Below are 576,716 nucleotides of genomic sequence, written 5' to 3'. Positions count from 1 at the left end.
CAATGTTATTGTAAATCATTTAACTTAATTATCCTTGTGAACCTTAAACTAACAAAACTCAGCCTTTATTTTTACCATTTAGCAATTTTCCCATCATTTGACACCTTAGTCCGTCATACATGTCATCCTAAATGATTTTATTAATATAACCTTTATTTTTTTTAATCAAATAGGAAAGGTATGGGGAACACTTTCTTCTTCTGTTGGCATATTCTTATCTTTTCCAAACATGGGCTTTTAGGGGAATTTTGCTCGCAGGTTAGCAATTATGCTACTAAATCATTTTTTATTTACCTCGAGAGAGCCTTGTCAGCAATTTTGCCTCTTGCACTTTGAGATGCTTAGTCAGTTATGGCCTAGGGGCTTCACTTTTCCTTAACACGCCTTCTGTGGGAGCGTTTCTCCATTCAGGAATGGCTTGCTGCATGTTTTCTTTGCTTTTTGCAGTTTTCTTTAATAGAGTTAGCAATTTTTAACTGCCTATTTGGTGGTCTGTGGTATGGTGATTGATGTGATATGTTTAATACTCATTCCCAAGTAAATTACACCAACTCACTGCAACTAAACTGGATTCTGTTGTCTGAAATGACATAGTTTAGGATATCATGCCTGCTGAAACGCTTCATTGCTTTGTCTGTGATGGTCACTGTGGTCATGTTTTACAGTTCATCTAGTTCCTAGAAGTCTGAATAGCAGTCTACAGTAACTGGGTACTTTGTGTGGTTTGTGGTGAAAAGGTCCGTTCCTATTTTGCTCCAATGTTTGTTAGGGATGCTGTGTATTTTCACGGTCTCTCTTTACTGCTTGGCCTGTGTTTCTCCCTGATTATACCAAATGCTCAGCAGGTCTTAAATATCTTTACTCATGTTCAGGCAGAGGCAACATCTCTGGCTTTTCGGATACAGGCTTCGATTCCAGAATAGCTCTGTTATATTCTTGAGAATATTTTTCTGTTATCAATGATCTGAGTATTATGATTCAACTGCCTTTATATATGATGCTATCTCATATGCTCACCTCGTCTCAAGAGGCTACTCGCCTGGTGTCTGGCCATTCTGACAGAAATGATGGAAACAAGCACTTGAATATAAGAATGGCCATACTGAATCAGACGAATGGTCCATCTAGCCCAATATCCTGTCTTCCACACTGGCCAGTGACAGGTACTTCAAAGGGAATGAACAGAAGAAGACAATCATTAAGTGATCTGTTGCCAAGTCCAAGCATCCCGGTAGTCAGAGGCCTAGGGACACCCAGAGCATGGGGTTACATCCCTGACCATCTTGGCTAATAGCCATTGATGGACCTATCCTTCCTGAACTTACCTAATTGTAAATATTAGTCTTTTATATTTTCATACAATCATTCTGTAACGCTCCCCCATTCAGAAGTAAATTTGAATAAAGCAAATAAATCAGTCTGAATGGCTGTAAACTGCTGTAGTCTCTTTGTGCAAGGCTTGCTAAAAAAATTTTGTTTCTTTAAGTGCCATAATAAGGGCAGTTATTAGAGGGAAAACACTTAAGTCTTACATTTTCTTTACTGTCTGTACATTCTTATACCTCGTGGAAGGATCTAGCTGCTGAGAGACTCCAGTTCCCTACACCATGTGAGTTTCACCATAGTTGTTGTCAGTTTCCCACTGAGGGTAGCTATCATATTAGGGCAGGGTCAAGGACAGTTGCAGTTTCTTAGATAGCAAGGGGCCAGGTAATGGGGAGTGTGATCCTCAGAAGAAGAACCTTAACTTCCATCTAGAGAGAGCCAGTGCTCTGCTTGGAGCACTAGAGTGGCACGTTCATGTAGCTCTACGTTGAAGATAAACTGTCACATGTTGTAATAGCTGGAATGTTTTCATTTTCATTCATGGCATTTGACTTTGAGAACAGCAGTATCATTTTCAAGTAACAGGACAATACCTAAAACTGGTCAAGAAATGGAAAAGAAAATCGCAAGAAAAACCTAACATTTTGAAGTAATTTTTGACCAACAGGTTTCGAACAGGAATAATTTTCTTGTTTGTTTATTTAATTTTTTTGTGAATATTTTTGTCAAATATTTGGTTTTGTAACAAATTGGTTTCCATTTTTTCTTATTTTCAGTGTTAATTTCCCTGCCTTCTCACCATCCCCTTTTTTTCCTTTTGTATTTGTCACCGAATAAGGGAGAGGGAGGGGGAAGGAAAAACAATACAGTCAAACTGCAAAACCAAAAAAATCAATTTTTATTGTAGTTTTCCAGTTTCATCCCCCACAAAAAAAAACAAAACAAAAAAACCCTATTTTTCCAAGAATTCCAAATTTCAAATAAGGCCATTTTTCTATGAAAAATGTTTTTGCTCCAAAAATTCTGACCAGCTCTAATAACTTCTTTGTTTTTAACTTACAGAAATAATTTATTGGGTCAAATTCACTAATGTCTGGTATAACTCCAGTCCTTGTGAAATCACTACATTGAATACAGTCCAAAAAAAGGGAATGGCATGGGTCCAGTTATGTTTTAGTCTGTCTTGTTACCATTGTACATGTTCTCCCAACAGCCAGGCATCCAATTTAAAGTTGCCTTTGACTGGTTTAGTTTTTGCTTCCCTTGGTCTTTTTGTGTTAAACTCATCCATTGTTGGGGGAACCTGCTGCACTGCCCAGACCCACTGTTCTGTGCGCTTTCATTATACACCAGCAATGCTCTCCACGATAGTGTTGCTTGAGTATAGTGATGGGGAGGAGGATCAGGGCCTGCCATAATTTTGTGCAGCCTGTTTGGAAGATTGGTGTGGTTTGTACCTTTCCCTTCTGCTGTATGCTGCATTATGTGTTTAGTAAAATTCCATCCACATATTTTACCTGTGGTATGATGTCATGGAGTCTGTACACCACGTGTTGGTTCGGCATGCAAAGAGTTATAACAGCTGCCTGCCTGCTCAGCCAGAGCTGATTGGCAGCCCCACAGCAGCTGTGAGGATAAAAGGGCTGTATGGTAGAAGGGCAGTGTGGCTGCCAGAGAGGCAGGGGGACTGTGGAGTGAAGCTCCAGGTAGCAAACTGGTGACAAGCCACCAGAGTAGCCCCTTCCTAGGGAGAGAAACATGGCAAGAGGTTGGAAAGCCTTCAGGGTAGGAGGCAGCTCAGGGAACAGCAAGGGACTTGAAAAGGGTTAACTTTGGCTGCTGTGGACAAGGAGCTGAAACCCAGTGGAGTGGGTGGGCCTGGGTTCAGCTACCTCTTTCCCAAACTAAGAAGGGAGAGGAAAAACAGACAAGGACTACAGGTGTTAGAGAGAGGTTGGAGAAGAGACTCCAAGACTGTTGGGCTTTGAGTTCCTTATTTTTTTGGACTTTTCTGTTAATCAGAAAATGGGATAGACTGAGCAGTGACTTAGTGGGAGAGGTAGGCCACATAAGATGACAGACTGTCTTGGTGCCAGAAGGGCTAGAAGGGGTGCTAGATGGAAAGGACCCCTGCAGCACCATGCCTGGACTCAAGGAGGTGCTCTTGAGGCAAGGACATGCTCCTGCATACCATTTAAGCAATTATATTAATAAATCTCAAGAATAAATAGAAAGCCTGGCCCTACTTAGGCTTGGAAAGATGCAGTTATTATCGATAAATGTCAATTTCACCGTACACATACAAACTGACAAAAAGAATCAATAATAGAAATGTATTGCTAGGCAAAGTAAGAAAAATGCTGCTTGAGAACTTTAGAGTTTGATTTAAGGATACATTCATGAGTATATTTTGACATGTGATATTGACAATTTGTTTCTGTGGTTTTAAAGCTTTAACTTTTTTGAATCTCTGTGTCTGTTGTTAAATAATTGTCTGACCCCACCATAATTTCCCACAACTGTGCAAATTTAAACTGATCAACCTTTTAAAAAGTGCTTTAAACCCATAATTTTGCACAACTGTGAAAATTTTAAATCAATAAAAAAATGATTAAAAATAAACCTCAGTTGAAATTATAAAAAATATTGAAACCAAATTCTGACACTCTTATACTTAGGGAAGAATGGGCACATCAGGCACCCTGGCTCGACTACATCTCCTGTGATTCATACAGTCATATGACTCCCCTGATGCACCATGCAGCTCAGTCAGTTGGGTCCACATTGCATTATGGGAGATGTAGTCTTCCCCTCCCTCCCCCCAGAACGTGGACCATAGGACACAATGAGAGCCTGAACTTCAGCTCTCATAAACTGCATTTCTGATTTAAGACCATTGCCTTAGCCTTTTTTTAACTGATTCAAAACTAAATGTTTTGGGTTAGTTCAATAAAACAAAATATTTTTATTTGGGTCAAACCATCCCAAAGCAAAATATTTCATTTTGATTTTTCCTGCAAATGAAGTTTTTTGGCAAAATTGAAATTTTCCCAGAGAAAATCTTGATTTTTTTGCCTTCATTTTGTTAGAAAATCATTGAGATCGAAAATTCCCCACAAGCTCTACAGCCAATAATCATCTCAATACCCAGTTTTTACCTATGGTAACTGAGAAACAGAGGTCAAGTATCTTGCCCCGAGATCGCACAGATAGTCTGTGTCAGAATCAGGAATGCAATCCAGATGTCCCACTGACCACATTTGAAACTGTTACAATTTTACCTGCGTCAGATTCTTGTGACCAATCGAAAACTCAGATCACGTTTGTAGAGGAAAACATTTGAGACAATCTTGGTTTACAATCTGGTAAAGCAGACAAAACTTGGTAATTTTAGCCGAATTTCACTTTGAATGTTTCAGTTCTTTGAAATGAGAAAAATCCTGGATTGTGACAATGTGAACCCATTTGGTCTGATGCAGCTCTAGCCCTATTTTAACCATTAGAGCAACACTGCTTGGCCAAAGCAAAAACCAAACAAATTGACTAAAAAAACCTCTCTGCCATAAGGTGAAGTTTTGCTTTGTTTTGGGTGGGATTGTTTTGTTTCTGTTTTTTAATTAACATACCTTTTTTTAGGCCAACATTAAGCCTGATCCTGCACCTACTGACTGCTGTTAGGAGCTGATTGTGCCTCATGTATTGGTAATTTCAGCAGAATATATGGCTAAAGGTCTGTTGTAAGAAACATCTTCAAAGTATTCTACAAGATCTGTATTGTGTTTGTAGAAATATAAATACATAAAAGATAAAGCATGCATACAATTAAGTAACCAGTGCCACCTAAAAGCCAAACAACCATTGCCAAGGAAATCTCCCGTAAGCCCAGCAATTTCAAAGCACAATAAATGATGACTAAGTATACACAATAGATTTAGAATTTGTCTACTCTTATCCCTTTACGTGGCACTGACAACCAGACATCCAGGAAAGCTAAGTACTGCGCACTTGCATGGAAGTAGCAGATGACTTTACAAGATGAGGAAACGTGTTTGAGGGGTTGATTGATTCTGTGACTATTTGGGAATGGGGTGAGCTATGTGAATTAACTGGATCCCAGGATGGAAAGGAAAAGGGTAAAATGCATGAGTGGTTTTTATTCGGTTTGGTGTTTTGGGATGAAGTGATAAGAGCCATCTTTGTGTACTTGCTCGCATCCCGCACTGAGTGCAGCTCAGCTACACCTGAGTACGGGAACCCATGACACAGTCTAGGTTCTGGAACTAGGTGCTTCCTGGCTGATGAAGACAGAAAAGGTAATACTCAGCCTATGTTTAATGGAGACTGGCAATGCCTCCCTTTTAAGGAGTGCAATGTCCCAGCTTCCCTTTTACTATTATTATTTTATTATTATTTATATTACCAAAGTAGCTGGGATCTCTAATTATGGACCAGGGTCCCATTGTACTAGGTACTGTACAAACAGCAAAAAAGGCAGTTCCTGCCTCAGGAAAGCAATGATATAGTCATTGCGCAAGAAACTATCACTTTATGTTGGCACTCTGGTCAACTATCATCCTGTTCATAATCTTTTGTGGTTAAAGTTATTGGAAAAAGTGTGGGTGGAGCTCTCATGGTATCTAGTTGTTTCATGTTTTTTTGAGCCTTGTCAATCTGCATGCCACACTGAGCTGATTGTGTTTGATTTATGATCCCTTGGTAGTGCAGGAACTCTCATGACCATGACAGTATTAGTACAACTGTCATCTGCCTTTGATACTATTGACTTCAAGCTGGTGGTGACTTACTTCTCAGCCTTAGAGGGAGTGGGCAGGGTTGTCCTCAAGTGCCTTCATTCTTCTCAGAGTGATCTCCGAGGGTCATGTTTGACAGGTTTTTGCTTCTACCTTAAGGATGCTCTTGGTTCTGCAGGGCTTCAGCTTGTCCTAGGTATATAAGACGGAGAGGCATGTTAGTGAGGAGGAATGGCTTGTGGTGTCTTCCTGAGGCTGGTCACTCTCTCAGCTTTCTGTTTCTCTCTTTTCTGACTCAGATGATACTCAGCAGCTTAGCTCAGCACCTTATCCAGCATCCAGCTGGGGAAAGCAAATGGAAGCACAGGGGAAGTTTTATATCTGCCCATCTAACTGATGGTGTGTGTCTGCCCTTTACTTCTATTCACAACTTGGGAAGCCAAGCCAGGCTCCTAACTATTTTCAGGTGATATGGTTCCAGCACTGGCCAGGATGGCTTTCTGTTGTTTGCATTTGGCCATAAAGCTGTGGCCTTTTCTTTTGGCAGCAGATCCCCATGTGTGATTAATGTCTTCTGTCATCTCAGGATTAGACTATGTCAATACCTTTCTACTTGGAGCTACATCTTTAAATACATTTGGAAGCTGATTTTCACTATTTAACTGAGGATGTTGCCACAGGGTCCACTTGAAAACCCATATTTAGCCAAAGATATTGGTTTTGACCCATAAGACCATATATAGCCTGGGAACTGCCTGATTCAGAGATCGAAACTTCCTGTGTCATGCTGCTGCAGTTTGAGATCAGCGAAGGCACTCAGTTTGGAACAACTTAAATTTAAAAGGGCCTGTGAGGATCTGTTGACTTTGGAAATCAATCCCCCACTTAAGTTGTCTGGATTTGTTGGCTTCTGGTGGCTTCTAGCAGTGCAGTGGAGTTTACTGCTGGGTTGGTCTTGATGTTATGATTTGTGGTTTTAATGGAATGCTATGGGTGCCTACAGCTTGGGATAGCCCCTTTTTTATGGTCTTATAAATCCACAGAAATGAAATTTAAAAGTAATAAACGAAGATGCACAACTGAAACTGAGCTTTTTAAAATGCTTCTTGGAGCACAGACAATGCTCAAAGGAGCATTTTAAAACTGAAACCAAGCTAAAAACTGAGCCACAAGATAACACTCACTCTGTGCAGAGTGTCCAATATGGATTAGGGTGGCTAAGTGTCTGGTTTTCGACCGGACTTTCTGATCAAAAAGGGGACCTGACAGTGTCTGGTCAGCTCTACTGACCAAGCACCCGAAGTCCATCACTGTGGGTGGGGGAGGCACCAGGGCCACTTCCTGTCTGCATCGGGTGGCTGCAGCTTCCAGCTTTGCCAAAGCAGGTGAGTCTCTCCCTACCCTGGCAACTAACATCTCTAGACTTTTGATTAAGTTCAGATCTCTGTCTGATCCAAAGTTTGCAGCTGATCTCCGCCTATATAATAGGCTGAAACAAAATATGAACCTTAATATGAACCACCCAAGACTTTGGCTGTTTGGATCTGGATCTTAACTTTGCAGCTTTGGCACATCTCAAAATACAAATAAAGGACCCAATCCTGCAACAGGATCCACTCAGTCAGACCCAGGCAAAAGTCAGTGCCGCTCTTGATTGTCAGGGCAGCTCTGATTGCAGAACTAGGGCCAAAGTGTTGGGTTTAGTTGGGTTTTTTGTGTGTGGGGTTTTTGTTTTTTTTTATAAAGTCTTACTGGTGTGCGTTTCCCACTACCTCTGTGTGTTTTAGAACTTAGTTGGGTTCCTTCTTTCTTTGCAGCTGGGATGCAGGTATTTCATGAGGACCTCTATTCTGGTTTTTCACTTAATTTCACAATGTTCTGAGGCTACCCTGCATACTTTGTGCAGCTTCCAACTAGTGGCATGACATCAGCAATCTTAAAAATCTGCCCAGTCCAACTCTTTGTTAAACTTTCCTAAAACAAAATATTAAATACTATTGTTATCAGGAACGTAATTTGTTTCCTTTAAAGTTTTGGAGCTTTGTTAAATAAGTTTTTAAAACAAGGAGGAAAAGGAGAATTCCATACCTTGGTTACACATTTTTATGAATCATCTTTAACAATTCAAGGAAACATTTGGAGGAGGGGGGAAGGAGAAGAAAGGAAGAGATAAAATGAACTAATATTAAACTCACTGAGTCTGAGTCTTCTCTCACAATGGGCCATAATCTAGCCGAGATTGTGATCTGAGTTCTATTTAGAAGAGATGGGGAGTTGGGTGCCTCCTCAGAACTGCCCCTTGTAGGTTGGGGTCTATGTACTGGAAGGGTTTAGGTCGAGGGATGGACCTGGGACTGGTCTGATGGGAGGAAATGCACCTCATGTCCCCCTTTGGATCTGTGAAGGCTATCTCAACAGTCAATATAGCTTCAGGTTGCTGGAGCCACTCAAGCCAGAAATGAGGCTCTGGTAGCTCATGACTCTATACCAGGAAGGTGGACAGGGAGGGGCTGCTGAGGGCTAGAGCTGCCTGAGAACTGTAGCTAAAATGAACTATTTTGAGAACAGGATAACTAGCTTTTCACCAGTGTGTTCTGAGATTTCTGAGCTTGTGACATCCTCCACCACTAACCCATTAGAATTACTCATAATTTAAAAGAAATATTCTCTTAACGTTTAGCAAAAGATATGAATAATGTCCCGAATTCTGCTCTCAATTACTTCAGTGGACTTACTCCAGATTTTCACTGGTGTAACTGAAAACAAAATTTTACAGTGACTAGTTTAAAAAACAACAACAACCACCAACAAATACTTACTGGGGCCAGACTTTAGCTGAGGGAACGGATGCAAGTGTGCATGGTCCTGTGTTTTGGAAGGGTCTGTGCTTTCATCCCCCAGAACCAGAGAATGTTTCCCACATCCCACAGATCTTGGGAGACAGGCCAGTCCTTGCTTACAGACAGCCCCCAGACCTGAAGCAAATACTCACCAGCAACCACACAACAGAACCACTAACCCAGGAACCTATCCTTGCAACAAAGCCCGTTGCCAACTGTGTCCACATATCTATTCAGGGGACACCATCATAGGGCCTAATCGCATCAGCCACACTATCAGAGGCTCGTTCACCTGCACATCTACCAATGTGATATATGTCATCATGTGCCAGCAGTGCCCCTCTGCCATGTACATTGGCCAAACTGGACAGTCTCTACGTAGAAGAATAAATGGACACAAATCAGACGTCAAGAATTATAACATTCAAAAGCCAGTTGGAGAACACTTCAATCTCTTTGGTCACTCAGTTACAGACCTAAAAGTTGCAATTCTTCAACAAAAAAACTTCTGTCATAAATATAAAGGGAAGGGTAAACCCCTTTGAAATCCCTCCTGGCCAGGGGAAAGCTCCTCTCACCTGTAAAGGGTTAAGAAGCTAAAGGTAACCTCGCTGGCACCTGACCAAAATGACCAATGAGGAGACAAGATACTTTCAAAAGCTGGGAGGAGGGAGAGAAACAAAGGGTCTGTGTCTGTCTGTATGCTGGTCTTTACCGGGGATAGACCAGGAATGGAGTCTTAGAACTTTTAGTAAGTAATCTAGCTAGGTATGTGTTAGATTATGATTTCTTTAAATGGCTGAGAAAAGAATTGTGCTGAATAGAATAACTATTTCTGTCTGTGTATCTTTTTTGTAACTTAAGGTTTTGCCTAGAGGGGTTCTCTATGTTTTTGAAGCTAATTACCCTGTAAGATATCTACCATCCTGATTTTACAGGGGGGATTTCTTTATTTCTGTTTACTTCTATTTTTTATTAAAAGTCTTCTTGTAAAAAACTGAATGCTTTTTCATTGTTCTCAGATCCAAGGGTTTGGGTCTGTGGTCACCTATGCAAATTGGTGAGGCTTTTTATCCAACATTTCCCAGGAAAGGGGGGGTGCAAGTGTTGGGAGGATTGTTCATTGTTCTTAAGATCCAAGGGTCTGGGTCTGTAGTCACCTAGGCAAATTGGTGAGGCTTTTTACCAAACCTTGTCCAGGAAGTGGGGTGCAAGGTTTTGGGAAGTATTTTGGGGGGAAGGATGCATCCAAACAGCTCTTCCCCAGTAACCAGTATTAGTTTGGTGGTGGTAGCGGCCAGTCCAAGGACAACGGGTGGAATATTTTGTACCTTGGGGAAGTTTTGACCTAAGCTGGTAAAGATAAGCTTAGGAGGTTTTTCATGCAGGTCCCCACATCTGTACCCTAGAGTTCAGAGTGGGGGAGGAACCTTGACAACTTCAAAAACAGACTCCAAGGAGAGACTGCTGAATTGGAATTAATTTGCAAACTGGATACAATTAACTTAGGCTTGAATAGAGGCTGGGAGCGGATGGGTCATTACCCAAAGTAAAACTATTTCCCCATGTTTATTCCCCACTGTTCCTTAGATGTTCTTGTCAACTGCTGGAAATTGCCCATCTTGATTATCACTACAAAAGATTCCCGCCCCCCCCCCCACTTTCCTGCTGGTAATAGCTCACCTTAAGTGATCAGTCTCCTTACAGTGTGTATGGTAACACCCATTGTTTCATGTTTTCTACGTATGTAAATCTCCCCACTGTATTTTCCACTGAATGCATCCGATGAAGTGAGCTTATGCTCAAATAAATTTGTTAGTCTCTAAGGTGCCACAAGTCCTCCTTTTCTTTTTGCGAATATAGACTAACAAGGTTGCCAATCTGAAACTTTACACTATGTAAATCGATGGAGTTAATCCACTGAATTCACTGGAGATAAACCAGTATAAGTGAGAGGAGAATTGGACTCTCGCACTGCATCATAAATTCCCAGAAGTGCCACTTCTGACACAGCCAACAAAGGCTGATTTGCCTAACGATGAACAGTTTTTCTGGGCCACCAGACCTTTTGGGCAGAAACACAGGGGACAGAGTACATGTAGGCAGGAAGCAGGTGATGTTTAACACTTCCTGTGCAAAGCAGTTGTCTCTCTTTGATACTCTAATGCAGCGTTTCCCAAACTTTTTTGGCCAGGAACACCTGGTATATATTGTTTTGTAGTCATTTGGTTTTCAAATAAAAAATTGCGTTATTTATGCTAAAATATATTTTACTTTATAAAACAAAGCAAAAATACAAATTTAAAATATCTTGAATTAACAATTTCTAACTGGAAAGCGCTTATAAAGTAGTACAAAAATCAAGTGCAAGACCCCTTTTTTTAAATTACGATTCTTTCACGGAACATCTATTCACATCGTGCTGAACACCAGTGTTCCACAGAACACAGTTTGGGAAACGCTGCTCTAATGGGTTTCTGTTGTGTGCAGTCACTGCTGTTCAGAATCTATCAGCGAGAGCACAGATGGGTGGGCTTCTTATTTCTGATTGTACTACGGAGGGTTGTTGACAAACTGGAAAACAGTGGTGAGAGCAGCATTTTAATTTAAGAATTCTGGGATTGTTTTAAAGATCGGAGATAAAAGAGATGGGTGGGATAGAGACTGATGGAAAGTGTCAGAGGAGAAGTGGGTCTAGAGTCTGTTTCACCCCCTGTGAGGAGCTGCCTAAGGGGAGAAGCACAAAGGTCACTTTACACCACCTTGGCACCTCTCCTGGATTCTGGCCTGCTCCGAGGGTCAGGGTGGCCCATAGCATAAGTTATCACAGTCCCTATGCCAGCTCTACACTGCCTCTGCATGGGAAGTATTCCCAAAGGACCTGTTAAACTGGCTTTATTGCCTGTTAAAGTGGCCTTTATGGCAGCTGAGTTGGACTCAAGACCACAGTGCTGGGGGGAGGGTGATTGGCATGCTCTCTTTTCTTATCTATTTTAACCATCAGCAATGGGAAGTGAAGGTATGGTATAATCACCAGTAACATCCCTACCCTTACAGGCACACGCACACACAAATAGTGAGGATGTACAGTCCAAAGCAGCTCTCTTCAGAAAGAACCAAAAAAAGCTGATCTCCATTTATACTTAATATCCTCTCTGTAATCAATACTAGCCTCTTTCATGCTTGTTTTCCATGACTTTCTGCCAATTTCAATGTCTTTCAGGCTTCTTATGTACATCCTGCAGGGTCCTCACACGCAGTGTAGAACCAACAAAGGACTGTTAAATAAAATATACATACAGTAGATGACTCAGGTTGCTCTGGATATATGCTTTTAAATTATTTTTTTTCAGTTTCAAAGTTTAAATATTACTCTCCTGCTCTAAGCTATGAATAACAATAATGTAAAATACAGAAGCAAATCTGTCTGTACACAGTTGTCTACAGACCTGAGAATAAGCACACTTCTTCTGAGTAGGCCTTTCTCTAAGGCCTGTGGGCTAAAGTTTTGCTGGTGGAAGTAGGTGTAGCTTTGTGGATTTCAATGGAGGGGTTTTGCCTTTTCGGTCCAACAGAGAATATGGCCCTGAGAGTATTTTAGATTTTCCAGATTTAAATCTGGGAATACAGAGGTCAAGTTTTTCTAAACAACTCCTGCTTCTGAGCTAAAGAAGGAAGCAATTCTTTCTTGTGTTTTGTTATTATTGTCACATGACAGCTACTAAAATAGGCATAATCACTCTTGGGAGGGCATCACATGTTCTCCCCACAAATTTTGTCCCTCAAGTACTGTACTGTTGCCCATCAGTGTCCAGCATTTGCTCATAATAATCTATAGCAGCAGCAATTGCTCACAATAACCCATGAACTGCGTAGGAATTGTGTTGTATCCCTTTAAATAGTGGTTGAGCCCTTTAGTAACGCTTTCTGTGTTTGGAATTGTACCAGAGTAGCAGTGTGGGTATGTAGCTAGACCTTGCCTGTTGTGTATAGTTCTTTGGACTCAACTGCGAGCATGGTTCATATTAGGTTTGTTGTAAATGGGTTAAAAAAAATCCACATAATTATTTCCAAAGCAACAGATTGTGATGTAATGAACACAGGCTTATGACATCAAGTTGCAGGGAATTCTGGTTTGTGAGGGAGAAGGCTTGCAATGAAAGGAAAATATAACCCACTGTAAAAAATGAAAGCAGAAAATTTCTGGCAATGTAAATTGTTGTCATGTGTTCTTCCAAGTCTACGTAAGCGTGAAAGTCCTTATTTAAGAACAAGGTTAGTGCATTTAATGGTATTCCAACTCTCAAGTGGCATGACCATGGTAAAATATTTGTTTTAAGTTAGTTGCTTAATATACTGTACAACCTACATAATTGTACAAAATATACTATGTGAGATAGTATTCCCATGAAATGGATGCTAATGAAAACACTTCTGAGTATTTCCAAAATCTCTGGTCCTGAGGAATACAAATATGAGGAGTATGTGTAACTTAGTTCTTATCAGCTTATAAAGATACATAAAACATAAAAGTGCAGATCTTTTATTGACTAATTCATTAACATTGGTCCTCATTACTAATTAACCCAACAAGTAATATTGAAGACAATTGCAAAAGTCATTTAGAGGTTCCACTTATCCTACTTGGCATTTAAAATATATGATGTGCAAATGTTTGGTTGTTTATTCTCAGGTCTTTTATTATTATTATGTTACTTTCCATTCATACTACCGCTGATTAAGGTAATGTGTAAATAAACCTGAGAAGACATGGAGTCTGTGTTAGGCTTTATAATCCACTATTAATTTATATTAATCAGTCAGCAACTGGTCTTTCATCCTTACTTTCATTTTCTACATTTCTCCAAAGATCACAGACATCGCTTTTTCTTGGTTGCTTGTGTGAAAAGAGTAATGATCTCAGTCCAGTTCCAGGGGACAGGTGGCCACAGCACAAAACTCAGTGTCACAAGTGGGCACGCTTCTTGACAGTCTCAGCAGATGCCAAGCACTTGAATGAGCATGGAGAATAAAGGCAGTCCCTCCAGGGTCAAGTATGAAGGCACAGTGGTAGGGCAATTTTGAGAAGCTTGCATGTTCACTTCCTGTGCAATACTTATTCTAGAGCTATCAATCCAACGCCTTTTAGTAAGCATTAAATGTACTCCTCCTCCAGCATCCTACCCAATACGTACATATCACCACAAACATTCCCATCTCTTCTAGCATTTGCTTAGTGAATGAACTGGAAGGTGCACATAGTATTTAGATGCTGCTGGGTGTTACGACTATCTTTGTTGCGGCTGCTCTGAGACCACAGCAGAAAAGGTAGCTGTTAATGCTTACAGGCTTTTTCCTGCAAAAATGTCCAGATCAATATGTGGTATTGTGACATTCCCCAGGGTACAATTTGCACTGTTGAACAGCTCTGTCCCCTTAACTGTCTAGCCTGGGGTGCCTTTTATACTGCTTTATGGTCAGAACATCCAAACCTGGCCTGCTCACACAGCCTTCCACTTGAACTGCTTCTTGTACTGTCCCACACATTACTGAACAATGCAAGCTCATAGAAAGTCCATCCTTTCATCAAAGAAAATGATGTACACCAGCCTTGCTGTCCCAGATGGTGTGGCCCACACACTTTAATCCAAACACACTAGTTAAAATAATAAAATAAGATACGTTTAACTACAGAAAGATAGATTTTTAAGTGATTACAAGTGACAATGAATAAAAGTCAGGATTGGTTATAAAAGAAAAGGTATTAGCTTGTGTATTACTCTAACTTGACAAGCTGAATGAACTTAAAAGCAAAGGTTTTGTCTCACCATACGCTGTTGTAAATTTCACAGTCTGCATCTCCTTTCACCCTGGGAATTACTCCCCCACTTAGTTCGGTCTTCGAGAGTTGTTGATGTCCTGAGCAGACAGACGAGAGGTGAAGTAGAGACCACTGTGTCTCTCTTTTATACCACCCTCCCCTCTTTGAGGGTTACCCCCCCCCCCGCCCCCCGAGGGTGCAGACAAATAGTCTCCTGTGTACGTGAGATTTGAACTACATTTCTGAGAGAAAATGTAAATTTCTTATTTACACATTCTCTCTCTCCTGTTGGTGAATAGCAGCTTAAGCAGGTAATAGCTTTTTAACACCTCCTGGCATGCCAGTGTGTCTTTTTCTCTGAGAAAATGTTTTGTGGGTATTACTCAGAATTACAACGTATTTCAGTAACAGTCAGAATAGGATCTTACAGCTTCACACAGTGTGTTGTTAAGATCTGTGTAACAGAACAAAGATATTCAGGAGATTGAGTTTTCAAATAATACCTCACAAGGCATACTTTGTACAAAATTTATCATAGTCTTGTAAAAGTGGTGACCATAATAGTGTAGACTGTCACACACATGTGTATATAAGACAAGATCATGCTATTAAAGCAACATGGTACGATTCATCATCGGAAAGCCAAGTGGGACGCAAACATTTCCTGTCATCAGATTTGGGGACTGTTTCAGAGACCTACTAGAACACCAGTAGAATGATTCTCGGTGATTCTGTCCACTTCATTCTAATGTGCTCTCCTTAAGCATTTGAAGAATATTGTGTCAGCTTCTCAGCTGGTGTTCCATCAACATTATTTCATCGACTTCAGCATAGTTCCATTGCTACTGGTTTAGAGCAACTGAGGATCTGGCCTACTGTTTATATTTGCCCAACACGGGATTTAGCAAAGGATTTTTCTCTTCATCTGCAGCAAAAAGTGTGGCACTGGTAATGACTTTGGAGCTAAGGTCTCTGAAAGATCATCTTTAGCCCATGCCCCAATTAATCCACTCCTACAATACTTTTCATATATTTTAATACAAGGTGTTTTATGGTACTTCCACAAAATCCTTGGGAATGGGATAATAGCCTTCCCCACTCCCCAACAGCCAAACCCTGCCTCAGGATTTAAGAGGTCTATTTAAAAAAAAAAATCCAACTTGGGATTTCTGCAGTCCCTACCCACATTTAATGGACATATAATGTATGTTTTCTTAGCTACGTGCACTGCTGCTTATTGGCATGTTGTCCATTTATAAGTCGAGAGAACATTTACTGAGGAACAAAGGTGACTAGTGAATTGTAGGTTGTATTCACACTGCAAGTGTCATTCTTTTGGAATAAGATCCCTCTGCTGTGACAGCGTGAACCAATTCATTTTCACATAGCTGTTGGCACTTGATTGCACCCACTGATACTTTAAATGCATTACAAATTAAATAAGAGGCATGCAGCAAAAGACACAGAATATTAAAATTACATGCAGGCAAACATCTGAGGGCATATATTTGGGAATAATTTCCTCAATAAAATTGGCAGTCAGGCAGTTTACTGGGCTAATTGGATAAACAAAAGAATATTGAAGCTTTCAGGCATTTTATATACAAGGTCAACTCATGATATTCTTTGGATTGCAAAATAAAGTCCCTGATCCTGGATGCACTTACACACTGGAGTTACTTTAGAGATGAGTTAAATGGGACTACTCGTGCAAAATTCTGAGTAGTCCCAGACGAGTAAGAACATAAGAACGGCCATACTGGATCAGACCAAAGGTCCATCTAACCCAGTATCCTGTCTTCTGACAGTGTACAATGCCAGGTGCCCCACAGGAAATTAACAGAACAGGTAATTATCAAGTGATCCATTCCCAGCTTCTGGCAAACAGAGGCTAGGGACATCATCTCTGCCCATCCTGGCTAACAGCCATTGATGGACCTATCCTCCATGAACTTATCTAGTTCTTTTTTTGAACCCTGTTATAGATTTGGCCTTCACAGCATCCTCTGGCAAGGAGTTCCACAGGTTGACTGTGCATTGTGTAAAAAAAGCTTCCTTTTTTTTTGTTTTAAACCTGCTCCCTATTTCATTTGGTGACCCCTAGTTCTTGTGTTATGGGAAGGAGTAAACAACACTTCATTATCTATTTTCTCCACACCAGTCATGACTTTATAGATCTCTCTCATATTCCCCCCTTAGTCATCTCTTTTCCAAGCTGAAAAATCCCAGTCTTATTAATCTCTCCTCTTATGGCAGCTGTTCCATACATCTAATAATTTTTGTTGCCCTTTTCTGAATCCTTTCCAATTCTAATGTATCTTTTTTGAGATGGGGCAACCACATCTGCACGCAGTATTCAAGATGTGGGCGTACCATGGATTTATATAGAGGCAATATGATATTTTCTGTCTTATCTATCCCTTTCTTAATGATTCCCAACATTGTTTGCTTTTTTGACTGCCTCTGCACATTGAGTGGGTGATTTCAGAGAACTATCCACAATGACTCCAAGATCTTTTTCTTGAGTGGTAACAGCTAACTGAGACCCCATCATTTTATATGTATAGTTGGGATTATGTTTTCCAGTGTGCATTACTTTGCATTTGTTTGGTAAAAGTATTCACGTGCTGAAAGTTAGTCATAGTTGTAAGCATTTTCAGGATTGGGACCTAAAGGCTCAACCTTGCAAACTTCATTCATGTGCATAGCCATATTAACTTCAAAGAAACCATACAGGTGAATATGAGTAAGATTTATAGGCTCAGGATCTTAGGCAAAATCTGATCATAGTTACAGCCATAAAATTCTAAAGTGAGACGTCAGCTGATATATATTCTGCAGTTTTCTATGAATTATACATGTTAGTCTGCATTGAGCATCTATAAATGTATTATCTCTTATTAAAATCAAACACCAAAGCTCTATTATATTTGAAAGAAATTTGTGGTGGTGGGATGAAATTGAGACACCAGATTAATGTAAGATCATGGAATGAAAATGAAAAAGATGTCAGGGATGCTAACTTGAAATTCTCTCTGTTCAAATATTTTCACTAACTATTTTAGGCAGCTAGGAAAGGGCTCAATGCAAAGCCCTCAATGGGAGTCTTTCCACTGACTTCAGTGGGCTTTGAATCTGGGCCAAATAGCATAAGTGAGACCAAAGAGCTAAAACTCTTGTCACTGAGGTTCATAATGCACAGGTGAATATCCTTCCCTACTATGTCTGGGTCTATCCTCTATATGCTTATCTGTAGGAATAAGTTGTTATACAAAATAAATTCCATAATGTGGAAATTCCATTAATTCCAGAGACACCTCAGGCCAACAAGATACATTGAAAGGCAGAGACTGATGAATTAAAATAGAACTGAGGATGGGGAAATGAATTACATTCTTGCCGTAGATAGAAAAAATTGCTACATATAATTGAGGAATGATTTCTCACACTGAAAGGAGATTGGTGTTACATTTACAAGATTATATTTGAAAATCATTTGCGGATTGTATTCATTCTCACTCTGGCTTATAACATTAATAAAAATGGACTGAATACATTAGGGGCTTGATTCTGACCTTGATTACACCCATTTAAATCCAGAGTGATGCTAATGAAGTCCCTGAAATCAGATTGAGTCTTCTATGGTCTGATGTAGATTGGTTTAAGTTCTTGCCATAGAAGGTTTTATTTTGGGCTTTGTTTATTTTTTGTTTTGGTTTGGGTTTTTGCCTTAATTATGATTTAAAAAAATATTTTGAATTATATTAACTTGAGAAATGTTGTATGACAAAGTTCCTCCTCTGCCTTGGTGGGTCCTGCGCTTATTGGTGGATTTTCTTGCCTCAGAGATTCATGGCAGCCCTCAGTTTGGCCACTTTTGCTAGTGGCTCAAACCTGCCATTCGCTCAGCTAACCTCATCACTGGCCAGCATGGGAAAAGGGAAAAAAGAAAGAGAACAGTCCCCGCAGTCTCTGCTGATCCACCATGTGGGTCGGGGAACAGCCCAGAGACCTTCCCCTCTGGTGTAACCCACAGTCCAGGTCAACTCCTCCTGTGTCTGATCAGGAGTTGGGAGGTTTCGGGGGAACCCGGGCCCGCCCTCTACTCTGGGTTCCAGCCCAGGGCTCTGTGGATTGCAGCTGTCTAGAGTGCCTCCTGGAACAGCTGTGCGACAGCTACAATTCCCTGGGCTACTTCCCCATGGCCTCCTCCCAACACCTTCTTTATCCTCACCACAGGACCTTCCTCCTGGTGTCGGATAATGCTTGTACACCTCAGTCCTCCAGTAGTATGCCTTCTCACTCTCAGCTCCTAGTGCCTCTTGCTCGCAGCTCCTCACGCACACGGCACAAACTGAAGTGAGCTCCTTTTTAAACTCAGGTGCCCTGATTAGCCAGCCTGCCCTAATTGATTCCAGCAGCTTCTTAATTGGCTCCAGGTGTCTTAATTAGCCTGTCTGCCTGAATTTGTTCCAGCAAGTTCCTTCTTGCTCTGGAACTGCCCGTTACCTTACCCAGGGAAAATGGACCTGCTTAATCTGGGACTAATATATCCGCCTTCTAACACTCTCCTGTAGCTATCTGGCCGGACCCTGTCACAGTTGTTACTATTTGAATGTAAATGGTAAACAAATCCTGGGTCACCTCCTTAGCTGATGTAAATTAGCATAACTTCAACTTCAGTAGAGCTACACTGCTTTCCAACCGCTGAAGAGCTGGCTCATTAACTTCATAGTAATCCTTTGCATTTATATAGTTCCCTAAATTTTAGGATTTCAAAACATTCACTATTTTATTATTGTTGTTAGCTTTCACTTGAACAACTTTTATCCAACATGCAGAATGCATGTTACAGATATCATTTAGTTAACCCTCACAACACGGCTATGAAGTAGTCAAGTTTTATTATCCCTATCTTGCTGATTGGGAAAATGGGGCCCTTGTCTTGCCTGAGGTCATATAGTGATACAGTGTAATTAGGGTGACCAGATGTCCAGATTTTATAGGGATAGTCCTGATATTTGGGGCTTTTTCTTATATAGGTGCCTATTATCCCCCACCCCTTGTCCTGATTTTTCACACTTGCTATCTGGTCACTCTAAGGCTACGTCTTCACTACCCGCTGAATCGGCAGGTAGTGATCGATCTATTGGGGATCAATTTATCAAGTCTTCTCTAGATGCGATAAATCGATCCCCGAATAGATGCCTGTACTCCACCTTGAGAGGAGGAGTAAGTGGAGTTGACGGGGGAGTTGCCACGGTCAACTCGCCGCCATGAGGATGGCCAGGTAAGTCAACCCCCCTTCCCCCCCCACCCCGTGTAGCCCAGGCCCAAGTGTAATAGTGGATGTTGGGAATCTAGAGAGCCAGTTCTGCCCTAACATCTATAGGTGTCACTCCCGTTGACTTCCCTTAGCGTTGGAAATCTATGAACAAGAACAGCATTGGGTCCCATGGATTTTAACTACCATACTTCATGCCCTGCTTTAATCACAAGATTAAAACTGGATTGAAAATTTACAAAGACAGAATAAGAGGCAGCATGGATCTTGTCCCCGGTTTTAAATCATGATCTAGTTCCTGCTTCCCCAAGTGGGAAGTAATTGGCATGAACCAGTCTTTGGTTGATGCAGTTTACTTTATCTTGTGACACTGGCAGACCAGCTTTTGCCAAGGCTGTAGGCATCAGCTATTCACTGATAAATTCATTGCTGGAAGCCAGACCAACTCACCTATATATTATTATTGCTCGAGATAGGTGTTAGACATCTAAGAACGTGTTCTATGTTTAGACTCTGTCAAATGCTTGTAAGTTTCTTCATGCATTAATCTTAGTTGTCATGTCTATATCCCATGCTACAAAGGTGTAAATTATGTTTGATTTGTAACTGTAAAAGTACCTGCTCTGAACTTGTGAACCTCGGCAGGAAGAGTGGTTTTCCTACCCATCAAGAAGGACCATCAAAACTAAATGGGCCATTGTAGGAGAAAAACGTTGTTGATTGCCCCGTTCACCCATGAAGAAGTTATGTTCAGGAGCGCTTGTCCCATTGGTTTGAACTTGGGGGAAGGGCATATAAAGATGCTCACAAGGAGAAATAGTGATCTCTTTGCTGTTTGGACTCTCACAAGGGCTAGAGTTAAGAAACAAAAGTAGAGATACCCCAGAGTCAACCTGGGATAGCTCTAAAAGATATTCAGTAGACCATCTACTACATCTGTCATATTTTGAAATGATGGACTGTAACCCATTTGTGTATATATGTTGCAGGCATTAACCTGTAAATAATTCTCTCATTTCTTTGTTAGATACTTTACTATACGATTGGCCACCAGCATTGTCTTTGGTGTGAGATCTAAAGTACAAACTGATCTGGGGTAAATGATTGGTCTCTTGGGACAGGGAGCAACCTGAACATTTTGTGATCTTTGGTGTGACCATTTATCACCAAGGCCAGCTTGTCTGGGTGGCAAGATAGCCTGGAGAGTCTAAGGGGACTGTCTCTGACTCCATGGTAAGACTCTTATAGTGCTTCAGGAGTTCACATTTGTTACTGGGTTAGTAAAATCTCATTATAGAATATTCTGCCAGTTTGGGGTGTCTGCCATGCTTTTGACCGTCTGCTGTGAGGTTGGCATTCATGGTAGTGAACCACTCCAGACAGCGTGACAACCCTATCTGTGCTGTCCCAGCTGTGACAGCTATCGTGCTCCACCTAAGCCTTGTCATCCACTCCCTGCCTCCTAAAGGGAGAGGAATAGTTGACCTTCGGTGGCTTCTTTCTCTCCTTCCCCAGACTCTGGCATTGCATATGGTCCATACTGGGGAGTAATAGGGCTCCTTATGACTCCATAATCCCTTCACAAGCCTACAGCTGGATTCACAACTGAGCCCTAAACTATTAATTTCCTTTTCCTGGCTTAATCCAGAAACATAAGGGAGCTTTTGAGAGTTAAGTTGCAAACTCAGACAAACACATCCCTCAAAGTTTATGAGCTGTCTTTGGCCAAGTGTAACGGGGCAGGCTCCCCTCCTGTCTTGTGATCCCACACAAGCTGTCTTGTATGCCTCTTGGTTGTTAACACCTCTGAGTAATTTATTAATATTACCACCACTGTCAAAATCCCGAGCAGTAGCTCTAGTTACAGCATTCCTCAGGCATCAGTCCTTTCTTGAAGGAAAGATCTCATCCCCCTGAGATCCCTTTTCCCTCAGCTCTGCTAGCCTTTCTGCCCCTCCTGCTGCACTTTCTTCCTGTGCTTTTTAACTACACTCCCAACTGATGGGACAATTAGCTCCTTAGCTCCCCAGATTAGATAACTAAGCACTCCATTCCTCAATCAAGTCTTCTCTGGGGAAGTGACCAGAGTGCTGGGACAGCTGTTAGCGCTCAACCACATGAAGAGTCTGCTCTTCAGCTCAAATCTGAATGACCCCATTAAACTTCTGCTAGACAGCAAAGAATGATCCTAAATGTAGCTTTGTGTGTTTGAAAAGCAAAGTCCTTCTAGCTTGAATCTAACTCATTTCTCGATGATATTTGTGTAATGCCATCTAGGAATTAACTAGAGACATGGAAAAACTTCCACAAGAAGAGAGATTAAAAGATTAGGGGCAGATTTACAAAGATAATAAGGCACCTCAGGATGCAGATAGGTGCCTAGTCAGATTTACAAAGATGTCTAAGCAGGTAGGCACCAAACTGACCCTACATCTATGTAGTTTAGAACAGAGACAATCAACTGGGGACATTGCAGATTTTTGATAAAATAATGAACAGTATAGAGTAAGTAGTTCAGTCAAAAATCTTGGTTACCCTTTCATTAATTGCTAGAACCAGGCTAATGCAAAACTAGAACTGACAGAAGTTTAAAGGAGACCATTTTAAAATGGGTAAAGAGGAGTATTTTATTTATTTATTTATTTATTTATTTATTGCAGAACACACGAGACTAGTGAAAGTCACTGCCAGTAGACACAACTGAGGACAAGAGATTAGCAGGATTAAAACAAAAAGAAGTAAACGTTTGTAAGGACAATGAGCATCCACAGTTACATTAGATAGGAGAAACTTTTAGAAGGGATATATATAAATCCTCATGCTTCAGGGAACAAGGTGTGAGGATTAACCTTCACATACGGAGAGGTTATTCCAACATTCTCCATTATATTTCTTACACCTTCCACAAAAGCATCCGGTAATGGCTGATGTCAGAGACAGCATGCTGGGATAGATGAACCACTGATCTAGTCTGGCTTGGTAATTGCTAAAGTCATTACTGACAACTTGGTAATATAGATGATATTTCTTCTGAGTTGGGATTGTTGTATTATTTTTGGTGGAATATATGGGCCCAAAGAGCCAAAGGTGTTAACATGAGCCTGTCACTGTTCAACATTTAAGCAGTTTTAAATAAGGTTCAGGATTTGGGAAACAGAGACTTCAGCCTGCTTAGTATCATGGCAAAACCGCACTATTAAAATATTTTGAACCTTTTATGAAAGAGGAAAAGAAAAAAGAAGAACAGTTAAAGCATTTGAAATGTTTTGTGTTAAGTAAGGTGTTCATTTTAACAGCATTCCTTGTTCCCGTTCTCTTTTGCCGGAGAGAGTTTTGAAAAGGAAAGCCCCCCTTTGATAGTAAGTGATAGTAAGTGTCTCTTTTGGAGAAAAGTGGAAAAGTTAGTTGAGATGGGCTGCAGTTATTGAAGTCCAATCCCATTTCCTAAGAAGACAAAACAAGACACACACAAAGGGGAGAAAAAAGAATAGCAAAGGTAGAAATTTCAGTTTCTGTCTCTTATGTTGACGCTCACTTGCAACTTCACTGTTCGAAAACCTAGGCATGGTCTTGTTAGCCATTCCTAGTCTTGGCAACTTTTACCAGCATCAGGCTATTGAGGGCATTGCTTGTAGCAGCTTCTTTGGTCACAGGTTTACAGCTGTGTGGCAAAGTCTTCTGTGACTAAGTCAAAAAGAGAGAAATAGGGAAGAGATGAAATAAGGTAGGGAAGGAAAGGACACATGGGGCGGCAGGGGGAGAGATAAAGTCTCATATCCCAGTTTACATTCAGGATCGTGCTGGTGGAGGTGGCAATTGTCATCTGGGTTCCTTTCTTTGGCTGAGTCTGATCAGGACATCTTTAGGAATAAGGATGATGAAGACCCAGTGGTGTCATGGTACATCTTGAGGTCCCAGGAGATGGTGGAGAGTGGCAGCCATGGTGATGAAACTTTTGTCTTCTTTTCTGTCTCCAAGCCAGCAGTTGTCAGACAGCTTCTTGATTTCTCCCCAAAATGGAGTGATGGGTGGAATAGTGATGGGTGAAAAATCATTATTTTTTTCACAAATTAGGCCTAATTTTGACACACCAATTTTGGTCCTTTGATTTCTGGACCTGCACTTTTCTTGTTCACCAGGCATGATCTTAACACAGTCCTTGAATTACATTAGTAAGCTTTTTTGTTTGGACTAATTCAGTCTTTCTGTCTTTCCTTTGCATCTTTTTCACCAGCATTTATTGATATAGTTCATTTTTACATTTTATGAACTTCTACTCCTCACAATTGAGCTTACAATTAGGGTAAATTTATATGCACTGTTACTATAACGGGATGTGTCAAAAGGCTGTTGACTGTTTGCCATTTAGCAGTTTTCAGTGGTGTTGTAGTCATATTGATCCCAGGATATGAGAGAGACAAGACAGGTGATATCTTTTATTGGGCTAACATCTGTTGGTGGAAGGGGCAAGCTTTTGAGCTACACAGAGCTCCTCCTCAGATTTGGAGAAGGTAATCAGAGTGTCTGAGTTAAATACAAGGTGGAACAGATTGTTAAGAATAAGGAGTTCACATGTACTATAGGAGACCACTTAAAATGAAGTGGGTAATTAAGCATTAGCAGGCAGTAGAGTGCATTACAAATTGCTGTAATGAGTTATAAAACTAGTGTGTCTGCTAAGTCCAGGGTCTTTAGTGTCCTGCAGAGTTATGAATTTAAGTTTCCAGGCTTGTCTTTTGCAGGAACTGGGCAGGTTTCCTCTGAGTACAAGAACTGAGAAGTCAGATGTGGAGTGATTGCTTTGTGAAAAGTGTTTGCCCACAGATGAGAGCATGTTTTTGTTGTTTATCATTTTGCTCTGAGTTCGCTTGAGAGCATAGCGATTGGTTTCAACCACACAATTGTTGGGACATTTGATTCATGGTGAAGTACATACGCCACATGTTGTGATAGTCATATGTAGGATCGGCCATTTAGCAGAAATTTTGGGGTTTTCCATTGCACGGCTAATTAACCACAATGGAAGCAAATACACGATTTTTCCACTAACAGTGGTACAGTCTCTCTCTCTCTTTTTTTTTTTTTTTTAATCACAGGCATAAACTGAAGAATTTTAGTGAGTGTTTTAACTAAACCCCCAGAATCTTGAAAAAGTTTGAAAGCCATAGATTTGAATATCTGAACCTCTTGCAGCTGCTCTAATTTAAGGGTCTGGAAAAAAAAAGATATGATCTGTCAAGATCTGTGCTTCTAACCCTGGGGGATACAAATCAATCTGTATTTCATCATCATACTCACCTAAGAGAACATCACCATAGAGTTATAGTTCTGTTTCTGCATTATTATGTCATAATAGCTGAAAATCCTGTATTCTGTCCTATGGTGTGGTAAACTAAAACAAATATTTTAACTATGGCCCCAGTTTAACAAAGCACTTAAGCACAAGCTTAAAGTTAAGCATGTGTTTAAGTGTTTTGCTAAATCTGTGCCTTTATGAGGAGAATCGTGGAATAGATTATAAGGCCAGAAGGGACTGTTAACTCACTAGTCTGATCTCTTTTATAACACAGGCCATAAAATTTCATCCAGTTACCCCAATATTGAGCATGTACCACAGGACTGCATGAAAATTTCACAGTTTTATATAGTAATGAGTATATTGTTGTTTGTCACCTGAATATGAGCAAACATTTAGTGACAAAATAACAGTATTTGGTTCTTCTCTAGCATGTTACATCTAAGGATTTCAAAATGATGGACAAACAAATTATTTCTCATGGTACACCTGTGACATTCAAGCTGTATTAGCACAAATACAAAAAGTTGTATTTTTCAGCACTACTGCTCAATCATTGGTGGCAAGTGAATTTTGAATTGAATATACAAATGTAAATTCACAATTCACCATTTGTTCCATGATTGTTATTTACATAAATAATCCAGGCAAAGAAAGAAAAATGCTGTTGTATGACTTAGTTAACTAACTGCCAGGCATGATCTGCCTATCATTAATTAATATTTGGTAAAGCATAATTTGGAATAAAGAATAAATTTGAGGCACTTGTGATCTGTGTGAGAAAAACATCATGAACAAAAATTTGTCAAATAAATTGTTTGTTACAAATGATTTACTTGGCTCTACTGAGCAGAGATCAACAAAGCCAGAGAGCAGCTATTTTGTGTCTCTTCTATGTTGGTGAAGGAAAAATGCTGGAAAGTTAACTTGTACGTACCATTTCCAAATTCCTTGTAAACATTGATGCAGAAAATGTACCATAAGCGATTCAACAAATGTGCCCTAATTTATTGTAATGAAGTTACAGAGAATTCCCATTCCTCTGACAATAACACGATCACATCAATGTTTGCACAGCTACAGAATATTTATGGGAAAACAAGAAAGTTGAAACTGCACATTGTAAACTCAGTGGCTGTAAATTTGGATCTTGCTACAGTAATATGCTGAGCTCATGCCATTTCAACACTAAACTATTTATTAGCTCTGTCGTTGTTTGAGTTACACATGTGTTTTGAAGCCTGAGATATTTATTTAGCTTTATTTAGTCTAATAATGTGCTTGCTACAATAATGTGAAACCAGGCAACATAAAAGGATGTGGTATTCACAATGAAAAGAAAGTGTCTGTCATCATTTTTGCTTTTCAAATTTGGAAAGTCAGAAATCCTACCCATTCCTAGTTTTGCAAAATGAAAAGTTGATTAATTGAAATCTGTTCAAGAATGTAGTTAAAAATACAAATTTCTCTAACAGTGGAACATAGCTTTATTAGTCACTCTCTTGGACCAACTCTAATTAACATGTCAAAGTAAATATGGAAGTAATTTCTTTCTTGTATTTTTAATACAAGCTGTCCTGGAGTCCATACTGTACCAGTGTCCCATCAACCTGCTTGCTAGAGTTGACCTATTTTGGATGAGAGAAAGAACTGAGGTCCTGACTACTTCCGGTCATTAAACATGCCAACACACTTTTTGCATAGTAAGGGATGCTGATCCTGGTGTACTGACAAAATTCCAGCTTGGGTAATTACATTTTGCCTCCCTAATTTCCAGCTGTATTTTCAATTAGGTACACTAATCTTCTTCTCTTCCAGCCTGATGCTTGTGTGTCGTATTTATAGGAATTGTTGAACAGTTGCTGTGCTGAATCCCAGAAGTGGCTGTATTTTATTCAAAGGTGAAGTAATTTGTGTATATATATAACCATCGTATTTTTTACTGGAAGATATCAAAGTACTTTACACATATTAAAAAAGCCTCAACATCCCTTTTGAGATAAGTAAAGATCCTTTACATAGGGTCCTTTTTCTTCATCTCTGGGAACCTACCTCCAAAGGAATACTGAGGCTTATTTAATGCATAGAGAAGATTGCACATCTATCAGAAAATCTCAGAGTATTATTATTGTTTGTTTGTGCGGTACGGAAATTGTAGGGCATATTTCTATAAAATTAGGCATTTTGGCTGACCTACAGAAAGTGTAACTAGGTTATGTAGAATTGAAGCTATGTGCTCTGTACAAGTCTGTGCTCATTATTACAGCCTGACCTAGCTTTGACTGTGCATAGCCAATTAAAGGAAGAGTTAAATCAAGTGAAAGAGGTTATATCTGTACATGCAGAAACTACCCAATTCACTACCATGTGTAATGTTACATACATACAAAAAAGCTATATTTAAGGAACAGTATTAAGGTTGCAAAGGTAAGCATTCAAAAGTTAGGAAATGCCAGAATTAAGGTTGCCTGTGCAATGTTAACTTGGCCCCTTTGTGCAAATGCACCGTGATACGGTCTTTAATTACATGATCACATACTATTTTTTCCCAGAGGACCCATGCCTCAGTCAGTACAAAGGATGGACAGCACTCACTTAATGAGCACCTATTCAGTAATTTCGTTTTATCCACATTGTTGAATGTGTGGCCCTAGGCCATGTTTACTGCAGATTATTCAAGTCCTGCTTTGAAGACAGAATTATCTGTTTCCTCATGTGCTTTTCTAAGGCCTGGTGCTCACCACTAGCGTATCCAAGAGCTTCACAAACATTCATGAATCTAGCCTCACAACTCTTCTGTGAGGCAGGGAAGCTTCCACTTATTTAGGGTGCCATATTTGAGATGCCTAGGACCTGATATTTCAGAGCACTTAGCATTCTATAGCACTTCATATATTCAAAGCACAGCTCCCATTGACTGCACTTGCAGCTGTGAGCGCTCAGCACTTTTTCAGAGCAGACCCTACAGTCTCAAGTTGGCCACCCAGAAAATGAGGAACACACAATTAGTGGCCACCTGTGAAAAGTTTTGATTAAGTATCTTGCCCAGCCTCACATAGGAAACGTGTGTCAGATGCAGGGAGAGAAACCAGTTCCCTAGAGCAGTATACAACTGTCGTAACCATAGGAGACCATCTTTTCTCTTTCTGCAGTCCCCTGCCTTATCCACTACTAGAGGTGGTGGGGAAGTGGAATTTCAGTTCTATATTTTCACCCAAAAAATGTGTGTGTTCAGGAAATGTTTTTGTCCTGAATCACAGAGCTGAAATTCCACAATATTTTGTTTTTGAAACACCAATATATTCTTGCTGTGGAAACATTTCAGTATTTCTGAACTAAAATAGGCTTCCCGGGATCCCTGGGTGCTTGCCTGGTGGACTACAGCAGAGCCAGGAACCTGGACACCCTGGGATCAGTGAATCCACAGCAGCCTGTCTGGCAGGCTACTGCATAGCTGGAAAGCCTGAAAGTCTTGAAATCCTGGACTCCCCAGCAGCCCACCTGGTGAGCTGCTAAGAACCAGGGGAGCTGGAGAGTTGGGAACTTTCCTACAGAAAATCAACATTTTCTTGTCAAATTTAAATTTTCCCACGGAAAATTTCGGTTTTGTGGAAAGTGAATTTTTCATTGGTATATTTGTGAAAATATATTTTTGAAAATCCTGACCCAGGTGACCTGGATTCCAGACTGCCAGTAACTCGTTCTGTGACCTTGAGCCAGTCATTTAACCTTCTTGTGCCTCAGTTCCCTCATTTGTAAAATGGTGATGATAATGCTACTGGTTGCCCACTTTTGTAAAAGCACTTACAAATCTAGATGAAAAGCAATGGTAATAATGGTAGATATTATTAATTATTATGTAGCAAACCTGGATTCTATAAAGATATACTGTTATAAATAACTTTGAGATCTTTGGATGAAAGGCACTATGTACAGTTAGTGCAAAATGTCACTATTAACACAGTAAACATGTCTTACTCTTTCTCTTGTGATACAATGGACATTTTCATAGCTATAGTTTTGCTGATATTCAACAGGTGTTGGAACATCATTTGGGCCTTGATATTTTTCACCGTTCCTTCCTGATATCTTTTGTTTATGAACCAAAAAGAAAAAATGAACCTAATGTCACTGAGAAGAATTGCATTTATCGTATAAATTGGTGGAACTTTAGATGACCATAGTACAACATTTTGAAATTACTTCCTTGTAGATGGTGACAGATTTCATGGCTTAACAATGAATACAACTTGTACAGCTCACTTTCTAATGTTGCAATCACCTCCACAATAATAGACTGATTATTCTTTTCTTTTCCATTTAAAGGTCCTTAGCCTAAATCTGAGGGATGCTGAACACCCACCTCTTCCAAGGAAGTCACTGGAAGCTGCAAGTGCTCAATACCTCTCAAAATATGTATGTAGAGCACAAGGCACTATGCTATAGTTGTGGTTCTGTTGTAAGTTACAATAGTGAGTGTGCTGCATTGCCATAAGTGTGTTTTTTAAATTAAGACAGTCTGAGCTATCTTTTCCACTGAATGCATCCGATGAAGTGAGCTGTAGCTCACGAAAGCTTATGCTCAAATAAATTTGTTAGTCTGTAAGGTGCCACAAGTACTCCTTTTCTTTTTGTGAATACAGACTAACATGGCTGCTACTCTGAAACCTGAGCTATCTTTATGACTCTTGATCCCATGCATTCTGCCTATTTGTTTCTGTATCTGCCAGCTGCTGGCCAAACACTAGAGCAAAATAGCAGTGGGTGAAGACCTCAGGAGGAGGCTTAACTCACTGGTTCAAATTCAGAGCTGATGCAAGCAAGTGTAATCCCACTGCATTGGGCCCACCATATGTGGGTTGGACTAGATGATCTCCTGAGGTCTCTTCCAACCCTAATCTTCTGTGATTCTGTGATCTTCTATGATTCTATATCTTTGCATTATAGCTGGGTGACCATCTGTAAAATGGGTGAATAGTGCTTCCTTATCTTAGCACGGTGTTGCAGGGATAAATACATGATCGATATTGAGGTGCTCAGACATGATGGTATTGGGGCTGTATAAGTACCAAAGATAGAATTTCCCAAAATTCATGGACATTCAGATCCAAGGTTTTGATCTGATCCATTATGGGAAAACCAGCCTGAAGCAAAGTTTAGCTTTGGATCTGAACTTCTCTGATAGTCAGGAGCTCTGGGATCCAGAAATTTGGTTCAAGCTCATCCCTACTTTTGACAAACTTGGTCTGAGTTTTGGGGTTAGAAGAAAAGATGAAATCAGGTGAGTTGTGTGTGGTTTCAGGTTTCACTACAAATGTTTCTCACAGCTCTTGCTATGGCCTGCATACATTACTACAGTTGAGATGTGTTTCCACAGTACCTGTGGAAACCACAAGATGAACAAATTGTTCTCACAACTCTTAAGTTTCTTTCTGGATAACACCGACATAAATGAAGATACAAGGAAAATATAGTATAAAAATTGTCCCTTTTTATTTTGTGTATAACTGGAGATAATATTGTTTTGGAGTTTATCATAAATTTTCCATTAGCATTGTCTGTCCAGCCTATCCACACATTCTAAAGATCCTTGTACCACACACTGAGGCTATATAGGGCTGAAAGGGCAAACTGTGCTCCGTTTTTTCTCAACCACCTCGGCCTGAAACAGAGCCCTAGTACATCCACCTTGAGCATACTTCAGCTAACTCCTTGTTTATAGTTTAATATTAGTTAGTTAGATAGATAGTAGATAAGTAGTGAGAGGATTAACTTTGTTCATTTTCCTCCCACCAGGGAGTCTGGCTTTCTTACTGATGGGATATCCCAGTCAGCGACTGCTGCTTTAAGTGTGTCCTCTAACTTGGAGAGTAACACATTTCGTAGAAGTGCAACTTCTGCCTGGGACTTAAATTCAGGGCAAAGAAGAACCAGGAGATAAAATTGAGACTCCTGCTAATGGAGCGATCCCTTTGACCTGCTTCAGAGTCAGGTCAGGAGGCCTCCACCCCGGACATCAGTTTCTAGGCAGATCTAGTGCCCCTTTGAACATGATGCAGATCTCCCTTAAGAAGGGGAAGATTCTTGAGTCGTCTGTGAAGGCTCCTAACAAAAGGAGCGCTGACTCCCATCATAAGGAGGTTGCTCCCAAAAGACGTTGGTCCGTGGTATCAGAAGCCTCGACCTCTCGTCTAGGTACTGTAGAGGTGAAAGACTCCTCTTCTGGCACTGGTGGGGCTGGGAAGTCCCAGAGCTCCAAAGAGAAACATGGCTCCAACAGAGCCCCACTACCATCTACAAGGAACAAGGAGGGCAAAGATAAGCACTCCTCCAGACGGGTACCATCGAACATGGCTCCGCCATCGGTACTTCCCCAGTCAGGACTTGCATTACCATGCAAACTGAAATGTCAGAAACCATTGGTGCCGACTTCAGTATGCTTTAAATCTATGGTGCCATTTGCATCAATTGCCCAGCATACTCTGCCATTGGTACTGATCCTCCACTCAGTCCCACAGAAATTCAGGTACTCAAAGGACATGTCAGTGGGAGATGAATCAGAATCTTCACTGCTCATACTTACTGAATGCCTCTTGGTACTGTGATCCTGGTTTCTGGATGACCATCGCTCTCTGGTATGACCAGACTCTCCTCCCTTTTCTGCTGGTGCCCCATGCCCATTGGAGGATTCCAAAGAGAAGGAGGAAGATTTCCCTTATGTCTCATGCGTCTCCGTGCAGGGTTCTCTTACCCATTCATACAGGAACCCATTCTTTGACATAGTTAGTGAAGACCCTTGTCCTCAACACCAAGACTGGTGGGACCAACTCTGGATGCTACCCCCCTTCCATATTGGCCCCCTTCAGTGGCCATACTGCAATACCTGGGTTCTGTACTGACAGCAATTTGCCAGACCACCGACTCCAACACATTGGGAGGCTAGAGATGGTCAATCTTCTCCCCAGCTTGGGTCCTCAGGACAAGGAGAAGTTTGAGGTACAGGAAGCTAGGGCAGATAAAGAAGTCACCCCTCAAACTCCTATCTCTTCATTGCCTCCAAATGAGGCGCTCCGCCAGGGACCAGAGCAGCAAGGACCAGCTGCTGGCCTGCACTGTGACTAACTTTGCTGATAGGCAACCAATTGAGCCCAGCTGCATTGCCTTGGAACTGACAGAATGGCCACAGCCCCCGATTGGCTGCTGGTTTAGCAGCCCTTCTTATAGGACTGGCCCCCTACAGCAGATCAATGGCTGCTCAGTGTATGCTGTGCCCACAGCTGCGTTTGCCCTTGTTCCAGTCCCTGCTCCTGCTGTCCTCTGGCTTCAATCCCCGACTCTGCCTGTGGCTTATGACGCCACTTGACCCTCCAGTTCTGGAATTCAGCTTCTGTCTCTCTGGTATAGACCCTGGGGCTAGTTTCTTGGACTCTGCCCAGCCTGGACCCAGTTCTAAGCAGTAGGCTGAACTCTCACATCCACCATGAGGCCTGACCACCCATGTCCCAGTCAGCTACTTGGTCATGCCTCCACCACCAGCCATGGCCAATTATTTCTGGCAATTTCAAGACTGTTTAAAGTAGCTAGCAGACACTTCAAACAACACTGAAAGATTACAGGGTCACACTAAGATCTCTGGATTTATATACTCCTATGAATTAAAGAAGATTTAGTAGATCATGAACTATCCAGAGACCTCATCTGACTCAATTCTCTGGGTTTCCAGATCCACTGAACCACCTAGGAAGAAACATAAGTTCCAGAAAAAGAGGGCTCCCCATCCTCCTTCCACAAGTAGCCAGGCATCATCACAACAACAGTTTTGACAGTTGATTGAGGGTTTGAATCCTGCCCCGCCTCTAGTTCAGAAACTGCAAATCTTTGCCTACCCTCTCCCCTTTTGGAGGTCACCTTCCTATTTCCAACATGGTTGGAGCTGAATCACTACAGACAAGTGGTGTTAGTCATAACATCGGGCTACACTAGGGGACGGCAACCTTTCAAAAGGGGTGTGCTGAGTCTTCATTTATTCACTTTCATTTAAGGTTTCGCGTGCCAGTAATACATTAACGTTTTTTAGAAGGTCTCTCTCTATAAGTCTATATATTATATAACTAAACTATTGTGGTATGTAAAGGAGACAAGGTTTTCAAAATGTTTAAGAAGCTTCATTTAAATTTAAATTAAAATGCTGATCTCACGCCGCTGCTGGCCCACTGCCAGCCTGAGGTTCCGTTCACCTAGGTCAGCAGCAGGTTGAGCGGGGCCTGCGGCCGGGACCCCGGCTGGCAAGAGGCTGGCAGCCAGAACCCCAGACCGGCAGCGGGCTGAGTGGGGCCGGTGACCGGGACCAGCAGTGGGCTGAGTGGCTCAGCCCACTGCTACTCAGCCCACTGCCGGTCTGGGGTTCTGTCCGTTGGCTCCTGCCAGCTAGGGTCCCGGCTGCCAGCCCCACTCAGCCCGCTGCCAGTCTGGGATCCCAGCCCTGCCCACACAGAGTGAGTACTTACCTTCTCCCTGGTTCAAGCCCATTCTCTTCCCACCCAAAAGGAGATAGAACATTCTATCAGATCACAAGCAATGTCTACGTCATTACTCAAAAACATTTCAGGAACTGCGAGATATAGGACCACTACATGGGCTTCAAGGTGTACATTTTCTAAACACTATGCCTTGATATATGCCTCGGTTTCAGATGCGCCATTTGGAAATGTGGTCCTGTCTTCAGTTCTGGACTCAGTTCTGCAGTTCCCTCCTTCCTGTGGGGATGCTACTGGGTAGTCACCTGAAGCGGAGCACCCATATGGACATACATCTTGAAGAACCACAGTTACTGCACAGGATGAGTAACCTCCTCTTGTGTTGGACATAAATGGGCATGAACCTAGAGCTGGTACCTCAGGATTTACTCTAATTTTTAAGCAGCAAAATGTATGGTCTAACACAGAACCAGGATTTGGCATAAGATGTCAGAAGTCTTGTCAGACTGCTGATCTCCAGGGACTCTTGCCATTTGCTTTTGCTAGTTTTTTAGATTTTGATACCTTTGAAACTGAATTATAGCCCTACTTTTGCCTCAAACCCAAGTCCTATTTTAAATGTAATCTGGATCCTGATCCAAACACCACCACTTTGGCTCATCTGTAATTTTCAACAGAGACCACTCTGGCTCCCCTATCTAACAAATACTTTTTTCTTGCACTGAACCATTTCTTCCTTTAACTGTGGAGAGAAAAATGGCAACACTTTGAAAAATTGAGATAAGGCAGGAAAAGCGATGGCTCCACTTTTCCATCTCAAGTTGCTTCTGCCTTCATACTCCATATGAAAACTCCTCTGACAAAGACAGAATTCCACCCCTTTTGGGCAGAAAGTAGCTACGGTAAAGGCTAGCCGATATGGTCTAGCCATACCCACAATTTCTTTTATGGAATAAGTTCAAACAGTACTACCAGTTAGTGTCCTGTTACCCTACATAATTAAGTAGTGAGCCTTCCTCTAACTGAGCCTATAAGAGCTGCACTTAACTCAATCTTAGCTGGAGACAGATATTTTCACATTACGTGTTACTAAAATGCAAATGGACATAGTTCATATTTTATGCATTTTGAAACCTTTTAGTGCTGTAATGACTTCACATACAGAGAATGAACATGGGTGTAGTTCTAAGTGTATCTGGAGTTGAACAGGTTCAGCTTAACTAGTACATTCTTCAGTTTTCATTTTGCTCACTTTAGAAAACTCATTTCACTGCTTTCAGTCCTCAACAATAGACCATGCCTCTTGCAAAATCACTTGCTCAGAGTGCTGGATGAACTGCACTTGCTGTAACTTGCTGCTCAATTGATCTGAACTCGTTCAGTTGAATCACAAGGCTGCAGATTGCATGATACTGTTGCATCAGCCTGTCTATGTGGTTGTGGGGAGGAGCAAGGGAGTTCATTCCTGTTGCAGCATCATGATAATACAACAAGACTATTATTTCTTGCTTGATAAATACAAAAAGATGGCAGCTCCAATTCTGATTTCCCCACTGCATCTGCCATATGATTGGTTTCCCAGGTTAAAATTTGTTACAGCAGCCCCAGCACCACAGCCAGTAGCTATTTAGCTCATTAGTGTATATATGTACAAAATAACAGCAAAATCCGTTAATGTGTGTCAAGGTTCCTCCCCCATTCTGAACTCTAGGGTACAGATGTGGGGACCTGCATGAAAAACCTCCTAAGCTTATCTTTACCAGCTTAGGTCAAAACTTCCCCAAGGTACAAAATATTCCACCCGTTGTCCTTGGACTGGCCGCTACCACCACCAAACTAATACTGGTTACTGGGGAAGAGCTGTTTGGATGCATCCTTCCCCCCAAAATACTTCCCAAAACCTTGCACCCCACTTCCTGGGCAAGGTTTGGTAAAAAGCCTCACCAATTTGCCTAGGTGACTACAGACCCAGACCCTTGGATCGTAAGAACAATGAACAATCCTCCCAACACTTGCACCCCTCCTTTCCTGGGAAATGTTGGATAAAAAGCCTCACCAATTTGCATAGGTGACCACAGACCCAAACCCTTGGATCTAAGAACAATGAAAAAGCATTCAGTTTCTTACAAGAAGACTTTTAATAAAATAGAAGTAAATAGAAATGAAGAAATCCCCCCTGTAAAATCAGGATGGTAGATATCTTACAGGGTAATTAGCTTCAAAAACACAGAGAACCCCTCTAGGCAAAACCTTAAGTTACAAAAAAGATACACAGACAGAAATAGTTATTCTATTCAGCACAATTCTTTTCTCAGCCATTTAAAGAAATCATAATCTAACACATACCTAGCTAGATTACTTACTAAAAGTTCTAAGACTCCATTCCTGGTCTATCCCCGGTAAAGACCAGCATATAGACAGACACACAGACCCTTTGTTTCTCTCCCTCCTCCCAGCTTTTGAAAGTATCTTGTCTCCTCATTGGTCATTTTGGTCAGGTGCCAGTGAGGTTACCTTTAGCTTCTTAACCCTTTACAGGTGAGAGGAGCTTTCCCCTGGCCAGGAAGGATTTCAAAGGGGTTTACCCTTCCCTTTATATTTATGACAATGTGCAATAACATTTTGAGCATTAGAATGGTGACTGTTGACTCTTTCATTGACGATTAACGTTTACTGTCACTTTGCAGACATACTAACCAAAAGATGTGAGTGCCAGCACAAGCCGTTGATTGTAATATAGAGCCTGCTGGATTGCTAGCTCTTCACACACTGAGAGCCAGGTTAGTTCTCTGTCACACTTTTCCCAGATACCAGGAAATGGCACCATCATGGCTTTCAGGAGCTGTGAATTGTCCTTTGCCAAATGACTGTTAGTTTGGTTTACCTTTCAAGATAAATCCACTCTTAATCTGTATGTGGTAAATACTAGCAATTTAATATTAAATCTGTAATATATTGTGATATTGAAATATTATTTCAAACTAAGGTGATGGTTCAGCTAAGAGCCAAAATTTCCCTTCAGTTAAACCTGAGCAATGCCTTGAAATCAGTGGAAGTGACTGAAGGAAGAATTAATGTTATATTCTTACACAAGAGGATTGTTATGAATTTCAAGTCCTTCAAAATATTCATGCCATCATCTGCCAGGTAAATAACGATGGTGGGGATGGGGAGGGTCATGATTGAGTCTTAATGAAAAAATGATGGACCAGATCCTGGAGTTCTCACAAAATGCACAGAGTGGAAGACTGGGGAGGGGTTATAAATTTACTTATTTGCAATGCCCCATCCCAGTTCACTCATTCATGCTGTCCACCATGCAGCTTGAAAGCTTATCTAAGATACCTGTTGTGTCCTTTGTTCTTTATCCAACGAATGTGCTATGCATCACATACTGGGCAGGCCTAGCCCTAGCTACAGCTACACACTGCTGCTCTCTCAGGGTTTTGGCAGCTTCTGAAACACAGAAGACCGTGAAGGCCACAACTATTTAAAGGGATACTACCCAATTCCTATACCCTACAATACCTTGGACTGTAACCACCAGATGGCTAGCTCAGGATTCAAAAGAGCAATTCCATCCAGATCATAGATCCTTTTTTGGTAACTGAATTCTCCTTCCTCACTGTGCTTACAGTAAAGGGGGTTTGTAGCATATGTGATCATATGCCATGTCAGGATCACGCTTGTACTGAGATGAATCTGCCTGGCAGTTTAGTAGATATTTGTGCCCACAGTCTGCTAGCATTGTAGTGCAAAATGGGCACAATACATCCAGGAATCAGGCTTTGTGCATTAGAAACTGAGACCACCATTTAGGGCCTGATCCAACATTCACAATCCGATAGCTTTTCCACTGACATCATTGGGCTTTGGATCAGCCCTGTAGTGATGATTCAACCAATTTCAGAATATCCGTAATCCAGTTAGTTAATTAAAATAAACTTGGTGCTATGACTGAGTAGGTTTCTTCATGGTTGTATTAGAGAAAACAGCAAGTTATAATATTTAATTATAATCTTATCATGTCAATTATTTATGTGCTAGATCCTACAACCTTTACTCATGACTGTGCTGTTGACTACAGTGACTGCATATCTTTTACATTCTGCCGACTGTGTTTTATATTTTAACACCAGTGAGCATTGCTGGTCATTGCCACATCACATCTCTTGCTGAAGACTAATTGTCTACTACGACACATTATAGGTGTGATTAATTCATAACTGAGACTTCCTCTTTGTTATATACTATAAATAGATTTCATGTGGTTCCTGATTAGTTGCCTTGTCAAAGAAGCCATGGCTTTGAAACATGTAGATCTCCCTGGGTTTTTTTCAGACTCAGACTTAAAAGAAATCCTTGTAACAATAAATAGGGCACATGAGTTACTTGTTTTTGTATATGCTGCTTTACAGTGATTGTGCTTTGAGGCTCCTCCTTTGCCAGTTGGTTCCCTGGAAAACCTGCTGTAACACACTCCATTTCAACAAATATGTTTGATAAGATTTCATAACTTAAAATTTAGGCAAGAGTAGACTAGTCACTCATACTGTTCATCATTCTATTTCAGTAGCAAGATCTACAAACTACTGAAATATTGGATTGCACAGGAGTGTACTGCTGACTGCAAAATTACCTTCCTGACCCCCTCCAAAGTATGGTAGCACCAGGTACAGCACAGTACAATAGAGTACGTACAATAGAGAATTGTGAGTATGACCAATTCAGTTTCCAAGGAATGGTTACAAGATCTGCTCTTATTTGCTTTGAAATAAGGAATGCTTCAAGGTGATCTTATATAAGTTTTTTCTAAATTCTCATTCCTGTGCCCCTTTATGCACATTATTTCCATTGAAGTCAGTGGGAGTTCTGCCTTTGGTGGGAACTGCAGGATCAGGATCAGGGAATGGATAAAAGAGAGATTCCTAAAGGACTAAATTCATCTTTGGTGTTACTTCATTGGCTCTAGTGCATACTGATAATGAGGGATCATAATCTAAAAATTAGGAGGTATGAGACAAATAGAACAGAGCTACTTCCCAAAAGGTCATGCATCCGATGAAGTGAGCTGTAGCTCACGAAAGCTTATGCTCAAATAAATTTGTTGGCCTCTAAGGTGCCGCAAGTCCTCCTTTTCTTTTTACTTCCCAAAAGGTACATACATTACTAGGAATGTTGATAGAAGCCTACAATATAAATGAGTTCTCAAGAATTACCTAGATTTGTTTCCAGAGAAGGGGAGAGGATTGAAGAGTTATGTGACAAAACAGGCAGGTGGGCATAAAATTGGGGGAAATAAATAACTTAAATAAAGCAAGTAAGTTCCACTGGCCATTTCCTGTTCATAACATTTCTTAGGTTGTATCTTACTACCACTGTTGCAACTACTTTTAGTTCCAGTATCGAATAAATCAAAGCTGAAATGGCTGGACTCTCCCATGACCGTTTCTGTTTCTCTAATGCAGAGATTTTCATTTCCTGACTTATCTTAATTAGCAGCGCTTGGAGCGGAAGCACTGTGAGCCCTTCCTACTCTCTGCCAGAAACTTCCTTAAAAGGAAAGGAAAGTATTTTCAGGCTCACCTGAGGAAGTGGCTGATGGTGGTGGATTCCAAAGGGAGCGAATGCTTACCCTGTGCATAACATGCAAGCTAAGTTTGAAAGACTAATTAAAAATTAGTTTTGTACTCAAATTATTGTAGGAGGGGCTGGTAGCACTGCTTTTATTTAAGTTGCCTGATGCTTCCCAATTATAAGAACCTGCTTTCAGTTGTTTATAACTTTGCCAAATTTAACCATTTTCCATGCCGGGTATCTTCCTCAGACTGAATTTTACTGGAAATTTTCAGCTATTTCCAAGATCAAGGCTAGAAGACAAGATGTTGTTTTGCCCATGTTAAAAAATTATGGCAACCTTTTCTTTGAATAGCTCTAATGCCCCCATACTTGGGAGCAGGGACTTGAAATTTGATACAGAGTGACCTTTATGTCAGGGATGTGCCTTTTGCCATTCCCTTTAAAATTGGCCAAGTTATAAGCTTTTGAAAAAGAGCAGTTTGCATATGCAAAGCAGAGACTTCAGCAGCTAAATTCCCTTGAGATTCCATCCACACTGGGCACGTGCCAACTGAAGGCTGAGGAGGTCTTTCTCTACAATTGCCACTCTAGGTTGCTCCAGGATGAGCAAGGTCTGGACACATGAACTGAGAGCAGGGGGCCTCTTTTTCTTTCAGTGACCCCTCTCTTGGGCTCAGGCACAATAGAGGAGGACGCTGCCTGATTTGAAAGCAGAGGCAATAAGAGCCCAGGAGAGAAGTATATTGGGATGAGGAGACTGATGAGTGGTGGCGGGAAAGAGAAATAAGAAATTGGGAAACTGGGACTGGCTAGGCAAGGAAACCAGTACTTGGAGCTGGGAAAGGAAATGGGGTCTGGGGATGAGTAGGTGGTGGGGAGACTGGGACAAGCAGCTAGGCCATAAAGGGGGACAGATTGAAAGAAAAGCTCAGGGAGGGAGATTGGGAATGAACCCAGTGGGGATGGGGAATGAAGTCTGGGTTTCTGACCAGGGTGGATGAGGTAGTCACATTAGATGAAGAGACTTGAGGGAGTGAGAGTAGAACTTGCTTGGCAAAGAAACTGGCATGGAGGAGAAGCCTGAAGAGTAGACACTGGGACTAGTTGGGTGAGGAGAATGGTATGGGATAAGGAGTGCTGGGAAGTGAAGAGACTGGACTAAGACAAGGACAGGTTGTAGGGGCATGGCAGAAGGGGTTATGGTCGGGGTCAATATTCAGAAGAGTCTGGCCCCACTACAGCACAGTCACCTCCAGAGTCTGGAATGGAACCCAGAATTCCTGAGGCTCACCATTCTTCTGCTGTCAGTAAAATTCTGCACTGCAACCTGTCCTGTTCCTCTCTAGAGCTGATCCACAGAAGAGGATGATAGCTTACTTTTAAGTGGCAGAGGTCTGTATGGCTGATCTAAGGGTTCCAACCTTGCTGATGCCATATAATGGAATTTATTTTTTTCAGTTTGCTTTTTTAAAAACCTAAGACTGTGTATACGCAAATCTATGTTGAACATCATTAAGGTTGTAAAGTCAAGTCAAAGTCAGGGTATGCCAGCATTAAGGTTGCCTCTTCAACCTTAATTCAGTCACCTTCTGCGTATGCATTATATAATCTCTAAATACCTGATCATATACTATTTTTCCATGATCCCTGCTTCATTCAATGCACAGGATGGACAGTGCTCACTGAATGAACAGCTATTCAGTATTTTATTGTCACCTTATTGTTAAGTGTGTGGCCTTTTACTGCACTATTCAAATCCTGATCTGCAGACAGAACTATGAATTTCCTCATAGAATTTTTTATGGTGCTCATCTCTAGAGTATCCAAGTGTTTCAAAAATATTCATGAACTTATTTCCCTCTCTTTCTCTTTGCACCTAAATCTTCCTAATGAAGGTTTCATGGAAACTGAAACATCTCCACAAAACTTTTCGGCTTCAACAAATCCCATACTTGCTGAAATTTCATTTTGACAAAAATGTTCTGACCAGCTCCTCGGATGACCAGCAACACACTACACCACCATAGGATGAGGGTAAATTTGTCCAAGGAAACCAGGAAAAATCTTCAATGAAATCTGAGAGTGAGATTTACTTTCTTGGGTTGCACTGGTCCTGGTTTTAGGCTCTTGGTGCTTCACTGAGAAGAGAACAGATAAGCACTGAATGGAAGTGTAGTAATGAAGGACACCTGTGAACAAAGATTCTCAGAGAGGTCCGTAACCATCCCAAAAGTTGGTCTTTCTGGCCCAGACTTGGCTAGCTGTGCTTTGCCCAGGTGGTTTCAGTTGAAAGGATTCTTGTGGATCCTCAAGCAAATTTTCAAGGAGCCCTTCCCCTGGAGTTAATACTCAGGCGCTAATTGGCTTCCCTTGTGCCCGCAGGTGTAAATGTGGCCTCATTTATTTACTTCTTGAAGAATAAATTATTGAATTGACTGTTGGGAGTTGAACTCATGTTTCCAGGGTGGGAGGCTTCACACCTGTAGGTTGGGCCAATAATCCATCCCCTCTAGCTAAATAAAGACAATAATAGAACTTTCCTACTCCTTAGAGAGTATAATTTCAGTTACAACACTTTAACATGAATATAGGTTCTGTTAAAGGTTTACACATACATCTCTTCACTATTGGCATACCCTGCTGCTGTTGGTCCAGGGTTGGGAGTAGCAACATTCAGAGGAAATATCTTATTTATCATGAAAACAAGGAGTTATAACCCTTTCAGTTTGGGGAGACATCATTTTCTTCCTCTTAGTCTTCAGTAGTATTTTTATGTGAACATGGTGCCAAAGGGTGCTTCTGAAAGCTCTATCACCTCACAAAGGCAAACGCTACATGGGAAGGTGGGCATTAAAATGACAAAAAGTGGCCAGTGGGACATATGGAAAACAAAATAGCATTATGATATAAATCTAAAGGATTTACACAACAGGTGCTCTTCTCGTGACATGGTATTCACACATCATCTCTCCATGCTCATTACAGGCTCAGGTTTTATATGAGAGCTCTTCCTGCTCATCTTTCCTCTCAGGCTTTCCCATCCCTCTCTGAAATATTTGTTTTTTTACCACAATCTCACGTGGCTTGGCTACGTGCCATTTAGGACTACATTATCATAATGGGCCCAGTCACATTCTCACATAGCTAGATTACTTGGCAGCTTGGGCAGTGAGGACAGAAACCTGATGTGCATCTGTTGTCAACCCCCTTTTAGAATCCATTAAGTACATACTCGTAACGGTGTACTTGGCAAAGAGAAATTTCTGATTGCCATGTGAGTGGGCTTTAAATGATTCTTTAAATATCAGACATCATAAAAGAGCAGGGACCTCAAAGAACTTGAAATAGCATCACAACTGGATTTTATTTAATTTAAATTTTATTTATTTATTTATTTATTTATTTTATGTACAAAGCTATAAAATGGCATAGAATAACACAACCTAGAAAAACACAAAGTCAAGCTAAAAAATATCCCAGAAACATCCGCAAGACCAACTCCTAAGTTTCTTATTCAATTTTGGCTCAGTTGTTATTCAGGCAAACTATTGAAGCCAATGAGGCCCTCAGGTTGTGGTCTTTACAGTGTAATTCGTCTCCTCTTCAAGACCCTCAGCGTATGTCTTCGCTACCGGCTGGATCGGCAGGCAGCGATCGATCCAGCGGGGATCGATTTATTGCATCAAGTCTAGACATGATAAATCGACCCCCGAGCGCTCTCCCATCCACTCCTGTACTCCAGCGCCGCGAGAGGCACAGGCAGAGTCGACGGGGGAGCGGCAGCAGTTGACTCACCTCGGTAAGTCGATCTAAGTACGTCGACTTCAGCTACGTTATTCACATAGCTGAAGTTGCGTAACTTATATCGATCCCCCCCGCAGTGTAGACCAGGGCTTATTGAGTTGATTTGGACTTATAGGGCTATTATTCCACCCTTACATTGAGTAGTATCTTACTCTGTAAGTAGCCCTATTAATGTATTCAGTTTTGCCCGCCAAAAGACTGAAGGGTCCAGCCTTTTATATGCAACCCAGAATCCTGGTGTAAAATTACTTCTTAGAATACTCCACCACCATTTTTTTAAAGGTTTGTTTTAATAGCACAGAGGTTTACACAAAATAATGGAAAGTATGAGCATCAGTCTCAGTACACAAAAGATATTTGTAGATGGTGTTGGTTCCCAAGCAAAAGGCGACAAGTTAGGTATCACATGATCTGTCCTGTCTTTTTATTGTACCAAAAATAATTCATATAATCTTTACACACTAATATATCCAGAAGAAGGGACCATGTGGCCCCAAAGTTTGTGTATTCTAAATTATTCTTGTTCCAATAAAAAGTATTACATTATCTACCTTGTCTACTTAAACATGTTCAAAGTGATGAATTAATCTTTATTTTTAGTTCATTTTTAAAGTGTTATTAACTCATGTCTCATTTAACTTGTGCAAATATTTTCTGAGTTATAAACATGTGTGCTTTATATGCCAAATTGAAGTATGAGCCCTTTTCTCTGCTAGCTGGCCTGGACCACTCTGCGCTAAACCTGGTGCTTGGGCTTAATGCAGGGCACAGGATTTAGCCAATATGGGCACGCTTAATTGTCCTGGTGCTTACCCCAGTGACAGACAGACAGTTATATGAGAGAACATATAGAATTCCCTTCTTTTTTTTAACTGGTTGTTCTTCAATTAAGGGCAAGTTTTTTTCAAAAGAGTTGCCGTAAAGATTCCAGTGGTAAATTTTGCATCCATGTTTGAATTGTGGTAAAAATATGATGATGATTATTGATAATAGCACCCAAAATGGCTAAGTGCAGTGTAAGCATATTGGAAGCTCCTGCTCTGAAATATTTGCAAACTAAAAAGAGTGCAAATGGCTGAAGGATGTGGGGAAATGGATACTGTAAGTAAAGTGACCAGGGTGATGATTGGCTCCGCTATCTTGTTATTTCTGTGTTGTGTGTATATAAAAATTACAGAATATTTCTGTTATATGACAGAAAAACTTAGTTTGGGTTTTTTGGAGGATGGGAATGGGGCGGGGGGGAAAGGGTATTGGTGTAAGGGTGGGGCATTTGTAAAGCAAGGGGAAACTGTGGGAAAGGTAGAAATGGGAGACAAGGAGAAAGAGAAACATAATGTGCAGAGAGAGTTGGCAACTAAAGGGTTGTTGTGGTAGGAGAGAGGTGGAATGCATGAGAAGAACAACCAATGGCAATACAGAAAATGTGGGAGTGATTCAAAGTTCTTGTTTCTGAGCTGAGTGGATATTTCTGTCAGGAGTTGTGAAGGTTCCTCATAATTGCTGCTGGTGTTCCATGTGATTTAGAGAGTGGAAGAGAGGGCTGTTGTGAACATGTTTCAGGTAGATCCCTCAGAGTCCAGTGGAGGGTGGAAAGGGCTAGAAGGTCCTAATTTACGCCTGTCTGGCCTAACCTGCTGTTGCAACTGGCTGTTGTTTGGAAAAGCCTGGCAAATCAGATCATTAGAAGTACACTTACTCAGTTTTGCTCCCACAGTTCATTTGGTGGATGCAAATTTTACTGCAGCAAATTGAACCTATAGAAAGGGAACCCGAGCTAAAAAATATAGGCAGCTATGTGTTGAAATTAGAACTGAAGATCAATGTTCACCACTGGGGTTAAGACTGATGAATAGACATAAACAAAATGGCTGATCTGATCTTGTTTGTATTATCCCCGCAAGCAAGCTCACCTTGGTCTATGATGCTGACTATAGGAACCATTTCGTTGAGATATCTGCAATAAAGGACATGCATGTTATACATTTTTTTCAGATGAAGAAACTGAAGCGTAGAAAGGTTAAAGAGATTTGCCTGTTGTCACATGACAGGTCAATGGCCAAGCCCAGAACAGAATCCAGAATTCCCGTGTCCACTCCCCTGCTCTAAGCACTAGATACGCTGCCTCCTGAAGCTCCATCTGAAAATTGCAGCATTATGGTACAATCTTTATTACTGTTTGTTGTGTATGGGTTTGGTTTGGTTTTATATATTTTATTAGAGTCAGAGCATTTTGTAATTAGCATATCAAAGAAATAATAATAATAAGAAGAAAAAAGACGTTAATAAGAAAAAATACTAGCTAGCCATAGCGAACCACAGTGCAATTACTGCCTTACCATCAGGAAAGCTGTTCTACTCTAGTCATGTACTTATTGTGGACTGAAAAGGAGTACTTGTGGCACATTAGAGACTAACCAATTTATTTGAGCATAAGCTTTTGTGAGCTACAGCTCACTTCATCGGATGCATACTGTGGAAAATACAGAAGATGTTTTTATACACACAGACCATGAAAAAATGGGTGCTTATCACTACAAAAGGTTTTCTCTTCCCCCACCCCACTCTAGCTTATCTAAAGTGATCACTCTCCTTACAATGTGTATGATAATCAAGGTGGGCCATTTCCAGCACAAATCCAGGTTATCATACACATTGTAAGGAGAGTGATCACTTTAAATAAGCTATTACCAGCAGGAGAGTGGGGTGGGGGGAGAGAAAAACACCCATTTTTTCATGGTCTGTGTATATAAAAATACCCTCACTGCATTTTCCACTTTTATGCATCCGATGAAGAGAGCAGTAGCTCACGAAAGCTTATGCTCAAATAAATTGGTTAGTCTCTAAGGTGCCACAAGTACTCCTTTTCTTTTTGCGAATACAGACTAACACGGTTGCTACTCTGAAACTTATTGTGGACTGTAACTATGCTGGTTCTGGTAGGACCCAACTGAGAGAGCCAATTCAGGACAAATTGCTTAAAGCAGGGCAGTTAGAGGTTTCTATGCACACCAAGGCAAACCAAACCAACCAACCAGAGAAGACTTTGGTTTTACCCCACTGGTTAACCACAAGTCACACAAGCAATTCCCTTAGACACTCCAGTTTCCCAATATCACCACCAGTGCCACTCGTTATGGGGACAGATGGTTATGAAAAGCAGTACTCCAGTAAAAGAAAAAAGGTTCTCTCGATCCCAAAGGACCAAGCCCCAGACCCAGGTCAATATACAAGTTAGATCTTACCCACAAATCACGCTGTTGCCAATCCTTTCGAATCTAAAATCTAAAGGTTTATTCATAAAAGGAAAAAGATATAGATGAGAGCTAGAATTGGTTCAATGGAATCAATTACATACAGTAATGGCAAAGTTCTTGGTTCAGGCTTGCAGCAGTGATAGAATAAACTGCAGGTTCAAATCAAGTCTCTGGAGTACATCTGCAGCTGGGATGGGTCATTCAGTGTAGCAAAGTCCCTCCAGAGGTCAGAAGCAGGATTGAAGACAAGATGGAGGAGCTGCAGCAGCTTTTTATATTCTCATGCCATGTGGTCTGTCTTTCTTTATTCCAAAGACAAGCTGTCCATCACATGGTCTGGAAAAACCTCAGAGTTCTGTCCATAGGCATGTCCCTGCATACCTTGCTGAGTCACAAGGTGTCTCTGCCTTCTCTCAATGGGTCAGTTGTATAGCTGATGGTCCTTAAAGGGCCATCAAGCAGGCTAGGCAGAGCTGACACGAACTTGTCTGGGGTGTCACTGAGAAGCATAGCATAAGTTTGAAATACAGACCGTATAGAGCCAATATTCATAACTTTATCTACAAAAATGGTACACACATATAGACAGCATAATCATAACCAGCAAACCATAACCTTGTCTTAGACACCTTATTTGACCCCTTTATACAAGATTTGGTGCCACTACAGGACTTTGGTTGCAACATGATCTATACGGTCCCAGCTTATGTCAATAACGTCACAAAGACTAAATAAATAAATGTCTCTAAATTACTAGTAGTCATGAGGGCAGCAAGATACAGGCAGAGTTGAAGTTTGTGGTGTGACTTGGATTGAATATTTCCAAAACTTCCTTTTCATTCCTTTTCAAAGGAACTTTAACTTTGGATTCCTCGTGTTTCCAAACTGTAGCTTCATTTTAAACTGTAATCGTTTAAAGAGACAAGGCGGTCTTTTATTGGGCCAACTTCTGTTAGTGAAAGAAACAAGCTTTTGAGCTACACAAAGCTCTTCTTCAGCTCTGGGAAAGTGAGTCACAGCTAAATACCAGGTAGAACAGATTGTTTCCTGTTGGTAGTTAACACATATTGTAAGAGACCATTCAAGGTGAAGTTGCCTGTGAACAACTCTGCAGTCATAGAACAAGAAAAGGGGGTTAGTGGGTTGAGTCAAGAAAAAGATATTACCTCACCCACCTTCTCTCTAATATCGTGGGACAAACACAAACATTGCAAACATTTTATTTTAAAACATTTCCTACAAAATTTATTTTTGTTTTTTTCACCTGGTAATTTCCTTACATTTTGAAAAATGTTTAAGAAATGCCCGGTGATAGTAGCCCAGATGACCCTGCAAGCTGAGTAGGGATGGACTCCATTCTTTACAGTAGTTCTGCTGTCCACCCCCACATAGCTTTCTCCCTCCCCTTCCTGATACCAGGGAAATGTCCTCTTTATGGCTTGCCCTCTTCCATTCCTCCCAGATTGGACACACTGGAACCCTAAATCCTGTTCCCTTAATCAGGGCCATTGAGAATTTAGTGGGCATCTGGCCAGGAACACATTACAAAATGCTATTGGGGGGTCCTCACACTTTGTGAAATCTGTAGTGGATGGATGCCACTATTATGTGTTTAAAAAAAAAGAGTACTTGTGGCACCTTAGAGACTAACAAATATATTTGAGCATAAGCTTTCGTGAGCTACAGCTCACTTCATCGGATGCATGCAGTGGAAAATACAGTGGGGAGATTTATATACACAGATTGTTCTCTCTGTGTATAAATCTCCTCACTGTATTTTTACTGAATGCATCCGATGAAGTGAGCTGTAGCTCACGAAAGCTTATGCTCAAATATATTTGTTAGCCTCTAAGGTGCCACAAGTACTCCTTTTCTTTTTGCTGATACAGACTAACATGGCTGCTATTCTGAAAACTATTATGTGTGCATCTACCTTGATGTGTATTTGTAATGTATGCATCAGCCACAAAGACATTATGTAAATGAAAAGCACACTTAATACCTAGGTAGCGCTACACCCAGCTTCCCCCTCAAAATCAGTATAAAAACACCACTCTTCAGGAAAACTAACAGAATAAACAAATTTGGCCAAGCCATTCTGGAGCTGGGATGAGACAAGAATAGATGGAAAATCTTCAGAAAGTGAAAGAGCACTAATTTTTTTTTAATTCCCTATCTCCCAAATGTCCTATCAGATTTGCCTCCAAACTTTTCAGAAAATTTCTAACCTTGGCTAAGCTCTGACATGAAATGTCAAATGGAATTCATTGTTGTGGGCAAAGTTAGGGCACGAATGATGCTGGGAAGCTACTTTCACTGTTAACTAGTCTGTCCATAATGCTCTCCTTTTTTTTTTTTTTTTTTAATGGTTATACCATACATGTCGATGGAGAAGGACCTCTTCATGTGAAATGCAGCGTTAGTGTTAAAATTCAGGCCCAGTTTTGCCTACACGTATGCCTAGGCCATCTTACTGAAGTCATCAGAGTTATATCAGGTATGAATTTGACCCACTGAATTCAAATTCATAAGATTAAGCGAGGGCCACTTTTGTCTCTAGGCCTGTTTCTTTTGGTGGCTGCCAAAAGGAAAATCTATTTTCATATTTCTGATCTGCAGCTGGGTAAGTATTTCTAATCATTCTTGTGTTCCACTGTATGCTCTGAGAAGGGTCTCCATTCTGAATACAGTGCAGCTAAGGCACTTGTGCCGCAAAAAGGGGATGTGTTGGAAAGAAAGAATATGTAAACAAGAAGACACATGCTTGCATACAAAATTCAAATACTTCCATTTAGAATCTACAATTGTAGCCACCAAATCTAAAGACTTAATCATATACTACCACATAGCGTTTCATGCCAGAGTTTAAAACGATTCCTCTTCAGATTACAAAAAGCTGCAATAAATGGGGGGGAAACAGCCCTCTAAGATATCGTAACATAATACAGAGAGACAAACTAATGAATTCTGCCAAAACCACTTTTTGTTATGTAGAAATGAATTTAATTGCTTTAAATTTACATAACAGATTTATGAAGGAAACTAAACTTACTAAAACATTTTTTTAAAACTAGAACAATGAGATCTTGGGAAAACCCAGCTGGAAGGATGTTTTCATTTATTTTTTATGTAAAACTTTCCAATCTCTCTTGCTGCTGCTGTTCTTTATGACTTTTAATGCTTGTAGAAGGTGCCGGATTGACAGCTGTGGAAGTTACCGTCTTCTTTTTATAACAGCACAACTATAGTTGGGAGATTAGAAGCTTTCCCATGCTGTCCTGCTAGTGTGTATCAACTTTGCCGGAGAAGGACGCTGTCTGGAAATAAATGATCACTCTAGCTCCATGACTGCCTGTGCTGCAAAAATGTATGGTGTGTATTTACCTCACAGGAGTGTTGTTAGGTTTAATGAAGTAATCTTTATAAAATACTTTGAATTGGGTGAGCGGGGTCCAGAGTTAAGGCCATTATTTGAATTCATGAACACAGCCAAAGTAAAAACTACTCTAGTTTTGAATGTTGTCTAGTGCAAAAATGAGTGCTCATAGATCCAAAAGGTCTATAGAGCATGAATTTTGAGAAGTACATTGGGAAAATATTCTGCATATTCTCTGTGTGTTGTAACTTTCTGTGTTGTTTTTCCCGAGGAAAGAAAAGTAATGTCAAAAAGTAGGACATTTTGGCTATCCAACCTTAGGGGAGACAGAAAGCAGAATGCTTTGCTAAAAAGTAGGGCAATCCTTCCAAAAGTAGGACAACTGCCTACCTACGAGTACCTTTGCAGGATCATCTTTGGATCATGCATAGTATATTCTGCTGACTTTATGCATACATTTAGCACCCATGACTTCAAAATGGGACTTCTTGAAGGAACAGTTGAGCAGGATTTGCTCCATAAGGTAATGCTGTTGTGAATCATATCCTATGAAACCCATGCAGACTCTGAACACATTTTCATTATGAAAAGAACACAGAAATCAGATAGAAACCATTTAGTTCAGTTATAGAAAAATACTGTGACCAGTCCTTTATAAAAACCTGTGTCACCGATTAGAAGCCTGAATTAAATTGATATTAGATGTGATTACACAGACCTATTCTAGCAGCTACACTTAATCTCTTAATAAGTACATAGGTACCTATGGGTTTTATCTCTTTTAGTATAACTATTAAGGACCAGATGGTGTCTGTCATTATGTGGGGGGTACAAAGGGGGACTAGAACAAGGAAATTTGATAATCCTGAACCTTTGTATGGGGAGCAGGACAAAATCCCAATTTCTGGCCTGTACTGAATGTCTAAGAGGGACTCGTTTGATGCATAGACATTATGCTGGGCCTCTACAAAGGGTTGAATTTTACCTAATGAGCACAAAGGCTTTTCCAGGCTATTGCTGCCTTAGCTAGGCAATGCCCACCCCTTCCACTGATCTGCAGTATTTATCCTACACAAGGTGGGTAATCCGATTCTGTAAGGTCAAGTGGTTAAATTGTTAGGCTGGTCCATGGGAGACTCACGTTCAATTGCCTGTTCCACCACAGGCTTCCTGTGTGACTCTGTGTCTCCATTCCCCGTCTATAAAATGGGCATAATAGCACTTCCCTACCATGCAGAAGTGTTGTGAGGCAAGCTATGAAGATTGTGAGGTAATCAGATGCTGCAGTGATGGGGGCCACAGATAAATGTAATACACTACACTCTGACCTGTGCTGTCCATGCCTCGGACACATGGCCTCCAGGAGCTCTAGCTAGGGTGGTGCCTCTTTACACACCCTTCTGGACTGCACAATCCAGCTCAAACTATATTGTACATTGCTTTTAACAAAAAAGAAAAAGACACTGCTATTACCCACATTGTTTTGAAACAAAACATAACAAGCTTCTTCTAAAAACAAAATAAGCAGGGCTATCAATTAATTGCAGTTAACTCACGCGATTAACTCAAAAAAAGTAATCGTGATTAAAAAAATTATTCATGATTAATCACACTGTTAAACAGAATACCAATTGCAATTTATTAAATATTTTGGATTTTTTTACATTTTCAAAAATATTGATTTCAATTACAACACGAAATACAAAGTGTACAGTGCTCACTTTGTATTACTTTTATTACAAATATTTTGTGCTGTAAAAATGATAAAAGAAATAGTATTTTATATTTTTAGTTCACCTCATGCAAGTACTGTAGTGCAATCTCTTTATCATGAAAGCGCAACTTACAAATATAGATTATTTTTTTGATATGTAACTGCAGTCAAAAACAAGACAATGTAAAATGTTAAACCCTACAAATCCACTCAGTCCTACTTCTTTGCAGCCAATCGCTAAAAGAAACAAGTTTCAGAGTAGCAGCCATGTTAGTCTGTATTCGCAAAAAGAAAAGGAGTACCTGTGGCACCTTAGAGACTAACAAATTTATTTGAGCATAAGCTTTCGTGAGCTACAACTCACTTCATCGGATGCATTCAGTGGAAAATACAGTGGGGAGATTTATATACATAGAGAACATGGAACAAAGGGTGTTACCATACACACTGTAATGAGCGTGATCACTTAAGGTGAGCTATTACCAGCAGGGGAAGGAAACCTTTTGTAGTGATAATCAAGGTGGGCCATTTCCAGCAGTTGACAAGAACGCCTGAGGAACAGTGGAGCGTGGGAAATAAACATGGGAAATAGTTTTACTTTGTGTAATGACCCATCCACTCCCAGTCTCTATTCAAGCCTAAGTTAATTGTATCCAGTTTGCATATTAATTCCAATTCAGCAGTCCTGGCCCGGCCCGCCCCGCTCTCCTTCTCCTACAGTGTGTATGGTAACACCTATTGTTTCATGTTCTCTGTGTATATAAATCTCCCCACTGTATTTTCCACTGAATGCATCCGATGAAGTGAGCTGTAGCTCACGAAAGCTTATGCTCAAATAAATTTGTTACTCTCTAAGGGGGTGTCACAAGTACTCCTTTTCTTCTTTTTTTTTTTTTTTTTTTTTTAAGAAACAAGTTTGTTTACATTTACAGGAGATAATGCTGCCCACTTCTTATTTACAAAGTCACCTGAAAGTGAGAACAGACATTCGGTGGGACTTTTGTAGCCAGCATTGCAAGGTATTGACATGCCAGATATGCTAAACGTTCGTATTCCCCTTCATGATTTCGCCACCATTCCAGAGGACATGCTTCTGTGCTGATGATGCTAGTTAAAAAATAATGCGTTAATTATATTTGTGACTGAACTCCTTGGGGGGAAAATAGTATGTCTCCTGTTCTGTGTTTTACCCGCATTCAGCCATATATTTCATTTTATAGTAGTTTTGGATGATGACCCAGCATGTTATTCGTTTTAAGAACGCTTTCATTGCAGATTTGACAAAACAAAAAGAAGGTACCAATGTGAGATTTCTAAAGATAGTTACAGCACTCAACCCAAGATTTAAGAATCTAAGTGCCTTCCAAAATACGAGAGGGATGGGTTGCAGGGCCGTCCTTAGGCATACGCAGCTGTGTAGGGCACCTGAAAATTTGGGGCACCCCTGAGTCTTAGTGTCCACCATCCCGCTTCTTCCTATCCCTGTTCTCACCCCTCCTGCAGGCACCCACCACAACTGGCAGCTGAAGCCTGGTGAGTCTTCCTCCAGAGGGGATCTAATACTTAAAAGTGAACAAGCCTTCCAGTCTGCCAGACCTATTAGCACAACACTGAAGGTGTTAAAAAGCCATAAAAGTGGTAATGAAGCCATTTAACAGGTATTTGCCAACCCCAAGGTATAAACTGTCAGTTTTTGAATTTACTGAAAAAAAAAAACAGTTGTGCATTACTGTAATATGTACTCAGAACATGTTAGGCTACAGGACCTTAGTTTAAAATTTGCTTTAAAAAATATTTCATTAGTGTGTTGCTGAAGATGATAAAATCACATCTCTAAAAAATCCTTGCATAGATTTTTAGATTCACAATCTGATTATTCATCGTTAACCTTAAATGCTTGGATCTTCAAGCATATCATTTTTTAAATAAATCCTTCAAAAGCGCACTCTTATCTAAAATACATATGCAAGCCTGGGCTGCCCTCGGGCATAGGGGCACCAGTTTAATAATACCGAATATGGCCCTGTCAAGGTTCCTTCCCCACTCTCAACTCTAGGCTACAGATGTGAGGACCTGCATGAAAGACCCCCTAAGCTTATTCTTACCAGCTTAGGTTAAAAACTTCCCCAAGGTACAAACTTTCCCTTGTCCTTGAACCCTATACTGCCACCACCAAGCGTGTTAAACAAAGAACAGGGAAAGAGCCCACTTGGAGAAGTCTTCCCCCAAAATATCCCCCCAAGCCCTACACCCCCTTTCCTGGGGAAGGCTTGACAAAAATCCTCACCAATTTGTACAGGTGAACACAGACCCAAACCCTTGGATCTTAAGAACAATGAAAAATCAATCAGGTTCTTAAAAGAAGAATTTTAATTAAAGAAAAGGTAAGAGAATCACCTCTGTAAAATCAGGATGGTAAATACCTTACAGGGTAATCAGATTCAAAACATAGAGAATCCCTCTAGGCAAATCCTTAACCTACAAAAAGACACAAAAACAGGAATATACATTCCATCCAGCACAGCTTATTTTACCAGCCATTAAACAAAAGGAAATCTAATGCATTTCTAGCTAATTTACTTTACAGAAGTTCTGAGTCTGCATTCCTGATCTGTTCCTGGCAAAAGCATCACACAGACAGACAGACCCTTTGTGTCCCCCAGCTCCCGATTTGAAAGTATCTTGTCTCCTCATTGGTCATTTTGGTCAGGTGCCAGCGAGATTATCTTAGCTTCTTAACCCTTTACAGGTGAAAGGATTTTGCCTCTGGCCAGGAGCGATTTTATAGTTCTGTATACAGAAAGGTGGCTACCCTTCCCTTTATTTTTATGACAGGCCCCATAAATCCTAAGGATGGCCCTGATGGGCTGTGGAGTATGCTTTCAGAAGTCTTAAAAGAGCAACACTCCAATGAAGAGACTACAGAACCTGAACCACCAAAAAAGAAAATCAACCTTCTCCTGGTAGCATCTGACTCATGATGATGAAAATGAACATGCGTTGGTCTGCACTCCTTTGGATTGTTATTGAGCAGAACCCATCATCAGCATGGACGCATGTCCTTGGGAATGGTGGTTGAAGCATGAAAGGAGATATTAATCTTTAGTGCATCTAGCACATAAATATCTTGCGATGCCGGCCACAACACTGCCAAACGAATCTGTGTTCTCACTTTCAGGTGACATTGTAAAGAAGAGGGCAGCATTATCTCCTGCAAAGGTAAACAAACTTGTTTGTCTGCACGATTGGCTGAACAAGAAGTAGGACAGAGTGGACTTATAGGCTCAAAAGTTTTACATTGTTTTATTTTTGAATACAGTTATTTTTGTACATAACTCTATATTTGTAAGTTCAACTTTCATGATAAAGAGATTGCACTACAGCACTGGTGTTAAGTGAATTGAAAAATACCATTTCTGTTAGTTTACAGTGCAAATATCTATAATAAAAATAAATATAAAGTGAGCACTGTACAATTTTTGTATTCTGTGTTGTATTCAAATCAATATCTTTGAAAATGTGGAAAATATCCAAAAATATTTATATAAATGGTGTTCTATTATTGTTTAACGGTGTGATTAATCGCGATTAATTTTTTTAGTCGCTTGACAGCCCTAAAAATAACCTTTCTATATTCTGTACAACTTTAACTCAATTCTTTACCTTGTCAGCTGAGCTACACTCATGCCAAGCTATCATATCAGCCCTTAATATTTATTTTTCTCTTCTCAGCCCACTAAGACTAGAAGCCAAGCTAGAAATTTAGCACGATATGGAGACTGTTTCCTGGCACATCTTCTTGACCATCTCAGCCGAATCAATTAAAAAATAATTTACGCAGACATTCTGTGACTTTGGGAGCTGTGCTGAAATATGAATCGAATGTGCAGAAGTATGTCGGAGAATGTAGGTGAGAGTACATTAGCATGCAAAAATTTAATGCAACCCCAGTGAACCATTCCCTTCTTTCCAAAGCAAATGCCCATATTGTCAAGCAGGTGTTTGCTTTGCCTACCTATCTAATCCAACGATTTTATTTTGTATGTCTGTTGTACTAAAATGATGTCCTGTTGGGAGAGTGGAGGAACCAGAGCTCCTTTACAAGTCTATACTTATATATGAAGCAAGGGAAATTTCCCTTGCACTCTTTCCCATACTAACAATATTATTTCAGGAAGGGAAACTGTGTTTTCACTCTATTTGAATCTAAGTCAAAATTATTTAAACTACCAAATCAGTGCAGACAGCTAGTGATTGGAGGAAGAGTTCCTTATTTCTAGGATGAGGAAGTTGATAGGTCTGAACGATGACTTGTATTTGGGAAGATGTATCATTGAAAATAAATATCCAGGCGCAAAAAGAAGCCCAACATGGTGAGGAAGAGGCTTAGCTTCTTTTTGGAAGAGCCTTGACTGATCCAGAAAAATCCCAGAATCAGACCTAGCATGACCATAGGTTAAGGGTTTGATGGGGGAAAACAAGCCATGATCAGCTGAGTGAGGCAAATGTTGGCTACAGTGGATACAAGACCTTTATTTTTAATACGGGGGAGAAAAGGCTGAGTGGAAGTTCTCCATTTACAATGGAAACTTGAACAAGATGGCTCAAAAACTACAATGTGTTGTTATGCAGACATCTTCAAAGGTCATTAAATGACAAACCTCACAACACTCCTGAGAGAGATAAGTAGAACCATCTATATTTCACAGGTAGGAAGGTGGAACAGAAAGGTTGTGACTTGCCAAGACCACAGAAAGAAAAGGAGTACTTGTGGCACCTTAGAGACTAACCAATTTATTTGAGCATAAGCTTTCGTGAGCTACAGCTCACTTCATCGGATGCATACTGTGGGAAGTGTAGAAGATCTTTTTATATACACACAAAGCATGAAAAAATACCTCCTCCCACCCCACTCTCCTGCTGGTAACAGCTTATCTAAAGTGATCACTCTCCTTACAATGTGTATGATAATCAAGTTGGGCCATTTCCAGCACAAATCCAGGTTTTCTCACCCCACCCCCCGACACACACACACAAACCCACTCTCCTGCACCACAGCGTGAATCAGAACCTGGATTAGAACTCAGGACTTCCTGGTAACTGGTCCTGTGCTCAAGCCATTACCTCATTTCCTTGTCTATAATAAATATGGTGGTGGTTATGTTTAAATTTTCTTTTAATGTTTCAGCTCTAATCGCTGCTAATAATTGAAAACACTTCATCTCACAACAACTGTCTCAAGAGTTTCCATGATAACCATGTGACTGTGTAATGAGAATATGAGTTAATTTTGTCAAGGTGAAGTTGGTACTTTTGAGGGATAAGGAAATAAGAATTCAATTACTTTCCATTAAGTGGGTTGGTTGCTATAATTGCTTGTTAGTCTAACAGGTTTCCCCATTTTGATGTCTACTATTTTGTTAACCTGAACAGAAAATAAGCCTAAACCTAATATATGCCCAGGTGGGACTCAATAAAATATTTTGAGCCATAAAATCATCATGTCATATACTAATCAATAATATAGATTTTTTTTTTAAAAAAAGAGTTGTTAATTTAACAGAAGTTTAACTATTCTTCATAAACAATTTTTAAAAATAGAATTTCTCTGTACCTTTTGACAGGTTTCAGAGTAACAGCCATGTTAGTCTGTATTCGCAAAAAAGACAAGGAGTACTTGTGGCACCTTAGAGACTAACCAATTTATTTGAGCATGAGCTTTCGTGAGCTACAGCTCACTTCATCGGATGCATACCGTGGAAACTGCAGCAGACTTTATATACACACAGAGAATATGAAACAATACCTCTTCCCACCCCACTGTCCTGCTGGTAATAGCTTATCTAAAGTGATCATCAGGTTGGGCCATTTCCAGCACAAATCCAGGTTTTCTCACCCTCCACCCCCCCACACAAATTCACTCTCCTGCTGGTGATAGCCCATCCAAAGTGACAAGTCTTTACACAATGTGCATGATAATCAAGTTGGGCCATTTCCTGCACAAATCCAGGTTCTCTCACCCCCTCACCCCCCTCCCAAAAACCATTGAGAATGGTCACTTTGGATGAGCTATTACCAGCAGGATAGTGAGTTTGTGTGTGTGGTTTTTGGAAGGGAGGTGAGGGGGTGAGAGAACCTGGATTTGTGCAGGAAATGGCCCAACTTGATTATCATGCATGCACATTGTGTAAAGACTTGTCACTTTGGATGGGCTATCACCAGCAGGAGAGTGAATTTGTGTGGGGGGGTGGAGGGTGAGAAAACCTGGATTTGTGCTGGAAATGGCCCAACCTGATGATCACTTTAGATAAGCTATTACCAGCAGGACAGTGGGGTGGGAGGAGGTATTGTTTCATATTCTCTGTGTGTATATAAAGTCTGCTGCAGTTTCCACGGTATGCATCCGATGAAGTGAGCTGTAGCTCACGAAAGCTCATGCTCAAATAAATTGGTTAGTCTCTAAGGTGCCACAAGTACTCCTTTTCTTCTGTACCTTTTGAAAACTTTTACGTTTCTCTTCATTCCAACAGTGAGCTCATTTGCTGTGTCCTAATCTACGTAGTTAGACTGGCAAGATGGTCAGTCCATGTATATATTATTCATTTATATTTAAGACACCATCTTTGTTTAGCACCAGGGCTTGCCTAGGTGTAACTGAAGATAGAATTTAGCCTGAAGTGTTTAATCTACTTTGTAGTTAGCTGCAATGATAAGAAAAACATGTATAAAACACCACACATTTTTCTTTAATGAATTCCTCTCGTGCTGACGCTATATCTGTCTAGTTATATTGGATTACTTAGGCACCAATTCTGCAAATGGATCCACACAGACAGATCCCTGTACCCACAGAGAAACCCATTGACTTTGTTGTGTGTGCAAGTTCATTGCTGAAGTGTTGGAGGCTGGTGTGTAAGGATCTGACAGCTTGCAGTTGCTGTAACATCAGGGTTGATATCTGGTGGCTTCCATTATAGCCCTATTAATTTGTTTATTTGTTTTACATACTTTGAACTTTTCAGAACGTTGATCTTTTGGGCTGAAATTTTCTGTCTTCTCTGCCCAAAGGGTGAGTGTTTTTGAAAAGTGCAAATAAAATCCTCCCAGCTATGTTTGAGTTCGGCAAGAATGAAGGGGGTGGGGGAAGGAAAGAAAAAAAAATCTGTTTTAAAAAAAAAATTAGGGCTGCCAATTAATCGCAGCTAACTCACGTGATTAACTCAAAAAAATTAATTGCAATTTAAAAAATTAATTTTGATTAATCGCACTGTTAAACAATAGAATACCAATTGAAATGTATTAAATATTTTTGGATGTTTTTGTACATTTTCAATTGTATTTATTTCTATTACAGCACAGAATACAAAGTGTACAGTGCTCACTTTGTTGTTTTTATTACAAATATTTGCACTGTAAAAATGATAAAAGAAATAGTATATTTCAATTCGCCTCATACTTTATTTTTACAGTGCAAATATTTGCAATCAAAAATAAATATAAAGTGAGCACTGTACACTTTGTATTCTGTGTTGTAATTGAAATCGATACATTTGAAAATGTAGAAAACATCCAAAAATATTTAAATAAATGGTATTCTATTATTGTTAAAAAGTGCGATCAATCGTGATTCATTTTTTTAATTGCTTGACAGCCCTAAAAAAATTATTTGAAGACCACTAGTTTGTTTAGAAAGGACTGTAACAACATGTGCTGAGCTTTTAAACTCCGCACCGCCATAATTGCATTTGTTTGGTTTGAGCAAAAACAAACCAAACCAACCTCAACCACACCCAAGAACCCTGTTTCATTTAGTAAAGATAAAAGGTTTGAAATTTGTGTACAGAACATGTGTAAGAGAGAATTTCTATAAGTCTGCAGCTGCCTACTTAACTAAGCCCCTATATGTATAGTTAAGTACACAGGAAATTGGTTTAAAGGAAATTGGCTTCAATTTAAGCCAGAAGGTTTTGTAAAGCATGCAGTCTGATGGCTTCCAAATTTCCTGGTGTGTTTAATCTAAACAAGAGTAAGATATTAACTTTAAAAAAAAAAACCACTATAAACCGTTTGCTGATACAATGTTAACGTCGCAAGATCAAGCACTCAAAAGTCAAGAAATACCAAACATTAAATTTGATCTAGCAACATTAATTCAGGCAGATTGAACATATGTAGTGTTGTTATGCTGAAAGGTGCTAATGGCTGCCAGCAGGGGAGTCTTATTGGATTCAGAGACAATAACAGACCTCATTAAAGCCAATGGGTGTGCCCAGCACTTCCAGGGTATGTCTACATTGCAAGAAAAGACCCACAGCAGTGAATCTCAAAGCCTGGCTCAGCTGACTCGGGCTCATGCTGTGGGGCTCAAAATAGCAGTGTAGATGTTCAGGCTCAGGCTGGAGGCCCCCCCCCCCCACACACACACACAAACACACTGGGTTTCAGAGCCCAGGCTCCACCCTGAGCCTCAATGTCTGTGCTGCTATTTTTAGCCCAGTATCTCAAGCCCATGTCAGTTGATCTGGGCTGTAATACTCACTGCTGTGGGTCTTTTTTTGCAGCGTAAACATACCCTTGCAGGCTTAACAGAAGGAGCAGCCAAGCCCCCTTGTTTGTATTGAAAGCAACTGCGTACTGTGGGGCTACCACTACCAAGGCATTGACTAGGTCACCTGGCAGGTCAGAGCTAAACCTGAGGCACAAAGGGCTTAGGCTATCAGTTGCAGGCTATGTGGGTTAGAGACAGAAAGCCAGGAGGAGGAGTAAGTAGGGCTCTGAAAGGAAGCAAAGAGACAGGGCTTCTGGGCCACAATTGGGGATTGCTGGGCAGGGTAACTGCCTGCTGCTCTTTGTTTCTACTGTGTTCATGGAAACAGGACTTTGTGTACATATTTTGTCAATAAACAAGATTACACCGAGAATAAGCTTGATTCAGATGACTGATTTCTCATCCCAGCAGAAACAATCCTGCAAGGCCCTGAATTTTGGCTAACCTCTCAGACCAAAAGTATTTTCTATTTCTCTAATTACCATTTTTTCCACAGTATTTAAAATTAGTTAAAATACAGGATCTCTGGCATGGCCCAGTTAACAACGCCAGGGCACCTTTTATTTCTGGAATTTTTTGACTAGTGAGTTCTTGATCTTGCAACTTTGATATTGTATTTATGCTGCAATTTTTTTATTGCATTTAATAATACACATTTCTGAAGATAATTAAAAAGCATACTGTAAATATGGACACAAGACTTTGTAAAAATAGAAATGAACCTTAAGTGCTCCTGTTTCAAGAAACCTTCACAAAATATTGGGAGGTGGTGGGTAGAGGGACAGGGTGGAAGTGACAGTTTTATGTCAACTGTCTTCCAGAAGGACAAAGACAAAGTGGGCAGCCGGAGCCTCTCCAATTTAAAGGGAGACATTTCTCAGCTATCGCAAGGAGAAATCTTGAAATATTTTAGGGAGTGTGATTAAGATCAACTCTGTATTAGCATTCCCACCACTCCCATAGGGATAGAAGATGAGAACTGCTCAAGGAAAATGATATGATCAAATCCCTCCACAATGGAGAGGGATGAGGGGTCCAAAAGTGACAGAATCCTGGACAAAGTTTGTATAAAAATAATAAAACATTTTTCCTGCTCTAATGCTCTGGCTGCTGAGATATTAGAGCAATTTGATTTGCTTAGGAGAACTCCAACCTGTCCACATAGCATATCATAGTCTATAGCATTTCTGATTACACGGTTGTGCTGTCATCAGAAATACCCTCCCACAAAATCTATTTAAAAATAGGGGATTTTCTTGTGCTTCTTTTATATTTTTATTTATCATTTCTTAAAAATAAAATGTTTCTGCAATCTTCCATTTTCTGGTATAGACTTAATGTAGGAAAACACCTCATAGGTCACATAGGCCATCCCCACAGCACGGACAAGATTATTTACTGCATTATTTTCAACTTCTACGACCAGGCTGCATTTCAATTGCCCAATTTATGGACCTCCAACCGTTCTCATACAGATGCTCTTTCACAGCTTAGGTGTAACTGTTAAGTAATTTATCCCGATATTCAGCCTAGATGTTCTGTTACTTAAATTCATCCCATTTCTCCTCGTTATATCTCTGTGTACAAAGGTAAGCAGTGGTCTTCACTCCTTGGTCCTTTCAACCATCTAATATGAGTGCATTTATCATATTTTGCTTAGCTGTCATTTGCTTCAGCTGTAGATATTTAGGAGGGTATAAGTTGGAGATGTCAATTCTGCATCCCCATGCCATTATACCTCTTTTACACCAGTGTAAAAGCTTTGAAATTTCCTGTGATTCAGATGAAAAATGCAAAAGTAAAACTTTTTTTTTATAATATCATAAATTAAAATAAATAGGGAGCATTCTTCCTTCCCCCCCCCACCCCAAAAATCTCTCTATATATTGTGATAGACCCAGGCCAGCTGGGTACAGCAGAGTAGCCTTATTGGGATCCAGGAAGTGGGTGGGCTTTTCCCACTGCTAAAGGATCCCCCCCAGCCTAAGGGGGGGGGGGTCCACAGGACGTGGAAAACCAATTTATTATGGGGGACAACTAATGAACAACAGGGACAGGAGTGCAGTCAAAGGGTTAAATGAAGGGAACCTGATGGGGACATTGAGCAGAGAACCCTGGACAGCGCCCACACTCCTCAAAGGTGTCAAGGGAGTCAGTGGACGCTGCCCAGAGGAACTCTGCCCGGAGGTGTGAATGGACAGAGGATCGGAAATAGGCCCCACAGTCGCAGGAGACTCCATCGGCCAACCTCCTCACCCTGGTTTTATAGATGGCCTCTTTAGCCAGGGCCAGGAGGAGGTTGAGCAGGAGATCCCGCGACTTACTGGGGCCATGGACAGAGAATGCATAGATAAGGAGGTGAGGGGAAAAGTGCAACCAAAACCTTAACAAAATATTCGTGAGGAGCCGGAATAGGGGCTGCACCCTGGCGCACTCCAGATAGACATGCGCCAGGGTTTCCCTCACGCCACAAAAGGGGCAGGTGTCCGGGATTGGGGTGAACCGTGCCAAGAACATGCCCGTGCTCACGGCCCCATGAAGGAGCCGCCAACTGATATCCCTGGTGGGCCTCGGGCCTAAGGTGGAATATAGGCTGGCCCACCGGGGCTCCTCACCCTCTAGAGGTGGCAGGAGGTCCCGCCACTTTGTGTCAGGGCGGCGGGTGAGGACATGAAAGGTGTGGAGCACGAGCATGTAGAGATGTTGTTTTGGCGTGGTCTGGAACTGGACCGGCTGCAGCCGGCTCACGGTGAAGGGGTGGGGGGGTCGGTCGGGTCCACGGCGCAGGGGCCCGATGAAAAGGCCCGGAGGACCTGGGGTGGAGGGTGGGCGGGGCGCGCCCTCTCGCAGGACCCGGTTGAGGTAAAACCCAAGCAGCGGGCGGCAAAGCGGCCCTTACCTCCTGAAGTACGCGCAAGGCAGTACAAGGTGTGGAGAGCCCCATGCGCTGAGCGAGCATCAGGGGATCCAGCCAGTCTCCCCGGTCGTAGTCTAGGAGGTCTCCGACTCTGGTGACTTCTGCCAGGACTAACCTCTGGCGCACCGAGGGGGACTCCGCCACCTCCACACGGAGCTGGGGGTTGTGTAGCAGGGGCTCCGCGAGGAGATCTTCCGCCACACTGGCCGCCACGGACCTGGTCCCTGCGAACAGTTTCCAGGTCCGGAGGAGGTCCTGGTAGAAGACCGGGAGCCCAGAGAGTCTTGCAGAAGACCCCTCAGATGGAGATAAAGGAGCTGCCGGTCATATCTGAGCCCTCGGAGACGGCACAGGAAGGTGTGCGCCAATATGCTCCATGCCGGACTACCTGCACCATAAAGGAGCCTCTGCAGGGCCTGGAGGCGGAAGACATGGACCTGAGTGCGGAGACACTTCAGGCCCTGCCCTCCCTCCTCCAGGGGTAGATGGAGAACCCCTGCAGAGACCCAGTGCAGTCCTGACCAGAAGAACTCCAGAATCAACTTCCGGAGGTTGGCCAGGAAATCCAGGGCCGGAACCAGGGTGTTGAGCCGGTACCAGAGCATGGACAGGACTAGTTGATTGACACCAGTGCCCGCCCTCGAAGGGACAGACACCAGAGTAGTCCTGTCCATTTCCGGAGCCGCTCTATCACCCTGCCCTCTAAACCATGCCAGTTCTCCAGCGGAGACAGATGCGTGGCAGAAAGATAAACGCCGAGATAGAGCAGCGGACCCGTGCTCCACCGGATCGCTTAAAGCGTAGGTGAGAGGGAGCTCGCCTGCCGCCAGTCCCCTACCACCAAGCCAGAGCTCTTGACCCAGTTGACCTGGGCGGAGGAGGCTGCTGAATACACAGCCTGGCAAGCCTCCACCCGCGCCAAGTCACTCGGGTCCTGGACCACGAGGAGTACATCGTCGGTGTATGCCGACAGGACCAGCCGCAGCTCCGGCTCCCATAGCGCCAAACCTGTCAACCTCCTGCGGAGGAAACAGAGGAAGGGCTCGATCGCCAGAGCGTACAGCTGGCCCGAGAGGGGCACCCCTGCCGTACTCCTTGCCCGAAGCTGACCGGTTCGGTCAGGGTCCAGTTGAGCCTGATCAGACATTCTGCGGAGGTGTACAGCACCTGGAGAAAACCCACAAACTGGGGTCCGAAGCCAAACGGTCGCAGAGTGCTAAGGAGATACCCGTGATCCACCCTGTCGAATGCCTTCTCCTGATCCAGGGACAGGAGGGCGAACGACAGACCGTCCCTACACCCGAGTTTCAAGAGGTCCCGGACCAGATACAGATTGTCTAAGATGGTGCGGCCCGGGACAGAGTAGGTCTGGTCTGGGTGGATCACGTCCGCCAGCACGGACCCTAGCCACAGCGAGATGGCTTTCGCTACGACCTTGTAGTCCGTGCTGAGGAACGAGACGCGATGCCAGTTTCGTAAATCGCAGAGGTCCCCCTCCTTTGGCAATAAGGCGAGCACGGCTCGCCTGCACGAAAGAGGGAGGACCCCGCTCTGCAAAGACTCGGCCCAGACGGTGACTAGGTCTGAGCCGAGGACGTCCCAGAACACGCGGTAGAACTCCACGGTCAGCCCGTCCATGCCCGGAGATTTATTGATGGGCATGCGGCAGAGGGCTTCCGAGAACTCGGCCAGAGTGAGAGGCAGTTCTAGCTGGTCTCGGTCACCCGCGCTGACGGTCAGGAGTTCGTCCCAGAGCACTCTGCAAACATTAGGATCGGTCGGATCCGGGGAGAAAAGGCCTGCGTAGAAGGCCCTGGCCCTCCCGCACATCTCCGCCGGATCCATGAGGGGGGTGCCGTCCTCTGCGAGGATGCAGGTGACATGCTTCTTGGCCCCCCTCTTTTTCTCCAGGGCGTAGAAGAAGCGGGAGCCGCAATCCATCTCCCGAAGGAAGCGGATGCGGGATCGAACAAAAGCACCCCGGGCCTGATGGTCCTTGAGGGCCCGGAGCTCCTCCCACTTCTCCCGGCACGCCCCGCAGAGGGATGGATCCTCGGGGTTGGTGGCCAGACGCCTCTCCAGCTCTAAGACCTCCCGTTCCAACTGCCCTATCGCCGCAACCCTCCGTCGGCTGGCGCCCCGGGTGTAGTCACGGCAGAAGAGCTGGGCGTGCACCTTCCCGAGGTCCCACCACCACCGCGCCGAGGGAAAGGCACGCCACTGCCCTCGCCAGGCCAACCAGAACTCCCGGAAGGATGCCACGAAGCCCATGTCCTCCAACAAGCTGTTATTAAAATGCCAATAGGCCGGCCCTGGCCTCTCTGCACAGAGAGAGACCGTCACGGTGGCCAAGTGATGATCGGAGAATGGGGCCGGCCGGATGCTGGAGGAGTGGGCCTGTGAAAGATGGAAACGTGATAAATAGATGCGGTCCAACCGGGAGTGGCGCGACCGACGGGCCTCCACCTGGACAAAAGTGAACGTCGAGACGTCGTCCGGGTGGTGGTCGCGCCAGACGTCCACCAGGGAGTGATGGTCGACTATCTCCCGGAGGACATCCGCAGCAGCCGGGCACTGCTCGGTTCCCAAGCTGTCCCACTCCACAAGGGTCGTATTAAAGTCCCCGCCCAGGACCAGGCACTCGTGAGGATCCAAAGTGCTGAGGAAGGCGGACGCCTGCTGAAAGAACCGCAGCCACTCTGGGCCTGATGTCGGGGCATAAACGTTGACAAGATTGACCACGAGCCCCTCCAAATGGACCCGGAGGTGCAGCAGGCGGCCCGGCACAGCCTCGGCGACCCCCAGCACCTCGGGCCGTAGGTCGAGGGAGAACAGGGTCGCCACTCCAGCCGTACGAACTGTGAGATGGCTAAAGTAGACCCTGTCCCCCCATTCTAGCCTCCAGCTAGCTTCGGCGGCCGGATCCGTATGGGTCTTCTGCAGGAAAATCAGAGTACCCCCCTCCCGAAGGAAGGAGAGCACCTGGCACCTGCGGAGACCCATCCAACAGCCCCGGGTGTTTAACGTGATGATGGTAAGAGGTGCCATGAGGAGGGCTGGGCGGGATCCTCGCCGGCAGGGATGCTCGCGGTTCCCAGTGGGCTGCGCAACAATCCGTGACCTACCCCGTAGGTAATTAGGGAGTCACGGAAGAGGCGGACCCGCTGGTAAGTCGTGGCAGCCTGCTTCCCGGTCCTTTTACCCTCCCCCATAAGGGCCCTCGCGGCCCAGAGGATGAGATGGAAATCCCCCCATCGCTGCAGGGCGAGCTGCACCTTATTACGGGAGCCCCGGACGTCCTCAAGGAACTCCCGCAGCTCCTCCTGCAGCATATGGGGGGCCAGGGCCACTAGCCCCCGGCTGCCCTCTGGAGGGACTACTGACACAGCCCCGTGGCCCTCCGAAACGGGCAGGCAAGGGGCAGACCCCCGATGTGGCACCGGATAGGGGCTATCCTCTAGGAGTGAGGAGATGACGGCCCCAGGGGCGGCAATGATAGCATGGGAAGTGGGGGGGACAGGGGCGGGGTTGACATCAGGGGCAGGGCAGGGATCTAGGGTAAGGACAAGGCAGGGGTTGGGTGCAGAGCCAGGGAGAGGGGCAAAGATGGGATCCTGGGCCCCAGGAGCCAAGCCGTTGGAAAATGGCCCCTCTCGATCAGGCTCTGGGAGATGGGGGTGGGGCAGGGGGCCCTCTATGATGCTGGGCTCTGGCACCATGGCCGGCATAGTAGTCACAGCACCGTCAGTGGGGTCCCCGCCCGGGAAGGAGGTCAGTCACCCCATGCCCTCGAGGGGCAACCCGTGGGGCTCGGGTCCCAGTCACAGCGCACCAGCAGTCGCCTCGGTGGACTTGGCGGCTAACAGCGGGGTGCCACCCATGGCCGGGCAGATGGAGGAGCCCTGGGAACCCTCGGAGGTGGCAGCAAAGGTAGCGGTTAGGGGAAGGGGACATGGGACAGGCGGGGCCGGGGTGAGGTCGCTCAGATCGAGGCCCGCTAGCAGAGGGTCGTACTCCCCCTGGGTAACTGGGGTCAGACCCAGGGCCTCGATCTCCTCATAAATGGAGGGGAGCTCTCCTTCCGCCACCCCGGAGGTCTCCCCGCTAGTGCCCGAAGCGACACTTGCCCCGAGGCTCACGGGGGCTCTGGATGGTAACGGGGCAGGTGGGGCTACATCGGGGTCCTTGGAGGGAAGGGACTCCAAGGGAGGGACGGTACTGCCCTCCCGTGCTGCCACGTTTTCCCCAGCCGGCACCAGGGGACGGTATGCGCCCGCGGGCAAGGCAGAGGGCTCGGCATTGGCGCCCCCCTTCTGGTCTTCCGGGGGGGCTTCTGCATCGGTGGAAAGGAGTGGAGCTCGAGCCTTCCGTTTGCCCCGCTTCCCCTGGACTAGGGCCCAGCCTCCGTGGCATCATTGCGGGGGCCGGGTAACAGGGGTCGGGTCAGGGAGCAAGACCGATGGCTCAGGAACCGTGGGAGGCAGCGGTGGGGCGGAATAAGGGAGGGAAGAGTCCCCCTGGGGCAGGCCCTCTCCCACGCTTGGCGATATCCCTGCCGCACCCTCCTCTAGGGGCCCCGCCAAATTGTAGGCAGCAGAGGCACGGCTCTCCCGCTCGTCTGGGTGTGCTGGGGGGAGCGACCCTTGGGCCTGAGCGGGAACAGTGATGGACTGAGTGGGAGGAGGGGCGGCTTCGGGCACCGGGCAGCCAGGGGCGCCGGCGATGACAGGGCCAGCGCCCTGCCGCGGCTCGGGGGTCCCGGATGCCTCTCCTTGCCGGGCCAAGGGGCAGTCCCTCCAGACGTGCCCCATTGCCCGGCAGAGGTAGCACCGGGCCTCCCCCGTGGAATAATGCACCCGGTAGTGGGCCCCCTGGTAGGGGATCAAAAAGGACCCCTCAAGCACCTCTCCGTCACGCGCTGCTGGCAGCAGTTGCAGCTGCATTTGCCGGCGGAATGAGAGGACGTGACGGAGGGCAGGGTCCTTGCAGCCCAAGGAGAGAGTGCTCAAAACAGAGATGGGCTTCCCCAGGGTAGAGAGGGCAGGTAACAGGGCGGCATTGGGAAGGAAGGGAGGGACGGAAGTCAGGACCAGGCGGACGCCCAGGTCATCCAGCGGCTCAAGGGGGACAAACACGCCCCCCACCGCCAGGCCCTTCTCCACCGCCTCCTGGGTGGCGGCCTCCGATGCCAGGAAGAAGACCACTTTCCCATACATTTTTGGAGGCTGCCACAATGGCTGTGGGCCCCACCGCCCTCGCCAATGCCCGCACGTAGGTCTCCTCGTGGGGCGAGGCGGGCACCAGGAGGCAACGGACGCTGTGCTTCCTGGTCATGGTGGGAAAGGGGTCCCGGCCAGTATAGCTGGTAGCAGAGGTGGCGGGTGGGAAAGATGACGTAACGGTAGGCGGGGGAGCTGCCGCCACCTGGGCGTACACCTTGGGGGCAGGGGGAGGGACACCCGCAGAGCTGGTGGAAGGAGCAGCGGGGTGGGAGGCCGCGGCCGGTGGCGGGGCCACGGCAGTGAGGGCAGTCCCTGCCATGGAGGGTCTGGACTTTTTGGCGGGGCCCTTCCCCTTCTTCCTACCCTGGCCCTTCCCGCCGGCTGGGGGTGCTCCCCCAGAATCTAAGGGGAGGGAGACGTGGCAGCAATGGAGGTCACCCCGGTGCCCGCCGCTGCCGGCGCCCCAGTGGGGGTGGTGACAGGTGGTTTGGCAGCGGCGGCTGAGGTGGAGGCCGGGGGGGTGATGGAGGGGCAGGCGGGGGAGGGGTATCTAGGGCTGCTGGAGGGGCCCCACCCATCGTATCCCCCGCCATAATGATCAGGGAGGGAGGGAAGGACACCAGAAAGAGGAGGGGAAAGGGGAGGCAGGTCAACCACTCCTCCCCGCTAGGCTGCACGCAGGGGAGGAGGGCGCCAAAGGGGATGGGCTGGACAGGGGGGCTTTCGAGTGCTTGTGGGGGACAGTAACCGACTCAAAGTAGAAAACTGGCTCCTCTATCTGTACTAGGGGAGGGGGGGTCATAACAACATTCGGGGAGTGCAGTGAGATTGGGGCAAACTCAAACAGGGGAAGGGCAGAAGCGCATGGGAGGGGGCATGGGCGCACTGAATAAGGGGCCAATCAGGGCAGGGCTATCACATGGGGAGGGGGGAGAACCAGGCTGGAGGCAGGACACGGAACCTAGGGGCTGACTTCAGAGGCAAGGGCGGGGCAAACAAGCAAGGGCTGCAGACGGAGAAGGGCGGGGCAGGCAAACAAACTGAAGCCAGCGAGGTGCTGGGGTAAAGGGGAGGGCAAAAAGGCTGCAAGGGGCAAAATGGGGCAGGGAGCCAGGGACAAAGCTGGGGGTTGTTGAAGGGGGTCAGTCCAGAATGGGGCAAGGGGGGGCACGTGCGCCCACGGGTGCTTGCAAAAGAGTCAGTGCGGCCTGGCTGCTGCTGCAGGCCCCAAAGGTGGTGAAAGGGGGCAGCAGGCCAAGCGAGCAGTGGAGTCCCAGAAGCAGGAGCTTGAGGCAGATGGTAAGTGTCCACTAGGGGTGGTGGAGGGGGCAGCTCCGGTGGTGGTGGTTGGGGGGGGGGACTGATGGATTAGGGGGCAGGCTCCATGCCACACCCCCTGTGTCCCCACAAACACAGTCAGGACCCCCACCACAAGAGCACAGTCCAAAAGTTACTCAGCTTTCAAGCCCCCTCCACAGTGGTCTACAGAGTCCGTGTGCGCTCCCCCAGCAGCAGATGGCCTCGTCCCCTCCCCCTTCGGGGTCCGGCAGCTCTCAGGCAGCAGCAAAGGCAGCAGCAGCAGCTCCAGGCAGCAGCCCGGTGGCCAGGCAGGCAGAGAGGACCCCTCACAGGTGGTGTTGATGGTGGTGGTGGTGTCCACAGCAGCGGTAGCGGCAACGGCTGGGGTAGGGGTACCTCATTCCCCCCCTCTGGGGAGCGGCCCAGCAGCCCCCCCCAAGGGGCTGCAGTTGGAAGAGTAGCAGCAGCACCCAAAGGTGGGTGGGTGGGGGAGTGCAGCAGCTAGCCAGCAACCAGGTACTGGAGAAGGGGGGTGGGTGGATAGCGTCTGGCCCGGCCAGGGGAGCAGCTGGAGCAGGGGCAGTGGCGGCAGCAGCAAGGGCCCACAGTCCAGCAACAGGAGCAGCAGTCTCCCTCCTCCCTCCAGGCCAGTCGGGTTCAGCAAAGGAGCCAAAGGCGAGTCTACTGGCCACTGGATGAACAGTTTTCTGTTCCCTGACTGACCAGAGCAGGGGCTGCTCCAGGCTAATGAGAACACCTGACTCCAGTTAACCTGCAAAGAGTCAGGTGAGGCCATTAAGCTAATGTGACCACCTGACTCTAATTAAGGCCCCTCTGATACTATAAAAGGGCTCACTCCAGTCAGGCAGAGGGGAGTTAGAGGAGAAGTGCAGCGGAAGGGCTGGTTAATGAAGGCACCCTCAAGTCATTGGTAAGGGATCCCTAAGGTAAGGGTGAAGAAGGGAGAAGCAGGAGACCTGTGGGGAAGTAGCCCAGGGAATGTAACAACTCTGGCAGTGAAAGATTGGCTGCCAACAGCTACTACCATTAGGGTCACTGGGCCGCCTGGAGTAGAGGGCGGGCCTGGGTTTCAGCCCCCCTAACCTGCTACTACAGAAACACCTCCTGGGAGGGGAAAACAGGCCCCTGTCAGGACAGGAGGCTAAACTGTTTTGGTATAAGGCCGTAGGAGCAACAGAGACTGTGGGAATTCTCTTACCAACCTCCTTGCTGGCTTATGATGAAAAGGGCTCGGTAGACTGTATCCCTGGCCCTAGAGAGAGAAGCGCTACGTGAAGGGTTGCAGTGAGCCTCTGAAGCTAGCATAAACCTCCTGGAAGCATGGGACCCATGGGGACAAGGTTGGAGCTCTGCCACAACTGGTGTCAGGAGTGGGATTTGTGATTGTTCACAGCGTGGTGTAACAAAGAGGTTAAAACAAAAGTGCACTATGTTTTTGGCTCTTGGTTTTTGTTTGTACCACAATGGAAGAGGTGGTCAGAGCACTGGTGCAAGCCACGGCGGCCTAGCAGGAGGCAACCTGGGCTCAGGCGATGGCGCATGAGGCTACAGCAGGAATCCAACCAATTATTAATGAGCCAGGTGACCCAAGATCGAGCCCTCCTGCGCAAGATAATGGACCAGCTGAAGATCCTCACCACTCAGTCCTGGGGGTCAGATGGGACCCGAACCCTGAGGGCCACCGGTTGTCTGCCAAAGATGACAGCAGAGGATGATGTAGAGGCATATCTCCTCTCATCTGAAAGGTCTGCTCAGTGTGAGGCCTGGTCCCAGGAGCAGTGGGCCAGCATTCTTGCCCCTTTTTTGTGCGGAGAGGCCCAGAAGGCTGACTTTCATCTGCCCACCGAGGGCGCCGCTGACTATTCCTGCCTGAGAGCAGAGATCCTAGCATGATCTGGGGTGACAGCAGCGGTACGGGCCCAGAGGTTCCAGGAGTGGAAATACAGGGAGAATAAACCTCCAAGGTCCCAACTATTCGACCTCATACACTTCAGTCGGAAGTGGCTACGGCCTGAGGCATGCAGCCCGGATGAGATTTTGGAAACTGTGGTAATGGACCATTACATGCGGGGACTGCCACCAGATCTCTGCAAATGGGTATGCCAGAATGATCCGTCCACCTACGACGAAATGATCACATTTGTGGAAAGACAGGTGACAGCCAGGGAATTGACTCAAGTCCCCAAGGAAGGCCCCTCATGAAGCAAACACTCGACCCTGACCCTGGAGGGTCGGGCGGCCAAATCCCCAGGGAGTCCTAGGTGGAAGAAGAGGGGGATTGAAAACCAGCCGGGAACCCAGATGGAAGGAAAAGGCCTGAGTGGGGGGGACCCTGGGACTAAACCTCCTAACCCACATGATAGGGGAGTAACTAGAAGTAATTATAAGTGTTACGGGTGCGGGGAATGAGGCACATAGCAACCCAGTGCCCCAATGTCATAGAGCCCATGCAGTGTAACCCTGGGGGATGGGGCAGACCTGTGCAGCCTACTCAATATTGTAGGGGTTGCAGTCACCCCACATAAATATACAAGGCAGGTAAAGTTGAATGGGGTAGAAACCATGGCACTCATAGACTCGGGGAGTGCTAGCACCCTAATTTCGGGTAAATTAGTGAAGCACAGCCAGTTAATGCAGGCTAAGCATACGGGGGGTAACCTGTGTCCATGGGACTGTTAGTTACTACCCCATCATACCAGTGAAAATTGAAATTCAGGGAAATGTCTCCGGGGTGAAAGCAGGGGTCCCAAACCTCCCATACCCCGTGCTCATAGGTAGAGATTTCTGTGGGTTTGGAAACTTGCTCCCACTGGAGGAATTGGAGGGAGAGGAGCTCCCTGAACTTCAGGAGGCTTCCGCGGCAGAATGTCACCTCCCATTTTTCACGGAAATGTCCCAGGAGCTTTCCCCTGTCCCGGGGAAAGGCAGGAAGACCAAGAGAGAAAGAAGTGTTATACCAATAAAATAAAAGCCAGCAGGATCTTATTAAAGGGGAAAAGGCAAAATGCCACATTTATTGTGAATACAGAAAGAATCGTAGTAAGCAGTTAGTTATAGCTATAACATTCCTTCATATTTATTCACACATTCATTTATACACACACAGGTTCTGCATTTGTTATCATAGTTACCAGCCTTAGAGTTGCTCATGCCAAGCCACTGGCCAGGTGGCCTGGACATGAGGAGGGAGCAGGCCTTGTCAGATGCTCAACTGATGCTCCTGGAAGTTGGTTTGCAGAATCAGACCCCAAAGTTCTCACTTTCTAGAGTCCATTTTTATAGGAATTTCTTCCTATGCCAGTCTATGGGAATTGCTTCATCATGCTGTTGCTGAATCAATCAGCAGATGGCACATTCCTGATGGCTCCATGCTGCCAAATGTTATCTTGTTCTTTGGTTCTCCCATTCTTGAGGCTGTTGGGTGGATTTCAGTCTGCCCTCCAGGGGTCCTCTGGTTATTTCCACTTCACGCCTTCTTCAGCTGATGGACACTGGATTCTTAGGCTGGCACCTCCCTGATCATTCAGTTATTATCCACACCAAGCATCCATCTACATACGTCCTCTATCTCTATGTTAATCACAATTGTTAACAAAGCGAGATGAATACAACAAAAGGGCGGGGAGTCTCTGGGTGCTGTTTCTGTTGTTACAGAGTATTGCTTTGAGTCTCTCTCTGTGTGAGTAGTTGTTACAAAGAATTGCTTTGAGAACAGACTCTCTTAGAATGTACTAACACAATTAGCAGCTTGCAAGTTTCACACACAGAGGGAGAGAAACAGTACCTAAAACCAAGAGACCTCTTAATTAGTAATACCCTGGAATTTAAACTATGGGGAATCAAACTCATTTGTGATTTTCATACAGAACTTCTTTAATATGATCCAACAGAAGGGCGGCCACGGCCTTGGGTACCTGAATCCTGATACAAGGACAAAGGGCTGCCCGTGTAGGCAAACGTACATGGGCAACCAAAGGGGAGGGCCCTGAAACAGAGGAGGGGTCAGAGACCCCTTCCAACCCCAACCTCACAGAGCCAGCCGAGAGGCAGAGACAGATCCCTCAGAGTTCAGGCTGATAAGCCCCGGGAGAGAGACTTTTGGACGGGACCAGGTGGGAGACACAAGGCACGAGAACGCCAGGAAGGAGGTGGCTGAGATAGATGGGGTACCTATAGAGGGAAAGGCTCCGGGGGCCAGGGCCTTATTTTGTGATCAAGAGGAATCTTCTATACCGGGTCGTGCAAACACAGGAGCAAGAGGTACACCAGTTCCTAATACCCCGGAAACACCAGAAGGCAATATTAAGCCTTGCTCACAGTCTCCTTTTTGGAGGGCACCTGGGAGTGGAGAAAACCCAGGCTCGAATCTTACACAGTTTCTTCTGGCCGGGGGTACATGAAGACATCCGGCGGTACTGTGCCTCTTGCCCAGAATGGCAACTGCACAGCCCTCGTCCACATCTAAAAGCTCCTCTGGTACCCCTGCCGATCGTCAAAGTTCTGTTCAAGTGGATCGCCATGGATCTTGTGCGGCGGCTAGAGAAAATGATCCGAGGCCACCAGTATGTGCTTGTCATCCTAGACTGTGCAACCAGGTACCCAGAAGCTGTCCCCTTACAAAACACAGCTTCCAAGAGCATTGGCAAAGAATTAGTGGCAATCTTTGCCCAGGTAGTGCTACCAAAAGAAATCCTCACAGACCAGGGAACACCATTCATGTCCAAGTTGATGAAGGACCTGTGTTCCCTGCTCTATGTCCAGACCCTGCGGACCTCGGTTTACCATCCACAAACTGATGGTCTGGCGGAAAGATTTAACCGGACCCTCAAGGCCATGAAAAGAAAGGTGGAAAGATTGGGACAATCTACTACCGTACTTCATGTTTGCCATCCGTGAGGTCCCCCAAGCTTCCACTGGATTCTCCCACTTTGAGCTGTTGTATGGACACAACCCCCGAGGCATCCTGGACATAGCCAAGGAAATTTGGGAGGAGGAACCCAGGGAGGGGAAGAACGTAATAGATCATGTGCTGTGGATGAGGGAGCGGATAGCCTGCGTCACTCCCATAGTGAGGGAGCACCTAGAGAAGGCCCAGAGAACCTACTACAACCGTCAAGTCAAGGTTTGTCACTTTCAGCCATGGGTACCAGTACTATTACTTGGTCACCAGGTTGAAACTAAGCTGTTGGCCCATTGGCAAGGGCCCTACGAAATAGTCGAACCCATAGGGGAATTAAATTACAAGGTGTGACAACCGGGATGTCGAAAACTAGAGCAGATATACCACATCAACCTTCTGAAACCCTGGCATGTGCGAGAGGCATGCACAGTGGCTCAAGAAGAGCTGCACCCAGGGAACAAAAATCCAGAACAGGTGAGGGTGTCTCCTGATCTAATGACAGCCCAGAAGGAAGAGGTAACTCAGATGATTGCCCAATATCAGGATGTATTCTCGACAAAGCCGGGTTGCACAACCGGGACATATCACCACATCATCACGAACCCTGGAGCCAGAGTAACTATGAGGCCCTACCGGGTGCCAGCAGCCAAAAGGGAGGAAAAAAAAGTGGAAGTCAGGAAAATGCTGGAGATGGGGATCATCGAAGAATCCCACAGTCAGTGGTCCAGCCCAATAGCGTTGGTGCCCAAACCTGCTGGCATCAAGAGGTTCTGCAATGACTTCCGCATAGATGAACTAGTGGACCGTCTGGGGAACGCCTGGTACTTGACAACCCTACACTTGACAAAGGGGTACTGGCAGATTCCCCTAGCCAAAGATAGTGTTTTCTACACCATAGGGTCTCTTCCAATATACGGTCCTCCCTTTTGGACTATATGGAGCCCCAGCTACCTTTCAGCGTCTCATGGACAAGTTATTACGCCCCCATGCCAGTTATGCTGCGGCCTACTTGGATGACATGGTGATTCATACCCCAGACTGGAAAAAGTGGGGGCAGTCCTTGATACCTTCATGCAAGCTGGTCTTACGTCAAACCCTGTTAAGTGTGCCGTACGGTTCACAGAGGCCAAATATCTTGGCTACGTAGTAGGAAAAGGTCTGGTGAATAAGTTACAGGCCATCCAAAATTGGCCACAGCCAAGTCGTAAGAAGCAGGTCTGAGCATTCCTAGGGGTGGTGGGGTATTACCGGCATTTCATCCCCCATTTTGCCACAAGGGCAAGTCCCCAACGGACTTAGTGAAGGTCCATGGTCCTGATCCAGTCAAATGGTCCGATGCAGCAGAGAGGGCATTCGCGGACCTATGGACTGCCGTCTGCAGTGACCCTGTATTTGATAGCCGCGGATTTCACCATTCTACAGACAGATGCATCTGAGGTGGGGTTAGGGACTGTCCTGTGGCAGATGATTGGGGAAGAGGAACACCCAATTCTCTACCTCAGTAGGAAACTCCTTCCGCGGGAACAAAAATATGCAGTGGTAGAGAGAGAGTGCCTCGCTGTAAAATGGGCCATGAAACGTTGCGTTATTACCTGCTGGGACGCATATTTATCCTTGTGACCGACCATGCCCCTGTTCAATGATGCAACAGAACACGGAAAAGAACACAAGGGTAACCAGGTGGTTCTTATCCCTCCAACCTTTCCAGTTCTGCATACAGCACAGAGCAGGGAGTCGCAATGGCAACACTGATGGCTTATCACGTGTACACTGTCTGGTGTCCCAAGCTGCCCAACCCCTTGGTGTTGAGCAGGGGGGAGGGATATGTGTTAGACCCAGGCCTATTGGGTACAGCAGAGTAGCAGAAGGCAGATATACTGGCCACTGGATTAACAGTTTTCTGTTCCCTGACTGACCAGAGCAGGGGCTGCTCCAGGCTAATAAGAACACCTGACTCCAATTAACCTGCAAAGAGTCAGGTGAGGCCATTAGGTGGTCACATTAGCTTGACTGTAATAAAGGCCCCTCTGATACTATAAAAGGGTTCGCTCCAGTCAGGCAGAGGGGAGCCAGAGGAGAGGAAGTTGCTGGTTAATGAGAAGGGCTGGTTAATGAAGGCACCCTCAAGTCATTGGTAAGGGATCCCTAAGCTAAGGGTGAAGAAGGGAGAAGCAGGAGACCTGTGGGGAAGTGGCCCAGGGAAATGTAGCAACTCTGGCAGTGAAAGATTGGCTGCCAACAGCTACTACCATTAGGGTCCCTAGGCCAGAGTAGAGGGTGGGCCTGGGACTCTGGGAATTCTCTCACCAACCTCCTTGCTGGCTTATGATGAAAAGGGCTCAGTAGACTGTATCCCTGGCCCTAGATAGAGAAGCGCTATGTGGAGGAGTGCAGTGAGCTTCTGAAGCTAGCATAAACTGTCTGGAAATGTGGAACCCACGGGGGACAAGGTCGGAGCTCTGCCACAATATTTATGCACATATTATGTAAATAATATACCCTTTATATATTAATTCCCTTTTAGCATTGCTAATAGGATTACTAATTATTTCTCACTAGTGTGGTTGTAGCTTAAATATGTTGTAAAATGAGTTTACGCTAGTGTGTACCTTGTGTAATGCAGTGGAGTATCAGAATCTTGAGGTTTAGTAGAGTTTTTTGCGGGGGGAAAGAGATGGGGTCTATTAATTGCAGAACTCTGTGACTGGCTATCTGATGAATTTTTGAATTAGAAATTATTAAAGTGTTTGGAGGGGAGGGGATAAACAATGTGAGTTGCTAAGAGCTGAAAATAGGTGCCAGGTTGGTACAAATACATTAATATTTAGGCCCAAAGTGTTCAGTCCTTAATCAGACAAAACCTCTCATTGAAGCCATTGTGAGTTTTGCTTGATTAAAAACCACAGAATTTGTGGGGTTTTTTTAATCTTTCTACATTAGTGGATCCCTCCAGATGCTTATTAATTGTTGTTCTTCTCTGAATTTCCTCATTTATGTGGTCATTTCTGGTACTGAAAACTCAGAAGTGACTGCAGTATTTTAGTTGCAGTCTTACCAGTACCAGCTGACCTGGCATATTTTCTGTTTTAACTAACTGAGCGACCTGTCCTTTCAGGAAGAAGACAAATATGTTGATGACTGTGAATGATAGCCAGTCTTCTACGCCTGTTGGGGAAGTTACTGAAGCCCTGAGAATCTATGCAATAATTTCCCCCGTGACCTTTGAGCCATCCTTCAGAAGGTCCTTTCGTCAATTAGGGCTGCACACGAGAGGCTTCCCCTGCTAGCCCACCCACACTACTCTTTACATCTGTTGAGAGAATACAGAAGATCATATAGTACGAGTCAATATGCATCTTTCACTTGCTTCCTCCTCACTTTGCCTTTGCAGTGCTTTGGTGGCCCCTTGCAAGTGGCAAACAGCAATGGTTTCCAAACTTTTTCGTTGCGTGGCCCACTTTGCAAGAGGGAGATAGTCTCACAGATCTGCTTCCTTTCCCAATCCCCTGGCCCCCAGTGTTTGTTTCCTGAAATGTTTCATTCTTGGAGTTCCTGTCCCTATGTGTATTACATGCACCTGAAACTGAAGATTTGTAGCAAGTAGTTTCCGGTGATCAACACCTACACATTTAATCTCTTCGTGCTCTGATCTGAAGGTATGACGGACGGTGCAGAACTACACCTTTCCAGTTCCTTCTCCCCTGAGTCAGAATCCTCTGAGTCTAAAGATAGCTCTGTGTTTATTCTTCAGGACCTGTAAACATATCATAAATAGTTTATTATTCTTAGTGTTCATCTAGTTTGTGTCGTTTAGGTCTCTCTGCCTCGAGGAGTCTCTCCCTGTGCACCAGGACGATGCCTAGAATCTCAGAATTTAAGAACTGCATTTTCTGCCCCCACTCCTTTTCTGTGAGTGATGAGCACCTGTGTGGCCTTGACAGCCTTGAGGAAGCTCTCATTTCTGTTAAGTGCAACACTTGTCACTCTTCTCTCCCTGAATCTGCGCGGGACAAGAGCGCTGACTAAAGGCACTGGTGTTGCTTGTAAACCAAGTGCCAGCTCTGGCCGAAGGCGTTAGCTAAGAACTGACAAACTCATAGCTAGAAACCAAGCCAGTTCCCCATGTGTTAGTTTTGTTCAAAGGTATTACTCTTATAAGAATATGTTTAGTCTCTATGGAATGTAAGTTGCTGCATGCATTAATCTCACTGGCAATATCTGTATTCCATGCTACATGGCAAATTATGTTTGTTTTATAATTGTAAAAATGCCTGCTCTGAACTTGTGAACTCAGACAGGAAGAGTGGTCCCCCCCACCCACCAAGAAGGATGATCAAGACTTAATGAATCATCTAGGATAATAAGCTTTGTTGATTGCCCCATCCACCCATGAAGAAGTTACATGCAGGAACCCTCGTTCCATCTGTCTGAGCTCTGGGGGAAGGTCATATTAAAATGCTCACAAGAAGAAATAGTTATCTCTTTTCTGTTTGAACTCTCACAGGACGGGAGAAACTAAACCTAGGCAGAGATCCACATGGTTACCCCTGTGTCTGCCTAGAAACACATTTTGAATTGACAGATTACAATATCTCTGTCATATTTATGAACTACAGATGGCAACTCATTTGTATGTATACGCTTGCTTGTTTTAACCTGTAAATAACTCTCTCATTTCTTTTTCCTAGTTAATAAACCTTTAGATAGTTTATTACAGGATTGGGTACAGGCATTGTCTTTGGTGTAAGAGCTAGGGCACCGATTGGTTTCTTGGGACTGGAAGCAACCTGAATATTTTGTGATTTTTGATGTAAGTGACCATTTATGACAAAATCCAGCTTTTCTGGATGGCAAGATGGACTGGAGAGCCCAAGGGGACTGTCTATGGTTAGACTAATACAGTGATCCAGAAGTTCATGTTTGTTACTGAGTTGGTAAAATCTAATTATAGAACACACCAACAGTTTGAGGTATCTGCCCGGTTTTTGACAGTCTGCCCTGAGGCACTCACAGTTGAGAGACAGCGTGACAAATGCATATCATGAAGAAGGCTGTGAGATCTCAGTCGGGCCCAGCCTGAGGAGATCCCATTGTACAGAGACCTCAGACAGTGGGTAGTGCCCCTCCAAGCACTAGCTCAGGAGCCAAAGGGTGGAGCTGTTATGCCCAAAGGATTATTACCAAGGGCTTGTCCCTAGGGGAAGGGGCACTCTCACAAACACGAGGCCAGATCTTCTTCCAAATCTGCTCCAAGGCTATGTCTACGCTACAGACCTTACAGCAGCACAGCTGTACCACTGCAGCTGTAAGGTCTCCTGTGTAGCCATTCGGTGCTGGTGGGAGACAGCTCTCCCACTGGCATAATTAAACCACCCCCAACAAGTGGCAGTAGCAGCCTCTCCCGCCATCATAGCGCTTTCCACACTGGCACTTTTGTCAGTGAAACGTATGTCAGTCCAGGGGGGGGGGGTTCACACCCCTGACTGACAAAAGTGCTAGTGTAGACATAGTCCTAGATGAAAAGATTCCTCTACAACTCCATCCAAGTTGGGTGTGTCCTCACATCCATATCATAAGGATTTAGGTCTGCTCACACCTCCTGAACATGAAGGTACGGTTCAAAGGACTAAGGATCTGTTGGCACAAACTTCAGTTCCAACACATAAGAACTAGGATTGGCATGCACCGACACCATCTTGAAGTTCCAGGCTATACTCTGCTCTGGTACCAGCTCACTCCTGCAAAGAACCACCATTTCCCATAACCAGTGCCAGATCCATCAGTCCCAACCACCAGAACACCCCCAGACTCTGAGGTGGAACAAAACCTCCCCAGAGGACATCTTTACCTTAACCAAAATCGCCTTTTCTTTTTGGTCTGACCCTACTCAGAGAAATACTGACATTGGAGGAAGAAACTACTTTGAGAAGACAGGAAAGCTTGCCTATCCCATCCAACCAGAGCATTCATCCAGTGGTACCAATGGCTCTGCCAGTTGAACTGGACCCCACCTTCTCTTTGGCTGAGTCAGAGACTCACCACAAAACATTATCTCCACATAGGGAGGCTACCCAGACAGAGACTCTCAAAAATCTGGGATTCCTCCTGCACCCAGATATGACTGTCCAGGGAACTGGTGGTACCCAGTGCCATAGAGTCCTCCATGACTGGTCAACCCTTCATAATGGCATTATTTGGGGTCCATGGCATACCTATGCTAGAAACCTGGATCCGTGCATGAATCCCACCTACCCTCTCCTAGCCAACACCAGCCCGCTCCATCGGGGTTTGAGAAATCTTAGAAATGTAAGGCTGGAAGGGACCTGGAGAAGTCATCAAGTCTAGCACCCTGTGCTGTGCCAGAACCAGGAAGAAGACATTAAAGTCAGATCTGCTGGGACTGACTGTTCCAATGGGTGTATCCTGCTCCTTGTCAGATGAGGCAGTTGCCTGATCTTTGCCCACCTACCTGATGACCACAGGCAGTATCAAGAGCTCCTGTACGCCATATCCAACTTGAGGTGGTCCAGGGTACTCAGTGTAGGCTCCTGGACATACTTTGGCCTTCTCGTCCTAGCCATGTAGCCGTTCCAGTGTACAAGGCCATTATGTAACCAATCTGGGTAGTTTGATATATTCATGTTTCCTGGCCCCCCACTCTAAAAAAGGGTTGAGAGATTTTATTGAGTACTAGCAAGGAGAGCAGAGTTCCTGTTTACACACACAGCACCCAACTCCCTCTTAGTGAAGCAGCTACTGAGATTTAGACTACAGCATCCCCAGGCAACACCCATGGACAATGGTGCTAAACACCTTAACCTCGTAGGGAAGAAGGTATTTTCTTTCACCAACGTTCAGTTTCAAATTGCTAGCTACCAGACCATGTTAGCAAAGTATGATTTCACCAACTACTCCAAATTTTTGAAGTTTAAGAACAAATTCCCTCTGAGGACAGGGCCCAATTCCAAGCCCTCATTGTTGTGAGCAGGCTACAATCTCTCTTCAGGCTGCAGTGGATGCTGCTGATACTGTTTCCAGAGGGATAGCTACAGCAATGGTCATGAGATGCAAGCCTTGGCTCCACCCCTTGGGGTTTCCTATGGAGGTACAAAGGCTAACTTGTGTAATGAAAAAACTGACAGACTCCAGAACATCTCTTGATTCCCTGGGTATGTATACTCGAGCTCCAAAGAAGAAATACCACAAACAGGTCCAAAACTGCCCACTCAATTGTTCTACCACCAGCACCCTTAGAACCTACTGAACAAATGCCAGAGGTACAAAGATCTAAGTACGTACCTTCCTCCAACTCTACTGCTGCTGCTCAAACCCACCCACCACCTATGGGTTCTTTGTTGAGATGTTAGAGAATTATGTTCCTCTATTGATGCCATCCTACCCCACCCTCCAAACTTTTGGTAGTCCCCTTAACCCTTTCACTAACAACTAGAGGGCAATAACAGTGGACAAGTGGGTGCCACATGATCAAGTTTGTCTGACGGCCCCCGTAACAGACTCTCTTCCTGGCCCCTTTTCAGGGACCACTCCCACAAGAAAATCATATGTCAGGAAGTCAACTCTCTTCTTCAGTGAAGGGCTATAGAGCAAGTGCTACCTCAATATCATGGGAAAGGATTTTACTCATATTTCTTAGTTCCCAAGAAAAACAGGACGGAGTCCAATTCTCAATCTATACCAACTGAATGTCTTTATTCACAAATCAAAATTCCACATGGTCGCATTAGAATCAAATTTTCCCTCTTGCGAACTGTGTGCCCTCCTCAGCTCTTGGAATGCAAAACACTTACTTTCATGTAGACATTCATCCACCCCACAAAAGTTTCCTCAGATTCATGGTAGGACAGAAGAATGACCAGTTCAGAGTACTCCCATTTGGACTGGCTCCATCGGTGAGGGTCTTCCAAAAGGTCTTCTCAGTAGTGGTGGCCCAGATAAGAGAAAATGTCTATATTGTCTTTCTGTATCTGGACAACTGGCTCCTAACTGGCATATCCTAATTGCATAGAAAGAATAGTAAATATGGCAGGCGACCAGCTTGGCTTAACGGTGAAATCCTTGCTGATCTTAAACACAAAAAAGAAGCTTACAAGAAGTGGAAGATTGGACAAATGACCAGGGAAGAGCATAAAAATATTGCTCAGGCATGCAGGAGTGAAATCAGGAAGGCCAAATCACACCTGGAGTTGCAGCCAACAAGAGATGTTAAGAGTAACAAGAAGGGTTTCTTCAGGTATGTTAGCAACAAGAAGAAAGTCAAGGAAAGTGTGGGCCCCTTACTGAATGAGGGAGGCAACCTAGTGACAGAGGATGTGGAAAAAGCTAATGTACTATGTGCTTTTTTTGCCTCTGTCTTCACGAACAAGGTCAGCTCCCAGACTACTGCACTGGGCAGCACAGCATGGGGAGGAGGTGATCTGCCCTCTGTGGAGAAAGAAGCGGTTCGGGACTATTTAGAACGCTGGACGAGCACAAGTCCATGGGGCCAGATGCGCTGCATCCGAGAGTGCTAAAGGAGTTGGCGGATGTGATTGCAGAGCCATTGGCCAATATCTTTGAAAACTCATGGCGATCGGGGGAAGTCCCGGAGAACTGGAAAAAGGCTAATGTAGTGCCCATCTTTAAAAAAGGGAAGGAAGAGGATCCTGGGAACTACAGGCCAGTCAGCCTCACTTCAGTCCCTGGAAAAATCATGGAGCAGGTCCTCAAGGAATCAATTCTGAAGCACTTAAAGGAGAGGAAAGTGATCAGGAACAGTCAGCATTGATTCACCAAGGGCAAGTCCATGCCTGACTAATCTAATTGCCTTCTATGATGAGATAACTGGCTCTGTGGATGAGGGGAAAGATGTGGATGTGTTTGTTCCTTGACTTTAGCAAAGCTTTTGACACGATCTCCCACAGTATTCTTGCCAGCAAGTTAAAGAAATATGGGCTGGATGAATGGACTATAAGGTAGATAGAAAGTTGGCTAGATTGTCGGTCTCAACAGGTAGTGATCAATGGCTCCATGTCTAGTTGGCAGGAGGTATCAAGTGGAGTGCCCCCAGGGTCAGTCCTCGGGCCGGTTTTGTTCAATATCTTCATAAATGATCTGGAGGATGGTGTGGATTGCACTCTCAGCAAGTTTGCAGATGACACTAAACTGGGAGGAGAGGTAGATATGCTGGCGGGTAGGGATAGGATACAGAGGGCCCTAGACAAATTAGAGAATTGGGCCACAAGAAATCTGATGAGGTTTAACGAGGACAAGTGCAGAGTCCTGCACTTAGGATGGAAGAATCCCATGCACTGCTACAGACTAGGGACCAAATGGCTTGGCAGCAGTTCTGCAGAAAAGGACCTAGAGGTTACAGTGGATGAGAAGCTGGATATGAGTCAACAGTGTGCCCTTGTTGCCAAGAAGGCCAATGGCTTTTTGGGATGTATAAGTAGAGGCATTGCCAGCAGATCGAGGGACGTGATCATTCCCCTCTGTTCGACATTGGTGAGGCCTCATCTGGAGTACTGTGCCCAGTGTTGGGCCCCACACTATAAGAAGGATGTGGAAAAATTGGAAAGAGTCCAGCGGAGGGCAACAAAAATGATTAGGGGACTGGACTGGACATGACTTATGAGGAGAGGCTGAGGGAACTGGGATTGTTTAGTCTGTGGAAGAGAAGAATGAGGGGGGATTTGATAGCTGCTTTCAACTACCTGAAAGGGGGTTCCAAAGAGGATGGATCTAGCCTGTTCTCAGTGGTAGCAGATGACAGAACAAGGAGTAATGGTCTCAAGTTGCAGTGGGGGAGGTTTAGGTTGGATATTAGGAAAAACTTTCACTAGGAGGGTGGTGAAACACTGGAATGTGTTATCTAGGGAGGTGGTGGAATCTCCTTCCTTAGAAGTTTTAAGGTCAGGCTTGACAAAGCCCTAGCTGGGATGATTTAGTTGGGGATTGGCCCTGCTTTGAGCAGGGGTTTGGACTAGATGACCTCCTGAGATCCCTTCCAGCCCTGATATTCTATGATCCTATGATATCCAGAGAGGAGGTCTACTTGGCGACCCTATTCCTGCTCCATCCACAAGCTTCCTTGGGGAATCTGTGGCCTTATGTACTTATGAAACACCATTTGCCAGGCTCCACCTCCATTACCTACCAGCCTGGCTCCAGTCCATTTACTTATCAGACGGGGACAACATGAAGCCTAGGGTAACGATTCCCACCAAGGTGACAGCATCTCTTGCCTAGTGGATGAACCCAGAACAAGGTCATCTGGGGGGTCCCTTTCATTACACCCACACCCAACACAACCATTAGCATGGACACACCCCTCACAGCATGGGGAGCCCACATGGGCAGTCATACTGCACAATGCTCCTGAACCTTTCAAGAAGCCAGGCTGCCTATCAGTCTACTAGAATTGAAAGCAGACTGTCTATCTTGCAATGACTTTCTTCTACTTATTCAGTCTTGCCATATCCAGATAATATCAGACAATAGGTTGGCTGTAGTTTACCTACACAGGGTAGAGCAAAATCTCTTTCTCTGTGTGTAGAGGCAGACAACTTATGGAACTGGTGCTCAGGAATGACATAGCACTTTCAGGGACATATGTACCAGGTGCATAGAGTTTTCTGGTGGACATCTCAGCAGGTATTTCTCCAGACTGTGAATGGGAGATACACAATTCTGTGCTGAGGGAGATTTTCGCTCATTGGGGATGCCATCTTGGGACCTGTTTGCCTACTAGACAAACAAGAAACTCTCACTATATTGCTCCAAAACAGCTCTGGGCTGGGACTCCCAGGGTGATGCCCTTCTACTGTCCGGGACAGACCATCTCAGATGTGCCTTTCCTCCCATTCCACTACTACCACAGGCCCTGAAAAAGCTTTGCCACCACAAAGCTCAAGTCATTCTCATTGCATCCAACTGGCCCAGGTAATTCTGGTTCCCAGACCTTCAGCAAATGTCAATCCATCCTACTGTCAGCATCTGACCCTTCCTGGATCTATTAACTCAGGTGAACAGGAAGGCCAGACACCCAATATAGACTCCTTCCACCTCACAGCCTGGTATTTGGATGGACATCAGACCTAGAGCATTCATGTTCAGACACCATTCAATCCCTTCTCAGTCAAAGCAAAAAGGATCCCACCAGAGAACACTATCTGGTTAAATGGAGATGTTTCTCCACAGAACCATTTGCCTTCAGTGTCTGTAGGTATTCAGTCTATTCTAAACTATATCTTTAACCTTAAGAAGTTGGGCCTTTCTATTAGCTAGCAGCAATCAGCACCTTCTGTCATCCAGTTGAAGTCTATACTATCTTTTTCTCAGCCAATAACAGTCAGATTCCTGAAAGACCTCATTAGAGCCTTCCTGCCGATAATGAAATCAATACCACAATGGACCTTAATCTTGTACTTTCCATGCTTACTAGACCTCCCTTTGAAATACTGGCCACCTGTTCCATGTCTTGTCTCTCCAAGAAGGTTGTCTTCCTAGTTGCCATAACTATAAAGGTGAGCGAACTGGAAGCTCTTATGGCAGATCCATGCGCCATATTTCCTCGGGAGGTTACCCTTCACTTCCATTTGAAATCCCTGAGGTTATTTCTGAATTTCATATGAACCAATTTATTCACTTACCGTTATTTCCTAACTCTCATGCATTAGAGGAAGAGAGGAGACATCTTTACCATCTTGCATCTGATGAAGTGAGCTGTAGCTCATGAAAGCTTATGCTCAAATAAATTGGTTAGTCTCTAAGGTGCCACAAGTACTCCTTTTCTTTTTGCGAATACAGACTAACACGGCTGCTACTCTGAAACCTTTACCATCTGAATCTTTACACTCCTATCTGAATACTTCTTACCAATCACCCACATGTGGAATACAAACAGGGATCAGCACTCGAAGAAGAAATGGATGTTACTTACTTGTAATTGGCAGGTTTTTTGAAATGTGTGGTCCCTATCTATATTCCACTATTCGCCCTCCTTCCTCTGTGTTGTGGATCATGACTGGATTCGTGGTATGAACAGGAACTGGAGAGGTGTCGGTTTGTACCGCATCTTACACCCTCGGATCAGAACACAAGAAGATCAACTGCACAGACGCAGACCAACAGATTCCACTTGCTATAAATCTAGTCTCTGGTGCATAGAGCACATGCATACCCAGGTGTGGAATACAGATAGGAATCACACATCTTGAAGAACCTCCAGTTATAGATAAGCAACCTCCATTTCTGTAGATCACAAGGAAAAGCGTTGTAGGTAGCTGAATGAGAACTACTACCATAAAGGTTGGTACCAGGGGGTCACATTCTTCCCCACGGGCTGGCGGGGGTCCAGTCTAGATGGAATGAAGGTGGGCCCAGTATTTAAAAGGGTGGTCTTGGTACAGGAAAAGTTGAAACCCACTGTCAGTCTACAATTCATACTCCATCGATCTCCCCTTGAATTTGCCTTGTTCCTTTTCCTTTTCTCTCCCAATCCCCTCACCTCCACATGACCCCTTTTAAAGATTTTACTTGCAAATAAATGCTTGGCACTTATATCCAGGGACGCAAGCAAATATCCAAAGGGGATTTTGCCTAAGTACATGAATACTCCTATTCAAAATTCTGTAGCTAGATAAATGGATATATGACAACACTGCTGAATAAATAGTGGCTGGGACTGCCAAAAACCCAACATTAGAAAGCATAAACAAAGCAATACTGAAAGCAGATGGATTCATTTTAAGTCTTATCCTTTTTCAGTTAAGAGATGCTAATGAGGCAGCTTCACTCTGTACCATGACCCTGTCACATTGTGTGCTAACACCAGTGAGCAGCAGTAAGTGACAAGGGGTCTGAGTGCCAGCACACAGCTGCTTTTCCGCAGGAGTAAGTAATTATTACGGTAACTACAAACAGCATGAATTCTCCTGCTGCACATTAATAGAATTAAGTAGCAACAGGATATTTTGTAGCTGGCACCAGTGTCGTACAAAACTAGCAATTTTTGGTTTGTAAGTAATTTAGGTTGAGGTGTGAAACTTCCCCATTTCTGACAGTAAATGCAGTTTGTTTTTTATAGTGAATTTACTCTGGGTGGGATTTTAGAAACAGGAATGCACCTCCTCTCAAACTATGGCAACAGCCACTGTCAGATGCCAGACATGCAGTACATCCAATCCAGCGTCCTGTCTCTGACAGTAGCCATTGCCAGAAGTTTCAGAGAAAGGTGCAAGAAACACTGCTATAGGCAGTTATGGGATAACCTGCTCCCAGGGAAAGGTGTTTTTGTTTGTTTGTTTCTTAACCCCCATGAATTTGACTTATGCAGCTTTCAAAGTAAAAACAGCTTTTCATCTTGAAATGCTGTGTATCCAGCAAAAGGTTCAAGGCAAGAACAAGAAAACTTTGGTTTTAAAAATATGTGGCATAGGGATTGTAGCGTTGTACATTACCAAACTGGTAAACATGACAGCTTAATAATAACTAGAGATAGACTCGAACTAAAATCCCAGACTGGAATATCCGCTGACTTTGGAAAGTTCTGATTCAAATACATATCCGAACTTTGTGACTGGTCTGTATCTCTGCATGGCCTGAACTAAAACCTGAGATGGAACATCCCTGAACATTGGAACACCTGGATCCAGGTACTAATTGAACACATTTCTAGTAATAAAATGTAAGAAAAACAAGGCTTACATCACGACAACCATTTATTCTTAAGCTTTTGTACCCATGGTTCCATGGGGAGCTTTGTCTGTAGAAAGAAAAGGAGTACTTGTGGCACCTTAGAGACTAACAAATTTATTTGAGCATAAGCTTCCAATGAAGTGAGCTGTAGCTCACAAAAGCTTATGCTCAAATAAATTTGTTAGTCTCTGAGGTGCCACAAGTACTCCTTTTTTCTTTTTGCGAATACAGACTAACACGGCTGCTACTCTGAAATTTGTCTGTAGAGTTCATCCAATCTGCAAAATTACCCATGTAACAGGTCATTGTTTTGCATTTTGTCTCTTCACAAACTCAGTGATTCCTTCTTTCCCTTTTCTCCCAGGTATGAGAATAATTGCCCCCATCCCCATCTCTAGCTGGTACACGACAAACTCAGGAGCTTTTTTGTGTATGCAGCACCTGTAGGGCCAGATTTTATCCTCCGTTCATGTATGTAACCCCATTTACTTCAATAAGGATGTATGTTTAGAATGGAGGTAGAATTTGGCTCCCAGTATGTTGGAATGAATGACACATGTGTCATTCATTGTTAGTTGTAATGTGGTCATTATTGTAGCTTAGCTCTTGGCACGGTCTCCTATAAACAAGCGTCTGTCTCCACGCAAAAATGTGTTGCATTGTACCCTGTAAGTACAATATATACAGAAGTGATGTACTTAAGCTGTGCTTTTACCTGTCAAAATTCCTTCAGATAAAGCTGTGTAAAAATAAATAAAAAAATCAGTTTTCATCCAATCCCTCTTCACAACCATTGTAAAAATGACTTGTGACCGTAGTCCTATGCTGAAATGATCTCATGTAGCCTGGGTACAATTAAAGTATGTGGAACCAAGGCAGGCAATACGATTGTCTGAATGCATTATTATTTTTTATTTTATTTTATTTTATTTTTTTACCATTAATTGATGGAGCTGGACAAATAATGGATTTTTCGGTTTGATGGCTGAACCAAAAAAATCTGATTCTCTTCCCTTTCTCCCCCCCCCCCCCCCCAACCCCCATTTTGGGTCAACCTGAAATGACAATTTATTGGCTGTTCTCACAGAAAGGAAAAAAAAAGTTTCTGGGCATACAAAACATTTCAACTTCTACAGATTTTTCTGCCCATTTTTTTTTTTCATCCAAAGCTACTTGCCAAATTCAACCTGAATTCCGAAAATGTTTCAGCTGACCCAAAACTGCTTCCGCAAATCAACTATTCACTGCGTGGGGGCGAAATTGCACAGCTCTACTAGTTGGTACATTTTTCTCACCTGCTGAAAATAAATGTTATAACTGTACGAGAGAACCTGGCAATGGACAGAACAATGGAAGGCCAGATTCTCTCTTTAAGAGGACACCGAGCTTGTGAGTTCTCCGACCACGGGGAAATCAAACCTATAAAACAAACGTGTTTGAACACAAAGCATACAGAGCTGACTTCCTTCTTCCCCCAAAGGGTGTGGTGTACTCTTGGAAGTGCCCTTGTAATTTTCACGCGGTGCATCTCCCCTTTAATATACCCACCTCGCTTACAAGGGCATCACAGACTATACACATACACATTTTAAAAAAATGTTTCCTTATAATTAATCTTTTAAGTATCCATTGTTTACTGTTCAATGGGATGAATAATGAGTGGGATGCATCTAATGGTTTTCCAGACCCTTTTCCTGTTCTTGGCTCATATAATTCCATAATAAGAGCATACTAACCTATGTTGCTGCTCTTTGTTCTCATTTCATGGAATGTCTTTTCCATAGCCTCAGTGGTCTGAAGGCCTGGATCTGTGTCTAATGAATATGTTCCTCTAGAACCAAGGATGCTCCTCTTGTGTCATATCAATTTCCTTGTCCTACTGAGGCAACGTGTGGGTATGTTGGCATTTCAAATTCCCTTTGCTCATCATTTTCTATTCCCCCATCAATACTAGCATATTTCCTACCTAAATAGAATATGATGTTGACTGTGTAATTTGTTAATCTAACTCATTCATATAAAAAGATTGAGAAAGATCCTTATACCACTCTCATTACCATGACAGCTGAGAAGCCCTCTTGGCTCCCACTGTGATTAGTAGAATTAATGTAGTTCACAAAAGCTCATGCTCTAATAAATTTGTTAGTCTCTAAGGTGCCACAAGTCCTCCTTTTTTTTTTTTTTTTTTTTGCGAATACGGACTAACACAGCTGCTACTCTGAAACCAGTAGAATTAAGGTGGCTTAATAGGTTTCTATCAGTAAAAGGACTGTAATAATAGCATAAACCAAATAACTATTGAATTTTGTGGTGACAGTCCTACCATCCAAATTTAAAGGAGTGTCAGTGTTTCTTTCTAACCTTTCAAACCTTGACTAACAAATGCAATTACACATTCAATTCCTTGTTGTTCTTGTGCAAGGACTGTGCATAATCCTTGAATTACTGGCATCCGTACATCATTTGAATGGTAAATTACAGCTGGGTTATGCTAACACCGGAGTGTGTGAGAGAATTATTAACTGATTAGAAGCTTGTTGGCACTTGTTGTTGGTTCCAGTGGTTAGCTTAGCTTTCATCCCTTTTTGATAGTTTATGTAATAGTTGTGCTATTTTAACAAAATTGGTAGAGCTGGTAGAAATATTTCTGTCCTCTCCTTCCCCCCAAATTTTTTTTGACAGAAAATTGGATTTTCAACTGAATGGAAGTATTTATGGGAAAATGTCAATTTTTGTCAAACCCCCAAAAATTCTATGAAAAAATGTAAACACATAAATAATTTCATTTTTAAAAGCTGTTTATTAAGGCAAAGTTACAATAAAATGTCAATGTACCACATTATAATTTACTTATTTGTTATTCAGGGTCAGGTTAATAGTCAAAGACCCTGGCTAGATTCTGGCTTGCTGGCTGGGAAGCACTCCTCCCCCGAGTACATAAAAAAAGGGTGACCAATTTATAAATATTTATCCTCTTTATGGCACTTATCTTGTAGATACACTTGGTGTGAAAGCTTTTCCATTACAAGGACCATCCATATTTTACTGTACCACAATCCCATTGGAGAGGAAGTTATATTTTTCCAATAATGGGCAATACAAAGTCTTTCTGCTAACAATAAAACAGAGTGTGTTCATTTTTGTTAAAATTTTTCATGAGGGAAAAATAATTTCCTACCAGCTGTAAACATCAGTTGTGTTTTACCAAAATGATTTGTAACTACTGTTGTGATCAGCTTGGAGATATTTAGATCTTTAACCAACAATAACAACAATAATTATAAGCATTAGCATATAATCTAATTTTAGACATCTTGTGCCCAATTTCTATAATAGTTTTTTTCCCCTCGAAGTGCTATTGGTAATGACTCCATTACTACTGACTTTAGCAAAAGACAGGTTTCAGAGTAACAGCCGTGTTAGTCTGTACTCACAAAAAGAAAAGGAGTACTTGTGGCACCTTAGAGACTAACCAATTTATTTGAGCATAAGCTTTCGTGAGCTACAGCATCCGATGAAGTGAGCTGTAGCTCACGAAAACTTATGCTCAAATAAATTGGTTAGTCTCTAAGGTGCCACAAGTACTCCTTTTCTATTAGCAAAAGAGTCAAGCATAACCATTTTGTTTAGATTCTTTCATATAAAGAAAAGGTAATGGTGTAACTCAGAGCAGAATTTGGCATCACCTCTCTGAATCACTGTTATATGAGGATAAAATATCTGTCTACGTCTGAGACCAGAACTATATTTCTCTAAAATAATATTAATAAAATGCACTTCATCCTTTTCAAAGATTTTTGGCATCATGGGAGGTGGACATGGATTCTACTTCATATCTTGATTATCCCATGCCGTATCATAAATATCGTCATATGCCTGTTGCTTCTACATGTTGTCTGACTGATAAATGCCTGTTAAAATTAGAGTCCTATATTTAAGCAATTGGCTAAAGTTTTCAGTAGTATTTTATCAACTGCACTGAGAAAGAAAACTGGCCAGTGATTGCCATGTTTCGTGATGCTCTTTATTTTGAATACCAATGAAATGACTGTTTTGCTCACTATTGGAGAGAGTATTCCAGTCTTAAAAGTGTGTCACCATTGTTGGAGTTAGGGGACCATATTCAGGCCTAGTATAAATGGATGACATTTCCATTTACTTCAGTAGGAATTTCACATGCCTAATTTGAGCTACCATCTCCCTAAAATTCAATAGAACTTTCCTGGATTGCCATAGTTCCTTAAAGACTTCTCAGTTCTAAGCTTCCCAAACTTTCTCAACAAATGCCATTTTCTAGGTGTGTTTTAGGACTAATATTTAGGGGATTGTGATAGGGTGTATAAACCCTATACCATGACAAAGAGTTTAAAGAACTGCTGCGGGCAAAGCTGGCCCTGCCCCTCCAGCCCCGTCAGTCATGTTGGGGTGGAAAAAGTTTTGGGCAGCTCTGACAGAAGACAGTAGCTCTACAGCTTCCAAGAGGAACTCCTGCCGAACTTCAGAGAAACTACGCTCAAGAAGTTCATGCACCAATTTCCCATGCCTACTAGCAAACCCTGGAATACTGTCTGGGCCGGAAAGATTCACCCGGGGGCTCTGCTGAGCTGTTAAAAGTTCTGTGCTGCAACACTTCACCCTTCCCAGGGGTAACGAATCAGGGACTATACTGAAAAGACTTGGAGAGTGGTAAGCCAGTAATCACCATCTCCTTCACATACAGACAGACTGTTGGGCTTAATTTAGTATTGACAAGACTGCTGTTTATGTGGGCAGGGTTGCCCTGTGGATTTAGCAGCACTCAGGCTGCAGTAGGCACCCCTCAGTGACCCAAGGAGTGTGATAAGGTTAAGATGTTATAAGGCTGTCCTTACTGGAAGCTGCTGATTACATCTCTTCATGTATAAATGATATATCAAGCCCATGTATCATAAAAAATGTATCCATTTCTGAAGGCTACAGTGACATATATTGATAAACTGCCAAGCTGGATATCAGTTGTTAGGCAGGCAATAGCCAGCTTTTATTCTTCCAGGGTCTCAATATAGTTTTTTAACCAGTAGTTGTTTTTTCTTTCTTACGGCACTTACTTGGTTTAATTATCCATTCTTCATTGACTTAATGTCTTAGTTTAGCCCCTTTAGTTTTTCTCATATTTTGTTCATTGATTTTTAATAAAAATCAGTATTGCAAGAGACTGTTACAGGAAACACAGATACAAATAATCTTTGTAGACTAATGGAAAAACCTGGGTGACACAGCAATGACCACTACAAAAAACAAAGTAAATTATAAAGTGTAATCTATATATATATATATGTATGTTTTGTGAACAGTGTATTTTTCATGTAATTCAATTCTATTTTTCATATTTTCTTCCTACTTCCTAATATTAATTTCAAAAGTCCTAATTCAGCAAAGCACTTAAACATGCATAACTTAAAGCACATGAGCAATCCCATCCTTATTCAGCAAAAGCATTTAGCACATGCTTCAGACACATATTAATGAAGGGCTTGGTTATTCAACATATACCTGTTTACCAGACATAAGCCTGAATCAAACCCTAGGTCCGAAGAGCTGTGAAGTTTTGGTATGGTGTATCTGAATCTGAACATTGCTGCTTGAGCCTCTCTCTGCTGGCTATATTATACATGTACTTCTGCTATTCTTTAACATTGTCATAACTCTGCTCTTTACTTTGCATCTTCTTGTTTTCACATCAGTTCTTGGCCACTCTCTGAGAAGGAATAGCCAAAAACATCCTGTGAAGTTACCAAGGGAACAGCTCTTTCCCAGGGTTGTTATGGTTAAACTAGCCCCTCCCTATAAACAAATATAAAATCAACAGTTGGACTCTTGATTACGGTTGGGAACCCTCCTCACCCCCATATCCAACTGAAGTATTGAGGGGAAGCATAATTAATTAGCATTTCCTCCTTTGGATACCAAAAAGATGAAATTACTCTTGAGAAACTCCTGCAAATTGAGTTCTGTCTGTAAAAGCTCAGACTATCAAAGAAACAACTGAAGAAATTAAAGCTTAATAGAAAGGAGCAGAACTTGATAATGTCCCCACAGAATTTTATTTAATTTAGAAGGAAACTCTAGTGCCCAATTTGTTAGGCATTTTGAAGACATGATTGAAGTATAAATCTAATCATATCTTCAAAACGGACTTTGGGAACCTTTAATTAAACACTTCATGCTGATCAAAAAGTAAAACATATAACAGCTGACTGTGGAATGACAGGCCAACACTACTGATAACGTATGATTGTAAGATATTATATAGGCAAAAGTATTTGGCCAGATTGGAGTCAGTAATTCATTTAGGGTGACAGGATAAGATGTGTAAAAAATCAGGACGGGGTGGGGAGTAATAGGTGCCTATATAAGAAAAAGCCCCCAAAACCAGGACTGTCCCTTTAAAATCGGGACATCTGGTAACCCTAAATTCATTCATTCTAGCCAAGTTTGATTTCTAAAGCAGAGCTAGTGTACTAATAATGTAAGTCTTCAATGCAATTCAGTCCATTTGGTTAAAAATATAGTCTGGCCACTACTTTTTCACACAGTGCCTAATCCAGCACTCTCTGACCTCAGTGGAAAGACTTTTATTAATTGTAATGGGAAATGGATTGGGCCGTTCGATCCCAATTCTTCAAACACCTCCACACATGCTTAATTTTACTCACATGTGTAGTCCTGTTCAGTTCAATGTGCCTATCCACGTTGTGTAAAGTTACTGACTTATGTGAGTGTTGCCAGGATCAGGGGCTTAATGTTGAAAATATTTGACAGGCTGAAATGGGTATAGATTATTTTTGTTTTGAACTGGTTTGTTTTTTGGTCAATAGCTGAACTGGTTTATTTGTGTACAAATACCCAACAGCTATATCATGTTTCCCCATATCTCATTTTATTTTGGAAACCAATATTCAAAATAATCAGACTGGTTAATGTCAAAGATATTATAAATGGGCAGACACAATTTTACGTTATGTGTTGTGTGACATACATACATTTTTCCTTTGATATGGACTCCCGTGTGTAAATTATTTTGGGACTTGGATTACTGGTTAAATTGGAAAAAAAAATCTGTAACACTCCTTTAAAACTTATTTGCATTCTTCATCATGTAGCAGAGTGATGATAACAAAATTTAAGGATATTACCTTATATTACCAAGCAACTGGTGCTACAGTTGGTATCAATTTGATAAAGTTAAGGATATTTGGTTACAGCATTTTATAAAATTATATAATATACCGTTCAGGTATAAATTTATACCAAATATATTTGCCCTTAATCCACCAACTCTTTCTCTGCATCAAGAGATTTTTAGAACCTTGACCTTTTTATTAACTTATTTTTGGGGGGGAATTTTTATATGTCGATTCAGTATTGTATAAAAATTCCATCCCATTATGAACACTCTCAATAAGGTAAGTGTAGTGAGCAGTCTGATTGATTAAAAAGTGTATGGAATCATCTGGTAGGCTACATTCCAGACAGTGCTTAATTTTTGCTAGGGCTTACCAGGGCCGAGCCCCGGCACCTCTAGGCTTGGCAAAACATAGCCCCAGCACTTTGGGCTTGCTGCATCAGTTATGAATGTTAAAAAAAAATTGCTTGTGTCCTGGCACGTCTTTCATTATAAATTAAGCACTGGTACCAGAGACTATACAAAAGATGTTCTGGAGAGCAGGAGATAATGACCTCTAGCTTCAGCCACAGTTGTATCACCTGAGAGTGGGAGATTCTTGCAAAGCCATCCCTCTCTAATTGGATGAGCAGGGTACAGCAGTACCCAGTCTTTCTTTTGTGATATCATTATGTTCTCTTAAGGAAACTTGAAAATCTTTTGTGCTGTTTTATGTGGAGGCGAATTCTTTTTCTCTCGTAAGCTGATTTTTGTGCTTTGGGTAAGAGAATTAGTAAGAGATTTGGGTAAGAGGCCAGGCAGCTCCAAATAATTAATGGAGATATATTGTTAATCGCTCAGGAGGTCTTGTCTGGTGATATACCCTCAACAGGGGCAAGTCTCAGTCACATTTAGCCACCATGGCCTACACTGAGTACTACCTTATTTTACGAATGGGCTCATTGCCTTTCTCTGTATCTTCAGCTCACATCTCTAGAGAGGCCATCTGGTTTTGAAGTAGTTTCAGCGTTGCCTCTGCCAATGTCTGAGTTGGCTCTCTGTTTGTAACTCCTTTTGCATCCCTTGCCTCTGATCTTGAAAGCCATCCACCCTGATACTCCATTGATGTGGAAAATTTAGCTTACATAATTCTTGTTAAATTCAGAGTAAATTCTTGTATTATTCTGGTAACCATGTCAGAGATTTTTTTTCCCCCTGCTTTCTTGACTGTCTTCCAGGACCTACCGTGCTTTTCTGGAGCTCTGTGTTTTCACCTTCAATTTTGTAGAGATCTTTTATTTTTGTTTTTGTTTTTTTTTTAACTGGAAAGGGATTTCTGGGATATTTTCACAGCTTAGTATGTAACTGATCTGCAGGAAAATCCACTGTTTCAGTGCCAAAATTAAGTGGTTTTGACGTGTCAGCTGGAAGCCCACAGCGGTGCGCTCTCGCCCACATGCTCTGTCATTAGACCACCTATAAGAATGTTTGAGAGAGATTTGCTGTGACCTCACCTCTAGATGATGATGTCCTGGTACGTCAGCATTGTGTTTTGAGGCACCAGGCCAGAGAAAAGAACAAAACCATTTAAATTGCGGCACTGTGCCTTTATTAAAAAAAAAAAAAAAAGGCAGGAGAGGAGGAGGGAACAGAATATAGAGAACCTTGACAAGTTCCTGGCACAGTCTGCTGCTGCAGCTGGGGTCAATTCTGAGCTTCTGTTTGCAGGAAGGTGGAATAAGAGTGAAGAGGAAGATGGCAGAATCCTCTCCCGGCTGCTACTGAGGCTAGCCATTGAGAGATTTTTTGATTGCTAGAAAGGACTCTCTAGGATGAACCTTTTAGATGAACCTTTTGTGGTCAGCCAGAAACGTCTCTGTGTTTTCATTTTTTCATCTCAAACAAAATAAATTCTGTTTTAATACCTCTATTCTCCCAACCTGCAGTCTATTAAGAATGTAATGAACTGTTAACTAATTTCCTGTGGAAGAAAAAACTCACTTAACTGGATAGAAAAAGACTCTTTGAAAGGATTTGCAGGAATGGGTGAAATTTTCTGGTTTTCAAAAATACTATTGAGTGCTTGTTCTGAGACTGGGGATAAAATGTTCAAAATTTTGTCATTTAAAGTCAATGTGGCTCCTAAGTGTCTGAAGTACTTTTAAATTTTTACCCAAAGTCCTTTTGGTTTAAGGCTTTCCTAAAGTATGTAATGGCAGATTGGCTATCCCCAGGTGCAAACCTGGCAGCCTCTTTTAATTTAAGCGTATTCATTGTGTGGAAAAAATGGCCTATTATAACTTTTACATGCTCTGCTCTATTGGCACGCCATCAGATGTCTATGAACAAAATAACACAGACCAAATCTGTTTCTGTTTGGCATAACACTCATTTCAGGACAGATAAAATATTCATCTAACTGAAGGACCTGGGGATTCATTGAAACTGAACAACTCCAATGGGTCACTGATAAGATTCAATCTCACTGTTTTCTAGTTTTTGTGATATGTGCAGCTTCAGAACTGCATAAGGCACATCAAGCCACTCTTGGTTCGTGACCTGCTGTCTGATCCTATCTGTTTCCCAATAGATATGTATAAAAGAACAAGCTGTGTCAGTGTTTTATGCAGGCTCCAAATCTGGCGTTAACAATATTTGCTCAGGCACTGAGAAGGTCTGGGAATTTGATCTTGGCAAATATTTTGAACCAGAAAAATAGAACAGTATATGGGCACATAAAAGATCTGGCACAAATTCGTCTGTTATCCCAACTGTCGTTCCTGAGCATTCTCAGGGCTGTTTAGACTCCTGTTAGACTTAATCAGGCCAGTATATCTGAATCTACATGCCATGTATATCTGAATCTAATGTGCTGGACCATGGCTCAACAAAACATATTAAATAATTAGGAAAATGTTTTTCTGATATCTTTTGCAGACTGATTTAGCTGAATGTCTTTTATTTATTAAAAAAAAAAGAGAGAGAGAGAGAGAAAGTTGTTGCTTTAAGAGGTGAAATAATGATGCTCTTTAAAAATAATGTGGAGGTCACTTACTGATTTATTCTTCAGTCCTGCAAAAATATTCCACACAAGCTGGTCCTTCTAGCAGATGGATCCCTTTGCAGTTTTCCCCATATGTAAAGTAGGAAATAAATGTGATGATAATGTGGTATCATTTGGTGCAAGCTGACCTTTAATGGGCAACTATTGTAACATTTTATCAAGTGGCTTTAAAGTTAATATCCACAGCTGTAGAAGCCCTGTCTGAACTGGCTAACTGTAGTCTTCATTTTAAGTGCTCTTTCACTCTTGAAACTTAACAGGTAAAAATTGAAATACCAATCTGTTCCTGAAAGGCTGTTTAGATCTGTGCCAGTTGCTATTCTGAAATTTGCCTGGTTTCAGATTTCAACAAAAGTTGAAACAACCTAAATTAAATTGAGAGCTTAGTTTAAAAACCCCTGAGTCAATTTATGGTTGTCCATTAAACCTATGCATGCCTCATGCTTGCAACGTGAAAGCACAAGGTCTGAAAGGCATTTAACTTTGGCTTTAGGCCTGCTTGAGACCCACAGCTCAATGGAGAGGGGAGATTATGAGCCCCATGCAAAGGTTTGTTCAACCTCCTGAAAACCAAAACCGTTGATTTTTTTTCACTCATCTCTTCTGCTTCTATGGCACCTTTGAATGTGTATATTTGCTAGTGGTAGCAACATACCATTGAAAATGTTGCTTTTCCTGCTACTCGGTACCCTGTTTTAATAGAAAGCTCATCTATAATTATTCTTATTTGTACTGTGGTATCACCTAAAGCCCCCTTTCAAATATGGATCTCATTGCCATAGGCATTGTAAAAAGGCACAATGTAAGAAGACACTGTCACAACGCTGCCGTGAAGTGATTACAATCTAAAGAGAAAAAAACGTGGAAATGATGAGAAGAAAGGAACAAAACGTAATGGCCAAGTTCTTTGAATGCTGGTTCTTATATGTACGCATGGGCTCCATGTACCTGAGACTGGAGATTTCTAGCAAGTATTGTCTGTGGTGCTGGCAGAACAGGTGCCAGCTCATGCCAAAGCCCTGAGGCCTCACTGAAGACTGACAAATGCATAGCTGGAAACCTCTGTTGTTAAAATAGCTACTAGATTTATAAAAATGTGTTTAGTGTTTAGACTTTTTGAAATGGTTGTAAATTGCTTCACTCACTAATCTCATTTATAATATCTGTATCCCATGCTATAAGGTAATATTTAAGTGTTTGCTTTATAACAGGGCTCGGAAACCTTCGGCACGAGGCCCATCAGGATAATCCGCTTGTGGGCCACGAGACATTTTGTTTACCTTGACTGTCCGCAGGCACGACTCCCTCCGCAGCTCCCTCAGTGGCTGCAGTTCACTGTTCCCGGCCAATGGGAGCCACAGGAAGCGGTGGCCCACTCACTGTTGTAGTGCCTGAGGAGTTCACACTTGATACTTGACATATAAATATAGAACACACAACAGGTTCAGGGTTTGTGCCCTGCTTCTTAACAGTCTGCTCTGAGGTTGGCACTCATGGTCGTGAGCCAATCCAGATAGCTTGACAGCATCCATTGGTCTGCAAATGCCCAGTTGTTCTCCTTGTACTGAGGGTATAAAGGACAGTGTGGACCGAGGCCACTCCAGTTCCTTCTTACTGCCACGTGACCTGTGTCAGAATTCACTGAGTCTAAACAGTCTTCATCTATCTTCTAATCTGTAAAACTATGTACATTATATATAGATTTAGTATTTTAGTGTTCTTAATGTTTTTAGACTTTTAGTGTTGATAGTTAGTTTAACTGCCTTAGGGAGTTTCTTGCCATGGAAAAAGACTATGTCCAGAGTCCCAGGGTTCAAGAATTGTATTTCTTACCCCTGCTCTTTCTCCATTAGTGCCAGATACCAGCACTGCCTTGGGGAGGCTCAGATTGCCACCCAGTGCAGTATTTGTCACTTCTTCCCTCCTTGAACCTGCAATGGATGAGAGCTCCACCTGTGGAAACATTTCATAGGGAGGACTACAGGACCCCAGTTAGGCCCAGCCCAGGGACACCCCCACCTCCTGCACTGTACAGGGGCCTTAGATGGTGAGCAGCACCCCTCTGATCACAAACTCTGGACCAGAGACCAAAACTATTAAGTCTAAGAAACCCTCTCAAGAATAGGGACATGAACATATGCATGACAGATCCCTGGTCAAATCTGCCTCTCAGAAAAAAGTTGGTCAAAGTCAGGTGAGTCCTTGTGTGGACCCTAAAGAATTAGGTCCACATAAATCTTCCAGTCACAAAGCAAAGATGTGGAGGATGACAGATCTGTTAGTACTGGCCCCCGCTCCAACTCTTAGGCAGAAATACTGGCATCCATCAGTTCCAACTTCAGTACCCAGAAAGATAATGGAGCAAATAATCAAACATCAATTTGTAAGCACCTACAAGATAATAAAGTGATAAGTAACAGACAACATGAATTTGGCAAGAACAAATCATGTCAAACTAACCTAATAATGTTCTTTGACTGGGTAACAAGCCTTGTAGATAAGATAGATGTGGGATAGTAGATGTGATGATATCTCAACTTTAGTTAGGCTTTTGTTACTGTCTCAGATGACTGTCTCATAAGCAAACCATGGAAATATAGCCTAGACAAACCTACTATAAAGCAGGTGAGCAACTGGTTGGCAAACTGTACTCAGAGGGTAGTTATCAAGGGTTCATAGTCAAGTCTCACAAGGATCTGTTCTGGGTCTGGTTCTGTTCAATATCTTCATGAATAGTTTGGATAATGGTATAAAGACTATGCTTATAAAGTTTGCAGATGGTACCAACCTGGAAAGAGTTGAAAGTGCTTTGGAGGACAGGATGAGAGTTCAAAATAAACTTGACAAACTGGAGAAATGGTCTGAAATAACTGGGATAAAATTAATTAAGGAGAAATGCTGACTACAATACTTAGTAAGGAATAATTGACTGCACAAATGCAAAATGGGAAATGACTGATAAGGAAGGAGTACTGCAGAAAAGGATCTGGGGGTCATAGTGGAACACAAATGAAATATGAATCAATAATGTAATACTGTTGCAAAAAAAGGGAACATCCTTCTGGGATGTATTAGCAGGAGTGATGTAAGCAAGACATGAGAACTAATTTTTCCACTTAACTCAGCACTGATAAGGCCTCAACTGGAGCACTGTATCCAGTTCTGGGCACCACACTTCGGGAAACATATGGACAAATTGGAGAAAGTCCAGAGGAGAGCAACAAAAATGATTAAAGGTCTAGAAACCATGACCTATGAGGAAAGATTGAAAAAATTGTGTTTGTTTTGTCTGTAGAAGAGAAGACTGAGGGTGAAACGATAACAGTCCAAGTATGTAAAATGTTGTTCTAAAGAGGAGGGTGATAAATTGTTCTCCTTAATCACTGAGAACAGGACAAGAAGCAATGGGCTTAAATTGAAGCAAGGGAGATTTAGGTTAGACATTAGGAAAATCTTCCTAACTGTAAGGGTAGTTAAGCAATGGAACAAATTACTTAGGGAGGTTGTGGAATCTCTGTCACTAGAGGTTCTTAAGAGCAGGTTAGACAAACCCCTCTCAGGGATGGTCTAGATAATACTCAGCCCTGCCTCAGTGCAAGCAGCTAGATTAGATGATTAATTGCGGTCCCTTCCAGTCCTACATTTCTAGGATTTTTAATGACTGCAAGTGATCTGGACCTTGGTTTTAGGTTTCATCCAGCCTCTAACACAGAGGTGGGTGAACTACGGCCCACGGGCCACATCCGGCCTGTGGGACCGTCCTGCCCAGCCCCTGAGCTCCTGGCTCGGGAGGCTAGCCCCCAGCCCCTCTCCTACTGTTCCCCCTCCCCCGCAGCCGCAGCTCACTGTGCTGCCAGGTAAGCGGGCAGGGAGCAGGGGGGGTTGGATAGAGGGCAAGGGTTTGGATAGGGGTCGGGGTGCTCATAGGGTGGGGAACAGGGGGGTTGAATGGAGGCAGGGGTCCCAGGGTGGCAGTCAGGAAGGAGACAGGGGGTTGGATGGGGCAGGCAGAGGTTCTGGGGGCGGTCAGGGAGAAGGGGTAGTTGGATGGGGCAGGGGTTCTGGGGCGGGCAGTCAGGAATGAGAGGAGGGGTTGGATGGGGCAGCAGGGGGCAGTCAGGGGTGGGGGATCTGGGGGACAGGGAAGGGTGGATGGGGTAGGGGTCCTGGGGGGGCCCCTCAGGGAATAGGGGGGTCGGATGGGGGATGTGGGCCAGGCCTGGCTTTTTTGGGAGGCACAGCCTCCCCTAACCAGCCCTCCATACAATTTCGGAAACCCGATGTGGCACTCAGGCCAAAAAGTTTGCTCACCCCTGCTCTAACACCGTGCTGAGGCATTGGTTCAGTACCAACGCAGAGGGAAGAGGGTCATCTACTGCATCACCAGTACCAATCTATTTCCAGCTAATCCATATGCTTATTGAAAAGTAAAATCAACAGATATATTGAAACACTTTACCAAGAACCAACTGTCTCCTTTATTAGTTAAGATGGCAATCAAATCTTTGATAGTAGAAGGATCCCTTACTTGCATTCCATTTTGCACTGTATTTATGAAGTAGGAATTCTTCTTCACTTAGCCCTGGTCTACACTAGGACTTTAGGTCGAATTTAGCAGCGTTAAATCGATGTAAACCTGCACCCGTCCACACAATGAAGCCCTTTATTTCGACTTAAAGGGCTCTTAAAATCGATTTCCTTACTCCACCCCTGACAAGTGGATTAGCGCTTAAATCGACGTTGCCGGCTCGAATTTGGGGTACTGTGGACACAATTCGATGGTATTGGCCTCCGGGAGCTATTATGACCGCTCTGGACAGCACTCTCAACTCAGATGCACTGGCCAGGTAGACAGGAAAAGAACCGCGAACTTTTGAATCTCATTTCCTGTTTGGCCAGCGTGGCAAGCTGCAGGTGACCATGCAGAGCTCATCAGCACAGGTGACCATGATGGAGTCCCAGAATCGCAAAAGAGCTCCAGCATGGACCGAACGGGAGGTACGGGATCTGATCGCTGTTTGGGGAGAGGAATCCGTGCTATCAGAACTCCGTTCCAGTTTTCGAAATGCCAAAACCTTTGTGGAAAATCTCCCAGGGCATGAAGGACAGAGGCCATAACAGGGACCCGAAGCAGTGCTGCGTGAAACTGAAGGAGCTGAGGCAAGCCTACCAGAAAACCAGAGAGGCGAACAGCCGCTCTGGGTCAGAGCCCCAAACATGCCGCTTCTATGATGAGCTGCATGCCATTTTAGGGGGTTCAGCCACCACTACCCCAGCCGTGTTGTTTGACTCCTTCAATGGAGATGGAGGCAATACAGAAGCAGGTTTTGGGGACGAAGAAGATGATGATGATGAGGAGGTTGTAGATAGCTCACATCAAGCAAGCGGAGAAACCGGTTTTCCTGACAGCCAGGAACTGTTTCTCACCCTAGACCTGGAGCCAGTACCCCCCGAACCCACCCAAGGCTGCCTCCTGTACCCAGCAGGCGGAGAAGGGACCTCTGGTGAGTGTACCTTTTAAAATACTATACATGGTTTAAAAGCAAGCATGTGAAAGGATTACTTTCCCCTGGCATTTGCGGTTCTCCTAGATGTAGTCCTAAAGCCTTTGCAAAAGGTTTCTGGGGAGGGCAGCCTTATTGCGTCCTTCATGATAGGACACTTCACCACTCCAGGCCAGTAACACATACTCGTGAATCATTGTAGAACAAAATATTGCAGTGTATGTTTGCTGGCATTCAAACAACATCCGTTCTTTATCTCTCTGTGTTATCCTCAGGAGAGTGAGATATAATTCATGGTCACCTGGTTGAAATAGAGTGCTTTTCTTCAGGGGACACTCAGAGGAGCCCATTCCTGCTGGGCTGTTTGCCTGTGGCTAAACAGAAATGTTCCCCACTGTTAGCCACAGGGAGGGGGGAAGATTGAGGGGGTAGTCACACGGTGGGAGGAGGCAAAATGCGACCTTGTAACGAAAGCACATATGCTATGTATGTAATGTTAACAGCAAGGTTTACCCTGAAAGAGTGTAGCCACTGTTTTATAAAATGTGTCTTTTTAAATACCGCTGTCCCTTTTTTTTTCTCCACCAGCTGCATGTGTTTCAATGATCACAGGATCTTCTCCTTCCCAGAGGCTAGTGAAGCTTAGAAAGAAAAAAAAACGCACTCGCGATGAAATGTTCTCCGAGCTCATGCTGTCCTCCCACACTGACAGAGCACAGACGAATGCGTGGAGGCAAATAATGTCAGAGTGCAGGAAAGCACAAAATGACCGGGAGGAGAGGTGGTGGGCTGAAGAGAGTAAGTGGCGGGCTGAAGACAGGGCTGAAGCTCAAATGTGGCGGCAGCGTGATGAGAGGAGGCAGGATTCAATGCTGAGGCTGCTGCAGGACCAAACCAGTATGCTCCAGTGTATGGTTGAGCTGCAGCAAAGGCAGCTGGAGCACAGACTGCCACTGCAGCCCCTCTGTAACCAACCGCCCTCCTCCCCAAGTTCCATAGCCTCCACACCCAGATGCCCAAGAACATGGTGGGGGGCCTCCGCCAACCAGCCACTCCACCACAGAGGATTGCCCCCCCCCAAAAAAAGAAGGCTGTCATTCAATAAATTTTAAAGTTGTAAACTTTTAAAGTGCTGTGCTTAAAGTGCTGTGTGGCATTTTCCTTCCCTCCTCCACCACCCCTCCTGGGCTACCTTGGTAGTCATCCCCCTATTTGTGTGATGAATGAATAAAGAATGCATGAATGTGAAGCAACAATGACTTTATTGCCTCTGCAAGCGGTGATTGAAGGGAGGAGGGGCGGGTGGTTAGCTTACAGGGAAGTAGAGTGAACCAAGGGGCGGGGGGTTTCATCAAGCAGAAACAAACAGAACTTTCACACCGTAGCCTGGCCAGTCATGAAACTGGTTTTCAAAGCTTCTCTGATGCGTACCGCGCCCTCCTGTGCTCTTCTAACTGCCCTGGTGTCTGGCTGCGCGTAACCAGCAGCCAGGCGATTTGCCTCAACCTCCCACCCTGCCATAAACGTCTCCCCCTTACTCTCACAGATATTGTGGAGCACACAGCAAGCAGTAATAACAGTGGGAATATTGGTTCCGCTGAGGTCTAAGCGAGTCAGTAAACTGCGCCAGCGCGCCTTTAAACGTCCAAATGCACATTCTACCACCATTCTGCACTTGCTCAGCCTGTAGTTCAACAGCTCCTGACTACTGTCCAGGCTGCCTATGTACGGCTTCATGAGCCATGGCATTAAGGGGTAGGCTGGGTCCCCAAGGATACATATAGGCATTTCAACATCCCCAACAGTTATTTTCTGGTCTGGAAATAAAGTCCCTTCCTGTAGCTTTTGAAACAGACCAGAGTTCCTGAAGATGCGAGCATCATGCACCTTTCCCAGCCATCCCACATTGATGTTGGTGAAACGTCCCTTGTGATCCACCAGAGCTTGCAGCACTATCGAAAAGTACCCCTTGCGGTTTATGTACTCGGCGGCTTGGTGCTACGGGGCCAAGATAGGGATATGGGTTCCGTCTATAGCCCCACCACAGTTAGGGAATCCCATTGCAGCAAAGCCATCCACTATGACCTGCACATTTCCCAGGGTCACTACCCTTGATATCAGCAGATCTTTGATTGCGTGGGCTACTTGCATCACAGCAGCCCCCACAGTAGATTTGCCCACTCCAAATTGATTCCCAACTGACCGGTAGCTGTCTGGCGTTGCAAGCTGCCACAGGGCTATCGCCACTCGCTTCTCAACTGTGAGGGCTGCTCTCATCTTGGTATTCATGCGCCTCAGGGCAGGGGAAAGCAAGTCACAAAGTTCCATGAAAGTGCCCTTACGCATGCGAAAGTTTCGCAGCCACTGGGAATCGTCCCAGACCTGCAACACTATGCGGTCCCACCAGTCTGTGCTTGTTTGCCGAGCCCAGAATCGGCGTTCCACAGCATGAACCTGCCCCATTAGCACCATGATGCATGCATTGGCAGGGCCCATGCTTTCAGAGAAATCTGTGTCCATGTCCTGATCACTCACGTGACCACGCTGACGTCGCCACCTCGCCCGGTATCGCTTTGCCAGGTTCTGGTGCTGCATATGCTGCTGGATAATGCGTGTGGTGTTTAATGTGCTCCTAATTGCCAAAGTGAGCTGAGCGGCCTCCATGCTTGCCTTGGTATGGCGTCCGCACAGAAAAAAGGCCCGGAACGATTGTCTGCCATTGCTCTGACGGAGGGAGGGGCGACTGACGACACGGCTTACAGGGTTGGCTTCAGGGAGCTAAAATCAACAAAGGGGGTGGCTTTACATCAAGGAGTATTTCAGGCAGGACTTCACAGAGTGTTCCAATAAGAAATGGTGCACCTAAGTTATCATTCTTATTGGAACAAGGAGGTTAGCCTGGCCTCTGATTGATACATGGCTAGATTTACCTCGCTGCACCTTCTCTGTGAGTGACTGCAGTGTGACCTAGAGGAATGAGTCCCCTAGACAGGGGAGGAGGCAAATGAGTACAAAACAAATCTGGTCTATTTCTTGTTTTGACCCACTCCATCTATCTTTTACATCTTTGCCTGGCAGCAGACGGTGCAGAAGGACTGCATGCCATCCACATCTCATGGCTGCTCGGCAGAAGATGGTACAGTACGACTGCTAGCCATCCTCATCTCTTGCCTGCCTGGCAGAAGATGGTACAGTACGACTGCTAGCAGTCCGTATCGCCTGCCCGCTCACCATAAGACGGTTCAATAGGACTGACTGCAGGACTAAAGAGAATGACCTGGTCAAGTCACTCCAAATTTAGTCCCTGCGCCCATGTCTGCCCAGGCGCTCCCAGCCGACGTGGCCAGGAGCACCTCGGACACGACGAGGACGACTACAAGTCGTATTGCACCGTCTGCTGCCAGAAGGCAATGGGTTGCTGCTACTGTTTAGCAATGCCGTACCGCATCTGCCAGCACCCAGGAGACATAGGTTGACGGTTACCTGAGCGGGCTCCATGCTTTCCGTGGTATGGCGTCTGCACAGGTAACTCAGGAAAAAAGGCGCGAAATGATTGTCTGCCCTTGCTTTCATGGAGGGAGGGAGGGAACGGGGGCCTGACGATACGTACCCAGAACCACCCGCGACAATGTTTTAGCCCCATCAGAGTGCTCCATTGTGACTGCTCTGGACAGCATTCTCAGATGCCCGATTGTTTGCCGTTGCTCTGATGCCGGGAGGGGCGACTGAGGACACGGCTTACAGGGTTGGCTTCAGGGAGCTAAAATCAACAAAGGGGGTGGCTTTACATCAAGGAGTATTTCAGGCAGGACTTCACGGAGGGTTCCAATAAGAAATGGTGCACCTAAGTTATCGTTCTTATTGGAACAAGAAGGTTAGCCTGGCCTCTGATTGATACATGGCTAGATTTACCTCGCTGCACCTTCTCTGTGAGTGACTGCATTGTGACCTAGAAGAATGAGTCCCCTAGACAGGGGAGGGGGGGAAGCAAATGAGTACAAAACAAATCTGGTCTATTTCTTGTTTTGATCCACTCCATCTATCTTTTACATCTTTGGCTGGCAGCAGACGGTGCAGAAGGACTGCATGCCATCCACATCTCATGGCTGCTCAGCAGAAGATGGTGCAATAGGACTGCTAGCAGTCCGTATCGCCTGCCCGCTCACCATAAGACGGTTCAATAGGACTGACTGCAGGACTAAAGAGAATGACCTGGTCAAGTCACTCCAAATTTAGTCCCTGCGCCCATGTCTGCCCAGGCGCTCCTGATCGACCTCACAGAGGCGACCAGGAGCACCTCGGACATGACGATGATTGCTACCAGTCGTACTGTACCGTCTGCTACCACAAGGCAAGGGGTTGCTGCTACTGTGTAGCAATGCCGTACCGCGTCTGCCAGCACCCAGGAGACATAGGGTGACGGTTACCTGAGCGGGCTCCATGCTTGCCGTGGTATGGCGTCTGCACAGGTAACTCAGGAAAAAAGGCGCGAAACGATTGTCTGCCCTTGCTTTCAGGGAGGGAGGCAGGGAACGGGGGCCTGACGATATGTACCCAGAACCACCCGCGACAATGTTTTAGCCCCATCAGGCATTGGGATCTCAACCCAGAATTCCAATGGGCAGCGGAGACTGCGGGAACTGTGGGATAGCCACCCACAGTGCAACGCTCCGGAAGTCGACTCTAGCCTCGGTACTGTGGAAGCGCTCCGCCGAGTTAATGCACTTAATGCACTTAGAGCATTTTCTGTGGGGACACACACACTCGAATATATAAAACCGATTTCTAAAAAACCGACTTCTATAAAGTCGACCTTATTCCGTAGTGTAGACATACCCTTATTTTAAATTCTGCTTCTCCTGTTGCATTGTTCACTCACTATTCCCTCCTTTTTTGTGCCACGCTTTCCTAAGTTCTCCTCTCTTCATTTCTCTCTTGTTGCCTCCTGTGGTTTGAATTCCCTAACACATCTGCTTCTTTCCATCTTCTCTTGCTCTCCACTCCACTTCTGGCTACTTTCAGAAGCTATTCCAGTCCTCCAAAAGATGGGTATGGTTTTCCCAAAATGCCAGTTCAGTCGTAAGGAGACTGGATGGCCTGGCATCAGTCTCAATACCTACTTTAACACTGAGCCTCATAAAGCCAAAAATGGACTGAAATTCAGAGGTGCACTGTGCAGGAGTGGCTAGAACTGCTGCTCACACTGTACCAAATCCAAAGAAATTTAAAACAGTTAACAAGGGAAAAAAACATTATTCAGAGTCTTATTTTAAAGGTACATGTAAGTAGGGGAAAGATCTGGCTATTGTGAGGACTGGGAACTTTTCTGGCTTATATATCACCCCGGTGAAATGGGCTAACGAAAGGATCTGAGTCCTTGCTCCCACTTCCTTTAGCCAGAGGGCTGCCTGACCTCGAGGGCTCACCTTCCACTCCACTGTGTGGCAGAGTCCTCGTAACCCCAACAAGACTGGGCCCAGGGATTCCTGGGGGGCTTGACCCCCAACCTTGTCGTGGTCACTTAGAACAGGGGCTGGGGTGTCCCTGCTCCCGGGTGGTTTCTCTGCACCACATAGGTGCTGACTCCATGGGTGCTTCGGGACTGAAACACCCATGGGGAAAAAATAGGCTCCTATGAGCACATCCCCCTCCCCTCAGCATCTCCTGCCCACCGGTGGGCCCTGCCAATCAGAGGTTCCCCCTTCCTCCCCATGCCTTCCGCCCGCCGCAATCAGCTGTTTTGCGGTGTGCAGGAGGCTGGGGGGAGGAAGGAGGAGTGAGCGGAATGGGGTGGGAAGAGGTGGGGCGCAGATGGAGGGAGGGGCAGGAATAGGCGGGGCAGGGTGGTGGCCTTGGAGGAAGGGGGGGTCTAGGGCAGAGCTAGGGGTCAAGCACACCCCGGCACAATGGAAAGTCAGTGCCTGTGATACACTGGATGCTTCTCTTACCCCTCTGGCTCTGGTTGCTGCAGTTCTCTTCCTAGCACAGGTCTGCTCCCTGGGCTGCTTCTGTGGTTTTTGTTGCTGCATTCCCTGCTTTTGGCATGTATCTCCTCCCTGGACTGCTTCTCTGGTTCTCTCTGGTGGGTGCAGCCCCGCTCCCCAGCTCAGCTCGGGCCCCTGATCTCTCCTTTGCTCGGCCCCACTCTGTTCCAGGCAATTCCAGTTCACAGGGAAGCTGAGATCCTCCTGACTCCCTCATTAGCCTGCTCGTCCTGTAAATCAGGCTGACCTGGAGCATTGGCCTCTCCCCATTGCTCCTGGGAATGATCATTCTCAGGTCCTGATTTCCCATCGACCCTTCTCTTGTCTTTTGGTACTGGGAGTTAGCCAACCAAAAAAAAAAAACAAACCCTACTGAGTTTTAGTAAGGGGCCAACAGTCCCCTTACATATAGATGGGCTAATTAGTGGAATTTTACACAAGCTAGAACTAAATAACATGTTATGTGAAGTTAAAGTTGGCAAAACATTTGTGAATCTCAGGAAACCTAGCTCAAGTGCTGAGTTTCTGAGAAACTGGGTTTCAACCCACCTAGTTCTGGGTTTTATTATACAGGGTTGGCACAACTCTAGTCAGCATCATAGGCCCAATTCTGAATGTGCCAATATTGCCACTGAAGTCATTGGGAGTTTTATGCATGGATAATTTGAAAGACAGAACCCCAATTTGTGTCTGTTTAACTCTCAGTTTAGTTACAGCTATTAATATGCAAATATCTGGGGTATCTGCAAAAAAGGAGGTATAGCAGAGCTCCTTCTGGCTCAGTCATCAGAGAAGCTTCCTTTCTGATACTGTTCCTGTTTGTGAACCACCAGAGTGTGCGTTAGTCTCACAACCTGTGCGCTGCCACAGTATGAGGACTTAAGCTGATTGACTCATCTTTTCAGAGTTCCTGGCTGTCAGCTAGTAGATGAAACGTGTAGCCATCTTTTAATTAGCTGATGTGTGTTCAAATCTCTTTAAAATCTTTTTGAGTCTGAAGTTCTATAGCTCTGTGTTCTTCAGAGGGAGAGCTGCCGGTGAAGGTAAAATTAACCACCTGAAAGAGAGAGAGAGAGAGAGAGAGAGTGTGTGTGTGTAAAACAAGGTAAATGGATCTACACAGTGAGAACACTTTAATGCCTTTTTAAAATCTTCCATAGCGGCTATGAGAATAATAACAAATTAGAGAAACGTGAGAGAGGATCTGAAAATAATTTACACACCTTAACCAAGGTCAGATTGTCCCCTCCAGTTATTTCAGAAGGAAGGGATTAAAACAGTCCTAAAAAGTTTTGACCCAAACTACCTCAGAGGGAGAGGGATTGAACTTATGTGGCATCCTCCTCCAGAACCTCACGCCCTTAACATGATGGAAGAAGCCCTTTCCATGCACTTGGGGTTTTGTAGGGGGTGAAGAGTTAGGTGAGGATGGCCTCTTTCTTTAGTGTCATCAGATCCTTCCAAACCCATAGCATTTCTTCCCACTACTGCTCCTCTGAACATAACCAGCCTTCCCAGAATGGGGGAGTTTGGACTTAGCTTTTGGTGGGGAGGCATTAGTGACTGATCGGGTCAGAGGACTGGAGCTGCAAAAAAGAGGTCTTAGAATCCCCATATTGGGCTGTGTCATAAATATAAAGGGAAGGGTAAACCCCTTTGAAATCCCTCCTGGCCAGGGGAAAGCTCCTCTCACCTGTAAAGGGTTAAGAGGCTAAAGGTAACCTCGCTGGCACCTGACCAAAATGACCAATGAGGAGACAAGATACTTTCAAAAGCTGGGAGGAGGGAGAGAAACAAAGGGTCTGGGTCTGTCTGTATGCTGGTCTTGCCAGGGACAGAACAGGAATGGAGTCTTAGAACTTTTAGTAAGTAATCTAGCTAGGTATGTGTTAGATTATGATTTCTTTAAATGGCTGAGAAAAGAATTGTGCTGAATAGAATAACTATTTCTGTCTGTGTATCTTTTTTGTAACTTAAGGTTTTGCCTAGAGGGGTTCTCTATGTTTTTGAATCTAATTACCCTGTAAGATATCTACCATCCTGATTTTACAGGGGGGATTTCTTTATTTCTATTTACTTCTATTTTTTATTAAAAGTCTTCTTGTAAAAAACTGAATGCTTTTTCATTGTTCTCAGATCCAAGGGTTTGGGTCTGTGGTCACCTATGCAAATTGGTGAGGCTTTTTATCCAACATTTCCCAGGAAAGGGGGGGTGCAAGTGTTGGGAGGATTGTTCATTGTTCTTAAGATCCAAGGGTCTGGGTCTGTAGTCACCTAGGCAAATTGGTGAGGCTTTTTACCAAACCTTGTCCAGGAAGTGGGGTGCAAGGTTTTGGGAAGTATTTTGGGGGGAAGGACGCGTCCAAACAGCTCTTCCCCAGTAACCAGTATTAGTTTGGTGGCGGTAGCGGCCAGTCCAAGGATAACGGGTGTAATATTTTGTACCTTGGGGAAGTTTTGACCTAAGCTGGTAAAGATAAGCTTAGGAGGTTTTTCATGCAGGTCCCCACATCTGTACCCTAGAGTTCAGAGTCGGGGAGGAACCTTGACAGGCTGTGAGAGGATTCCTCTGCTGCAGGCTCTGTGGAAGTCAGCTGTAAGGCTGTCCTCTAAGGGCTCCCTCACAAGCCTAGTGTAGGTGGCGTGCTAGGAGTGAAGAGGTGTGTTGTGGAGCGGGGCTGCAGCCGGGGGACATTCAAGGCACCACTTCAGCCTGTAAAGCAGCCCCAGGAGACAGCTGTAATTTAGGCCCCATAACTAAGTTATGGTAGGGGCCTCTCTCCATCCCCCAGAGTAGATAAAGATCAGGAGGACACACAGATGGCTTAAAGCTGCCTTAGTGCCCCCCTCATCCCACACTTCCCACTGCTATTTGAGTTTGGTGTGACACTGAACCTCACGCCTAATATTTGTCAAATGATTTCACATCCTGACATGGAAAGCACTATAGGAGTATAAAGTATAATGTAGTTTTAGTGGCGCAAATCCTGAAGGTGTTACACAGTGTAAATACTTAAATACTACAGGATTAAGCCCAATTGTTACAATAAAGATAAGTAAATATTATTGAACTTGTACTGTAATCACTAGACAAAGGAAAAGGAAACAGAGTTTTCTTCTATGTAGGAGCCTGAGCTTTTCAAATCTGGAATGAAACAATTTGAAGAAAAGAAAAAAATCTACAAAATCACACATTCAGTTAAAATAATCTAATTCCTCCCCCTCTTTATGAGTGGTTTTACTCCTACCCCCAGGCAGGTATGCTAACTTGCGTTCTACATGTTGCTGGACACACATCTAACGGCTTTCAGTGTGAATGGAGGAGGGGCCAAAAACCTGCAGCACACCCCAAGTAAATCCGGAAGTGAAGACATACCTTTTGTCACCACTGCATGAGGTATGCACGCGCACGTGTGCACACACACACACACGCACAAGCTCATTCTGAACACTTACTATTTTAATCTTAAAATGCCTTTCTGTGCAATAAAGGTAAAAGGAAGCGCTGTTTTCAGTCACACATCTTTCTCCCTCAGTCCTTTCTGAACTCATACGCTACAGTCTGCTGACATGTTGACAGTTCTGCATGAATTAATGAAAGAGGGATCAGAAGTGGCTGACATGGTTTGTTTGTTTATTTTTACTATTATTAAACTGACTTGTGTATCCAAGTTACTGCTGTGAGGAAAAAAGTAAGTAAAGGGAGAGCTGGCAAAAATCTTTAAAATATATCAATAAAATATAGAAAATCCCTTGATTTTTAAGAGCAAGGCTGTTGTCTTGTGGCAGCAAATTCTTGCTCTAAATCATAAATGCAGCTGTCTTACTGGCATTGCATTATATATAGAGAGGAAATGAAAAGTGATGTTTCCAACACTGAAGAAAATAAGCCCAAGCTTTGATCACTTCATAAACAGAACACTATCTTTATTTAGTTCTGTTTGCTTAAAAGGAAACATGTTAATCCTATTTTTTAAAAAATCTTCTGGATGGTGTTCTTACAATATTTTTGTACATGTAAATCAGTTTTAAATGTTATTTTTGTAAAAATGTATAATGCATAAGAAAAGTCTGACCAACCAAACTTAGAAGCTCCACCCATTTCTTCCCCCAAAGCAATGATTTGCAGAATCTAGGCATCAAGGCAATACGTTATATAAAATCCAGTGTAGTTGTAGCTGTGTCAGTCCCAGGATATTAGAGAGACAAGGTGGGTGAGGTAATATCTTTTATTAGACCTGCTTCTGTTGGGGCTGAGAGAGAGAGACAAGCTTTTGAGCCACACAGAGCTCTTCTGTGATTCTCTCTCTCACTAACAGAAGCTGGTCCAATAAAAGATATTACCTCACCCACCTTGTCTCTCTAATATAAAATTCAGTCTTTATTGATTTGTACACATGCCTTTTTGATCTCACATTTCCCTTAATATGCTTTAGCTTTCCCCATGCATTCTTTATTTGACCATGTACTTGGTTGGCCTGTGGTAGTAACCACAGACAAACTGCACAACTGCTGCAGGCTTCCAACAACAGGGGCCTGGCACGTACTGGACAAGGATTGCATTGCATATGCCAGCTCAAACAGGGACATTTCCTCTTTCTGTTTTCCTGCTCCCAGAAGCCAACCAATCAAAGATGAAATTTCTCCATTCTTGGCACATCTATTTTAGAAAATCAGTCATAATAATTATGCTTCCATTCCAACCTCACTGCAGGTGCTGGAAAATGAGCTGTAGTCTCTCCAAGAACACAGGACTGTAGTGGATATATTCACCTGGGTATCTTAAAAAATGTTTAACACATGTTTTATAATATATATCAATTTATACTGACAAAGTACCTTATCTGTAAAATGGTAATACTACTTGTGCACCTCAGAGGGGTGAGGCTAAGGACAAAGATTGCAAATGTGGGAAACTAAAATTATACACCTAAATCCTTACTGAGGCAGACCTCAATGAGAGCTTTGGCTATTCAGTATGTCTGAAAATCAAGCCACTAATTTAGTTGCATTCATACAAAATCAGTGTAGTCCATGTTAAATGGGTTAAAAACTGGCTAACCGATGGATCTCAACAAGTAATTATAAATGGAGAATGGTCATCCAATGAGGTTCTGTTTATTAGGGTTAGTCAAAACTCAGAATTTCCATTATGCAGAAAACGCCAAAACGTTTAAAAATAAAAACCTAAAAAGATTACCATTCAGAAAGAAAATATAAATTTCAAAATTTCCCAAAAAAGGGAAATTCAGGAAAAAAAATAATTGCAAAAAACCTAAATGTTTCATTTTGAAAATGATCCCAGACCTTCCAGGCTGCCTGATTTGTGGTACAGCTGAGTCTCCAGTCTGCCCAATTCCCAAGGCCTCATTGACTCCTGGGGCAGCTGACTCCCAGAGCTACCCTGGTTAACTGGCTCCCTGGACTCTGCAGTTCCCACTGCAACCAGTTTCCCCACTTCCTAGAGCAACTGACTCCCTGGGCTGCCAGCTCCTAGGGCAACTTGCTTTCTGGGCCCCCAACTCCCTGAGGCAGCCAGATCACTGGGCTGCCCAACTCTGGGTTTTGCACAGGAGCATTTTAAATACTTTCCCAGAGAATTTTTGTAACCATACCATTAAAAACAGGAAATCAATCAACAAGTTGTATATTAATGGTAGTTGAACATTAATGGTAATAAATTATATGTTACACTCACATAAGTCTGCTATGTAAACAGAATTAAATTTTGTACGGCACCATCACTAAGATTACAGCCTCTGCTCCATTCTTAGCTCTCTAGGTCATGCCTGACTAATGCAGCTCATAAATTACAAAATATCACAATACATTGGCACACCAAAATGTGTTAAGAATGGAGTGGATGCATCTGTGTCATCTGTTCTGTTTGTATAATCTATCTAAAGTGCCCATAACCATAACTGAATTGTATTTTATTTCTGTGATCTTAAATCAAATTTTATTCATTTCCTATATGGAATAATCTTTAATTTTTAACTGATGGATCTGTTTATAAAATTATTTTGAATAATCAAAATGCTTCTGTCCATAATTCTGGTGAACAAAGGCTGATTCTACCACCAAATCTGTGAACAGACCATGAATGCCCATTCTTTTGATGGCCCAGCTGTCTACAATCCGAATCCAAACTGGAGCAATGCTTAACAGACTCCACGGAGAGTGCTGATAATATCTCATGGCTCATCCTGAGTAACAGGATGGTTCCTAGCAATACAGGTAATGAAGGGGTAGATGGGTTTCTAAACACAAAGTCAAAGTCCTCTTTCCCCAACTTTGAACTGCTTCCTTTCTGCACCCTGACTGTTTTACACCCACCCCAAAATGTCAATCCTAATCCACACTTTACCATTCCTCAACTATCCCTAGTTTCTCAGCCACTCACTTTACCTTTCCCCCCTGATCCTCCGTCACCAGCCAACCACCTTTGTCCCCCTACCGCTAACATGACAACCCCAGAGAAATCATCCTATGAACATTCTACACCTTCCTTGGATAATTAGTGACCTCAATCAGCATAAATGCCCCTTCTCTGCACAGGGCTTCTGAGATTACAGTCACCCAGGCTTGTGAAGGCTGCTCCCATTTCCTGTACTTTTCAAGGATGCCTAAATGTGCAGATGTGACCCACCAGTGAATATATATTGCAGGTTCCCCTTTTGCTGATTCACAGAGATATGAGCTGCTACAGTCCTCAACAACAGAGCCTTGGCTCAAGCAGTAGCAGGTCTTGCTGTCATACTGGAAATGTCACACTAGCATGTACAAAGCTTCCTGTGCCACCTCCCACATGGATGCTGTATGAAACTAGGAAGCGAATAGGGAGTGAATTACAGTAGACAGCATGAACAGGTAGGGAATTAAAGTTAAAAATTCCTGTGTCCATGGAGCCACATGAATGGCTGTATGAGCCAAATTCAAATGGGATGTATTGCAGCTGACTTTAATGGAATCTCACCCGCTTGCACCAGGTCTGAATTTGGCTGCATATGGGCTTGATTCTGCAAGAAGCTGAGCATTCCTGTGAGTTGCTGGATACCCAAAACTCCCATTACAGTCATTAATAATTGCAGGAGGTCAGCACCTCATAGATAGGAGTGAGCCCGACAATTTTGATATGACCTCTGTGAATATTATAATAAAATGTGTTACTACTACAGGAATATTAATATATTATATAACATCTACTTTGGATCAAATTTACATTTGAAAACATATCTAGAGTGGAAGCTGTCAATGTAACATGCTTGTTTTTTGAAAAGTTATAATGCTATTCAAATCTGTGAAATATTTGATATTAAAATAAATGTGTCTAGAATCGGTGTCAAGGAAAATTAGACTATCAATAAGACCAACTTAGATACATGTATATATTCTCTGTGTATAAGAGCCTGATTAAAAACATCAGGAAGTGTAAGACTTACAAAACTTAGAGTAAAATTTTCAAAATCACCACAGTCTCATTTACAAAAGTGACTTTCAGTGAGATTTAGGCTAAGGGCTGGATTTTCAAAGGTATTAGCTGCCCAAAAATGCAGTCATTGGTGAGTTTGTAATGTTGATTTTGTGCATCATGGACCAAGTGAAGAGTTATTGCAGTAGGATGAATCAGTCATTTGCAGATTCAGTGAGCAGTTTGTTCATTTGTAGCACAGCTTTATTTGGAGACATTTGGTAATGTATGTTGGCCTTCTCAGTGCTGGAACCATGCTACTTCAAGCTGTTTCCTTCAGCCTGCATTCACACTCCTCGTTAACCACCATGTATTTTATTTGAATTACTAGAAACAGGTACCTTGAAATGTACATTTCATTCCCAAGGGGGTCCTGGCGGTAGACTGCAAATGTTTATAAATAACTGTACCCAGCAAGCTAATTATAAAACCCAATGTACATATGCAAATATTTAAAAATAATCACCGTTGTCTGATAACATTTCTTTCAAGAGTGATCTTCATAACACATAAGATGAAACTGGCATAGAATACCATACCACATGTTAGTAAACATCACATGGTTTTTCAGGGTCATCTCTCAGTGCTGTCACGCAACAGGTTTATGTTAAAGAAGCAGTTTGAGCCTTAGCTTTGAATTTCCTGCATTGATGGGTTTGTGACCTTCCAATTGTTTACATGAACTATTTTATTTTAAGTGTTATAAAACTGTTTGCAGAGGGACTGGATCAGTAACATAAGTATCTGACAAAGGTAGGGTAGTTAAAATTGATTCTTTGAGTGGAGTTGAATTCCACATGAACTCTGGCCCCATTCGGTAGATGTGTGTATAACTTTACTCACATGAGTAGAGCATTGACTTAAAGTTATGCATGTGCATGTTTACAGGATTGGGCCTTTAGTGATCTGTTAATTTCAGGTTTCAGAGTAGCAGCCGTGTTGGTCTGTATTCGCAAAAAGAAAAGGAGTACTTGTGGCACCTCAGAGACAACAAATTTATTTGAGCATAAGCTTTCGTGAGCTACAGCTCACTTTTCTTTTTGTTAATTTCAGTGGTTTTGAACACTGGGTATATTAAATATTCATAAAAATACAACCTAGGTGCATAAGTGGTCATCCCTAGCCCAGATATATGATAAAACAATTGTCAAATTTATTTTGAAATACCTCAGTTTTTTTATTTGAACAAAAAATATCAAAGTATGTATTTATTACCAAAAAATTACACCTCTGGAGTGATTTGAACATTTTTCTCCAAAAATAATTGAATAATACACACTAACCACAACTTTAAGGATTCATACTTTTCAAAGATCTATAGTACAAGTGTCCATGCTTTGTTATTCTTTCTGAACTAGTGTGTGTAATGTGTATTTCTGGCGTAATTAGCCAATGCTAATTTTGCATTAGTAAATCAGATTTTCTGGGTCAGTCTTTCAAATATTAATAATTTAGGTTGGCAGGTAAAAACAGAATGCCATGATTTTTAAGTATTGTATTTACCTGAGTATCCAGTGTTGTTTCTACACTGAAAACACAAAAAATCAAATATTAACAACAATAAATTTCTAAGGATTTAAAAATTCACCCTACTTGTAATAATGTTTGCTACAGAGACAGTCCCTATCTGCCAAATTCAGCTAATTGATTTCAATGGAGTTGCATTTTATACCAGGGCTGAATTTGGCCCTATGTGGGTAGCTTCTTCTTGAAGTGTTTATAACATCTCCTGTTTTATGCTTCTTAATTCTTCACAGCTCTCCTTGCACCATGACTAGGAATTCCTTTGCAAGTCAAGAGGAAAAGTAGAACAAGTCCCGTCTCTGGAGGAATATATTTCTTAGATGCCATAAACAGGAGCTGATAATCATTTTCCATACAACTGGTAACCCAGAATATGGTAGCCTGACATAAAGGCTGACCTCCCAGTGAAAAGCCATCCAATTGTGACCTCTCTATTGCATTAGAACTAGCTGCCCTTTAATAGATAGTGTTAAATAATCACATTCTATAAAAGATTGCATTTTAATCGTTTTACAATTATACATTAATTACAAAGGTTTTATAGCTGCCCCATAGTTAAAATTACATAAAGATTTGCATTTAAACTAGGGAATAATCCGATGTGTTTTATGTGAATATAGTAACTCTGATCCTGCAAGCTGCTCCTTCTGGGTGGGCCTCCATTAACTTTGTTGGGGATCTGCCTGAGCACAGGGATCCCTAAACATTTTGATCATTACAGGACCACACCCATATCATGGCTTCCCCAAATTTACCAAACTTAGTCTTGGGTTACAGAATGACTTTTCTAAGAATTTACAAATCAATCTGTTACTTAATTTATTAAATATAAGCATTTTGAAATGGTGAGTGTATACTTTCTTGAAATTCCTCTAGAAAATATATTTTGGATTTTTGGAGATTGGAAAACTAACTCACTTGGAGATTTTAGCAAAAACTGATGCACAGTCTATTTTAAGGTTTATTAACATGTAGCTTTTTTAAATTAATATACGAATTATAATGTTTTCTATCTACTTCACAATGAAAGTCAATGGATATTTTCATTACTGAATTAATTTGATGGACGTATTTGTCATCAAATGGCTGCATCACAAGCCAGGATTTAATTTTTTTTTTAAATTATGTACCTAGCCCTCATGTTTGTGAAGAAAACCTTGAAAATGTGAACCAAATGAAACTTATGCAGTGGGGATACCCTGAGTCTGCAGACAGCCTGAAATAATGTTATTTACTGGTAATGAATGAAATGGTGCAATAATAATGTCAATACTGGTAATTATTTCACTGCTGAAAATGTTAGAAACACTGAATTAATGTGACAGCTGCATTTGATGCGGTGCTCATTGTGAAATATCAATAAAGTCAATGAGACTACTCCCGTGCTTAAGTGCTTTGCTGGATCATGACCTTAATGTCCAATGACTTATATGACAAATGTTTCATCTAAACTTTGACAAATTATATTTCATGTGTTATTCATAGTGAAATGTCACGAAAGTCAATGGGACACTTGTGCTTAAAGTTACACATGTGCTTAACCAAACCCCTGAATGACATAGGTATGCTGACCTAAGTCCCCATGTAGATAGTATTAGGTGAATGGAAAAATTCTCCTGTTGACCTAGCTATTGCCTCTCATGGAGATGGATTACTGATACCATTGGGAGAATCCCCTCCCGCTGGTGTAGCTAGCGTCTACCCTGAAGTGCTACAGCCATAAACAGGGGCATTGTAAGAGTTATTCATATATGTTTGTAAAACACTTTGAGGTTCTCACATGGACAGTGCTATAGAAATCCTGAGCAGTATCATCCTTAATACTCTATAAATAGACTGCTGTCAGAAGGTAAGCAAATGTTATCTTAATTAACAAATTCCTGCAGATCCAGTTGTTATAAAATCACAGTCACATTTTGTTTCCCAGCTCACAACAAATATTTGACCAAAGTCATAAGAAGGTGAAAAAATTTTAATTAAAAAGAAAGCAAAGTACAAAAATGCACAAGTAATCATCTCAGACATAGTTCCTAAGTGTCATGGGTGTTCTTGCTATAATTGGAGTAAAGAGTGGTAAAACAGAAGAATTCTCTGTTGTCCCTCTGTCCCATTCTAATCTCCAAAACCATTTGGCTTGGAATTTTTTCAGCTTGCCTGATGTCTCTGCTGTAGAGTCTTCTCCCATCTCAGACTGATCGTAGCAATCAGCAACAAGCAATTTCTCCACAATCTGAATCCTTACTTTTACTGTATTACTATGATGATGGAAACTTCTGTCACTTATTATGTTAAAAGAGACAGGAGGAATTCCTTTGGGACATGTGGACATTTTATTTACTCACCTGGTTCCCCAGAGGTGGGAAATATAAACCACCACCAGTAGAGGAATGAGCCTGGGCTATGTAGCTGTGGGTTTTAACTTGGTGGCATGTTTAAGCTTTGAGTTGTGGAATCTTGACAACTATTCTGTTGAGAATTAGCTAAAGGACTCCACTACTTTGGTGGTTGGTCAAAAACTCCATTGTGTTGGTGGGTCTAGTTCTCACTGGGGTGTTGTGGCCAAGAATGCACACAATACTGCTCTTACTACAAAATTCACTATTTAATTACGTAAATCTTAGGCTGTCTACACCTAAACCACTTGCGGCATAACTCAGCGCTGCAGCTGTGCTGCTGTAGTGCTTCAGTGCAGACATTTACTTCAGCAAAGAGAGGGGTTTTCCCATTGCTGTAGCTAATCTACCTCCCTGAGAAGTGGTAGCTAAATTGATGGAAAAATTTGACAGAAGATTTTTTCCATCAACCTAGCACTGTCTACACTGGCAGTTAGGTCGGCTTAAATACATTACTCAAGAGGTATGGATTTTTGACACCCCCCACCCCAAGCGATGTAGCTGGGCTAACTTTTTAGTGTAGACCTGGCCTTAGTCATTGTCTTTACTGGGGGAAAATGTGTATTATCTAGTGGACAAATTTTCTCCTTATTTAACTAGTAAGGGGAAAGGAACTCTGATGTGGAGAATCATTGCAGACATGTCTCTAGTAGTGGAAGATAGCATCATTCCACAGCTTCTTTATATGTAAGCTTTTGATCTGTCAGCTCTAGAACGAATATTTTTTTCAGCTGAAAATCCTTTACACTTAGCTTTGCTTGACCACTATCTGTGCTTTGTTTCATATCCTCCTCTTATGTTACCCATGAGACTTCCTGTACCAGTTTTTTCATAAACTGAGAACTCTGAATTTCCTACATGGAAGATTACTCTCTAGTTCTTATTTGAAATAGGTTGATATGTTACTTTAACCATCACCTTCTCCCATGTGTTAACTTGTTAAATCAATGGCTGATGTTGCTCCTGCACATTTGTAACTTGAAATACCAGTTCTCCATTTGGTTGACCAATTAATATCAGTTTATTTGCTAACTGGATCATTTATTGTCTTTTTCAGGTTCCTAAAGTGTTTTACCTTTGTTTATATCTAGATATTATACTGCTAATAAAACCTTTTCAAGATTGCTTTATTTATCTTGGCAGATTCCTCTAGCAATGGTTCCCTAGTTAATAATATCCAAGGGAGCAGCTTTTCCTGAGACTGTTGCAGAGCATCTTCTCCCATCTCAGGGGTTTTTAAACTGTAACCCAGGACCACAGTCCTCCCTTACGTTTTCTGTTTAATACATTATAATAGCATTTCCCTGTTCATCCTATTTTAAAAGGAACAAATAATAGTTTTGATCTATCATTTGAATCACAAGAGGAAAAAGGAGAGTTCTTCAGAATTCAACTACTCACTCGAGATTATTTTTTTTTTGCTATGATAACCTCAGCTACAGTCGATGATTTCCTCTTCCTTTGGTCACTATTGATGCGTGTTGATGCTGAGGAGCTAATTCTGGAAGGTGCTGAGCTTCTTCAATTCTCACTTACTTTAATGGGATCTGAGGATGCTCAGCACCACGCAGGATTGGGTTCTAGCTTCCTGGAATTTCTCCATCCATTATCAGGAATTCTGGTCTTTCAGCAGCTTCTTCCAGCACATGTCATAACAGTCACAACTCTATCTACCAATGGAACCAGGAGAACATTAATTCCTGGCTAAAGACTGCTCTGGTTGGCCTCTTGTGTAAGCCAGTGAGATGAAGTGCACTAATAGAAATGCCGACATGATAAGTAGTCCAAAGGAATCGTATGCATCTTATTCCTCTAAGATTTTAATCTGATTTACATACAGCCTGATTCTTGATGTGCTGAGTATCCCTGCATCTCATTGATTTCACTGGGAGCTGCAGGTGCTCAGAGTCTCTGGAAATCACACTAATATTGACTTTCACTCAAAAGCCCTTTACAAACCGAATAGAAAAACACACCTTAAATGTATCCTTCTGTGGAGAAATGAGTAGTAAACATCCAGTTTACTATGGAACAATGGAGAGGAAATACTTTTGACCAAAGACAGCCTACTATTAAAACAAGTGTCACAATGTGCAGACAAGCCCACAATTCTCAATGTCTCATCTAAAAGACACCCCGCACCAAGAGTAAAATGCATGCAATTCAATTTATCTATGGTATCTTGGATGGCTGATGGTTTGAGCTTACTACTCTGATTCTGAGCTGTGGTTCTAGGAAGTCTAGGTATTTTCACACCCAAAGCTTAGAGTATTATTAATAGCTCTCTCTGTCATCAAGAAGGCCCTGAAGTGGAAATTAACCTACCAAGACAAAGTAATCAGAGGCTACATTAGGTTTCTGCACACTCTTCACAACAGAAGCTGACAGGGTTAGTTTTGCAGTGGTCTTGTTTTGCTTCACATAATACTGCAAAAAAGTCATCTTTGATTATATAGTTTCCTTCTTCAGTGATGCCCATTTAACTGTTAGGGCTTCATGCAGGTTCAGGGTCCCACCGTTGCAGAGCTCAGTGTGGTCAAGGATTTAGTGTGTTTAAAACTGCCCTAAAACAAAATGAACCAGAAACCATGCTACTGGAAACAAAACCATTGCAATAGGACGTGTTATTAAAAAGCACCAGGAGTATTATCCATAGAGGTATTTAGGTGCCTAAGTCACTTTGTTAGACACCACTGCAATCTATAAAACTCCTGCTCAGCTGCTGTCTAACTCTATAGGCATCTAAATCCATTCTGCACCTAAATTTTTTCCTCTGGGCACACGCTCACTGCAGCTTCATTCTAGGTGTATGGGTGCCTATCCTGCCTGAACATGTGTACTACCGCCTTGTAATAGACATCTGGATGCCTATTTCTGGCTTAAAACCCAGAGCAATTCACAAAATGGGAAAGATAGGTGTTTGGCTGTCTAAATTGCATGCTGGATGCGGGGGGGGGGCAATCTGGGGATTATGCTCAGAGGCCACCCACTGGACTCCTCAGGGAGGTTCACAAAAAACAGTGGGGAGTGGGTGGGAAAGGGACCTCCCTTATAATCTTTAGGCAAAGGGATAGACTATTCATCCAGGATGTGGGAGACACACACACACACAGTTCAAGTCCTGCCTTCACCAGAGAAGGAGAAGGGAATTGAAGTGGGATCTCAGGAGTGTAATCTAACCACTAAGCTACGTAATACTCTGAGATGATCTCCTCAAGCTCTGTTGAAGTTGTTCCAGTTTAATTAAACAACAGAATATTTAAATATTATTTGGGCCACCCCAAGAATTAGAATGATTCTGTAGCCTAGGGGTTAGGGCACTGACTTTAGAGATAGCAGAGCCTGATTCAAATCCCTTTCTTCCCCCTCAAGAGAATGGGGGTCTCCCACAGCCTGGGTGAGCATACTAGGCCAAAGGGAGGGCTCCCTCATTCCACCTGGGACTGTTTTGCTTTGGCCCGCACATGCAACTTAGGCAGCTGAGCACCCATCTTCCCCCAGTTCGTAGGTAGCCTGGATTGAGATACATAACTTTCAGAGAGGGGCAGGGTTTACCAGCTCCCTGCCTAGCCTACTGGCGTTGGTGGATTGCAATCTTAGGTGTCTATCTCTCCCCGTTCATTGTATAGGTGTTCTTAAGGTACTTAACTCAGCTTGGTAGATCACAGTGTTATTCCTGTGATTTTCTAGGCACCTAAATGTTAGGCACCACAATGCTCAGCGTTGCAACACCTAAGGCCCTTCGTGGATTCCAATGCAATTCCCTTAAATATTAAACCTACGTTTGTCCAACTAGAGAGTACCATTACTTTTCAAATAACCTGAATTATCTGTGTATCGGGGAAAGTAGTATTAAGGATATATGCTTTCGCCAATGTATGCAACAGATGTTTAAATAGGGTATACAACAAAAATTAGCTGTAGAGAAGTTTGAAAATAAATTTACTACAGGTTTTTTTTAATAATTCTATTTACTGTCAACCTTTCTGATATTAAGAGGCCTATCGCTTTTAAATGAGTAGAGATGAAAGGCATATAGGCCCCTATGGGTGGATGTTCATGCCTGGTGTGGAGCCCAATGGTATTTTCAGCAGGGCTTTACATAGATGTAAGACTCCCTGCTCCCCTGACAGCCCTTGTCAACAATACATTGCAAACCTTGTCAGCTATTCAGAGTTTGGACTCCTAACCATAAAATAAACAAACAAAAGCAACAAAACCCCCATGAGATTCCTTATAACCAACCTAACCCTCAAAACCAAACTTTACTGAAAATATTCAGGTTTCTTTCTGACCAAACTTCAAACACACAAAACACAAAAATGACAAATCCAGATTACATATTATATAGCCTGGAAAACTATTATTTAAAACCAACCTCAATTCATATGTCATGTTTCTGGTCATAGAAAACACATTACACTGGAGCTACCATTTCAACCCATTAAACTCAGGCATTATGGTGATAGACATGGTATTAAAAACCCAGATATATCCTCAAATAAATACATCACTGTGAATCTGTTTTACATCTTAAATCATTATTTGCTGGGGGAGGAGTAGGGAAATTCTTTTCTCTTATCTGTTCATTTCCTGGCTCTAAATGTTTCCCTGCTGAACGTTTCTCTGCGGTTTGTTTTATTGTGTGCAGTGTACTAAATATATTATTACTATATGCAATGTACCTGGTCCTGTGGCTTTGAGAGCTAGGGCCCTGATCTTGCAAAGATTTAAACCTGTGTGTAACTTTACTCATCAGGCCAATTAAGTATGCTCCCAATTAAGTCTTTGTAGGATCTGGGCCTGACTGTTTCAGCCCCCTCAGAACTGCAGCAAATGCTCTCTCAGAGGGGCACATTCTATTGGCATGGTTCCACTAGTTTAATTGAAGGTGCAGTCAGTTTGGAAAGAGGATTTAGGCTATTGGACCCACAGTGAAGGAAACTGCATTGCGGTAAGACAAAGATGGGACCAGCCTCTCAAAGCCTGACTGGATCTCATGTTCTGGGTCGGCTCAGATAAAAGGGGATGCGAGTGGCACAACCCGGCTCTTGGGGCTGAACTTCCCCAAGGCAGTTAGCTCTGGTGGGCCAGGCTGGGCTTGTCTCTACAAACTGAAGTAAAAATTAATCTCGCTAAACGATTGTGACTTTTTTACTGCCGTGTAATTGCCTCCTCTCTGTCACTCAGATTTATGCCTTTATTGCTCACAGCCGGTGGCAGCCAATTCTCTACTGGTTGGCACGTCCAGCGCCTCAGCTTCTGCAAAGCCGCCAGGCGGGTTGGTGCGACGCGCTCCCGCCCCGGCGCGGCAGCGAGGAGGCAGCAGCCCGCGCGGCTCGTCTGACCCCGCGTTCCCGGGGCTGAGGAGCAAGGGGCTCGCTCCGCGCGGCGGCGGCTGCCGCGTCCGCGCTCTGCTCGCTGCGTGGCCCTGGGCTGGGGTGCTGCCCGCAGCAGCGCCTCCTCCGGGAGGAGGGGGAGCAGAGGGAGCGGAGCAGCGTTTGCCGGGCAGTTGTACAAGCTGAACTGCAAACCCGGCAGCCGCCTCCTGCTTGTTTATTCTCTCTCCCCCCCCTTCTTCTCCTCCTCGCTTCTTTAAGGAGGGGGACTCGCCTCACTTGAAGTTGGGGGGCAAAAATCGGAGAGCGCCCCAAGAGCCTTTAAACAGGGGCAAAGCTGTTCCGAGCACCTTCCCTCCTGCGGAGCTGCGTCTCTTCCCGGCAGAACTTCACAACTTCTTCATCTCCCCACCGCTTGCCTTTTATTTTTGTGTCTCTCTTCCCCCCGCCCCTTCCCCTCCCAAGATCTGCAATGAACAGGACTCTTCCTCCCCCCAGCCATGGGGAATGGCGAGCCACGGCTTCTGGCAGAGCCGGGGAGGATCGCCCGAGGAGAAGGGAAGAGTGTATGTGAGCGCGCGAGAGAGCAGCAGGAAGAAGAAGCAAGCGGGCAGAAAGTCCCTGCTGCCGCTGCCCGCACGCAGCTCCATCCCGCTCCCCCCCCCCCCCCGCACCTCCTTCCAGAGCAGCAGGAGTGCGGGGGAGCAATGATGGCCTAGGAATGAACCAGCGCTGCTGACTTTGTCCAGCGGCTTCTTTCTGTTCTTCCACCCCTTCCGACAACCCCGTGGATTTTTTTTTTTAAACCTGCAGCGATCTCGGAGGGAGAGCCTATAAAGAGGGCGACAGGCTCTTTGAACAGGGAACAGGAGAGGGAGGCTGATCTCCCTGCAAAATGCGAGGCTTTAACTTTGCCGACTCTTCCTAGCCTTGCCCCTCTTGCGCTTCTCCGTTTGCACCCAGTGATAGATACTAAATTTTCGCAACCTCTGGAGGAACTTGCGAGGAATTTTTCTCGCTCTCTCCCTGCTGGGGAAGGGAGGGGGTTGCCTCGTTTTGTATGTGGGGGGAAGAGGGGAGGCTGAAACTATGGCTCTGACCAGCGACTCTGCCCGTGTCCGGGGCAAATCCAGCCGGAGCATTGGCGAGGAGAAAAGCCCAGCAGCAGGAGTAGGATCCGATTGCAATGGGTATTGTTGTTCTGATGGGAAACAGCAGCAGCCGGGGCAAAAGGAAGACTCAACCTGCCAGCTCTGCTGGGGAGACCTGGTGCTGCAGAAAATCTGGAGCTCCCGGAAACTTTCCTCGGCTCTCTGCGCCGGGTCCCTGTCCTTCTTGCTGGCTCTGGTGGTCAGGTTGGTCCGGGGGGAGATCGGCTGCAATCTGGAGGAGAAGGAAGTAGTGGCGGCGGCGGAGGAAGCAGCAGCCGCAACAGCTGGAGGAGGAGAAGCGAGTGGTTTGCCGTTGCCCCCAGCAGGGCTCCCCAGCAGCAGCTTCCAGCTGACTCCTTGGCTGCATCCCATCGCTTTGCTCTTCAGCCTCATGTGTGTCTTCTTCTGGATGGGCTTGTACTTACTGCGCTCCGGGGTCCGCCTGCACACAGCCGCCTTGCTCCTGGCCGCCTGCTGCGGGGGGGAAGCGATTGTCCAGATTGGGTTTGCGGTAGGGGAGGATCACTTGCTTTCCTTCACCGCCACGGGGGTGGTGCTGAGCTGCCTGGCCACTGTGACATGGCTGGTGCTGAAGCTGAGGCAGGGCGTCCTCATGATCGCCTTGACTAGCGCGGTCAGGACCACGTCCCTCGTCTCCTTAGAGAGGATCAAGGTAGCCTGGAGACCCTACCTGGCTTACTTGTTCGGGCTACTGGGTATCCTGCTGGCCAGGTTCGCGGATCAGCTCTTGCCCCATTGCGGGGCGGCGCAGCCTAGAGAGGTCTCTGGTGCCCAGCTGGCCAAGGAAGAGGTCCCGGTGTTTAAGAGGAGGAGGAGGTCCAGCTCCATGATCTCTCCCGAGATGTCCAGCTGCAGCAACAAGTCTCATCGGAGGACCTCCCTGCCCTGCATACCTAGGGAGCAGGTAAGGAGCGCGACAGATCTTCACAATCCCAGGGGGAATCCAGGAGTCCGGGGACTGAGGAGGAAGGAAAACCAAGCAGTCAGGGTACAGCAAACTTGCGGGGGATTTTTATTTATTGGTTGGTTGAGCAGACACTAGAAAAGGAGTCGTAAGACATAGAGTGAAGCATTGCGAGTTGCTACAAACTTTTTGCTCGGTCCTCTGGATGTATATCAGGGCGGCTGAATGTTTCCCACAAATTAGGGAAGTGGAAACTGTACGTGAAATTCGAAGAGTTCCGTAGCCCCTACCCAAATTCCAATTTTCTTCCTCCTTATTTTTATGCTTGAAATATCACTTTAATCTGCCTTAGTAACACTTTAGTTTTCAGCACTCTGGTCGGCTTTATTTATTTCTGCTCAGTAGAAGGGAGATAGAATTAGAGGAGTCTTTAGAGCAAGGGAAGGCTTGTTTCAAAGTTTCACTATATTAATGTAAAATCTTGAGGTTTTTACGCTGAAGTTTTATTTTTTATTTTTAACTTGGCCAACAGTATAGCTAGCTGTTGCTGGGCTGGCTCTAAATACTGCGGTGGGGTGTGTGTGTGTCTTGTTGTTTGTTTAAAGTATAGGTTAGCCCAAACTGGAGAGGCATCTAGCATCAATTATAAACAGTGATTTCTGAACTTTTTTTGGTTTGTTGAAAGAGGGCATTAATCGTATTAAACTTTCACTGGTCCGTAAAAGGAGTTCATCTTTTTGAAATTAGCATATTTTTAGTTTTGTTTGGTATAGCGAAAAGCCTCTTGCCTAATGTATTGAGTGTGTTTTTTAAGAAGGGGCCTGCAGTAGTTAAGTTGTCATCTTAGCTTTTCGCTTCTTGGCTACTACGCTGAGCGATCAAGAAGTTTTATATCCCAGTTCTTCTGTCCTTTGACACTAGATGTGTAGTTTTTTATTTAGTTTAACTTTATTTTGTAAAAACTGGTATTTGAATAAGAATGGATGTGTGTTTTTGTCTAGAAAAGTTTTTCTCCATAAGCTTCGAAAAGGGAAAAAAATACATCTAAGGATGTGAACAGAATTAATATGAACATCTTTATAGCATAAACAATAAGGGATTCCAGATAGACCCATTAAAACTTAATTTTGCACTTGAAATTGTTTTGAGTTTTTGAGACTTAACCTTACACAGCAGAAGACTATTTTTTGGTGGACTGAGTGTAATTGAGCATATTTGGAGTAAGTATGACACTTGCCCAGTGGTAAAAAGGGAAACCTAGGTGGAAATAAGTGGCAAATGATGTTATATTTCCTTTTCTGTTAGTATTAAAAATGACTTGGTGAACTGTGGCCAGCTAAAGCTTATTCCGTTATACCAAAGGCTTTCTTTCAGGTCCCTTGCTGGATAAGCAGTTAGGTATTTTCTAAGTAATGGCATCTAACCATATGGTGTGGGTGGCTAGTTTGTTTCTAGAAATGGTTTGATTACATCTTTGTGGCAGTTCATAGCATTTGCTGGAAGAATCCCTGACAGCCTATATCCTTGAGGCATATTTTACAACAAATGTACTTATTTATTTGATCTAAACAAAAATGTTAAATAAATAGTTACCACAGTCTCCAACAGTGTGGAAAAAATAGAAAACTGACTCAGTTTTGACTCTGTTTTATTATGAATTACGCGAGAGCAATTAGGGTGTAAGGACCATTTGTAAATACAATAACTTTATTTTTCTCTCTTAGATGTTTACTTCATTTGATAACTTTTCCAGAGGCTTCTTGCACTAATCATGTGTAACATCTAAAATATTTTTTCACTTGCTGTGGCACTTTAAATAAATGCAGCTTTCTAGCAGACAAGTTTAAATGTAATCACTTTGATATGGTCTATTAAGCCCTACTATAGTTATCTTCTTTTGCTTATGAATAGAACACAAATCATCTTTATTATATACAGTATTATTAAATCCACTATAGCAAACAGATTACTTTCTCTGTTTGTCTTAATGTTTTCACTTCGGAGCACAGGTTTAATTATGTCTTGTTTTCACCCCAATAGACTGTACAGTGGAGACAACTGACAACTATATAGTTTACTATTTTCAGGGATTTAGCCACATTTCTACTTTAATATTACTCAATAGAAGGATCATGGATTGCTTATGCCATTGCTTATACAAAAATGGATGATTATCTCCAAGTTTGTTTTTAGAAGCAAATTGTCACTTTGAGCGTGTGTTTAATTTCTCTTCACACTCTCTTTTCCTACAGCAACCCTTTTAAAATAACAAAGATAGTAACAAGAAATACTGTGAGGCTCTCAGAAAGCGTCCCTTTTGGCTGACGGCAAAACAGAGTTTGTTTTTTATAAGGAAAATTGGCTCCTGGTAACTTTGAAGAAGCCGTAGGTAAATGTTTCTCCTTAGGACAGCTTTTAAATATAACATGTTTAAAATAAAATACTTTAAAAACAACTGCTCAATAACCCCAAAACAAAGTTATAAAAAAAACCCCAACTTTGAATAGAATGTTGCAAGTCAGAGAGAGTTTTTTGTATGCTGTTTTAGAGATGTGAAAGCTCACATCAGGAAATAGACTCACAATATTGCTTTAATGGGCTGAAAAACCTGCTTGAATTGTGTAGCAGATAATGTAAGAAGCAAAGATCTTGTGAACTTCTTACAGAGCTATTGCCCATTATCTCTTGTATGATATGTTTACATTGCTGAGTAATCTTATTAAGCTTTCATTTGGCCAGAGTAATACTGTTTCAATTCTAATTGTGTGTAGTAATGCGGGTTCTTTCTAAAGCTTATGGACAGTGCGGGGACGGGTGTGTGTGTGTGTGGGGGGGGGGGAATGGAGATTTGCTGCTTGTTGTGGGTTTTTTTTTTAAACCCCCCGCCCCAAGAGCTACAGTGGTGGTCATGATGATGTGGTAAGTAATGATGTCTTAAACGGTCATAAACTGACTTTTTGCCACTGAAATATAAATCCAGGACATTTTAATCTATTTGGCCTTGCACTATCAAAGTCAAGTGTTTGGAATTGTTAGGTAAATTTCAGTTATACAATATTGGTGTTAGCCTAGTTATCATTAAGTGCTTTTACTTTAAACCCCTGGTGTCAGTAGCTGAATACTTCCTCTGTGTCCCTAAATTATCTCTGGTGGAAACATCTTATCTTTTTCTCAGCCCCAAAATGAACTTTAAAAATAATAAACAATGAAAATCCATTTAGCCCCTCTTTTTGGGAAATTGTTCACATTTTTATTTACTGTTGGGTTTTTTTTTGTATGAGCAAAACAGATAGCTGGATTGTAGGGCTCCCACTTGGCATGTGTGTAGTTGTCAGTGAGAAGGGAGTGATTTGATGGTGGTCTGTTTCCGTGAGGTACCTGTGACAATCAACAGCATAGCATCAAGGCACCCTAAAGTAACAGAACTCCTTACTGGTCTGCGTGATTACCCCCCCCCCACCCCCCCAAACATCAGAGTACCAAATACCTTCAGCTTTCATCAGAAGCAGTTGAGGATGCTTGGTTCCTTGAGGGGTCAGGCGTCCAGTTTCTTTCGGGGGAAGAAAACCTGGTGAGAGAGATAATGAATGAATTTATATTTTCCTCACTGATGTAAATGTGCATGGTGTTTTGGGTAGCTGCACATAGGTGACACTACTCTTGATGGCCAAATCTTTACATCTTGTCAAGCCATCTTTACTCCTCTTGCTAAAGCTGGTGACAGAAGAGGCCCAGCAGATCTGGTAGCCTTTTTGTTGTGCTCTGGTGTTTCCAGTGTGAAAAACTACATGCTGGAGTATAATACGTTCCGGAGATAACTGTCTAGGAGCCTGTGCAGGCCAGGATGGTAGTCTGTTTTGATTTGAACGTGCAATTGCATGTAAGCATCCAGATGTAAGTATGGTGACCAGACAGCAAGTGTGAAAAATTGGGACAGGGGGTGGGGGGTAATAGGAGCCTTTATAAACAAATAAACAACAAAAACAAACAAACAAAAAACATTAAAAAAAACCCACCCCCAAATATCGGGACTATCCCTTTAAAATCGGGACATCTGGTCATCCAAGAGGCAAGATTTGGCCCTAAGATGTTAAAGACAATGTTACTATACTGCATATGCATAGGTGGGCCAAGTTGTATTCTATGCATAGATTTTTGTTGTTGTTGTATGCATTTAATATGAATTTGTTAAAGCAAGTTTTGCCAGTTGAAGTAGCTTAAAGCAGTTCAGTTTGTTGTATTTATTATATTACTTTCAGGGATGCACTTTAGCTATCAGTCGCTGAACTGAAGACCGTATCACAGGGCTTGAAATATCTTCTAGTTTGAAAAACAGGCTTACTAACCACTGGCTAATGCACATACAGATAGGGGACTCACAAGGCTAAACGCTGCCTGGTAAGAAACCTACGTCCAGTTGCTGGGAAATGAGCTAACACTGGAGTTCCTACCAGGGTGCTGACCCTGCTCCAAGGTTCCATCTTTTGGTCAGCTTCTGCCTAGTAGTTGCCTGATGAGTTTGAAGTGTCTTTTCCACCACACTCTCTCCTATGGTTGCTGTAAAGGAGAAGAAGGATCTTTCATTTCTCTTTGCTCCTCTTCTGCTCAGTAGTCTCCTGATTGCTTTAGGGAGGAGAGAGGACTTTCATTTGGGTGCTGGAATGGTGGGAGATAGTGTCTTCACTGTTGCAACTCTCCGCTATTGAGAGGGGGAATTGAGGATTTGTCTCCACTATCATACCCTTCCCCATGACTATTTTTTTTCCCCAAATCCTCTTTATCCCATGAGTGGTTTCAGTGTCTGCCTCTCCTAGCTTTCCCAGACAGCAGCAGAGTGAAATTGGGATGTATCTTGTGAATTTCACCAGTGCTCTTGGGGTTTTTGAATAGTTCTGTGGAAATGACCTTGAGGGCTTGTCTACACTACCTGCTGGATTGGTGGGCAGTGATGGATCCAGCAGGGGTCGATTTATCACGTCTAGTATAGATGCGATAAATCGACCGCTGAGTGCTCTCCTGTCGACTCCGGTACTCCACCAGAATGAGGAGCGCAAGTGGAGTCGACAGGAGAGCATCAGCTGTTGACTTACTGCAGTGAAGACACCGCAGTAAGTAGATCTAAGTACATCGACTTCAGCTACGCTATTTATGGAGCTGAAGTAGCATATCTTAGATCGACCCCCGTGCAGTAGTGTAGACAAACCAATTTGTTTTGCCAATTTCACTCTGCTGCTTGGGAAAGCTATGAGCAGTGTCAGGCATTAGGGCTGGCTGCAGACTCAAAAAGACAGCACTGCCTCAGTTCACATTTGGAAAATTATCTTTTCAGCCGTAAGTTCTAGTGGTTGTTTTTTTTTCTCTCTCTACAGAAATTGGCTTGAGCTTTTCATGTGTTGGAGACAAGTGGATTTTTTTAAGTCCTCTAGTATACTGCCTTTAAAACAGGAATAATATTAATTTTAATCCGCAACTGTCAGCGTGGTATGGAAGCTGTAAAATTCATACCATCTCCCTAAGAATGGAAGAGATCTGAATTAAAGGTACTAGATAGGATATAGATTTTAAATTTAAAAAAAATCCATATATATTTAGGTAAATAAGTTAATATTTAGATAATGTCCTCTGGTGACTTGCTGAAATGTGGTTACTTAATATATGTCAGACTCCTGAAAAATCATACATAGAGTCCAGATGTAATTCTGTTAAGCATGACTTAATGTAAGTAAACTGCCTTTACTTAGATTTCATTTTTAACTCTCAGAAATTGAAAAGGTGTTGGGAAAACTGTCACAATTGACAAAAATGGACCATAAACCAATCTGTTAAATAAAGAATTTTTTTTTGTCTGCTGTTGATGGGTGAGTAAAATACAGTAGTGACTTTCTGCTTTTTCTGAACTGAGTGTAAAGTGTGAAAATGCAAAGCTGTGGAACTGAAAGAAATCCTATGTATGCTGGGTTGTCATGTTAATTAAACAAACAACCAAAACAGTGACCCTGTGTATAAAATATGTTTTGAGAAGCCTGAAAAACAAACAGTGACACATGTTTTGGACATTAATTGTGACATCTGTGAGACTCTATCCTGTTCTGACATTACTGTGCTCATTCTCTGAATCTTTTTTGCAGGAAGCTGACACACAATCTGTATTTTGTAAAAATAAGGAATATATTGATCTTTGAAGCTGTAGGAGAGGCATAGCTGTAATGGCCGTTAACCACAGGGATTGAAATGGACATCCTAAGTGGTTTAAAAAATAAAAGACCCACTGAAATTAAAATATTCATCTGATTCCTAAAAACTTGTTACTTCTCGTATTTTCCCCAAATGTATGTTAGAGCCTTTTTTATTCAATTAGACATGCTAAGTAATGTTGGTTGTTGAGTGGGATTCAAATAGTAAATAAAGTAAAAACTTTTTTCCTCTCATCAGAGTGGATTTCAGAAAGTTACTGCTGAGAGCATTGTTCTTAACCTTACTGCAGCCTGCACCCCTTTAAGTCTCAAAATATCTTCTCACACCCCTTATCAAAAATCGTTGAAGTAAGTCAGTTCTTTAAACCTAGAAATATTTTTTGTTTGTATATTACAATAATCGTTAAATGTATAATGTTAATAAATATGTAGGTTTGATGAAATAAAGTAGTCGTACTTATGTACCTGTGCTTAATTTGTGTTTTTGAGGATTTGCCTTCTAAAATAATCTGGCATGTCTCGCACCCCCAGAAAGGGTATCTTGCACCCCAGGTTAAGAACCACTGACCTAGAGAATCAGAGAATAGATTATTAAACCATCACCTAAACTGGTAATATTTTACACAATATATCATTCAGAAATAAGTGTATATGAAGTATGCTGGTATAGTACTCATTTTTGTTCTGGACAGTTCTGCTACTGATACAGTATATTAGATAACCTGTTGCCCGTGGAGTTGCAATGCTATATGGACTTCTCTGCGTCAGAGTAGTGATTTGTTTGAGTAATAGCAAAAAAAAAAGTCTGTTTTTTCAATTTTTAACCTTTGCTTCTGGAGAACATTAGCTGTTTTATATGCTGAGTTTTACTTGAGGAGTAAGTTTGGAGTATAGGAGTCTGGGGAAGAACTGTGATTTATTGTTCAAAAACTTGATGGTGAGCCTTACAGTTTAACAGTTGCTTTCCTGCATGTGTATTTGTAACTCCCACTCGGTGTTATTCCAGAAATGGTCTCTGTCTAGCACTCTGTCTTGCAAACACCTGTTCATGTGAGTAGTCCCATCTGAAATCAGTGACACTATTCATGTGAGGTAAAAAACGGATTGGGCCCTTAAAGGGCATCAGAGATCCTACTCCGATTTGCACTATGACTTGCAAACAAGTATATCAGATGATAAATTCAAAAATATAATGGGCAAAATCCATCCTTGGTACTTCATTGATGTCAGTGGAATTATATCAGGAATAAATGCCTCTCCATCTTTATTATCTATATATAGGAAAATATATATCTATATATCAGCCAGTTAATGTGTTTTATAATGGAGAAATTTTTTGCTCTCTGATTTTTTGTAAAATTATTTTCAGTTGTCTGTGTCAGCTCAAATTTGGTTGATTATTTCACCTGATGATTAAATATAAGAGTGGTTAAACATCTGGGTGAATGTGATTAGGATAGGGCCAAATCTAAAGGACTAGAAAACATGCCTTATGATGATTCACTCAAGGAGCTCAATCTGTTTAGCTGAACACCGGGGTTAAAAAGTGACCTTAATCACAGTTTATAAGTACCTACACAGGGAACAAATATTTGATAATGGCTCTTCAGTCTAGTAAAGAAAGGTGTAAGGTATGACAATCCAACAGCTGGAAGTTGAATCTAGAGAAATTCAGAGTGGAAATAAGGTGTAAATTTTAAACAATGAGGGTAATTAATTAACTATTGGAATAATTATAGTGGATTCTCCATCACTGACAGTTTTTTCAATCAAGATTGGATGTTTTTCTAAAACATCTGCTCTAGAAATTATTTTGGGGAGGTTCTATGGCCTGTGTTATACAGGAGATTAGCTTAGATAATCACAATTGTTCTTTCTGGCTGTGGGATCTATGAAAACCAGCACAGTTGCTGTATAGGAAAATCATGCCTCTGTAATCTGTTAGAATTCTTTGAGCAATTAACAAAATAGTGGATAAAGGAAAATGTCTACTAACAGTAGAATTTGTTTGGACCTTCTTAACAGAGCTTTGACACAGGCCCTCCCAAGAAACTACCAAGATAACTAAATAATCATGAGGTAAAAGGTAATGTTTTGTCAAGGATTAGAAACTGGACAAGAGTTGGAAAACAAAGAGTAGGCCAATTTTTCAGTGTAGTGAAAGATTAATAATATTCCCTGTTCTGTATTTGCATTGGTGATGTTTCATATGTTAATTATTTGAAAAACTAGGTGGACAGTAAAGTGGCAAAATGTGCATTGAGACACAATTATGTAGGTAAGTCAATATTAGAGAAGACTTCAGAATGACCTAACAAAGTTAACTGAATGGGCATCATGATGGCAAATTCAACAATGACAAAAAATGAAAGGAAACCTGGCAAAAAGACTGATTGAAACTACTCCTATGCATTGATATGTTTTAAAGTAACTGTGTAATGTGACCACTCAGGAAAAAGGGTTAGGTGTCAGTTAAAAACATGTTTGTTGTGCAATTTCCATCAAAGAGCCAATCAGAAGGATACCTATAGAGATGATGGGACAGACAGTAATGCTGAAAATGTTGTTATAAAGCCATTATTTACATGAATAGTAGGCTCTTGCCTGGGCTGTTTGATTTTTGGTCACCCTTTCTCTAAAATGGTATATTGGTAATAAAGAGAGTTCAGAGATGGATGACAATTTATTAGGGGCTTGTAGAACTTTCATGTGAAGAGAGACTGAAAAGCTTGTAAGTACCTGTAGTTTAAATAAATTAATAAGTAGAAAGATGATAGATGAATACAAAATATGAATTGTGTTTAAGAGTAAGGGGGAATTCAATTAAGCTAATTTTAAACTGAGATTTTTTTTCAGACAACTCATCATGAACCCGTGGAACTCTGTCATCGAGTTATATCATCGAGGGCAAGCACTTAGTAGGATTCTTTTTAAAAGCGTTAGACATTTATTATGGATAGGTTAAATGAATACTTTTCTGTATTTCAAACTCTCATGTTTAAGGGGATAAGGAATATGCTAACTGATAATAGGAAGAAACTTCCCCTGTTGACATGTTAGTCTATTATTGCCTGCTACCAGTGATGAGCTGCCAAAATCTTAATAACCGGTTCCCCCCTCACCCCACAAGGGGGTTGTGGCCCACCCCCGCCCCTGGGACTCCTGCCCCATCCAACCCCCGCGTTCCTCGACTGTATCCCTCTCCCCTGACTGCCCCCAGAACTGGGCAGGAGGGTCTCGTGGGCCACTGTAGTGGGTGCCCACCCTGCCCCAAAGAGCCAGAGGGACCTGCCAGTGGGCGAGGTGGGGAGTCCTGGCGGTGCTTACCTGGGGCAGCCCCGGGAAGCATCCGGCAGGTCCCTCTGGCTCCTAGGGGCGGGGGAGCATAGCTAGGGAGGAGCAGGGGGAGCGGCCGCTCTCCCCACTGATCACATCAAAAGTGGCACCTTAGGTACCGACTCCGTGGGTGCGCCGGGGCTGGAGCCTCCATGGGGAAAATTTGGTGGGTGCAGAGCACCCACCGGCAGCTCCCCGCCCCGCGCCTGGCCCCAGCTCAGCTCACCTCACCTCCACTCTGCCTCCTCCCCTGAACGCACCGCACCACTCTGCTTCTCCCCCCCACAGGCTTCCTGCGAATCAGCTGTTCGCATAGGAAGCCTGGGAGGGCTGAGAAGCAGGTGGCAGCTTCGCACTTAGGCCCAGGGAGGCAGAGGTGAGTTGGGGCAGGGAGCGGTTCCCCTGCGCGGTCTCTCCGGGTTACCTGCTGCGGCGCGGGCGGCCATCCTCGGCCCCCCCCCCCCCCCGGCCTGCGCTCCACCTCTGCCTCCCTGGGCCTGAGCGCGAAGCTGCTGCCTGCTTCTCAGCCCTTCCAGGCTTCCTGTGCAAACAGCTGATTTGCGGGAAGCCGGGGGGGCGGGGGCGGAGAAGCAGAGTGGGGTGGTGCATTCGGGGAGGAGGCAGAGCGGAGGTGAGGTGAGCTGGAGTGGACAGTGGTACCCCTGCGCCCCTCCCCCCCGGGTTACCTGCTGTGGTGCAGGCGGTCCTCCTCGCGCCCCCCCAGCTCACCTCCACTCCACCTCTGCCTCCCTGGGCCTGAGCGCGAAGCTGCTGCCTGCTTCTCAGCCCTCCCAGGCTTCCCATGCGAACAGCTGATTCGCGGGAAGCCGGGGGGTAGGGGGTGGCGCGGAGAAGCAGAGCGGGGCAGTGCGTTCAGGGGCGGAGGCGAGCTGGGGCCAGGCGCGGGGCGGGGAGCTGCTGGTGGGTGCTATGCACCCACCAAATTTTCCCCGTGGGGGCTCCAGCCCCGGAGCACCCATGGAGTCGGTGCCTAAGGCACCACTTTTGTCCGGTGGATAAATTTAGAAGCCCTTTTAGAACCGGTTCTCCCTCGCAGGACAACTGGTTCTAAAAGGGCTTCTAAATTTAACAGCCGGTTCTAGCGAACCGGTGCAAACCAGCTCCAGCTCACCACTGCCTGCTACAGGATTCTTACTCTTGCCTCTGAAGCATCTGCTACTGGTCACTCACACAGACAGAACACTGAGTTAAATGGACCACTGGTCTAATCTACTGTGGCATTTCCGATATTCCTAACACAGTCAAGTACTCAAAATTGTTAGGGATAATGCTGCCAACAAGGATCGGTTAGACAAATGCAGCAAAGCCTAATGTTTTCTCTCATGGCCAGTGTAACGGCTGGGAAAATGTAAACCTCTGTGTGTCAAAAATAACCTTTGCTATTGATGTGCTGCTCTCTCCCTATCTAATGTCCCCACCTTCTACAACAGTGTGTTCCAGATTAACATAATTTATTTGCATGCACTCAATATTCTGTTGCTGCCATGTTTTGTCTTGTTTTATAGATAGAATTGAAGTTTAGGGTTGAATTTTAAAATAAAGGAAAAATGTTTCATGCATCAGTAAAATCCTCACAGTATGTTGCCTCTTTAACTCTCCATAGGAAGTCTGTGTGCAAGAGACACACAGGATATTTGCTGACAATTGCTGAGTGAAGCATTAATTGCAATTGAAAAAGTAACAGTTCAACAGAGTCCTGTTAGAATTAGAACTCACTTTATCCCTACTAACGGATCTACAAAATACATCAATCCTAGCTATACTGATTCTAGGAAAATTATGTTGAGCCACTGTAAGGTTCTGCTGTTGAGACTCTGATGGTAACTCTAATCAGACCAAATTGATAATCTGTTTCATCCTTGCTTAAAGACTGATGCCCATAGTTTTAATTTGATTATCAGAATTGTCACAGTATCTGGTTTACAGGATCGTGTTGTACTATGACCAGGAGTTAACCTCCTTTGGATTGCCTGATTTATTTATTTATTTTAAACCATTGGAACTACTGTGTTTGGAAGATCATCCTTTGAGTTTAATGGGTAATTGGGGTAGTGGTGGGGAAATGATTAGACTAATATATTCTCTGAAAAGTTCAAAATATTTGATGAATAAGTGCGAAATATTCCCCCAGCTTTATAAACTGAAAATTGCTGAAATAATTTTTGAGCAGTATCATTACATTCTTTTAATATGCTATTCTAGCATTTGAGTAGCTTGATCCATAACCACAGTTGTCTGACCAGCAATGAAAGAAGGCATTTTGAAAGAGCTATAAAATCTGAACTGCTTAGGAATCTGCACCTGAGCAATATTTCCCTTTTAATTATGCTAATAAACAGCAGATTTTCTAGGTTTGTTCTCCCATGCTTTCAGCTGTAGGTGCCTTAGGAATAAGCGCTTGTGTGACCTAAAGGTGTATGCATTTCCTTAACATCTTAATTAAAGTGACACGTTTAAGAATGTGTAGCCTTTATTGTGCAGCTGTGTGGATTGGGAGGGGAGGGTTGCACAACCTTTTATTATGCACTATGCTGAAATTAAATATTTCAACCATAGCAAAGCGCTGAATGAAATAATAGCCTTTTTGTGTGGAGGGTGGGAGAGAAGGAGGGTATCCTGTTAGAAGTCATATACTAACCAAATCTAATTTGATTTTCATTGCACACCCAGCTTTGCCAGTTTGTTTTGGCTTTGATGTACAGACAATGCTTTTGGATGGATGACACTCAAACCTATTCCATGATACAATATAGTAGCTAATAATCATTCAAATAGGTATGTGACAAAATGCCAGATGATCCTAAAGCTCTCTAATTGGTGGGGATAATGACTGGTTATTGCTGAAAAGATCCAGTCACACTGATTTTTTTTTTAATACATAACCTGTCAGTTAAAATGGAATGATATGCAAGTTAAATATATAAAACATTTTTAAATATGGCTTGGATTTTACTTAAGCTTGCAAGTCTGGTTGGTGCAGGAGTATCTTTTGCTCGGATGCAGACATGGGGCCTGAACTTGTGAGGCACTGAGCACGTTCAGTTCTCACTAAAGTCACTGGACAACATCTTAAAACCTAGGTTATGCAAGGTAAAGTACTAAATAAAAGTGGTCTGATTTTTTTTCAAGGGCTACTGACCATCCCGTTTCCATTGTCATCAGTGGGAATTAGAGAGGTTCAGTATCCAGATGTAAAAAGGGGCACTCACCTTCTGAATGCCTCCTATCAGATGCATGTGGTGCTGCAGTTTCTCCTCCCCCACCCCACCCCCCGCTTGTGGTGCCCCCCTGTAGGTTGCTGACCTTGCTAGACAGGTCTTCAGTGGCTCAGGCCCCTGGCTCCAATAAAAGGAACTGCAAGGCCTGACAGGCTGCTTCTGTACAGCCTTTCTAGGCAGGCCTGGAGGACCCACCTTCACCGCTCCTTTCTGGGGCAAGGTATAGTAGTACCTTAAGGCCTTCAGCAGAAGTCCACAAAGGGCCAGATACACCCTGCACCCCGTCACTAAGTAGTAGGGTAATCTTTCTTTTCTGCAACAGCAGCCCTAGTGCAGAAGAGAGGGCACCTTTCCACTATGGATCTGCAACTAGCAATAGCATCCAATTATGGGAAACTGACCACTATTAAGAAACAGATTTCAGAAGGGTTTGTTTGGTTGCAAGATAACTCCCACCTTCTATGTGTTTCAGTGCTGAAAATAGTAGCACCCAGTGGCTTTGTTTGATAATCACAAACAGACAGGTGAAGATGTTCATGCTTATGAACATAGTGGAATATGAATAGGTGATTTTATTCTCATTGAAGATGGTAATTCAAAGCTAGTATTGGCTGAATTGCTCACATAGTTACCGGAGTTCTTGTGCAATACCTTTTTTAATCTCAAAAACTCAAATTAGTAATTTGGAGACCATGCTTCATTATCTCTCCACTCCACCCCCAAAAAGCAGCTATTGAAATTGTAGCTTGAAGGGATAGAATTCTTAGTTGAGTTCTTAGAACACAGTTTCTGAGTGAAGAAACATAGTGTGGCATTGTACGTTCTGGACAGCTATGGTTGTTTTCTAACATGTCTGCAGGCACTGGTATGTATCTTGTGCAGGCTTGTAGTTTTGTGTCAGCCTCTGTAACCATTTCTTGACTTTTTGTCTTAATGTATTTTTCATCACTCCTTAATTTTTAAATTTTATTTGGGATCTAATTAATTTCTCTATAAATTACACTTTTTAAAAATTTAATCTGGACTTTAAATTACTCTTAAATTTTGCTAGAATTCTCCCAATTTTTTATTTTATAATTTTACTAATTTACCAGGAATTTGGGATGTGTGTGTGTGAGCGCATTTGTGCATGGGTGTATTATGATATCTAATATATAAATCAAATGTAGAGGCTATTCCTGCGCTGGAAATAAAAGTTCTTGCTGGTCAGGTTCTCAGTCACTTGGGTACCCAGAGTGATTGTCTTGCCACTAGCCTCAGCTGTGACCTGGAGTGCAAAAGTGTTTAGACGTGAGAATCTGATAAGTTCCGAGTACAGCTTGGGCCAGCACTGTTCTCATAGATACAGAATGAAAACAATGCCAAAGTGAGCCAGGAGATGTGTGGAGGCTTTTGTAGCATGGAATTCTGCTTTGGTAAGGAATGAGATAAGACTAGTTAAAATAAATGGTTGACTGAGATAAATTTCCCAGGTGTATGAATGATGTGCTTTATCCATTAAAACTTACTGCTTAGTAGTATAACAGGTTTACTTCTGCCCTGGTATACCCATGTTCAAGGAAGTGGCAAACCGGTCAGTGTTTATATTGTTTATTAGAGTGCTTATGGAAATGAGTAGCAGGAGCACTACTTCCAAAGTATTCATTGATTAATGATTTTTCACATAGTTCAACTGGCATTTCTGTTTAATTCAAATCTTTCTGTTTGCCTTTAACTCTGAAATGCTGCGAGTATAATTCATATTCAAGTACTGATTTAAGACCATTTTTAGACCAATTTTAATCATCTGCAATTAAAATTCTTAAATGCATTCTTTATTATCAACTGATTACACTGAACTGCAAATGAATAAACATATCTCTATTAATGGGATTAGTGTTATACTTACCCTGTGTTTTGTGATGGGCTAAACCGTGAGAAGGGACTAGACTAGGTTTTTGGAAGCTACTATCATGGGTGGACTTTTAAAAAATGCTTTTGATCATCAGAAGATTGAGCACTTGCAGTTCCCGCTGACCTCTTAGGATGGCCTTTAATGAACTTGCTGGCTAGTTTAACTTCAGATGGCATTAGCAATTTACTCACCTGGCTAATGGGTTGTAATGTATCATTTTTTGACAAACAGACTTGTGGCCTCCTGTTGTTTGTTTCTTATTATAAAGCGCATTTACACTGTGTTTTCAAAGATGAAATTGTGACTTTTATATTGTAGGAACAATTACTTTTCTATCTTAAAAGCCTGCTGTATTCTTGGCATGGGCAGTGTAATATAATAACATAGGATCATAGTAAACAAAATATGTGATTGGGTAATATGATTTATAGGTTTCAGAGTAGCAGCCATGTTAGTCTGTACTCGCAAAAAGAAAAGGAGTACTTGTGGCACCTTAGAGACTAACAAATTTATTTGAGCATAAGCTTTCGTGAGCTACAGCTCACTTCATTGGATGCATCCGATGAAGTGAGCTGTAGCTCACGAAAGCTTATGCTCAAATAAATTTGTTAGCCTCTATGATTTATAGGCACTCTCTGTGTATGTGAATAGCACATGTATTTCTCCACACTACAACACAAGAAAACAATGTTCCTTGGAAGGCAAACATTTTCAGTTATAATAGAAGATTATTGGAAAGCATATATTTATCATTTACCTTTAAACCTATTAAATTTTTACTTCAGCTTCCTATTGTGTTGTATGTTGTGTACAAACTTGCTTAGCTGATATTTAAGGCTCTCCATCCATCTGGTCCCCAAACTGAGTGACTTCTTGACTCCATATTTACTGATATGGGACCATTCTCATGGTTAGCAATGACTACTAGATACGTGTTCCAAACCTTTCTTTATATTTTAGCTGTGGCACACCTTGGACCTGTAACCCTCTTTTAATCTGCATAGTTGAGATAATTTTTGGCTTTCCTAAATGCCTCAGACCAGGATGTCCTACATACAATAAGAGTAAATTTGCATAGAAAAAGCAGATTTTTTTTATTTATTTTCTTGTCTTCATATCTGGAAACTGTCTCTTGTTGTTTAGATCTTCAGATTTTGTTACTCTCTTGGGAACTTCTACAAAGCTGTGATCAGAAGTGATAAAGTGCTTGGCTATGAATTGGTCCAGCTTCTTAATGGACGAGAACTTGAGTTCCAAAACATGTACTTACATCATATTCTGGTTTTAGCTGTGTATTGTTTATTCCCAGCTGAATGTGGAGACAGTACAATAAAGAATAATATAGATTTGCCAGTGAGACTGATGTATCACAAACTACGGTACCTTTAAATGCTCTTAAAAAGTTGTAGGACTGGATCCTCAGCTGCTATGAGAAACTCAGTTAAACTACTGTCATTTACACTAGCTGAAAACCTGGCCAATGTTGCATGCAGTGAATCAAACTAATTGAGTTCTGACAATTTTTTTTGTCTTTTGAGGTGGTAGAAATCTAGAAGCTCACTGTTCAGAGGGAGGGAACAGGGTATGCCATGATCTTTATTGTGCTAAGGTCTGCAGATCATTACAATGGATGCTTGGAAGTCAGAACTAGGCTTGTCGCTCTTTGGCAGCAAAGGAATGCCCTGTTGCCTGAAATTCCCACTGGTTTATCCACCCCCACCCCCAATGGCAGGCAGCTCAGCCAGCCCTCCTTGCGCAGAGCTCTTCTGAGGAAAATTCAAAAATCTATTTAAAAGTTGTGACTAAAAGTTGGGTATAATAATGTACCTGTGTAATTCCTAGCTCTGTCTGAAGGCTAAATATGATTGATTTTTTAGGAGACTATCCCCTGAGCTTTGCGTCCTTGTTTGAGGCCTTTGCAGTGGCTAGTACCCCTGCAGACTTCAGGGACGGAGTGGCTGAAGAACACCAGAGGCAAAAGGAAGGGCCTGTCTCTCTTGCTTTACCTCTTATCAGATGTCTTGTTAGGGAGCTCAGATGGCTCTGTTGGTAGGATGCTGTTTTCCCCCCACAATTTCAGCCCACTCCAGGCAGGATCTCCCCTGAGCACGTGAGAAGCCAGGAAGAACAGAAAAACTGGTGCCAGGGTAAGCAGTTCTCTCTCCCTCTTCTCCATGAGGGCAGTGTGCCAGTTAAAACATCACACTTGTAGCCCACACCAGCAGATATGCTGCAACTGTGAAGCCCAGCTGTCTCCTTCCTGTCATCTTGGGCCATGGATGGAGGGTACTGGACACAGCATGGGCAGTGCCAAGAGAGTGCGGTAAGTGGCCTTCAGGCTAAGCTCCCTCCCCTGCTGCCACCGATGTAACAGAGCTCCTAGGGTGCCCTTCTGATATCCTAGGCTGGGGCCTCCTGTGGAAATTAAGACCCTTCTGGCCTATGTGGAGCTTATGCCAGAGTTGGAAGGGTAGATCCTTTGGGGAGTCCATTCTTGAACATCAGTTCAGTACCTTCCTTGAGAGACCCAGAGGGGTTTGTGGGGATCGGGAATGGGAAGAGACAGTAGGTATCTTTGAGGATGGAGATGGCTAGTCACTTGAAATATTTTTGGAGCAGTATCTGAGCCCAATTTCTCTCCCCTCTGTGAAACAAAGGATTGTAGGATCCTTCTTGAATTGTAGATACCAGAACTGGACATGGTATTGTCATAGCAGTTGCTCCGTTCAAATGCAGAGGTGATATAACCTTGCTGCTTGAGATTCCCCTATTTATCTATCCAAGGACTGCATTAGCCCTTTTGGACACAGGGAGCTCGTGTTTAGCTGATTATCCACTGTCACTCCCAGGTCTTTTTCAGAATCACTGTTTCCCAGGACAGTCTCTCCAACCCTGTAATTGTGGCCTAAATTCTTTGTTGTTTGAGTGCTGGTTCCTATGTGTATTCCACTGTGGGTCTGTGTGGGCTCCACATGCCGAGACTGGGAATTCTTGCAAGCAGTGACTGTTGGTGCATGTCTGCAAACCTACTCTCCTTGTGTTCTGCATAGCTCTGTCCCACTCTGGAGAGGAATGGATCATCTAGAATAGAGACAGAAATTGACATGCAAAGATTGGTTTATTTCATTAGGGTCAATTTTTTCCATCCTCCGCAGAAGAAGAAATTGTTCTTTTCCCTCAAAATATATTTAATCCAATCAGTAATTTAGAAAGGTAGAATTGATTTGTCTTGACTGTGGAAGCTGTGTCAAATGGTGGGAATGTCAGAGGGTGGGGCATTCCTCTGCTGCCAGTGACTGACCTGGTTCGGTCCACATGCTGCAAGCAGGCTGAAGTACTCATTGTAAAGGATCTGTGGACCCTATTACTCAAAGAGAGGACATTTTTCAGATAAAGAAAAATGCTCCTTTTCTCCTGTGAAATCCACATTTTTTTTTCAAAGAAAATCTACATTAGCTGAGAAGTTCTTGTTTTGTTCCTTTTTAAAAAATGCATTTCAAAATTGGTGTTAGCTGATTATTGACCTTATTTTATCTATCTTCTTGGAGGCTCTTATTTTTAATGCTTCAACTTTTTATCTTCAGCTTCCAAGATACTGTAGTGGCCCTTTACTCCCTTTAGGCTTTATGTCCTGAGTGATACTTGGAAATCTGTGTATCTTGTGACATCATAAATGTTTTTGTTGGCAATCCACACAAATGAAGTAGGACTGTAAAAGCAAAGTTTAACAGTGGTGAGGATGACTAAATTTGAGAGGGCTTTATGTTAAAATCTTATTAATACCCATAAAAGAGAGAAATTTGGCCTCAAATAACAAATGGAAGCATTTGGCAAAGATACACCTTGCATTTAGTGAGACTCTTTTCTCTGGTCTAATTTTGAAGAAATTGTTATCAGCTGGGTGAAATCTTGTTACGGGATTGAGACTGATAGGTGTGAACTGCCATTTAATTTAACTAAGCAGAAGCCCCACCTCAGACAAAAGAAATGTGTGAATTTTCCCAGGATCTCTTGCAGAGTATTGTCTTGTGTAGGAGTTTGTGTGAGAAGGCAGAACTCAAAGAAACCAGGGAGAGACAAGAGAGCCTGGGGGTGGCGGGAGAGAGAAAGAAGACTACCTAAAGAGCCTCTGAAAGCACACTGGGTGACCTTGAAAGAAACCTGGGGAGAGGTTTCTGGGTGAGAGGTGCAGGTAGAAAAGAGAGTGCTCTTGCTGCTTTGAGCAAAAAAAGCAGTTTCTTGCTATATGATTCCTTCGGCGGTCAGAGACACTGGACTTTGTACATTCTTTGTAAATAAACAAAACTGCATCAAAGAAATACTGGACTACCACCAACTTCTGCTCCCAACTGGAATACCCAGATGGCCCCAAACTTTAACTAGCTGCACTGGTCGTCAAAAGGTGCAACAGTGCTGTTTAAAATTAGTGAGAACTTCTGTTCTTCCCCTGCCTTCTCCCTGAAAGATATACAGTAGATTTGAGCTAATTTTCACTTTTTGGTAATTCATTAATCAGATTCATTATTGCAAAATGCAATGCAAAACGGATGTCTTGCTCTGTTTCTCAGCAAAGACCTAATAGTGTTTGCAGAGAGATTTTGGTTTACTACTTTTATCTTTTTAAATTTCATATGGAGCTTTTCATCCATAGATGTCAGAGAGAAAACTCTTTTTTCAAATTATGCAGCTGAGGGACAAGAAGGTAGGGAGGAAAAAAGTACCTGACATCAGAGATGGGCTGAACCAAAACTGTGGACCTCCAAAATGCTCAAATTTTGAAAAAGTTGAGATATGGTCTCAGGTCCATCTTTCCTTTGTTTTAAGTTTCATGGTAAGAGATTATAATTGACAATCATTTATCTTTATGATTTAATAGACATGTTCAGATTCATGAAAATGGAAATCTGGTGACTCAGTGTCAGTGTTTTATTAACTGATATATAGCTATAAAATACACCCCGGTCAGCAGGCTGCGACAAATCTCCCTTTGTTAATGCTAAGATTCTGAGTAAACAGTACCCTATTTGGCATACACAATACCTAAATTTTCAATTTAATGTTGGCAGCAAGTTTCTCTATAGCATGACATTGGAAAAAGAAGCTCCTTCAGTCCTGGTTTAATTAGATCCAGAAGGAGATAGTCATGAAGAAATTCAAGCAGCCATAAAGAGATACAAGTTTGACAGCTATCTCAACATTTGGTTAACTCAGAAGTTGTCAGAAAACATTCACTTACAGTCAAAAGGAAGCTTCTACATTTCTGTTTTGAATACTGGCATTGGGCAGAGTGCTAGTTACACTGTGTATATGCTTGATTATCTTAGTATATTTTTGTGCCCCCGAAAGCTTTTCTCGTAGAAAATACATACTATTTTTTGTTGCACTGTACAGTATGAAACTCAAGTAAATATTTCTACAAAGCAGTCTTCAACTGGTCTCTACATACCAGTAGACAACATTTGTTATGGGAATGCTTTGCTGCATACAGAATTTTACTGTTTCTTCCCTTCTCTTCTGATGTAATAGAAACTATCAGAATAATTCTTGCTTTTCTTTGAATCAGTTATTACTACAGTGACCTAGGTAGCTTGTTAATCAGGAGATAATCCACAATTAGGTTGATGATCATAACTATATCACATTTCTCTAACAAGTGTCTACATCAGTGCTATCTTGTAGCTTCTTCTCTACATTTTTCAGCAAGAGAGAGGTCCAAATTCAGCCCTAATATGAGTGCATCTCGACTGAAGTCAAAAGTGTTGGACTGTCTTATTCTAGGGATGAATTTGGGCTAGATACTATAAGCAAGATTTCCTGATGTAAACATTTATTTTATTTTTGTTTGTTGAAGCATTCTTAATGATACCATTAGCACTGGCATCAGGATGCCTCAAAAAATAGCCCCCCCCAATCAAAAACCCAGAAAATACACTAATCACACACGAATGGGTCAATAGAACCATTGTGGATCTTTAACTTTAGTTATGCAAAAAACCTTATCCACTAAATATATAACTTGTGAAACTGGAGAATGAGTTACTCGTATTGACTAATCATGGCGTATTGGCCAGTGAGTGGAATCATCTCATATTAAAAGTCCCAAGATTGCAAACTTGCAACCGTAATATTTGCTGTGCAGTGCAAATGTTTAAGATAGTGTAGTAGTGCTTTTATTAATCCTTGGTAAAATTTCAGAACAGTCTTATTTCCTTCCTCCTCTATTTCTGTACCAACATATGATGCTGGAAAGCAGTAGCACTGTGAAAGTAGCCACTTGGACATGGTATGTGAGTAAACTCATCTGGACAGTGAATTTTATTAAATCACTATGCCAGCTGCTCCCAAAGAGAGCTGCAAGTATAAAATCTGTTGTTACTTTGACCATATATCCATGATGTTAACATACCAGATGGCGAATTGATGACCCCTACAGTAATAACACTTGGCATTCTATCACACTTTTCATCTCTAAAGCACCCTACAGATATTTGGCTCGATATGATGAGGTGCTTAGTGTCTTCAACTCCCATTGAGGTCCATGGGAAATGAGGGCCATTTGCATCTCACAAGAATGGGCACATTCACTGATTCATTCCTTGTTAACGCCAACTGTGGTGTGTTTTTGTTTTGTTGAAGAGCTCTAGAAATTGCGTTGTTGGTTCTTGCTTACCCCAATGACCTGGGTTAGAGGTGTTTGTCAAAATCACTGGCTTTTTCCCCCTAAGGCCCCAATCCCATGCAGTGCCAAATGTCCTTGAGTCCAATTGAAGTTTATGGAAGTTGTGGGAGTCACAGTAGGTGACCTAGGAAAAACTGATTGAGGAAGTTAATTACTCAGATTTTCACTTATCTGTTTTCTTCTGTACATTGGCCAATCTTGGTTGCTTTACTTGCATAAGTAGGACTATTTACTTGAATGGGGTGAGGAATAATCTCCCTGTATTATCTAATCTTTCCTTCATAGAAACTCAAATTCAGCACTTGTTTTTTTAGAAAATTCAGAGTATTCCTCCTGTCTACTTCCTTCTTTCTCAAGCTCTCATAATCCCCCTCCTTCCCCCGAGGCTATCCCGCCTGTAATGCTCCCAGTCCTAGCTGGATGAAGAGTCAGATGCCAAAAGTTGCCTCTGAACTCAGTTTTCTCACTTCAGTGTCCTACTCGTCAAGAACTTCTGTTTTTGCATCTGAACAGTATTTTATATTGATTTACCAAATGTCAACTTACTTTGCACTGTAAATACATACATTAAAAAACCCTTGATGGAGTTTGGTGGTGTGTTTTGGCCATAGATGTTTCTGTAGTTGCTCTTCCCTTAAGCGAAGTTCTTGTTGATTTATCGAGACAATCTTTTGGGCTATTAAACATTGCTTGCATGTGAAAAGTGAGATGAAGCATCCACGAGTTGTTGGCATTTGTGCATTGGATGGTTGTTCCTTAGCAGCCTGATTTGAAAGCACAGCATAATTGGCATATAAAGGCCGGATTCCTCCGTCTTTACTCATGTGAGTTAATGCTGTCTAAGTCAATGGGGGCCACTTACATGAATAAGAGCTGCAGGATGTGAGCATAAAAAAGCTGTACATTCCACACTCTATTTAACTTTAGTTGTGTTTTTAAAAACATAAATCTTTTTGTCACTTGAGTTGTAGCTAACTGAATGGTTTTCAGACGGCTGTTAAAACCCAGGCCTGTCAAGTATGAAATTGTCCAGTCGATAAATGAACTTCATGAAATAATCCTTCCCCTGGGGGCATTTTAAGGTTTTGAATCTCTGTAGGAATGGGTTGGGTACCTTCAGGTAACGTGCTGGTGCAAAGAGCCTTCTTGTTGTTTTGAGAATACTGCAATTCTGTTGCTGTGTGTGTTTAGCAAACCATGGAGTAGTCTAGTTTCAACAATTATGTGTGTCTGCCTTTCTAACATTCAAGCCCCACTTTTTAAATATGAATTGAGCCCAGTTTCAAAAAACCCAAACATTTTGGTTTGGTGGCAGGTGACGGCCAACTTTTTTGTTTTGTTTTTTTAAATGGGGGGCTGTTCTAATCCTTATCTGTATTATGCTTGTTTAATTAAGGTAATTTTGGTATGTGACCCTGGGTGGTCCACTGTGATTTCCAGGCTATTCCATGAATTTCTGATGCCCTGCTCCTTCTACTCCCCAGTAATCCCATGGTCACATGCTTTTTTGGAGCTGTCATTACTCTAGTTGAGTGCCTCCTCTTGGCTACTGACCAGACTGCTGAGAAGGGAGCCAGCTGCTACGTCACCAGGTGTTTTAAGCCTGCAGAATCTGAATGGAGTCCAGACACCTGGAAACCTTTTACAAATCAAAGTGTGTTTAAAATTAGAGAGACTCAGTTTTCAGTGACCACACAGAGGATTGTAATATCATTGCTCTTTACTTAATCACATGAGAAGTACACAGATCTATGCAAAATAATAAACCCTACATGCATTTCCCTGCCTCAGTATCCTCACCACACTAGGTCAGATTTTAGGTTGGGGGTTCAAAGTTGTCTGGGGCTGTCTAGAGTCCTTCTGCTGGAGTTCATGGCTTGTGTTTTGAAACATGGAACCTTTCCACTTCCCTGACCTTGGCTGGTCTGTCACCTTCATCTCTCTTGCTCCATGCTTCCTCTGTGTCTCCCTTCACACAGAAGGGAGACAGTAGGGTTTCTCCGGAGGCAGTGCCATGATGAGAGATTCTGAGAGTCAAGTAAATTTCTTATGACTCTGTATATATGCATGGCTATTAGTAGGAGAGTGCGAGCACATCTTCCCTGATGAGTGTGCGCAGCATTTTACATTTTGGGTTAAGAATCACATTGCAGTTGTGTTCTAAAATCATGCTACAGACTTCTGAAGGAGTTTGCCAGCAGCAGTCTGGCTAGCATGGTTCTGGGAAGCAAATCTAAGACTCCAGCGCTCAGGGTAACCTTGGTGTAGAACCTACATGGTTTAGACTTCAGTGCAGCCTGGGTGCTTCTTCCTTTGAGGAAGAACTGTACCTACCCATACCCAGATTTCAGTTAAACAAGACTACATACCTCTAAGATTGTTGCATGGTGTTTGGTTTACAGTAGAGTCTTATACAGATGGTAAAATAATTAAAGGAGTGCTCTGATGGGGGGCGGGGGGGAGAACCTACAGAAAAATACATTATTATGCTTCTCTCCCTTCCCCCTCCAATTTAAGTGAAATGTTTTTGGCTTTTTGTGTGTGTTGATAAGCTTTACTTCCTGTATGGGAAACGCTTCTGCCCAAATCAAGGGAGTAGAAGGCACTGAAAACAGTGGTACCATTGCAATTTGCCTGCAGAAAGGTACAGGGCTGGCCGGTGATTGAGTGATGCTTATTTATGACTTTGAACTGCTGGCTAAAATCACCTGCAGGGACGGACAGCTGTAGCCTTGAAATTGCAATTGTGGCTCTAAATTACAGCAGAGTCTCTTCCCTTGCCCCTCAAAAGTCGTTTTATATATTTGTATTACCATAGCGTGGAGGTTGGTAATCTTTATCTTGATTATGATGTTTCTTTAATTATGAAAGTGTATCATTTGCATAATTATTGGCTGACCTCTCTTTTGCACTGAATCTTGAAAATACATGTGTATATGCATGCTGTTGTAGACTTATACAAATATGTCCAAGTAGGGATCTGTACAGGTACAACAGGCTGTGTGCAAATTACACGTTGCAGGATCAGGGGGCCATAGCACATGATACTGTATAAATCAGGGGTCGGCAACCTTTCAGAAGTGGTGTGCTGAGTCTTCATTTATTCACTCTAATTTAAGGTTTTGCGTGCTGGTAGTGCATTTTAATGTTTTTAGGAGGTCTCTCGATAAGTCTACATTATATAACTAAACTGTTGTATGTAAAGTAAACAAGGTTTTCAAAATGTTTAAGAAGCTTCATTTAAAATTAATCTTATCAGTTTAGTGCAGTGGTTCTTAACCTGGGGTGCACGCACCCCCCTCTGGGTGCGAGATGCCCTTTCTGGGGGTGCGAGACAAGCGAGATTTTTTTTTAGAAGGTAAATCATCAAAAACACTAAGCACAGGCACATAAGTACAACTACTTTGTTTCATCAAACCTATGTATTTGTTAACATTATACATTTTTAAACAATTACTGTAATATACAAAGTTTTTAAGTTTTTTTTTTTCCCCAAGTTTTTAAGCTAATTGTAGTGTAATTGTTTTTATAAGGTCTGCAGAGTGCTGAGCCCAGGCTGGCAGCGGGCTGAGCAGGGCCAGTGACCGGGACCCTGGCTGGCAGCAGTATGCCAGTAAAAATCGGCTTGCGTGCCACCTTTGGCATACATGCTGCAGGTTGCTGACCCCTGGTATAAAGTGTGTGTGTTTAGAAACTGTAGATATATTTGTTATGGGGGTACCAACATGCCTATTTGTAGATAAAGATAGTGGGGGAGGAGAGGAAATCCAGCACCACTGCAGTGATTTATCAAGATTGACATGAAAACCAATATTATTCTAGTTAGCAGAGGAAATTCTTTGTAAAGCATGTACAAGAAAGGTATTTAACCCACCTCAATGATTTCCTGCCCAGCTGTATCCAAATAAAATCAGACAGATTTTTTTTTTTTTTCTGAATAGGGTCATTTTTAAAGAACTCTCGGAACAGAGAAGTATCAACATTTTCTCCCCTCCCCCATTTCAGTTCATGGTTTTTCTTGTCAAAAGCTTCTAAAATGGTTTTAATCTTGTATTTAAAATTAAATCTGTGAAAGTCCGATTGTGGGGCAGTGGTGAAAAAACTATTTGGTTCAGCATTTAATGCACTGAGGAAAGAGCCTCCTTGCTTTGGGTTGCTGTGTGTCTGGATGGCAGGACGTGTAACTGCAGTTTTCAGTGTGTCCTGACAGCCCTTTGCTGATATTGCCTGTGCTTAAGGCCATAAAACTGAGCAACTGTGTGTGTGTGTCATGTATGCTCTATTTAGCAACTGGGGAAAACCGCATATACTGTATTTTAGATCTTAATTTTTTTCCAGAGTTTGAACATGTCATAACTGGTTGGCACAGAGTACTACAGCTTTTGTACAATTGATTTAATGGATTAAAACTCCCTTGTGCAACTTAACTACTTGAAAATATTAAACCAGTAGTCACATAGCTCTGGGCTGGAAAATTTACCAGACACCATACATAGCCAGAGGCATAGACAGTAAGTGACTTGACCCAAGTTTCACAGGAAGTAACTCAAGACCATCTTTTTCCTACTCTCCCTATACTCTGCCTGTTTTTTTGCCTGCTCTCTCCCTGAGAGTGCTGCAAGAAACTGTTTCTGCTGCTGTTTTCTTGGAAGCAGCAGGTTGAAATTGGCATGGTTCTTGTCAATCTTCACTGTTCCCTAGAGTTTTTTAAATAGCTCTGAAATGGACCAGCGTCATCTCAAGTTCTTTTTGCAATTGCTTTTGGCGAAGTTATGAACTGCATGGGAGGCACTGGAGCCATTTGTAGATTAATGAAGGAAAATCAAAACTCTACAGAAATGGGTGCTGTATGTTTCCTCACTCACTAGTGGAAGCTTAGCACTTGCCATTGGCAAGTAGATTTTTTTCATATTCTTGCCTAGTTTATAAAAAAAAGTATCCTTCTCCCTTACAGTACACTGAGAGATCACAAACTTAACGGCCAACTACAGGAAAATTATTTTTAAAAAACTTAGATGCAACAGTTTTACTGATTAGTATCATGCATGGTGTGAGGGCTAAACACTTAATGCAAATAAATTTCCCTTCAGTGTTTTTGTTGTTGTTGTTGTGCAATTATTTCAAATGCCATTTCTAAATGAAACTGTAGATCATGTAGTGGTTGAGAGACAGCAATATTTGTCAATATGTGCTAATATTTAAAAAGGATGATCCAAGTAATTATAGGCCTGTCAGTCTGACATTGATTCTGGGCAACAAAATGGAGCAGCTGCTCAGGGATTCAATTAATAAAGAATTAAAGGAGGATAATGCAATTAATGCCAATCAACGTGGGCTTATGGAAAATAGATCCTGTCAAACTAACATTGTCTTTTTTCGTTACGAGAATACTAGTGTTCATATCATATGTTTTTAGGGCTTGCCTACATGAAAGTTTAGTTTGTGGCAAGCTGGTGAGTGACTGTACCGCCAGGCACAGTCACTGTACTGCCAGGCACTAACTGTTCATATGGACCTTGCTAACCTGAATTAATGGACTAGATCAAAATGCATTAACAAAGTGTTAATGGACATCGGTAGAGTCTACATGTACAGTTAGTCTATGGCAGGCTAATGTGGGGTAGATTCACATCCCAGCTTGCCACAAACTAAACTTTCGTGTAGGCAAGCCCTTAGATTCCAGTAAGGTGTTTGACTTGGTACCGCACAAGATTTTGATTAAAAACAAAAACCAAGAATGATATAAACTTAACATGACACACACTAAGTGAATTAAAAGTTGGATACTTGGTAGGTCTCAAAATGTAATTGTAAATGGGGAACCATCATTGAGCTGATGTGTTTTCTATTGGGATCGCTTCTTGGCCGTATGGTATTTAATAATTTTATCAATGACCTGGAAGAAACGTAGAATTGCCACTGATAAAGTTTGCAGATGCGGGAATGGTAAGTAATGAAGAGTACAGGTCACTGATCCATAGTAACCTGGATCACTTGGTAAACTGTGTGCAAGTAAAAAATATGCATTTTAATATGGCTAAATGTAAAGGTATACAATTAGAAACAGACTGTAAACCATACTTAACTGCGTGGGGGAGACTATCCTTGGAAGCAATGATTCTGAAAAAGATTTCGGGGTCATCGTGGATAATCAGCTGAACGTGAGCTTCCATTGTGATGCTGTGGCAAAAAAGGCTACTGCAGTGTTGGCTGGCTAAACAGATGAATCTCGAGTAGGAGTAGCAAAGTTATTTTACCTCCATATTTGGCGTGACTGCTGCTGGCATACCATGTCAATTTCTGGTGTCCACGATTCAAGAAGGATGTTTATAAATTGGAGAGCGTTCTTAGAAGAGCCATGAGAATGATCAAAAGAATAGAAAATATGCCTTGTAGTGATAAACTCAAGGAAATCAATTATTTATCTTAACACAGAAAGGTTAAGGTTAAGATTACAGTCTATTAAACCGTAATAAAACTAAAGTACCAGCATTGAGAACTAATACTTGATGATGGGCCTTTCAGTCTAGCAAAGAAAGGTGTAACTGGAAGTTGAAGCTAGACAAATTCAGACTTAAAATAAGGCATGCATTTTTAACAATGAGGATAATTAACCATTGGAACAAATTATCAGGGGTCATGGTGGATTCTCCATCACTACAATTTTTCAAAGACTGGATGTCTTTCTAAAAGATCTGTTCTAGGAATTATTTTGGGGAATTTCTAGGGCCTGTGTTATACAGATCAGCCTAGAGGATCACAAAGATCCCTTCTGGCCTTGAAATCTGAGTCTATGGGGAGAAGAAGCTTGGAAAAAGTATAACCTAAACTCATGGCTATTCTTATAAACAAAATGTACATTTTGAAAAAAAGAGTAGCCTTATACTAATCAAGGGACTGCACCCAAAATTGTTTTTCCTTTTTCTTAAAGTTTTTAATTATGCAAACTTGAAATTGAAGTGTTTTATGTTGCAAATACTCTAAGAAAAGTGAGCTAGTTTTCTGCGGCAGACTAAAACTGGTCCAGTGATTTCTTTCCCCACCCTCTCCCCATGTTCTGTATTCATCACTTCTCTTCACTATTAGATGGAGAAGGTGATTAGGTTTAAATATTAAGGGAAAGACTATACCTAATAAAGAAATTCAGGGTTAAAGGGAAAACTCTTACTCATCAACATTTGTTTGAGTTCATGTGCTTGTTACCTTGTGTAAACATATATGCTGTGATGCCTCTGTAATATATATATAAAATATACTGTTGGTTACTCTAGAAAACAAGTAATTTTAACACGATCTCAAAATAATTTGAGTCATTATTTAAACCTCTCAATGCTCTTGTCAGGTAAGTTAGTTGTATTTTCCCTCATTTTCAAAACTGATGCATCAACTGGGATGCCATTAAGTCTGAAAGTTCTTGATTTGAGTGGTTTTAAGCTTGAGTTGTTGTTGCTCAAATAACATTAATGTTGTGGTTGAGTTTTCCTTTTATTAGGATAGTTGTATCTTTTTAAAACAGGTGTAATTTATGATATTTGAGATGATTAGATTTGTGCTGGATCAGTCTGGAGTCATTATAGCATTTTCATACGAGCCTGACCAGATGTTGGTATTTGGTATTTGAATTTGTATGTGGCCAAGGGGAAAAGGGCTTGAAGGACATATTGGAGGAGGAGTAAAAATGAATTGCAGCCCACATCCTTTGCCCAGGACACCAATATACTAGTCCTGTGTGTCCTGTTTTGCATAGTGGGCCACCTGTGACAGTTGCATCCTGAGTCCTTTTCTATGGCACATGATTGACCACTGTTGCTTTAAAGGGAAAGACGGGAAGAGCAATCACTTAGTGTTTACTTAATTCAATCCTTGCGCTCTAATTCCAACAAACAGACAATCCACAGCATGCTAGGCTTGTGGTTTTTAAAACTTCTAGACTTGCAGACTGCTTCTTAAGATAGTATTTCTTATGGACAGCTTTCCTGTTCTGATCCAGCACTTACCCTGTGGAGCTGGAGTTTGATTATATGAAGATGAAATATTAAGACTATGTTTAGGATACAGGATAAAAAGAACTTGGCTGTATCCCACCATTTTCTCTCTTGTGTACCCTCTTCCTGGATGTAGGCATTAATTTTTATTACCAAAAGGTCTCTTTTCATGGCCTTAAACTCTCACCACTCTAATCTCTTCAGTTCCCTTTGCCATTTGGGTTTGCTACCCTGCCAATATGATCAGAATTGAATGTGCACCAAAGTGAACCATGGCTGTGGTACCCAAGATACAGAGCGGTGATTGTGATTTAAATGGTCAAACAAACTTCCGGAAACCCCAGGAGGCATGGTCTGAGCTAGGACTAGGAGGAAGCTTGAAAACAGCGGGATGCCTTGTGACTGAAGCAATTCTGCAGAGCATAGTATCAGAGCCACCCTCCCTGTCCCCAGACCACCATGGAGAGGTTGATTATACACTAGATATACTCGTAGTACTTTCAAAGATGGACTACTCTCAGGCTAAAACCTTCTCTGCGTGTTCAGATGGGCGTTGCTTAGTTGACACAGGCAGTAAGCTAAGGTGTGTACCTACTTCCTGGACTGCCTGGATTCACACCCATGCATATGGGTCTTATTTTAGATGGACAGGCACTACATTTTGGTATAGCAGTTGCCTGAAGACAGTCACCAAAATGATGATGATCGTGCGCTAGCGGCAGGACCCAGGGAGGCCTTTATAACTCTCCATACATGGGTGGTTATGTGGATAGAGACAAATTAATAATGCTAGTTTTGATCATAGTTTTCGGAGCCTGGCAGTAACTGGGGAACTGTGGGAGGGAGATGAACGGGGAAAAGAGCACTCTGCAACCCACTCAGTCACTTGTCTGTGTAGGAGTGAGATTGAGCACGAAGAAGAGGAAATTATTCCTGACATAAGAATGGGCCTGGAAATTGCAGTCACAAGTTGAATGCCTTCTGAGACTTAAAGAAATGTCAGTATGGTATTAACTTCAGTATGTAGAGGCAAGATGGTCATGTGGTTAAGCATTGGTTTAGGAGTCCGCAGATGAACGCCTGCCTTTTCTTGTGTGGCCTTGGGCAAGTCACTTTAAACTCTTTTTGGGCTCTCCTCAATAAAATGGGGATAATACTTCCTTTCTCTAACCCTTTGTCTGTCCTGGCTATTAAGATGGTAAGCTCTTCAAGGCAGAGACCCTCTCTTACTCTGCGCTTGTACAGTGCCTAGCACAGTGGGGGCTCACTCTCATTTAGATCCTCCATGTGCTACTGTAACACAAATTATACACCTCCCTGGAGTGACGACAGGCCATCTGGATATCATACACCATGCCAGTCTCAAATGAGACTACTTAATCTCTATCCAATTATATATTGGAATCAAGAAACAAAACAGAAAGCATTAACCAATCCAGCAGAAATTTCTTCCAACAAGAGATTATTCATGATGATCTTGGAACCTCATGTTAATAACCCTGTCTGTAAGAGCCCCCATCAAGGTGCTAATCATGTAAGATCTATTATTAGGAACCCACATGCCCCAAGAACCAAGGTAGCTTTAAGTATTTAGGCAGAGTTCCTGAGACAATATGTACCCTAGTAGGCTGCCTTAATTATACTAGGGCAAGCATAATTCCCTGGGACTTCAGAATGTGTAAAATTAAAAGGACACTTGATCAAGGAGAGACCAGAAAGGCGAGGTAATATGTTTTATTGGACATTCTGTTGGTGGGAAGGGTCCACTTCACCTTGAATGGTCCCTTGAAATGTGGGTTAACTACTTAGGCTAAACAATCTGTTCCATCTTGTATTTAGCTGTGACACTCTGAGTAAGCTTCCTAGACCTGAAAAAGAGGAGCTCTGGGTAAGCTGGAAAACTTGTCTGTCTCACAAACAGAAGTTGGTCCAATAAAACATATTACCTGACCCACCTTGTCTTGCTAATATCCAGGGACTGACATGGCTACGCCACCACTGCAGACAGCACTTGATCAAGGGACAGATTAAGTGTGTGTGTGTGCGAGTCAAGGAAGTAAGGGGCAAGGAAACCTACCTTTTTCAACATCCGACACTTGTACAAGGGGTAGCCCCAGTCCTCCCTCAGTACATGAGCATTACGGGGGCTTGCAGAAGTACCAGCTGTGCTAAGTGCCACCAAAGGGGTGAGGCCTGACCACTTCCACACAAGGTAGTACTTAAGGTTGGGGTTAGGGTGCAAACTCTCTGCACGTCTGTGAAGAAAAGGTAGGAGCTGCCTCCCTGTGACATCAGTATATTACACCATCTGGTGTTCTCTTGTAGGCTTCTTGGAGCTGCTGATGGTGCAGTGAGTCTCAATCCTGCCTTGAACCTCTAATAACTGTGACTGAAACTTACAAAGCCATGGTAGAACCTCTTTACCATATGATGTTCAGGTAGCCTACCATATTCAATGTAGTTAGGATAGGGCAAGGTGCCTAGGCTATGTAGCCCTGCAAGTGTTGGCCCCTTAGGTCTATGTTCCCCCTCTCCCCACACCTTTTGTTTCAGTTTTTCTCTCTACTGACTTTTAGCTTTTTATTTACATTTTCTGAACATGTCCCATTTCTCTCTCTCTCTCTCTCACACACACACAGACACACACACACACTTTGCAGCTATGTGCTTCAGTGGAGATCTGGAGCAATTTTTGAAGGTCATGTACCAGCTGTGTGATTCTGGAGGCTTTTTTTGAGCTGCAGGCATAGTCTGTTTGAAATTTGTTAGCAATTGTTGTTGACTGGCAGGCATTGTTTTATTTCACTGTTTTGGTTGTCTTAATGAACTATGTACCTGCTTCACAATGTTTTGTTTTCTACGTATATTCAGACCTGTACAAGAACAGCTCTGTTACTCCTCATCAGACTAGGGATAAAATGGAAATTTCTGTGCCTGCATAGGTACTATAGTAGTTGCCATTTATAGTGCTGACAACATGTTTGCATTGTCCTACAAAAAAATAAATGCTTGGTTCATTTTTTTGATACTTTAAGGCAGCAGCACAGATAGGTGCTGGAGCCATTACTGTAGAATAAAACTCAATTTGTGCTTGGTACAGACTGTATTTCAAGAATACTTTACAGAATTAAATAACGTTGTTGCAACACTGAAATAAAATACAAAAGTGGGGAAGAGAAATTTAAGTAGTATTGGTAAGAGATGTTTTTGTATCACATTTGCATAATGCATGTCACATTCCTCTGTAGCGGCTGGTCTACATAGAGAACAACAGCCTACTACAGGTACGTTCTAATAGTTGCTCCTCCTTAGTTCAAGTGTTAGAGGTCTGTACCATGGATCCGACAGTCTTTGCTTCAGACTCCACTGATGGTGCTGGGAATCCTTACGGTTTCATAAAAGATTTGAAAAAGGAAAAGTGGATAAAATAGAGGTACAGGAACATACCTCTCAACTGCCACAGTACAGATGTGAGTTGTGATGTGTGACACAGCCAAGTGTGTGTGTGTGGGGGGGGTGAGGGGAATGGAAAAATGTATTCATGCAGGAGGGATTCAATTATTTACTGTAAATAACTATTTTTTCAAGATCAGTTGCATGATTCTGCATTTGACATAAATAATATGCAACAGTAAAAGAGAAGGGGGAACAACATGTGTGTTGATCCTAGGTAATGGAGTAAAATGAGTGATGTCCCTCAAAATGAGGGACAGTTGAGAGGTTTGTTGAGGAAAGCTTTTCTGGATGGTAGGAGGTGCAGAGCTGAAGGTTCTTCCAGTATTCATGTAAGTAATAGAAAACAGACTATAGTTGGTAAGTATAGAGGGGAAAGAGATGAGGCTCATTAGACAGGTGGGAGCAAAGCTACAAGGCTTTTAAAAATGACAAATTTCTGTCCTTTTAAGGCCAAATTTACACTGAGCTCTTACTGAAAATTTCCCACCATCACAGTCACCTTGGCGTAACACCACTGGTGATAGTGATGGGGGGTTAGCCAGTGTAGACAAAGCCCATCACCAACATAGCTGTTGAATCCTGAAATCAATGAGGAGCATGTCAAAGTTATTAGTGGATGGAGGCAATGAGATGGTACATTTTTGTGTACATATGAGAAGGTGGCCAGTAGCATTCTGGAGGTCTGGAAAGATGGGGTTTGATAGGCTATGGGGAAGGGAATTGCAGGAGTCCAAGTGAAGTTAACTATGTGCCTTTGCTAAAGCTAATGCACATATTGTTTTCAGCTGAGACTTTTCCAGAGGTAGATCTATGTAATTTCTGCTAATACTGAGTGTGTTTCCTGGCAGGTTTGACTCCCCCCCCCCCCATCCCCCATGAAGGAGACAGCAATTTGTTATACAACTAGTTTTACACTTTTTTTCCTCATATTAAGGGCAATCTATATTTAAAAAAAAAAGTTTCAGCTCCACATATCTGTTGCGTAAAGTTTGAGAGGAAGTCATTTTTCATTAGAGTTGAACTCCCAAGGGAGAGGTGAAGCCTTCTTAGTTGTGAATTATACTCAACCCACTGCTTAACTCTGTTCAGAGTTAGAAAAGTGAAATGCAAAAGACTTAAGAAATGACAGTAATTACTTGTGTACTGTGAAAGCAGGCACACCTACACTGCTCTTTTTGATGTATGCAGCCTTTTACTCTTTGAAACTTACTTTTTGTAGCCTTTAAGTGTATGTTGGTACCATAATTCCTGTATAAAAGTGTTTACAATCTTTAATTTAAAGTAAACACCTTTTGAAATATTTAAAAACATTTTTAATTCACAATTTCCCCCCCATTTGCTGCAGGTTTAGTAGCAGCTCTGTAAGTTGTAGATTTCTAGGCTTCCCTAGCAATTCTTTGGTATTATCTAGGACCTAATATGATGTACAGTGAGTGGGAAAAGATTCTCCGGCAGTACTCGTCTGATAAACTTTCCTTGGGAAATACAAAAACCGAGTGGGATGGGGTAAAGGGAAGTGCTTGGTTCTCCTGCCACTCCCATGAGATTTCTGCTGTTCACTCACTGCTTCCCTATCTTTGCCAAGAGGCTCATCATCCTCACCCCTTCCATCGTCTCTCTCTATTTAAAAAAGAAAAACTTTTAATTTACTGCGGGAAAGGGAATGCTCTCATAAGACCATCTCTTATTTTGGAAGTGCAGAACATTTAGAATGTGTCAAACTCTATCATAACAAACCAGCCCACTGCTACAGTTAGAAAAGTGAAATGGAAAAAGACTTAAGAAATGAATGTAATTATTTGTCCATTTATACACCATGTTAACATATGACTGTGGTTTCAAAATAAAATTTTTGACACCTTTGTTATAAGACTACTTAAGGTTGGAAAATACATAAATTCATAGATTTGAAGGCCAGAAGAGATCTGTGATCATCTAGTCTTATCTGTATAATATAGGCAGCAGGACTTCCCCAAAATAATTCCTATTTGAACAACAGCATATCTTTTAGAAAATCATCCAGTCTTGATTGAAAAATTGCCAGTGATGGAGAATCCACCATGTCCCTTGGTAAATTGCTCCAATAGTTACATATTTATGCCTTATTTCCACTCTGAATTTGTCTAGTTTCAACTTCCAGCAACTAGATCATGTTACACCTTTTGTCTGCTGGATTGAAGAGCCCTTTATCAAATATTTGTTCTCAGCGTGTAGGTATTTATAGACAGTGTGATAAAGTCACGCCTTACCCTTCTCTTTGTTAAGCTAAATGGATTAAACTTCTTGAGTCTATCGCTATAAGGCATATTTTCCAATCTTGTAATCATTCTCATGGTTCTTTTCGGAACTGTCTCCAATTTATCAACATCCTTCTTGTATTGTTGATATCAAAACTGAACGCAGAATTTCAGCAGCGATCGCAGCAGTGCCAAATACAGAGGTCATGTAACTTGTCTACTCTTACTTGAATTTCTCCTGTTTTTACGTCCAAGGATCTCATTAGTCCTTTTGGTCAGGGTGTTGAACTGGGAGCTCATGTTCAGCTGATTATCCACCAGGACGCTCCTTTTCCCCCCCCCCCCCCCCAAAGTCTCTGCTTCCCAAGATAAAGTAATTCAAAATATGACGAAGGACAAAAGTATACGTTTAATAAATATGTGCTCACATTGCTACTGCTAGTGTGTGACTCAACAGCAACATATAAGGGAGGAGAGAGGTCCTGGAGGCCAAATTTAGTCTGCTAGCTAGGTAAGAGATTAAAGTCCAGGATCTCCATGGCAGTACTTTCTGAAATACTCCTAGGTCCATGTGCAGAGCCGGTTACACAGGCAGAACTGCAGGGTCTCAATGTATGGATGAGATGATGGTGTTTGGAGGAGGGATTTAGGTTTATTAGGAACTGGGGAACATTTTTTGGGGGAAAAGAGCCTATAGAGGAAGGATGTGCTCCACCTAAATCAAAATGGAACAAGATTGCTGGCATGTAAAATTAAAAAGGCCGCAGAGGAATTTTTAAATTAAAGGCTGGCAGAAAGCTGACAAGTGTGCAGGAACACACAGTTCAGATAGATGCATTCCTTAGGGGGAGCATTTATTAAAGGAGATACTCAATGTCCTAGTAAAGAGAGAATAGAAGTTGATCAAGTGCAGGTAGGAACTGAAGAGAAACAGTCAAAAGAAAGAGTTGCATTCAGTTACATCGCATGAAGGCAGATAGCTAAATATTGACAAATTTTATAAGTGCTTGTATACAAATGAAAAAAGTCTGAATACTAAGATGGGTGAACTTGAGTGCCTGGTATTAAATGAGAATATTGATATAATAGGCATCGCAGAAGTTTAGTGGAATGATGGGACACGGTAATACCAGGGTACAAAATATATAGGAATAACGGAGTCGATTGCAGAGGTGGGGGAAAGGCACTATATGTGAAAGAAAGCATAGAGTCAAATATATTAAAAATCTCTAATGAAGAAAACATTACCATAGAATCTCTGTGACAGAAATTCCATGCCTGAATGCTAGGAGTATAGCAGTAGGAATATACTACCGACCACCTGACCGAGATGGTGACGATGACTGTGAAATACTCGGGGAGATTAGAGAGGCTACAAAACCAGAAAACCCTAAAATAATGAAGGATTTCATCTATACGCGTATTGACTGAGAAAACATCCAGGATGGAATGCAGAGATAAAATTTCTAGATAGCGTTAATGACTGCTTTTTGGAGCAGCTAGTCCTGGAATCCACAAGGGCAGAAGCAATTCTTGGTTTGACCTAAGTGGCATGCAGGGTCTGGTTCAAGAGGTGAATATAGCTGAACTGCTTGGTAATAGTGACCAGAATGTAATTAAATTTAATATCCGTGTAGGGGGGGAAATACCAAAGAAACCATAGCAGTAGCATTTAATTTCAAAAAGGGGGAGTTACACAAAAATGAGGAGGCTAATTAAGTGGAAATTAAAATAAATAGGTGGTAAAGAAGCACTCAAGGAAGACAAGGCCATTATGGAGAAGCTAAATGAATTCTTTGCATTGATCTTCACTGTAGAAGATGTGAGAGAGATTCCCACACCTGAGCCATTCTTTTTAGGAGACATCTGAGAAACCCTCCCAGACGGAGGTGTCAGTAGAGGAGGTTTTGAAACACCTGATAAATTAAACAGTAATAAGTCACCAGGACCAGATGGTAGTCACCCAAGAGTTCTGTGATTTTTTCCCCTCTCTTGGTATTCTACTGTTAATTGAATTGTCTTGTTAGACTGACCCCCGCCCCCCACCTGGTAAGTCACCTCCCATCTTTTCATGTACTATGTATAAATATACCTGCTACTGGATTCTCCACTTCATGTATCTGATGAAGTGGGTTCTAGCCCATGAAAGCTTATGCCCAAATAAATTTTAGTCTCTAAGGTGCCACAAGGGCTTCTCGTTGTTTTTGCTGATACAGACTAACACAGCTACCACTCTGAAACCTGTTTTATATAGTGTACTTGGACTTTCAGAAAGCCTTTGCCAACGTCCCTCACCAAACACTATTAAGCAAGTAAGCAGTTCTAGGATAAGACCGGAAGGTCCTCTCATGGATAAGTAACTGGCTGAAAGATAGGAAACAAAAGGTAGGAATAGAAGGTTAGTATTTATAGTGGAGAGAGAGTGGAGTTCCCCAGGGATCTGTATTGAGACCAGTTTGTTCAACATATCTGGAAAAGGGTGGGAAAAGTGAGGTGGCACAGTTTGCACACAATACAAAATTACCCAAGACAGTTAAGTCCACTGCTGGTGACAGTTAAGACCTCCCTGAGCAGGGTGACTAGGCAACAAAATTGCAGATGAAATTCAGTGTTGATAAATGCAAAGTAATGCACATTGGAAAACATAATCCTGACTATACATACAAAATGATGGGGGTCTAAATGAGCTGTTACCACTCAAGATAGAGACCTTGGAATCCTCATGGATAGTTCTTTGAAAACACCAGTTCTAACAGAATGTTAGGAACCACTGGGAAAGGGATAGATAATAAGACAGAAAATAATCATAATGCCACTATACAAATCCATGGAACACTTACACCTTGAATACTGGGGGCAGTTCTGGTCACCCCATCTCAAGAAATATATATTAAATTGAAGTATAGTGAAGGGCAGCAAAAATGATGAGAGGTCTGGAACAGCTTCCATCTGAGGAGAGATTAAAAATACTGCGTCTGTTCAGATCAGAAAGGAGCTGACTAAGGGAGGATATGATGGAGGTCTATAAAATCACGAATGGTGTGAGAAAGTGAATAAGTAAGTGGTGTTTACCTCTTCACATAGCACAAGAACCTGGGGTCACCTCATGAAATTAAATAGGCAGCAGGTTTAAAACAAACATAAGGAAGTACTTCTTCACACAATGAATTGTCAACCAGTGGAACTCATTGCCGGAAATGTTGTGAAAGCAAAAACTGTAACTGGTTTCAAAAAAGAACGAGACAAGTTCATGGAGGATAGGTCCATCAATGCTTATTAACTAATATGGTCAGGAATGTAATCTGCTCTGCATGTCCTTAAGCTTTTGACTGTTTAAATGTGGGGACTGGACAACAGGGGATGGATCACTCAATAAATTCCCCTGTCCTGTTTGTTCCCTCTGAAGCATCTGGCACTGGCTACTGTTGGAAGATTGACCATTGGCCTGACCCATTATGGCCATTCTTTTGTTCTCTGAATGGAAAATTTGTTCCAGTAACTTAAATGTGCTGAATGTGTTTACCCTGAAACATTGAACAATTTCACTAACATTCACTTCAAGCAAAAGAACTACTTCGATAGTGTCTATACTTACTCAGCTTTTCTTTTCACTTCAAACATTCTGTACTGTACAGAACACTCATGCCATGGGACTGTTCCTGGGAAACACAGAACCAGTAACGTGTTTGGAAAATAACCATTTAGTAGTTTATATTTAAAAAACAACAACAACCCCAAACCATTTGATTGACTGATAAAATGAAAAATTAGCATATTTCATGTGTCTCAAAAGAAATTTCTGGGACATAATTTGGAAAACTGGGACCTTTCTGTTTAAAACTGGTCTAAATGATCACTACCCACAGTATTGGAAAACTAATTTTTGCAAAGTTTCAAGCTCCTATTGGCTATTTATATAATTTATGAACCTATCTTGACAGCAGCTTTTTTAACAATGTGTGAAGAAAAGGAGATGGGAACATTACAATGGAGAAGTAGAAGCGAAAGGGTGACACTATCTTAATGATTATTATTAAGGACTTGATCTCTCTAAGAATTTTTAAAATTCTGTTGGTCTGTCTCTTTTTTTTAAATTCACATAATTTGAAAAAGGACTTTTGGTTCAGATCCCTGATCGTTGTAAACTGGTATATGACACTGTTGACTTAAATAGAGCTATACTTATTGCAGCTGGGGATCTGGCCCTTTGTGATGCTCTCTAAGGATATGTCTACACTACGAAATCAGGTCGAATTTATAGAAGTCGGTTTTTTAGAAACCGGTTTTATATATTCGAGTGTGTGTGTCCCCACAGAAAATGCTCTAAGTGCATTAACTCGGCGGAGTGCTTCCACAGTACCGAGGCTAGCGTCGACTTCCGGAGTGTTGCACTGTGGGTGTCTATCCCACAGTTCCCGCAGTCTCTGCTGCCCATTGGAATTCTGGGTTGAGATCCCAATGCCTGATGGGGCTAAAACATTGTCGCGGGTGGTTCTGGGTACATATCGTCAGGCCCCCGTTCCCTCCCTCCCTCCATGAAAGCAAGGGCAGACAATCGTTTTGCGCCTTTTTTCCTGAGTTACCTGTGCAGACGCATACCACGACAAGCATGGAGCCCGCTCAGGTAACCGTCACCGTATGTCTCCTGGGTGCTGGCAGACGCGGTACTGCATTGCTACACAGTAGCAGCAACCCCTTGCCTTGTGGCAGCAGACGGTACAGTACGACTGGTAGCCGTCCTCGTCATGTCCGAGGTGCTCCTGGCCACGTTGGCCAGGAGCGTCTGGGCAGACATGGGCGCAGGGACTAAATTTGGAGTGACTCGACCAGGTCATTCTCTTTAGTCCTGCAGTCAGTCCTATTGAATAGTCTTATGCTGAGCAGGCAGGCGATATGGATTGCTAGCAGTCCTATTGCATCATCTTCTGCCGGACAGCCATGAGATGTGGATGGCATGCAGTCCTTCTGCACCGTCTGCTGCCAGCCAAAGATGTAAAAGATAGATGGAGTGGATCAAAACCAGAAATAGATCAGATTTGTTTTGTACTCATTTGCTTCTCTCCCCTCCCCCGTCTAGGGGACTCATTCCTCTAGGTCACACTGCAGTCACTCACAGAGAAGGTGCAGCAAGGTAAATCTAGCCATGTATCAATCAGAGGCCAGACTAACCTCATTGTTCCAATAAGAACAATAACTTAGGTGCACCATTTCTTATTGGAACCCTCCGTGAAGTCCTGCCTGAAATACTCCTTGATGTAAAGCCACCCCCTTTGTTGATTTTAGCTTCCTGAAGCCAACCCTGTAAGTCATGTCGTCAGTCGCCCCTCCCTCCGTCAGAGCAACGGCAGACATTCGTTCCGCGCCTTTTTTCTGTGCGGACGCCATACCAAGGCAAGCATGGAGGCCGCTCAGCTCACTTTGGCAATTAGGAGCGCATTAAATACCACACGCATTATCCAGCAGTATATGCAGCACCAGAACCTGGCAAAGTGATACCGGGCGAGGAGGCGACGTCAGCGCGGTCACGTGAGTGATCAGGACATGGATACAGATTTCTCTGAAAGCATGGGCCCTGCCAATGCATGCATCATGGTGCTAATGGGGCAGGTTCATGCTGTGGAACGCCGATTCTGGGCTCGGGAAACAAGCACAGACTGGTGGGACCGCATAGTATTGCAGATCTGGGATGATTACCAGTGGCTGCGAAACTTTCGCATGCGTAGGGCACTTTCATGGAACTTTGTGACTTGCTTTCCCCTGCCCTGAAGCGCATGAATACCAAGATGAGAGCAGCCCTCACAGTTGAGAAGCGAGTGGCGATAGCCCTGTGGAAGCTTGCAACGCCAGACAGCTACCGGTCAGTTGGGAATCAATTTGGAGTGGGCAAATCTACTGTGGGGGCTGCTGTGATGCAAGTAGCCCACGCAATCAAAGATCTGCTGATATCAAGGGTAGTGACCCTGAGAAATGTGCAGGTCATAGTGGATGGCTTTGCTGCAACGGGATTCCCTAACTGTGGTGGGGCCATAGACGGAACCCATATCCCTATCTTGGCACCGGAGCACCAAGTCACCGAGTACATAAACCGCAAGGGGTACTTTTCGATAGTGCTGCAAGCTCTGGTGGATCACAAGGGACGTTTCACCAACATCAACGTGGGATGGCCGGGAAAGGTACATGACGCTCGCATCTTCAGGAACTCTGGTCTGTTTCAAAAGCTGCAGGAAGGGACTTTATTCCCAGACCAGAAAATAACTGTTGGGGATGTTGAAATGCCTATATGTATCCTTGGGGACCCAGCCTACCCCTTAATGCCATGGCTCATGAAGCCGTACACAGGCAGCCTGGACAGTAGTTAGGAGCTGTTGAACTACAGGCTGAGCAAGTGCAGAATGGTGGTAGAATGTGCATTTGGATGTTTAAAGGCGTGCTGGCGCAGTTTACTGACTCGCTTAGACCTCAGTGAAACCAATATTTCCACTGTTATTACTGCTTGCTTTGTGCTCCACAATATCTGTGAGAGTAAGGGGGAGACGTTTATGGCAGGGTGGGAGGTTGAGACAAATCGCCTGGCTGCTGGTTACGCGCAGCCAGACACCAGGGCAGTTAGAAGAGCACAGGAGGGCGTGGTACGCATCAGAGAAGCTTTGAAAACCAGTTTCATGACTGGCCAGGCTACGGTATGAAAGTTCTGTTTGTTTCTCCTTGATGAAACCCCCCGCCCCTTGGTTCACTCTACTTCCCTGTAAGCTAACCACCCTCCCCTCCTCCCTTCAATCACCGCTTGCAGAGGCAATAAAGTCATTGTTGCTTCACATTCATGCATTCTTTATTCATTCATCACACAAATAGGGGGATGACTACCAAGGTAGCCCAGGAGAGGTGGTGGAGGAGGGGAAGGAAAATGCCACACAGCACTTTAAAAGTTTACAACTTTAAAATTTATTGAATGCCAGCCTTCTTTTTTTTTTGGGGGCAATCCTCTGTGGTGGAGTGGCTGGTTGGCCGGAGGCCCCCCCACCGCATTCTTGGGCGTCTGGGTGTGGAGGCTATGGAACTTGGGGAGGAGGGCAGTTGGTTACAGAGGGGCTGCAGTGGCAGTCTGTGCTCCAGCTGCCTTTGCTGCAGCTGAACCATACACTGGAGCATACTGGTTTGGTCCTGCAGCAGCCTCAGCATTGAATCCTGCCTCCTCTCATCACGCTGCTGCCACATTTGAGCTTCAGCGCTCTCTTCAGCCCACCACCTCTCCTCCTGGTCATTTTGTGCTTTCCTGCACTCTGACATTATTTGCCTCCACACATTCGTCTGTGCTCTGTCAGTGTGGGAGGACAGCATGAGCTCGGAGAACATTTCATCGCGAGTGCATTTTTTTTTCTTTCTAAGCTTCACTAGCCTCTGGGAAGGAGAAGATCCTGTGATCATTGAAACACATGTAGCTGGTGGAGAAAAAAAAAGGGACAGCGGTATTTAAAAAGACACATTTTATAAAACAGTGGCTACACTCTTTCAGGGTAAACCTTGCTGTTAACATTACATACATAGCACATGTGCTTTCATTACAAGGTCGCATTTTGCCTCCCCCTACTGCGTGGTTACCCCCTCAATCCTCTCCCCTCCCCGTGGCTAACAGCGGGGAACATTTCTGTTCAGCCACAGGTAAACAGCCCAGCAGGAACGGGCTCCTCTGAGCGTCCCCTGAAGAAAAGCACCCTATTTCAACCAGGTGACCATGAATGATATGTCACTCTCCTGAGGATAACACAGAGAGATAAAGAACGGATGTTGTTTGAATGCCAGCAAACGTACACTGCAATGCTTTGTTGTACAATGATTCCCGAGTACGTGTTACTGGCCTGGAGTGGTAAAGCGTCCTACCATGGAGGACGCAATAAGGCTGCCCTCCCCAGAAACCTTTTGCAAAGGCTTTGGGAATACATCCAGGAGAGTCGCGAATGCCAGGGCAAAGTAATCCTTTCACATGCTTGCTTTTAAACCATGTATAGCATTTTAAAAGGTACATTCACCGGAGGTCCCTTCTCCGCCTGCTGGGTCCAGGAAGCAGCCTTGGGTGGGTTCGGGGGGTACTGGCTCAAGGTCCAGGGTGAGAAACAGTTCCTGGCTGTCGGGAAAACCGGTTTCTCTGCTTGCTTGCTGTGAGCTATCTACAACCTCATCATCATATTCATCTTCTTCTTCGTTCCCAAAACCTGCTTCCGTATTGCCTCCATCTCCATTGAAGGAGTCAAACAACACGGCTGGGGTAGTGGTGGCTGAACCCCCTAAAATGGCGTGCAGCTCATCATAGAAGGCATGTTTGGGGCTCTGACCCGGAGCGGCCGTTCGCCTCTCTGGTTTTCTGGTAGGCTTGCCTCAGCTCCTTCAGTTTCACGCGGCACTGCTTCGGGTCCCTGTTATGGCCTCTGTCCTTCATGCCCTGGGAGATTTTGACACAGGTTTTGGCATTTCGAAAACTGGAACGGAGTTCTGATAGCACGGATTCCTCTTCCCCATACAGCGATCAGATCCCGTAACTCCCGTTCGGTCCATGCTGGAGCTCTTTTGCGATTCTGGGACTCCATCATGGTCACCTGCAGCTTGCCACGCTGGCCAAACAGGAAATGAGATTCAAAAGTTCGCGGTTCTTTTCCTGTCTACCTGGCCAGTGCATCTGAGTTGAGAGTGCTGTCCAGAGCGGTCACAATGGAGCACTCTGGGATAGCTCCTGGAGGCCAATACCGTCGAATTGTGTCCACAGTACCCCAAATTCGAGCCGGCAAGGCCGATTTAAGCGCTAATCCACTTGTCAGGGGTGGAGTAAGGAAATCGATTTTAAGAGCCCTTTAAGTCGAAATAAAGGGCTTCATTGTGTGGACGGGTGCAGGTTTACATCGATTTAACACTGCTAAATTCAACCTAAAGTCCTAGTGTAGACCAGGGCTAAGAAGAGCCTGGAGGAGAGAGGTACATTAGTTCTTTTCATGCCCAGAGTGTTATTTCTTTAAGGTTTTTATTTTATTTATAAGACTTCTTGTTTTAACTTGGTGGGTTTTTTTGCTGCTTTGTTCTGTGAATCTCTAGATTTCCCTTCCCCTCCCCATTTGCTCTATAAAATTAACATCTTAAGGAATGCTACTTGTTTGGACTATTGTTGGTCAGAGGGGTTTCATGGGACAATAGTGAGCAATGAGGGCTAGAAAGAGAAACAAATCAGATTCCCTTTCAGGTAATTTTGCTGCTGTTAAATCATGTTTATGGTTAGCCACATGGATTTCTGATAATTCATCCATCTTGCAGGTTTGAAGCATTTTTTCATTACATTTTTCCACTGAAATCTTAATTCCCAAGTCTGCAGAGCAGCTTGTAACTGTGCTATGAATAGCAATGTTGTTTAATTCTCATGGGGAAGGAACTGTCCACATCTTAAAACAACAACGAAGCCATCTATGAAGGCAACTTAAAAGAGCCTTGATGTGGTGTTTTGCATACTAGTATGTACATAGCTATAGTGCTCCATTTAATGTTTTTAAAAGCAATAAGTTTGCCATCATTATGTAAAAGCTCCCAAAGAGAAAAAGGATAATAAGCCAAACATAGTAGGTTGGTTTTCTGTTATCATACTAAAATCAGCATGCCCAGGTGTCTCCAGGGTCACTGATCTTGCAGCCTTTTATTTTTCTGTACTTCATTTTTCACAGATAAGACAGACACACATGTATTTCCTTGATTATTGCATTGCGATAAGAGAAGCTATAAGCAGTGCATGGAGGTAAGTCTCTGAAGAACCTAGAATAAAGATTGGTTTGTTTCTGAGCCTCATCCTGCTGCCACTGAAGTAAGTAGAAGTTTTTACCACTGACTTTCTCAGGAGCAAAATTGAGGCATTTGTCTTAGATTTTTTTGGTTGCAGTTGGCTTTGGGATAGGGAAGCCTTCTGTTGATATTTGCAGTGTATCAGCTCTTACACTGACCACATTTTGATGCTTTCTATTTATTATTTCAAATGTATATTGTGGCAGCACCTCAAGTAGGTCAGGACCCCATTGTGCTGAGCACTGTGCAAACCATTAGTCCCAGTTTAGGACAACAATGAACATGCTTGACGTCTGAGGCTGGAAGTGAAACTGTTGTCACAATTGGCTTATCCCTGTGTTAAGTATAGTCCCTTCATACAGGACATTGACTTTGATATATAGACATAGCAAAGTGTGTCCTCCGTCAGCTGCAGACAATTTGAGTGTCATCAATGCCAGTCTCTTCATTCACCTATGTATAGTTACTTTCCATCAGTCAGAATGTGATGCTCATTATGTATTTAGACATCCATATTGCTCAATCCATTCATGTCCAGTGTCTGTGACAGATACATTAATTAGGTTGCCACTATTTACTGACTATTTGATTATCACTACAAAAGGTCCCCCCCACTTCTTTGTGAGTGTTTCTCCCAGGTTTCGACTAGCTCTACTTAAATAATTAAAAGTGACCTGCAGATGTCTGAAGAACGGTATTTCACTGTAATGTTATGAAAGGGATACTTACCGTAGGAGGGTAGGTACACTGCAATAATTCTCCCCTTTTTCAGGTACTGTTGTATATTTAATTTTTTTGAGGTATTTGTATTGTATTATATTCATTTTTCTTTAACATGGTCTGGAAATAAACCACTCAGTCACCCTAAGGAATTTTCAGGTTAAAAGATTAAAGTCAAATCTGTCTATGGGAGTTCAGGCTTTTGGGGGTTGCTTAACAGCTGGGATAAGTTACTTGTTTCATTAAAACAGGCAACATTAACAAGTTTAAAGAAACTTTTGATCCTTTTATCTTAAGAACCCTCATATAATAAGGGTTATAATAACCTATAATAAGTTTAAATGGTGTACTCTCTTAGTGTAGATTAAGGCATCTTGTGTTGTATTGTTTTACATGATGCTGAATATGCTAGAATAAGATCTATTGCTGCTCTCCCCCCTAACAATCCCCCTAACAGAAACAGGATGTGCAGCTCACAAGACTCTCTCTCCCAGTAAGGAGAATTTTAAATTAAATGCATACATAAAGGTTTCTCAAATCCTCTGGTAAGTTTTATTTACTGATTGTATATTTTAGGATTGACTGCAAAAGCATATTGCTTGAAGAGGATGTTTGAGGTGAGGGAAGGGAACAGCTCTAAATTATTGAAGAGCGGGAGGGGGAAATAGGCCTGCACGATGTACTGCTTGGTGGGAGCAAAGTGTGCATTAGTGTGAAAGTAATGCAAGAGCCTGAAGGTTCACTTTATGCTTATGGGGTTTCATTGTGTGCAAATCTTGTGTTTGACATTCTGAACATTTACCCCAAGGTGTTGTTGGATTGTGAGCTAATTTTGGTCCTTGCAATGGCAGTGATCAGAATATTACTTGCCAAGAAGGTGTATGTGATTTCTAGATGAACTGCTATGTTGCTGGAATTTATTAGCTGGATACTTAAAATGTTACCCAAACATTTTAGAAAAATTTACTGATGCTTCTTTGTTTGCCAGTTTTTTTTTAATTAACTCTGTGTGTTAGGCATTGGGGAGTGTAAAATATAGGGATGTTTATAAATCCTTGTAAACAAAGTACACTGTGAGTACATGTAGATATTTTATACTGCATTTATATTTTGTGTATGTGTACATGTGCTCACACATGCATGGGTCTTTCTGATTGTTAGACACCTCCTTTGTCTTTCTTTGGTTAGCTGAGGTGGAAAGCAACATCATTAACTTTTAGCTTGAAGATATTTGGTAAAGGAACTTAAGAATGCTGAAAGGGAGAGGGGGAAATCCTGGTAAAACTGAAGACGTAAGCAGGGTGCTCTGTGCAAACTGCACTAGAAAACTCCTTCATTGTGCAAAAAATAAACAAGTGTTTGGCAGGACAAGCTAGAACTGTCAAACAAGTTATTTTGGGATTCTTTTCATCCACTTTTGTAGAAACCTTTGAATAATGAGGGTGTTTGAAGCCAGGAACTGGGGTTCACTGGCTTAGTTTTTGTTTCCTCCTGGATGGAGGTCCCAGTATCCTGATTTAGGGACCTACAATGTCATTGCTTTTTTTTGAAGTAGAATTCTAGTTTGTAGTCAGTAGGAAATTCCACCTGAACACTGATGATATGCCATAGCCCTTAATTGCTTGTTTTGTTGTTGTTTCTTAAACTCCAAGAACATGTCATAACTGTAGAAGACAGTGCTCATCACACTTGTTTTTAAAGTATGTGCTATGTTCCTATATGAATAAACTCAATCAAGATCTTGTTGTATTACAATAGTTCCCAAGAACCTCAACCAAGATCAAGGCTGCAATGTGCCCAGCGCTGTACAAATACATAATAGACAGTCCTTGCTCTCAAAATGTGTACAGCCCGACCAGACAAAGGGAGGAGGGGAAATGGAGGCACAGAGAGGGGAAATGACTTGCCTATGGTAAAGTGTAGAGACAAGACCTGGCTCCCAGTCTAATGCTCTGTCCACCAGATTATACTGCCTCTCATCTTTAATATGTTTTCTAGTCCCTAAGATTTATGTGTATTTAAGTGTATATAATTTAAATATGAAATATGTGCAATATGGAAGGAAGATGTGTATCTTGGATAGGTGGGTATTTAATTTTGTATTAGGTTTTTCCCTTTACCTGACTGCCAGTGTTTGAGTTCCTCCCCCAATGCTGTCATATATCTGTTAATGGCCATAGCCAGCAGCCTCACTGTTGGGTTGTCCACATCAGTGGCTTCTGTCTTTCTGAGTCATGGGAAGGCTAGCCTTTCTAATATTCTTCCAGTCCCGGTCCCCCACTGAGACAGGCAAACCAGGTCTCCATTTGACAGTAATTGTAGGAAGTTGCTCCTTTGGTTTTGAAACTGATTGAGCCTTAATGTGATGTGCTCAATTTTCTCCTAATCTGGAGAGTAAAAGTGTGTTTAGAAATCCCTTCTATCATTGATATCCCTACCTATATAGTCTCTGTTTGATAACGTTTTCTTTCTTAAACTGTGGAAGTGGGAACACAGAAGTTTCTGCTTCCAGCTGAAGATGCTGCAAACATTAGCTATTCCAGAGTATTGTTATAATAATGCAAATCTTTAGACCATGTTAAAAAAAAAAAAAAGAAAAAAAAACCACCCAGGAGATTAAATTATCTTTCTGGCAACTGGAAATCCATTTTAAAAAAAACCAAACCCCAGCCAGGCAGGTTAAATACCGGCCAGGTGGTAACCCTACCTCTAAACCAGTCCTTGGCCTTGATGTGCTCCTCTGTTGACAGGGTCCTGATACACCTGACTCCCTGGGTCCAAGCTTGGGCAGCTAACCTCAGCTGTTGCCAGTGCTACAAAGTCCACATAGCCATTTTCTAGCATGCGGACCTAGGTTGATATGCAACTCGCAGCTACAGTGTAGATATTCCCTTGAAGATCCACTGTTCTGGGGAGTTCCTCCAACGCTCCCAACGGAGGATTGTGTATGGCAGGAGAAGAGATTGGTGGTCCTCTGGCCCTCTCATCCAAGCAGTACCTATTTCATAGGCGAGTATTGAGATGGCCCTGTATTGCCACCCTTGCATCCCTGTGCAGTGAAGAGACTGAGTCACCTGGTAGCAACATGGATACTTCAGGAACTGGGTTGCAAATGGTTTGCATGGGGGGAAAAAATTACAATCTTACCTTTAGCGTTGCTTTGGAGGGTTTCTAGTATCATGTTGAGAACACTGCGACATGCTAGGCCTTACTGTGAAGGGAAATGCTAGGCCAAACTCAACTTTGATGTTGTAGGCAATAAGGCCCATATTTTTAAAGCTATTGAAAGTGTTGCTGCACTCAGTCTCACAAGGCCTAAGTTTCATTTTGTAAACTGATTCAGGCACTCCAGATTTAGACTCTTGTTGACTGTCAATAGAGTTTAGACTTAAGTAGGGTGACCAGACTGCAAGTGTGAAAAATTGGGACGAGGGGTGGAGGGTCATAGGCTTCTATATAAGAAAAAGCCTCAAATATCGGGACTGTCCCTATAAAATCAGGACATCTGGTTACCCTAGACTTAAGTGCCTGAATCCCCTTTGAAAATGAGATAGGCATTGCAATGCTAAGTGCAGCGCCATCAAAAGGGCTTTAAAAATCTCAGCCTCACCCCATTTCTCTCCATGGCTTATGCTCCCACTTAAACCTGCACTGAATTTTCGGTATTGGTTAGCACACTTTCAGCACATAAAGTCCTTTGGTTTATATTCGCATGCTATGCTGTCAGTCAGAAGTGCCTTTTTCTTCTCCGTGGTGGTCCAGACATTACTGTCAATGGTATAAGCTGTTGTCTGTTCTTGCCCTGTTAGACAGTAGGGAGCTGTATGCTGTTCAAAGAGGTCTCTTCATTTGAACCACTTTTATTTTGAGAGAAGGTATACTGTGAACGTCTAGACAGAAGAGACAACGTGGTATTGATTGTCTAAATTGCTTACTAATGTTCCTTCCAGTACTCCTGAGAAAATCACTCCCCACCCCAATGGCTTTAAGTTAACCCCTCCTATAGGGGTTACACAATTCAATTCAGCAAATTTATTGGCGCCACATTTTTACTGCTTTTGCCACATGACTGTTTTTAGAATAGTTTCACATATACACACCTTAGCTGACCAAATGTGGAGAACAGATGTGTGGAGAACAGATTAATTCATCAAACAATCCAAAGTAGCACACTGTTTTCCTCCCCTTCCCTTACTGTATGGATGCTAATCTCTCATGTATCTGGGGCGGGGGGTGGGGGGGAGCAGGAACTACGAGGGGTGCAAAACAGATAGTCAGCAAGAAAACAGAGTGTTCCAATTTAACATTCTTGCTAACAAGATCAGCTTAATGTCCTTGGGTATTTCTGTTGTTTTGAACCAATTTAAGTGATGAAGATTGATGTGCAGTGGAGAATTTCTGAAAAATCTCAATAGCAATAGTGCGTGTTTTTAAAAAAAAAAATACAATTCTCCCTTATTGGTGAAATGACCAGTGTTAGATATTGGTTTTGAATGTGGCTAGGCATGCGCGCGTCCCCAAAGGCTAATGGTTATGGTAGGAACAAACCAACCTCCCTTCACCAGAACATGCTCGCTCCAGGCTACATGTTTCATGACCTCTATTTTTACAGAAAACTGAATTATAGCATGTTGTTTGCTGGGCTGTGGAGGTTCCCCTTTTGCTTAACACACATTGTGCATTCCAGAGTATTAAAGAAGCCTGACAGACTTATTTGAGGAAAGGAAATGTGTATTCTGTCATGGCTCGTGTAAATACTTTATGGCATGTATCTAAGAATGGGTGTATAGTAGGGCAGGGCCATGGTTTCTTCAGTGGAGTAGCATACTGTGTGATCTGCGTATTTACAGACAATCAAATGGCACTTTTCCTTGGCTCTGAATCTTAACATTGCTTTGTCCATTTTTAATTGAGTGTTTCTGCTTATATGTATTGAATATAGTTAAAGATATTAAACATAGTTGGGTGGCATTATCCTCTTACTATCTGGTATAAAGAAGGTCACTGACAAAAAGCCTGCTTGAATTACAAAATTGTTTTGGGGCATATACATAGCACACTAGCATGTCACTCTCTCAAATTAAGCAGACAAGATATTTTCAGGCTCAGTTCAGTATCTCTCAAAAATTGGAGTAAAAGGCACAACAAATGACACTCAAAAACCTTGTGTGGCAGCTTCTGTTCTGATTAGTGGAAAAAATTAAGTAATTAAAATCCACACCTAAAAATCAAAATGAATCTCCTAAATATATGTGACTGGCCTCAGGACTGGCTCTAATCACATTAACGGCCAACTGATCAAAACTGCTTAGTAGGCATGAATCCAGAAAAACAAACTGACTCATTGGAACACTGTAGTGGTTACAGTTTTGGACCTTCCTGAATAATATGCATGACCAATATGATGTATTTGATCTAGCTAGGTTTGCTCAACATAGAGGAGAAAGATGTAATATAATGGCAAAAATTGCATATATAAATCGTTAAGTTATTGACTATCAGAAAATATTACAAATATCATTGTAAGAAGAACCAGTAACTATATTTATTTTCTTTTTGATAATACAGTTTCAATAGCCACCCACATAATAATGTGAAAACAATGTATTCTATCAATTCTATGAGCTGCACACTGAATAAATATAGATAAATAGGTCAGTTTGAAAATGACAGTTATGCTAAGATAGGTGAAGGAGAACTATTTTCGTAAACATGAAATGAAGATATGATTGAAGATGCCATGCTGTAGATGAATGTGCAATATTCCTAAAATCAGTCATCCACAATAATGAATGTATGGGGTATATTTATATGTGAATGTGCAATATCATATTTGATGGCAAGCAATGGGATGTGTTAAATTTATGCCATAATGTTTGGATGATCACCCAAAATATAAATCTTAATTTTAAATCTGTATTCTAACTGGCTCTGATAAGAGATACAGTCTCTTGGCTTTGAGCAAATCACTTAAACTTTGGCCGAGATACCCAGAGGCTGCAAATCAGTGGAGTCCTATTGACTTTAGTGATGTTACTGTATTATACCCTTTGAGCATTTGGCCTCTGTCTGTTTTCTCTACCTGTAAAAGGGAAGAATAATAGTACCAAGACCGTTTTGCTGTGAGGATTAATTGGTTAATATTTGCAAAGTACTTTTGAAGTGCTGAGTATTACTATTGTATTAAAATATGGAGAATTTTTAAAAAGTGCATGTTTGTTGCTTGTAGGACTCTGCTAACATGAAGTTCCTGTGAATCTTCTGGAGATGTAGAGTGTGGTAGTGTGAAGTCTCCATTCCATTAGTATCTTTCATCTGAGGCAATTTATTTCCTGTAGAGAGTGGTTCTCGCTGGAAGGAGCCAGTCCAAGAGCTTGCAGTCCAAGGAGTGACGTTTAAACTAGTTTAACTGTGGGAAGTGAGGATGAATGTTCTCTCAAGAAACTAAATCATAGTTATTGCACAACCAGTTATCTGTGCAAAGCCGTTCTTAAACTGACTCCTACATAAAAATCTTGCTGATTCTTTTGCTTTGTCCCAGTTTATGAGAAAAAGCTGTGAGACTTTTTGAAAAGAAAATACAAAATTTCCCACCTATTTTTTTTTTTTTGTATTTGGTTTCTTTGCCAGTGGCAGTCGGATGAGACTTGGATACTGGGACACTCCGTTCTGTTTCATTTGTGCTACTTCTGGCTATACTCCAGCTCATTCAAGAAAATGTTATTCTTTTATTCCTTCCTGAGGGTAAAAGTCCTTTCCTGGTCCATTTTAATTACTGTGGGGGGTTGTGATCAAAATTAGCACTACTGTAATTGTTGCCAGGAAGTGCAGTACAGTTTCTTAGGCCTGGTCTACATTTAAAAGTGTTGGCCACATAGCTGTGTCAGTCGGGTGTGAATCCCAGCTTCTCTCCCCCAACCCCCATCTGATATAGCTGCATGGCAAAAGCCTTAGGGCTTTTCTACATGGGAAATTCACAGGGAAGTTTGTATGAAATAGCTAGGGTATGAATTGAAAGTGTAATAGTTATTGTGCACTAACTCCCCATATGGAGTCTCTTAATCCACACTAAAAGTTATGTCGACGCAGCAATTGGGAGCATGCACTCCAGCGCAAGTTGACAGACACATGCTTGTTCTGCTGGAGCTAGCATGCTAAAAATAGCAATGTAGCTGAGTGTAGCACGGGCGCCAGCTTGGATGTGTTTGTGCTCAGGTGACTAGCCTGAGCCACTACCAGTGCTATCTCCAGCTGTATTGCTATTTTTAGCATGCCAGCTTTAGCAGACCTAGAGCATCTGTCTACCTGCTTTGGGAAGCAGGCTCCCAGCTGCAGTGTTGATAACCCTTTTTTTTTTTTGAGTGCCTTTGTGCAATTTAGGATAACCTACTTTCAAAGTGGATGAATCTAATGCACACAGACACTCTTTTTAGTGTGGAATAAGAGTCTACTCCTGGGGAGCTAGTGCTATTCTGCACTAGCTGTTCCAGGATTTTTCCCCAAGTAAAGAAGCCAATAGTGTAGATGCAGTTATACTGGTCAAAGAATGCTCTTGCTGGTACAGCTTTGTTTAAAGAACTGGTTTAAGCTTCAGCGGCCAAAGAATTATTTTGCCAGTCTAAGGGCTTGTCTACGCTACCGCGTGGGGTCGACTTAAGATAAGCAACTTAAGCTACATACTTAGATCTACTTACTGTGGTGTCTTCACTGCGGTAAGTCGACAGCTGATGGTCTCCCGTCGACTCTGCTTGCGTCTCGTTCTGGTGGAATACCGGAGTCGACGGGAGAGCGCTTCAGTGGTCAATTTATTGTGTCTATACTAGATGCGATAAATCAACCCCCGCTGGATCAGTCACTGCCCACTGATCTGGCGGGTATTGTAGACAAGCCCTAAGCTGCGTCTCCACTAGGGGGGTCTGCTGGTATACCAATATATCTATAGTGGCAAACACTGTCGGGTGTAGATGAGACCTTAAAGCAGCTGTCCAGTGCTTTAGTTCTGTTTGCTTTATAATCAACTGATCCAATGTCTGTTGTGAAACTCTGATCATTTTCCAGTTGAAAACATAACAAAACGAAGGGTAAAATACTCACCCCTGCTCTGGCCACTTCACACCAGGTAAAAGAGCCAGAGTGGCATCAAGGGCCTGTAAAAGTCCTGTAACTGGTCAGGGAAAGATTCCCCCAGCACAGACCATATGGAGGCAGCCTTACAGCTGTTTCCAGAGGATCCCCTTGTAAGCACTAGCAGAAGGGTTGAGGCTGGAAGTGGGAGGGGTTTGCCAAGGATGAGGCCATAGCGCACAGCACTATAGAGATTCCTGGGAGTATGATGGTGGCCCATCGAGAAACCTGTTGAGTTTACCATAACTTAGAAAGGTCCCCAGACTTGTCTAAGTCACACTGGGGGCCTCTCCAGTTTACAGGAGTGGGGGAGGCAAAACCTCGTCATAGAAAACTTACCCCAGGTGCTGTACCACATTTATAAGAAGTACCACATTTCCAGTTGGAATAAGGCCTACATGGTGGAAAGACTGAAAGTGAGTTAAGTGTCCAAGGCTTTGCATCACATAATTATTTGTTAAGAAAATATATATTTTTTTCTTATGAAAATAACTTCTAATTCACAGTCTGGCCTCCTGCTGTTGTTGAGAGTCTGAAAATGAAATCTAAAATCCAAGTATGCACAAACCATCCACTGTCATCAGAATCTCTGAAAATGTAAACTATTTGTGAAACTAGGAAACCATTTTAAATCTCCACCTGTGAATAGTTTCCTTCCTCCCAACATATTAACAAATTGTAACAAACCTGAACTGTGCTTTATCTTCACTTGTGGTAAAGCTTTGTTTAGTTTATTCTAAAGAGAACCTCATTACTGTATACACTGAAAAGAAATGTATTGAAAAAGAAGAGAACATTGCACAAGTGGTTTCCTGCTAACTTCTTAAATTGATAAAATATTAATTAGCAGAAAGCATTAGTAGTTACTATATCACTTTTAAATCTGGGCTCAAAATTTAGAAGTATCTGATCCTGGTAAAATGCTCAAATGAAAAGAAAATGACTTTAAGATTTAGCATTTCTAGTCTTTGTAGACCTTCTTTCAACAGATCCATAATAGTTGAAATCTGAGGAAGAGGATGATTCAGGCACTGTACTTAATTGGTAGCAATAAATGACCACAAAGGACATAGCATAGTGTGTTTGTATTTTTGTTGACTTTTCCAGACCCTTTGATTGTACCATGGTTTTCAGCAAAAAGAAAACTAGCAACACTAGTATTAGATCTGATTTATTTATGCTTTAATGAGAGAATTTATAGTCTCTTTAGTGGATTAATGTGAGGAATACATATAAGTATTTGTGGAATCCTAGAGGTCTGAGATGGAAAAGGCCTGCCAGGGCATCCGGTCTATCTCTCTGCCAACAGAAGATTACTTACATTCTCAAGTGTTTTTATCCAGTCTAGTTCTGAAAGTTTCCACTGGGGCGGGGGGGCGGGGGGGAAGGGGAGGAGGGAGGGAGGATTTTCAATAGGACCTAAGGATGCTAAGAGGGAGTTGGATGCTGAGCTCCCTAAAAATTCCATTATGAAAATTCCATCTGGGCACAACCTGTAAACTCACTCTCAAGAAGTTTTTCTGAATCATTGTCTTAATTTTTTCCCATTCTTAATTTAATTCCATTACAACTGTTCATTCCATTACAACTATTACCTTTTTGTGTTACTCTAACAAAATGCCTCATACCTGCCCTTTGGTTCCCATGTTCAACACATGCATTCCTGGAGCAAAGACCTGAGGGGGTGGGAAACACACTTCTCCTTTAGCTTGCTTGTGCTTTGATACATTCCTTGTCAGCCACACCAAACTCTAGGAGCCCTGGAGATATTGCAATATGTATAGGGCCCTACCAAATTCACAGCCATGAAAAATGCATCATGAATCATGAAATCTGATCTCCCACTGTGAAATCTGGTCTTGTGTGCTTTTTACCCTATACGATACAGATTTCACGGAGGATACCAGCATTTCTCAAATTGGGGGTGCTGAGCAAAAAGGGAGTTGCGGCGGGGGGATGTAACAAGGTTATTTAAGGGGGGTCATGGTATTGCTACCTATACTTCTGCACTGACTTCACAGCTGGGAGTCTAGTCCGTGAAAGAAGCTTATTGGAACATCTCAGAGGGTGAGATTTACCTGCGTTTAGTTTCCTTCTGTTTTAGGCTTAGACTTGTGTGTTGTTTTTTTTTTTTTTTTTATTTTGCTTGTAATTTATGTTGTTTTGTCTGTTGTTACTTGGAACCACTTAAATCCTACTTTTTCTATTTAATAAAATCACTTTTTACTTATTAATTAACCCAGAGCAAGTAATTAATACCTGGGGGAGCAAACAGCTGTGCATATCTCTCTATCAGTGTTACAGAGGGTGAACAATTTGAGTTTATCCTGTATAAGCCTTATACTGAGTAAAATGGATTTATTTGGGGTTTGGACCCTATTGGGAACTGGGTATCTGGGTTCTGGAGACAGGAGCACTTCTTAAGCTGTTTTCAATTAAGTCTGCAGATTTGGGGGACGTGGTTCAGATCTGGGTCTGTATTTGCAGCAGGCTAGCATGTCTGGCTCAACAAGACAGGGTACTGAAGTCCCCAGCTGGCAGGGAAAACCGGCCCAGACATAGTCTCAGTCTCAGGTGGAAGTCCCAAGGGGGTCTCTGAGACCCAACCCGTGTCACATACCATGCCACCCTTACTTCTGTGCTGCTGCCTTTAAAGCTGGGTGGCTGGACAATGGTGGCTGCTGACTGAGGGCCCAGCTCTGCAGGCAACAGCACAAAAGTAAGGGTTGCAATACCATACCATGCCATCTTTACTTCTGCGCTGCTGCTGGTGGTGGCTGTGCCTTCAGAGCTGGGCTCCTGGCCAGCAGCTGCTGCTCTTCGGCTGCCTAGCTCTGAAGGCAGCGTCGCTGTGAGCAGCAATGCAAAAGTAAGGGTAGCAGTACTACAACCCCCCCCTACAAAATCCTACCCCCCACCTAAAACCTAACACCTTTTTCTCCAGGCAAATAGACAGAAAACCCCTCTAGTTGCTCTTCGGTTAAAAACAACTTCAGGTCTGTCAAGACTTGTGAATTTCCCTGCAGGAGGTTAACTACCCTGCCTTTAAGTAGAGAAAACTCCAGCTCACAAAAGACCATTCTATTTTGTCTCTGCTCTGGCCCCCAAGCAGAGAGAGAAAAAAATCTCTAACTGCTTTCAGCTTAAAACCTGCTTTCCAGCAGCCCAAAGGAAAAAAATATTTCCTTTTAAAATCTGTGCTTCTGGTTCAAAAAATCTCAAATTTATCTCAGAATGATTTCAAGTTAATCCCACCACTCTGTCACCATGTCAAGGTTCCTTCCCTACTCTGAACTCTAGGGTACAGATGTAGGGACCTGCATGAAAACCCCCTAAGCTTATTTTTACCAGCTTAGGTTAAAACTTCCCCAAGGTACAAACTATTTTACCTTTTTGCCCTTAGATTTTATTGCTGCCACCACCAAGCATCTAACAAATATATAACAGGGAAAGAGCCCACTTGGAAACGTCTTTCCCCCCAAAATCCTCCCTAAACCCTACACCCCTTTCCTGGGGAAGGCTTGATAAAAATCCTCACCAATTTGCATAGGTGAGCACGAACCCAAACCCTTGGATCTTAAGATTAGTGAAAAAGCAATCAGGTTTTTTGTTTAAATCAGCCATTTAAACAAAACCGAATCTAATGTATATCTAGCTAGATTACTTACTAAGTTCTAAGACTCTATTCCTTTTCTGTTCCCGGCAAAAGCATCACACAGACAGAGAGAGCCTTTGTTTCTCCCCCCCTCCAGCTTTGAAAGTATCTTGTCCCCTCATTGGTCATTTTGGTCAGGTGTCAGCGAGGTTATCCTAGCTTCTTAACCCTTTACAGGTGAAAGGGTTTTTCCTCTGGCCAGGAGGGATTTTAAAGGTTTTTACCCTTCCCTTTAAATTTATGGCAGTGCCTAACCACAAGATGGTTCTTTTGCTCGCTAGATTGCTGTTAAAAGTGGCAAAGAGCCCTGTGACACCTTATAGACTAACAGACGTATTGGAGCATAAGCTTTCGTGAGTGAATACCCACTTCATTGGATGCACCCATGAAAGCTTATGCTCCAATACGTTTGTTCATCTATAAGGTGTCGCAGGACTCTTTGCCGCTTTTAGAGATCCAGACTAATACGGTTTCCCCTCTGATACTAGATCGCTGTTGTATTCTGATTTTCTGCACTGTGCTTGCTGTTCTGTACCTCGGTATCTGGCTGCACTTCGATGCTTGGCAAAGTGATTCTTCTAAATGTGTAGGGCATGATCCTTCAGTCTTTAATAGAACAAAAACTCCATGAGTGTAAACATGTTTTTGTCTCAGTGGCAAGGTTAATAGTTTGCATAATCAATTATTAAACGTAAAGTCCTTTCGACGCCAATTGCAGAACAGAGCTGAATAAATGTAAGACTTCTGTAATTTTTTTGGTTTGTTATTGATAGAGTAACACTTGCTGGTGTGGCTTTTTGGACTCCTTCTCTTTTGCTGCTGATGAAATGTAGGCAAGAAGTAATTCCAGGGTGCAGTGTAAATATTGTGCCAGCTGCAATGTTGTGCATTGGGGAAAAACCAGTCTTCTCATTAATTATGTGGTCTCTGCCAGAGAGATAAATCTTATTCAGAGTTAGATCCTTATAAAAGGCCTGGAGGGTTTGGCTAGGGCTTAAGGAATTGAAACCACTCCAAAAAAATATTCAAGTCATGGTTTATTAGCTGCACAGCATATCATCATTGCTTTAACAAAATTAACTATACCATCTCATTAAGTAATAAATCTTTGGTAGAGAGGGTCTAGTTTAAAATTAAATGACTTCATATTGGCAAGTTCGTGCCACTTCAGGAATGGCAGGATTCTGCCTTCTTCCTAGTTAAATGCCGCAGGGAAGGTGGTACTCAATCTGGGTACCTATTCTTGAAAAGTACCTAGCTAGTGCTTCATGTAATTCAGCCATTCTGTTTGACACTTGAGGATGAAGAGGCCTAGATAGGACACAAACAACAGGAAGAGGATGCAGTTTTCTTTCTTTGCTTAAAGAAAAGTTTATATTTCATGAGATTTTTCTGTTAGGAATGTTTGTTCAGGCCCGTATTTACCTTCACGCACTGAGAGTATGTAGAGTTCTGCAAGTGAATCACCCTCAGTTCTTTCTCTACAACTTGGACCTGAGACAGAGCTCTAGCATGTCCACCTTGTGCATGTCTCAGAGTCTTGCAACAGTTTTTTTTTTAGTTGTTTTAGTGTTTCTTGTTGGTATTGAAATTAAATAGTAGTGAGGTTTGGTTTATTATTCCTCCTCTCTTCCCCCATGCACCCGGGGGGATCTTATTTGACCTGGATAAACATTGCCAGGTTTCGCCAGTATCTGAGATATGCTGAGCTGCTTCATGGGCCTTAGTGCATACCTTTTCTAAACAGCGTGCCTTGGTCCACACTGCCCAATCTGATGGAGCACTTGGTTCTGCTGTACTGGCTTCAGTCTTGGACTCAGTTCAGAACTTTCCTCCTCCCGGGGGGGAGGGGAGGGAATACTGCTTGGGAGTCACCTGAAGTGGAACGCTCAAAGGGACATTACTTGAAGAGGAGGAGGTTACTTACTTTGTGCACTAACTGTGGTTCTTTGAGATGTATGTCCCTAGTGGTGCTCCACTACAGGTGGAGCCCTCTTTTCCTCTGCTTTGGACCGTTCTTTGTTGGACGTTCGGGTAGGGAAGGAATTGAGTGTTTTGCCCACGTAGCTCTGCATACCTTCAGTGTGTGGCACAAGGTTGAGTAGAGTACGTGCATGGGCCAAACGGTTGCTGCTAATGGAAAATCTCAGATCAAGAGCTCGAGAGGTGCACGCGCACCTGAAGTGGAGCACCAGTAGAGGTACATATCTTGAAGAACCACCATTCCTGCACAAGGTGAGTAACCTCTTCTTTTGCCTGTTTGCAGCATGTGGTAGTGGGACTGCAGCATTGTGAAATGTGTAAGGTAAGATGCATTTCGTTCACTGAATTTCTGGCAAGTGAGACTCAGCTCTGTCATTTCATGAGGAGAAGTAAGATGATGGCAGAGGGTTTTTCGTGATGACTTGTGAATCAAACTGCCCTCTAGAGCTGCACTCTCCAGGGTGTTGAGCATTCTAATCTTGAGTCAAGAAAGTATTTGAGAACACGCTTAACTTCAGGCATGTGAGCAGTCCCGTTGGAGTCCATGGGCTCAGATTGCTCACCTTCCACGATCAAATCCCCAACTAGGGCCAATCAGGAGGTATCTTAAAATTCTAAGTGGGGGTGGCAAGCAATCCTCCTCACTTCAAATGTTAAGCCCTCTATAACATTGGTTCCCAGAGCTCTCACTCTCTGCATGTAAATGTTTAAAAGAAAACTAAAATCTATTTTTATGTAAACATTTTCTAATCATGTTACTTTTTAAACATTTCTCCCTTCTCCCAATAACCTTTATTTTGGACTTAACCTACATATCATTTATTCTGCCTTTTTTGTTTGTTTTTTAAAGCCCTTAGTAGATGAAACAATGTGCCAGGCGAAACAAACAAAAAACAATTTTTTTAAGCATAGCCATTGCACTAGTGTAGGTCTGAGGACTAAAATAATTCTGCTGCCTTGAAAGGCGGGCATAGTTGGTATTGGCCAGATCAGTATATAAAATGCCTTGTCAGATATGTCGTCGTGTTTGAGAATGGTGTTAGTCTGAGCACAATGTGCAATGAAAGAGAAGATGAGGGAGAATGAAAAGTGCTTTTATTCCTTTTGAAAAGCCAGTATTTTATGAGGTGTGTTTTGGATGAGTGTAGACTTGGAGAAACCCAGCTATTTTGCTTGTCTGCCCGTTCAGATGACAAGTGTTTAGTGGACATGTTTGACAGCTTCAAGTAACTGACAATTATTCCACATGTACAGTGTTTATCTCAGCAGTATGCTATGTGACACTGGTGTTCAGTGTGAATTGGTCTGTACCTCTGATTAGCTATCATGGTAGCCTGCAGCATTTAAAAACTGTCATGTTTTTAAAATCCTAACAGAGGCTCTCTATTCTGAGTCACATTAGGTAGCTTTGTGCATTTCATTGCCCTTTTTGATTTTCCCAGGAGAATTGTGTGTAAAAATACACCAGAGAAGCTGGAGAAGTGGTTTTTTTATATTTAAAAATTCAAGCCAGTTCTCTTGGCTATAGCTGCTTCCATTTATTTTATATTTTTGGGTAGTTTAATTTTTTTTTGTTGGACAGTGGTGGGACTTCTCTAGTGATTTGCAAAATGTAAAAGGACTAACAGCACTGTTTTAAATCTGTGGACCGATATCATTTAAAATTCTCTACGTAGCTCTGTCAGTGCACCAGAGTCCTGACTAGATGACCCTCCTCCTGATTCCAAATATGGACTCCCATACCACTTGGTTGACTTGTACGTCAATGCTGACCTGAAATTGTTCTGAGCCTTTACTAAGAACATACTTACCAAGTGTGCTGAATCTTGTGATTAGTTCTTTATGCTCATATGGCTAAATAGCCTTATTTTAATGTGTGATCTGTTAGTCTTCATCTCAAGAGGTTAATCCGTGTGTCACGTAAACACTTCACTACAGTTAGAAGCTGGCTACAAGCTTAGTGAGAAGCCAGTGGCTGCTCATCATGAAAATGATTACTAATTAAAATACTGCAAAGGATCATGAAGTTAGTTTGTGGGAGGCGGGAGGGAATGCTTACCGCTGCAACAAATACAATTTAAGATTGTTTTAAACTGAAATGTTTAAAAATCAAAATGACCTTTCCCCTTTAAGGCTGTTTTGTACTGTTTTCAGTTCACCTAGTCAAACTAGACTGATGTGTTTTCTGGTCAGTTTCACTTCCTATTTCTCATGCCTTAGCATAGTGCTTGGATTGTAAATCCTATCATGCAATACTTTAATATGCAAAAGCTGTCTGTTTTCCCTTTAAAAAATTTCCTCTTAAGGTTTTAAACTTATCCACTTTTCTTACACAAACCTACAGTACATTTGACAGTGTTTCCTTAGTATTGTAACCTGCCTTATAGATTTAGTAATGCAACAATATTTGCCATCATAGCACCTTAATCTTTCTTTCTTTTACTTGCACAAAAAAGGAAAAAAATAATGTTGCCCGAATCCCATACTAGTTTACTAAGAGTTTTATTAAATGTAGCCCTTGCTTTCTAGATTTGTGGCGTGCTTTCGCTAGCAAATTTTTTTTTTTTTTTTTTTTTTTTTTTAGGTCTTCCCAGAAACAAGCTTATAAAAAGAGATTTGCAAGAAATCTATGACCCTTGAAATATTCTTGAAATATTGGGACTCATATTTTGTTAGATATAGACTTGTAGGTAGGACACAAAGCCACTAAGTCTTTTATTAGTAAGCCAGATGCCTAAGTTGACTCTGTGGGTTCAGCTTTTATATTTAGCATAATAAGGCCCCCCCCCCTTTTTTTTTTGGTCTGAATTGGTTCAACCTCAGCCAAGAAGCTTTGAGAGATGTTACAGCTACTTAAGCTGAGAATTCATTTCTCTTCTATCTAGCAGCTGAGATTTATTCTTCTGTTTTAACTGGCTGGGTATTTTGTTCATGAGAATCCGCATATTGTGACACGATGGTCAATGTCCAGTAGTGAATGCAAGCCTATACTGTAGTGTCATACCACAGAGTGCTGTGTGGATGAATATAGGATAGGGCAGCTAGTAGTCAATGGCAAATTTAGGCAGCCCACTGGGGCTTAGGGATATGTGACCTAGTGTTCTTTTTCCTATTGCAAAAATAAAACTTGGGCTACAGCCATATGTGAGCTGGACTGTGTCATGGTCCACTGGTGCTCTGGGGCACTCCAAACTGGTCATGGTGCTCTCCTGGAGTGCATGCTTCAACCCCCATTGTGTGCGACAATGGACAGAAACAGATGGCTTCAGGTTTAATTTATAAGATGGATTAGGCATGATTTAAAAACTGTGGCTGTTTAACCTCTACAGTTCATTTTTACTGTAGTATTTCCCATTCTGTGTACAGGGAATGCTCTGGGGAAATAAGAAAATATATATTTAATGGTGCATAGTCACTGTACTGTGATGTGAACAGAGGTTGGAATTTTTGTTAAACTGAATCCAACTGATTTATTAAAAAGCTTTGTTTGTTCATTTTAGTAATCTGAATCGAGGGAAATATAATTGTAAAGAATATAGAAAAGTGTTGGTATCCTGAGAGAGAACTGCCTTGTGTTTTAGAAAGGAGGATTGAGATTTTGGGGGGCAAGGTTCTGTTCCCAGCCCTGACGCTGATTTGTTATGGTATGTTGAGTAGTTTTAGTCCTGGAAGAATTCTGTGCCAAAAATTAAAAATTCTGCAAAATTCTGCATATTTTATTTGTCAAAATAACACAATATAATCTCACCAGTTTCAGTTATTTTGGTAATTTATTTCAAAATACCTGTCAGCAAGTATGTCTGTAGCAATACTGACAACAAAATAGATTCAGGAAATGTTTTTTGACAAATAGATTCCTTACTAGACATAATAATACATAACTTAATAATAAGTTGTGTAATGAGTAATAGTTCATTTAAACTACAATATAGAAATGTATTTCTTGCACCCCTCAGAAGCAGTGCAAAGGCTTGGGGGAGTCAGGGATAATGGAGGAGCTGAGGGAGAGGGAGGTAAATGCTGAGGAGTATGGGAGTGAACTTGGAGGGGCTTGGGTGGGGGAAGTATGGAACGGTTGCTTTTTTAGGGGAGGAATGATTTTTTGGGAGTTGGGGAGCCTCCCACATGCAGACCCTGGCTGACCCCTAGCATCTCTTAGCCAGCCTCTTCACCTGCCCCATGTGGCCCTGCATCCTCACTCTTATTCAGCCCCTGGTTCAATGCTTTCCCCCCACTAGCTCCTGTGCCCCCACCCAGTCTGTCCCCTTACTAGCCCTTCTTAACCCCAGTCTATGTGAGCCCCCAGCAGCTCTGTGTGCTCTGCTCTGTATTCCTCCCCCCCTTATCTGCAGACAGAGCGCTGTGAGAAAAGCAGCCTCTCCTCCTCCATATTTGCAGCTGGCTGCTCTGGCCTGTGAGCCAGCTGCCTTCTGTTCTGGTGCCACATCAGCCCCTGGTGAGCAAAAGGTGTAATTGCAGTGCCTCTCCAGCAGAATCTATTTTCTGCAGAGGAAAAAATATCTGTGGGGACATGAATTCTGCATGTGTGCAGTGGCTCAGAATTCCTCTAGGAGTACCTCATGTAGGGCCTGGCTTTGCATCTCTGAAAATCAGGCCCTCAACTTATCCTGCCTCAGTTTCTCCATCTGTATAATGGGTATAATACCACCTATCTCAGTGGTCTTCTTGCTATTTAATGTTTGTAAAGCACTGAGATATTTAGAAGAATTGGGCAGAATTTATTATGACAGTTTATCTATGCATGTGGTAGAATTTTAAGAGCCAGCAAAACTGAAGTTAGAATTGCTGACTCATAATTTTAGAAAAAGTTTATTCTTAATTTTCAGTGGGCTATTTTTTTCCATGCAGAAGTTTTTGGGAAGAAAGCAGTGGCTACAAGGATTAACAGTGGCTATCCCTGTACTAGGTGTCCTTGTGGTTGTTGAAAATACTGCATACTTTATTAACTGCAATAAACATAAAGCCTCCGTTTCATGGCTCACCCATCCAGCTTTCTCCATGTAAGTACAATTCAGCAAAATCTCATTTAGTGTTTTTTTTTTTTTTTTTTATCCAAGAGTGCTGAAAATAAAACAGATTCCATCCTCAGGAGAAGAATTTTAGCAATGCTGCCTTGGTGCTACCTAATACCCTGATGTCACTGATTTTTTCCAAAGGTTTTGTAATGAACCATAGAAAGCAAAATCATCTCTGCTTTACTGTACTTAAACTCCAGTTTTTTTCCCTTGAGAGTGGGAGGGAATAGGATCTCTTTGGCAAAGAAACAGGTACAGTTTGGCTGGTAAGTGGAAATGATTTAATTAAATCCCCTTCACAACCTCATAATGGCTTCATTCAAGAGGGAAATGGGGCAGGAATATGACTCTTGACTCTCTGTCCCTCCCCTCACCAATGAGGGTAGAGTGCCTTTGGAAACTGAATGTGTTTTTCTTCAACTTTGCTTGATGGTATACAACAGGAGCGCATTATTTTATTTTATATGCCTTGGGTCTAATTCTGATCCTAGTTACTACCTCACTCTCCATGTACATTTAAAATAATTGAATCCACTGCAGTTATTCTGGTTTTACTTTAGTGTAACTGCGATGAGAGTTTAGGTATTTAGTGTTAAAGATGGACAGGATCCAAATCCCTCAAACTTTGAGTCAGTTTACATTCAATCCCATACTTTATGGCTTGTCTCATCTCTGTTAGGTTATGTTTTAGTTCAGTAATTTTCAATCTTTTTTCATTTTTGGACCCCTAAAATTTTTTGAATGGAGTTATGGACCCCTGAGACTCCCAGGGGTCCGCAGACCACAGGCTGAAAAACCACTGTTTTAATCTTTTCAGCTTTCTTCTCAATTGAGGTCACTGTAATTGCTCTGTTGCACCAACAGGAGACTGATATTGGTATAAGCTATTGTCTTTTATGAATGTTCTCATCAAAGCTGTTGAATGTTCTCACTCGGTCTGAAATTATTGCTAGCATTATAGACTTAATTTTGTGCTACCAAAGCATTGTGGTTTCATGAAGTTGACATGTAAAGATGATATGACAGCTGGTTAGAACATTATTGGTGAAATTAAATTTTGTTGAAGCTGAAATGATTTGCAGAGACCCATTGGTTTGGCAAAGTTTTTGTTGGGAAGTTTGGAGAGAGATCAACTGTCATGCTCTATAGCCTACTAGTTAGGATAGTGGCCTGTGATGTGGGGAGACATAGGTTCAAGTCCCCACTTTGCCTGATACAGAATGATTTGGGGTGAAAAATTCTGCTTTAAATCAGGAAGAAAAGGGCATTGAACCTGGATCTTCCACTGCCCAGACTAGTGCCTCAGCTGCTACCACTGTCCCTTGACCAGCGCACAATCCTTCCCTAATTGAAAAGCTCCCATTTCAGTGTGAAAACAGCCAGAATGAAATGCAGAATGAAAACAAATGTTGAAACTTTGACTGTTGCCACAAAATGGAATTGTCATCCTCAGGTCAGCTGTAGAGGACACACACAAGATCTGATTTTGCAACACTTAATTAGTAGTCCTTATTCATGCAAATAGCACTATTTGTAGGGACTAAACACAGAAGTAATGATTACTCATGTGAGTTAGTATTACAGGACCATGTCCTTAGCAGGGTGTGTGTATTCAAGTTGGAAAACAGATGTCTCATACAATATATCAGCTGATTTATAAACCTGAATTAACTGTGACCTTCCAGATTTTGTTTGTAAGGAGTGGGGTGTATGTTGTAGTGGGGATGCCGATCATTGACAAGTCATTTGTCACCTATGATAGAACAAAAGCCATAATGGAGGATTTTAAAATATTTTTCCATTATTGAACTGGTTGCATATGCCATTTAATCAGATGAGAGGCAGGGAATGGAGTTTAAATGTATTGCTGTGGGCCAGGGTGGGACAAATCCATCTTTTTGCCAGCATGCCAAAAAGATAACTTGCCACTTAGTTTGCTGCCCCTTTGCCGTGAGAACATAGAGTGCTGTGCTGCATATAGATTGTTCAGAGTTCAATGGAAAATTACACCATGTGACTTACTGTGATCTAAACTGAACAACCCCATGGCCATGCTATTGCTGTACTCATTTGTACGCTGCAGTTCATCCATTTACTTTATGTTCGCTCCATTGCATGTCTGTCTCTCTCTCTCTCTCTCTCTCTCTCTCTCTCTCTTTTTAATGCCTACGTAATTGTTATTTAACTTGTTGTCTTAATATCTTTGTGCAGGAATGGATAGGTCAACAGATTTACACATCATGAAGTCATTGTACGTACAGAAAACTGATGAGGCACCCTGAGCAAAGTAGAACAGCCTATTCTCTCTTAGTTTCAGAATTGGGCTAGGGTAGCAATTTGCTTACCCACTTGTGGTTTGAAATAGATCTCTTCTAATCCACTTCATGGGTTCAGAGAGGCAGAATCTATGTGGCATGCTGAATGGGCGTTTGATACAGCAGGATTGAGTACAGGAATAAAAAAGATCCTCCCAATATAAACATCTGCCTGCACTTTGTTAGCTCATTTTCTTAGCATTAAGTTGTTTCGTTGTTCTCTGAACACAAAAAAAATTTATATCTCCTTTTGGGCAATTTTATACACAATTTGCGGTAGAGAATGGCCCTGACTAAACAAATAAGGAGATAGCTCCCCCCTACCCTCCTCATGCTTCGTGAAATAATTGTGCAGAGAAAGCCTAAACTTGGCTTGACTTGAGGTCTACTTTTCACACAACTAATTCAGGACTCTTGCTAACAAGCAACAGAATTGCTTGATTTAGTCACAAGAAATGGTGGCAGTACGTTAATTTTCTTGCAGATCCTTTAATGGACAGTTGAAAATTCTGCTACCTGAGCCAATGCTAAATTCCGGAGCTTTTTGACTTTTTGTATTTGGACTGCTCTACATGGAACAGTAAAATATGTCCTTAAATTGGTGGCTCTAGTGTTCATGTTAAGGAAGATTTCAACAGTGATGGTAGTTTATTTAAATTCTAGGATTCTTGGAAGAGACCTATTAAGTTTTGAGGAAAAAAGGATTTTTTGGGCTATAGCAGGCTACTGGTCTATCAAGTCCTGTATCCCATCTCCAGCTGTGGCCAGTATGTGAAGGAAAAATCTCCTACCAGCTCACTGAAAAATGCTTAAATTTTATTTGTCTTTGTAGTAGTTCTGTGAGCTGGCTGGATCAAGCTTAGCCTGTAGGTGGGCTTGGAACAATTAGATTTTTATCAGTAAATGTTGGTAATGCTGGTTTTACCATACACATACAAACAGATGAAAAAATATTTCCATCAGTGATGATGTAAATTTACAGATAGGCAAAGTAAGAAAAATGCTGCTTGAGAACTTCTTGGAGTCAAAAATTCAGTGAATTAGATTTTTGAATTTGGCTTTTTACGAATGGGCTAGCTAATAAATAGTGTAAAAAAAAAGTATGATTTGATTTCAAGATATTTTACGTTGTATGTTTTGACATGTTATGTTAGCAGTTTGCCTTTTAAGAGTTTTTATAAAGCTGTATCTTCTTGAATCTCAATTTCTATTGTCATTAAATAATTCTGTCCCCTAGTAACTTCCTGCAACTGTGAAAATTTACATAGATAAAAACAGAAAAAATGCTGAAAAAAATCGATATTCTCCATTGAAATTATAAACAAAAATCAAATTCTGCCAGGCCTACTTGCAAGACCGAACAGTGGTTCACAGCTCAAGGTGGGATAGTTGCAAACATATCTGTTCTCACTTTGTCTTCTAATATTTAAACTGTTTTTTTTAAACTAGCACTGTTGTGCATTAATTTCCTTGTACCATTGTATGTCTGCACTCTGCTTTGCACAGCAAGCAGCGTGTTTTTTTTTTTTTAATCTAGCAGCTGGTTTATTGAGTGACGGCCGGCTGTATGGGGCAGGGAGCCTGCTGTGGGGTTCCTTGCAGCCTTGGGTTCCAGGTATGGACAGGGCCTATGATGCTGCACCTCTGCTGGTCTCCTCATTGAAACATTGCATGAAGGTGTCCCAGTGGGAGTTCAGCCAGCCATACAAGTCCTCAGCATAGGAGCTGAGCTTCTGGTGCAGGTCCCTGGCGTAAGCTGCCAGGCCATGCTGGAACTCCTTGGAAGGTATTTTTAATTAACTGTATGCAATCTAAATTACAATAATTGGATTTTTAGTGAAAAATTCATTGTGATTTGCCATATTTTATTTTTAAGTTATGTTGCTTTCAGGTGTCCGGGGTCTCAAACCTCAAGGCCCATGCAGTTGCCGTGCAGGAGCCTTACTCTTTGCACCCCTATGCTGCAAGGGCAGACATGGAATCTGCAGCTGACACCCCACAAACAAGCTACGGCCACGGACTCATCTGATTAGCAGCCAACTATGCATTGGTCACCTCCTATCATAAAGCTTCCTGTTCCTGCCTCACTAATTGTCTGAGCACTGCTTGCCTCCTTGCCTGATTTCCTTGCCTTGTTCCTTGTCCTGATCCTGATTACTGACTCTTGCCTCTGACACTGGTGTGGCTTCTAACTGACTCCGGCTTGACGTTTGGCATTACTCCTGACTATGACCCCGATGCTGCTCTGGGTTTTGACCGCTATGTCAGACTGTCCCCATGCAGGTCCTGACAGTGGCACGCAATGAATTTACACAGCCATGTCCCCAAAGAGCAAATTAGTTAAATTCTGTCCCTACTGACATGCATGCATTACTGTGGCCTTGATTGGGAGTTAGACACACATCTGAGGGCAGAATTTGTCCCATGAGTTTAGTTCTGGGGCTTCAGACATTTATTTTGTTCGTTTTACTTGTTACTTTTTTATGACAAGACTTGAGATAGCATCTTCAGCACTCTCTCCCCTCTCGCCACTGAATCAAGGTCTAAACCAATCTGTGGAATATACAAGAAAACTGTCAGATATTTTATCTGTGCTTTTAAAGACACCCTGATGTTTGAAAGGGACAATGTCTGTCAGAGCCTGACACTTAGCTGCTTTTCTTGTGTGCATCTGTATGTGAAAGTTTTTTGCAAAATGTTTTTCGTTACTTTTTTTTTAAGGGGACCTCTTTATTGAAAATTTTCAGAGATGCGAATGTACAAACACTGGGAAATCCTGGCCCTACTGAAGTCAGTGTGAGTTTGCCTATTTACTTCAATGGGCTCACATGTCACCCCTGAACTAGAATGCTGAAAAGGAAGAAAGATGAGGCCTGATTTTTCAGAGGTGCTGAGCATCTGCATCTCCTACAGAGGCTCAACCTCTGAAAATCAGGCCATTGGTTTAAAACTTAAGCAACTTCATATATCAGTGATCTCCTAATCTATACAGTTTTTTGTAGAACTATCTGTTTGAAATGTTGTTGCTATATCAAAAGATAAGGTGATTCACTTCAAGGCCCAGTCCTGCATTGGTATCTTATCTCCTACTTCCTGCATCTGTACAGAGTTCCATGGATTTCAGTGGGATTCCATCTTGGTATTGGTGGATCTCTGATGTAGGATTGGGGTCAAAGTGTACTACAGAGAGAACTATGCCATAATGCACCCTAAAGTATCTACTCTAATGGCTCGATCCTGTAAACACTTCCCTATTAGACATAGTTCAGCATTACCAAGCTCAAACATTTGGAAATCATGAGAACGGTCCCCAAAAATAATGAAATTAGCTTAAAAATCAAGAGATTGTTGGGGAAAAAATAGCAATTTGGGGGTGTTTTTGTCTTCAGCCTTTAGGATTTCACTCAGGTCACATTTTCAAGCTTTTCTCTACAACCATGAGGCCTAGAAACTTGCTTTATTTTTAAAAACAAAGCCTACATTCTTGTGCAGTCTCTTGATTGCAGTAGCTGGAGCTTTATGAAAAACACCAAATATCATGAAACCTGCGATTAAAATCATGAGCAACACTAATGGTGCTTACTCACTGCTATGGGTAATCCCATAGAAGCACACCACCTAGTAGAGTGTGTAGGGGTCATGCCTCAAGTCATTAGTAGGTACGCGCGCGCGGGCACACACCCTCCCCACCAAAAACAAAAGGTGTGGTGGGGAGGATGCAGAAATCAGGTAAGTGAAGCTTGCAAAAGATCTTTCTTCTTCTCTTTCTCCTTCGTGTTTGCTTTTTGCTTTTGCACCAGTAAAAATTGTTTTGTGCCTTTAGAATAAAAAACAAAAAATATTTCTCCTCTCTAAACTAATACTCATATCTGTGTGGAAAATTACAGCAATATTTAGCCTAAACAGGCCTGAGAGTCCCTATCCTTTGACATTCACTCCCCCTCTTGCAAAGCCTAGTTTGGAATGGCCCACGTGTGCTGACTTTCAGGGCTCACTGCAAGGCATGTCCCTCCGGGAGAGTGGCTGAAGAAGCCATATTGTTGTGGGGTGATTTACCTGTGAGAAGCATCCTAGAGCATTCAGATAGTCCCCTCCTTGTTTAATAAATCTAAAGAATAAATAAAGAAATTTGAATAATTGGATTTTCAAGAAACAGTCTTTGGGCCTTCGTTATCTTATGGTCCTGGCTCAAACACTGGCACTTAATTTGTCTCTGCTGCCATAAGGGAATAACTTTTATGCAGGAAAATAGCCTAGGTTGTGCATCCTCTATAAATGACCAGCAGAGCAATAGTCTAACTTTTGTCTCTACTTACCAGACACTAATTAGCTAAAAAATGTTGGCCTAAGTGGCTGAATAGATGTGAGGTGACTTGCGGCAGCAGACTGAGTTTTTGGAGTTGTGAGGTACAGTTTGATTCATTAACACCTCTCTCTCTCTCCCTCCCTCCCTACAGTGTGTGTAGTCAGGCGATGGTGCATTAAATTATTCCTTTCCATTACACCTAGGTGTTTTGTAGAGGATGTATTTTGTGCACAGGACAGAAGTGACCTTTTTTTCTGGGGCCCTGAAGATCCCATCCTATCGAAGTCAGTAGGAGCTAGGAGTGCTCAGCATGTCTGAAAATCAGGCCATCCCAGAAAATGCTTTGTCTCTCCTGCATTGGAGCCACTGTTCTCGACAGAAGTAATAATTCATAAGTACTTCTGTCCATTCCCTGCTGAATGGTGGCAGAGCTCCCTCCTCGTGAACCTGAAAATGTATTCCTGTTGGCATGATTGATGAACATGTCCTCTCCACTCTGTCTCTGCTTACATAGAAAGTGAGCATCTGTTTCTTCCTCTGCTCTGTGGGAGATAGCCTTAGGCAAGGGATTATTTTCCCTTCTGGGACATGATTTTTCCCTTTTATCTTTACCAGGAATTTGATATTTTGGAATGGAGAGTCTTGCTCCCTTAAGATCTGACCTCTTATTCCCTTCTCACCAATGCAGTAGGGTTCAGGGGCTCCCCAGAGTTCTGTGACATTGGATGGAATAACATCAGCCCTCTTGTAGGAAGACTGCAAGCCTGCTGCCTGCTCATAAATGCACGTTTGTTTCCCCCCACCCCAAGGTCTTCTAGCTGAGACTTAAAAACAAAGATCCTCTGTCACCTGTGTAGTGACATGGATGATCTCTTGGCACTTTTTGGATGCAGAAAGGTTTCTTTAGGGAAAATTCTTCCTTTTCCCACCCTGTAATAGCCAAACACTCTACTGTTAAGTAAAATAAATGGAAATTGCTGAATCATCTATGGTTTGATTATCTCTGCCAATTCACGATGTCTATATACTGTAATTAAATGCAAAAAAAAATTACTATATTTTTGTCACCAGGAAATGTTACATGATTGAAGTTGATGACAATTTCCTAGGAATTGCGCTGTGCATCAGAGTTACGGGTTAATCAAATGCTGATTAGCAAATCTTGTTAACCCTGTTTTCTTCTCTGGACTTGGGAAATAAAACATTTTATGCCAGTAAAAGGCACATTGTGATGCTTGAAAATTTTAATCATCTAATTGCTCATCTTGTTTGCCCAATAGCAGGTGGTTGAAATCAAAATTGTGGCCAATATATGTAGTGGAGGACTGCCTGGTTCAAGTCGTATATTAACACCCTGACTCTTGCAGAACGTGTTGTGGGGTTCTTAACACACTGAAAATAATCGAAACCCTGTTACATATGTCTCCAAAGTGTGGGGGTGGAGAGAGAGAGAGAGAGGAGGGCTAGGACTTTTAAGAAAACACGACCATATTTAAATGTCATGTGTGTTGGCATGGTATAAGTGGTGATAGAGAACAGCCAGTCTGTGACTAACGATGTCTAGCAAGGCAGCTTCATGGCCCCTTTCTCTACCTCCCTTCAGGACAGGTCCTGTTGCTCTGTGTCTTTTGCTGGCCTTTTCTCTTCCCCGTGTCACAGCCCTGCAAGGAAAAGTGTGTGTGTGTGTCATATATATGATGCCAAATATATAAATTTTTCAGCCTGTTTGGTCTTGGAGGGATGTACTAGTGGTGTGACCAACTGTGGGGTTTTTTTTAAGACAGGAATGTTTTTAGTATTAAGTCCATACTAATTTATTTTTTCTAAAAATTACAAGATTAGTTTATTTTCCCCAATTTGTTGCCTTTTTAATAGCTTGTCCATTGATCTGTTGCAGCTGTTCTTTCTTCCATTATCTCCTCAGAATCCCCCTCGCCCCCCATCTAGCTCTTAGTTCTCTGCTCGCTGATTCTGACTCTTCTCAAGTAAAGTTCTTAAACTATGATACTAGTTTGATACCACACACATTGGTCAGGTGGGTTTTGCATCTCCTTCAGTCACGTGACCAGGCACATTAATATTGTAAAAGACCCTGTGTAGTACAATAAACTGCTAATCTCTGGCGCTGTAGAGATCTATATGTGCATGTTTGTTGTTTGTTTATATGCTTAATTCTAGCAAGACCTTGTAACAAACTCTTTGTTTGGGGCCCAGTCCTGAAAATTGTTGAGTACCTCCTGTGGAATGCTCAGCTCCTTGCAGAATCAGATTCTTGATCTTTTACTGCTTTTACTGCTGGACGCTCGGAGTTGAGGCAGTGTCTGACTCCTCCAGTAGCATTTCATTTCTTTTGAAAGAGATTAGTTTAGGAAAATTCCCTATGAACTGTCAGCGAACTTCTATGTTACCTTAATGTCAAATGATTTATGATGGTCTCGGCAGTATCCAGTTCCAGTGCAAACTGGTTACCTTTAGTGGCTGAAGCTTATGGTTGTGCTACACTACTTCGAGTTGCTTGCATGCTCTTGGTTTCAAGATAGTAGACAAGGTTCCTCCGTTTTTAAGGAGCAAAGAAACTTTGTTCTTTCCCACCTAAGCTGGGGTCATCAATGTGAATTCCTTTCTTTTCTATTAGAGAGGGCTTTCCATTGATGGGACAACTTTCAGTATACTTGATTTCTATACAAATCTTATACTCCATAATTTTCTGACCATGTTAATTAATGCAAACTGGACTGTGTGTGATCAAAGTTCTCTTCCCTTGCAGCCATCTCCTCCTGCTTGATTAATACTACAGAGAAGTCTGAATGTGACAATACAATGTCCATCAGAGATAGACCTGAGCTGCAATGTTTGGATCCAGATCCAAGCTTGTTCAAAGTTTATGTAAGGGTTGGGAGGTTTGGATCTTGGGCTCTTGTTCAGGCCCCTTAGTTACTTCCACTGCAACAAACTGTGAGCTATAAACACAGTATTATGATACCCCACTACCAGAAACAAGCTGGGCTAGGGTAGAGCACTAGTTAGAATATTGCAAAGCAGGAACCTAGGAATATAATGACTGATACACAGAGCAAAGAGAATTTTTGAGAAAGTCTTAAATGATCTGGAAAAAGGGGTAAACAGTGAGATGGAAAAATTTGCATATAATACGAAATTACTCAAGATAGTTAAGTCCCAGGCAGACTGTGAAAAGCTACAAAAGGATCCCTCAAAACTGGCAACAAAATGGCAGATGAAATTCAATGTTGATAAATGCAGAGTAATGGACATTGGAAAGCATAATCCTAACTATACATATAAAATGATGGGGTCTAACTTAGCTGTTACCATTAAAGAAAGAGATCTTGGAGTCATTGTGGGTAGTTCTCTGAAAACATCCACTCAATGTGCAGCGGCAGTCAAAAAAACAAACAGAATGTTGGGAATCATTAACAAAGGCATAGCTGATAAAACAGAAAATATCATACTGCTGCTATATAATTCCATGGTATGTTCACATCTTTAATGCTGCATGCAGATATGGTCGCCCCATCTCAGAAAAGATATATTGGAATTGGAAAAGGTTCAGAAAAGGGCAACAAAAATGATCAGGGGTATAGAACAGCTTTCGTATGAGGAGAGATTAATAAGACTGGGACTTTTCAGCTTGGAAAAGATTTGACTAAGGGGAGATATAATGGAGATGTATAAAATCATGACTGATGGGGAGAAAGTAAATCAGGAAGTGTTAGTTACTCCTTCTCATAACGCAATAACTAGGGGTCACCAAATGAAATTAAAAGGCAGCAGGCTTAAAACAAACAAAAGGAAGTATTTCTTCACACAACACAAAGTCCACTTGTGGAACTCCTTGCCAGGGAATGTTGTGAAGGCCAAGACTATAAGAGTGTTCAAAGAAGAACTAGATAAATTCATGGACGATAGGTCCATTACTGGCTATTAGCCAGGATGGGCATGGATGGTGTTTCTAGCCTCTGTTTTCCAGAAGCTGGGAATGGGCGACAAGGGATGGATTACTTGATGGTTACCTGTTCTGTTCATTCCCTGTGGGGCACCTGGCATTGGCTACTGTCAGAAGACAGGATACTGGGCTAGATGGACCTTTGGTCTGACCCAGTATGGCTGTTCTTACGTCCTTCCCTTTTGAAGGGAAACTGAGTTGCCTACTTGCATAAAGCCATCAAGATACTAACCTGAGGCAGTGCTTGATATCTAAGATCAGAACTGGCTTCTGCATATGTAGACTGGACAAATCCACATTGTGTGTCAATGAATTCTGGGCATCTGTTGTGCCAGTGATGTTCTTTGAAACCACCGTTGGCACAAATGTCCAGCCAAAAACTGTAAATTGGAGCAAGCTTTCAGAGTAGTCACTCTGGGATGAACAAATCTTTTTCTGCCAGATGTCCTCTTCATTGGTGCTATCCTGGTTTTGCTCCAAATGTTGGCAACATTGTCTGTAGGTCATAGGGAGCCTTTTTTAGTCCCCATTCCAGATCTTGGTAAGGAGGGCTCCGGCTGGGGGTGTGGGCTCTGGGGCGGGGTTAGGGATGAGGGGTTTGGAGGGCAGGAGGGGGATCAGGGCAGAGGGTTGAGGTACGGGGCAGAGGTATGAGGGCTCCGGCTGGGGGTGTGGGCTCTGGGGTGGGGCTGGGGATGAGCGGTTTGGGGTTCAGGAGGGTGCTCCAGGCTGGGACCAATGGGTTCAGAGGGCGGGGGGGACCAGGGATGGGGCAGGCTGTTGGGGCATGGGGGTGTGCGGGCTCTGGGGTGGGGCCGGGCATGAGGGGTTTGGGGTATAAGAGGGGGACTTCAAGGGGTTTGGAGAGCGGAAGGGGATCAGGACTGTGGCAGGGGATTGGGGCTGGGGGTTGCAGGCTCTGGGCTGCGCTTAACGCAAGCAGCTCCCAGAAGCATGTCCCCTCTCCGGCTTCTACGCGGAGGCGTGGCCAGGCAGCTCTGCACACCGCCCCGTCTGCAGGCGCCACTCCTGCAGCTTCCATTGTCTGGGAACCGCGACCAATGGGAGCTGTGGGGGTGGTGTCTGTGGACAGGGCAGCGCACAGAACCGTGTGGCCACGTCTCCACGTACTACATAGGAGCTGGAGGGGGGTCATGCTGGCTGCTTCCTGAGAGCCATGCAGAGCGGGGCAAGCTCCCAACCTGCTCCCTGGCCGGAGCTGAGGGCTCGATTAAAAGGTTTGACAGGTCGCATGTGGCCTTTGGGCAGTAGTTTGCCCACCCCTGCTCTAGATAGAGATTAAGGTTGAGAGCAAACTCTCTTTTTGCTTGCCACAGCTTCCTCAAAGATTCTTCATCATAAGATTAACAACTATGTATTTCTTACAAGACTATCAACTTGCCTGCTAGAAAAAAGATCTTGTAAGCTTTGTGTAATAGCACTTGACCCTCTACCAAGACAAACTCATCTATGCTGCAGAGTGGAAGTAATCTTGAGTAAGGCAATATTTTACACTGGAGACTAAAGTGTTTGATGGCCAGGTTAGAGAGAGCTTCGCTGGTGTAAAGCCACAATTTGCTTGAAAACAAGGTAAGCTGTACTGATACAAATTGCAGCTTATACAGTAGCAGCTTTTCCTGTATGGTTATTACGTGGCTACACACCAGTGGCTGAAGTCACAGTAAGTCCTTAGAGTCAACAGGGTCCAAATCAATGACTTCCTTATTTTATGATATGCTCTTTTCTCCCTGACTCTCGTTTAATATGTGGATGGTGAGTTCAAAGACTGAAAGATGCTTTCTTCAGTGTTGGTCTTTTCCAAAAGAGACGACATTGCATAGTTTAAAAAAGAAAAATGAGATCAAGGTAGCACAATTGTTTCGTCTCCTACATTGTGTGTGCCCTTCTGTGTAGAACATCATGCTGTATTGCGGTAATTTACACTGGGAGAAAGTGTTCAGAAGCCTTATTTTGGGTAAATGTTTAACTTTTGATAAATGCCATATTGTTCTACCAAGACTGCAGTACAAACATGTCACCATTAGGAAACACTTCAACTTGTACTTCTTGTTCCTCTGTGATGCTTGTGCTAGATTTGAATGAAATGAAGGTACATTAGGTACCCTTTTGAAAGGAAAGACAGAAGCAGAATTCAGTTCTACCAGGACAAATTAATCTCAGGTATAATTGCTTTGTTACCAGTACATTCGTCCTAGTAAATTCCTTTCTTGTTAGTGGAGTTAGGTCAGGGATGAATTTGGCCCATTTTAATCATTTACGTGAAAGCTGGGCATTCAGGCTAGAACAGAAATTATTGCCCATGCATCTGGGACAACTTGAAGTGCTATCAGAGCAAACTGTCATGTTTCATGTCCATTGAATAAAGACGACAAGCTGGGGGAAGGCTGAGTGACCCTAAACACAGCATTGCTGAACTGACGGGAGGCGGGGCAAGGTGGCTAGAGGGGCTGAGTGGGAGTGGAATAAAGAGAGCTGAGCTGCCTCAGGAGTAAGGGGGAAGAGGTTTGGTTGAGCAGAACAACAGAATTGAGCTGCCGGTCAGAGGGAAGGGATGGAATGAAGAGAGGCTTTGGCTACACTAGAGACCTTACAGCGGTTCAGCACCACTGGAAGCTTTATAGTGTAGCCGCTCTAAGCTGATGGGAAGAACTCTTCCATTGATTTATCTACCGTCGCTCATTGGGGGTGGATTAATTATGTCGGCGAGAGAAGCTCTCCCACCAACATAGCGCTGTCCACACCGGCGCTTGGGCCGGTGTAACTTATGTTGCACAGGGGTGGCTTATTCACACCCCTGAGCAACATAAGTTATAAAGACATAAGTGGTAGTGTAGGCATAGCCTTACAGAGCCATAGAACTCATCGGATAATTGGAAGGGGAAAAGTCAGTTGTTGCATAAAATTTGTTTTGGATTTAAACATAATTGTAAAAGCAAGTGTCAGGCCTCTTACTTTTCTGGATATTTTGCTCTAGATAGAAATATTGTTGTCCTCAAAGTAGTAAAATATGGATCTTACACATTGAATTTAATCAAATCAAGCCTACAAATATGAACTCCAAAGTACCCTCCAGTTCTGGTTGCAGATATGAGTGAATAGCTCAATTATAGATGCTTTCTAGCCCCATCAGGCTATGTATTCTCTATTAGCTGGATGGGGAATTAGGAACAATATCTGTCCAGACACGCTGTCACACTGAGCTCTCAGCAGCAGGCAACAATAACAAAGGGCTAGGCTCATGCTATTCTATATGATCAGATCTTGATTGCAAGCTAGATAGACACTATCCATAATATTATTTAGGTATTTGAATTTTTACTTGGTTGTGAAATAGATCATTACGTAGTTTCTATTCTGACAGTCTGAGACTGGTGGTGGAAGTGGCTTTTTGGCATATACTATAGCAAGGACAGAGTTAAACAGAAGTAAGTGAGAATCAGATGCTTTGAAAACAAGAGAATAAAAACGAGAATCCTGGCACAGTCAGCCAAAACAGAATAAACAGAAGGTAGAGAAATCAGCATTAGACCATCACAGCAACAAGAATATTTCATTTAATTTACTCAAGAGGGTGAGACCAAAGCCAGAAAATTGGGAAGACCATGCTTTCTTCACTAATCAGAATTTTTCTTTCCTTAGCCTGGCACTTATTACACACACAGCTATGATAGAATAATGTTAACAGTCTATCTTGAAGTCCTGCAAAATTGACTCACAAGGCCCTGATACCTTAAGGCAATTAGTATAGTAGAAAAAGATCATGTGTGTTTAACCTCTGGCATAAACAGACATACTTTGTTTAAAGTCACTAGAATAGGATCTGCTTTTATGAGGGTACAGTTTGGTCCATAGTGTTGTACTTGCAACTGCATATTGTGTGTAACCTCATACAGTTCAGTTTGCATCCGTCTTAGACAATTATCATATAAATACCCTTAGAAAATGCCGTAGAGTTTTGTTTTTGTAAATGTAATCTTGTTATCCTGGTACAAAATTCTAAAGCAATAGCTCTTTTATACAAGTTGAGTTACTCTCAACAAAGCATTTTTTTAAACTAGCTATATAATCAGCCAGCTTGCCAAGCAAAGGACCTGTTCAGAGTAATCTTATGCACTTGCACATATTGTGGCATATTTTATTTGTGGGTAAGTGTAATTTTACACTCTGGAGGTGGTATAGTCTTCCTTTCCTGACTATTCAACTTATGTCTATCTAGACTTCTGAGAGAACATAAATATTGTTTTTTAAAGGAAAATGAGGAACGTAATGAGTGTTCAGTGTTTTAGTTTTCAAGCAAATACAATAATGGCCTTGTCCCCAAAGGTAAAATAAGGGAATTGAAATAATACATTGTGTTATGCACGATTTGTATTTTAAAACTAAAACAAGTACTCAGTGCTAATATATGAAAAGGGAATCAAATGGTGTTTTTGTAAAACGCAAAGTTGAGAAGCATCAAAACAGGTTAAAATAAGATTACAGAATTTGCTGGAAGAGGTTTACCTGTTACTGAAGATGTCAAGGATGGGCAAAGCAATTTATCTCTCATAATTTACTCTGGGTCTTGTGATCTTTCAGGGTGTGTCAAGTGAATAATCTGTGTTACTAATCGAAACACAACACCTGTGGACCACTATAAATATAACTTAAAAAACGCATTAGCTTTTGAAACAAAATACTTTTTTTTTCTCTTTGACAGATCATGAAAACAAGGCTGCAATCTGCTGTTTTTATTATTAACCAGCAGTAATAAATGTGGGTAAATGGCTTCAGGTTAATGACAGTACAATTTTCAAATGGCTAAGAACATGGTCATTTCTAAAATAGTTGAGATCCACATAAGGGATGGATAAAAGGATTCAGCTAAGTTTTGCATGATAGTCCTTCACCAAACAGTATGTAATGTACAATGTTGGCTTTACTCTTGTGCCACGTACCCAGTCTGAATCCATTTCGCTGTTGTATCTGAAATTGTCTAGTGACAGTTGAAGGCTTGATTAACTGTAAACTTTCTTTCTAGTGTACTAAGCCAGCAAGTCACTTATGGCTCTAACAGAGGGTTCTCTCTTTCTTATAGTATTTTTGGAAGCTTCTCACACCACCTCTTCCCTTACACAGGCAATATCTGGAAATATTGCACATGAAAATCCAGTGTGGAGATGCTTGCTTGGTGGACCCTGTGTTTATTCCTAAGAAGAAAACTTTCTCCCCCCCCCCCCCAAATATTGATATGTATCCCTTTCACTGTGGGGTTGTTGTATTGGTGGTTGTATTTTTTGTTGGGGGAGGAGTTATTTTGGCTAAGACATTTCTTAGCTGCAAAGGTTTCCATTGAACCATCACTAAGGGTGTGATTCGTTTGGGACAATTTATATATAAAACAAAATTATAATGGACACTTTCTTTTAGGCTGGCATTTTCAAGAGGGCCTGTTGGGCAGTTAGGTACCCAACTCCCATTAAAAGTTAGTAGGGGTTAATGCACAACTCCCATTTATGCCTTTGAAAATCCCAGCTGTATTGCACAGCTAGGTTAGGCTCAAAATACAGCCCTGTGCTGCATGATGTCTTCTTTAAATTATTTAACTCAAATAGTAGAAAATGGTTCCTTAGAGCCTTCTTGGCAAATAGAAAAATAGTCCAAACATCATGGAAAACTCCTAACAGTATTTTATATATATATATGTGTGTGTGTGTGTGTGTGTATACTGTCTACTCTAAACCTAGATGGGTCAGATTCTTTGCTGATGTAAATTGTTGTACAGCCATGTTTTTTTCAGCTTCTCAATATTTTAAACTTCTTGAATTTATTGAGAAGCAAAAGATTTGTGTATATATGTTGTTGGTCATATGTTCCTCATATTTTTCTACTAAGCTGCTTTATATAATAGTATACCCAAACATTTTAATGCGCAAACCTAGCTCTTATTTCATTATTAGATACCAAAGTGCTTTACAATGAAGGTAAGTATCATTATCCTCATTTCATAGAAACAGGAAACTGAGGCATAGAGAGGTGAAGTGACTTGTCCAAGCTGTGTCAGCCATCCAGTGGCAGAGCTGGAAATAGAACTCTGGTCTGCTGAGTTTCATCCATTCTCCTACCCACTGGACCTTTAAAGGTGAGTTATGGAATGTTCTCATCAAAATTAGACAAACTCAATCAACAATCCCTTTCACTAATAAGGAGCAGGGCAACTTTGCCTGTCATGTGGAGGCTTTGATCACCTTTTTATGCTGAATACATGCAGAATAGCACCTTTTATTGTTGTAAAAGTCTTTAGAGTATTGCTTTGTTTCCCTAAGTTTGGCCTGTGGGTCTCTGGTGGTGCATATAGCTGTCTGCTTGTGTGTTGTAGGCTTTCGTCCTCTTTTCAGCTCCAAATTTCATTAAAAGCTTTCAAAAAATCCCTTGGTGTTTTCTGAATATTCTATTTCCAGGTCAGAAATTGTTGTAATTGTCACAAGGTTGCTATAAGATCATGAATTGGGCGGGGAGGTTGTCAGCACAACTGCAATGGAAGGTTGTTAGCCTTTATTGATGGCTACTACAATTAGAGAGTGGCCTGCCCTATGAAAAGATTTGTGAACACTGGCTTTATTGTGTGACTAACCTTAAAAATGTGAACCAATCCATTGCTCTTTTCCTGCAACTGCTCACAGAGCCTGGGACAAAAGAGGTGTGAACTTCCTAAGGATGCAGAGCAGAGAGCGTCACAGAATCAGCTCTTAGCACATGAAGCTGTCTCTCTGTTCATCTCACTGGGGTGGCGGAAACCTGTCTGCCTGTTTGCCTCCCCTGACTTCTTTCTCTCTTTTTAGTTTTCTCTTGACTACATGAGAGAGTCCATTTAATAGAAATTTAAGCAAGAGAAAACATTTCTGCACCATCCTAAGTTGCCAGCTCAGACAGTGGAGTAATGTAACATTGTACCCCAAGCATAGCTTTGTGATACCAAATTACTCTAAAGAAATTTGTACTGGCTGAACATACCGTTTCACTTCCTGTCTTCCAGCAGAGTGAGGCTTCTGTGTGGCTCAGAGAGGGTTGTTGTTTTTTTTAAATCCTCTGTCTCTGTAAACTGTTTTTTACTGTCACAATCAGTTTACCTAAGGGCTCTCAGTGGTAGAGTTTGCCAGCCTGTGGAATCAAACAGGCAATTCTGAGCTATTTAAAACATTTTTTTTCTTTTACAGTATGTTGTCTTTGAAAGTGCTTCAGAGTTTGAACTTACGGTATGGTACACATGTTCTTAGACAAGTAAAACAGAGCCTTTAATCACTTGCCTAGATAGAAAGGCAATAAGGAAACAAAACTGCATAGCTTCATGTATGTGATACCCTTGGTCTCCACAGTGCAGCTGCTCTACTTTTTGTCTCGGTGACGCAAGTCAAAGAGGATCAGTGATATTGCCTGAGGGGAAAGGCAGAGAGCTACTTGGGTGCTCACTATGCTTATAACTAAGCAGAGAGGTGCGAAGGAATGGCCAGACAAAGTTCAAATGCAGAAGCAGGGTATTTTAAATAAGAAAATATGAGAGTACCTTTTGTGTAACAAAAAGAAAATAAAACCTACTGAATGACAAAAGAAATAAACAGTCACTGAAGGAAATATATAGGAGCTCTGTCGGATCTCAAATATATACAGTACTCTGTTAGTTTGTGTAATGCATATATAATTGTATATATAAACAACATTAAAAACATCATTAATAGGTCCCTACAAATTTCACGGCTGTGAAAAATACGACGCAGACCAAACCGTGAAATAAGCCCTTCCTCCTGAAATCCGATGTCCCATTGCTCCTAGGAGTGCCCCAGCAAAGGGGGCTCCTAGCTCTGGCTGGGTTGGGGTGGGACAGGACTTGTCCTCCCCTACACAGCTGCTCTTGGAGGGGGAGACCAGACCCACCTCTGGTGCCTCCCCCTTTTGCAGGGTGCTCTGGGACTGGGCAGCAGCCCCAGAGGTTCCTGCAGCTGGAAGAAGCTTGTGGATGTGGATCCAATCTCTCCTTGTTCCTAGGAGTGCCCCACCAAAGGGGGCTCCTAGGCCCAGCTAGGCTGGAGAGGGACAGGACTTGTCCATCCCCTGCATAGCTGCTCAGAGTTGTGGGGGCGGGGGGACCAGACCCACCTCCGGGTGCCTCCCTCTGCAGCAGGACGCTGTGGGACTGGGCAGCAGCCCCAGCGGTTCCTGCAGCTGGAGGAGGCTTGTGGAGTTGGATCCGATCCACCCCAGCAGGAGGCTCCTAGCTGCTAGTCCAGGCAGGGCTGGCGCAGGACAGGACTTGCTCCTTCCTTACAGGGCTGCTCTTGAGTATCTCTCCTGGCTGCAGATAGCTCGGCACTCTCTCATCCTCACTCTGTCCGGCTCTGAAGGCAGCACAGAAGTGAGGGTGGCAATCCCATGACCACCTTACAACAGGTTTGCAACCCCCACCTACAATCTCCTTTTGGGTCGGGACCCCCACAGTTACAACACTATGAAATTTCAGATTTAAATATCTGAAAACATGACATTTACCAATTTCCAATCCTATGGCCATGAAATTGACCGTAATGGACTGTGAATTTGGTAGGGCCCTAATTATTAAGTAAGCAAAGACAATTTCCTTTGCCACCTTGATTCTGCCCTGTTGTATGTTTGCATTATGATAGTCTTTAATTATATTACAATATTCAGCACTCTTGTATATAGTCCTTTTTATTTGTAGATCTCAAAGTGCATTATAAAAGGAGATCACAGTTATCCCCATTTTACAGAGGGGGGAACTGAGGCACAAGGCAGCGAAGTGACTTGCTCAAGATCACCCTGGAGGCCAGTGGCAGAGCGAGGAATGGGATGCTTTAGCAGTGGATTTCACAGATATTTGCTGACAGCAGAGAAATGGTGAAACCCAGGAATCTTGCATTCTATTCCAAGTTTGGACAAATTTGGGTGAAATATCATGGGGTCTGAAAAGGCACATCCCAGAAACAAAGGTCACTGCTCTGCCAAATTTCAAATTGCTGCTCCAAAGCATGGGAGCGCTAGAGTTGTTCAACGAAAAAGGTGGCCAGAATTTTTAAACATGAACAAAATGTATTTTTCCTTAGCCTCTGATTCAGAAATAGCTGAACTGTTTGACTAAAATTAAAAATAAAATAAAATTTCAACTGAGGCAGACATCTGGCATGCAAGATTTCAGCCAAAAAAGATTAGTTTGACAAAGTTATATAAGCAATTCAAAATGGGTTCTTATAATGGGAAGTGTCAGACAGTCTTAATAATAGATAGTGCTACCAAACCCACCTATAATAAAGTTGTCTATGGACCAGATTCTGATTTGTAATAAAAACTTCAGGATTTGGCACTAACATCTGCTTTTGTCATGAAGGAAGAAAATGCTTTATATCTGTAGTTTTCAACTTTTTTTTTTCATTTGCAGGCCCCTAAAATTTTTTGAATGGAAGTTTGGACCTGTTTGGAAATCTTAGACATAGTTTGCAGACCCTGAGGGGTCCGCAGACCACAGGTTGAAAACCACTGCAGTATATAATAGAAAACAAATCTTCCCCACTCTCTAAGCTAGGATTTAAGAGTGTGCTCTTTAGATCCAGGTTTATTGCTTCAGTTACAGCTAAAATAATTTGTAAGATTGAACAGTTAGCATCAATCTTACCAGTTTACAGCATTTGGCTAAAATAAGTCGAAATGTTTTCATTTGTGTGCTACTAACAGTTCTATTTGTAATAAAAAGACTTGTTGGCTCTTCAGCTAGGAACTGAATTTGCTCCCAGCTACGGTTAGAAGTTGGGGCTGGGAGAGTAGCCTGACTCGGAAGCCTTGTAATTGCACTTCATACCCAGTTCACTTGCTGTCCTAAACTGCTCTGAACATTATTACCCTCTCCCATTGAAACGACAGTGAAAAATAAAGAGAGGAATCATGTAAAAATATTTCAGCTTTTTTTCCCTTCTTGAATAAGCTTTTTAGAAATGTACAATACGTTACATTTTTCCTTTTCAACATTTGTTTCCGTTCAGTTTCCTTGTCCTTGAACCACTACAATACTGAATACCTGTTAACCTTCCACAGCAAATAAATAACAAAACCTCTAAAGTAATGGAGAAGCTCTATTGTGAAAGTGCAGTAATCTCAGCATGAATAGCAATAATAAAATCTTATGACACCTGTTACAGTTGCTGATACTCCAGAAAGCTTTACTGAAGCGATATCTGGATTGGATGCACACAACACCAATCTGATTAATAAAGTTTCAAATTTCTGCTGTTGTTTATACTTGGAGAAACTAATTGGGCATTGCAGGCTTTCCAGTGAATCTGAGGGTATGTCTGCATTACAGGCAGTACAGCTACAGTACTATAGCTATGCAGCTGTAGTGTAGACACTTGCAATAGTGACCAAAGAGGATTTTTTCTGTCGCAGTAGTAAATGTACCCCCTCAAGAGGTGTGGTAGCTAGGTGGATGGAATAATTCTTCTATTGACTTAGCGGTGTCTGCACTGGGGCATAGATTGACTTTAGGTCTCTGAGGGGGGGTGAATTTTTCACACCTCTGAGTGACCTAGCTAGGTTGACCTGTGTGTGTGTGTGAGTCCTGATGCTTACTCTCCTCCTTCACTACTTCGTGTTTTCAGTCCCTCTTGGACAGGTTGGGGAGCACATCTGAGACACACATCAGGTATTTCACCTCAGAACACCTTGCTGTTGTTCGTAGGCATTTGGGTGGTCTAATGCTGTTAGATTGGGAAGAAAGCTTCCCCCCCCCCAGTTCTTTGTGCAGTTAGCATAGCACTCTTATAAGATGCAGTTGAATGTAGTGTCTTGAGAGGACACACACTGGAAGCCCCCTTCCTCCCCTTTTTTCTCCTCAGTGAGTACACCAGATTGAATATTGTCTGTAATGAATTGTATATGGTCAATCAGAAATTTAACTTTTTTGGCTGAAGGCACCTTCCACATGCAGCAGCTTCATTCCAAATATATATATATATATTTTCTAGATGTTGAGAGATGTTTGTTGAAAGAAATCAAAGAATAAACTTGAGGACATTGTGGTGTGTTAACAGGTTGTCCATGTGAACGAGGAGGTGCAATTCACCAAAGTCTGTTAATGCTCAGGTGTTAAATGCTCTTCACATCCCTCCACCCCCACCCCTCAAAAAAGTGAACATACTCCCTTTTTGAGTGGGAAACCGCTTCCTAATACCCTTGTATGGAACTCTGTATAATCACCACTTAAGTTCCTAACGAACATATTTTGAAAGATATTTAGGCACCTACCTACTGTTCATTTCAGTGGGAGGGAGGGAGGGAAATAATTTTTAAAATCTAGCTGTAAGTTACTTAGATACTTTTTGAAAATGGGACTTGGGATCCTAAGTCACTTAAGTTATTTTTAAAATTCTACACCTAATCAAGTGTTTAGTCTTTTAATGGGAGAAATTAACAGTTCAGGCTATTGATCTGGATACAGAAACATGCTTGCTCTCCCTCCAGACTGTATTATTGTGATCAGGGTCCCTGAATCCGTTATAACTGTAGTGGAGACTTGAGACTGGGAGAGGAAATGTTGTTATATTTACATTTCTTAGCTATGTTTCAGGCTTCTTCTCAACAAATACAAAGAGGCTTTTTAATTTTATTTTGACACAATAAAATAAGGTCAGATGTGTGATGAAATCTGTGATTATTGATGTTTTAAAATAGACTTCAGTGGATTAATAGTGATCTTTATCTACTCAGTGTTTCCTCAACATCCTACTGTATTCACATTATCCAGAAACAGTAAATATATTAAAGTTCTTTCCTGTAACTTTCAAAGTGGTGGATGATTTCCTTGTTGGCTCATTTCATTTGTTTATTTTAACACACATCAGCTTAATTTGTACATATTAGACAGTCTAATGTAAAGATAAATATTGGTAATGCTGTCTTTCAGTAATACACAGCAAATGTATGGTCAGGTAAACAACTTAGTGATGTGACAGTTATGTCTCTCTTCTAACTAATGTAAAATGTGAGCTACTGTGAGATGCTCTCTTCAATTGGAGATGATGGCTATAGAGAAGAAAAAAATGCAAGGGACAATGTTATTAGAACCTACTGGTTATGCCAAGGGACTAGAAGTCAGGACTTTCCTTAGATTCTTTCCCCAGCTTTGCCACTAACATCCCACATGACCTCGGGCAACTTACCAAACTTCTCTGTCCATAAATATAATTGTGGTTTGTAGTAGAGTGGGATGAGAAATCACATTCAGGGATCTATAGTGTTGGTAAACAATTAATTAAAAAAAAAGTGAAAAGAAATCTGCATCTACCACAAGGAAGACCTGGTGCATAGATTTGAAAAATGACTTATGCCCAATTATTAAGGGAAGCAGTTGAGATCAATGGGTCCTTCAGTAGTCAAAGTTTCTAATTGCGTTAATTTTAGATGTCCATTCTGGGCAATTAAGTACAGTGGAGTAAATAGTGAAATTCTTGTAAATAAATCCGCATTTTGCTCTGTATGAAAAGCATTTGTATATTCATACTTTTTTATTTTTCCTGGGTTTGTATGGTAATTAAACATAATGCATGTTCCACATACCACTAAATAGTGCAGATTGTTTCACATCGGCGTTTCCCATCAGCATGGCTCTGGTGCTGCAAGGTGTTGAGCAGGACTTCAACTTCCAATACTTTGGATGGGGAATGGAAGACCTTCTGCACCTTGCATGAGTGCTCTGTTCTTCTCAACACTGTCTTTTCTCCCCCATTTTAGGAAGGCATTTATGCACGTTCCTAACTTTAAGAATGTAAGTGGCTTCATTGACTCCAACAACCTTTTGATGTGTCTACTCACATCAACTTAGACTGCTCAAATTTGTATTCTGTAAATATGTTCGTTAATGGGGGCCTTTAACACCCAATATCTTCTGTCTGACTTCAGTCTGATAACGAACAGGAGAAATCATTGTCTGAAATGCTTTTTCCAAAAAAATTTTGGGTATGTTTTCAAAATAATTTCTCATTATTTTTCTCTGTTTTTATGTGAACTGCAGTTAAACCCTGTTTTTTCCATTACTTTCAGTGTATGGTATTTAACTATTTGCTAGTATTACTTCCTAGAATAAACTCATAGGCAATAACTTACAGTTCCTCTCTCTTGCTCTCTCTTCTTTGTAACTGTTGTGAAATGATCTTCAATCAGGGTGGCTGTAACAAATGCAAAAAAATTCCCACTCATCACTTAACTTTGGAGTTGTTATATACCCTACTTCCTCCCTCTTTTGTAGTGCATGGGCACTCAATAAATTTGTTATGGCAGGACTGTTCATGAGTACTGGGCTTCTGATGTGGTGGTTGTTTGGTTTTTTTTTGCTGGGGTGGAAGAAAAGATGTTATAGGACATATCAAGAATTAAATAAACACTGAAAATGAAGAACTGATGGAAAAAATATACAGAGGGATTTCCAGTGCTGTACTTTAAAGGCCCAATTGAATGTTCTCCTAGGTATGAAAGATAATGAGCTTGACTCTCCCCTGCCTTGCACTTTGTGTAGTCAGTTGCACCTGAGCAAAGTGTACCTAAAGTCCTAGCACATCAGAAGAGTAGCATCCTGGACCCTCTCCTTGCTTACTTTGTACAGGTGAAAGTGACTGCAGGAGATATAAGGCAATGGAGACTCAAGGCAAATAGCTGCAGATTCGGGGATACCTTCTATTAGTATAGGTACCAGTCACCTGTACATGGGGGAGAGGGGGCAGTTCTACCCTCAGATATGCTCACACAATTCCTGTTGATTTCAGAGGGAGTTACATGGATGTGCCTGAGGCCTGAAATAGGCCGAGGACCTTCCCAGAGGGCACAAAGATATTCTCTCCCTCCTACACCGTCATATCGGATATTTTGTTCATGTTGTAATAAACCTGGCATTCCATTAATTCCCAGTCTCTGATCCTCTCTTCCTCCCCACCTCCTCCATTATTTGATTTCTTGTCCCCAGGGCGGATAGCCTTCCTTGCCAGTTGTGACCATCCTATATAAGGGTGTCATCAGCTGCTTGTTTAAGGACTTCTAAGATTGGCCATGTGCCATTTTACTGCATGACTTGAACTGATTCTGTGGTCAGTAATTTATTGTACTGCTTCTATTTAAGTGCAGCACAAAGGAAAACAAGAGTGGAAATGATCCTTAAAAGATGGGGAATAAGATAAACATTGAATACAAACACTGCCTACTGAGTGACCATACTATACCAAGCACACTGGATTATTACCACAAGCTTTTCTTGTTGCATATTTTTAGTATGTAGCAACCAAAATGTTTGTCACATATGCCTGTCCTCAATGTGTTCAAAGCTGGGAGGAGAGGATGCTATTGAGTTCAGATTTTTTTTTTTGCCATAAGTATTCATTTGAATTCATTCATAAAGATGGCTATGATTTATTCACAGTCCCTCATAATTATGTCAGATGATCTCTACATGTGAACAGACAATAGTAATCAGACAATCAATTATTCAATAGCCCTCCTGCTTGCATTTACATTTATTTCCATTTAGAACAGTAGGAGAGCTCTCTGAGAGGGTTTTATTTTAAAGACACAAGGATTTAATTCAGCTGTTGTCATTGCCTTGATGGAGTCTTTTTTAGCTTTGATATCAAATGTAGGGTAAGAGAAGAGCATGGTCTGCAGTTTTCTGTATTAATAATTTGTGTAAAACCAGAGAGCACAGAGTACAGTAAAACACCCAGGATGTAAAAAGCTTTGGTGCACATTGACAGATACACTAACTAGCCCTTACACTTTCAAAGTAGTGGCTTGCTGGCTTCTCCTGAAACGGTCGTTAACTGAGGTGATTGAATACACATGGCTTTTTATAATACAATGATGAATTGGTGGGACAGTGAGACCATGATGGCTTCAGGAGTTATGTGCTCACCACCAGTGCCCAGAGGCCATTTATGTTCTGTGTCAGTGGTGTATCTGAATACCATATGTCATAAAACTAATGTTCCCAGCAGTTCCTTCTAATGGGAAAGGCAGACAGCACGTTCTTGGAAATTTCCGTGCCTGTCTCTGAGATAAACAGTAACAGGGCCAGTTAATTGTGAGTGTGGTTAGCTGCAGTGCAGCTCAGTTGTGAGGATCTCTCTTTCAAATAATGAAAATGATGATTTAAAAAAATTCGTACTTGAAAGAGGCTCAAAGCTAAGAAGAAGAAGGGTTATCGTTAGGCTGAGCTGATTGCTCTGCTGATGCTGCTTGTCTTGGGAGTAGAGATGGAGAAAAATGGTATGCATTCCATAATCTTGTCAGTACTAGCTGAGGTTACTTTGGGCACTTGATTAGAGAGGCCAGTTCAAGAACAGGCTTGAGGGAGAAAGGAGTGAAATCCCAAAGTGTTCAAAATGTGTAATCAAATACAACAGTTGGTGTAAATCCTTACTTGGCAAGAGGCCAAATCACGAGTTTTAGGCTGAACACAAAGGATCCTGAGGTAGAACACTAAGCAAAATGTTATGGAATGAGATGGCAGCATGTAGACAACATCTTTTTTTATATATATAATATTTTTTACTTATATATGTGTGCTTTTATAGTATAAGCAATAGCACTGGCCTTTTGGCCTCCTTTCTGTTTTAGACCTGAGACAGAAGCAATACCCCTTACCTTGTTTTTCCTTCTCCTATAATCTCACTCCCTTCCCCTCCACAGAATAGAATCAGGTTACAAAGGAACCTGCTTTGCTTTAATTAATACATACTTTTTAGCCAGTTGTGATATTAATGAATTTTAAAAAACTATAGAAAAAGAGCTAGCATGTAAATTAATGGCACCTAAAGTGACTGTCCTCTTCTAATCATGGTTTAAAGTAAGGGGGCTGTGTAATAATTACTGGTTTCAGAGTAGCAGCCGTGTTAGTCTGTAGTCACAAAAAGAAAAGGAGTACTTGTGGCACCTTAGAGACTAACAAATTTATTTGCGCATAAGCTTTCGTGAGCTACAGCTCACTTCATCGGATGCATTCAGTGGAAAATACAGTGGGGAGATTTATATACACAGAGAACATGAAACAATGGGTGTTATCATACACACTGTAAGGAGAGTGATCACTTAAGATGAGCTAATACCAGCAGGAGAGCGGGGGCGGAGGGGAAGGGAGGAGAGAAAACCTTTTGTAGTGATAATCAAGGTGGGCCATTTCCAGCAGTTGACAAGAACTTCTGAAGAACAGTGGAGGGGGAGGGGGGGAGTAAACATGGGGAAATAGTTTTACTTTGTGTAATGACCTATCCACTCCCAGTCGCTATTCAAGCCTAAGTTAATTGTATCCAGTTTGCTAATTAATTCCAATTCAGCAGTCTCTTGTTGGAGTCTGTTTTTGAAGTTTTTTTGTTGAAGAATTGCAACTTTTAGGTCTGTAATCATAGATATTTATAGATATTTAGGCCAGAAGGGACCATTATGATCATCTAGTCTGACCTCCTAATCAAGTGACCAGAGAGATTGAAGTGTTCTCCAACTGGTTTATGAATGTTATAATTTTTGACGTCTGATTTGTGTCCACTTATTCTTTTACGTAGAGACTGTCCAGTTTGACCAATGTGCATGGCAGGGAGGCATTGCTGACGCATGATGGAATATATCACATTGGTAGATGTGCAGGTGAACGAGCCTCTGATAGTGTGGCTGATCTGATTAGGCCCTATGATGGTGTCCCCTGAATAGATATGTGGACACAGTTGGCAACGGGCTTTGTTGCAAGGATTGGTTCCTGGGTTAGTGGTTCTGTTGTGTGGTATGTGGTTGCTGGTGAGTATTTGCTTCAGGTTGGGGGGCTGTCTGTAAGCAAGGACTGGCCTGTCTCCCAAGATCTGTGAGAGTGATGGGTCGTCCTTCAGGATAGGTTGTAGATCCTTGATGATGCGTTGGAGAGGTTTTAGTTGGGGGCTGAAGGTGATGGCTAGTGGTGGTCTGTTGTTTTCTTTGTTGGGCCTGTCCTGTAGTAGGTGACTTCTGGGTACTCTTCTGTCTCTGTCAGTCTGTTTCTTCACTTCAGCAGGTGGGTATTCTTGTTGTAAGAATGCTTGATAGAGATCTTGTAGGTGTTTGTCTCTGTCTGAGGGGTTGGAGCAAATGCAGTTGTATCGTAGAGCTTGGTTATAGACAACGGACCATGTGATGTGATCTGGGTGAAAGCTGGAGGCCTGTAGATAGAGAGTTTGAGAACTCTTGGGAAATTGTCATTAATTTCATATAAATATGCACTAATCCACCTTCTTGACCACAGAGAGAAACAGAAAAGGAGATGGGAAAAGAGATTGAGGGGAATTATGGAATGGTGGAAGAGAGGGCACTAGAGCGGCAGAGAAGTCCCCCCACAAATATTGCTTGAATCCCCAGAAATATACAGCTAGGTCTGGGTACTAGAACTGCCATCTTGCTCCTTCTGTCAGCGATTTGGTCCAATGAACAATGTGCCAAGAATCGGCAAATGTCACAGCAGTACGAAGAATAAAAATATACTTTTTTTTTAAACAATCTTGTCTTTAACTCTGAAGTTATTTTAATAGATTTTCCCTGTTTGTAACATTGCTTTCCTAACTGGAAAGTTTTTTTCACAAAAGGGGTAATAATATGGTAACAACTACAACCATGACTTTCTTCTCTGACGTGCTTAGCTGCCAGAATGACAGGCGGGGGGATAGAACATACACTCAATTACATTCATTATTCCCCTCAAATATGGGGGGAAGGATGGTTATAAGATGGAGGATAATAGTTTGCTCTTTAAACAGAGAAGCAAAAAAATGGGGAGGCCAGGATATTATCCTAGGAAATGGAAAGAACAGAAACAAAATAAAGATGTCACTTTCACTTTAAAACCAGGTAAAATGTATAAAAGTTCATATTACATATTCATATGTATTTTTGTCTCTGTGCTAAACCATTCAATATTTTCATGATATATTTGGCTTGTGGAGCAGAGGTTCCCATGGTGAGTACCTGTGTTTACTGAATACTTGAGCAAATAGTCACAAGGAATGAGCTGAAATGGCGAACATGTACATATTAGAACAGCTAAAATTCACACACCAGTGCATATGAAATATTTTGAAGCACCATGTTACAAATATATATTTATAATTATACTTGGCACTTCTGTAGCAATTTTCTCCCTTGGATTTAAAGTGCTACACAGACACTAATGAATTGAACTTTACAACATCCCAGTAGTGTATGTATAATCTGTTGGAAATTCAGTCAGTTACTTCTAGTGCCTGGCAAGTCACTAGTTCTAACTTTCACCTTCCCTTATTCTGAAAGGTAAAATGTTTTATTATATACTGAATGATGAGCTACCATGCTTTTATACTTCGTAGTTTATACTATTAGTGGCTTACAAGTACTTCAGAGCAAATTACCAGTCTTAATTATATCTTTTCAGGCCTCAGAAGAGGGAGATATTCTCCCCATTTTACAAATGAGTAAAGTGAGGCACAGAGAGGTTAAATGACTTGCTCTGGCCATGCAATGACTCTGTGTTAGAGCTGTGGATAGAATAAAGAATACTTCCTGGCCATCTCTTCTAACCACTAGATAACATTTCCCTTCAAGAATGTTGTCCTGTTAAAGCAAGTATTACAGAAAGGTCAGCTAAGTATTTCTAAAAGCCAGCATTGCTAGTATTGCTAATTATTACTTTAGCACCTGGGATCCTGTTCCATGGCTAGGACTCCTATTCTGCTAATAGTAATCCATTAGACCTTCACTTGGGAAATTGGGGAACGGAGAGGTTATGTAACTTGCCCAAAGTGTCTCAGTCAGCTGGGGCATAGAATCATAGTCCAGTCCCGTGCACTCAAGGCAGGACTAAGTATTATTACTGGAGATAAAAGCCTCTAGTCTTGACTGCCAGTCCCCTCTAATTGTTGGGAAAGAAAAAGTTTGCAGTGTGTGTTGGACATGGGACAGAAGGCGTGCAGTGGGGTGCTGATACTGGATCCACTGTGGAAGGTGCATTCCTGTCTCTTCTGAGTGGACTATCAATTTATATCAAATTTTACCCAGTTTGAGCAATGAAGATTGCTGAACTGTAATCACTGAATTGATCTCAACATTTCATGCCTCATGATGCTTCAGGTTGAAATTATTATTGTCTGAAATATTATAGTGCCTACTTGTAATGAAATTTTTTTAGAGCAAGTTAATTTTGTTTCCTTGATTCACTCTAATCCTGCTTCCTGTGATAAATGGCTTTTCATGTAATGGGTGCACTGATTACTTCATGGTACACATCTGCTAAAGGATGCCTTTGAAAGTCAGGCTAATTTGTTGAATAAGTGGCAGATTTCTGATTGCAATCTCCTTTCAGTACAGTAAAGTCTAACTCGAGCTGTTTTATCCTGCTTGTGTTTCTCATGCTTTTGTTTCTCCATCTCTCCCCCACACCCCATTTCCTAATCTTTCCTGTACGCCAGCCACACTATGGTTTATAACTCTTTTTAAAGAATCATCAAAAATGATTATTGCCTAGCATGCTCACCACACAGTTTGCATGCACATCTAACACAAATTATAAACTTACAGAAGCTGTGTTATATGAACCAAGGGGTTTCTGTGGTATGGTTTGAGCTAGTCATGTCTCTAAACAAACAAACACAAACAAACAAACAAAAATCCTTGAACATGGAAAATGGTGGTTAAAAAATTTCTAGCGGATGTTTAAATTATTACTAACACAGTTCATGCACATGGGTATATGTGTCTCTGTCAGACATATGGACCTGGGGAAAACATTTTCCCCCTCTCATATTACTAGGATACTCCAATGAATGTGGTTCTGGGTTCATCTCCAGATTACTTAATGCATTAGAGTGACCAAGGCATCTTTTATAAAAATAATTAACTCATAAGCCAGATCTACACTAAAAGCTTTTGCCGTATAATAATGTCAGTCAAGGGTATGATTCCCCCACACCCCCACATTTCTATAAAAAGCTCTATTGTAGACTTAATTATATAGACAGTACAAGTGCTGTTTGTGGTACAGCTCATTTCTCTTGGGGAACAAGTATAAGTTATACTGGTCTAAGCTACATCTACTTAGGAGGGTTTGCCAGCAGAGCACTACTGGCAAACCTGTTCTGGTATTGACCTGGCCTTATATAGAATTTTTCATGCACAGACCTCAAAGTGCTTTATGAAGAAGGGTAAATAGCATAATTTCCATTGTATAGATGGGGAAACTGAGACCCAGAGACCTGAAGTGATTTACTCCAGGTCACACAACAGATCAATTTGAAAGCTGGGAATGGTACCTAGGTCTGGCCCAGTGCTCTATTCACTAGACCACACAGCCTCCCTTTCCTTATAGATTATAGTTGTTCCTATAAGGACTTGCTTGACTAAGCGAACCTGTTGCAGCTTGTACTTAGAGAGGAATTATAGGATTTATAATAAAATGAGAACAATGGAAGAAAAACAAGATATGAACGGCCTTGTTTCTGCAATTCTACCGTGGTTGTGTCAACACTTGCAACCTCTTTGGTCTGATTCTGTAAGTGTTCTGCATGTGGAAAACCAGTTGATTTCCAAAGGAATTGTATGCATAGATGATTTGAGTGGTTGTGCTCTCTATTTTTAGGGCTGTATACTGTAGTTAAAAATATTCTTTGGGGCTGATATGTGGCATCCTGGGGAAGAACAATTCTGTCTCTGAAATAGGAACAAAGCATGGTTAGCGGTTTTTATTTTGCTTAATAGAGCAGCTACAGTTGGGGAAAATATTCATCGGTTCAGCAGTTTCTACTTTCTGTCGTCTAACAATACCAAAAACTGGCTGATTATTTAGACAGTTTGTCCACTACCTGAACTGTGGCTTTTCTAGAAATAATTTTAATGCTTTTCTTCCTTTGCCATGAAGTGTGTGTGTGTGTGTGTGCACGCGTGTGCAGAATGAGGTAGCGGAGTTAATGACTGTCTCATCTGACTTTCTAAAATAGTGTAATGCACTGAGTCACTTCATGCCACTAATAAGTTGCGTCATTTTGCCAGGATCAGAATGTTCCCGTCTCAAAGCAAATACTTTTTAACAGTGAAAACCAGTTGTTACCATGTAAACATCCTCTAAGGTGTCTCCCTGTCCTACGTCAGTGCTCCTTGCTACTGCTTGCGGGGGGAAGAAACTCAGTGGTCAGAGCACAGGGTGGTCAACTGCTCCTGCTACCCCCCATGATGCAGTTTATGTTTTTGTACCAAAGGAAACATAAAACAGACATGTTAAAACTGAGATCCTGTCGTGCAGAGGTTCTCAAACTGTGGTCCACAAGCTCTATTCAGGTGGTCCGTGGATAGTTCCCTCTAAGATGTGCGCCTGGGCGGCCGCACACAAGAGAGTGAAGAACCACCCATCTTATTAGTGGAGCCGGACGGGTGTGGCTCCTCTAATAGGTGCCTGGACCCTGGAGAAGACGCACATGTAAGGTGAGGTGGTGGCCCTGGGGGAAAGAGGGGGTAAGTTGGAGGGGGCAGTGGGGTGAGAAGAGGGGGTGGCTGGAATTTGGGACGTGCAGGGCTGCGGCGGCCAGAGAAAGAAGCGACTTTCCCCAGCTCCAGGGCTGTGGCTGCCAGGGAGACACAGCCCTCCTTCCCAGCCTCAGCTCAAGGGCTGCTGCGGCAGGGAAGAGACCCCACTCCCTCCTTCGCAGTCCTAGCTCAGGGTCTGCTGTGGTCGTGGGGGGGAGGGAGAGACCCTCCCCCGCCCCCGTTCCCAGCCCCAGCTTGAAGGCTGCTGCGGCGGGGGAGAGAGGGCACATCCATTCCGTTAGAAAGGTAAGACTACTGATATTAAAATATGAGTTGTGTGCTTTTATTTGTAGAACAAAAAATTAATTATTACTTTTTTATATAGCGCTTTTATCCAAAGCACTTTACAATAGTTAGCTAACAGCGCAAACAACATTTAGAAAGATCATTAGGTGGCCTGCCGAGATCATAAGGTGGTCTGTTGGTGGGGGTGAGGGGGGGGAGACGTTTGAGAACCATTGCTTTAGTGATACTACAATTTGTAAGTGTGAATGGAGGAAAATGCTGAGAACTTTGAGATATATAAATATTTTTTTTAAAAAAAAAAAAAAAGAGGGAAAACCTAGAGCACAGATTGTGGCACTTAATTTTTTTCTCTTGCGTTATTGGGTGGATCTTCCTCTTTTGTATCCATAAAGCTGGTGGATGAAATTGTCTGTCAAAATTTTGTAATGGGATTCACAAACTTAAAGCCGAATCCAACAAACAGCACCATATGTGTGGCCTCTTTACTTAACTCGTGGTTATGTGCAGAAATGTTTGCAGTTTGGAGTCTTTGATATATTGTTTTTACAACTTCCGTCAAAGGGAAAGAAAAAAGGAGGAAGGGAAATGTTTTTGAAAATTGAGGTAGCTTTATATCGCATGTATCTGTCACAGATTCCCTTTGGTCTCCCAGCATACCTGGTCAGGTTTGATGTCAGGATTTTTCACCAGGCTGCAGAAGCAGTGGACATTTTTCTTCTTTTTGTATGTGAACTTAATGTTTGACGGCCCTGTAGGCTAAAATTTCCTCTCTATAGAAAAGGCAGAATATGGAAAGTAGCAATACTAGCTTCTCCTGGGCCTGAGACCCACACTTGAGGAATCCCCTCTAGAGTTTAAGGGCTCTGTAACTCATTACACTGAGGCACTGATTACCCAGAAATACTTTTCTCCAAAGCTTTTGCAGTGCTGACATCAGCCTTATTATAAATTTAATTGGCTCATTATGGAGCAGAATTGATTCAGGGAAATGGGCCTGTGTGCTTAATGGGAAGGATAGTGAGTGGGGCACTGGAAGGCTTAGGCGTTTGGTGGGAAATTCAGTTGCCAGTTCAAATCCATTTTATCAGCTGTTGGGGTAATGTGTATTTTGACATGGGATTTCGTTATTATTGCAGTAACAGGAAGGACTCAAATAGTTATCATATCAATGTGTCTGATTTGAGGGGTGACTGAGGTAAAACTAATGGGACGAGGTTATGGGGCACAGAGATGGTGAGTTCTGAGGGCAGTTATTAGGCCAGAGTGCACCGATTTACATACATTATGGTTACTGAAAGCCACATAATGCTGAGACAATTCCATTTCTAGCACTGACAAACTCAGCAGCTGTCACTGTACATTTACTACTTACAGATGTTCATTTAGAGAATTGGCAGCTGACCTGTACAGGAGGATCATGGTATTGTGGTTGAAAGCTGGTTTCCTGTAGAAGCCCTATATAAATGCTGGGTCTCAAAGCTGCCTAGTGTGGCTGAATACAGTGGTAACTAGCACAGAGATTTACATTGAAAAGAGAAAGAAAGACTCCATTTTTTCCTTGGTAATGCCATAAAATGAAAATAGAGGTTTGCTAGTTAAATATCTCTCAGTTTAGAGGACAAATTTAATTTGTAATGTAATTCCATAGCCACATGAATGGGTATATGAACCAAAGTATGAATCAAGTGATAATGTGTATTGATCAACACAAAATAATGTTGTCACACTCGCCCCTCCCCATTTACAGTTAGATTGGTATTTGATTGGTACTTGAACTATGTGCCTGTGCAGAGACAAATGAACCCTCAGTCCATGCTGGGCTGTAATCTGGGTGTAGTGTCCAGGCAAGCAGGAGCTTCCACTGTGCTGACTAGTGTGGCTGAGCTGGCAGGGAGAGAGTGGTAATTTGCTTCTGACATAGGCCAGCAGAAAAATGTTGCATCTCTGGAGCAAGGTTGGGAGCGGAGAAAGAAATTTGGGTCTCTGAGGCACAAGGCCTCCTGAGTAGAGATGGGTGGAAATTTTTGGTTGAACCTTTTTTGAGGGCGAAAGAATGCAATTTCACCAACACCAAAAAGAAGGAAAATTCTGAAAAGCTAAACATTTCATTTTGATATTTTAGAAACAAAATGTTGTTTGGTTGGAAATGACTTCGTTTAAACATGAAGGAAATTTCTATACTTTTAAAAAAGTAAACATCTTGAAATCTAAATGGAATATTTCCCTTTGTGTCAAAGAAAATGTTTTGTTCTGAGAAAAAAAAAAACCCAAAAAACTTTTTGGATTGAATTGCCAGCAAGCTGAACACTCTGTTAGTTACACAGTTGTACTCCTGAGGCTACTTTTGGTTTGTTGGAGCTTATGCATTTGACCTTGTTGCTTAGGGCTTTGCCTAAAGGCACCATGAGTCCTTTAAGTAGTAAGAAAAGATCTTGAGGAAAATCAAATAAAGTTCTCACTTACTGGTAGTATGAAGAACCTCCAAAGACTTGGTGCACAGATTCAGTTCAGATACGCATGCAGACTTCTTCATGGTTATCTGAGGCAGAGCCCAACCTCTTGAGTCTGCAAAACAGGACTACAGATCTCAAAACAATAGCCTGCTTTGTTTTTTTCAGTAAATTTCTTTTCCAGCTCCAGAAATTTCTTTTTCTTTTTATTATTATTATTTTTTTAAAAGGCAGGGTTCTTTTTAATATATTTTCCTACTGGTTTTTTGAGCCATTAGAGTTAACTTTTTTTTAAGCCTTTCTCTCCACACCATAAGGACTGTAAACTTTTTCTTTTAAAATGAATGTTCTCACACAGCGCACACAAGTCTGCACTGCAGCTGGGAGGTATAATTCCTCGCTTGGGTAGACTTGCATGCACTAGCGCTGCTTGATGCTAGCACGCTAAAAACGTGGTCCTGGCAGCTCGGGCTAGCGCTCACCTAGGGTCTTGGACAGGGTTCTACTCAAGTGGCTTGCTCATCCAGCCATGGCCATACTATTATTTTTAACATGCTAGCTTGAGCAGAGGTAGCATGTCTGTCTACTTGAGCTGGGAATTACATCTCCTAGCTGCTGTGTAGACGTTGTCTTAATTACCTCACTCCAGGAGCTGGGGCTTTAAGAAAAACAGAAAATATTGTGAAACTTGCAGTAAAATCCTGGGATAGTTGGCAGTGCTACCAGTGGTTCCAGCCAAAAATGAGAAGCAAAAAAGGTGCTTCTCTGAACACCTTGGGAGCCTCAGAAAAGATGTAAAAATAGGAATTCTGGGATGACCAGTTTTGTGAGCCTTATTTGTCTTGAGTATTTTAACTATCCTTACATATGGTAAGGTACTTTACTGGTACTGTAACCTTTCCAGGGCAGGCATCTTTTTGTTCATTTGCAGTGCTATATGAACTTACTGACTAACAATATTAAACAGTCACGTCTGTTTGGTGTTCCATGCTTTTTTATGTCCTGCATGTGAAAACTGGTTGCCATTTGCCTATTTGGTGCAGCATTTTAATTTTATTGGGATGGAGGGAGCTGCTGCTTTTGTATTTATGAATAAAATGGTTGAAATTGCATGTGCTGAAACTGTATAATTGGAGGTAGAAAATTGGGGCCTGATCTTGAAAGAGATGTGTGCGCACACACAGAGACTCTGGAGTGCCATTGAAATCCACTATGGTGGTTTTTGAACTAACAGGAAGCTCTCATGTTGTGGTCATTTATCATGAACAGAAGTCGATTTTTTATATCCTTTAAAATACTTCTGTATATACCAAAATTATCTGTTGTTTTCAGCATGCATCCTTGCAATGTGTTTGTCACAAAATACAGGAAGTTAGTTATTGTACAGCTGTTTTAATGTAAAACATTTAGAGGATAATGGGACAACTCTTTCCCTTCACTTTCTTTGAATCCCACCTTCCATCCAAGAGCCACATTCTCCATGACTGAGTTACAGTTTGAACATCAGGATGTTGTGTAAGCCTAACTGGACGAAATGTGACCAAGCAGCAAATGGCCGACATCTGCCCAGAAAGGCTATTTATTGCAGCAGCACATAGTGTTACCGATGAGAAACACTAGAAAAAACTAGTCTGTGAAGTGTGTTTTAATTAGATGGCATATGGATCTGGAGTGAGATCTGGATTCTAATCCTGATTTTGTGAGAGGCTATCTGCGTGACCTTGGACAAGCGGTAACCGCACCCTTTGTCCATTTCTCCATCTGTAAAACAGGACTAATAATGCTTACTCACCTCAATAAAGCACTGGATCTATGCACCTATGGATAATAAAGTGCTTTAGATACACAATGTAGTAGTATTTATTTCTGCTTTGTGTGTGAATGAATGTAATGTTTTATATTATTAAATGACCATTAAGAGAATCAGAATGTTTTTAGGGCTAACCTATTGGGCAGCTCTGCAAATTACAAAGGTGACATATTTAATGGGTGAGTTATCGTCACTATCTCATATCAAGCATCACCCTAGACACTAGAAAAAAAATTAAATCTTGCAAGCTTACGTAACTACTGCTTAAGTCCTGAGTTGCATTCCTGCACACAAAATTTCCATTGAAGTGAGCTGGAGTTTTGAGTGCTTAATAAATGCAGGAACTTGGTCCCCTATCCTGCAATCACTTAAGTCCCCGCTTAACTTGAAGTCAGTGAGTTTACTCATTTGAATCAAGTTAAGCATGTCGTGTTTGTAGGGTTGAGGCTTAAGTTTGTGAAGTATTTTTATGAATTATTGTTCTGGTTATATATAGCAATCATAGAATATCAGGGTTGGAAGGGACCCCAGAAGGTCATCTAGTCCAACCCCCTGCTCGAAGCAGGACCAATTCCCAGTTAAATCATCCCAGCCAGGGCTTTGTCAAGCCTGACCTTAAAAACCTCTAAGGAAGGAGATTCTACCACCTCCCTAGGTAACGCATTCCAGTGTTTCACCACCCTCTTAGTGAAAAAGTTTTTCCTAATATCCAATCTAAACCTCCCCCACTGCAACTTGAGACCATTACTCCTCGTTCTGTCATCTGCTACCATTGAGAACAGTCTAGAGCCATCCTCTTTGGAACCCCCTTTCAGGTAGTTGAAAGCAGCTATCAAATCCCCCCTCATTCTTCTCTTCTGCAGGCTAAACAATCCCAGCTCCCTCAGCCTCTCCTCATAAGTCATGTGTTCCAGACCCCTAATCATTTTTGTTGCCCTTCGCTGGACTCTCTCCAATTTATCCACATCCTTCTTGAAGTGTGGGGCCCAAAACTGGACACAGTACTCCAGATGAGGCCTCACCAATGTCGAATAGAGGGGAACGATCACGTCCCTTGATCTGCTGGCTATGCCCCTACTTATACATCCCAAAATGCCATTGGCCTTCTTGGCAACAAGGGCACACTGCTGACTCATATCCAGCTTCTCGTCCACTGTCACCCCTAGGTCCTTTTCCGCAGAACTGCTGCCTAGCCATTCGGTCCCTAGTCTGTAGCTGTGCATTGGGTTCTTCCGTCCTAAGTGCAGGACCCTGCACTTATCCTTATTGAACCTCATCAGATTTCTTTTGGCCCAATCCTCCAATTTGTCTAGGTCCTTCTGTATCCTATCCCTCCCCTCCAGCGTATCTACCACTCCTCCCAGTTTAGTATCATCCGCAAATTTGCTGAGAGTGCAATCCACACCATCCTCCAGATCATTTATGAAGATATTGAACAAGACCGGCCCCAGGACCGACCCTTGGGGCACTCCACTTGACACCGGCTGCCAACTAGACATGGAGCCATTGATCACTACCCGTTGAGCCCAACAATCTAGCCAACTTTCTACCCACCTTATAGTGCATTCATCCAGCCCATACTTCCTTAACTTGCTGACAAGAATACTGTGGGAGACAGTGTCAAAAGCTTTGCTAAAGTCAAGAAACAATACATCCGCTGCTTTCCCTTCACCCACAGAACCAGTAATCTCATCATAGAAGGCGATTAGATTAGTCAGGCATGACCTTCCCTTGGTGAATCCATGCTGGCTGTTCCTGATCACTTTCCTCTCATGCAAGTGCTTCAGAATTGATTCTTTGAGGACCTGCTCCATAATTTTTCCAGGGACTGAGGTGAGGCTGACTGGCCTGTAGTTCCCAGGATCCTCCTCCTTCCCTTTTTTAAAGATTGGCACTACATTAGCCTTTTTCCAGTCATCCGGGACTTCCCCGGTTCGCCACGAGTTTTCAAAGATAATGGCCAATGGCTCTGCAATCACAGCCGCCAATTCCTTCAGCACTCTTGGATGCAACTCGTCCGGCCCCATGGACTTATGCACGTCCAGCTTTTCTAAATAGTCCCTAACCACCTCTATCTCCACAGAGGGCTGGCCATCTCTTCCCCATTTTGTGATGCCCAGCGCAGCAGTCTGGGAGCTGACCTTGTTAGTGAAAACAGAGGCAAAAAAAGCATTAAGTACATTAGCTTTTTCCACATCCTCTGTCACTAGGTTGCCTCCCTCATTCAGTAAGGGGCCCACACTTTCCTTGGCTTTCTTCTTGTTGCCAACATACCTGAAGAAACCCTTCTTGTTACTCTTAACATCTCTGGCTAGCTGCAGCTCCAGGTGCGATTTGGCCCTCCTGATATCATTCCTACATGCCCGAGCAATATTTTTATACTCTTCCCTGGTCATATGTCCAACCTTCCACTTCTTGTAAGCTTCTTTTTTATGTTTAAGATCCGCTAGGATTTCACCATTAAGCCAAGCTGGTCGCCTGCCATATTTACTATTCTTTCGACTCATCGGGATGGTTTGTCCCTGTAACCTCAACAGGGATTCCTTGAAATACAGCCAGCTCTCCTGGACTCCTTTCCCCTTCAAGTTAGTCCCCCAGGGGATCCTGGCCATCCGTTCCCTGAGGGAGTCGAAGTCTGCTTTCCTGAAGTCCAGGGTCCGTATCCTGCTGCTTACCTTTCTTCCCTGCGTCAGGATCCTGAACTCAACCAACTCATGGTCACTGCCTCCCAGATTCCCATCCACTTTTGCTTCCCCCACTAATTCTACCCGGTTTGTGAGCAGCAGGTCAAGAAAAGCGCCCCCTCAGTTGGCTTCTCTAGCACTTGTGCCAGGAAATTGTCCCCTACGCTTTCCAAAAACTTCCTGGATTGTCTATGCACCGCTGTATTGCTCTCCCAGCAGATATCAGGAAAATTAAAGTCACCCATGAGAATCAGGGCATGCGATCTAGTAGCTTCCGTGAGCTGCCGGAAGAAAGCCTCATCTACCTCATCCCCCTGGTCCGGCGGTCTATAGCAGACTACCACCACGACATCACTCTTCTTGCACATGCTTCTAAACTTAATCCAGAGACACTCAGGTTTTTCTGCAGTTTCGTACCGGAGCTCTGAGCAGTCATACTGCTCCCTTACATACAGTGCTACTCCCCCACCTTTTCTGCCCTGCCTGTCCTTCCTGAACAGTTTATAACCATCCATGACAGTACTCCAGTCATGTGAGTTATCCCACCAAGTCTCTGTTATTCCGATCACGTCATAGTTCCTTGACATCACCAGGACCTCCAGTTCTTCCTGCTTGTTTCCAAGGCTTTGTGCATTTGTATATAAGCACTTGAGATAACCTGCTGATCGCCCCTCATTCCCACTATGAGGCAGGAGCCCTCCCCTCACAGACATTCCTGCCTGTGCTTCCTCCCGGTATCTCGCTTTCCCACTTACCTCAGGGCTTTGGTCTCCTTCCCCCGGTGAACCTAGTTTAAAGCCCTCCTCACTAGGTTAGCCAGCCTGTTGGCAAAGATGCTCTTCCCTCTCTTCGTAAGATGGAGCCCGTCTCTGCCCAGCACTCCTCCTTCATGGAACACCATCCCATGGTCAAAGAATCCAAAGCCTTCTCTCCGACACCACCTGCGTAGCCATTCGTTGACTTCCACGATTCGACGGTCCCTACCTAGGCCTTTTCCTTCCACGGGGAGGATGGACGAGAACACCACTTGCGCCTCCAACTCCTTTATCCTTCTTCCTAGAGCCACATAGTCCGCAGTGATCCGCTCAAGGTCATTCTTGGCAGTATCATTGGTGCCCACGTGGAGAAGCAGGAAGGGGTAGCGATCCGAGGGCTTGATGAGTCTCGGCAGTCTCTCTGTCACATCGCGAATCTTAGCCCCTGGCAAGCAGCAGACTTCTCGGTTTTCCCGGTCAGGGCGGCAGATAGATGACTCAGTATCCCCGGAGGAGAGAGTCCCCGACCACCACCACCCGCCTTCTCCTCTTGGGAGTGGTGGTCGTGGAACCCCCAACCTCAGGACATCGCATCTCATGCCTTCCAACCAGCGGAGTCTCCTTCTGCTTTCTCGCCCCAGACATATCATCTGGTCCACTCTCCGCAACGATACCTGTGGAGAGAACATGAAAGCGGTTAGTTACCTGTGTCTGTGTTACTGGAACCCGGACATTCTGCTTACCTCTTCTGGAGGTCACATGTTGCCAAGCTTCTTCACTGGCCTCTTGGCTCCTCTGTGCAACCTGCTCTATATCTTTAGAGCTTTGTGCCCCTAGAAGCATATCCTGAGTTTTGTCCAGAAAATCCTCAGTTTCTCGTATGCAACGCAGGGTTGTTATCTGTTGCTCCAGACCTTCAATCTTCTCTTCCAATATGGAGACCAGCTTGCACTTTGTACAGACAAAGTCGCTTCTGTCCTGTGGAAGAAAGACAAACATGGCACATCCACTGCAGGTCACAACAGCTGAACCCCCCCCCCCTTCCATATCACCTTCCTACTACGAGTTTCCTCAGAGCAGTTTGCAAGACGTTTCTCCTTCTGTTGAAATGTAGCCACCTGAGTGGGTTTGTCTACGCCAGTGGTCACCAACCGGTCAATCGAGATGAACTGGTTGATCATAGAGACTCTCCCAGTCGATCGCTATCTCCGGCGGCACAGTGTGGCTGCCGTTAAGACACACTCCCTGCCTACTGCAGCCCCACGCTGCTCCCAGAAGTGGCCAGCGCAGCCCTGCAGCCCTGGGGGTGGAGGTGCAGGGGTGTCCCTCTGTGTGCTGCTCCTGCCTGCAAGCACTGCCCCCGCAACTCCCATTGGCCGGGAGAGCTGCAGGGGCAGTGTGCAGAGCCACGTGCTTCCAGCTCACCCCTCCACAGGGGCGCGTTGGCCTCTTCCGGGAGTGGTGCTGGGCTGAGGTAGGCAGGGAGACTGCCTTAACCTCAATGCGCCCACCGGTAGATGCCGGAGGTAAGTGCTGCCCAGCAGGAAGCTGCACCCCAACCCCCATTCCTGTACCCCAATCCCCTGCCCCAGCCCTGACCCTCCTCCCAGAGCCAGCACCCTGCCCCCCAACATTCTGCCCCACCCCAGAGCCCCCTCCTGCACCTAATCTCCCTCCTAGAGCTTGCACCCTTGCTTGACCGGTCAGGGCTGTGGGGTAGAGGTGGGGCCTCAGGGAAGGGGTGGGGTAGATCTGGGTTGCCCTTAGATTCAAAAAGTTATCTTGGGCATAAAAAGGTTGGAGACCACTGGTCTATGCAATGTGGCAATGTGCACCAGAGGGGGTGTAAACTGTAGAGAACTCTCAAGTGTTGCATGCAAGCTGCCCTGTGTAGGCCCTGCTTATGTGCTCTAAAAGGTACCTAGTGCATGTTGATGTATTCTTGTTTGAAACAGTTCTATGTTAATGCACTCTAGCAACCTTTTAGAGCACATCAGCAGGGTCTACGTGGGGCAGCTAGAGCGCAACACTTTAGAGCGCTTTACAGTTTATACCCCTCAGGTACTCATTGTGGTGCTGTTGACCAGCCCTCAGATAGCTGTTTAATATCACACAGCAGCACACAGCCAGTTAGGATAGGAGTGAAGAACACTGCCTCACATTGAAGCTGCAGAGGGAATTCAGAAAAGTGGAACACATTTACCTGAGTTGGAGTTTGCCAGATCACTGCGATTGTCACCCCTACTCTTACAAAAAAAGAGCACTGAATCTTTAATGACCACAAATGGTCAGTTTTACCTCTCCCCCATAATAATGGATAGCAGTTTAAAGCAAAGAATCAGCCAAAGGGGTGTGGGTGTGTGTGTGTGTGTTTTCCTATTAACCCATCATGAATATGGAGCTAGCACTGTGTTCTAGTGGTGGTGCATTGTTCTAACAAGAGTGTAGTAGGGAAAGGACATTGAAGTTTAAGTAGTAAAATCTGATCCTTGACCAGCAGGAACTGTCATCACGGTGGTAGACAGGCGAGAACGGCTTTGCTTTCATTCATACTCACGGTCTTCCTCATTCTTGCCTGTTTGCCCACTGTATCCTTTATAACCTTCAAAAAAAAAAAAAACAGAACAAAAAAACCCCCACAGCAGTGATTAAGCTCTGCTTGAGAGGCTCATTCCCTTTCAAGTGTAAATGAGGGACAGCTGTTGCCAATAAGCTCTTGCGCCTACACAACACTTACACCACGATGTAAAATCATGTCTTTTGAGTCAGTGCAGACAGTGAAATATCAACAGACACTTCATTCATTTTGTGCCTAAGGTCAGGAGGGACAACAGTGTTTTGACCATCAGTGTCTGTTTGGAGTCTTATTTTGTGTTGGCCCACTGAAGAATGCCAATTAACAAATTGTGGGAGATTGCGTCTTCCGTTTTGAGAGGCAGGCAGATGAAACAAGACTGTGACTAAATATCCCTCCTTGAGAGGGAGAGAGCTGTGATCTGGTTACGCACAGTTCATGAACAGCAGTAATCCTGAGACAGTTTGATTTGCTGAACAAACCTGTCCCTGAACTCTGCTATTGATAAGTCTTATCTGAAAAATCACCTTCCTGCTTTATAGCCCAGATAAAACCAGCGAGGACTCTCTTGCTTCAGTCCTTATCCCAAGGGTTGAACTTCATGGAATTTGCTCAGTGGGTTACCCTCTTGCCTTTGATACTTGCTGGCTGCTCCCTCTAGTGGTATGTGAGAATCTGGGGTTGATGGACTTAAGGGCACAGTTTAAAATTCTTATTTGGTTAAGCTTTTGCTTAATATCCAGCATCACAAGGGCAATCTGGCAGCAGTAACTTCCTTGGCTGTGGCAGTGTTTGGTAATCTCACTTTTGTGGTTCGGTCTATGCTAAGATTTTCAAAACTGACAAGTCTTTAAGTGCCTCAGTTTTTGGGTACTCGTCTCAAAACTAGATGTCTCAAGTTATCTGATATTTCAGAGTGCCCAATCTTTCATAATCAGGCATCCTTACGTCATTTTTGTAACTAGCTACTCATGTTAATGCAGTATGTGCTTTAAAGCACAAGTTAAATAACAATAAAATGTCTACTAATGTATATTTCTTCAAATTTCTAAAATGTAACTATAGGTGTCCATTTATTGGTCTGAGTGCCTGTCCAATACATTAAAAATTATAATACAAGTTAAAGGGACCACAAGCTAAACAGCCATTGCTATTCATAGAGCTGTTTTCTGTATTTTTTTTGTCCAGACTTTGAAAACAGAAATTCTGAGGAAAATTGAATTCTTTTAATTTGTCATGAGTTGGAAATCGTAGATTTCATGCAAAGTTGTTCAAAATCAAGTCAGGCCTCCTAAAATCATGAGCTTGTCTTTAAAATCATGTGATAATTATATTTGCTTTCAATTTTTTAAAAAAATCTTTAGTGTTCCTGTTTTTCAAGCTTTTTTCCACAATATGGAGGGCTAGAAACTTACTTTTCCCCCAGATAAAAACAGGGATTCTCACATAATTATGTGACTCCAGATGCTGGGTATTTTTAAGAAAAACACCAAATATTTTGAAACTTATGATGGAATCACAAGAGTTGGCCATACTGAAAATCCAAGAAAAAGGGGGCGTCTTTCACTCTACCTGCAAATGTCCCGTAAGGCTGACAAGATCAGTGCAAATGAGCTGCACCAAGCTGTCCTTGGATCCTTTTGGGACCTGACTGCATCCTTTAATTAGATATAAGTAGGGCCCTACCAAATTCACAGCCATGAAAAATGCATCACGGCCTGTGAAATCTGGTCTCTCCCGTGAAATCTGCTCTCTTGTGTACTTTTACCCTATACTAAACAACATTTTGCAAACTGGGCTTCCTGACCCAAAAGGGGTCAAGGCTATTGCAGGGGAGTTGTGGTATTGCCGTCTTTACTTCTGCACTGCCTTCAGAGCTGGGTGGCTAGAGAGCAGAAGGCAGCGCTGCCGCCAGCAGTAGCGCAGAAGTACGGGTAGCATGATATTCGGAGGGGTCATAACTTTTCGGGGTGGGAGGTGTCATGGGCTTTTCATGTTTATATTTTACCATTTTAAAATACATATTCGTACTCTTACAACACCGTGACAGTTAAGATTTAAATATCTGAAACCATTAAGTTCAAGATTTTTAAAATGCAATGGCCGTGAAATTAACGAAAATGAATTGTGAATTTTGTTGGGCCATGGATATAAGGTGCAAGCTACTTGTCTTCAGTTGAGACGAAGATAGAAAAGCTTTTTATTCAAACTGGAAAATTTAGATAAACGTGCAAAATGTATGTGATGAGATAACAATTCAGAGACAAAAAGTCTGCTGAAAACATGTAAGTATAAGCTTTTAAAAATAAAATCTCTATTTAGGCACCAACCAGATTTTCAAAAGTGCAGACCGCCCAATCTCTCCTGTTGTGATCAATGGAAGTTGGTGGGTGTTTGCAGTTCTGAAAAATATGTAGTGATTAGCTGTCAGAGCACTCATCTTTCCTATTGCCGTATCTGTTCCAATATGGTTGTGTCTATACTCTTTAGGTCTGGATTTGTAGGAGAAACATCCAAGATTCTGTCTATGTTGCAAATTTAACAGCATTATGATATTTCTCCAGTCTCCTTTAATCCTCCCCTGCCTATTAGGGTTGCCAGGCACCTGGTTTTTTACTGGAACACCTGGTTGAAAAGGGGCCCTGGCAGTTCCGGTCAGCATCGCTGATCGAGCCGTTAAAAGTCTGGTTGGCAGTGCAGTAGGGTAAGACAGGCTCCCTGGTCCCCGCAGCTTCCGGAAGTGGTGGTATGTCCCCCCTCTGGCTCCTAGGTCCAGGGGCGGCCAGGGGGCTCCGCGCGCTACCCCCGCCCCAAGCACCGCCTCTGCAATTTCCATTGGCTGGGAACCGCGGCCCAGTCCACTGAAAATGAGCAAGTGAGTGAGGGTGGGGGAGAGTGAGCAACAGAGGGAGAACGGATGGAGGGAGAGGGGGGTGGAGTCTCAAAGAGGGGGAGGGGGCAGGGCAAGGGTGTTCAGTTTTCTGCTATCAGACAGTTGGCAACCCTGCTGCCTGTGTGTGTGCCCATAAAATCCACATGAATTTAGACTTTCTCAAATCTGTAATTAGAACACCTAAAAGCATGCTGGATGTGTGCCATGTGCTTCACAGACCTAAAAAAAAGATGGTCTGTGCCTCAAAGAGCTTACAATCTAAGTAGACAAAAGGGAGTAATAGAAAGTGATCCGATTACCAATAGTCATACTTTTTATTACACTCATTGTCAATCCCAGCTGTTCAAAAACCATAGCTCAGGCTCCAAAAAATCATTAATTGGCTTTGAAAAATTAGTGGATCTTTAGGGTGTTTTTTAAATAATAAATGGGGGGAACTTTTTTGGAGCCAGGAAAGGTAAATTGTGAAGTCTTGCTAGAGCTCAGGCACAGCTTCTGTATTACCATCTGTCTTTGTGCTACTGGGCCTTTTTCTGGTCCTTCTCTCCCAAATGGCCTTTATGCTTTGTCTGAGTTTCACTAGTTCAAACAAAGTAGCTGGAAGCAGCAGAATAGTTTGATTTCATAGACAGGATTCATCCTTGGTATAACTAGGTTATCTTCAGTGGAGTCACACAAATGAATGAATTTGGCCCCTGTTGTTTTGAAACCCACACTTCTCACAGTGCAGGGGTTGTTCCTGTGTGTTCAGTCTGTACCAAGGTTACGCATTTCCTACTGATTCCCTAATAGCAGCTCTGGTTTTGGGGATTTCACTAACTACTAATATATTTAATTTCTGGAATTATAAACAGTATTGCCAGTGGACTTTACCTTTCATTACTGAGCCTTAAAGAATAAGTTATTCTGTTATAGCACATGCTAGTTGGACCATTAAATGTGGACTGCTCACATTTTAATAGTATATTATAGGAAAATGTCATTTATATAGTGTTAAGAAATAGCTGAGCTTTCTTATTCTAAGAATGGGTGGATTTGGAAATCTCTAGGATTTCAAATGGAATGGAAAAATCAAAGAAACAAAGAATACAGCAGGTTAGGTTGGAAAATGGCATTCAAATGAAGGGTGGAGCTACTTTAGTATTTTTAAATAAACTGAAGTTCAGTTTGGGTGGATCCCGCTACTTCAGTGGAAACAAGAAATTGTTAGTTGGTAACTTTTGGCTATTATAAATTATTACATGGCACTTTATCAGTTTCCTGAGAATCTCCCTTTTTCCCCATCGAGGCTTTCTGTAATGTAACTGATAGGCTTGCCATATTCTGATCTGTTAATTTCATAATATGTTCTCATTGTAATCTTACTTTTCTTGTTAGCACATTGATTTATTCCTTTCAAGAGCTAATGTATGGAGAAAGCAGTTCAGGAAATGAGCCTTGTTAGTTTTGTTGGTGGATTAAACCAGACCTATCATAAACAGAGTACGATGTGGCTCCTGGGAATTCTTTTTGTTATCTCTCTTTGGCTTGGATACTTGAGCTCGAAGGAATGAACTGTGGACTTGTAAAGTGGTTTAGTTTTGCTCACATTTACTGGATTGGTTGAGTTATGGGTAGCATGAGGAAAATACAAAATGTCCCAATTGTAAAACATCATTTTCCATGAGAACGCAAAGGTATTAAATAAAAAATGCAAAGAGAATGAGAATTTGAGAGAAGTGTGAATTATTTAGTGAAGAATTGGTGATTTATCTAAGATTTCTGCTCAATATCCATTTGAAATCTTATATAATCTTGAGTTGGTGCTCTTCTGACTATATCAAATGTTTTTCAACATTCTTGGATCAACATATGTGTGTTGACATGATTCAGTGCATCAGGCAAGGCATTCCCTAGTAGGGATTCTGTTTTAGACTGGTCTGGCATGGATGTAAACAACCATTTCCATTGAAAAGTGTGACTTCTGAATTCAGTTTTAAGGTAAGAATATGACGTGAAGAACTTTTTCACTGATGTTGGAAGCATTGGAAATGGGGCGTTATCTAAGCAACCTGCTCTCTCCTGCTGTCAGTTTTGTGTTAATTTATACAGTTGTCTGAAATGATTTGTGATATTTCATCTCATTATCTCAACTGTTGTCAAATATGTTAATTATGTCGCTGGATTTTTGAAACACTATCATCTACTATAGAATCGTTGCTCTTTTTAAAATGCATGCACATAAACTGATCCCCCTTTCTATCTGAAGATAGAAAAGCATTTTACAGACATTAATTAAGCCTCAACACTGAAATAGGTAAGTGGTGTTATTTCTTTGTATCGGCAAGGTGAGGTGCACAGAAGTTACATGGCTTGCTGCAGGTTGCATAATGACTACCAGTGATAGAACCAGAAAGAGAACTCAGGGACCTGACTCCCAATTCTTTGCTCTAATCACTAAACTTATTGCTCTGTGCCCATATTGCACCTGGATTATGTCAGCTCTGGCTGGCATAGCTGTATTTCAAAAGACACTGAAGGGTCTGTTTTCTCTAGTGCATATACTTAATACTTATCAATATTAATGGCAGTTGCAGTAGTGCATTGAGAGAATACATTCCTGTCATATAGAACCAAAAGTAGGAGAGGACAGTGGCATATTGCTAGGTAAAGTCACACTAATGTGTGAAATCCATGGAAGCTTACATATTTATGACAATGCAGGAAAATCCTTTAGAGGAAGAAAATATTTTGAGGACTAGCCTGCAGTTTTGCTACTGCTGCCTGTCAGTAGCAAACACAAAAGGAAGAAATTCAGAGTAAAAACAGATAAGAAAGCTGTAGCTAAACAAAGCAGGCAAAAGGTTTCTGATTACTACAGATATAGAAAACAAGCTTTTGGGTTTTTCCATGACTGAATACTGTCTCTCAGGGCTGTTGTGAAAATAGACACAATATGAGAGAATCTGCAAACTACATCTGTTAGATCCAGGGGCTCCAAAAGGCAATGCTCGTAACTGGTTCTGCATGTGCTTTTATTTTTATTGGAAAGCAGGGCTGAAATAGCTCCCTTAGCTCCTTGTATGTAGGTTAAATGTGTTTGAGTGGTTCCCTTGGCTCTTTTGTACTTGCCAGTGCTCTTGCAGAACATTATGAAAGCAGAGAGGCAACTGTATGAATTAAAGCTTAAATGAATAACTGTGATAAGACAGGTTTCAGAGTAGCAGCTGTGTTAGTCTGTATTCGCAAAAAGAAAAGGAGGACTTGTGGCACCTTGGAGACGAACAAATTTATTTGAGCATAAGCTTTCGTGAGCTACAGCTCACTTCATCGGATGCATTCAGTGGAAAATACAGTGGGGAGATTTATATACAAAGAGAACATGAAACAATGGGTGTTACCATACACACTGTAACCAGAGCGATCACTTAAGGTAAGCTATTACCAGCAGGAGAGTGGGGGGGAGGGGACCTTTTGTAGTGATAATCAAGGTGGGCCATTTCCAGCAGTTGACAAGAACTGAGGAACAGTGCGGGGGGGAAATAAACATGGGGAAATAGTTTTACTTTGTGTAATGACCCATCCACTCCCAGTCTCTGTTCAAGCCTAAGTTAATTGTATCCAGTTTGCAAATTAATTCCAATTCAGCAGTCTCTCATTGGAGTCTGTTTTTAAAGTTTTTTTGTTGAAGTATTGCCACTTTTAGGTCTGTAATCGAGTGACCAGAGAGATTGAAGTGTTCTCCAACTGGTTTTTGAATGTTATAATTCTTGATGTCTGATTTGTGTCCATTTATCCTTTTACTGTCCAGTTTGACCAATGTACATGGCAGAGGGGCATTGCTGGGTTAGTGCTGACAGCCCCCAACCTGAAGCAAATACTCACCAGCAACCACACACCACACAACAGAACCACTAACCCAGGAACCTATCCTTGCAACAACGCCCTTTGCCAACTGTGTCCACATATCTATTCAGGGGACACCATCATAGGGCCTAATCACATCAGCTACAGTATCAGAGGCTCATTCACCTGCACATCTACCAATGTAATATATGCCATCATGTGCCAGCAATGCCCCTCTCCCATGCTGAGTAGGCAGGAGCTGTATCAGGAAAAACAAGTCTTGGGGCGTAAGAAGGTGTAAGATGAAACAGAGAAAGCTCTAATTTACTCTCCGCTGAATGCATCCGATGAAGTGAGCTGTAGCTCATGAAAGCTTATGCTCAAATAAATTTGTTAGTTTCTAAGGTGCCACAGGTACTCCTTTTCTCACTCGTTGGTGACTTTTCTTCCTACATCCCCATCCTTCCTTCCACTCAACGTCTGATTTAGTCACTTAAGACCAGTTGTGTGTAACCTACCTCACAGCTGACATCTCCCCTGAATTTGGCTCTAAATTGGTACTATTGAGGCTGTCACGGTTCCTCCCCCACTCTGAACTCTAGGGTACAGATGTGGGGACCTGCATGAAAAACCTCCTAAGCTTATCTTTACCAGCTTAGGTCAAAACTTCCCCAAGGTACAAAATATTACACCTTGGACAGGCCGCTACCACCACCAAACTAATACTGGTTACTGGGGAAGAGCTGTTTGGACGCGTCCTTCCCCCCAAAATACTTCCCAAAACCTTGCACCCCACTTCCTGGACAAGGTTTGGTAAAAAGCCTCACCAATTTGCCTAGGTGACTACAGACCCAGACCCTTGGATCTTAAGAACAATGAACAATCCTCCCAACACTTGCACCCCCCCTTTCCTGGGAAATGTTGGATAAAAAGCCTCACCAATTTGCATAGGTGACCACAGACCCAAACCCTTGGATCTGAGAACAATGAAAAAGCATTCAGTGTTTTACAAGAAGACTTTTAATAAAAAATAGAAGTAAATAGAAATAAAGAAATCCCCCCTGTAAAATCAGGATGGTAGATATCTTACAGGGTAATTAGATTCAAAAACATAGAGAACCCCTCTAGGCAAAACCTTAAGTTACAAAAAAGATACACAGACAGAAATAGTTATTCTATTCAGCACAATTCTTTTCTCAGCCATTTAAAGAAATCATAATCTAACACATACCTAGCTAGATTACTTACTAAAAGTTCTAAGACTCCATTCCTGTTCTGTCCCTGGCCAAGACGACTACAGACAGACCCAGACCCTTTGTTTCTCTCCCTCCTCCCAGCTTTTGAAAGTATCTTGTCTCCTCATTGGTCATTTTGGTCAGGTGCCAGCGAGGTTACCTTTAGCTTCTTAACCCTTTACAGGTGAGAGGAGCTTTCCCCTGGCCAGGAGGGATTTCAAAGGGGTTTACCCTTCCCTTTATATTTATGACAGAGGCATATAAGAAATAAAATAGCCGCTTTGCATGCATAAGCCTACAGTTATGTTGGCTAGCTGTTAACTTATGATATATTTGACCTACATGATATGACTGGGACATTTGATTAGTTCAGTATATAAGTGCCCATATCATGAAAAGAGCTTCCTAAATAATTGACACTGAACTGCCATTATTGTTGGCAGACTAAGCAGAGATTGGATTAAATGTACTTGGGGAGTAATCTGGAGGCTGTAGTTCAAGCATAAGTATCTAGGCTTGATTTTGTTCACTTATGTAGTAGGAAAGACTAGTTCCTTCCACTGCAGGAATTATTGGGTGAAATCTATGGCTTGTGTGATGCACAAGGTCAGACTAGATGGTCATAGTGGTCTCCCTTGGCCTTAAAATCTCTGAACTGGCTAGAGCTTTCAACCCAACACACATTACTAGCATGTATTCTCACACTTACACACCATGGGAAAAGAATTAATGTGCTCGTATTAGAAAAGAAAAACAATTAATTATTTTAAATTGTCCAGTTATTAGAAACGATGTTAAAACCTCTAAATGTACTTGTGGAGAAGAGGGGGACAAGTGTAATTTATTATAAATATCATATGCCCCTCAGGTTATCTGTTTGATCCTAACCTATCTGAATACAAGGTGTTAAATCAGAGGAGAGTGTAAAGGGAGAAAAAAGTAAACAAAACAATGGCAGTGATAAGGCCTCTGGAGGAAGCAATGCTGGGAAGATATGAGTTAGGGAATACCCCCGGACTGCTCCATCCAAACTGGAGAGGTTTACTTTTTCTTAAGGCTGAGCTTAGGATCAAAGGGGATTCTAAACCTCAAAGATGCTAGAAAAAGGAGGGGTGAAGCGAGTGGCCAGAGGCTACCTAGGATGTGGCAGTGAAAGCTGACAAACTGAGACACAGAGCCTGCTACAGCAGGGCAGGCTGTTTCTCCCTGCCAGAGATGGAGTTAGCTGGGCTGAGGGGAATTTACAATAGCTGGCAAGGAAAGTCAAAGGTGTAAGTAGGACCCATGCATGTAGGCCTTTTGTTGTTGGTACCCTTTGCACTTTGTACCTTTTGAGGAATAAATAAGTAATGCTTTGTTTTGAAGACACTGTTTCTGTGTGGTTTCAGAGTAACAGCCGTGTTAGTCTGTATTCGCAAAAAGAAAAGGAGTACTTGTGGCACCTTAGAGACTAACCAATTTATTTGAGCATGAGCTTTCGTGAGCTACAGCTCACTTCATCGGATGCATGCCGTGGAAACTGCAGCAGACTTTATTTATACACAGAGAATTATTAAGGATCTACAACCTATCCTGAAGGATGACCCAACACTCTCACAAATCTTGGGAGACAGGCCAGTCCTTGCCTACAGACAGCCCCGCAACCTGAAGCAAATACTCACCAACAACCACATACCACACAACAGAACCACTAACCCAGGAACTTATCCTTGCAACAAAGCCCGTTGCCAATTGTGCCCACATATCTATTCAGGGGACACCATCACAGGGCCTAATAACATCAGCCACACTATCAGAGGCTCGTTCACCTGCACATCCACCAATGTGATATATGCCATCATGTGCCAGCAATGCCCCTCTGCCATGTACATTGGTCAAACTGGACAGTCTCTACGTAAAAGAATAAATGGACACAAATCAGATGTCAAGAATTATAACATTCATAAACCAGTCGGAGAACACTTCAATCTCTCTGGTCACGCAATCACAGACATGAAGGTCGCTATCTTAAAACAAAAAAACTTCAAATCCAGACTCCAGCGAGAAATTGCTGAATTGGAATTCATTTGCAAATTGGATACTATTAATTTAGGCTTAAATAGAGACTGGGAGTGGCTAAGTCATTATGCAAGGTAGCCTATTTCCTCTTGTTTTTTCCTACCCCCCACCCCAGATGTTCTGGTTTAACTTGGATTTAAACTTGGAGAGTGTTCAGTTTGGATGAGCTATTACCAGCAGGAGAGTGAGTTTGTGTGTGTATGGGGGTGGGGGGGGGGGGATGTGAGAAAACCTGGATTTGTGCTGGAAATGGCCCACGTTAATTATGCACATTGTAGGGAGAATGGTCACTTTGGATGAGCTATTACCAGCAGGATAGTGAGTTTGTGTGTGTGGTTTTTGGGAGGGGGGTGAGGGGGAGAGAGAACCTGGATTTGTGCAGGAAATGGCCCAACTTTATTATCATGCACATTATGTAAAGAGTTGTCACTTTGGATGGGCTATCACCAGCAGGAGAGTGAATTTGTGTGAGGGGGTGGAGGGTGAGAAAACCTGGATTTGTGCTGGAAATGGCCCACCTGATGATCACTTTAGATAAGCTATTACCAGCAGAACAGTGGGGTGGGAGGAGGTATTTTTTCATATTCTCTGTGTATAAATAAAGTCTGCTGCAGTTTCCACAGCATGTTTCTGTGTGTCACTGCAAACTTATAATGTCACAGACTCCGAAAGGGAAACAATTACAGGTGCCAGAACCAAATTGGGCTGGTATCATTAGCATGGTTGGGAACCAGGAGGGTTGCAGCCCGGAGAACCAGTGTAAGAGTGGTTGAACCATGTGGTCCTACCCAGACTGAGGTTCAGAAAGCCTGGCCTGTCTCCTAAGGGGTGCACGCGAGAGACTAATGGGGTCTAAGGTGCAGTTCACCCTGTAGACGTGACAGTACTTGACCGTGTTAATGTAAACCATTGGAACAATTTACCAAGGGTCATGGTGGGTTCTATGTTGTTGACATTTTTTATATCAACATTGGATGTTTTTCTAAAAGATCTGCTCTAGGAATTATTTTGAAGAAGTTCTATGGCCTGTGTTGTACATGAGGTCAGATGAGGATGATCACAGCAGTCCCTTCTGGCCTTGAAATCTGTGAAAAAAGGATCTATTAAAAACTATGAAACTCCAGTGGAAATTCCAGTTGACATTTTTCATTTGCTTCCAGTTGTCCAGCTAGGTTTTGGAACAGAGAAGCAGGTGTATTGATTCCTGGGGCTTCTTGTTCTCCAGCTGAAACCACTGAGTCCCGCAGAAATTATCAGAATCCCAATATAGCCTGTTGGAATTTCCACTAGGGATGTACTAAAACAATGTGAGACTATTCTCCTAGAGTACTTTCTTACAAAATAGTTTTCAATATAAGTGGCTTCATGTGTACTGCACTTTGAGAGCTGATGCATGCTTTCTGTAGACAGATTGATAATGCATGTGTGGAGTAAGTGCATGCTATATGTTGCTAATTATTTGAGTTCCAGGCATTATTCAGTGCTATAGAAACATATAACAGTCTATGCTCCAAGAAGCCTATACTGACATTCAAATTCCTGGGTCAGATCTTCCAGTGGTGTAAATAGGAGTTCGCTGGAACAAGTGGATTAGCATCTGTGGAGAAACTGGGAGATTGAGGTAGTGGTGGGACTTTGCAGGAGTCATAACACTGTTGTTCTCAGAATATGCATGCCATCATTTAAAATGTTTTAAGATGAAAGTTAGGGCATAAAACACACACTTTTTTTTTTTATGCTACACCTCTCTTTTTGTGAGGTAATTAAGTAGGAAACTACTCATGCTTTTATAAGTATAAGAAAGTACCTCGACATACCATCCTCTGTTTTCTCTCAAAAGCCACTTTCATTTACTTGCTGTCCTCTTCTTTTTTTTTTTTTTTAAGTAGCTGGATTTTTCTCCTATGCAAGCTGCAGGAGAAAGTACAGGTAACTAAATTTAATTGTGGCTTCTAAACAGATATATGCTTTTTTTTTTTTTTTTTTTTTGAGAGAGTGGTCAGAAGTAACAGAACAGAAGGCAGCTGTGCTGATACTTTGTATGTATGTTTGTATTTAAAGATAATATCATTCCTGACCCCCTTTCCCCCCCCCCCCCAAAAAAAATGGTTAGCTGGATACTTCACTGTTTTTTTTTTTTTCATGTGAACATTTTCAACATTCAATTTAAAAAAAAGTGAGCTTTGGTGTCTCTGATGTTACTGTTTTAGTGCACATTAATGCAAGTTAACATTGGGCCAGATAAGAGGGAAGCTGTTCTGAAAAGTAGGGTCTCCGCATACAAAAATGGTAGTGATGTAAAAAGCCCCAGGCTGCATATTCTCCACCTAAACGCTAGCTACAGTGGTCACCATTAAAATGAGAGCATTTTCCACACAGGGCTCTCATCCTGCAAAGACCTCTGCATGGGTCATGCACCCATAAAGAGCTCTGTTTACTGAAGTTCTGCCTATGGGGAGCTCATAGCAGGATCAGGGTTCAAGGACTTATTTTATGATCCTTGAGTCAATAGCACAGCTCCCATTTATTTAATAGTGCAGGATTGTAATCTAAGAGCATAATTTTGACCTTTCTCCTTATACTTAGAAAAAGGAAATCAGTGTGGTAACCTGTTGGCAATACTAACTTCATGGTAGTAAGTGAAGGATTTGCATGATTTGTGCCAACCTGTAGAATCCCACAAGCCAGCCTGTCCTATGCAGCTGTCATGATTCTGATACTAATTGCTGATGACTCACTTCTGTTTCTGCTCTTACTGCTTCTCCCCGGCCATTTCTTGCATGCAAGGTAGGAGCATCTACTGGTCCACTGTTTCTGCAGCTATGTCTTGCTCTCTTAGAACTTTATCTAGTTCCAGCCATCTGCACTTCTGGGTCCAAAGATGAAATCTGATCCCTCTCTGTTTCCACTCTATGGATGTAGTGGCTGAATTGCTATACTGGGGGTAACTCAGGAAATTATCAAACAGTACAGATCACTGTTTTGTTGTGGTGCAAACCTGCTGGCTTACATTTTTATTTAAGAAGTACTAAATGTTTGATCAACATTTTTGAGGGCGTGCACAACAGTGACAAAATGCTATTAGACCCACTTCTTTCTTGTCCACTTCTTTCTTGCATAGAGACAGACTGTGATATTACTGTCTATAGTACAATGTTTTCCAAACATTTTTATTGGACTGGGATGATCAACAACTTGAGAAGTGTGTTTATGAAATAAGCATTTGATGCTTCATTGGGTTATTTGGATGCCGTTCTTGGGAGTTTGCGCATACAGATGACTCAAGCCACGGTATGATCCTGGCCACGCATTTTCATAAAGTTTATTTTGAATCACAAGAATTGTAACACTAACTAGTTTCAGCTGATCCTACAATCTTAATTCTTTGCAATAAGTACAATAACTAGATGCACGTAAACTTAGCAGAGTTGGGCTTTTAAAAATGGTTTCTGACGTGATCATATGTTTTTTCTCTGAAACACTAGTCCCTGTAAGTATATAATAGGTTAGGTTTTTTTATTACTTTTATTTTAACTTTCTGCTGTCAGTAGCAATTTTTTCACATGCCGATTTTTTGACATAGAAATCCTTGTTAGAGAGATTAAGAAAATATGCTAGGCTATCAGTATGTGGCAGTCTTGGGAGGTGTGGTGTTGTGGGGTTTTTTGCTTTTTTTCCTGTGGGGTTGTTTTTTTTTGGGGGGGGAGGTCCTGAAGTAAAGTTGGAGGAAGGATTATTTGTTAAATGTTTTGTTCATCCATGTTGAGTTATGTAGCCAAAAAAAATCCTATTCTCTGCCTCATTTGGAAATCCTTTGGCTGCCCATTTATTTGTCTCTCCCAACAGAAATCTTTGTATTTAGCAAACTGGATTTCACAATCCTAGGCTCCATTTTCCAGATGTTCATGTGTATGCAGTAAAGACAATCCACTTTGTAGACTCTTTTATACCCACTTTTGTGATGTAGTGGGAAAAAAGAAACTAGATAATCCAAGGCACCCAATATTAAACAGCATCTGGTTTTGTATGAATAAACTAGAGTGCTGTGATGGCATTAGAAACAGATAGACAGAAATGCATGTTTTTGTTTTAATTAAACATAACCACATTCTTCTCTGTCTCCTCCCCAAAACGACGAAGCTGTTAAAGTTTTGGGAATCCTCTGTATCAGCAGTATTACACTTATATGCAGTTTGGAGAACATAGTTGTAATGATTTTTTACTCGAGCTGAGGTAAATCTTATTTAACTGTACATGGTTTCAGTTCTGGATTTTTTTTTCTTATTCAATTGACTAAAGAAAGTTTGCATGATTTGGTGAAAGCAGGAAATTAGTATAAAATTCTTCTAGGATTCTGAGGGTTCTTAAGTAGAATATTAATGTCATGTTGCAGGGAAGAAGGAAACCTTTTTTGCAGCACATTTATTGAAACAAGGGCATGTTGTTTCCTGCAACTAGATAGAGAAAGGATTCTGCCCCCTTTCTTCCTCCCTCCCCCCAAATACTGGGACTATGAACTTGTTCTCCATTGTCCCAATAGTTTTCTTAGCTCTAAAAAGAGGAAACAGCTTTGCACAGTTTAGGCACATTAGTCTTCCTATACAAAATGCTGATCTGTAGAGTATTCAGACATGAAGGTAAACAAGATGGAGACCGTGTTGTGAGCAATATGGGAGCATATGATTTGACTTATTGGATCAGCTCATTTATACATCGTCTGGTATCTTTCCTTTTGCTGTTTTCTGTGCATTTCTGAAACCTGATGTTTTCCAGGTGGATAGGGGTGGGGGAGATCCCATAATAAACCTAGCCAATGTAGCTTTTGTTGAAGAAATTGAACTTGACCAACTTTTTGTGTGTGGGATGCTAAAATGGTCAGTTTTCAATAATATAGCTTTGGTAATGGATTAAGGATAATATTTGTAACACATAGAATATGAGTATCTTTTTTGTCTGTGTCTTATGTAAACTTAAATTAAACTTGTAGCAGTGCTCTGAATAAACCATGTATTTGAACCTTGTATGGGAGACACTGGATAACTACGAAGTATTGTTGTTGTTTTATTTCAGGGATTATGGTGTGTTCTCTTTCATTTCTTGTTTCTAGCATGTATTTGTTTTATGTACGTACTTTTACTGTGGCATAGAAAAATGTTGACTAAACTTGGACTTTTCTTTATTGCCAAGGTTTATGACTAAAGTCAATTCCTAATCAGCAATGAATATATTTTTATTTTTTTGCTAGAGAATTATAGTTTAGCACTTAAATGGCAATCAAGAGCATGTACTAAGAGAGAACACATACTGAGCAGTGCAAGAAGAGATGGTGTCTTTCACCATTTAGTGCACTATAGAGAGTGCTTGAGAATTGATTTGTTAAACTGGCAATGTCACGGGTCAATTACTCCACTGGAATGTGGCCCAGTGTGCAGAAAGTTCTGTTTTGTGCTGTTTGCTTCCATTTTAGCAAGACCTAGTGCTTTTTCTTGATCTCACCACTATGTTTTAAGGATGATGGCCAATAGAAAATGAGCTTTGTTTGTCTGATTACTAAAAGTACAGGATATTTATAGCATTGCATAAAAGGTGGGAACCTCTATTTCTGCTGTGGCCAAGGTGACCCTTCCCAGGGAATGTCAGCCTAAACAGGGCTTTGGGACAGATTCTTGTACTCCCAGCCGGCAGTCGGTGAGATCCTTGCCAAGTCAAAAGAGTAAGTGGAAGCAGCTGTGCTCATCAAATGGGCCCCTGTTCTACCAACCACAACTGCCTATCAACTTAGCTGCGACAAGCAGTAAACCTTTCACACAAGACCTTGAGTGCAGGGAGGAATGCAAAACAGGGGAAAGTAATCCCGTCTTTACTCTCACTGCTATAGATGGGTCCCAGCATTTGCGAATGGAGTCCCACTTGGAAAAAATTAGTTAGCTCTCCTCCTCCCGGAGAAGGCAAGTGGACTTTGTAACAATTCCTACTTCTTCCCTTCAGTAGGCCATCATTCATCCCCTTTTGTGTACTCTTCCATTGGTTTACCTTTCAGTGGGAAGAAATATTTGCTGCGTCTTTCCAGCCAGTGCCTTCAAAAGATTAGGATTTCCACCCAGATCCTTATCAGCTGTTATCCCCTTGAAATCCTTATTTAAATATAAGTCTTGGATCCTGACCCCTAGGGAAAGGCTAAAATAAGGTTGGGTGTGTCCTTAAGTGACCCCAAAGAGAGAAATGGAAATGTTAATGTTCATTAAAAGAATAGATTCATTGACTCAAGTCAAGATTGAGCTCCTACAATGATCAAAACAAAAAACAAACAAACTAGTCCTGCTGCTCAACTTTTATCCACACAAAAAGGTTCTGAAATTTCATCCTCATCCTCTGGAGGTCCCCAAAACCATGATTTAGTGTTAGTGTTTAGTGTTTGTAAACAAACAACTCTGAATATTCAGCAAGACCCTACAGCACATATGCGCGTACACATGCACAAAAAGTTAGATAGGAAAGAAAACCTGATCCTTCGAGCTCAAAGAATGGTGAATTTTGCTTTTTTTCATTATTTAATTCCAAGCTCATCGCCCTACACATGGAAATTGTGTCCTCCCCACGTGAGCCAATAAACCTTTTTTTTTTTTTTTTTTTTTTTTTTTTTTTTTGAGGCTTTCACTTAAGCACATGCATTAAGTGACTGGATAAGCCTCAAACAAATAAGTAAGACTGGAGCCTGCACAATTTACAAAGAAATTTGGTGGTCTAGTTCCAGATGTTTTGCCTCGCTGTTTTTGTAAGACAGGGAAATGAACTATAGCAGCTGATGCCCAATCTCACCCTGGACCAAAGAGCTCCTTTTATTTATTGGTTCCTCTGCTATTCAGAGAGAGAAACATCAATAATTTTAAGGCTTCTCAGCCAAGATATAAGACCTTGGTTCTCAATGTTCAGTAACCATATCTGCATCCTATTTCTGCTCAGCCAATCTTCTTGAAATACTTCCTAATTTATGGCCTCATTCTTCTGCCACACCTCAGGAAACTGTTTAGCCATTCAAATGCTTTAAGGAAACAACTACAGAAAAAGGAGTGTGTCACAAACATAAGTTGATGTTTGTTTAAAAGTTCAAGAGATGGTGCAGTTAGAAAAATCAAAGTGAAATCCCTCAGATTATCCACAAGCTGGGCATCCTCCAAGATGGCTTGTCCTTGGGGCACAAGGTATGTACCTAAGAAAGTTTGGTTAGTGTCCTGGGGTGAACGTCCCATGTTGGTTAGTGTCCTAGGGGTGAATTGGTCCCACCTGAATTTCCTTTTGGCCTCACTTTAAGTGATCCCATAAAGAAGCAGCCTTTTTAAATTCTCAAGAAGACACAGTTCCAGCCTGGATGCTTAATTTGGTTTTAGCTGTTTTGACAAAGTCATGGCTAGCACCACTTCGCTCGGTATCACTGTACGGAGGTTCCAAAACACGGAGGTTACCTTCCTTGTGGTAGTCATTATGCCTGGAGATCCTTCTAGCAATAGGTTGCCAGTGGGGTACCATCCACATGGATACATTTTCTCTTAGTTTGGACCCCATCCATCCATCCATCCGAAATGCACTAACTGATCACGAGAGATGGTCCTTCCCTCATTGTGACTGAACTTCTAGGAAAAAATGGCACAACCATGTCATTTAGAAAATGTAGCATGAGTCTCTTTTTTTTGTTTGTTTGTCTTCTGGTAGTTTAAGGGAAAAGGTATCCAAATCTTGATTAAATTATGCCAAAACCTATGTATTTCTGGTGCATTCAAGGAAGAAGACTGATTACAGTCCATTCCATCCAGTTCCATGTCTTGCTTCTAAGAATCATTTGAATTTCTGTATAAAGAAATGTGTAACGTGACCATCTAATCATCAGAATATACTTTTCCCAGGGCTCTACAAAATCAAACATGCAATCTTAAGCTGATGTTGCTTTTGACAGAAGTGTAGTGCACAATGCTGTATCTTAATAGCGGAGTTTAAATTTTAAAAAGAAGACAATTCACTATATATATAAAGTTCATAATGAACATCATTTATGGAACCTCTCTTTGTGGTTTCACTATTGTTATAAATCTATCTTCAAGCTCAATGAACAATTTCATAATATGGAGAATTTTTGTGTTTGTTAATTTTCTATTTTCTGAATAACCAGATCCATTATGAAGTTTCAAGTGGTGTTTTCTTTCAAATACAAGCAGTCTTAAGACTTATTTTCTATTATGCTCTGCAAGACATAGTTTAAAAAAACCCAAATCCTTCTTAATGCTCTAGCTATATGTTCACATTTTCATAGGCACCAATTGTGTGCTCAAGTTAGTAGTATAGCTCTGGAAGCATTCTGCCAGTCAGTCCTCCTTCCCACAAATGGAATATGGTAAGCTCCTAGCTTGCAACTGAGCTCCATCTGGAGCTCCAATAAAATGCAAAACCACGATTGGCTAATGTGGCTATTTAAAAGAAAAGAAATGAACAGGTGAGAGCAAATATTTCTTTCTCAGTATGACATAGTCCCCTCTTCTCTTGCATTAGGGAAAGATATGCCTAAAAGCTATTAGTTGTTGATGTCTAAAGAGATGAAACATCATTGTTGAGCACAAATGTTGGACCTGACTGGCAGAGCTAGGAACTGTTCTAGTCACCTGCAGTGGATAGCTGGAACTAATTAGGCTTCAGTTATGTTACTTTATGCATTTCTAAGATGATGGAACTGGAATGATCTAAATGTGTATGTGAAAATGAAAAGAAAATATCTGGGAAAGAGAAACAAACTTGAAAAGTTGCAATTAATTCTTAAATGAGAAAATGCTCATGACTGTGAACTACTGGAATCTGACTGAACGCCTTCATTTGTATTTTATGGAGGGTATTCATATATTGTATGTCTTTATAGCTAGCTAGCTAGAGATATCATTACAGTTAAATGTGTGTGAAAACATATGTAACTATGGGCATGTAATATTTCTATACCTTGCTTTTTTCAAAAGGTGCTTATAGACGTTATTATAAAATAGATTTACTATTGTATTAGAGATGCCATGACTGAGGCAAAGCCAAAATCCAAATCACATGAAGATTATTACTTATTATTGGCTGTTGATCAGATTAGAAGCTCATCTATTTAAAAAACAAAACAAGAAATTTTGAATAGCAAGAAGGGTGTGTCTGTCTAATTGTTATCACATTGTACATTTACTCCATTTATCACTTCTGTCAGTGGACAAGTTGGGTTAGTACTCTCACTGATTTTTAGTTTGTTTTGGATAAGTTTAGTTTGTCTGTTAAAACATATATATATTTTAGGATTTGATCGTGCTTCTTTCAAGTCAATAGGTTTTTCCATTGACTTGAATGAAATTAGAAACAAACCCAGAATCTGTTGATTGTATGTTGAGAAATCACTTATAACCCACTCCATCTTCAAAATAAACATTTTCTGAGTCATATACCATAGCTGGTCAGTTATTGGCTCTGCTGGATTGCAGTAATGCTACAGACCCTTTGTTATTTTCTCGGTGCTGCTATTTACACATGGTAAATTTGTTATAGACTGCTTCTTGTGGTGTTCTTCTGTCTTCTATAACCTATATAAGCTTCGCAGACAGAATGAGGATTGAATTCTCGTCTTGACTGGAGAGGAAATTCCTCTGAGCTATTGATGCCTATTGGCAAGGGACCTTTTTACAAGCTTAAGTGCATTGCAAGTTAAAATCTCAGAGGGAATTACAGAGTATTGGTTTTTGGTGGTTTTTTTTTTTTAAAGATGCACTAAATGAAACTGAGGACTCCGCTAAAGTGATTGACCATTAAGTAAAGACCTGAATCAATATTAAGATTTGCATTTAAATCACCAAAGTTGTGCTTAAGTGAACTGTAAGTGGGAGCAGGGCATGCAGAATCTTCTTCCCATGTCTGGAGAGTTAATCTCAAGTAATTTAGAGTAAGTCCAACCCAGTTATGGATACTGATAACTTAAGGGTGAAGGAGGGCAGTACTTTTTATTGCCGCTATCCTTCTGTCAGTTTTTTTGTTCTTTGAATACTTCCTATGCATCTTAGTAATTGAAGTCAAGATTCGGGTTTTAACTTTAAGGCTAGCAACCAACTGGCCCTACCTGTCATTGTACAATGGAAGTGGGGCTATTGGCCTCAAGTTCATATAAGCAAAATAGTGCTTTCTGTATAAGTGCCTCTGTAGTCCAGTAACTGTGGAACACACTCCCCATCTGACCACAGAATTAGTCAGGTTTTTTTAAAATAAAAAGCTTTAAAATCCTTAAATATAAAGGCCTTTGGCATAGCACATTGACTTTATTTGTGATTTTGCACTGGCTTTGAAATATTGTGGTTTTTTTTTATTGTTGTGGTTCTAGTCATCCATCTTCTATTTGTTCTACTGAAAAGTGAGTACAAGACTTCAGAGGAAAGGTACATAATATAGGAAAACCTTAATGTTTTCTCTTTTGCTAAATCAATGAACAATAATATCTGCTTTTCGTTCCCCTCCTTTAATCCTGCAATCCCTTATGTCTTCGACCCCGTAACCTAAAATGTTTAAAGTGTGTAGCTTTCTATTTTTTTTTCAATTGTATTTATAATTTTCAGTTACCATCAATAAATCCTTACTGATTTAACAATAAATAGTAAACACAAAATTCAAAGGAAACATTTTTAAAACAAGTGTAGGTCATCAGATCACTTTGAACCCTCTAACAGAAAAACTACAAAATAAAATAATAAGATAATATAAGAATTACTGTAGAGCAGTGGTTCCCAAACTTGTTCCGCCGCTTGTGCAGGGAAAGCCCCTGGCGGGCCGGGCCGGTTTGTTTACCTGGGGGGCCTTTCCCTGCACAAGCGGCGGAACAAGTTTGGGAACCACTGCTGTAGAGGAAGGCTAGGAGATGCATTCATATTATATAATGAAATACCAGAGCATATCAAAACAGAATTTACTGAAAATGAGGAATGATAGTCTCTGCCATCAAATTGTCTTCAGATCTCAACTGCAGGCTGTAGAATTTCATTGCTCCTTTTTTGTTATGAGAAATGTCTGAACTGTTTTGAAGCTCTGCAGATTTCCAAACTTTCGTTTTCTTATTGACTGTGACATTTTAGATCCCAATCCTGCACAGATTTACACATGTACTTAAACCTTCTTGCTCTGTATGTGGTCTCACTGAAATCAACATGTGTATCTATTTCTCTGCATCACCCTTTGAATGAACAGTGGCCAGTGTACTGAACAGTGAACAGTGTACGGTGTTTGTTGTACTAAATTATGTCAAAGTAATTTTCATAAATGTGATTTCTGACCTTGTAAGTGGAGATGTCCAGAAATGAACATGTCTAGGCTGAGCAAGTTGTCTGTTACTTAGAGTAGGGGATCTGGGAATTGGGATTCCTGAGTTCTGTTCCTAATTTTGCCACTGATTCATTGTGTGATTGTGGGTAAGTCACTTAACAGAAGTAACGTGGATAAATAATACCTGACTCGCAGGGCTGTTTTGAGACTGATTATTTGTTCCTGATTTCAAAATATAGTTAAAAATCAAAGTTGATTTTTTGGGGGGTATTTTTATAGCTATATGAACATAGTTTTCAAAATTTCTATGCAGGACAAGGGGAGAAAATTGTGGAAGTGCTTAGAAGGGATATGTTCAAAGCAAACACTGCACCATGTACTCTAGTTACTTATTTTAATGGAAATATTTCAGCAATTACAGAGGCCTCAGCATTGCATAATAATAATGATATATTGCACTAATGTAGTGACTTTAACAAAGGATCTCCAAAGCACTTTACATTCAGTAATTAGCTAGGACCAACAACCTTCCTGTGTGGTATTACTCTCTGCAGATTGTTACCTGGAGGCACAGAGAAATACCACTCAGATCAGAAAGCCTTTTACTTACTGTTGCTACAAAGTATTATATAAGGAGACTGTAAGTGAATGGAATTAAAGAAAAACCATGATTTTTTTTCAATTTCTGTCAGACGTTTGACTTAATTTGGGGGGGCAAATCCTGCCCCCCCCCCCCGCAGTGACACAAAGAGCACAGGGTACTTCCCTGGCAGGGTAGAAGGAGATTCCTGTATTGTTGAGGGAATTCCAGGGTGCTGTCATGCTCAGCACCAGTCTCTCTGCTCATCCCTCGCCACCTCAGTGCAGGCCTAAGGGCATTGTTGGTTGGGCCCCAGGGTACAGGCTGGGGCAGGGGAGAATACTTGTTGTGCCACGTGATCCCTGGCTGGCAGAGTGATTGCCAGGGCAGGCAGAACTTTGAAATGCTGACTTAAGTTACACTAGGGGCTTGATCAGCCTTTGGTCAGGGCTAGGATCAGGAGAGCAAAAAGTTCGCAAGCCATCTTTCCTCCTCAATCCTGAGGTCCTATGCTGTGTGCAGCTTGGCCAGAACTGTGGATCTGGCTCTCTGTATATAGCAGAGTTGGTTGAAAAATGGGATTTTTGCGGGTAGAAGGTGGTGGGAAGTCTAAGGAAACTGTTGCTTTTGTAGTAGAAATTTGAATACCAAAAAGTTTTGGCTGAAATCTGAAATATTTTAACTTGGAAATGCTGCTGTGGTGCCTTCTGGGACTTGTAGTTCAGGTGCTTCATGCTCCTGTCTTCTCTATAGGCTGGACTCTCTGGTTAGACTACATCCTGTAGGATGCACCACAGTCTCCCTCTTGGAGAGGGGAAGTGGTGCATCATGGGAGTTTCTGGCCATGATGAATCATGGGGGATGTAGTCTGGCTGGGGAGTGTCGGTCTATAGAGGAGAATAAGAACATGAAGCAGCCAAACTACAGTTGCCATTTCCACATCAAAAATACTTCCAGTTGGGGGCTTTGTAAAACTTTTGTGAAAAGTTTAAAATGTTTGCAGAATGCTGACCCTTTTTGTGAAAATGTCATTTTCTCGGAAAACAAACATTTCTGTCAAAACCGTTTAGTTGGAAATTTTTCAACCAGCCCTAGTGTATAGTCACTTTCAGTGTTTTCTGCAGTGTGTAGTCAGCCAGTGAATGTCTTAGTTTGTGCTGGTCTTTCACACAACAGCAGAGGGAGAGAAAGAGACATGCACATATATTTAAAAAAAAAAGGAAATTGTGACTGTAAAATCTGATGGAAGTTTTATCCAGTTGCAGGCAGGCTTGCCCATGACCTGGCAAAAAGAACAGAATAGAGACGGTCTTAAGCCACCTCATGGTGGGTTTTTTTGCTTTCTTGTGGTATTACTTCAAAGCAATGCATTGAGGAAATTGAAAGCAAGGCATTTGCAGAGCTAAATCTCTCCTGCACGTCATTATGTAGCTCCACATTCAAAGAGCAGTGTGTCCCTTGAACTGCTGAGTTTTAGAATAAACACTTTGCATGTCAGGATATGGAAGTGCAAAAGATCATCAGAGGTCCCAGAGGCTGGTTTTGCTGACAAGTTCTTTTCTCTCTCCAACAGTTGCACAATTTTAAAATAAACAATGTTGTTACTAGTTTACGAAAACCATGAAACATAGGTGCAGCCACTGGAGGGAAAGAGGGAACCATAAACCCCTTCTCCTCCCAACAGCTATCCAGCTGTTGTCTCACTCATCTGGCTGCAGGTCTCATATCTACTTCCTTTGCAAATTTTATAAAGCTTAATATTGTGTAATTAACTAAAGTGCCTGGGTCTCTCTGAATGTCACAGGGGCTACACCACAAACATTAACACTGTATAGCAACAAGCAAAACCAATGAAGTTCTCATTTTCCTCTCTTCATTGAGGACAGCTGGTTCTCTTGAAATTTTGTATCGTCCTTTATGGGATAGGTCTAAAGGAATGTTCCAGTTGAGGAAGCCAGTGCAATAATACTGCAAATTAATGTGCCAAACTGATTCCTTCATTTCTCAGAAGACCCCCCCACCCCCTTTATCTGAGCCCTCAGATAAAACAAGGGATTCTGATTTAAACTGAATAAAAGTGTTGTTCCTGGGGGTACTAAAGAAGGAGTCAGTGGATTAAGTCCGCAGGTTTAAAACCTGTCTCTTTCTTTCTTCCCATTTTTATTTTCCCCTTTCTTCTCTAAAGCTTTTTTCAAAGTATGTTTTCCCAAATTCTGTCCAAACAGTCCCTATGAACTCCCAGTCCCACCCTTTTGTCCGGTACTGAGCCCGATGCAGTTACGCAACACATCTTGTGCAAACTGCTTGCATTCCATTTCCTAACAGCCATCATCCTAGAAGTGAAAAACTCAAGGAAATGTTACTTCCACATTGTTGTTGCTTGTAATCTGTGAATTACAAACAAATTCCTTGAAAATGGCCTCTTGCGTTGGGGTACAAGGGGGGTTTTGTCAGAAAGCAGTAAGGCTTTTCCTTCTCTGATAACTGGCAAGCGTAATGATAGGCTTTTAATAACAAACACCTTTCTTTCAGTAGGCTAATACAAAATAGACATGTTTATCTGAGCCCACCCCACCCCCTCTTTTTTTTTATTAATATAAAGTAAAGTAGCTCTTAGTATGTAACTAGCCCAGTGCACTGGCAAATGAACCTATCACACCTGAATCAGAATAGCTGAATATGGTGTAAGTATCTTTCTGCATATGCATATAAATCAGATGGCAATAATGTAGCTCATATTTGGATCTGCAGTAGCAAGACTTTGAAACCACTAGTTAAAATCTAAGCAGGGTAGATGCAGCCTTTCAGCTGTCCAAGGTAGAAATATTTAGTTCCCTGTAGTTTTTTTTCTGTGTGTGAGAAGGGGCGTGTCTTTTGGATGAGACCTTAAGAAACAACTGAGCCTTAAAGATTCCCTGGCTTGAGGGCTAGCCCTCATTCCCTTTGCCACCATTTCCCCCGCACTCACTATTGTGCACTGATTGGCTGCTGCCTTCTACCCTAGACATATCCAAATTGTAGTGGTGCTACATGTGTCTAGTTTGTCAAATACTTCTGACCTTTTGCATGAAAGGTGCTGTGAAATATGTAAAATATTATTCTCTTGCATTGCAATATTAATTTCTTTTAGCCTCCTTTGTACAAATTCTGTTCTGGATTATTGTGTAACTGTCTCATTTAATAGCAGGAGACAGAAAGTTAGCGTGGGCAAGGGCAAAAGAGAGATTTCAGATGAGACTTGAAAAGAGGTTGAGGTTTAGCAAAGTAGAGAGAGATACAGGGAGGCTGTTCAAACTCTTTTATTAATATTCCAGATGGTGTAATATGGGTTCAAATTCTGAAGCCAGTTTATGCACCAATAACAAGGAGGAGCCTCTTTGAGCCCATTTTAAAGTGTTTTCCTCCCATCTTGTTGAATGTGGAATAGTATTTGTGAATCCCTTCCCTTCCCCTTTCTGGACTGCAGTAGGGTTTTTGAATTTCAGGTCATTCTGAAACATCGATTTTATTTATTTATTTGTTTTGCTGTATTGAGGGAGGAAGAAAAGAATGTGCAAAATGCTAGATAGCAGTCAGATGGTCCACTCAGGACTACAGGGACATTAACCCAAGCCAGCAGAAAATTATGTTAAAAATAGTATTTATTAAATTAGTGACAAGCAGAAGTCACCACTTTAACCTTCAAATGCTGATTTTTTTTTTTTAATCAGGCTCCAATGAATTTTGCTGTGGACTACAAGGGAGGCCCTAGATCAGGCCTGAATCTGTGCTGGGGGTGTGACCTTGGAAAAGTTAGTTACTTATTTTGCAGCCTCAGCACCACATCTTAAAAATGGTTATGCAAATGCATTCTTTCTCTCCCTTTTTGTCTATCTGGTCTGTTGTCTGTCTGGTCTATTTAGATTCTAAGATCCTTGGGGTAGGAACTGTTTCTTACTATGTTTGTATAGCACTTAGCATGAGAGAGCTTAGATCTCAGTATTAGAGACAAATGAAATACAAATGATAGTAATAAAGCCCAAATTCTACTAGCCCTCCAGCATCGTTTATGCTGTATTTCTGAGTGGAATTGTTAAATTTTGTTTCCTGGAAAGACAGTTGGTCATTATTATTATTATTATTTATTTATATTATTTTAGTGCTTAGGAACCCCAGTCAAGGAGCAGGACTCCTTTGTTTGTACAGCAAGGAGCACAAAGAACAAAAAAACAGTCCCTGCCCCAGACAGATTACAATCTAAATATAAGACAGGAGACAACAGATGGATACTGACAGATGGGGGGAGTACAAGGAAACAGTGATTGAGGTAATGCGTGTCGTAAAGAGATGCATATCATTCTGGCAAGATTGAAAAACATAAGGGTTATCTTTTTAAATTGCAAAGAAAGTATGAATGGATGGATCATAGCTGTATTTAGATGCAGGAAAGTTACTTCTGGGTACAGTATAGGTGTAGGAATGAATTAAAGAAAGATCAAGTGAATTACCAGTCAGTGCAATTTGAATTGATTATAGCCTTTGGTTACCGAGAACAAAAGTAATTATAGCAGCAGGAGACACCTCTGTGATCCATAGGGTTGTTGTGGAGTGTGTTTTAAAAATATCATAATTATATGGAGCACAGTGGAATTCTTCAGTGCATAATGAATAATACATGCGCCTTTCATCTCTGGGATTTTGATCTGAAGGGCATAAGTGAAATACATTTTAGTGTCTCAGATCCATCCTTAGGCGTTCACATCATAAAATCATTGTGTATAATTTAGCACATGAATTGGGTGTCTCTGGCTTGTGATGATTTGTCTAGAATTGGATCACACTCTACCCTGGAGACACTGAGTTTCCTCCATGTCAAGACTGAAGTAATTGGGAGAGTCACATAAGGGATGCTTCCAATGGAGTTTGATATTTTTTATTTGTTTTTAATGACCTTTACAAATGACCTTTACAAAAACAGCAGAGCCACAGTGTTCTCTCCTGCTCTTTCTCTCTCAAGTGGCAGTTCTTTAATTTTCTAGAAGAAAAATATTTATATTAAAAATAACTCCCATGCACACGTGTGCGCGCGCACACCCGCCCCCACCACCACCATTCTGGCTTTTCCTGAAAGCTTTTCAGCTTCAGCATATTCATGTTGCTTGAATTTTAGTGGTTCGAGTACAGGCCTGGAACTCAGGAGATCTGGTTCAGTTTCCAGCCTTGTTAGAAATTCAGTCTGAACTTGGGCAAGTCATTTAGTCTCTCCATGACCAAATTTAGTTCCCCTCCCCGCCCCTCTATGCTTGTCTACCTCCAAGAGGTGCTGTGAGGCTTATTATGTTTCTAGGGCACTTTCAGATCCTTGGATGAAAGGATGTGTATAAGGACTAAGTATTGTTATTATTGATTTAATTATTATTTTTAACTCTGTACATTCTTTTCCTAGAAGCCTCCCTCTACTTTGAAATAGGGATTTTAACCCTTAATATTCTCTAGCTGTTCTAGTCATTTATCTCTTTTCCACACCCACTAGGAACTCTCCCTCCTTCCCTCTTTTTCTACCAAGAGAGGCCCCACCCACTTCCCTAATCCCCCTTGCCAAATGCCTGAGGAAGCCTTTCCCATTGAAGCTTGGATAAGAGCTTCATGTTGCCTGGCCTCATGCTTACACTGCTCCCATGCTTACCGCCCCACTGCTGATCATGGGCAGCAGTTATAAATAGGCTGGGAGAGACTAAGCCTCCCCAAACCGAGGCCGTGGCTCCTCCCTCGCTCCCCTTCTCCCCTGGAGATGGTGGGGTTTCAGCTCGGGCCGGAGGCCTGGAGCTCAGGGCTTGGTGGGCTGGCTGCTTGGGCTGGCCAGTGAGTCTTTTCTGGGGTGAAAGAGGAAGAATTGTGCTGGTGGAAGGAAAAAAAAAAGTGGTTCTTCATCCCATCCTATATTCTTTCAGAAGCTAGGGTCTGAGAATAGTCAGTTTAATATCTAAAGGTTTGCTTTTTTTTTTAAAGCACTTCTGAATCCATTAAAAATCAGTGCTGTAGCTTGACTTGCCATCTTTTTTTTTTTTTTTTTATTGGCCCAACTTCTGTTAGTGAAAGAGGCATCCACAGAACTCTTCTTTAGGTCTGCAAACCATTTTTATTTTGTAATTCAGTACACGTAGATCCACTTCTGCCTGACCTATGAAATATTTACAACTGCAGCCTCCGAGTTCGGTGCTGAATTCAAAACACTGTTGATTTGTTGTTTCTTAAAAAAATCACTTAGCATGGTAAAGTTACCTGAAGCTTTTGGAACATAAAGTGAGACTCTTTTCTTGCCCAAGGGGGCTTAAAGCAGTCTGACTGAAAGCACACCAAAATTTTGTGTTTGGGGGAGAAATGGAAGAGGGAACAAGAAGTGGACAAATAGCAACTGTGAAAGAAAGAGAAAACCTATCAGATTCCATGTTATGGGGCTCGTTGGCTCAGTTCCACCAAAGACTGTAGGTGACGTAGGTTGCTGTGACATCCTCATGTTATCTACAGAGTTACTTTTTTCCAAAAAAAAAAATCAATAATAATAATAACAAACACATCTTATTCAGAGACTTGCAAACCATTTTACAAACATTAATTAGGCCTCCCAATACCATTTTGACAGAGGTATTATATTGTTTACAGATGGGTCATCTGAAACATAGAGTAAGTGACTTGCCCAAGATCACACAGTGAAGCAGAGCCAGAACGTAGGAATCCTGGCTTCCAGTCCTGTGCTTTGAACAATTGAATGCTTTTTCTCTTTCATCTTACCCCTCCCTTTCCTATCTTAAACAAGCAATTAACCATACAGCAAATCATGGTGTATGTATGTGGATTGAATTACATCTGGTTAACTTTGGCTTCATATATTGCTCATAGAGATCCATTTTTTGTTGGTTGGGAACTTTTGAATGAATCCCTTTTTCTGATGCAGACAAGGAACGTGAACGTGGATCTCCCACCCTGGTTGGGTGCCCTAACCATTTGCCTCTTGGCTGTTCTGATGCGTAAAGGGGAGGGTCTCTCTTGATTTTTGTTGGAAGGTCTCAGTTTTGTCCCAGTGCAGGATGGGATAAATTTTTGTGTGATGAGAAAACTGTTTCCCACCCAGCTCTACTGATCAGTGGTTTCTCCTTCTGAAAGTTGCTGCCAATTTTGGAGAAACCTTTAGTGAAAGCTGTTCCTTCTGAATGCTACTTTCCTCAAGTGGCTGATATTTAATAATAGTGAAATAATGTTTTTATTTACTCTAGTAGAAAGCTTTAGATGATGGCAAGTGTTTAATTTAGTAGTGCATAAGTGAGTGATAGAGCACTTTAAAGTCTCTTATAAGGCTTGCTTTCCAGTTTTGCAGGTGTGGACTTATTACTAGTCGTCATTTATCATTTATCTCTAAATTGCTGCATACACTTTTGCTGATTTCTGTCTGCCTGATTTAATTAAAACACTGGAATGTTTGCTCGGTAGATCAGAAGATTTTTAGGGGCTGTTTAAATTAATGGGCACTCTACTTATTGTAACTAAGTGTCTTGTTTTTTCCCTCTTCTCAAACATCTAGTGGTAGTGTACAGCAGTAGTTCTCTAACAGAGGCCGCCGCTGGTTCAGGGAAAGCCCCTGGCGGGCCAGGCCAGTTTGTTTACCTGCCGCGTCCGCAGGTTCAGCCGATTGCGGCTCCCACTGGCCGCGGTTCGCCACTCCAAGCCAATGGGGGCTGCAGGAAGGGCGGCCAGCACATCCCGTGGCCCGCGCCGCTTCCCGCAGCCCCCATTGGCCTATAGTGGCGAACCGCGGCCAGTTGGAGCCGTGATCAGCTGAACCTGCGGACGCGTCAGGTAAACAAACTGGGCCGGCCCGCCAGGGGCTTTCCCTGAACAAGCGCCGGCCCTAGTTTGAGAACCACTGGTCTAAAATAATTGCATCATGTGCAGCTGAGAGTAAAGCATGTGGCCGAACTTTAAGCCATCTCATCTGGTCGGTTTTGAAGGTGTTTTTTTTTTTTTTTTTAACATTCATAATTAAAAACATTTTTGGTTGTAGCTATTTTCTTTCCATTTGACAGGTAGTTTTCATTGTATACATATTTTAAATAGTTGCCTATAACTATCCCCGCACCCTTCTGCTTGCTTCTCCTTTTCCCTTTTTTTACCAGTGCCCCCAGTGACACCTGATGGTGATAACATGTAGATGCCATACTTAACACTAGCCACTCTGATTAGTTTGTGCTTGCACCACTTCACTGGTCCAGACTGGTTTGAGAGATCCCAATCCAGTAGGGTGCGGAGTGTTTAGAGCTCTCTGAAAGCTGATAGGTAATCTTGACTTACACTTGTCCCCCCCGATCTCACCAGTAGATAGCTTCTCGCACGCCAGACTTCTGGCACGCCTAGCCTGGAAGCCTAGGTTTTCCCAGTAGCCCACCAGACAGGCTGTAACAGAGCTAGATGAGTGAACTGGTAGAAAACTAGGCAGGCTTCCATCGGAACTCTGCCTTGAGTTCTGGTGCAACTTTGTCAAAATGGAGCAGTCTCTCTGAAACGTTCACATTTCAATTAATTAGTAGTCTGGGACAGAAAAACATTCTGTCAGAGAATTTCTGAATAGTTCTAGGTAAGACCACTACCTATCATGCTGACCCATATTGTCTCATTATTTCCTGTCTGTCTGTTGTCGTATACGTAGATTGTAATCTCTTTGAGGGGGATCATCTTTTTGTTCCGAGTTTGTACAGCACCTAGCATAATGGGTCCATGACTGGGATTCCTAGGCACTACCACATATATAATATCATGCAATAAAGATTTATTTATGGGGTTCCAGAAAGCTGAGTCCTGGGCAATAATTAGTGTATACTTTTCATTTAAAAAACAATTGCAAATTCCTACATGAGACTACAACATGAAGTGAGAATGTACAGCCACTAAACCATAATATCCTAGGCCAATAATTACTTCTTAGTGTCCCTAAAGAGTGAATTGTGTATAGGATCTAATACACCCTTTATTACAAACCAAAACCTTTGAAGGATGCTAGCCATTGCGGGGCGTGGGAGACCGTAGGGAGAGGGAGAGGGGAAGAGAATTTTCAGATTCGTTACGCACCTAATTCCAATTGAGAGTCAATGAAAGTTAGGCACTTTACTGTCATTTGTTCCTTTGAATACCTCCCCCAATGGAAGATTTCATTATATTAATCATCTCCTCCTACCCATATTTTTCTAGTGCTATGAATGGTGTGGAACATCATGAATGTGGTTAGGCCTGTCCATATTCATATTCTCATTCTCTGGTGAGCTAATTCTCCCTCTTACCCCTGCCTTTAATTGCCTTCTGGTTACTCATGTCTTTTCAAACAAGTAAACCTATCATAGGTAGTAGCTTCTGTATTTTTTGTGACTTGTGTCCAGATCCAAAATTACACTCTCTGAACATCTGTCTTTTAAAAATCTAATAAATAAAATTAGTGAATACAATGATCAAGACAAGTGTCAAAATGACAGCTCTGGAGACATTAGTCCTCTATCCACAGCATGGCTATCTCATGAGCGGTAACGTTGCAAGCTGGTCTTCACTGCATGGCTAATGTAGCTCAGCTCTGACCACAGGGACAAGAGTTAAGCACTAGTTCTGCAAACACTTTCGCAGATGCGTAGCCATATATACCCAAGCATGGGACTGTTTGTGGTAGTATAGTTAAGCATATGCATAAATGTTCAGAAGATTGGGATCTTAGTGTGTGGCTCACTCTGCATGCTCATTCAGTGTTTTGTGCTTCTCCAGAGAATCCAGCTACATGCCAGTTGTAACAAAAAGACTTAAATGCTAGGAACTGGGTTAATACTACTTGCTAATTTCATATAGACTATTAAAATGAGATAATAATCAGAGCAGGCCAAATCATAGTCATTAAATGTTTTAAAATTATTTTTGTAATATTTTCCAAACAATTATGTGATAAACATTTTTGCATTATTCACAAATAACTATATTTATTAATATAATATAAATGAATTTAGTGAATATGATATACTTCTGTGATTTTTTTTTTAAATATCAAATATTTAGTGAGAATCTGTTTCCATTATCCAGCCAGTTTTAGTAACATCAGCCTCACCTGGGCAGGATTTAATCTATCACCCTAGAGGTTAAAGGTTCAGTGTTCCACTCACACTCAGCATAAGCTATCCAGTTACACAGCCCTTAATTATTCAACTACTATTATTGAATGTGTTTGGCTCTCCACATGAATTTCATTTCAAGTATAAAAAATAAAAGCTGATGTTCCACTCTCTCTCTCAACTTTAATTGAGAGAAACTTGGTTTGGAAAGACTCTGTAGGTGCCATAAAGTGACCCTTTGTGTCAAGAAGTTAATAGGCTTATTGAAATCCCTGCTGCTTGCAAAATATGCTGGGGCTGGTGACCAAATACACACAGCTCTCATCTTTCATTTCATGCACAGTAGTCTTGAGTAAGCCAGAGGCTACAACTGAAGTGCTTAGGTGAATCTTGAGAATTCCAGTCTCATTCATAAAATTCCACCAATCTTAATTTGGCGGCTTGTCTAAGATAGTTCAAAATATAGAGTTGTTTTTTGGGGGGAGGGGAGGAGGTGGAATGTATTTTTATTATTATAGACTTCCTATTGAGAGCTGAATATTTTGTATTAACCACAACACAAGGAAAGTATATGTCTGTTTCATGGTGTGAATGGAAGGGACTGATGGCTCTCCCATTCATTCTTTATCTCTCTTTGAATTATGTCATACAGTGGCTAGGTTTTGTTTGCCTCTCCTTCCCCTTTCCCCAGCACCTCAACTCTACGTTTGCTGCCTTTTTAGTTGTGCGTTCTGCATCATACTAAGAGAACTTAGTTTTGCAAAATTAAGCATTAAGTCAGGAAATGACAAAGTTATGGTTGGACATACAGCCTTAACTCTGCCCCCTTGTTTCATCATGCCCATGCAATCCTAAAAGAAAAAAACACACTATTCTCAGATAATACAATATGCAGTTTATCCATCCAACATGGATGCACTTGTGTGTATCAAACTGTGGTAAGGGTGATCTTGTGCATTTACACTATTTTCCTTCTCATGGTGTGGCATCGTTTTAGTGACTTAGAATATTAATATTTTAAGTTCTGCTTGCTAATGTATGTATTTTAATAGGCTGGTCAGTGTTTATGTAGTATACATTCTCTTTTCTACCACTAACACAGTCTTCCTTAGAAATAAATCAGGAAATGAGGTGGAAAACAACTTTGTTTGTTTGTATACAGTTGAAGAGATTGAAGTAGTTAACTATGAAAGTCACTTACCCATAAATTTAGGTCACCTATAGACACCAGCTAACTATCACTGTTACACTGTTTTTACAGTAAGGGTACATTTACATTTCAAGCTGGAAGTGTAAATTCCTGCTTGAGGAGACCTACTGGGTGTAGCTCTGATTGAGCTAGTATGCTAAAAATAGAGTGTAGCCATAGCAATGTGAGCGGCATGGGGGTTTAGTCACCTCAACTATTTACCTAGTGTCTTGGAAAAGTATACACATGGGGTGGCTAGTCCCTCCCACTGCCATAGCTATGTTAGCTCTGATCATGCTAGTCCACTAAAGTTATCACGGGTATGTCTCCTTGAGCTAGGAAGCACTCCCCCAGGTTGATGTGTAGACAAATCTTAAATCTGCGTACATCGTGTAAGTAGTATTTAATGTGTACCGTTGTGTGACCTTGTGGTCTCCTTGGTGGGTTAGCACAAGCAGGCAGAGTCCCTGGAATGAGACAGGTACAAGCTCAGTAGCAACAGAGCATGTATTTATTACTGGAAGAGGGAACAAAGGCAGCTCTACTCCACCCGCTGTTGGTGCTGCTGACTCCAAAACCCTTTTGCTGTTTCCAGGCAGGAAACATCCCTTCCCCTGACCTTCTGGACCCAGGGATCCCTTGGTGCCAAATGGAAGAGAGATACCTTAAGTCTAATATCTGCATAATAGTTCACCATAGGGTGGCATATGAGAGTCAGTAGCCCACTGGTTGTCATAATCATTGTGAAATGTACACATGGATAATATTGAAGGAGTTATGTATCTATACTGAAAATTATGTTCCTAAGGTCTTGGAGCCAAGGAAGCTCACGGGGGGTAACTGACACCTATTTTCCTGTTTGGCCATTTGTATATGGTATTCCACACGCTGTATTTGCTGGTTTATTTACATATTGAGCCAGCTGCAAATTAAGAAATTGTGAAGCCTAGAAGAGGAAATCTACAGAATGAAACAAACAGGAGGTGTCCTATATGTCAATAAAGACAAAGGATTGGTCTGGTATGCAAAGAAACACATTGAATCATTTATGTAGGAGACGAAAGTGACAGCTTGCTTGTCTCATGGAAAGGAGGGTCATTGCAGCATTTTTTAACCTAGCTAGCTAGGATTTTGGGCGAACAGTACTTGAGAAGACATAAGCATATGTGTTAGGGGGTTTATTCCTTCACACGCTTACTTCCCTGGTCCTTCTTGCATGAACAGAGAGCAACAATACCCAAAGTCCAAAGGTGCAAACAATTCAATGTTTATTGGGGTGAACTTCCAGCAAGCATGATTCCAGTTTCCTTCTTTAGTGTCCCCCTTCCCAGCTCTGACACCACAGAGCCTTACCTGTGTCCCTGTTCCCATTCCCCCCCTTTAGCAAAACATGATTCCAATTCCCCATCCCATTCCATGTTCCCATTTCCCCACCTTAGCAAAACATGATTCCAGTTCCCCACCCCATTCCCTGTACATTCCCCCCCCTTACTTCCTGATTGACTACAGACTATATAGTAAAACTTGAGTTCTGCTTAGCTATACCTTAACCAATCATTTTACTGAAATTTAGCTAACCAATCCTAACATATTGTAACATGATTTAACCAATTATATCCCACCACCTTATTAGTTTACACCCAGCAAAATTAATTATACAGCAGACAGAAACAATCACAGAACCAGACAGAGATTATACAGACAAACAATAGGGAAATGGGGACTACAATGATAGAACAACACAGAAATGAGGATTTCACAACTGCATCTATAAAGACATAAGGGTTTCCCAGCTGTGTCTATTGATAAGTGAGTTCTTGCCAGACAGGATGCTATCAAACTAAGTTTCCTTGTACATTTTCTAGGCACTTCTCTTTTTCTGGAGGTGATGGGCATTATCAGGACAGGACTGTATTCCTAACAGCCCAATAGCACCTTATTTCAGTGTGACTAGTTTGGAATGTGAGGATGTGACCGGTCGCTTCCCAGCTTATGGCTGCCTCTGCTGCTTAGCCAAAGGCCTTAGCCTAAGAACAGGGCCTCAGACTGTCACAGTGAGAAAAGGCCTTATGTAGTATGACAGTGATTTTGATTCTCTCTTTTATACCTCTATAACTAGCGAAGTGATAAAAATACACCTAAATTAGAGTATAGGCCTTTACAGACAGGCCTGAATATCTATATCCTAACAATATGTTAATTAAGTCTAGGCTCTAGAATGTGTGTTATGATTTTATTTTGTATGTAGCCCTTTGTTTCCAGTACTTATACTGCAGGTGTCCAGTAGAACAGGGCTGAATGCTCTATGGAGATGCTTCAGGGGCTCAAGGGTTGGAGTGTGCCATTTGCTGACCTGTAGAGAGACAGCGGGGCCTGTGAGGCCTAGAGGGGAGTGCTTGTATTGTCTGTGTCCCGTGGACTTGGGGAGCTGACCCATGGCAGGCACAGAAAAGGCCTCCTCGTGCTAAGGACATGTGGTTGTGAGGTGCTTCACAACCCTTGGTACCCTGGGAAGTCACCTTTCTCTAAGGGTTAATTCCTTGGTTAGGGGTTCATTGTCTCTGGGAGGAGCCACACCCTTTAGGGGCTGTTGCTGGACATGCAACACACACAGACCCAACCAGCACGAAACTCAGTTACAGTACTTCTCTTATGAATAGTTCCTGTGGCACCGTTTGGCATACACAGAATAGTACGCAGTTCTACAAGATGTTACGTGTTATCTTAACATGGTTTCTTATTAAATTAGTTGTCTTTTTTTTTTTAAATAAAAATATGAAAATGGAAGCTTCACTCTTCTGGACTTCAAAGCTCTCAAAAATTAGCATTGTTATGTCAATTATGTAATCTGGGAACTGTTTAGCTAGGCATGACTAAACCATACTTCTTGCTAGGAGACCTGCTGTGCTTTTTCTGTCTCTCTGAATTTAACTGGTTTAATTTTTCTGCAGTAATGTGTGTCAAAACTACATAAAGGTTAGATGGTGTCATTTCATTTAATACACATGGTAATTAGATTTTATGGTGACAGAAGCAGCATGGTCCAGAGAACAGGGTACTGGACTTGAGGGGTCAGTAGACCTGGGAAGATCCCAGCTCCTCCCACTCACCTACCTTGTTACCATGGATAAATCACATCACCCCTCTCTGCCTCTGTTTCCCTTCCCATCCTTTATTTGTTTACAACCTTAATAGGTGTCTTATACCATGTGTGTGTACATTGCCTAGTAATGAAGAGCCTTCATCTTGGTTGTGGCTCCTAAGCTCCACTGTAATACAAATAAATAACAATAATTGTTCACCATAATAATGGGCAGGCCTACTGCAAGGCTTTTGCTTACAGAGAATGGCAGCAATTTAGAGTGTAATCGATTACCTTGACCTAGTTCTGAATAATTTGATTGTAGATGTTCCTGTAATCCAATGTCTTTTGTGTGGGTTTATAATGTAGTGGCTCGAGTACTACATAGCTATTTATCAGTCTGATACAGTGGACTTAGTGACATAATGGTTTTGGAGGGCTTGCTCCTGTATTTTCCCTTGAGGGCCCCTTGCTCCCATTCCTGGCACACAAGCATAGGGAACAGAATTGAATTCCATTCACAGATAATCACAAATCTTTTGGTTTGCTTCCAGAGCTCAGGCATTCTTGCTGTTTTAAAGTACAGTTAATTTGTACGGCTCTCTCCCTTTCCCCCATACTCTTTTTATATTGAGTGGGGTGTGTGTGTGTGTGTGGAAAGGGCCCCAGTGGTAGTCCTGGAGAATGAGTTCCCGTTGATGTAAAAACCAGCTGTACCAGGTAGGAGTGAAACCTTTCCATGCGCTACCCTGCCACTGTGCCTCTATTGTGACCAAAGGAACTATTTATTACTAACGGTCAGATTGTAGAAAACTCTCCTCTCCATAACCCATTTAATCCTTGGTCTCTTTGCTGAGATGTCCAACAAGATTTTCAAGGAACACAGACTTCGGTGGTGTGGAGTGGAGGGCGAAGGGGTATGTAATGTGACAAATCTATTGCTTACCAAATAGATCAGGAAGGCACTGTGGCTCCATATCAATTGTCATCAAGTAACTTCTTATCTTCAGAACACTGTTGATATTTCAAGTAATGCATCTATCTCATTGAAGTTTTTGCAAGGCTTTCTGAATGGGGAATGCCTGCCTTGTCATCTTGTTCGCAATGTCTGAGAATTAACACCGCATAAAACACTGCTGTCAGGCATCTGGCAAGCCTGTCTTTCAGCTGCCTCACTCCTGAGTCTCCCATTCTGACTCTCAGATGCATTCACTCTTTTATCCCTGTATTTTTTCTATTCAAACATCTTTTTTTTAAAGAACCACTATGTACCTTGTGTAATACAACTTCATGTTTGTAGTGACCTTATTTTCATTGAGTCTGCTGCATAAACCTTATCCCCAAATCACTTCACAAGATCATACTATTATGAAGTTATATAACAAGAGAGGAGAAGAAGACGACGATTGAACAGTTGTAGAGATACAGGAAGGTTATTCCAGATAACAAGAACTGCAGATGTGGTTATCTGGAAAATAGAGAAGGAAGCCAGCATTAGGTGAGTGGAGATTAGAACAAGAGGAATAGAAAGAGAGCAGGCCATGAAGTGTGCTTGGTCTACTCCATGGAGAGCTTTATAATCAGGAAGGATGTTACTTATGCAAGGTAAAGTTTCTTTCCTCACAGATGTTACATTAACTGTTGTATTTTCATTGTCTTGGACCTTTTCCGTCTGATTAATGCTGTACACATTCAGTTCTTATATTTTTCTGTCATACTCAAATGTTGAGTACAAAATTTTTGGGGGAAAAAAAGGAATGTTTCCATTGGCTACTCGTTCTTCCATATCAAAAAAACAAAGCCCTGCTTACTGTACTAAATTTTTAAAAGCAGTAAAAATGTACTTAAAAATAATAGTGGCGGTTTATTACTGGGGAGCGAACATGCTTTTTTGTTGCAAAACAAAGCTGCTTGTGCCTCTTTCCATTCCAAGGACAGAACCTTACAAAGTAAATTGGTGGTTATTACATTCTATGATGGGAGTTTGTAAAGTCATCTTGGAACATCTCCTGATATTTGCCAACAAATAGCAACCTTTAACTATGAGGTTGATTACTCTCCTTCCATGGCCACATTTTCTCTTGAACACAAGTTGATTCATTTCATGCTAACATAGCATGTGACTTTCAGCCATCAGCTGTGAAACAGAATTGCACTGTTACGTTGCTGCTTTCTTTTGAATCCATTGCTTGCTCAGTCCTATTCAGTGTGTTCAGTCCTTGTGTTTCTCTCTCTCTCTCTCTCTCTCTCCTTTTCCTCCCAGCAGGCAAGTTAGTTGGGAAGCAGTTTTCTGTTGCTGTGTGTGATATTTAGATGACATCCGTTCAGTGCCATAATCAAAATTGACTTAGCTTGATAGGCCAGAGGAGTCGCAAGCATATGTTGATGTCCGCATGGAATCAAACCAAAGCCTTGAGGTTTGGGCAAAGAGTCTTTCCACAAGAGCAAAGATCTGTCAACAAAATTATAGCCTATACTAAATTCCTACAAATCTGTGGGCAGAAAGTGCCAGTAGTTATTAAACTATATATTGAAAATCATTGAGCATATAATTTCTGAGAATCTTCCATTCATAGTTGCCACTAGCAATGAATTAGCTCTTGGGTTTTTGTTCTTGAATTTTCAGTAAAGTGTAAACCCAGCGCCATGTGATAATTAATAAGGGGCTAAGAATAAATTATTTCTCTCCCTGCCATTGTTCCCCTTTCTGACTATTTTATTTTCCAGAATATCCACATTTCATGGCTGCTGGATTTGTGCCATGTAGTACTATATAGCAGAATTACCATGTAGAATTATATTAACAAATACATGTGTTTAAAAACATTTCAGGGTTAAATACTGCAAATGGATTTACCCAGGCACATCCAGATGTGGAATCTAGCAGTGTGGGTGCACAATAAAGCACTCAAAAGTCAAGAAATGCCAACATTCTGTTCACTGTCAAGTTTACTGTCTATATATATATATATCTATGTATATATGTATGTGTGTGTGCGTTTTGCTAGTCTTTAATTACATGATCACATACTATTTCTCACATAATATAATAGGATATCGCATAATTTCTTCTGCAGCCTTATAAATGTATGTGAAATATTTGGTAATTTCAAATTTTAAAACTTATACTATTTTCCTTGTGTCTCTCACTTTTTCTGTTTCTTTATCCTAGCTGGCTAGAAAATGGTTATTTTCCCCCCAGGAAAAATACGGACCTTTCTGATGAAAAATTAAGGACTGATTCTGAAATGCTGCCAAGTATCAGGGGGTAGCCGTGTTAGTCTGTATCCACAAAAACAACAAGGAGTCCGGTGGCACCTTAAAGACTAACAGATTTATTTGAGCATAAGCTTTCGTGGGTAAAAGCCCCACTTCGTCAGATGCATAGAGTGAAAATTACAGATGCAGACATAAATATACTGACACATGAAGAGAAGGGAGTTACCTCACAAGTGGAGAACCAGTGCTGACAGGGCCAATTCGATCCGGGTGGATGTAGTCCACTCCCAACAATAGATGAGAGGAAAGTGATCAGGAACAGTCAGCATGGATTCACCAAGGGAAGATCATGCCTGACTAATCTAATCGCCTTCTATGATGAGATTACTGGTTCTGTGGATGAAGGGAAAGCAGTGGATGTATTGTATCTTGACTTTAGCAAAGCTTTTGACACTGTCTCCCAGAGTATTCTTGTCACCAAGTTAAGGAAGTATGGGCTGGATGAATGCACTATAAGGTGGGTAGAAAGTTGGCTAGATTGTCGGGCTCAATGGGTAGTGATCAATGGCTCCATGTCTAGTTGGCAGCCGGTGTCAAGTGGAGTGCCCCAGGGGTCGGTCCTAGGGCTGGTTTTGTTCAATATCTTCATAAATGATCTGGAGGATGGTGTGGATTGCACTCTCAGCAAATTTGCAGATGATACTAAACTGGGAGGAGTGTTAGATACGCTGGAGGGCAGGGATAGGATACAGAGGGACCTAGACAAATTGGAGGATTGGGCCAAAAGAAATCTGATGAGGTTCAATAAGGATAAGTGCAGGGTCCTGCACTTAAGACGGAAGAACCCAATGCACGGCTACAGACTAGGGACCGAATGGCTCGGCAGCAGTTCTGCGGAAAAGGACCTAGGGGTGACAGTGGACGAGAAGCTGGATATGAGTCAGCAGTGTGCCCTTGTTGCCAAGAAGGCCAATGGCATTTTGGGATGTATACATAGGGGCATAGCGAGTAGATCGAGGGACGTGATCGTCCCCCTCTATTCGACATTGGTGAGGCCTCATCTGGAGTACTGTGTCCAGTTTTGGGCCCCACACTACAAGAAGGATGTGGATAAATTGGAGAGAGTCCAGCGAAGGGCAACAAAAATGATTAGGGGTCTGGAACACATGACTTATGAGGAGAGGCTGAGGGAACTGGGATTGTTTAGTCTGCAGAAGAGAAGAATGAGGGGGGATTTGATATCTGCTTTCAACTACCTGAGAGGTAGTTCCAGAGAGGATGGTTCTAGACTATTCTCAGTGGTGGAAGAGGACAGAACGAGGAGTAATGGTCTCAAGTTGCAGTGGGGGAAGTTTAGGTTGGATATTAGGAAAAACTTTTTCACTAGGAGGGTGGTGAAACACTGGAATGCGTTGCCTAGGGAGGTGGTGGAATCTCCTTCCTTAGAAGTTTTTAAGGTCAGGCTTGACAAAGCCCTGGCTGGGATGATTTAATTGGGTATGGGTCCTGCTTTTGAGCAGGGAGTTGGACTAGATGACCTCCTGAGGTCCCTTCCAACCCTGATATTCTATGATTCTATGAGGAGGTGTCAATTCAAGGAGAGGCAAAGCTGCTTCTGTAATGAGCCAGCCACTCCCAGTCCCTATTCAAGCCCAAATTAATGGTGTTAAATTTGCAAATGAATTTTAGTTCTGCTGTTTCTCTTTGAAGTCTGTGTCTGAAGTTTTTTTTTTTCAAGTATAGCCACTTTCAAATCTGTTATAGAATGTCCAGGAAGATTGAAGTATTTCCCTCCTGGCTTTTGTACATTACCATTCCTGATGTCCATTTATTCTTTTACATAGGGGCTGTCCGGTTTGTACGTTGGACACAAATCAGACATCAGGAATGGTAATGTACAAAAGCCAGGAGGGAAATATTTCAATCTTCCTGGACAGTCATTTCCCTCCTGGCTTTTGTACATTACCATTCCTGATGTCCGATTTGTGTCCAATGTACAAACCGGACAGTCCCTATGTAAAAGAATAAATGGACACAAATCGGACATCAGGAATGGTAACACTCTTGATTTGTTTGCCGCTTATCTGAATAAGAAATGTCCACACTACTGCTCCAGAGCAGGGATAGGACAGCACTCCCTGGGCGACGCTCTCCTCGTCACCTGGCGTAGGGACCTTTCTTTTGCCTTTCCTCCTTTTCCTCTACTGTTGAAAGTCCTATTGAAAATGAAAAGAGAAGGAGCATGAATCATACTGATCGCTTGCACTTGGCCGAGACAGACCTGATACCCTTACATGTCACAGCGTGCAACATGCCTGCCAATCCACTCTGTACCTCTTCCCACAGAGCAGAGGACGGACCCTATGTCCCAACCTGGGGATTCTTTGCCTCAAGGTGTGGCTCCCTCATGGTTCTGACACTAGAGAACTGTTTGAAGGAGGTACAAGAGGTATTACTACACAGTAGAAAATCCTCAACATGCTGCACTTACTTCCAAAAATGGTCCAGGTTCCATATTTGGTGTACCTCCCAACAGATCTCCCCAACATGTGCGACTCTCCCACAGACCTTATATTATGTACTGACCCTAAAAAAATCAGGACCATCTCTCAGATCTCTGTGTCCGCCTGGCTGCTATAACAGCCTGCACTAGCTAGAAGAGGGATACTCAGTGCCATCATGCCCAACCACTAAAAGATTCCTCAGGTGTATAGTAAATCTTTTCCCAGAACCCCAACTCCCTAGCCCTAGGCTTTACCCGGACAGGATGAAAGTCTTCAGAAGTCCTCTAGGCTTTTCCTCTCCATTGCGGATAGATTCAAGGGCTCAGCAATATCAGCCCAAAGACTTTCCAAGTGTGTCTTGAACCGTATCAGACAACGTTACCAAGTTTGCAGTATGACCCCTCCAGATCCTATTCAGATACAATCTTGTGAAGTGATCTCATCCATTGCCTTCTTCAGTAATGTCCCTATCTCAGAGATCTGTGAGTCAGTCCACACTTCAACAGAACATTATGTGATCACTGGGGACTCCGCATCCGATGTCATCTTCAGCTCCACAGTACTGTGACTACTCACTTGCTTAAAGTTCATCACGTGCTCAAGTGTGTTGCTGAATAGGGTTCAAAGAACGCAGTACATTCCTGGATTGAGGCCTAACATGGTGAACATCGATCTCTGGCATCCTTAAAGGGGAGACTGAGAAATAGTTTCCTTTGTCAATTTGTGTTTTGTGGATTTGTAAATTGTATTTATTTAGAATGGGCTTAAGCCAAAAAATGTATCAGACTTTTGAAGCATCTTTACTCCATTCCTGCTAGGAGTTCGGGGATGTTCATCTCCAGGTCCTGACTCATCTCTAGACTTTCTTGATTCTTTGTAAAGGGAGATAGTGTGGCTCACTGAGTAGAGATTGGACTGGGTGGAGGGAGGCATGACTCTTCAGTTTACTCACTATATGAACTTGGGTAGGCCCTTAGGCCCAGATTTTTAAAGCTATTTAGAGGTTGCTGCACTCAGTATCACAATGCCTAACTGATTTAGGAGCCTTTTTTCAAGAGATTTAGGCACCTAGGAACCTAAATCCCATCAACTGTTGATTTGAATTTAGACTCTTAAGTACCTAAATCATTTTTGAAGATGGCATTTAGGCTCCTAAATGAGTTAGGCATTGTCATGCTGAGTCCAGCAACCTCTAAATAGCGTTAAAATCTGCATCTTAGCCTTTTTGTGCCTCGGTTTTCCAATTTGTAAAACGGAGATGATCATGGTTATTCTCCTTTTTAAATCAACTAATGAAAAGTACTGTATTAGTGCTATGTAGCATTATTATTTATACAGCTTCAGTTTAATTATAGGGCCATGTTCCCTTTTGAAATCCTTTTTCTTTAGTTTCTTTGTGCAGCACTCTGCTGCCTGCGGATTACAGCACTTAAGAAATAAAAAGTATTATTTATTTTGGAACAGAAGACAACCTGTCTTTCATTCACTTCCTCTTGTTTGGGCACCAGCCTCATATGTAGTGTCAGCGCAGCTCTGGAAATGCAATTTGTTCGAAACTCATGCCATCTTAGTTGGTTTCATAGAGCTAGGCGTGGGTAAATATTACTCCAAAATATAGTCAGTGGACTAGATCCTAGCCCCCGTGATCCATTTGATTTGCACTGTTCCATAGTTGTGCTGGTCAAAATAACAAATGACTAAGAGCTTATTAAATCCACCTCTGACTCAAGAGATCCATTTCTAATATGTTATAACCCTAGCATATGCTACAGCATGGCTAACCACCAAAAATGACACAGTAGTTGCTATGCAATATACTAAATATAAATGTAAACTTACAAGTTCTAAATACGTACTTAAACCATATAATCAGGGCACTTCAGAACACTAAACAGATCAGTCATTCATAAAAAATATCCTTCTACTCTATCAACAAATTGCCCTTTCAGAAATTCTAGACCTCTGACATACCTTAATGTATCCTGGGATGGTATTCCATTTGAAATCTTTACTGTGCATTTAATAAAATATACATTGTTCTTTTGATTGAATGGAAATTGGGTGGGTGGAGTGTGATAGGGTGGTTGAGAGGCCTGTGAGTAGCTGGCTGGATCAGTTAGCTTTTCATTTTTAGCCATTCTGACATTTAGGTTTTTGAAGAGGTGTTGAATTTTTTAAAGAGAGTGTAATATTGTTTTTGGGTTAGCTGAACTTCACAGAAACCCACTTTTTAACCTTAGCTCTACTTTAACAAAGTTTTTTTTTTTTTTTTTTTGTCTGTGAAGATAGTTCATTCTTTGGCGAGAAGTAGTCATTTCATCAGGCTGTGTGCTAAATTCCACTAATTTGTTTTATGCCAACATAAATTACTAGGGTTGTGTCTGTCCGTTATTATTTCTGAGTAATTGCTTTTTTTAAAATGCCTGTTTTATGTTCATTCCATTCCGAGTCCAGTGGAAAGAATGTCTTAGGAAAAGGGGGAAAACATGTCAAATAGCAGGAATAATGGAGTACACATTCTATGAACTGGTGACAATGGTGGTCTTAAACATGATGCATGCTGTTGGTTTTCAATTTGGTAAAAACAGGAAAAAATCAATCTAATTTTTAAAAGACCATTTTAAAAAATGGAGGTTGACTGGATTGTCCTTCTAGTCCTTTAACAGGCTGATGCCTCTGTCCTCACAATGAAAGTGCTTCTCTCTCCCTTCCTTTCCAGCTGAGTCTCTGCCAGACTTCTCGGAGTCTCTGGAGTGTGCTAGCCTGGAAGAATTAATTTAAACAAAAACAAAACAAACAAATAAATTAATGAAAGCCTGAAAATCTTCCCTAAGAGTTTTCAAATGGCTCACATCCTGGTCCAAACATGCTGTCAACATGATTCTGGTGGAACTGGGATTGTAATGACTGCTTGAAAAATATATGAATTGGCGAAAGAGTATTCAAGTTAAAGGTTCACAGCATTTACACTTTGCTAGAGATGATTGTTCCTGACTAGAATTAAGATGTAGAAACAGATTATTTTTAATAGACTTTTTTTCCTTTTTTTGACGTAGTGGAAAGAGGGCCCTTGAAAGAGTATTGTGCCTCGAGGTTCATGTACAAAGACTAAAAATCACATGTAATCTGCTGATTACAACAATGGGTTGGTACCATTGTCTAACCAGACAACTAAGTAGGACTGAATGCATTTGCTCTTTGGAGAATATGGACACAGTATACATATTTTTTCTCCTACACTTTGTTTTATCTGTTTAGATTGTGAGCATTTTGGGGGCAAGGACCGTCTCTTAGGGTGTGTCCCTGGAGTCCCTAGCCAATGGACTTCAGTCTCAACTGGGGACTCTCGGCAATACTGGTACTACTAATAATACATTTACCATCCTAAACATTCCTTTAGCAGCAGTATGTGGAGAACCGGTATTTTGTGGGGTAATTCAATTTAACTGAAGTACCTTGGGGTGTCTGTTGATCCAAGGGCAATCTACGAACCCCTTTGAAGAATTATTCCAATTAGCAGTCCTTTCTGTCCGTTGTGCTGTTTGTGTGAGTTCAACTTAGAATCATAGAATATCAGGGTTGGAAGGGACCTCAGGAGGTCATCTAGTCCAACCCCCTGCTCAAAGCAGGACCAATCCCCAACTAAATCATCCCAGCCAGGGCTTTGTCAAGCCTGACCTTAAAAATATCTAAGGAAGGAGAGTCCACCACCTCCTTAGGTAACGCATTCCAGTGTTTCACCACCCTCCTTGTGAAAAAGTTTTTCCTAATATCCCACCTAAACCTCCCCCACTACAACTTGAGACAATTACTCCTTGTTCTGTCATCTGCTACCACTGAGAACAGTCTAGATCCATCCTCTTTGGAACCCCCTTTCAGGTAGTTGAAAGCAGCTATCAAATCTCCCCTCATTCTTCTCTTCCACAGACTAAACAATCCCAATTCCCTTAGCCTCTCCTCATAAGTCATGTGTTCCAGTCCCCTAATAATTTTTGTTGCCCTCCGCTGGATGTTTTCCAATTTTTCCACATCCTTCTTGTAGTGTGGGGCCCAAAACTGGACACAGTACTCCAGATGAGGCCTCACCAATGTCGAATAGAAGGGAACGATCATGTCCCTTGATCTGCTGGCAATGCCCCTACGTATACATCCCAAAAAGCCATTGGCCTTCTTGGCAACAAGGGCACACTGTTGACTGATACCCAGCTTCTCATTCACTGTAACCCCTAGGTCTTTTCTGCAGAACTGCTGCCGAGCCATTCGGTCCCTAGTCTGTAGCGGTGCATGGGATTCTTCCATCCTAAGTGCAGGACTCTGCACTTGTCCTTGTTGAACCTCATCAGATTTCTTTTGGCCCAATCCTCTAATTTGTCTAGGGCCTTCTGTATCCTATCCCTACCCTGCAGCATATCTACCTCTCCTCCCAGTTGAGTGTCATCTGCAAACTTGCTGACGGTGCAATTCATGCTATCCTCCAGCTCATTAATGAAGATGTTGAACAAAACCAGCCCGAGGACCGACCCTTTGGGGCACTTCACTTGATACCACCTGCCAACTAGACATGGAGCCATTGATCACTACCCGTTGAGCCCGACAATCTAGCCAACTTTGTATCCACCTTATAGTCCATTCATCCAGCCCATACTTCTTTAACTTGCTGGCAAGAATACTGTAGGAGACCATGTCAAAAGCTTTGCTAAAGTCAAGGAACAAACACGTCCACTGCTTTCCCCTCATCCACAGAGCCAGTTATCTCATCATAGAAGGCAATTAGATTAGTGAGGCATGACTTTCCCTTGGTGAATCCGTGCTGACTGTTCCTGATCACTCTCCTTTCATCTAAGTGCTTCAGAATTGATTCCTTGAGGACCTGCTCCATGATTTTTCCAGGGACTGAGGTGAGGCTGACTGGCCTGTAGTTCCCAGGATCCTTCTTCTTCTCTTTTTTAAAGATGGGCACTAAATTAGCCTTTTTCCAGTCGTCCGGGACTTCCCCGATCGCCATGAGTTTTCAGAGATAATGGCCAATGGCTCTGCAATCACATCCGCCAACTCCTTTAGCACTCTCGGATGCAGCACATCCGGCCCCATGGACTTGTGCTTGTCAAGCTTTTCTAAATAGTCCCAAACCACTTCTTTCTCCACAGAGGGCTGGTCACCTCCTCCCCATGCTGTGCTGCCCAGTGCAGTAGTCTGGGAGCTGACCTTGTTTGTGAACACAGAGGCAAAAAAAGCATTGAGTACATTAGCTTTTTCCACATCCTCTGTCACTAGATTGCCTCCCTCATTCAGTAAGGGGCCCACACTTTCCTTGACTTTCTTCTTGTTGCTAACATACCTGTAGAAACCCTTCTTGCTACTCTTAACATCTCTTGCTAGCTGCAACTCCAGGTGTGATTTGGCCTTCCTGATTTCACTCCTGCATGCCCGAGCAATATTTTTATACTCTTCCCTGGTCATTTGTCCAATCTTCCACTTCTTGTAAGCTTCTTTTTTTGTGATTAAGATCAGCAAGGATTTCACTTTTGACTGGCTGGTCGCCTGCCATATTTACTATTCTTTCTACACATTGGGATGGTTTGTCCCTGTAACCTCAATAAGGATTCTTTAAAATACAGCCAGCTCTCCTGGACTCCTTTCCCCCTCATGGTATTCTCCCAGGGGATCCTGCCTATCAGTTCCCTGAGGGAGTCAAAGCCTGCTTTTCTGAAGTCCAGGGTCCGTATTCTGCTGCTCTCCTTTCTTTCTTGTGTCAGGATCCTTAACTCGACCATCTCATGGTCACTGCCTCCCAGGTTCCCATCCACTTTTTTTCCCCTACTAGTTCTTTTCAGTTTGTGAGCAGCTCTGCCCCTAGTTGGTTCCTCCAGCACTTGCACCAGGAAATTGTCCCCTACACTTTCCAAAAACTTCCTGGATTGTCTGTGCACCGCTGTATTGCTCTCCCAGCAAATATCAGGGTGATTGAAGTCTCCCATGAGAACCAGGGCCTGCGATCTAGTAACTTCCATTAGTTGCCAGAAGAAAGCCTCATCCACCTCATCCCCCTGGTCCGGTGGTCTACAGCAGACTCCCACCACGACATCACCCTTGTTGCTCACACTTCTAAACTTAATCCAGAGACTCTCAGGTTTTTCTGCAGTTTAATACCGGAGCTCTGAGCAGTCATACTGCTCCTTTACATACAATGCAACTCCCCCACCTTTTCTGCCTTGCCTGTCCATCCTGAACAGTTTATATCCATCCAAGACAGTACTCCAGTCATCTGAGTTATCCCACCAAGTCTCTGTTATTCCAGTCACATCATAATTCCTTGACTGTGCCAGGACTTCCAGTTCTCCCTGCTTGTTTCCCAGGCTTCTTGCATTTGTGTATAGGCACTTGAGATAACTCGCTGATAGTTCTCCTTTCTCAGTATAAGGCAGGAGCCCTCCCCACTTGCACGCTCCTGCTCATGCTTCCTCCCGGTATCCCACTTCCCCACTTACCTCAGGGCTTTGGTCTCCTTCCCCCGGTGAACCTAGTTTAAAGCCCTCCTCACTAGGTTAGCCAGCCTGCTTGCGAAGATGCTCTTCCCTCTCTTCGTTAGGTGGAGCCCATCTCTGCCTAGCACTCCTCCTTCTTGGAACACCATCCCATGGTCAAAGAATCCAAAGTCTTCTCTCCGACACCACCTGCGTAGCCATTTGTTGACTTCCACGATTCGACGGTCTCTACCGAGACCTTTTCCTTCCACGGGGAGGATGGACGAGAAGACCACTTGCACCTCAAACTCCTTTATCCTTCTTCCCAGAGCCACGTAGTCTGCAGTGATCCGCTCAAGGTCATTCTTGGCGGTATCATTAGTGCCCATGTGGAGAAGCAGGAGGGGGTAGCTATCCGAGGGCTTGATGAGTCTCGGCAGTCTCTCCGTCACATCGTGAATCCTAGCTCCTGCCAAGCAGCAGACTTCTCAGTTTTCCCGGTCAGGGCGGCAGATAGATGACTCAGTCCCCCTGAGGAGAGAGTGCCCGACCACCACTATCCGCCTCCTTCTCTTGGGAGCGGTGGTCATGGAACTCCCAACCCTAGGACAGTGCATCTCATGCCTTCCAATCGGCGGAGTCTCCTTCTGTTCCCTTCCCTCAGAATTATCATCTAGTCCACTCTCCGCATTAGTACCTGTGGAGAGAACATGAAAACGGTTACTTACCTGTATCTGCGTTGCTGGTACATGGACTCTCCCCTTTCTTCTTCTGGAGGTCACATGCTGCCAAATTTCTTCACCGTCCTCCTGTCCCCGCAGTGGAACCTGCTCTGAATCTTCAGAATGTTGTGTCTGTAGAAGCATATCCTGACGTCTCTCCAGGAAATCTTCAGTTTCTCTTATGCAACACAGGGTTGATACCTGTTGTTCCAGACCTTGAACCTTCTCTTCCCATATGGAGACCAGCTTGCACTTTGTACAGGCAAAGTCGCTTCTGTCCTGTGGAAGAAAGACAAACATGGCACATCCCGTGCAGGTCACAACAGCTGAACACTCCCCTTCCATATTACCTTCCTTCTACGAACTTCCTCAGGAGTTGTAGTAACTACTCAGAGAAGCCAGCAAGATGAACTTACATAATTTCATTGCATATCTTGTTGTTTTTCCACAATTAGACTTTTAGGGGTTTGCAAAAGGTGACTCAATTGCAGTAGGGCTGTATGTTTGAAAGATTCTCCTGGTTCCAATGATATTCCTTAGGTCTATATGGGTAACTCTCTTAGATGCAGTATTATCTTTCAAACCAGTGACCATTTTTATTGGCAGCTGCTGTAGGTATAGTTTTTCAGGGCCTTTGGGATACTTGAGGATGAATGGTGCTGTATAAGTGTAAAATATTATTTTTCCCATTAATTTATTATGACACTTGTGTCATTACAATGTGCTTTCCAAAATGAGGAAGAGGGACCGGGGGAACCCATTGCTGAGCTCTGTAGAGAAAGATTTGGGGGCTTGTTGAATCAGGTACATTCTCTTCCCACAATCCAAAACAGACCCATGTGAAATGAACGGCCCTGGGCAGTGATACTTAGTGGGTAAAGGAGGGAGGGTATGCATACACCCATTCAGTACTAAAGGGTGTGGGTATTACTGTGCTTAAGTCAGTCCTTCCCCTGCCTGGTACATTTGACCATGGATCTTCTAAAGTCAGCTACTGTTCCTTTTGTGTGCAAATGCAGTAGCGTATTTTACCCAAGGATGTGTGCCTCCTACATACTGGAGAACAACACTGAGGTCAGGCTTGGTATTTAGCCCTGATATAGTCACTATTCATTTTTTCCCACTCCTCTCTCTCTCTCTCCTCCAGACGCATTACCCATTTGTGAGGTGGGGGATGGGAGAGGAGGTATTCTGCTTTACTCTGTTACTGCTTGGTCACTTGCTATTTGGTGCATTATGTGCCTCTTTCCGTGGTCCTGGGTAAAATATTAAAAGAAATCCTTCTGCTCTGATGTTTATCTGAAGGTTTGGGGGAAAGGGGTTATATTTGAGAAGCATATTTACGGCTCCTCATCATGATGTCTAAATAATAATTTCTAGCCCTTTGAATTTGTGTCCAAATGTGAGCACATCTTATATTTATTTTTGGCTAGCAGGGCAAAGAATGTGGTTGGAAAGTGATTCAAATTACACAGAGGCCACTTGGACCAGTGGCTTCAGCAGATGGAACTGCTTAACAGATACTCACCACTGCTCTATGTTCCCTCCTTAAAGAGCTTTTTACCTATTAATGACAAGCCATAGATATCAATATCCTAAATCACTTGTGTAACATTTAGAATAGATACTGTGTAAACTCCCCTTCCAAAAAATAATGCTGATTATAAATCCAAAAGCTATTCATTGAAGAAAATCTTTCTCAGGCAGGGTTCAGTCCATTTCCTGAGCCATCTATAGCACTAGAGAATACTTTTTTGTTTGTTTTTTTTTCTTCTCTCAGGAACAATTTCTTCTTTTGGTCATCTGTGTCCTATTCTCCATATGTTGTCACTGGATGATCTCCAGGAAAAAAACCCAAAATAACACTACTCTAGAATCTGTCCTTAGATCCATACACAGCTCCCATTGACTTCAAAGAGAGCCCCATGCACATGCCTTTAATTCTGTAGCCCTTAAGCAAAGCTCCCATTGACCTCAGTGGGTTGAAAGGGAGGCTTGCTTGATTAAGGACCACAGACTTGGTATATATCATTAGCTTACAAGCTTGAAATAGACAAGATAAATGAGGGAATATTTTTTTATTGGACCAACTTCTGTTGGCGAAAGGTACCAACTTTCAAGCTACACAGAGCTCTTTTGCAGGTATCGGGAAGGAAGCGAAGTGTATGAAATACATCTTTTAGGACCAAACAATACCTGTTCAATCAACTGTGAAATTTATTTAAACAAAATGATTTTTTAACACAATTAACAATAACTTGCTTTTGGCTTCTATAGTTCCTTTCTTATGATGATTGCAAAGCACTTTCCAAACATTAAAAAAGCCTTAGTTAAGTACACTCATGATCAGTGTACTTGTAAGGGACCTACTCTGAAGACACAGGTTCGAATACATTTCTGGCACAGTTTAAATCTTTGCATAGTTTTATGCAAAGCTGGTATTCATGGAACTGGATACTCACATTGCTCCTCTGTACAATGGGATAGTCAACTTGGAACCTGAGAAAGAGGGGTTGGAGGAATGACTCCAAGTTCAGAAACATCAGAGCACTCTGAGAAACTGCATATCTCACAAACAAGCAATCGAGAAAAAATGAACACTCTTGTTTGCAAAATCCAGATGCTTATATTAAAACTGTCCTTCGAAACAATGTTGTGTTAGGCCCTGATTCTACAAAGTGAGATCAGTGGGGGCTTCTTGTGGGCATAAGGGTTCAGTCCATGAGGAACACCTTGCATTTTGTAAGCATTTGGAGCAGGGACTGTTCTTTGCTGTGTATGTGGTCAGTGCTTAGGACATTAAAATCCTACCAGAATAAAAGCAATAATAAATCTGACAAAAGCAGCTGCTCAGGGAGGTCTTGACAGTCACAAGAATGAGTAACTGTGCGTGGGGAAGATGAGGAGGAGCACTTAGAGCCAATAATAAATATTAATTTAGTAAGATTTGTCACTTAGGTTTCTGAAAGTTTTGTGGTTTGTTGAAGAGAATGTTCTATTTCTTGAACAGCTGCTCTGTTAAATGGGTGCAGCTGTAGTAAAGAGTTCATTGGCACCAATGGCTGAATGTGTTAGTATGTTGGTTCTAGGGTACGAAGTGTGGTCAAGTAAAAAGAATGCTTTTCATTGGACAGTGAGGAAGATCTATGAAGCAGAAAATTTAGCCTTGTTTATCACTCTTTAACAGTCACAGCTACTGGATGTCTGCAGCGCTTCCATTGTATACAGTGCTCTGGAGTAGTATCTAGATTGGCCAAAGAGGTTCTGTTAGCTGAAACACTGGAGCTATGTCAGTTTGCCCTGGCTGAGGATATGGCCCATTGCATGTAAGGTTTCAGCCTGGAAGCAATTGAAACGTGTTTCCATCGTATTAGCAACACTGCAGTTATGATTGAAGAAGCTCTTTTGTCAGTCTCCCCTGTTTTCAGATGTTTATAATGGAGACAATTGTTGGCTGAAATTCCACTTTATTCTCACAGCAAAGGTCATTTGTTTAGAAAGCTTAGTGGAATGTTGTTTAGCCACGTTTTTGGAGTGGGGAGGGGAAGGAGGATGAGAGAGAGAGAGAGAATTTGTAACCATTCCATCATAACTATAAATTTCCTAAATTCACAGGATTGGGTGCAAGGAGGTCTGATCCTGGCTCTGCAAGTGATTTGCTGCATGTCCTTCAGAAAGTCACTTCATCTTTCTGTTGTGAGGATAAATTAGGTAACATCTGCATTGTGCTTTAAACATAAATGCTAACTATCCGTGTCTGTGGGATATTGGTTGCTATGGTGCACTAACATAATTCTGGGGTTTTAACACTTGCCTATTTAAAAATTCTGGTTGAGATAAATTTTAAGAACTCTTGTGGAAGAGTGAAATATAGCAGGGCATTGCTACTGCTCAGCCTTTTGGTAAAAATCAGTTTAATATCTTTTACATCCTCCTGTTGAGGACAATAGGCTGCAACTGCAGGAAGATCACTAACTTCTCTAATCGTATTTATAGTGCTGTGTGGAAATCATTTTATGCACTTTTTTAAACAACATATTTGCTTAGTAAACCACAAATGTTAAGTTGCATCACTTCAGATAAATCCATGCTATTACACCATCTTCCACGGTTCCTGTTGGAAAGAGAGAACTTCAGGATGCCCAGATCTTTCTTAGTGAATTCACAAAGCTTATATCCCAAGGCTGGAAGACTGTTTTGGCTTCTGGCCTGCTGATGAGCACACCCAGTAATACGTCATACTTCAGAACTTCTGTGCCTAAGAATGCTACAACCTGTAGCTGGGAATTCTGAAGCAGAATGGAACATACGGTCGTGGGGTGAGGAATTTGCATTATTCAAGTGAGTTCAGGACAGGTTGCAAGTCCTGTGTGTCGACTAGTTCCCTTGGGGGTTTTTTTTGGTCCCAGACATATCCCGAAAGTTGTTTCCTCTACCTGTGCGTATGTGTGATGCAATCTATTTATTGAATGAAAGCATAAACCACATTATAGCCTTTCTTTACCTCCTTCATTCTCAGTTAAATTTCTCCATTCAGAAATATTTTTTAACTCTTCTAATCCTACCTTTGTAAACTTTTGTTGTAAAGGGTGACTCAGACAGACAGTATCACTTACAGTTACTTTTACTGGGGCCTCAGAGAGGCTTTTGAGATCCCACTGCATAGCAGCAACCAGAGATCTAACCTCACCAATGCTTTCAAAAGCTGACCATTCATCTTGAATCTGGTTACATTTCCTGTCACTAATTAATGGATTTTAGAGCTGGAAAACCCTAATCAAAACATTTACAGAGCTTCAGGATTGTTCCCTCCTTTTACTAATGCTTTGGTCGTTAAGTCATCCACCACTTCTCATAGGTCTACTATACCTCAATTTGGGGAAGTTTTTCCTAATATGCAGCCTAAAGGCTCTTTATATTATTTGATTCCTGTTTGAGAAAGATTTAGTAAAGCTTTTTCCACTAATATCAGAAAATGAGTAGCCTGGTTAGTGATCAGCTATGGGCTAGCTGATCACTGTGTGGTTAATATGGATATTGGAGAGAAATTCAGCCCTGGTTTAAGCATTGACTTCAAGGGGAATTGTGCTTACTTATGGCAGGGCTGATTTTGGGTCTTAGAGCTCTAATGGTAAGAAAACCAAAATAATCATCATTCTAAAAATAGAGGGCTTCTGCTTTCAGCAATTACTCCTTGACTTAAGCAGTTGTCTTAAATGGATGCCAAGGAACCAAAATTACTAAATGGGGTGGTTTGATTCTATTATTATGCTAAACATTATCAAACCTAGCAGTTGGAGATTTTAGGACTGGGTTTGTCTGTCATCCACTTCCAGAAAAGGGGGGGGGGGAATTGTGTGAACATTTTTTGTCACCCAGCTGTTAACATAATTCAGTGTACACTGGACTCGGTGTAATACATAATTTGTTGCATTTACTATATAATGCCACTCATAAAATACTAATCAACAGTAGGGAAATGTTTCCATTTCTTCATCCACAACACTTACACCTTCTACCCTGTGTGGTCCCACTGCTCTCCAACAACAGGATGGAATTTTTCAAAAATTCTAAAATTTGACAAAATTTTTGATACTTTCAATTACAAAAAATGTTCAACATTTTTGATGAATTCTGTATTTTATGTACAACTTTCAGTGAATTAAAATGTCATTTACAGTGCCTCAGACATTCAGGAACCCAGTGCTTGCTTTTTTTAATAATTGATGTGCATATTCCTAAAATTTCTGTGTGTTCTGTTAACATATCAGTGAACATCACTGTATGACACTGGTGGTGATGGTCTTAAATCCTTCATTGGTTTATTTTTCTAAAGTTACCTCAGTCAGAACTTACTTACGGATATGCTGTATCTGGACATGTCAGACGTGGCACAGAGTATAAATGACACACAGTACTACTGTAAGGTCCTGAGATCTAAAGGTTAAGTGTAAATATACATATATATAATTTCAGTAATGTGAATGGCCATTATTTATGCTGTATTTTCTGCAGTGGCTTTACAGTACAAAGATATGTAGCTTCAAATTATATGTATTTCGTGGTCCCCATATTACTGGAAATTTCAAATCAGTGTTTCCCAAGAGTGTTTGCATGGCATTTGTTTGTAGTATTTCTGAAATCTTTTGTCAAATCTCTTGAGTCTTAACGTACGTCTTCACTACCCGCCAGATCGGTGGGTAGTGATCGATCTATCAGGGATTGATTTATCGCGTCTCATCTAGACGCGATAAATCGATCCCCGAATCGACACCTGTATTCCACCTCGGCAGGAGGAGTAAGCAGAGTCGACGGGGGAGCCGCCACGGTCGACTCACAGCCATGAGGACAGTCAGGTAAGTTGAACTAAGGTACTTCAACTTCAGCTATGCAAATAGCATAGCTGAATTTGCGTATCTTAGCTCGAAACCCCCACCACCACCACAGTGTAGCCCAGGCCTTATTTAAGATCATAACTGCTTTAGCATAATGGTGGTGAAGATATTCCAGCCCGCATGCCAAATCTAAGCAGGTGGTTGCTGCCAGGACTTCCAAGTAATCTACTTTTTAATTTGGACAAGACTATCATCCAGTTTCTCCAGTTTGTGTTAATATGCAGGAGTTCCTTGCTCCCTGTTCTGTGTTTCTGCTGTTCTGTGAACTATATCAGCATTCCGAAGCCACTCCACCTAAACCTTGTTCTTCTCTTAGCCCATTTTCTTGCTTTGGAACAGTAGCCATCATTTGGCCCAAGCAGATGTGATCCTTTGCAACTTGTTGTGGGTTTTTTTTGCAGCCAGTGTGGTTTTTTGTTCTTCCACATTTCTCTTAATTGTAATTTTGGTCTTCTGAATATTTATCCTGATTATTCATTTTTCGTTATGTCCCAGCGTTTCAAGTCCGCATTGGGTTTCTTTAGAGGCAACAATATCTGAAAATTGTTCATAGTTGATGATGATGATGCATTTTAAGATGTTTCTATGTAGGTTTTTCACTTCATATGTCAAGCTGTGGCACACAGCATTCAACACAGGCTATGTCCTTTAAGAGAGCATTGATTTTGCTCATTGACAGTGTAGATGTAACCCCTTTAAAACTTTTACGTGTGGGTTGTATCAGTCTTTATCACTGAAGGAGGGATTTCAAGTGGATACCAGCTGCTACATAGAAATACTTTTCTGTGTTAACAACTAACGTTTATGCACACGGAGAAAGTGTCCAGCTCATTATATTTAAAATAATTCTTTTTGCCAGTCTCTGGTATCAAATTTTGGGCTAGTTTATGTACTTTGTGGTGCAGCTGGATGCCACTTGTTTCTTCTGTTCTTGGATCTATTTCAGTACATTCTGTTTCCCAGTGTGAGAAGTTGTGCTTTGTTATCCCTCAAGGAAAACTAGGAAGGCTCCAAAGTTTTCAGGTATGGCATATTAAAAGAAATTTTCTCTTTGCTGTCAAGTCAGGCCAAGGTCATACTCAAAAATGCAAATGTCCAGTTTAAAAAAAATTCACAACATTTGCATTTTATTCTGTACAGCAACAATAATTTAAAGTATCCCTAATGTTTAATTCACTGAGCAGGGTGCAGATCATGTCAATTGCTGGTAAGCTTGCTGACTATATGATGTATCTTGTATTACCTTTTCTGGTAAAGGTTACTTAATTGTGTGCGTTAAAAACCTATACTACTTCCAGATGTGGCCACAGATACATATGCTTTTATAATTAATTTTATTTTAATCAAAAAGCTATATAAAGAATTTTCCAGTTTAGAGGGGGAAGTTGGTCAGAGTATCAAGGAAGCACAGCTGTGCCAAATGTCTGTGGGTTTTTGTTGTTGTTGTTGTTATGAGATTATACCCCCACATATCTGTTTATTTCTAATGGCTCTTTTAAATGACAGCTTTATAAACTGAAGTATCCCAAACAAGGGCCATAAAGTTTACTTTGGCCATCTCTAGTAAATTCCCCCTAATCTAAACATCATCATTGCCTCTCATAAATCACCCCAATGACGTCACCTTTTCAGTTAACAAAGTTGTTATGTGCGCTCTGGCTTAAAGAGCTTTCTGACCCGTTAATGTCTGAAAGCTTCATACTGTCCCGGAGTTTATACCAACTAGTTTCGAGTAGGGGTGCTGGAAGTGCTAGTGTGAACACATTTATCTATAAGTGGCAGTATGAAGATCAGATCACGGACAACAATTACCTGTAGACTTTAATTTATTTTTGTTTACTACGTAAAAATATTCTCTCTAGTTTTTAATGTCCTTAATATCTTGTACTTCTATGTGTTTGCAGACACACACACAGAAGTGGGGAAATGTCTGCATTTTTCAGAGGGGGATAGTGACAAAAAGAGAAACAGTGATTTCCCAAAAGTCTCTCAAGGAATTCATGGTAGAGTCTGAAGCAGATCACAAGTCACTAGTGTCTGAGTGTTTTAGCTCCTACATAGCTCTGTCTCGCACAATTTATTTGAATTTAATTTAGAGGCTATTTGTAAGTGATTCAGATTCCATATTCCTCCCTCCTTTTTATGGAAGTTTGTAAGAGGTTGAAATTACCTGCATTGTGTAGGCTTGAGAATATTTAGATTATGAAGTGTCTTGATAACTAACTGAGAGTATTTGTGTTGCATCCCTCAAAAACAAAACATGAATCCATTTTGACAAAGGTTTTGACAAAGGACACTTTCTGCAAAGAAATAGACAAGAAAAGCAAAGCAATATTTTTTCTCTTACACACACATCTGCCTTTCCCTATGTGGAAATAACATTAAGTGCTGATGTCAGCTGAGAGAAGCCAGGAAATTTAGAAATGAGATTTAAATCCTGTCCTTAAGTCACCCTAGCAATGTTCTTAGGCATTGCAACACAGATGCTGCACTGTTTCTCCCACTGTTTGGAGACGCTTGCAATTCTGGAGTTTCAGCCATGACTCTGAATTCCCTGAAAGGAGAACAAAAATACTCCTTAACAAACTGTTATATATAACAAACAGAGATCCCAAATTATCAACTGGCTACATGATGACTTTAAAATTATGAAAATATTAAACAAAACAAAACTGTTAAGTCACTTCCTCTTTCACTGTCTTGGGAGAAGACGACCTGAGTTTAATATTTTTATTCATGATCTTGGCACAAAAAATAAGCATGCGCTAATGAAATTTGCTGATAAAGTTGGGAGGTATTGGCAATACAGAGAAGGATCAGAATATTATACAGGCAGAGCTAGATGACATTGAAGACTGGAATATCAGAAATTGATGAAATTCAGTAGTACAAAGTGTGTGGTCATGCACCAAGGCTCCAATAAGAATTTCTTCTACAAGCTGGGGGAAGTGCCAGAGGAGGAGGGAAACCTTGGTGTGTTGGTTGCTTACAGGATGACTATGAGTACCAATGTGATGCAGCTACGAAAAATGCGATCCCATGGTGATTTAGGCAAGGCATTTCCAGTAGAGATAGAAAAGTATGAATGCCACTGTACAAGGCATTGGTAAGACCTCATTTGGAATACTGTGTATCATTCTGGTCACCCATGTTTAAGAAATATGAATTTAAACTGGTTCAGGTGCTGCAAAGAGCTACTAGGATGATCAGGGGAATGGAGGGCTTATTTTATGAGTGAAGCCTGGAAGAGTGTGGGTTGTTTAGGCTTACAAAAAGGAGGTTGTGAGGGGATATGATTGCACTCTATAAATACATTCAGGGGGTGAAGAGCTAATTAAGCTAATGGCTATTGTTGGCACAAGAACAAATGGATATAAACTAGCCATGAACAAATTTAGGATGGAAATTAGAAAAAGGTTTCTAACTGTCAGAGGGGTGAGGTTCTGGAAAGTCTCCCAGTAGGAGTTGTGTAGGGTTACCGTACGTCTGTATTTTCCTGGACATATCTGGCTTTTTGGTTCTTAAATCTCCGTCCGGGAGGAATTTTTAAATATCTAAAAACATCTGGGATTTTGCCATTATTATTTTTCCCCAAAGAAGAGTTGATCATTCAAGAAAGAGAGTGAATGTTGATCACTCGAGAGAGTGCCCGCTTTTCCCCCCTAGCTCCCAGCGCTTGCGCCGCAAAACAGCTGTTTCACGTGGCTGGGAGGAGGGGTAACACGGCGTGCTCAGAGGAGGAGGTGGCGCCGGGGCGGGGATTTGGGGAAGAGGTCCAATGGGGCAGGGAGGGGGTGGAGTTGGGGCAGGGACTTTGGGGAAGGGGTTGGAATGGGGGTGGGGAAGGGGTGGAGTTGGGGCAGGGCTGGGGCCAGGAAGGCATGAGCAAATACCACCTCCGTGGAGTGTCCTCTTTTTTGAATGTTCAAATATGGTAACCCTAGAGTTGTGGGAGCAAACAGTTATTTTTAAGAGAGAAATGGACAAATTGATGAGCGCGATTGTATGATGGGCTTCCTTGTGTTGGTGGGGGATAAGGTTCAACAGAAAGGGGCTCACTTCTGGTCTATGTCTTCATGTTCTGAAAGCTCATGCTTCAGTGTTGTCAGCTGGCCACCAGCAGGGATCAGAAAGGGATTCCCCACCCCAGTGTATTCTAAAAGTTCTTTTATCGCCTTCTGAAGGATCAGGAATGGCCATGGCTGGAAATAGGACATAGGGAGGATGGCAGGGCTCTGAGATGGCACTGAGTGTTCTCTCTCTCAGGTGCACATATGCTCAGGGTCTAACTGATCACCATATGTGGGGTTAGAAAGTAATTTCCCCCTACGTCAGATTGGCAGTGACTTTGGTTTTTTTTCACCTTCCTCTACAGCATATGGGTAACTTGCCAGGATTATTTGAGTATATATCATTTAATCATTTCCCTGCTATTGCAGAGGCTTCAAGCACTGGTGTACTTCAGTGCGCCCCCCCGCCCATCTCTGCCTGTTGCACATAATAGTCTAGTCTCCTGGGGGTTTCATTTACTTTTGACTCTTGTCCATTGTTGGGTTTAGTGTGTGAGGTAGGGTGGTATTGGTGGTCTGTGATATACAGGAGGTCAATCTAGGTGATGTAGTGGTCCCTTCTGGCCTTAAACTCTTTCTGTAAAAGTTTTTAAGTGCTCTAGATTCTGTTTCCTTTCCTAGACTTTGTACACACTAAAGTCCTTTAGCAGAATTTTTCCACCATTGTGAACACCACTACAGATCAGGCCAGTTGTAGCAATGATGGGATCTCTAATGTAGAGAAAATTCTTTTGGCCATAGACAGGTTTATTTTGGACTTTTTATACAATGTTAATGCCATTGGTTGCAGAAGACTTGCATATTCTAGTACTCCCACTAGTAGAATTGCAAATATGGGACATTTTTTTCTAAAAAGGCTAGTGTAGAGACAGTCCTAGAGTTAATAAGCACCTGGATATGAGCTTTTAGGCTTCTGTTTCAATAGCAGATTCTCTATGAGACACGAAGGGTCTTGGATACTCTTATTTCTCACTCATTGTTATGACTTGCTTATTTAAGGGCTAGACTATGACTTGGACCTCAGACCTGTACAAGGTTGAAAAACTTCCCCTCTACACCTATATGGGGGCTTCTTGGCTCCAGGCCGATAAGAGTAAAATTGACTACTCGTCTGCTTATTCCTTCCCCAAAGCAAGTGGGCAAGAAATAAGTGGAGCCTTGGCTCCATCTCCCTTACACACTGGCCAAAGCAGCTGAGCCAGTGTTGGGTGCATAGTAATTTATATTGTAAATAGTATTATCTCCAACGTTATTTGAATGACCTACCATATACCAAGTCTCGCAAGTTTGTTTATGCAGCCAACATATGCCTCGGCACTAAGTCACACTCCTTTAACATACTTGAGTGTTCTGAACGCAGATAAGGTGGTTATGGCCGATTATTGTTGTCTACGGAGCCTGATACCAAGTGGAAGTAAGACTGTGTTGAGTGGCTTCCACTTACGTCACACACAAGTGGGCACAGAGCTGAACATAGTTTTCAATGGTCAGCGAATAAAGCATGATTCACACCTGGTCTATCTAGGCATCACATTGGACAGAACTCTTATATTTTAACATCTTACAAAGACGGTGACTAAGGTCAAAACATGCAAAAATCTGCTTGGAAAACTGCCCAGAATGACATGGGGCACCCACACCCAAAGGTTACATATACACTTCAGCCTTGGCACTCTGTTTATCAGAGGCAGAGTGTTGTGCTCCAGTATGGACTCGCTCATCTCACAGAAAGATGATCAATGTACAACTTAATTCCATCATGCATATTATTTCAGGCACACTTAAATTTACTCCTCTACCTTCTCTGCAATATTGCTCTGTTCAGTATGCAGATAAGACACCATAGCAAAGATCTTCAAAATTGCGTGATATGCCACATCTACTGCTAGTTAATCCACCACATGGCAGTGTGCCGTGACGGCGCTTGGTGTGGATAAGTTTACCAGGTGAGGGATTAATGGGAGAGGATACGTGGCATTCTTTTTGGTCTGCAGAGAAAGTGAGAAATAATTATTTTGTCCCTTAACCTCAGCCTGGGTTTGATTTACTGCTAAGGCAATGGAGCCTTTTGAACCGGTTTTGTACCAGGCACGGAATTTGTGCTACAGTGCAATTTCGGTGGCATTTTAGAGACAGTCCTATATGTCAATATGGGCAGCCACAAACCATGACATATATTGTTGAGGACTGCAAAATGACTCAACTTCCGGAAGGTCTTTGGCCTTGAACATCGTTGACAATATGCCAGATAAATAAATAGTAATTTACTGAGTTGTAGCTAAAGAAGGGAAGTATGCAGAGAAACTGTGACCCACAGTCATGTCTCTTAGTCACATTGTCTCCCAGTACTACTGTGGGGTTGGTTTCAGGGTAGCAGCCGTGTTAGTCTGTATTTGCAAAAAGAAAAGGAGTACTTGTGGCACCTTAGAGACTAACCAATTTATTTGAGCATAAGCTTTCGTGAGCTACAGCTTACTTCATCGGATGCATCCGATGAAGTGAGCTGTAGCTCACGAAAGCTTATGCTCAAATAAATTGGTTAGTCTCTAAGGTGCCACAAGTACTCCTTTTCTTTCTGGGGTTGGTGTAACTTAACTCATGCTCAGGGTTGTGCTTAAAGTCACAATCTAGCCCTAAGTGTTTTTCTAGTTTAATTTTTTTTACCACCATTGTTAAGTGAGGGTAATTTGCATTATGCCTTGTTTTTGTTTTGGGAAGGGATGCGGATTGAAAACATATCTGGTTTTGTATCCTTCCTTGGTTCAATATGCAAACAAACCAAAGCTTTTTTTATGACTACATGGTCATCGGAGAACTATGAAAATTCTACTACAGTTCAGCCCAGGTGGATACTAATGGCCATCCCAGAAAATATTATTTTGACGGGTTGGATCACAGAAACCCCCTTGGGGCTGCCAACTGATGTGCCAAGACTACTTCTGCCCCTGCTTTCCCTGGCCTGGCAGCTTGGGACTTCAGTGCCCTTCCTGGTTTGAGCCAGACCCGCTAGCCTGCTGCAAACCCAGACCCAGGTCTGAACCACATCCCCTAACAGCTGTAGGCTTAATTGAAAGCAGCTTAAGAAGTGTTCCTGTCTTTAACACTCAGATGCTCAACTCCCAATGGGGTCCAAACCCCAAATAAATCTGTTTTACCCTGTATAAAGTTTATACAGGGTAAACTCATAAATTGTTCGCCCTCTATAACACTGATAGAGAGATATGCACAGCTGTTTGCCCCCCTCTCCCCCGATATTAATACATACTCTGGGTTGATTAATATGTAAAAAGTGATTTTATTAAATACAGAAAGTAGGATTTAAGTGGTTCCAAATAGTAACAGACAGAACAAAGTGAATTACCAAGCAAAATAAAATAGAACATGCAAGTCTATGCCTAATACAGTAAGAAAACTGAATACAGATAAAACCTCACCCTCAGAGATGTTTCAATAAGTTCCTTTCACAGACTGGATGCCTTCCTAGTCTGGGCACAGTCCTTTCCCCTGGTACAGCCCTTGTTCCAGCTCAAGTGGTAGCTTGGGGATTTCTCATGATTGCAGCCTCTTTGTTCTGTTCCACCCACTTATATATCTTTTGCATAAGGCGGGAATCCTTTGTCCCTCTCTGGGTTCCCACCCCTCCTTCTAAATGGAAAAACACCAGGTTAAAGATGGATTCCAGTTCAGGTGACATGATCACATGTCACTGGAAGACTTCATTACCCACTTGCCAGCACACATGTATACAGGAAGACTTACAAGTAAAACAGAGCCATCTACAGACAATTGTCCTGACTAATGGGAGCCATCAAGATTCCAAACCACCATTAATGGCCCACACTTTGCATAACTACAATAGGACCTCAGAGTCATATTTCATATTTTTAGTTTCAGTTACAAGAGTGATACATTTATACAAATAGGGTGACCATACTCAGTAGATTATAAGATTTGTAATGATACCTTACAAGACACCTTTTGCATGAAGCGTATTCCAGTAACATTATATTCACTCATTAGCATATTTTCATAAAATCCTATAGAGTGCAACGTCACAATTATATCTCAAGAACCAAGATTTATATCTTGGAATTTCAACCATCCCACTGAGACATGAAGAAGATACTAGTACTTAATCTTAGTGATCTTTAGATCTTTAGTAAGTTTTAGGTCACAGGTCATCTTGGTGAAGAGTGCTCATATTAAGCACAGTTGGGTTATGCTTATTCTTCTAAACTTTTGAGAGCTGGATTGTATATAGAGCTGGTTGAAACTCTTAATTTCCATTTTTCTGGAAGTTTTGAAATTTGTTTTGGTTCCAATTTAGAATGAAACCTAATATTTCCAAAATTTCCTGTGAAGTGGAATTTCAAAAAAATTCTGGTTCTGGTACATTTTTCATTTTGGAACTTGGAAATTTCACTTGTATTTTATTTCATGGGATTATTCATTTTTATGCCTTTATTTTTTATATTATTTTGTATTATGCACTACTACTACTACAGTAATTAAGGGCATTGCTTAGTGCTGATTGAAACATCAGTAAGTAGTAGCTTCATTTAATTATTTTAAAAGAAGATAGTTTGTTTCAGCTATTACATTGCCCACTACTACTGACATGTCCTAATATGACATTCTGTGGGAATTTTCATTGAAATTGACACATTTTGCAAAATAAGGGCCTTGTTCGTCAAAAAATTTTCAACAAATATATTTCGAGCAATTGTATACTAATTGCGCACTCTGTGTAGAGGACATGTTGAGAACAGAAGTGGTGTTTGTTGACTGGATATTGATGGCAGGTGAGTGTCAAGGATAATAGCCATGGAGACATTCATTGTTCATATTTATGCTCCCCTAAAGAAGAACCTTGATTTCTTCCATATGATTGCTCAAAATTACATGGCTATAGAGACATTAAAGTTGTCCTGGGAGGAGGCCAGTGATGGAGCATCCGCCGACAATCTAATATTAATAAATCAGTGCCCAAAGTCCATTAGGTATTCCAACAATTGGAAAGAGATATAGATTGAGTGACATCTGGAGTTTGATACATCCCAGTGAATAGAGTCTGTACATTTTTCTTAGGAGGCTTAAAGCATCTTCAAGGCTGTATCTGTTTGTTACTCATTAAGTGCTATAGATATAGTTGGTGAATCAGTCACTGGTATTGTGGTATCTGTCTGACCATGCCCTGATCTCTACAGTGCCATAATTTTGGGGAGAAATACCTTAAATCTTATAGACTAGGATTTATTCTTTGTTTAGATATGCCAAAAAAAAAGTTTTATTCTCTCATTTTTGTCTCTGCGTGCTCCAAGACTACCCCTTGGGAAAATAGAAGGGCAAATAGGGTTTGCTTCATACAAGAAAGTTTTCTTGGATTTTTTTTTCTCTCTTTAGAGGCCAAGATTAGGGCATTCTAAGGGACATCTCTACAAGATAAATCATAGAATTTTGAAGTGTGGATACAAAAGAAAATTTGGGCTTAAGCTGATAACATGGAATTTGCTTTGGAATTCGCTGAAGCAAAATTATTTGAGTCATGGGCAAAGTGGATGACTCACCAACATACAGGTGAAATAAACAGGCTGAAACAATCACATTCCAACAAAATAGGAAAAGTTGGCCTTCTGCTTGTAAAAACAAAACTAAATGAGCTTTTCACGTTGTTCTCTGGATCTTTCCTCACTTGTGTTGGACAATGGGAAATTCTTGTTATTTGGACATGGTGCTGCTCTCCTACTATTATTGAGGATGCACTGGATCTAGTTACTCTCATTATTTTAAAGGAGCTAAAACGTGCTGCTACCTGTGGGGAAACCTAGACTCTTATGGGATTTCCTTTTAGATTCTATGAACTCCTGCCAGACCTTACTGCTGTGATCTTGAGATGAAGCCAAGCAAGAAGGTAGCTTACTGGAGATTGTGGGCCTGATCCTGAAGCCTTAACCCATGTAGCCCGTTGAAGGCTCTAGCATTAAAATATGATGCAAGAACAAGCAAGGACTGCAGGATAGAGCCTTTGGAGAACAATCCTGATAATTTTACTGCACAAAGCAGTCAGTCCATGCATGTGTGCATTGGGATGGAGCGGAAGAGGATGATCCACAAAGGTACTAAAGCTGTAGTAGTTAGTGTGTAGTAACACGCTCAGAGACTATAATGAGAATGAGACCCATCTTTCTCTCTGCTTTGTATGAGCCTTCCTGGCTAAGAAGTTATTGCTTGATCTGAGCCAGGAAGCTGACTGAGGAGGAAGGGAGCGGGTTACCCTTCCTTTATCACTAGGCTGTTTTATAAATTTAATTAAATATGGATTTTTGAACAGTGTAATTTTACCAGATCTAATCATGTAAACACCCCCGGTCAAATTAAACTCTGATGTAACTGCTGATTTCAAGCAGTTGCTCCAGGGATGAATTTGATTGTGTGGGTATCTGCTCGCTTTGTAAATCTTAGAAAATCTAGAGTTTTCTAGATGTTCTAAGCATTTTTTTGGCATATCGATTTTATTTATCATTTTAAAGTCTCGAAGTCAGACTTACGGCACAGCTGATGTCATAAACAATCTCCAGGGATCAAGGTGCTAATGCAGCAAAATACTTAAGAATGTGCTTAACATTAAGCATGGGAGTACTCCCTGTTACGGTTGCAGGGTTAGCTGTCCTGATCTCTCTCTGAAGGGTATATCTACATTGCAGTTAAGACATCTGTTGCTGGCCTGTGCCAGCTGACTCGGACTCTCAGGGTTTGGGCTGCAGGGCTGTTTCATTGCAGTGTAGACTTCCCAACTTGGGCTAAAGCCTGGGTTTTGTGACCCTCCCACATTGCAGGGACCTAGACTGTGGGCTCTATCCTGAGTCTGGAAGTCTACTCTTGAACGAAACAGCCTTGCAGCCCAAACCCTGTGAGCCTGGCATGGGACAGCTGCAGGTGTCTAATTGCAGTGTAGACACACCCTATGTTCCCAGAGGTGTCTTTACCCTGAATGCATCCTCACTCGTGCCTTTTTCTTTCAATGCAATCCTCACACTCTTAGACCGGGCCCTGGGCTGCAGTACCCTGTGTACCAGTCATGCTTACCCAGCAGGTCTGACTGGGTACAGTTCCTTTGGTATTTTGTTAAAATCATAGATTGAGAAGTTGTGTCCTTGGCAGTTTGGGTATGGCATTTCAGAAGATCTGTCCTACTGCAAATTGCAGTATATATAAATTAGATATATAGCCTCCATGATAAATAAATTATTATAAGAAGATTCTTGCTACAATGTACGTATGGTCATTGTAGCTCAAAAGAAAAATAATTTCTCCCCATTCACCTCTTTTCCCCCCTTCAGAGGAGATAATACAGCAGTCTATTATCAGTGAAGATGTTTTGTTGTGGGAGGCAAATATTGAATTATGCAAAGAGCTAATCATTCCAAAGTGCTATATAATAGCTCTCTATCTAAAATGATAAATGCTGTCAACTTACTCATGCAGCAGTAGAAGTAGCTATATCAATACCTTTTTGAGTTTACTGCAGTATACTGATATTTTTCCATTCTTGGATTTAAATTAAATCAGTCAGCCATATTTAGGTTACCGTAACATTAAGATGACTGGAATCTCCTGTTTGCATTGGGAATAGTGTAGTCAATATATCAGTTCAGGCAGGATTTCTCTTTTCAGATACATGTACATAATTCCCTTTGACATTGTGCATACCTTTTAAGGGAAGAGTAGGGCCTATAGGCTCAGGAGACACCTATAAAACAAATTGAGCTACTTCTGGTGAAAAACACAACAAATTTAAAATTGTGCTTAAAGTGATACATATATTTAGGTCAAGAAGAGAAGAATAATTCATCCACTTGAAATTATAGCAATGAGCAAAATTGTCTTGGTCAAGTTGTAGATGGCATAAACACCTCTGCTCTTGCGGAAAAACTTTGGGATCTTTAATGATCAGAAAAGATAAGTACCCCATTTTTTATGTCTTCCAAAGGACAGCACAAAGTCCCTTACCATAATTTAGGTTTAGTGCTAACCCAGAGACAAGACTTTTACCTGCTTCATTTGTTAGATCTCATCTGGTTGCAGTATGCAGCCACAGGGGTGTGGGCTAGAAATGAGCCCCAATTTGTGCTGATACATAAAAATGTGCAAATGATCCTTTTGTGCCCACAAATGGGTCAGAAGCAGCATTGTGTACACAAGGGCCAATTTGCATAATGAATTTAATTATTTTTCTTGATTAAGAAAAATATAGTCGCATTGGTGCATAAATAGATAAGAGTTTTCTCTTATGTGGCTGAGGATATGTATTTAATTCTTTTTATTCATGCTGCTGTTGCATGGAAATCCTCTCAAATCTCCTGATATTTAGCCAACTCATTCATTCTATAGGTCAGCTGTGATCAAAGGATATCACGTCCATGCATACAAACCAGTCCTTAAGTGTGGGAGGAAGCAGAGTTTTGCCAACTTCATTGTAAATATTCTTACATATGAATGCTGCCTTTTTATTTCCTGTTCTTTTTTTATCACAGTGATTTACCATCAGGAAGATACATTTGTAATGTATCAGTATGGAGAAAAGGTGGGCCCATCATATTCCTGTAAAGATTTTATCTCGGATAAATCCTTGTGTGGTTACAGTTCCAATGAGTTGCTTGTTTTTAAGCAAGTTGGGCAGCAGGCCATATCCATCAATATTTTTTTACACCTTTGGACCCATTTTCCTTTTCCTTACTCTCTGCTTTCGACCCAACTTGAGTCTGCCTTTCCACAGAATCAGTGCTACTTCAGAAACTTCACCAGGAACAGAATTTTCTCTCTGTCAGTGCAAAAAGCATGCTCGGAAGCAGTTTAGGCATCAGATAACTTTTAAGCATGCTGTATCTCTACAGTAGCATTTTGTAGTCCTGGGATATTCATAGTCCAAATTTGTTTTCGCTCATTTTAAAGATGGGAGGCATTTGCAAAATGCATATCTGGATATGAATTTCATAACATGCCTATAGTTCAGTTGCGTTGGGATTCTGGATTTTGTTTTGGGTGCTTCCATGATTAACTGTTTACTATTCCTTCTGCTGAACAATTTGACCAGTACTGGTCAGATATCATACAGCACATTGAAACATTACAGGGCTACACATTCCCTGAAATCTGGGAATCCAGGTCTCCTAGGGCATATTTTTGAGGTAAGGTATTGCCAGAAGGTAAAAGCTGCTTGTTTAATCATAACTATCGCAGTGCGTGTCCTCTGCCCTGGGCACAGAACGATAATTGTGTGGACATTTAAATGAAAGCAGCAGTCCAAAATGGCCATCAATGAAATCCCCCACCTCATTAAAATGAACTTTCCTACCTTTCCTCTTTCCTAACTTCTAACCGTGTTCAATCCACATCCTCTGGGAAAACAGATACGCCCTACAGCCTGGCCTGAAGAGCTTGACTCTGGAGGGTCAAGGAGAGGAGGTGCATTCCTCACCAAGAACATACTGGCAGCAGGTCTCTCTTTTTTAAATCACAGTACCATAAACTCAAGTGCCTAGACTGCAGCTTTTTTGATATTGCATTTTGGGATAGTACATTAGGTGGTCAAAATCTGTCATCTGGGGCATTACCCAGGATGTGCTCACCCTTTTTCATACATTACAGGCCTGTATTTGTAAGAGAAGTTGTAGACTATTGAACAGTTTTTGTATGAGACTTTCTGAGCTGCATTCCATGCTGCTCTAAATATTTTTTCTCAAGTAATGAATGGCCCCCACCCATGCAGATGAATTTAGAATGTATCTAGATAACTAATGATTTATTTGGGCTGGAAGCTATGGGGAAACATGAGCATTATTAAACTCAGTGATCGAGATCTCTGAAATGGCTGCAAAAGAGACTAGCATGGGCAGTAGGTCTTAATCTTGCTGTGTGGGAGGGATTTTTAATTTATAATCTAATTTCTCAAGCATTCATAACAATCTATTTATGCACAATTTGGAGGTCTGTCAGATCTCTAAAATTACCCTATTAAATTATCGCTGCTAACTTTTAGTGCAGGTCGTAATTAGCTACTATTACCAGTGGGGAATTAAAGTCAAGCAGTTAGCCTGTACATCTTCCTTTAAGAACAAAAAGCTGTAGGTAATTATTTCTTCAGTGTGGGACTACAGACTGATTCATAATGCAGAAAGGGGGCCATTTGGAGCATAAACTCTTAGGAGGAAAAATGCATGTTGCATCCATGTTGTGAATTTAACAGCAAATGATGATGCTTTCCCAGTTTGGAATTACAAAGCTAATCATCTTTCGGGTCATGGAAATTGTATTGATATCTGTGCAGTTATTAAAAATTGCATACTCCATTTCTAAACCAGATGAATAGCTAGGAGTGAGAAACGTACGCGATGATGATAATTTTTTATGAGTATGTAGTATTTTCCTACCCAACACAGTAAGGTATGGTACAGTATAATATAAACTAAATTTATAGGGAAAGAACGGCCATGACACATACCCAGAGAAATAGGAGCACGGACAATTTGGAAGCTTGATGCTTTTCCAGTTAAATATACTGGGCTTTACACTGGAAAGCTAATTTCTGGCTTTTCAGCGTAATGTACTAGTTTCCCAGATCTCAGAGATGCAAATGTCAACCAAATGCTAAACAGCTGTAGATAATTGGGCTTGTGCACTAGGCTTTATAATCAGGCAAACAGGGGAAGCAGAGATTGTCATTGGAGTGTACTGGAGTGTCAGAATCACATTAGTATTTTATCCTTAGTGTCACTTCCCCCTCTAACGTGTTCGTTCTTTCTTTCTCTCCACCTTTAGCTTTTTCCATTTTTCTATCACACCATTATCTTTAGTTCCAAATCCAGGTGACGGCTTCAATCTGCAGTCAGGTATCTCATTTCAGTTGGCAAAGTTGAGCCTAAACAAATTCTGTTATAGAAAAGATCTGATCTCTTGCTTGATAGAGCTTTTGCATGAAGAATGGGGAGGGCATCATATTTTTCTCATGAAATTATTCCTCTCATGTTTCTTTGATCAGCTGTAGCCTCGTGGTTACCACTGCCCTCTGGGCTCTTGTGTTGAGATCTAGGGATTTTGCAGGGCAGTCTCTGCATTTCTTTGGGGAAGGGTTCAGATATCCAAATCAAGGCTAATTCAGAAAAAACATTTTCATGTGCAGGAGTGTTAAGGTTGCAAACTTTCTAATTCCAGAAAACCGAACACCCCTTCCCTGCCCTTTCCCTGAGGCCCCGCCCCCCACTCACTCCATCCCTCCTCCCTCCATCGCTTGCTCTCCCCCCCGCCCCCGGATCACATGCTCATTTTCACTGCAAGGACCAAACAGGCACCAGGAGAGGGCCAGGAGCTTCAACAGTTTGAATGTGGGAGTTGGAATGTGGGATTAAGAGACCCTTCACCTCACCAGGGAGAGATTTTAAACACTACTGGAAAATTAAACTTTTTAAACTTCTGAAGTGTAAAGAAGATACAAACAATATAAAACAAAAACAGTTTTAATGAGTGCCCATTGAAACTACTTAATTTTATACTTCTGTTCTTTTTTTGCCCCATCATGTATGTATTGAGTCCAATAACTTGTTAAATAGCTTATGTTTGGCTAAAGCATATCTTCCAGAAGTGCACCTAGTCTTGATTTAAAGATCTTATGAGATGGAGAACCCACCACTTCCCATTGTAATTTGTTCCAATTGTTAATCACACTCTCCGATAAACATGTGTGCCTTATTTCTAATTTGAATTTTTTCTGGCTTCAGCTTCGACATTTTTTTTATACCTTCCTCTCCTAAATTAAGGAGCCCTGTAGTATCTGATATTATTTCCCCATGATGATACTTCTACACTGTAATCAAGTCGCCTCTGTCTTCTTTTTGATAAATTGAGCTCTTTAAGCCTCTCACAGGAAAGCATTTTCTTTAGTCCTCAAATTATGTTTGTGGCTCTCTTGTACACCCTCTCCAATTTTTCAACATCCTATTTAAAATGTAGACACCAGAAACAGATACAGTATTCCAGTATTTTTTTTTTTTACCAATTCGATATACTCCTACATGCTGGTGTTTCTCTCCAAAATGTATGAATGATAAAAGAGTGAATAGGTCAAAGTGAATTTAAGCTTCAAATGCAGGTGAGTAAGGCAGCTAGTAAGAATATAACTTGTAAAACAGAAATTGGGGATCAATTTTACTTTCTCGGGGGATAATGGGTAATCCACCCTTAGCTCTGTTTTCTTAATAACTTGTCAGATATTGCTCTTTACAAGTACAAAACATGATTTGTTCATGTCCCATCATCCATATAAATGTTTTGTATAATGCAACATTGGTGCAACAATTCTAGTCCATCTATGAGAAAGTGGACTACAGTTCATATTTGTCAATGGGGTAACTTGTGGAAATGAAAAACCAATAAATATATTTTTATTTCATAAATGCCTATGTGGTAATTTTATGTGTGGAATTAGGACCACACATTATCACAGCTGCAATGGGTCCATTAAAGACCAGTGGGTCCTGAAGCCCAAATACAAATCCATAGAGCACAACCACAGAAATGCACACCTGTCCAGATACCTATAAAAATAAATCTGTAGAAACTGACTCCCACCCCTACATGCAGATACACACGTGTATTCATATGTACACTTCTAGCATGCACTAACACACATACTTCCACATCATTTATTATTACAATTGTTGTTTAGTGCCTAGAGACCCCAACTAAGATCAGGGCTCCAGGGTGACATGTGCTGGACACACACCTAAAAAGAGAGAGACTGCAATAAAGAGTTTATAATGTAGCTAGACAAAGGTGGGGATACATTGGCTTTTCTGCATTTACTAGTCAACAACATAAACTTTTTAAGAAATAAGACATTTCTTTTAGAGTTCCATTCTCTTTTAAAAACTTGTTATGAAATGAATGAACACATATTTTATATCATCATTTTTTTGTGCACAAGCCAGCAAAAGGAATAAAAGTCAGAGTTAAGCTGCAAATTATATTCACACAGGTATACACACATGCAGCAATACACACGCCTCCCTACACAGAGAGACAGTCTTTTACACATACACAATGCATGCATGCACACATTTGCCTACACAGAGACATTTTTTCGTACACTTTTCTAGGGGCTGCCTAAATCACCCAGCCAGGAAGGGAGGAGGGTGGGCTGGAGGGGAAAAGATGATGGAGGTGGAGGAGAGAGGATGGGGAGGGAAAGCGGCCAAGGACGAGAGCAGGGTGAGGTTGGGAGGGGGCAGTGAAGGAGAGAGGTAGAGGGTGTGGGGACGATGGGGATGCAGGGGGAGACAGAAGGCTACAAGTGCATGAGAATGTGGAGGTGCAGCAGTGTATGGAGATGAATGGGGTGCAGGGGTGAGGGACATAGGGGTGGTAGCTCTGGGAGGTGGAGAGGATGGGTGGAAGAGCACTGTAAGGAGTATAAGGCTGGGATGGGTAGGTATGGGGGGGCAGGATGGGGGTGGGACAGGGGAGGGATTCAGTGAGGGGAATGGAGGTGCGGGGGGGTTGGGACAGGGAGGGATGCAGTGAGAGGCACGGGAGTGCAGCCCCATTCCCAGCACTCGGATCTGGGGATACACACACCTCCAACTCCTGGGTACCGGCGATGGGGCAACAGACCATGGTTTGCCGCAGCTCGAGCCCAGCCACATGAGGATTGTGAGGAGAGGAGGGCTGGGCAACAGTGGGAGAGGCGCGTGCCATGTGACCTCTCAACAGCAGCTTGCTGAACACTCTCACGAGCGGCACTACTTCCTCCCTTTTGCTGACCCAGTCAATGGGAGCTGCGCCTGAGAGCTGGGGGCAGGGCAGCACTCTTCAATTTCATGACATTCTTTTCTTCCTTTCAACATATTCTTAATACACAGTTATGAGTGACTCATAATTTGACCATTGTAGTTTACTTTAGGATGAAATTTGCCACAAAAGTACACTTAAGCGGTATCTTTGTTTTCTTGCTTTCCAAAGCTTAAATCAGATTAATCTTTTTTCATTTTAATTGGAGCACAGAACAGGGAAACATCCTTTTTGCCATGAAGAGTAAAGGAAAAAATAGTGGTGAAATTTGAGAGAGAGGTTGTTATTGAACCTTCTGGAACAACTGGAGCAAAATAGAGTAGAACAGGAATACTCTTGGTATATCTAGGAGTCCTGTTGATAACCATCAAACCCTAAGTTTCCTGTCTGACCCTTTTGAGCCATCTTTCTTTTCATGTGGTTTTATTTCTTTTACTTTATTTGCATAGCTATGCCTGACCTTTAGCCACATGCACATTTTCATGTGAATACAAATCTGATACTGTGAACACACAATTGGTTACTGCATTTAGTAAAAGGTCTGTCTTTGGTCCAGGTGTTGTACATATGGGATTTAAGTGATAACTGGATACTTTACAAATATTTGTGTGATTCAGTTAAAAAAAACAACCCATAATATATGGATACAGAAATTCATTCTGCAGGAATAATAAAGGGTTCTTTAAAATTTACATTCAAACAAAGCAATGTATTTATTCTTGGCAATAGACTGTCTGTATACACTAGTTTGACTACTTCTGTCCTCATCATTTGAACTAAGGTTATTTATAGAACTGGCGTTTAACTCTGAGCAACACATCAGAGCTGAGTTTTTAAATGGCACAAATTTATGATGCCTATTACAGGTTTTCATCTTGATCTTTGTTGTTTAAAAAAGTGTCACCAGTGCATAAAGTTAGCACCTGTTGTGTTTCTTTAGCTATTCAATAGACGGCATTTTTCTCTTTTTATGCTTCAGTAATTTTCAGTTGGTTGGGGTGGTTTAGTGAAGTTTCTTTTTGAGGATAGGTCAGGATTCCTGGGTTCCATTTCCGATTCTCCCATGGATATGTTCAGAATATAGTTTTTCTTAACACTTGTACTTTCTGCAGAATGGATATAATGCCTATCTCACAGGGATTTTGCTTGGGGTAAAACTTTCAAAACCGTCCTAATTCCCATTTTCAAAAGTGACATAGGCTTCTAAAGGACTTAGGTGGTTTTGTAAATTTTACCCGTAATTAATAGTTGCAAAGAGTTTTGAGATTCTTTGAAAGGTGGTACATATTGTGTGTATAAATTATTATTACTAATTTAAGAAATTAAAATAATAACTTGTCTTTGCATGCTAATTATTTATTTTCCTGGGGAGTAAGTGACCTCTTCCACATCACACTGAATGCAGAGTAAGCAGCTAAGAGTGTAAAATATCCAGCAGCTCTGTGCCAGTGCATCGTGCTAACACTGACTTGTAAGGACCAGCTGTTTCACAGCTGAAAGTTTTGCATTCATTTCCTCTTTGTCTCTTTCATGTTTACTCTGTTACAGATTTAGCCTTGATGTATTTTAGTGTGTCCAACTATACAAGACAGAATGTTACATTCAATCCAGCATTATTATTTGGTCAGATGAAGGGTGCTAGTTATTGACAATATAATTGAAGTGATGGCTTTTAATAATGCTGGAGTCCTTTCTGTTAGAAACTATACTGAGACCATTGGCTTATTTCACATAGGCCACCAACCAGCTATTGGAAATAATAATGATTTGTGGCCACTACTGACCTATGTTGGATTTGAACTGGCATCTGAAAGTGTAAAAGCTCTATAGTCCATTTCCAAAGCTTTTATTTTCTTTTGGGTACAGCATAATTTTTATGGATTATTTGATTATTGAGGCAATGTCTAACTTCTTTACTCAGTGACAAGCCTCATGGGACTTGTAGGGTTTAAGGTTCTTGACTGGTACAACGTTTCAGGATAGCTGTTTCTTCTGGATATTTAATTTCTGGGAGATCTCCTTTTATTGAATTTAATAAGTAAAGAAAAGCAAATTGCCATTGAACTGAATACCTTAGAAATGAATTCTGTTTTAGTGGGAAAACTTCCAAACTGTCTGTGCTTATATTCTGCTTAGAATGTGGGTCCTTCCAGATATTGTACTATATTTGTTTTTGAATTTATTTGCAGCGGTGTCATAGAGACCAATACAGCCATGAAGATTGCTTTTCTTTACATAAACATCTGCTACTATTAGGACACGCTTGCGCATCAAACCCTCTAATTATCCAGTTGTGTGTAATAAGATCAGTGAAATCCCAATGGCATATCCTTATATTCCAGACTCTCTTCCATCCTTACACTGGTAGCTGATTTCCTGGCAGTGACCTGTAGTTGTTCAAATGAATGCAATATTTGAAGATAAGTCTCTTGTAGTTAATCACATTTTATTCATCCAAGGAACCTTAGATACATAAAGTTGCTGGAGCAATAGACCAGTAATTAAAATGTAAGAAATGGGCAATGTTTTGGTTTCTGCCCATATAAGGGCAGATTTTTTAAAAAATATATATATCAGTTAATTTAATTGTGAGGTCTTGGTGTGCTGTCTAGACGCACAACTCTTGGAGTCAAGCATGCTGAGTCTGTATTCTCCCACCCTGAAATATGAGTAACTACCACTGTTTCATTCAGTGTTGGCACTAGTGTGGTCCTCTTCATTATAGAATTGTTCTTTCTTTGCAAATTGCAAGTTCTACATACTTCCTCAAATAATACTTCAGTAAATGAATAGCCAGAATGTTAAGTAAGTAAACCCTTGAACACAAAGCAAAAAATGTGATATGGTGTAGAAAGGAAATAGCGTGTGTGGCACATGTATGCCAAATGACTAGTGATGGGAACCTGCAACTCTGTCACCATAAGACCCCTCACTTTTAGAGTCCCACACGGATCCATACTTTCTCTGGTCTCATTCAACATCTACATGAAGCCACTAGGTGATCTGATCAGATGATGTGGACTCAAATGCTAGCAATATGCAGGTGACACACACCTCTGCTTATCCTTCACCACATATGACCAAGCCACTGCCACAAAGATCACCCAGTGCTTGGATGAGATTAGCTCATGGAGAAAGAACAGCTGGTTGAAGTTGAATGTGAGCAACACATAAGTGATGCTGGTGAGCAGAAGAAAGCATTTTGAAGTGTTTGCAGCCATGGCACAGTCTCCTTTGGTTGAAGACACCTGTCTATAATTGATAAATGTAGTCCATAGTTTGGGAATGCTCCTGGATTCTTCACTGACGCTAAGCTCTCCTGTAATTGCTTCTGTGGATAAAGCTTTCTACTGTCTCTAGTTGGCTAGGAGGCTCCGCCTCATCCTAAAGAAGATGACAAGTTATTCATGCTTCCATCACTTCTCAGCTGGAGTACAGTATTGCAGTATACCTGGGCAAGAAGCCTTCAGTGCTTAGGAAACTTCTCCTACTGCTACAGAACGCTGCAGCATGTCTTCTCATCAATACGGACTACGAAGCTCACATCAAACCTGTTTTCCACTCCCTGCACTGGCCTCCCCCTTAGGCTATCCAATCGAGTTTTAGGTCTCGGTCCTTATCGTCAAGGTACTCTATGTCCTGAGTTTAGGATATCTAACCAGATTGCCTAAAGCTCTGGGATGAAGACCATGGTCAGTAACTTTGCTCCTTTGGCACAGTGGAATTTTCTCCAATCAGGGCAAAGTGGGTCTGTGGGGGAGACAGAATTTTTGCGTGGGCTGGCCCGAGACTGAGGCGTGAACTCCCTTTGGTAACTGAGGATGAAAGCAAATCTCACCACCTTTCTCTCGAAGTACAAAGTGCATGTCTTTGAGTTTTCTCTTAAAATGAGGACCAAGCTAAACACGTAAGCCCAAATGAAAGTCAGACTAAAAACCAAGCGAATAGCAGTGCAAGCGCTATTCTTTTCACGTTCCAATACCTGCCTTCTCTGTGATACCCGAGAGCATGTTCCTGAAGACCAAAGCGGAACAAGCTGAACACCAAGAAATGCCTTTAGACAGTTATAACAGCAACAGCTATTATTTCCGTTGACTTGGAAGAATGAGACATGGGGACATTCTTGTCAGGCAACCAATTTTTAAGTCTTAGCTGCCTGTGTAATTCAGAAGCTTTTTTTTAACCCACTTAGGAATGTTTATTTAAATAATTACCTACCTACATTGGGGTGGACATGGGGAGGGGTATTTGAGTCATAACTAACAGTTATGTCATAGTGGGGCTTGAGATCCTTTGAAAAGGGCTATAGAAATGCAAAGTATTAATAATTGTTACTACTTAATAATTAATAATATGGTTAAATTTGGAAGTCTTAGTGGCTACATCTGTGCCATGATGATGGTTCTCTGATGTTTTTTTTAACTCCATTTTTTACACCATCAAATTTCAGCCCTGCTTTGTAACTAGTTTATCTGCCTTTACTGAAAACACAGAATCCAGAAGGAAATGTAAGTTTCAGATTGGCTTTGAAAAATCTTTGATATCTCATGATGACAGTAGTGGTCTAAGTCTATTCTTGTACCTGTTGTTTTGTTAATGGCCTGGTTAGATGTTAATTGGGAAGTAGCTCTACCTCCATAAGGCCCAGAGAGTGGTACGTTAGGAAGGCTGTTGAGTGTCATCAGATTTTGCAAATGAAAGATTCAGGCAGGCTGTGTTTTCTTTTGAGACCTCTATGCTAGGCCATTTGGGCTCTGTAAGCACGCGTTGCTAAGCAAGCTCAAAAGGTCACAAAGGTATTATACAGTGGAACAGATAAAGCACCAGATGACGTGGGGCTTGAGTGGTCCCTTTCTGTGGGAAACTCTGATAATGACTTGAAAAACATGAGCAAAGCTGATAATAGCCTCAAGGGTTGTATTGTTAGAGAAACTGTAGAGCGCTTTCATCATGCAAGTGTCTCAGGTAATACTACTACATGATAAGGAATGGGAGAAGAGAAACACTACTTCACTTGTAAGTGTACTTCATTTGCTCAGCAGTATTGCTTTTTCCTCTGTCAGGGCAAGATTGTGTTTATTTATGGGTGTGTCTTTCCTCCTCCAAGCTATTTCTTAATATTTTCCAAGGGTATGTGTAATTTAGTTAAAGATTCCCACCAGAATCTCTCAAAAGTTCCCTGGAATGCAGGAGAGAGGGACTCAGGGAGCTTAGAGAGTAGTATACTGCACCTTCCACTAAAGAGTGATTCTTTGTGGGGATGTTGTAGCCTGAGATGCACTATACCCAGTAGGACACAGTCCACATTGCATTTACACGGGTTGCTGTTAAAAGCACTCTGGCGCCATTCTAAAGAAGGAACAGCTGTGGATACAAATGCCTTCTAGTTTATTATGCAAACTGAGGAGGTTTGGGAACAGAGGCAGGCTGATGTGGTTATGATGCTGGCAGATTGGACACTTGGCTTGTTTCTCAAATATAATTGAATCTGCCTTTCAAATGAAAGTACTTCATGCTGATTCATGTTATGATGAATCCAGAAGTGTGATCAAGTGCAGAGTTGGAGGCTAAAGTGCTTTATACAGAGGACATACATGGTCCAGGTGTCTTGGTGGATGATTAGTTGCCAAGGTTTTTGTTCCGGTTTTTGTTTGGCTTTGCAATAAAAATAAACTCTTTTTAATTGTAAACTGAAAGGACAACTTCCATGGGGAATAAAGAGCTACAGTCCTCTGTCAAGGCTGCCTGATCTCTTAACCAATATTTTTTTTGTTCAGTGTGAAACTGAACTAACAGTACTGACATCATTACACCCTCGCTGCTATTTTTTATTTTTCTTATAAAACAGTGACCTAGCATTATCAGCAAAATGTTGTTGATGGTGATCTGGTTAGGAGTTGATGCTGCTTAAAACGGCATTTTCTCTCACTGGGTTCCCTGAACGGTGCGGGTGAAGGGGGGGAGGAGGAAGAGCAGTAGCAGCCATTATCGCTCAAGGCATTACTCTTTTTATTAGTCCTGTTGAAGTGAAGAAGAGGCCATATAGCAGCAGAGTGGCCCTTCCTCACTGCAGACCCTCTGCTATCACAAGCATATACTCAATCCCTTTTAATTAGGTAATAAGTTAACAAGATCTGTGAGGTCGGGAAGCTGCACTCACTATCCCTCTCCACATACCACAAGTTCTCCAAGCCTCACATCTCATGTTGTTCCTCAGCCCCTCTGGCCACAGTGTAAATTCTCCTTGGGAAGAGGCAAACTAGCCCATAGAAATCTAAATACGTAGTGCCTGGATAGGAAAATATTGCATATCTTTATAATGTTTCAGGCTCAGTGAGGTATCACAAGGATTTGAAAATGCTTTATGAGCTATTGAAATATGTTAAATAGAGACTTCTGTTTGTGCACAAGGAAGGGAATTAGCCTTTCATAGGTTTGAGGCTGCTTTTTGCACCACAGGGGAGGGATCTTGCCTGGTTCCTAATGCTGTGCTTTCCTCTGCCCTTGCATTTGTTGGAATGAATTGGATCTGTATTTCTCAAACTGTGAGGTTTGCCTCCCCCAAGAGGAGGTTCAAACTCTTCCAGGAGGAGGCTCAAGCATGTCAATGGAAAAATGGGGGGTTGGGGGAGATAATATTTTTTCGTTTTGCTTAATCGTTTTCACTGATGAAGTCTGCTGAAACAGAGCAGGCTAGCACATGTGCAATATGCAGGAATGGCTCTTTGCTTTCTGAGGTCATTGTGGAAATGGGCCAGCTAAAAAGCTGGAGAAGTTAACATTCTGCCCACATGTTTAGAGTGAACTGCTAAACTTTATCATGTGCCTCCCCCTACACACATGAGCTTTGCGGTGATTTCTCCCATCCTTGCCTTTAAAAAAAAATATTACCCTGAGGGAAGTAGAATATTATTTTTTGTACCTTAGGGGATGGGTGCTGGGTACAATGTTTGAATGAGAGAGATGAATTTAAACTAGGAAACACTTAAATTTCTCCTGTATTGCTGAAACCTATTGGCTCCAGAAGCCCTTAGGAAAGTCCAAAAGAAACAGCATCCCCCTCCAGAGAGGTTTAGCTTGCATTAGGCCAGGCTCCTTTGCCTGTAGAATCATATCCAGTGATGTAATGAAAAAATACGGAAGTGGTGTTCTTCAAACCTCACTCCCGATCAACTCCAGTCCTGGACAAAGGACCTGAAGTGGTGTTTATAGCCCATATTCACCACTGTGCAGGTGAAAGCCAAAACGTTTAGCAATACCCTTGTGTATTGTACACTCTTGACAAGTTGTCCTTCCCCTCCCCCACATTGAGAGGGAGGGGCATATTGACTTTGGAAAGTATAAACTACTGAAATACTTCCTCTCAAACTTTTGTAAGTTGTGGTACCTCTTGATCTTATCCCTGCAAAGTGTATTCCTGTGAGAGTTCTTGACATTTTTTCAATAGCACAGGCAGTTTATTGGGGAAGGTTACAGCGTTTTTTAATTATCGCTCCAGCAACGCTGCATTGCAAATGTCTACAGCAATCTCTCTACTGTTAAGTGCTTGTTTGACATAGGAAAACAAACTGTTTTTCAGCAGAGAAGTTTTGTAGAAACCTTAACAGAAGACTGTAGCGATTCTTCTCCTCTGGAAATTTTTCACGTTTCTCCCAAGAATTTTTGGCTGTAGGGAGGTGGATCCTTATTTGTCTTATAAACAGGTTATTTATTATTGCCCCCAGTAAATAAATACTTCAGAGTTGCCTTTCTTGGCTAAGTTAGCTGATTCTCAGGCCTTTCCACAACTGGGGGTGATCCTGGTCATCAGCCTGCTCAAGACCTTCATCTAGTTGTTTTTATCTCTCTGGACTGAGCTCTGTCAGAGTCTCTGTCCTCAGGTATAGGCTCCTTTCTTCACTCCAGTCAGTCATTCCTCATCTTTTGAACCAATTTGTGGTGCAGGTGCAAATGATCCCATGGGCCACCTGCACCATCAGCCCCTACAGTTATTTATTTTATTTTATCTGTTCCCTTTATGGAACTTTCCATACTATCCTCCAGGTTCTGTTAGCATTTCTGTCTGCTATTGCAAAACCACATCTTGGGCCAGTGCAACAACCAGTCTGTGGTCACATAGGTCATCTGATAGAAATGAACTTACAGTCCTCTCCTTCTTTAAGACTCTCTGCCCTGCGTTGCATACGAGAAACGAAGGATTTTCTGGACAAAAGTCAGGATATGCTTCTACGGGCACAAAGCTCTAAAGATTTAGAGCAGGTTGCACAGCGGAGCCAAGAGGCCAGTGAAGAAGCTTGGCAACATGTGACCTCCAGAAGAAGGGGGAATGTCCGGGTTCCAGCAACCAGGACACAGGTAACTAACCGCTTTCATGTTCTCTCCACAGGTACCATTGCGGAGAGTGGACCAGATGATATGTCTGGGGGGAGAAAGCAGAAGGAGACTCCGCTGGTTGGAAGGCATGAGATGCGCTGTCCTGAGATGGGGGGTTCCACGACCACCACTCCCAAGAGAAGGAGGCGGGTGGTGGTGGTCGGGGACTCTCTCCTCTGGGGGACTGAGTCATCTATCTGCTGCCCTGACCGGGAAAACCGAGAAGTCTGCTGCTTGCCGGGGGCTAAGATTCGCGATGTGACGGAGAGACTGCCGAGACTCATCAAGCCCTCTGATCACTACCCCTTCCTGCTTCTCCACATGGGCACCAATGATACTGCCAAGAATGACCTTGAGCGGATCACTGCGGACTACGTGGCTCTGGGAAGAAGGATAAAGGAGTTTGAGGCGCAAGTGGTGTTCTCGTCCATCCTCCCCGTGGAAGGAAAAGGCCTGGGTAGGGACCGTCGAATCGTGGAAGTCAACGAATGGCTACGCAGGTGGTGTCAGAGAGAAGGCTTTGGATTCTTTGACCATGGGATGGTGTTCCATGAAGGAGGAGTGCTGGGCAGAGACGGGCTCCACCTTACGAAGAGAGGGAAGAGCATCTTTGCCAACAGGCTGGCTAACCTAGTGAGGAGGGCTTTAAACTAGGTTCACCGGGGGAAGGAGACCAAAGCCCTGAGGTAAGTGGGAAAGCGAGATACCGGGAGGAAGCACAGGCAGGAATGTCTGTGAGGGGAGGGCTCCTGCCTCATACTGAGAATGAGGGGCGATCAGCAGGTTATCTCAAGTGCTTATATATGAATGCACAAAGCCTTGGAAACAAGTAGGGAGAACTGGAGGTCCTGGTGATGTCAAGGAATTATGAAGTGATTGGAATAACAGAGACTTGGTGGGATAGCTCACATGACTGGAGTACTGTCATGGATGGTTATAAACTGTTCAGGAAGGACAGGCAGGGCAGAAAAGGTGGGGGAGTAGCACTGTATGTAAGGGAGCAGTATGACTGCTCAGAGCTCCGGTACGAAACTGCAGAAAAACCTGAGTGTCTCTGGATTAAGTTTAGAAGTGTGAGCAACAAGAGTGATGTAGTGGTGGGAGTCTGCTATAGACCGCCGGACCAGGGGGATGAGGTGGATGAGGCTTTCTTCCGGCAGCTCGCGGAAGCTACTAGATTGCATGCCCTGGTTCTCATGGGTGACTTTAATTTTCCTGATATCTGCTGGGAGAGCAATACAGCGGTGCATAGACAATCCAGGAAGTTTTTGGAAAGCGTAGGGGACAATTTCCTGGTGCAAGTGCTAGAGGAGACAACTAGGGGGGAGCATTTCTTGACCTGCTGCTCACAAACCGGGAAGAATTAGTAGGGGAAGCAAAAGTGGATGGGAATCTGGGAGGCAGTGACCATGAGTTGGTTGAGTTCAGGATCCTGACACAGGGAAGGAAGGTAAGCAGCAGGATATGGACCCTGGACTTCAGGAAAGCAGACTTCGACTCCCTCAGGGAACGGATGGGTAGGATCCCCTGGGGGACTAACATGAAGGGGAAAGGAGTCCAGGAGAGCTGGCTGTATTTCAAGGAATCCCTGTTGAAGTTACAGGGACAAACCATCCCGATGTGTCGAAAGAATAGTAAATATGGCAGGCGACCAGCTTGGCTTAATGGTGAAATCCTAGCGGATTTTAAACATAAAAAAGAAGCTTACAAGAAGTGGAAGGTTGGACATATGACCAGGGAAGAGTAAAAAAATATTGCTCGGGCATGTAGGAATGAAATCAGGAGGGCCAAATCGCACCTGGAGCTGCAGCTAGCCAGAGATGTCAAGAGTAACAAGAAGGGTTTCTTCAGGTATGTTGGCAACAAGAAGAAAGCCAAGGAAAGTGTGGGCCCCTTGATGAATGAGGGAGGCAACCTAGTGACAGAGGATGTGGAAAAAGCTAATGTGCTCAATGCTTTTTTTGCCTCTGTCTTCACGAACAAGGTCAGCTCCCAGACTTCTGCGCTGGGCATCACAACATGGGGAATAGATGGCCAGCCCTCTATGGAGAAAGAGGTGGTTAGGGACTATTTAGAAAAGCTGGACGTGCACAAGTCCGTGGGGCCGGACGAGTTGCATCCAAGAGTGCTAAAGGAATTGGCGGCTGTGATTGCAGAGCCATTGGCCATTATCTTTGAAAACTCGTGGCGAACGGGGGAAGTCCCGGATGACTGGAAAAAGGCTAATGTAGTGCCAATCTTTAAAAAAGGGAAGAAGGAGGATCCTGGGAACTACAGTCCAGTCAGCCTCACCTCAGTCCCCGGAAAAATCATGGAGCAGGTCCTCAAAAAAATCAATCCTGAAGCACTTACATGAAAGGAAAGTGATCAGGAACAGTCAGCATGGATTCACCAAGGGAAGGTCATGCCTGACTAATCTAATCGCCTTCTATGATGAGATTACTGGTTCTGTGGATGAAGGGAAAGCAGTGGATGTATTGTTTCTTGACTTTAGCAAAGCTTTTGACACTGTCTCCCACAGTATTCTTGTCAGCAAGTTAAAGAAGTATGGGCTGGATGAATGCACTATAAGGTGGGTAGAAAGTTGGCTAGATTGTCGGGCTCAACGGGTAGTGATCAATGGCTCCATGTCTAGTTGGCAGCCGGTGTCAAGTGGAGTGCCCCAGGGGTCGGTCCTGGGGCCGGTTTTGTTCAATATCTTCATAAATGATCTGGAGGATGGTGTGGATTGCACTCTCAGCAAATTTGCGGATGATACTAAACTGGGAGGAGTGTTAGATACGCTGGAGGGCAGGGATAGGATACAGAGGGGCCTAGACAAATTGGAGGATTGGGCCAAAAGAAATCTGATGAGGTTCAATAAGGATAAGTGCAGGGTCCTGCACTTAGGACGGAAGAACCTAACGCACAGCTACAGACTAGGGACCGAATGGCTAGGCGGCAGTTCTGCGGAAAAAGACCTAGGGGTGACAGTGGACGAGAAGCTGGATATGAGTCAGCAGTGTGCCCTTGTTGCCAAGAAGGCCAATGGCATTTGGGATGTATAAGTAGGGGCATAGCGAGCAGATTGAGGGACGTGATCGTCCCCCTCTATTCGACATTGGTGAGGCCTCATTTGGAGTACTGTGTCCAGTTTTGGGCCCCACACTACAAGAAGGATTTGGATAAATTGGAGAGAGTCCAGCGAAGGGCAACAAAAATGATTAGGGGTCTGGAACACATGACTTATGAGGAGAGGCTGAGGGAACTGGGATTGTTTAGTCTGCAGAAGAGAAGAATGAGGGGGGATTTGATATCTGCTTTCAACTACCTGAGAGGTGGTTCCAGGGAGGATGGTTCTAGACTATTCTCAGTGGTAGAAGAGGACAGGACAAGGAGTAATGGTCTCAAGTTGCAGTGGGGGAGGTTTAGGTTGGATATTAGGAAACACTTTTTCACTAGGAGGGTGGTGAAACACTGGAATGCGTTACCTAGGGAGGTGGTAGAATCTCCTTCCTTAAAAGTTTTTAAGGTCAGGCTTGACAAATCCTTGGCTGGGATGATTTAATTGGGGATTGGTCCTGCTTTGAGCAGGGGGTTGGACTAGATGACCTCCTGAGGTCCCTTCCAACCCTGTTATTCTGTGATTCTATGAAATGCCACCTTTTGTGATTCTGGGAACTCTGAATTCAAGGAAAAGCAACACTATTGCAGATTGGTTCTGCTAACTCCTGGCTAATAGAACTATATTTCCCTGATGTTGCAATAAATATGCTTAATCCTGCAAGCACCAGTAATAAAATGGTTTTCTCCATAGAGACCATTTGATACTAAATCTGGTATCTGTCCAGTATTCTCAGTTATTGGAAGAACACTGTAGCTTTGTCAGTTATGTAGAATTGGTATCAAGTTGTGTTAAGAAGCTGTATATTTTTTCCTTCCTGTGCTCTGTAGTAAGATGTTCTATTGCTTTGTAACAGGAAAGGAAAAGTAGAAGGAAACAGGAGGACAAGAGGCCCTTGAAGTGTTCACCAGCAGCATTAAGGGAAAGTTGTACTGAAAGTTGTCAGAAAATGACTGTATACAAAAAAAGGCTAGACATTTTAGAGGAGAAGATATTATTGGGTAGAGCTATTGGCTAGGCCTGGCAGCAGGTGGGAATGGGTTTACAAGGTTTCATGTGTGCTTTCTGGTACACAATTTCCTATCCATTGGACATATATTTGGAGTAACAGTTAAGGCATCTACAGAAGTGCAAGAATAGCATCGTTGTTTGTCCAACGAGAATAGAAAAGCCCAGAGAATATGTAGCAAAAATAAAGGAGGTGGGACGAATATTCTGGTTTAATCATTGGGTCAATCATGTACTCATTGGCTGACTCGGCAAACCTATGCCACAGCCTGACTGCATATTGAAAAGTCCATACCTGTGAGTGTCAGGTAACTTAGCACATGGCCACTTGGCTGTAATTTGATAGTGAGAATTTCTGACCTGAACTGCCCCAGAATTGAATCACAATAATATTCCCATTTTTATGTACTCCAACAAATAATATTTTTTGGATAGGAATCAAAATACCAAAAGAACAGCTTTGGGAACATTGTATCTAAAATTAGGTGTTCACTGTATTATTAGGAAGGCTTTACAGATCTTTTTTAACATTGGTTCCCTATTTTAAAATTGAAATGAATACTTATATTTTAAACTGGCTTAGCAATGTTGTATTTTTTGCATTTTCTGTTAAATAGACTGGCTTTGTTTTTATAATCAATGGCAAATGTTTCTGGTGTCCAGAGGTGGCGAGTGGGTTTCCTTTTCTGGCCTAATTTAACATTTTTAAAAAAATCCCAGTATTCTTTCATCTGTTCTTTCACCACATTTTAAAGAATTATTGTCAAATGAAAATCTGTGAATTTTAACTAAGCTCTTTCATGGTTCTCTCCTTAGATGAAAACTAGTCACATTGATACCTCTATGTGTACTATTCTTTTTTCAGAGTCTGACCCAAATTTGGGTCCTTTTATACTTTAATTTCTTTTTATGGGTATTTGTTCCTGAATTCTGTGTCAGAGATTGGAGAGGAGTGTTTACTTAAAAACATTCTGGGCAGACCTCCAAACTGAAAGGGAGGGTCATACAGTACCCCTGGTTTGATAAGATGCACTTCATATGAAGTGTTTGCATAAATAAGGACACATTTGAATAGTATATAAATCAGGAGATTTTAGAACCTTTGCTGAATTGCAACACTTGTAACTGTGGCAATAACAGAAGCTAGGGATATAAAATATTAACCGGTTTACCAGTTAACCGATAAGTATTAGTCTTAGCGCTAACCATCCCCTGTTTGCCCACCACCTTCTGGGTGACGATCGGCTGGTAGAAGTCCTTGCTCGGGGCTGGGACCTGTGTGCGGGTCTCGAATAGGTTCTCCTGCAGCGGAGGCGCTGTTTTGGGATGCTGGCAAGAGGTGACCTTGGCAACCAGGAAGGGGCGGGCATCACGAGACGTCACTGGAAGCTCAGCCCCCTCTTAAAAGGGCCGGGTCAATATTAACACTCTAGCCAAGCAGCGTCTTTTCTCCAGCAGTGAGGAGAGTCCTGTACACCCTTAGTTGTCTCTCCAGCCCCGCTGACCTGAGGGGGAAATACTTGCACGGACCCAAGGGTGATAATCCTGGTGGAAGGATACCGCTCACTAGGAAGAGGGACGAGCAAACCGCCGGTCCGGGGCCTTTGCAGGGGGAAGCTAGCTGGGCAGGGGGAGTACATGTAGGTGGAGTTGGGGGATGGGCAGGCGCTGCAGGCCCTGTCGGGGGTGTAAAGTAATCCCCAGCCTCCCTCTATGCCACTGGAAGGGGTTCGGCTGTGGAGGCGGACAGCACGCTGGTTGGTGGTGCTGATAATTGAAGGGAAGGGAAGGGAAGCTGCTGCTGGGGTGGCATGGAGCATCTGAGGAGGCTGCACTGGGACAAACTAAGTACCTGGGCGCCCTCTCCTTTTCCTGGGTACTGAGGATGTAAAGGGGCTGCTGGGCGCCATCGACTGCCCCAAGCTCTCCTGGCTAGGCCTATTGTGTCACCCTGGTATGAGCTCAGCTGCCTTTCCCCATCTGTTCTAGGCATTTTGAGGCCAGAATCAGTTAACTGATTAAATGGTTATCTAATATAATTTTAATAGTTTAAATGGGTACTTTAAAAATATTTACATCCCTAATGGAAGTATCACATTCTTTCATGATAGAGGCTCAGTTACATGAGCTAAGGTGAGGTATTTCTAAGTTAATCATAACTATTATGTAGTAGTTGATTCCTGTAGAATGGCCTAAGCGCTGCACAAACACACAGGAAGGTGTGCCCAGAAGAGCATGCATTCTTAATTTATCGGCAATCTCAGTAGATTCCTAGAAGGGGTCCTTCCACATAAGAATTAAGGCAGATTGACAGAACAGGGTGGGGAAGTTTTTCACTGCTGACATATTGGAGCAGATAAACTGAAGTCTTTCACCAGCACTAAATGCTGAAGGAATATGGTGATATTACATGTAAAAACCTGTGAATGCAACATTGTGATTGAGATTTTTACAAATGTACAAAAATGTCGGAGTCTATGAAATGTAACTGTCTTCTTGCAAATTTGTAGTATGTTAAATATTGTATATTATCATAATTAATAACTCAGCATGTGCTAAAATTGGGGTTTGAGCAAATACTTTCTTATACTTAGAATAGTAGAGACCTATAATAAACTATATGCTTTCTTGGCCAATGTTGACTTTTGAATTGTGTTAGCAATTCCTGGCCCAGAGAGCATACAGTCTAAATACCATACAAGTTATGGTTGTTATTATGGGACCCATAACACTATTTGAATTCCCTTTCATTCCAAGAATCAATTACTCTTTAATCATGGGATCTGTCTCTTCCTTTCTGTATTTCCTTATTATTAACTTGGCTTATTTTTTTACCTAAAATTTCTTCCTCTTCTGTGTTTTCCGTGGAAGAGGTTGAGTTGGTCCATAACTTCGGCATTTCTGTATGTAAAAATTTGACCATACCATTAAAATAATATATTGTTTAATTTAAACTATTTCATTACCTTATTGCCTTTAATTTTTTTAAAAAGTGGGCCACAACATTTATTGCAACATGAGGTTGAAACATACAAGCATAGATATTTGTGTGCACCATAGTATGGCTATCCAAAACTCCATGACTGTACTTTATTGAAAGGAACTTACTCTGGAAACATTTATTTATTCCAGCGTATGCTGCTAATTAAATGTATTTTCACATGTATATGTAATCAGCCTTTGAAACAATGTGCAGAGTACAAGACAGTTTGAACTGCACACCTCAGTACCATATGTTGTTAAAATGAATGGAAAGTCACACCCTGGATCTACTTTAAATACTAAGAAGTTTATTCATTCTAAACCAGATTTCTTCATATTTGTCAAAGGCATTTGGCTGCAATAAGCATTAAGTGTGTTGCGGGGAATTTGAAGTGTCAAAATGAATCTGTTCTTATGATTAATAATTTGAATATTTTTCACTTTGCAGTGCATTTCCTCTTAGGATCTCAAAACTTTTAAACATTGAATTCAGGCTTATAGCCCATTTTGATGTAGAGAAGTATAATTAACTCTACTTAATATTTGAGGAAAGTGAAGTCAAAGAAACTAGGCCACTTCTTTGAGGGGTTAAAAGAAAAAAAAAATCACAATAATTTTTAAAGAGAGAGAGTGAGAGCAAGACTCTTTTTTTTTTCATGCTCTTACATTTCCAAAAAACCCAGCTAAATTTTACCATACTTAATAGACACACACACTCATTCTTTCTCTCTCTCCTGGCCTTAGCACAATCATCAGTAAATTTCAACCCAAAGGATATCTGAGTCAGAAAGTTAGAAATGCTGGGGGAGGAAAGGGCAGTCAGTGGTGTCTACAATGAAAGTGCCTGCTCATCTATAACTCGGTCTCCATTACAGTATCATAAGTAGTGTTTTTATTCCAAGAATGAAAAGTTAATTACATAGAAGTAATAACCAAAATCACAGTGCATATCATTAAAACTTTCTAGGAGAACATTCCTGAAAGATGAAGTTTACAAACTATAAAGTCATTGAGAAAGATCTGAAGAATAGGTTGTTAGCATAACAATATTGCTGTTAAACTGAGAAGTAGATTTAGAAGTGAAGAGGTTTTCAAATTTTTTAAACCAGTTTGTGAATATAGGAGCTAGTGGTAAAGGGCTAATTTCTGCCGTTAGTCAAATATGTATAATTCAATTGAATCAAGTAAGCAGGAGCAATATTTTTGTAAGTGAAAAATAATTTGGGCAAAACTTTGTTCTGCTATAATTTAACTAGGCCTGTATTCTGACTCCAGATCTCTATGCATAACTCTTGTGGCTAAATAATGCAACTGAGACCTCTTTTCAAATATTTATGGAACTGGACATCAAAGTAGGGTTTAACTCTCTGAAGCCATATAATACATATACAATACATATAATTGCCTGTGCAATCTTAATTCAGTCCCCTTGTTTATATATATTATGATAGTCTTTAATTATATGATCACATACTGTTTTTTTTCCACGGGGAAATGTTGGGTTTTTAACATAGTTGTTGTGTGAGTAATTTCCTAGGTTTTCAAATAAGCAAACTGAAAAACAGAAATCGCATCATATGGCATCCCGTGAACATCCACTTGGTGGGTCATCGTAAGGCTAGAATCTTCAGGTCTACCACAGCGATCTGTCATTTGAACTAATGGCGTAACTAACAGCAGTAGTAGGTTGTCATCTTCTGTGTGGAGCAGTACTACAGGGGGATGAAAGACCCCTTTGCCAGTGGGTTTCACAGATATTTGCTGACAGGAGAAGAATGATGCTAGATGCTAAATAAACACACAACAAAAAGACAGTGTCTGTGCGAAGGATATAGCATGAAATCTGGAGTTAGAACATAAGGCTTCATTTTCCTGGAGGTGCTACTGATTCACTGTGACGTTGGGCAAGTAATTTAACCTCTCTGCCTCAGTTTCCCCAATTGTTAAATGAGGGTAAGGATATTTATCCACCTTCGAAAATTATTTTCAGATTTATGGGTGAAAGATTCTGTATGCACTGTAAGCCCTAAGCATTCCTGTTGGTGAATAAAAGGCCAACTTCTTAAAACATGGAGTTAGGATGGAATTAGAACACCAACCTGAATTTCAAAAGAGATGGCAGTCTGTCTCCAACGTCCAGACCATTTTCCAGAACATTAAGATCTAGCCAACACTTTCCAAATTATCTTAATATTGAACATAACTCCAGAGGGAAAGTGATGGCCTTTAAGGGAAAACAAATCCTAACTAGAACTGGCCCAAGAGTGTGGAAATCATGGAGTCCCCAGTCCAAGGCAGTACGCATAGGGGGGGAAAAACAGACCCTGGGAACCAGGTAACTGTGAAATTGACATTCTTATCACTTTCATCATTGCTAAAAGGTGTCAAGATCATAGGTCAGAATGAAACCAAATTTCAAAATAGCAAAATTTCCCACAAACGGGAAATCCCACTTTTCGGCCGGTCTTACCTTAGCCGTTGTGGTATTTAATCAAACCCTTGTTTGATGATTTTCCCAGTGTTTGTGTTCTGTGTAGTAAAATTCAGAACTGCGTATTCTGAACTCCTCAAAACATGTGTATGCTTCTGTCTGTGTTTTTCAGTTTGTTACAGCCACAAATGATATATGCCCTTTCCACTGAGTGATACGTAGCAGTGTAAAAACTTGTGAATCATAAAATCAGGATAGTATTTGTTTTGGACAGTCTTCAATGGGGGTATTACATACTGTACCATACTTATTTGGGGATGCTACCTACAACATTTGAGGCTAGTCTTCCTGTAATTTGGCTACTGTGGTTACTGTGAGAAAAAGATCTTGTGGCTGAAGCTGCAGTTACTACATTTTAAAGGGTTCGTTTGAAAGCTATGCCTTTTAAATTGGAATGTTGGCAAGGGTGTAAGACACCTAGCGAAAGTTACAAATCTTTTGGTTCTGCAGCAGAAGTTCTTCAGAAGACCTTCTGAATATGCATGTATTACTTGTGCACCTGAGTAGCAAGAAGGTGGCACAGGAGGACATCGGGGTCCAGTGATACCGTTAGTGCAGCACATGCAACTTCGTTTGATTTCTGTAACTTTCTGCATTGAAAGTAATTTCTGCTGTGCATTCTGTCTTGCTATGTATTTTATATATTTGAAACTTTGTGTATGAATGTAAATCAATCAGTTACATGACTCCACGATTTCACATGGCTATCACCACCATGTATATAGTGTTTATGTGTGTGCATAGAATGTATTTGAAAGTGCATATCTGAACTGGTTCTTCTGGTTAATTATTTAACCTTTTCACTGTAAGGGTTAACAACTTCAAGAGTAAACTCTAGCATACAGTTCCCAAGGGTCTATTTTTAGTTTCTCTTATGGGAACAATGTCAAAAAATAGTCTGGCACATGTGACTTTGGATTTAGTGCACATAACATTTATGAGTTGGTTGACACTGCGTACATGTACCACCATGCTTACATTTAATGCATGTAATACATTTCCTTGTGCATTCATTAACCAGGTTCCAGGACAGAGCTACTGTTGTCACAGTATTCATGATACCAGTCTTAAGCTGCTGCTACAATCTGTTCGGATTCTAATGTATTTGCAGACTTCCTTATGGCTTACTGATATGAAAGAAGTTTTGGGTCTGTGCTTCTCCAATGAAGGGTTTAGTGAATTCATAAGCATATTTTAGGGCTCACCCAGCTTGGTTCCTTCATTGACCAATAACTGGCCTTCCACAGACCCACCTCAGAGCTCTCTAATTTTCCTTTTGGGTCAGGTCTGCAACCCAGCTCACTTTTAAATCTTGACTTCTTTCCTTGTTCAGCTGAATCTTATGTGTGGTTTGGTGGAAGTTGTGAAAATGTCGTGTATAGAACATGAAGAATACTTTCCTCCTCCATCTAACATATAAAATTCACAACCATCCATTTTAATTAAATTTCCCCCTCCAAAGAAACAGTGATTGGGAGTTATGTCTGTCTATCTTCTTCATTTTGTTTCAGTGCCATTATGTCCACTGAGGGTCAGTTGCTGGTTTACAACAATGGGTCTGGTTAGTCTTTCTGATTAAATATGGTGTCTCTAACTCTATCTAAAACAAAATAAATCCAACTTCTAAGATGGACAGCAAGTAACACCGCTTGAGCTAGTTAGGCCAAAATTACATTGCACTCCGTCTGTCCTGGGCCAACAAAACAGCCCCATGGACCATTGGAACAAATAGCCTCAGGGGTCTGCTCAGAATTTGGAAGGTTAAAAAAAACAAATTCAGGCTTAAGTCTGTGTTATGCCTGCTGCATTGTGTTACTTAGGAAGTGTAGCTCAGAACTGGGGCCAAGGCTTCAGAGAAATCAGTTGTATACTAATGTAATCACATCACTCTCATGCTCTGCTCTGCTCTGGAGAAATTCACATGCACGCTCTCTACTCCAGGCCTTGTAATAGAGGTGGTTTACTAGTAACACAGCAGCAGAGCTCTGTTTTAGGAGCCAGACTGATAAAATCTCTGCTCCTAAATCTCCATACCTTGGGCAAGGGCAGAGAATCTCTCTGCAGACTAGAGATATGTGCCTTAGAGTTGACAGGTTAGAGTATTTTATTTCTTCTTTTTTCCTTCTTTCGCTCTTCCTTTCATGTTAGCTATGCTTATTGCTTGGGCCTCACTTGTATAGGCCAGTTGTCATGGCTGTACAGGAGAGTGTTTAAAATTATTGGTAAACATTTATGAATTGGCCTGCTGCTGGCCTGAGAGAGAGAATAGTGGAATCATGAAGGGGCTGGGAGACAGAGAAGCATGAGGAGACCAGGAGTCTAGGAAGGGGACATGGAGGGCACAGACAGAAGGGCAGCATGCTGTTGTGTTCATTGGCCTGAGAATGGGAAGGAGCCTCGGAGAGATAGGAAGGAAGGGTGGGGGATAAAAAGGGTTCAGAGGACTAGGCAAGGTGCTGGGGTGGAGTTTAGGAGACCAGATGAGCAGACAGGAGCGCAGTGCTGCCAACCCCCAGTGTTCAAAACTCATGAGACAGGTTCTGAAAAATGGGGAGATGGGTTTAAAAATGAGATTTAAAAATAATTGATTTTGGATTCTCTATTTGCCTTCTTGTTTTCAAGCTTGTAGGGTTTACACTTTCAAACTTTGCTCCCCAAGCTTCAGAGCTACAAAGTTGCCTTTTTCCAAAAATGAAAACTGAGATTATCTCGTAATCACTTGACTGCACAATCTGGGTCTTCAAGAAAAAACACCAACTATTGTGAGACTTGTGTTAAAATTTCAGCTGGCATCACTGGAAGTGTTGCATGGGACCATGTGAGAGACAGACTGGGACAAGGAAAGGTGAAGGTTTTTTTATCCACATAAAAGAACTTCGGGTGCTCAAAACGTTCATGAGCCAAATCTCTATGCCTCCTGCACTGTGTTACTTAGGAAGCGTAGCTCAGAACTGGGGCCAAGGCTTCAGAGAAATCAGTTGTATACTAATGTAATGACATTCTCACCTGCCATCTTCCATTACACTGATACTAAAATTTACAACATGCAACCCTATAGACTTTCTAGAGGCCATGTCTACACTAGACAGCTTACAGTGGCACAGCCGCACTGATGCAGCTGTGCTGCTGTAAGATCTCTTGTGTAGCCGCTCTATGCTGACAGGAGAGAGCTCTCCTGTTGACATAATTAAACCCCTCCCAACAAGTGCTGGTAGCTATGTTGACCGGAGAAGCTTTCCCACCAACATAGTGCTGTCCACACTGGTGCTTCTGTTGGTGAAACTTATGTCACTCAGGGGAGTGGTTGTTTTTTTTTCACACCCCTGAGTGACATAAGTTATACCAACATAAATGATTGTGTAGACGTAGCCTAAAGTCTGATGCAATTTGATGGATTTTGGAGCCTATGCTCCCACATGATTTGAACCTTTGGCACTCATTTAAATAAGGAAAGACTAACTATCATCACAACACGCCCCCACCCCAAACAAACAGACAAAAAGGCCCAACATTGTGTAAAGAACTGGGGGGTGAAAGTTTTTCAATAGAATCCAACTAACACAATGCCAAATTGCATTTCCTTTACAGGGATTCTACACTTCAAAGGAAAAAAAACCCTGAACCCTGAAGTTTCGAAATGAACAGTTAAGGAATCCTGCTAGTTTTTCCACCATTATCGTCATAACCCTTTATCACTCACTGGGACTGTACATAGTAGTCATTCCTGTCTGTATTGCGTGGATTCATTACAACAACTCTCAATTTAATGTGCAGAGCTTTTAAATTCAAAGATCCCTTAATCTAGTGATTTGCAATTAAGTCAAAAAGTTGTTCTGGCAGCTGCATGAACAGACTTCTACCTTCTCCTCCTCCTTCCTCTCACCTCAGACATTCTATATTTAAAAAAAGAAATCCCAAACATATTGCCACATGGAGGGGACGTACAGGTAAGTCTAGCCACAACTCCTAATGCGCTCTTATTCCTCTAAAAGACTTTTCTGTCTTGGCTCCTCCCTCACCCTTGTCCCCCAGATTCCTCTACTAAAACAATGTAAGTATTTTGGGAGCCACTTTTTCCACCAATCAGCTCATATTGATCAAAATCAATAAATAAGCTAGGACGATGCATTAAGAATCTGTAATCTGTGAGCCTGGGCAACTGTGCTGCTTTTAGCAAAACTGTTTTCACTGGACCACGTGTTTTTTTTCAGAAACTCATGGAGGTGCGTGTACCCTCTGTTTAATATGCTCAGTATGTATATAATTTGCATTCTATAGACAGTGCTTGATTAGGGTTGCCAACTTCCTAATTGCACAAAACCGAACACCCTTGCCCCACCTTCTACCCCACCCCTTCTCTGAGACCCTACCCTTCCCCTATCCCTTCTCCGAAGTCCTGACCTCAGCTCACTCTCCCCCACCCTCACTCACTTTCCCTGGGCTGGGGAAGGAAGTTGGTGTGTGGGCTCCGGGTGGGGCCGGAAATGTGTGATTCAGGGTACGGGAGGGGGCAAGAGGTTGGGGTGTGGGAGAGGGATCCAGGTTGGGGTGTGGGCTCTTGGGTGGGGCCAGGAATGAGGGGTTTGGGCTGTAGAAGGGGGCTCAGGGCTAGGGCAGAGGGTTGGGGTGCAGGAGAGGGTGGAGGGTGCAGGCTCTGGGAGGGAGTTTGGCTGTGGGAGGGGGCTTAGGGCTGGGTAGGGAGTAGGTGTGTGGGAGGGAGTTTGGGGTGCAATCTCCACCCAAGGGGCTCTTACCTCAAGCGGCTCCCAGAAGCGGCCGACATATACGTCTCCTAGGTGGAGAGACCGGGGGCTCTGCTCATTGCCAACGCGCGCAGGCACCACCCCCGCAGCTTCCATTGGCTGCGGTTCCCAACCAATGGGAGCTGCGGAGTTGGTGCTTGGGGTGGGAGCAATACACAGAGCTTCCGTGGTCGCCCCTGCATCTAGTAGCCGAGCATGCCAGCTACTTCTGGGAGCCACGTGGAGCTAGGGCAGGCAGGAAGCCTGCCTGAGCCCCCCTGCATCCCCAACCAGACTTTTAATGGTCCCCTCAGCAGTGTTGACCAAAGCCGCCAGGGTCCCTTTTCAACTGGGAATTCAGGTTGGGGCACCTATCCTGAAGGACGACCCATCACTCTCACAGATCTTGGGAGACAGGCCAGTCCTTGCTTACAGACAGCCCCCCAACCTGAGTCAAATACTCACCAGCAACCACACAACAGAACCACTAACCCAGGAACCTATCCTTGCAACAAAGCCCATTGCCAACTATGTCCACATATCTATTCAGGAGACACTCTCATAGGGCCTAATCACATCAGTCACACTATCAGAGGCTCGTTCACCTGCACATCTACCAATGTGATATATGCCATCATGTGTCAGCAATGCCCCTCTGCCATGTACATTGGCCAAACTGGACAGTCTCTTCATAAAAGAATAAATGGACACAAATCAGACGTCAAGAATTATAACATTCAAAAACCAGTTGGAGAACACTTCAATCTCTCTGGTCACTCGATTACAGACCTAAAAGTTGCAATTCTTCAACAAAAAAACTTCAAAAACAGACTTCAACGAGAGACTGCTGAATTGGAATTAATTTGCCAACTGGATACAATTAATTTGGAATTGAATAGAGACTGGGAGTGGATGGGTCATTACACAAAGTAAAACTATTTCCCCTTGTTTATTCTCTCCCCACCCCCACTGTTCCTCAGATGTTCTTGTCAACTGCTGGAAATGGCCCACCTTGATTATCACTACAAAAGTTTCCCTCCCCACCACTCTCCTGCTGGTAATAGGTCACCTTAAGTGATCACTCTCATTACAGTGTGTATGGTAACACCCATTGTTTTCTAGGTATATAAATCTCCCCACTGTATTTTCCACTGAATGCATCCGATGAAGTGAGCTGTAGCTCACGAAAGCTTATGCTCAAATAAATTTGTTAGTCTTCCAGGTGCCACAAGTACTCCTTTTCTTTTTGTTAATATTAGAAACAGAAGACTTTCAACAGTTTTTTTTTATATCAGTAGCTAAATTTTTTTCTCCTCTTCCCCCAACTGTAATGAGCATCCTCCCCTCCCCCCAGCTTTTAGGGTTAATGGTGAGGCAAGGAAATAGCAACGCTTTGAGTCTGATGCACTCTTTCCTTTTTTCTTCTCCCTCCCCCCACACATCCCCCTTCAACCAACCTACATTTCTTGGCTCCGTTCAGCTATTAGTCTGTTCAAGTTGTGACGTAAATGACTCACAGCAAGTGACCCCTGTGGCAAACCTGTAAAACATTATACAGCATGAATAAGAACTTTCTTATTAGAGCTGCAGCTGGCTAGATGCAGACATATGGCAGTGAAGATGTTTTGGAAGAAAGGCATGGCTTGACAAAGAACCCAGTCTCTTGAATAAAGGTTTATACTGGCACTTCACTGTGTTTATAATACCATATGCCAGGGGCAGGACTTTTTTTTTTATCATATTGTTATTTACGTTTTTATACCTAAGCAGCTCTTATATTGAGGCGACTGAGAAGGGGAAACTATTTATTTTTTTCCCCTTGGGTTTCTCAGACTTAGGTTATCCTACTGTAAGTACATGAGGCTTTGGAGGCCTAGACTCAAATGTCTTTCATATCTAAAGCAAAGTAGGACCCATTGTCAGGACCCATTGTGTCTACTACAGGTAGGGTTTTCTTTATATTTCAGAACATTTTGCAGAACAGACTCAGTGTGACTGGATTTTTGTGTGTTGATGTTTGTGGGATTTTTTTTTAGGTTGTTTGCTTGTTGTAACTGGACTCACATAGGCTGCAGATGTTGTTGTAGAGAGCTAGTACATATATCATACTTGAAAAATCTACCTTTTTCCTCCCACCCCCATTCTACAGCATTATGTAAGCCAATGATAGTCAATCCATGATTTTCTGTTGTTCTTCTCTGGTTTGTGCCAAGGTTCTGCGTGACCACAATGTGGATCTTCTGCTAGGATAAAAACTATCACTGTCAGACTCTCCCTTCATCTGATGCTCAAACTGATGGAGTAAATACTTATTAGTACTGGTAGCCAGCTGAGAAGATGGAAACATTTGACTCCAGGTGTAACTTTTTATTTAATTGTTTTGAGGAATGTGTTAACTATGACTTGTTAAATAAAGCCCCATCGTGTGTGGCACTCAACACCTTGCAGTGTCAGGTCCTTATATTTTATGAAATGGGGTTTTGTATTCTAAATACGTTCAGTCATTTTTGTAGTTCTCAGTAACTCCGTCCAATAACAAAGCGGCTCTTTGGTTGCTGATGGCTGAGTTGCTAGACTGTGGCCTGTGAGGGCCATTAAACTGCTCAGCTCCAGCAGCACAGCATGGTCAGTTCAGCACAAGACTCTAGCTCTAGAGTTTTCTTGGAAACACACTTTCAATCTGAGAGAGAACTGAGAAAAAAAAAGTTCACAGAGTAAGAGTGATACTAGTAGAAACAAAAGCTGGCAAGAGCTGAGTAGGAATCTGAGCTAATTCTTTTGTTTTCTTTTAATGACTCAATAAAAGGGTATAAATGATCTGGAAACAAATTTGTTTCCATGTCCCAGCTCACCCTCCCCGCTCCCTTACAGTTCAGGGTTATAATCATGGCCCCATAGTTAGAGCTGCAGCCAGGCTTCCATTATGTATGCTATTTTTCCTTACAGAAAATAACTCCTTTCAGGCCATAGGAGAATTTCTTTGGAACGTTGAGGAAAAATTGTCCAGTCATTTCTGATTTGATCTTTGAGTTCATCTGCCTTAAAATGGGAACTGCCTGCACTTTGACAAATGGACTGGAAAGTTGCGTAGTTGCTTTAAAACATTGTAAAATGCCTCTGTATCTGATGATAAAATTGCTGAGTTATTACGATTATTTACTACTAATTTCAAATCTTATTAAATCACAAGAGATCTTTTCACTGCTTACATGCAGGACACTTTTTATCCTCCTCCATTAGTATTAAAGATTTGGACTCTATTAATAAATGTAGGAAAATCCAGAGTAAAACTAGGAGTGCATTGGCTTCCAAATAACGGGTGATGTTTGTTACATCCTATGAGCCACACAACCTCTACACAATGGAACCACTGAACATTAAGATTTGGTTTAAAAGTTATCCTTTCTGTATCTGACAGACTGAGAAGCTGTTATGGTTATCATGTTAGTTTGTAGTTATCAGGCCCTTGGGAGAAGTATAATCTGGTGGTTTTAGCCAAAGACTAGGAACAAAGAATTCACAAATTATTTCTAGCCTTGACACTACTAGTTCTGTGGACTAAGGAAAGACTTTGTTTCCCCATCTGGAACATGGGGCCATTATTTACTCATCTACTTCGCTGGGGCTTTGCACCTAACTCCTTTGAAAATTTGCCCCTTAATGTTTGTCAAGTGTATGTTGTGCTGCTTCTTAATTCGGATGGATTTTTTCATTCAGTAGGTAGAGGCTCTGCCAGGCTTTGAGACAGAACAGAAATCATTCCTCTATTCAGTGAATACGCCTCCTTTCTGGCCATGTATTTCAGGAGAGCAAGGAGTGAATCATGTGCACTGCTTCCACATCACCCAGTCAGAAGGTAGCTGTAAAGTCTATTGTACAGATGCCCAAATACTCAGAAAAATGCATGAACAGAGTTCTGCAACTCCATGAATAGAAATGGCACTTGAAGAATTTCTTTAGAACTTACTTTCTTGGGGAGAAGTAGAAGGAAGCCAGTGCCTTCATATTTTTGAGTTTGTATGGAACTAAATAGCTTTTGAGTAGAAGTGGACCTCAACAACTTTGGGAGTGTTCAAAATCCAAAGCTGGCTCTGAATTTTGCAAGTGACTCCTTCTTTTTATAATTAGCTAAACCTATCTCCAGATCTGAATGCCTCTGAACTTTGAGGGGCTTGAACTCTGAATCCAAAAGATTCAGTTGTAGTCGTGTCTTGGTATTGCAAGAAAGTGAGCCGCCTTTTTGATATTCAAAATAAATGCAACACAGACACCTAATTTGTCTACCTATTAAGTTTGTTGGCTTCCCTATACAAAGCTTAGTTCCAAACTCCTTAGGAGCAAGAACACCAGAATAACCATGTCTGATTACATACATAGGAAGCTGTCATCCATAATGAAATCTTTGTGATTCAGGTGTAACCCGGGCTCTTCACAGGTCATTGTTCCTTGGTAGATGTCACTTTCTACTGTCATGGAGACTCCCACCTTTGTACTTAGATACAGCTTGAAGTCTGTAAGGTGTTACTTTTTCTCCTGCTGATAATAGCTCATCTTAATTAATTAGCCTCTTACAGTTTGTATGGCAACTTCCACCTTTTCTGTGTGTGTGTGTGTGTGTGTGTATATAATATATATATATATATATATATATATATATATATATATATATATATATATCTTCTTACTATATGTTCTATTCTATGCATCCGATGAAGTGGGCTGTAGCCCACGAAAGCTTATGGTCTAATAAATTTGTTAGTCTCTAAGGTGCCACAAGTACTCCTGTTCTTTTTCTGGGTACAGACTAACATGGCTGCTACTCTGAAACTATTTCACCTGTAGTCCCCAGAAATAGTTTGAGAGTTCGGGTGCTTTAATTCCAGTACCTTCTTAATAAAGGATGTGCAGAAGTAGCAGAAGGACGTCAGGGCCACAAGCCAGCATGCTGTGCTCCAAATATGCTTCCTTCTCAGTGAAGCCGCACACCCCCTCCCACCGCCACACACATCCAACCCAATGACCCCAGCCTTCCTTCTTATATCCAAACAGAAATACAGTCCATTTGCCAGACAAGCCGCCTCATCTATCTGGCAATCTTCTTGTATATTTGCCTAGTTTTGCACAGTCACTGAGCCCAATCACGCAAAAACGAAAAAAGTGGGGGCAGGTAATTTACTAGACAAGGAGGAGTTTCTTTGAGAATCATGAGTACACAGGGTCAGTCCATCTCAGCCATATGAGCTACACAGGGCATGTTTGGCTCAAAGTCAATTATAAAAGCAATGTTAAAAGGCTTTCTGCTGATTATCTGTACAAGTGAGATTCCTCCCTGGCATGAAATGCTAGACGTATGACTCCCACACACAGCAAAATAAAAACAGCCATCTGCTTGCCATGTTCTTTGTACATTTTTGGGTTCCCCCCTCCCCTCCAAGAAAGTTGACATCCTACACCCAACCACCTCCTACTAGAAAATTAACTTAGTTGACAACCAAAATTAAAGACCTTTTCTGGACTTCCGCTTCTATGTTCTGCCTCATACCAGCTGGGGAGGACTGAGAAGGATCCTTTAGGATTTGAGTCCCAGTGCAGAGGTGAATCAGTGGGCAGCAGAGAGCCTGGTACATTCCTGGCCAGCCACCTGCCTCCACGATAGATTCTCTCCAGGAAGAGGATGTGTCCACACACTCCAACTTCTGAAGAAAGAAGGAACAGGCAGGCATCATTCGTGTCTGTCACTGGTGCATGGCATACACTTGGAAGCTATCTGTGACTTGAAAGAGGTTTGAGACTGGGTTCAGTACAGTTTCAATTCACCTCACCAGTCCAGCCTGCTTTCCAACTTACATTACCTCTCAGCTTAGTGAGTTTTCTTGCACGAGAACAAATTGAGGATTCCAAGATACTCAGCATGTCCCAAGATTCTAGCAAATGGTTGGTGCATGTTTCTGCAGGTATAGAGCATATTGTAGTCATTGCTTTGGAAATCAGACTGCTGTTCTCATTCTGTCCACTGCTCTCCAACATTTGCACCTCCATGCTGTGACCCTGAAGCTGGTCATTTGCCCTTGTGTCTCTGCAAGCCAGTCTTCACTATTCTATGTAGAATAGGCCATTTCTGCTATGTAAGCTAGGTAACTTGCTTCCCAAACCTTAGATTGTATGGATGATGGAAGTTCTGTCCACAAAGGATTTCGAGATCTCCAGATTTGACCTAATTCCAAATTTGAAAAAAACCCCAAAATTTCTGAATTCTTCACAAAAGGGAATTCTGGGGGGGAATCAGTTCAGGTGAACCAAAAACATTTCATTTTGACAAAATTGAAATGTTTCAATTTTACTTTTTGAAAATGTGTACAATATTTTAATATATAATATGATACAAAATAAAATTAAGTCATTTCGAAACACAAAATTGAAATAGGCTGTTTTGGCATTATTGGGATTTTTTTCCATTTGCTTTCAAAACAAAATTCTAGGGTAATCGACTCAATTTTACAAAGTATTTTGATTTCAGCTGACCTGCATGTTCCAGTGGAACATGGTTCCATCAAAGTTTCTCGAACCAGCTCTGTCTCGTGTTTTCTGCAGGCCAGGTGTTGGCTGCTTTCACTGGTTATGAGGGAGCAAGCTGTTTCTCTCTCAGCTGTTCTATATTGGCCTGATTGTGTAATTGGTAAGAAGAGCACCCTAACTGCTATTCAGAAGCTCATTTCACTGGCAAACCCCCAGGCTACTAAACTAAAACTAGACATAAGATTAATGTATTTTCTGTGTAATACATTTTAACGCGCTCTCTCTCTCTCTCTCATATATACACATGAAACACAGACCCGTTTTTGCATCACGAGGCCTGCAGTAGATTGGGAGGATTTTTCCACAGTAATCTGTACAATTACAGAAGCAGATATTTGAAAAGTGGAAAAGCTATTGGACAAGTTACACGTGCTTTCTGACCTTTATGACTCTCACACTGCATGTAGTCTTCTCAAGTAGCTACTGAGATAATTTGGCCCCTGAGATAGAGTTTGCTAAAAATAACTCTCTTACTTTTGTTCTTTCATTGTGTTGAGGGGTCTGTTTGTTTGTTTTTAGTTTTTACCATACCTACCAGTCTGGCGATAAAAGGACTGAGGTTATCCCATTGAATACTAGCCAGTGCGGTCTGGCTTTATTCCCAAGGGATTGTTGACTCCATTCAGCAATTATAAGTCAGGCTCCCCAAAATTGTGAAATTGGCTTAAAAATCATGAGCTTAAAAATAACGAGTTGGGGTTCTTTCTGTTTGCCCTCTGGTTTCGGAACCTTTCAGATTCACATTTTTGATTTTTTTTCTCTATGCCCTAACGTTTAGGAGCTTACTTTTACTTTTAAATGAAAGCTGAGATATTTTACAGTCACATAGCTCCAGGACCTGGGATTTTAAGAAAAACACCTAATATTGTGAGATTTGAGATACAACTGTAAGAAACAGCAACACTGCTACTACCATCCTCATTCCTGAAAAATTATGTGGATATTCTGGCTAATATAACTTGAGACTTGAAAGTATTATTGGAAGCTTGAAAAACATCTTGGAAGTGCCTTTCATTTGTGTGTCTGCAGAACAACTTTATTTTCACCCTGTGTTTTTGTGCTCTTCTGAGAGTTATGGGTTAGTAAAAGAGGCTGACTTCCCAGCCACGAAGTCTGAAGTCCTCTATTTATTCACAGATCAAATACAGCATGGATTGCAGCATTGGAGGCTTTCTTACAGTGCATTGCCAGTTACCCCTAACCTTGAGAACAGTTCAGGCTTCGTGCCCATTTAATTCATGGATTCACTCCATAAAATGCCAACAAGATTGTGGTTTACTGTCCATTGTGAACAGTAGCTTTGGGACAAAGACGTGCTCCATAGGAACTATATTTGATACCGTCAGACTCATTTCACATAGGTCACCAAACAGCAGTCATGTTTTGTGTCATGGTTGACTTGAGCGTAATTTGGGTTGACAGCTGATATTTTGTTATCCCATACACATCCAGACCTGTAATAACTTTATTAATTTCTCTTTAAAAAAGATTTTTTAAAAATTTTTAACTTCATTAAAAAAACAAGTGACAGTTCTAGGGCAAATGAGATGATGACTAAGTAAAACCATATTTAAGCTACAAATAAGAGATAGGGATGAGGCAGGAATTTTCCATTTGTTCTTCCAAATATTCTCAGTTCACAGAGCAGTTGTCTCCCAGTACTGCAGAGATTGATGGCAACAGATCCTCTTATAATGAAGCACTGTTACTACAAATGATATGTCTACACTGCAGTTAAAATCCTGTGGTTGGCATGTGCCAGCTGACTCAGGCTAGGGCTCTGTTTAATTGCGGTGTAGACGTTCAGACTCTCATTGACAGCTTGAAAAGTCTCTTGATTTTTGCAAAATTGGGCTGGAAATCTCTTAAGAAAAACCTTTCTCACAGTATTTTGGCTCCTCTGCTCAGAACAAAACCCAGACAAATGACCAGTAATTGAACAGCTTAAGTTGGCTGAACTTTTTTAAAAATCTCAAAAAAGGTTCAGTTTGGGTGGAGCTGTTTGGTTTTTATTTTGCCCGAACCAGTTGTCCCTAATTAAGTCCTTCTAACAGAGGAATGAGGGTGGCAGCACATCAGAATGTTTAGCGGCTGGGAGTGGGGGAAACTTTCAATGTTTGTGCTGGCTGTGGAGACTCGTGAAGATTTCCACCTTGCTTGCATCATTTCCCTGCTCTTTCTCAAAGGCAGATAATTGGTGTTCAGAGCCTTCCCTTTCTCTGACATTTATTGCAGAACAGTAGCATTTCGGGAAGAGAGATAAGATCACCCAATAGCTGAAAAGAGAGGATATTTCTGCACCTTCAGGAATGCTCTTCAGACCCTAGGAAAGGGTTTTAATCTATGACAAAGATTGTGGACCTAGATGTTCAGTGAACCAGGGAGAATGTTTAGATGAATGAGCTTGGGGCTGAGAGCCATGATCGCCTAAGTTCTAATCTCAGCTGAGACACTGTCTCTGTCTCTGGTTAGCTATCTGTGCCTCAATTTCTCTATCTGTAAAATGGAGATAATAGTTCTAAACTCTCTTCTGAGACTTCCTAATTTTTGGACAGAGCTTTGAGACTAGAATGCTAAATAACTGATTATTAGGATCCTGCATATGTTGATTGGGCCTAGAGAAGCCAAACAGGGCTCAAACTAATGTACATGGAGTCAGAATAATTGTAATTATTCAGGTGTCTTCAGTCTCAGGGGCAAGGACACATCTGGTGTCCAGGCACCAGGAAAAATCAAAGGGTGAAGAGTTTTTGACCTTTGCTTCATTGGGACCAGGATTTCATCCATGTAGTTGTCTTGTCCCCAGCCAGGGGACCTAGTCACTAGGATTAAGTGATATGCATTAACTTCTACTGAGGCAGGCCTTCATTGGTTGGAATACAAAAGTAAAATAATATCTCTAGCCAAACCCTTGTATAAGAGGACAAAAAGTACATATTTTGGGACACACAGTAATAGGGGAAAGTAGAAACTGAAATTACTTTGGCAACAGTGAGGAGGAGGCCTCAGGGGCCCATAATGGGACTGAGTAAGGAGGAATATCCTCTTTTAGCTGGTGTCTTACATAGATTCTTCCATAAAGTAAGCAGAGAAAACATTGTTTTCTTGATCGGTTGCTAGTCCAGTTAAGTGATGTATTTGAGCAATGTGCAATGTAGATGAATATTAGATTGTACAGGTTTTATTATAATGAAAGTTGTTTAGGGCAGTAGTTCTCCATCTCTTCTATACTGTGACCCCATGTGACAATACAAGACTTATGGACCCACTCTCCCTGCATGTAGCCCTAAAAAATAAAAGGTGTGGGGGGGAATAAACTGAATCTGCTGGAACCTGTTCCCAACCCCCAGGTTGAAAACCTGTATCTTGGGCAATTTATATTTGTTAGATGTTAGTATGTGAAATGTAATTATCCTGGCCTTTTCCCTCCCATTTTACCTGTACTCTAGGATGATGTTGGACGTATATGTTTGGGACTACAGCACTTCAGAAATAATGTATACAACATGTATCATTTGGTGCTTTATGTATAAATAATATGATTGAAACTGTTCCGTTTATGTGGAAAGTTTCTGGTTTTATTAGGAGCAAAATGGTAATTGTATGAGAAATACATTATTACTGAGGACAACATGAGATTAAATATGGGCAAACAAATGTGCCAGGTGTAAGGTATAGGGGACACTTTCTTTTGATGATGCCCATCTGAGGTAATATGTATTTGTGAATATAGCTCATTAAACATAAATCAACAAAAAATACAGTAGCTAAACCAGTGCATCCAAATTCACTGAATAACCCGGGCATCTCACACTGAGAAATTCTTTGGGAATCATTTAGAAAAAATGCACTCACGTAATATATTTAAAAAGGGGGGGGGGGGGGGAACAAAAATAACAAAACCTTAGAGACCTGTCCTCTGAATTATATTAAAATGTGGATGGTATACAGTGAGTTTAATAAGATATTGTAGAAGTTGGAACAAAATGACAATTTACTACTATCTCGCTTCCGTTGAAAGTTATTAAAAATTGTTTTTTGGTACTATTTAAAACAAAAAGGAAGGAAGGGAAGAGTGGTCAATAGGCAGTTCATAGAAGGCATGACACTTTTTGGATTTACAAGATGTGTGAAAAGTTATAAAACCCATATGCAGTGAAAAAAAGAAAGTATGGTCTCAACACAGGACTGGGAGCCAGGAATTCATGACTTCTGTTTCTCCTTCTGACACTGATTCCATCAGTAGCTTTGAGGTACAAGTTTTCTAAACTGTCCCCTTAGTTTTTTCATGCCCAATTTCAGATACCTTGGGCCTCAGCAATCACAACTCAGTTGTGGGCAAACAACACTTCTGAAACTTGGACCCAACATGTCTCAGTTTAGGCATCCAAAAACAGTCAATCAAAACTTGTGGTCACTTTTTAAATTGTTTTCCCTAATCTCGCTATTCAAGCAACATGTAACCCTTTCTAAGGCTGCCAGTGTCCTCCTTCCGTTATACCATTCATCTTGCTTTGACTAGATTGTGTAGTGTAGTGTAGTGTGAGGAGGCACTGGAAGTTGCAATGATCTGCCCTTGTGCTCGAGGACTGACTACATTTGTAGTCCTTGTACCCGCCTGATCACAAGGGCTGTGTGAGGGTAAGTAGCACTAGCCACACCAGGGTAAGTGGAGCAATGGTCCCCACCACATCAGACAGGGGCTCTGACAAGCAGGAGAAAGAGTGACCACGCTAGGTAGCTCTGGGAGCATATTGCTTGCCTCCTAGAGATTGTACTGAGGTGGTTCAGCTTTTCACTGCAGGGAATTCCTATAGTTCAAAATCTGGCCCCTGATCTTTAGAGACTTTTTGTTTGTAGATTTTAGAACCTATGAAATAATCCTGAAAACAAAGTTTTAAAATTCATAATAGTTCAAAAGGCAGGGTTTAAAATTGTGTTAGTATTTTAGACCATGTTTTAAAAGAATTTATTTTTTAATTTGACCTGTAGATATCTCTACTTAACCTCTTCCTATTTAGAGGAGGATACTGATCACCAGGTCTTGGTGTTTTGTTTTGTTTTTCCACCTAATTTGAGCCCTGTATTCATGCCCCTGACTTTTGCCTGTTTATATACAGCATCTATGCATTCCAGATGGAGTGAAGCACATGTGACAGGAATGTATGTGTTTTGGAGCAGGAGTTGGGTGTGAATGAGAAACAGTTGTCTGTTTAGACACCTACTTAGAGATTACTCAGAATCCTGCCTCTTTGCATTACTGTTTGTTGCTCTCTAGGTTTATCTCAAAGGATGCTGTCAAGGCTGGTAAGCCTAAAATTTGACCTAGCTTGACAGTGATCCCATATTCAGTACCTTTCACTGCCAATACAAGTTAGTGATGTCTGTTCCCTTTACTGAGTCATTGACTGCTTTTTAAATGTTCCTGTAGGGAGAAAAGGGGGAATGAGAGAAACTTACCAAGGGCGAAGCAATTGGACTCAATGACTTTTGTGTTTTTTGTTGTCTGAACAGGCCTTCCACTTCCATCTCCTTATCCTATTGGAACATTTGTTTTCTTTTCTGTTGCTGTTGTGAGTTTGTCGCATATAGTGAAGGCTGTTGAAAAGTGAAATCCTCTGGAAGGCTAGGGCTTTGTACAAGGTTCTGTAGGAAATCTAGGAAGCTTGAGTTTACAAGACTTGCCATGGTTCCTTACACAAAAGGCATCTCTTGTGCGTTGGTTGAGGACTGCCTTTTCAGGGATCACTGTACAATGGGATTGTTTATATTAGAATTTATTTGTGGTAGACAAATCATATTTTTGTTAAATTTGGAGCATCACTTTGTATTTATCATAACTAATTGCTAATAAGACTCTGATGATTGTTTTGTTTGTTTACTGTTCCACTTTTCTCTTCATATGCTGTCAGGTTGAGTTGCTGATGCAGAATAACTGTACTTTTTGAGATTATCACTACGTAAGCCTACAATTTGTTAAATTTCCAAACTCTGAACTTCACACTTGTGAACAGGAAAAGAATCCAGGAATTTTGGTTCCTACAACATGACCTACAACATTACCTTTAGTAACGTGCGGGTTTATAGCACATGTAAATTAAGGGAAAAGTAATCTCATGCACAGTTGAGCAGGTCTGTCGCTTCATGTTTGTTGTACAGTGATGTACATCTACACGTAGGTCCCAATCCTACTCGACTTGAAGCGATGTGCTTAATTTTGCTGACTGTGAATAATCCCACCAAAATAAATGGGATTAAACATTTGCATGAGTCTTTGCAGAAAGGGGGGTTATAGCCGCTACACATTTTGTCCCAGCAATACCTGGCTATTGGTGGTGATACAAAGGTCAAAATTAGCCCTCTATTCCCCTGAAAACCAACATCCCTGTTGACACCCATGCTGACAGACTCAACACATACACCATGGACTGAATTGAGGTAAAGTGAGCACCACCCTTTCACCCTTAGATATATAGTTGTACCAGATCAGGGTTGAGGTCTGAGGGTGGGGTAGTATGGGCAAAACGTTGAGCTGCTGCTGCTGCTGTCTGGGCTGGGCTTGTTTGTTGGCTAAATAGAGAACTTAAATCTCCAAGCCGGCCTAAAACCTTTCACAAGCCTAAATTCACCAACATTTAAAACCTAAATTCACATGGAGGGGGAAATCCCAGTGCTGTCCAGCTGTTACACAAACAAGATGGCCAGGATTTTCTCTGTGTATATTTCGACAGGAAACCAACAAGGTGGTTTTTCTGTCCACATAGGGATAAATATGAAGTGTGTCTAGATTGCGGCTCAGTATACATCCTCTTGGTTCCCAAAAAATGCTTTGCCCGGGACAGTTGGTGGAGGTGGGGGCTCATGGAGGAGAGGGTGTCTGTGAAATGTGTCACGCTGGAGGAAGATCGCTGAACTGATTTAATTAGTTCTATTTCAGCAGCTTCTTTCATCCAGTAGTGAGCTGGAGCTGTTTCGCACAGGTTCGCTAGAACCGGGACAACCGGTTCTAAAAGGGCTTCTAAATTTAACAACTGGTCAAAAGTGGCGCCTTAGGCACTGACTCCTTGGGTCCTCAGGGGCTAGAGCACCCACAGGCAGCACCCCACCCTGCGCCCGGCCCCAGCTCACCTCCGCTCCGCCTCCCACTCCTCCCCTGAACGCTCCGCCCCGCTCTGCTTCTCCACCCCCCCACCCGGCTTTCCGCGAATCAGCTGTTTGCTCGGGAAGCTGGGGGGGCTGAGAAGCAGGTGGCGGCTTCACACTCAGGCCCAGGGAGGCGGAGGCAGAGTGGAGGTGAGCTGGGGCAGGGGGACAGGAGGAGGTCCGCCTGCGCCACAGCAGGTAACCCGGGGGGCATGCAGGGGAACTGCTCCCCACCCCAGCTCACCTCCGCCTCCCTGGGCCTGAGCACGAAGCCGCCGCTGGCTTCCTGCGCGAACAGCTGATTTGCGGGAAGCTGGGGGAGGGGGCGGAGAAGCAGAGCGGGGCAGCGCGTTCAGGGGAGGAGGTGAGGTGGCCTGGGGCGGGGAGCTGCCAGTGTGTGCTCTGCACCCACCAAATTTTCACTGTGGGTGCTCTAGCCCCGGAGCACCCACGGAGTCAGCGCCTAAGGTGCCACTTTTGATGTGACCAGTGGGGGGAGCAGCTGCACCCCCTGTTCCCCCCTAGCTATGCTCCCCCGCCCCTAGGAGCCAGAGGGACCTGCCGGATGCTTCCTGGGAGCTGCCCCAGATAAGCACCGCCGGGACTCCCCACCTGGCCCCCCGACAGGTCCCTCTGGCTCTTAGAGGCGGGGTGGGCACCCACTACAGTGGCCCACGAGACCCTCCTGCCCAGTTATCAGGAAAGTTAGGGGATGGGGGTGGATGGGGCAGGGGTCTGGGGGAGGCGTCAAGGAACGCGGGGGGTTGGATGGGGCAGGAGTCCCCGGGGGGCGGGGGTGGGCCACGACCCCCTTGTGGGGTGAGGAGGGAACCGGTTGTTAAGATTTTGGCAGCTCATCACTGCATTCATCCACTTGCATTCCCCCCCCCCCCCCCCCCGCAATAGACAAATGCATGGTGATAATTAATGTGGCAGGTTGGTTGAGATTGGGTCGCAGAGAGGCAAGTTTTCCTGGAAGAATGATGAAGCATTGCTGGTTGAATTTAAAGTGCATAGATTGAAATAGAAAGTAGTTAGTATAAAATCTCCCACTCCCCCAAGGGTGTGTTTAAACAGAATGTACTTTGGGTTTTGACACTGAGCTTTCATAGTAAGCTATCAGATGATAGTGTCATTCTAGGACTTTCAGTAGCTGGGATCTATCACCTGAAACTCAAGGCCAGCTTTGTGTATTGTGAAGACACAAGATCTGGGGTGTGGGGTCTAATGACAGAGCCTGCTTTTTTAATTCTTTCTGTGTCAGGGTGAAATGATCGCTGACATGGTGAGACTGCTTCCCTCTAGAAGCCACGCTTAGACAATCATTTAATTTTTACAAGTTTGGGCCTCATTGCCCTGATTTCTCTTTTTGGAAATGGAGCATGACCTATTAGTGAATAGTCAGAGGATTAGCTTTAGCCTTTAATGCTGAGAGTCCTTAGATGCATTGGAGTTTGCAACTAGTTCAGCCACCCCTGTCTGATTAAATATGCCACTGGGACCTATGTGCTCTTTTTCATTTTGTTTTGTTGCTCTCATCCTCCTCACCACCTACAATTTCCTACTGGGGTGGTATGCTTAGACTAGCCAACGCCCCCATTTACTTGGCAATTTTGATTAATAGGCTCATTTTAAAGATGCAAGTAAATCCTCCACACCAGAAGCCCATAGCTAAATGTACAGTACATAATTGAGTAGTGTGATAGAGAGTCTAGATTCTTGTGTGTTAAATTTTGCTTCATTAAATCACAAACATTCCTTTGGGTGCTGACATTTAACATAATACAGCACAAGAAAGCACAATTGTGTCCATTGAACCAATGAGAAATTATGCTTCTGTTTTGGACTCGCCATTGTATTGCTCTGCTGTATTTCAACCCCACTTCTGAAAGCTTGGGGAAACATTAATCCTGAAGCTAGCTGTTCCCATAATCCAAGGGTTTTACATATCACATCAATCAGACATCAAATTGCCCTTTTTAAAAATGTCTAGGTAGTTTTTCTTTTTATTTATTTTACTTTTTCATTTGATCACTTCCCGACAAGTGCACACAGTACTGGAAAATACCTGCTCTGTTAAACACCCAGAAATTTGTTTATTATGAAACTTTCCTTTTATATGGGGTTAATCTACTGGTATGTGTTGGAAAGACTTGAAAATTGCAGTACAGCATGGTTGATTTTTCTGAACAAATTTTTGTTTTCCTCTCCTTCTCCACCTAAGGAAATGTTAGATCCAGTGAAAATTGCTGGATTGACAACCCTGGACAATAAAGTCCTGTGTTTATGCACAGAGGAAGTACAACACAGACTAAGGCAGGGCACACTCCTTTGCACTCTCCTTTGCTGTCCTGTCAGTGTGGCTCAGTCTGTTCATAGAGGAACCACTTCTAAAGGTTAAAAGGAAAATGTAACCTTCAGCCCATTCAGTCCTAAACTTTTCTTCTAGGCCAAATTCTGGAATACTTTAAATTGCCCTTAATGTGAGCTTTCATTTTCTGGGTTAGTAGTGCAGGTGGATCAGCCAGACTGCTTGGGTCTTGATCCAAAGTCCATTGAAAGTCTTTTCATAGACTTCAGTGAGCTTCAGATCAGGCTGTCCATTAATATCCAGTAAAGGCAATATTTGGTTTTCAAAATAGCTGGTTCATATAAGGCATATAGACCCTTCCAAGTGACACTGGAAAATATAATGACAGGTTTCAGAGTAACAGCCGTGTTAGTCTATATTCGCAAAAAGAAAAGGAGTACTTGTGGCACCTTAGAGACTAGCCAATTTAGTGAGCTGTAGCTCACGAAAGCTCATGCTCAAATAAATTGGTTAGTCTCTAAGGTGCCACAAGTACTCCTTTTCTTTTTGGAAAATATAAGCATCTTAAGAGAACATTGCTGTTTGGGATGAGTGTTAAATAATGGACTGCAAAACGCTGTGTTCCGAGTGGGGATCGCTTGCATGCTGGAGAGAGAACCATTACGACAGTTGCAGTATTTGCAGCACAAAAAGCAGAACAGATTTCTTGTATGAGAAAAGTGTTTAGATTCATTGCTACATTAAATTGCTGAATATTCTTGTGTACAGTATGTTGTGATTTGCTGTCTACTGCAGCAGACTGCTAATTGGTCAGTTCAGTACTCTGACTAGTCTGTGGTGCTGTTAGTATGTAGTTAATGATTCCCCATGGAAAAGCAAACAGATATAAATAAGCTTATATGATTCTTGTCTCTTTCTAGGAAGCTAATTGCCCAAAAATGGACTTGAATGTGTACATTTGAACTGCAGTGACTGAATACATCTACTTTGAATAGTAACCAGGGTTCTGAAATACAGTAGATGCTTGTTTGCAGCCTCACCTTGTCAGAGCAACTGTGGCTTACGAGTAACATTTCCCCAGGAACACTTTCCCTACCACGAATTGTCCACTCGATAACAGCAACATAGCAGCAGCGTAAGAGCAGCATTTGTGACATTGTGATGTGATGTCATATCTGGGGCAGAGATTGGGGAGAGCCATGTAGGGGCACTGCCCTCCCAAACAGCAGAGCCTGTGTGCAGAGCATGTGTAGGGAGGAGTTTGGTGGGTGGGTCTAGAAGGCGGGCGGTGGGGGGGGGAGCTAGGGTTGGGGGAGTAGGGGAGGCACAGCTGGAAGATTTTCTCCTCCCATCCTCAGCATCTGGCTTGCCGGCGGCCGGGGTGTATGTTTTTGCTATTTTGCAGTGGGGACTATTACACCCTTCTCTCCCATGCACTGAGCTTCCCCTCCAACTTGGTTGCCGGCGGGAGGGTGTGGGTGTGCTGTTTTGCAGTGGGGGGTTCCACTGCAAAACAGCTGTCCCCTTCCCCCCTCCTGTCTCCGTTGTCCATGATAGGAGCCTCTCCCCATCTCCATTGTAGGCTGTGCACTGTGGCCTCCCCAGCCATCCATCCCTCACCAGGGTAGAGCATGAAGCTGCCAGTGGGAGCATCCTCAGCCTGTTCCTAGCAGCTGAGCTCTCTCAGCCATTTTGCCGACTAGGGGTCCTCTGCCAAACCCAGGGTTCCCTTCCCTCTTTCCCCACAACTCCCACCCCAACATAGCTGCCCCTTTCCTTCCAAAACACTCTTTGCTCTTCATACACCGTTGGTCAGATAACACTCCCATAACAGCAACTTAGGAGCAGCGAGCATCTACTCTAGTATTTGTTTTCCTGTCTTCCGTTCTACTTTTGCATCTTTACCAGCTCATTATCATGCGTTCTTTCCTTCAGTTCTGAGCTATGACATGGCTTCACTGATATCGTCTTCCACTACAGATAAGCCTTCCCAGTGTCAGTTCCCCTCAGTGCACTACACTCCCACCACAACAGGAAAGCTTGCTCTCAATCCCTTCATCTTGGCCCAGCCAACATGGACTTTTTCCCCATAGTGTGGTCTCAACAGCCATGCATAGCATGGAATGGTGGAGAGTGCAATCTTTAGCTGAATGCTTTGATTAAAAAAAAAATGTTGAAAACCTATCCACTGGAAATCAGTTTAAGGGATTTGGAAACCATCTAGCAATGCCCTATTACATATTCCACATCTGCAAATGTCTTTGACTCTATATCCCTGGGAACACTAAGAATTAAGTGTGGCTTTCAAAAATGTAATTTATAGTAGTTGCAGTACAGTATATTTTTCCGGGGGTATTCTCCCCCGAAGCTTGTGTGTTCAAAAGTAACACCTGACATATAAACCGATTACTTGGAGAAGTGAGAAATTCAGTGGCATTACTGAAAACATTAGCAATTTAATTTTCTTGGTAATATTATCAACATGGAACAAATTGTTTGTGGCAGGATATAACTCATCCTGGTAAGGGGATGAGGGTAGGTGGATGCTTCACCAAAAATCAGTTTTCTTAAGTTTTTCTAATGCAACCTATTTACTGTAGAAAGTTAAAGATGCTCATTTCAAGTCAATGTATTGATCAATGGGTGCATAATTGTTCCTGTATAAACTACACTGTTGTCAGTTCCAATTTGCCTCACTATATATCCAGGTTCCTCTTGTCCCCATGCAGTGAAGCCAGGATTTCTACAGAAGTTTGTCTGGAAATATTATCAAAGGTCATATGCTACCATGAGAGAAGTCCTCAAAAATGTAATCTTTTTTTGATTCCTCTTCCAGAACCAGATATGATCTCATTCCTATTATTCTTTTGGAATGGAGTCTGTGGATTGTGTGCTTAAGACAGCTTCTTCACCATTTTGTTATTTCCTTTTATGTTGTTCTCATGTGCTGCAGCACCAACTAGCATCTCCTTTATTATTTTACTTGTTGAGAGTTTTACTTTCCATGTTCTGACTGTTTTAAGACTTCTTATATTTTGCTCTACTTTGCACACTGTCTTGTGTTAATATGGTTAGTTGTTTGACTATGGCATACCCATGATCCAGACCATGACAGTCAGCTAACAACCCCATAGAATCTGACTGAGTTGCTTCCAGTTTCATTACGATACCAGCATCATAGTGCTCATTTAGCTAGATAGCCATTCAGCATTTGTTCTACAAGGAAAAAGCTCCATGCAGTCACTCTCAAGGCTGATACCATGGCCTTACAGCCCCTGCCAATTAAACCTTAAACATGGGATAGTGCTGTGTTTCTCAGACTAACTCAAACCATTTCAAGCCTCTTTCCATTTTAAAAATTGCCTCCATCTCCAGCTGTCATCCAGCAAGCCTTGAACTTTTGAAGAATCCTTTTTGGACCAAGAAGCAGCTAAAAGGCATCTCTTCTTGCAGTTCTCAAAAGAAGAAGCTGATCTTTGTGATTTCTAGGACTCCAAGCTGTTGGGAGAGAGTGGATGCAAAAGTTGTCATCCCTGTTGTCCCACTGCCAAAGGGCTAAATCAGACAAGCATGTGAGATGCAAGCCTGTACAAATCCCCAAATAGTTTGTTGTCTTTTCTTGTCCTTTAAAGCTGGCCGTGCTTAGAACCTGGGCGTTTGAGTGGTTATTTGAAAAGGTTTGTTTTCCATATGTTGGAGCATTCCATTATAAGGAGGCATTTTTCTTTACAATAAAGAAACTATGATATAAACAACAGCACACATAATACTCTGTTAGTAAAATGATTATCTGTATCAAATTAATACACCATAGTGGGCAGCACTCATTGTGCACTTTATTATGTTGTATAAAAATACTTTTTATATCTTCGTATCTTCTGAGCAAAGGCTGGTGGGAAGTCTTGTCCTTATTTTACAGATGGGGAAACACAAATATGTTAAGGCTATTGGTTGGTCAAGATCAAAACGTGGGGCTTCTTCCCACGTGTAGTGGTTACATCCCCATATCCAGACATGTTGGTGGCTACTACCCAAACTAGAGAGTGCTCAAATTGTGAACTACGCCTACAACCACCAGCCGTTTGCCAGCCTAAAATCATAAGAATTTTGTAGCTGCTAGTTGTTGCTAGATGCGCCGTTACTTTCTTCTGGGTTTTAAAAAATAAATAAAGCACTTCCAACCATTCCCAAATCACATATACAGATTCTCAAAAGTTCAGGACATATTATCCACAGGGGGAAATAATCTATGGGAGAACACAGAAGGCAGGAGATTAATTGAGCATTTGGCTCGCATTTACAGAATACTCTGAGAGGCTGTTCTACAGCATTTCAGCTTTTCATTTATACTTACTTTTCATTTATTTGTTAGGGGACAACAATAATCTGATTTATGCCTAATGTGGTGGAAATGTAAGAGTCCAATTTTGATCTACGTTCTCTTATCCAAAGGAAGAAAATGATATACTTTCTATGTAGCCTAAGCAATTGTATTAAGATTATATCCTCTCTCTCTCGCTCTCTGAATCCTGGACTTGATCCTAAGCCCACCAAATAGACAGACACTTATTTAGTTCAGTGGGCTTTGGATTATTTTACTGTTCTTCTCATCTGTGCCTGTTTTATGTGTAATTTTGACTATCCATCCACACTTATAATATACTAAATAAAAAGGCCAGAATAATAGATTGCTGTGGGCTAGATGTAGAAACTATGAAAAGAACCTACCTGTTAAAAAGAGAGGTTTCTAGGCACTAAAATCCTACCTTTAGCCTCCTTTTTTTGTCATTTAAAATCCTACTTCCACGCTATAGATTGATTTACAGTCTTTCATGAAACACTAAACTTTACTACTCTTTATTGGTGTTCAGAAGTACTTAAACAAAGCAATTCCGCATTTCCTCTGATAAAGCTCCATCAGGATGTAACATTTGCTGCTTAAATAAACCAGCTTGCACTTTGAAAATGCAGCATTATACCATTTCCTAAAAACATAAGTGAACCCATGTTACACAGATCTTCATAATATGAGTACTCCTGTTTTTTCATGCTTTGGTCAACAGTGACATAGTCAACAATATTCATAGTATTGCCTGTCCCAAGTGTTCAAAAATCGTCAGGCCTAAAAAAATCATGACTTTTGAATAAAATTAACGTAGTCACCTTTACAAGCTTTTCTCTACCCTCATAAGGACTAGAAATGTGGAGTGTGTTTTTTAATAAAAGCTGAGAGTCTCACCCTATCATATCTCTCAGGAAACTGAGGATTTGAGAAAAACATCAAATATCCCAAAACACGCATTAATATTGTGAATGTTGGTAATGCTGTATTCACATTTAAATTTTCATTATGCTTGAGTGTTAACATCCTTTAAGATGAATCGAGGCAGTTGATGCTGTTCTATGAGGATTTTTGCAGACTTTGACAAGCATCACTTCATTGGTTTACATCTGGTTAACATTTTGAACATTTTCTTCACAACCGTGAGTGTTAGAGGCATAATTCATTTCAACAATGAAAGGTCAAATTCTAGAGAACAAGATAGCAGTCTTTATAAAAGACTTCATAAAAGAAGTACCACCCTACAGTCTCACTGTGGCTTGCCCAGTTTTACCTATACTTCTACATTTCTCTCTCCTTTTAATTTTTTTACCTTTATTTAGTTTGTTAAGGAGATTTACTCACCTTTTGGTATTAAAGTTAATAAACTTGCATCCTGCCACTTAAAATCCATTCTCATCTCTGTCTTCTTTCTCATGCATGTCCTGATCCAGTAAAGCTGTGCTTCCTTCACTCATTATAATTTCCAAAGATTGAGAATAGACTCATCTGGACTTTGTGTCTTTCTGACTGTGCTATTTTAAGAACTATTTACTTTTCTTCATCTCCTGATTTTTGTTAAACTTGTAGAAATAGTGAGTTTGGAAGAGCATTAGTCTGCATAAGTGCTTTGCTAGTGTTCTGTGTGTTGTGTTCTGGCGCTCACTGATTACCCATTGAAAGGAAATCTTTTCAAGCTTTGGAACTTCTCTAACAAAGCGTGGCATGCAGAGGTAAACAATGCGGTAACTAGTAAATTGGCCCATTATAGAAAAACGTGTTGTGCTTGTGAAGGTTATGTGGCAGGTGTGACAGCTACTGAATTTGTGTGTTCTTATAAAACCCAAAGCTCTGGAACAAGAGTGATTTTTTCCCCCTTCTTTCATATGCTGTGGGCCACTGCAGATGTGAACAAGAATGTTATAGCTTGACAGGGGAAAAAAGTCGTTATTCCGTATTTTGATTAACTAAACTTTAATGCAAACCAGATTTCTGTAGGTTATAAAAGAAGAAATGTTGATTCTGTAGGCACAACTTCTAAGAATATAAGTTTATTGCTGTGCTTGAAAATAGTCTGGAATTGTAGAAGTCTCTCCTTGTCCTGGAACTTTTATTTCATGTCAGCAGGTTACACCACAGTGTTAATTCAGTAAAATGTGCTAATATAATACATGCTCAGGGTGCAGTGTGAGAACAATGTTTGCTAAGTTTGCCTTGCATTAGGGAGCCTATCGTGGCAGCAGCAAAAAAGAAACATGCCAGATTTCATGAAGACACATTTGTCGAGAAATGAAATGAAAAGCATATGGGTTCTGTAGTTTGCTACCAGGAGCTATGGTAGTTTGCTAACAAAATTGGTGCCAAACCATTGCTGTCATAAGCAGGAGTAATTCCAGTGTTTTCAGTGAACTCATGACTACTTACTCCACTGATGAATTTGGCCTCCCTTCAGTAAACAACTTTAATAGTTATATTGTGAGACAGTAAAAAAAACAAACCTAGCTATTGTAATAAAGCATCTGGGTCCTTACTCGGCACAGTGTAATCTCCAAATAGCAAAGGACACTCTAATTCAGTGGTTCTCAAATTTTTGTACTGGTGACCCCTTTCACATACCAAGCCTCTGATTGCGACCCCCCACCCCCTTATAAATGAAAAACACCTTTTAAAATGTATTTAACACCATTACAAATGCTGGAGGCACAGCGGGGTTTGAGGTAGAGGCTGACAGCTCACGACCCCCCATGTAATAACCTTGTGACCCCCTCAGGGGTCCCAACCCCCAGTTTGAGAACCCCTGCTCTAATCCCTCCAGCACATGAAAAGGAATTATACCAGAGATCATGGGGGGACTTGGCTCAGTAGGAACCAGGAGGCTTCCTATGAGCAGGAGTAGCAAGCCAATAAGGAAAATAAGGCTGCAGAAATAAGGCAAACAGTTTAGGAGCTGGGACTGAAGTGCTGAGAGTTAGGCCAGTGGTTCCTGGCAAGGGAGCCAGTGGTAGCAATGGCTGATGGATAGTCAGAAGTGGCTGTATGGACAGGCCTGAAAAAAGGTGCTGGACAAAACAACTGGACTCAGGACGGGGGTTCTGCAGACCAGTGCATGCTTGCCTGTGGGAGAGGAGTGGCCCGGACTAAGTATCCTTAGCACTAGGTCAGAAGAGTGCCACTTTTGTATTCTGGCACTGAGCTGTCCATAGGGTGTGGATTGGGAACTGGTGTGTGTTGTGTTTCTCTCTTTTCATTTGGAAATGTTAAAAGCAGTTGTTCCTAGGGCAATTGCACTGTTCATTTTTGACAGACCTAGTAAAGCAATCCTTTAATTATTCATCAGGCTCTGAATATTTATGGGAACCCACCTGGGACTAGAGGCTGAAGGGCCTAACTCTGGGAGTGCCAACAGCACGTGCCTCTGAACTATGGTATGCTCCCGAACATCTAGGGAACTAGTGTACATAGCACTTTTTTGCCACTCGATGTATTTGGATCAGTTATACTGGGTTATTTTTTCTTATACATACAAAAATATTTATTTTTCTCTTAAAGTTTTTTGATAGGGGTGGCAGATAAAGGAACCTCTGGACATATTTTTGGCAACAAATGCCAGACCTCCACTCTATTTCCAGTTGCATCATCCACGTAAACTTTTTGAAGCCCCAGTCCTGCAAAGACTTATGCACCTGTTTAACTTTAGGTACTAGAAGTGCAGCTCAGTTGTCTTCAGTGAGACTATTCACAGTATCTAAAGTTAAGCAAAGGCATAAGTCTTTGCAGGATTGAGACACTAAATACTTTATAGCATTTAAAATAAGCAGCGAAAAGGGAGAAAAACTAACAGGTGTCAAAAAGGTGTGGTTTCAGATGAGATTTAAAAATGGATGAACCATGGACGAGGAAAAGAGACTTAGGAAGGTTGCTCTAGACACAAGGAGCTGCAGTGGAGACAGTTCTTGCACCACCAGCTGCAAAATTGTGAGATGGGACAAAGAAGAAACCAGGATGAAAGAGGCCAATATGAGGAAAGTGGAGGGAACAGGAGGGAGGTGTGGAGAGAACAGGTTCTATGCAGTACAAACATTTTAAAATAAGTTGAAACCAAAAGCGCAGTTTCCTAGAGGAACATGAAAAAAATGGGGAGCCATTGGAAATTTTTGAGGACAAGGATAAATGGACAAATTTCTTGTCCATTTCAGAAAGCAGGCAGCTTCTTTGCATAAGTGCTAGAGTCTGGGGACTCAAGGCAGTACAGTAGGGAGTTGAAGGTATAGATGAGGGCTTCACTGGAAGCAGAGTTGAGGAACAATATGCTTGGGCAGATAACCTCTTCGTAGCTTTTAAAATATCAGTTATCCATTGAGATATCAGTATCCGGGCTCTATTTAATACAGTAATAAACAAGCGTAACAATAAGGAGCAACAAATGGTGAAAACTGGCACAGCAATCATTTTCAGTAACAAAGTAAGTGGAACAGAAAAGTATTTTCAATAAAACTAGGGAGTCAGCAGAAAGGCTATCAGTTCTAATTTCCCTCTCACTATGCAAGTGGGTGTTGTCTGAATTGCAACCCAGAATGTGACCAGTGAGAGGTTGTCACTGTTGACCTGTAACCCTGAATCCCTTAAAATGCTTGGTTGCTGTAGCTTCCTGTCTGAACACTCCCAGCCATCATAGAAGCATTCTCTGAGTGATTGCTCCCATCTATTCCAATTAGGTGTGTGCGTGCCGTGTGCAGTTTGCCAGAAGGTTTTTCCCCTAGCAGCACCCGTCAGGTCTGCTCTGGATCCCCCTGGAGTCGCACCTGCATGGCGCCGCATATAGGACCCTGCCGACCCATCGCCTCTCCAGTTCCTTCTTACCGTCAGTGACGGTCATCGGAGCGTTTCATCTCTCGTCTTCAATGAGTGATCCTCTAGTGTATTTTTCTGTAAATAGTTAAAGATAGTTTAAAAAATTGGTGTACTTAGTTAGACATTTGGACTTGGGATGCTGGGGGGTGTTTCACTCCTCCGTTTCCCCATCCCTCTCCCGGGCCCGGGGCATGCCTCAGACCCAGGGGTTTAAACCGTGCGGGGTTTGCCGAGGAAGAACTCTGAGGACAGAGACTTTAGGCACCAGTATTCGCCGGTGACAAGCATGACACAGGATCAATCTCGGCACCCCTCTCTGTCTCCTGTCCTGAAGAAGCACAGGAAGCCTGATAGAGAGTGCTCCCCTTCCCGTGCAAGGGAATGGGAACCATCCAAGGGAGGGTAACTAGTGCAAGACCGCATCTCCCTTCCAACTCAACAGCTGGCACCGTCGACTCTGGGCCCTCGGGAGGGACCGTTGAGTCCAGTGTCACCGGAGGAGACCCAGGTGGAGGATTTGGACCTCCCTTCCACACCCAAGATTTATGAGGCAGCACAGGACCTGATAACACTGCAATCCCCCGACCACAGTGTCACAGCACCGGTCCCAAGGCCCCAAATAACTCAGAGGCCAACAGTGCAGTCCAGGGGCAAGCTGGCTATGACTCGGCAATGATGTACATCACCCTGGCACCGATCCCCAGCACCGACGGGCACAGCTCCATCATGGTCCCTGCATGTAGACTCGTCAGAGTCTACATCAGACACTGACTCATACGTGTCCCAGAGCAGTCGATCCTGTAACCGCTGGCACTCCCAGACAGCGGGGATGACCCAAAGTTTCCCCCAGTACTGTGGCCACCACAATGGCAGGTGCTGGCTCAGATGCCAAACCAGTGGCCCTTCTGGACCCCATGGGCTTACCACCAGTCCCAGGGGTCTGCCTTGTTACGATATTTTTTGGTCGCGTCTGAGAGAAGGACTGCTTCCAGGGCCAGGGATTTCCTCTAGGCATCATCCACTGCTACTACTGCCGGCGCCACAATTGGTACTGGGTCCGGCACCAACAACAGACCCAGCACGGGCACCATACCTGGCACCGCGGCTACACTCAGTTCCGTGGCTACACTCAGTACCATGGCCAGTACCGGAGCCGGCACCAAAGGGGACTCCGACTTCAGGGAAGAGCTGTAGCCTTTTGAGGAGCCGGATGGGCAGGAGGGGCCCTCCCATATTCCAGGCTCCTCCTCATCGTCTCCAGATGAGGCAATGGCAGGAACATCCTTGGGGCCTCCCTTTCCCAACAGCCGAACCCACCTTGAACTTCTGAGATGGGTCACTCAGAACCTCGGGATACAGATGGAGGAGGTCTCTGAGGTGTCTGACCCAATGGTGGACATTTATCCCTAGAAGGACCCACCAGGGTGGCCCTTCCCCTGATAAAGACCATTCAGGAGAACACACAAACTCTGTGGCAAATGCCATCCTCTCTGGGTCCTACAGATAAGGAAGTTGAGAGAAAGTACTTTGTGCCCTGCGAGGGCTATGAATACCTGTTTACCCATTCCACGCCGGACTTGTTGGTAGTGGTGGCTGTTAACACAAGGGTGAGGCAAGGGCCTACTCCTCGAGCTAAGGACGCAAAGAAGCTGGACCTTTTTGGAAGGAAGATATACTCCACTGGAGGGCTACAGCTTCATATCGCAAACCAGCAAGCAGTCCTTAGCCGTTATAACTTCAAGTCATGGGACTCAATGTCCAAATTCTCAGACCTTGTCCCACAAGCCGGAATTCTCGGCTCTCATGGATGAGGGCAAAAGAGTCGCCAGAACGTCTCTGCAAGTGGCATTAGACTCAGTGGACTCTGAAACACGGACGATGTCTCCGGGCATCGCAGTGCGCCGTTGCTCATGGCTGCAGGTCTTGGGCCTCTCCGGCGTGGTCCAACAGACAGTTCAGGACCTACCGTTTGAGGGGGCCACATTATTTTTGGAGAAAACGGACTCGAGACACCACAGTTTGAAATACTCCAAAGCCACTTTAAGATCATTGGGGGTCTGAGTCATCCAGGCAGCCACCAGGCCTTAGGCAGACCTTTTGAGGATGTGCCCAAGGGCGTTATACCAGCCTCTCCACTGGATCCTTCTTTCCCGCTTTCAGAACATCTGTCCCATTTCTACCAAGCATGGTCCCAAAACACCTCAGACCATTGGGTCCTCCGCACAATAGAGATGAGATATTCTCTCCAATTTTCCTCGCCCCCACTCATTCCCCCTCCCTCTTCAGGGACCCTTCTCATGAGCAACTTCTCATCCAGGAGATATCCTATCAGCGGAGGCTGTGGAGGAGGTTCTGGTGGAGCTCAGGGGAAAGGGGTTTTACTCCCGGTATTACCTAATACTGAAAGCAAAAGGGGGCCTCAGACCCATCTTGGACCTGCACGACCTCAACATGTTCATGAAGAAACTAAAGTTTCGAATGTTCTCTTTGGCCACTATCGTCCCGTCCCTGGATCCAGGAGATTGGTATCCACCCTCGACTTGGACACATACTTCCACGTTTCCATAATTCCGCCCCACAGGTGGTGCTTAAGGTTTACAGTCAGGAATTCCCACTACCAATTCACAGTGCTACCGTTTGGCCTATCATCGACACCTCTGGTGTTTACCAAATGTATATCAGTCATGGCCACTTTTCTGCAGAAAAGTCAGGTTCAGGTATTTCCTTACCTAGACTACTGGCTAGTCAAGGGCTGGTCCAGAACACAAGTGGATCAACATGTCTCCCTCATAAAATCCATCTTCAATGCGTTGGGCCTCCTCCTAAACACTCAAAAGTCAACACTCATCCCTACTCAGAGAATAGAGTTAATAGGGGCAGCGCTACATAGGGGCAACACAGGCCAGAGCGTTCTTGCACCAATCCCGCTTCCAGGCCATTCATGACATCAGGATCTCAAACGAATCCCTTGTAAGGAGTTGCTTAAAACTCCTAGGTCACATGGCATCTTGCACATATGTAGCGCAACATATGAGGCTCAGACTTTGACCTCTCGAAGCTTGGTTGGCTTGGTGTACCGACCAAGCAGGCACGGTCTAGACATGGTGGTTACCCTTCCAGTGGAGGTTCTCAAGTCTCTTCACTGGTGGCTCGACCCTCACTTGCTGTGCACAGGGGTCATGTTTTCCAAATCCCCGTCCATCCCTATGTCTGACCACTGACGCCTTGGTCATGGGGTGGGGCCACACACCTTGGGGAACACAGAACTCAGGGCCTCTGGTCTCAGGAGGAACTGATGCTTCACATCAATGTAAGGGAGCTCAGGGAAGTCCGGCTGGCATGTCAGGCCTTTCAGCCTCTCCTGGAGGGCAAGTGTATATCGGTCCTGACAGACAATACAACAGCATTGTTTTATATCAACAGATGGGGAGAGCATGCTCCTCTTCCCTGTGTCAGGAAGCCCTCATGCTCTGGAGTTCTACATAGCACACTCCATACTTTTGGAAGTGTCCTAGCTTCCAGGGTCGCAGAAGGAACTAGCAGACCACCTCAGCAGGTCTTTTCACAACCACGAGTGGTCTGTCCACCCGGATGTAATAAACAATATCTTCCAGCAGTAGAGAGTTCCCCAGATCTATCTGTTCACCACAAGGGCTAACAGGAAGTGCCTAATTCTGCTCCTTCAGTAACGACAGCCCGGATTCAGTTGGCAGACATGTTTCTGCTTCCATGGAAGGACTGCCTGTTCTAGGTGTTTGCTCCTATACCACTGATTCACAAGGTCCTCCTCAAAATCCGGAGATTTTACAGAACCTCAGTGATCCTGGTGGCACCGGCCTGGCCATGTCAGCATTGGTACACCAGGCTACTGGAGCTATCGGTGGATACTCCAATCACTCTATTGCTAATTCCAGACCTCATCACTCAGCATTACAGAAGGCTTCAACACTCCCAATCTTGAGTGTCCTCCACCTCTCAGCTTGGAAGCTAAGTGGTTGAACCCACTAGAGCTCACATGCTTAGACCCTGTTAGGGAGGTTCTTCTGGGTAGCAGAAAATTTTCGACCGGAGCAACTTACCTAGCCAAGTGGAAGACATTCACAATTTTGGTGCTCACAGAGCCGTATCCCTCCAACAACATCGTCGGTCCTCTTTATATTGGACTACCTCCGAAGTTGAAACAGCAGGGCTTGTCTCACTCCTCGATAAAGGTTCACTTGGCTGCCATCTCAGCTTTTCACCCAGGAGAGCATGGACGCACCATCTTCACTAACGAAATAGTGCGACAGTTCCTCAAGGGGTTGAACGGATTATATCTTCATATTCGGCGGCCCACCCCCACTTAGGACCTTAACTTGGTATTTTCTAGGCTGATGGGGCCCCCGTTTGAACCCCTGGCAATGTGCTCACTTCTCTACCTTTCCTATATGGTGGTCTTTTTGGTTGCAATAACATCAGCCAGAAGGATGTCTGAACTCAAGGGTCTCACATCCGACTCTTTTCTTTTCTATAAAGATAAGGTGCAACTGCGACCCCACTCTGCATTCCTCCTGAAGGTGGTCTCAAATTTCCATGCCAATTGAGCTATTTCTTCCGGTCTTTTTCCCGAAACCTCTTGCAAATAGCTGTCAGCACAGATTCCATTCCCTGGATGTGTGGCATGCATTGGCTTTTTATATTGAATGAACTAAGCGGTTCTGTAAGTCGAACCAGATGTTTGTTGCTGTGGCAGACAGGATGAAATGCCTCCCAGTGTCCCCGCAAAGGATATTGTCATGGATCACATCCTGTATCGGGGTTTGTTACGACCTTGCTAAGATCCCTGCCCCCGCTCTGACTGCACACTCCACTAGAGCTCAGGTGTCTTTGGTGGCTTTCCTGGCCCAGGTACTGATCCAGGAGATCTGCAGAGTGGCTACATGGTCTTCGGTTCACACCTTCACTTCACATTATGCCATCACCCAGCACAACGGGGTGATGCAGTGTTCGGCAGGGCTGTGCTTCAGTCAGCAATTCCATAAACTCTGACCCCACATCCTAGGTAAGGCTTGGGAGTCACCTAAGTGGAGTCGTTATGAGCAAGCACTCGAAGAAGACAAAACAGTTACTCACCTTCTCATAACTGTTGTTCTTTTAGATGTGTTGCTCATATCCATTCCAAACCCATCCACCTTCCCCTCTTTCGGAGTATCTGGCAAGAAGGAACTGGAGAGGTGGCAGGTCAGCAAGGCCCTATATGCGGCGCCATGAAGGCACGACTCTAGGGGGCTCCAGAGCCGACCTGATGGGTGCTGTTAGGGGAAAAACCTTCCAGCGAACTCTGTGCACGGTGCATGCACACACCTAATTGGAATCAACATGAGCAACACATCTCGAAAAACAACAATTACGAAAAAGTGAGTAATCATTTTATTGTCTGTGTGATAAGCAGCCCTGGTTCAGCAATTCTGACTCCAGCAGCCTACTTGTTTACATTCTGGTCTCCACCAGCCTTGGTTACTACTATCCAAGTGACCCCAATGCACCTCCCAGTCCTGAATTTCTCCCAAACAGTCTTCCCTGAGATGCCCAGCCCTCTGCTTGAACATTCCGAGGAGTAATAAGATTAACTGCTCCTTTAAAGAGAGAAAAGCCAGCAGCTTTTTGCTTTAACTAGCATTAATAATCACTTCAAATCAAACACAGCACTGGACTAATATAAAATAAAACTAAAACTAGATTATTTAATCAGAGAGGTTTTAAGTGAGTTTTTTAAGTATAAGGAATAAAGTCAGAAATGGTTACAAACACATAAAAGTGGAAAATGTTTTCTAGTGACTAAAACTCAACAAAACTACAGGCTTGTTCAAGGTAAGATTCTTACCACATCTCCTTCCAGTAAGATGGCTGACCACCTCCTTGGTCAGGATTTCTTACAAAGTGTCAAGCGAAAGGTAACTTAGGGTATTGTCCCTCTCTTTTATCGTTTGCTGAACTTTTGAAATTTGTTCTTCTCAAAGTTCCGTGCTCCTACTGTGAGAAAAGGTGCCATGGAATCTGATGGAGAAGGTTCCATGCTGGTTCTCTCTCCATTGGTACTCTTTACAACATAAATTGAACTGTCCCTGCAGCCTCAGATATGATAATAAATGGCCACTTGACTGAGGTTGCCAGTTCCGCTCTACTCCGCGCTGATATGGCCTCAGCTGGAGTACTATGTTCAGTTCTGGGCACCACATTTCAGGAAATATGTGGACAACAAAATGATTAAAGGTTCAGAAAACATGACCTATGAGGGAAGATTGAAAAAATTGGGTTCGTTTAGTCTGGAGAAGAGAAGTCTGAGAGGGGACGTAACGGTTTTCAAATTTCAAAAAGCAACCATTTTGCTACAAGGAGGAGGGAGAAAAATTGTCCTTAATCTCTGAGGATAGGACAAGAAGCTGTGGGCTTAAATTGCAACAACAGCAGTTTAGGTTGGACATTAGGAAAAACTTCCTGTCAGGGTGGTTAAGCACTGGAATAAATTGCCTAGGGAGGCTGTGGAAACTCCATCATTGGAGATTTTAAGAGCAAGTTAGACAAACACCTGTCCAGGATGGTCTAGATAATTCTTAGTACAGGCATGAGTGCAGGGAAATGGACTAGAGGACCTTTTGAGGTCACTCCTAGTCCTACGATTTTGTGATTGAACCTGATGGGGCATTGACCTTTCCTTTGACTGGAAAAAAAAACCTGTTTACCCACTCCCCAGACTTTTCTGCTTCAAATACGTTCGAAATCTCATACAGAGAGAATTCATAACTTCACATATAAAGTGAACATGTATTTTACAATTATATTAATAACCAAAGTGGTGTTAGCTTTCCTATGATACCTCAATACTTATATTGTACAAATGTCACTGCAATAGTATGTCAGGTGTGAATAAAGGAGTTCCTAGGGTCACAGAGTTTGTACCTTTCTACCTTTTCTTAACCTATATATGCTACCTATTATTTATTAGATGGCTGTTCAAAATACTAGGTGCTGTACAATTAGAGAGGAAGCCAGAAGAGAGAGAGGCTAAATCATATAAATAGAAGAGGGGAAAGGGATGCAACCTACAAACAAAATGATCTTTTTTTTAACATATATATTCTGTTTCCTCCTGTTTTTTTCTTCCTCCCCAGTTGCCCTTAGACCTAGTCATTGCTAGTTGTTTTTTATTTTATTTTTATGTATTTATTTCAAGATTTTATGTATTCCATATATAAACCGCCCTTCTTAGCTACCTAGCCTGCACGTCTTCCCAGCAATCATGGAACTCTTGCCACACCCCTGTTCTCCAGGGGAATGCCTTCAAAGAACGCTTTCTCTGTCCCAGTCATCATCATCAAGTAACTAGATTCTAGTTTTAACAAAAAGGGTCAAGTTGAGTCAGACCTTGCAATTTGCATTGCTTCTGATTATCGAGCAGTCATCTGTATGAATGTTTTATCTCAAACTGGGAGGGGAAGTAATTATAAAAGAACTACATATGATGGGGGCCCGTGAAGGAAATGACAGGAAGGAACAATTGGAACAGATAAGAATTTTTGTGTATGTGTGTGTGGTTTTTCCCTTCTTTTAAAAAACAGCTTTAATGCTTTTTATCTCGTGATCAGAGTTTCCAGTGCACATATAGCAAGAAGCATGGACTGTAAAATTTAGTTGTGTTAGTGCTGAACCAATTTATGTGCATTCTGGTTGTCCCATCCTTTCCTTTGGGAAGGCACATGGAGAGAGGGAGAAATTGGGAAGTGAAGACAATAGCAAGGAAAGGAATTTGGGATAATGAGTAATGAGTTCACTCACTTTATATTCATTCTCGTATGTTCACGTTGTTGTTTGTATATTTGAATAAAGTTATGCTTGTATGAATAGCAAAGACTAATTGCTCTTGGTTTCTCTGTCTTTGCCCATTTTATGCCTGTAGACAGTACACAAGGCAACCCATAAGGAATGGTCTACTAAGTGTCCCTTATTGTTAGGCTAACAATTTAGAAGTCTGTTGCCATCTTCAGGGGTGATGCAACACAACATATAAAATATCAACTTTCTTATTTAAACCCTGTGTGTTTTGTGTGTCAAGGTAGAAGCCCAAAATTCTAAAGTCAGCCAGAGAAAATGCAGAACGCCAAATGCTACTCTTAGGGATGCTCATACAACCCCACAGAACTCAATGCAATCCCATGTTTGGTGGCTGTACCTACATCAGTGCAATCTCATGAAGAGTAATTTGCTTGTATAACTGAGGGTAGAGTTTGGCCCACAGAAAACAAATTAAGCATGAACAATGTTACTTTAGCAGTTGTATACTCTTAGTTTCAATGAGAGATTATATTTAGAAAACACTGAGCTCATCTCATCTGTTTCACAAATGACTTTGCCTTTTTTTCCCAACATAGTGGAGTGATTTTAACTTTACACCTGATGTAAGATGTACTTTGGCATATTGTCAACAGTTAACTCCCCTTGATAACGCAGTTGTTAACATATAGTAATATCCCTCTTGCCAACGCCATATTGAACTCCTGGCCAAATCTTTATCAATGTGAGTGGGAATTTTACCTACACAAGCACAATCTGTTTTGCTTGTAGAGGAGCAGATGTGATCTGGCCCCAACAATTTTACACATGCAAAATTAAAGTAATAAGCATAGATACCTTTTTAAAAAAACGGTATACTGGCTAAAATGTATATTTTAATTAAACAGGAAAAATAAGCAAACATGTTTTAAAAGAAAAACTGTACAGAATATCAAAGAACATGACTCTTCCGTTTATAGCAAATCAGCATAACCTATTGCTTACCATAAACTTTGTTTTCTTCTCTTTTTTAGCTCATGGGGCATTCTGAATGGGATCACAAACGGGGGTCCAGAGGATCACAGGTCAGTTACAGCTGGATTTTTCACTTGCTGTTCTCTTGTAATTTGTGGTTGGGTGCTTGTTTTTCTGGAATATGTTACTTTGTCTGCTGAGGTTGTCCTGGAAAGGCCAGAATTTAAGAAAATCAGTAACAATATATGTTGCTGTTGAGTATTGAAAGGGTAAATTAAGGGCTAAATCCTATAAACAAGCATATTTGAATAGATCTAGTCAAGCAAGTGGGGCTATTCACATAAGTAAATTTAGTCACATGCATGTTTGCAGGAGAGGGCCAAAAAGAGTTTAAAATGGTGACAACTTTGATTTAATAGCAGTCAAGTTCAACCTGCAACAGTCAGATAACATTCTTGCATTGGCAGGAGGATGGATTAGATGTGTTGGCATGTCTTTTCTAACTCCATTGTCTATCTAAATCAGAATATTAAGTTTGTAACTCTGCATTTTCAAATATTGTAGATAATTATATTTTTTCTGTTTACATATGAAATACCATCTATAAAGCTCTGCGGTACTCCCCTACAGTACAAGGATAAACAGAATTGATGGTAACATAGAATTTTATGGGAATTGTTCGTAGCCACTTATACCTTGACTCATCCTAAAATCAAAGAAATAACAACAGTTTTGATAATAGTATCATGCTGATAAATAAAAATACATCTATAGAAAGCAAATCATAGGGTTGTGCTTCAGAGGAGACATAGCTACCAGTCTGATGATCAAGAGATTTCCTGTAGGGGCAAAGAACTCTAGTGTTGAAATTATTTGAGTCAATAACTAAAACCCCCAAACTTTAGATCTTCTTTTCATCATTCTGTTATATCAAGGATCGTTATACAAATACTAAGATCTAAGCCTAAACCTGCTTCATAGAAGTTTCTGCCCCTAAGAAAGTGCCTGCTACTTATTATCTTTACTGGTTCGTGGCAGTTGGTGTAGTGAACAGGGTTGTCAAACCTTTTGTCCCTCTTCCAAAAATCGCAGAAACATCAGCCTTTTAAATGAGAAATAGACACTTCTGTATGGTCATATATATATCAATTTTTACAGGGTTCACTACTTTCAATTTGGAAAATCATGTTGTGAAGTTTGTCATTACTTCTGTTGGTTGTCCAGATTAAAAAAAATCTAAAAACTTTACCTACAAATTCCAATTAAACCCAATCCTCATAGAAATGCAACAGAATTTAAAATTCATTCCAAAATCTGTTTTGCACGGCTGTGTTAAGCCTATAAATATGTAATATTTTATAAAACTCTGCTCAAATACATGAAGAGTTAAAGTTTACCTCTTGGGTCTTCCCAGCGGATCGGGATTTTAATTATCTGCTCTGTCTAAATTGGCAGAAAATTTAGATCCACTGAGTGAATCAAGCAGGCAAATCTTATTCTAACATAGTAACGCAAAGAAATATAAGCCAAGAAAGTCAAAGTTATGATATTCTGGCCTAAGCCTGCACTATGGCCTACATTTTCAAAAGTGTCTAGTGATATATGCAAAAATTTTTGCGGATACAGATTAACACGGCTGCTACTCTGAAACCTAGTGATTTATGGTGTTTCAATATTTCAGTCCCAAACATGAGACACTTTAAATGGGCCTGATGTTCAGGAAACAGAGTTCTGTGTTTTTTTTTGAAAACCAGTCCCCTTTAAAGATGTCTCAAGTTCAAGTTTGGAAACCAAAACTTGGCACACTTAAAATCACTAGACTCTCTTGAAAATTTAGGGATATATGTTTATAGTGTTAAGTTCTTCAATCCTAGCAGAAAAGGCCATTGCTTAAAGCAGCAAAAGGTTTAGTGTCTCTTTAATGAGTATCTGCAGGATTGGGTGCAGATTAAAAGTCTGTATTTGGCAGTGCAGTGGAGGCTAAATGGATTTCAAAAAGAAGGAGAGGCAGAGGACAGACTGAGCAGTAAACAGACGTCTTGTTGCAGAAAATCAGTAGTAATTCTAGTATCTAGAGCTCTTGGAGTTTTGGTGTGTTTTTTTTAAATACTGTTCTTTCAGCATAGAGAAGGGGTGAAATATTGGCCCTTTACAAGTCAATGGGAATTTTGCCATTGACTTCAATAAGACACAATTTCTCCCAGGCAGAAAGGTTGAGAAAGGACTTACTAAGTCATCTGGGTTTTCCATGTTTGTTCTTCCCGAGGACAGGACGGTTTCCATGGCTTGGCCTAATTTCAGATAGGGAGGACTCCTTGGTGTTGAGTCAGGTTCAAGAAATATCCATTGTGTGAAGACCAGGTGAAACCTTTCCTTTTGAGTACTCTTATCAAATGTTGCTAAACAGGGTGAAACTGTTGCTAAAAAGATTTTGACAAAGTTGTTCAGGTTGCATAATGAAGGAAGCAGAGAGGGATTTGTGAGCAGTTATGAGTTATAGGTAAGAGGTTATACGTTTTTACCACCCCACTGAACTCAGTACTGGACCTTATTCTGTGTAGGAGTCTAACTGGAGCAACACTGTTCCTTTTTTCATCTTGAATGACGTTTCAGACAGGCTTCCCTTTTAAAAAGAAAAGTTCTAGGAGGTTCTGTGGTACCGCAACCCTGTAGCTTATAATAATGATGCTGCAGTGCTTTTGTGTAGTATTGTAGAATTCTGTGTATTTTAAAATAAAGGTTTATTCCAGGAGTCCCTGTTTCAGGTACTCAGATACATAATATAGAAAACTCTTGTCCATTATTTAATTCCTAATACAAAAGAGTCTATTTTTGAGATTTCTGTTTATTTATTTGGATCAGAGTAATTGTAATAACTTGAATCCTAGCTGGTCAACATGTAGCTCAGCATGGCGGGCTTTAAAACAACAAGATCACAAAACTCATGCCGGTAGAATAATCTCCCATTGTCTGTTAATTCTCCTGGAATAAAGAAGAGAAAGCACTGAACTGGATTTTAGAGCCTTCTTTCTTCAATGAGCACTCTCAAGGTGCCTTGGGGGAGAAAGAAGTGGAACAATTTGCTTGCTATAAAATAAAGTCTCAGACTCGCTCCTTCAACCAGGATGTTTCTTCTATTAATAAGCAGGTTGTCTCTGGTTTGTGTCTGAAGCCTGCAGAAACTATCCAGTAGTGCACTGTACATTTTCTAATAACCCACTTGGAAAATGTGTTCATTTTGTGCTTTCTGATTATGGGGGTTAAACAAAGGGTGAAGGTCTAACTTGAAGTAGTGCAGGATGTCCCAAAAATGCCTCTATGCTTCTGGGAATTCCTCACTCTGAAAAGAGTTTTATCTCCTTACGTGCCGCTGTGGTTGACTGGAATTTAAATGTGTCAAGTACAAGGCTAAACTTCTATATCACTTAACCTGCTGCTAACTTCCATAGCAAGATCTCCTTCCTTTTTCTATTTATTTAATGTATTTATTTATTCTAAAAGTCCTTCATTCTTTTGATTGTGATACTGACAAGCTTTACCAATCCCCTAGATTTTCTAGTCCCCATTATTGAAATCTGTATCTCCTGCACTAGAGCACATGGAGCTCATCTAGTTAGAACGGATTATAATTTGCTTCGTAGAGAGCAGACAGATTGTTATTATAAGAATCATTTGATTTTGATCTTTGAAGGTAACACCTAATGTTAGAAGTATTTATTGTAAAACCCTTATTAAATCTCTCTGGAATCAAAGACAGTGCTGCAGAAGAAGTTTATTTTTCTCATCCTGTGGTGGTATCTTGCAAACACCAGAAAATACTGTAAGCTTTTATTTATTAAATACTGAGCGCAAAAAAATTCAGTGCAACTTTAGAGATCTTACATATATGCATGCATGCACACAAAATTGAGAAATTCAAAGTTACCCTTTCATGTTATAAAAATTCCTAGTTATGTATCCTGCATTTTCTGTACAGGTCACAAATATTAAGGTACATCCTATCTGTCATGTCTTCCACTGGATCATGCTGTCTCATTCATATCTTATATAGATACTCCTGAGGACATTTTGTGCCAAAAAAATAAAAATTCTACTCCAAAAAAATAAAAGTTCTGTACACAATATTTTAAAATTCTACCAAAATTCTGCCAATTTTATTTGTCAAATAAATGTAGAAGCTCCAGCATGGCATTGGGGAGCACAGGCCACTGGCTGCATGGAGGTGGGAGATCACTGTGCAGTTCCCCGCCTCAGTACACAGACTCAGCGGATCCAAGTCTGAAGGTGCTTAGTGTGGGGAGATTCAGGTGTGGGTAGAGAGGGTTCTGTGTGGGGCAATCTGGGTGCAGGCAGCTCAGTGGGGGATCCAGGTGTCGGGGGAGCTGGATGCAATGATTGTAGGTCTCTGTAGTGGGGGGTCCAGGTGAAGGTGGTTGGGGCTCAGCAGGGGGTCTGCATGTGGAGGGATCAGTGGGGGGAGGGTCCAGATGCTTGGGTAGTGTGGCTCAGTAGGGTGGGGATCCGGGTACGGGTGGCTCATCGGGATGGTCCTGGTGCAGGGGGAGTGGGGCTCGTCAGGGGGGTGGTGAGTCTTGGCGGGAGGGCCTGGATATGAGGGGGCCAGGATGGACTGAGATTGGTAGGCCGATGGGGGAGTGCTGTACAGTGATTCTCCCCCTCCCGCCCCCCGCCGCAGCTCAGCATCGATGGTGCAGGACACAGTGGGGGGGGAGGGAAGCGGGGAGCAGGGAGGAGTTAGCAGAACTTCCTACAGCTGGGGGAGAAATCTGGATGCTGTGGGGGAAGAGGAAGTTCAGTCTTCCCCAGCCCAGCCGGGACTAGTAGCTGAGCCTGGTGCATGGTAGGAGCCATCAGCTGGGTCTTCACCAGTCCTACCCCCTGCCCCACAGTGATTTACCTCTCTGCTGGCTGCCCTGGGCATCCGAAACTTGCTGCTGGAGAGGGTCACATGACCACTTTTCTGTCTTCCCTTTGCTTCCCCATCAGAAAGTCATTTTTCTGCGTGGAAGCAAAGAAATCATCAGGGGACCTAAATTCTGCACATGTGCAGTGGCTCAGAATTGCCCCAGGAGTAATAAGAGAATATACCGTATATACTCGTTCATTTATAAGCCGACCCCCCAAGATGGATAGGTAAAAATAGTAAAAACTGCATGACCCTTTCATAAGCCGACTCTATATTTCAGGGGTTTCCAAACTTTGGCTCCCGGCCCGTCAGGGTAAGACTCTGGTGGGTTGGGACCTTTTGTTTACCTGGAGCGTCTGCAGGCAAGGAGTCCCTCAGTTCCCTGTGGCTGTGGTTCGCCGTTCCCAGCCAATGGGAGCTGCGGGAAGTGGCGTGCCACTTCTCCCAGCTCCCATTGGCTGGGAACGGCGAACCGCAGCCACAGGGAACTGAGGGGATCCATGCCTGCAGACGCTCCAGGTAAAATATGACAATGTATTAGATATTCAATTCAACGATTTCATAGAGTTTAAAATCATCAAATTTTGGTGTAGACCCGTTTATAATCCGACCCCTGCTCTTTGATTCGTCACTATTTTACAAAAAAATATTCGGCTTATGAATGAGTATATATGGTATATAATATGAGAAATTGTGGCCTAATGGAATTAATCTTTGTCATTATCTCCCTCTTAAGTTCAAAGTGTGAATCATCCATTAATTATTACCAGCTAAAAAAATTGATTGTAATACTTGGCACTTCTAATACCTTTAGAAGTGCCAAGCACTTTATATACATACATCATTTTAAGGCCATCACATGGATGAGAATTATTTGTTGCTGTCATCAAGCCAGGTTTGGCTTGTTGAATGGGTGGGCATAATCCCAGGACTCTATGGAACCAAGTGGTCCTTCCTTTTTTAATCTTGTAAAATGATGGTAATATAGAGAAAAACACAAAAGTCCAGTGTTTTTAATTCACTTTAAATGTAAAAGCTCTCAATTATATATAGCTGAGGTGCTGCATTTTACCCTTCCAGTTCCTAAGCAACAGCTATTTTCAGATTGAGTGCGTCTGGTGTTGTCTACCTACTTCATGCTTCTGTGAGGTAATTCGTCAGTGGATGCTGGGCTTTCTCGCTATCTCTCCCTATTCTCTTTGTCATGGGACTGTAAGGAGACAGAAAGCTTATAAAACGGGAAATAGCTTGGGCAAAACCAGTATCAACCTTGCAGCTTGCAAAACGTGTATACCTCTAGGAGCTCTGCAGTCTACAGCAATGAAACAAAAGAATCAGAAATAAGGTTCTTGCCATTGGTTTCAAATTCTTAAGAGGGAATCCTCTAAAGCACACTCAAAACCATGAGCCGGAAATCCTTGTTCTTACTGAAGCGTAGATGGGAGTCCATTCCCGTTACTGATCAGGTACCGTGTACTGGTGCATCTGTTGTGTAATTGTGTCCCCTGGCAATATCACTGTTGATTTGATTATAATGAAGTAATTGTAACTGATATTTCTTCTTAAACAATGACATTCAGTTGTCCATTGCCTGTAGTTTCCATAATGAGTAGTGCATCCTAGCATAAGTGTTTATAAAGCTGATTTTACAAGATCATGTGCATGTTCTTATGAATGTATAAGTATGATCATACAGCAATCGTATCTATTGTATTATGAAGAACAATTTTAAGGAATCAACAGAAATCAGTTGTCTAGCAAAGGTGAGTCTTTAACTAAAGATCTAACGGAAATGTATATACTAAAAAGACGGGGGATACTGTGAACTGGTCATTGATGAAAACATTGCCTATTGCAGATGGGGTCCTTAGTGCATGTGTTATATTATTTTATTTGCTGTATCCACTGATTAGACGTAGTGAATTAGCAAAAATTTGGTTTTGTTCAATAACCTCTTTGCTTGATGTATTATTTCAAAGTTGTTAAAAGGAAGAAAAGTATCTGTGTCTTTAAAATATATAGACCAGAATTTAATGTAGAAATAGTAGGATGCACTCTAGTGCTTGTATCACCATAGATCAGGACTGAACATGGGAGTAAGGTAAGTCTGTTTCGCAATTTCCTACTCCTGATATTCAATGGTTCTGTAATATTTTAATACTCTTATTTGAGATGTAAGGACGTAAAAAAGAAGGGCCTTAGAAATAATGCTGAAGGCAGGGGTGGTGACAATAGTCTTACACCATACCCCCTTGCAGGCGTGGGTTATAGTGGTGCTGACAGCAAAGTGCATTGTGGGACATCTTTAGGAATGGGAAACCAGTACTTTGGGAAAAATTCCTGCTTCTTGGGCCTAAGGAACAATGTAGTAAGTAAATACTGAAGCATAAGTGTTGTGAAATGCCCCCTTACCCTGTGTGCTTGGGTATTCTACAGTTGAATAGTTGAACTGGTGTAATAGTTGAACTACAGTGAACTTGAAGAGTTTGGGTTTTGATCTGGTCCTAGATTATTTTCCTCCTTGACAATTGTAACCCACAATGGCATCACTGCATAGAGATGCATTTAAAACACTATTATAGATGTATAAGCTGGAGTCTGTGAGGTGCTTAGCATTTCTTATAAGATGTTTGAGTATCCTCTGCTCCCTTAACTTCAACTCTAAGGTTCGGCCTTAAACCACTGGAGGAGACCTTAATTTGGAATGACAGCATTTAGGATCAGGCAGAATCTTCACACTTCAGTCCACAATGTAAAATTTTTGTTATGGGATCATCCCTCATTGTTGGCTATGAATTTAAAAGCAGGAACTGATTTTACATGGTGCCATAAAAGCTAAATAAGCCAATAATTGATATAGATGTTTATATAGCTATAAACCATTCAAAGTGATGTACTGTAGAGGTAAGTAAAATAATCAATAATATTTCCTTAGCTAGAAATGTTCTTTTATAGCAGTATAAACAGCAGTAATACCTTCTGTGCTGTTAAATCACTAGCTGAAAGTTTGATGGGTTTATGTCAACGTAAGTGAGGCGTCTCTCTTACCAGCAAGGATTTAGTGTACAGACACACTAACGGCAGCATGCACATGAAGTTCAGTTCCCAATTCTATACATAGTGTAGCAGATATAAGCAGGTCCCACAGCTTGACCCTCATGCCACACCCCCCATCCCAAACATTTTGACAGCAAATAATTTTTTTTAAAGATTGTGAATATATCCCCTCATTTGTATCTCTTGACAAAGCATATCAATTGTAGACAATTTTCTTCAAATATAAAGCTGGTGTTTAATTCACTGTTAATTACTATTAATTATTAATTTAGGAAATACTGCCTCATAGTTATAAAAATCTGTATACCTCTGAAGAGATGTGGCTGCAACAAGGGAATGAGTCAGGATTCCTGGTTTCTGTTTCTGTCTTTAATGTTGGCTTGCTGCAACCATGAGCAATTCGCTTTGACCTCTCTCCCTTTGTGTCATCTTTTTCTCGTTTATAAAATGGGGAAAATATCTCATTCTTAAACTCATTTAACTAACATTAGTTGAAGCAGTTGAAATCACTGGTTGAAAGGGGCTATGGCAAAGTATTATTTGGTCTGATCTTCCAGCCTTAAATCACTCAAGTCTTCGTTCTTGTCAGTAGTACCATTGACTTAATTTTTTATTTTGTTAGGACTTGCTGTGTGAGGAGAGGGACTATTCATGTAAGGGCTCCAGGATTGGGCTCACTGTTGTTAAAGTAACATCTGGTTCTTTCCCTGCACTTAAAAAAAATTAACATAGCTTTTTAGGACCTGATAATCCTATTAAAGTCAATAGAAGGATTACCATTGTCTTCAATGAGCTCTGGATCAGGTATTTGTTGAATGCTTACTATGGAAGAGGAAGAGGGCAAACAAACTACAGAGTTCACAGTGAGTAACTTTATGACATATAGTTTCTTCCTTGTGATGTAGCTGACATCGATGGTGAAACATTTAGCTCATGAACAGAAAAATAAATAAAAAAATAAAATTTTAAACAAATAAATGTAACATGTAACAGTCTTTCCCATGTATGAGAGAAATAATTTTCTACCAGTTCCCATCTCATGCTTCTCCAATAACACACAGTTTTCACATTGCAATTTGTTCTGAGACTTCATCACATGTTTGGCCTTCATAGGTCAAAAGGTAAAATGTAGAAAACAACCTCTGCCACAAGTTATGGCCCAACACAACATACAGCATGCGTAATGGCAAGGCTAACAGAAATCACAATGGAGAATGCTTAGGGATTTTTTTTTTTTTTTACATATTATAACAAGCTATGGACTCTGTAAAGTTGATTGACAACCAGTTGTTACTAAGCAGGTTGCATCCAATGAAGTGAGCTGTAGCTAATGAAAGCTAATGCTCAAATAAATTTGTTAGTCTCTAAGGTGCCACAAGTACTCCTTTTCTTTTTGCAAATACGGACTAACACGGCTACTACTCTTAAAACTAAGCAGAGAATGATCTTCCCTGGTGCCATATTGGTTTCTGTACTCTGTAATTAAGAGGGAAACTGTTCTAGTTAAGTAAAGTTGCAGCAGCATATGGAATCTCTCTATATCATTTCACCTCATAACATTTTGATAAAATCATCTTTAATGTCAAAGGAGCCTAAATTTCTAAGGTGAAGCTACTCCAAGAGTGAAGGGTGACCATCTAAAATACGGTATATAAGTGGGAGATTAACATTTGTAGCCAAACACCTGGGACAAAACCCTCCTCTTATTAATAAATGCCATGAGATCTTTTATTTTCACATAGTGCAGTGGGCTGTGGTTTTAAAATTCATTTCATTTCACAAAAAGAATAATGTGGCTCTACTTTTGAAAGATTAAGGGCTAAAACACTTAAATAATTGCCTGATATTTCAAAAGTGCTAAATGCCCATCATCTTGTGAAATAAGTGCACTTTGGGGAGAGAGTTGAAGGAGGTCAGAGTAGAAGCATGTCAGGAAGAGAGTGCCAGGTGTACTGTAGTGGCTGTGTGAGAGAACCACCAGAGACAAGAGTGAGGTGAAAAAGTGATGAAGGGATAGTTACTTTGTGGCTTAGACCTGGGACACAGGTAGAAAAGTGGTGTGCGTGCCTCTTGTGGAAAACTTCTAGACAACTTAATAGAAAAATGTTTTTCTTTTTTTTCCTTTGACCTTACAGAATTTAATAGAGAATCATACCTCTGATATAGAATTCTATACGCTGGTTGAAACACACACATACACAGCTATATAGAGAGATTACTTTCTATTCCATTCTAAAGATTTTCTGCAGAAAATCTGTTACATTTCTATAGAAATCTCTTAGCATTATCACTATTAAATTCTGTAAGACTTTTTGGTATGGATGAAAGGGAGACCAAAGCAGGAGAGATAAGAGGGGCTGATCAATCAAAAGTTAACTTAGTGCCAATCCTGCCATCTAACTCCAGCAAAACTCCCACTGAAGCCATTGGGAGTCCTACCTTAGTAGGGTTCTGGCCCGTAGTTAACAAAGAAGAGGAAGACCAGGGAAGTGTTTTTCCTGAGGTACCACAGGAAATGTTGAAACACACTATGTGGTTTGGTGAGTTTAGTGTTTTGAGAATTAGTAAATCTAGTGTGTGATATATTTTTTGAATGTTATCTTAGAAATGGAAGCTCACTCTCTCTTGTGTGGTATCATAAGTATATATTCATTGTGGCAATTGAGACTGGTGGAGCACTGTTGATTCTCCCCAGTTAGAGTGTAGAAAGTGTCTAATGTAAACCATGGAGTGCCTGGAATGCAGTTCCCCTCACTGTTTGCTATGCTACATCCTAGGCACTGCTCAAGATGTTCTGTTTGTAATGTTGTTTTGTTTGGTTGGTGAGTTCTTTTTTTCTGCTTTTAGACTCACATGAGCTCATTTGTGATTAATTGTGTTTTTTGTTTTTGCCATTGGGCACTGGCATCTAAAAATTAAAATGTATGTTTGCGTGCACTTTTTGGGTGCAGAATGCTGATGTATAATATATTTATAGCATGCACTAGGTATAAGATATGCAAGTGAAGGATGGTTCTTAAGAACATAAGAATGGCCCTATTGGGTCAGACCAAAGGTCCATCTAGCCCAGTATCCTGTCTTTCGAGAGTGGCCAGAGCCCATGCCCCAGAGGGAATGAACAGAACAGGTAATCATCAAGTGATCCATCCCCTGTTGCTCATTCCCAGCTTCTGGCAAACAGAGGCTAGGGGCACCATTCCTGCCCATCCTGGCTAATAGCCATCGATAGCCATTATACTATTACATTTCTCAATGTATATCTTATAGTTCTGAGTTCCTAGCTGTATGTTTCAAAAATTATATATTAGCCATAAATATTAATTATTCATATGATCAGAAGTATCAGCTATATACATGATTATTTCTTGAACAACAGTAGTGTACTTTATGCTATATGAAACACAAAGTCAATGGGAGTTAGTCACCTAACTGTTCTCTATGCCTTTGAAAATCTCCAGCAAATATATATGGTCCCTGCCTTAAGGACCTTGCAGTCTGTGGCTCCAGTTCTGATACTAGAGCCACAAAAATGGTCAGTCCCCTGTGTTTATGTGGCTCCCCATCAACTGAAATTGATGAGTGCATGGCCTCACACACACAAATCTGATTGCAGTATTTGGGCCTATAATACATTATAGGAGGGGCTGCCTGGTAGCGCTGCCTGTGATTAAGATTACCTGACACTTCCCATTATAAGACCATGTCTTCAGTTGTTTACAACTTTGCCAAACTTTAACTGTTTGGGCTAAAGTTTATCATGCTGGCTGTCTGCTTCAGCCTGAATTTTTGGAGGGAAAATTCAGCTAAACAGGTTCAGCCATTTCTGAGAATGATGCTAGGAAAAAGTTTTTCATTTTTATTTATTTATTTATTTATTTATTTCATGTCTTTTGGAAAGCTAGCTTTTGAGTCCTTGTCTTTGCAACCTTAATGTTCTTTTGAGGTAGCTTGTTTTTTTTTCCCCTGTGTCGTTTCCTAGGCTTTTTAAAAAAGCAAAAAATAGAAATTCCATCATGCGGCATTATATGGACACCCACATGCATCATCAGCCATGCTGGAATATCTAGATCCACCACATAGATCTGTGCCACTTGATCTAATGGTGTAACTGATATCAATAGTAGGTTATTATTCTCTAAGTTGGTCAGCAATAGAGGGGAAGGTGGGTCACTTTGTCAGTGGGTTTCATAGTTATTTGCTGTGGGATGATGAGACTCTGGAATTTTGGGTTCTATTCCAGGATCTAGAGGGAAATGTGCTCTACTGGGCACAGATGTTTCTGCCCGTTCCCTCCCCAAGCTTGACCCCTTCTGCTCCATCCCCTCCAAACTATCTTTGCTCCTGTCTTGTCTCTTTCACAGTCATGTTGTTGTCCTCTTCTACCCAGTCCCAGTATCCACTTATCAGGTTTTTCATCCCAGTCACCTTTCCTAGCAAGTCCTAGTCTCAACCCTCTGTACTCTCCAGTCCAGTCCCCATCTCCACTCCCAGTCTTCTCGCTCAGCTATTCTCAGCTCCCATGCGGCTCCTTGTTCCCAGTCTCCTTGCCAACCAGTCTCAATTTTCCTTCAACACGTCAGCTCCTTGTAAGATCTATCTCCCCTGCCCTTTCACGCAGCGGTCTGCATCTCCTTTCCGGGAGCATAAGAGCCGCTTGGCACTCACTAGCACAACCAGTGAAAGTTGCCAGTGAATCTGGTGCCTGCCCCAGTGGGCAAGGCTGGGGGTGGTACAACCACACCAGAGGAGCTGCCCAGGCTGGATGCTGGCTCCTGCGAGCAGTGGCCCTACATGCTGCTGCTTTAGCCACTGAGGTTCCTGGTAGACTCCTGCAGCTCCATGGATATCTGCATCCGCTGATATAAATTTTTTATCTGCGCAGCACACTACCAATAGGAATTTGGGGACAAACAACTTAATTAGTTTTAAGAGAGGAGACTGGACAAGTTTGAGTCAGATTGTATGAGGGGGTTGCTTATGGCAGAGATCAACAGCTCAGAGGTCCCTTTCAGTTTATGTATTATGTTCCTAAAAGCTTGTGCTTCTGGGATTCGGCCAATCACCTGCGGAGGTCAGGAAGGGATTTTTCTCTCCCCACCCCCCCTCCTAATTTCCTCTCCCCCTGCAATGTATTGTGGTGGTGGTTGTTTGGGAGGTTTTTGTCTTTTTCTTCTGAAGCATCAGAGATGTTCATGGCTGGAGATGGGATGTTGCGTCAGGGCCGAGATGGCACTAAGCATTTTCTCTCTGTCACATCTTTAGCTGACTGGTTCTTGCTTGCATGCTCCAGGTCTAACTGGTTGCTCTATGTGGAGTCAGGAAGAAATTTCCCCCGAGATCAGATTGCCAATGACATTGGGGGGGGGGGGGGAGGGTTGCCTTCCAGTGCAGCATGGGATATGAGACGCTTGCGGGGGTTACCTGGGTATATCTCAATCACTTTCCTGCAATTGCGAGGGCCTTGGGAATTAGTTCACTTCAGTCCTTCCTTTCTCTGTCTGTGGCACATAATAGTTTAGTGTCCTGTGAGCTGTAATGTTCCGGTCTAATTTTAGTTGTTTGGTTTAATGTGTGGGTGGTATTGGTGGCCTGTGATATACAGAAGGTCAGACTAGGTAATCTGGGGCTTCCTTCTGGCCTTATAGAATCATAGAATATCAGGGTTGGAAGGGACCTCAGGAGGTCATCTAGTCCAACCCCCTGCTCAAAGCAGGACTAATCCCCAATTTTTGCCCCAGATCTCCAGATGGCCCCCTCAAGGATTGAACTCACAACCCTTGGTTTAGCAGGCCAATGCTCAAACCACTGAGCTATCCCTCCCCCCATGACTCTATGACCTGGCTTATAATTCTGACCTGGCAGAGCTGCTGTTGCCAAGGAAGTCCTGCTCAGACATAGGCTGGAGCATGTCTGTGCAGATGGAATCTTCAGAGAATTTAGCTGCTAAATTCTCTGAAGACTCAATTGAGCATGTGCAAATTGCAGGTTTTCAGAGGCATACAACTTGGCCAGATTTCTACTAGGGTAGCAAAAAATACATACCTGACAGAAAGCCAGCTCCAGTTCCAAATTTTAAGTCCCTCTTCTAAAGCATGGTGACACTACAGTGTCTCAGACAAGGTTGCCAGAATTTTTTGTAACACGAGCAAAACAAAATATTTTCTATAGGCTTGTTCTCAAAAATGGTTGAACAGTTTCAGCTGAAATTTTCCAGAAAATAAAAATCAGGTGCGCACGCTCAGCAAGGGAAATTTCAGACCAAATTGTTAAAATCTGGCAAAGTTATGAGCCACTGAAAACGGGCTTCTAATGAGAAGTGTTGGGCAATCTTAATATTAGGTACTGCCACCAGCCCTATGTGTAATAAAATTCTGCAATATAAAATCATTTACAGGTTGAGCCTTTCAGATGATGAAAAGACAGATTTCAACTTCTCCCTTCTTAGAATTAAGAGTTGAGGGTTATGGCACATGTCATTCTTTACATTTTTAGTAACATCTTGTATTTGACTTATTACCTCAATGTCTTAAATGTATTAATAGACTTCCTTGAGGTAATATTCAGCCAGACACATGACCGTTGTGAATTTGCTAGAATGGTATTTACAAAGATGAACTCAGCAGAACTCAATTAAGTTCTTTAATTTTAACTTAATAGTGAGTAGACCAATACCTCAGCTGGGAAGCTCCACTGATGTGTTAATAATAATGCAGCTAACGGATGTAACCTCTATGGCAGAGTTCATTGCAGTCTCTGTAATATCACAGTCACATAGCTGTAGGAAGATGTCTTCAATAACAAGGTTTTAAAATCACAGTAAACTGCTTGATTTCACTCTAAAATGGAAACTTGAGTTAAAAGCATTTCATTAGAATTATTTTTTTTTCCATTTCTTGTGTCCATACTGTGGAAGACATATCTGTCGTAACTGCTGCTCGCTGAGATAGTTTTAAAATAAATATGTGAAAGTATTTCCCATTGTTCCCTCCTCATGGGAACACAGGCTGAAGTCTCTAGTAGCTCATTTTATGAGTTGCCCAGTGGAAAAGCTCACAGCTGATCAGCTCTGTTCTCAGCACCAGATGTTCTCTTTCTACTTTACTTTACTTTAGAAATGAGCCATAATTTTTTTTCTGAGTCTGATGGATCAGTGTTCAAAATTTCAAAATGAATTATTGGAACAGGCTCATGGAGATTTTTGAGTAAGCCAGCGCTGGAGTAAATCTTAAAGTAAAGTCATAAAACAGAATTTCATGGTGGGTTGGGTTTTCCAGATCAAAGCTTCATTGTGTAATAGGCTAGCATTGCTCAATTTCCAATTCCTGAACAACCTTGAGCGTTAAAGGAGCAGAGTCAGTTCCTGTAGTCTGTACAGGAAATCTGGAGATTATCAGACCCGAATTTAGAGTAGTTGTTCACTGAAATGTTGGTCCTTAAAGGCTTGAAAAATCCACTTGCTAGTAGTGAATGAGTGGAAAATTCTCCAGAGGGAAGATAGAGGTATCAGCCGCCAAACTCTGCACAATGTAAGCATTCCTTTAATAACAAAAACAACACAAATTGTGTATCTGATTGTGATGGTAATTTTTCATGATGCTGTGTTGTCTTCCTGGGTCTTCAGGAAGCTTTCAGTTCCAGTGCTTTTGTTGCTGCTTGGAGTTTTGCCAAAGAGCTGCAATGCTGCTTTTTGAGAAAGCCACAGAAATAACACAGAGACAACATTAGATTTATTCATTGCAGCGCCCAGAAGGCTGGGGAAGGGATACAGTAGTGGAGTTCCTACCTCCCCTCTCAGCAACCTATAGCTCTAGGCGAGGGGTACAATAGTAGAGACTGCCATCTCCCCTTCCATTCCCATCAAGCCACCAGAACACCCTGGGGAGGTATGGAATAACAAATATTTCCTTTCTCCCTTCTAGCTCGCTTCCTCTCTTGAAGAGCAAATAGAAAGCTGTCGAGGAAGAAGTGGAGACAGAAAGTCTCTTCCCCTTTGTAGTCATTAGCGTGGAACTTCACATCTATCAGAAACCAACCAACCACAGGGTGACTGAAAAGATGGAAGCCCTATGCAGGATCCAGGGAGAGCACTCTAGTAGAAATCCCTGAAATCTCTCCCATCCCAGCAGCTTTGCTTCTGGAATTTGTAGATGAGCCCCTTCTCCCAAACTTATCTTTCATATCTACCACTGGCTACTAGGTTTAGTCCTCCATCTAGTAGCTGACTGGTAAATATTCCAAGTACTGCCTTGGAATGAGGTGCCACGGATCAAATACTGCCTGCAGAGCTATGCATATAGTGGCTGCCATTGACTGTAGTGCAAGCAACAACCATCAACACTGTGAGACGCAAGATGTGGAACGTCTGTGGGTGCACATCCTGCCAGGATTGACCAATTGTTAATGTTTTTAATTAACAAGTGACAGGTTCTAATGACTTTTAGTGGGCTTTTTAAAAATCAGTTTGCTGAGTTTTCATCTCTGTGAGGGAGAAACTTTTAAGTGAATAGTTAAGGGGAAAAACAGTTTGGTAACAAGTTGTTTATTAAAATAGAAAGGAGGGATAGGCGATGAGTTTTTTAGGAAGCTGCCCTCTGTGTGCTGTGTTTTCTGTACCTCTCAGGGAATTGAGGATGCTCAGAACCCTGAGGAGTAGTTCAGTATCTTGCAGGACCAAGTATTTTGTGGGGAAAACTCAAAATAGTTTAGGAAGGAGACTGCAGCTGGGTTTTTGCTGTGGATCTGTTCTCCTTTAATGAGCCCAGACCAGAAGCAGTTCGGGCCATATGATATGACATATTTTTGCCTGAATAGGAAGCAATAAAAGCTTAAGATTTTATAAGCAGATTTCTCTTTTTAGTGTCCTTTTCCTGCTTCATAGAAAGTCACTGCTCTTTCTTACTAGAACTGTTACTAGTATATTTATTTATGTAGCATAGCACCTCTCTGCAACAGTAACCTGATTATTTTACAGCAAAGCAATTAAGGAAAGAAAAAAGAAGCTATAAACATCAAATAAAAATTGGTGTAAAACAATAAAAGAAATTGGCATGGCCTCCCCAAGACATTTTTTCTATGGGTAGCACTGTGATCTTTCTCAGACAACGCGGGATGTCGTCATAGCTCTGAGGCTACAGAGGCAAATAAGGCAGCATTCTTCCTTCCCCTGTTCTCTTGGACTCTGGTGTTTCCCATCCCCGTGAATGTTGAGGGTTGCAGTGGGAGCAAGAAGCTCAGAAAGTTGTGGCTACATGTAAGTGAAGGAGCTGGATCTCTGATTGGCCTATGGATTCTCAAGATGCCCGTGATGCCAGGGATGTTCTATTTTTAGTGCTGCAGGCATTATAAAAGATGTACTTCCAGCATTTTGTTTAGGAATTATTTCTGTGGAAAATTTGAAGCATTCAAGTCCAGGAATTTTTCGCAAGTTGTCACTATGGGACCAGAAAAGAAACAACTTCAGGATTTTTTTTTATGTGGCACTTACATACATACTGTTGTCGGAGGGAAGGTGCTCCCACATGCATGTTAGAATAAAGGTGATTGCATTGACTTACATAAAGTGAGTTGATGGTCTCAATCCTGTTTCTAATGGACAGCTATCTCCATCACAGAAACCACTAGGACACTTGGTACAGACTAATCTCAAGATCATTTCAGAAGTCTCTAAGGTCATTTTTTGCTATTGTCAAAAGAATGTAAGGGGATCTCTTCCCAACGACTCCCTAAATGGGTTTCCTTTATTACCATCCTACGGAAACCTCTCCTCAGATTGTCAGGGGCCACTCACGTAGAGCCCAAGCAGTCTCAGTGGCTTCTCAGAAATATGTAGTGCAGCAATATGGGGCTTTGTTCATACCTTCATCAGACATTATGCACTGATTCAAGCTTCAGCTGAAGCGTCCTTCAGTTCTATGATCCGGAAGCCTGTGGTGCAGAACACTTCCTTGCACCCTGTTCCTCAATGAGTATTTCTTGGCAGTCGCCCACAGTGAATATTCATAGGGACCAGAACTTGAAGAAAAAAGGTAGTTTACTTACCTAGTAACTGGAGTTATTCTTCCAGGTGTGTGGTCCCTTTGGGTCTTCCTCTCCCTCTGCTTAGATCCTCACGTGATGCATGGTAGAATAGGAACTGGAGAAGAGGTTGGTCTGTGCTGCCCCTTATGCCCTCTGTTGGGAGAACAAGGGGCATGGGCATGGACATTGCTGTTAAAGAATTTCTGGTCCTGCGTGCACAGAGTGCATGCACACCCACAATAAATACCTACGGGGCCATACGTCTTGAAGACTTCCAGTTGCTAGAAGGTTAAGTAACCTTCCTTTACCTATTCTAATTTTTAAGTTTCTTGCATTGGTTTAAGACATTTATAGTGTGTGTGTTTTTGTCTGCATGCCTAGTTTTATTTAACTCTTTAGTCTGACACCCTATTACTGGTACGTTCCCAGATTTTAACTCGGGGATGTTAGCTTGGCCCTCTTCCAGTTCATCTGTAACTTCTGTCCTGTCCTTTATTAGTTATGTTTTCATCTGGCCTGAGTGGACCTTTCCCTCAAGTCCAAATTTCAACACTTCCACCCAAACTATATTAATTTTTTTCATTAGTGTTCTGGAAACAATTTGGAGCCCCATACCTTTTGCATTGGTTCTAGCTCCCTTGAAAATTTCCCCAGTGCCTGATAAACTTAAATGCCTCATCTTTTTGCCATTTCCTCAGGCATGCATTGTGAACTTACTGTAGAGGCCTCAGACATAAATACATAATAGCTTCTAGGATCGCACGCGTACCTCCTGTACATCATTGGTACCAATATCACGGTCATGGATTCCTACCCAGCACTAACTAAAAGTTAGTCCCCTTGCCATTAATAGGGATTGTGATTAGAGAGCTCTGCCTTCCCACAGATAGCAGGGACTTAGTGCCAGGACTGGGAGCTGCCACAGCTGCTATAACACAGCCTGGACCTGCCCCCCATCACCAACAGGGATTGAGATTGAGGAGCTCTCCCTATAGCAAGAACTCTTCCCAGAAAGCAGAGACTCAGTGTTGGGCTAGGAACACCCTCATACCTTGGTGAGGGGGTTTCAGTCGTGTCTATCTGTCACTCACTCATGGCTGATGGCTGTCACTACACGCCTCTTCTGAGTCATTGCATCTGTCATCATCCTCCTTCCTCCTTTTCCCTCTCTTCCACTCACTGACTTAATTTCCTTTTTCTGGTTACCCCCACCCCTCTACAGTTCTCATCACCTCTAGATACTCCTTATTCGCTCTCCTCTCCTTAGCACAAGTCTAGGTCCCATATCTGTATCCTCATGACTTCTGGTGATAATGGCCCTCATCCTACCTCCGCCTTTACTCCCTGTCCCCAACATTACTTCCACCCATCTCATGCCATTATTCCTAACCTCATCTCCGTTTCCCTCCCTGGTCCCTTTCTCATGCTGCCTCTGAAATGCCCACTCTGTGTAAAAAGAATATCGCCATCCATGACCCTCTTCATATCTCTCTCCTCCAGTTCCTGGCTCTCACAGTGACATGAATCCCTTCGTCTTGCACGGGCTCTGCAACTATCCTCTTACAGAGGCCTCTTCTTCTCTCACACTCCCCATCCTCATAAGACTATGCTGGAGGGGTGCTGGGCTTCACCTCTCCCATTCCTGCTGCTTCCAGTCCATCCCTCTTCCCCCTTCCCACTCTTTCTCCTCTTGAACAGCACCACATCTAACTCTTCTCCTTTCCCCTCCATGTTCCTGTCATCTACCATCCACCCAACTCCTCTCCATCAGCCTTCCTCTCTGATTTTATTCCTGGCGCTCTCTTCCCCCCTCCCCTTTCCTCACAATCTCCCACATTCATCCTTGGTGACTTCAACTTCCATGTCAATGAGCTTTCCCACCCTTTAGCTCCACATAGCCTCACCCCCACCTTTTCATTTGACCTGCAGCTCTGATTCAACTCTCCCATTCACCAATGTCACTGGATTTGGTCTTCACCAAGTCTTCAGTTGGTCTCCATCTGTTATCTCTTGTCTTAGATTGTAAGCTCTTTAGGATGGGGACCATCTTTCTGTTCTGTATTTATGCAGCGGCAAGCACAGTGGGGGTCCTGGTCTGTGACTGGGGCTCATATATACTAGGGTATTACCAAAAATAATAATGCAGTCTGAGCCCTCCCACCCAAGGGCCAAGTCACAAAACAGTTGTCATGGTCACCATATACCAAGCTATAAGAATGTCTAAAAGTCCAATCCACAAGGACCACAGCCTGTCTATACCTCCCAACTGTCACCCCATTTCTAAACTGCACCCACTGTTGTGACAAATGTCTTTTATTATGCAGACACCTTACAGCGAACTTCCTAAAATTTGCGAAAGCACATTTGTTTCCCAAAGTTCCTTTATACTTAGCCATATTTCTGCAGATGTTTGTTGTGGTTTCTCTTCGGAGAATGACCTTTTCACATTCGATGAAGTGAGCTATAGCTCACGAAAGCTTATGCTCAAATAAATTTGTTAGTCTCTAAGGTGCCACAAGTACTCCTTTTTTTTTTTTGCCGATACAGACTAACACGGCTGCTACTCTGAAACTTTTCTTTTTTGCTACTCATACTTCGTATTCTAAATCCTGTGATCTGTACTAAGTTATAACACTCATTAACTTCAGTCGGAGTATTGACAGAGTGTGGACTGCACAATTTGGCATTCTCAGTGTTACAAGCAAGTTTGTCTCAAGTAGCAGAAAAAAATTCAAAACTGCATCAGTATTTTTATAGAAACCTCATGACACATTATGTGACCATGTTTTTCACTGTTTTCTGCTATTTTTTGGCTTTTCACCAATGGAACAAAGTGAATTTGGCATTGATATTTTTGATCATAAAAACAACCAAAAACATATACTTTGTCTGTTTCATATGGTTTGATCGTATCATTCTAGCTGTTTGCATATTAAAACCAAATAATATTTGGATTTTAAACATTTCATTTTGTAAGTGTGGAAGTACTATGCAGAAATTGCTAAATTCACAACAGTGCTTTATTTTTTAAGAAGACTAACAATAAAAAACAGTATCAGGTGATAGAATTGCAAACTAAGAGCAGGTTATCAAACCTGTGATGATGCAAGAAAGGACTGTCAGGATATCTGGGATGATACAATGTAATACTCTGCATATTGTATACTGTGGATACTTTACTGTGGTGTAACCTGGTTCTTCTAGCTAGGTGGTGTGGCAGAAGTGTTGTTAGTTGGGAGGGTCATATCAGGCTCAGTTGTGTATGAGCTTTTGAAGGTGGTGTATCCACTCTGTATAAGATTTGTGTACATTCACATTCTGCTTCCCACACTAAGGACTAGGTCTCACCTGCCCCTTCTGTCAACATTCGTGTATTTTAGGACATTAGGCTTGATGTATATCTAACCCTAATGCTGCCTATTTCAGATCTCCTCCTCTCTCTGCATTTTCTAAGTGCAGCATGTGTTGTGTGGGGTGAGTGGCACAGAGTGTGGATGTTGCCCAGAGTAAGGTCCTCTGAGCTCTTGCTGCATGTTCGGATTTGAAAATGGAAGTCGGCACACAACATTTTTGTCCTCTTCAACTGATTTAATCTCTTCAGCTGCTATTGCTTTGTACAGATCCACATGAGACTCAGTAACTGTCAGAAAATCATTTCTCAATTATTTGTTAAACTCCAATATGGATATTGATGACTGAGCTTTGAGGTCCTGCCCCTCAACCTTTGCCTCATGGTGGCTCAAGAACTTGAGTTTTAAGCCCACACATTTCTCTGCCCTGCTAATTTTCCCCTTGAGGGACACAGGGTTTAGCATTCTCATAATGCTCTGTGTTCGGTGCAGTTTAGGAGGGGTGGGGGGTTGCTTTACAGGTAAGATGGGAGGGTGAATAGGTGCTTGGTGTTATCCCTTCCCATGTTACACCAGCCCTCAGATAATGCTCTGCCAACTTATGTCAATTAAATGCAGATACCTCTTTTACACATGCACCATCTAACACCAATCTCATGCTTATGCCAACATGCCAGTTCTAAATCCCATGCATGTGCATTTTACCCTTCACCTCCCTACACACCACCTTTTATGTCATACACCAGCTGTTCCCAGTTACAGCATCTAAGAATTTGGCCTCTGATGTCTAATCCTAGAAGCTCAATAATATACATCATATGCTGATAATGTTTCTATTGTGTTGAATGCTAGCAGCAGTTCCCACTGGGCCATCATGTCATGCTGTCCAAGTGAAAACATTTTTTGTCTAGATTTGCAGGTTTTGTGAAGAATGCTGAAATAGGTACCTTCCGTAAGAACACACATATGTCCAGATGTAATTCTATGTAGACATGCTATATTTTTATACGTTAACTTTAAAAAGTCAGATGAAATAATGCAAAATCCATTTTCTAAAATAAATTCAGCCTGTAAGTCAAGCCTTAATGAACAAAAAGTAGAATTATTTTGACAATGATTTGGATCTGTTATTTGTGACAAGTTAATGGACAGTATCAGTTGCCTCTTCTGTGCTCATTCTGCCATGATGTTTGGTTCCTGCGTATGACAGAAGCAGCATTTGTACTAACTGAAAGGGAATCAAGATATTTGGCTTCTGTTTTCACCTCTGGCAACGACTTCCTGTGTGACCTTGGGCAAACCACTTTGGGTATGTCTCCCCTGTAATTAGCCCAGGCTCTTATTTGTGTGTTGCCCCATCGATGCACACAAACTTCTTACCTGAGGTAAGAGGTGTTTTCAACCCAGGCTAGCTGGCATAGCTGTGGGGGTAGGTTAGAATTTGGGCTGGTAATCTGCCCACTTTGAAGTGAGGATGCAGGCTAAATCACTTGAGTGCAAATAGTCCTCCAACGCCCTTCCCACTTTGTGACCAGATGTGAACAGACAAATTGTCCAGCAATTCACTGTGAAAGATTCATAAAGCAGCTCTGATTGCTTCAGCCCAAAGAGCCATGGGATATGCCCCCAGAAGTCCTAATGACACACTGGTGAGTGTAGCACCAGTGAGGACACAACTTTGCAGTATGGATGCTTACACTGAAGACAAGGCTAACCTCTAGTGCTCACAGTCAGGTGCCAGTCCTCTTGGGCTAACTCTGAGGTGAAGACATACCTTTCATCTATGTGCCTCAGTTTCACTGTTTCTGAAAGACAGGCCATGTTTTCTTCATTCGCAGACGTTTTCAGAGGATTACCTTATTATAGTTTGTAAGGTGCTTCTAGATCCCTTCATGGAAGGAGCAATCTAAGTGGGAATAATAATAATTGTTATATCATTATCTGTTAGAAGGATGGGCACGGTTATTAGCCCAAGTAAGAACAACTGCTTCTTTTCAAGAATGTTTTAATATTGATAAGGGTTAGGAGTTAAGGTAGAAATTTGGCCTACCCCTGAAAGATTACATTAGAGATGTTTGATGTTGGGACTTAATCTGAAAAATACTCTATTTTTTCACAGGAAGGGGAACAGTGAGATATGTCCCATACATTAGGGTGTTTTAAATCTCATCACTTATTTGCAAGAAAGCTTGATAGTGACCAGAGGATTTCTTTCCAGTCCATATAATTTTTTAGTCATTGTACATCAGGGTTTGTTAACATATAAAGGAAAGTACAGTAGCTCCAAAAGAGCTTATCAGATGCAGGTTAGCACACATCTATAATTGTTATTGTCCTGATTATTTCCCTGTCTGAGAATAAAATGAGTAACGCACTCAGCAGCACTTGTATAAAATGCACAGGAGAGGGAACAGGATGATCGTTCTTTTAAAACAACTATTGCACTTCGCGGCAGGAGGACAATGGAAAGAATACACCTTTTAATTTTACTTTTCAGACTGGCATGTGGTCATTAGTTACTGCCATAGCAAATGAAAATTTCCTGTGACAGTCCTACTGAAATCAAATCACTGTCCCTCTTGGTGTTTTCTGATCAAATTAGCACAATTGCATTAATGCTAAAGGCTATTTTAAAAGAACAAAAAGGGCATGTTACTATGGACTGGGATGCACGGTAACAAACCAGATTTTCAGACCAGTGCAATCTTTGGTGCTGCATAATTGGCAATAAACTCCATATGTCTCCAGACATTTAGAAATATTTTGGCTTTGTCAGATGAAGTGGAAAGCTTCATTTTCAAAATGTTTCTTATTGAAGTGTAGTAGGGTTAAATTCCTGATACTAATATTCAGTAATAAATCCAAGTTTTAAAACCTGTTGTTTTCAGCGTTTGTGGGTTTAGGGTTTGAAAAAGGTGCTAGATTATTAGCCCATAAGACTGAAATCTTCTGTTGTTCACAGAATAGATAAAGCATGGAGCGGAGGAATGCAGTGTTCCCCCACGCTACCTTGGCATTGTGTCTCAAGCTTGAGCCTATCACCTGTAAGGTATTTAAGTCTGTCTCTAGATAGCCAGGTCCATTCATTCCCCGGTTTCTCTTTAGAGACTTCCAACAAGGCTGCTGATTAGTGTAAATTCAGGTGGTGGTTTAGTATAGTTAGTAGGAACTGGACTGAGATGAGAGACTCATTACCCAGAAGCCACCAAACGATTATGAGATGTTAGTGACTTTTGGTCACTAGTGGCCTAAGTTGGCTTCAGACTAGCAATGGAAAGATAAGGAACTATATAACCTGCTACAAATTCCCTATACGGTTCAGTCCCCATAAAAACTATTTCTTCAAAATAATTGTAGGCCTAAATTCTCCCATAGGATGAAAAAGGTAAATGACTTCTGAAGCTGAAGCAATAGGAATTCACAGACACCAGAAAGGAGATCAGCAGATGGTGGTATTCTGATTCATTTGAAGAATGAGGCCAGTTAAAGATCTTTTTTTAAAGGAAAAAAAAAAGCAATTGTTTGTTTATAATTCCACCTAATCTTCACTGTGTTGGCCACCCACCCAGTCAGCCAACGTTAAGGTTTTAAATGGCACCCTCTCCACAGGAATTTAGTTCCTCAGCTTTATGCACTAGGGATACTGGGATGCATTTGTACAATAGAGCTTCAATTTCCCTAGGCAACTTCAATGGCCTTTTTAATCATGTCTTGAGATATTTGGAGAAAAAATAACTCAAACCACAGCTATTTCATGAGAGGGAGACATTAGGAAAATCATGAAGTTGAAGCAACAGGAATGTGCAGACACCAAAAAGGCGATCAGAAGTGGACCATGGCGTGACAGGAATACCTGCCTCAATTTCCCTCCTTCAGATGCCAGCTGGCCATCCCCTCTTACTGCTCTCCTGCCTTCAGCTTTTTCTCGGGAGCCACCACTTGCTTCCTTCCAGGATTCCTCGGTTCCCTGGTCTCTGGCAGCTCTCACCTCCCCTTCCTGACTAAAGCAGTCTGCTCTGACTTACTGGGACTCCTTCTCCCGGGGTTTCTCCCGCATCCTTTAGAGTCTCCAGGTGCTGCCCCGTCCTCTTAATTGGCCAAATGAGAGCCCCTGCTTCATTTACTGGGCCCAGCCACGCTGTGACGTGCAATATAAGAAAGTGGGTGTGCGTGTGTGTGTGAGAGAGAGAGACTCATTCAAACCCCAAAGGAGATGATCAGTGCTGCAATACATGTCTCACAAGGCACAGCTCCAGCTGGACGCACAAGCACTTTTGTGCATATGATTCACATTTACAAGTGAAACAGACTTCTAAAGTAAAACATCATTTTCCTCACCTTGTTGTTTTTCACATTACCATAGGAGGAAAAATGCCAAGGTCTATGCATGTGTTTGTGAGTGAGTGAATGAATGAGCGAATGAATGCATGCTTTATTTATATTGTGGTTTTCAGATTGGGGTTATTGGAGCACTTTACAAACACTGTATTTCTGAATCTATGTGGGACTGCTGAAGTACAGTGGTGTCTGGTGTCAAAGCATTTTGTGCAAACAGACCACGCTGTAGTTTCCAGTTATTGCTGTAATCCATTTTATTTCTTTATACAGTAGAGCAGACTGCTTTTGTCCCCCTCTAAGAAGGTGAATGGGGCAGAAAACAATCTAGGAGGAGTTCGTACTGAGACCACGTAAACCCTGTTTCACATAGAAGCATAGAAGATGCAGATGGAGAAGACCTGTGACATCATCACATTCCACCTTCCTGACGATTCAGGATTAATCTGTATAGCTTTTCCCAGGCCAGTATAAAATGAAAGTGCCAGAGAACTTGAAAAAAGGAGTACTCTGCCCTGTGCACCACCTACTCATTCTGTTAGTTTGAATTTAAATATGTTTAATCCATTTAAAAAACTTTAGTTTGATTCTAACTGGAAATCCTTAATTTGATTCCAGGCCTGGATGTAAATTCTTAAAACTCCAAGTAACTGAGGTTAAAATTTTAGATCGTTGTTTACGCCAACAATTTATGCAAGTGCAGGAAATAAACCTCTTCTGAACAGCTTTTCTAAAAGAAAGTGTGACTTAAGCCAACAGAAATGTGCAAATATATATCTTACTGCCAAATCTGGTTTACATGAATTAGATTTATTACACACTGGACATAAAGAAATTCAAACATCCAGTGCAATCTCCTCATTCTGTACTAAATTGAAGTACGAGGGAGTGGACTCTATGGAAAACCAACTAATTGAGAAATTAAACTTTGGAAGCCCCCCCGCCATTCCCCACAAATGACATTTTCTACAATCTAACTCACATGATCATCCACACTATGGTGACAACAGAACTTCCTGAACTATGTCTAACTCTGTTTTATGTCAAAACTGCAGTGTGTGTCAGGTTTTTAACAAAATAAACCCTCCAACCGGAAATCATTTCCCTTTGAAGTTCCAAAACTTGTTCTAGGCTTGGTTTTAAATCAATTCATATATGTCAAAAGTTATTTCAGGTTCCTTTTGTTAGATAGTGTACTTTTGGTCTAGCCACTGACGTATTGCAAATGAATTCATTGTGTTCCCAATCTTTTCATTGCATCATTTTAGCCATGGATTGCTCCCTCGCTTTTCTCTTTAAAAGTGTTGGGAAAGATTTGTACATTGCCCTAAACTAACAATCTTAACATAGGAATAGACTAAAAGCTCCTTACAATGAGATACATGGTTAGATTTCTTATTTGCTAGGGCCCTGATTCAGCAAGATACTTAAGCATGTGCTTAACTTCAGATACTTGCATAGACCTATTGAAGTCAATGAGATGGATTCTCATTTATGCCAAGCACCCTATCTGTGCTAGGGCAGTGAAAAGAGGCCTCAAAGTGGGTGTAAATTACACAATAAATTTATCTCTAAAATGGCATTGATCAGACAGACCAAAAGTACATTATCTTCAAAAGTTACATTTACACCCTCCCCTCTGAGGCCCTTTAATTTTGCCATAGTGGTGTAGAGGGGCCTTATTGTAAATGAGAATCAGACCCAATAACTTAATTGGGAATCCTCTCAGTAATAAACTTTGACACACACTTAAATAGCTTGCTGACTCAGGACTTCTGTTAATATTTTTTCTGGGCATTTAAGGTGTGCTGCGGGTGGGGAGAGGGATATGACCTCCAGAGATAAAAATCCACCATTGTGGATGCTTATCAAATGATCTATCTAGTCAGACATTGTGTCATCTTTTCTGCACCAGTGGATGTTCCCAAATGTTCTCATCCAGGGGATCCCAACCTGAGGGTCTCAACCACCTAGACCTTCCCATGTTGCTAAACGGAAGGAGAGTCTTTCAGAGGGGGATTCCCAGTTTGGTCATGGTTGAGAACCACTACTCCAGTCCAGTACTTTATCACTGATGGAAGATAAGGAATTCTCCGTGACCCCAGCTGGTGGTTAGTTTTTGTCCTGTGCCTGACGATTTAATAGCCTTTGTCATTTTTATTCTAGTTAATGTAACGGAATTTTTTCACTTTTGGTCTGGTGGAAGTTTAGTTTGATTGCTTATGGCCTTTTAAAATATGAGCATAGCACTTGCATAGTAAATCTGTCTAGATGAGCTGAGCTTCTCTATATGATTTATATTGGTATCATAAAATATTATGTGAAACTGTTTTCAGATGAGAATGCACAACCTATGGGGGAAGTAAATGAAGATTCTGTGGGATACCATTATAGTCACATGATAAGAATGATGTCTTTTGTTAATGAGTGTGATAAAGTTAACAAAAGATGAACTCAGTGGCATTTTACCTGCCAGAACTCAAGGTCAGTGTTGCCATATTTCTCCTGCAACCACTGTTGTCATAAAGGCCTATAGCTGACTAGCGGCTGCATTCCTTCCACTGCTAGAGATGTTTGTGATGCTGTTACCTGCAACACGGGAAACAAAGAACTCTCAACATAGGCTTTGGCAGTGAATAAAGAGAGAAATTATTTGAACTGCTGGTTTAAACGTTCTTGATTTAATGTCAATCAGTTAGTCTATGCTCCTATTTGCAATTCAACAGGGTGGTTGTTTATTTTTTTTAAGCATCTCAGTTCACTTTAAAGGAAACCTGATTTATAAGAATCAGATGAGTTTTTGGACATCTGCTAAATGACTGTCAAAATAACACTTCTCACTTCTATACCACCTTTCATCAGAGGATCCCAAACTATGTCAGCATAGGAAGGTGCATATTCGGTGCTCATCCCCTGTTCCCACGCAGCTATGGAAGGCCTCCTCGTTGGCTGAAGCACTGCCTCCCTCCAGGAAGTTTGTGAGGCGATAAGGGGCCACTTAAGGAAGTCTGCAACCTTTTTTTTTGCTACACAGAAACATGCCAAGGAATTATGAGTCTGTTGAGGAGATGGAGGGAGTTGGGACCTTTACATGCTGACACTGAACAGCTCCACTGACCCAAAATCTTGGATGAAGGGGAACAGTGAGCTGCATTCACTTCTTTCTGCTCACTCAATCTGACCAGCAGGGAAGTTGAGGATCCAGTTCCACAGCTCCTGAGGTTTTGTGTAGAAGAGAAGTTTCTTTAGGCAGGCTTTGTTCAAAGCAACAGGATTTTGCCCTAAATAATTAAGTCTGTTGATCTCTGAAGTAGATAAGTACAGTATTATCACCCTCATTTTCTGATGGGGAAACCCAGGGACAGAGAAGCTAGGTGACATACAAAGGGTCACAATGAATCAGTGAGGCAGTTGAGAATAAAGCCTCTGGGTCCTGACATCTGCTTTCCTATCTAAATGCTTAGATCATGTTCCCATCCCATACCAGTAGCATTGTTCTGAGCTTGTTACAGATGCAAAATGGATATTTTTAAGTATGGGTTAAATACAAAGTAATGGAAGCAATTAATGTAAAATGGGGTCTACATTTGCCTGCAATTATCAACAGATCAAAGGATTTAATACTCACAGGGCCCACTGGCTCCTAGAAATCCTTCAGGTTAGCTGGTCACCTGTCAGTCTGCACTGCTGGATTTATTCCATTAATTATGGGGCTGAAATTGCCTGGCCAACATTAGGCCTTTTAAGTGGATTTTAACTTGCTCAAATCTAATGTCAGAACTGAATACATTCACAAGAGGAAAACATCTAAAAGAGAGAGTGATTTCCACCAAAAAGCAATGCAATAAAGGATTCCAGGAGGAGTTAGTTGAGGCTTGAATATTTATTTTGTTTGTAGAGTCCACGAAGTCCGAGTGCTGCAGGAAATGGAACAGCTGATGAATTGGCTTAAGGAAAGTTTCAAATATGCCTAGTAGGATGAAGGTATAGAAGCTAATTAAAAACAGAGATGAGTTGCTTGGCAGTCAGAGCAGGATAACTGGAAAACAGGAAATAGCCATTGGCTATGGCTTGCATAATTTAAAATGGGATTAATCCTCTGGTAATAAACAAAAAAGAGGAATTGATTCTTTCAAGATCAAAAATAGACCATTGTCATTTTAAAAATGGAATCCTTTATGGGGTTAAGATAAAATAGTTATCTGTCTTTTCTCAATAGTGTGTTGTTATAGTGATATACATTTGTCAGCCCAAACAACATGCATACATTAATCACCACAGTTGTTGCTGATGGAGAGTGGGGGAAAAAGCCAGATTATGACCAAGCCATTTCTGTTTCACTATTAGCAAATTATGTCCTTTTGCTATTGTGGTTACCACTTAGAGCATGTCTACACTGCAATTAAACACCTGCAGCTGGCCCATGCCAGCTGACTTAGGCTCGCGGGGCTCGGGCTAAGGGGATGTTTAGTTGTGGTGTAGACGTGTGGGTACAGGTTGGAGCATGGCCTCTAAGACCCTGGGAGGTGGGAGGTTTCAGGGTTTCAGAGCCCCATGAGCCTGAGTCAGCTGGCACTGGCCAGCCGTGGGTGTCCAATTGCAGTATAGACATATCCTTAGTGGCAGTGTGTAAAAAAACTCTGTATATAAGGAGCTCCAAGTTCTCTAGCGTTAAAAAATTAAGCTGAACAAAATGACTTTGGCTGGTATAATAAGGGGTAATTTCTCTGTTTTGTAGTTGGGTAAAGGGAGTTTGACAACATTTGCAACCATTGTCTGTGTCAGCCACCATCTGGTCCCACACACCTGGGATTGAACCAGGGACCTCCAAAGCCAAAAGCCTAAGTGTCTATGGCTGAACAGCCAGGCTGTCAAACTGACTGCTGTGATAGATCCATATCCTCTGTGGATTGTTCATGTTGACCAGTGTGTTGCATCTTCTGGACAGAGGAAACTCATCCCACACCAGTTAAAATTCCAGACAAGCCCCCAAATATCTTTGCCAGCACAGCAGGGGTGTCATAGCTGAAAGCAAATGAGCTTTTAGACACTCTGTAGCTGGGGGCTGAAAGAGACTCTTCTCCTCTGTGGATTGGCCACAAGGGAAGCGTAACACAGAGCTCATTTTGGTTGTCTGAGTCTGTGGGTGCCCAACTTTAAACACCTAACGCTTGCTTTTCAGAAGTGTTGAGCGCCCACAAATCCAGCTGAAGACAATGGATCCTTAGAAACTCTGAAATACCAAGCCTTATGTGTCTCAAGTTTGGCCTCCAAATGTTGATCTACCCCAAAATGGGTTTTTTTTTTTTGAAAAAATTGCCTTAAGTGATTTATATGAGGTTACACAATGAATCAGGGAGAGAACCAGGAATAGAAACCCAGGAGCCTGTCATCATCCTGTACCCTGCTGATGGCACTAGAACTTGCTAAGGGCTTGTCTAGACAAACAGTTAATGTACAGCAAGCTGGGGTGTAAATCTGCAGTGCACTAGCATGCCACACATGAACTGTCCCTGTGAACCTTGGTTTCAAAACAGCAGTAGATCAGAGCTCACAAGGGAACTTACAGTGTCCAGTACTAGAGTCCACATGGATTGTTAGTGTGAAACACACTTGTATGCTGTAGATTTACACCCCAGCTTGCCATGCACTAACTGTCTAGATGAGCCCTAAGTGTAGAGGGGAGCAGAAAAGTTGGTAAATGCCTAGCAGTATAGTACAGAAATCACCATATACAAGTTATTTGTAGAAGTGTCTGCAAGTGACATAAATTGCCTCCAACACCACCTTCTGAACTCAAAATGAAGTGTTCCCTTTTAGACAAGTTAGGTCTGAGGTATGTTTATTACAGTGAATTTCAATTGCAAATAGGGATGGGTAATCCTCACAAGAGGAAATCAGGTTTGATTAAGAATCCAAAAGTGTGGAGGCTTATCTTAACCAAGTGTTTGTGCATAATGGGCCTGAAAAGCTGGATAGAATGAAATATCTTGTGATATTCCTATGATCTTACAGTCCCAGCTGGAAGTGCCCCAAGAACAGCCTGTTTTGTGATAATTTGGCAGCCCCAGTCCCAGTAAGAAACCAAAACTGATAATGCACATATCCACCAATTTCAGAACCCCAAGATTTGGCTTGGTTCAGGTTTTCAATGATAGATTCAGCTACATGTGGAGGGGTATGACTTCATTTGAATCTGTTCGTGCAGTGCATTAATTTAAACATGAGTTTTGGGGCTGGGGTTGTATTTCTAAGGTTTTCAGTGAAATACTATACTGGGATCAAAGATCCGGTGAAGAGATGTATGCAAACCTAGGAGTTCTTATTTACTGCTGAGCTCAGGTCCCCACCACATCACTATAAGGTGGCCTCATAACTGTACACCTGCAGTACCCCTTGTGCTATTGAGATGTATACAGAAAATTGAACATCGCTGGTGAGAAAGAGGGGGAAATATACAATCTGTCTCTCAAATTGAATGGTAAGCCGCTCTACCTCATTTCTTCTCACCCTCTGTAAGTTCTCTGTAAGTAAGCTGCAAGTTTGCCCTTCCAAGCATCAAGTAGAGATTTGACACCCAAATAGAACACTACAAGATGCTCTTTTGTTAAGTCAATGACCTCTGAGTTTTTTTTTTTAAATCTGAAATGGCAATGGGGACATAATTGTCTCCCTCCTCCCTCCTCTAACTCATTCCCACATTAGAATTTACTCCTAACCCAATTAAACACACACTTCCCCAGATGCTGCCCAAATGCCGGCATACTACAGCCAATAAGGTTTTTTCTCTTCATTTTTGAATTGGGCATGTAGTACACATGGCCACTTGTGAGCGTAAGGTCTATAGAGAGACTGTGGAACACCAGTAAATTTTCTTAATTGAATTGAGCCCTTAAGAAGGAGCTTGAAAACTTTCCAGTTTGCAAACAGACTGTCTAGTTGAACTTATTTACACAGTGCTGCTATAACTTGTTTAAAAAAAAAAGTTTACACCAAGGCAGAGTTTAAGAATTCAAAGAGTTGTTTCATTTTGTAGGCAAAAATGACTAAACTTCATTTAGTGACAGCAGAGGTGGGGGAAAGAGGAATCGCCTCTTACAAGCAAGAGAGGGACGTACTCCAGGCAGTTTTACATGTACAGGTCACTATGGCCCCAATCCCGCAAAGATTTATGTATATGTTTAACTTCATGCACTGTAAGAAGTCCCGTTGTGGAACTACTCCTAGTGCAATTAAGCATGTGTGCAGACTTTTGCAGGCTGGGGGCCCTAACTTTCAGTTCAGTTCTCTGTCCTGGCTTGGTGTGTTCTTGTCATCACCATGGCTTGGAAAGGCAGCTGTCGGACTTAAAATAGTACTTTGGACGGTTGCTGTTGTTTTTTTTTTTTAAAAAAAAGCCACTATAAAATTCATCAGCAGTTACTAAAATATCCTATAGGCTTTTCATTTTAAATTTTAAATCTGGCCCAGGTCTGCAGTGAGCAAAAAGCTGTTAGCTTTATCTTATGATAGTCTATGTGAAATGAGTTGATGGGCCCAGTGCTGTTCCCAATATGACTTGGAATGCACACAGGGCACAGATTAAAATAGATCCTAGATACATAAATAATAATGAATTAGTAAAACTTATGTAGCACTTTTCATATTCAAATTGCTTTGCAGACGTTAAACCTCAAAAGATCCCTTGTGAGGTAGGCTAGAGTTGTTTTCTCCTTTTTTACAGATAGGGAAAGAGGCACCAGAGACTGGTAAAGTGATTTCTCCAAGGCCCCAGGGGGAATCCGATATGGTGCCAAACCTCTTCCCAGTTAAACTCCCATTAGCTTCAATGGGAGGAGGATCATACCTTCTATGAGTAAAATAGCGACATAGTCATGCTGATGACCTTAGCTACACTTTCAGGGGAGTTGTTAATGGAGGTGGGTGATGATCCAGATGCCTTGTTCTAAAAGGTTCCTTTGAAATCCTATGTGTGATAATCTGATCTATTCAGTACCTCCAAAAAACCATGGTTTAGACGCCGCAGAAATGCTGATCATGTGCAACCCAGCACAGAACAGGGAACCATTGTAAGAGGTAATATTAGGAAATAAGATTTGTACAATGAGTTTTTTTTATGCTGACATTTTGGTGCATCTGTTGCCAGTAGCAGGTAATATGTTGTGATAATATAGTGCCTCTCTTATTAAATACAATAGGAAATTAATCTACAGACGATGGGAATGTCACGCAGCGCTTGAGGGCATTAATGTACAGCATTTTGGGTCATTGCCTTCCTGTTACTGTAGAATATTTTGTTTTTTTAAATATAAAGGGCTTGTTTCTTCTCTGCACAGCAGAACACAAAACAAACTTCACATACTGGAAAATCTGGCCCAAAGAACTCCAAGACAGCAGTGCTGCTTCTTGTGCCTAGCTGTTCACCAAAGATATATATTGGTTTTAGATGGAAGTATTATAGATGTCCCCCAAATCTGCATTGAGACATTTGTTTAGCAGAATGATAATCATGAAACCTAGGAGTGGATGTGGTAAATTCATGTCACTTATTGCTATACACAAGTCCCTCAACCCATGGTGCCAGAGAACTGTTGACTGCTTGATGGTATAAAATGGAGTGATTGTGAGCATTGACTTTTGTCTCCTCTTTGAGACTTGTTAATGTAGAGTGGGGATTGCTTATGTGAGAGGATCAAAGCCCAATTTGTGTTGAATCAGAAGTTAGAATAAAAGTGTTCCTCATCACCTCTGTGATCCCAACAATCCTTTCGTTTTAAAGCATACAAAGGTTCTATTGAGAAGAATGAAATAATTTATTTTGGAAACCATTAATGCATTAAGGATCAAAGGGGGCCTAATTCTCGTAGGGGGGAAGGTAAGTTGAGTTAAGCGCATGAGAGATAATGTACTTGCCCTGAACTGCTTCCTACAGAATTTCTAGTCTCTTGGCTGATAGCACTGCAGGTTTTTTTAGTAATATAAGCGTAAAGTGAACACACCATAAAAGGCTGTATTTTTTCCCCCGACTGAAAGCTTTGGCTTTGGGGGGGGGGGAGGGGGAAGAGGATTGTTGTTTTTCTGCGTCTGCTGACGTCAACAAAATCGCCAGATGGCATTTCAATGCTTCGCAAAGAGACAGCAGCCTTTTATTACAGCTGTCACGTGGGCCCTATTCATTTGCATTCCCAGAAGTGGTCTAAAGCTTTTCCTAACTGTACAGACAATGAGTGCTCTGCACCTTCCAGAGACCCAGAGGGCCTTTTGTAGTATATTGTTACCTTAAGTGGATTTGATAAGATGCACGCACGGATGAAGATTTTTCTTCCTATCCGACTACCAAACATTGAAAGCTGCCAGACTGTTTTGCCTTTGAAGGGAAAATTTAATTTAAAAAAAAAAATGAACACAAGGATCCTTTTGAAAACTGCGAACAGTAAACAGATATAGGGCTTAGCTTTAAGAGAGCTAGATACTTTCTAAAAGTCAGGTGGCTGAGAAACTTATAGAACAAAAATACAAATCTCTCTATTTACCCTAGGAGACCTAGAAGAATTATTTGCTCTTGTACATGGAGACTGCCAGGCTCCAATATTAGGGCTAGATTCTGACTTGGTCTGTATACCCAATCAGACTCCTATCCCATATTCCCCCATAAACATTACTCAGACCATGGTCCCAGATGCACAGGAATAAGCAGGACTATTCTGCTGCTTACCCTGTCCCTGGAACAGGTGGGCAGGGAATTGGCAGAGTCTTTATTTCACACTATTCCTTTCCCCACTATTCATTGGCTAGAGTAGCTAAGTCAGTGCAAAGGGCTAATTATTATTACTTATTGTATTACTGTGGTGCCTAAGAGCCCTAGTTATGGACCAGGACCCCATCATGCTAGTTGCTGGACAAACACAGAACTGAAAATAATGGTCCTTCCCCAGACAGCTTACAATCTAAATATAAGACGAGAGACGCTGGATGCACAGGTGCAGGAGTATAGGAAACAGTGAGACAATATTGTCTAAATAGACAAGACAGACAGGATGGGGGAAGGGTTAGAATAGCCCTAATATATATAGTAGATCTATAACTCTCTTGGCTGGTATAATCCAGATCTAAATTACCAGCCTTTGGGAGCAAAGAGGAGTCAAGGAAGAATTGTGACTTGAAGTATTCTGGAGCCACAGTGCCTCTTAGAGCTGTTCAGAGTTTGGTTCAGCTTATGGGCCATCCGCTATTCAGTGCTGTGCCTAAAATCACAACTAGTCCTTAGATGAGAAACCCAGGTGAATGCTTGGAGCCCAACTATAACCAACAATCTCTTACTGCTGAGTCAACTCAGTACGTCTACACAGTAAAGAAAACCCTGTGGCTGGCCCATGCCAGCTGACTCAGGCTCATGGGCCTCGGGCTGCGGGGCTGTTTCATTGCACTGTAGACTTCCTGTCTCAGGCTATAGCCTAGGCTCTAGGAGCTCGGGTGACCACCTTCTTCAAAAGGCAAAAGTAGGATATGTGCAGGAGCCCCGCCTTCCACCGTCCTTCACAGAAAATGCCCTACAACAAGCCCCCCCTTGCACACCCAGGAAGTCTTAGCTGGAGTGCTCTGCTAATCACAGTTGTGGTGAGGATGTAGGGGGAGAGAAACCATGTCCTGTGTAGCCAGGTCCCAACAATCGAGAACTTTAGAGGTTAAAACTAACACTCCTGTAAATCAATTGCCAGCTAGGACAGACTCCAGAGCTGTCCAAGTAATAGTCTCAATGCACAAACCACCGCTTAATAAATGGACAACAGAATTTTGTACTAACTTCAGCTTCCAAATGGCCTCTCAGTGCAGTCCTATGCAGAGCGCCTTGCAGTAGCATAGGTGACAGAGACGTGGATAACTAGTAAGGGCTGTGTTTGAAAGAAAAAAACCATCTACCTACTATAGCCCTAAAGCCCTACTGTGAATGTATTGTAGCCTAACAAAGTGCAGTTGAAAGGCATGAAACAAGCAGTATCACATACCCTACTGCAGCATTTAAGTAGTAGTGTCTTGTTAATATCTCTCACCCTAGTCTTGCCTTAACAGTTTTCCAGCCATATTACATGCACTGATCCCTGGTGATTTATTGCAGTATCCTGTGTACATTAAACATTGCTTCATTTCACAGGGAGTTAAGCAGTTGCAGAAGGACACATAGATAAGCATCATGAATTATTTGATTCTTTTTTGTAAATATGGTACCATTATATTCAGAGCTGGGAAGTGAAGAAATTATTTTTAAACTGGCTCACAGGCTGACTGGTTGACGTTATTCAGTACATGTAATATTAACCAACTTGCCCCTGCCTTAATAACTCCATTCTCCAGCCAGAGGAAGGGAGCACACAGTTTCTTAAAGGTGGGCGTCTTAGAGGAGCTTATTGTTCATGCTGTGCTCTGATATCTAATTTAATGTCACAGGGGAGCTGTAATGGAGTTTGCATCCCAGCTGACAGATCATTGCACAGGAATCAGACTGCCAGCTTCAGGGGATCTCAAAGGGAAGAAAGTTGCTTAGAGAACAACAAAAATATGGTTTGGGAGGAAATTACCGGTAATCTCTTTAGCTCAGTTGGCAAATTTGAAGTCTGGTGCAACTCCAACTGATGTCAGTGGAGTTGTTCGGGAGATGAATTTGCTGAGTGAGTTATCAGAGCTCAGAGCTTTAGTAAGGGAGTTGAGAGGAGATGAATTCTTAAATGGATAATGTCATAAAAATAAAGGGAAGGGTAACCACCTTTCTGTATACAGCGCTATAAAATCCCTCCTGGCCAGAGGCAAAACCCTTTCACCTGTAAAGGGTTAAGAAGCTAAGAGAACCTCGCTGGCACCTGACCCAAAATGACCAATAAGGGGACAAAATACTTTCAAATCTGGAGGGGGGGGGGGGAACAAAGGGTTTGTCTGTCTGTCTGTGTGATGCTTTTGCTGGGAACAGATCAGGAATGCAGACTTACAACTCCTGTTAAGTTAGTAAGTAATCTAGCTAGAAATGCATTAGATTTCATTTTGTTTAATGGCTGGTAAAATAAGCTGTGCTGGATGGAATGTATATTCCTGTTTTTGTGGCTTTTTGTAGGTTAAGGTTTTGCCTAGAGGGATTCTCTGGGTTTTTGTAGGTTAAGGTTTTGCCTAGAGGGATTCTCTGGGTTTTGAATCTGATTACCCTGTAAGGTATTTACCATTCTGATTTTACAGAGGTGATTCTTTTACCTTTTCTTTAATTAAAATTCTTCTTTTAAGAACCTGATTGATTTTTCATTGTTTTTAAAATCCAAGAGTTTGTGTCTGTGTTCACCTGTACAAATTGGTGAGGATTCTTATCAAGTCTTCCCCAGGAAAGGAGGTGTAGGGCTTGGGGGGATATTTTGGGGGAAGACGTCTCCAAGTGGTCTTGTTTCCTGTTTGTTTAAAATGCTTGGTGGTGGCAGCATACTGTTCAAGGACAAGGAAAAGTTTGTACCTTGGGGAAGTTTTTAACCTAAGCTGGTAAGAAAAGTTTAGGGGGGGTTTTCATGCAAGTCCCCACATCTGTACCCTAGAGTTCAGAGTGGGGAAGGAACCTTGACAGATAACAAAACACCATTCTTTATATCCAAGGCACTTATTTGGTTTCATTAAAATTTAAGACCTTTAAAAGCTGTGTGAAGGTGTCTCTTCTGCATCCTAATCCTGCTTCAGATTTTGTGCTAGATTCAGCCCCATTGGTGCAGGAAGTATTCACATTACCAGCAGGAGAATCTGCAACATATGGAAAATACTTTTAACTGTTTTGAGAATCTCAGCCAGTACTTATATATTCTTATAAACCTGTAGTGCTTTTTGAGTGGGAAGGGGGATAAATAATAATTTCATGAGTTATTTCATTATTATAATATACCAAATTCTGCTGCAACACTTCATTGTACCCCTTTCATGCTTTTTTTCTCTGTGCAACTATTAGATGCAGAGCAGTTATTTATTTATTTTATTATAAATAAATCCCTAAGTGAAGTGAGGGAGCCCCATTATGCTAGACACTGCATACACACAGTAAGAGATAAGGACTCTGCCCCAAACAGCTTATAGTCTAAATCGCCAAGACCGGGGAAGAGGGGCACAGAGATGCGATGTGATTTTTTTTCCCGCAAGCTCATAGAGTACGTCCGTGGCAGAGCCAGGAACAGAAGCCACTTCTCCAAACTCCCTGTCCACTGGACCACACTGGCTTTCAAACCTATCAATGCTATTGTACTGTTTTGAAGCAACATTGCACAATAGAACTAAAGATTTCACCCATAAGGAAGCACAAACAGGCAGTAGAAATTTTTCTCCTCCTATAAACATGATTTATAATACCCTTGGAAAGATCCCTTCTGTGTAACTGACAAGGACTTTGGAACAAGTGAAGTATAGAAGCTTCTGATTAATCTGTCCTAGGCTTTACACAAGAGCGAATGCATGCTGGAACAGGTCAATTAGGGAGCTTGTTAGTTTTGTGTAGACATCCAGCTTGAAATGATGTTTTTATTTGATAAAGCTGCTAGTTGTTCACCTTAATACTGAATCCTAGTGTATTGATTCAGAGCTCCTAGTAACCTGGAAAAACAATATCTGAGGCTTCAGAGGTTCCTTTTCTTGGCTACTCTCGTGATAAAGGTTGAGATTAGTTAGATTAGGTTGAGAGTAGTGAGATGTTTGAGACAACTCCCATTAATGTCAATAGGAGTTGTGTTGTTAAATCCCCTGGCTAGCTTTGAAAACCTTACCAAAATGCCGCGTCTTAGCCTCATACAGTAAAACCAGTTAATATATTCCTTGTATAACAGGCCCCTGTGAATCCCAGAAAATAGCCTTATGGTGAAGGGGAATATGTATATTTTTTAACAGTGTTTAGTATCCTTATGTGCTGGCTCAGATGGCAGATAATGTATCTTTCCTCCCAGTAGATGGAGATAGAAGGGTACAGAACTTTTGTTGTCTACTTCTATATAATAGGTTTGCTGGCTGCCAGGCTCCAGTTCTTCCTATCTCCAGCTGGTGGCTGTTCTCATGTCGGCTGGAATGCTTTTTTTTCCCTCCCCTTCATTCTGACATGACTTTAATTTTCTTTCTGGATCTCTTCTTCTGGAGAAAGGGTTCAGGAGACTAGCTCTGCTAGTCACTGGTCCCTACTTCTTACCTGCCCTGTTCACCCTGTTTTGGCCCAGCTCCTTCACTGGCCACTTGGCTATTGTCTAAAACCAGTGCTGTGTATTTGCATACATTTATGGCCAAATTCTACCACCCTTACTTACGTTAAGTCGTTGTTGTTGTGTGTTACAGTAGCACCTCTCGTGCCCCAACAGAAGCTTGATACTGTACAATCATGCAGTGAGAAATACAGCCCCTGCCTCAGACAACTTACTCTCTAAATAGACAAGACAGACAAAAAGCGGAGGCTCAGAAAGGTGGAGTGACTAGCCCCAGGCCACATAGGAGGTCAGTGCCAGGAATAGCACCATGGTCTCCTGGGTCCCAGTCTAATGCCCTATCTAATAAATTTAAATAGAACTCTTACTCTTGCTTGTAGTTTCATTGAAATCAATGAGACTGTTAAAATTTTTGCACTACTGGGTGGCAAAAACTAGCTCTTGTTTTATTCCAGTTTCAAGAGAATACAGATTTATGTAGAACATTTTAACATCTCCTTTTCTATGGAAGTTTCTTCTCACTGTGGAGACTTTCTGAAGTGAAGGCCTAATTGCACTTTTATGAAAGAAAGAGATATGAAAAAGTCAAATATGTAATGTTGTTATGCTTCAGTCTTGGTTAGAGGGGCTCACCCCTTAGGGGAAATCTGAGAATTTCCTAGTGTTAGTCTAATTGACAAAAAATGTATTAGGTTCATGTTTCTTCGCAAAAAAATGCCTCAAGGCTGCTCCTGATACACAACATCTTAGCGTACAGGCCAATTAAAAATGTTCTGAGATTTATTTTTTTCCAAGGTTATAGTAATTTCTCTGTTTGTTTAAGATTCTCAAGGTTGTTAGAAAAATAAATGACAGCAGTGAGAGACTAGTTAACTAAAGTATAAAAACATGGATGGAGACCTAGTTCCTTTTGAATCAGTAGGAGTTCATGTACTCAGCATATTGACACAGTTACAATATGTTCTGAAGGCAGAACATTGCCACCTGGTGTCTACTAAGACAGGTCAGACAACAAAAATCATTAATAGTATGCTATTTTAAGGGTTTCTACTTTGATCTAAACATATTCTTAAAGTATCTATCACTGTGATTTCTGAGGCCCTGAATCAAAAAATAAAATAAAAAAAAAAATGTTCCAAACGTTAAGCACCTAAATAGACCTATTGACTTCAGTGGAACTGCTGACATGTTTAAACTCAGACATATACTTAGGTGCCTATGCTCTAATTTAATTTCACCTCCAATCAGAAAAGTGACTCTCTATTATGGCATTGTGGGTTTCCTTGTTTATTCTCTCTGTGATTCCATGTCAAATTTACTTAGTTGAAAAACAAAAAGATAATTTTCCTAACTGCTGCCACTGCAAACATAACCTCTGATCTTCCCTCTCGTTTCATTATCACCAGTAACAAAGATATCGCAGTTGGAACTTCATTGATAACGTTTGAGCCTGCTCTGAGGAGGTACAGGAAGTGTTACTACACAGTAGGAAATCAGCTACCCATTGAAATTACCTGCAAAAGTGGACTAGGTTTCAGGTTTGAAGTAATTCCAGGCAAATTTCCCCAACATCTGCTACTCTCCCAATGGTCCTAGACTATGTACTGACTATCAAAAAATCAGGACTATCTCTTAGTTCACTCAAAGTACATCTAGCGACCATAGCAGCCTTCCATCGACAAATAGAGGGATACTCATTGTACTCGCACCCAACTACAAAGTGATGCCTCAAGGACACAGTAAACCTTTTTACCTCCCTCAGATACCAATCAATGAACAATTTAATAAATCAGTTCAGAAAGAGCCCAGAGACCTCAGTTCATTCATGTCTCCCCCTTCAGGGTAACATGGCATCCTGTACCTCTGTGACATCTTCTGCAAAGCTGTCTTCACTGCCTACAAGCCTGGCTCCAGATGGTTAAGTGCCAAGAAGACAACAATATGGACAAGTTAGTCACATTTTCCCCCACCACCCAAGTGCAGGATTCTCTACCTCGGTGGCAGAACAGGGAGCAGGTGTGTGGAGGAGTCCTCTTCTCACAGTCTCCATCCCAGAAAACACTGATCACAGATGCTCCCTGTTAGGATAAGGCACCCATCTGAGCGAACATATAGCACCAGGAACGTGGACTACTTGGGAGTCCAGGATACACACACATCTCCTGGAGCTGAGAGCTGTTCAGGAGGCCTGCAGTTTTTATCGCTCATACAAACAATCCCAGCACATCCAAGTAGACCTATAGATTCCAAGGCCGGAAGGAACCACTCTGATCATCTAGTCTGACCTCTTGTATAAGACAGGCCAGAGAACTTCCCCAAACTAATTTCTAAAGCAGATCTTTTAGAAAAACTTCCAATCTTGATTTTAAAATGGTCAGTGATGGAGAATCCAGTGTGACCTTTGCTAAATTGTTCCAATGTTTAATTACTCTCACTGCTAAAAATGTATGCCTTATTTCCAGTCTGAATTTATCTAGCTTCAACTTTCAGCCATTAAATCATGTTATATCTTTCTCTGCTAGATTGAAGAGTTCATAATTAAATATTTGTTCCCCATATAGGTAATTATAGATTGTAATCAAGTCACCCCTTAACCTTCTCTTTGTTAAGCTAAATAGATGAGCTCCTTGAGTCTCTCACTACAAGGCATGTTTTCTAATCTTTTAATTATTCTTGTGACTATTCTCTGAACCCTCTCCAATTTATCAACATCCTTCTTGAATTGTGGACAACAGAACTGGAAACAATATTCTAGCAGCAGTCACACCAGTTCCAAATACAGAGATAAAATAACCTCTCTACTCCTACTTGAGATTACTCTGTTTATGCATCCAAGGATCATGTTGACCCTTTTGGCCAAAGCATCAACTGGGAGTTCATGTTCTGGTGATTATCCACTACCACCCCCAAAACTTTTTCAGAGTCGCTGCTTCTTGGGACAGAGAGCACATTGTGCAAAGTATGGCCTACATTCTTTGTAGTAATGTTGGACAATGTGAGAGCAGTATCATATATCAGCAAGCAAGGAGGAGCAAGATCTACTCCTTGTTGCCTACAGGCAGCCAATATGTGGAACTGGTGTATTTAATACCTAATCACCCTATCAGCAGTATACTCCCGGAAATGCACAATACATGAGTGGACATCCTCAACAGACATTTCCCCAGCTATGACAAATGGGAACTTCCATGGTGAAGAGCATATTCAGACAATGAGGATCTCTGTTCTGGGATCCGTTTGCATCTCAACAAAATAGGAAATGCGAGATATACTGCTCCAGGGAAGCTCATGGTCAAGACTCCAGGGAAGATGCCCTCCAAAATTTGTGGCCAGGTCACCTGGGATCTGCTTTCCCTCCCCAATTTCATTCTTACCTTGAGTTCTTGACAAGATCCAGCAAGACAGGGTGGTGATCATCTTCTCTGTTCCCAGATAGCCCAGACAGTTTTGGTTTCCTAGACTTTTCTAGCTGTCAGCCCATGCATCCCTCAGTATCCAGTCCTTCCCAGGCCTCTTGACACAGAACACTGGCAAGATTAGACATCCTAACCCAGAATTCCTCCACCTCACAGCATGGTATTTGGATGGATATCGAACCTAGAACAGACATGTTTGGTAGCTGTTAAGCCATCCTTAACAATAGCAGGAAGGAATCCACCGGAAAGTGCAACTTAGCTAAGTGGAAGAGATTTTATATTTGGGCGCAATATCATTAGATGTCCCCAGAAGAATCAGATATTTCCCACCTTTTTAGACTAACTGCTTGCCTTGAAGACTTCAGAACTTTCCCCTAGCTCTATTTGAGTACACTTAGTGGTGATTAGCGTTTGTCACCCTTCAACTGACAACCACTCCATTTTCACCCATCCCGTCACCAAATGTTTCCTAAAAGACCTAGTCAGGCACTTGTCTCCCATAACTAAACCTGCTTCCTCATGGGATCTTAACTTGGTACTTTTGGTATGAACTGAGTCTCTCTCTGAACCATTACTGACCTGCTTACTGTCCCATTTATCTATGAAAGTAACCTTTCTAGTGGCCATCACTTCGGCCAGAAGGTAGGAGTCCTAGGAGCCCTTATGGCTGATTCATCACACGCAATATTTCCCAACTATAAGGTTTCATTAAGACTGTACCCAAGATTCACCCCCAAAGTAACCTGAGACTTTCACCTAAATCAAACAATACACTTATCTGTTTTTTTTTCCAGAGCCAATGCTACCTTTGAGGATAGGAGACTCCACTCCGTAAACATATGCCGGGTGTTGGCATTTTATCTACAGAAAACAATATAATTTAGAAAAATAATCTAGACTGTGAGCTTCTCCCATCATCCATTCTGTCAACGGAGCTATCTCCTCTCAGAGACTTTCTTAGTGGGTTTCAGACTGTATTCTGCTCTGATACGAGTTAGCAGATACCTTTTTTCCACAAGCTGTGAGGGCTCACTCTACCAGGGCCAAGGCAACTTTGGTAGCCTCACTTCAAGAAGTTACACTTCATTGACATCTGCAAAGTGGGAACATGGGGTTCTGTCCATACCTTCACAAGACATGCCCTAATGTGAGCTTTCACAGCTGATGCATCCTCTGGTTCAATGGTTCTTCAATTATCTATACCACAAAGGTCCTTGCACCCTCCTTCTCAATTAATACTGCTTGTCAGTCACACATAGTAGAATATATATAGGAACCAGCACTCAAAAAGAAAGAGAGGTTATTTACCTTGCATAGTAACTGTAGTTCCTTGAGATGTGGTGTCCCTATCTGTATTCCACTCATCACCTTCCTTCCCCTCTGCTTTGGATCCTTTACTCATGATTCATTATAGAGCAGGAGAGATGGTTGGTTCACGCTGCCACTTATATCCTCAGTCCGGAGCATGAGAAGAGGAAGAGTGCAGGCGTGTATGAACAAACGGTGCAAGCAGAAATCTTTTCGTCTCAGGCACCTGGAGCACATGAATACACAAGGTGGAATACAGATAGGGCCCACGCATCTCGAAGAATTTCAGTTATTATACAAGGTAAGTTATCTCCCTCTTTTTGACAACCAACATTAACTTTGTTTTGCCTCTTGGAAATATAGGTCATTGTTTATATTAAGAATACATTATAGATTATAAAGCATTAATAAATGACTAATAGATAAGTGTTTTACAAGCCTGAGTAGTATTTGTTATAGGTGGTAATAAGCACATCAGAGGAAAGTATTATAGATGGTTTATAAGTACCTGTTAGACTCTATAACAATCCATAACAGCATTTATTGACACAGCTATTAATCATTCGTTTTTGGAAAAAACATAAGGATCAGATAGGTAGAATATTAAGGCAACATTTTTACCAGATTACTTTTCTGATTACTAATGGAATGTAAATCCACACAAATCAGGAATTCAGAGTTAAATGTAAAATCCTATCTGTAACTCGTGTTGTTGTACCTAAATACTATAGCTTATATGGTACTCTCTAAAGGTCATACAGTCTTCAAAGACACCTTTTGATTTACATAGCTTCCTCTGTCAGAAAGTCCAACACAAACTGATTTGCCTTCCTTTCTCCCAACTCTCAATTAATTATAATCAAGATATGGTATCATAAGGGTGAATTAAATTTAATAATTGCCTTTTCCCCTTCATTAAGTTGAAATATTGCTAAATTTGAGATTGGAGCAGATTATTGTGTCTTGTTATAAAGTTCTGTTAACTAGCATATTCAATTTTATTATTTATATTATCATAGCCATTGGGAACTCCAGTCATGAACGAGGTCCCTATTGTGCTAGACCGGGGTGGGCAAACTTTTTGGCCTGAGGGCCACATCTGGGTATGGAAATTGTATGGCAGGCCATGAATGCTCATGAAATTGGGGGTAGGGGTGCAGGAGGGGGTGAGGGCTCTGGCTGGAGGTGCGGGATCTGTGGTGGGGCCAGGGATGAGGGGTTTGGGGTGCAAGAGGGGGCTGTGGGCTGGGGGTGGAGCAGAGGGGTTCAGAGTATGGGAGGGGGCCCTGGGCTGAGTCAGAGGGTTGGGGTATGGGAGGGAGTATGGGCTCTGGACTGAGGGTGTGGGTTCCAGGGTGGAGCCAGAAATGAGGGGTTCAGGGTGCGGGAGGGGGCTCTGGGTTGGAGCTGAGGGTTTGGAGGGAAGGAGGCGGATCAGGGCTGGGGCAGGGGATTGGGCATGGGAGGAGGTCAGGGGTGCAGGCTCTGGGCAGTGCTTACCTCAAGCAGCTCCCGGAAGCAGCGGCATGTCCCCCCTCCAGTTCCTACATAGAAGTGGGGCCAGGCAGCTCTGCGCACTGCCCTGTCCTCAGGCGCCGCCCCTGCAGCTCCCATTGGCTGCGGTTCCCAGCCAATGGGAGCTGCAGAGCCGGCGCTAGAGGTGGGGGCAGTGTACGGAGTCCCCTGGCTGCCCCTACATGTAGGAGCTGGAGGGGGGTCATGCTGCAGTTTCTGGGAGTTGCGCGGAGCCATGGCACACGCGGAGCAGGGCAAGAGCCTGACCCTGCTCCCCGGTGGGAGCTCAAGGTCCTGATTAAAATGTCTGATGGGCCAGACATGGCCCACGGGCCATAGTTTGCCCACCCCTGTGCGAGATGAACGATTCTCAACGTGTGAACCAGCTGTATGCTAAACACCACCAGGCTGCGCAGCAGGGTCCAGATTCCCAGCTGCCGAATGGCCCCGCAGGGTCCGGAGCCCACGGCTGCCAGCTGGCTGTCCAGGGTCTAGGGCTGCCAGCCGGCCCTTTGGGTCTGCGGTCGGGGCTGCTGCCTGGCCGCCTGGCCCTGTGCAGTGGGGTCCATCAGGTCGGGGCTGCCGCCTGCCCCCCCACACACACAGCCAGGGTGGTTCTCCTGGCCACACTCTCTGGAGGGGTCTCTGAGTGGGAGGCACTGGGCATAAGGGTCTGTGGGGAGGGAGGTTTGGGAGAGGGTGAACTGTGGTTCTCAACCTGCAACACACATGCATCCCACAATGATAAATAGGTTGAGAACCACTGTGCTGGACACTGTACAAACACAAAACAAAAAGACAGTTCCTGCCCCCAAACAGTTTATAATCTAAGTAGTGTGTATATATTGATACATAAAATTATTTGTGACTTGAAGAGGATTTGTTTGCAGGTCATGGGCTTCCCAAGGACTAAATGCAGCCTTCAGTGTGCTAAAATGTATCTTAAAATGCAATCCCATAATGTTGTCCTCTTCCTGTAATTGGTGCATGAGGATAAAGCGGTGCTATAGTGAGTTTTTATTGCTGGGAACTCAAGCAACAAACACTTTTTCTATTCCTCTATCAAAGAATATGTAAGCACAAGCAAATATTGTGGCTATGTGTTTATTTTTTATAAAGGTTACGTATATATATTGCAGAATGCTTTGTCTTTACTCTGCAGAGCAACCTTTGCCTGCAATAAAAAAACAAGGGAAAATGTATGTCTAAACTTACATGCAAATTGTATGGCAACTTTCACCTTCTCTGTATGTATATATATATCTTCTTACTATATGTTCCATTCTGTGCATCCGATGAAGTGGGCTGTAGCCCATGAAAGCTTATGCTCTAATAAATTTGTTAGTCTCTAAAGGGCCACAAGTACTCCTGTTCTTTATGCAAATTAGGGGCAGCCTGCACACTCTTGGTAAATTGCCAATGTCTTGCAAAGTCAGTGCATCACTGATAGGTACTTTCTGTTCTCCTGACACTGCAAAAGGTTCATTGCCTTAGCACTTTGCTAGGATCCAAAACAATAATTAAAGGACAAATATTTTAACTGAGCCCTTTCTTCTTTCTTTAAAGGCCTGTTCCCTTGGAAACACTCCCATAGATTGCAATAGGAGCAGGATTGGGATATACATAGAAGATATTATTTTATTTGAATTGGGGTTGTAGGTTGGGAGTTACCTTAAATATTTCACTTTGAATTAAAAAAAAAAAAGTAATACAACAGTAATTCAAGTAGATGCAGCCATGTATTGTATGTGAGTGTGCACCCCCTGCACACTGGAGCTAGAAAACTTTGCCTAGCAGTACCCACAGAGGCGGCACTCATGCCCTGTGGCTTTAGCCCCTCACCTGGCCATGTAAGGGTGGCACTAGCCTGATCCCCTCAGTTCCTTTTCACTACTTGTGGCCTAGAGTTGGAGCTCTGTGTGGTGCCTTTACCTCACACTTTCATCTCAGTTTCTGATAACCCTGTCTCTATAAAGTAATGGTACCACCTTAGGGTTAGTTAAGTATTAGTTGAGTGTAAGCTAGAGTAGTTGGCTGTCATGTAGGGGAGCCATCCCCAACAGCACCCTCCACGCAAGGTGCTTGTTGTGTCTCGACGAGGGACAAATTACAGACAGGTGCTCCACCTGCAGGTTGCTCACAAAGAGGACCCAGGCGGCATCCGACCTGCTTTGCATCTCAATCTCAGACAATCTACTGGTTCAGGAGGTCTCTGGTGCTATGACATATACTATCTCATCCTCTGTTGTGTCCTTGGCACCTTCTGGCCATGTGATGGAGCTGCCAGGTCCGTCGGCACTGCAGCTTGCACTGCCTGAGCTGCAGACTATGGAGTCAAGTTTAGATCCAGCACCAAAAGCCCCTTCAATGTTGTGGCATCCTTCGGCACCATCATTTTCTTGGCAGCAAAACTACTAATCAAGTTCGGTACCAGCCTTGGTGCTGAAAACTCCCCCTGTACCGGGTGGGAATGTGACTCATTCAGTGCTGCAGATATCGATTTCCTATTCCTCTCTGGCATTGGTGCCCTACTCCTCTCTCAGGATAAGTCAGACCGATTATTTGTCCCATCAGGGCTGGCTCCCCCATTCCCATTGCAGAACCCCTGGGATTCTTCAAGATCCAGGTCGGCATCATCGTTGGCCTCCTCACCAAATAGGCACCAGAGATCACCCTCTGATCACTGTTGGGACAGCGGCTCTTGGTGCGGGGCCTGCTAGCCACCTGTGCCTTATCCATATGCCCAGTAGCCTCCTTGGAATTCCTGGGATGTTCCCTGGTCCCAAAGGTCCCTCTTTTCGATCCGCTCCAGCGCAAGATCACCTGTCCCAACAGTGGCTCTCGTAACCAATAAGTCTGTTCCCTCTGGTCCTACAGAGCTCCTTCAACCGGATACTGTGGTACAAGAACAGGATCTGTTGTTGATGGAGCAGCCAACATCCTTATCCTCCCTGGATGATTCTACCATGCCAGAAGCTTCCTCTCCCTAGGTGCCCGAGAACTTTAAGATGTATCAGGACCTCCTGAGGCATATGAATGCCTCCTTGAGTATCCGGGCAGGATTCCTGCAGAAGAATATGTATAAGCTCGTAGGTATTCTGGATCTGATGGCTGGAGAGCATCATTTATTGGATGGGCTACTCAATGATGCTCTCCTGGAGCCTACAAAGGCCTTCTGGAGTACCCCAGCTTCTTTTGCCCACTACAGTAAAGCATTTGGAGAAATGATACTTTGTTCCCACAAATGGTTTGAGGGTTTCTATTCCCACCTGGCCCCTAATTCCCTGGTGGTGACTACAGCAAATGACAGGGCTCGACAGGGAAGATACAAATCTACACCCAAGAAGAGAGTCCAAGAGGATAGACTTGAGGGGGAAAAGATGTATACCTCCTCTTCCTTGCAAAGGCACATCACAAACCAGTAGGTGTTGCTCTCCAAATTAATTCTATGTCTAAGTTCATGGACAAGTTGCCAGAATTCTCCAGGAAAAAGTACAAAGCATTCATTTTGGAAGGCTATCTGGTGCCAAAATTTTGTTTCAGGCAGCCATGGACATGGCAGATGCCTCAGCCAGGATTACAGCATCAGCTGTAACCATGAGAAAGGCTTCATGGCTTCAGAACTTGGGCATTGCACCTGATGTCCAGCAGACCACTGAGGATTTACCATTTGATAGCTGGGTTTTGTTTTCAGAAAAGACTGATGAAAACTTGCACTCATTTAAAGACTCCCATGCTACTTTGTTTGCTTTGGGAGTACCTACTTCAGCCATGAGGGGATGCTACCATAGAGGTCAGCAGCCACAACAATATCACTCTCAGCGTTTTTTCCAGACAGTCCTCTCTTCCTGAGCAGCAGCAGGATTACTCCAGAAAGAGCTACATATCCCAGAGGAGAAGATTGGTTACTGAGAAGCGAGTCCAGAGAGCATGTCCTCTGTCATGTCCAGTTCATACTATGACAACTCAATCATCTGGGTCTCATTATAAACAGTGGGATGTCAACATTAGTTCTAACTCAAAGAGTTTAGTTCACTGGGGCCACGATAGACTCTACAAACTTGAGAGCATTTCTGCCAACTGAGCGATTCTAGGCAATTCATCGCTTATGTCTGGAGTTGCAGTCCCCACCCGCACCTGCAGCCCATGTATGCTTGAGGTTGCTAGGCCATATTGCTTCATGCATATAGGCTGTACCCTCACCCTTTTCAAATATGGCTGATGTTGGTCTATCATCCGTACCATCATCCCTTGGCCAGACTGATTTGTCTTCCGCCACCAATCCTGGATTCCTTACAGTGGTGGACAGTTCAGGACAAACGTGCCAGGGCATTCCCTTCACTCGTTCTCCACCGACGAGAACTATTGTCACCGATGCCTCCTTCATAGGTTGGGAAGTACATCTGGAGATACTGAAGGTTCAAGGCCTGTAGTCAGAATGGGAAGCTTCTCTACATATCGATGTCCTGGAGCTTCATGCCATCTATAGCGTCTGTCAACCTTTCAAGATCACATCAGGGGCTTAGCAATTCTCATACTCGCCAACAATATCACCACAATGTATTATGTGAACAGGCTGTGGGGGAGGGATACTCCAGTGTGCTCTGTCTGTAGGCAATTGGGTTCTGGCAGTTTTGCATCAAGCAGAGCATTCCCCCCCCCCATGGCCGATCACTTTCCTGGGATCCACAATCACCTGGTGGATCACCTCAGCACGAATTTCTCCTTGAATCATGACTGGTCTCTGAAGCCCTGTGTCCTGTGGTCCATCTTTGTAGTTTGGGACATCCAGACAATGAGCCTGTTCACCATAAGAGAAAACAAGAAATGCCAGTTGTTTTGCTCCCAAGGGAGACTCAGTCTGGGCTTCTTCACTGATGCTTTTCACTTGAGCTGGGACTCAGCACTCTAGTATGCCTTTCCACCAATTTCAATCATCCTGCGGGTCATTCTCAAGGTGAAATTGGACCATGCCAGGCTCATTCTCATTGTTCTAAAAAGGCCAAGATGATGATGGTTCTCAGCCTCTGCACATTATTGGTACAGCCTCCCATATCCATTCCTCTTCACCTGACGTCCTGACTCAATATCATGTTAAGGTTTTGCATCCAGCACTTAGAGCAATGCATCTCACAGCTGCATGGTTAGATGAGAAAGAAGAATGATGACCAGAGGAAGTCTGGCAGGGCTTGTTTAACAATAGGAAGCCCTCCACCAGGACAGCCTGTTTGGCAAAATGGAAGTGGTTCTCGGTATGGTGGTTGGTCTGATGAGAGCAACCAACACAGGCTTGTTTTCAGGGTATCTTGGAGTACCTGTTACAGCTTCAGTTGTTTGGCCTTGGTCTTAGATCATAGAGTCCACCTGGAGGCTATTTCAGCATTTCATCCACCTGTCCATGGGAAGTTGGTGTTTTCAAACCCCATGACAGTGAGGCTCTTGAAAGGAATTGCTCATTTTCACGTGCTGGTTAAAGAACCGGTTCCCTTGTGGGACCTTAATCCTGTTTTAGCAGCTCTTATGGGACCTCAGTTCAAGCTTCTGGCAACTTCTTCTTTCTCCCTTCTGTGTCAGAAAACTGCCTTCCTTCCGCAAGAAGTGTGTGCGAGTTACAGGTGTTGAGGGCAGAGACTTGTTACATACAGTTTTCCAAAGACAATGACCCTGTGGCTCCATCCAAAGTTTTTATCTAAGATGTTGTCCCTGTTTCATTTAAACCAAATTATGTATCTACCAGTGTTCTTCCCTAAACCACATTTAACCCCAGAAGAGCAGCCTCTCCATACTTTGAATGTCAGTTGACACCTACCATTTTATCCTTTCCTTTCCGTTCCTGACCACATCTGTTTGTTTCATGTGCGGACCAAATGAAAGTTCAAGCAGCCTGTTCGCAGACATTGTCCGTAACTTCCTGTGTCATGACAGCATACAAAGTAGTCCAGGCTACACCTCTTGAAAGGGTGTGAGCTCATTCCATAAGAGCGTAGGTGATGTCAACAGCATTTTTAAATAACATTCCTATAGTGGACATTTGTTGGGTGACTACTGGGTCCACTCTGCACACTTTTTGCAAACCACTGTGCCATTACAGCTGCAGCCCGATCAGATGTAACCTTTTGGGAAGGCAATCCTGCAGTCCCTCTTTAAATAGAATCTGAGCTCAACCTCCTACAAGTACAGCCTGCAAGTCACCCAACGTGGAACACACAGATGCATCTACTCAAACAAAAAAAGTTACCTACCTGTAACTGTTGTTGTTTGTGATATGATGCTGACGTGTGTTCCATGACCTGCCCTGTGTCCTCTCTTCACCAAAGTCTCCACTTCTGATATTGGGAGCAAAGGAACTGAGAGGGTCAGGGTGGCGCCGCCCTTATATGGCCAGGGGAGTAGCTATGGGCCACAGGGAGCTCCTTAAATCAAAACACCAATACTCCATATTTAAGGCTGTAAGAAAATGGCAGGCCCAAATTTTGTTACAGAAACAGCGTCTTTAACACACACTACAACTTTTTAAAGTTGTCACAAATTTAAATGTTGTTGTGAAACCGTGCGCCAGATTGCAGTGCCACTCTTTGGTTTGGCCCAGCCGCCCCTCTGTCATGACCCAGCAGGAATGGTGGCCAAGGAGGAGGATGGGGCCGTGGACCCATGCAGTGGGCTTGCCTTGCTTGCTGCCCCAGCTCTGTGCCAAGTGTTGCTGCCTGAACTTCACTCTGCTGGAGCTAGTTTTTTCCTTTGCCCAGGTGTAGTTCTACCTCCTCCACATCGTGCAGGCCAGGCCTACTGAGCAACAGCAGCTTGTGCAGGAACCTCAGGATCTTGCCTTCCTCAGCTTCCCGCTGCTCCAGGGGATCTTCTCTGGGAGGCCCCAGTGAGTGGGGCTGGGCTGAGGCTGGGATTTGTGCCTTGCACAGGGCACCAAGCTGAGACCAGGGAGTCCTGAACTGGGGCTGGCTCTAGGGCGCAGGGGCTCCGGTCCTTCCATCCCGCCATGGGGACTAGAGGTATGGGGGAGGGGATACCCAGCTCCTGTTGGAGGATAAAGGACCTTGCTCCCAACTCAATATCTAGTCAATTACTGAATAAGAGTTTATGTCCTGTTTCGCGTGTGTGTGTGCGTGTGTTACAACCTTATTCATATGAAAGTAGCTTTAATGCAGTTAGCTGTTTCGACAATTAAAGAAGGGGTGGATGCTAAAATTGCTTTCAAATTTTGCTATTTAAAATCAGTAACAGCCTCCTCTTAGCTAATTTGTACATCTGGTTGTTTTTGTACATAACTTCTCTTAATTAATCATGTGCATTGTAACACATTGTGTAATATTGACCCTAATTGCTGTGTCAATCATTTTTGCACTTGAAGGAACAGAATGTTTTAGTTCTCTAGGCACAGCGCACACACACAAAAGGTACATTATTACTTGTCTTAAAAGTAATAAATGTCACAGCTACAAGTAACTTATTAGCTGTTGCACAGTGCTGTTTATTTGTATAAATTCTGTGGCCGCACTGGTCTTTGTAGTGATCCGATAGCACTTGCTCTTGCAGCCTGTGATTCATAGCTGTCACCATCAGTAGAACTTCGGACCCTCTGCCCAAAAAAAGCACAGGATCCTAACTGTGCGTGCACGCACATGCACGCACACATCAGTGTGTCACTGCAGTAGTCTTGACTAAAATGGCTTTAGTATATTTATGTGCTAAGAAAAAAAGTGACCTGATTTGAAATTAGAAGATGGAGACTCTGCTTGCTAATTTTCTGTTAAGCGCTGGATCTCAGTGTTACCCCCAGGATTCAGCGATTGGTTCTATTTTATAGGAACCTGAGTTTCAACCTCAGTGCTTTTATTCTCCTCCCCAGTTCAAATACACAAATTCAATGGATTTACCACCCATGCAGCCACCCATGCCATACTGCTACATGTAGTAATAGTAAAGGCCACTTTTTATGCTGCATATTTCTATCAGACCAGCACTCGAACCTTTATCAGTAGCAGTAGTTAAAGGTGGGGGGTGGCACAAGAGGTCACAGACCAGGGGCACACTTAAAGACAGATGCCCCCCGTCCCTTACACACACACACACACACACACATCCCCTGATCACTTTAAGCACTGATCAGTCGTACAGCCAACTCAGCCAAAGAAATCAGAGAGAACCACAGAATAATCTAATAATATTTTAAATACTCAAATGTGTGTAACCACTACTTTCTTATACCTTCATCTAAGCAGAGAAATAAACATTACCATATGAGAAGAAATCTTCACTTAAATTTACTGACAGCATAAATGCAGATACCATATACCTCCTCTGAGTGTGTCTGTTTTCTGGTCTCTATGACTATGTCATCATTGGTAAATTAGAGGTACATTTTGTTAAATTTAGATTTGAATCTGGCTTCAGATTTTCCCAGTGCTCAGAGGAGTTTGGTTTTAGCCACAAAATACAGATCTTCAGCCAAATTCCCAATATGGTGGGATGGTTGTGATCCAGGACTTCAGTTTGGATTGATCTTTAATTAGAATTCAGAGGCAGTCACCATATCACAGTCAGGGCATTGCTTGAGCCCTCACTCTTACACGAAAGGAGACTGCATTGAGGTTAGGGGCCACAAGTTGAGCACAACAGCTCTAAGAAATGAAAGTTGTTCAGATACATAAAATTAGGGACACAAGTTTAATGAAGGAAATAGACAGTTACTGAGATTAATAATAGATTTTTGGAGCCTTTCACCTCTAATTCATTGTTTGCAGCCTAGTGATTGAAAATTATCATCTCCTCGCTGATCAGTGACCTACATGGTCTTAATCCAGTTACTGGGAACAGCTGTGCACATTACAGAAAAATACCTTGGCAAGTGAGCATTTGCTTCATCAGTGAAGGCAAGGACTAAAGGCCTAGAACCTAACCTAAACTCCTCTCTCTTATGCAGTGTGATCCTTGCAGGTTAAGGTTGAGGCATACTGGGAAGTCATGCCTTTCCTGTCTTCTATGGATATATAGGGGGACTTCATTTGGGGCCACCAGTCTCTCTCCTTTAGTCTGTGCTAAGTGAATGAAAAAAAATGTCTTGAACACAATAGAAGACCTGTAGAGCAAGCTGGTTGCTTTTCTCTTGTGCGTGAATTAGTGCCTCTAAGCTGATCTTAACTAAAGTGTCTGCATACCTATGATCCAGTAAAACTCAGAGATTTGTCACATTTTATATGAACACACTTAAAGTGTTTCAAATTGTGAGATGCTGCAAGGTCAAGCAAAATGCAGCTTGCACTGTAGTGAAATCGTAGCTCTCCTGGGCTCACATTGGAAACAGGTCTTGTCAATTTCACTGAGTGAAAACAAATGAAAGAACCAGAAATTACTGTAAAGGAGAATAAGAACTGTACATTTCACAGAGCTGGTCATTAGCAAAAGGTCAATCGTGGAAATTTAAAGATGAAAACAAATAGTGTAGCTAGATAGAAGAAACATCTACAGAAGAATAGGAACCCATCAGTGAGGATTATGATGACATGACTGGCAGGGGCTAGTGAGGGAACAATATTGTGAGCCGACTGATTTCATTGCAGTAAAGTAGTCACAAATGTCATAAACTTGGGCTTCTAAGTTCATGTGTTGTCCTCCCAGAACATATTTACTGCTGACCTGATTTTAAAAGGTCTGTTGCCTACAGAAAACTTCACAACGCTAGGCCACTGATGTACTGAGACTACTGCCTGTGGCATACTGAACAATATTGGCTTACTGTTTCCTTGTATTCCCCCATTGGTCTGTCTGTATCCATCTGATGTCTTATACTTAGATTGTTAGCTCTCTGGGGCAGGAGCAGTCTTTTTGTTCTGTGTTTGTGCAGAGCCTAAACACAGTGGCACCTTGTTCCATGAGTGGGGCTCTTTAGCACTACAGTAATATAAATGATGATGATAGAAGTGCTGAACATCAGCACTTGCTATTGACTTCAGTGAGATCTGGGGTTGCTCAGCACCTTCTGAAAATCAGGCGATACATGTAATTATTTAAATGTTTTTGCTTACTAGGAGAGTCTCATGTTACAACCATATATGCAAAACTTCTGCGGGAGCAAGCTTTAGGGGTATGTCTAACTGCAGTAAAAGACCCACAGCATGATCGTGGCTGGCCCAGGTCAGCTGACTCAGGCTGGCAAGGCTCAGGCTGCAGGCTTAAAGCTAGTAGTGTAGACATTCAGGCTGGAGCCTAGGCTCTGAGACCCCCCTAGACCAGTGGTTCTCAAACTAGGGACAGCACTTGTTCAGGAAAAGCCGCTGGCGGGCCAGGCCGGTTTGTTTACCTGCTCCGTCTGCAGGTTCGGCCGATCGTAGCTCCCACTGGCCGCAGTTAGCCGCTCCAGGCCACCTGGGGCTGCAGGAAGGGTGACCAGCACATCCGTCGGCCTGCGCTGCTTTCTGCAGCCCCCATTGGCCTGGAGCGGCTAACCGCGGCCAGTGGGAGCTGCGATCGGCCAAACCTGCGGACGTGGCAGGTAAATTGGCCCAGCCCGCCAGGGGCTTTCCCTGAACAAGCGGCGCCCCTACTTTGGGAACCACTGCTCTAGACCGAACCCGAATGTCTACACTTCAATTTTTAGCCCTGCAGCCCAAGCCCTGTGAGACGGAGTCAAATGACCTGGCTCTGACACTTTGTGCTGCAGGTTTTTTATTGCAATGTGGACGTACCCAGAGAGCTTGTTCCCACTGAAGTGTATGGGAGCAGTAACTTCAGTGGGAGCAGTATTTTTGCAATTAACGTTACATTGACATTCACTTTTTTAGTTTCTGGGGATAAAAACTTCAGAAAAGGGATAAAAACTTCCTTAAAAGTTTACTAAATGAAGCCATTCTTTTTTTGGCTTTTGTTTATAGCAGCCCTCTACAAACTACTTGAAATACATTTGACACTCCTGGTAGTAATTTTTACTACAAACACAGAATCATTTATTTTATATTAAAGCCTGCATTTATTTAGATCATATTGTCTGTGATATTTAATGATGCTGCACTGCTTAAAATTGTAAAACAATTTATAGTGGAGAAAACTGACGTATATAATTTTTAAAATAAATATGAAAATGATTGATTATCGTGTCTCCTTACCATCCCACTAATAGCGCAATCTCTAACTAAGCCACTTTTCAAGTTGTATGCTAAATGAGGTGTTGAATGATTTATAGATTTGGGGTTTGTTTTCTTTTTAATGATAGGGGTATGTAAATTCTTTGGTTCAATTTTAACTGCATTACAGAGCCTTAAATGTTAGTTTGAAAAATGTAGAAGGATTTGTGTGTGGGTGCATGGGAGGGAGAATGGTGATTTTTAATTGAATGTTTTTTAAGCTCATAGTGTATGCGTAGCTGCTCTAAATTGGAGCTTGATAGAATCAGAACAGCTTACTGTGGTAAACAGTCAGACATTCTGAGTAGCAGGGTTGATACGTGGACTGTATGAGACCACCTGATTGACTAGTAAGCGGCACGTCCCCAACATCATGTGCAGCCTCATGTTCCTCCTCCTCTTCCCTCTCCAAAGATCACAGCTGGCGTTAATGCAATTCAAGTTTCGACTGAAGGCAGTTCTCATTATTTCCTTTGCATTAACATTATCAGCTTCAAGTTACCAATTTATAACCATCTGGATGTACACATTAAAGAACTATGATAAGACAGTTGAGGCCAGACTTTCAAATAGGGAATTGTACTGATCTTTGTGTATAATTTAAAGCTAAATAGAGCCCCATTTGGGATTTAATTCTTTGCATCTGCCACATTTTAAATAAAAGCAAAAGAAAAAACCTTCTAAATTTAACTTCACTGATCTTTAACTTTTTGTGTAACAAACGCTATTTATGACTGATTCTTCTATTCATCCCCTTGTTGTTGAATAGTCTCTTAGGCTGGGATTTTCATAACAGCCCAAAGGTATTGGCACTCAAATCCCATTAAAAGTAAATGGGAATTTGGTGCCTAACTCCCTTAGCTTCCATAGAAGGTATCAGCCATAATTATATGTCAGCATTTCCAATAGTGTTGAGAGGATCTCAGTTATAGAGTTCATCTCATGCTGTTTCTTCATCTCAGGAGTTCCTTTCCCTAAATTCCTTTCCCCACGTGTCTTCTTCTAGGAGTCACTGTCTCTGTCTAGTGGATTCTCAAGCAGGTCTGCATTGAGAGGACATGAGAAACAGTCACCCTCGTCTCAGTTCTAGCCGTCAGCAGCTGCTCATTCCCTGCAGTCTTCGGCTGAAGCCTGCTCAGTTGTTCTGTGGTGATGGCATATATCTAAGCCCTTTCATTTTCAGTTTAAACTGATTTTTACCAAAAAATCACGGGTTTTACAAAAAGTATTTTTTTTTCTGATTTTCAGCCTACTTTTATATCTTTCAAATATACAAAAAATAAAGTTGTTCTATTAGGAAAATACAATACAATGCATGACATATACATATTACAATAATACATTAGTCTGTGTGAATATGCAAAGCAGCCTGTTGAAGTAAGGCTATGTATTAGTCTAGAAAATACACACAATAAACAAACAGGCATGCACGTAAGCTCTGAAATACTGTGCGCATATGAACATGCTAATGAATCTTTTGCGCACCACGTACACATGTCAAGCTGTTAGCCGATAGCGGTTTAAAGATCCAACACACTAAAATGGGAAGAAAATGAAAATCAGTATCAGAAGACATTTCAAAACACAAGGGAGTCTTCAAAAGTTTTAAAGAAACAAAACCAGGAGAAAAGGATGAAGTTGAGTGTATGCGCTGCAAATGGTGTGGCCCAATTATGAAATGTAAACATTTATAGGCTAACTGTTCTAAGTCTACAACAGTAAACTGTTTATTCAAATGAAAAGTTTTATTTGGGAATTAGAGACGTATTGTTTTCTTAAACTCAGAGGTGGCATTGTGTTTTGAGTTCTGTTTTAGTTCTGCAGCAAACCATATTGAATTCCATTCACCAAAGCATTAATCTGCTTACCGTCCTTCCATCCACCAAAATAAACCCCGATATTTACCTAAAAAAATCATTAATAGATTTTTCCACCAATTTTCATCTGTTTTTGTGTGGTAGTAATAAACACCAATCAATTCCTGGGAAAAATAAAAAAATAAAAAACCAAAAACGAAGGGCCATACATGTAGGCAATTTAGTTGGCCAAGGGGATGGAGCATGCTCAGTGCAGACAGACTCTTCAGAGAATTTAACTGCCCCCCTCTAATAACCCTCCAATGAACATGTGTGCATTTCAATTTTTCAGATGCTTATAACTTGGCTAAGTTTGGGTGGATTTTCACAAGGACAGAAAAAGGCCCATCCTAACAATAGAGTAATGCCCCTGCCAAACTTAAGTTCCTTCTCCAAAGCATAAAGGCATTAGTGTGCTAAGAAATTCTTAACATGAGCAAAATCTGTTTTTCCTAACCTTGTTCTGGAACACAGCTGAACAATTTTTGCTGAAACTTGAAAACTATTACGGCCTAAAGGATGCACCTGACATGGAAGATTTCAGCCTGACAGTTAGTTTTGAGAAAGTTAAAAGCAAGTGAAAAATAGGCTCATATAATAGAAAGTGTTAGGCAGCCTTATACAGAGCCATTGTTAACAGTGTCACCTATGGTATAAATGCAAAAAGTAAAAAATTTGTTCATCGCAACTGCGCAGTTAAGATTGCTTTAAGTGGTGGCACATTCCATTAATTTTTATAAAAAAATGAAATATTTCCTTCCAGAATTCATACTACTTTCTAAAGGGCTCCAGATTTAATATTTGCAAAAGTTGTGATTACTTTGAATAGGTTAAAAGTTACAGCCACTTAATAATTGCCCCATTCTTAAAATTTCCACTGGTTGTATAGTCTTTCTTTGGTTTCTCTAGTTTAGTACTGTCAAAATTTCAAAATCACAAACCTACAATATGTATAGATATTGACCATATCTCCTCTAAAGGGTATAGTTGTTTTGTTGGATTTAATTGTTAATTAATTATAGTTGTTGGATTTAATTGTTACCCAAGAAAAAATATTTCTATTTTTGGGAAAGGACTGGCACAATAGTAAAACCACCTCAAAATGCAAGTATCCAGTCTCAGCCTTGATTTTCATGGCTTAAGACAAGATGCAGAGTGTTGTATTTATATGTACAGTGCAGTGGTTTCTCAGATAGTCCCTTGTGTCTAAAATCTTTTCCAATGTTCACATGATTCTAGGTGGTCTAAAAAAAGTCAGCAGCAAAATCTGTTTCATAAGCAATTGGATTGGGAGGATTCTGTTAGCATCAGCACCACATGCATAGTTCATTTCAACACGTGTCTGGTGCATTGTGAATATACCCATCTAGACAGAGCTCTGTGGAAAGTTTTCTGTGAAATCTTCATGATGATGCAAAGAGTTTTGCAGCACTCTGATCACAGAAGTGTGCTCAACTCTGTCTTATAGAGCTTGGGTTAGGTCCACCTACTGGGTAGAGGAACTTAGCTCTACTTCATTAAGGCATAGAAAAGGATACTCTCTGATTCATTACCTGCCCAGAGGGAAGGGAAAATACTAAGTCCATATGTTAGTGCAAAAGAACAGTCAGAAATCATATTTCCAGGTAAAACGGCAATTTTCCCTCCTTAAAAAGCAGAAGAATTAAATGCCAAACAATTGTATGCCGACATTTTTCTTTCCTCTTTAGTCCTTTGGTAAAAGCTCGTAATTGAACTTTGGAGGTGGCTTTAATAATAATCTATTATTTCCAGTTCATGTTTATATTTCAAATCACTCTGTGGATATTTTAAAAACAAAGCAAAACTGGAGAGTTGTTTTCTTTTAATTTGGTTTTCAGACAGCTTGGTCTGAGAGTTCATGATGTGACTTGGAAACCATATCAAATCATGATTTATTTCTTGGCCTGTGATTGTATGGCGACAGAAAACCTACCTGACACTGCTGTCTTTTTCTTTTTCTTCTCACTAACTAAGTGTATCTGAAAGTAACATAGTTGAAAGACAACAGCTTTGCTTTGCCTATTTTTCTGTTTCTTCTTCATTTGCTGTGGCTTGTGAGAATTTGAGCATTATGCTGCAAGGAATGGATAGTGTTTTTGCAATAATTGGGGCCAGTTGCAAGCCGAACTATGGAAAAGTAAATGAAAGTTTATTATGTGGTCCAGTTACCTGTAATAGCAAATGGGGATGGCTGGTAACCAGACTCCAACTCAGCCTGTTACCTAACATTATTTATGAAAATCTGTAAAAGTGAAAAACAGAAAGATTAAGTTAGTCTAAACAGAAAGGTGTTTACTGATACAGCTCCAGGACCATATCTGGTAAACAAGAAAGCTTGTTAATAGAAAGAAAAGTTAATAGAACGCGTCATGCCATGTCATGTTGGAAGTTAGGCCTAATTGGGGAACAATATAATGAGAGGATAGACTATGCTGCCACCCCTTTCTTTTGTTTGGAGGCCCTTAAAAAGAGACTTTGGGGTGGGAACAGATGGATCACCTGAGGTGTTCCTGGAGGATGAGGAAAGCCATCAGGCTTCCACTCCACTTCAGACACTTTGTCCTTCACCTGTGGATCCCAAAGGTAATCACACCATCAAAAAGCCAAGACCTCAGCACAGTAGCAGAGATGTATGCCCATCACTGCTGCACCAGTGAAGACTTCAGGCAGAGACACGTGAGATCCTGCTCTGTCTCCCCTTCGCTTGTGTGTTCCTTTCTGCCCCACTATTCTTCCTCTTGTCCTGTTTCTCTATTGGCTTTCGATTTTATCCTGAGGTTAACTGTGCTATGCAGCACCATCACAAGACAGTCCATCCAGCTCTGTCCAGCCTGAGAGAGGCCAGGGGGTGAACCAGACCAGTCAATGACATCCTAGACCTGGGGCAACTGCTGTCCTGGATGACCTGAAAACCCAGAGCATCCATGTGACTGACCTGCTGCCCAGATTCATGAGAATATCAACAAAAGCCACTTTTCCCGTATGTTTTACTAACCTGTCTCTTCTCACTGTTGTGAGTGTCCGTTTGCAAAGGCAGGGAAAGTGACGATCCTTCACATCTTGGAGCTGAGTAATAAAATTGACCTTTTCCTGCCACCAAGAATGGTTATCCCACATAATAAGACTCTGATATCTTCTCTTTTGAAAGGGGCTGGCATGTGTTTGTTCTATGTAATCATTTCAATTTTAAAGTGGTTTTTAACTTGTTTTAGCTTTCTTTTTATGTGTGCTAACAGATAAATCTCTAAACTTTACCATGAATTTCTTGTGTGCTTGGTATAGAACTAAGCATGCTAAGGTGTCTGTATACCAAGCCCTGAAACAGTTTCAGGGTCGTGTTAACTCTTTGGGCCCATATATTCTATCTAAATTAATACCACAGTGGTTTGCATTTAATAGTTGTGCATTTTTTTTCTTATTTATCTAAGGTATGATTGCTTTGTGGATTGACATTAGTCATCTCTTTTTTTGTGGTTCAGTTAGTGTGGTTTAGTGATATGGTAATCAGACATGGAATGCCTGATGTTAGTAGTTCTGGGGACAAAGTTTTATTTGCAGTGAGGGGAACACTTGGCGGTAAGGATACCAGATCTGCTTCTTGGGTGAACGAGTCCATTATTATTATTGTTGCCCAAGAATGTCTTGTAAACTGAATTAGTTGATAAGGGTTTATGGGTGCAGGAAACCTTTGTTCCTATGTTTCCTTGATGTGTTTGTCCTACAGATATAGTTTTGTCTAATGTTTTCCCATTCATTAAAGAAACAGTCTCAGATTTTTATGGAAAAAATCCTATAGAATTTAGTAAGATAAAACAAAAACGATAATTGAAAAGTTATTCTAAAAACCTACAGAATTTAACAGATACATTTTTCAAACCTTCTTGTAGAATTCTGTAGGAAGGATACAATTCTTTTAAATTCTATACAACTGTGAAAAACAAACAAAAAACATCTATCGAAAGGTAACTTTCCTAGAAGGAATGAAGGTTGGTTTTGTGGCTAAAGCACTGGAAATCAGAGTGAAGTTTCCAGATCCTCCCACAGACTGCCTATATGACATTGGACAAGTCTCTTTGTCTCCTGTCCTGAAAACACTATGCATGTGCTTATATTTATGCTGTGAGGTAGTTCCTTTAACTTCATTGAAAATACTATGTGCATAAAGTTAACCACATAGATAATTGTTTACATAATGGTTCCATAATCTGTCTGCCTGAATATGCCATCTATTAAATGGAATAATACTTACTGTCTCTCTTGCTCTATCTACCTTTTCTTCTCAGGTGCTAAGGTCTTCAGGGCATACACTCTTTCTTACTACATGTATCTACAGGCCTAACGCAATCAGGCCCGGATCTTGGTTAGGGCCTTCAGGTGCTACTGTACTGTAAATAATAATAGTAATGATGAATGCTGAATTTTAAAAAAACTTCCCAGCATATATGCTTATTTTTTATACCTCATTCAGCTATGTGAACAAACATAGGTTAGTCAGTTAGCTTGCTTTCACTTTTCTTTCTAGTAAGCTTCACTTTCTAATTCTCATGCCCATGCACCCCATTGCACTGTTCGAGTTGGAAACATTGCACAAGTATGTTTGTTTAAATCAGAGTTGGACTGAATGCACAAAGTTCAGATCAACATAAAAACTTCAAAATTTCAAGGAAGGGGTCAAATCCAAGGTTTTGCAGCATAGGCTAATAGATGAGTGCTGGCCCAGCAATAGCACTAAAAGCAAAATTCACCTTCCAAAATCAGTTTATCTGGCATTTTGCTTAGTTGATTACAAGTGTGTTATTTCATGTCTGTGTTTCCAAATGTCCAGACTTTGGGCTTGAGATGAGTAAAGTGGGTAAACTGGTTCGCAACAAATCCAGGAGAGTTCATATATGCAAAATGTAGCATTGATAGTGTGTATATTTAATATATTTCCCCTGTTATCTGACAGTATATATAAAATGACAGAAATCCAAAAATCATCAGTAGTTGTCTGTCTTGCATCAATCTTCATTGTTTTCATTTTCCCCATATGTAGTTTGTCAAAAATAAATTCCAGATTTCCTTTTTTAAGGAGGCAATCCATGTTAGGTTATATTGTTGAATAATGTTTTTTAATCATACTGTTTATATTTAATGTTTTTGTTATAATTTGGGGACTCTGAAAAGTATAGCATAGTTCTTCAGAGCTGTGTAGTGTAATTGTTTTATAAAAGGATTTGTTGTGTTTTATAGCCAAGACATCAATAGTGTTCTCAGGATGCATTTTGATAGATTCAATTCAAATTATTTGTATGAGGATTTATTTTAGCTACAGAAGATATTTGAAGTCAATCTATGACATGTAAGCTCTTTATATTCAATGTGCATTGTTTTACCTCACTGAACCTAATTTATTACAGCAAAATTTCTCCTACATTTCTTTCTTCACTGTATCCTGTTGAATTGGTACTTGGCTACATCTAGTTTTAGATTTTTTATGTATATATTTAATTATAAGAATTGCACAATTTTTAGGCCTTACAATTTTTTTTAAAAGTTTTTTGCATTTGTAATATATAGTAATTGCCAAATTTATTTGAGCATAAGCTTTTGTGAGTTACAGCTCACTTCATTGGATGAAAGCTTATGCTCAAATAAATTTGTTAGTCTCTAAGGTGCCACAAGTACTCCTTTTCTTTTTGTGATACATATGTCATATAGAACAGATTGTTGACATTTTAATGGTGACCGTTGCTGTGATCTTGTCAGATAATGTACCATAAGCAGATTATAGGCCTAGTTAGAACTTCAGTGGGAGATGCTGTTGACTTTTCTGGGTTGGCACCAAGTCAGACAATGGAGCACTATACATTACGTAGTTGGCTCACCGGAAGTGGGGATGACAACTCCCTCCTGCCTGAATAGGCCCTCACCAAGACATATGATTCCTTGGTGATTTGCTTTCACTCCAAGACCATAAGAACATAATTTTCAGGAGAGTTACGTTATTCCTTAAATATTACCCATAGATGCACCTCACAATGAGTGAGTATTTATAAGTTATAAGCTTTCAGTAGGGACCTCAGACACTACCATTTACGGATAAATACCAGGAAAATAGTGTGTTATGTGTTGTGAGTTTGTCTAGAGAAGTACAAGGTAGCCTCTGCACTGGGCTACTGTAGAGGATCTGTGCCAAAATTTGACAAGACAGGTTGTGACACACAGAAGCCTCTACAGTAGCCCAGTGCAAAGGCTACATTGTACTTCCCTAGATGGCTTCTGTAAATTACGTTGCCTGCTAATGCACCAAAGGCAGCCTGGGATTGCCAAGTCACGGGGAAGGCCCAGCCATGGTCTGTATGTCAGCTCTATGCCACTAGAGAACTCTTTTTGCTCAGCTGCTACTCTCAGGGATGGCAGTGCTGGCTTAACGGCCGCTCTGCAAAATGTCAGCATCACAGTATAGAATATCCGCTTTTATCTTAGTCCTGCTGAAGTCATACCTATTTCCTTAATTGAAGTATTAATGTATTTTCTCATCTCTCGCTCCGATAATCAGGTCACCGATTTCAGACTCCAGGTTGAATAGGATTTCAAATTCTAAATAGTGCTGTTTTGCTGAAAATATCAGACCTAGTTTTATTTCCTCTTCTATAACGCTTTGCCTTATATCTTTGAATTTTTTCCTTTTGGCCTGTTTTGCTGGGCTGAGATAAGGAAAGACAAATTACTCCTCTCACCCCAAACCCTGCCTTATAATTTAAAATTGATGCTTTATTTAGCCACTGCCAGATTTGTTCATGGTGCAAACCCAGCTCAGGAGATGTGGACTTGCGGTTCAAGTTTTTTCTGTAATCTTGGAGGAGACCCCTTGTTGGTTGAGAAGAGGTATGGTATGTAATGAATGAAACCTTATCTTGGGAGCACTAGGAAACCCTTCCATAACCCGTGAAGGGAACTATGTCAGGAGTTGCTGTCTCTGCGCACCTATATGGGTTTGGGATTCTGCAATTGGTCACTCTGAGTCTGTTTACCACTCGGTGATTGGGTTCTCTTTGGCAGGTGTAGTGCAGGGTGGGTGGTGAAGGTGTCTAGTGGATGAAATGCATTCTGCTATAGCGAAGGAAAGATCAGAACTCTCTGTACCAATCCATCGGGCTCTAGTTCCTTCTCCGGAGAGAGGGAGGGCAAGTGAGCAGATTCCTTCCCTTCCTCTCCCTACGCTGCTGAGTTTCAGTCACAAAGGTATGTGTGTGGAGGGTGGACTTGTTGTGGACGAGGTAAGCAATGAGTCCTGGGGGATTCTGGTTGTTGTAACATGGCTGTATGTGGGCTGGAAGGGTGTTGGTGTGAGATCCCTGTTCTAGCTGTGGATAAGGGGACTGTAAAAGAAAGAATAAATTGATCCATTAAATTGACGTCAGCCCTTTGTTTCTCATTGGGATTGGATAGCATTTTTGTATACAAAGTAAGTCACCTTCCATGTTTAGTAAGACATATACTAGGAAGTGCAGAAACATGTGTGGTCCTGTGACCCAAGTACAGCACTGGGTATTAGGAGACTGGAGTTTTACTCCTGGCTGGCCACGGAATCACTGTGACCTTGGCCAAATCACTCTCTCTTTTTGTGCCTCAGTTTGCCAGAGTGTAAAATTCAGACAATTCCTCAGAAGTGTTTTATTTCAGTATTGCTTGCAAAGGGTTTTGTGAGCCTGAAGAAGTTCAAAGCATTACTAAGGATCGCTATTGTTTTATGTATTATGAGTTCCATAAATGCTGTAGTGACTGTGATTCTTCTCCTGCTTGTGTTATGACCCTTCTCCTGTTATAAGAGCATGCTTGGTTCTCCAACCTATCAATGTCTCAACCCAGAAAAATATTATGCTCTGTCACAGTGGCAATTCTATCACTTGGGGGGTTATCCTACTTAAAAAAAGGTGAATATCTATCAGAGTAAAACAGATGTTTCTTCATCTCAGAGTTACGCATCCTTCGCATCTGATAGGCTGACAAAATAGATCTTCCAGGAATGGCTGTGGGGACATTTGTTCCAGTGCCCCAGATATATACATTGCATCTGTGCCCAAGAGGGCGCTCCAAAGCAGTAACAGCCTAGCAGTCACTTTAAAGAGTGCCTTTAATAGATGACCACATGTGGCACAACAGTGATTTATAGTGCTTCCACTAAACTTTTGACCTAGAAATGTCACTGCTTTGTCAATAATTTAGAAGTGATGGAAGACGCACTTTCTGCCTCAGTTCCTGTCTATTCTGCACCTTAATTTAAGCCTCCAGTTTTTATTCATATAGTTTATTCCATCAGACATTACAGTTCCTTAATCTTTTCTTTAAGGCTATGCCATTAGTTATTACTTGCAAATTATAGATCATTCCTCTGCATATGTTGCCATTACTTAAAGTGCTACTTTTCTTTTTATTTAATAATCTTTCTTTTTTAATTATGTTCCCGTTATTATTTCATAAACTGATAAACTTTCAAGGCTGTTATGATCATCTAGTCTGGCGTCCTGTGTATAATTTCACTCTGGCACTCCTGTATGGAGATCAATAACTTGCATCTCAAGTAGAGTGTATCACTTAGAATGACATCCAATCTTGATTTCAATATTCAAGTTTCAATATTGTTGCCCAGCGGACGCTTACTTGGCAGAGACTTTTTGTCATGATCGTTGTCTGCTTTCTGGCTGCTCTAAAAACTCGTATCTGGGTTGTGACCATTTTAAAAATCGAAATAAACTATATGCAATCAATTTGCAAACTTGTTTACAGAGAAAGACATCAACCAAATGGTTGATCTAGTCAGAATGTTAGGAATAAATCACATTGTTTTAAGTTGTTAATCTCTTTTAATCTTTTCCTAGCTATCCACAACAAATTGAATAAAAGATGCTGGTAACTGTCCCTGAAAAGATGTTGGGTTTGATGTCACATGCTTTAGTTTGACATGTGGGACACAGCCATAGCCTTACATGTCCTTCTTTGTTTTTCCCTTTCAGTCTTCAGGTACCAGTATTACCGTTGATATCGCTGTTATGGGAGAAGCTCATGGGCTCATTACCGACCTTCTGGCAGATCCTTCGTTGCCACCTAATGTGTGTACTTCCCTGAGAGCAGTGAGCAACCTGCTGAACACGCAGTTAACCTTCCAGGCTATTCATAAGCCAAGGGTTAACCCTTTGGTGTCCTTCAGTGAGAACTACACCTGCTCTGACTCAGAGGAATGTCCAGAAAAAGGAGAAAAGCTGGCTATTCCCAAGGTACGTGCTAGTCCACATGTTGGCTATCACAGTGAATTTACTCCAGCTACTAAAACTTGATTCCCCCCTTTTGGTATAGTATTGCATGGTTGGGTGTGTTAATGAAGATTTTTTTCCTCATCTTTTGAAGCATTAATCATTTACGTCTATAAGAAGCAAAATTAAATGGACTATTTGTGTCTTGTGGTAAGACAGTTCCTATTCCTTCAATGCTCACACAGTTCAAACCTGATCCTTCATGCAACTTTAGAAGTAGGCATTCAACACAGGATAATTTCCATACTTGCTATTCCTGTTTCTTAGTAGGTGTTTGACGGAGTTGGAGTAAGGGGGAGTGGGAAGAGCATAGCTCTCTCTATGCTATCATAGACTCATAGACTTTAAGGTCAGAAGGGACCATTATGATCATCTAGTCTGACCTCCTGTACAACGCAGGCCATAGAACTTCACCCACCGACTCCTGCAATAAACCTCTCGCCTATGTCTGAACTATTGAAGTCCTCAAACCATGGTTTAAAGACTTCAAGGTGCTGAGAATCCTCCAGCAAGTGACCCGAGCCCCATGCTGCAGGGGAAGGCAAAAACCCCCCAGGGCCTCTGCCAATCTGCCGTGGAGGAAAATTCCTTCCCAACCCCAAATATGGCGGTCAGCTGAACCCTAACCATGTGGGCAAGACTCACCAGCTAGCTACCCAGGAAACAATTCTCTGTAGTAATTCAGAACCCACCCCATCTAACATCCCATCACAGGCCATTGGGCCTATTTACCGCTAATAGTCAAAGATCAATTAATTGCCAAAATCATGTTATCCCATCATACCATCTCCTCCATAAACTTATCGAGCTTAATCTTGAAGCCAGATAGGTCTTTTGCCCCCACTGCTTCCCTTGGAAGGCTGTTCCAGAACTTCAGTCCTCTGATGGTTAGAAACCTTCATCTAATTTCAAGTCTAAACTTCCTGATGGCCAGTTTATATCCATTTGTTCTTGTGACCACATTGGTACTGAGCTTAAATAATTCCTCTCCCTCCCTAGTATTTATCCCTCTGATATATTTATAGAGAGCAATCATGTCTCCCCTCAGCCTTCTTTTGGTTAGGCTAAACAAGCCAAGCTCCTTGAGTCTCCTTTCATAAGACAGGTTTTCCATTCCTCGGATCATCCTAGTAACCTTTCTCTGTACCTGTTCCAGTTTGAATTCATCCTTCTTAAACATGGGAGACCAGAACTGCACACAGTATTCCAGATGAGGTCTCACCAGTGCCTTGTATGACGGTACGAACACCTCCTTATCTCTACTGGAAATACCCCACCTGATGCATTCCAAGACCACATTAGCTTTTTTCACGGCCATATCACATTGGCGGCTCATAGTCATCCTGTGGTCAACCAATACTCCACGGTCCTTCTCCTCTGTTACTTCCAATCAGAAGTAGAGGGGAGCTCCTCCTAATCTCTCTGACTTGAGGGAACTCATCTCTGCTTCCTCCTTTTACTTTAGTGTTGATAACTGCCCCTCCCCTTTCAACTTTGACCACTGAGTGTAGGTAGCGAGTGATGTCATTAAGGATCATTAAGAAGGAGGGAATGAAATGGTGAGATCAGTGCACTCTTCAGTTCTCAAGATCAGAATTCAAATCTTAATCAGAGTTACAGGTGAAATGAGTTTGATGTTCTTGTCTTCATCCCTTAGCACCTGATCCAAAACCCATGGAAGTCGGAGGGTATCTTTTTTTCATTGACCTCAATGTGCTTTGGGTCATGCCACAAATGACCATTGTCCACTTGAAAAAACCACCACACAGTTCCATACAGTGGACAACATTTGCTCAAGAAAGGTCCATTGCTGGAGATAACAAGATTTAGTAAGGACTGAGTTGCAGTGGCAGAGCTATGTATGTAAAGACAAGGTATTAACACATCTAAACTGCTTTTTTTTTTTTTTTGGTACACTAGCTCTAGCAGAGCTAGCATGTGCTTGTGTACCCAGGCTGGGATGCTCACTCCCAGATGCAGTGTAGACATACCCATAGAGAACTAACCAATGCTATGAATTCCTGGTTTCTATATATACATGTTAGCAACATTCACTAGATAGAGAGAAACCTCTTATCAGCTTGGAGGTCATTTAAATTGCCAGGTCATCCACTCTGACATATAAAAATGTAGTAATATTGCCATTAGCAGCGAGGCTTATATTTTACTTTGGGAACTAAGTAAAACAATTCTATGTTGTTTTGTTCTTATCCTGTACAAATAGTTTCTACTGCCTAAAGTTATGGAGGCAACTGATCATCATTTTTTTATATTTTATAGGACTTTTAATATGCCTCTTTCATTTTTATAGAGCTTATATTTCCTTTAATTGAAGAAAAATTAGTCCCACTGAGCACTTTTGCTGTATATACTCTATATAATGTAATAGCTCCTATTGAAAACTCAATATTCATTGGCCCAGATGATTGCAGTAATGGTGATATTTCTATATGCATAAAATAGTACATATTAAGATTTCAGTGTGGATTGACAAGTGCTGAATTTCTTGGGAGGCTCTCTGTAACAAGGTAAATTAGATGCAAACTAACATATTTAGATAGTTTTGAAAAAACAACTTATACAGAAAAACAATCATGTATTACAGGCAGGGCTGAAGGACTGCTTATTCTTAAGGTTGCCTGACACTTCCCATTATGAGACCCTGATTTCAATTGCTTATGACTTTGCGAAACTTTAACCATTTGGGCTGAAATTTACCATTCACAGTGTCTGCCTCAGACTGAATCTTTTGACCCAATGGCACAATAAGCCAATGACATCCACTGTAGATCCTTATAAATGTGTATATATTTTATTTTTTTAGTACTTCTCAAACTGAAAATTCGTCACGATAATGAAAAGGCAACAAATAATTAATATAAAAATTCAACATCTGCAACATACTGATGGGACCACTCGTATATCTGCAATAAAACTGATCCCACAAATAACAGTAACCCCCTAATCAACTCCACCCATTCCCTCAACCTGCCTCCTCGCCAGACACCTGGGAAAAGCCCCATCAACAAGAATCAGGTAGAGAGACGTAAGGAGCACGCAAGACAATCAGATAAGTCAGGAAAACCCTGCTGCAAGCAATCCAAAATAATTTATCCCCACCCCCTTTGCCCCACCATGAAAGATTTTTACTGGTAATTTTTCTTCCTTTTTGTAAAAGCATTGTGGAAGATTTAGTGTCCCATCACTTAAATGTTTGAATTTCATGGATTGTCTTCAATTTGGCTGGATAGAGCAGAGAAAGCTGCAGGGGGTTTGGGGGGTTTTTTTGGGGGGGAGGGTGGACAGTGGGATTGTTTTGTTGTTTTGTTTCCTTTCCTGCTTCCTATCTCTGATGTCAACGAATGTGTGGCTGCTATTTCCAACTCTTTAAGCAACTTGCTGGGTGACTTTGGCCAAGTCACTTAGGCTTGTTTCTCAAAGGTGCTGAGGTCTTTAACGTTGACTTCAATGGGATCTCTGAGTGCTAAGCATTTCTGACAATCAGTCCCTTGACCTTTCTTTGCCTCAATTTCCCCATCTGTAAAATAGGGCTTTGACACTTACCCACCTCACAGGGTATGTCAGGCTCAATTCATGAATTGACATTTGAGATTCCTGATGAAAGGTGATATATATAATGGCAAAGCATTATCTGCTCTAGCGCCTACGGAAGAGTCTGCCTCCAGGTCTGCTCAGGCGAGTGTCATCAACTTGGACCACAACAACATCTGCCACAGGTTTACCGACCTTGGAGCCTGCACCAGTGAGAAGAGACCGCAGTGGCAGCATCAAACCTCATGAATCTTCTTCATCCAGGTAAGAAAACCTCTCTTTGTATCTTTAGGAGAACTTCTTTGGTTTTCTGTGGACACGTAGGTGTGTAATAATGTCTTCTCTTGGGAAACTGTAGGTCAGAAATTTGAAAGAATTCCCATTCTAGGGTTTGGTTTTTTTTTGTTTGGTTGGTTTTTTTAAGAGAATTAAAGCCTTTATATTAGGCCAGATTATTACAAACACAAATTCGGCAAGGTTTAGAAGCCAAAAGGTTCAATGAGTTGCAAAACCATAACTTAAAAAGATTATGTAAAAGAAAAATTGTCTATTAAAGGTCTTTGCTACATTCTTCTTCTATATCCCTATACTCTTTCCTCTGCATTTTCTGAGCAGATAGTTCTGATGATTGATTATAAATATTTTTAAATGAAATGTACAATTTCAGCCATCTGACAATAAGAGCAAGAAATTTCAAGGTGTGTTTTAGTGGTTCCATTAATATTACTATTTCAAGAACACCACAAGTGTTCAAGGGGCTCTACAGATATAAAAGAAGATAAGTTCTCAACCCTGATTAGCTTTCAAGCTAACTGATTCAAATGTAATGCAAACAGTAAAAAGTCATTTCCAAAAGTGTAAGCAGACAACACCACAGAGGAGTGTAATTTTGGAAGGCAAGGCCAAAGAAGTGGGTTTGAAAGAGGAAAAGGAGAGTGTTGAAAGAGAGTGTTCCAAGCATTAAAAAAGTACAATATAAGAACTATGACACAAAGGGAGGAATTAGGAAGGAGAACATTGATTGCATAGTGCACAAAGCAGGCATGATAGAATTTGAAACCAGAGACGTGGGTGGGGGCAGAGCTGTGTAGAACCATTCCTTACAGAACATTTTCTAGCACTGTATCCAGGCTAGTTTTCAACATTCCCAGGGAGTGCTGCTCACCAGGTACACCATACAATTTTATGTGGGAATTGGCAAATTCTTATTACAAAGTTTATAGTTCTGGTATAGAAACAAAATAAAGAGCTAAACTTTCTGTTCATGTATGTATTGAGGCTTCCAAGCTTCCTTGTGCTATCAACATACAATCCTTCCAAATTCCCTCAGTCCTTTTTGTCTCATCTTATTAAAGGGCTTGTCCTATAAAGGTCTTCCTTTCCATTTGATGCTACAGGAACAGGGTCGCAGCAAGTGTTTTATGGGGATGGAAATTGTGAGGCCCATGTTATTTGAAGATGCCTGAAGTTTCAGGCCTTCTAGAGGAGGCTGCCACTAGGGGAGACCTGAAGAGTTCCAGCTGCAAATAGGATAATTAATAAGGTCATGGCCCTGGCTGTGGTAAAAGCTGTAGAGAGGGGGAGAGGGGAGAGATGATGATCATATTTTATAGCCCTGGAACCGGCCACAGAGGCATCCTTGAAAATATCTGGGGGCTGCAGGATATCTTAGAAACCAAGTGAACCAGTAAAGTGAAATATAAACAAGATAGCACCATGTGGAAATCTTTTTCAGCCACTGTTTTCCTGTGATTCATACGGCTTTCTTGATTTATGTTGTCGATTCCAGACTCTCACGTACTATGTAAGCTTCCTAAGAAGGGAATCTGAAGCAAGGGGGAGGGGAGCGATTAAATATTGCTGGTGGTGTTCTTCTACAGTTATGTAATTCTTTCCGATGAGCCAATTAAACAGGTGATCAGTTCTTCCTAAGTGTAGTGTCACCAATTGCATAATGATAGCTCTGTCAAGCCTCCCAGCCTCCTCTTTGCAACTCTTCCATTGTAGGAGCAGAAGCCATTCATATTCCGGAAGAGGAGAGCGAGGCCTGTATGTCTAGACTAACTTAGCAGGACAGATACAGATGGGGGCATTTTACATCAATAAAACACTTAAGAAAAAGGTCTTGACTAGGAAAAAACATCTATTTAATGGCTTATTATTTCCCTTGCACTTTATCTGTGTTTGGCAAAGTGAGGCTGGAGGGCGAGGGAAAGGAATGTGCATCAGTCCATTATCCCCAAAGCCACAAAGAGGCAATGGAGCCATTCTGTGGCAGCTGTTACAACCACAGGATCTGCAGCTTTTGTGCCCCACAACCCCTCTGAGCAGGAGGTAGCCTATGTATCTCCATAATTGTGGGCTCCCCTGCTTTGCCCAGACTGCTGCATAGGTTCCAGAATCCTGCACAGACACGCCCCTCTGTGCAGAAGTGGTGAGGCAAGGTCCTTGCATCGCTTCAAAGGAAAGTAACTTCATGAAAGTAACATCTTAGGGTTCCATATTCGCTTACTTCCTTAACAAGTTAAAAGATTTTCCTAGCTCCCAGCATTTCATTCTCATCCTAGGATCCAAAAACTGGATTCATTCTGCCTTTTGCTTCATGACAGATAACTATTCTGCCATCTGAAGGTAGCTAAGCCATGAGAGAGAACAGAACCTCGCTTGCTCTTCCACAGCCATAAGATTTCTGTGGTGCTAACAAGTGAAACAAAAAAATTGCCTTGAGATATAAAAAATTCCTCTTAATATAAAATCCCTTAAGTTAGTATTGGACCCAGCTTACTTTGAGGGACCATCTGCTGCCCTATATCCTATGTCAGTGTTTAAAATGAGAAGGACTGGGACCTGTTCATCATCTTGTGTTAGAATCTTGAAGCACAGCAGAGTTGGGTCATGACAAGACATTTGAAGGATTAGAGGGCAAAGGCCTTATGGATCTGTGCCCTCATTGTGGAAGAACGCACTGAGGCATCTGTGCAAGCAGGTGGCATGTGGTCGTTCCTTTATTAAATTACAGTGATAAATGCAGCTTTTCCACCTTACAAAATCACCTGGCATCAGCACATAAGAGATACAAAAGTGTCAAGCCTGCCATTCTCATTTTCCCTTTTTTTTTTCTTTTTTATGGTGCTTTTCAATGATTTTCTCCTAGATCAGTGAGCAGATATCTAGATTTTCAAGAATCTCTTAGTAGGGATTTTTTTTCAAAAGCTGCATGTGATGTATCTGAAAGGTGCTGGATTGAAAGCCTTGGAAACTAGAGGGCTCTATTTATTCACAAAGCAGACACTCCACAGGCAGCAGTACTGCAAGCTTCCCCCCAGTGTGATTCAATCCTGCTATGGAAGCTGCATCACTACAGATTGCATTAAGTGGCACCTTTGCTGGCAATCTGAGGAGAAAAATGCAATGGGCCTGATTTTCATGGACACCAAGGCCCTTTTATACTGCTTCAGGTATGTAAAGAGACCTTAACAAGGTGTAAATTTAATCGAAGCCCACTTTTAGACTGCTTCCACACCCTCAGCATAGCATAAAGGAATTTTAGTATAAATTAAATGAAAAGGCCTGGGCACTGAAGTCACGCCTAGTGGCAGTCTCACTAGCACCAAAGCATGTTGAGGTAAATTGGAAAGCCACCTTGGAAGAATCTTACCATACCCATGTTGTAACTGTGTTTGGCTTAAATCAAGGACTTAAATGTCTGGAGTTGTCAGTCCAGCACCTTTTGGCAATACTGAATTCACTAAAAACAATCATTCAAATAGTTGATAACGCAGCCCTCCACAGTAGAGTTTTTTGTTCTTACATGTGGAGTGCTGTGACAATTAACTTCTCTCAGAACTCTGTCACCAAGATCTTTACAGGCCTGCAATGCTTACGTAATAATAGTTTTGTGTGTTTGTACTCTTGATCTCACAGCATCGACCCTTGGAACAGCTCAATTCTGATGGCCATCACAAAAAGTAGGTCCTTCTCGGCCTCCTATGCGATGTCTGCTACAAACCATCTGAATTCCAAAAGGCAAAGCCGACAAGGTGAACAGCTATTTCTGGTTTGACATTTATTTTATTTAGTCAAGCTTGCTTTCCCTAAAGCTGCAATGTACTCTGGGAAATCTGGTGATTGACACACACACAGAGCATTTTTTGTTTTCCCTCTACTCTTTCTCCTCACATTCCCATAAATTAGACTTCAGTTATTTCCATCATTTAAAAACACAGTGATCTAAAATGCTACAGCTTATAGTAGTGTTGCTGTAGTGTTTTGATCTTTCCATTATAAAAGTTGTTAGTTTCTGTTCTATTACTTCAGTGATCTATGTGCTAAATTCTGCCTTCATTTACCTCTAGGCAATCCCATTGACTTCAGTAGGGTTGAAGACCATTGTATCTCATAACATGCTCGTTAAACTGACTGTATATTTTCCATTGTCTTCATTAAGTTTGCCTGGTTATAATAAAACACAGAATTTGTCTTTGTGGGAGATAGGCATAAGCAGCTAATTGTCCTTATCATCCAATTATATCCAAATGACAAGCACATTTTAACCTATATGCCTTTCCATCTGTCATGGAAAAAGTCTAAAAGGCCTTTATTGATGGTCAGATCAAATAAAATTCACATCTGCCAATTTGTGAAGCACAGTTCTTAGACAAGGTTTAAAAAAAAGTTAACAGTAACCAATGAATAAAAGGATCCAACTAGTTTCAAAAGGTTCTTTTTTAAAAAAAGAATAAACCTAGAAATTCTTTTTCTGTCATTGTAGTGACAAGTGATGTTACTTAACATCTTCACTCAGTACTGGGAGACTTCAAAGGAATGCCAGATAATGTTTTAGCCAGAAAAAAAGTTAGGGAAGATAACTTCTTAACTGATCATAACATTTACAGTAGAACAGTTTTTTGAAATCATCAGTGGTCTATAGATGGCTATCTAACCTGACTTGTATTGCAGTCCAGGAGAATGTTTCCCCATGCTCTCAAGCACCAAATAAAGATGGTTACCATGGCTTCTCTTTCTAAATCAGCACATATGAGCTGAAATTTTCAAAAGCAGCCATTGATTTTGGTGATCAGTTTGAAACAACTTGAGGCTGTTTTTCAGAAGTGCTGAAAATCCACTGATCAAAGGAAAGTACGTGGGACCTGTCTTCCTGGCCTAATGTTGGGCCCCAAGGAATCCAAAATTAGAGACCATTTTGAAAATACATCTGCATGTTTATTAGATCACTGTCAGCCATGTTTGCTAGAAGAAATTGTTTTTCAACTTCAAGCCTGGAGCAAACTTTGATAACTCCCCTGAGATGGGTGACATCTCAGCCAATTGAAGTCAATAAGAGTTTTACCATAGACATGAATAGGGTCAGGATTTCACCCGTATGATCAAAGAAAGTTTATAATGTAAATGTTGGCATGATCCTGACCCTACTGTCTAGAAAAATCTGCCACAAATATAAAATCCACACACAATTTAAAGCTGTAGGAGATTTGTGCCTCTTTATCTTTCTTATTTTTCTTCCATCTATCCCCTCCTTATAAAAATTTATAAACAAACCTTTTCCCATTCTGAAAGAGGGAAAATATTTTCATTTTAGAAAGATTCTCTTCATTACTTTTTTTTAACTCTTTCACTGCTGTTTTTTTCACTGCACCTGTTATGCTGCTGATGTCTCTAATGGCATGCTTGGTACAGGATTGTGTTACAGCAGCATAGCAGATGCATTCTGGGTAGAAGTAAAATATCTCAAAAATTTGGCAGCCACCCAGCTGTCAGGTTAATTACACATCTGAATGTAATGCCGTGATATTGCTTATGTACAACACAGGATTTCTAATAGAATTTGTTTAATGCAGAGCTATTTGCTTCACTTCTTTGTGAGGAGCAGCAAATATGCTGCAAGGGATATGGCCCTTTGGATAAAGTGCAAAGCCAAGATCCTTCACCCCTAAGCAGTGATGAGCTGCCAAAATCTTAACCATCGGTTCCCTATAAAAAGTTCTGATTTAAGGGATGTGCCCCAGTATGTATTTTTTGTGCCAACAGGGTTACCATATGTCCGTATTTTCTGCATCCTGGATGGCGATTTAAGAACCAAAAAGCCTGACCTGTCCGGGAAAATACGGGTGTGTGTTAACCCTGCCTTTTTTAAAAAGGTGGGCCTGAACTAGAAATGAGCTCTGTTTCACATGTGTGGGTCCCCGCCACTCCCTGGGGGTATGCCAGGGTGATCTCGGGACAGTCCCAATTTGGGGGTCTTTTTCTTATATAGGCTCCTATTACCCCCCACCCCCATCCTGATTTTTCACACTTGCTGTCTGGTCACCCTAGGGTGTGCACATGTGTGGGTACCAGCTGCTCCCTGTCCCCCTCATTGAAGCAGGTGTGCAGGGTTACTGTCCTGGGAACTGCAGGGCACCAGTGGATGTGGAGCCAGCTGCAGACAGGGGTGTGGGGCAGGGCTAGCTGGAGGCAGGGGTTGCGGGGCTGGCTGCGGGCAGGGCAGGGGGTGCAGAGCTGGCCGCAGACAGGAGGATGCGGGGTTGTCTGGAGGCAAGGGGGTGTGGGGCTGGCTGGAGGCAGGGCAGGGGCTGGCTGGAGGTAGGGGCTGGCTGCAGGCAGGGTAGGGGGTGTGGCAGGGGCTGGCTGCGGGCAGGAGGTGCGGGGTGGCTGGAGACAGGGGCTGGCTGCGGGGAGGGCAGGGGCTGGCTGCGGGCAGGTGGTGTGGGGGGTGGCTGGAGACGGGCTGGCTGCGGGCAGGGCAGGGGGTGCGGCAGGGGCTGGCTGGAGGCAGGGGGTGCGGGGCTGGCTGTGGGCAGGGGCTGGCTGCGGGCAGGGGGTGCAGGGGTGGCTGGAGACGGGCTGGCTGGATACAGGGCAGGGGGTGCGTGCGGCAGGGACTGGCTGCGGGCAAGGGGTGCAGGGGGTGGCTGGAGACAGGGGCTGGCTGCTGGCAGGGGGTGCGAGGCTGGCTGCGGGCAGGGGCTGGCTGCGGGCAGGGGGTGCAGGGGTGGCTGGAGACGGGCTGGCTGGATACAGGGCAGGGGGTGCGTGCGGCAGGGGCTGGCTGCGGGCAGGGGGTGCGGGGCTGGCTGGAGGCATGGCAGGGGGTGCGGCAGGGGCTGGCTGCAGGCAATGGGTGCGGGGGGTGGCTGGAGACGGGCTGGCTGCGGGCAGGGCAGGGGGTGTGGCAGGGGCTGGCTGCGGGCAGGGGGTGTGGGGCTGGCTGGAGGCAGGGCAGGGGGTGCGGCAGGGGCTGGCTGCGGGCAGGGCAGGGGGTGTGGCAGGGGCTGGCTGCAGGCAGGGGGTGTGGGGCTGGCTGGAGGCAGGGCAGGGGGTGCGGCAGGGGCTGGCTGCAGGCAGGGGGGTGGCTGGAGACGGGCTGGCTGCGGGCAAGGCAGGGGGTGCGGCAGGGGCTGGCTGTGGGCAGGGGGTGCGGGGCTGGCTGGAGGCAGGGCAGGGGGTGCGGCAGGGGCTGGCTGCAGGCAGGGGGGTGGCTGGAGACAGGGGCTGGCAGCGGGCAAGGCAGGGGGTGTGGCAGGGGCTGGCTGCGGGCAGGGGGTGCGGGGCTGGCTGGAGGCAGGGCAGGGGGTGCAGGGCTGGCTGGAGACAGGGGCTGGCTGCGGGCAGGGCAGGGGGTGCAGGGCTGGCTGGAGGCAGGGCAGGGGGTGCAGGGCTGGCTGGAGACAGGGGCTGGCTGCGGGCAGGGCAGGGGGTGCGGCAGGGGCTGGCTGCGGGCAGGGCAGGGGGTGCGGCAGGGGCTGGCTGCAGGCAGGGGGTGCAGGGCTGGCTGGAGGCAGGGCAGGGGGTGCGGCAGAGGCTGGCTGCAGGCAGGGGTGCGGGGGGTGGCTGGAGACGGGCTGGCTGCGGGCAGGGCAGGGGGTGCGTGCGGCAGGGGCTGGCTGGAGGCAAGGGGTGCGGGGCTGGCTGGAGGCAGGGGCTGGCTGCGGGCAGGGTGGTGGGAACTCACGGGGAGAGCGGCTCGGAGAAGCCAGAGCAGCCGGGGACCCACCAGGCAGCAGCGGGAGCCCCAGGGCCAGGGGTTGGGGGAACAGCAGCAGCAACAGTGCTCATGCCCAGGGCCAGGCGGCAGCCCACATGGCTCCCGCCGCACAGCGCCCCCGGCGGCTGGAGGAGGAATTACATCACTTCCCGGCCGGAGCCCATCAAAACCTCAGCGCCCCCTGCAGGGAAGCGGGTTAACAACCGGTTCTAAAACTGCTTCAAAATTTAACAGGTTCGTGCAAACTGGTGCGAACCGGCTCCAGCTCACCACTGCCCCTAAGAGCATTAAAGATCCTGGCACTTTTTGCAGGAGTTGGGGGTGTTAGCTCTACTGTTGTGACCAAACTGCTGTTTGGCTAATTACAGACTACATACTGCTTGCCGAAAATTCCCTTTGCAGCATTGGATGCAGCCTTCTGCTTTACTTCCTGACCTAAGCTGTTATATAGCTGCTGTGCACTACTATGTCATTCCTCAGAGGTGGCTGCATTTCCATACTGGGCAAAGAGATTTCTGTGTAGACCACATGTATACAATATATAAAGAACCTGAGGGTCCTTTGGGCAGAGAAGTGCTCAGATACCACAGTGATGAGTTAGAAGTAGAAGTAGATAGATATCACAATAACAGAGTAGCAGTTATAAACAAAGGAATAAAGCCAAGATGAGAACCTAAGAGATTAAAATAATGGATATGTAATTTTGAGCTCCCTAGAGAAGGAATGTGCTTCTACCCTGGTACAGAGAAAAATGGTGGTATCTCAAATATTACTGTGTGATAACTGTCAGCAAATTGTCAAGTATCAGAGGGATAGCCGTGTTAGTCTGGATCTGTAAAAGCAGCAAAGAGTCCTTAGCCACCTTATAGACTAACAGACATATTGGAGCATAAGCTTTCGTGGGTGAATGCCCACTTTGTCAGATGCATGTGGATGCATTTTTGTCAGATGCATTTGTGTCAGAAAATTTTGACTTTTGAATGGTCACCATTAAATAAGGTTCCATATTTTTCCTCCTTTAAAGTAATAGAGGACATCAGAAAGACATATTGAGGATATGTGATTTCTAGAAAGATGCAAACATCAAAAGCCTTTACTATTATGGTTAATGCTTCATTATCTTAAATCAACATTATTATCTTATTCAGAGATTACTGTTTTACCCAAAATACATTTAGTTAGTTTGCCACAACACAAACTTTCAAACAAGTAAAGATAACATTTTCTGTAGACCTAAAATAAAAATGAAAATAAACATGATAAAAGAACTGGGTGGCTGAGCATGAGAAATATGGCTTAGTAGATCTGAAAGTGCAACATTCCCTGTAACCTCAGGTACAATTTCCAGCCGGGTTGACTCAGCCCTTCATCTTTCTAAAATACACACATTTATGTCCTTGCAGTTTATTGTTCATGAGTCTTTTGTATGAGACTTTAAGGTCTTTTCTGCTATGGGTGCATCATGAAGAGTGGGGGTTTGCCCCAGTGGTCTTGGCTCAGAATGTCTTGTAATGGGGGACTGGGTGTAATATTGCAGTGTTTTTTTCGTTGCTGGCTGACCATGGTGGGTCTTGCATGCTTTGGTCCTCCAGCCAAATCAAAAAGTCCAAACGAACCCATTCCAGGGTTTACACCACTCTGCCTATGACAGATAGGGAAGCCTAGGCCCACCCACTATGAGTTCCAGACCAGGGATCGTATAAATAGCATCTTCACACTGCTTGATTCCAGTTTGTTGCTGCTTCTTAGGTCCTCTCTCTCCCTGCAAATCCAGTTTAAGCAAATCAAATAGGAACTGACCTGATAAGGCCTTGCATCTCCTTTTATCTGAGTCTGCTGGGCTCTGATTGACTGCTTCCTTAAGGTCTCGCTAGACAGGCCTAAAGGACCCACCTTCACTGCTTCTTTCCAGTCACTTTGCTGCTTCTTGGGGTGGGATGTAGGAGGACCGCAGGGCCAGGTGTTGGGAGCCACAAAGGCCACATGAACCTGGTCACATCCCACCTGTGCACTGGGTTGGGTGCTGCACTTCATCCCAGAGATGCTCCCCTTTGAGCTACAACTGAGGCAACTCTGTCTCAGTGGTGCTTGAGCATGTGTCTTCTCTAGTTCCTAAAAAATTTGGAACCCTTCAAGATGAAAGGATAATATATTATCCTTATTTTAAAATATTACTGTTTGGCTTATTGCTTACCTACTCATATGTAGAAGTCTGGGTTCATTACAAAGGCGGGTAAGCATTTTTGTCTCTATAGATGGGGAAATTGAAACACAAAGATATTAAGTGGTTTGCCCAAAATCAGTGAGGCAGAACCTGGAATAAAACCCAAGTTTCCTGACTCCCAGTCTGATACCATATAGTCTGGACCATGCTGCCTTCCCATATTTTCCTACCATGTTCTTTCACTTGTGTATACTGCTTGTATGACCTTATCAATGGGGAATATGCCCTAAATGTGTAAAGCTAGTAGAAGTTGGCATAGCTCTATTGAAGTCAATGAAGTTTTGCCGATTTATGCTACTGGAGTCCTGGCCCTGTGTTGTTCTGTGTATTTCAGAAGTAATTCTCTCTGCATACAGTGAATTGATGTATCTGTATATTGACTTTTTTGAATTGAAGAAAGTGTTTTTTCTTGCTAGGTATCCCGCCAAACATTTCACCTCTCACCTCCCCATGCCATTCACCTATTCAGGGAACCCCAGCCACCAGTCCCACTGGCAAAACCTCTTCTGTACAATTTCCGGACCCTACTGACACCAAGCAAACCCTGAAACCACCCAAGGTTTTAACTTCTACTCAGAGCACACCTGATCTTTCAGAGCAGATTATGGGGCCCCCTGTCATCTGTAGCAGGTAAGATGTTAATTTGATAGACATCTGCTTGTTTTTCCCTTTTTCTTATCCATATTCTTGATTTATTTCAGCACAGTATATTGATATAATTTTCCCCACATTAAAGTAGTTCACTGTATGCCAGTAATGGTTTAGTTCAATGCTAAACAGTATTTTTAAAGTTCAAAACAATTAACTGCAATTAAAAGCTTTTACTTATGTTGAGTATGTAGTCTGATTTATAGAAAATTGATCTGTGATTTTTTTAATCTCAATTTTCATGTTAATGAAATGTGTTTTTCTTGCCACACTCAAGTCACAATAACACAGACTTCAGGGTCATGTTCCAGTTTTTCAATATACAAACCTTATTCCAGAGATGACAGTCAGCCACCTAGGATTTGGAAAAGTACAGACCAAAGATCCACAGTGGGTCAGTTTTTCTGATGCAGGCAAAAGCTTAAATGTTCCAGATAAACTATTGTACTTGAAATTCAAATGGACTGTTTCAAATTCATCCTCCTCTCCCCTATCCCAGGTACATTATATACTTATGCCCAATGTATTTATGCCACGCTAGCTTTTTGCCTTTAGCATTTTCAAAATGCACAGTTTCTCCTAAGTTATACAGTACCTGTAACTAGCACAATACTATATATAATTAAACTAAATCTGCATTGCAGTGGGCTTTGCCTCAAAATGGACTGAATGGATTACATCCTTCCAGAGGTGGAGACAAATACACAGAATAGTAATAGTAGTGAATATTTTAAAAAAGCAATTGGAATGAAGAAGTCTATTGCTACTGCCAAATATTACAAAATGATGTAGTCATACCATACTCTAAGTGACTCTTAGTTGCTCTAAGAGAACACAGCTTCTAACTTGGGTGGTCACCACCTGGAAGTACTGTTGTTTCATGTCTCCAAAAAGATTCAGTTGAAGTGAAACCTGAATAATGGACTCGGCAATGTGTGTCCAATGCAACATTGAGAAATTTCAGTATCATGGTGTGAAGTGTGTCAACTTCACAGGGAGACAGATTGGGTTATCCCACAAGAAAATGTCACAGCGAGTTGATTGCATGAGTAGTGATAATAACTTTTCTCAAGGCTGGATATTCAGAATGTAAGCTATTATGTTTTCGAGGTATATGAGGTAAAAACAATGAAGGAAAGAATACATAATTCTACATTAAACACAAACAAAAAACTTACAAGAGTTAGTAGCTCTGCTCTCTCTCTCACTGCCCAGCAGTTATAAGGCTGCTGCTCATTGGAGACTGGATCCACAGTCAGATGAAGTCAATTAAAAGACTTCCCTTGTCTTCAGTGTGCTCCAGGCCCAGGAGATTAGTGGCATATATTCAGCCCTTGGTTTTGGCTCTTCTTGTCTTATACTCCACACCTGAGTGAAGTGTGGCAGGCTAATTGGCAATTAAACTGTCTAGCCAGCTTTCCTAAATGCTGTAGCAGCACGAATCAATAAGTCATTCAACATCATCCACATTGTCCAATTTTGTGGCCCAAAATTGCTTTGATAAGCACTTTTAAATGGGATAAAACCAATAACATACATAGGATCTCTGTTTTTTTAACGTAGAGCTTGTCTACACTTACCGTGGATCGATGCTGCGGTGATAGATCCACCAGGGGTTGATTTAGTGGGTCTAGTGAAGATATAGGTTGGATATTAGGAAAAACTTTTTCACTAGGAGGGGGTAAAACACTGGAATGTGTTGCCTAGGGAGGTGGTGGAATCTCCTTCCTTAGAAGTTTTTAAGGTCAGGCTTGACAAAGCCCTGGCTGGGATGATTTAATTGGGTATGGGTCCTGCTTTTGAGCAGGGGGTTGGACTAGATGACCTCCTGAGGTCCCTTCCAACCCTGATATTCTATGATTCTATGACCGTCGATCGCTCTCCCATCGACTCCACCGGAACTAGAAGCATAAGGTAAGTTGATGGGAGAGTTTCTCACGTCAGTCCAGCATGGTATAGACACCACAATAAGTCAACCTAAGCTACGTCGACTCCAGCTACATTATTCTTGTAGTTGGAGTTGTGTAACTTAGGTCGATTTAATCCCCTAGTGTAGACCTGCCCTTAGATTGTTAAAATTGCTCCTTCTTTAAGGTATCAAATCCCAGGCAGGCTAAGAACATTAGCAGGATGTTCAGGTACTGTGGTGATCATCATATGGTAAAAACATAACTAGACAGAGCACAACCTTAACATTGAATTCATAGGAGAGTGAAGCTTCAATCCTCATACTGCAGATTCCGAAGTAACAGGATGAGATGGTGACTAAAGGTAGAGATGAACTTCTGGGGGTGGGGTGTGTGTGGGTGTGAGAGAGAACGCAAGCACACACAACATAAATACATACATACACTCTCACTCATAACATCATGAAGGTCTGATGGCATCACTAAACACCAAAAGGTAAGGCTTGGATTTCAATCAGTTCCTCTCCAGTGCAATAGAACCTGCACAAAAGTTTTTTCTTTATGCAATTTTTAATCATGTTAAACAACCAATCTAAATAATGTTATAATTGTGCTCTTGCAAAAATAGCCTTTAGTTTTGTAAGCAAGGTTACAAAATTCTGCCAGTGTAAGAGTCACTAACGGTCTCATCCAAAGCCCCTTGAAATCATGAAAAGAGTTCCCACTTTTGCAATCATTAAAAGATTTCCTTTGCCTCCAAGGACTTTGGATCAGGCCCCAAGTTTCCTACAGGCTGTCTTAACAGTGTGCTCACTTTTGCCGTCCTTTGCGCTCTGTTTTCACTTGATATCCCTGAATTCAGTGCTTAATTTGTGCCAGGGCTGACCCCTGACACCTCTAAGACTGGCAGTTCATAGTCTCTACACCTCGGGGCTTGCTTGCCATGTTAGGAAAGAAAAAAAAATTGCTTGAGCTCCGGCATCTCTTTCATTGCAAATTATACAGTGCCTGAATTGTTTGGATTTTGCAACTCCAGGCATTCCAAATAGCTTCTGAATTCCCATTTAGCCCTTTGAAAGTGGGATCATTTTAGCCAAAAAACCTTCTTACACACAGCATGTACCCTATGTAGAGTTAACCTGGCAGTATAGAACCACAAACACCCTAAGGCATTTTGTGTTTGGAACTGTTGATAACAACTCTGATGCCTTTTCTCTCCCATATATTATTTTTATTTATTGGTATTTTGGTTCCTCCTAAAGATCCCAACCAGGGTTGAGACCACACTGTGCTAGGCACCATACACACACAGCATCGACCAAGCTCTTCCACAGCTTCCAATATAAAAGACAAGACAGATATTCTGATATAGAAAAACAACAAAAAAGCAGATATAAATTCAGAATATAGTTCTAAAGCTTTATCAATTTTTTATAGCAAAGAATATTAGGAATTATTACCATAGCTAACTGGGGGCATGGGTGGGGAGTCATAATCAGTCCAAAGCTCACTCCTAACTCTCGGAAACGAAACTGATACCCTCTAACAGATCCTTTTTGTACTGGAAAACCTGCAGCTTTGTTCTTAAAGCAACCATCCAGTTCAAAGCAAAAGAGTGGTTTGTTACAAATTTCCTGATCTTTCCATTCTCTGCAATATAAAAGTGTTTGTGTATTTATTAAAAAGATAGTTTGTCTAGGAGGAGGAGAGGATAACCAGTTGAGCACTGTTGAGCTGTACTCTCAGATAAATGAAGATTCCTGGGAGAAAACTTGTTTTGAATCATTTACTCCTAAAGAGGAAGTCATTTTTGTGGCAAATTAGTTCTGCATGTTGCCACTATAGGTGGTTCTGCTGCTTGGCTGCTAAATCATAAATGTTCTGCTCCCAACAAAAGATGGGGCAAGAAGAGATTTGTGAACAAGTACTGTATGTATCCATCTGAAGAAAATTAGTTACTTTAATTTATTTAAAATGTGCCTCACTCAAGCATCAAATGAGGAAGATTGCTCTTGTGGCTAAGGAACTAACCTGGGAATCAAGAGAGCTGATTCAGTTCCTGGCTTTTCTGCCACAGGCCTCCTGTGTGATCTTGGACAGGTCACTTACTTTCTCTTTGAGCCTCAGCTCCATCTGAAAAATGCAGATAATGATATTTCCCTATCATACAGGGTCTTTCAGCTCTATTAATTGGTGTTTGTGATGGTACTACAGTTATGGTAGCCTAGGTAACTAGGTAGATTTTTGTATTAGGCTAATGGGCTCAGAACTCAATACCCAAACGATGTTTTAAAAAATATGATTACGCATAGATTGTAGTGCATCCCAATAGACCTTTAGAGGCAAATATTTCAGATGACCTGCCTGGTGCCTGTGGGTATGTGTGGGTGGGTGTTTTTGTTTTGCTTTGTTTTGTTTTCCTAAAACATTTTTCCATTTCCTAGGAATTGGTGAGTGTGTCTACTTGTCATCTATCATGCTTATTAACTATTTGAGTGCCAGCTCATTTACCTGACACATTGGTCAAAACATCCCTCTAGTGCTACTATACTTGATATGTTCTCACTGAAGTCCAACAACATTGCCTTACTTTCATATTACGTATGATGATATATGTGTTTCTAAGCATGCATATGATAGGAGGGGGAACCTGCTAAAAATGTCTCTGTTCTACTTGAATCACTTAAGACTGAGCTGGGTCCTGGTGAATTTTCCTCTTGTTCATTCTTTATTCTTTTTTTTTTTATAGTGTAATTGTGTTATATTTTCAATTTGCTCTTTTGTACTTGTAAACTTAGAAAATAATAAACATCTTTTAAAAAATCATATTGGGGTGGGATCCACTGATACGATGTGCCTCCTTTGCACCACGCTGGCAATGGCAAGCAGCTCTAAGCCCAGCTTAGCTGGCTGGTTAAGCCGCATTTATGGCTGCCTTTTGCAGTAGTGGCAGCCATCAAAAAATGAGAGCATTCCTGTGAATTTGTCCTTTGACTGTGCAAAGGACTGTAGATTATATGGTAGGGCATAATCCTGTACTAGGATCAAGAAAAGATCTAGATGACTTTTCCTCTGTAATTTACATGATTCTTTAATGTTCATGTTCCTTGATATTGTGTTCCAGCTGTGGCAGACCATATAGCCAAATAGGTTCTGGCACTGGTGCGCTGGATAGAGGTGATGGAACAACACATGCTCTGACCAGAACAGGTAATTTGCTGGCTGTAAAATCAAAAAAGTTGTTCCTCTAAAATGTGGTTGTTGAGGGAGTGTGTAGACACTCCTGTCTTTTTTTTTTCTTTTTTTTTTTTAATACAGAGATTATACATGGGTGAGATCACAGGAATGACGTTTGTATTTCCTTTCCTTTGGAACAGTAACAGTCCTAGGCCAAGGCCATCCCCTTAAGACACTCTCCATGCAACGGGTGGTTGTGAGTGTCCAGAGGTGTCAACTGTTATTTCAGCAGCCTCCTCAAGTCCAGGGATCTGCAACAGAGAAGAGGATGGGTGGAGATATATCCCTGGCCCTGACAATTCTGTGGGCAACCTGCAGAAGGGTTAATGCAGCATAGGCCATATTCATGTTACCACGGAGACCCTTCTGTGCTAGGAAATCCCTTTCAAGGCATGGTGACTCTGGCAGCCTCCACTGAAGCCATGTTACAGCTATGTCTACACTGCACACCACTGGCAGTGGTGTGTAGGATATGTGTAGCTACAAGCTACACATATCCTACAGTGAAAAGCAGGCTTTTACTCACACTGCATTATGTAGCTACATGCGTCAGTGAAAGGCTCTGGCAGGAGGGAGGCAGTGGGGAAAGGCTCTGGGAGCTCCACACTGCCACAGCCTTTAACTGTGGCAAGGAAAGGCTCTGGCAGAGAGGAAGCAGTGTGGAAAGGCTCAGCAGCAGGGAGCTGCCAGAGCCTTTTTCTGCTGCTGGAGTATTTCCTTGCAGCAGGGAAAGGCTCCTGCAATGGGGAAATTCTCCAGAAACAGGGAGCTGCCAGAGTCTTTCCCCACTGCAGGAGCATTTCACTTCTGAAGTCGCAGTGTAGATGTGAGAGGCACTGCTTGGGTGTGTAGAAGTCGTGTTGGGTACATACCCAGGTTCATATCCACAGGTTTAAGCCGTGTCTTTATTCTACTCACCTAAGCAGTGCCTTACTGTCTACACTGCTATTTATGCCCATCTAGGGGGGCATATAGTCTATGTACTGTACATGCTGCTGAAAGGAGTGTGCAGTGTGGACATACCCTAGAAGTGAGCTAGGGATGGGGACAGGCATGTTTCTGGCCTGGGAGCTAGACATGCGGCCTCCACAATTTTGTAACAGTGAGAGTAATTAACCGTTGGAACCATTTATCTAGGGTTGTGGTGGATTCTCCATCACTGACCATTTTTACATCAAGAGTGGGTATTTTTCTACAAGATCTATTCTAGGAATTACTTTGGGGAAGTTCTGTGGCCTGTGTTATACAGGAGGTCAGACTAGATGATCACAACGGTCCCTTCTAGCCTTGAAATCTATGAATATAGCAAAAGTTAATGCCTCAGTAAGGTAATCGTATGTTGATTTCCTCTCCATATTAGATATCCAGAAGCTGCACATTATGTAGCATTTAGTGTGTGAGTGTTTACTCACTAATTTTAAGTGTAAATTATTCAGTAATATATAGACCCTGGAAGTTGCTTTTCAGGTTATCACATCATCGTATGTGGTAATGTTGTTTTGAAGGATACAGCCAGCACATCAGTATTTTATGCTATCACTTTTAATTTTACAAGAGTTGGAATAAAATAGGCTTTTGGAAATCCTATAACTTTTTTCTATCCAGAAAAATTTTCTTTCTAAAATTTTAATACTTTCTTCCATTGCAGACTTTTCTGTCAGCAGCTATTCTTTCTGACAGCTTCTTTTCTCCGTGTAATTTACACATGGAACTGTAACTCTTGCTTAGGAACTAGGAAGTAGAATATCTGTATATTTATATCTAGTCATGAAGCTAAATTCAGCCTTCAGATGTAGGTGCTTGGGGTTTTCACTAACTTCAGGGAAAGTCATATTCATCCCAGGGCAGCACTTAGTCTATATACTGTAAAAATAATTGTGTATGTTAAAAATATACCATGTGTGGCACAAAGTATTTATAAAGAGGAATCTGAATAAGCTCTACATTAACTCAGTTTTAGAGGGTTAAAAATGTGCAATAAATGTGATCTCACTCTTTCACCTAATTTGGCCCACCCTAAAAATAGTCCTCAGAGTTTCCTCATTCTGTGGTCCCAGTTTTCAGGCCCTGCAGGGGTACTTATTTCAGTGCAGTTGAATAGACTGTCAGATTTCAGCCCTAGCCAAGCAGCATGTATGTATGCGAGTCAGAGATCATGTTGTTATTACTCAAATGGTCAGAGAGAATGCCTTTTAGTAGGGTCTTACAGCTCTCAAAACACTCCTCTTTGCGTTGTAGATGATCCAGCTCAAGCCACCTCTGACTATGAAACCAACAACAGTGACAGCAGTGATATTGTACAAAATGACGACGAGACAGATTGCTCTAAAGAACAGATGCAGAAGGGATCTGTCTGCAGAATGTACACGCCTGAGACTATCATGTTGCACCCTTTAATACCACCCGAGGTAGTTCACAATTGCTTTAAATAATGCTTTCACACTGTATTTGAATACACCTCGAGATACTGGGGAAAGAATGATGCAGTCTAAAGACCCTGGACAAGATTTTCAAAAATAATTGCATAAATTAGGGTCATGTCCACATTTATGTATCTTTTAATAGGAGATCTGATTTTCTAAAGCACAAGCACCCATTCAAATCAGTGGGAGCTGTTGAGTGCTTAGCATTTTTGAAAATTAAGCCACCTATTTTGATTAGGATTCTAACTTTAAGCACACATTTTTGAAAACTTTGCTTCTAAGGTATGGAAATAATATTGTGTATATTACCAGTACAATGTGTACAGTCTTTCTGATTAGCCATGTAAACGCTTTAATGGCCTAGTAAACCTTGTAATGTTGTTTAGGATATGCAGTGGTCACCATTAAAGAAATTAACATTTGCCAAACATTTGCCAAACACAATTATGGTTATTTCCTGTACTAAATATAGGAAAGACATTTGTACCACATATACCATATACTCTGAGACTAATGCTGGCATATGCTGACGTTTTCATATGACCACTGTAGTGAGTTGTAAGTTTTGTTCAAACAAGCAAGCAAAGGTTTAGTCAAAATTTTAAAGCCCCTTAAATCTGTGCAATTAGACTAAAAAACTCTCACGAGAACAACATTTCTAGCAATCTCTGCTTCTGGTCAGAGCTGGATATGCCAGGAGAAAAGATTTTTCTAGAGGTATTTTGACCCTTTTATTTCCACGTCTGGTCATTACTTGAAAATGAAGAGCTGTGAGAGAGTAAAGAGTAGGAGGCAGGGAAAGGATGAGACTTCTTTCAGATTTCAAAAAAGGTTTCTTTTCAGTGTCTCAGAGTGGAACAAGAGAGGCATTCTTATTTTATTTTATCTGAATGTTACTTACACATTCCTATTCACTGTAAGACTAGCTTGGAATTTGTTGCCTGAATCCAGTTGTTAGTCTCTCGCAGTCCACTATATGGAAGTAACAAATGAATATGTTTTCTTCTGCTCAAGACAAGTTTTACAATAAAAGTGAATGACCTCTCTACAGCTGTAATTATCAGACACTGATCTTTCATTTCCAGGATTACCTATCAATTCCAGCTTAATAAAAGTTATGAAGTAGAAGGGCTAAATTAAGGTATGGTGGAAACAAGCATACCTCCACTGTATTCAATGAGATAGCACCTGCTTATGCCAGTGGTTAATTTTGGCCCAAGGTTTATAGCACTTTTACCTCTTTAGTTTGACTTTTCATAAGTCTGTGATCTATCAGATTCCTCTCTTTTGATTCTTGGTGCAGAACAAACCTATCCTTGCCCCAGAGCCTCTTGTCATGGACAACTTGGACTCCCTTATGGATCAGCTAAACAATTGGAACTTCCCAGTCTTTGATTTGGTGGAAAAAATAGGAAAGAAATGTGGTCGGATCCTCAGCCAGGTAAGAAGCATGTTTTGTACAGGCAGGTTGGATGTGCAGTCCCGGTATACTGTGTGTACGTAGACAGATACAGACTAAAATAGAGCTTTCAAAATGTGATGGGTCCTGTAAGTTATAGCTGCATAGGAACCAGGAAATCCTGCCATACAGTTCCATGATAGCAGCAGCTGAGCTAATTCCACAAATCCATTACCATTAAAAAGTCTCGTTCTAATTCATAGAATATCAGGGTTGGAAGGGACCTCAGGGGGTCATCTAGTCCAACCCCCTGCTCAAAGCAGGACCAGTCCCCAACTAAATCATCCCAGCCAGGGCTTTGTCAAGCCTGACCTTAAAAACTTCTAAGGAAGGAAATTCCACCACCTCCCTAGGTAACGCATTCCAGTGTTTCACCACCCTCCTAGTGAAAAAGTTTTTCCTAATATCCAACCTAAACTTCCCCCCCTGCAACTTGAGACCATTACTCCTCGTTCTATCATCTGCTACCACTGAGAACAGTCTAGATCCATCCTCTTTGGAGCCCCCTTTCAGGTAGTTGAAAGCAGCTATCAAATCCCCCCTCATTCTTCTCTTCTGCAGACTAAACAATCCCATTTCCCTCAGCCTCTCCTCATAAGTCATGTGTTCCAGTCCCCTAATCATTTTTGTTGCCCTCCGCTGGACGTTTTCCAATTTTTCCACATCCTTCTTGTAGTGTGGGGCCCAAAACTGGACACAGTACTCCAGATGAGGCCTCACCAATGTCGAATAGAGGGGAATGATCACGTCCCTCGATCTGCTGGCAATGCCCCTACTTATACATCCCAAAAAGCCATTGGCCTTCTTGGCAACAAGGGCACACTGTTGACTCATATCCAGCATTTCGTCCACTGTAACCCCTAGGTCCTTTTCTGCAGAACTGCTGCTTAGCCATTCGGTCCCTAGTCTGTAGCGGTGCGTGGGATTCTTCCATCCTAAGTGCAGGACTCTACACTTGTCCTTGTTGAACCTCATCAGATTTCTTTTGGCCCAATCCTCTAATTTGTCTAGGGCCCTCTGTATCCTATCCCTACCCTCCAGCGTATCTACCTCTCCTCCCACTTTAGTGTCATTTGCAAACTTGCTGAGGGTGCAATCCACAACATCCTCCAGATCATTTATGAAGATATTGAACAAAACCGACCCTTGGGGCACTCCACTTGATACTGGCTGCCAACTAGACATGAAGCCATTGATCACTACCCGTTGAGCCCGACAATCTAGCCAGCTTTCTGTCCACCTTATAGTCCATTCATCCAGCCCATGCTTCTTTAACTTGCTGGCAAGAATACTGTGGGAGACCCTGTCAAAAGCTTTGCTAAAGTCAAGGAACAACTTTCCTCTCATCCACAGAGCCAGTTATCTCGTGATAGAAGGCAATTAGATTAGTCAGGCATGACTTGCCCTCGGTGAATCCATGCTGACTGTTCCTGATCACTCTCCTCTCATCTAAGTGCTTCAGAATTGATTCCTTGAGGATCTGCTCCATGATTTTTCTGGGGACTGAGGTGAGGCTGACTGGCCTGTAGTTCCCAGGATCCTCCTTCTTCCCTTTTTTAAAGATGGGCACTACATTAGCCTTTTTCCAGTCGTCTGGGACCTCCCCCGATCGCCATGAGCTTTCAAAGATAATGGCCAATGGCTCTGCAATCACATCCGCCAACTCCTTTAGCACTCTCGGATGCAGCGCATCCGGGCTCATGGACTTGTGCTCATCCAGCTTTTCTAAATAGTCCCGAACTGCTTCTTTCTCCACAGAGTGCTGGTCACCTCCTCCCCATGCTGTGCTGCCCAGTGCAGTAGTCTGGGAGCTGACCTTGTTCGTGAAGACAGAGGCAAAAAAAGCATTGAGTACATTAGCTTTTTCCACATCCTCTATCACTAGATTGCCTCCCTCATTCAGTAAGGGGCCCACACTTTCCTTGACTTTCTTCTTGTTGCTAACATACCTGAAGAAACACTTCTTGCTGCTCTTAACATCTCTTGCTAGCTGCAACTCCAGGTGTGATTTGGCCTTCTTGATTTCACTCCTGCATGCCCGAGCAATATTTTTATGCATCTTCCCTGGTCATTTGTTCAATCTTCCACTTCTAGTAAGCTTCTTTTTTGTGTTTAAGATCAGCAAGGATTTCACTGTTAAGCCACTGCCATATTTACTATTCTTTCTACACATCTACAGGTTTGTCCCTGTAACCTCAATAAGGATTCTTTAAAATACAGCCAGCTCTCCTGGACTCCTTTCCCACTCATGTTATTCTCCCAGGGGATCCTGCCCATCAGTTCCATGAGGGAGTCAAAGTCTGCTTTTCTGAAATCCAGGGTCCGTATTCTGCTGCTCTCCTTTCTTCCTTGTGTCAGGATCCTGAACTCGACCATCTCATGGTCACTGCCTCCCAGGTTCCCATCCACTTTTGCTTCCCCTACTAATTCTTCCAGGTTTGTGAGCAGCAGGTCAAGAAGAGCTCTGCCCCTAGTTGGTTCCTTCAGCACTTGCACCAGGAAATTGTCCCCTACACTTTCCAAAAACTTCCTGGATTGTCTGTGCTGTATTGCTCTCCCAGCAAATATCAGGGTGATTGAAGTCTCCCATGAGAACCAGGGCCTGCGATCTAGTAACTTCCATTAGTTGCCGGAAGAAAGCCTCATCCACCTCATCCCCCTGGTCCGGTGGTCTACAACAGACCTCCACCACGACATCACCCTTGTTGCTCACACTTCTAAACTTAATCCAGAGATTCTCAGGTTTTTCTGCAGTTTCATACCAGAGCTCTGAACAGTCATACTGCTCCCTTACCTACAATGCAACTCCCCCACCTTTTCTGCCTTGCCTGTCCTTCCTGAACAGTTTATATCCATCCAAGACAGTACTCCACCAAGTCTCTGTTATTCCAATCACATCATAATTCCTTGACTGTGCCAGGACTTCCAGTTCTCCCTGCTTGTTTCCCAGGCTTCTTGCATTTGTGTATAGGCACTTGAGATAACTTGCTGTTTGTCCTGCTTTCTTAGTATGAGGCAGGAGCCCTCCCCTCTCACACGCTCCTGCTCATGCTTCCTCCCAGTATCCCACGTCTCCACTTACCTCAGGGCTTTGGTCTCCTTCCCCCGGTGAACCTAGTTTAGAGCCCTCCTCACTAGGTTAGCCAGCCTGCTTGCGAAGATGCTTTTCCCTCTCTTCGTTACGTGGAGCCCATCTCTGCCTAGCACTCCTCCTTCTTGGAACACCATCCCATGGTCAAAGAATCCAAAGCCTTCTCTCTAACACCACCTAGACTTCGTTCACTTCCAGGATTCGACGGTCTCTACCCAGGCCTTTTCCTTCCACAGGGAGGATAGACAAAAAGACCACTTGCACCTCAGACTCCTTCTTCCCAGAGCCACGTAGTCTGCAGTGATCCCTCAAGGTCATTCTTGGCAGTATCAGTGGTGCCCATGTGGAGAAGCAGGAAGGGATAGCAATCCGAGGACTTGATGAGTCTTGGCAGTCTCTCCGTCACATTGTGAATCCTAGCTCCTGGCAAGCAGCACACTTCTCGTTTTTCCCAGTCGGGGCAGCAGATAGATGACTCAGTCCCCCTGAGGAGAGAGTCCCCGACCACCACCACCCGCTTCCTTCTCTTGGGAACAGTGGTCGTGGAATCCCCCATCTCTTGGACAGTGCATCTCATGCCTTCCTTCTCCCCCAGTCATCTATCTTAAAAGAATTGTAAATGCATATTGGCTCACTGTACCTTCAGCTATGACTCAAAAAGCTGCTGCTGATGCTTCCACTGTCTTCGGTTCACTGTCTTGTGGGATTTTGCATTGAGTCTATCATTGCATTTGCATTGAGATATAAAGGGCCACAAAGAGACAGCTGACCCAAAAGAATAGGTATGGTCTTCTCTTACATTGCAAATCCTAGTCAAGCCATACATGAGACCAAGATTCATGGAAAAAATCTGATCCTACTGTCTTGCCCCTGTACCTCACTTTTAAAGAGTCAACACGTTGGCAGTTAATACTTCTGCTCCACCTAATAAAGATCTTAATCAGGTGGTGATAACCTGCTAAGGTTCCATTTTAACTGCCAACTTTTCATTTGTTCTTCCAAGTAGAATGAAGGTGCTGATACAACCTTTATTTACACAGTACGATCGACACCCCTATAATCATCACCACTTTCTTGGCCAGGCTTTCTTCTCTGTCATTCACCTCTTGATGGCACAGAGACAAACTGGCCATTTTTTCTTGTAGTTGGATAATGGTTTTGTCAACAGGGGAAGTGTATAATGTATATTCAGGACACAAACCCAAAACCAAATTGGGTTTTAGAGTATCTCTTTACAAAGCAGTATGTGCAGGAGGCTAGTGGAAAGCAGTGAACGTGTTAATCAAGTTTAACTGTCTCACATTATACATGCAGAGGTTAAGGTGCTAACCAGCCCTCAGTGCAATAAACTCCAATTAATGCTAAATCAAGTCCTGGTCCCTTGGCTGTTGATGATTATTCAGCTGCATACAGCTAATTCAAAAGCCAACGAGGAAAGATGATTGATTAAATTCAGAGTGACATGAGGATTTACTCTGTGAGCTGTTTCCTTGTCAGCAACCCCAGTCTGTACTTCAGCATGTAACAGCTGTGCAAAACTAGCTTGCCAATATTCCGGGTTCCTTCTAGGGTAAGAGGAAAGCCTAGGCTGTGTATAGCACTTCTTATCAGAGAGAGTGTGAAAAGACACGCTTCCCCCAGCTGTTTTCCTCTGTTGTCCCCACTTCCCAGCAACATCTACCCTCCACCACTGCCATTTTTGTTTTTCCCCCTTCTGCTTCTACCTGCAACCTTGTGTGTTCAGAAAACCTGCTTAAAGATGTAATCACTGTCCACACCCTGAGTGAATTGTCGCCTGCCAAAGCCCAAATAATGGGGCATGATGAGGGGCAGAGATGGAAAATGAGGGATGTGAAAAAATCAATCTGAGGTGCTTCAAAAAATTGGGATTCATTTATTTAACATAAACAACAATTGTATTCTCAACTTCAGGCTTCAACATTTCGGATATCAATAATTTACATTGACATTAATGTAAATGGGATGACCCAAGATTAAATTTGGGTTTAAAAATGAAGATGTCCCCACTAATAAGGAAGCAAGGTGGCTGAATGAAATGAGCTTTTTTTTTAAACCAGGGAACAGGTTGACTTTCTGATGTGTAATTTATATCACAGTATGTCTTTAAAGTGGAATGGACAAAGGCAAACAAACACATCAGTGATTTATTCTCTGCTTTCCGCAATTAAATAGTCTCATCTTTAAAAAAAAAATAGAAAGAAAGAAAATTAACAAGAGGAATTAACTATGCATGCCCCACAATCCAAAATTTATGAGGTGGAACAAAGAGGAGTTGACATGTTCCCCCAGGCGGGTGTTCCATTTAGAAAGCAAATGCTGGCCTAGCATTTTTAAGGCTACTTGAGATGTCTCTTTCTTATTTGTGGAATGTTAAATTGATTTAGCCACTTTATTAAAAAAGACCCCACACAACTCTGACGATAAAAGCATTCTTACTATGTACAATGGAAAGCACTTAAATGCAGCACAGGCAAACCTGTAAACAAAGGGATAGAAAGACCTTCACAGAAAAAAATCTCACTTCAGAATGGAACAGCAAAACACTCCAATTGAAATAGCAGCTTCACAACAAGCCACAGAGATCCATAACGCCTTAATTTATGCTTATTGCTCTTCTCATCGTAATTCCTGAACGGAAGAAACCAGTTTGCTTTAGAAAGAAAGGTGAGCTTGGAAAAAAATGTACAGCTTGAAATGGAAGCATCTCTCCTCTGACCATTACCAAACTGCAAGTTGATTAAAATGATAGGCCAGGGCTCAGATTCTAGGAAAATCTATACAGTGTCAAGGTTCTGATTCTGATTCTGTACCTGTAAATAAGGCCCATTGGAAGTGTTTCACAGCTACCTGGGGCTGGGGGCTATTGGTCACATTATCATCATCTGTATATTTCTGCACAAAGAAATTAAACAGCCCTATAAAAAGAATGGCATGGGAAGTCTCTTCATGGGGAATGTTGTTCGTCATAAGATGGCTTTTGAATGAAAATTAAAAATCACCCATGAATGGAAACATTGGGGGGTTTGGAGTCAGGGCATTATTAGTGGCAGACTCTAATCTGTGGAATTCATTACTGCCAGAAACCCTGAACATAACTATCTTCAGAAAGCATTGTAGCACCTGCCTGGTTGGCCAGATGTTTGCATAAGTACTTATTCAGTTTCCCATATCTTCTTGTCTCTGATTTATTTTGTCTTGATGTCGATGGGAACCCAGGCTTCTAGGTTCCTATACAGGGGAATGTATTTACTTACTTATTTAGCTGTACACAGCATGCACAACTACTGTTGTGGTGGGCACTATCCATGTGCTTGTAATAAGTAATACATAGAAGATGGTTATACTAAGCACCATGTGAATAATGAGTTCCCTCTTTGAAAGAAACGTCCATTAAAAATCATTTCACTGGAAGCATTTGTTTTAGTTTTAACAGATGCCAGAAGCATTAGATTTATAAATTATGCATGTAAGCACTACGTTTTTCATAGACGGGGGGAAAAAGGGCAGAAGGGAGGGGAGAGGGAAGTAACACTACTTACCAAACAAAGGGTATGTGTTGAAATTTATGTATTCCTAAGAATAAAAAGTGTACTGAGCACATTGGTAGTATGGCATATACAGCTGTTTTCTAACTAGGAAGCCATATGCAGTAGGGACCAATGGTTATGATAATGTGTGATCCATAGCGCTAAGCCAAACCACAAGAATCTGACCTGACTTTCAGCTACCTACCCCAAACACAAGCAGAAGAGAGGAAGAAAGGAGAAGGTGTTGCTTAGTAAGCCAGGGTGTGATTGTCCATCAGGTGATGTATACTCCTGAGATATGGCAACATTTGCCATGGGAGGAAAAAAGTCAAAAATAAGTTGTTAATAAAGAGTACATAACAACTAAAACAGCAATACTTATTTTGCCAAAGTGTCCAGATTTTCTGACGTCCAAGAAGCTATAAGTACCAGAAAATAAATATCCCTTTTCCTCGTTCTTTCATTCTTTCTTGTGTCTGAATGCCTTGCTTGGCTGCTTATCCTTCTTGGTGACTGGAAGAGCAGACCATTTCTCTCCAAATAAGCTGCTGGGAACTGGATACCATTCACTTCCACCCCTTGCCAGTCCAGTCAACTTCTTCAGAATTATTTTGAAACCTTCCCCTCTGACCTAAATCAATGCTGGAAATTCAGAGGGGGAAAAATAACCTTCTTATATGGCATGCAGTTTTTAAAAATACCTGCCTAACAGTTGTACGAATCAATAAGATTAAAATCTGCAGAATAATATTCTACCATTCCTCTTTTCTCACAGGGGTATATTCCAGGGAAATAAGATACAATGAACTAGATAGACAGTCACAACTAGTGTATTTTCTTTCCTGTTTTTTGTTCCTCTCACCTTCCATGGTGCACTGATCTAAGACTAAGGTTTGAAATACCACCTTTCCTTGTAGCTGCAAGTTTGAATCCTGGCTGGGTCAACTCAGCCATGATCCAAGAGAGGCAAATTGAGTTCCATGCTGTGTTTGGAAATCCTGGGCCCTGCTGGTCAGGCTGCCTGCACAGCTCAGGTCTGGCTGCTACCATAGAGCATAGAGAGACCATGTGGATGAGGTAATATCTTTTATTGGACCAACTTCTATTGGTGAGAGAGACAAAATTCTGAGCTACATAGAGCTCTTCTTCAGGTCTGGGAAAGGTACTATGAGTGTCACAGTTAAATTCAAGGATGAACAGATAGTTTAGCATAAGTAGTTAGCACAATTCCCAGACCTGAAGAAGAGCTCTGTGTAATTTGAAAGCTTGCCTCTCACCAACAGTTGATCCAATAAAAGCTATTACCTCACCCACATTGTCCCTCTAATATCTTGGGACCAACAGAGCTAAAACAACACTGCCTACCATGGGGCATAGGTAGAGATAGTGAATATAGCCTGTTGCTCCCCCTTGTAAGGTTTTGCCAGCTAATTTATGCAATGCATAGACCCACTGGCTATGCATCTGGCCTAACCAGAATCCTCCTCTCTTTAGAGAGCTGCAGATGCCTGTCCTGAGCAATGTTCCCTCTAATTTTTTCCATCCATGTGTGGAATAAATTATGTGCACCGAGGTAATGTGCAGATGTGCGCCTCCAGTAGAAACAAAAATCCTAGATATAGAACTGGAAGGGACCTCGAGAGGTCATCTAGTCCAGTCCCCTGCACTTGTGGCATGACTAATTTTCTAGACCATCCCTGACAGGTGTTTGTCTAACCTGCTCTTAAAAAATCTCCAATATTGGAGATTCCACAACCTCCCGAGGCAATTTATTCCAGTGCTTAACCACCCTGACAGTTAGGAAGTTTTTCCTAATGTCCAACCTAAACCTCCCTTGCTGCAATTTAAGCCCATTGCTTCTTGTCCTATCCTCAGAGGTTAAGAAAAACAAATTTTCTTCCTCTTCCTCGTAACAACCGTTTACATACTTGAAAACTGTTATCATGTCCCCCCTCCATCTTCTCTTTTCCAGACTAAACAAAGCCAATTTTTTCAGTCTTCCCACATAAGAAATCATGTTTTCATCATCTTTGTTGCTCTTCTCTGAACTCTCTCTAGTTTGTCCACATTCTTCCAGAAATGTGGTGCCCAGAACTGGACACAATACTCCAGTTGAGGCCTAATCAGAGCAGAGTAGAGCGGAAGAATTACTTCTCGTGTCTTGCTTACAACATTCCTGTTAATTCATCCCAGAATGATATTTGCTTTTGTTCCCCTGTATCCCATTTCTGCAGAGATTGAATATGTGGGCACGGGGGGAAGGGGAGAGACAGACAGAGAGACAGAGAGAGAGAGTGTGTGTGTGTGTGAGAGAGAGAGAGAGAGAGAGAGTGTGTGAGCTGGCTGCTGGGGAAGTCTCCGAGAGACCATGCGCTGTCTGTTTAAGGCACTCACTCACTGCTCCGTCAGACCTCAGACCACAGCAGCTCTCTCCTGCTCCGAGTCCTGAGCCCTCTCCCCTGCTCAGTGGAGTTGGGGTATGGGGGGGATACCCAGACATCAGCACTCCCCTCACACACACCCCATTCTGCACAGCCAGCAGGAGGGTCCTGGGAGCAGCTGCTGGAGCAACGTGGCTGCAAAGCAGTGGGGGGAGGGGCACCTGAACAGATGCTGTCGGATGTGCGCAGCTCTGCTAGTCAGGTACACGGCACTTGAATCATTCCTGGGCAACCGCGCAGCTTAGCGCAAACACAGGTCCTGAGTAATTTCTTTGGAGAGCGCACAGAGCTGGAGAAACTTCCTGTGTCAGTTTTCGTTGCTGCTGACCCCAGGGCAGCTTTCTATATTTAAGATGCTCTGGGGCCTTTTCTGCGTACATAAGCCTCATGGGATTTTGGCAATTTTTTTGTAAAGCACTTGGGTTTCCTTAAGGATTAAATGCACAGGGTAAAATTTTCTAAAGTGAATGGGCCTAAGGCCCTTCAGTGCATAAGTCACTTTTGAAAATAGGCTCAGGTTCCTAAATCACTTAGGTGCTGTTGAAATGTTTACTCAGAGAATACATGTAAAATGTCATCCTCTCTTTCCAGTTCCATTCTCTTTCTTATGGCTGCACCACAGAGGAGGCAGATGTTGAGGGAAATAAAAGTGAGGAGGCATTAGCTCTGGGGTAGGTAGAAGAAAACTAAGGAGTGATCAACAGGGTAGAGAACTAGAGAACAACAGAACATACAGAAAGGTGAGAGAGAGCAATATCGGTAAAGAGGGGGTTGAATAATTAATGACCTATCACCAGACTAGCTTCTTAGTGTGACTTTCTTACGTTGTCAGGTTAGAGAATGAGGGGTTCATTCCTTCCGCAATGTAGAAAAGAGTGATCTCTTTTGTCGCCTTTCTCTTCCTGTCCCCAGTGGCAATCTGAGATTTTAAGAAGCATGTTTTCTGTTCAGAGCAGACATGCCTAATCCTGACAGACACCTGGAACTCTTGCACTAACACTTGCCCTGAGCCCTCACGTCACCCACACTCCTACTGCCTACAGTTAGCCTCCAGAACTGAGATGCGTAGGGATTTTCTATTACCAATCTCCGGTTGCCATTGAAGCTTGAGCTACAGAAATGGCTAAGAGTTTCTCTAGGAGCGCTGTTTTCCATATTTGGTGCCCTCAGGTTTTTAAATATCCTATCATTGAAGAAAGACTTTTCTCCCTCTTTTGATGGTTCTGCTATATATTTATGTCTTGTTTGGACTCTGAGTTCTAAGAGGGATAGTCCAATACTTAAAAGTACTGGTCTCTGCACTGGAATAGCTCTATTTCAAGCAGCTTTGATGTGTCCTTCACAGCAGTACTGCTATCAGCTTCTGTGGCTTTGGCTTTCATTGGCCTTACCATGTCAACACTGACCAGCATTACCACCACCTTTCTGGGTACTAATATTGAACATGGTACTGTTGGCACCCTGTGCCATTCAAGTAGCAGCTGGTCAGTGCACAGGTGCCAGCACCAGAAGCACAAGTGGCAGACACTTGATAACAGACAGATCCCTTGTATGTGGAGTCAGAAACTACATTTGTGCACTCTCAGCTGCACCCTTCTACTGCATCATCCTTTCTCATTTTTGCTAGAATCGTTCATAATTAGTTCACACAGAAATTCTGCTTGATAAGAAATCCCTAGTAAAAAAAAACTTGAAGATAGCTCAGATTATAAATTCATATCAGTTACTTTAAAATAATTGTAATTCTCTATGAAGGCCAGATATTCAGTTTCCGTTTGTTAAAACTTGGATTCACTACACCCATCAGCACAGATTATGGATCCCAATTCATACACACAATATGCTGAAAGACGCAGTAGTTGATAGCAGCTTAATTTAGGTTCAGTTGTGCTATGTTGAAACAAAGGCCAGTATGATTTTGAGACTGTATATGCAGAGTGTAGTATATGGTGGAACTGGGAGACAGTGGGCTCCCCTTGATACAGCTCTGGTGAGACCACACAAAGAATACAGTATTTGGTTCTGGGCACCTCATGATGAGAATAATTAATGAAGTGCTGGAGAGGCTAAATTCAAAAGGAAAGTTGGAAGAACTTAACATAGTCATTTCATTAGGTCCCATTGCACTGTGTATAAATTTGTTGTTGCTTTCAAGCCCCTACATCGTGTGATAGCTGCTGTCTACATTGCTGACCTGGTCTCCTATTATATTCCCCCATCAACTTCTTCACTCCACCACTGCTACCAGCCTGAATACCCTGCTTGACTCCTCTTCCAAAATTCTCTGTAACCTTCTTCCATGCTTGAATGCTCTCTGGATGTCTTCCCTGCTGAAAATTCCTTCCCTTCAGTCATATCCCTCCTGAAAACTCACTTCTGTCATTTCACGTACAAGGTTTAAAAAAAAAAAAGTGACATTTATTAGGCTGACCTGTTATTTGACACCCTTGGCTGCTTCTTTTCCTCCTCCCTTCATCTGTTTAAATGATTAGGCAAAGAGCACAACAATTGTCATTGCAGACTCTTTGGAACAGGATATATGGGGGAGATTTGCAGAGATGCTAATTCCTATCAGTACTTTGTAAATCTCCGCTTCTTTGTGTTTTGTTATGTTTTTTTGTGAGGCACTAGCCCATTTTGGGGCATTTAAATCTGATGATAATATCTAGGCTTGCTAAATGTCACCTGATAGGAATATAACTAGGTACAAGTATTGGAAGAGGGTAACCATCAGAGAAGAAAAAAGGTTGCTTAGAACAATCAGAGAATACAAAGAAGAGGAACATTTTGGTGAACAATTTCTGAACAACCTGTTTGTTTGACTGTGTAACTGTGTCTCAGCAGAAGTACTGAGTACCCCACCTGAACTAGACCAGATGATCACGTGGGAAAATGCCATAGGGAACAATCCTGTATTGAATAGGGATATACCAGGTGACTTTATAGGATCAGCTTTTATGATGTCTTTTTTGGTCTACTTAGCAGCGTGGTTGTTTTCCTTTTCCAGGTATCATACAGGCTTTTTGAAGACATGGGGCTGTTTGAAGCCTTTAAAATTCCAGAGAGGGAGTTCATGAATTACTTTCATGCCTTGGAGTGTGGATACAGAGAGATACCTTGTAAGTAAAGCTACAGGTCAAATAAGAGTCTCTTGCTCAGATCTCATTGACTTTTGACATGTTCAGTAAATATTTTTATACATTCTTTCCTCTCCCTGGTCACCACAGCCATTTCTTCTTTCAAGGGCTGCATTTTGTCGCCTGCCTCTTGACTAAATGCGTAAGAGTAGTATTCCTCTTTTGGTGTGCTGTACACAAAACTTTGTGCAGTGTGAAAAGAGTACTCCACAGTTTTGTCAATATATGCAACACTGCTAAGCTAATTGCCTCCTACGCAGAGGCTCTTCCTGAACTCTGCCATCACATTTCTGTCTGTTTGACATTTAGGGCTTTTTCTTTTTCTTTTGTTTTTTAAATTTTACTTCATAGAGAACTTTGTGTAAATCTCGGGTAGTAAGATGGCTCCTATTTTGAGAGTTTATAGGTATCAAGGACTGTTCTATCTAGCCATGTTTTTTATTGGTTGATGGTATTGTCAGTCTTATCTGGATTTTGTTGGAATGGTTGCACACCCCCCCCCCCCCCCGCGTGATATGCTTCCACACCAGAGATGCTATAGAACAGTGATTTCTAGAAATCTAGAAACCTGTGGTCCTGGCATAACTTTTAGCAGACATCCCCGCTATTCTATGCTAGCTAGCTATGGCTTCAGAAGCAAGTATACACCCATATATAGATATACGATTTACAGTAGATACATATTATATAGAAAATGCTGGATGTTATTGGGGTACATTTACTGGGTATATCTGTATAGAAATATATAATCTATATTTTTCAGATTCCTAGGATTCTGTCCCAGAATTATATTATCTTTGCCAAAGAAATATAACATTTAAGTTCCCCCGGATTTGAAGGGCCTTTTATCTACGTGCTGCATTGTTGGAGATTGATAACAGAGCTGAATAAAATCTATATAAGGACTTGTGTTTGTTGTGGTGTTAGCTCAAGATGTAACTCTAGTGTTGTCCTTAGTCTGACTCCCATCCCCCTCTCCCCCCACCCCATCTCTAGCTCAACTTAAATGGTACGTTACTTTAAACTTGAGCTAGCTGGCCTGTCGGGGGGGGGGGTGGGGTGTGCACGCGTGTGTGTGTGTGTATTGAAGCTCAAGGGCTGCTGATGCTCAAACTAGGGATGCAGTGGGGATAGAGCTACATGCAACAACTTGAGTTAACACAGCTGGTCAGATGCTAATCCAATCACCATATAGCCTGAGTGTTATTTCCAGATGTTGCTGCCCTCACTCAAGATAGGCTAGTGGAATAACTCAAGCTAATCGTTGCAGTGAAGACAAGCTCTTTTTGTTAGAAACTGGGAGAAATCCTGCCCACAGTGACATGAATGGGAGTCTTTCCACTGATTTTAGAGGAGCCAGTATTTTACCCTTTTTATTGACCAGATGATACTTGCATAACAAAAGGCCAGGGAAGTAGAAGGGAGCACGGCTCTCACTCCTATGCTAAAAGCTCCCTCTCTTCTCTCGTGTGTGGGGGAGTAGCAGGGCCGGTGCAACCACTAGGCGAACTAGGCGGTCGCCTAGGGCGCCAAGTGGTGGGGGGCGGCGGTGGAGCAGAGGTAAGCTCGGGCAGGGGGGCACAGGGAGGGCCGCCTGCAGCAAGTAACGGGGGGTGAGGGGGGGCGGCGGCGCACAGGGGAACTGCTCCCTGCCCGAGCTCACCTCTGCTCCGCCTCCTCCCCTGAGCACCACCCCGCTCTGCTTCTCTCCTCCCAGACTTGCGCGCCAAACAGCTGCACGCGGCTCCCCGGGCCAAGAGGAGGGAGGGAGCAAGCTGTTGCAGGGGGAGCTGCCCAGGCCGAGGGGAGGGAGGGAAGGAGGGGGCGGCGGCGGCGGGGAGCTGCCGCGAGGGGGGGGCGGCGCAAGGTGGAAGTTTCGCCTAGGTCGTGAAACCTCCTTGCACCAGCCCTGGGGAGTAGTGCTTCCCCATGGCTTCCCCTCTTCATGTCTGGTGTATAAAAGCTCCCCCTCCAGTAGCAACCTAGTAGTAAAAGGAAAGCTGAAAACTTACAGAATTGTAAAATAAGCCAGAGTCCTCATATCTTGTAATGGCTGTTGTTTTTTTGCTGTTCCTTGAACTAAAACTCCCTAGAAGTTCCCCATTGTATCCAGTAGATGGTGCTGTGCGCCCTCTGATAGAAAGAGTCTGCATGTTTAATAATAGTGTCATTGGTTGCCTTGATTTGTATCATAGATCACAACAGAATTCATGCGACTGATGTGCTACATGCTGTTTGGTACCTTACTACTCAACCTATCCCAGGACTCCCAACAGTGATTAATGACCATGGGTCAGCAAGTGATTCAGGTATTCTTTTTAATATACTGTTCTTTTAAGACATGGGTTGCGGAATACTATACATTTCATTTGCTAGAGAAAAATCACCAAATGAGGAGGCTGCATAGGAAGGACTTTCAAACCATTTCAGCAATCTATATTAGATATTTAATGTGTCCTAGAATATTTATTTGTGTGTTGCAACTGTGGTCGACCAATTCTTTCCAATAGATTTCCATCAACTATACTTAGGGCCCTACCAAATTCATGGCTGTGAGAAACGCCTCACAGGCTGTGAAATCTGGCTTTTGTAGGCGTCTCAGGGTATTGCCACCCTTACTTCTGCACTACCTTCAGAGCTGGGCAGATGGAGAGCAGCAGCAACTGCTGACCGGGCCCCCCACTCTGAGGGCAGAGACACCAACAGCAGCAGCACAGAAGTGAGGATGGTCAGAAAAGGCACCATGGCGTCTCTGTCTCTGACACACACACACTCACTCTCTCTCTCTCTCTCTGAGCATTCGGCCTGGAGTCAGGGTCGAGCAGCGGTGGGGTTGGGGATGCTCCAGCTACTAGGCTGGGCTGATGAGGGACAGCACTTTCTTTTCCCCTGCAAAGGCCGTTCCCGGGACTGAATCAGACCCACCTCCAGGAATCTCCCCAGCTGCAGAAAGCTCCATGGCTGCTGGCTGAAAACCTAGGTCTGAAGGCAGCGCCGCTGCCACCAGCAGCGCAGAAAGAAGGGTGGCAATACTGCGACTCCCCTACAATAGCCTTGCAATCCCCCCATGACTGCCTTTTGGGTCAGGACACCTATGGTTACAACACTGTGAAATTTCAGATTTCAATATCTGAATCTATGACATTTAAGACACTTAAAATCCTATGACTGTGAAATATACCAAAATGAACCACCATGAATTTGGTAGGGTCCTAACTATGCTATAGAAGCACAGTATTTTACACTTAAAAATATGTGAATTCAAATCTTTTGTAAGCTTTGTAGAACCATCTTACTTTTTCATGTTCTTTATAAGCCCTTTCTTTCTACAAGCCACTTAAGTGATGTCTGCAAGTTAGCGGAGCTAGTGTGTATTGTTTAATAAACACTTGGGATCTTTTGGGTAGAAAGATGTTTTACAAAAAACATTTTTGAAAGACATTCACTCAAAAGAATCACCATAGCAGAATAGGCCAGGTGTCTGGCTAGTCCAGTATCTGCCTATGAAAGTGATCTGTTCCAGAAGTCTCAGAAGATGACTTCTGGGTGGGTTAGCAGCAGCAGAGTTTGGACCTAGAGCCTCTGAGTCTCAAAGCATGCACCTCCACTGCTTGAGCTTAAAGACCCAAATCTATTAGCTCAAAGACTATAAATGACTCTAATCTTCTACGTGGTCCAGCCATTGGAGGGAAACAGAGAGTCATGCAATGTAAACATGGGTTAGCTAAGACATGCTGGGCTGCTCATTGATTAATGCCTCACAATTAATTAATTAATTAACTAATTAAATAGCACATAAATTTACAGTGTTACAATTAGGCTTGGAAGGTTTGATTTTTACTGGTAAATGTTGGTGAACGTTGATTTCACCATACACACGCAAACTAACGAAAAAATATTTTCATTTATATTAATCAAAATTACAGTTCGGCAAAGTAAGAAAAATGCTGCTTGAGAAATTGAGAGTTTGATTTAAGGATATGTACTTTGTATATTTTGACATATGATGATGACAGTTTGTGTTTAACAGTTTTATACCGCTTTAACTTTTTGAATCCAAACATCTACTGTCACTAAATAATTATTGTCTGACTCCCCCATTATGTCCTGCAAAATTTACATACATAGAAAGAGGAGGAAAATGCCTAAAACCTGGAATTTTGCACAACTGAGAAAATTTAAATAAAAATAGGAAAAAAAGCTTAAAAATAAACATTGATATTATCCATCAGAATTATAAAAAAATAAACATACCATTGTGCCAATTCTAGTTAGGGTAACAGTCATTTTTGAGTTGCTGGAACATACACAAAATATCAGAAATCATCAAGTTCAGTATTTCTGCATTAGGTTATGAGACCCGATCTGAGATGATTGGTTTTGGTGAAATGTTTTGGGGGGTTTTTTGTAACACACAGGCCCACAATTTTGCTCATGGTCTATATTTTCAATAAGTAATTAAACCTCAGTAAGGAACTCTGTTTCTGCTCAGATTCTGATAGTGGAATCACTCATGGCCATATGGGATATGTGTTTTCGAAGACATACACACCTGCAGATGAGAGTTATGGTTGCCTCGCTGGCAGCATCCCTGCCCTAGAATTGATGGCGCTTTACGTCGCTGCAGCCATGCATGATTATGATCATCCAGGAAGGACCAATGCCTTTTTGGTTGCAACCAGCGCACCTCAGGTAAGTCTTGGGCCACATTTTTAAAGTCTACATAATTGTTAAGCCTCCAAAGACTTCTGAGCACAGTTTTCATTGCTTTTCACTACCATATGATGAATTTATCTGCTCTCTGCCAGTGCATTAATGGCTAATATAAAACACCAGATTAACTCATCACAGCACTGATTAACTAGAAATGGGAGATTGTCTGGAGTGTAAGAGCAGGATCTTCCAAATCAGTCTTAATCACCACTAGGAAACAGATATTCAGCTGCTGTTACTGCTGTCAGAAATTAACACTCCTTAAAATCTCTGCAAAATTTTTTTTAAAGACCTGATCCTTTCCCTCATTTCTCCCATCATCAGAAGTCATTTCATTATTCCAATAGTCATTCTTATTTCCTGTTTTTCTGTTTCAGACATTAGGAGGATTCTTAATTCTTAAATCAGTGTATTGTTTCCACAGGCCGTGCTGTATAACGACCGCTCTGTTTTGGAGAATCATCACGCAGCTGCTGCATGGAATCTTTTCATGTCCAGGCCAGAATATAACTTCTTAGTCAACCTTGATCATGTGGAATTCAAGCATTTCCGCTTCCTGGTAATTGAGGCCATTTTGGCCACTGACCTGAAGAAACACTTCGATTTTGTAGCCAGATTCAATGCCAAGGTAATAAGAAATTCTAATTTGCAATGCTTTCTAAAGGGAAAGAGGATTCTTCTTGCCCTTCTGCACATCATATGGGTTACCGGCTGGGAAAGATCACTAAAAAGGCAGCCCCACAGATAGCGAAACACATCTCCATTCAGTGAATAGTGATACTGAAACAGTAACAGGTATTCCTAAAAACATGTTCTGAACTATTTTTCATAATATTCATTTAGCTATCTAAGGTATTGAAAATTACCAGAAATTAATTAGTTTAACTGGATATTAAGCTGCATCACTCAGCAACACGGCATTGCCTCTCTCTCTGTGGATACACTGATGAAGGAACCACACATGCAGAAAGCTTGGAACCTAGGAACGTGTGATCAGTTTTGTTTTCCATTTCTCCGTAATCATTCTTTCTCTTTTATAGGCTTTAAATGGCTGAAAATAAGCATCTTATGCACTGTGTTAACAACTTAGTCCAAACATTTCAGTTAGGCAGCTAAATCCATAGTAAGGTACCTACATAAGTGAACTGATTTTTCAGAGGTGCTGAGAACTCTCAACCCCACTAAAATCAGACAGATCGGTGGGTTCTCAGCATCTCTGCAAAACAGGTCAGATAGGGTCAAATCCAAAGCCCACTGCAGTCAATGGAAGGACTCCCGTTAATGTCAGTGGTGACTGAATTTGATGCCTAGATCACTGATTTTGGTGCCTTAATTTAGACACCTGGATTTAATAACTTTGTCCTAAATTTTCATTTTTGTGAGGTTAAATAGCCAGAGAAAATGGATGAGTTAAAGCCAGAGGTATTATAGCTCTAGATCCAGCAACAAAACATGACTGCCAGACATAACTTGGAGGTGCTCAACATTAAACATGTCACATGTGAAGGTGATATTTGCTCTCTCTCAGAAGAGGAAATCAGATGCATGGCTTGATGTGGCATGTCATAGAATCATAGAATCATAGAATATCAGGGTTGGAAGGGACCCCAGAAGGTCATCTAGTCCAACCCCCTGCTCAAAGCAGGACCAATTCCCAGTTAAATCATCCCAGCCAGGGCTTTGTCAAGCCTGACCTTAAAAACCTCTAAGGAAGGAGATTCTACCACCTCCCTAGGTAACGCATTCCAGTGTTTCACCACCCTCTTAGTGAAAAAGTTTTTCCTAATATCCAATCTAATCCTCCCCCACTGCAACTTGAGACCATTACTCCTCGTTCTGTCATCTGCTACCATTGAGAACAGTCTAGAGCCATCCTCTTTGGAACCCCCTTTCAGGTAGTTGAAAGCAGCTATCAAATCCCCCCTCATTCTTCTCTTCTGCAGGCTAAACAATCCCAGCTCCCTCAGCCTCTCCTCATAAGTCATGTGTTCCAGTCCCCTAATAATTTTTGTTGCCCTTCGCTGGACTCTCTCCAATTTATCCACATCCTTCTTGAAGTGTGGGGCCCAAAACTGGACACAGTACTCCAGATGAGGCCTCACCAATGTCGAATAGAGGGGAACGATCACGTCCCTCGATCTGCTCGCTATGCCCCTACTTATACATCCCAAAATGCCATTGGCCTTCTTGGCAACAAGGGCACACTGCTGACTCATATCCAGCTTCTCGTCCACTGTCACCCCTAGGTCCTTTTCTGCAGAACTGCTGCCTAGCCATTCGGTCCCTAGTCTGTAGCTGTGCATTGGGTTCTTCCGTCCTAAGTGCTGTTGTCCTATGTCCTGTTGACTGACTATGGATTTGTAAGGTCAGTTGGCAACTGTCCCCCTATGTTGGGTCCTTGGATAGTATGAGTGGTTACACAATAAAAACAAGTGGGAGGAATTAGCTGAAAACATTAACCAAATAAAGCTTTCTTTGCTAAATATGTCTCTGCCTTAAAGGAAATTATCTATGATTATTAGTGATTTAATCACTCATTTATATTGCAGAAGTGCCTACAGGCCCCAGTCAGAGATCAGGTCCTATTTATGCTGGGCTGCAGGCAGCATAAATACATGTAACAGTCCCTGCCCCAAAAAGCTTGCAGTGTAACATATGCAATGGACAATAAGTGGATATAACAAACAAGTAGGGGGAAGACCGGATAACACTGAGAAAATCATGTATGATGTCATAAGGAGTGGTCTTAGCATTACCAACTTCCATTGTCATGTGTTTTGTAGACATTGAGACAGGTGAGTTCTAAGGAGAGATTTGAATGAAGACAATGACACAGATATTAATGGGGAGCTTCTCCGATGCATAAAGGGTGGTGTAGGAGAAAGGGTTAAGGTGCTTTAGGGAAAATTGAACTAATGGGCAATGAAGGCTGATATCATTGGCAGAGTGGAGGTAGGATACATAGTCACATCATTAAAATACTGGAGAGAGAAACCGCTCTGGTAGAAATGTGAAGCCCTTGATTTCCCTGTGCCTTACCGCTGCCTATTAGATCTTGTATTGAGAGGCTAAAGCTGCTTCATTATTTAAATTATAGCTGTGGTCACTTTAGATCACAAGAGAACCCTTTTGTTTTAAAAGGGGCAGAATAATATGTGTCAGCTGCTGCTGCTGTTTTTGTTTTTTGTGGGGGAACTCTTGCAAACACATTTAGCCCAAATAGAAAAGTAACATAGGCCTTGTCTGTCTATAGATCACAAGAGAACCCTTTTGTTTTAAAAGGGGCAGAATAATATGTGTCGTCTGCTGCTGCTGCTGCTGTTGTTTTTTGTGGGGGAACTCTTTCAAACACATTTAGCCCAAATAGAAAAGAAACGTAGGCCTTGTCTGTCTACACACAAGCTTGCACCAGTTTAACTAAAATTAGTTTTAGAACACACCTCTGGTTAAATTGGTGCAACCTTGTGTATAGATAAGGCCATCGTTTCTTAGAAAATTTTGTAGGTCTGTCTTCTGCTAGTAATGCTTTAGAGCCAGAGTATTAATTGCTAAATAATTATATGATTCCTAATTATCTATCGCAAAACTTAATTATTGGCACTTATTCTTCTTTTTCATGCTCGATCTACACTCCTAAATTACAAACCAGGGCAAACCCATCTACTTAGGTTTGTAGTTTGCATTCAGTAGCTGAGCATGTTTTAGCACATCACAGGACAAGATTTTCCTCTTACCATGGGCTCTTGTAATGGTTTTCTTCCCTTTTGTATCTTCCAGGTGAACAATGATGTTGCAATTGACTGGACTAATGAAAATGACCGCTTGCTGGTTTGCCAAATGTGCATCAAACTAGCTGACGTCAATGGGCCTGCCAAATGCAAAGACTTGCATCTGCAGTGGACAGAGGGCATTGTTAATGAATTTTATGAACAGGTAAATGTGTGTCCAAAGCAGAAATGACTAGCTTTACTTTCTGTCCTAAATTATTCTGTAGTGTGGTTGTGTTTGAGCCTGGAGTTGATTGCATTTCAGTGTTGGGTGAAATTACTTTTTATTTTTAAAGAAAGTTTGAGGAATACGCTTTCTGTTTTTGCATGAACTATGCCAGGTTCAAAGTTCATGATGGCATTCAAGAACAGAACACCGGAGCTTGGTTTGCAAAGCAACCCCCTAGTATTCCCTTGGAAGTTTGAGTTCTGAGGGAGCCCTGATCTTAATCTTTTCCAGTTAGAATTAGAGAACACCTATGTTGCCTGTTTAGCACTGCCTGTATTCAGGGCACCTACCCCACTGCATCCAGGGTTAGCTGCCCACCCTGAGTTTTCTGGGCTCTGGATAATGGCACCACATATCTTATGTCATCAGGAATGGGCCAGCAAGTTGAACCACTGCCCCCCAAAACTCAAGAATCTTCTGGGAAGGCCTGGACAGTGACCCACAGGTTTCATGCTAAGCACTGCAGGGTGCTGACTGCCCCTAGTTTTAGCGTATTAGCGACTGCATTGGGAAAGGGCTGGCTTCCCTCTGCTCCCTAGTCGAATATGTAGGGGGAGTCAGGGGAAGAAAAATTCAAGCATTTATCTGGACTCTTCGTTTAAAGCACCTGAGGATGCAAGAGGACACTTGCCACTGCATAAATATAAGACTAATTATTAAAAATAAATCCTACTGCAGGAGTTCTGCCATAATCTCCTAGATTTGTCTCCAGGACTGTGTTCTTATTATTTGTTTGCTGCATCTCATTGTAGCTCACATAAAGAGATGCAGTCATTTAAACTCCACTGCATACCAATCAAATATAAAAATTTGGCTCACGTTGGTGCCATCACAGCTGATGGCATGCACAGTGCGTGTTCTGGTACACTAACGGCAGCAATGTCATAAAAGCGGTTGACAACGAACCCTAAAACAAGATCAGCAAAAGCATGATGATGTTGTGTGTTTTACAGTAGATTCATTCCATCTGCATACTCTGATTAAGGTGTTATCTTTGTTGCCCTTGCCCTCAGTCTTCCTTTTAGGATGGGCATTATATAGTACCGTTTGATTCTTGGCTTCAAAGTGGTTTCCAACATGGCTGATAGCCAGAAACATTCTATTAAATTGTTAGAGATTTTTGATCAATGCACTTTGTGCCTGAAAAAATCGATGCTTCTGAGTGCTTTATGCAATGTGCTTTCCATTGTGTCCTTTGAATGACATTAGTTGCCATACCAACATGATGTATAGTAGCAATTTTCCTCGAGAACCTGCTGCAGGTATTAAAGACAATGGGCTCATATGTATCAGCTGATTTATTCTAGCTGAGGATCTGGCCCAGTGGCTCTTTTATAGTCTGTTACTAGCCAACACCCTATCACCTTTCCCAGTCCCTGAAACAACTGTCTGTTTTGTGGAAAACACCCAGTTTCTCATTTTTGAAAAAAGAAAAGGAGGACTTTTGGCACCTTGGAGACTAACGAATTTATTTGAGCATAAGCTTTCGTGAGCTACAGCTCACTTCATCGGATGCATTCAGTGGAAAATACAGTGGGGAGATTTATATACATAGAGAACATGAAACCATGGGTGTTACCATACACACTGTAACGAGAGTGATCACTTAATGTGAGCTATTACCAGCAGGAGAGTGGGGTGGGGGGAACCTTTTGTATTGATAATCAAAGTGGGCCATTTCCAGCAGTTGACAAGACCATCTGAGGAACGGTGGGGGTGGGGAAAGAATAAACAAGAGGAAATAGTTTTACTTTATGTAATGACCATCCACTCCCAATCTCTATTCAATCCCAAGTTAATTGTATCCAGTTTGCAAATTAATTGCAATTCATCAGTCTCTCATTGGAGTCTGTTTTTGAAGTTTTTTTGTTGAAGAATTGCCACCTTTAGGTCTGTAATCGAGAGACCAAAGAGTTTGAAGTGTTCTCCAACTGGTTTTTGAATGTTATAATTCTTGACATCGGATTTGTGTCCATTTATTCTTTTATGTAGAGACTGTTCAGTTTGGCCAATGTACATGGCAGAGGGGCATTGCTGGCACATGATGGCATATATCACATTGGTAGATGTGCAGGTGAACGAACCTCTGATATTGTGGCTGATGTGATTAGGCCCTATGACAGTGTCCCCTGAATAGATATGTAGACACAGTTGGCAATGGGCTTTGTTCCAAGGATAGGTTCCTGGGTTAGTGGTTCTGTTGTTTGGTGTGTGGGTGCTGGTGAGTATTTGCTTCAGGTTGGGGGGCTGTCTGTGAGCAAGGACTGGCCTGTCTCCCAAGATCTGTGAGAGGGATGGGTCGTCCTTCAGGATAGGTTGTAGATCCTTGATGATGCGCTGGAGAGGTTTCAGTTGTGGGCTGAAGGTGATGGCTAGTGGTGTTCTGTTGTTTTCTTTGTTGGGCCTGTCCTGTAGTAGGTGACTTCTGGGTACTCTTCTGGCTCTGTCAGTCTGTTTCTTCACTTCAGCTGGTGGGTATTGTAGTTGTAAGAATGCTTGAATGAGATCTTGTAGGTGTTTGTCTCTGTCTGAGGGGTTGGAGCAAATGTGGTTGTATCGTAGAGCTTGGCTATATACAATGAATCGTATGGTGTTGTCTGGATGAAAGCTGGAGTCATGTAGGTAGGAATAGTGGTCAGTAGGTTTCCGGTATAGGGTGGTGTTTATGTGACCATCGCTTATTAGCACCGTAGTGTCCAGGAAGTGGATCTCTTGTGTGGACTGGTCCAGGCTGAGGTTGATGGTGGGATGGAAATTATTGAAATCATGGTGGAATTCCTCAAGGGCTTCTTTTCCATGGGTCCAGATGATGAAGATGTTATCAATGTAGTGCAAGTAGAGTAGGGGAATTAGGGGACGAGAGCTGAGGAAGGATCTACAACCTATCCTGAAGGACGACCAATCACTCTCACAGATCTTGGGAGACAGGCCAGTCCTTGCTTACAGACAGCCCCCCAACCTGAAGCAAATACTCACCAGCAACCACACAACAGAACCACTAACCCAGGAACCTATCCTTGCAACAAAGCCCGTTGCCAACTGTGTCCACATATCTATTCAGGGGACATCCTCATAGGGCCTAATCACATCAGCCACACTATCAGAGGCTCGTTCACCTGCACATCTACCAATGTGATATATGCCATCATGTGCCAGCAATGCCCCTCTGCCATGTACATTGGTCAAACTGAACAGTCTCTACATAAAAGAATAAATGGACACAAATCAGACATCAAGAACTATAACATGCAAAAACCAGTCGGAGAACACTTCAATCTCTCTGGTCACTCGATTACAGACCTAAAAGTTGCAATTCTTCAACAAAAAGACTTCAAAAACAGACTCCAATGAGAGACTGCTGAATTGGAATTAATTTGCAAACTAGATACAATTAACTTAGGCTTGAATAGAGACTGGGAGTGGATGGGTCATTACACAAACTAAAACTATTTCCCCATGTTTATTCCCCATCCCCCACTGTTCCTCAGGCGTTCTTGTCAACTGCTGGAAATGGCCCACCTTGATTATCACTGCAAAAGGTTCCTGCCCCCCCACTCTCCTGCTGGTAATAGCTCACCTTAAGTGATCGCTCTCGTTACACTATGTATGGTAACACCCATTGTTTCATGTTCTCTATGTACATAAATCTCCCCACTGTATTTTCCACTGAATGCATCCGATGAAGTGAGCTGTAGCTCACGAAAGCTCATGCTCAAATAAACTGGTTAGTCTCTAAGGTGCCACAAGTCCTCCTTTTCTTTTTGCGAATACAGACTAACATGGCTACTACTCTGAAACCTGTCATTTTTGAAAAGAAGAATTATAAGGGAAACACCAGTCTCCCCAAAGTAGGTTTGCTAGAAAAATGGATTGCAAATGTACAATGTAGTTCAGCATATGCCATGAAAATTGGGAGCCATTCTTGACAGCACTCCTCTCCATTAAAAAATAGAAGTGTCCCAGGCTTTGAAGAATTACAACTCTGTACAAATTCTAAGTGTCATCAAAAAGTAATTGTATTTAAATTTAGAAAAACACACACAATATGGTTGCAGTATGTTTAATAGGTTTTCTCCATGTGCTCAATGTTGATATTTAAAGAAAGGCCAGTTAGACATGTGTGGTGTTTCCAGCTGTAAATCAAGCTCATAATCAAGCGTGAAAGAATTACACGTTAAACTTTGCATCAGTTGACTTTCTTCCCACCATTGACAACTTCTTCACATGAAATCTGAGATGTCGTGCTGTGAAGGAGAGAGAACTGCCATCTCTGGTTAATCCACTTGTTATCTCAGGAATGTGCACACACCTTGGTTTTGAGATAACGATGGGAGTGGGGAGATCAAATATTTGATAGCTGAGCACTGAACTATGTGTACCTTGTTAGGAAATGCAGAGAAGCTGGAAGTGAGGCATTCATCAAAGTTTAACTGTTTACTCTTTGTGTTTCCCTTTTCTCAAAAGGGAGATGATTCAGTTAACCATATCTTGGATTCTCAGAGAAACTAGGCACCTGGAAACAAATTCAACATGGATATAACGTCTTAGAAATTGACTGTGGATCTTCAGTAATGTTCATGAACTAATTATTTCTCAAATGTAGGTCTCCGCTGTCTAGTCACATCAGTGTGCATAACAAGTCGCATGCATTATCAATTATTCTTTTATTATAGGACCAAATCCTATAGTAAAGGAATTTTGCTGCACTCGGGATGACTGAAAAAGAACTTGAGTGTTTGGCTCATACAATGGATCTTGCTAGAAAACTAACTCTTCCATCAGAGCACCGGGGGGGGCCTCCTCTCTTTCTCTCCCCCCCCCCTTCGCTCCCCCAAAAGAAATGTAGCAAAGGGACATGTGCGGAGGATCTTGCATTTTTGAACGACCCTACATTGACACATTCATTACAACATTCCCAACGAAATGAGTGACTATGGCCTGAAGCTCGGCAGGTCAAAGAAACACAAAAGTAGAGTCGCCCAGCTTATTTATAATGAAAGAAAGGCAAAATTCATAAGAAAATTAGTTTGACAAGCCAACCCTTGCTCTGAAAAGGTAAATCCTGTCCCCTTGTATAAGGTGGCTAGTTGCTAACAAGCTAATAATGATGATAAAAATCACAAATGATTTGCATACATGATGCGGGGGAAAAAACAGTATGGAAAAAGGTGATTTTATTTTCAAGCTTCCAAGATGGCAATGTAAACTACAGGACTGGAAGGTGGGCATTACTTTAGGAAGTCCTCATACAGCATGCTTTGTAAATTCAGGGTATTCTTTATAGCAGATTATTCTTGTGTTTGAGCTCCGGAATGGTGTATAGTAGTTTTTATATGAAGGCTGAATTGATGCCATGCTACCTTTTCGTGCTGGTCTGCTATAAAAAGTGAAATGGTGAAAGGAGATGGCTCCACAGTACAATATTTTTCTTCTAATGTTTGCAGTTGCCTTTGATGCTTCCCTCCACTTTCTCCCCCCATATTCATGTAATTAATGTATCACACAGAAGTAACAAATTTTTGTCATCTCTAGGGTGATGAAGAGGCGAGCCTTGGCCTTCCTATAAGTCCTTTCATGGATCGCTCAGCACCCCAGTTGGCACACCTTCAGGAATCCTTCATTTCTCACATTGTGGGTCCACTATGTAATTCCTATGACTCAGCAGGACTGATGCCAGGGAAATGGGTGGAAGATAGCGATGAGTCAGGAGATACTGATGAGCAGGAAGAGGAAGAAACAGCAGAAATGGAAACGTGTGAAAATTCCGAGTCAAGTACGTTGTTTGCACTCTATATCTTTCAGTGGGGCTGATTTCATTTCATGGGCTACCCTTCAGCAAAAGTTAACAATCCCCTGTATGAAAGCTTAGAGTTTCTCCTGGTCAGCCATAACCTGAATTTCTCTGGAACTGGACTAGCTGAACTGTCCCCTAAGCGATTTAACAGGTAGCCACACATTTTGGGAGTGGCGAAGCTTCTAAAGACTTCACAGACAACGCTTCTAGTAGGTCGTTAGGTTGCCTGACCTGCATCTGCAATTTTTAGACTGTTTCATGGATGGTTTTTAAAGGACTATAATTTTTTCTCCAATGGAAGGTGTGGGTGTGACAAGATCTTCATCTTTTTGATATGTTTTTTGTACAGTGCCTGGTACGATAGGCCCCAGTTCCCTGATTGGGACCTGTAGATGCTACCACAATGTAAATATTTTTTTAATGGTGGAAATATTTGAGAACACATCTTCTTGTGGAAGGGGGTCCAGTTTGCTGTATTTGTGGTAGTGCTGTGCATTGCCATGTAAGAGATTTGGGTTTGTATCAGCTCCAAGGAATTTTTCGTGACCCTCAAACCTCTGGCCAATCCATAAGTAATACTGATAGACTCTGAAACCCATCCAGTCCTCTGCTGAAAGCATGATTGTAGCAGTGATTGGCCTGTTGGAAGGAAGCTTTGGTAGTCTACAAGGGGGTGTGCAGGACCCTGTGAAAAATGGTTTGAAGAGATAAGTTAATTTGTAGCCTACGTCTCTTGGCAGTTTCCCTTTAAATTAATCCAGCATCTCAGCCCTTACCACCTTTAGCCTTCCTGCCTCTCTCAGGCTCAGGGCGCCCCCTCCAGAGGCATCAGGGAGTCGATAGGCCCACTGTACATATTGTCAGGTAGCCTGCCTTACGGCTGCACACTCACCCAAATAACAATTCAAACCTCTGAAAGAGGATTGAGCCAACTACCAGTCAGCTGGGAGCCCAGGCTTCCTGGCAGGAGTGAACAGCAATATTCTGTGGCTCAAACCCTGTGAGTGCGAGCAGAGCAATTAACAGTCTATGGCTTCAGCCTCCTGGCTGGGGCAAGTAGCAACCAACTAGATCTCAGCAATTGTAGATGAGCAATTAAACAGTCTCCATTGACTACTTTCTGGCCTAAAGGTTAGCGCACAACCAGTCCCGCGTATGGGGTTGGTGGCTAGGGGGACCCAGGTCCACCCTAGTCCACCAGGTTCCAGCCCAGGGCACTAGAAGTGGTGGGAGATCCTGCCACAGGGTCATCAAAGAAACATGTGATCGCTGCCTTGCATCCGGCAGCACAGCCGTATCAAAGTCTTGTTTCCCTGGGCTACTTCCCACCAGTTCCTGCTGGTGCCGCTTTGTCACCGCTGGGATCTGGTTCTCAGTCTCGTGGTCAGGTGGCCCTTCCTCCAGTCTCTCCCTTGGCCTTCTGTCTCCTGGGGAAGTGGTTTGCCTTTTCTTTCTGCTCCCAGTCATGGGCTTGACTGAGGACTCAGCTCCCTGGGAGAGAGGTCTGCCTCCTTCCCTGGTCCAGCCCAACTGACCTGCAGGGCCCTGTTCTTATACTTCCTGCCCACCCCTGCACTTCCTGTGGAGGGGGGTGGGGTGGGGTTAGCTGCACCCACCAGGGGGACTTAACCCCCTCTGTACTGGAGGCAGACCACTCTGCCTCATTACACCACCTCTTTTCTGTTCCTCCCCGTTCTGCATTCTCTTTTCCCATTTTATTGGTGTTCCTTTCCCTTCTGTTTCGCTTCCCTTTTTGGCATCCAATCTGAGCCTTCCCCAGTTCTCCAACTCAACTTTTTACTAGGAAGGAGGACTGGATCTAGGAGAGGGAGAGGAAGCCATCAGAGTTCTAGTACAATATTAGTAATATTTACTACTTGTATAGGGCTTGTCACCTAAGAATCTCAAAGTTCTTCACAAAGCAGGGTCAGTATCATTCCCATTTTGTATATGCAGAACTTATGATGTGAGAGGTTTAGGGACTTATTTAAGATCAAAGAGAAAGAAAGTCAATATCAGAGCTCAGAATAGAACCAGGGTCTTCTGACTTCCAGTCCAGAATTCTATCTACTAAATCATACGGCCTCTTCAACCACACGAGTGATGCCGTAACTTGTAACTAGTAAACCACTGTTCTCATTCACTTTGAGTCCTTTTCATAAATGCATTATGTCCATATGAACATATAGGAATTGCCCTACTGGCCAGACAGGTGGGCTTTGTAGTATAGTATCCTGTTTTAGTAGTGGTCAGTACCATGTGCTACAGCGAAGATTGTTTGCAGTATTGTTGTAGCTGTGTGTGTCCTAGGATATTAGACAGAGACGGTGGGTGAGTAATATCTTTTTTGGACCAACTTCTGTTGGTGAGAAAAACTTTTGAGCATATACAGCCCTCTTCTTTTTCAGCAGAAGATTGACAGTTATGGAATTATCTGATGAGAGGGGAAGTTTCTTCAGTTAGTGATTCACTTATGCCCTAGAGCATTACACTTTATATCTGTTACATTTATTAAAAAATAATCCTAATTAATGTGACTGTGGGTATTGTCATTATCCATGAAATTGTCTAGACTTTTTTTGGAATTCTGTTTCTCTCTTGGCCTCAGTGACATCACATGGCAGTAAGTTACACAGGTTAATTATGTATTGTGTCTTAATGTATTATGTATTAATTTTGTTGTCTTTCACTTCCATTGAATATCACTTTGTTCTTTTATGAGAAGAGGTCAGTAGAGCAACTGATTCACATTCATCTGCTGTCATGCTTCCCATCCTGCTAGAATTGTTAGTTCTCTCTGAAGTTCCTCATTGTCTTCTGTACTCTTGATTATCGTTAATAATTTTGTGTCATCTGCAAATTGTCACATCCCTGTTTCACTCACTTTTTCAGATTACTAATAAATGTATTAAACAATACTGGTCCTGATACAAAATAATGGGATGCTGCTAATCTTTTGCCATATTGAAAAATACCCATTTATTCTTACTTTTTGTTTTCTCACTTAATTTCTATAACATGACAGTATTTTACCTCTCACCAGGTGGCTAGTTAGTTTCCTTTGTAGACTCTTGGGAGGAGCTATTCAAAGGCTTTTTGAAGGTACAAATAAATTCTTCCTACCAGTTTTCCTTTAGCCTCTATTTTGTTGGCATGCTTAAAAAACTATGACAGATTAAAGAGACACAATTTTACTTCATGAAGGCCATATTCATTTGCTATGTTCATCCAGGAGTTTTACAAGAATTCTGTTTTAATTATCATCTCATCCAGTTTTACTGACACTGAAATGATGCTTCATAGCCTGGGCCATTCAAAATGCCTTTTTAAAATAAAGATGTCTACTGCATCTGCTACCATTCCATCCTCTGGTGTAGTTGCTGATTTCAGTGACAGATTACATATTTTTTAACAGTAATTTTAAATTCCTTAAGCAATCTAAGGTGTTATACTGTCTGGGCCTGTAGCTTCAACATACCAGTTTGTTCTATCATCTCCTCTTTTGACACATCAGTCCCTCATCTTTAATCCCTGAAAAGTCTAAATCTAGGGTAGGTATCTCTTCAACATTGTCTACACTGATATATCCATTTACAAGATTACAAACATTGGTCAGGTATTTAGATCTGTTTTCAGTGTCATTTTGAATATTCCAGGCTCTTTCAGCACAACACAAAGGAGATCTCCTGTTATCAAAGGGATTTCTGCATCTGATTTGCCCATATATGTCAAATAATTAGAGAGAGAATTTTTTTTTTACCACATTCAGGACAACTCTAAGTGAAATACCTTTGAGAAGATGGAAAGGGGAAATTATTGTAGAAGGCCTTTCATTGTAGTCAAGGTAATTCATTAGACTGTTTTAGATAATTGGTCTTTAATAAAATTAACTAGTGTATTGTCTGACCTGCAAACAATTGATGTAGCTTAAAAACAAGAAATATTTTGTTATATCTGAGCAGGTAACTACCAACAAGTCCCGTTGTGAATTTAAAAGTTAAACTGAATCAATCCTTATTGGGTTCAAACAAAATCTCAAGCCATAACAAATGCTTTATGATCTCTGCTGAGAGCTGCAAGATTTGGGGTCACAGAAAACCTGGGATAGAATGTTCTAATATGGTGTATTGGTGGTATAGAGGTTTCTTATTTTATTAAACCTGAAAGTTTCCTACAGGGAACCAAGAGCTTTTTAATGAAGGATTGAGCTGGATTTGGGCTGCGCTGCAGTGAAAAGCTCTTTGTTTCCACTTCAAAAGCTTCAAAGACTCAACATTTTGGCTCCCGACACAGACATGCTTTAGGCCACCTGCAAACTCTCATTTACGCAAATTTATTTGGTACAAAACATTCCTGTACGTCACTCTGTTTTTTTTTTCAGTAGAATTCCTGAAGTGGTTTATTATTTAAGTTCTATAGCTGCCACTGCCATTCTTCGTGATTGGTGGAAAACTTCAGGCTTTGTGTTGAACGGAATTTTATCTGTCACAACTCTATCACCATCAGACTACAGGACTGTCTACAATAATGGGCTGTCACCCAGGGCAGGAAAAAGTTTGTGGTGCAAGTGACTCTGATGATGGGAAGTGGCAAATATAGTTTGTAGTATAATAGCAGCTTGATGCCTCAAAACTAGAAAGAAGAAAACTCCAAGGTTATGATATTATTTGCCATAGGACTTCACTTCTCAACTGTCCAAACTCAATTGTCATAACTATAGCAACGCTGCACTATATTGTGTGAAACCTAGATTTGGATTTTTCGCTTGCTGCGTCAGTGGAGCTCAAGCCCATTGCAATAGCAAGGTAACGGGTAGAGCAGATCTTTAAGAGGAAGGGATCATAGGTGCTATTTTGTTGACTAATGTATAGAACATTTATTACTTGCCTTCTCCCCTCCCATAGTTCCTGTCAGCGCATAGGTAATGTGTAAAGAAAAGAAAACAAATATTTCATAGCGTGGTGAAGGGTCTTAAATTGGTCAGCCTGAAGCTGGCCACATTTGCTGTCAAAAAGAGCACATAGTATGCCCAGATGAGTCAGGGGAGACGTGCACTTTGTAATATTTTTACTGGCAGTATATAATTGAGCCACTAGATGTCTTTGTGTGCTGTACAGTGTCCTGGACAGGGTGTGCTCCTTGGCAAACAAAGGACACAAAGCTGGGACTCAAACTGTGTGAAAGTTGCCTTGATTTTTTTTCCCTGTAGTTGTACTTTTTTAAAAAATAAACAACTTTTAATTAAGATGGACCCTTGATTGCATATATCATGACTCTTGCTCTGTCCATCCCACCCTCACCCCCTTCTCTCTCTTCCCTCCCAAGAAAACAATACAGTAATTCGGTCTAATATTTTACAGGAAAGAAAAAGTTCAAGCGGAGGAAAATCTACTGCCAGATTACTCAGCATCTGCTTCAGAACCATAAAATGTGGAAGAAAGTAATTGAAGATGAGGAAAGGATAGCTGGGACAGAAAAGCAAGGTCTAGAACAATCCACACTGCACCAATCCTCGGAACAAATTCAGGCCATCAGGGAAGAGGAGGAGGAGAAAGGGAAACCCAAAGGGGAGGAGGAGGACACAGCTATAGAACTGAACCAATGACAATATTTTCAACAGTATTTTAAGACAGATTGACTTGTGCACAGACTCCTTTTCAAGCCAGCACAACATTTAGACACAACACTGTAGAAATACGGGATAATGCGCCTACAGCAGTTTGATTTGTTTCTCTTTCCTTTGTATGGTGAGGTACATTGTTTAAACTCCTATGCTCAAGAAGCTTTCACACTGCAACACTGGCTTTTATAGACTTTCTTAAAGGGGCAAGGGGAGGGTGGAATTATATACATAGCTGGTCATTGCCTGCGCACTTCAGCAGAATACATGTAACGATATATTATGGTCACTGTGATATTACAGAAGAAAGTTGTCCAAGGAAATGCTGCTCCTAAAGCACATTTGCAGTTAACTGTAAGGTACCAGTTAAGTAGATTTTGCTCTTAAAGCTGAGGGATAAAAGTTCCAAAGCTTTCTCAGAATGTTAATACATCCTGCTAACATATATGTGGGGGAGAAGAGGGCGTGCGCGCTTGTGTGTATTTGACTGGATGTACTATAATGTAATGTAGTTTGAGTTTTTATCAGACTAGGTCTAGCACATGGCTTGTGAACAAACACAAGGCCCCAATCCTAGGAAATTTGGGTTGGTGTGGAAAGTGGAGCCCTTCGTAAGGAGCTCTGCATTTTCAGTGGCCAATGAAGCCTCCTTTTGCAGCCTGGTTGCACCACTGTCTTTCATCAGAAGCTTTGCAACTCTCACTGCTGACCTGGCACCACTTGGCAGCACCCTGTGACTGAACTCCTAACCACCTGCCACGTTGGCACTTTCCAGACTGCCAGTGAAAGGAATGTGCTTGGAATCCATCGTACCCAAAGTGCGGGTTATTATAGGGCACACTTTGTTACTCCTCGTTAAAGAAACTGTGCCTTTGAATGAGTTAGTGGTTTCAGGGAGCACTGTGTGCGTGAGAGAGAGAGACACCATGCATGCTTGGAAATTAATCACACACTGTCGCTTCCTCCCTCCCCCAGCCTTACGTTTCCGTGTGTCAGTGGCCAAACACATTGTGAAATGAAGCTAAATTGTCATCTTTCATGTGCAGCAGGAGGGGATATGTGAAGCCATGCAGTTCCTTGGGCTCAAAAGGCAATGTCTTTGTGATGCTCCCACAGAAGAGTGGGATGAGGAAACAGCTGTTTGTCCATGTTTGCTAGATGCTTGTATGCCTCAGCAGCCACCCACACCAGCTTCAGAGAGTGCCGTTTTTCAGCACAGGGTGCTGAATGGGAGCAGTTTGCAGCTGACATTCTGCTTAGATGCAGCGTACTCCATCCATACTACTTTATGTTTACGCTGGGGGGGGAGGGGGAGATCAGGCCTGTAGTAGAGCAGATCATTTTTTGTTTGTTTCTCTGTCGTTTAAGCTGTGAGCCAAACGTCTATTTAAAAGGTTGATATTCACTTTCAATATTTTATTTCATGATATTATATTTGTCAATGATTAGTTATCTAGATGTAAATATGGAGAAATTTTTATGGGTTCCTGTAGATAATGAAATCTTTAAGAAAAAGGGGGGGAAAAGGGAAATGTTTTTGTAAAGGTAATTTTTTTAAAAACAAACCATTTTTATACAGTGTAGCCATTTCCAAGCCCATCAAATAAGGTCTTGAGTAGTTGAGTAGTTATGGGAAGCCACTGGTCTACAGGAGCAAGACACTGACATATTAATGTTTGTTGTTTTGGGCTGGTAGCCTCAGCCATTACCTTGGTAATTAAGGATTTACCAGAAATCTTTTGGTCTCCAAAAAAGAATCTGAGTTCATGATCTCCCAACAAAGGTGGACCAATGATGTATGCCATTGTAAAATCTGAGACTGCAGACCTTATTCTTCAACAGAGCTTGAGGAGGGCTGCTTGGATGAATAAGAAATACGTAAGTAAAGGTTTCAGTAACAGCCCCATTCTGTTTTAACTTAAGTCTCTGATCTCTCCATTGCTCACCCCCTTGTATTTACCACCTCTTCACAGTATTTTATTGACTCATTAGTACTTCTTGGGAAATAACAGAGAACATTCTGTTTCTAAACCAGTCTGCATGTGTGTTATCACTTCTGTATTTTTCTCCAATTCAGTCTGCAGTTCGGGTCTCTTTGTTTCTTGTGGGTTCATCTTCTCTTTATCTTTCCTTCCCCCTTCAAATAGTAGGAAGACACACTCCACTGTTAGTGACAGCATGATTATAGAGCATGACTTCAGGTGGGAACAGCAATAGAAAGAGTTGATTAATGCTAAAAAAATCAAAGACCATGATTTAATTTTTTTTAAGTAAGGGAAATTCATAATTCAAAAGCATAATTCTTCCAAAACAAAATGGAATGCCTCTCAAAGTTTTCTCCGAAGCACCAGCAGGTCTCCAACAATTCAAACTTGCACTGTTTCGAAGTCCATTCAGTCACCTGTGTCTATCACTTAATATTTTTGCACCAATTATATACCAGGTTGAAGAGCTTTCTCACAGCATTTAACACGTCCTTTAATATTACTTAATAAAAATCAAACTCACAGACACTAGAATTTCACATCCCAACTGATGGTGAAAATCTATGGTTTTAAGTGCACAATGATCAGAGTTGGAATTTACTTTTTTAAAAATACCAATGATAAAAAAAAAAACACCTTGGTAAAAACAAAAGCCAGGCTTCAAAGGTGCTAATAAATTGTACAGCTGTTATAATAAAGAGGGGAGGCATTCCAAATACAAGCTTGAATTCTGCAAATCTTTTACTCCTGCACATAATCCTGTTAGATTCCTTGTATAAGTATGGGCTACTCACTCAAGCAAGAGTGCAGAACTGGGCCTCTGAAAAAGTGTTCTTTAAAATGTACCTAGAGGAGAACTTTAAGTTATATCCTGAATTGTCATCATTCTGGTTGCTACTCAGCAATATTAAAATCTGTTTCCAATTCATTGAGCTTACTTCCTGTAGTGCCAGTGAGGCTGTTACAAATTACTACATTACTACACAAGCCTATTTGTGGGTGCAATTAGACAAACTCAGGTCTTTTTAAATGAAGGAATTGCTGGCAGGCTTAGAACAGGAATGGTGAACATTATCCAAACTGTAGAGCAGGAGGCAGTACTAGTGAAAGCAAAAACAGCTGGGGCTGGTTAACCTGATAATTTGCTATCTGTGGTGATGTGCAGAATTCGTAGGTATTAGTAAAACACCAACTGCATCTAGTAACAAACCAGGTGACATTCTTGCATGCCACATTGCTACTAGCAGAACCCGACTTTAGTAGACAGCGTCCCACTTGTAAATCTTACCCATTGTCTTTGGAATTGTGTTTCCACCAAGAAATTGTTATCAGGAAACTTCCCAGGCATGTTTTACCAGTAAAAAGTAGGCTTGTATTAGTGTGTGCATACAGTTTTGCTTTCGTTTATAGTAGATAACAAAGCAAATAGTTGATTATCCAGGGATTTATGTCCTGGTCTTGGCCCAAAAGAGAGGGAAGAACCAAAACTTTCAACCAGAAGTTTCAGCAGCCCTTTCGAAGGCCAGGCCATTTTGATTTCCTACTTTCTACAGCCCTTTGGTGTTCTGAAATCCAGATAAACCACAGCCTGGGCAATAACTTTGAAACAAAACCAAGTAAATTGCATTGCATCAGCAGTGTTCAGTTTTCAGGTAGAATATCAATGAATGTTTAAAGTGTTGCTATGAGATTCCAGTATGCACAGTATACAAATTGTTTGTTTAATACTGAGGAAACCAAAGACCTTTTCAAGAATGTTTCTCAGTAGAAATAATAATTAAAAATTACATTCTTATGGAATTCCATACTTTGGGGGAGGCAGGCCATGTCTCAAGTTCTACATTCTTTTTAAAAAGAGAGTGAGAATAGGTTATGACTTCCAATATTAAATTAGAACCCTCATTCCCTTGTTAAATTTGTTTTCTCCATTGTAATCACTAACTGATTTAGCAGTCTGGGCAGCCACCATTGTGAAGAGAAGTACGCTGAATGGCCTTGTATGAATTACATGGCAAGCCTTTCTTTTCTCCATCTTCTGGTTATGCTATCCAGCCAGTTGCTGCTGGTTCATCCTTACTGATTTTAAATCTAGTTTGTGGGTCAGCAGACATGTATTTTGTATTCCTCCCCCAACACACAGAAAATAGAGATTAGATAAAAACCCAGAACTATTTATCTTTCCGTTTGAATGGTACCTACTCTGAAATCATCCCGACTTTGAACCAAAACCTTCCCATCTCTAGAAATAACCATTCTGATTGTGCCCAGATGATCGTAATCTAGGTCTAATCCTAGTGGGAACTTGACCACACACTAAAAGTTTTGATCCAAATGCAAAACACCTATTGCCACATCTCTTGGAAAATCAGCTCCTGCCCTTGATGCAAAACCAGTGTTAGATTTTTCAGGTGATGGAAATCCAGTGGCAATCAGGGATTCCAATGTGCTCTTGAAAAGAGTTCAAATCTCTCTTTTCTGTGGGTGAGATTCACTCTTTGCAGAAATATTTAGAAGTCTCTGTGCACCCCCAAAGCTCTCTTTTGAGCACTTAAGTGGAGTATAGGCATTGTGCTTGCCCTCTTAGGGGTGAATTTCATCTTCTGAGAATAGCTCGTTCCCAGTGAGGATATATTTTTTGTGACTGCGTTTGTTAAAATATAAGGAATAAATGCTGTAGTCCTTACTCAGAAGAAATTCTCATGGTCATCAATGGACGAAATCCTGAGACTGCATCATTTTGGTGGTTCATCGGGAATTTTGCCCAACTAAGGGCTTAAGGTAGCAATTTTCAGAAGTGTCCAAGTGGCTTAGAAGCTTAATAGCCAGAATTTCAAAGGTATTTAGGCATCTAATAAGATTTTCAAAGGCACATAAGCAGGTTAGGTGCCGAACTCTCATCAATTTCAATGGAAAACAGGCATCTATCTCATTTAGGCTTTTTTGAAAATCCCACAAGATGCTTGTTTGCATCTTTGGGTGCCTAAATACCTTTGAAAACCTGACCCCAAAGCCCATTTTCAAAAGTGACTTAGGCGCTTATGTCCCATTCACTTTCAATGAGATTTACGCCCCTAAGTGTTTGTGGCTTCTGAAAATGGGGCTTCAGAACCTATGCCACATTAGTCAATTTTTAAAAATTTTTACCCTTATAAAAAAATTGAGTGAAGATTTTCAGTTTGCCCCAAAAATATGAATGAAGTCATTAATAGGTATAAATAGTAATTGCCTGCCCTGCCTTACTCTGAATAGGGCCTTAACCTGCACCACTGACGTCAATAAGAGCTTTGTTATTGACGTCAGTCAGCAAAGAATCAAGTCCATAGTGCCACTGATTTCCCCAGGACTGCTTGAGAAGTAAGATGCTAGTCAACATGAATGTAGTTGGCAGAATCGGGCTGTGAGTGAGTCAGTACCCAGATTAAAGTACAGGGCAGCTTGCCAACTCATACCACACTTTACGTTCTTGTAACAAAGTAAGATGCAAGCTGAGATGCAACTGTGCTTTGATTCATCCTAGATATTAACAATGAAATAGAAACTATGCAGTAAAGTTTGGTTTACACTCAGATAGAACAAAAAGACAGTTGGCAACTACTATGCTTCCTTCCCTCCAGTGAAGAAGAGACATTTGACAATTTTTTGGCATAAATTTGGTGGCTGGATATACTAGTATTTTTTTGCCCTGTGCATATTGGTGGGGTTGAGATGCACATATGTCCTGTAACCAAGCATAAAGGTTTCTGTTCAAGTGTGAGTGATGTGAGACAGGAATCACTTGAAAATTTTTATGATACATTGATGGAAAAATAAATTGGCTCCAAGGCATGCACATGGTTTTATCTACAGCCAAGTGTGGACCTTTTTGTTGCAGCAGAGAACAGTCTATACAGTGCAACTAGGGGCTGAGCACCAAGAGTCATTCAGTCTTTCCAGCCTTGGATTGGGATATTTGCCTGAAAACTTGGGTGTCCCCCAGCTGGCAGCATGGTGTTGACGTAATTAGTCCTAAAGTTGATGGGATTTTAAACATAGGTGGAGACTGTTAAATTGGCAACCCCAGGAAAGAAAGGAAACCTAGTCAAGTTCCAAATAGACTTTATACAATGCAGCTGGTTTTTACTTTTCATTCAAAACAGGGAGTAATCCTTTGGAGAGAATCAAGCATTGGGTTTCAAGTAGTACTGTTTGACAGTCAGTCAAACATCAACAAATGCGCTAGAGACGATTTTTCCCCCTCCCTCCCTCAAACTTAGAAGGAGTAATCCTCCTTTACATTTTTGTAATGAACCCACAAATGTAGGAGCCTTTTGACATCTGAGTTATCACTCTTTACAGATTTGCTGGCAGCATTTGTCAAAGAACCAGGCAATCTGAAGGAGATGGGGTTGGGGGGAAGAGGAGATATCATTTTTTGGTGTTTTTTGGACAGTATCCATCCCTCTGCAAGAAAATAAATTGAAATAATCATAGGCCTTGTACAGTAGTCAGCCTTAAAAATGTGCCAATTTATCTTCTATAAATAGAGATGGTTACCACTGTATTTGTGTTATTTCTTATACTTAAGCTTGGTGAAAATTGATGTTTGTTTATTTATAGTATTGATGTTTATTGTTAAGCATATTTTTAGATTTTTATCCATTTAATTTCTCTCAGTTTGTAAAGTTATAGGGGAAATCAAGCAATAATTATGTAATGACAGTAACACCGAGATTCAAAATGTTAAAGTATTATAACTGTTAAAACACAAATTAACATCATACATCAAAATACATAAAGTAAATATCCTTAAATCAAACTTTAGTAAGTTCTCAAGCAGCATTTTTCTTACCTTTCCTATCTGTACATTTTTATTATCAATAGAAATATTTTCTCATCAGTTTGTGTGTGTGTACAGGTGAAAACAATGTTTGCCGACATTTACTGATAAAAATCAAATCCTTCCAAGCCTACTTATCTCTAGTATCTAAAATTGGCCAGTCTTAACGGTGACCATTATAGTTGCAATCAACCAACCTTGTCCATGGTCTCCTTGTCCACTTTTTACGAAGTAACTTAGAGACACTGGAACTAGGTATGTAAGTCTGTTGTCAAATAAGCCTTTACTCGCTATGAGGGGAGGAAAAAAAAAATATGGTGCCCATTTTAATCCATATTTTCAAACGGCTGCTCTGGGTAATTTATGTTTTCACAATTCCCAATGTATGCTTCACAAAGCAGTATGTTCATGGCGTGAAAATTGCACGGTAGGCTGTAGCTGTTGAACTGATTGCTGCCAAGCTACATGAGCAACCTGAAATGGTTCTTATGATATACAGTATGTGGGCATCAAGACCCGCATCTAGGTAATGGTGAAAATTTTGCTGCATACAAAGTATTGCATTTTTGCATTTAAAAAACAAACTGGGAGAAACAACAGCAGTTTTGTCTTAAAACTACGTCCAGATATAAAAGTAAACATGAAGCACTCTGTAATAGTCAAAGCTAAGGTGCATTTGTGAATGTAGTTGCCTTTTCGTTTCTTGGTTCAAAAAGTAAATCCAGCTGAGATCAAATAAGCAAAAAGTCCTTGTGTGGTCACAGTAAGCCATATGCATTAACTTCCACCTGTTTCAACTTCGAAAGGAAGCTATCATTGCACCTGGTAGCTGTAGGTGGTATGGGGCCAGAGGTTGGGGCTATGGACAAAAGAAATGATTTGAGGGATTTGGAAGAGGTAGGGTGTCTACACAGTAGTTGGAGAAATATCTCAGGATAGAACAGTCCAACTCTATGCCAACCTTAACTTGGTTTGTTCTTAGTATTGCTCTGAAGTAAATGGACTTAAATGTTCCATTCTTCAACAATGTCTTCCTTTACGACAATGAACACTCACAAACTATTACTTAATGTGAATTAACAGTTACAGTTTGCTTTTAAATATATATTGAAAATAGTTGAGTTTTTCCCCCAACTCTAATAGTTTTGTCCAGCATGTGTAAACGAATCCATGTCTGGAATGTGAAAAACAATGAGAAAATGGTTAATGGTTTGCCATACTTGTACATAAAGTTTTAGGTTGAAAGTCCCATCCATCTATTAATGCTTTCCCTCCTCCTCCTTTCAAGATTTCTGTCGATCCTGAAGCATATAACTAAAATCTATATTACAGCAAAGGTTCAATTTTAAGTATTTATTAACATTAATACAGTACTACAGATTAGTATCTTAAAAGATCAAAGACAGCATTTGTAAATGTTATATAATGTCAGTGGTACTTTTATATTTTGATTTTTGTTAATATATATTTGGTCATTACTTCAAACACTCAACCTGTTTTTTTTTTAATCAATATAAAATGTTTGCATGAGGAAAAAAGAATCTTAGTTCACAGTCATATTTTTAAAATTGTAATTCATACTGTAGCTTTGTTTGCTTAACTGATAACATTTTCACTGATGGGTGGCAGTTTATTTTTGATAGAAAAAATATCTAGTACTAATGTTCAAACAAATATAATTTTAAATTTTTGCATCACCAAAAATACTGGAAACTAGTATCATTCAAAATGACTTAAAGAGATCATTTTCCAATATGGTTTCATCACCTGGACTATAAATGAAATCCAGTGCTACCTCTGTATAATACACACACATGCAAACATGCCCTCCCAAACCACCCCATTCAAAATAAAATGTTCTTCAGAATTAGATGAATCTTGGTGAATGTACTTGTGAAATCAGCTCATCAAAGTCAAAATATTTTCTGAATGACAATTCTGGCGAGGATGATGTAGTTGAAATAGCTTGATCCTTGCTATGCTTGGGGCCAAATTCTACAAACCCTGGTACACCCAAATCTCACCTTGAAGTCAATGGAGTTATTTGGCTACAAAAAGAGTAAAAGTTTGGTCCGTTGGGGGGATGGTTAATAACTTTGGATCTTACCTTATGAGGTGCAGACCTCAGCATCTTGAAGAATCATTCATTTTTGATGTATAATCTAATCCCTAATCAATTCTGGCTGCAAGTTTTTCAGTGAATCACAACTGTGATTTTAAAGTAATCCATCCATAATGTTTTCACTTGACGGGGTAACCTATTTTTATAAGGTAATATTTGATATATGTGTGTGTGTGTGTTATCTTGGGGATTCCTACGCAGCAATATTTTTAAAAAGAACTGCCAACCAAAGTGGCAATGCAGAAAAGTGCCATTTTGTGCATGATTTGTACATGCCAACTTTTAACACAGTGTTCTTTTCACCAAGTACTACATGCATTAATTTATATTTATATATTGTCAATATTGTTGTAACCAAACTTCTCCTTTTTAAGCACTTCAAGAACAAGGCCTTGTATTTTTAGGTGATGATCTTTCACAGACAGACTAATTCTTTTCCTTTTACTAGTATCTTGCACTCAAGACATGTAGCAATACTTAATATATTCCCTTCACAAGTATTTGTTAAGTGATTTAGTTAATGGCGGATAAATGTTTTGTACAAAATAGATTCTGTACAGGAAAAAAATCTTTTAGATAAACATTATTTATTTTTACTGTTTTGTAAGTTAGACACTATAATGAAGCTCCTTTTTGCCAGAATTACTGGAAGTGCCTCTTGGTAAAATGTATAATACAGTAAATATGTATTCAAAATTATTAGAAATACTTGTCACAAAATGAACAATGTGGATGTTGCAATGTGAAGACAAATGTACAACATAAATATAATTCTGTGGTATTAGACTTGTTGTGGTTCTTTTTCCTTGAACAGAGCTGAATTCAGCTACCCACCTTTCTCTGTAAGAACTGTCACACTGCAAGAGACCAATGCTCCCTCTAGGCTCTGATCCAAACCCACTGAAGTCAATGGAAAGGTTCCAATGGGTTTTGAATCAGGTCCTGAGTGACGTGTCTCATCTCCAACAGCAGCCAATGCCTCATGTTTCAGAGGAAGGTGTAACACCCCATACGTGTCTAACTAACAATACTATGCATTGGGGAAAGAATTCTTCCTAGCCCCTTTCTTATCAATATATGCCTGTTAGCATTGACTTCTTCCATAGGATTATTCACATGCTTTTAAAGTTAAGCATGTACTTCAGCAGCTTGCTGAATAGGGGGCTTAATGCAGGTGCTGGGTTTTATTTTTATAGTGGATGTCAGCATTGACCTCTATAATTTTGGTTATTTTCATTTATTATTTTAGAGCTTTCAGCAAAGCTCTAGGTGGTTTTCAGTAGAGAGAGAAAGTCGCTACCCCAAAGAGTTCACATTATAAATCATTGACAAGGAGCAGGGAAGTGACAAACAGTTGGGAGGGAATGGGGAAAGGAGAAGCAAAGGTTACAGCAATAAGGTCACATGGATATTCAGTTTAGGCATGTGCCTGTGTTTCTGTCTCCAGACTTTGAATCATTCTTGTAGCTCTTCTCTGAACCCTCTCCAGTTTTTCAACAACTGTTTTAAAATGTGGACACTAGAACTGAAATCTCACCAGTGCTGTATACTAGGTAATATCACATCCCTTCTCTGACTTGATATTACCTAGTTTACATACCTAAGGATTGTGTTAGTCTTTTTAGCCACAGCATTGCACTAGAACTTATGTTCAGTTGGTTATCTACAATAGCCCCAAAATTCTATGTAGAGTCACTGTGTTCCCATCCTATGCTTGGTAGTATTAAAATATCAGTTTCCCCAACCAGTTCAGACTGCTGTGCATCAGTGACCTGGCCTCGTCAATTTTACCAGCCATGATTTTATACTTTCTTCCAGGTCAGTGAAAAAAAATATGTAATAGCTTTTGGCTAAGAAGCAATCTGTGCAGTTCCTCACCAGAAATATCCCTATTCAATGATTCTCCATTGAAAATTATATTTTGAGAACTATTAGTTTTAAATCCACTTAATAAGGACCATATTGATTTTTATATGCTACTTTTAATAAGAATGTTGTACAGAACTGAGCCAAATGCCTTACAAAAATTCAGGTACATTATTTCAACACTGTTACCTTTATAAACCACACATGTAATCTTGCCAAAGAATGATATCAAGTTTGTTTAACCTATTTGTTGAAACCAAATTGTTTGGCATCCTCTCATTCTTTTATTAATGGAATATGGTATCAATCATTCCATTATTTTTTCCAGGTTTTGTATCAGACTATAATTTCCTTGGTCACATATTTTATTTTTAATCTGTGTAACATTAATTTCTCTGTCATCTAAAATATTCCCATTTTTCCAAGATTATTAACAATTAACATCAAAGATCTAGAGAACTCTTCAGTCAACTCCTTTACAACTTATGGGCATAATTATGGGCATAAATTGCAGAATTTGGATCGAGTTTTTGAACTCCCTAAAGTTCTGGTATTTTTGGATCTGAAATTTTGGCCCAGCCCAGGGAAAGGAGGGAGGCTCACTTGCTAGTTTGGATCTGGATCCAGGTTTAGATTTTTGAACACCCCAAAAAGTTTAAAGATATTTGTTTCGGGTGGGGTCAGGGAGATGTTAGTCAAGTCCAATTTGAAAGATGAGTAAAAATCTATTCCAATACAAAGATAGCTAATGAATCCCTTTTCAGTCTATCCTCAACGTGTAACCAGTACGTTCCACTGCTTTGAGCACTGAGTGAATTGTGCAAAGTACACAACATGAGGGTATAAAAAAGCCTTTTAATTAAAAACTCTTCATCACAATGACTATGCTATCAGAATAAAAGCGCACTTCTTGTTTGAGATATTAAAACACTCTGGATCTCTTCACATAGCAAGAGGTTCTCATGAAAAGAGATGAGCAATAAAATATATAGAGAGGCAGCCAATCAGTTAGTGAGACCACACACGAACATGCTGCTTCTACTAACCTGGGAAAACAAATGAGGCCATGACGCACAGATAGCGCCAGCTCAATTAAATGTAGCAATTTCCAGAGTGTTCAGCTTACGCTCAATTACACAGGCAAATCCACTTGCCTGAAACCACTTAGATTTTTTTTCTTTTACTAAAAAAAGAACACCCAGCAAGCGGATGCTTTTAAAAAAAAAGGTTTTTTAGTTTGGGCTATAATTTTATCAATACAGCACAAAACAGACATCGGAAACAAGATGGTAACGGTGCAAAAAGTGACTTTGAAGACTGCTAGTTCTGCTGCTGGGAAGCCTGGGATTTCTTCTTCATTTAGAAAATGATCAGCGGAAAATATAAATCCAATCCTACGTCACTGACAGCGATTATTTTAACAGAATAGCTCATCTCAATGAAGGAGGCCTCTGAAGACAGAAAGTCCATTATCCCAAACCAAATATTGTACATGTGAACATTGCTCTTGAGAGAACCAAAGCGGCAGTCAGCGCAGGACTTGATTGAGCAGCCAAATAACCACATCAGGGTACTTTTGAAGGTTCTCTTAATGAGTGAGCACATGAGCTCAAGTGAACTAGTGTCCCCCTTTTCCCCCCACCTTAAATTTAAACTGTTGGACCCATTATGTCCAACCTAAATTAATGACTGTATCCCCTAAATCTTCCAGGTTGAGCAAGCTTGTAAAATCTCAGAAGTTTGATTTCGATAAAGGTCTAGCTGATCAGCTGCTTATTTTGGGTCAAGAAATGCTGGGCAGAAAGGCCCCAGCTTTTAAAATATATTTAGACATTGCTGCACTCAGAGACTAAATGCCTTCAGAAAATGACACTTGGGCTCCAAAATCAGTTAGGGGTTGCAATGCTGAGTGCAGCAAAGCCCAAATATTTTTACAAAGCTGGGCTCACGTGGCCTGGTTTTATACACATGCCTTCATCTGTCTAACTTGATTACAATATATTTTTTCTGTTAAGCTACCGCCTGTAGTTCTCTTTTGCTTGGTAGCTGTTTGTTATTGTGGCTGCCATAGGCATGGCATTCCACAGTTCAACACCGACTGAGTAATAAATTTTCCTTTTAAATTCTTGATCCATTTTCTTTCCATATTTTTAGACAAACATCATTGGGTTTAAAACCAGTTCAAAACATTTATATGCATTACAAAAAGTCCAATGGACTTTTTTCTAAGGTTAGGGTGTTAACCTCTGGTGTCCTGGCCAAATTCCAATTTGCATTTTTATATTTTGACACATTAACATTTTACCCATAGTTTCAACCGATAGACAATTCCTCCTGCTCTCAGCTATAGTGTTGCATTGCTGTGTTCTCTTAAACAGCCATTGCATTCCACCACAGCGGCAGCTGCATTTCGATCGTAAAGGGGTTCACTGAGATCCTTTGCAATATAATTGTGAGCTATTGCTCCCACTTGACTCTTTTTTTTTTAATCTTGACAATTTCAGTCAAACCGTCTCTCTAACTGTGATTTTTTTTTTCTTAGCCTTTCTTCTCAAGGAAAGCCTCCTTGCCCACTTACCATTCTGGTTGTCTCCTGTGCATCCCTTATCTAATTCCTCGCTGGAGTATGATGCTCAAAGCTGAATAGAGCAGGGGTTCTCAAACCGCATTGCATCACAACCCCCTTTCGACAATAAAAATTACTACATGACCCCAGGAGGGGGGACCGAAGCCTGAGCCAGCCCAAGCCACAGGTGGGGGCACCAAAGCCGAAGCTCAGTGGCTTCAGTCCCGGGCAGGGGGTCTGTAATCTGAGTCCCCGTCCCCAGGGCTAAAGCCCTCAGGCATCGGCCCCCAGGCGGTGGTGCTCGGGCTTCAGCTTCGGCCTCAGACCCTAGCAAGTCGAAGCCAGCCCTGGCGACCCCATTAACACGGGGTCATGACCCCCTTTGGGGTCCCAACCCCCAGTTTGAGAACTGCTGGAATAGAGGAACCCAATATGGTCTACAGCGCAAGAGTGCTGTATGTGCCATGCCCAGAATTCTCTTAGCTGCGCTAGACAGCACCCCCTACTAGTAGTTTCATAAACCTTCGACTATCACTCAAATACCCTCCAAGATAATTCATTCAAATCCCTTGGGGAATTTATTACAAAGTCAGTGATGTGTCTAGGGTGTGGATCAGTTCTGCAGTTAATATTTAGTGCGTCCTGATCATTGTGTTTAGAACTCATTCTTAGTACTCCTGGAAGGCTATTAAAGATCTGAAAAGCTGGAATCAGTCTGATGTGGCGCTAACAATGATGGGAACATTTCTGTGGAAACCAAGCCAACAACCATCTCTTTTGGGCACCAAGACAATTGGAGTGACTTTATTGCATGTTCTTGTCTCCTTTCACCCATTGGTATTAAAGCTGCTGTTCCTAGGGGCTACATCCTTACTCAGGAAAAACTCCATCCTCAAAAGTAAAACACACCACAAAAGCAGGCCCTGAATCCCTCTATTCTTTAGCCACAGAGGCAAATTTGCTGCTTCTTATTTTTTGCTGCAGCAGTGAGGAGTTCACATGGACATTGTTTAAGGTATGTCACACTCGAAAGTCAGCGGGCTTTGTTTGTGTTTTAATTCTTGGAAATTGTTGGATTTACTTTCTTTAAGAATAGATTGCATTTTAATAAAAAGAAAAGAAAAATGGGTATTTAAAAAATAATAAATCCATAGAAATAGCAGAGACTCAGACTTTCCTGTGTGACCTTCAGCAAACCTCTTTGCCTCAATTCTCTATCCTTAAAATGGGGCTAATGCTTATTTTTTCCAACCCTTTGTTTTGCTTGTATACATAGGCCTTGCTCTTGTACTGAGCTCTGTGTAGGTCCAGGAGCTCACTGCAGTCTCAGGGCTTTGGACTACAAGCTCTTCAGTGCAGTGATAGTCTTTTATTATATGCATATGTGGTACCTAGTACAACAGGTCCCTGACCTTGGGTGAAGCATTTAAGGCACTAGTGTAATACATAAAATAAGGGGGGATGGAACTATTTAGCTATGTGTTAAAGGCTAAGCCATTGAGGTCTTCATTGTACAGAATGATTTTTTTTCTTCATGTGGATTTTCTTTCCAAAGTAGTAATAAGAATCTGGAACACATTCTTCACCGGATTATAGCAATTTTAAAGTGGTCAAATTTTGAGGCTAAAAAGGTCAACAATGCTCCTGTTAACATTTATATTTTTAAAAAAATACCCATTCTGTTTTCCCCATTGAACAAAATCAACAATAGTTTTCCTTACAACTTTTTTGGTCTCTTTAGTAAGATTTGTCAGTGTTAAATTAATCTTTGCAAGCAAAGCCCTTATGCTTTATGTAACGCTATCACAATATGTTTTAACAAAATGCCTTTTATGTAGCCAACAGGCTTGGGCCAAGGTGTATTTATTCTGCAAAATCTTAGAAGAGGAGCAATGTTTAAAAGTTCAGCACTTGGGCCTTATGCAATAGGCTGGAAAAGGGAGCAGCCAGTTCACTGGAGCTTTGTCTCAGAGACTTGTTGTTGTTTGAGGTTTTTAGAGATTGACCCACAAAAAGGCTTTGCCATTAAAGCATTGAGAATTGTATGCAGCTAGATTATGCTTGTGGCTGTCAAATCACCAAAAAAAAAAAAAAGTTATTCATTGAGGCTAAATTAGTTTTAGTCAATGTAATTAATTTAACCCTTAGCTTTAGAAATAGAGGTGGTCTGGATTCTAATTTCCTGTGGCTAATACAAAGCAAGAATGTAAAGACATGGAAACCGAAGACCTCCAGTAACTAACTTTAGCCAGATGCTTTATTCTGCTTCCTTCTTAAATGCTTTGTTTCAATTATAGCCAGCAAATATATAAATAAGCCATTTCTTTTAGGATGGTTGGACCACAAAACCTTTTCTTAGAGTTAGTTAATTGTCTATCGAGTTTCCAGATGAGTTCACTTGGGTTGGCTTATTGGATAGTGCTGTAAGCTGTCATGTGGGAGATCCAGCTCCAAGAGAGGAGCTCAGGGCAGACCATCACCATGTCACCTCTGTTGGAGGAGGAGATTAATGTAGCATGTCTCAGAGGTGGGCCAGAATTTGTAGCCTTAGAGGTATTTGTTAATAATAATAAATAAATAAGTAATACTTGGCCTATTCTATAGCCTTCCAATGGAACATGTCAGCAAGAAGAGAGACAATATATTTTATTGGACCAACCTCTGTAGGTTCAAGAGACAAACTTTTGAGCTACACAGGGCTCTTCTTCAGGTCTGGGAAATGCAATCAAGGTGTCACAGCAAAACATGAGGTGGAACAGATTGTTTGGCATAAATAGTTAACACATATTTCAAGGGACTATTCAAGGTGAAATGGCGTGATAACAATTCTCTGCTCAATGGGGGGAGGGTTTAGTGGGTTATAGATTATTGTAATAAGCCATAAATCCAGTGTCTCTATTCAGCCATGGTTTTTTGTGTCTATCAAAGTTATGAATTTAAGCTCCTAGACTCCTTTTGAAGGTATTGGACGGGTTTCCTTTGAGAATGAGGGCTGAGGTCAAATATAGAGTGATCACTTTGTGAAAAGAGTTTTTGTCTTTTATCATTTTTCTGTGTGAGTTCATTTGAAAGTGTAGTGATTGTCTCGTTTCACCCACTTAGATGTTGTTGGGACATTTAGTGCACTGGATGAGGTACACCACATGTTGTGATGGGCATGTGAAGGACTCATGGATATTGAAAGATGTGTGATGGACAGTGTTGAGCATTGTAGCAGTGGATATATGTCTACAGGTTTTGCATTTGTTGTTCCGGCAGAGTCTGGTGCTGCTTTGAATTGGTGTATCCTGGTCGGTGGGGAGCTTGCTTCTGATGATGAAGTTGGAGAGGTTGTGGGGTTGTCTGATGGTCAAAAGAGGGGGTTCAGGACAGATTTTTTTTCAGGATTTGATCCCCATCAACTATGGGTTGTAACTGTTTAATGATATTCTGTATGGATGCCAGTATCAGGTGTGCTATCAGAGGGGGTTTATTTCTGTATAGAAGCAGGTTCTTTCAGGGTATTTGGGTGTTCCATTCCAGGATGTGATCTACTTTTATGGTGGATTATCCTTGTTAAGTGTAGTAAGATGTATATCCCAGACTTTCTCCTCAGAGCGTATTCTATTATATCTGAGTGCCTGCCATAGATAGCAGATTTCTTGGTGTGTTTGGGGTAGTTACTGGATCTGTGAAGATAGGTATAGTGATCCATGTGTTTCTTGAATATAGCAGTCTGTAGGATTTCATTGTTGTAGCTGATCATAGTGTTTGGATGTTGATGATAGTGTGGGTGTATTCTATAGAGACTTTAATGGATGGGGGACGGGGTTTGAAATTGTGGTGGAAATCTATGAGGGATAGGGTTTAGGTCATCTCACCAGAGGACAAAAATATGATTGCTTGTATCTCATTGGTTTATAATTGATTTTGTGGTATATTTGTCCAGAAATTCTTCTTCAAGGTTGTCCTTAAAGAAGTCGGTATACTGGGGAGCCATCCTACTAAGCATGGCTATTCCCATGGTTTAGACAAAGTGTGTTTTTGTTGAATATGAAAATGTGAGGGGTAAGGATGAAGTGGATGAGTCTGTGGATATATTTGGGGTGGATAGCTAAGGGTCATTCATTATCTTGTAAATATTTGTGGCAGGCAGTGAGTAATGCTGTCGTTGAGAGGGATGTTGGTGTATAGGGAGGTGACATCCATGGCGGCTAGGATGGAGTTCTGAGGGAGGTTGTTAATGTTGCAGAGTTTCTGGAGCAAGTCGGTTGTGTCCTGAAGGAAGCTGGCTCTTTGTGCGGATGGTTTCTGTTAGTCCTAATATTGCTTCTGTAAGAGTGTCGTGAGCAGATATGATGGGTCTGCCTGGATTCCCTTGCTTGTGTATCTCGAAAAGTGTATACAAGCTCCATAGGGTGGGGTTATGGAGGGAAGATGTTATAGAATTTCTCTTAGAGTTGTTTGGGGAAGGATTTAATGGTATCCTCATTTACCAAGGTAAATTGTGATGTGGTGTCTTCCTTTTTTTTTTGTTCTTTACAGTAGATGATGTTGGAGAGTTGTCAGTTGGTCTGGTTAATGTTGTCATTAGGGTTAAGGACCATGATGGCGCCCTTTTTGTCTGCTCATTGGATCACTATTTGTCAGTTCAGTTTCAGGGACTGTATAGCTGTCCTCTTAGCAGTGTAGAGACAGTGGTGGATGTGACATTTGTTAAGGATTTCACAGTCAATTCTTTTTCCTGAAGTAGTCAATGTAGTGATCAAGAATGTGGTTTCACCCACTGTGAGTGTACTGTCAGATGATTCTTTTTTTTTATGACTGGCTGCGAGGACATGGTAATTGTGGTGGTGTTGTCGTTGTCATTGTGAAAGAATTCTTTTCGACAAAGTCAGTGGAAGAATTCTTGTAGGTCGCCACATGTTGAGAGGTGTGCTGAGTTACCATACTAAGTTCTATGGGTCCTACACATGCCTATCACAACAAGTGGTGTATCTCATCCAGTACACTAAATGCCCCAATAACAACTATGCTCTCGAACGAACACGCAGAAATATGAGAAAAAACAAAAACACCAGTCACCTGTGGGTGAATCCTTTTCACAATGCAATCACTCTATACCTGACCTCTCAGTCCTCATCTTCAAAGGAAACCTGCACAACACTGTCAAAAGATGAGCCTAGGAAGTTAAATTCATAACTTTGCTAGATACTGAAAACTATGGACTGAATAGAGTAGAGACACTGGACTTATGGTTTATTACAATAATCTATAACACACTAGTCCCACGCCCCATGACTTGGGAGGTGTTAACGGGCCACTTCACCTCAAATGGTCTCTTGAAATACGTCCTAACTATTTATTCTAAACAACCTGTTCCACACTGTGTTTAGCTGTGATACTCTGAGTACATTTCCCAGATCCGAAGAAGAGCTCTGTGTAAACTTGAAAACTTGTCTTTCTCTCCAACAGGAATTGGTCCATTGAATAATAGTGAGGGTCTGAGTCTTGTTTACTCTTAGGCTCTGGCAGTATAAAGGGGCCTTAAAGTGGACATAGATGTAACTATTTCTCAAATAACATTACAATTGGCCTGTAATAGGGTGTGAGATTTTTCTACTGGAACCCTATTGGGAGATTTTGACTGATTCTTTAACCCTCTATATAAAGGGAGATGGGAGTGATTCTTTGGGTAGAGAGAACTAGGTCTTGGCAAGGAAATTCTAGGAAAAGCCAAGTTTAGGGAGAAATGTTCGACTGAGTTTTACATTTTTTGTTGTTTGAATTACTACTAAAGTCAAAACCCAGCAAAGAGGGTAAATATGGACCAAATACAGAAGGCCTGATTCTCTGTTATGTCATTCTGTGCTAATGTAACACTGACTTTTTTAATGCAGTTACAATGATGTAACAGTGGAGAACCAGGCCCAGTGTACGTAGGTTCTCTTCACAGTAGGCTGAGAGCTTTGTGTGTGTTCAGGGCCAAATTCTGATTGCCCTATACACAAGAGTGTCCAGCAGGATTTGGCCCATTGAACATGTCTTTTGTGTTATAATTGTTTAGCACTCTGAATTTGTTATGAGTAGCCACACATTTGGGGCCTGATTGAGAATGGGAGGAGAGAGGGAAATAAATACTAGTTTTTGTGCTTTTAGAAATTTGGAAATAAGGCATGTTGAGGTACAAAATGTGACCTGCATACAGTGTAATACTCCAATTGCATTATCAACACACAGTGGAGAAGTAATTGAGGAATGGATAACAACAATTATATAATGGCAGAGATCCGTACCGTCAAATGCCCATAACAACACTGTATGGTTTAATTCAAAGTGTTCTACAGGGTTATTACTGAGCTGGTATAGCCAGGTTAATTGCAGGTAAATGCATGGCTACTGCCAGTCCATGACTGGGCAATGTCCTGTCCTGACCTCAAGTCTGATTTTCAGCGTTCTATGTGCAGAGACTTTGTCCAAAAAGGGCCAGCTGGCAGTGATCAATGATGATTTCAGTCTTCTTGAGGTCAGTTCTCAATGGATAATAATTTGTACTAGATCTAGTCATGTAGAAATCTGCTGCAAGGCCCTGCATTTATCCCATGAGTAAGAGCTGCAAGATTAAGTCCTCAACCTTGTATTTGAGTATCCAAAACACAATAGGTGGGTAATTTTTGTATAACAGCTTGGTTTATTTCTCTTGTGGTATTTAAGTCAAATTAAATTAATATTGAGGTAAAACTGCCTAGCCTTAGGTGTTGAGAAGTGCTGAATACATTACGGATGGTGAGTCAAGAGATTTGTTGTGCAGGAATTGTTTGGTGATAATGATGTTATTATTTAACACTTCTAATGTGTTAGCGCTTAAGGTCCCATCAGTTTGGGGCCCCATTGTTCTAGGTTCTGAACAAGCATACAGCAAATGTCAGTGCCTGCCTGAAAGAGCTCAGAGTATAAAAGACAAGACATAAGAGGTTGATGAGTCAAGCCAGTGGGTCGAGGTGGGGGGTTGTGGAGATGACAGGGTAACAAAAAGAAAATGTTGGCAATTCATAGGGAATGAGGATCAGTAATCACAGCTTAGCACCTGCCTAGCTGTTGCCAGGCTGCAGTCTCCTGTTTGCATTATGGGAGCTTGGAGGAGTGACTCGACAGAGGATCAGGTGGTGGCTTAATGGATTTTGAATAGGAACTTCACCCACTCGATGGAGCAGCATGGGGGAGAGACTCAGGGGGCTGAGGTTTGCCTCATTGGAGTGAAGGTGCGAGTTGACCTTGTGATAAGGTTAAAGGTTGGATAGGCAGGGCAAGGCTCTGTTTCTCCAGACAGAAGGAGGAAACAGATTGTAGGCCTTTCTCGGAATGATCCTGATTCTCATAATAACTGATTCCGATGGACTTTTAGGCACCCTGAGACCACGCCGAAAAGGGAGGAGGAGATAGTTCTGAATTTCTAAAAACCACAAAACCAGAGCATAAAGCACGCCTCGGTACAAAATGTGATTTGTGCGTTGGCATAATAAAACTCCAACCAAATTAACAACTCAAAAATGGAGATATAATTAAGGAGCAGATAAAAATTCATATTAAATCAAATAAAGTAGAAATATGCTCCAAGGCCCTGTATTTGGCTCGGCACCAATTCCGGTGTCACTGAGGTTTTAGCTACCATAGCGACATACCCTTTTGGGGCAGGGGGGAGGAAGAAGAATTTACAGTAATACCTACCAATGTTCGTCTAATTAAATCTCACAAGTTAGTGGAACGTGCTGGATTTATAACCACTCACAATCTCAGTGGTTGCACTTGCAACTAATCACCCTCTTTAATATAACATGTTTGTATGAATTCATGCAGCCATTTAAACATCCAAAACCTAGAGATCCGTAAAATACAGGGCTGGAGCAGAGGGGAAGGTTTCAGAAGCTCCCGTGTTGAACAAGTTTCCTCACCTTTGGCAAAGGTCCACTGCCAGCTTTCAAAGTTTTAAGAAAGGGGGAGCTAGTATGAAATTAGTTTCTGTCACTTTAATGCATCCCTCCCTCCTGGTACATGTATGAGGGGACTCTGCTTCTGGAGAAGCAGGGCATATTTTAAAATTCTATGGTCTCAAAGGTTCAGATGCAAATCACCACCACCAAGAACTGCTGACATAAAAGAATCTCTGGATAGAAAGAGAAAGCTTTGTGAGTACCCTTTCTTCCCTACAGCCCCCACTCTCTCCTCTTTTGTCAAGTCGCCCCCCCCCAAAGTCTTTTATTTCTTGGGAACACGCAATTAAGAAGATCAGGACTAAATTTTAAAAAAAGTATTATCAATTTGCAAAGAAAAATATCCCAAGGGGATGGAGGGGGTTAACTGCTCTTCCAGGATTTGAGATCACAGCACCCATGGTCTTTGCTTTGGCAGTGTGATTAGTGTCCTGCAATCTATAGGAGGGAAGAAAGGGGGGGAAATGACAAGGTGGGGGATGGGGGCGGGGGAGACAAACACAGAGATCCCTCAAGCAGAACAAAAGACAGCAGTTTACCCACCCACTATGTTTCTCACTCTCTCTACCTCCAGTGTAAGATCTACCTTCTCTGGGCTGAGTAGCTTGTAAGAGGAGGTTTTCCCTCAAACTTTTGCCACTTCCAGGCTGGGCTCTGTGTGTGTGTGTTTGTGTGTGTGTGGACTCACCTACTGTAAATTGGTAGACACCATCCTTTGGGATTGCTACTGCCAGGTAAGATATGGTTTTAATTCTCTTCTTTCTTGAGATCCATTTTTCACAGGCTGGTGGGCTCATATTTTAACTGCACAGTCCCTCCCCCTTTTTCCCCCCAGTCCAGTTAATGCTCTTCTGTGTTGGATGGTAATAAATCTGAGAGGGAGTTGATTACCAAATTAGATGCACCTTCAGGGATCCTGTGGGAGGGAAAGGCTTTGTCAAGGACTGGAGCTGGAAGGGTGAAATAAGTGTCTCTTCAGGGGTAGTTGGGGAAATGTCTGGTCTGCTCAACCCTCTCCACACATGTAAACACACACACACACACACTTTTTCAGACCATACAGCAGGGTGCAGCACTGTATCCCCACCAGCTGTGTGGGATATAGTGCTGAGTGTGAGGAAGCAGAAGTAATGCAAATGTTGTGTCATAAATTGGTGAGCAGGGGTGCTATTTCTCTGCTCTTCAGGAAGAAGGGTTCCAGCACCCTGGACAGCTGGAGGGAGAAATGTGAAAATAGGAGGGTGAGTGCTTTAACCTCCTCCCTCTTGGGGAGGGAAGCGAGATTGCTAGATACCATGGCCAGGAAATCCATTAAACAGAATATCAGTCATCTATGTATGTCTAAGACACAGCTGCCCTGCTGCTGAGCCAAGCTCAACAGGCTGTTTCAATCACAAAATGATTAATTAAAAGTGCAAGAGTTTTTTCACTTCAATCTATTCATCTATAGTCTTTTGTTTTCCTTCGAATATCTGAGAGGGCCACATTCCATCTGCTTTATTTATGTCAATAGTCCCACTGACGGCAATATTAAGGCAAAATGCCATTGGTTTGTGCTGTTCTTGATTTGCCATAACTGTGGCAAAAGATATGAAAGACCAACAACAACAACAAAACAAAAAAACCCACCATCTATCTCAGTAGAACCCAAAAGGTCTTAGTTTGGTGTCTTCTGTATTATTCCCAGAGCCTTCCCTGAGAGAGGCTCTTCCATTGTGGGGATAGTTGTTTAAAAATTGTCATTATTACATCATCAGAACCAGCCCCTGCTTTCCCTTATGCCCGTACCCCTTCCTTGAAGCTATTGGGTTGATCAGCTATACGTAAGAGAAGAATTTGGTAAAACAGAAAAAAAAAGAACACTATGTAGTTTTTGGTGCCCACTTCAATAGCTAGTTGATTTCTATTTCCTACCCTATTTCAGTCCCTAGTAAATGGCCCCCAAATGACTCAGAACTGCTAAAAAAAAAAAAAAAAAAACAAATTCAAGGAAACGGCAGTGATTAATAGTTAATGTCTTTATGCCATTTGAAAGTTGTTAAAGTGCTATATAAATTCCAAGTGGCGCTGTTAATAGTAATTATGATTATGAAACATGATTCAGCCTCAGAGAAAGATAAATCAACACTAGTAAAAGTGCTTCTGAAGGCAGTCAGGTAGTCACACTTACTTGGTGTATATTTGGAGAACACTATCTACTGCCTACATCTCAGGGACCAAATACCTTAACTGTCACAGAATATACAAACAGTATTTTGGAAGATTGTAGGGGTAGTGTAAATAACTGGTAGGTAAGACTATGTATGGATTATATTCTATTGTTCCAGATAAGAGATCCACTTGAAAAAATGAAAATTCCATACAGAGATAATGAATACATGCATTGTATGTTTATCTAAGAAATATCAATGAGTGGGTTAGAAGGTAATTTCACCCATTTTAATGTGTGTCTTAATGTCAGAGGATTATATTTTACATATTAGATTATTTTCTTTCATAAAGAATAGTAAAATTCTACAAGTGTATGGTTGTACAAAGCTATGGCTATAAAATTGTGTGTATACCTATTTATCTCTGTTTTTATGATATACTGTAGTGTAGTTTTAATGATTCCACAGTTGAAACTTGTTGTTTTTGTCTTCTGCTAGAAGTCTAAGCAACTGTCAGTTACCATTAAAGAACTGTGTTGTATCAGATCACCCCAAATCAGTTTATGGTTCCCTAACCCACGCCATACAATGTTTTGTGATTTGTGTTGAAATATTAATATTTCAGGTTGCATAGTGCCTTAGTTTCAAGGTTTATATAGTCTTTTTGGTTTCAAAATGAAAACGTATTTTAATATTTGTACTGCAAATAATTGTTACTGCTATACAGTGGAAAGTGTTATGTTTTTGTAGCATGAAGATATGAGGGGTTGATCTTGCCTTATAGCCTGTTTTTTTTTTAAATCTTTGTACCTTTGAGTGTGTGTGTGTATATATATATGTATATATATATATATATATATATATACACGCATGCACATACATCTCCATTTTCCCTCATTCCTTATTCAGATAAACTTCCACTGACTGGAAATTTTGCCTGAATAAGTACTGAGGAAAACTAAGAACGATGTTGATGATGTTGCCCTCAGATGGACAGGAGATATCCTGCAAAATATATATCCATATGAAATACACAGGGCTTGAATTCAATGTTACATCAGGACCCAATATATTTCTAGAAGAAGGAGTTATTCAATGTAATGCTTAACTTCCCTTGCTTTGTACTTTTAAATGTAAAAATACCAGAAATAAAATGTACAACAAAATAGAATTTGATGTAGTTTTGCAGATCTAGACTGCTGCACACCGAGTTCTGAGTCACTGTCATCCAAAACAGTCATGTAATCAGGCCTCGGTCTGAGGTTGTTATTCAAGTGTTTGGGACTATACAGTAATGAAAAAGACAATGTAAATATCTTCCCACTAGTAATTTGTGTCATTACTGTTATCTTTTATTTTTAATGTGGGATTATTGTGATACTTCTAAAGCGAGGCAAGGATAGTACTGGCTGGAGAGAAACACAGATTGGCAAGTTGTTGTGAAAGCTTCTCCAGGTGATATAGTTAATGGGCCTACACTCTTATTCCAGGCTTGGCCTTTCCTTACCAGAGACTGAAATTAAGGCCTAATGCTTTGATGGCTTTTCTGATCATTCACAAGCAAAATGCATTTGGTGTCTTATCATTACGTTACTGTTACACACATTGCTAAAGCACCCGTTGGCTTAGTATTTGGGCACTCTTACATACATTCACTCCCGTACAATAGGTGCCCTGTAACAGTGCTCACTGATGCCAGCGATACTCAGTTATTCCACAGATAATTTAGTCTTTAATTAGTCCATATCTTAACTCTTAAAATGAACATGACTTCTCTTTAATACCTATGTTCAGAGAATAACGCTCAGTTGTCTCATCTGGGAGCAGGTTCTTAGAAAATGTGCCTATCCCAAGAGATAAGACTATTATTGAAATTTCTCAGTGATTGTGTCTATCAGAATGCAGTCCCCTTCATGGTCCCTCTGGAACATAGGTTGCAGATCTTCTGTGCCTCTTGTAGCAGTGAGGAGGACTTCACCCTCTTTTATTTCTGTTCATTACCGCTTGCTTCCAGGAGAACATGGTAGAGCTGTAGCTCTCTGCAAGATCCCCTTCCAGACTGGGGGACTCAGGAGGCGTCATGTGCTCCAAAGGTTGTTTAGTTCCGACACCGTGTACTACAGGGGTGGGCAAACTTTTTGGCCTGAGGGCCACATCTGGGTATGGAAATTGTATGGTGGGCCATGAATGCTCATGAAATTGGGGGTTGGGGTGTGGGAGGGGGTGAGGGCTCCAGCTGGGGGGGGCTCTGGGGTGGAGCCAGAAATTAGGGGTTCAGGGTGTGGGAGGAGGCTCTCAGCTGGGGGAGGGGATTGGGGTGTGGAGGGGGGTTGTGGTCCAAATACAAGACAGCACAAAGCTTTAAGCAAGCAAGCAGGCTGGTCTGCCAACGGGCTGCTCCTGTCAGCTTTCCACCCTCTCCTTTATTCTTTCTCTCCCCCCGTGCATTACATTCTCCAAAAGATAAAAGGAATACACTGGCTTTGTTTAACATTCTTATTTACCAATTTCTATCTACCGCATTCCTTGCTCTCGGGCCTTGAGCCCAGTCCTGGGAGGCTTCCTACAGTTCATGTCATCTGGGCGAGATTCCAAGGTTCATGCCCTTGAGAGGAGCCGTGTGTGCACGGCTCCTACACAACACTCTGGGTGTGCCCTGAATGTTGCCAAGTGCATGAACCTTGTATGAATGCTACAGAGGGGGGTGGAGCTCCGGATGGGAGTGCGGGCTCCGGGGTGGGGCTAGGGATGAGAGGTTGGGGGTGCAGGAGGGTGCTCCGGGCTGGGACCAAGGGGTTCGGAGGGTGGGAGGGAGAGCATGGCTGGGGCAGGGGGTTGGAGCACAGGAGGGGGTCAGGCTCCAGTTGGTGCTTACCTCAAGCAGCTCCTGGAAGCAAGCACATGTCCCCACTCCAGCTTGTACATGGAGGCGTGGCCAGGAGGCTCCACACACTGCCTCCGCCCCAAGCACCGCCTCTACAGCTCCCATTGTCTGCAGTTCCCAGCCAATGGGAGCTGTGGAGGTGGTGCTTGGGGCGGAGGCAGCGTGTGGAGCCTCCTGGCTGCCCCTATGTGTAGGAGCTGGATGGGGGACATACTGCTGCTTCCAGGAGCTGTGCGGAGCCACAGCACTCTCAGAGCAGGGCAAGCCTCTGACCCCGCTTACTGACAGGAGTGCTGGAGCAGGACCCTGCTCCCCAACGGGAGCTCGAGGGCCGAATGCGGGCCCCGGGCTGTAGTTTGCCCACCCCTGGTGTACTATGTATCACATGTACTTATATGCCCCCCATCACCATAGTGCTTGAGCACCTCACTCTGTATAATGTTTCTCCTCACAACACCATGTGAGCTAGGGATGTGCTATTTTTCCTGTTACACAAAGAGGTTTAAGTCCATACCTAACATGTAGGCTGACAAAGCTACTGTGCTCAGGGGTATGAAAAATCCACACCCCATGAGCGTCGTAGATATGGCAAACTAACCCCTGGTGTAGATGGAGGTCGGTTGATGGAAGAAGGCCTCCATTGATGGGGGAGATAGATTTCCTATAGCAACAGGAAACCTATTCCATCAATGTAGGCTGTGTCTATGCTACAGGGTTATGCTGGCATAGCTACAGTGCCTATGTGTAGACATGGCCTGACTTGCCCAAAGTCACACAGTAAGTTTGTGGCAAAGCAGGAATTGAACCCAAGTTTCCAGAGTCCCAGGCTAGTGCCCTAATCACAGAACCAGCTTTCCTGTCTGATACACAGGAGTGCTGGCATGAAAATAAACTTCTTTTCCAAGCCCTACTCAGGCTTTGGTCAGGGTGACAAAGTTCAATACCCTGTCACGTGAACATAGGTAATCAGCTGTTATTTCCACGGGCATGATGGAATGCTCTCAATGGAAGTATACTACTTCTCATTCATGGCCTCCTTCTATCTGGTTGAGTCTCCAGATAGAGTGAAAGGCTCTATCCATTCATTAGGCAAATATTTGCATAAAGTTGTACTTCTAATTAAATATGGTTAAGACTAACACTACATCTGATTGGCACCTAAGTTTCCAGAGAGACAACCACTTATTCCACAGATGCCCTGGAAAGTTGTGACGATTTGTATCTTAAATCTACATCTCTACATCTACATATGGAACAAATTAATAATCAATCAGTTCATAAGCACCTAGAAGATAATAGGGTTATAAGGAATAGCCAGCATGGACTTGTCAAGAAAAAATCATGCCAAACCAACCAAATTTCCTTCTTTGACAGGGTTACTAGCCTAGTGAATTGAGGGGAGCAGTATGTGTAATTTTTCTTGGTAAAGCTTTTGACAGTCTCATAAACAAACTAGGAAAATGTGGGCCAGATTAAATTACTGTAAAGTAAGTGCTCAGCTGGTTGAAAGACTGTACTCAAAGAGTGGTTATCGATGGTTCGCTGTCAAACTGGGAAGGTATAGCTAGTGGAATCAGTTCTGGATCCGATAATATTCAATATTTTCATTAACAACTTGGATAATGGAGTGGAGAGCATGCTTATAAAATTTGCAGATGGCACGAAGCTGGGAGGGGCTGCACGCACTTTGGCAGACAGGATGAGAATTAAATGACCTTGACAAACTGGAAAATTGGTCTGAATTCAACAAGATTAAATTCAATATATACAAGTGCAAAGCACTTAACTTAGGAAGGAAAAATCAAATGCACAACTACAAAATGGGGAATAACTGGCTTGGTGGTAATACTGCTGAAAAGGTATAGGGATTATAGTGAATCACAAATTGAATATGAGTCAAAAATATGATGCAGCTGTGAAAAAGGCAACTATTGTGGGGGTACTTACAAGAGAAGCATCATATGTAAGACATGGAAGGTAATTGTCCTGCACAGCAAGGTAGAGGTGAGGCCTCAGCGGGCATACTGTGTCCAATTCTGAGCACCACACTTTAGGATAGGTGTGGACAGAGGAGATCAACAAAAAAGATAAACGCTTTTGAAAACCTGGCCTATAATGAAAGGCTAAAAAACTGGGCTTGTTTAGTCTTGAGAAAAGAAGCCTGGGGGGCACCTCAGAATAGTCTTCAAATATGTTAAGGGCTGTTCTAAATGGGATAGTGATCAGTTGTTCTCCAAGTCCCCTGAAGGTAGGACTGGGCTTCATCTTCGGTAAAACAGCTTTAGGTTAGATATTAAGAAAAAACTTCTAAGTATAAGGGTAGTTAAGCACTGGGATAGGCTTCCAAGGCAGGTTGTGAAATCCCCGTCATTGATGGTTTAAGAACAGGTTAGACAAACACCTGTCAGGAATGGTCTAGGTTTACTTGAACCTGCCATAATACTGTGGGTGGGACTCAATGACTTCTCAAGGTCCCTTCCAGCCCTACATGCCTATGATTCTATAAAACAATGGCAGCTTTAACATTTCCCTATTTTTGGCCAGTCTTTTTTGTTCTGTGAAACCCAGGGTTGCTTATATAGGTGAACACAAGAGACTGAAAATATTTCCTAAACCAATTCAGGGCCTGAAATGATTAACAAGGCACAGTGGTATGTAGGCATGGTTTTAAGAATTGCAGCTATATTAATATTTGAAAACAAAATATTTGGCTTTTAATCTACCTCCTTCTATTTACCTGCCAAGACACAAGGTCAGGCTTTTTTCCTGTAATCGTTGACAAGATCATCGAGACTTATGGTCCCATCTGAATTGGCAAAGGAGCTAACTTTATCATCGAGAATTAAAGCCACATTATTTTTCATGTTGCTCATTGACTGATATCAAGGGGGTAGAGCAAACTTGGTGGCACTTAAAACAATGAGCTTACCTATAAACCTTTAACTTCACATAGAAATCATTAGAGCAATATTTAGTCAACTAGCGATGCTTGGTCAAATGCCTAGCAAAATCAAAAATATGCAGCACTGATAGAGAATGAAAACACAGTTTGTTTGTGGTGTATGATAGTAATTTTATCTTACTTGTATAGGTAATCTGATTGCAAATTTCCATAAGTAAACTTCTAACTCCCCATTTCTGTTTTGATTATAAACTTCTAAGTGCTGTCTGCATAGGAAGCAGTTTTGCAGGTTTTAATGTTATGTGACATGAGCTTTCAGTGCTGAGCCCCTAGTTTACCCTTTTAAAATGTTCTTGTTGTCTTCTAGATTAGAGACAGGGAATATTATCATGGAGAATTCAGCAAAAGAAAATGCTCAGTTGTTCTCAAAAACCATAATCCTGCCAATTGACAGGTCTTCATCTAAATCTGAATCTTCTGCTTCCAAGGAGAAACAAACATGCTGTGGAGGTATAAAGGTAAGGAAGAGCTCTGAATTTTACAGCACAGACCATTGAATGGCTGAGGTTTTGTTGCTGGATGCGTTTTTCCCCCCGAGTATATTTCTCACTGGAATGTTACCCTTTTCCCGTTCAGTGTAAAAGTGGCATAGATGGATCTAATTTATGAAGTTCTGATGCTGATTCAAATTTCCTTAACTTTTGAGGATGTTCAGATCTGGGTCCATGGTTCAGACTCAAGTGTAATATGTGTTCACTAGTCACTATTCATGACCAATATTTACCCACAGTTACAAGCCCATAGTATTTCCCTGAGTTAACAATAGAATAGTACAGTGGTTTTCCACTCAGTAGGTGGGTGGCCCTTCATTCTCTCATGTGCGGCCACCCAGGCGCGCACCTTAGAGGCAACTATCCGCAGACCACCTGACTGGACCACCAGTGGTCTGTGGATCACAGTTTGAGAACCTCTGGAATAGTAAATGTCTGTAGTACCAGAGAGTGGGGTCAGTAAATGTCTTTTTTTTTTTTTAATTGGCAGCCATGTTAACATAGGTTTCTGGAATTTGATAAATGATTCCTACTACTTTAGACACTTCACTGATTGAACAAACATGAATTTTGATTTGTGGTGCTATGAATGAGAGAGCCCTGAATGCCAACAGTAATGTGGGGGTTTTTTTGGTTCCCATCAAACTCTGAGCCCACCCAAAATTGCTGTGCTTGAATGAGAGCACTCTCTTGTGAGTTTAGCTTCAGCAGCCTCAGACTTGTGATGTAGGATGGCAGTGTGATAATGTCCCAACACATTCACATCACAACACCCTCCGAGAACAGAACTCCCTCTGGAAACCCAGCCCGGCACAAGCAGGCAGCAGAAGTGCAACCAGTCTTGTCTTGCAATCTGCAGTCCAGGGATAGGCTTCTGCTGTGGTGTGAGTTGAGCTCACTAAGGTATATGTGGTCACAGCCTGAATCAGAACATCTTTGGCTTTGCCTAATTCTTGCTCCCCTTCGCATTCTTTATTTCTTCTGGTTTTCCACTGTAACCAGTTACAGGCTGAGCCAATATCCATGGAAAGAGTCCCATTGATTTCAATGCGATTGGAGCCTGTAAATAACAGTCCGTAACAGATCATTTGCTCTGTGATACAATGATTCTGGTAATTTTGTACAGAATAAAATGACAACTTTGACAACATAAACTCCTGAATATTCCCATTGGTCTCCTCTACTACCGCAGGTATCCACTGATGGCTGAGAACTGGGCCACTGTTTTTGAGATATTAAAAACAAGTTGTATTAATTAAACATGCATTATAATAGCAATAAGATCATTGCCCCTCTGTTTGCTCAACAGTAATCGGATTCCCTCATTGAATAAACCTTCAGTCACAGTTCAGCCACTCAGGAATCAGCTTATTGCCTCCAAAATACACTAATATTATAGCTCAAACAATTAGTCCAGTTTGGAAATTTTGCTGCTATCATGCTTCCGGGCCTGGAAAGCTGGGGCAGTTAATCTCTAGAAAACTTGAATAATGTGGAAATTTGGCAAATTGGTTTTGTAAACGGCCAGCCTTTCACAAACTTTGCACTTAGGTTTACTTATTAAAAAAAGCACCGGGTGATTTACGGTGAGGTCAGTACCCAACTTTATCTCTGTTTGGCGGTGAGCTGGAGAAGGATGGAACATCCTGGACATTTTTACATTGCCAGTGTAACTCAGGAGGATTTTTGCTACCTACTGGTCAGGTTCCCTCTTAGGTATTTCCAAGATATTTAAGAAAACCGACATCAAAATATGTTTGAAAATGAAGAGGTTTGAAGTCCATCATCTACCCCTGAAAATCGTATTCATGTTTTTACATGACCATATAAAATCCAAAGTCATTAACGCACACATAAAGGAAAACGACAGTTACGCTTATTTGCTTGAAAAGCTTTCTGAAAGCCCTCTTAGTGGGAAATACTGTTCATACCATACAAAGTGGGGAAAGTTTTATTTAAATTATAGGAGGCACTTGGGAGATTTCCATGGGTAGCAGCCTGTGCTGGGAAGCAATGCAAGTGTGACACTGGGAAATTAAAAAACGCAATGCGAAAGTTTGCATTAAACTTTAAAACCAACTCTACAATCAGTAGACCAAATTATGTATTAGGAAGGAAGTGTTCCTATGGAGCTCTTGATTTACCCCAATTTGTGTAATTGCACTCAGGACAGTCAAAAATGCACAGCATTGGGAAAAGTGTGGCCCTCAGTGTGTGTTATACATTGTGACATGCATCATTGCTATGGGTTTTTCCCTACACAAAGAAAAGCCATATAAGTGCAGTCAGCACAGCCTTTGTTTGATAATGAGAAAACGACCTGTGACCTCCATTAGAAACCACACGGTGTTTGACACTATTCTGGAGCTGGTTGCATCCGAATGAAAATAACTAGCTCTGAAAAAAGAGATGTGGGGAGTCTCCATTTAACAGATACAGTACACAGAAATCTTGTCTGTGTTAGGGCTGGCCTTATTCATGGTACCATGTAATGGCTAGGTCCCAACTCTCCCCCATCGCTAGTGTCCCCAGCCCAGTTGTCACTCCAGCACAATGGTGGTATCTCTTCTGGCAGATAGTAACTCATCCCTCCTCCCAGGTCACTGTTGAAGTCCACCCCTTTCTGGGGTAACAGAGTCTAATAAAGTGTAAAAGTCCAACATCCTCCCAGAAAGTGTTTTTGGCCCAGCTCCAGGCCCCTGAAGACCTCACAACCTTACTTCAGGGCTTACAATGTCTTTATCTCTCTTACCTCAAGGAGGCAGAAGGGTTATGTCATCCTTGTTGCTGGTTGGTAGGGGAGCCTAGGCCCCCCTCTCTGCAGGGCTCTGACCCAGGGTTCTGTGAGAGGCAGTAATATCAAGCACCCAAGTATGCTCTGAGATTACTTCCCTGGACCACTTCCTGCCATTTACTTTCTCAGCTCAGTGCATGGTCACATTCTCACAAACAATCTGAAAAAAGCTAGAGTGCAGGGTTCTTTAATCCTTAAAGATCTTTAATCTGGTCCTCTTCTGCTGCCTTGGGTACTTGTTGCTTGCAGACCCCCCTTATCTGCAGCAACAGCTCCCACTGTACCCTTACTCAGGTGCTCTCAGATAGGTCTGCCACCACCTGCTATCCCTGTCCCCCTTTCTGAGCTGTCTGGCTTGGTTTTATACTCCTCCTCCTGCTGGAGCAGGCTCCGCAGGTGCAGTGGGATGGGACCCCTGGGGCCTAGAACTACTCCTTAACCCTCTTCTATCTCAGTGTGGGGTTTATATACCCCATCATGCAGACATAAGAGAAAAACATATATACGCTGTAGTTACTATATGACAGGAGGTTTGATGGGGGAAGGAACGTTCTACAAAGGACATTTTCATATGAAGGTTTGAGGATGGCTCTGGATCTTGATAAAGGGATGCAGCGCCTTTTGTCTCATGCTTATTGGTTAACATCCAGTCAAGGTTGGGGTTGTTTAAAAGCCCCTATTCTGCAAGTTGCTCCACAGTAGCAGATTCTCCAGTGACTTCAGTAAGAACAACTTTCAGGTTTTAAAGTTATTATCGTTGGATGGCTGGTCCCCTATGTGAAATGGGTTGCCACCGTCAGTCTATTCCCTAAGTGTCCATATGAAAAAAAACTCATCAAAATTGACACTAATTGCTTTTACAGGAGGCTGAATTATCCCCCTAGCCCTAGAGACAGGGTTTGCTTTGTCATTTTGTTGTCACCTGCTAGAGATAATAGCGGTGTTGTCGGACCAGACAGTGAAGGAAATTTGAACTGCTGCTGTCCATGAGCTATGGATAAACAGAAGATTGTCAATCCAGCACCTTTCACAGACACGAGGAAAATCACTCATAATAATAATTAATAAAAGTATTTTTAAATAATTTAATTCAATTAATAAAACAAAATATTTGTTATAGTATAATCTTAATCACCATCGACTTCTCTCACAGATATTTCTTGGCGCATTATCCTTTGTTTACTTCGCTAAAGCATTGTCAGGAAGTTATCTAAAAAGTACCATCACCCAAATAGAAAGAAGATTTGATATCCCTTCTTCTTTGGTTGGTGTTATTGACGGCAGCTTTGAAATTGGTATGTGGTGCTTTCATTTTCAGACAAAACTAATGCCACCCGTCATTGTGGCAAATGATCGTACAAATCTCATAGGCCTATTGAAATTAAATACGATTCATCTGGCAAGAGCAAATGTGGCCTTTAATATGTGTTTACATTTGGTGTGACAGTGATGAGACTGCGCTTAACATGGCCCTGACCATGTAATGGTTGAAACTGTGGTGGTGACTGCTGCTTTAGAGATGGTTCTTGTTAGCACTGTTTTTCTGAACCAGCATGGACAGGGATTTTATTGTGAGAAATGTGATAGCCAGGGTATAGACTATTCCCCTAGATAACACAATGCAGAGCTCTGGCTGAGCCTGATTCATCCATAGTGTGGCCTGAGCTGCAGATGTTTTACTTATCCACATAATTCAACAGTGGTGCCCACAGTTGTATGCACAGTACACACTGAGTGTACTATTGGCAGTGGTGAGGAGTGGCAATGTTGGCAGCTGCCCCACTGCCAATTCAGGTTTGGTCCTGCACTCCCCCTGTCACGACGGAGGGGCTGCAGGGCCAAACCTGAGTGAGCACATTGGGCAGTGGGGAGGCCAGTGCTGCTCCGCCTTGTGGCTGCTGCAGGGTGAGGCAAGTCCTACCTCAGGACTTCCTGCAAGGAGCCTGCCCAGCCTCATCCTGTCCCCCTCCCAGGGATGGGGGTGTGATGCTGGGAGGCAGGAGCTGAGCCTGGCAAAGACCTGGGGAGTGGAAAGCTGTGGCCAGCGGCTCCACAGGGACTGATGGTGTGTACCATGGGGAAAAATTCCAGGGGGGCACCTCTGTAGTTAAGTGGTAAGTGAGCTGCATATATCAGACCATGTATTATTCTTTCCTTAGGCAAGCCCACCCAGAGACATGTACCATGGAGGTTATTGGTTACCTTGAAGCAGTGTTAAAAGGGTTTGGCACTGGTGTTAGCAATAGACAAAAGACAATAATTTTCATGTTCACTGTTCAGTCCTCTCTCCCCCGGCGTTGTCACTGTGAGATCCCCTCCTGTGTAATCCAGCCAGGATAGCTCTGTGATTTGGTAAATGGCAAGCATACAAAGGTCAAATCCTATATTGCCTCCATTGGTCAATGGATCAAGGATACTCCTGCACGGAGATCTCCAGCATGACATCATGTAAAGTTACCATCAAACCTTTGGATTTATGTCAAAATTCCTTCAGTTTTGTGTTTTGTGGAATCTTAGCACTCCTGGGAATATAATATTGGCTAAGGTACCCGAAGTCCTATTTCTTGGCTGCCTCATTCCCTCCCCCGCTTGACATTCCACTTCTCTTTCTAATGACTGGCATCTGGCTAGGTCCTCGTTTCCAGCTGTTTCTACAGGTGCCCATGTTCTTCCTAACTGATCCTGGACACTTGCACAAATATTTGGAAACAAGAAGGAGACCCACCACCATGTGAGCAGCCATCTTTCTGTGGACCCCCAACAAGTGTTATATAGGCCATGGTTTAGCATGTAGTTTACAAGTAGTTCACTTATGAATGTTTTGTAAATCCAAGTTACCTTTTTGTATTTTTCAAAGGAAATCTCCTAATCATAATTCTTGTAAGCTACTTTGGAGCGAAACTTCATAGGCCAAAGATAATTGGAGTTGGTTGCCTAATAATGTCAGCCGGAACATTTCTAATTGCGATGCCCCAATTCTTTATGGGACGGTAAGTGCAAAGCAATCTGTTCTTTCGGTTCAGAAAGAAATGCACTAGCACAGAACTTACCTTTTGCCCATGAACCTATTTAAACTACATAGACACTGATTGTGGAAGTGCTGATGGGAACAGAGAGTAATATGGTTACTACTATTAATTGTTTACTACAAATAGATTCTTTATTACTATAGTTGAGCAAATAATAGAAAAATATTCCATCAATATCTATTCAAATTTGAAATTTATTTCTGATTAGTGGACGTTTGTCAGCCCTCTCTGGGCGTGATTTGAAGCCCATTGGAGCCCTCTATGATAAAGTGATGAATAAAAACAGAAAATAGTGAGTAGGAAAGAAATATGTAGGACCCAGAGGACACTCCCACTATTTTGTATTCTACACTAGATCAGATTTGGGACTCTGAATACCGGGTGGGCTTCTGGAATGTGGCCACATGCACACTTCCTACAGTACAATGTTTTTACAACATACATTTACTTATCTAACCCCTCTCAATCATGTGTATATATAACCTGTAATCCATGCAGCTTGTTGGGATCCCCTTAATCAGATGCACTTCAAATGAGACTTCATTTAAGTGCTTTGGTACATGCCTATCTTCAATGAGGACGCAATGAATTTTATTTTATTTTTTTGTAATAGATTGTAACGGGGGGAAGAGTAAAGATGTTGATTTTTACACAGCTATAGGTATGAGATATTTTCTTCCTCCACCAATTCTACTGTCAGCATCTCCCCATGTCTACAGGATAAAAGTCAAATACCGCTCTCAGTCTTAGAAAGGTCTCAAGCCAAAATAAATGCAGGTAAGAATATTCCATTTTTTAAAAAATATATTGTGTATGTATGTAGGTGGGTCTGGTAGCTATGGCTATTAAGAAGGTTGCCCAATACCTCATATTATAAGACCCTGTTTTCAGTTGCCAAACTTTAACTATTTGGACTGAAATTTTCCGTGCTGGGTTTTCTGCCTCTGGCTGAATGTTTCTGGGGAAATTTTGGCCAAACGCGTTCAGCCGGTTCCAAGAACAAGCACAGCACAACTCCCATTGACTTCAGCTGGAGCTGTGAGCACTCAGTACTACTGCAGAGTTATCCTCAGGGTCTCAGATCAGGCACCCAGACAGTGAGGAACACACAATTTGTGACTACATATGAAAATTCTGGTTTAAGTGACTTGCCCAGCATCACATATACATTGCGAACTCGGTGGCAGAGGCAGGGATAGAATCCAGTTCTCCAGGGCAGCATTCAACTGTTGTGACAATAGGCCCTCTTCTCTTCTCTCACTGTGCATCCCCTGCCTCATTCACTATGCACCTTTCTGCTTCTGCAACAAGTGAAGCAGGGGGTCCCACAGACAACAGCCTCCTTCACTGCACAATCCTGACTCATGCCCAGAATGGCTCCATCTTGCCACACATTGAACAACAGGGAGAAAACAATATTAAATAGCTGCTCATTAAGTGAGCGCCATCTGTCTTTTGCACCCAGTGAGGCAGAGGCCCTATGTAAAAAAATAAATAGTACGTGATCATGTCATCAAAGACTGTATCATCATGCATAATGCTCTAGGGGGCCAAATTAAGGTTGCACAAGCAACCTTAATTCTGGCATTTCTTAACTTTTGAGCACTGACTTTGTCACCGTAGTAATGCTCTTTTAATATAGTTTTTCTGTGTTTATATCCCAAGCAACCATGTAAAGGCAATTATCTTCGTTTCATATCTGTGCTACTTTTTGCACTACAGGCTAGATACGTAGCTGAGCCTGCTTTAATGCCATCTTTTAATTCCCCCAAACCTGGGGCCAGCCAGAGGCTAGAAGAACCCCGGGCATAAATTAAAGCAGCCTGAGAAATGTTTATCTCCAGCTGCCTGTGGCCCAAAGGAGCTGTCCAACCAAGATAGGGATAGCTGGATCTTAGGAACACCCTGAGATACCCTCCATATAGAAGAATGGTAAGGATTGCAGGGGTGGAAGAGCTACACACCATCGGAGCATTCCCCCACAATTGTGAATTCTCAGTGGGATAGATCTGCTGGTTTTACAGCTGCTTGGTGCTGCAATGTACTAGATAAAGTATAGGAGCTTCAATTTCACAGGTGCCCTGCTAGGTGGGATGACGGCCATAAAGCCGTGTATGCAGGTTCTGCAGGGATCTCAAGAAACTCAAAAACCTCAGCATTCAATGAATAACGGAAATCTCCATGTTTCTTATTTCTGTTGAGGTTTGGTGCTGTGATTTATTTATTTTTGGGTATAGATGTACATTTATTGGTCCAAACCATAAAATAAAACCTGAACATAAAAACGGCCATACTGGGTCAGACCAAAGGTCCATCCACCCCAGTATCCTGTTTGATGACAGTGGCCAATGCCAGGTGCCCCAGAGGGAGTGAACAGAACAGGTAATCATCAGGTGATCTCTCTCCTGCCATCCGTCTTCACCATCTGACAAACAGAGGCTAGGGACACCATTCCTTACCCATCCTGGCTAGTACCCATTAATGGACTTAACCTCCACGAATTTATTCAGTTCTCTTTTAAACCCTGTTATAGTCCTAGCCTTCACAACCTCCTCAGGCAAGGAGTTCCACAGGTTGACTGTGTGCTGTGTGAAGAAGAACTTCCTTTTATTTGTTTTAAACCTGCTGCCCATTCATTTCATTTGGTGGCCCCTAGTTCTTATATTATGGGAACAAGTAAATAACTTTTCCTTATTCACTTTCTCCACACCACTCATGATTTTATATACCTCTATCATATCCCCCCTTAGTCTCCTCTTTTCCAAGCTGAAAAGTCCTACCCTCTTTAATCTCTCCTCAGATGGGACCCATTCCAAACCTCTAATCATTTTAGTTGCCCTTCTCTAAACCTTTTCCAATGCTAGTATATCTTTTTTGAGATGAGGAGACCACATCTGTACTCAGTATTCAAGATGTGGACATACCATGGATTTATATAAGGGCAATAAGATATTCTCAGTCTTATTCTCTATCCCCTTTTTAATGATTCCTAACATCCCGTTTGCTTTTTTGACTGCTGCTGCACACTGCATGGATGTCTTCAGAGAACTATCCACGATGACTCCAAGATCTTTTTCCTGATTGGATGTAGCTAAATTAGCCCCCATCATGTTAAATGTATAGTTGGGGTTATTTTTTCCAATGTGCATTACTTTACATTTATCCGCATTAAATTTCATTTGCCATTTTGTTGCCCAATCACTTAGGTTTTTGAGATCCTTTTGAAGTTCTTCACAGTCTGCTTTGGTCTTAACTATCTTGAGCAGTTTAGTATCATCTGCAAACTTTTCCATCTCACTGTTTACCCCTTTCTCCAGATCATTTATGAATAAGTTGAATAGGATTGGTCCTAGGACTGACCCTTGGGGAGCACCACTAGTTACCCCTCTCCATTCTGAAAATTTACCATTTATTCCTACCCTTTGTTCCCTGTCTTTCAACCAGTTCTCAATCCATGAAAGGATCTTCCCTCTTATCCCATGACAACTTAATTTACATAAGAGCCTTTGGTAAGAGACCTTGTCAAAGGCTTTCTGGAAATCTAAATACACTCTGTCCACTGGATCCCTCTTGTCCACATGTTTGTTGACCCCTTCAAAGAACTCTAATAGATTAGTAAGACATGATTTCCCTTTCCAGAAACCATGATGACTTTTGCCCAGCAATTTATGTTCTTCTATGTGTCTGACAATTTTATTCTTTATTATAGTTTCAAGTAATTTGACTGGTACGAACGTTAGACTTATCAGTCTGTAATTGCTGGGATCACCTCTAGAGCCCTTTTTAAATATTGGCGTTACATTAGCTATCTTCTGGTCACTGGGTAAAGAAGCTGATTTAACGGACAGGTTACAAACCATAGTTAATAGTTCCGCATTTTCACATTTGAGTTCTTTCAGAACCCTTGGGTGAATGTCGTCTGGTCCCGGTGACTTGTTACTGTTAAGTTTATCAATTAATTCCAAAACCACCTCTAGTGACACTTCAATCTGTGACAATTCCTCAGATTTGTCACCTACAAAAGATGGCTCAGGTTTGGGACTCTCCCTAACATCCTCAGCTATGAAGACTGAAGCAAAGAATTTGTTTAGTTTCTTTGCAATTACTTTATCATCTTTAAGTGCTCCTTTTGTATATCGATCATCCAGGGGCCCCACTGGTTGTTTAGCAGACTTTCTGCTTCTGATGTACTTAAAAAACATTTTGTTATTAATTTTGAGTTTTTGGCTAGCTGTTCTTCAAACTCCTTTTTGGCTTTTCTTATTACATTTTTATACTTAATTTGGCAATGTTTATGCTCCTTTCTATTTACCTCACTAGGATTTGACTTCCACTTTTTAAAAGATGCCTTTTTATCTCTCACTGCTTCTTTTACATGGTTGTTAAGCCACGGTGGCTCTTTTTTAGTTCTTTTACTGTGTTTTTTAATTTGGGGTATACATTTCAGTTGAGCCTCTATTATGGTGTCTTGGAAAAGTGTCCATGCAGCTTGCAGGGATTTCACTCTAGTCACTGTACCTTTTAATTTCTGTTTAACTAACCTCCTCACTTTTGCATAGTTCCCTTTTCTGAAATTAAATGCCACAGTGTTGGGCTGTTCAGAGTTCTTCCCACCACAGGAATGTTAAATGTTTTTATGTTACGGTCACTATTTCCAAGCGGTCCTGTTACATCTTGGACCAGATCCTGTGCTCCACTCAGGACTAAATCAAGAGTTGCCTCTCCCCTTGTGGGTTCCTGTACCAGCTGCTCCAAGAAGCAGTCATTTAAAGTACTGAGAAATTTTGTCTCTGCATTTCGTCCTGGGTGAGATGTACCCAGTCAATATAGGGATAATTGAAATCCCCCACTATTATTAAGTTTTTTATTTTGATAACCTCTAATCTCCCTTAGCATTTCTTTGTCACTATCACTGTCCTGGTCAGGTGGTCAATAATAGATCCGTACTGTTATATTCTTCTTATAGCATGGAATTACTATCCACAGAGATTCTATGGAACAGTGCATTCATTTAAGATTTTTATTTCATTTGATTCTACATTATCTTTCACATATAGTGCCACTCTCCCCCTCTCTCCCCCATGGCGCCACGTGACCTGTTCTGTCCTTCCGATATATTTTGTACCCTGGAATGATTGTGTCCCATTGATTGCCCTCACTCCACCGGGTTTCTGTGATGCCTATTATATCAATATTCTCCTTTAACACAAGGCAGTCTAGTTCACCCAACTTATTATTTAGACTTCTAGCATTTGTGTACAAGCACTTTAAAAACCTGTCACTGTTTATTTGTCTGCCCTTTTCTGATGTGTCAGATTCTTTTTTATGTGACTGTTTTTCATCTGATCTGGCCCATATTTTATCCTCTTCCATCCTCTCCTCCTGACTAAAACCTAGAGAATCTCTATCAATAGACTCTCCTCTAAGAGAAGTCTCTGTCCAATCCATGTGCTCCTCTGCAGCAATTGGCTTTCCCCCATCTCTTAGTCTAAAATCTGCTCTGCAACCTTTTTAATGTTAAGTGCCAGCAGTCTGGATCCACTTTGGTTTAGGTGGAGTCCATCCTTCTTGTATAGGCTCCCCCCACCCCAAAAGTTTCCCCAGTTCCTAATAAATCTAAACCCCTCCTCTCTACACCATTGTCTCATCCATACATTGAGACTCTGAAGCTCTGCCTGCCTACCTGGCCCTGAGCGTGGAACTGGTACCATTTCTGAGAATGCCACCATAGAGGTCCTGGATTTCAGTCTCTTTCCTAGCAGCCTAAATTTAGCTTCCAGGACGTCTCTCCTACCCTTCCCTATGTCATTGGTACCTACATGTACCACGACCACCAGCTCCTCCCCAGCACTACACATAAATCTATCTGGATGCCTCGAGAGATCCGCAACCTTCTCACCAGGCAGGCAAGTCACCTTACGGTTCTCCCGGTCATCACAAACCCAGCTATCTATGTTTCTAATGATCCAATCTCCCATTACTAACACCTGCCTCTTTCTAATGACTGGAGTTCCCTGCCCCGGAGAGGTAACCTCAGTGTGAGAGGATACCCCAACATCATCTGGAAGGAGGATCCCAACTATGGGAAGGTTTCCCTCTGTTCCTGTTGACTGCTCTCCTTCCCTGGGCCTTTCATCCTCCTGAACAGCACAGGGGCTGTCTGACCGGAGGTGGGACAAATCTACAGTGTCCCGGAACATACCTTTCTGCTTCCCTTAGCTCCTCCAGTTCCACCACTCTGGTCTCCAAAGCTCGTACATGGTCTCTGAGGGTCAGGAGCTCCTTGCACCGAATGCACACATACGCCACCCACCCACAGGGCAGGTAATCACATATGCTACACTGAGTGCAATAAACAGGATAGCCCCCACTCTGCTGCTGGGCTTCTGCCTGCATTCTCTCCTACAGCTACCTAGGTTAATGATAGGGTTTTTGTTTAAATCAAGAAGTCTTGATTATAGTTTAGTTTAAAAGTTTTAAAGAATGGAAAGTGTACCTCGCCCCCTTTCCATGCCCCTTCCAAACTCCCTCTCGAAACTCCCTGTTAGCGGCCTCTGTTTGCAAAAAATGGTCTTCGTCATTGCATTTGCACCATCCAGGAATTAAAATAACCTGTTACCTGTGTGGCAATGAGGAAAATATAGATTCCAAAGCCAATAGGGGCTCTACTGATGTTTGCCTGTATGACTTAAAGAAAACCAAAGCACCATTAGAGTCTCTTTCCCCTCTGCTCACAATACTACAGAATTTTAGCCATTTGAATGAAATGCATTAGGTGTGTGCTACAACACAGACACTGTATCTGGTGCATAAAACAGCACAGAAGTTGTTTAAAATTCCATTCCACTGACTGGCCTTGGGACTGTTGTTTTATCATTGCAATAAATCTGTGGGCTCAGTTCTTCCTCCCAATTACACAGGTGTCAACAGGAAAGGTACCTGTACATCTGAGGACAGAACTGAGTCCTGTGTGTTCAATGTCAAAATGTCACAAACAATGTCTTGTTTCTCTCTCTCCCTCTGTATCCAGGATGTGAAAAAGAAGTTGGATCGTCCATGTGGATCTATGTTTTGCTTGGGAATCTTTTGCGTGGGATAGGGGAGACTCCTATTCAGCCTTTGGGAATTACGTATATTGATGATTATACCAGTGAAGAGAGTGCTGCTTTCTACATTGGTAAAAGAATAAATCAAATTACTTTATCCTAATGTCTTATTTTTCACAAGAAGTAAATTGAGTTGTTTTCAGTAGCAGAATGAGTGACATTAAATTAACTTGTCCTGATTATTTTGCTTGCATGGTTAAAATGTTCAAGGTTTTATTTAAAAGCTGTGTGCATTTTAAGGGCCAAATTCCACTCTTGATTACACCAGTGCAATCCCATTATCTTAACTGAGAAGATAATTTGGCCTTGGGTTCCTGCTGCTACCTTAATCTTACTAAATCTTCTTCATTTGGATTACACACACACTTCTCTGGAGGGGATACAAATGTATATAGCATAGATTTATTTGGTGCTTAAAATGTAGCATGGAGTTTAAATTATGGACAGAAAAACTATTATGAACAGAATCAGAACTTGGAAGAATCTTCCCTCCAAACTGAATCAGAACCAGTCATATGTTGAGGGTCAAAATACTTGAGGACTTTTTCCCTATTGTGGGTCAGGTGTGACCATACATGTATGTGAAATACCATCTGGAAGGTTTTTACAACTAGAGGCTTTCTTTTTTTTTTTTTTTCTTTCTTTCAAGTATTTCTAGTCCGGTTAGAAGTGAGATCTCCCAGATATTTTATGCCAAAATTTGTTCTTGCAAGATTTCCAGATCAATTTTGAAAACTCAAAAGATGTGTGTGGGTTGGATAAGAGCCTAATAAAAAACATCTGAACTTAATCCAATGCGACGTGCTGAACCTTTTGGAGGTTTGTCCATCACTAATAACATTTGGTTACTGTACACACATTTTCTGACCACTTTATACATAATTTGCAACCCTGTTGGTGGCACTTCTGAATTTGGACCACAAACTTCCATAAAGTCACTTATCCCAGGCTGAATTTGGTCTGTTAATTGGGGGACAGCAAAAAAACAAAAGTGAAATGTTGATGCAATGAGCCAATTTTTGCTTTTTAATATAATGGTGCTAGTCTGGAGTAATTCCATTGTCTGGGAATAAGAATGAGATTATTTTCGATTTGCACCAATGTGTGTGAAGGCAGAATTTGGTCCTGCAGATTAAGATGCCGATCGCTTTTCACTGATACTGTACACAAGAACAGAGCATGACAATGTAACAAAACAGTCATTTAAGGCAGAAAAATGAGTTTCCTTGTGTTTTTTTTTTGCAGGGTGTGTACAGACAGTTGCAATTATAGGCCCAATATTTGGTTTTCTTTTGGGATCCCTCTGTGCCAAACTATATGTTGACATTGGCTTTGTAGACTTGGGTAAGTCAGAAAAATCATTTTTAAAAAATTGTTTACTCTATGTGTTGCATTGAAAAGTTCTAAATCCTTCAAAGTAAATGATATGGGTATTCTAAAAAGGCAGGTTAAATTAAAAGCTTGAGGATAGTTGGCTTTGGAAGATTTTAAACTGAAAAATTATTTCCAGCATAAGAAGAATTTTTCCCCATCATAATATTGCTTAAATTAAATGAAAGATGTTAAAATACAATCCCTTGAATTCAGGAAAACCTGTCAGTAAAAAAATGTGATCTATTCTGCATGCATATTTTCAAAAATAATGGGATTTTGGATTTTTTTTAAAGACTGAATGCCTAGAGTATAAGAAAGGAACTGAATGAGGTATACAGTACTTCTCAACATGAATAAGGATGTCAGAATCTGACCCCAAAATAGGTCATATAATTAAAGCTGGTTGGAAAATGTTTATTCCTCCCTCCCCAAAGGAAATTTTTGACTTTTCAGCAAAAAAAAGAAAACAGAAAAACTGAAAATTTTTGGTCAAAACCTTTTTTCTTTGACGATGACAATTTGCTTTTCTGACAATTTCTTTTTAATCAGTTTTTTTTAAGGTAAACTGATTCTTTCCATGAATTTTTTTGTTTGTTCAAACTCCCCCTCCCCCCACCTCCACCCCAGTTTTCCATCCAAAAAAGTTTGGATGGAAATTTTTTGACCATCCTTAATAGACTCTTTTAGTGAATGTTTTGAATTCCTTGTCCTGACTGTACTGGGACAGGAGTGAAACAGCAATGCATAAATAACTATTATTTGTTGCTGTATTTTTGAAATCCATTCTAGTGATAAGATGATGTCCTATCAGTTGGACTGATCTTGTGAACTGCCGAACACTTGCCCCTTCGACTCTTATTGACTTAATCGGAAGTTGCTTAGCACCTGTCATGAACAGGATCAGAGTTTGAATATGAACACTGATAGAAACACGTGGCACAATTATATATTTTTAAATCCTACCGGTAGATAAATTGTTTATTCGTGTCAGTGCTGGAGAAAATACAATTGGGATTTTTATGTGATATAAATTTTGATTACATTTATCCCAAAATCACAAATTATACAGAAATCTGAGAACTCAAAAGAAAAACTCCTAGTCTGCATGGGAGGTGTGGCAGCATTATGGTTATATGCCTCAATGGCAACCTTTCCGACCACTTAAGGAACAGTGTTGATAGTTTCTAAAGGGAGGTGTACTCCACAGCTGTCAGAAAAGTATTGGATGTGGGTGGGGATGGTGATTATGGAAAAAGAGATCTGGGGCTTTGTTGAAGAAATAAGAATCTCTACTGGGAGAGGTACCTTCCAAAATTTGCTTTACTCTTAAACTTTCACTAAATATGCAAATGTGTCCCTCTTTCCCCCCCTGTACCACAGACAATATAACAATTACTCACAATGATGCCAGATGGGTAGGAGCTTGGTGGCTTGGTTATTTAATAGCAGGTGTGTTAAGTGTTCTGGCTGCCATCCCATTCTGGTTCTTACCAAAGCACCTGCCAAGACCAGAAAGCAGAAAGGATTCCAGTACCTCCTCTGAGCAGTCAAAGTTCATTATTGAAGATAACAAGGAGCATCACAGATCTTATGAACAGCAAGTAAAGATACTTGAAATGGCGAAAGGCAAGTAAACACAGTTTGTTCTATAACTGTTTAGTTTTACTCCTTACCTTTCAGGCTTGACTTCTGTTTAAAGGCTTCAGAGTTGATATTGGCTTAATGGCACCATAGGATTAAAAATATGAACAAAAGGGGCCCTCTAGTTGCTTCCTAGCCCTCATCTCCTATGGCAGTTTCTCCAGCTGGGTTTGTAACCCTGAAGTGATCCTTGAGGCTGTTGGGGGAGAATTTGCAAAAAGGGTAGATCTTTCCCTGTAAAAGTTGTATGTTTAAACAAACCCAATAGAAAAGGGACCTATAACCCACCCACCTTCAAAAAATAGCCAACATTACAGAAAGTTTGCAAACCCCTGCTGTAAAATCTTGGAAACCCGTGCTGTAAAATCTTGAGGGTGAGTGCAAGCACCATGTTCAGAAAAACGAATGGGAAAATAATTGGCTTCTACTCACATGAGCACGCTCAGGCTGAACAAAATGCAGGAAAAGGCAAAGTTATGGCATCTGCTTGTATGGAAGCAGGACATACAAATATTTTATTTATAAAGACCAAACCACACCACTTCAGTTGAACCTAATGCCCTTCCCTCTAATTTCTAGGAATTTATGTCAGCAAGTTGGCAAGAGAATTCCCAGTTATTCACTAGCAACAACTGGGATTTTGGATCAAAGTGAAATAAACCTGGGGATGTTGCAGCATTTTGGCTACCTAATGATAGAAGAATTGTGGTTGTTCTTTATTTAGTGAATGCATGCAACACTCATGCGCTAGAATGAGTTCCACTCATTTACATTAAGGTTAGGAACAAGCCAAGGATATAATAAACTTTGGCTAAAGCCTGAATTAAATCCCTCTGTTTGTGACAGGGAGGGGAAAAAGGTGAGAGATGGAGAAATTAATGGGGGCCTGAAAGAGCTTAGTAAATATTCTCTCTTTTATTGTCATGCCTACCTTTTGCTAGAAATATAAAAATATTGAAAGAAAGGCTGCTTGTGTGCTTTTCCAACATGCCTCAAAAGAGGACATATGGTTCATCTAGCCCAGTATCCTGTCTTCTGACAGTGGCTAATGCCAGATGCTTCAGAGGGAATGAACAGAAGAGGCCATCATCGAATGATCCATTCCCTGTTGTCTACTCCCAGCTTCTGGCAAATAGAGGCAAGGGACACCGACAGCACGGGGTTGCATCCCTGACCATCTTGGCTAATAGCCGTTGAAGGACCTATCTTCTATGAGAATTTCTAGTTCTTTTTTGAACGCTGGTATAGTTTAGGCCCCTGGTAATGAGTTCTACAGGTTGACTGTGCGTTATTTGAAGAAGTATTTCCTTTTGTGTGCTTTAAACCTGCTGCCTATTAATTTCATTGGGTGACCCCTAGTTCCTGTGTTATGTGAAGGAGTAAATAACACTTCCTTATTTACTTTCTCCACGCCAGTCATGATTTTATAGACCTCTATCACATTCCCCCTTGGTTGTCTCGTTTCTAAGCTGAAAAGTCCCAGTCTTTTTAATCTCTCCTCATACAAAAGCTATTCCATATCCCTAATCATTTTTGTTGCCCTTCTCTGTACTTTTTCCAATTCTAATGTATCTTTTTTGAGATGGGGTGACCAGAACTGCATGTGGTATTCAAGGTGTGGGCAACCATGGATTTATATAGAGGTGTTACGATACTTTCTGTCTTACTATCTATCCTTTTCCTAATGGTTCCTAACATTCTGTTTGCTTTTGTGACTGCTGCTGCATACTGAACAGATGTTTTCAGAGAACTATCCACAATGACTCAAGATCTTGCTTGAGTGGTAACAGCTAATTCAGATCCCATCATTTTGTATTGGGTTTATACAATACAAAATGGGATTATATTTTCCAATGTGCATTACTTTGCATGTATGAAGATTGAATTTTCTCTGCCATTTTGTTGCTCAGTCACCCAGTTTTGCGAGATCCCTTTTTAATTCTTTGCTTTGGACTTAGCTATCTTGAGTAATTTTGTCTTGCGTGCAATTTTTGCCACTTCACTGTTTACCCCTTTTTTCCAGCTCATTTATGACTATGTTGAACAGCACTGGTTCCAGCACAGACCTCTGGGGGACACCACTATTTACCTCTCTCCATTCTGAAAACTGACCATTTTTTCCTACGCATAGTTTCCTGCCTTTTAATCAGTTACTGACCTGTGAGAGAACCTACCTTCCTTATCTCATGACTGTTTATTTAGCTTAAGAGCCTTTGGTGAGGGTTCTTGTCAAAGGCTTTCTGAAAGTCTAAGTACACTACATCCACCGGATCGCCCTTATTCTCATGCTTGTTGACCTCCTCAACAAATTCTAATAGATTGGTGAGGCATGATTTCCCTTTACAAAAGCCAAGTTGACTCTTCTCCAACAAATCGTGTTCATCTATGTGTCTGATAATTCTGTTCTTTACTATAGTTTCAACCAATTTGCCTGGTACTGAAGATAGGCTCACTGGCCTGTAATTGCTGGGATCACCTCAGGAGCCTTTTATAAAAAATGGTGTCACATTACCTATTGTCCAGTTATTGGGTACAGAAGCTGATTTAAATGATAGGTTACATACCACATTTAGTAGTTCTGCAATTTCACATTTGAGTTCCTTCAGAACTTTTGGGTGAATACCATTTGGTCCTGGTGACTTATTACTGTTTAAATTAACATTTAAATTTATCAGTGAGAATTGGAAATCAACGTATTGTGAAATCATCTGAAAATATTGCCTTCTGAGATCCCTGCTCTGGCATATGTGTGAGTCAAAGAGTGACAGTCTGTAGAAGCAGTTTCCACAGAAGCAGATTGAAACTTATCCAAACTTCTCTGCCCTTTAAGGTTCATCCATCTCTAAAATATATACCACAGCTGATCAAAGTAGGGATGGGGCACAGTCTAGTTAAAGCACTGGGTGGGGGAAATCACAAGATCTGGATTCTAATTCCAGCTATTCCACAGACTTGTTTTTTTGTTGGCCTTAGATTTCCAAAAGTGGTCTCTAGTTTTGGGTGCCTCAACAGTTGAATAAGACAACTTGACCCATATAGGGTCAAGCCAGTTGAAGCCAGTGGGAAGTGTGGGTGCTCAGCGCACCTGAAAAATCAGGTCCTTAGTTGTCTAAAGTTGAATACCAAAAAAAGTGAGGCACTCAAAACAAAATGCCATTTTTGAAAGTTTGTTACTCACTTCCCCCGCACCCCCATCTGTAAAATAGGGATCATACCCATCTACCAGCAATGCTGGGGAACTGACTTCATTAATCTTTATTAAGCCTTTTGTGGTCCTTGATGGGAAGGTGAATTACAAAATAGTATTCATATTAATTATTATTTTTCCAGTTTGCTTTTCACTAACCTAGAGCATTTTCGTTTGCAGATTTCCTGCCATCAGTGAAGAACCTCTTCGGAAATCCAGTTTACTTTCTATATTTGTGTGCAAGCATCATTCAGTTCAATTCTTTAATTGGCATGGTAACATATAAACCAAAATATATTGAGCAACAGTATGGGCAATCATCTTCAAAAACAAATTTTGTTATAGGTATGTTAAGTCAACTTCTTGGTGCCTTAAAAATGGATTGCCAACTGGTAGACAGAAATGGGCAAAAAATGCTTCTGAAGACTGTACTTTCTGCTTCCCTTGTAAAATTTTAAAAAAACAGATACTGAAGATGAATCTGTTTTACCATTGAGTTTAGCACTTAATTAATTCTGAGTTTAAGTGTATGCAAGAGCTGCTGCAAGGGATTGTTGACATTTCTGGTTTACTTATCCTTCTTCCAGAAAATATAAAAGAAAAATATCAGGCAATCACAAGAAAATAACGTAAATCAGGAATTAATTTTAAAATACTTTCCGTAAATATATATTTATAAGTATTGCTCACTTCCTGACTTCCCATTCCAACAAAATGTGCATAAGTTCAGAAAGTGGGGTAGGGAGTCACTCACCACACTGGCGCCTCCTGCTGGGTGTTTCAGGATTTAGCTCAGCCCCAGCAATTGCGCCCCAGGTGGTGGTGGCTCTCCTGTCCTCACCTCCAACTGCAGACCTGTTACTGCTCCTTTCTCTTGGTGTCGGCTTTCTGGCACGGCCCTCCCACCATGTCACCATCTGGTTTCCCCCTCTTCCGGGGGATTCCTCCGGCAAGAGTCCAGCCACTCCTCATGGTGGCTTGCCAGTCGACAGCCAGGCCTCTCCTTCAGCGGTTAGTGTGAGGGACCCAGGCCCACCCACTACTCTGGGTCCCAGCCCAGGGACCCTGCAAAAAACAGCATCCTGCTGCCTCCTCCTTCCAGCTCACTGTCTCTATTCCCTGAGCCACTTCCCCACAGCCTCTGTTCCTCCAGCTCCTTTGCCCTCTTCCCAGGGCCTCAAGCCTGTAAGTCCTGGCAGGAGCCCTCTAGGAAGCCAATCTTCTCCCTAGGACTCCCTGCAGCAGACTAACCTGCTCTGGTCAGCAGGTTTTATATGGTTGGTTTTATATGGTCCAGCTAGGCCCTAATTAAGTGGTCCAGCCACCGCCCTAATTGTCTGCAGCTGTCACCCTAACTGGGTGTTTCCCCTGCAGCCACTCCTTTGGCTGCCTGCTGCTCAGCCTCCCTAGACTGGTTTTAACCTTCTCAGGCCAGTGTGGGGCAGGTGTCCCATCACAGGACCCAATCACAGAGTAGCTATAACATCTCTAGAATTTAGTTAAATAATCTAAGCAATTAGTTAAATAATGTTATTCTCAATTAATGGACGGAGATAAAGAAAACCAGCTGGGCTTCGTATTTACCTCCTGTAAAATACCTACAACTTTTAGTTATTTGCATGTAAGAGAATGTTAAAAAGAAAAGAATAAGTGATGCTGAAGTGAGCCACAGTGACATGACTCAGCATCAGGCCAGTATGTCTCTCAGTTGTCCTACTTTGCTCTTATTGTAAGATACCTCTTCCTGCTGCCTTCCGGTTGGTCTGTGCTACGCTGCTTGTTCTCCAGTTCCAGATCACACCTTCCTACTGCTGACTTCATCTCCCCCCCACCATTTCCAGGTTGTATCAATGTTATAGTGCATTCTCCATGAGACTTAAGGAAGATAACACATGTTCCCACCCATAAACTATCGCTATGCCCTAGGCGGACCCTGGACCCTGCAGAGAGTCCTTGCTGGAGCTGGGGCAGCACTGTCCCTGTTCAGACAGAAAGGGGTAGATCCACCAGACAAGGTATCTTTCATACACAGGTGGAGTGGGGATAATCCCTGGTTATTTCATTTTATTTCACTTGTTACAGTGAGCCTGTCATGAAAAGAGTACACCAGTTGCAATGGCCTAGATATTCAGTGCTGTCCTTGTATAGACCTTGGAGGCACTTCTTCATGCACATTCTAAAGTTCATAATTGTGTTTAACATTTGCTTGGACTAGGAGTGCAATATGGTATAATATAAAAGTATGCCATTAATCATACTGAGTCATGGTTAAATTTGGCTGCACCTGGGATGCCCTCTGGGATATTCTCTGTAAAGCCATTACCATTCAAATTCCTGCTCAAGATCCACTTCTAGCACGATGTCTATAAGATTGTATCCACCTAATATTGCTTCGGTCAAAATCTACATTAAGGCATCTGCTGCTATGTGATTTCTCTTACTAGAGAGTCTGGAAGTTGACATGTTTGTTTTACATGGCTTTACATTCCTTCATTGAGCTGATGCATTCTGATGCATACTTAAGACAAACACATGATTGACTATAAAGCAGTCTGCAATTTTGGGGGACATGGTCTTTGCTATTATTTATAAGATATCTAGTTCAAATGGAGAAATAAAAAACAAAGGCCCTCATTTCTTGGCAATATCTTTAGGATGGTTTCAGAGTAGCAGCCGTGTTAGTCTGTATCTGCAAAAAGAAAAGGAGTACTTGTGGCACCTAAGAGACTAACCAATTTATTTGAGCATAAGCTTTCGTGAGCTACAGCTCACTTCATCGGATCTAATACAGAAAAAACTGTCTTCATTTCATGGACCTCAAGACAGCATTGGTTGCACAGCATATGTGGAAAAGCCACATTGATCCATTGTGCTATGTTAATTCCTTAAAGATAGAAGTTGGAATTTCCTGACATGAGACCCCTAGAAATGTAGATAAGTAAAGGTGATGGCCAGAAAAGCATTCAAAACAATTCATATAAGCAATACAGTAGTTTGCATTGTATATAAAGATTTTCCTAGTGCTAAGCTTTCAGCTATGTGTGAAATGATTTAGGTATAATACCCATCTAATTTCACAAAGTACTGGAACAATGCTTGGCAAAGGCTATGTGGCTCTGCCGTGTTTGAAAGAGTTCTAGCTGTATGGCCATCACTATAAGGCAGATCACTGAATTCCTCCCTGCCAAAAAGCGTGGTCCAGGTAGCCAACAATGACCTTCCTGAGGATCTCTGCCTGAATTCCTTTGATAAATATCAGGATTAGCAAAGGCTGTGAGAGGGCTGAAGCATAGCAACTTCAAAACAGTTGGAAGTGTTTAAATAGTTACAGTACAAAGGTGCACTGCAGTATTCCTATTCAGCCCAAGGGGCCTGATGCATTCTTTAGGCAAAGTCTTGCTACTTTTTAAGTATTGTTTGTACCACTCCCAAAGATGAGGCTCAAACACAACGCAGTTGGACATGGTCCCTGCTCCAGAGAGCTTACCCGCTAGGGTTTAGAGCTGCCACCACAAATGAGAGCCGGCACTTTTTGTAGAACTAACAAGGTGAGAGTAGTGGGATGACAGACCTATATAAATAAGATCATGGAGTGACTCTTTTAGCTCAGCATTCTAAACACTGCTTTTTAAAAATCTTAAAGTGGGATTTTTAGAAGCACTGAGTTGTCAAATTTCTATTGCCAGAGACGCCAATGGGAGTTTTATCTTTGACTTCAATGCCAGCAGAATTAGGCCCACACCAAACACTTTTGAAAATCCCACCCTTCATTAACTGTCTTCCTATAGGCTCTGGCAGAAATTAGCTTTATCTTGTTTTATACTTAACTGTTTATTACAAACTATTGATAGGCATGCTTACCTCCACTATGTTCATTTTCAAATCAGTGAATTCATACAGTTTCCTGTAAAGATGAATGTTTAAAGAAACATGCAATTCAAATATATCACAATGCTTTCTAATTCAGTGGCAAACATATAATTCGTACAAGCTATACAGTGAAGGTATTACTTGTATGTATGGAGTAAACCTCTGAGCAATATAGAGCTATGGAAAATATTGTCTTTCATATAATATATACCACTGTTTTCTACTGGATTGAATAAGATCTATTCTAATAATTAATGGGCCATCTAGTAGCTGTCTTCAAAGCCTGCTTTGTTTCTCATGTACAAATCAAACCAAAATATGTGAAAGAAAATGAATAAATAGGATTCTGACGTACTTAAAAGCAGATACATGGGGTTTAAAAGTTGTGAACCTTTTTTATTAAACAAATAATTTGAAATAGTTTTTTAAAAACCCCTAATGATCTCATCCCAAACATGAACTATTGTATGAATATATTTTTTAAAAAATTTGCTTCTGTTTGTAAAAACAGTTTCAGGTCAATATCACTAGATATCAGTGTTATGTAATGGCTGTAAAATAGACAACCCTTTAAAAAGAAAAAAGACTTGATATATGGTCGTTTAGATTAGAACCGAGAAAATAATTTGCAGTGAAAAATTTAGCCAGTGGATTTCACTTTTGTTTATGTATCCATGATCTCTTATGATGTTCTCTTTACATTTTTCTTGAATGTTTTTGAAAGTATTGAATAGCTCTTTGATCTTCCGGTTTGTCTGAGCGCCGCTTGACACAGGACCCAAGTAGGTGAGCGTCAAAGATGGTCCTGTGCCACCCTTACGTTCCCCTAGTCTTGAGGCTGCCTATCTGGCCCCTGGTGTAAATTAGAGTGACCTCAGAGCTCTTCTTACTTTCACCTTGTTGCAACAAGCCCCCTAAAGGATTGTTCTGGGAGCTGAGACTGTAGTCAAGTTCAGAGGTACTCCAGTCATGCTCTAACATACCATCTATACTAGGAACTACGAGGGCATGACTTAGGGCTGGCCCCATTCCACCCTGGGGATTTCCCAATAAACCAGTTCCACTGTTAAGCTGGAGCAGAAAATTGGGAGGATCTGGCCCTTTGTCTGTTGACCGTGTGCAATCCATTTATTGTGGTTATTCAAAATTCAAATTATGTTTTTAAAGAGCTGGCTGAGGAGCTCACTGGACCATTAATGTTGATTTTCAATAAGTCTTGGAGCACTGGGGAAGTTCCAGAAGATCAGAAGAAAGATAATGTTGTGCCAGTTTTTAAAAAAGGGTAAATGGGACCACCTGGGTAATTATGGGCCTGTCAGTCAGACATCAATCCTGGGGAAAATAATGAGCTGGCTGATATGGGATTCAATAACTAACTAGAATTAAAGGAGGATAATGTAATTACTACAAGTAAATATGGATTTATGGAAAATAGATCCTGTCACACTCACTTTAACTTTTTTTGGATGAGATTACAAGTTTGGTTAATAAAAGTAATAGTGTTAACGTAATATACTTAGACTTCTATAAGTTATTTGACTTGGTACCGCGTGACAATTTGATTAAAAAACTAGGACAATATAAAATTAACATAGCACACATTAAATGGATTAAAAGCTAGCTAACTGATGGGTCTCAAAATAAAACTTTAAAAGGGGAACCGTCATTGAGTGTATCTGTTTCCAGTGGGGTCCTGAAAAGATCGGTTTTTGGCCCTACGACATTTAATATTTTTATCAGTGACCAGGAAGAAAACATAAAATCATCGCTGATGAAGTTTTCAGATGATACAAAAACTGGAGGGAGTGGTAAATAATGAAGAGGACAGGTCACTTAATACAGAGCAATCTGGATTGCTTGGTAAACTGGGTACGAGCAAACTGTGTGTGTTTTAATACAGCTAAATGTAAATGTTGGAACAAAGAATGTAGATCATACTTTCAGGATGGGAGACTCTATCCTGGGAAGCAGAGACTCTGAAGAGATTTGGGGGTTGTGGTGGATAATCAGCTCAACATGAGCTGAACAGTGTAACAATGTGGCCAAAAGAGCTAATGCCATCTTGGCATGCATAAACAGAGGATTTTTGAGTAGGAATAGAGAGGTTATTTTACCTCTGTATTTGGCACTGGTGTAACTACTGCTGGAATATTGTGTCCAGTTCTGCCCACAATTCAAGAAGATGCTGACAAATTGGAAAGGGTTTAGAGAAAAGACAGGAGACTGATTAAAGGATTAGAAATATGATACACTCAAGGAGCTCAATCTATTTAGCTTAAAAAAGAGAAGGTGAAGGTGTGCCTTGATTATAGTCTATAAGTACTTACATGGGGATAAATACTTAATGATGAGCTCTTCAATCTAACAGAGACATGTATAACATGATCCAATGGCTGGAAGTTGAAGCTAGACAAATTCAGACTGGAATTAGGGCGTAATTTTTAAGAATGAGAGTAATTAACCATTGGTACTGTTTAGAAAGATTCATGGTGGATTCTCCATTACTGACAATTTTTGAATTAAGATTGGAATTACTTTGGGGAAGTTCTATGGCTTGGGTAATACAGGAGGTCAGTGTCAATGATCATAATGGTCCCTTCTGGCCTTAGACTCTATGAATCTGGAGTATCCATTTAACCATACCTCCTTTTGTCACACTGCTGGGTTCCTATTATAGAAATCTTTGATATGCCATACAGAATAAGATACTGGATTTTTTTCCTTCTAAAACTAGGCAGTCCAAAATAAGCATGGACATCACAGTGATGTGTTTCTATAGTATACACCGGACCCTTGCTAGAACGCGCGTCTATATAACGCAAATTCAGATATAACGCAGTCGCGGCCATGGATCCCAAAATTAAGTATAGTACAATTTTTTTGAATTTTAAGTGACCTTGGTGTTCATTACCTTATCATTCATACAAGATCATTGGAGGAAAGACACATATACTGTATCACAGTCTGACAAGGAATTTGACTTAGAGGGATTTACAAAGGAGGAAGTTGGAAGAACAGACATGGAGTGGATGCAGGAGCTGTCCCAGCAACTGTCCGGGCTTGGGGTAACTGTTCTGCCACAAAATATTGAGTCCACGATTGTGTACGTTACTTAGTTAGCCTGCTAAAAAAGCATCAACGTCATATTTCTATAAGATTTTCCCCTGGGCAGAACTCCCCAAGGTATGTATGAGTTTTTTGTTCTACCATCATCGCCATGCATGTGTGTAGTTGCATCACTGAAATAATTTAGTCAAGTCCCTAAGACGATTGCTGTAGGCCTAGAACGCCATACAAATGTAATGTAATAAAAATGTATTTATCTTTAGAAAAATGTCGGGCAAAAGGAAGGCTTACTCAGTGAGGGAGAAATTGGACGCTATTGAATGTCTTAGAAATGGCGAAACCCAGGCAAAGATTAGCTACGATATTGGCATTAATGAGTCCACCTTTCGTGGATGGCTAAAGAATGCTGACAAGCTTGGAACTTACATGCATAACCTGGATGAAGAGCATGGCCTTTAAAGAAAACGAGCCCTTTTAGCGAATGATGCCGATCTTGATTCTGCGGTGTACATGTGGTTTGTGCAAGAACAGCAGAAAGGCATTCCAAATCTGGTCCGCTTATAGCCATGCAAGCGGAAAAATTTGACCAGGAACTTAATGGCAAATTTTAAGGGGAGTTTAGGTGGGCTATGGCAATTTCAGAAAAGACATGGAATCTCTCAGATTGCAGTTTCAGGAGAAAAACGCTCTGCTGACGCTGACGCCGTGCAATCGTATCCTGCGAAGCTAAGGGAAATTTTACAGGCAGAGGGTTACTCGGAGAAACAGGTTTACAATGCAGATGAAATAGGAATTTATTATAAAATGTTGCCCGATAAAACCCTGGATGTCAGAACAGATGAACATAAGAAAGAAGGATATAAACAGGCAAAAGATCGCCTTTCTTTATTGTTTTGTGTGAATGCAACAGGCAAGCATAAATTAAAACCATTGTGCATTGGAAAGTCTTGCATGCCTCAGTGCTTTCATCATGTAAATGTGAATTGCCTGCCATTTTCTTACAAGAACTCCAAATTTTCTTACAAGAATCCAAAAATTCCTGGATGACAAGTGAGATTTTTGAACAGTGGTTTTTCACCAAATTTCTCCCTTCAGTGCGAAAGCATTTGTGGGCAAAATGCTTAGAAGAAAAGACCATTCTTTTACTAGACAACTGTCCAGCGGATCCTCCAGCTGAAAGACTCAGAACCTGTGACGGTAAAATACAGGTTGAATACTTAGCTAAAAACACAACTTCCAAAATCCAGCCGCTTGATCAAAGTGTTATCACCATTTTTAAGCAGCACTATCAACAGAACTTGGTATGACAAATGATAGAAAGCGAGTTGTCTGTCACTGATTTTCTGAAGAAGTTGACCATAAAAGGCTTCTTTTACATTGGTGGTGATTCCCAGAATTTATTACGCTTTGAAACAATAAACTGCTGTTGGATGGTGTGACTGAGAGAGTCATTTGGCCACCTGCTCCTGGAAGAAAATGAAGAAAGCAGATCACAGTCTGACGAGGAATTCGACTTCGAGGGATTTACAGAAGAGGAAGTTGGAAGAACAGACATGGAGTGGATGCAGGAGCTGTCCCAGCAACTGTCTGGGCTTGGGGTAGCTGTTCTGCCACAAAATATCGAGTCCTGGATAAGAAGCGACGATGAAGCAGAAGAATTTAATGGATGACCAAATGCTTCAGGCTGTACGACCAAACAACATTCCAGAAGCTGAAGAATTGGCCTTCGCCGAGGAAGAAGAAGAGGAAGATGAAGTGGACATCATTCCAACGTCAGCTGCGACCGTAGCCGGCTTAGAGACTGCTTTGAGATGGTTTGAGACGCAAGACGTTGAGCCTATAAAAATTATGCAGCTACGTAGTCTTTTGCAGTTTGCTAAGCGGAAGCAGCACAGCAGCAAGAAGCAAAAGCAACTCACCGACTTTTTAAAGAAAAACTAGACTAGTTTATTGTCATGTCTACTTTAAATCTCTAATAAAGCAACACTTTTTTTTCTCGTTTATTGTTTCCTTCAAGCATGAGTTTATTTTCTAAGGTTTTCTATACTTTATGGATGTGAAGGTAATTAGCGCTACAAAAATTTCTATATACATATTTATATATACAGTGTAAATAAATGTGTCTATGGCATTCCATATGCGAAGATAGATGTTTCTCTATGGCATTCCATACGCGAAGATGGAAGTTCATGGCACCTGAAAGCGGACAATCGAAACAAAGCACACAAAGCATTTAACTGAATTTATTAAAATCGCTTCCGTTTCAAAATGCAATTTCCACTGACGCCTGTGGTGAGTACTGTGTCTTGTAGACTCGTTTTTCACGACAGTTCCGAGTTTTGATGCTATCATTAGCCTGCTATAGCTTGCAAATACAAAACAACATATACCTGTACTGAAATTTCAGTCACAAAAATATAATTTCATTTTAATGCGGTCCCCGCTATAACACGGTACTTGGCATGGATCCCAAATGGCGTGTTCTAGTGAGAGTCTGGTGTATTTAGTTATCTGTTAAGGTGTCTTCTAGTAACGTCCTGTTATGAAGTTATCAAGTTTTACATTATACAAAGTTTAGCATGGACTGGGGTCCATATGCATTACAGAAACAGAAATATAATAATAATTAAATAATAAATTAATAAATAATAAATAAATAATAATAAATTAATAAATAATAAATAAATAATAATAAATTAATAACTAGTAGCCATCTAGCACTTTACATCAGATGGAATGTAAAAGCCTACTGAAACACTGATTTAACAGTCTGTGTTGCATTCCATTGGCATGTTGATTTTGCACCATAAATGAATCAATTTGCAAGAAAATAATAATCAGTGAGTAGCTGATGCCGTACAATTTCGATGTTAAAGGTCCTCCTACTTAAAGTTTATGTGTATACTAATTCTTCTCATTTGTTTGTAGGTCTCATCAACATTCCTGCTGTGGCCTTTGGGATATTCTCAGGAGGACTGATCATGAAAAAATTCAGGATTAATGTTTTGGGGGCTGCAAGGCTGTCCTTGGGATCATCCTTCTTTGGTTACCTCTTGCTACTTTCATTATTTGCAATGGGCTGTGAGAACTCAGACGTGGCAGGACTGACTGTGTCTTATGAAGGGTATGTTGGAAAGTGCAACGTTGAGTGCAAAGTTCCATTTTAAAGCAACCTGCTTCCTCAAGGTATTCACATTTTCTGTGAATATACTCACCCGGGATCTACTCCAAAGCAACCAAAGTCTTTCCATTGACTTCATTGGGATTTGGAGCAGAGCCCAGAATCCCTCTGTAATTGTTTTTAGCGCCCAAGCCCTTATTATTCTCGATGCAGGTTATTCCTGTGTAGATGTATCGAAATTCATGACATTTCCTGTGAATTCTCTGATTGGGGAATAGAGCTGTGCTGCTTCTCACAAAAAGCTAGGGGTCCCACCCCTTTTAATCCACAGATCCCTGGAGAGCTGAAGAGCAAAACGAGCCAAGAGGCATCTGTATCGGTGTTCCTTGCTTCTGTGTGCTGCTGAATACCCCTGGCCTCTGGACATGCCAGCTGTAGGGGTCCCCCAGCAGGACCACTGTAGAAATCCCTTCAAGGTGGAGATTTTAAACTGCGGAGGGTGAAATAGTGCAAGTTACTCGACACTCTGAGTGAAATCCTGACCTCACTGAAGTAAATGGAAGTTTTGTTACTGACTTCAATGGGGCCAAGATTTCACACTCTGTCTGCAATAATCTATACCAGTTTCCCCAACAGGTTTCGATAGACGAATCCAATTGAACTTGACTAGTTGTCACTCCCATCCTCCTTGAAACTCTACTGAGTCCCCACCTCTGAGAGCCCTCCATGGAGCAAAGATGGAAAGGGTCAGCACAGTACGTGGAAGTGGCTGCATTCCCACTTTTCACACCATTGCAGTTGAGATCTGCAGGCACAAGCTTCCTTATGCTTGTGGCAGCAGAGGTGACCACAGGGATTTTCTAGATGGGCTTTCTGTGCTGGCTTCTGCAGCCACTCCATGAGTGATGCTCCCATTGAGGTCAAAGGAAGGTCTGTAGATCGAGTGGCTGCAGGGTCAGGTCCTCAACTTAGGTCAATCCATCTGTGATCACTTTCCCACCTCTTTTTCAATAGCTTTTCGGCAGGGATGATTTTCCCCCTTTGCCATCAGAGTGACCAATGTTCTGAGTGTTTGGGTCCAATTTTGTTTAATTGCATTGTGCCCCAGATGTATCAGATGAATATTTTAGAAAATAAAAATAATCTGTCAGGAGATACACATTGTTAAACACTTGTTAACAATGTCCCTTTACTAAAACATATGCTGTATTTTAATAGGCATGGCATATTGTAGAATACTGTTTGGTAGCAGAGAGGAAACATTTGTAAAGGGAAATGGAAAGAAAACATTTCAATAGACTAAAGATACAAGGCCACACTCAGGTGCATCTTCCTGAAAATATAACTCAGGGTTTGAAGACATTTCTGCTTAAAGCTGCTGAAAAACAGCATTTCATTTTGTTTCTGCGGTTTGTTTTGGTTTTTGTCAGAACGAAACAGGTCTCTAGCTATGAACAAACCCTCTTTTCTGAGTGCAATTCGGGATGCATATGTTCAAAAAGTGAATGGGATCCTATATGTGGGGAAAATGGAATCACCTATGTGTCGGCTTGTCTTGCTGGTTGCAAAACATCCAATGGAAGCGGAAAAACCACTGTAAGAAACTTTTCTATCATAATTTATGGTGCTTTGGTCTGTCTTAGCCTCGCTAGCTCTGTTATAGTAATTGAATTGCAATTCTTTTTAAAGTAGGTATCTATGAGTTTCCTTAAGTTTCTTGGGTTTCAGCAATGTGCTACAGAAGATTAGAACTTTCTAGGGTATGCTTTTGTGTTTTCGTGGAAAATGTTCTGCTTTTCATAAATTGAAAATGTAATCGTATTTGGGAAAAAAAAATATTTTTGAGTTGTCAAAACCATTATCAGTTTGGGGGTTTTAAACAAAAACCTGAAATATTTTGTCAGTAACTGGACATTTCTTTGGAAATTTCTGTTTCAAGAAAAAAGACTTTTTTAAAGCAAAAACCATAACTTTTCAATGGAAGACTTTTGACTAACTCTAGTTTTGGACTGCACACAGATTTTGACTGTCCAAGGGTCTGGAAAAATACAGTGTACAATATCGTAACATTTTAGGTGGTCATTTTCCCTTACTCCTCTGCTATACTTAGCAATCTCAATAAACATACACTTCTACCTGCTATATTCCAGGTATTTTATAATTGCAGCTGTTTGGGAATTACAGCATCTCCATCAAGAAGCTCCTCAGCAGTGATGGGAGCATGTCAAAAAGGAAAGGAATGTCCAAAAATGTTTCTGTATTTTCTGGTAATATCAGTCATCACTTCATATACTTTGTCAATAGGTGGTACACCTGGATACATATTACTTCTAAGGTAAATAGAGATCATTTTTTTTCATATTGGCAAATGTTTTCAAGGTGATATTAAAATCCATTTTCTGTCTTCATTCATAATCTTGGGTGTCCTTTCTGACAAATCTTAAAGGTAGCGGAAAGAGATTTCAGAATGTTTTTTAACCATTAAAAAGCATCCTGACAAAATTGTGTATAGCAATATAAATGCTACCAGCTAAGCTACATTGTGCTTCTGATTAGATTATACAAATAGCTTCATATTTAGGTTTATCATCAGAGTACATATGCTTACTTTGTTATTAATAAAATATAATACTCTGGGCTTGATTCTCATTTACACCAAGGCCACTTCTTATAGCTCTGGTCGTGGAAACTTACATAACTTTAAATGCCCTTTAAACTGCCAGAATGGTAGCAAATGACCTTAGTGTACATGAGACTCAAGCCTTGTGTGTATGCATAGTTAGTCAAATTTTCATAGGTACTGAATACCCACAAATGCCATTGATTTAAATGTGTGTGTGTATGTATTAAATAATTACAAAAGAACCTAGAACTAGGATCAAACTAGAAGCTGAAAATTCACTCAGATCCTCTCCTTAGGATTCATGACAAATGAGTAATTCCATATTATCAGTTAAAAATCTTTTAAGTAACATTACAAAAGTAGAATTTATCTGAATTTTTTTTAATTGTATCAATAACTGCCTTTCACAGAGACAGTCATATGTAATAGTGGGCCAGTGGCACCATGACTTATCCAGTACTGAATAGAGGCTTGCAAGCTAATTTTTAGAAAATATATGGGGGATATAATATGACTTGTGTATAATCTTGATTGGTTCAGTTTCAGTCTGCTCTCTCTGACTTCCAAGAACCTACATTTTAGGCATCAATCTCACTGCCTCTTGGAAAGCTTTCCTCTTCAGTTCCTTTGACCATACTCCCTTCAGCTTCCCTTGCCTAGCTTCCAAAATGCAAAAAAAATAACATCTAGGTAACAGAGTGCGGCGGGTGTCAGACTGTATTTCAAGTTGTCCCAACTTTTGAAACTCATCTGACATAGAGCCTTTGTCATTGCAAGAGTTTAAGTATCATCCTGGACAGACAGTGCTAAAGCTGGAAATACTCTGAATATCGGGCTTTATGCAAAAATGGTACCATGAGATACTGAAGTAACATAATTTCAAGTGTGATTCTAGCATAATCCCAGAAATACCAGTATTTTTCCAGTGGAATATTGGAGCTCACAAGAGAACTACTTCAAACCCAATGGTTTCTTTTGTTGCAGGAAATAACTTTGGCAAAGAACAATCTTATCAGAATATATTTGAGTTCTCCTTACTCATGCAAGTTGTCCCTCTTCAGTTAATGCAACCACTCACTTGAGTAATGACTGCCCATACAAGTGAGGGGTTTATGACTCATGCTTTTGCCTCAAATCTTGATGTATTGATGATTTCAGGTTCAATATCACTAAGACCCTGTCTATTCTTGTTTTGTTTGTTTGCACCAGTTTCGTTTCAAACCAGGGTGAGCTGCCTCAGTACAAACCCCTTCTTGCGGCAGGACAGCACATCTAAGAGGGGAGTTTGCATTTGTGTAGCAACACCAAGTGCAAAAAATTCCCAGTACAGAACGAGCACTGGTCATTGTTGGAATGAGTATAGGAAATGTAAAAGCTCAGCGTAATAAATTATTAAGCCACCATTTAAATTTTCAACTCAAAGGCATCTATATTTCTTATCTGAAGAAGATAGAACTCCCTGTGTTGAAGTCGGTTGAAGTTGCCTGGACTCCACACACCTAGAGATTTGCTACCATGTGATTTTTCCAATTTCAATTATCTATATGGAGCAGTTTTGAAATGCTTTCAGCAATAATTACAAATTTTTAAAAAAAACCTTTTCATTATATAAATCAAAAGATAAAACTTGATACACAAAACTTTGTTTGCATATAATTTGTAAACAGAAAAATGGATTATATTTATTTAAAAAAAATCAGTTAATTTAGTCAATTTATTGTGAGCCAGATTCTGATGCCCTCACTCTGTGAGTAATTCCATTGAAACCCATGGGACTAATTGCAAACTACTCAACATTGGTAAGGGCATCAGAATCTGGCCCCTAGAAAATTAACAAAATGAATGAATTTTAAAAAATAAATCAGTTCATTTGTCTGTTCACGAATCATTTCCAAACACATTTGAATTTTTATGAACTTGCTCATTACTGTGAAAATCATTCAATGATTGGCTTTCCAAGCAAATTTTTGTAAACAAAAATGAGCTTATGTTCACAGAATGCGAATATGTGCACTTTAGAAACAAAATTACTGCCCAAGTGAATCTGCAGTTTTCATTCAAGCAACCATTTTGCCAATGATTTTTTTTTTTTGGCATTTTCAGCCAACTCTAACATTAAAAGTTGGCTCTGGTACTTGGTACAAACTGGCAGAAATATGAAATGTGAGATCCAAATGTGCCATATGAATGCAGAAGCTAAATCCCTACAAGACTTTAAGATTTAGTGACATTTACTTCAAGGGTGTACAAGATTAAAATCAGTGAAATGTGCTTATGCCCAGTGACTGATTCATATATTGTAGTATTCCTTTAAAGGTATTAGGCTAATTAGGATTGCCAAAGGACTTTAGAAACTATTGAAGGTATGTGGCATTAATGAAATGCAAACGGGAGTAATTTAAGAAAAGGCATGCTATTAATAGAGGGTTATTAAGTGAAGAAGGGTCCCCTAAGTCATCTCTGAATGGACTGGCTTTCAGTACATGGGGAAATATAGCTTCTATTGAGGAGCTGATATACTAGTTAAACAAATGCTCTGATGAAATTTTCAGTCAAATTGGAGCAACTCCTTAGTATAAGGAATAATTTAAATAAAGGAGCAATTTAAATATAAAGACGCAGATTTCAGATACCAAATCTCTCTTTCTTGGTTTCCAGCATCTGAATGTATTAATTTTATTTGTAGATGGGGCTTGATTCACTATTTCTTTGAACCTTTGTGTCATCATTTACACCAGTGTAATGTGAGTGTAAAAATATGAGATTATTCTGATCTATTAATGTTACACCTACTTTTGTACTGGTGTAAATGACTGCACAAGGGCAGGGCATTTGAGAATCAGGCCTATAAATGTGGTTGCTAAGAAATTCTTTTGACTTTGGATACTTCTCAGTTATGTTTTTGATGCAGGCTTTTTGTGTACTTTTGAGCGTTAGTTAAATAGATGGAGGGCCAGGTTATCATTTACACTAAGGCTTCTTGACACTGCTGTGGCCGTCTAAAGGGGCCTGAAAGTAGTCAGTCAGAGCAGTGTAAATGATGGGTCGTAGTGTAAATGAGAATCTTCTGAAGAGGCTTTAAAATTCTTTTAAAATACCCATTGAAGGGACGACTTCCTGGAATGTCTTTTCAAGACACTAGGTGACTGTTTCTTGCGGTATGTCATTGCTGCCATCCTTAGATAATAGTCTGGAAATGGTTTTGAGGAAAATAATGAGTCTTCGTAGGTGACTTTGCCCATAGTTGTGGGGAAAGGGATTAATCCTACAAGGAGTTAAACAGTTCCTGAGTGGGTCTGAGCACCACAACCCTTGATTTCAGTGGAATTTGTGTGTTCTTCTTAGCTTTCAGGAGGCACCCAGTACCTTGTAGGATTAAACTCCAAAACATTATTTATCCACAGTACAGATTTAGCTTCAGCCTTCTTTTTGAGCTACATATGCTTAACAGGATGGCCAAGACATTAATAAATTGTATTATTAACTACCATTAACACGAGGAAGTGCATGTATCAGGTAGAGCAAAGCACTTTGACACATGCCTAATTTTAAGCTGTCAAGGTTCCTCCCCCACTCTGAACTCTAGGGTACAGATGTGGGGACCTGCATGAAAAACCTCCTAAGCTTATCTTTACCAGCTTAGGTCAAAACTTCCCCAAGGTACAAAATATTACCCCCGTTATCCTTGGAATGGCCGCTACCACCACCAAACTAATACTGGTTACTGGGGAAGAGCTGTTTGGACGCGTCCTTCCCCCCAAAATACTTCCCAAAACCTTGCACCCCACTTCCTGGACAAGGTTTGGTAAAAAGCCTCACCAATTTGCTTAGGCGACTACAGATCCAGACCCTTGGATCTTAAGAACAATGAACAATCCTCCCAACACTTGCACCCCCCCTTTCCTGGGAAATGTTGGATAAAAAGCCTCACCAATTTGCATAGGTGACCACAGACCCAAACCCTTGGATCTGAGAACAATGAAAAAGCATTCAGTGTTTTACAAGAAGACTTTTAATAAAAAATAGAAGTAAATAGAAATAAAGAAATCCCCCCTGTAAAATCAGGATGGTAGATATCTTACAGGGTAATTAGATTCAAAAACATAGAGAACCCCTCTAGGCAAAACCTTAAGTTACAAAAAAGATACACAGTCAGAAATAGTTATTCTATTCAGCACAATTCTTTTCTCAGCCATTTAAAGAAATCATAATCTAACACATACCTAGCTAGATTACTTACTAAAAGTTCTAAGACTCCATTCCTGTTCTGTCCCTGGCCAAGACGACTACAGACAGACACACAAACCCTTTGTTTCTCTCCCTCCTCCCAGCTTTTGAAAGTATCTTGTCTCCTCATTGGTCATTTTGGTCAGGTGCCAGCGAGGTTACCTTTAGCTTCTTAACCCTTTACAGGTGAGAGGAGCTTCCCCTGGCCAGGAGGGATTTCAAAGGGGTTTACCCTTCCCTTTATATTTATGACACGCCCCCCAAATCTCAGCTAGGGTGAAACACTGGCTGGGATTTCTTCCTGGAGCTCTAGGAAAACAGAGTTAATAAGACACATGCATCTCTAAATATACTACCAAGTACATAAAGACTAACAATATTTTCCACATCTCAAGGACGATTTTAACCAGTTGATTCTGGGAAACTTTCACGGGAGAGTGCATCAGCCACTTTGTTAGAAGCTCCTGAGATGTGTTGGATGTCGAAATCAAAATCTTGGAGAGCTAAACTCCACCGAAGAAGTTTTCTGTTAGTTTCTTTGACGGTGTGAAGCCACTTTAGTGCAGCATGGTCGGTTTGCAGGTGGAAACGCCGTCCCCAAACATATGGGCGTAGCTTTTCCAGAGCGTAGACAATGGCATAACATTCTTTTTCAGTGACTGACCAGTTGCTTTCCCTCTCAGACAGTTTTTTGCTGAGAAACACTACAGGGTGGAATTCTTGATCAGGTCCTTTCTGCATTAAAACTGCTCCCACACCACGCTCGGATGCATCTGTGGTTACTAGGAACGGTTTGTCAAAGTCTGGGGCCCTTAGTACAGGGTCAGACATGAGTGTCGCTTTAAGCTTGTTAAAGGCCTTCTGACACTTTCCGGTCCACTGAACAGCATTTGGCTGTTTCTTTTTGGTTAGGTCTGTCAGTGGGGCAGCGATTTGGCTGTAGTGCGGTACAAATCGTCTGTAATAACCGGCCAAGCCTAAGAAGGATTGAACCTGTTTCTTTGACTTTGGGACAGGCCACTTTTGGATAGCATCCACTTTGGCCTGTAGGGGGCTGATAGTTCCTTGACCCACCTGGTGTCCAAGGTAAGTCACTCTGTTTAGGCCTATTTGACACTTCTTAGCCTTAACAGTTAGTCCTGCCTCCCTTATGCGCTCAAGGACTTTTTGTAGATGTTCCAGGTGGTCTGCCCAGGAATCCGAAAATATGGCCACATCGTCAAGGTAGGCGACTGCATATTCTCCTAATCCTGCTAGGAGACCATCTACAAGTCTTTGGAAAGTGGCGGGTGCATTTCGCAGCCCGAAAGGGAGTACATTAAATTCATACAGCCCGAGATGTGTGATGAAGGCTGACCTTTCCTTGGCAGATTCATCTAGCGGTACCTGCCAGTACCCCTTGGTTAAGTCCAAGGTAGAGATGAACTGGGCCCTTCCCAGTTTCTCTAATAGTTCATCTGTGCGTGGCATTGGATAGTTGTCTGGGCGAGTTACAGCATTTAGCTTACGGTAGTCCACGCAAAAACGTATTTCCCCATCTGGTTTGGGAACTAGAACCACTGGAGATGCCCATGCACTTTCAGAGGGGCGGATTACACCCATCTGTAACATATCCTGGATCTCCCGTTCTATAGCAGTTTTAGCTTGAGGAGACACCCGGTAAGGTTGGACCCTAATTGGGTGAGCATTACCTGTGTCAATGGAGTGGTATGCCCGTTCAGTCAGTCCTGGGGTGGCTGAGAACGTTGGCGCGTAGCTAGTGCACAGCTCCTGGATCTGCTGTCGCTGCATACGCCCAAGGGTCATGGAGAGGTTCACCTCTTCCACACCACCAGCACATTTCCCTTCGTAGTAGACACCTTCAGGCCACTCAGCGTCGTCTCCTCCCTGGGCTGTAACTGACAAACCTTTAATTCTCTGGAATAAAAGGGCTTTAGAGAATTAATATGATACACCTTAGGCTTTCGGTTGGAGGTGGGGAATGCTATGAGATAATTAACAGCTCCCAGGCGCTCCTGGACCACGAATGGCCCTTCCCACGATGCTTCCATTTTATGGGCCTGGAGCGCCTTTAAGACCATGACCTGGTCTCCTACTTTGAAGGAACGCTCTCTGGCATGTTTATCATACCAGGCTTTTTGCTCTTTTTGAGCATCCTGTAAGTTTTCTCTAGCAAGGGCTAAAGAGGTTTGGAGGGTGGTTTGTAGGTTGGTTACAAAGTCCAGAATGTTAGTTCCTGGAGAAGGTGTAAATCCCTCCCATTGCTGCTTCACCAACTGCAATGGCCCCTTAACCTCACGGCCATATACAAGTTCAAATGGGGAAAACCCTAAACTGGGATGTGGTACAGCTCTGTTGGCAAAGAGCAACTGCTGCAATACTAGGTCCCAATCATTGGAGTGCTCATTTACGAATTTACGTATCATGGCCCCCAAAGTTCCATTAAACTTCTCCACCATGCCATTTGTTTGATGATGGTAAGGAGTGGCAACCAAGTGATTTACCCCATGAGCTTCCCAAAGGTTTTTCATAGTTCCTGCCAGGAAATTAGTCCCTGCATCTGTGAGGATGTCGGAGGGCCAACCTACCCTGGCAAAAATGTCTGCTAGTGCCTGGCACACACTTTTAGCCCTGGTGTTGCTTAGAGCTACTGCTTCCGGCCATCGGGTGGCAAAATCCATGAAAGTCAGTATGTACTGCTTTCCTCTGGGTGTCTTTTTCGGAAAAGGACCCAGAATATCCACAGCTACTCGCTGAAATGGAACTTCAATGATGGGGAGTGGCTGGAGAGGAGCTTTGACCTGGTCTTGGGGTTTTCCCACTCTTTGGCACACCTCACAAGACTGGACATAGGTAGAAACATCCTTGCCCATTCCCTCCCAGTGGAATGATCCCCCCAAACGGTCTTTGGTCCTGTTCACCCCAGCATGGCCACTAGGGTGATCATGGGCTAAGCTCAAGAGCTTGGCCCGGTATTTAGTTGGAACTACCAACTGTCTCTGAGGATGCCAGTCTTCCTGGTGTCCCCCAGAAAGAGTTTCCTTGTATAAAAGTCCTCTTTCTACAACAAACCTGGATCGATTAGAAGAGCTGAGAGGCGGTGGGTTGCTCCGTGCCGCCGTCCAAGCTCTCTGGAGGCTTTCATCTGCTTCCTGTTCGGTCTGGAACTGTTCCCTTGATGCTGGAGGCATCAGTTCCTCATGGGATTGTGGACCTAGGCTTGGTCCCTCTGGAAGCGATATAGGGGATGGAGCTGTTTCTGTTGACTGTGAACCGCTCTCCGCTGGTGCACTATGTTGGGATTCAGGCTCCGGCTGAGCCTCTTGTGTAGGGTTATCGGCTGCTGCCAGTTCAGGTTCGGTGGGGCCCTCTGGTGTTGAGGTTGCAAGTACTGGATTCAGTGCTGACACGGGGTCTGGTGTTGGTTGTTCGGCTGGTTCCGGTTCTGGGACTGGTTCGGTCTGGGTCTCTGGGACTGGATCCACTACTGCTGTTGCAGACATTGGCCAGGGGTCCAGGTCCATCACCTCTGACTGGGTCCTGATAGAAGTTTCCGGAACAGAGCTAGGCCTCACGGCTTGTTTAGCCTGGCTGCGGGTGACCATTCCCACCCTCTTGGCCTGCTTCACATGATTGGCCAAGTCTTCCCCCAACAGCATGGGGATGGGATAATCATCATAGACTGCAAAAGTCCACATTCCTGACCAGCCCTTGTACTGGACAGGCAACTTGGCTGTAGGCAAATTGAAAGAGTTGGACTTGAAGGGTTGAATCGTCACTTGGATCTCTGGGTTGATTAAATTGGGGTCCACTAAGGAAGCATGGATAGCTGACACTTGTGCTCCGTTGTCCCTCCACGCGGTGACCTTCTTCCCACCCACACTCACAGTTTCCCTCTGCTCCAAGGGTATCTGGGAGGTATCTGGGCCTGTGGACCTCTGGTGTGATTCCGGTGCAATGAACTGTAATCTGTTGGGGTTCTTGGGGCAGTTGGCCTTTACATGCCCCAGCTCGTTACACTTAAAACATCGTCCAGCTGACGGGTCACTGGGGCGAGGAGGGTTGCTGGAGAACGGGGTGGTGGGACGATAAGGGGTCTGGAGGGTTCTTTGGGAGGTAGGTGGGGCTTTGGGAGGCCCCCGGTAATAGGGTGTGGTCTGGGGTGGTCCCTTCTGGTCTCCGCTCCAACTGCGACCAGTTTTCTTCTTCTCTGCCACCTCCACCCATCTGGCTCCAATCTCTCCTGCCTCAATTACAGTTTTGGGTTTCCCATCTAGGATGTATCTTTCTATTTCCTCAGGAACACCCTCTAAGAATTGTTCCATTTGCATTAGGAAGGGCAAATTTACTGGAGATTCAACACTTGCTCCTGATATCCAGGCATCCCAATGTTTTACAATGTGGTAGGCATGTCGGGTAAATGACATGTCTGGTTTCCACCTTAGGGCTCTGAACCTCCGACGAGACTGCTCGGGTGTTATCCCCATTCTGACTCTCGCCTTGGATTTAAACAGTTCATACTTGTTCATGTGTTCTTTAGGCATTTCAGCTGCCACCTCAGCTAAGGGTCCACTGAGCTGCGGCCTCAGCTCTACCATGTATTGGTCAGTAGAGATGTTGTACCCAAGGCAGGCCCTTTCGAAGTTTTCTAAGAAGGCCTCAGTATCATCACCTGCCTTGTAGGTGGGGAACTTTCTGGGATGGGAAGTGGTACCTGGAGAAGGATTGCTAGGGTTTGTTGGTATATTCTGCTGGGCCTTTATCCTCTCCATCTCCTCCACATGCTTCCTCTCTTTTTCCCTCTCCTCCTCCACATGCTTCCTTGCCTCCATTTCCCTCTTGTGGGCAGCCTCTTGGTGTTGTTCTGCCTCCCTTTCTTGTTCCTTCTTCAGCTGCATGAGTTCTATCTGTCTTTCATGTTCCCTTTGTTTTTCCTCAGCCTGAAATTTGGCTAATTCCAGCTGTAGTCGAGCTGAGGATTTGGCCATTCTAACCTCTCTGTTTTTAACTAACTTTACACCCGAGGTTTAGAAATAAACAAACAAAACTTGGCTGTAAAATTTTGCTGTGCTGGAATAGAATACCTATTCTCTGATAGTGATTGTCAGCCTACAGAAAAAGACAATTCCCTTGTCTCTGCTCTGGGCCCAAATTAAAGCAAAAACCCTCCAACTACTTGGAAACCTGCTTACCCAGCCCAAAGAAGAAAAAAATTTCTTTTCAAACCTGTGCTCCTTGTAAAACAAAAAAAAAAAAAATCAAAATCCTAAAAAAAAACCCTGCCACTTTTGTCTCCAGGCAAATGGGTAGAGCACACACCCCCTATTTACTTTTAGGAAGAAAAGAAAAAAAAAAACCTCTGGGTTGGAAGACTGTGAATTTCCCTGCAGGAGTTAAGTACCCTGCCTCCAGGCAAAGAAAACCTGCAATTCACAAGATAATCCCCTTTTGTCTCTGCTTGGCCACAAAGCAGAGAGAAACCAAGCTGCTTTCAGTTTCAAAGCTGCCTTCTGGACTTCCTAAAAATTCCTTTTTAAAATCTGTATTTCTAGTTCAAAAAATCTCAAATGGATCTCAAAATGATTTCAGGTTAATCCCACCACTGTGCCACCATGTCAAGGTTCCTCCCCCACTCTGAACTCTAGGGTACAGATGTGGGGACTTGCATGAAAAACCTCCTAAGCTTATCTTTACCAGCTTAGGTCAAAACTTCCCCAAGGTACAAAATATTACCCCCGTTATCCTTGGAATGGCCGCTACCACCACCAAACTAATACTGGTTACTGGGGAAGAGCTGTTTGGACGCGTCCTTCCCCCCAAAATACTTCCCAAAACCTTGCACCCCACTTCCTGGACAAGGTTTGGTAAAAAGCCTCACCAATTTGCTTAGGCGACTACAGATCCAGACCCTTGGATCTTAAGAACAATGAACAATCCTCCCAACACTTGCACCCCCCCCTTTCCTGGGAAATGTTGGATAAAAAGCCTCACCAATTTGCATAGGTGACCACAGACCCAAACCCTTGGATCTGAGAACAATGAAAAAGCATTCAGTGTTTTACAAGAAGACTTTTAATAAAAAATAGAAGTAAATAGAAATAAAGAAATCCCCCCTGTAAAATCAGGATGGTAGATATCTTACAGGGTAATTAGATTCAAAAACATAGAGAACCCCTCTAGGCAAAACCTTAAGTTACAAAAAAGATACACAGTCAGAAATAGTTATTCTATTCAGCACAATTCTTTTCTCAGCCATTTAAAGAAATCATAATCTAACACATACCTAGCTAGATTACTTACTAAAAGTTCTAAGACTCCATTCCTGTTCTGTCCCTGGCCAAGACGACTACAGACAGACACACAAACCCTTTGTTTCTCTCCCTCCTCCCAGCTTTTGAAAGTATCTTGTCTCCTCATTGGTCATTTTGGTCAGGTGCCAGCGAGGTTACCTTTAGCTTCTTAACCCTTTACAGGTGAGAGGAGCTTCCCCTGGCCAGGAGGGATTTCAAAGGGGTTTACCCTTCCCTTTATATTTATGACATAAGCACATCAATAGTCCTATTGATTTCAGTGGGACTATTCATATGCTTAAAGTTAAGCCTGTGCTTAAGGTCTTTGCGGGTTCCAGGTCAGAATGTTTGTTTGCTATGTATGTATGGGCATGACCCTGCAGTCCTTGTGACTGCAAAACTCATTTACTTACACCAGAGCTATGTCCATACTACTAGCCATCACAACGTTGAGTCAAAAGGCTTTTAAAATGCTTGGCTGTGTGTTTGCAGAGCTAATTTTCCCCACGTTGTGTGAGTAACTCCTAGAAGTTGTTTCAGTTTGAAGATGCACTGCTGTCTTCTTGAAATTTCCTGTTGAAGTTAGACGTTAGGAATTCCTAAGCCTGATTTTCATGCCATCCATTAAATTCATGCCTGTTGCAGTGTCAGTGTAATCAATGGCATTACCTCAAAGTAAAACTGTCATAACTGAGTGGAAAATCGAGGCCTTCCCCTTGTAATTAGTGCTTTATTTCACCTTAACAATCATTTCTTTTTTTTTAAGATGTATCAAACCACAACTCAAATCTTTTGCGCTAGGCATTTATACTTTGGCAATAAGAGTTCTTGGTAAGTTTGGTTCTACATTTCATCTCATTTGGGTACATTGTAGTACTGTATCATATTGTTAATAAATATATACAATTAATGATATTTTATGCAAAAGTCACGTTAATGCTCTTTGTTTGTTTAATACTTAAAGCAGGAGTCCCAGCCCCAGTATATTTTGGAGTGTCAATAGACACCACTTGCCTGAAATGGGGAAGCAAAAGGTGTGGGGGAAGAGGAGCGTGTAGACTATATGATTCTAATGCATTTAGGTAAGAGATCTGGTGAATTCATTCTTTCAGCTCACATATTTTAACTATGTTTACACACTGAGGGCTAGAGCTGGTAGAAAATTACCGGTCAAAACTTTTTTGGATGGACAGTTGGGTTTTTAATTAAACAAAAATTATCATGGAAGGTATCTGCTTTTCTCAAAAGCAAAACCCAAAAACCAGAAAAGTGTGTGTGTGTGTGTGTGGGGGGGAATGATGGAAAATCAAAAATCTTTTGGCTTGGGGCTATTTGGAGCTGAAACTTTTCAGTTTGGGGCACTTTGTGACTGGTATTTATTCAGTCCCCCCTCTTTTTTATAGAAAGTTTAAATTTTCTTCAGAAACATCTCTTTCTCTCCCTTCCCCCCCCCCAGTTTTTTTTCCTACTAGCTCTAGTGCAGACCAGACTCTGGTAGCTAATTGCTGCTGCACATTGGGATAATACAGAGCTGGATCACAACAAGGCATTATGACCAGGGAGCCACAAAAGCCTGTAACAAGGTGTGCTAGCTCTTTAAGGACCAGCCTAAGTTCAGTACAAGTACTGATTTCTTCCCAGGACGGTGACATTCTCAGAGATGTTCTATGGAACAACATCTAGGAGTTAGAGACTAGAACAGCAAGACATGCTGGGAAATGGGGTTGGCATATAATAGTCTCCTCCTTTCTGGTAAAAAGGAGACCTGGAGGAAACAGGGCTGCTGGTAGGTCTCACAACTGAGGAGACAAGAAGTTAGGTAAGGAGTAAGTCCTGTTTTGAATAGTCCTATGGAAAAAAAGAGAAAGATTAGGAACCTGGCTGGACTCCATTTTCATTTGGGGACTCCAGGTGTTTCTGTAAAACAGTAACAAATAATTATAATAGTTCATAATTATTCATAATAAATGCCTGCATCACAGAAATGCCAGTCTTGTTGGTATCTCTGATGAAACTGCTAAGGCTTGAATTGGCTGCTGAAGGGTTGTAAACGTTCCTCTTGCCTTTAAAAATGGTCTCTCCAGAAACTTCCCTCGCTCTCTCCCACTGAAGGACATTGGTAGATTCAGTGTGTGGGAAGCTCATACTGCCACTGCCTATGCTGTACCTGATATATGGCTAAAACTCAGGGTGTTAAAGAGCACCTTGTATGAACACCATATTCATTCAGTTTTACCAATTTTATCGGAATTATAAATGACTCCCTTTTGCAGAATTCTTTCAGATGTATCTGAGGCATTAATTGTGTATTACCTTTATGGAAGACTGATTGAGGTTCTTTTTTTATAGATACATATATTTGGGATTAACCATGGTGTTGGGCACCATGTCCATTTTTTTGAGTATTGCGGTCCTTTTCGTCTTAAAGAAAAGATACGTTCCACAAGACGAAAACATCACAGCCAATGGAGGGAGAGGAATGGTCTCGGTACAAACCAGGAAAGATAATTTTGTCAATAGCGACTATTTAATTCAGACAACCTACTGGCCAGAAAAGGAAACTCGACTTTAGGAAAATTGATTTTTTCCGGGGGATTTTGACCAGCAGGGGAGTTCCATATAGAAATCCATCCTAAGTGAACATGTTTGAGTGGGTGGATGTAATTGAACATCCATTTTGAAAATGTTCACCTTTATCCAAGTTTGACTGTAAAAAATCTTCTTAGAATGTGTATAGGTCTGAAAATACAGTTCAACATTTGTCTTAAAAATATGGGGTGAAATTCACTCTTCTCCACACAAAACCCAGGTAACGGACTCTTTGCAGGGAATTAAGTGGGTGTTCTGGAGATGCCGTTCACTTCTTAACCTGAAGACAGGCAGTATGGCTGCCGCAGAGATCCTCCTCAGCAACTCTTCTAGTTTTCAGTTGGAATGGGAATGCTGCCCCTTTGTATCTTAGTGATCTCTTCCACGTTGACCTATAAGGAGTGAGCGTAGAAATACCCTTCATGGTACACAAGGGACATAGAGACCCCTTCCATGGATGCTTGCCCATAAATGCCCCATACAACCAACCCAATTGAAACAGTTAAGTAGTGTCTTGGGCTTTCTGTGAGGCTCTCTACAGCAAGGTAAATTCCATCCATAATGTTTTGACTGTTCAGTGTTGTGGTTAGGAATTCCTTCTCAAATTTACTCATGCAACCTCTGTTAAATCATGGCATCAATAACAAAAAAGTTGTCACTAGTAAAACCACTACTTTGTGGTTTCATGTGACTCTGCCATAGGAAATTTGAATTAAGGATACAGCTATTCTATGTTTTAAATGGTTTCTTGCTGCTTGCTAACACTCAATGACTGTGTAATTCCATACCTTTTTTATACAATGTAATAAGCAAGATGATATAACATGATAAAACAATGATCCTTTGGGAATAATAAAATAAATCCTAAGAGCAGCAGTCTTTGTTTATTTCCTTTTATTTATGTGTTTTAATGTATTTAATTCATCAGGGCAGAAATGTGTCTAAGCATCATGATTTTTTTTCTTGGTTTTGGTTATATTTGTTCCTTGTTATGTTCGTGAATAGGGAGAACTGAATGAATGTTAATATCTGTGTTAAACGTGGAACAAGGTACTCTGAAGGGTTTACTGAAAATACCACTCCAGCCGATATCCTTTAATGGAATGAATGCCTTTAGAGTGCCCAGTGACAGATATTCTGTAGCTCTGGGTCATATTATTTGCAACATAAGATCACATCACATGACTGTAATCACATGGGAACTGAGTCTCAAGGGTGAGTCTGTTAGATTGGAGTGGTAATCTGGCTCATCAGACTCTATTCCTGAGGGCATTCTGCGCCAAAAAATAAAAAATTCTGCACACAATATTTTAAAATTCTTCAAAATCCTGCAAGTTTTATTTGTCAATAAATAAATGCAGAGGCTCCAGCATGGCGGAGGGAACCACTGGCTGTATGGAGGTGGGGATCACCCTGCAGCCTCCACACACTCCACCCCGGGGCACAGACTCAGTGGTGAAGCTGCACCCAACCGTGATACAGCACAAGGCCTGGGCCTACCCCAGAAACACCCTTGAGCCCTGCTGCTCCGCACCAGGTGTGGGACAGGCAGGCTCAACCAAGCAGGATCCAAGTGTAGAGGGGTTCAGTGTGGGGGGATTCAGGTGTGGGATGAGAGGATTCTGTGTGGGACTATCTAGGTGCAGGCAGCTCAGTGGGGGTCTAGGTGTGGGGGATCTGGATGCACAGAGGCTTATTGAGGTGGTTCTAGGTGCAGAGGCCATGGGACTCTGCAGGGGCTTCCAAGTGAAAGTGGTTGGGGTTCAGTGGACGGGTCTGGGTGTGGGGTCCTCAGTGGGGGTGTCTGGGTGCTGGAGGAGTGGGGCTTGGTGGGGTGGGGGTCTGGGTGCAGCTAGGTGAAGGTCAGTTGTGTGGGGATCTGAGTGTGGAGGTTCCAGGGCTACAGAGGGATGGGGCTCATCAGGATGGGGCTTTGAGTGCAGGGAGCTCAGTGGGCAGTAGTCTGGGTGCAGGGAGGCTTCAGGTTCAGTGTGGTGGGGTGGGGTTCAGGTATGGAAGACTAGGGGGATTCTGGGTGTATGGGGTGAGGCTTGTTGTGAAAGTCTGGATATGGAAGGTCCAGATGAATGGGGGAGCAGCTTTCTCTACAGTGACCCCCTCAACTGCCACAGCTGAGGAGTGATGGGGGCAGGAAGCAAGGGAGGATGCTGAGCTTCCTGCAGCTGGGGGAGGTTTCTGGGAGTTAATCAGACTCAGCCCTGGCCACTTCTTGCAGGGGAAGAGGAAGTCCCATCCTCTCCTGCCTCCAGCCCAGCCAGGGTAGGAGCCATTGCCTGGGGTGTCTCCAGCTCTGCGGTGATTTACCTCTTTGCTGGCTGCTCTGGATGCCTGAAACAATGAACCTGCACAGCTAGGGACTGGCGTGTGATTGCTCTTGCAGATTCCCTTTGCCTCCCTGTCAGAAAGTCATTTTTCTGTGAGGAAGCAAAGACATCTGCAGGGGACATGAATTCTGCGCATGCACAGTGGCACAGAATTCCCCCAGGATTGTTGACTCCCCAGGCAAAATCATGGCAAAGTTGATACAGCATAATTAATACCAGCCACCATGATTTTATAAAAAATATGTCTTGTCTGATAAACTTGATATTGTTTTTTGATGATTTCAGAGTAACAGCCGTGTTGGTCTGTATTCGCAAAAAGAAAAGGAGTACTTGTGGCACCTTAGAGACTAACCAATTTATTTGAGCATAAGCTTTCGTGAGCTACAGCTCACTTCATCGGATGCATACTGTGGAAAGTGTAGAAGATCTTTTTATACACACAAAGCATGAAAAAATACCTCCCCCCACCCCACTCTCCTGCTGGTAATAGCTTATCTAAAGTGATCACTCTCCTTATAATGTGTATGATAATCAAGTTGGGCCATTTCCAGCACAAATCCTGGTTTTCTCCCTCCCTCCTCCCCACACACAAACCCACTCTCCTGTTGGTAATAGCTTATCTAAAGTGATCACTCTCCTTACAATGTGTATGATAATCAAGGTGGGCCATTTCCAGCACAAATCCAGGGTTTAACAAGAACGTCTCGGGGCGGGGGAGGGGGTTAGGAAAAAAACAAGGGGAAATAGGTTACCTTGCATAATGACTTAGCCACTCTCAGTCTCTATTCAAGCCTAAGTTAATTGTATCCAATTTGCAAATGAATTCCAATTCAGCAGTCTCTCACTGGAGTCTGGTGTTGAAGTTTTTCTGTTGTAATATCGCAACTTTCATGTCTGTAATCACGTGACCAGAGAGATTGAATTGTTCTCCAACTGGTTTATGAATGTTATAATTCTTGACATCTGATTTGTGTCCATTTATTCTTTTACGTAGAGACTGTCCAGTTTGACCAATGTACATGGCAGAGGAGCATTGCTGGCACATGATGGCATATATCACATTGGTGGATGTGCAGGTGAACGAGCCTCTGATAGTGTGGCTGATGTTATTAGGCCCTGTGATGGTGTCCCCTGAATAGATATGTGGGCACAGTTGGCAATGGGCTTTGTTGCAAGGATAGGTTCCTGGGTTAGTGGTTCTGTTGTGTGGTATGTGGTTGCTGGTGAGTATTTGCTTCAGGTTGGGGGCCTGTCTGTAGGCAAGGACTGGCCTATCTCCCAGGATTTGTGAGAGTGTTGGGTCATCCTTCAGGATAGGTTGTAGATCCTTAATAATGCGTTGGAGGGGTTTTAGTTGGGGGCTGAAGGTGATGGCTAGTGGCATTCTGTTATTTTCTTTGTTAGGCCTGTCCTGTAGTAGGTGACTTCTGGGAACTCTTCTGGCTCTATCAATCTGTTTCTTCGCTTCCGCAGGTGGGTATTGTAGTTGTAAGAATGCTTGATAGAGATCTTGTAGGTGTTTGTCTCTGTCTGAGGGGTTGGAGCAAATGCGGTTGTATCACAGAGCTTGGGGGAGAGAAAACCTGGATTTGTGCTGGAAATGGCCCAACTTGATTATCATACATATTGTAAGGAGAGTGATCACTTTAGATAAGCTATTACCAGCAGGAGAGTGGGGTGCGGGGAGGTATTTTTTCATGCTTTGGTTGTATAAAAAGATCTTCTACACTTTCCACAGTATGCATCCGATGAAGTGAGCTGTAGCTCACGAAAGCTTATGCTCAAATAAATTGGTTCGTCTCTAAGGTGCCACAAGTACTCCTTTTCTTTTTTTGATGATGTTACACATATAGTTAGCAAAAGTAACTTTTCACATAATATACTTAGACTTCCGTAACACTTTTTCTTTAGTACTGCATGACAATGTGATTTAAAGAAACACTACACAAAATGGATCCAGCACATATTACATGGATTAAAATCTGACTGACTGAAGAATTTCAAAAAGTAATTGTAAACAGGGAATGATCATCTCATGGAGCATATCTAGTGGGGTCTTGCTGGAATCTGGTCTTGGGCCAGTGATATTCAATATGTTTTCTTCCAAATAATTGTTAAAGATAATTGCTGATAAAGTTTGTAGATGCCCTAAAAATTGGAGGAGCACTAAATAATTATAAAGACAGTTGAGTTCTATGGAGTGATCTGGGCTCACTTGAACAACACACATATTAACACAGCTAAAAGCAAGGGCTAGGAACCAAGAATGTAGGTCACGCTTATAGGATGGAGTGACTGTACTGTGGAAAACAGTGACTCAGAAAAGGATTCTGGTGTCATGGTGAATAATCAACTGACCATGATCTCACAGTGCGATGTGGTGACGTGGACAACAAATGCAACCCTTGGATGCAGAAATGGGGGACTATTGAGTAGAAATAAAAAGGTGGTATAACCACAGTATATGACAATAGTGAGACAATTACTGAAATACTGTGTCAACTTCTGGAGCGCATACCTTAAAAAGGATGTGTACAAATTGGAAATGGTTTAGGAAAGAGCTACAAGAATGATTCAAGGTCTAGAAAACTCTGCCCTACAGTGAGACACTCAAGAAGCTCAATCAAATTAGTTTATCAAAGAGAAGGTTAAAAGGCAACTTGATCATGACCTCTAAATACCTATGTGGGGAGAAAATTTCTGATGCTAGAGGGATATTTAATCCATCAGACAAAGGCATAGCAAGAGCCAGTGCCTGGAAGATGAGGCTGGACAAATACAAAATAGGAATCAGGCAAAATATTAAAAAATTAAGTAATTAATTTTATAGTGTGAGTAATTAAGCATTGGAATAACTGACTTAGGCATGTGGTGTATTCTCTATCACTTGATGTCTTTAAATCAAGATTGGATGTCTTTCTAAAAGATAACCTCGAGCTCAAACTGAAGTTATGGGCTTGATAGAGGAGTCAGTTAGTGAAAGTCTATGGCCTGTTTTATGCAAGAGATCAGACTAAATTATTATAATGGTCCCTCCAGACTTTTAAATCTCTGGATGACATCCTGGACCTTTTGAAGTCAATGGGAGTTTTGCCATTCACTTCAGCAGGGCCAGGAATTCACCCTCTGAATCTACTGTCCAGTGCTCAGAGTAACAGCCGTGTTAGTCTGTATTCGCAAAAAGAAAAGGAGTACTTGTGGCACCTTAGAGAATAACCAATTTATTTGAGCATAAGCTTTCGTGAGCTATAGCTCACTTCATCTGATGAAGTGAGCTGTAGCTCACAAAAGCTTATTCATCGGATGAAGTGAGCTGTAGCTCACAAAAGCTTATGCTCAAATAAATTAGTTATTCTCTAAGGTGCCACAAGTACTCCTTTTCTTTGTCCAGTGCTGTTATGCTCAGATGACAAGGCGTGAATTTAGGTCCTGATCCTAGAAAGTGCTCAGCACTTTTAACACCCAATAACTATATATATATAATTTCTCTGTACTGAGATGCTGAGAGAGATTGGGTACAAAGAATGAGAATCGGGGTCTGTGCTGCTATGTAGGTGGGAAGTAGCTCCCACTACTGGCAACTCACTGTATTTTAAATAGGAGGCTGGAGACATCTATTTTATTAAGAACAATGTCTTGATGCCGCTTCCTCCTTCCCCCCATACAGATACATGATCAAGGCAATGAACCAAATTCGTCCCTAGTTTCACTCTGCTGACTGCCTAACAAGGCAGTCACTGGAATACGCTGTGTGGGAAATGCACCAAAATAACAGGAACACCAAACTGTTTCTGAAATGAACATATAATCAGCTTGTGAAGCTTTTTGAGAAGACTCTTAATTGTTTTATATTTTCTTCTATGTTATCCATTTTCTGAGTTTGTTTCTGACAGCCAGATTCTAACATTAAGAGCATCAACCAGTCAGTACAGATGGAGAAGATTTGACTTCCCTGCATGAGTTAACTTTTCAGGCTCAATGGATCCTTTGTTTAAGGATTAGTGGTCTGAGAATAAAAATGGCTTCAAAACAGAGCTGCTTAGTTCAGTGTTCCCTTGTTGCCTGACTACAGACGGCTATTGCTAAGCTACCAACTGCTATTGGTAGCTACTTCTACTGGCAGGAGTCTGTTGCCGCCTTCCAGTTGGAGGATTCTGCAAATAGCTACTGCTATAAAGGTGACTTCTAGTGCGGTTTTTCTAGTTCGCTCATGCTTCAGGTATAGTCAGATGTTGCTAACATCTCAGTTTTAAGATTATGGTGATTTTGTGGTCACATGCCAATTATTTCCCTTAACATATGTAAACTGTGATTTTTGTAAGAGGATTGGGGTGAGGGGAAAGGCTGAGACATATTTTTTGGTCAAGGATGGGAATCCTATAATATTTGGTTATACCAAAGTGCTTTCCGTTTTCCATTTTATTAATAATGGACCATCCTCAACACTTCTGGCTCAGGTAGGCAACTCATAGCATGGTTGCTTGGACAGAAGTTTTGTACCTAGATAAAAGATAAGTAACTTAGTTTTACAGTAAGAAACTTCATGAGATTTCCCCTAGCCATGTATAAAATAGGAGAAAGGGGGTTCATTGTTTGCCCTTTCATTTCAGAACAAATGGTAGATTTTTAATGTACAGAGGACCGGGCACACTTTCTGAGACCAATTGCTTTGGAAGCATTTATTAATCTGAGGAAACCAAGGAAATACTTTTCCTTCCCTCAAAAAACAAGCAAACAAAAATCCACCACAAGCGGAGAAACAACAACCCAATTTGTTTCCCCTAAAGCTCAATAATTTCCCATCTGGAGAATGTATTTCGCTTTGTCCATAGCTTCATAAGTGTTGTGGCTTCCTACGCCACATGGAGTTTAAAGAAAAAAAAATCACTGGTTGTTGATACTGAAGTTGGAGACAGGTCCAATGGTAAAAGATTGACATTAGAGACCTACAGGTGGAAGACTCCACCTTCTTGTGGGGTGACATAAAAGAAAAGGAAATACTGTGCTATGAATATATCCCAGTGCCTTTGGGAAAAGCGTTGGAGCCAACGGCATGTCTGAAGAAGAGGGAGGGTTCTTGTGGATGCACTGTGAGGAGTTTGTATTATGTAGCACTAGTGTCTTTTTGTTCACACCAGCAGAAACCCTTTCTCTCACCCTGCAATAAATAATGAGGTACCAGGTGTAATGAGGTATAAAATCTTCTAGACCATTGGAGCAGGCCAACTGCTTTAAAGTAAACATGCAGAAGCTGGAAGGTTAATGCCTCATGCCCAGCTGTGAACACAAGCAACAACACATGAAGAAGGACTACCCCTTGGAAGAGAGGAAGAAACCATATCTCCACCAGACCCATGAATCAGGATCTTCTGCATGTGTTTAGGGTCCATTTGACTAAATTGTGAGCACGTGCTTAAATCCATTGATTTCAATGGCCATGTGCTTATTTAAATCAGGGTCTAAGCTGCATGGAGATAACATGAAATTTACTTCGGGGATGAAATGGTAACACTCTATCACATCTTTTCTCTGTACTATAAAGAGAGCTCCCCTGAACTCATGGCTGATGTGGAGATATTGATTACTTAATTCTGACTAAGCTACCTGTGGTTCTGCACAGAAAGCTAAAGATATAAAAATAGACTAAAATATCGAGCAGAGTCTGGGACAGCAACGGGAATCAGAAAAGAGTTCCGCAATGGAGAAAAGTAGGCGAGGTGGCGTTTCTGAGAGTACCACTCATGAAGTCCTCCTGCTCCTTAATTTACCACCTTCAGTGGGCTTCTAAACATATTAAACAAAACCTTCCAAGCTTCACTTTTCTCCTTTCATTAATGCTTTTGAATTGACCTGCTGTGCAGCTCCTGTACAAGCTTCTACCTTTTTCTGCATGGTAGATCTTGCACTACAGACACTAAAGTTGGTATTTAAAAGCAGCACCTGTAGTCCTGGTTGGGAAGATAACATTCAAAATGAGAAATGTATGTAAACCAGTGCAGTCAGTCACTCCGAGAGCCTGAAACGAGAGGCGCAAACTACCACCTCAAAGGGATGTTAAAGGCAAAGCCTAACTATAATAACCTAAATGTCAATGTAGTTTAGTGATGTCAGCAGGTAAAAGAAGATCCATGCTAACTTTATTAAGGTCTACATAGTCTGCAGTGTGTGGGATCTCATTTGGGTGTCATGCATAGGTGGAGATTGGGCATAGATACAAATTGCATGTGTTAAAACCACCAAAGTCTTCTCTGTTTTGGATAAAATTCTGTCTGGCAAGCAGGCCCGATCTACTACAGGAGCACCTTTTCAAATCAAATGCAATGCTGTTCTTCATATCCTTGTGTCAAGGTTCCTCCCCCACTCTGAACTCTAGGGTACAGATGTGGGGACCTGCATGAAAAACCTCCTAAGCTTATCTTTACCAGCTTAGGTCAAAACTTCCCCAAGGTACAAAATATTCCACCCATCGTCCTTGGATTGGCCGCTACCACCACCAAACTAATATTGGTTACTGGGGAAGAGCTGTTTGGACGCGTCCTTCCCCCCAAAATACTTCCCAAAACCTTGCACCCCACTTCCTGGGCAAGGTTTGGTAAAAAGCCTCACCAATTTGCCTAGGTGACTACAGACCCAGACCCTTGGATCTTAAGAACAATGAACAATCCTCCCAACACTTGCACCCCCCCTTTCCTGGGAAATGTTGGATAAAAAGCCTCACCAATTTGCATAGGTGACCACAGACCCAAACCCTTGGATCTGAGAACAATGAAAAAGCATTCAGTTTCTTACAAGAAGACTTTTAATAAAAATAGAAGTAAATAGAAATAAAGAAATCCCCCCTGTAAAATCAGGATGGTAGATATCTTACAGGGTAATTAGATTCAAAAACATAGAGAACCCCTCTAGGCAAAACCTTAAGTTACAAAAAAGATACACAGACAGAAATAGTTATTCTATTCAGCACAATTCTTTTCTCAGCCATTTAAAGAAATCATAATCTAACACATACCTAGCTAGATTACTTACTAAAAGTTCTAAGACTCCATTCCTGGTCTATCCCCAGCAGAAACCAGCATATAGACAGACACACAGACCCTTTGTTTCTCTCCCTCCTCCCAGCTTTTGAAAGTATCTTGTCTCCTCATTGGTCATTTTGGTCAGGTGCCAGCGAGGTTACCTTTCGCTTCTTAACCCTTTACAGGTGAGAGGAGCTTTCCCCTGGCCAGGAGGGATTTCAAAGGGGTTTACCCTTCCCTTTATTTATGACACGCCCCCCAAATCTCAGCTAGGGTGAAACACTGGCTGGGATTTCTTCCTGGAGCTCTAGGAAAAACAGAGTTAATAAGTCACATGCATCTCTAAATATACTACCAAGTACATAAAGACTAACAATATTTTCCACATCTCAAGGATGATTTTAACCAGTTGATTCTGGGAAACTTTCACGGGAGAGTGCTTCAGCCACTTTGTTAGAAGCTCCTGAGATGTGTTGGATGTCGAAATCAAAATCTTGGAGAGCTAAACGCCACCGAAGAAGTTTTTTGTTAGTTTCCTTGACGGTGTGAAGCCACTTTAGTGCAGCATGGTCGGTTTGCAGGTGGAAACGCCGTCCCCAAACATATGGGCGTAGCTTTTCCAGAGCGTAGACAATGGCGTAACATTCTTTTTCAGTGACTGACCAGTTGCTTTCCCTCTCAGATAGTTTTTTGCTGAGAAACACTACAGGGTGGAATTCTTGATCAGGTCCTTTCTGCATTAAAACTGCTCCCACACCACGCTCGGACGCATCTGTGGTTACTAGGAACGGTTTGTCAAAGTCTGGGGCCCTTGGTACAGGGTCAGACATGAGTGTCACTTTAAGCTTGTTAAAGGCCTTCTGACACTTTTCGGTCCACTGAGCAGCATTTGGCTGTTTCTTTTTGGTTAGGTCTGTCAGTGGGGCAGCGATTTGGCTGTAGTGCGGTACAAATCGTCTGTAATAACCGGCCAAGCCTAAGAAGGATTGAACCTGTTTCTTTGACTTTGGGACAGGCCACTTTTGGATAGCATCCACTTTGGCCTGTAGGGGGCTGATAGTTCCTTGACCCACCTGGTGTCCAAGGTAAGTCACTCTGTTTAGGCCTATTTGACACTTCTTAGCCTTAACAGTTAGTCCTGCCTCCCTTATGCGCTCAAGGACTTTTTGTAGATGTTCCAGGTGGTCTGCCCAGGAATCCGAAAATATGGCCACATCGTCAAGGTAGGCAACTGCATATTCTCCTAATCCCGCTAGGAGACCATCTACAAGTCTTTGGAAAGTGGCGGGTGCATTTCGCAGCCCGAAAGGGAGTACATTAAATTCATACAGCCCGAGATGTGTGGTGAAGGCTGACCTTTCCTTGGCAGATTCATCTAGCGGTACCTGTCAGTACCCCTTGGTTAAGTCCAAGGTAGAGATGAACTGGGCCCGTCCCAGTTTCTCTAATAGTTCATCTGTGCGTGGCATTGGATAGTTGTCTGGGCGAGTTACAGCATTTAGCTTACGGTAGTCCACGCAAAAACGTATTTCCCCATCTGGTTTGGGAACTAGAACCACTGGAGATGCCCATGCACTTTCAGAGGGGCGGATTACACCCATCTGTAACATATCCTGGATCTCCCGTTCTATAGCAGTTTCAGCTTGAGGAGACATCTGGTAAGGTTGGACCCTAATTGGGTGAGCATTACCTGTGTCAATGGAGTGGTATGCCCGTTCAGTCAGTCCTGGGGTGGCTGAGAAAGTTGGCGCATAGCTAGTGCACAGCTCCTGGATCTGCTGTTGCTGCATACGCCCAAGGGTCATGGAGAGGTTCACCTCTTCCACACCACCAGCACATTTCCCTTCGTAGTAGACACCTTCAGGCCACTCAGCATCGTCTCCTCCCTGGGCTGTAGACTGACAAACCTTTAATTCTCTGGAATAAAAGGGCTTTAGAGAATTAATATGGTACACCTTAGGCTTTCGGTTGGAGGTGGGGAATGCTATGAGATAATTAACAGCTCTCAGGCGCTCCTGGACCGTGAATGGCCCGTCCCATGATGCTTCCATTTTATGGGCCTGGAGCGCCTTTAAGACCATGACCTGGTCTCCTACTTTGAAGGAACGCTCTCTGGCATGTTTATCATACCAGGCTTTTTGCTCTTTTTGAGCATCCTGTAAGTTTTCTCTAGCAAGGGCTAAAGAGGTTCGTAGGGTGTTTTGTAGGTTGGTTACAAAGTCCAGAATGTTAGTTCCTGGAGAAGGTGTAAATCCCTCCCATTGCTGCTTCACCAACTGCAATGGCCCCTTAACCTCACGGTCATATACAAGTTCAAATGGGGAAAACCCTAAACTGGGATGTGGTACAGCTCTGTAGGCAAAGAGCAACTGCTGCAACACTAGGTCCCAATCATTGGAGTGCTCATTTACGAATTTACGTATCATGGCCCCCAAAGTTCCATTAAACTTCTCCACCATGCCATTTGTTTGATGGTGGTAAGGAGTGGCAACCAAGTGATTTACCCCATGAGCTTCCCAA

At 42.0% G+C, this 576,716-nt stretch overlaps 2 protein-coding genes across 9 annotated transcripts; both read left to right on the top strand.

Annotated features, from left to right (window-relative positions):
• Nucleotides 1-126,582: 126,582 nt before the first annotated feature.
• PDE3A (phosphodiesterase 3A) lies at nt 126,583-491,518 on the top strand. Its single transcript, XM_084643244.1, has 16 exons — nt 126,583-128,630; nt 365,943-365,993; nt 434,015-434,275; nt 437,973-438,127; nt 441,788-441,903; nt 448,509-448,722; nt 453,772-453,857; nt 456,123-456,292; nt 457,611-457,748; nt 469,854-469,965; nt 472,179-472,292; nt 474,476-474,675; nt 475,121-475,324; nt 478,474-478,629; nt 484,225-484,465; nt 489,847-491,518. Exons 1-16 carry the CDS (start codon nt 127,644-127,646, stop codon nt 490,089-490,091), a joined length of 3,450 nt encoding a protein of 1,149 aa, XP_084499370.1. The 5' UTR covers nt 126,583-127,643; the 3' UTR covers nt 490,092-491,518.
• A 19,935-nt stretch (nt 491,519-511,453) lies between these two features.
• SLCO1C1 (solute carrier organic anion transporter family member 1C1) lies at nt 511,454-565,698 on the top strand. 8 transcript variants are annotated; one of them, XM_084617990.1, is made up of 15 exons: nt 511,454-511,626; nt 519,735-519,885; nt 523,866-524,007; nt 525,570-525,702; nt 526,397-526,518; nt 532,772-532,918; nt 534,093-534,191; nt 535,602-535,847; nt 539,230-539,394; nt 548,914-549,109; nt 550,537-550,702; nt 551,257-551,441; nt 563,013-563,077; nt 563,211-563,328; nt 564,596-565,698. In XM_084617990.1, exons 2-15 carry the CDS (start codon nt 519,757-519,759, stop codon nt 564,816-564,818), a joined length of 2,136 nt encoding a protein of 711 aa, XP_084474116.1. In that variant the 5' UTR covers nt 511,454-511,626; nt 519,735-519,756; the 3' UTR covers nt 564,819-565,698. The 8 variants fall into 8 exon arrangements, with proteins under 8 accessions (XP_084474116.1, XP_084474120.1, XP_084474118.1 ...); XM_084617992.1 differs by lacking the exon at nt 511,454-511,626 and adding an exon at nt 511,971-512,165 and having other exon boundaries at nt 563,214-563,328; XM_084617989.1 differs by lacking the exon at nt 511,454-511,626 and adding an exon at nt 511,971-512,165.
• The last annotated feature ends 11,018 nt before the right edge of the window (nt 565,699-576,716 follow it).

Source organism: Lepidochelys olivacea (assembly GCF_965140295.1).
Source record: "Lepidochelys olivacea isolate rLepOli2 genome assembly, chromosome: 1".
Taxonomy (NCBI): domain Eukaryota; kingdom Metazoa; phylum Chordata; order Testudines; family Cheloniidae; genus Lepidochelys; species Lepidochelys olivacea.
The sequence above is the reverse complement of the archived record's forward strand: the minus strand, read 5'-3'. Positions and strand labels throughout refer to the sequence as shown.

Excerpts from the sequence above, each read along its gene's own strand:
- PDE3A (XM_084643244.1), top strand. The coding sequence starts at position 127,644 with ATGGCTCTGACCAGCGACTCTGCCCGTGTCCGGGGCAAATCCAGCCGG. Across the intron at positions 438,128-441,787 it reads CATGAATCTTCTTCATCCAG|CATCGACCCTTGGAACAGCT; the intron begins GTAAGAAAACCT and ends TTGATCTCACAG. Across the intron at positions 448,723-453,771 it reads CCCCCTGTCATCTGTAGCAG|CTGTGGCAGACCATATAGCC; the intron begins GTAAGATGTTAA and ends ATTGTGTTCCAG.
- SLCO1C1 (XM_084617990.1), top strand. The coding sequence starts at position 519,757 with ATGGAGAATTCAGCAAAAGAAAATGCTCAGTTGTTCTCAAAAACCATA. Across the intron at positions 534,192-535,601 it reads CATTGGCTTTGTAGACTTGG|ACAATATAACAATTACTCAC; the intron begins GTAAGTCAGAAA and ends CCTGTACCACAG. Across the intron at positions 539,395-548,913 it reads AAAAACAAATTTTGTTATAG|GTCTCATCAACATTCCTGCT; the intron begins GTATGTTAAGTC and ends ATTTGTTTGTAG.